Genomic DNA, 442,546 nt, shown 5'->3' with positions numbered 1-442,546 from the left:
CTAGTCAAAATTGAGGGAATTTTGAAGAGAACTAATAAGGAAAATATAGTACGTTCTGGCCAGCACTTAATCGGCAGATTATTTATTTTCAAACTTGACAACGATCACAAGCGTTCCTTGAAACTGAGCAAATAGTATTTGAAAGAATTGGAAAGAAAGAATATATTGAAAGTAATGATTTTTCCATCACACTCACCCAACCTCAACGCAATTGAGTTGTGGAACAAATTGGACAAGGAAGTCAGAAAGCTGTGTCCTACTTTCACTTCAAATCTTTGGAACATCCGGAAAACGAATGGAACCTAATAGACGAAGATTATTTGTCAAAATTGTCCACCGAAATAATAAAAGTAAGGATGAATGAAGAATTTAAATATATAATAATTACAGACTGTAGTTTTATTATCACTTTATTCTTATCAATATATGTTGTTTAAAATATAAATATTACAATCGAGATCATATTGTTTTTATTCGTTGTGTATCACGTAAACTATAGGGTGAGCAAAAACTTTTGACCGGTAGTGTACCAAAACTGCAGCAAGTATTTAGTAAGAGTGAAGATGGCAATTCCCACCAAGTTAGCATTCACAAAAGGAGTTTTTGCTGTTATGAATAGCTAAAGGGGGGGGGGCGAAAAATTTTTTTTTATGACCTGTAACAACCAATGTACTTTAAGGTGACAACCTTTGTTATGACCGAGATTTATCTTCTATAAAATGAAGTTTTTTTGTGACTGAATACAATATTTATAAGTACTAACATTAAAAAACGCAACAAAAAAAAATGTGTTACATACAATGGGCTCCATATGTATGGAATAGATTCATTTATCATGTACTATGTGAAAAACAACTAAAACAGGTCGAATTTTATTCTTAAATTGACAATTTATTGTATGAAAATATTATCCCCCTCTAGTACCCCCTATGAATTATAAGCACACCTTCGAAAATTTTAAATAATATTCCTATTAGTCTTAAGGTTCCACTTTCTTATATTTTCACATAGAAAACAGTCTAAATATGAGTGGATAAATATCAAACGGGTCTGTTCCTCCTTGTTCGCTTTGCGCATGCGCTGCCTCTCGGCAGGTACCTTTGAAATAGTATTTGTTCATTGGTAGAATATTATTATTATTAATGGATTAATTTCATGTCAATAAAATGTTCATTCAAACTGTAAAACATTTTCTTGAAATTGAAATTTACTCGAAAAATGTTCAAATTGAGCTTTGTTCTAATCTATTTTTTGCGTATATAAATAATTATTTACTTTGATTTTAATATTAATTAACAATAACATCCTTCGATTACAAGAAACTTGGAATTACAGAAAATTGGATTTGAATTAGTTGATTGGTGATTAGTTTTGTTTCATTAAAATGTTGATACCAAAAATTGATATTTGTTCAGAAAATTTTGTCGATAAAATTTGGATGCATTTTTGTTCTATTCACTATTTTTTTTTTTAAATTTATTCAAATTGTTCTCTTTTAATATTACCAACACATTCCCTTACAATAAATTGGATTTATATTCATTTGTTAGTTTTGGGATTATAATGTAAATTATTAAATAAAGAGATTTGAGTATATTACTATTTTTTTATTTTAGATTGTATAAATTGTTAGAACAAATATCTTTTGCTTAACGTAACGTATTTTTCCATTTCATTAAAGTAGTATAGCTTTTGATTAAAAATTTACATACAAAAATATTCGAATTCTAAATATTTTCACATAACTCAACATTAACCAAGAAAATAGATTTACATTTATTAACATTTAACTCAGTACAATTAAATAATCCAGTCTTCAATTCCTCTTCATTCTTACTTTCCATAATAAATAATTCAGATTTCAGTTCTTCTTTATTATTACTCTTCATAATCTACTTTAAGGTTATAAAAAATGATATTTTAGTTAAGTAATATGATACGTATATGTAAATATTACATATTTTACTTCAATGATTTACCTATCAACACAAAATACATTTATACGTAAATATTAACGCAAATTGTTTAATGGTTGAGAAAGAAATCGAGTACAAAGTTTCTACCTGGGGCGTTTGACGAGCGCTGACCGCGCAGACGACATTACGTTCCTGAGCATGCGCAAAGCGAGCAAGAAGGAACGGACCCGTTTGATATTTATCCACTCGTGTCTAAATTAATGTCTATAAGAGCTTTCAGCTTGTTATTTCTAATTCCAAGATTGATTTTTACTTTTATTTTATATTACTGGACTATTATCTAACTTAGGTATACGATTTATAACATATCAAAACAAAAGGTATACGTTGTCTTAAATTTTGAAAGAGTGTATTATGTATGTGAAGTGAAAAGTAAACTGGAGTTCATTATTTATCATTACTCGCATGCATATATTTAATAGGCCTATATTAGTAGTTCCAGTAAGTCCAGGGTGTCCGCCGGGAAGGTATACTACTTTGTTTGTTTATAATTTTCAAACATATTAATTTCATCACGAATATTTTGTTGCTCCAGCGTTTCTGGTTTGTTTGCAAAAACCCGGAACAGTCAAATCAGGCCATCTTGGAGGCCAAACAACATCACCATTTCTTGAAATAACTTGTTATGGAAAGTAATACCATTGTAATACTGGCTGCATGCGATGGGGCACCGTCTTGTTAGTACCACAAGTTAATCAACCTTAAAACATGCAATCGTGGCGTTAAAAAGTTTTAAATCATATCACGATATCGCTTCCCATTGACAGTTTCCGTTACGTCGTTTTCAGTTTCAAATAAGTAAGGTCCAATGATTCCTCCTGACCAAATTGCACTTTTAATGGATGCAAATTTAAATGATGAATCTTCTTCTTTTAATGCTTACCCATTAATGGATGTTCGCGACCACATTTTTCATGGCTTCTCTATCTCTAGAGGTATGGATCAATGTCTGAATATCTTGTATACCCGTCCACTGCCTCACGTTCCGCAACCATGACATCCTCTTCCGTCCCAATCCTCTCTTACCTTCAATCTTGCCCTCGACTATCAGCTGAAGGAATTGGTATTTATGGCCTCGCTATATGGCCAAGATATGCAATCTTTCGTTTCTTCACGATGTTAAAGAGTTCACGGTCTTTATTGATACGCCTGAGAATATCCTCATTCCTCACTTTGACAGTGCATGGTATTTTAAGGATTCTACGATATACCCACATTTCGAATGCCTCTAATTTGTTGATGTTTTTTACCTTAAGGGTCCAACCTTCCATCCCGTAAAGAAGCACTGACCAAACGTAGCACCGCACAAGTCTCAGTCTAAGATCAAGATCAAAGTCGGTACATGTAAATACATTTTTAAATTTTATGAATGTACTTCGAGCTTGTTCAATTCGGTATTTTATTTCATCGTCCGACGACCATTCTTCATAGAGCCATGTTCCTAGATATTTAAATTTTTCTACCCGTTCTATAGGTTTTCCATTATATGTTTTCTAAACGTATTCGCTTCCCTAGTGATAATCATGAATTTAGTTTTATTGATGTTGATGTTTAATCCCATGTTTTGGCTATGTCTGATGAATAATTTGAGGGTTTTCCATTACCCATAACCGACTATTCTGTTTATTCAGAAATCCATTCACATGAAAATGTGCCTCGTCACTCATTATGATTTTTTCATGGAAATCGGGGTTGCCATGGACGAGCTGTATCATCCTATTGGCATATGTTGTTCTTTGAAAACCAAGCTCTTGTGCACGGTGTCGAATTGAGGCTGAGGGATTATTTTGAACACTCTCTTGCAGCAGTAATTTTTTCAGCCAATCTTGCAGTACGTTGTGATTCATGCTTGGCTCTATCAGCTACAGTCACTCTTTCTTCGAAATCATTCACGTTGTTTCTCCCAAAAATTTCACGTAACTTTCTCATCGTTACAGTAATCGATGTTTGATTTTGATAAAATGTTTTAATAGTTAAAACACGATGATTTATCCAATATTTTTCCATTATAAATTTGCCACGTTTCCACCTCACGACCGTCAAATATGCACTGTCAACACTAATGTTTACCAAAATGGCGGCAAAACAAAGTAGTATACCTTCCCGGCGGACAACCGAAGTCTTGTTTACTAATAGAGACGACAACTGCATTATTCTTTTTCAATTATTAACTAAGCTGGAATTTCTGGAACCTTTGGGGATATTCAAAATGAGCACCCCACTCACACTTCACCAACATTCACGATTACACTGTCTAATGCGCGTTTCGATAACCAAGTGATCGTCTTCAGAGATTGAAGGTGAACTGGTATCAGATTACCGAGGAAATATACTATAATATAGAAACTTCTTCTTCTTGTTCTTCTCTAGAACTCCTTATGCCGTTTCAAGCGTCAGAACTAATATATAAACAAATACTTAAATTGAATTTGCAATAACCTTTTAGAGCCACATACTTCTCGTACACATGCGGTTATTTTCCGTAATGTTTCTGATGATATTCCCGTTTTTCATGTATTAAGTAAATACTTAATATTCATTTGTAACTAAAGAATCAACTTAAATGCATTAACTTGACTTACAAACATAAACTGACAGTTGATTTATAAATTATCGCTGTATAAAATTGCGCTTGTGAGCATGCTCTAATCTCGTGCATACGCATAACATTTTATGAAGAGATGTAAAGTAGAATCCATCACATGACTAATACGTCAGCACAATATTCATATGAATCAATTCCATATTTCTGTCAACTGTCAATTCAGTAGACATAAACGTTATAATACAAAAGTCAATCTTTTACGAATTGGTAGTTAAAAAGGAATTCAACTTCTTTATTTGTTTGTATTTCATTTATATGGTTAACATCGACATATTTAGCAATAATCTTTTGCTAAAAATATCGGTATACTGGGTGTATGAATTATAAAATCCGATAATAGCCATGCTGGCTTATCACTGGAGACTTGATTTTTGGAGGATTATATTTGGGTAAACTATAGGTCTTTAATAGAATATTCCTTAACAACGTTTCGGTGAATATATTACCGTCATCAGGGCAACACACAAATGAAAATATCCATAACAGATGCCAGAAATAAAATTTAAACACATATAGGTACTCGGAACCGAAACAACACAGAAGAATTTTTGGCCTTTCTATTTAAGTGGTACCTGATAGTTTACATTGATTTTCTCTTCTCTTAATGTGTGAAATTCCATCATTTTTGAAAATAAATAGTTAACAATAAATTAGTGAATATTTATATGTACTCAACTTGGAAATCAGCACATGTAGAATCTATAATTTATCATATTCAAATTGAAAATATGCAAAACGTTTTGTATTCTAAAACTTTCATCGCTCAGAACCTCTATGATCAAACTTCGTTAAAATTACAAGTTTCCTAACAATTTCAGATACCACACTATAAGCGACTGGTGATAAAAAAACTGTGTAAATAATACTACGTTGCACTATGATGTGTAATCCTAATTTTTCTTAATTTTATTTAAAGTGTAAGATGACTTTGATCTAAAGGTTAAGAACAAGAGAACTGATTTTAACGATACGTACACGTTCAATCTAAAAATTCGCTAAAAATAACAAAGTATACAAAGCTAACGTCAAATTCAATCTTTAGTACGGTCAGTTATTCACGTTATCTCTAACTATTACGTATGTCTTGTAGTTGATCTTGTGAAAGAGACAATAGATCTTAAGTTATCATTATTGATTTTTAGATAGAAAATATGTGTACGATAAATCGTAGGTTCAGTCACGTGCTGGAAGACCTGCACCGTTTCTACTATATGCCTGCACCGTTTCTACTATATGCCTGCACCGTTGGGTCATCTATCATTCTACCCCTAATAGCAAGATTGAAGTTCTGAATATACTTCGTCATTCAGTTATTTCAGGGCCTACCCTGTATTCTCCAGTGTCTTCAGTTTCGGTCTTGAAATCTCGATGTCCATAATTCGGCCCATCTCTCTGTAGCTGATCTTCAGGTAGTTGGCTTCTCCTGGAATGCTTGTTTCGCCAGACGACTTTCCCCTATTCTGTTCACATGTACCTCCCATTCATGTCTTCTTCTCCGTACCTCTCTGACTACATCTGATCGCTAGCATGCAAGGGTTTCCATCTCTGTTGTTCGGAGAAGTTGTTTTGTCCTGCTTGTATACGCTCTCGTTTCAGCTGCGTAGATTAATATGGAGCGTACAGCGTTTCTGTGGCCTTGTTAGTTTGTATGCGTGCTTCTTCATAGATGTTTCTATTACTTGATGTTATAGTTTCTTATTGCCATAGACTTTATCTTGGGGATAATCTATACAAAATACCTAACAGTTCTATTAATCAGAATTAGATCAAAGAGTGCAATATTGAATTTTTTGTATAGATCAATCCAAAAAAAAATTAGAATTATCCTTAGAATTAATAGGACACTCCTAAAATCTCAATGGTACCGTCAATATTTTCAATCAAAAAAGAAAACTTACAAAAAATGGTTTTCACTTTCGACTAGTTCAGTTTGGTCTTGGATCATTTGGGATTTGATGTTATTTCTGCTACTTTTCTGAACAATTTTTACACATAGATGTTTCATGACGATATCTTGAGCTTGATGTTTTCAGACGGCGCTAAAACCGACTAATAGTGTGGCTAAACTCTTTTTGGAAACTTGGTAATCTCAAAGTATTGTTTGCTTATCTCAATTGACTGGTGTTGGAATTTTTGAAACCGTTGGGGATATTCATACCGAGTACACTGTTTACACCACCACTACATCAACAATGACGATTACACTGTTTTACGCTCGTTTCGATAACCAAGTTATCGTCTTCAGAGATTGAAGGTAAACTGTTCAAAGTACCTTCAAAGTAGATGCGAAGGGTTTAACTCAGTCGTGGTTTGTAACTCTTCTTCCAGGATTATAGGAGAGGACGTGGCCAAATTTTGGAAGTGGATTTGGTTCGATGGAACAGGAGAGAGAAAAAATTGTTTTAGCATAAATAATCATCAGAAAATTATGGCAGAAATATCGACACTCTGTTACAAAATCAAATTAAGTCTTCACAAATTCGCTGTGGGGTGAATAGATATTACCACCAAATCATTTATTCTATTCGAGCATTTGGAGTTACTTAGATAAGTTCTGAGGCGTTTTAGAGAAAATATGCTCTTCCAGTAGTACATATGGAAGCCGGCAGTACTGTAAAATTTCTCCAAGAGTCTCATTTGAACCACTAAAGATTTAGTTCAGCCTCTAGAAAGTCTCATTTCAGATATGTCTTCATAAAAGTGAGTGTGAATTGGAAAAACATTGCTAATCAACATAATTTTAAAGCAAAATCATTAGAAATGATGCCAGAAAAGAATTAGCCTTCCGCAGTGTTTTAGATTCAATGACAGTGCTTGTGATCTCTAGTTTATCAACAATTACTTCATAAATTTCCTTAAATTTCAACTACCCATCTTATCTAAGTTAGAATTTTTGAAACTGTTGATGATATTCATACTGAATACTGTTTACACCGACACTCACAATTACACTGTCTGACGCGCGTTCCGATAACTAATTTATCATCTTCAGAGTGGTCTTTATTTATTCCATATTTTTGTCTTTTAAAAAGAAGCGAATCGCTTTAAATCCCTCCTGCTTACGGTCTTGGTTATGAGGTTATTTTATACCCCACTGTTGTTTAAATTTTATTTTCTAGAAGCTTTTTAAAGACTGAATAATCTTTTTCTATAGACTCATTCAAAGGCCTATGATTATAAATGTGAATCGAATCAGAATAAATAAATTGAGGTTATGTTAAAACTTTCGGCTTAGGTGTAAATATCTAACCTAAAACCTATTAATTTTATGTATTGTTTTGTTTGGAATACAGATATTCACCTACACTAATTTCCCAAGTCACACTATGTATGTCGTCCAGAAAGGAGCAAACAAGAAATCACACTTCCAAAAATTATTTTCAGTAATTACAATGTACACTTTAATTTTTCAACTACTACTTGTTTCCAATAACGTGAGGTGTCAATAAATGATAAACACTTTCGAATTTTTTTCCATATAACGGTCTCATGAGAGTTTATATATTAATCTGTAAATTTAATATGAGTAGAGGGTTGTAAAGTTGTTTTCCATGGTCGTATCAAGAAATTGGATAATTAATATATGAATTAATTTATTTCTGAAGTTATCTTCAATTTAATATTTGAAATAGATCTAAAAATCGAGTCCTAATCAGGAGGAGCACTTGAAATGTATATTTTTCAAATGCTACAAGCAGTTCTTTAAAAATATACCATGGAGACAAACTTTATGAACATAACCTTGAAAGAAACCAAAGTTCCTACTAGACTAAGTATGATTGTATTATGTAAATAATTGTAGATTGTTTATTGTAGTAAATGTAGCAATATCAACTTGTGTCAGATTAGATATATCTATTGTGAGGTACTTTAGCGGAACTCCTTGTAAAATATTATGTTTAAGTGGTTGATAAAAATCGTACTTGTTCGTATGTAGATGTATACAAAATAAAGAAAATTGTGCTATAAATGGTTTTTTAATTTCCTGATTCCTATTTAAGCAAAAAATGACTTAGATTTCTTTGTTTCCCAATGTTTCTTTATATTATGCAATGAAATTTATTGAAAATTTCATTTTAAAAACATTAAAAGCCCTCTAGTGTTTCTATTCAAAACATGCTTTTACTTATTTAATATAGATAACTACATAAAATTACAGAAGTTATTGAAGTCATAAAACAATATTTGGTTAAATTTATATTGGATAGATGGCAGGCACAGATCTCCGATTATGTATGAGATATTTCAAGCATAATCTAATCAATTGATAAATCGGAGATAATGTACTTTTTTTACCAAATACTCAAATTATAAAAGTTATTACTTCGAGTTTAAAAATAAACAATTCACTTATATTTCTAAGATTCTTGATCAACCAAAAAATTACTTAGCTTTCTTTGCTTTTCAAGGTTTTATTTTTAGCAATGGAATTAATTAAAAATTTTATTTTAAAAACGACTAATCCATTTCTGTAATATTTTATTACAAAAATTTGTATTAAATACTTTAAGAGCCCTCTAGTGACTCCATTAAAAACATTATAATCCTTTTACCTAATTAATATAGATAACTACATAAAAATACAGTAATTGAAGGAAACATCGATTAGTTATATTTTTATCCAATAGATGACAACCGTAGTGCTTCGATTATTAATGAAATATTCCAAGCCTAGTTGTCATATCGATGGATAAATCTGGAATAATGTAGTTATTACCAAATTTTCAAAATATAAAAGTTGATAAAAATGAAAAGTTCATTCATAAAATACATAAGAAAATTTACAGAACAAGTTTTTTAATTTTATTAATAATGAATTAATCTTTTATCTATCAACAAACAATAATATAGACTCTTTATGAATTACATGTTCTATAAACAATGTTTTAATTGTGTAGTCTATACAAAACTTTCTAATCTGATAATATCGTAGGTTGCAGATGCTGTTTGAATAATAAATTTTCTGTAACGTCAAATAGATAATTATATAGGTGTTTGCTGTTACTTTTATATTTTTAGAACTTTTACTAAAAATGAGACAACGTCGCAAACTCATTTGAAAACAGTCAGTCGCCATCTTCAATTCTCCGTGTTCAGACAGACCAGTTGCAAGTGAGACAGAAAGAGTGGTATATTTAGAAGTGGATTTGTACTGAGTGTCGTTTATTTTAAGTGTAGTGAATCGTGTGATTTGTGGCGAATATTTTACGAAAATGGAAGCTATCTTAACTGGTTCTCAGCTGTAGCTTGACATTACGTGGTGAGTAACCGTTCTTCGAAATTATTGAAACTACCAAGTGTACTTGCAGCAATACCTGTAAAATTTAAAAAACCGCAAATTTCAATCAATTTGCATATCCTAATATCCAATTTATTTACATAATTTGAGTTAATTTTAATATATCTTTAGTTGATTGATTTGTTATTATTTTGGTTAGACAAGGTAAGCGACTGTTTGTGACATATACCTCATGTTTCTCTTAGCTACTCGATGATTTAGTGTTATGGAATGTGTTAAAAAGTGAACCATTTGAGATAAATTACCATTATTCAACTTTTATATGGGTCATAAGTATTGAAAGTATTCCCAAAATCAGTTGTCATATCTTTTCAATATCGTTCCTTATTGAATGTGTAAATATTTGTTTTTTATTTTGATAAGAACGCGTCATGTTTTAATGATAGCAGAAAATAAATAAGATTTCAACTTCTTGAATTATTGCATAAAAATTAAGTAGTATTACAGTTACTAGAAAAAAAATCTTCAGTTATATTATGAATTAGTTCGGAATACAATAGACATTAGTGTTAATACGACGAGGGTACAGATAAATATTAACAGACGTATTTAAGACACTTAATATTGGAAACCCTACAATAAAACTGATTTACCTTAGAATTTGTTGATTAAGGGTTTTCAAAGTTTTGGTAGAAATATGATATGGGTTAACATCAAGATTTCTTACCTTTTTTCACTTGACTTTTTTATATGGGGCCAAGAAACTAATTTAACTTTATAAAATTCTAAATATCGTGACAGCTCAAAAAGGAAATATTAAAAATCTATTGGTATAAAGTATCATGTTCCAAATTTTATTTGAAAATACTTAATACTAGTTCATTAGGAGTGAAAACTATTTAAAATAATGTTTGAAAAAATAAGAATTTATTTGAATGTGTAATAGAAGTATTCAATTAATACTTATACACAGATAAATCAAAGTATAAGAAGTGCGAAGTCAGCAAAAACAAATCATGTTGATTATACTGATTACCTACTCAGAATCAAAATTTGTTAGCTTCAGAGTTTTGAAACATGTCTTTGGGATCCTTTAAAACTTGTTGGGAATGAACTTTTCTGCTATAGTAATTACCTACAGAGCCATCAGTCACTTTTTTGAAAAAATACAATGTAATTGAATTTTGCCATTTGGTAAAATAAAATCATTTGAAAGAAATACATATCCGTTATATCATAAATTTGATAACATTTTATGAACAAATTTCCAAAAATACAATTTGCCAGAAATATTAGTGAAACTGTGTTACCTAAAGGGTTACAAAAATGAGTTATATTCAACATATTCATGATAAAAACATTCTTGATAAAAGTTTTTTCAATTTCTTTCTATATAGTGTTAATCACTAGACCAGAATTCAAATTAAGAATCAGTAGTTGATAATTATTAGTATTTCAAATAACTCCTACTTAAATGTATCTCCTGTGTGTGATTTTTAATTTATCTGATTGACTTTCAAGCATCACTTAAATCTGATAATTTATTCTAGTAGTTCACACTCAATAAATTACTGAACCTTTCAAGTATAAACAGGTACTTCTTTCTGGTAACAAAAAGTAATATATCTATATATTTACATTACTACAAGCCTTTAATGCTCATGATTTATTTTTTTTTCTCATCTGATTTCACAATTCTCCTCCACAGATTGCGATTCAGTACTTTTACACTCCAATTCAATTCTACCTCTCTAATATCCTTCATAACTTCATCCAATCAATTTTTTGGGTCTCTTCCTCCTTCTTGTACTCTTCAATGATCTTTTATGCAAATCTATTTCCCGAAATCCTTTTAGTATGTCCCAACCATCTTTTTCTTTGGGATTTTATGAATCTTGTTATTTATACAAATTCTTTGTGAGTTTTTCTTCTCCAAAGTCCTTCATTTGTTCTTTTCCAAAAATTTTTCTCGATACTTTCCTTTTCCATATAGTCAGTTTTGTTTCTTCAGCATTTGTTGCTTTTCGGCCCATGTTTCATTTTCGTATGTAACTGTTAGTCATATTGTTTGGTATATATATATATATATATATATATATATATATATATATATATATATATATATATATTAATTTTAATTGCTCTAGATAACTCCTTTGATCTTATCTATTAACTTAATGATCACAAGGCTTTACTTCCTTTGGATAATCTCTTATTTATTTTTGTCCGCTCTTCAGTTTTTATTTGCAGTGTTACTCCCAGTTATTAGAATCCTCATGAACTTTTTCTATTTTATTATTATTATTATTTGTCCTTTTCCACTTTAATTTCTATGTATCTCTTTGTACCAATTAAATTTTGTCTTAAAACCATATACTTTTTTCTTCGTTATTTATTCTTAATCCATAATTTTTTGCAGTCTCTTTTAGTTTACAAAATTTCTTTATTTGTTCTGGTTATTGAAGCTAAATTTCTTGAAACTTCCTTGGTATTTGCTCTTCATTCCAAATTTTCCTCATTATTCTGCATATTCTTTTCTATATTTGATAATTTATGTTGGTACCCCATTCGTTCCTGCACTCTTTGGTTTTTCTGTCAGATCTAAGATCTCTTTATTACTTGGTTCCACCACGAAGTCCCCATTTTCCAGAAAAAGAAATACGTCTGAAAATAAATGGGAAATAATCACCTCAACAATTGAAAAATATGAAAAGAAATCCTGCTAAAACACATCATGGCCTTAGAGTTATCCTTTTGAAACAAGCTAAAGAAACAATTGTGGATCTTCTATATTTATACTCACAGAGGACAAAAAAATGTTCACTGGAATATATGATTGACCAAAAATTGATTTCCTGTCAAAAAAGAACCTAGTGGTAGTGCATTTAGTAATCAAGTCAAATAAACCAGGAAAACTGGGTAATAACATGTGGTTGGCTTTAAAATATCTATAAAAAAGAACTTTAAGAAAGGATTAAAAAGAAACAACAAAAATAAACGTGATTCATTCATATTTGGGAAGTGAAGGCATGGTTAGATTCGTAGATAATCTAGATGATCTAAGTCTGGAACATACATCAGAAAGTTGAATGTTTATCTTCAGAGACTGAAAGTTTTGTATGATTAATTAAAAAATATAACGGGCATTGTGATGGTTTGTGTAGTGGTAGTACCTAGTTTATAATGCATTCTCCATGATTATCACCAATGGTTCCATAAATTTCAATTTTGTAATATATAGATAACTTTCATATAATGAAGTAGAAATTGTAAAATGTATCGATGATTCAAATTCTCAGTTTAACCTTAACGACAATGATGCAACCACGATCCAGTTACCTCAAATAAAGAGTACATTAGAACTGCTAAAGGGTGTTTTATGTTTTGAACGCAAAATGGTTTGTTACAATTAATCATTATGTTGTTATTTCCATTTATTGTCCACAAGTAGTACCCACTTGTGTTAACTACCGAGATTTTTTTTAAAAGGGGTTCTGTTACCGACGCGCCACGTTCTGGACGACCGTTATCGGTAACAATTAGCGAAAATATGGAAACAGTAGCGCTGGCGTTAGTTGAACCAATCTGCAGTGCGGCTATAGGGAAAACTTCGTTTATACGTCATTTCATGCAGAATGGAGCTTCGCCGTACTAGGCGTTATGTGTCCGAGAGTACCTTAATATTCATTTTGGAGAATGGATAGGGGCAGACAAGGATCCGTTGAGTGGCTCAAAGTCCGCTTTTCTACGGACAACGCACCCTTCCCGACCTCCGAACTTAAAATGCTTCGCCGGACCTGTCTCTACGTTGAGAAATGTTGCCGCAAATGCATTGATCAAGGGTGGGCATCAATTTGAACACTTACAGTAACCCTTTTTCGAATCCCTTTTGTAATTTCTTTTAATAAATTCATCATTACGCTGCATTTTTTCTCTTATTACCTCACATCTCCGGCAGGAGTCTCTGATAACTGATACTCAGATGGGGTGAACAATTAATATTAGATCATGAAGATAAGGCTGGGACTTATCCATGTATATCCGGGATGGTTGCAGCCCTCAACTGGATTCCCAAATAAAGGAGTGCGGGAAAAAAATAAAATGAGGAAGGAAACGGGAACACAGATGGAAATTACTGAAGAAGGAACAAGTAGAAAGAACAGATTTGAAGAAAAATGAGCTTATACTCTAACATGTGAAAAAACTGAATTTATATTTTCTTAAAATATAACCAAACAGGAATATGTTCTATTCTACTGGTTCTGTTAAATAAATAGAAAATACGAATTCATATGAAAACTAACATACGATATTTGCTTAAAATATTTTGATATTTGAAGTGTAGATAGGTAGAGGAAGAATTCGAATACATTCCGTGGTTTTATTGAATTTCTCGAATAAAGTGGGAGGTCGATAACAAATTAATTTCCTCAAAAACTCGATTGTTTGAATGAATAAATCCGAAGTGACTACTGTGCCACAATACGTGAACAAAGGAAAATTGAAAATGTTTGAAGAAAAACGTAACAAGCCGTTATTATTTTCAACGCCCCTGGTATACAAAATATTTATTTAACGATAACAATGTTATTGAGTAACTACATCTGGCGTGATGCTATCTTTAAAAAGACGCTTCGATTAACTTTCAACTAATATGGAAAAAATCAATTTCAATCCAGGTATTGTTGGGTTCATCTTTTGTGTATAGTAAATCTCTCTTCGAAATCATCTCATACGCTACGATGATTTCTATTATCATTAATTGTAATTTAATATTATTTATTCTCCTTTTAACAACAATGCAACCACACAGAATATTCACAACAATGAGATATCTGTCTATCTTTATCCTCCATTTTTGATGATCTGTAGATTTTGCGATATAAATAATTTTCTTTGTCATGACTTAACCTAGTTTTTCTGATAATTAGGTAAATGTTTCTAGACGAAATGTGTGTTATGTCTATTTATAAATTACTATAAAATCTTTTAAACTTATTGGTTTCCACAAGTCATTTCTGCAATGTAGCAGAGTCATTAAAAAATTGGCGTTTTGTCAGTTATTCAAATTACGAGGTCTGACTATTAAATAACGAGACTGGTTACGAAAAACGGTCTTATTATAAAAATTATTCTATATTCGAATACTCCCCTTCAATATTGATCGAAGCAGTGCTGGAAGTCTTCTTTGGTGAGTGTCTTTAGGAGCTCTGCCGTTTTTTGCTTTACCGCTCCCATCGACTCAAATCGGGTCCTTTTCAAAGCAGATCTTTATCTAACCTTTCTAACCTCCAATTGTTCTAAAAAATGTGTCAAATTGGGTTTGACTGAAGAAGGATGAACACCAACGCAAATCAAAAACATAATGAAGGCTGTTTATGCGCCCAAAAATAAAAGAAATTGGTATTTTCGAAAAAAGTGTTCTTAAGATCATTCACATTCACAGAACATTCACATTAGTCCAAGATGAATGCTTCGAATTTTCAGCGCAGTGCATAAGCAGCGTCGAGAGGCCATAAAAGTGTAATCCCCATGAAGTGGAATCGGAAAGGAGAGTCCGAGCCAAAAAATATAAGTCACATGAATTATCAAAAAAGTGATGACTACAATATTTGGAGACTGCAAGAATATATTTTTGATTGACTTTGAAGAATCAAATACAAACATGAATGAACCATATTACTCTGATTTATTAAGGCAGTTCATAGTTCGTAGGTGTGGGCGGCCGTTGAAGCCTTTGAGCACATAGGCCTTCAGATAGGCCCGTCGTGCCTCACTTGACATCACCAAACTCAGATGTCCTTTGAGAAGTTGATCAGGCAATTTGGCTTGTACCCTTTGATGTCGTTATGACAGTGCTTTTATCCACATCAAGGATGGCTTATGGCCCCATTGGTAGGTTCTCTGATCCCTGACCCAAACGAGCTGCTTCTTGCAGTCATCACTCACCAGATTTTGAAGGACTCTCTTACTCTCCAGCACTAGCCTAGAGCATACCTCTTCGGATGTTATAGCTTGTATGGCAGCTCTGCTTTCTGAGCAGATCGAGATTACTGTGTTCCTGTGGCGTCGATTGTGTATCGCGCGTTCCCATTCCATTACAGCGAATACCTCAGCTTGGAAGACGATAGCGTGTTCCCCAAGCGAAAAAGATTCGCTTATTTTGGGGTGTCACTCGCAGAAACCTGCAAAGGCCTAGCCATTCCTCCTAGAACCGTCTGTGTACCAGGTACCTCCATTGTTCAATGTTCAATACAGCAGGCTTGCGGTCAGTGATGTGTGCCTCCAAGCCCTTATTATCAACGTTCGTTTTGAATAAAATTATTGAAAAAGGGCGCGGCAAAATCTGCCGAGGTGTTTGCTTCCTTGATGATACCGTTTTGTTGCCCACATTTTTTTGTTTATTCATGATCTTTCTATGTTTCTATGTACCTCATTACGTATATGTGGATCTTTTTAAGAAATAAATGTTCAAGCACAGCAAAACTTACTTGTATTTATTTTTGTATTAAAAATAAATTTTTGTTAAATTTTCGACTCATCTTTTTATCACACCTTGTATATGTGGATCAACTATTACAGTATATACTTTTTTTATAGAATCGCCGTTAGCTGGTAACTATTTTCGGATAGGTATTCCGAGTCCTGGTTTCTGGAAATAAGAAGTTTTATTTTTGCTATTTTCTTGACAAGGAGTAATTAATTTTCAGTGATTTACCTTTTTTTATTTATCTTATTTAAACAGGTATAGAAATATACTCGTTCTTCCATAAATATTTGTGACAGCAATTTGAAACATTAAAGAATTTATTAGAGTCGTTTTTAAAAAAAAGTTGTGGGCTTTTTGTAGGACTATTTACGTCTTTGAATTAGGAATGTGTTGAGCTTCCAGTAGGTCTGTTACAAGATTATGGATTGTAAAATATTTTAACAGGGTGTTTTAACCAAGTAGAACTATAGTCTATTCGTTTTGATTAAGAGGAAATGTTTCTTAATGTAACAAAGTAACAAAAATGAAGGAATTATCTATAGCGGATGTCTCATGAATAACGTACTATTTGTTTACTAAATAATTATTTAAAAAGAAATCTTATTTTATAGTTTTAACGCAACGTTCTTTGAGACCTTGGTGAACCATTCTTTGGACTTAAGTAAATGCAAAAGGTTTTTGCACTGCATTTTCAGCATCTCCTTTGAAATAAAATTTTTTCTCATGCAAGTATTACGCCTTGGATCTGAATTGATAGTGCGAGGTCCGGACTAAATACTGGATGTGGTAGGAGTTCAATACCATCAAGTTTTTTGATTGAACCTGATATATTCGCATTAGTTGTTCACTATATACCTCGGCATTCATAGTTCGACCATCTGGAATGATTTCCTAGTATAGTTCTTCCCATATCAATTGCAGATTATAAAAACCCTTGCCGACAATTTTGTTTTATCTACCATAGACGTGATACCTCATTTTATAAATTTATTATTTTATAATCTTATGCGAGAAAGGGCGTTTGGTTTAAACAGGGTACCAGACGTGAACTGAGCCGAAATGTCAAAGCGAAAACTATGAAGGAAAATAAATTCTTTGCAAATAAAACCAAAAAAAAACCAATTCAATTCCAAAGTATCTTTATAAATAATAATGGTAGCTTTGTCAACTGATTTCAGTTTTTCTTTACATGTTTTTCGATTCTGTGAATAATCCCCTGCAACCCCTTTCGTGATTACTCGATAAATGGAAAATTTATTTACTCTAGTTAATTCAGCAATTCTGTTTATATACCTCTACTCGAATTTTCGCTTGAGTCTCTGTTAATTCGTATGGTATCAGTTTACAACATTTACAGATCTTAACCTAATGATTTCAAATGACGGTGTATGGTATCTGTAGAAGGTCCAAGAGAAACCGATAATCAGCGAGTGCTGGTGATTCCACGCAGTTGGACAATCAGAGCGCGAACGATTTTTAAGCGTCAAATCTCCATTATTGAAACGATTAAATCAACGCTGTACCGTTCGCCCACGAACTGTGTATTTTCTTTAATTTCACATATTTACCTTGCATTAAACTTTTATTTCCATTAATATCGTAACAATTTCCGAATTTCATATTTATCGCACTCCATCCATTTCTATCAACAAAAAAAAATTTGATAGCTGAACAGGAGGTAATTTCGATTTCGGAAAAATAACTTTTAAGTATCGGAAGAAAGCAAATTTTTCCTTTCGGGTTTGAAGCTAACAATTCTAAAGCGTGTTTAGGAAGATTTAAATCTCTTTTAAGAACATCTAACTCGTTTTGGGAAAAGAATTTTGACTCAATAGACATATCTACAAAATTAGTATCATTTTGTACTGGACCTGTATTTGGGTTTGTGAACTTGTGAGTTTGTAACTCACTATATCCCCCAGTTTTTCCGCTGCAGGTGAAAGGGTTGTAGCGTATTGTTGACCAACTTCAACCCCAGTCTGTAGGGTGGAGTTGATAATCAAACTACACTTAAACTTGGTAATATACCCGAAAAAGATGTTGATGAGCAGCAACTGAGGTTGGCGGTAGACAATTGAACTTGTTTTTCACTTTTAGTACTTTTAACGAAACATGCACATCGATACTTATCTAAGCAGGTAGTTTTTTTAGGGGCTCCATACAAATAAATCGAATGTCGTTGGTAATAAACTCTTGTCGAGTTGAATTATTGTTTTTAAAAACTAAAAACTTCAGCACGTTGAACTTGTTTTCCAAACATTTTAAATAACTGTTATATTACCCCTACTGTAAAATGTATATGTATATAGGGTGTCCCACGACTAGTTAAAACTATCTGATTATGACAAAATACAATTTGATTTGATTTTACAGAAAACATTTAATATCTGGATAACGGTAAGGTTTGGGAACATGAATTTGCCTTATTTTTAACCCTGATCGCACTTAAATATAAAAAACCGGATGGTTCTATTTAAAAAAATAAAGAAATTTGATATTTATGAAGTTAAACTTTTTATATACACCCTCTATAAAATGAATAATGTTTCAACATAAATTCAAATACGTCTGACCTTTTTACAAAAAATTAATAACTCAAAAAGTATGCATTTTTCGAAAAAAGTTATTAGACAATATTGTACTAAAATTTTACGTAGATTTCAAAAATGTATTAATATACAGGGTATTCTATTTAAAATAACAAAGTTACAGTCCATCTAGAAAATAATTTTAGTTAAAAAGATCGTATTCAAAAATCCAAATGTAGAAATTTTTATGATTTTACTATAAGTATTTTGCCATATACCGATAGTTTTAACTCGTCGTGGGACATCCTGTATACGTGGCTGTATAAAAACTATTCATACGTTTTCTGTAGATAATTTTATTGTCTACAATTTTCTTCTAAGATATTTTTATGATAAAACTTAGAGTTTTGCTGAAAATCGCGAAAACCCCAATTTACCTTTGACCTTCAATAAAAGTTTATTCAAACAATTATATTGTTTTGGTGGGAATTTATGTAGCTTTGCTCTTATTTTTTGGTCTAATTTGACCGGACTAGTGAGTTTAATGACGAGATTTTAATTAAAATACTTTGTAGAGTCTTTTCGCTTTTCACAATAAATGAATTTTGGAACTAAAAACCTTGTCTTCATATAAATTTACTAAACTGACTTCGAATTTTATATGAAAGGGGACAATAAACTATCTGTAATTATTATTTATAATCTATTTCGGAAAGGTATAAAATGGAGAATTCCGTCCAGTTAGGCTCAATTTCGTTGTCGGTCATAGGTGTAGGTCTTGAAATAGATGACAGTTCCTCAGACGACGAAAAATGTCATGATTTTTTATAATATAATTTCTCTATAATGTTCAATAAAAAATAAGTGTACCTAATAATAAAAATTCTTTCCTTTTCACGAGTATCCTACCGGCACGCCTTTGGCACACTATTTTCAGTGTTTGTGAATGGATAACAATAGGCTGAACCCATATATAGACCCCGACCCGGGTGGTACTACCTGCACTCGATAAAAAGAAAGAATTTTACAATGAAATCAATGCCAAACTATGAAAGTGGCTTAAATATTCGTTGGGTCACTCTGTGGTCCGTTTGCATTCCTAATGAGGTTTTATTACTCTATACCTTTCTGAAATAAACTATAAATTACATAATTATCATTTTTGCTAGTTTATATTTATTTTTGAATTCTGCAGAGCTTATGCTGTAGCCGCTCCTGGAGCGTGATATTACTTCAAACACCCAGTATCCTAACCATCTCGAACGCATCCTATTTTTAAAGTCTAGTTTAACTAGATTAACGATTGTCTGTCTTCTGCTACGGATCATCTGATATAAATCATCAGTTATAAAACCCCAGCTCTGTATTCTGTTGCTTCTCCTATTAGATCTCCTATCAATAAACATCTAATTGACTGATACGCCGATCGATGGTATTTTTATTTATGACATTTGTCTGTATAGATCGTTAGTAAGAGCCGCTTACAATCCAATCGAATGAATAATATACGGAAATATCGGTTATTCAACTACATTTCAAATATTTTAACTCAACTAATCGATATCTTCGGTAAATAATATTGACATCGTTTCACTTTTCATTGTACATTACCTACGAATTCATAACATCAAAATTAAACAAATAATCGCGAGCGTTCAAGCAACAGGAAAATCTATTATCGGACTAAATAAAAGTTTATTGTATTGGGAGTGTTGCTTTGTGGAATTTCTTTGTTGGATTGATATAAATACGGAAATATAACAATTTTGGTATTTAATTAACAAAGACCTTTTCATATAATATTCGCAACTTATCGCTTAGTACACTTGAAACCAAAAGCATTGGCCCTTCTAGCTTTTTGAAGGCTACTCAATTGTTCAATTGTTTATTGGGTTTCTGTTTCATTTTTTTTTTGGAAATGTAACCAATATAGCGGATATAACTAGAAGAAATTACACTAGTTTTCAAGATTTTGTGTGTTGTCGCGAATTCTTTGGTTGATAATAAGGATGGTCCCAGAAATACCTGGCGCAACAAAATAAAATTTGGTAAAAAATATATTTTTCAACGTAATCTCCTTTTAGCTCCATATAATAAATACAATGAACCAAGCAAATCACCTCGCAATTTTAAAGACCTTCATAGATTAGTTTGAAATTTTGATAGAAGCTCAAAAATGATGCAAATAACAAACCTGATTTGATGTCAATGTATGCTTCTACCCCAGGGGTGAATGACACCCTTACTCGGGGGTGGAAATTTGGAATTCCAAAATAACACCGAGAATCGATAGAGGATTTTATGAAGAAAATGTAGAATAAATTTTTTTATTTAACTCAATAATTTATTCGTGATGGTTTTTCAACATTTTTTCACGGAAAACTCGAAAATTACGCATTTTCTGAAAAATTATTCTTATCATAATTGAAGTTTATAAAAAACAAAGAATTTTTTAAATGATATTCAGCAATTTATGAGTCACTAAAAGCCAATTTATTTCTTTTTCGTAAATTAATGCAGAGGTTTGAGCTCAAATAACGCAAAAACGATCAATTTTTCATAAAAAATTATTATAAACATTTTTAAAGTAATTTTTCAGACTTTTAAAATGAGCTTCTATAAAACCGTCTAGCATGAAAATTAAGCGAGTTATGACGAAAATTAAAATTAATCGTAGCTCATGTAAAATTATCTTTGTTTAAGCCCTAACAACACGTTCCAAAAGTTTGAATGGCTTGGAACACGTATATTTGGAAAAAAGTTTTTTAATGTGAATTTTTTTTTCGATTTTTTAAAAATAACGTTATTTTTCCAAAATACCTCAAAAACTATTGGATCAACGAAATAATTTTTTTGTGACTAAAATTTAGCTTTTATTTTACTGAATATTTTGCTTTTTTTTAAACTCACATAGCTTGAAAATTAAACAAGATATCAATGCTAAGGGAGAGTCTTTTTTACCTTTTAACATCAAAAGGGCCTAGAAGGGTTGCAACTCTAATGGTTTTGTAGTTTATGAAATTCCCTACAAAATGATGTATGGGTGAATGCAAAAAGCTTGAAGGGAAGCCGAGTTATTATTAAAAAACCGAATATATTTTTCTAGACATAATGCTGGAAAATCACGAAACGTCTTGTTTTGATCTTTTTGGAGTAATCATTTTTTTATACGTGCTACATAATTCTATACTTAATTTAATAAATATTTTTTATTATCATCAAAGTATGAAGTGTAGAAGGTTTAATATTTATAGGGGATAAAAAATTGTAGAAATATTTCATTATATCAGAAGCAACAATTCATTTTCATTTTCTTAAAAAAACAAAAACTTTCAAAAAAATATTTCCTTAATTTTTGTGATAAGGGGTAGTTTTTAAGGGTTGAATTAAATTAAAAACTTATGTATCAGGTTTGTTTTATTTAAATTATATATATTTTTTCTAATCAAAATCGAAAATAAAATGATTTCATACTTTCAGCCGTTTTTTAAATAACTGTATTAGGGTAGTTACATATAAAAAATAGAAATATTACTTACATTGTAAAAAACAACAATCATTTCACATGTTTGAACATAATGAGCCCTATAACTGCTTCCATTTAGTAATTTTTCCCATTCTGAGGGGTGGTTTTTGGTGGTTGCATTATTAAAAATATTGAGGGTCAGATTTCTTATACTTGAAGAAAAAAAATTCTCCTATTACGATCCAAAATAAAAAAAATAATCTTTGTATGAGGGGTTGTTTTTAATGGTAGGTGAGCCCATTACCGCTTTAATTCATTAGTTTTCAATTTATTGGAGTAAGGGACGATTTTCACCCCTAAAAAATAAAAAGCATACTTTACGACCAAGTCAACTTAATTTCGAATTTTCAAGAAGATCAATGAAGGTTCTTAGAATTTAGAGGTTTTGGTCGATTTTAAGCTTGAATGGCTGTACTAATACACTTTTCCCAGGGATGTTTAATAAGTTCGATACTCTCTTTTTATAATAATGATCGTCAAGTTTCTCAAAATAGCCATTAACTGCCTGTCTGTCAACAGAAAATAATCTGAGAGTGCCGAATCTGGCGAATAGGGTGGATAAGGTAGCAATTCAAACTTAAAATCGTTAATTTTGGCCATTGCAATAACGGATATGTGATCTGGTGCATTGAACACTTTCTTCTTAGCTGTTTTTTTTTTTGATTTCTTCGCTCAAACGTTGCAATAAGCTCGCACAATACTCACCGTTGAAAGTTTTTCCTATTTCAAGTTAGTCAATGAAAATTATCCCACTTGCAACCCAAAAAAACGATGCCATGACCTTTGCTTGCAGATGGAACGATTTTTGTCTTCTTTGGAGCCGGTTTTCCCTTTTGAAACCATTGTTTTTATTGCTTTTTGTTTCGAATGTGAAGTGATGTAGCCACGTTTCATCCATGATTATGAAACGGTGCGAAATTAGGCTTTATTTACATTGCCAAACACGTAGTTTTTGTTCCACTGTGAGCAAACGCGGCACCCATCTTGCGCACAGCTTTCTCATGACCAAATTTCCAGTAAATATGCGATGTACCGCATTTTTTGAAATGCCTACTACGTCTGCTAGCTCGCGCACTTTCTGTTCACTATCATCCAGTATCGCTTGGTGGAATTTCCTTCTACCTTTCTGGAGTCGTCACCTAATTTGATCGACCACTGCTATGCTGGTCTTCGCAGGTCTTTTTGACGTTTTCAAACTTGGAACATTTGCTGTATAGATTGTGTATTTTCTAATACAGATACTTCTGGGACTATCCTCGTAACTTCTTGTTGTTAAATCTACAGTAAAAATGTTTTGAACATTTCCGACTTACAAGGGGTGAGTTTTAAAGAAGCTTACATACTTTTACCATATGTAGAGCCCCTCGGGGAGGATATCACGTGGCTACTAAAAAGTTCATCTTTTTTTTATTAATTTACAGTGTGATTTGTGAAATTGACTATAAATTTTAATTCCCTATAGTGTTTAAATAGCTCATTTGATTTTTTTTTATAGCAGTTAGAATTTGACTGCTATTAGCTAAACCTAGAAATTCCAGGATCTGATTTAGGAACATGAAGTTAGGGATTCTTATTGAATATTGTACCCCGTTTAATATTATAGTAGGTATCCAATCCAATTCCCTGATTCCAATCCCTTTGATTACCATATTTGGGGACGATTGAAGCAACTAGTTTATATGGAGAATAATAACAATTGATAGAATTATACTTTTTTTTAATACTATTAGAAATGGTCTAAGGAGTAACCGTAATTCAATACGGTAATTAACAATTCGGCAACTTTTTAAATTTTTTGTAAAAACCATCCTCGTACTTCAAGGAATAATATAAAAAATAAGCGAAATCGATTCAGTCGTTCTTGAGATTTGCGCAACACGGCTTATCATAATCTCAGATATTACACTGGTCAACTGGTTTTGGTGCCGAAGATTTTGGAGGTGATTTCTTATGAATTTTATGCCCTGAATTCAAATATGCTATTAGTTTTAACCTATCAGTTCGAATTTTTAAGATATCAACATTTTTGTGAATTATACATTTCACTATTTTAAAAGCAAAACTATGGTTTAAAGAAACAAATTAAACAAGGAATTTTTATTATATTACTCAGATATTACAGATATTATTTATTATATACAATATAAAACAGAAAAAGTCATCATTTAAATCAATTTGCGTGACATTCTTGAATGTATTTTAGAACAATCCCGTTTTAAAGACCAGCAGTAATCTACCATCATGTGATTATCCCATCTTTCTTGATAACGACCCTCCATACATTTTATATCTTGGTGAAATCTTTCACCTTTCTCCTCACTAATGTCGCCTAAATTATGAGGGAAACGGTCTGAGTGGCTGTGTAAATTTATGAAGTTAGGATCTTTAATCAGCTGTTTTATTTGTGGGCCATCAATATATATTTTTTCCCTTTATATGCAAAGCATGATCCATCCTTATCAAGAGCCTTTACAAACTGCTTCATTAGACCCAGTTTAATATGCAGTAGTGGAAAGATGATTTTCTCTCGTGGAACTAAAGGATCATTGATGATATTCTATCCCAGAGGCACAAGAAACAAGGATACTTGGTGTGGCCACTTTACTGTCCAAGGAGAAAGTTTACCATTTTTAAGTCTTCACAAATCACCCATTGGTGTTCGTGATACTTTATTTTTTCCAAAACCAAAGCTATGATGTCATATTGCTCTTTCATTTTCGTTGAGTGAGCAATTGGTATTGAGCCATATTTGTTATGTAGAAGAACACATTTCAAACTTCGCTTTGAGTTGTCAATAAATAGGCGCCAATCATCCGGAAAATATTCAGGAAGACCCACTTTTACCAGGAGTTCTCTAATAGCATGACAAACACAAGAATTTGTTCTTCAGAGAAAAAAGGTAGCAGATCTTTTTCCCTTATGCGATAAAATGTAGTTTTTTTTCCTGGTTCAAGTAAATTTTTTTCCTTTATCCTGGAAGCCAGTAATTCAGAAGCTTCTTTCAACAGGTTGAGATCTCTAGTGAGGTCATTTAACTTATCTTGGTTGTAACATTGAGGAATTGATGATATCGTTTCAAAATCACTTTCACCTTCAGTAGTGTCAAAATTCTGATCAGAGAGACGATAAGTGTCCTAACAGCGTTCTAGTAGCTGGTGAAAAGTTGGAATTGGCACTTCTTCTGAGTGAGGGATAGGGCGCCTTGCAGAGACTAAATCTGGATAAGTTCACTTGTTACGGCTCTTTCGATTGATTCCAGTAATATTTACTAGGCAGAAATAACAGTCATCGAAGTGATTTTTTGATTCTCTCCTAACCATTGGTACTCCGAATTTTTTCCTATTCCCGGAACTCCACTGTCGTAAATGCTCTGTAGAAGTTTTACAGACGATATGTGGTGTCCATGTTTTATCCTGATCACCAAACTTAACACCAAAATATCCAAGATAAGCCCTCTTTACAAAGTCACTAATAGTTTTTCTGTTTTCCAGTAACGTGTATTCTCCGCATACGTAGCAAAAAATATCAGGATGATGTACACAGCTTCTTCTACTCGAACTCATTTTATTTCTATTCAAGAACACAAATACAGCAATTCACATTAACAATCTACGTTTTAGATTTACTTTTCAACAACTCGTTACTAAAGAGAAACTTCATACGACGCAAATTCTATCTATCACAAACTAACCTCAACTCTCAACTGCAGTTGAAGTTTTGAAGGTCACTTCAGATACTGGACAGCTCCATCTATCGGATTTCTATGGAACTAACTGGATGACACTAATAAGTAGGATTAAATCCCACTTGTTATCAGTGTGTCAACCAATCAGTTATATTTCTCATATTGTTAGTTTTCTTTTTGTAATAAATGAATTAAAATAATAATTATTTTTTAAAATAATTTAATAAAAATATAGTTAAAATCAGCTCAAAAATATTAGGCACCCTAAAAAATATTTTTTTGGGGATTCTTATATATTTGGGTGATTTGGCGTTTACTTTTGTCAGATTTGTCGATTTATATCCATTGAAGCAACACATTTAGCGACTGATTTTTATATTATAGTGATAGAAACTAATTTACCTATCAGTTTTATGTAAAATTTTGACAAATGACATCAGAAACATGACGGAAAGTGACAATATAACAATCTCAAACTATCTAAAGATAATTTGAATACGTGAAATAAATTGTTTTACATTTATCTATAACCATGCACGAGTCAAATTATAAATAATAATACATTTAATTTCAAATGTAGAAAAAAAATATAAAAAAGCGTGTTGCTGGCCTTCATATTTAAAATTCTCAAGTCGATTAAAATGAACCCAGATCTAAATCTTGTGTGGTACAACACTAATATAATTGATAGCCCGAAGTTATGTCGTGATTGAACAATTAAATACTGATTGTAATTTAACAAGACTAGAGGAAAAAAACGTCTATAGCAAAACATTGAAGAATTTTAATAGAATCTTATGTATGAATAGTTCGAAAATACCAGGACACCAAACAAATGCAACGAATAATTTTCCTTGTTTTAAAACACGCGGACGATCTCAGAAGTACCTGGCCTGGCCTAGAGATGGCGGTAGCTGCTTTGAAAATACCACTGTATTAGAAAGTACACAATTTATACAGTATATGTTTCAAGTTTGTTAAATAGTGAATTTGTCAACATGGAAAAACTTGGTCATCGTTATGTGATACAATAATTTTCTATGAAAGGCCTCAGCCCAACCAATATAAAACCTGAACTGGATTCTACTGCTCCTTCGTTATCAACGGTAAAATATTGGATAGCAGAGTTTAAACGAGGCCGTATCTCAGCATCTCAGTGGTCGACCAAGGAATGTTGAAGCAGAACTGGATGATCGTCTTCTGAAAGTGCGCGAGTTAGCAAACATAGTAGGCATTTCAAAAAGTGCGATACGTCGCATATCAACTGAAAATTTGTTCATGAGAACGCTGTGCGCAAGATGGGTGCCGCGTTTGCTTACAATGGAACTAAAACAGCGTCGTGAAGATGTTTCAAAATTATGTATAAAAAGCGGAAAAGGAGAATCGGCTCCAAAGAAGGCAAAGACCGTTCCATCTGCAGACAAGATCATGGCGTCGGCGACGAATCAACGGCGAGTATTATACGAACTTATTGCAATGTTTGAGCGAAGAAATCAAGCAAAACCGGCCGCATTTGGCTAAGAAGTAAGTGTTGTTTCATCAAGACAATGCGCCAGCTCACACATCCGTTACTGCAATGGCCAAAATTAACTAATTAAAGTTTGAATTGCTGCCTTATGCACTCTATTCACCAAATTCAGCCCCCTCGGATTATTTTCTGTTACCAGACTTAAAAAAATGGCTTGGTGGTCAAAGATTTTCCAAAAATGAGAAGGTTATTTCGACAGTTAAAGGGTATTTTGAGGAGCTTGTCGATCTTAATATAAAAAGGGTATCGAACATCGCTAGGAAAAGAGTATGAGGCTAAAAGGACTAACGTTGAAAAATCAGTATATTTTTTTCCAAAACTTCGTGTTTTCTTGGGCCATGCATTAAAAAATGTATAAAAACATGTCACATTAGAAGAAATAGAGAATTAATAAAATTGATAATTAAAATAATTGAATCTCAATGTTTAGGGGCTACGTCACACAAATTTTAGGACTCTTTAATCCCTCTATCCGACCTCCGTCCTTGTCACAGTTTGTCACATTTTCAAAACTCTCTCGCCTCTAATGTGACGTCTCAGATTTGGAAAATAAAGTAAAATAGTGAAAAAAAAATGATATTGCACCCCAAACAGCAAAAACGGGAGGAATTTGGGGATAACTTAGAATTAGGCAGTAGAATTCTTATGTCAAGTATTAAAAGGAGAGGCAACAAAAAGATAGAATATATATCAATTAAGAACCAGGCGGGGAAGTACTAGTAAATGAAGTAGATTAAATAGATCGCTGGAGAGAATTTTTTGAAGGACTGGGAAGATGGGAAAATTAAAAAAGGAGGAAATGAAGAACTTATAACTGAAGAAGAATTGGTCGCAGCAATGAAACAGCTGAAAAATGGGCGCGGGACGAGTTGATGAACAACATTACTGCTCAATAGAGTATGATATCTGGAGATTGGAAAAAGGGCTTGATACTACCAGTGCACAAAAAGGGAGACAGCAAAGACTGCAATCATTATAGAGAAATGTACCTGTTATGTACACTGCAAAAGCTTTTTGAACAAATAATTGAAAAGAGACTGAGAGTTAAAATAAAATCGACTATTAAAGGGAAGCAAATTAACGAGGGTAACCAAATGCCTTTGCAAAGGAACGAGACGTCATAACTGACGTTTTATTTCTTGGCTTTTGTCAAAAGACGCTAGTGCTTCATAATTTGAATTCAATTCTACAAGATATTAAAATATAATATATTGTTTTAGGTACTAATGGATGAATATGGTGGGCCATCAAATATACCCGTTACTTTCAGACCACAGGTGAGTCATTCTCGAACTTTTCCAATAATGGAAATTTTTTGACTTGAATACTAAATTTATAAAAAAACATTGATTTTCAATGATTTTATCATATATTTTGGATTTTTCATGAAAATCTTTAGGCAGCTTTGTATTTTTGTGGTACGTGTTCTAAAAGTAGTAGACTCATTTTTTAAAATATTTATATATGAGAATAATACAAAAAGTTTCACCCTTTCGCATCTACACACTGCTGGCAACGAGTTTTCTGGTTTTCGTACATCTCCAAGAACGACTGGACCGGCACCAACTTCGCGCACACTTTCTCATGGGTTAATTCTGTTACCATCGCAAAAACTTGGATTTGAAGAATTTTTGTTTATGTAAAAAACCACCTTCAAGACTCCTTTTATGAAGAGTCGATTAAAAAGTTTCTTATCAGGAGCTCCAAAGCGAGTAACTCGATCAGCAATTGCTTAGCAGTACAAAATGATCCGTTTTGTATAAAATATTCTTCAAATTAACGATTTCTATACTAAGAGAATATAGTTTCTGGGCCGAGCAACTTTTTTTACTGATGTTTACACCAACAATTCACAATTACACTGTCTGACGCGCGTTTCGATAACCAAGTTATCGTCTTCAAAGACTAAAGGTAAACTGAGTTTCTGAAGACGATAACTTGGTTATCGAAAGACCCGTTAGACATCAGGAGGTGTTTATTCCGGAGCTCCAAAGCGAGTAACTAGATCAGCAATTGCTTAGCAATACAAAAATGATCCGTTTTGTATAAAATATTCTTCAAATAAACGGTCTCTATACCAAGAGAATATAGTTTCTGGGCCGAGCAACTTTTTTTACTGATGTTTACACCAACAATTCACAATTACACTGTCTGAAGCGTATTTCGATAACCAAGCTATAGTCTTCAGAGGCTGAAGTGAACATTTTACCTTCAGTCTATGAACGGTTATCGAAACGCGGATCAAATAGTGTAATCGCGAGTGTTGGTGTAGTGGTAGTGTAAACAGTGTGTTCAGTATGAATATCACCAACAATTCCAAAAATTCCAACTTAGAAGCAAATTTTTTCGCTTGAACGTAGATGATTGTAATTCAGAAAAGTTTTATGGAAGCTTAATATCACCTGCTCAATCATTCAGTTCGGGTTGTGAAAATAGTGGGGGCTAGTTTTGATCTGGGATTGATGGTTTAAAATCACTAGCCATACCATAAAGGGAACGAAAAGTTGAGGTTCCAGTATCTTCTTCCACTACTTTGAATGGTAAAGGGACATAAAAACTGAGAGGAACTGGTTGATTTAATATTCCCTGGGTACCAAATATGTGCTACCAAAGCTTTTCTGTTATATCCATTAATATAACAAATAAACAAGTAGCAATCATCTTGATGATTTCGGGATTCCCCACATACCATAGGTATTCCAAAGGGTGGGCTTTTTCTATTCATTCAATGTTCTAAAACGGTTAAGGCAGTTTAAAATACCCGGTATATGATTTATTTTATTTTTTCCTTCGCAATCTGTAATAGAAATACGCAGGACTCTTAGGCCTATAGCTGTGAAGTGACTCCCTTCCACTCTTTCCTATTTTTTGCTTTCGTTTTTCAATCTTAAATTCCATCACCTCTGCGTACCTTCTTTTTCTCTGTCTTCCTTGGTTTCTTGTTTATCTTTGTTCTTTGTCCATCATGTTTTTGTTGTTCTGGCATTCTCTGTATGTGACCAAGTCACTATTCCTTAGTATTTTATTATTTTTGCTTAGTTCTGCTTCTCCAAATAATATCCGTATATCGTTATTTGTTCTTTTTTTATCTCCAAGTATCGTCCTGAATTTTTTCCTTCCGCGTACATCTAATTTCTCTTCCTATGCTTGGTTTCGTTTATTATTATTATATATGGATGGAACATAGTCTTTTGGAATTTATTATTGTATTCATTGCTTCAAATTGCTTACTTCCCTTCGCAATTCTTGCTTCTAGATTTCCTTCCTCGTCATCGGCGTCCTTGATAACCACCCCATAATAAAAATAATTTTGAACTAGTTCTAAGCCCATACTTTTTCTTCATTCAATTGTATTGAAAAAACTTCTGACTGGTCCTTTATTTTGTGGTGTTATCATTACCATGAATTTTGATTTATCTTCGTTGCCTTGTAGATTAACTGTTTCTATGAAGGATCTACAAATTTCTTTTCCCGATGTTGAAAGGATTACTACATCGTCTGCGTATGCGAGTAAATGCGTTATCCTTGTTCAAATTGTCCTATATATGGGCTTTCTATCCACTCTTTCCTTTATTTTGGTTTCGTCCCCCAAAATTCCTCTATCTTTTATCTCTTTCGTCACCTCTGCTTACCATCTTTTCCTTGCTCTTCTATTAATTGAATATAAGTAAATATAAAGAATTGAAAACACCAAAGAGGATTAAATATTTTTATTAATAATTATCTATCACTGTATACATTATCTACCTGTTAGGTTCAAAGAAAAGTTTAACCTCGACTCGTATTATACTCAGATGTAATCTCTCGTGCCAAAGGGAGATTAATGAACTACGAAAAGAATTTTTTCTTCACTTCTCCTCACGTACAACGTAATAACAAAAAGTATCCGCAAATCGAACGTGTCTGGTGAAGGTCTTATTACCAAAACATGACGTCATCCCTGTTGTAATCAACGCGAGGAAGGTTTGGTTCTGTTTACTCTTTGTGTTTTTGCGAAAAAAAAACACGTGTAATTTATATCAATACTGATTGTTAATAATATTTTGTTGTATCGGAGGTCGATGATTCATTAAAAAATAAATCTGTGAAAGTTAATTATTATTGCAAGCAGATAATTGCCTGATACTGGGTGTCTCATGATGCTTAATTTTTGTTAAATCCTGATGCCTTTCTACCTTTTCAAATGTGAGGCTTGTTGGAATTCTTTTCACACAGCTGTTTCCATTTTTGCCTATCCACTTTAGAACCTGTTGAGGTATTTTGTTGTCTGACATTCTTTGTACTTGACATCACCAGATCAATTATTTAGTTTTGATCTTCTCCATCGCCATTAACCTTTTCTTCATAGACTGTATGATCTAGCACACTTCGCTGCCATATATATGTTACAATGCTTATATTTAAATTCGTTGTTTGTTGGCTTTGATATGGTTTATGGTTTGGTTCCATTATAATCCATGCATCATAGATAAAGTTTTCCTGCCCTGTATCTAGCTCCAAATAGATCAACACCCTACTTTTAGACCTGTCGTTTCCCTTTAGATAAATGATAATTTGTTTTAATATTTGTTATATTTTTTTCGTTTGTTCTTTGGACTGTTTTTATTAACCTATTCGTGAGGTTTGTTTGTTAAGTGATACAGTCATACGTCTTCTGCAGATAGACATATAATAAATAGATTTCTTGTCCTACTACAGTTTTTTTTCGATCACTTATGTATAAGTATACACTACCGGTTAAAAGTTTTTGCCCATCCCATAATCCATTCATTGAATGGATGTCTTATAAATCAATAATAATATTGTATGAATCTGTAAACGTGATCGATGTCTCACCGGACCAGAGATAGCTCCTCAGATCGATGAATCTAGGGATTTGCCTTTGAGTACTTCTTCAGTGAGAAGGGGATTGAAAGAAGAAGGCCTTTTCGGAAAGGTAGCAGCGAAGAAACTGCGGAGGCTGCAGTCAAAGAACATAAAAATTAGACGCATGAGTGTTTGTGTGCAGGTCAAAGAAAGAGGACGATAGATCCATGTGTACCTATTATCGACTGTAAAAACCAGCGGAGGCTCGGTGATGGTTTGGTGGGATTTTGAAGAAAGAAGACTATAAAAAATATTAAGGGAATATGTACATTCTAGCCAGCGCCTGATAAGTAGAAAATTTATCTACCACCATGACAACGATCCCAAACTTTCCTCGAAACTGTGCAAAGAGTATTTGAAAGAATTGAAAAAGAAGAATGTACTGAAAGTAATGATTTGGCTGTCAGAGTGGCCCGACTTCAGCCCGATACTGTCCAAACTCATATCACTCGTATCTTTTGTAACGGCCTCTTCTTCTCGTCTTCTAACACAACTGACATTGACTTTGATATGAGGCGAGTTTTAAAATCTACTTCCATCAATAATAGACACAAATAAACATGCAGTACCAGACAATCTAAAAGGTTATATCTTACAATTTGAACCAAACTGTCATTTGATAATTCTTCACTTATAGACACATATTTAATGATAGCCACTTTATGGATTATAAATCTGTCAGAGTTTTAACAGAAAATAGCTATCAGAAGCACATTCATTATTCAGGATAATCAGTAATTTAATAATAAACATAGGTAATCGTATTAAAAATATATTAGAATTAGTACACTTTTATGTTTAATTTTGCCACAACCCCACTACGAAAACGCTTATAAATATGAATGTATTTACATTTTTATATTTATGGAGACCAGTAGGTAAAAATAATACTCAAAAGTCTATGAAAACTAAAATATTTTCGCGGTTCATCTTTACTATAATATTCAGTACTATAATGAAATCATGACTGTACTAATTCTTATGAAGTTTGTGATTTAGATCAGTAAAACCGTCATAAAAAATACATAAAATTGAAATATAATCTATACATAAGAATATTTAGTACAACGACGCCGTAAAACTCCATTAGAATGTTTATCGATTACGTAAAGGGATAAAATAGTTGTAGTAAACACGTGTTTTTTTAAAACAAACAAATATTTCAAATTCTCCCAGAGAAGATCTAAATTTAACCATCGTGAATAGCGGTGAGAAGTTAAAGAAACCAAACCAAAAATGCGGCAGATATACACGTGAAAATACACTATATAAAAATGACTTTTTAAACATTTTTTTCTTTCAATACGTGCCCATAATGTTCAAACAATTTTGGAATTGTTTTACTTATTTGCGAAGTATTAAATTCTATTGTAAATTCGATATGCCGCAGAATATAATACAGTAAAAACAATCGATTGAATCGATAAATCGTCGCATTTTTTGGTGAGTATTGTTTCGGTAATGCGTCTGTCCATTCGTCCACTATTGTTGCAGACAATTTCGTGTATACACCCTCCGATTACTTTCTGTTTCCTATTTAACTTTTTTATTGAAAATTCGCTATTCCTTCATTCATCTTGATCAAAAAATAAATAACTTCCGACGTGGTCTAAACCAACAGCAGTGTGCCGATCAACCCGCTCGAATTTTGGTGATGAGGCACCATCTCGAGCCACCGCGTTACGGATATGACTATTTTAGAGCACCATTTAGTCAATTTTTTTTAATACTATCGTCGTTAACAGGAGCGAAAAGGCAAATCGCATGGTGATAAAATGTAACCATCCGCAGGCAATGAATAATTATAATTAAATTGAAATTGGAATTCTTTTTTTATAACAAATAATTAGATTTTTGTAAAATAAATATTACTATACATAATATACATAATATTGAAACAGGGGTTCGTGGTTAAATTCTGATGTTCATTCTTCAAGTATCTTTCAGTAGAGATATTTATCTGAACTATTATATTTTGAAAGGATTTCGAATCGATGTAAATTTTGATACAATTAATTATTGTTAATTCCTAGAATTTGAAATTAATTCGTGAACTACAATCCTAATTAATGCCCTTAATAAGCAAGTTTTTTAACACACACATACTGCGTACGAACGGCGCTGTTGTTACTTTTTGAAATATATAATATACGAGGTCTGGCTATTAAATAACTAGACTGCGGAAACAGTGACCAAAATTAACCAAACTGTACGTGCATATCGTCGATTGAGCATCCTGATGTTTGCCGAAGCTGTAAACACAAATAAAGAAATAGAAAAAATTTACTTGAAGAATTACACAAGACAAAAGTCTGTGCGAAGTTGGTACCAAAAAATCTGACACTGATGGGTCTGTACAGATTTCTTTGAAAGGCTAGAAAAAGATCTGCTTTGAAAGGGACCCGATTTGAGTCGATGGAAGCGATAAATCAAAAAATGGCAGAGCTTCTAAAGACGCTTACCAAAGAAGACTTTCAGCACTGTTTCGATCAATGGAAAAAAAGTATGGAAAGGTGTGTGGCGAGGGGAGGGGATTATATTGAAGGGGAGCATTCGAATGTAGAATAATTTTTATAATAAAACCCTTTTTTTGTAACCAGTCTCGTTATTTAATAGCCATACCTCGCATTTATTTAGTATATAGAAGGAATTGTTAGGATAGAGGAAGTTCATCATCATATTCAATTTAATAAAAGATAGAAGAAATAACTTGGTAACATCGATATAACACTTTTTTGCTATTTGGACTTTTCAATGTATCACCCTGTATATACCTATAAACAAGTCATAAATATTAAATGCAACAATACGACTTCCTCATAAACTATCCATGTCGAAACAAAATGGAGCGTAACAAAGTGAGTGCCTTCTGTCAATAAGGAAAGATTGATTCGTATGATTTTCAAAAAAAAATGTGTATGAATTGAATATCTTATTATTAATTATTTTACTTTGATTCCATTAGTCGGAAATGTCAAAAACTGTTACGTTTATACATATACATATATAGATTTATCAACCGAACCGGCAGACCAAGCCCAAGCTTATTAAACCACTTTCTTTTCATAAATAATCCACGATTATGAAAAAAAAATATTGCATGTCACTAACGTCGGTTGTACTTGATGTAATAGTCATTTCAATTAACGTTGAGGGTATAAAATAATGAAATAATAAGCGACAATATAATTAGCCGACCGAGATTGGCCCCCAAACGTTACAAAAGACTATAAATGGTTATTGATTAAAGTGGAGTTTTTACAAAAAATAAAACAGAACCCTTGCTATTTAATGATTAATGCATCCTTGATAATGACAAAATATAATTATTTAAAATATTTTTTTATATTATTTTCTAAATAAAAAGTTTTATTAATTTCATATTTCTTGGATCTCTGGATCAAGAACATTTGGAAGCATAAAAATTTTTATTGATTTCAAAAATATTTTTATTTTAATTTTTTTATTTCTCTAAACAAATTTTAACTGTAACTGAAATATTTAAAAAGCAGTATTAGCAAAAATACTGACGATACTGACTTTTGGATAATTTTTAATTATAAAAGAATCGTTGAGATTATTTTCTAACTTTTCATATGATTAAGGGTTGATTTGGAGGGGTTGCATGGATCTGATTGATCATAAACGTGTTTGAGAATGTCAACAGATTTACGAATAATACATTTAAACTTTATTTTACCCGAAAGATTTTTGCAATAAAGGGTAGTTTACACCTCTTAAAATATAAAAAGCCCGGTTGTGCACAGGGAAAATTTCGTAGAAGAGGGTAAGTAGAGCTTGAATTCACAGTTTCATGAAAATCGAGATTATAATCAGTGTCTTTAAAAAAAGCTTTCATGGTGTTTGGAGGGGTTGCATGAGTCAAATTAATCATAAACTTGTTTGAGAATATCGAATAATTCATTTAAAGTGTTTTTTACCGCTGGTTTCTGGCTTAATTCTATTTTTTTCCTCTAATAGCAAATAATCTCTATTAGATCGACCTAATTCCGAATACATGGCGATTTAGAAATAAATTTTTGTAATGTAATTTCTGAATCGGTCAAAAAGCGTGAAAAAAAAATTCAATTCGTTTCTCAGATAAACTACCACACGCAATTTTACTGAAATAAAAAAAAATTAAGCTGATTTACATTAACGAATACATTCTATCATTACTCATCGTCAATAAAAACTTTTTTCAACGTCCGTTATTCACGGTTTCTTTCATTCAAAAAGAAGGGAAAACTAAAAAAAAATTGAAGAACAAATTCAAATTTTGGACTGGTTGAGCCTTAATAGACAGTGATGCAAGAGAATAAAGTCTATCTCGACCTTTTCGTGAATAATTTGTAGCTGGAAAACTAAAAAAAAATTGAAGAACAATGTCCACATTCGAATGAACAGTTCAAAGACTCCCCTGAATGCAATACATTTTGCAAAGCGTACATCTTTCGTTTTTCCTAAGGAAAATGAAAATTTCTTAGTTCAAGATTGTTTTTCGTGAATAGAATTGACTGTTTTTTCAGTATATATTTCATAGAATAAAAACTAATCTGAGCGAAATTTTGAAATGTATTGTCTTTATTTTTTTTCGTCCCTAAAATTCTGGCATTTCAAAATTTTTGCCCTAAGTATGAGCCAGGCTTAAATTCATCACTGTGCATATTGGTTTTTGCAGATTATCCGATTGCATCAAATTTAATTCCTTTTTTCTACGTCCGTCATTTATCCGAAAAACCTTCACGCTTTTATTTATTGATATTCGTTCAAGAAAATCCGTTTTGTATCTAATTAAAAAGAGTGTAGTATTATTATTAGTGATGGATAGTAATAGTGAAGTGAAAGTGTAAACTGCACCCCAGAAGATGTTGTTGAATCGGCAACTGCAGCGACTATGAATCTTCTCTGAGAAATCCAGGGAATATTACCATTACAAAATAAAAATTGAAAAAAGTTTTGTCGAATATTTTTACGGACATAGGAAAATTTTTGTATGAAACTCGTGAGTAGAGATCATTTTTTTCTCGCCTTCGGCTCGTGCCCGTCCTACTCGTGAAAAAAACTTTTACTTTATTCACTTGTTGTATAAAAAATTATTGGTATTGCGTATATTTCGAATTAAATCAAATAAGATTCGTGGGGAATTTTGTGCACGTTTTGAGGAAGGTATGGTAGAAACGTTAGAACCCCAAATAACTTACTTTCCGCATAATTTACCATAGTTCGTCTAAATACATTTTTTAAATTTCAATTCTATATTTTCACGCGATAATAAATACTAAATATCCTATGAAGCAAACTGTCATCGAGAATGAACATTTCAATAAACAAGTCGTTGCTACTATACCGGGTGCAAAATAAAGTTCTTCCCGGGAGATAATAATTCACTTTTATCTCGCATACCAAGAAGGAAAATCGAACTTGTCATCCCGACGAGAGAAAAAAACACAATTTTTCCCATCCATCAAAATGATGGATACAAGTCACCGTAAGCAGCCTCCATTTTGTTTTTGATTTGTATTGGTGTGAATTCTTCTTTGCTCAAAAATTTTCTAAAAGGAGCGAAACTTAATTTCAGACATAGATATGGTAGAAAAATTATACCCCAAATAACCTACGGTCCGATAAGTAACGACATAATTTACAAGTGTGGGGGTCTCACCCTCGTCTTTTTTAGTAGGAAGAGGGTTCATTACTTATTATTTTCTGGTGAATATTTCCTAATACTCCCATAATTTATTGGTTTAATACTGATTTCTTCATTATCTAACGGATGTCCCAATGGTTTTGGCACAAAATATTTAACCATGTATTTATGTAAATTTATGTATTTATATATTAAAAATTTTCAATAGGACAAGGGTGAGGTAAATTTGATACAAAAGGTATGTTAATATGATGTAGCCAATTTGGAGTTTGCATAATGGCAGGACGCTAAGTCCGACCAAAACTTTATACGTCTCCAACGTGATGTATGAAATCAACTAATTTGGTGAAACAGTTGTTAATATACCTCTCAGAATCTACAATTTTCCCACTTACTATACCCACATGAGGTCTGGATATCCTTCTTGACGAAATCGCACATCAGACCAAACATTTATCGGCGAATTTTGCTTTTACCTTAGTTAACCACAGCCTCTTGGTATCCCTGCTAATTGGTTTGAGGTAAATTTAGGACTCTATCGTCTCATTAGATTTTGTTAACCATTTTTTACTAATACCCGATTCGGTACTCTTTGAACTATAGTATTCAGGGGCTAATTTCGTTATGGAAACCCCGACGTTGTCTTTCTGCAAAAAATTTTTGGTTTTCCACCTTTGGGATGTTCAGATAATATGGTATTTCTTCATCACCTTCGGCTAGTGAAATATAAGTTTGGCAGCTAAGGACTGATAGAGCTTTATTTTTTAAATAACTTATGTTAGTGCTTTGCCGTTTGTCACGTGATACTTGTCACATTGAAGTAATTTTAAAAGCAAGTAGTGCGTGAGTCTTATTAAATCTAAAACATTTTCGGTGTATTTTACATTTTTATTTTCGTAAAGGGAGGAAAGAAATGCTGCGGCTCACAAAGAAATATGTGGAGTATATGGTGCTGATTATTTAACAGAGAGTATTTTATATCAGAATTGGTATAAAAAATTCCGTTGTGGATATTTTTCTCTCAAAGATGAGCAACGTTCTGGTCGGCCAAATTGATGATGACCAAATCAAAGTCATAATTGAAGAGGATCTTCATATAACTATTCGGAAAGGTTACGAAGAGGTCACACGTATCCAGACAATAATTGGTTAAAAGTTAAAATGTCGTACGGAATATTTAAGAAGCTTGTTATTTGTGTACCTCAAATATAATATATTAAGCTAAAATTTTATTTATTAATTTTTTTTTAATAAAATGTGTAGTTTTTGAGTTATTCGCGATAAATACTTTGAAAACTTTTTTTTCACTCAAAATTCCAAGTTTTCAATCGTGAATAAATAAAAATTTATTGATTTCTTGAAAAAATTCTTCAAATATTTGTTATTCAAAATTTGACTTTCTATCAATTTTTGGTGTTTAAAAATAATTTTTCACTCTCGAGAAGGGGGTCAATCGGTGCTATATCAATAATGATTCACTGAATGCACTATATTGCCTTTTATGGTGGGTCCACACGATACAGACTTTCATAAAATTCTATAGAATTTTGTCTGTGGAAACTAGACAGTACAGACAAATGTCGGTGCGATCCAAAAGTCGGAGTATGCTTGTAATGGTGGGTCCACACGATACAGACTTTCATAAAATTCTATAGAATTTTGTCTGTGGAAACTAGACAGTACAGACAAATGTCGGTGCGATCCAAAAGTCGGAGTATGCATATAATGGTGGGTCCACACGATACAGACTTTCATAAAATTCTATAGAATTTTGTCTGTGGAAACTAGACAGTACAGACAAATGTCGGTGCGATCCAAAAGTCGGAGTATGCTTGTAATGGTGGGTCCACACGATACAGACTTTCATAAAATTCTATAGAATTTTGTCTGTGGAAACTAGACAGTACAGACAAATGTCGGTGCGATCCAAAAGTCGGAGTATGCATATAATGGTGGGTCCACACGATACAGACTTTCATAAAATTCTATAGAATTTTGTCTGTGGAAACTAGACAGTACAGACAAATGTCGGTGCGATCCAAAAGTCGGAGTATGCTTGTAATGGTGGGTCCACACGATACAGACTTTCATAAAATTCTATAGAATTTTGTCTGTGGAAACTAGACAGTACAGACAAATGTCGGTGCGATCCAAAAGTCGGAGTATGCATATAATGGTGGGTCCACACGATACAGACTTTCATAAAATTCTATAGAATTTTGTCTGTGGAAACTAGACAGTACAGACAAATGTCGGTGCGATCCAAAAGTCGGAGTATGCTTGTAATGGTGGGTCCACACGATACAGACTTTCATAAAATTCTATAGAATTTTGTCTGTGGAAACTAGACAGTACAGACAAATGTCGGTGCGATCCAAAAGTCGGAGTATGCATATAATGGTGGGTCCACACGATACAGACTTTCATAAAATTCTATAGAATTTTGTCTGTGGAAACTAGACAGTACAGACAAATGTCGGTGCGATCCAAAAGTCGGAGTATGCATATAATGGTGGGTCCACACGATACAGACTTTCATAAAATTCTATAGAATTTTGTCTGTGGAAACTAGACAGTACAGACAAATGTCGGTGCGATCCAAAAGTCGGAGTATGCTTGTAATGGTGGGTCCACACGATACAGACTTTCATAAAATTCTATAGAATTTTGTCTGTGGAAACTAGACAGTACAGACAAATGTCGGTGCGATCCAAAAGTCGGAGTATGCATATAATGGTGGGTCCACACGATACAGACTTTCATAAAATTCTATAGAATTTTGTCTGTGGAAACTAGACAGTACAGACAAATGTCGGTGCGATCCAAAAGTCGGAGTACGCTTGTAATGGTGGGTCCACACGATACAGACTTTCATAAAATTCTATAGAATTTTGTCTGTGGAAACTAGACAGTACAGACAAATGTCGGTGCGATCCAAAAGTCGGAGTATGCATGTAATGGTGGATCCACACGATACAGACTTTCGTTCGTACAAATATCTATACAGACTATGAAGTCGAAGTAAAAAATTTTACCCAAACATTTGGATAGATTGTCTATACAAATATTTGACAAAATATTGAACAAAAATTGATTGAAAAAATTATTTTTTATAAGAATGAACTCATTTTTAGTAGTTGGTTCAAAGAAATTTAAAAATCGCGTATTTTTGGATTTTCCACAAAAAAGCCTTATAATTCAAGAATGGTTAGGTTAGGTTAGGAGACTATGACTATAATTGTATTGATGAGAAAGTATTAACTCTTTGTTACTTCGTTGTTAACGCTTTTATTTACGGTAATCGAAGACACCGTCTTTATATCTGCGAACGTGCGCTTGGTGCACCCTCCTTTATAATTTGTGCGCTGGACTGACGTGCGCTCGATGCACGCATTCCTTTTTCCCGTCTAGAAAGGTTTGGGAGACGGTCCTGTTCCACGCCACAAGAGTTGTTCCAAAGCAAATTTAAAATAAGTTTTCGATCATTTTTTTTTCAGTAAATTGTAAACGTGATAAAGTCAAATACTGTATTGAGAGATCCATACTTTCGAAAGTAAATTAACTTGTTGTAGTTAATCTAAGTCAAACTCCAACTAAAACTTATGAAACCTCACTTGTAATAAAATTAAGGCTAGGTTTTCATGGAGGGAAATTCTTGTCTAACCTAACCTAACCTCACAAAATCGAACATCGTCACCTTCCCTACTGATTTATGATTTTATTTGAGGATTTATTTTTTGTTATTATTCATTTCCGAATAACTTGAGGTTGATTAATTCCACAAATATTTCATAAATTGTATCAATGAATTACAAATTCAAATAAACAATTTCACAATAACCTGATCGTAGTAGAATATGTCCTCTACCTTGATATATGAGTGTAGGTTTGTTTATGTACCAACTATCGCAATTTATATTAAAAAAAAGTGGTATAACATAGTATGTGAGTTTTTACAACGAAAAATTTATTTATAGCAGACCTTGGACTACCTGAATGTTTACATTTATAATCATGTGAATAAGTTTCAGGTACATGTTATTGAAAATAGCCTTAAGTGCAACATAGTAAATCTACAACTCCCTTTATTAAAATTATTAGTTACGTAATATAAATTTCATGAAAATTAGAATAGATAATTGATGCTTAATGTTTTTTGATAAAGAATGTTGAAGAAACAATTGGTAACGTTAGAAACAATGAAATAGAACATAAGGGTGTGGGAACTCCTACAAACTGTTGCATTGAATCATGAATATACGTTAAATTGGGCTTAGCTGAGGCAGAATTAAAAACTTTGGATGAACTTCCGAAAAACGCCAAGAGTAATTGGAAGGTAAAAATGATAGGGAATGGTCACAATCGAATTAAGACTAAAAAAATATACCTGGGATTGTGAGCATGCACTGGACCTAACGTAATCTAAGAGCAATAAAAACAATAGAAATAAATGAAAAGAAATTTTATTCCACAAAAATTTAGTCACTTTCCTCATCCTCTTCCATCGGAGGTCGATCATTCTTACCAGGATACAAACATTTTATATCTACAATGATTGCATCGAATGGATCCACATTTTTTAGCCGAACTCGGCGTCTCCAGAAAAATTCACAAATATGCAGATCCAAGATACTTCTGATTCTCCCCCTCGATTTATTCTTCTCATGTGCCTCTAGCTGGATACAATATTTTGGATGTAGGCCCCTGTTTCAGGGTCAACAAAGTGCTCTTGATGGTTGGATATTTCTGCTCCTACTTACGTGCTCATGAAATATTCAATCTTGCAAGTTGACATATCTGGCACGCCTGGAATAACTATAGACGAAGATCAAACAACTCAAAAACAGAAAAAGCCCAGGTCAAGATGGCTTGACTAACGAACTACTCAAATACTAGTACTACGAGTACTACGATTCTTATGTTCAAAAAAGGAGATAAAAAATACCATCTAATTATAGGGGAATCAATTTGCGTCAGATAAAAGACTACCGAAGATCTAATAGACGAATGGGGTACAAAAGAGGCTCAGTTCACGGCTGGTATCCTGTTTAAACCAAACTCCGTTACAGGCAGGTACATTTTACTCGTCTATTCACGTTTTATACTTTAATATTCAGTTTTAGCAAGTTAACGAGGTATATTAATGATTTTTTTCCAAGTAGGACTACAATTAAGTGCATCTGTCTAAATAACGCCGTCGGCATAATATGCAATTGATATCGGCAGAACTATACCAAGTGACTAATGTGTGAGCTGCTGTTAGGTCACGTATGTGACTTCATTTTCAACCCCGATCTCCTATACGTTCAGGGCTGTTAGTAACCCTCCCAACCATACCTAACAACACCCACACAATAGCGTAAAATAAAATTTTCACCACTGTTCGATGACGGGAAAAACTCGACTCTATCTCTCGGTATTATGGTAGTTTTCCGATATTTTCGATTTAGTTTAATAAAAATTAATATGGATTATTGAATTAATGTAACCATAATGTCCTTAAAAAACTTTTTCACTTGAAATTTGATGTATCAAACCTTTGATAAATTTTTTACCTACGATCTAAGGAGACGATAACTTTATACAGTGGTTGCAATAAACAGTATTTTTGTACCCACCCTATATAATTCCCGATACATTTTTAGACCTGTAAAGTTTCTAAAAGCAGGTCACTTCATTATAAACAAAATAGTTTAAGTACACTAATCTTTAATATTATTTTAATGGTAAGTATAAAACAGAAGTATGTAATTAGAACTTTATTATAGATTATTACTATAAAAAAAGACATTACCCATATGGGTTATTGAATTGACTATGGATTTTAAAAGACGTCGACATCGGCATTAACGTGTTGGCGTCTTTAGAAACGGCACTTTATACTCTCTTTTTTAGGCCAGTCATTAATATAAGTGAATATATACATATTACAAAGTCCTCCACCGCGTCTGTCTCTAAACTCAAAATTTTCAATCATTTTTAATACATAGAGTTATTTATGAGAAAAGTTTATTTATTTTATAATCTATATATAACCTCAAAAAAATTTGTTTCTACGTTCGTTATAAGGAAATTATTATTTTGAAATCAACGTTAATTCATACTACACGAATGTACACTAAATCCAGAGCAATCAACAATCTTTTATTATAAGAGCAGTTCGAAATCGATGATTATCGGAACAGTTCCGGGGTGTTCCATGCAGGATTTTTTGATCCCTGTCACTATATGAATTAGTGAGATCAGAATAGTTGTCAATTGATATTTTCACGGCCAAAAATTATCGAAAAAATACTTTTTTATGTGAATATAATAGGACAAACATTTTTTCAACTTTTTCTCGTTTTAAGAGATCGGAAATAAAATTAATTTCACAGTAACGATCATTTTAATACAGAACAATGATGAAAGCTACATAATTTTTGACTTAGATAGGAATAGTCATTCTGCTAAGCCTCAGCAAAAAATCAAGTAAATGCATTTGTACTTTAATTTCTAACGGGTGTTTCGTGACGTAAAAACCAGGTACACCGGTTTTCTCAAGTATCTCCTGCTGATCCGCTACTTTCTGATCCAATTGCAACGCTAAATTTATATCGAACTCTTTCAATTCTTCCTTCTGTTGTAACATAAACTTTTGCAGCTCTCAAATTTTTTTATCAGTGTCGTTTTCGTATTGTTTAAGAATTTCTTGTTCTTGTATTACAAAAATTCATTTAAAAAACCACAAAACTTGTTTAGTTGCTAGTTACTTTTTTTCTGATTTATAAATTGCAATATCTGTTGATATAATTGTTGTTCGGTGACATGTTGAATTTCTAGAAGACCTTTTACTATTTCGAATATAGTTTCGTTTAGTAAACAATTCGCTAAACTTGATAGAAGTTCCGAAGGTAACCTCATGTTGTTGATTAGTTATTCCATAATTACTGTACAACTTTTTTCAATATTATCAACACAGAAAAAAAATTCAACAAAAGCAAAGAGGTGACGCTAGATTTAATACAAAAAATACTGAACGCTTGAAGAGAAATCAAGTGCTACTTGGAGCACGAAACCTCTATCCAAATTCTCTCGAAGTGTGAAACTCTAAGAAACTTCAGGAGGCTACACCTGGGAATGCTGAAATAGAAAACAAAGATCTGTGGTAATTAAATCCATCCCACATTATACACTTTTTAAAAAGAATGGGATAATAATAATTCGAAAAAAAAGTTTACAGTGGGCTTTGTATCAAATATTACTTTGGGAATGAAAATGAAAATTCATAACAGTTTTAGAGCAGACATTATACTTCTTATTTTGATTCCAACGTGACGTCACATTGTGCGAGAGAGATCATACCGTGTCTACACATTGGAATACTGGTGTATGTGTATCGTGATTTGAGGAGAAAACCATATAATTTCCAATTGTCAAACAAAAGCGATTTTCATCACCTGAAGAAGCTGTGGAAACATGTTACCAAAATTGGTTGAAGCCTATGCAAAAATGTATAGAACTAGATGACGAATGTTTCGAAAAGCTTAGTTTCGAACTTGTTTCAGTTTTTGGAAAAATTTAAAAGGCAACTCTCGTTTTAAAACCAGTTTTATTATAAGACGTACTTTCTTGTCATTTGAATATACTACGACCGTTCTAACCTATAAGGATATTAACGTCTACAAAAATTGGGGTTTTTTAAACGAGCGGAGAAAATAGCATTAGCAGTAAAGATGAGTCACATAAACGACTTAACGAATGTAAATGCATGCAAATCCACTTTCTACCAAATCAATGGATGTATTGATATATATTAGCAATTGTATTATCTAGTTGAATACGTGACTCGAATCGGTACAGAAGTTATTAACTATCTTAACTTGCTTTTTATCATGTTTATCAACAAAACTTTCGTTTATGTATTCAGTTTTGGATTGCAAGTTATAAATATAGAATTTTCAAAATTATAAAAAGAGAAAATCAAATAAATATATATGGAGGGAACGAAAAAAAATGGATGCAATGGAGATCTATCAAGAAATAAACATATCATGTATATTTATGAGAGAGTATTAAAATAATGAAGCAGTTGAAATATTTTTTTCCACGAATATTTCCGTTTGAAATAACTTTTGTATTAAATTTTCCACCTAATTAACCTACTTATAACTTCTAAACAATCATTGGGGGGCATCTGCGTTGATTAGATGTATCTTCAATTATTTATCTTGGTACTAACTCATTAAATACCGATCTTCAAGGTAGGATTTAAAAATAAGGAAACAATTTAGAGGAAGGAATATTCTGATTTTATAAATAGACATAAAGGCCTGACTTACATCGAGGGATATTCCGGAGCAGTGATCTTGATCTTCGAGATCTTCATGATTTTATATGTTATTCTTTGTACTTGCTCGATGTTCCTCTCGAAATCCGAATTTTTGATTTCAAATTTCTTTTGAGAATCAGTATTATTTTAGTTTTTAATAGCGTTTATAACATTTTTTCTAGTATTGGACTGATTGGTCTATAGTAATTAACTTCTTCAGTCGGTCTTTCAGGTTTATAGATCATTTTTATGAGCAGCTCAAATATCATTCGTATGTCAACAATCTCGTAGTACGTTAACCATTAAAATTTTCAAACTTTATGATGATAATGTCAGATTTGACATATTCACATCAGTGTTGCCATATCTCGGAACTTAAGTACAAGTCGAAGATACGCTTTTCCGAATAATTCATCTGCTGGTGTAAATTCACCAATAGGAAAAGGGCGCAGTCTCATACACACCTGTAGTTCAAACGGTTTTGAAGGTGGTTATTAACTTTTGAATCTACTGGTTCCGGTGATTACCATGAGGACATCAATACCGATGTTTTTAAATAATGGATCGAATAAATGATAGATCTTCTTCCTCAGAATTGTATAATAGTAATGGATAATGCAAGTTATCAACGAAGAAAAATTGCCCATAACTAAGTGATCAAAGAAAGATTTACAGAATACAAAAAATATTAAATTTCATCCAGGTTCTGGCAGAAAAAAACAGCATTCTTTGTGTTCCTTCCTTGAAGAAAATCGTGGAATGATGGTAGTTAGCCCACCATATGATTGCGAACTAAATCTGATTGAACTAATTATGGGGCAGATAAAAAATAATCTCTTCAAATTGGGCGATGGTTAAACATTTCACAAGCAGTTAATCATACAATTAACAAAGAAAGAAAATGGGGAAGTTGGTCAATATTACTGATGATATGATCCAGCCGCTCATTGTGAATATTGGTTGCAACAGTTCATCTTCTGCTTCCGATTTGGATCTATAAGAAATAGCTCTACTTATACTGTTGAGTTTCTATATTAAAATCTCTTCTTTCCGAACGTTAAGTTGCTTAAAAATCCAAATTTAAACCCTTATACCTCTATATAACCAGTATCATACAATGTTTTCATACCATATGGTATGCACTTTCCACCTCCAGCTCTTTGGAAATTATAAGCAGGTTAATTAGTTGAAAATTATAGTGTACAACCGATAAACTAATTATATTAATACAAAAGTATTATTTCATACGAAAATAGCCATTAATAGCCGTCTTTGCTGGCAAATCTTTGACCTGGGGAAAGAAAATAGTCCGAAGGGACTAAATCTGGTAGGATGTGGCAATTCGAACTTTAATTCTTCAATTTTGGCGATTAAAATAACGGATATGTTAGCTGGTGCATTGTATTAACGAAACAACACGTTTTTCTTCACTAAATGCCGTCGTTTTTGCTTTATAACATTTCAATGGAGTTCTAAAGAGTTGATTAAGAGAATTAATTTAGAGATGATCGTCTTATCATCGTATAATTTTATAATAATCATTTTTACAGCGTCAGATTGTCGGACCTCGTATAAATGTTGCCTTTTCGCTTTCATCGCTTATTATAACGTTACTAATTTCAATAACGTCCAATGAATCGCAGTTTAAAATAACATTCCTGATAATTATTAAATGGACGTCTTCGTGAATAGAGTTATAACCCAGTTTCACGCTCGTACATCATAAATGATTAAAGTCACTCGAATCACAATTACATTCAATAATATGTAGACCGTTATTATTTGACACGTCGCCGCCGCCGTTCGCGCTTATAAAGGACACAATAGAGAATTCGCAGCATGTTCCGATGCCTGCTTTGTTGAAAATACGTAAATCCCACGGGTTATCCCTCAATAGGGAACGACGAATAAATATGTCGAGGGTAAATGACACAATCGGTTTTTTATAACGATTTTTAGATTGAAATAAATTGATTTTTTGTCCGAATATATTACAATTCCAAATTGTTTCAGTTCTTAGTAATAAAATTTACATAGAATTGTGTACAAAAAATTTTCAAAAAGTGCACAAATACGAACGAAGTTGTGTACTATTTGCAGATGATTGTCTAACGCAGTATTTTCCAACTTTTTTTTGTCCCATGCCCCATCCAAGCCCTTCTAAAATTATACGCTTCCCTATATAACATATACATCATTTTTAATACTAAATAATTTAACTGTTCAATTAAGAAACCTAAATGATAGGTTTTAGGAAAAAATCATTAAAAAATTGTTAACGAAGTGAATGAGAAACCAAATTCCCAATTTTTTCTATGCTTACAAATTCTTTGAAAACGTTCACTATTGATGGCTGCCAAACAACGTGGCCTCTTCAAACTTGTATAGATTGTCTACTTTCTGATACAGTGGGTATTTTTCAAGCAACTACCGCCATCTCTAGGTCTGGCACGTAACTGTGAACAAAAGAAATGCTTCTAATACTCAGTTCGCGTTCGTCAGCTGGCCCATGACGTTTGAGACTGAATTACATTCAAATGGTCCAAAGGAAAAGGATTAAAATAGTGTCAAGTCCATTTTCGAATTGCTCCCTTTCACAATGAAATTGGGAAATACGGTTCTAATGCCACGTGACCGACAATTCCAAAAAAATGGGTAAAAACTCGTGTTGACAGATCTACATATTCGATTGTATTTAAATCAATTATTTGTCGTCGATACAATTTTTTATACACCTCGAAATGTTTTATTTATTCATTTAAACAGTTTTTAAACAGTGGGGTGAATTTGTACACACGGTGCTTCTCATTTACTTTTATTAATACACTTACACTAATTTATTTACTAAATTATCCACTAGACTAAACTATACGAATTTAAACACACTTGTGTTTGAAATTATTCTCTCTACGGTTGTTAGAGACTCGTTTTAAATACATTATACCCACATTCTAGAATTTTCTATCTAATTTCTATCTAGAAATCTCTATTTTGCTGTAAACACATAAAATTGTATGGGCTTTAGTTTTAGAGTCAAAAAACAATAAACAAAACGTGGAAGTCGCGCGTGTCGAAATTCTAGGTACAGCATAGGCATTCAAAAACTGCTCGCTTCGATTCAAAATGTCTCATCTGGATCGTTGGCTAAAACGTTTACCAGTTATATCGAAAAGGATTAAGAAGCTATTAGGAATTCCCAAAAGAAGGTAACTTGGAATTACCTGGGAGGTATCGGTTACTCAGGGGTGGAATGTTATTCGGGGAAATTTGTACCTGTATTTAGTATTGTTTCAATGCGAGTGCATATGGGGTGGTCACCAGAAATGCCTTCGTAGAAATTGACTATAAAAACATTCACAGATAATAAAAACAATAAAAAAAAATTGCAGGGGTATGGTATATATAGATTCTACAGTAGAACGATCGATAACTTGAACTTCAAGGGTGAGGCAAAAAAACTCGAGTTATAGAGGTTTGAGTTAGTTGATAACTGCTTTCGAGTTAGGGAGGGGGCGGACAGAAAGGAAAAAAATCAAATACATACACAAACAAATGCAAATTACATACATAATAAACATAATCATTCTAAAAATGTATTGAAAAACGTTTTTTGCTTTAAATAAGGTTGATCTTTATCTATAACATTGTCTAGAGTACAAAGAGCAGCAAAATCATCTTTCTCTTGTGACTTATTTGATTGTTTGGAAATTCGAGAATTCGCCACCTTTTGCACGACAAGCTTTGACAACTCTCAATATATCTTCTTCATTCTTTATGATCAAATTGTTCCGCAACATCATTCTTTTTTGACTAATCTTCACTTGTAACTTTCCAGTAAAACTCAAGGTTTTCAATTCACGTTCCGCACTCATCAGTTTCTTCACTTGGAGCTCAAAATTAATGTGAATTGCCGTAAATCCCAACTTAGTCCAAATTTCACGAGATACAGAGATCCAAGTTTATTTATTCGAGTTATATGTACAGAAACAGCTTGTAGAGACCCACCAGTTACTTATAGAGATTTAAAATTTCGACCAACGGAGGTTTTGGTGTTTGAAGGGAAAGGGTAAAAATATTATATACTGTATACAAAAAACATAATGTAAATGGTCCTTTCAGGAAAATAACACAACAGTGTTCGCTTGACGGTTTATGTCAGTGGACGAGTTTGTACTCATACATTTAATTAGATGACTTTTTCGTTGAATTCAATTAATTTATTTGTGATTGCGAAAAAATATTCATAATAAACAAGCTTACAAACTTTGTCGTGTCTCAATATTCAACTAACTTCACTATTAGCTTCCGCAGTAATTCTAGAACATTGTAGAAACTTACTAAAGTATCTAGTAATGAGCAACTTTTGTTTAGAAATTTCTGTCCAGTTGCAATTAACTTCTCCGTCCAGAAATTTCTAGAACATTGATATACCTGATAAAAGATGAGGCCATTATTTCATTCTCAATTAACTAAAATTTAAATGGAAAGATATTGAGGGCATGTTTAACAACGTAAAGTTTACACCGGATATGTCACAAAGAAGCGGTGTTGTCAAAGTTAAAAATATAAACTAAAAACTTTTAATCAAAAAAAACTTCACAGATTTAGTAATTTGATGATAGTTTCAAAAATATATGGTGAGGTGATATAATTTGCAGCAAATGCAAAGCAATAAAAACGCCATTCAACCAATTAAACGAAAATAAGTTTAATGGTTTATTGGTGTAAAGTGTTTTTCTGATCTTTTTATTTTTAAAAGTTTATTACGCAAATCATTTAGATAATCTGGTTATCTTTGGTAGGTGGGTATTAACTGACTTAAAAATTTCAAACTTAATCCTACAGAGTAGATATAGTAAAAAAGGTTTTGACAGAAATAGTAAATGATACTAGATGTAATGTTAGTATTCCCTCACACATAACTCGAAGTGCCACGAAAAGCAAAAGTTTTTAAATAGCCACAAAATTTTTGTAACCAATTATAAATAAAGTTTTTTGGTAAAAAACTAATATTTTCTTCATAAGCAAAAAAAATATCTATTCATATATTCGTAGTGTTTTTCACAACAAATTAGACAATAATAAACAATTGCAATGGGTTTTGTGGCTTTGCATGGTTATTCAAACAGAAATTTTAAACGAAACAATGTACTTGAAAGAAAAATACAATAACATTTGAGCAAACAAATTCAATGGGAGCGTTGGCTTTGCATGGTTTGAGAAAGTTTGAATATATTTGGCTCGTAATTTGCTTTTCAACTCTGTAAATTTTCCTCTCCACAAAGCTTTACTTTTTCAATCGATCAATTACCTTTCTAAAGATACAGTTTCTATTTCAAATGGCTCTATTTAGATTTCTTTGCTATTTGTATTGAGAGGATTTACTACGAATGCTAGAGTGGTTTCGAATTACTCAAATCTGTCATCAAACTCATAATCAATTTTTTTCATAAGTGTACTGAAGTAATTTCTGTCAACAGTTGCACTGGTTTTAACGCGATATTGTTTTAAAAATTGAAAATAAAGTAATTCACAACTCTAAATATCTTCTGCACAAAAAGAATTGATTCTTATACAAAACAAACCAATTCTTCTACCAAAACAAAGGCTGGGTTTGTGTTATATACCATTAAGCATTTGTTGCTTTTTAATCCAAGGTGATTAATGCCTTCTTCGTTTAGGAATGTATTCATTTCATTCAAGTACAAAGCAAAACGTTTCAACACCTTACCTTTGGGAAGCAATCGCACTTTATTATGAAGAAGGAGATCGGGATACTAAATCTTCATTTCATTGAACTGGCTATGGTAGAGCGCTTATGATAAGACGCTGTTAACAATTTTGATTACCAAAACACAAAACGCTTCTTGGTATATTATGTGAAGCTTCAGAACTTCGTGGTTAGTTTTACACCAAAAAATCGTTGTTGTCCCTTTATTTTTTCCTGTGGAACTTCTAGCTCCATCAGCTGCTATTGGAAAGATTTTATTTGGATCTCATTCTCTTTAAGGCACATATTTTTTAATCTAGTTTGCCGTAAGAGCGGTAGCAAAGTTCTTTTTTGAACCTTGGGAAGACCTGACAATAAAAGCAACTTCAGTCTTCTATGTCGCATGACTCATTGATAGCAAGAGGTAAAGCAGAAGAAAATTGGATATCTTCGTCCTACAAATATCTTGTACTATGTTAGAGGATGTGGCAAACCTTTGATCTTCTTAAATATTTCTGGTTTGTTTTTGAAATCACGAAACAGTTCTTTAAATGTATGTATGAATCCTGCCCAATCCTCGTTAATAGATTTAAAACGTTTTCACATCCAAAGAGCCACTTTTTTCGTGATAAATTTATGTAAAAAAGTACAGAGTAAACCAGAAAGTATTGCGAATTTAAAAAAATAATAATAAAACAACTAAATATAATCCACATACAATTTTTTATTTTATTTGAAATGTACATCTGGGAAATTCATTTCTTAAAAAGAACACCATCCAGGTGTGCACCATCGCGCTGCAAACATTCCTCCAATCTAGATCTCAAATTGGTAAAAACTCGCTGGCACATTGGGCGGGAAATAGCTGCTATTTCTTCTTGGATATTGGTCTTTAACTGCTTAAGCGTGAGTTGGAGTAGATTCTACTTTTCAGGTAACCGGTTGTGTTAGTCCGGACTTCTAGGCGGCCATTCAATGTCACTTCGGCGAGATATCAGTTTCCCAGGTTTACGACCGCCAAAGAGCCATTAGAAGTATGGCTTGTCGCGCCATCTTGTTGAAACCATGTCATACGATTCAAATTGTTTGAATTGGGGAAAGAAAAAATCCCTTAACGTGGCATGTATTCAGAATTTACAATGACAGATTGCTCCTGTTTATTTTGAAAATTTCGTACGCTGATATGGCCGCCCAAACGGTTACTTTCGGCGAATGCAGAGGCTTATGACGTTTCGTACGTGGGTTCTCTGCAGCTCAGTAACGGCACTTCTGTCTATTGACATTATTCCATCAAAAGCTCGTCATAAAATTGAATCAATTGGCTGTAATTTCTGCACAAGTTGAATTTTATATGGGTGCAATTTCAGATCTTTCGACAAAATGCAACGCTGAATACCACAAATTCGGCTGATCTCTTGCCAGTCGATTACGTTGAACTGAAGCTCTAACTTGTTGAATTGTGTCTTCTGTTTTTGTTGATCTTGGGCTTCCCGTAGGTTTCTGATTGAGAGTCTTACCAGTAGCTTCGAACTTTCTGACCCACAATCGAATCACACTTTCCTTCGGACTAAATTTTCGAAAACCGAGCTACTCATCCCGATTACCCGCGCAAAGAGTTTGTAAAATCGTACGCCTTTCCGGCCCACCCTGTATAAAAATTTCTCATTAATAATTTGTTTATTGAAACTTTCGATATTGTACAACTTTACAAAATCAATTTCCAAATATAATGACTTGCCTTTACTAATAAACACTCCTTTTTAGGTGCCTCTCTCACGAATTTTTCCTCTTCTTCCATAATTATAGCGCCTTCAAACTGGAACGTGAAATGTCGATGTTTTAATTAACGCTCGTAAATGACTTTTAATTATTATTGTAAATATAATTTTTTTTTATCAATAGAGTGGCGTTTTAATAATATGAACAAAAAGCATCGTAGAGAGTTAGCCTCACCTAAGTTACATCTAAAAAATTAGAAAAAAAACTAAATTTTGTTATCACTCAATCAGCATTAATTTCGATATAAATAAGGTTTGTTGCGAAATATTATTTAATGAAATTATTTGATTCAATGTGAAATGTGATAAATTAAAGTTTTTAAAAAGAGTTTACCGGGTTCGAAATATATAATTACCGTATTTTTTTATATTATGTGAAGTCAGTTCAATGCAACTCTTTAATTATAATAAAAAAAACAACAACAAATAATAGTGGTTACTTTTAATTATCATTTATATTTACAAGTAATGACAGTTTTTAATTTTGTTTTGTCTGAAATTTTCGATCTAACAAAGAAAAAATACGTTTTTTCAGCATATTCTCATTTTAAGTCTATTCACTTAAGCTGGTACCGCACGATGCGTCCGACGTTTGTTCAAACATTCGCGTTCCAACGAACGGCTAACCATTCGAAGAAAGGCTGGTTGCAGAGCTGCAACTACACTATGCGTCAAACCAAGATTACTAGAATAATAGAAGGTTTGTCACAATAACAAGACAACTCGAACATAATGTTAGTGAGGTTCTGTTTGACATAAAAATATAAACAAAACAAAAATGTAACCATAATGAATTAGTTGGTGTTCTAGCAGCTGATCGTTTGTTTACAAAAACATGCGCATGTCACAAACCTTCTTATTCTAGTAATCTTGCGTCAAACGTTTGTGCAAACGTTGGCCGATAGTTGGAAGAGAGACTGGATGCAGTGCTGCAACTATACGATGCGCTCAACATTTGTGAAAACATTTGCGTTCCAAGGTTGGCCAATAGTTGGAAGAAAGGCTGGATGCAGTGCCGCAACGTTTGCGCAAACATAAGCGTTCCAACGTTGTCTTTTTCCAATTTTCCTGGTTTCACCTCCTTCGTTTGTCACTGTCACTCAAAGGCTTTGTCGTCACTTTTAATTGATGGAAGTTATTCGAATCCCTTTCCATTTCCGTATATTTCGTTTTTTGTTCATTTGTGCTTAGTCATATTCTTTTGGTTTCTTCTAGAGGAATAGAAACCAGTACCACCTCCTCTGCGTAAGTGTTTTGTTATTGTAAATCGTTTCTTGGGTTTAGACAGCATTATTTCTAAGGATCATTTTTAGTAAAAGGTTAAAAAGCGCCGTTTATAATGGGTCTCATTATTTTAAACTTCTTTTTGTTTAAAAATTTTCCGATTTTCCTTCAACAACAATTTCATTATCATTGTTTTTAGTGTCATTTTTACCAAATGTTGTAATTTCGAGTGTATACACCTAGATTTCTAATATTAATTTATTCTATAGCAATAAGAAAAGTGAAACAAATTTATTGAATTAAAATAAATTTTGATGAAAGTGTTTTACGTATTTCTATAATATTTTATGAATCTTTATGTATAACCTCTTCGGAATTAATTAAAAAAATAAAGAATGTTTCCATAGTATCCCAGATACTTAGAATGTTTTATGGCACGTCACATTATTTGCAAACTTTCACAGATAAAAAAAATGAGCTTGCATTAAAAGATTAGCATAAAAAATGTCCATTGTGAAATCATGAACGAATTTCATGCTGGTCTCGTTATCTTTTTGACAACAAACGAAACATCATTTGTATACTTTGTTTATTATATGTAGATACGTGTATGATATGTGATATTCAAGACATTGTAGGAGGTAGTATATTTTTCGTGAAAAGAAACATACGAGGACTGTAGAATGATTTTTCGGTACGGTAATTATATTGAAAAAGCGGTAATTATTTAAAATTGGGGCTCCATGCAAAAAATTTTTCCCGCCTGAAAATCATTCATCACTCCAGTGCTCGAACACCCGCCGTACTCGCCAGTTTTGACACCGTGTGATTTTTTTGTATCCGAAAATAAAATCTACTCTGAAAGGACCCGACTTGCGTCGATGGAAGCGGTCAAGCAAAAAACGGCAGAGCTCCTAAAGGCACTCACCAAAGAAGACTTCCAGCACTGCTTCGATCAATGGAAAAAACGTATGGAAAGGTGTGTGGCGAGGGTAGGGGAGTATATTAAAGGGGAGCATATTTGAATGTAGAATAATTTCTATAATAAAACCCTTTTTCGTAACCAGTCTCGTTATTTAATAGCCAGACCTCGTAAATACCGAAATTATATCCATTACCAATTGCAAGTAAAATTGAATTGGTCTGAAAACGATGTTGGACATAAATTTTCATTGGGCACGACATAACATAAATTAGGCAATTTACCGCACGACTCTAGCACTGATATAAATTTTAAAAAGTGTAATATTCGTACTATACCCTCATTTCTTCTTATAACGCGCCAATCGCTTGCTCACTTCACCAGCGCCTATCTAATCTCGCCCGGCAAGCTACGGCAGCATCCACGCCACGTTGTTTTGTTTTACCATCCTATCTGGATCCAGCCTAACTGGACCGAGGTTCGTTATAAATACTGTATTATACCAAAATGTACCAACACTACTATGACTGCACCAAATTAAGTGTTTTTAAGTATCCTTAAGGGAGAAATGGTGCAGAACACTCACAGATGACGTGGTCTGCCGTTTCATCCTCCGGCATTCCGGATCGTCACTGATGCTCATGGTGTGGAGATGAAGTATCAAATGGCAGTGTCTGGTCACTGTTGTCAGACGCACAAGGTTGATCTATGTGTGCTTATGCTTGTCTTATGCTATCTCTGTCGAGGCCGTCTTGTGAGTAGACCGTTCAGAGACGCGATAGTAACACTTTTAGCTACACCAAGGATGGGTTCCGGGCCTAGCAGTTCGACGTTCCCAGTCTGGCGAGTGAGTCCGTCTCTTTGTTGCCCTTTGAACGGGCACCCAAACGAGCTAGAAATTAAATGTAATATATTTGTTGAAACTTTAACACTTGGTATTCCGTGCACATAAAATCTATTTTTGTCCCATGAATATGTCAATCTATCGATTTGTATGTTCATATTTTTATCAACCATTTATCGTCAAAATAGCACTTTAGCCAAACAAGTCACCCGCTCTCCTACATAATCGGCACTAATGACGTAAGACCAATTTGGAACGTATCTCGGGCGGTATAAAATATATCAGACTTTCAGATTTTGTAAGTTTGTTAATACTAATCCTATCGATTCGAAATAAACACCATTGATCTTGTAAAATTAATTTGTATTTATATTTGTTAGAAAAATATTTTTTTGTCTTCTTATTTTTCAAACCCATTGGGAATTGTACTTCAAATATCACCACTAATTCATTCATTTTAATGAATCTTCTCAAACATTTAATCGACTAAATCTGACAGTTTATTTTCTCACTACATATTTGGTTTGTTTTATTTTAGAAAATTTTCCACGGATCTTGTTGTTTATGATCTAGTCCGGCGTAAAACAATCCCCGTAACTTTTCTATTGTTTGCGAATTTATTTCGAAATTTCACGTTCAGAATAAAACCGTCTCATTTGGAACAATGCCAGTTGGCAGCGGTAGCGAGAATTCAACAATTTTCACTTTTTTGATTATATAAGACGAATACTTTTTTTTAATACTTTTTTTATGTGCCATCATGCTTAGTAATCGTTTATATACACGCCGTATATCTAGAACTAGTGCCCGTAAGTGGAAGAATGGGACTACTTTCATTTCTAGTGGGGCGATCTCGCAATTAGAGTAGCGTGACCCATCCCCTTTTACAACATACTTAATTACAGTTATATACGCACTAAGCTCGGCGTATAATAAATGAAGTTCAGCACTCGCCAACTAGGAACATGTAAAGGCGCATTGTATAGAAGTGAGCAAAATATTCGACTCAAGTCGGACGCTCGCGGTCAAAAGTTCCTAGCAAAATATCTGTAGCTTTCACTCTTTTTCTGATTTTAGCATTTAGCGTTTATTTAACATTGAGAAAATTCAGAGTTTATATACGTCAAAATAGTAGTTTATTTTAAATTAACCTATAAATATTTAGTATTCGTCCCCCTAATATGAGCTTCCAATCGTATATTTGCTCGATCTAGTTCAATGCTATCCCATTTTTCAGTGAGCTGCATTTTGAGGTTCAATATCGTGGCTGGTGTTGAATTTCTATGCCATAAATGCTCGATATGATTATGGGGACATGATTGTCGAACTTTCTTTTCAAAATTAAATGTAATTTCTGATACGAGGATTTATCAATGTTATTTTTTATATTGATAGTAATTCGCAACATTGAATATAGTGACCAACGTGTAGACGCCTTTAAAGTTTTCGACAACTTTTCAAAGTATACCAAAAGTCCAGTTTCCGAAAAAGATTTTATTTTTGTATTTCTTCTCCATTCCATAAATTTCTCGTATGCTAATTGATATTTTTTTCTTGAAATTTAATGCAACAAATCTAATGTTACTACATGTTCTATGGGATTCATGTTTGGGCTGCGGGCTGGCCAGTCAAACCGCTTAATTTCTACCTCATCCAGATACTCCCTGACAATTCCTGCTGTATGCCACGTTCCCTCATAGTCGCCTTGAAAGGAATAACATGGTCTTCTAGCACCTCTGTATTGTACCTGTGAGAGGTTATGGAGCTATTTTCTATGAAGACCAACTCTGAACGAGCTTGTGCAGTGGTTCCCGCCTAAACCATAACTAACCCACCGCCAAATGGAAAACACTCGTCAATGCAAACTTCAGCATATCTTTCCCCAGGTCTTTTACACACTCGTCGATGTCCGTCTGACCAGTGAAGCAAAAACGCCACTCATTTAAGAACAATACCCAGCTCCAGTCATCATCATTTCAACGAACATGATCTCTGGCAAATTTCAATCTTGCAGTCCGATGCTGGCGTTGCAACGGGGGACCTATAGCTATTCTTCTGTTTGACAGTCCAGTAGCATGAAGTCTTCTTCTAACGTTGCATTCACTAACGTTGACATTTCTCACTTCTTCCAACTGATTTCACTTAGAGGCTGTCCTATTCCGCAAACTTATGGACACCATCAAACGGTCATCTCGTTGAGTGGTAACTCTTTTTCGCCCAGACCCCGGTCTTCTAGTTAACAGGCCAGTCTCCAGAAAGCGCTGGTACACCCTTTGCACACCACAAAGACTAGCACCAACAATTCTTGCAGTTTCACGTTGCCTCTGACCATCTTGTAACAGCGCAACAATTCTTGCCACAACAATCGGATCTAAAGGCATTATGGGCCTGTTAAATCACTACACTTTGCAATCGTTAGGTTTTACACAAAGAATATACAGTAAACTGGAAAACAGGCAAGGGGAATGTGAATGTTCAATTAGCGCAAAGGCACATTTTTCATCAAAGTCGTACTCTAATACAGCTAATAACATCTGTCAAGTCTCGGAAAAAATTTGCTTTAACGCCTAATAATCCTAATCAATATTGACGATAAAATTATTCGAAATTTCTGAAGTGACCTCATTCTTTTTGCTTGCCAGTGTATAATCTGACAGTTGTGTTAACTATTTAAAGTTGAAAATAGCCAACTAAGTTCGTTGTAGAAAAAACCAATTTTTTCATTTATTGCACGAACTTTTACGACTATCTGTTGTTTTCACTTTATAAGCATTCGCTTATTAACTAAATAATTCATTTGAATATACTAATTATCTGTTATATTAATAACTAAATCCGTACAAAAAATAAAGTTGATATCAACCGATTGATTGGGAGATTGCTACAGATAACAAACATCGTATAAAACGCAAAATTTATAAAACTTTATATATAAAAAGTTAAATTTCTGGACGTAACCTTAATATTTGACATTTGACGACCAATATATCGATCCATCCTCAATGTCGATCGATACCTCAAACAAAGAGTGCCTGTATAAAGATATCAGTATCTTTGTAAGTGTCGATTACCACTAGGTACAAGAACTTTCTTTACTTCGGTGATAGTGACATTTCAAGTTTCAATTTTAGTCATTTACAATTTCCGGTACGTCTAGCAATTGCGATGACCATAAATAAATCGCAAGGCCAATCAATGGAATCAACTGTCCCTGTCGCGTTTGCGCGTCTAAAAATCGTCATCTTTGTTTATTTACGCACCACAAAACAGAAAATATAGTTTATCAGAAAGCTTTAAGTTGATTAACAGACTGTATCATAACTGTGTGTGTCTGTCAATATCAAATTGAAACCTTATAAATATCCAGTATTTCAGGAAAACTCTTGTTTTGTAAGTAAGCAATATCATACGTAATTAATATTTTCACTGCTAGTATTAATTTATCAATAATTTCTGAAATCCATTAGAATGCGCTTATGGGACTATTTTAGTCAGTTGCAACAATTAAATGTTCAAAATCTAGCGCCCGACTGACTTTAGGGATAGTCTGCAAGCATAGAACATTCGTCTAGACGTACTAAAATGGGGGAAAGCCGGGAAAGCTTGACTGGCCCGATTATAGAAGGGCGTCGCAGTGAAACGTTAATCGAAAATAATAATAAAACTTCATTCATACATTGGTTTATTTATTTTAATAAAAAATATTCATCTTGTTTGTTTTAAGTTTATTTAAAACAAAAGTTCTATTTATCGATTGAGGCAGTACGAAGTCTGCCGGGTCAGTTAATTACTTATAGAAAACTGTGTCACGTTTGAATTGTGAAAATTCAATGAACAGTGTTTATAATAAATATATAATAATGGCAAGGAGACAAGATGCTCCTACTTTATCAACTAATTCCACAAATTATTTGTGTGTGAAGATCATTTTGATGTAAGTACCAAAAAAAACTTGATGTATCTATTTATAAATGTACAAAATCTACCATAATATACCACACATAACATATAAAATGTTAAGACTTAATTAAGTTAAAGTTATTGAAACTTTGTATTCCCTAACCTCAAAATCAGTTGAGAATTTTCATTCCACAGTGGGTAAATGCGACTCTCTGACTGGTAACTGCTAATTAAATAAGACTGTTTGTTTTTCACATAATACTTACATATAAGTTCTAACACTGCGGACTTTCGATGAATGCAAAAAATTTGTCAAGCATAACTGCGTCAATTTTTCGCAAATTACTGCAGTTTGTTTTGTTAAATCCTGATTTCATTGCAAATTATACCTGTCTCTCAAGGTTAAACTAAAGTCGAACTTTATTAATTTAACAATAATTGCTGAAAACTCGAAATAACTTGGTTAGTTTATACGAAATTGACAGCTACAACATAGCGTTTCGCGAGGTGTGACGTTATGCTTTTCTGATTGGTGTTTAATGTCACGTGATTAAACGCCTCATTTTGTCGATTTCATTTTCCAAAAATATTATTAATTTTTTATTATTTTTTATTTACTAATTATCATGGTTAATCATCAGAAACTCCAAGCTATCCGATTTATTCTTAGTGGAAACAAGCTTATTATGTACCGGTTATCTCCGTTATACATTTTGACACCCACTTATCATTAATTTTTTCCATGAGTTTTTCACTCATCAACCATGAATCAGACCTAACAAAAATTATCGACAAAACTGAAGGTCACTATTTAGAGGTCAAACGTTTGTTGTATAATATTTATAGATAGGAAACATGCAAATATATATTTATCAATATTTTCCGAGTGGAATGTTGACAAGTAAAATAATAGTCCAAGAGCCAGCGATATTTTCAAGTGATTTTTTAGTTAAAGTCTATTTTTTGATAAAATACCTCCGATCGCGGTTCCAAAGGAGTGGCAGAACGTCACCAATCCTCGAAAACAAAAATGCGCGTAGTTCCTGAAGGTTGGTTTGACGTTATAAAGAATGCACAAATAGGAGCCTCGGTTCAAGACGATTCAAATGCAACGGAATGAGTTTTTAAGTACATCGGCATTAGAAGATGCTATTACAAATAGAAAAATGGACACAGATAACTTGCCTTTTAGTTGACTTCGGTTTCAAAGGGGCCATGAGTTTAAAATTTTCGTATTCTAGACGTGGAAAAAACTAGTGGTGCCGGAATAAAAAAAATTACATCTTTGAATCGCGTCAACCAATACTGTCTTCACATTACACGGTGACCTGTAACTGCTGCCAAAAAGAAAGATATGATTGATCTTCTACCTTATATTCCACCTGTACACCACGGTTATTTTAAAAACTTACCTCCACAAGAAGCGCGATACAACCAATCGAACTCACTGAAGACGAAATTGTTCTCGATGATGATACTAATTAATGATAAAACTTAGTTGTAATGCTTACTTTTTCAAGTTGTCTATTTCTTTATACTTTTTACCAAATGTCCACTGGAAAAGTGAACCAAGTCCAGTAGAATGATGAACAATTAAATCGATTAGGTGTAAAAAATATCGGTTAAGAACTAGTATTAATATTTAAGCCAAAGCTGGGAAATGGATTTCTAATGCTGTTTTCTCAAAATCACATTTTATGGACTTGGTCTACTTCAGCTTTGAACCCCTCAAGTCTAAATAAAATTAACATCAACAGTATTGTCACTTCAGTCAAAAAAAAATTTTTTTAAAGCTGTTTGTAGATTTTACATTACAGTTTACATCATTAATCAGTTAAGATATCTTCAAACTATATGTAAAACGAATTTGGTACGCTAAGTACCGAATTAACTGAACCAAAAAACATTTCATTTACAATCTTTTTTATTTTGGTTTTCTGCAAAATTATTATTTATGAGCTTATGGCATTATTGAACTAGAAGTGAGATGTCATGAAAGCAATATTAATATTATTTAATGAAGCTCCATTTTTACTGTGTTATTGTCTCGATTATTTCATGATATTCGGCAGTACAAAATGGCGGATCTAACTACTTGACTTGAACGTCTTGTATCTGCGCCATTACGTCGTGACCTAAATAATTATGTTGTGAATGTGAATTTAGGATGTTTCCATTGAAACAAAACATTCATTTACCTTTGGAATTCATATTTTAATATTTACATATTAATTTATTACCCCTCCTCTATCCCTACGTCGCTCCATTCGAATCTTGGGCTTATTGTAATTTGTTGGGTTACAAAATTGGATTGTATGAGGTATTAACCCCAAAATATACCATCTTATTCCTCGTACAGACTCCTTTATGAATCACGACACTTTGGGTTTTAAAAATAAAGATATATCGTACTCATTATCCATAAAAATATTATAAAAGCAGATACCCTTTTATAATAACTCGTAAAAGTGATGATTAAGTCATTATTCAAAGAGATTATAAAATTTGGAATATAATCAAACAAACCGTCGAGTAGCGTAAATCAAACATTAATATTTTCGCTGTTCAGTATTCATTTCCATCCATAAATTTACAAACATTCTCTTTGATTGACTAATAACTATTCGTCGACACACTTCATATTATGTTTACACTTCATTTCGAAAGATTGATCACCGAATTCAAATTTGATACTTTATTATCCGGCGTAATAATTTATATTTAGAGTTTTTATGTCGTGTCGCGCCATCTACGATGCCTCTACGAAAACGAAAGTTGATGCGTTCGAACGGAGATGGCGACATAATAGTTGGATGCGCTTGGAAAGATTAGATATTCATTCAATCTACAAATAGTCCGGTAAAAGACCATATTATAAGGTTGGAAACTAAGTATTTTCGCTTTTCACTGATAGAGAGCCTTGTTTTGTCTTTTGAATAAATTATGTTAGTGCTGTACTTTGCCTTCTGTCACGTGATACTGGTCACATTGACGCAACTTTAAAAGCAAGTAAAGCTATTAGTTGAGGGTGGAAACGAACATTTTCGGCATATTTTACATGTCACAATTGGTATAAAATATTCCGTTCTGGAGATTTTTTTCCCTCAAAGATGAACAACGTTCTGAAATTGTTAGTGACCAAATCAAAGACATAATTGAAGAGGATCATCATACAACTGTTCTAGAGGTTGCGAAGAGGCTACATATATCGCAAAAACACTTGAAATGTCTTGGGCTAGTTAGAAGCTTGATATTTGGGTTGAATTTGGAATTATTTAACACAAATATTCAACATTTGCGATATGCACCTTAAACGAAATGAAACTGACCCTTTCTTGAAAAAAATCATCTTTGGTGATGAAAAATGGATAGTGTACAGTCACATAGTTCGAAAACGATTATGGAACAAACACGATGAACCAGCACAAACCACATCGAAAGTTGAAAAACAACAAAAAAGCTCATATTGTCAGTTTGGTGGGTTTACAAAGGTTTTGTGTTTTTTGAGCTGATATAAAGGAACCAAACGATCAATTCTGATGTCAACTGTCGACAATTAATGAAACTGGATGAAGCAATCAAAGGAAAACGACGAGGTGATGATGCAAGGCCTCACACATCTTTGGTAACCCGTAGCAAACTATTGGAGCTGGGAAGTGATGCCACATGACGATGACCTTCAATCGCACCTGGTTCAGTTTTTTGCTGATAAGAACCAGACATTTTATGAGCGCTGAATCATGAAGCTGAAAGAAAGATGGCAAAAGGTCATTGAGCTAAATGGAAAATATATAATTGATTAAAAACTATTCTTTGTTTTATTTTATATTACAAAACCGAAATTACATGGTCGCCAACCAAAAATTTTTTTGTTTGTTACCATAACGTTGAAACTTTTTGTATCTGTTATTTGGGTGGAGTGGGACGAATTTGTAATTTCATTATAATCAATAGTTTTCATCATATAATTAGCGAAAAAAAAAATTGTTAGACAAAAATATGGGTCACTTGATGCGCCGGACATGCCAAATATGTCATATTTAAGAAAACAAAAAATTCATTACCAAACAGCTGATTCTATATACAGAATCTACCATAAAAAAAATTAGCAATAATGTGGTAACCTTGTTGGACAATTTCCTGCAAATCTTTAATTTACTATCGCATATGTCATTTTGATTTTGTACTGTTTCTTCACTTGTGGAATCCGGCTTTTTACCAAGAAGGTAAAAAAGACTATTAGACATTTTAAAAAATACTATTACACTGGAAATTGTAAATGAATGTATATGCCTGGGTCAAAAAGTACACAGTCCTGGATTTCTACTGCCAGAAATTAATTGAATAACAACATTAGTATATAGTGCATATGAAGGAAACTCATTAATATTAAAATTTAGGATGGCACTTCATCTAAAGAAAAGTGTCTTCGACTAATGCATATTACCTGTCATAACATAAGGATGCGAGACTCGAAACTGGCAATGGGAAGGACATTTGATACATAGTATCCACGAGACATGAAAAGACCTAGGAGAAGACCAAACCTTAGAGAGGACCATGATATAAAGAAGCCTGCAGGAATAGCTTGGGCAATACTAATCAACGATAGAAGTCAATGGGCTCCAATGAAGGACCAATACATAAATATTAGGGTGATTCATTTCTAGGGATGCAAACTATACATCGATGTTTGTCGATACATCGAGGACATCGCTTTTCAGTCTCATTGCTTTGTTGTTTTGGCACATATCGCGTAGATGAATTAGATTCAATATTTTTTTAATACCTAACAGTTAATAACCAAAGTTAGGAACAGGAACAGCTCAGGTCAGGACAGGTACATCTTGGTCCATCCTCGAAAGCATACTTATGTATAGAATGTTGATTTTGTCCAAGATAAAATAGCTCGGGCTCAAATTGCAAGAAATGTATCGGATGATTGGTAAATAATCACGATTATTATACTAAAACCAGTTCCTTATATACAAATCCGTTTTAAAACTTATAGCGTCTTGCTTGGGGGCTTAGCCAGTAACTAAACCCCCAAAAAAGTGTTATAGCCCATAGTAGCCGGTCCATGGTACGTCCCTAATTGAATAATAGAGGGATTATTTGAAATTTCCAAACAAAAAAGAAGAAATCAGCAAATATGAAGAAAGCCTAAGTGTGCAGACTTGTTTTCTAGTGAACTGCTCAGTACTTGTGGTGAAGCTTTTTAAGCCAACCCACCTAACTTAACCAGATTCTAAACGTTTGTATAAGTTGGTAAGTTTTTAAAAAGAAAATACTGGAGGAAATACTCCCAAAAATGTCACATTCATAATGAAGTATATGAAAAGGAGCGTCAATGCAAGTGACAAATTTCGGAAGAGACAGTCAGAGATATGACTGAAAGGTCAATTATACATGTTTCAACGATTCATGGAGTTGGTGTCCATTGTAGAAAGGATACTTTTGATTTGACTCCAGCTGAAGCTCCATCAATGGTCTCAAGCAGTGAATTGAATTGCACCAAATAAATGATAAAATTAGTATGCCCATTTGAGAAATTGACAAAATAGTTTTCTGAAGACAGTTACGTAAAGGTAAACAAAGTTATTCCGCTAGTTAGTTGTGTCTGTGAAGTATTGGAGAACATCGATTAAATAATACTTCAATTTGAAGAAGGAATCGAAGAAACAACTAGCCTCAGAAACCGGAGCCGAGACATCAACAACAAAAAGAATAATGAGAACCACAGAGATGAAAATACTGCGAAACATCAATGGAGTCACCCCCAAGGATCGAATAAGAAGTGATGACATAAGAGAAGAATTGGGTATACAGGATGTGGTGAGATGGGTCAGGGCACGAAAAAGATTCTGGAGGGATCACGTAGAAAGAATGCCAGAAGACAGATGGGCTAAAACTCAGAGACCGAACACACGCAGACCTGTAGGCAGACCACCAAAGAAGTGGTACGAGAGCTGGAGTTCAGCAACTTTCCATACAGAATAAATTTTCAATTTTCGTTTACTTTCAAAGGATTTGAACTTTTATAGATTTTCATTTAAATTCGTCAAGACAAATCACAATACTAAAATATATGAAACAACGCCCTCTAACATTCATGCTACTAATTAAATTGCCTAGAACTTCTAAATTTTCTATTGCTAAACAAAAGCTTTTTTCAAGTTTGTGAAATGAAAAACCTGCAGAATTAGTTGAAGAATTCGAATATCGGAAGTAAAATTCCACTAGATTGGTCAAATTTTTAAAAATTTTGTTAAAATAACTTCCACGTATTTTTCGGGGCCACTTTTGTTTTCCCTGAATCTTTAAAATATAATCCGATCTTTAGATATCTCCGACGGTTTTTCTTAGTTGTCCACCCGGTTCTAAATATTTTATTAACCGCAAATATTCAATAATATTTGTTAAAGTCACTTTCTACTTAGAATTACGGTTTTTTTTCTTCTGTATAACCGGCCCAATTGTGGCATCGAACTGTAGTTTACGTTTTTTTGTTGTAAAAAAATAATAAAATATATTGTGTTACGACGTCTAGTATTTCACTGTATAATTTATTATAACATTGCATTGAATATCAATTAGATAACTTTCGATTATTACAAAAAGAAACCGCAGAAATTACACAGAAACATTTTGTTTCCATGATCATTTTTATTTAAATATCAATTTCTTCGTTTTTATTTCTTGTTCTTGTTATTCTAACACATCCAGAGCACTACATCTGGGAGCGCTTGAAATAGAAGACGAAGATCTCTGGCAATTGAAGCCATCCCACCTTCTGGACTTTTTAAAAGGAGTGGGATGAATGGATCAGTTGTAAACAATTGATCTTTTGGATCGCAGTGTATACGAGACCCCAAATCCATATACAGAGTTAGATCTTTCCTTTTTTCGGAAAAATAATGAACTTGGTTATATCAAATGGATCACCCCGTTTATTTTTCGCTTTTCGAAATCCTTAAGAAATACTCATTATTTTTTATATCATGATTCCTATACGTAAATGGTGATAGGCGTGGAAGTCATAAGAAACGTGTAATAATTTATATCCTAACCGAAATCCCATAATATCTACAGTTAGTAAATTAATAAGAAAGTTTAACGAAACTGGTTCAGTAGAAGATTTATCCAAATCAGGACGCAGGAAAACTGCATCAACTGAAAAGAAATCTTTAGATGTTTGTGTCCTGTTAGAAGAGGATCCACGCTTTAGTACTAATATTTCGCAAACATCCGTAATGAAAATTTTACGTGATGATAAATTCCAGCCATACAAAGTAACGTTGGTTCAAGAATTGTCAGGTTGAATTTTTCCAAAGATTGTTTATGTCAAAATATTACTTTACTAATGACCATATTGGTTATTAAATTTGGAAAAAAAATTAAAAGCGTTTTTGATTTATGGCAAATTTTTGATTTCGATTTAAAATTTTGAACACCCTATATCTAAGCAACTAGGCCCCGTAATGGTTCGTATTTAAAACTAATCATTTATTGAGATCTCTCTGTGGTAGAGTGTTGTCGGTTGAATATAAATACACCCTGTAGGTATTATTTATCTTGAATTTATCTAAAGAGACGCGGATTTCATAGCCCGAATGTTTTTTTCTATCCCAACAAGAAAATCATTACATTAGTAGAATTAGAATGAACATGTATTATCAGTTGAACGCGTTGGCGTTAGCTAATTGTGTATAACACGGCTTTCTAATAGAGAAATATAACACATTAGAAGACTTGACACTAATATCGAAAACGGTGACTCATAATATTGAGTTTAGTCTAGCGACACACTTCCGATAGGGCAAACCGTACGATATAAAGATCATAAACAAGAGAAACTGATTTTCTAATTAAGATCATTATCATATCGGAGTTTTATTTTCTTTTAATAAACGTGATTTATTCAGGTTGATTGTCTTTTTAAATCGATTTATACAGTGTGTCGCGTATTCAAGAAAACACTTCTTCGTTATCTGAATTTGAATTTTCACAGTCTATTCTATAAATAATCAACTGGAATTTCAAATAACAAATTATAATAATTCGTTTCGTTAGACATAAATACAGAGGGTGTCTTATAAGTAACGGCCGTTTTCATGTGGGAAAATTCCTTCGTCTCAATGTAAACATTTTATGAAGAGTACTTACTTTTTTAGTCATTTTATCTTTGTTTATTGACGACGCAGTACCTAAAGCCAGGAAAATATTTTAGATTGAAGGGAAATATACAGTTTTTGTGTACGAAAAAATTTTCAAAAATGTACCTGAGCTAATACCAGTTATCGATTATTTATTGCTCTTTTATAATCATAAGCTGTACATAACGTTGCCCGCTAGTTTTGTTATCCACAGTCTAAGGTTAGGTTAGGTCATGAAATTTCAACCAATCACTTTAAATTTATCCCCATCCATGGAAGCTTTCCAAACACGAGTACTGGTGTTATGATTAATAATTGTTTCACCAAGATAATGCACCGATTCACAAGTCGATGGTAACGATAGTTAAATTGAACGAATTACACTTCGAATTGCATCCTCATTCACCGTATAGTCCACATCTGGCCCCCGGTGACTACTTCGTTGATCTCAAAAAAATACTCGCCGGTAAGAAATTTAGCTCAAATGAGGAAGCAACTGGGGCAAAAGACAAAATCCTTCTATAAGCAAGACATAGAGAATTTAGAAAAGCGTTGGAATGATTGTATTGCTCTTGAAAGAGACTACTGCTACTACGATTTTTAATATAAAATTGTATTTTTCTTAGTTAGTCACACGATTTGTTAAGTAATGTGTTAAATAAACCCGATTTCGCTAACAACGATATCGAAACTCGAAAAATTTGTAATTTCTTCTACTCTTTCTATAAGGATTGCTTCTGAGCAAAGCTACAATGCACAGTTAATACTATTTCCAAAAATTGCCCTTATAAGAAAACATTTTACTGCCCCTTGTAACCTTTTTCGATAAAGGACCGCTAGACTTATCCCCAACACAAACAACAATAATTTCGTCCTTCCCTCGTATACTGAGTTACTGAATACACCGTTTACACCACTATTACACCAACACTCATAAGTACACTGTCGGATGCGCGTTTCGATTACCAAGTTATCATCTTCAGAGACTGAAAGTAAATTCCGCTTACTTTCAGTCTGTGAGAAAAGGCTTAATAGAATCAAGCCGTTCGAGTTAATTTAAATGATAGTGTTAGTTAAAAGCAGGGTTATTATGTGAACATCGCGTGAACGGTAGTTGCTAAAATTACTGATGAATAGGACCTTCGGATTTAAGAATTTCCTCGTTAGTTAAATTAGGTTAGAAAAACATTGATTATTTATCTTCATTACCAGATTATAATAACAGTTTTCTTTAACAAAAAAAAGCAGAACAATGTGTCAAAAATGTCAATATCTAGACTATTTTCCATACAAGATGAGATTTGTTTTTTATTTAACTGGATTTATTTCAATTTCCTGTCTAAAATCAATAAAAAAATTTTAATATCTATTTTTTGAAAAATATCAACAAGTAGGTAGTCAAAGTGTTCAGCGTTACCATATGGTAACATCCTGCATTTCGAAAAGTTAGGAATGCAAAATAAAAAAAAATCGAAATTTTCTAGCAGTTATAATTTTAAAAAGTACAAAAAACCAACTTTTTCTCGAGAAAAAAAAACAAAGCGTTAATGGATTAAGCTGTGCTTGCAATCTTCCTTGGAATTGATCAGAAAATTCCCAAAAATAATTCTCAAAAAATACATAGCCTTAATTTGGTCAAAATTAGATTATGGCCGTTACATATAATGTATCTCAGCCTCCAAATCCGACCTCGACCTTTCAAAGTGGGTGCATAATTCAGTTTTACGTATTTGTCTACATGCTTTTCGATCTAACTCTAGAAAAATCCTCAACTATGAAGCTAATGAGCCCCTACTTTGGATCAGACGACAGCAACTTCTTCTTTCTCTATACCTATACCTTTATACCACCAATCATCCATTCCACCAATAAAACCCTTCCCATTTATTTTATCACAGATACTCGACGGCATAGACCTCTCACAAACAACCCCTTCTTCTATTTCCACTACCCCACCAGGGACTATTGACCTTCCTAAATTCAATACATCCCTTACGAGATACAGCAAACATTTACATAAACAAGAAATCGAAAATGCTTTCAAAGAAATGATAACTAGTATGAATGAAATCATCCCTAATTCCACCAACTTGCAGCGTTCATACAGGTGAACTATTTAACATTCTACAAGCCAACATTTCCATCAACCCCTCCTTAAGCAGATTAATATATATATATATATATATATATATATATATATATATATATATATATATATATATATATATATATATATATAAATTAATAAATTAATTGCTGTTCGTTAGTCTGGAAAACGGCTAAACTGATTTGGTTGATTTTGGTCTTGAGTTCAGAAAAGGTTTAAAAGATTAATAAATATGAAAATGCTCGGAATTAAAATGTTTTCCTTGATGTTTTGTTATAAATTTCCGAACGCAACAATAATATTTGACATTTCACAACCAACTAATATGTCAATCGATACCTCACACAAAGAGTGCATCCTTTTATCTTTGTGAGTGACGATTACCGCTAACGAGCAATATTCGTGGGGAAAAATAAAGATGGCGAGGATCTTAATGCGGTGATTCAGAATTTTCTTCAAGGACAGCTGATTTCCTTCAAATTGCCTGAATTACCACCTCAAAATTTGCAGTTAATAGTAAGATAAGTTGTCATCATCCTGTGTTTACAATTTCCGGTACGTCTGGCCTTTACGATAACTATAAATAAATCGCAAGCAGTTATTGAAAGTTTGCGGAATCAACTTGGAGTTCCCGTGTTCGCGCATGGACAATTCTACGTCGCGTGTTCGCGCGTCGGATATTTTTTTTATTTGTTTTACTAAAAAAATATTACTTTTGTTTGTTTAGCAGACCAATAAGCAATGAGTGCTTTAAGTACCAACAGTATAACTATCTATTTAAAATATTCAAAAAAAGAACCTGGCAGCAAAATTTTAATGCTCACTCTCTATACATCACCCTCAAATAAGTAACGTCGTCGGCAACTCCAGACAAGATTTAACCGTCGTAAGAAGGATAATAATCGGCCAATCAAGACTCACCTATGGATATCTTAATGTCTTTTACCGCCAGGCCCATTAGCTCCAGTTATAGCTCAAATTTGACGATAAAGCACATTTTGACTGAATGTCCAAAGATTGCAGTTCTAGTTCAAGCCTAATTCCAAAGACATCCTGAATGACTTGGTGCTAATCTCTCGGACTACTAATAAAAAAAATCGATTAAGGACACATCGTCTCCTAAAAAATTCATTCTTCGATTTCACTTAACCGGACTATCAAGTTAGTTCTTAATACAATTTTCTTCTTCGCCCTTTCATTAGCGAATTTTCCTGTTGGTTAACTGAACCCAATTAAGCATGGAATCTGAGTGACGCGACGCGCTGTCTGACTTCTAATTTGAAAAGGAACCACCTCACATGCTTCGTGGTGAATTTAATGTTTATAATAATATCGGCGAAAGCTGACAACAGTGTCTCATAGAGGGGGCCCTCGCTCTTGAGTTTTTACTCCCAACAACTCGAACGCAGTCTCGTTGATATTTCGTAGTACGAATGTTGTTTTGCGCCGGTCGAATTACATACAAAAAATTTATGATTTCGTATAGTAAATTGTCGAAGGACAAAGTATTTGTCGGTGGTGTATGTGTTTATGAAAATTTTTAGTGTTTGTTGTTTTCAGTGGATATTGTTTATTACTTTGTGAACTTTTTAGAGAACTCACTTTTATACAATTTTTGAAACTTACAGGTAAAAAAAATATTTAAAAAAAATTAGCTTGTGATAAAAATGCTTCAGTTTTGATCCATTATTGATGTGTTGATTTAAAAATTTAGCACTTTACAAAGTACTATCCAACAATGGTTAAATAAATTTCAAATGGTTTAAATATTAATGTTTTTTTTTTATTTTGAAACTCCTGTCGAAATAAGATGATTCACACAACATTACAGGTTTTACAGTATAATTACAGGAAATGAAGGGTTCCAATAACACCTTTTGTTCCAAATAAATCAAAGCATACATTTTTTCGTTTTCAACTATGTCTTACAGTTAATATCCATATTTTCTCATGATGTTGACCGTATAATGTGAAAACACTTTTTTATATTGTTAATATATAATAATTTAATAATTACAAAAGGGAATTGATAAAGGTAAATGTTCAAAATGATGCCCATCTTGATCAATGCATTGATGCAACGTTTTTCAACGGAGAAGCATGTCAAGCTGTACGTAGAGATTCAAATTATTCTTCAATTGCAGTTCAGAGATCGGGAAAGGAGCGTGGCCCCATAGGAAGAAATCACAGGGAGTCAGGTCACATAACCGTGCGGGCCACACAGCCAATCCTCGTGTGCTTATCCATTATCCAAAAATGAACAATTATAAGACAGCTGACAAATTTCATTTTTAATTTGTGACACTTATATGCAAGGTTTATCAAAGACCAATAACACGATTTTTCCAGGCCCTCTCGTGAGGAAACTAAGCAAAACTAGGGAAAATGTTTCAGACAAAAGTTTTGCGAAATCTTATGCTCTATAAGGCTACTATTCAACTTTTTTTCCCTAAGGCGTATAGTTTTCCCGAAAAATCGAAAAAAACTGATTTTTTAAAAAATTTTCGCGCCCCCTAGCCGCGAAAATATACGTTATTGACGAAAAAGTTTCACACAGAAGTTGTCGGGAATTTTGTTTGCTGCAACCTTGTCATTTACTATTTTACCGCAAAAAGCATAGTTTTTCAGAAAATACAAGAAATGACTTTTAAAATCTTCTGCGCGCCCTCTAGCGGCTTAACTTTAGAGCGTACGATAAAATGTTCAGTGGCAGTTGGAGGAAATTTAATTACCTGCAACTCGTCTGGGTTAAGTTTTTTGCTGAGACGCGAAGTTTTCTCGCAATATAGGGAAATAAGTGCAAAAACAGCAATTTTTGGTATATGGGTGATTCCGTTCTAACTGTGATTTTTTGTATTCAAAATTTCAAGATTTTAAAATTTAACTTTTCTAACTTTTTTATGCATATTATTCATCTATTTTACTGTAAAACTAAAACTCTAAGAGGAATTTACTACAACTTCAAAGTATCAGGAGCAAGACACAAATGTCGGATTTTGAGTTCCACGGTACTGACTCATTTATCCACGGTACTGACATGGTAACTTAAGATATTAAACAACAAGTGCATCAATTTTCCTCAGTTTGATCATAAACATTAGAATTTATAAGGTAATTAGTTTAAATCATTTGTTACGACAAAAAAAATTAATAATTTATCGGTAAATTCTAGGAATGGACATGACACGGTACTGACATTCAAGTGATGTAGTATAAGTTTTCTTTAAGTGGCAAGTTATATTGTATAAAAATAATGTTTAAATATCTTAAGAATTATTCAATTAACACAAAATTTTTATTAATTGATTATTAATTAATGACTAGTACAAAAAAACAATACAGGACATTGAATATCACAGTTATAATGGAATCACCCATATATATGTCAATATCTACACCCCTCCCCATTTTCGAGACTGCGATAACTCGAATTCCGTTTCACACGACCCAAATACATCGGAATTGACTGGTCTCTTTACTGTGGGGAAAATTTCTCTGGAAAATGTCTAATTTGAGTGCAAAAATATCTGAATCAAGAATTTTAAATGGTAAAAATAATGATTTCCATATTTGTTGTGGAGTACAAGAACCCTCCTTCTTAATCCGGGCTTGGGACCGGCAACATGTCCTTTTCAGCTACTCAGTCCACCGATACGACATGCAGGCGAAGCCAAATCGAGAATATACAAGGCCACGGTAAGACCCATAATGACCTACACCGCATAGATACGGCACGAAACGGCGAAAACCAAAAGAATAATGGAAACAGCAAAAATGGAAGTGCTACGTAGGATAGCCGGAAAAACCCTACTGGTCAGAGAAAGAAGTGAGAACATCAGAACATTGTGCAAAATAGATGAAGTCAACGAATGAGTTCTATCAAGAAAGAAAGAATGGAATGAGCACATAAGTCGTATGGATAACAACAGAGTGGTCAAGATAGCGCGCGTTAAATCCCCATTGGGTCGAAGGAGTACCGGCCGACCAGAAAAAGGTGGAGCGACAATTTTGAAACAGAATAGGAGGCAAGGATGTTGAAGATAAAACAGGCGACTACGCCTAATATACGGAAGAAGAAGAGAAAAAGTTAGAGTAAATAATAACAAAATGTAACTTAAACTTAATTTAATTAAAAGCAAAAATGTCCTTTACATGCAACTCAGGGAAATAAATTTTAAAAAAGATTAAATTAATACTAAATCTACTACTAAATAAACACGTGGCTGTGAAAAAAAGAAATGCTTCTCAGACTCAGTTGGAGTCGGTCAGATGACCCGTAACGTTTGAGACTGTATTAGCTTACAGCGCCACTTGTTTGCTAGGAAGAATCGGATCACAGATTCTTCACGAATCGCCTCAGCTTATCTTCTTTATTGAATTTCATTTAATTGAAGTTCTTCGATTCAGATGAGAACAACTGTGTTGTTTAGCGAAATTTTGAAGCGTACAGGGGCCCACGCGTAGCCTGCTGTCTGTCGCAAGGAGGTTAACTCGACGTAGCCAAAAATCCAATTGAAATTTTGGTCTCGTCCAATGAATTTATTATTTGGGCGAAACTACTCAAAAATTTGCTTTTTTTCATTCAATTTTGCCTTTTCAGTTTAGCATTGCATTTGAATGGCCCAGAGGGGTGAACTTGTGTCGAGTCCATTCTCAAATTACCTCCTTTTGGAATTAAATTGCCCCCCCCCCCCTGTGGTGCGTGGGTCTTACGTTAAGAAACACGACCTCAAAGTATACTTAAATAACTATTGAACTTTGTGGTCGTGGAAATAATATGTTGTGTTACTATATTGTAATAAAAAATACGACTTTTTCATTCACTTATCAATAACTTAATTTCAAGATTAACTTGGTACACTTTGTGCATAATTTATTCACAGAATTTTTTTTTCTGTTTCCTTTTAATCGAAATGAAGCAAGTCTTCAATCGCTAACCAGTATTGTTGTATAAACACTTCACAACCGTCAGATATACAAATAAGTAGCTGACACGGGCAAGGATTCGGATTAAAAATTAACAAGCGTTTCAATTTTCAATGACATTCAAGCAAGATATTTAATGATCCATGTATATATATATATATATATATATATATATATATATATATATATATATGTATGTGTTCATACAGCCTGCCAATTTGTCAAACCGAATTTCGATAACGTATCATGACTGAGTAATATTATTGACATCATACTTTACGTCGCATTTTATAAAATTATATAAACATGGTATCCGATAAGAAAAAACATGGTTTTTATAATTGAATATACGCAATAAAAAGCGTCTTTTTTTATTTTTAATTTCTTAACACGTTAGCTTCATCTGTATGTGGGTTTGTGACTCTCCTTTGGAATAAGAGCAAGTGACTTATTACTGTTAGTATATCCCACCACTTTCATTACGTTCGTTAGCCGAGTGGACTAAGCCGTCTACCTCAGGAATCGCAAGTCGTGGGTTCAAATCCCGTTCACGCTATTTTGTTTTCGGCAAATTTGATTTAGAAATTTACTATACTACCTGCATCTTTATTACTTTAGAATTTAATAGTATTATTGTGAAACGAGAGTGGGGTCTTCAAAACCGTGTTTTTTAATTTTTTTAAACAGCAATATCCTCACACATGAAAAAAAATCCCATTTTAGACAATTCAATTAATTGTTTTTTCTAATAATGCCAAAATTTCTTTAGTTTCAGTAAAAATTTATTTTTTTACCTTATTTTTTAGATATTTATTAAAAATTTTACGCTAGAATTACTTAGGTTTATCAATTTCACATGGACTTTCACATTTTTCGTGTAACTAGATGGTGAAATTTTAATAAATAACTAAAAATGTTTAGAAAAATTTTTCAGTGCGAGTTTTTTTGGTTTTTTTTTTCACTTTTCTGAGAAAATTTACCCTGGTGATTGTAATATTTTTGTACACCATCAAAAAGTAGGGATATCAACGAACAAAAAATTCACCGACTTTCTAGAAAAAGTCTGTTATTTTAAAGACAAAATTATAAATGTAACATCCAGTCGCATCCTCTACGTCAATTCCGACAAACTCAAAAACTGTTGTTTTTTTAATAGTGAAATTCCCAGAATTTGCCGTTAATTATTTTTAAAAATAATGGTCCGCTAAATTAAAATGGCGGGCCACCCCCTAGAAAATGGCTCTCATTTTTACAATAACTAAAAGTACTACATAGATAATTGCCGCTTAGTTTGCCGTTCAAGAAAATATCATTGCCGACATTAAGGCACGTCGGCATCCGGGCCAAAACGGAAAAAATCCATTCCTACGTATGAAGTCCGGAATGATTTAATGGTAAGAAATGGCTTTACCCCGTTTTAATCCAGATGCCAACGAGTCCTGAGGTCGGCAATGATATTTTCATGAACGGCAATTATCTACGTGCATTGTTACACATTGTTTAGAGGTAACTAACTTTCCAGGGGTTGAAGGCATTGGGCATGCTTATCATTTTGGCAGGATACCTTCTGCGGATCTGCTTTGCTTCGTGCAGCCATCCGTTTTCAATATTTGAATGATTTTTTCTCTTTTTGCCGCTTAAGAAAATATCCTTGGCTGGCTGAGGAAATGTAATGGGTACAGGTCTACCATACCCTTTACTTGATGGGATCTATTCCGCGACAGGTAAGTTTTCAAATAACAATAAAAGCCCTGAACTCTGTTGATCGGATTATCTATGAGATTTCCCGAGCGACCAGTAAATATCAAATGAAAATTCAAAAAAAACTTCTTACGGTCGGTAATAGATAACATTGACAGAATTTATTTTTTTATAAGCTAGCTTGCTAACGTGGCAGACCTGCAGGCTTCGTTTATCTTTGCTACTGTGCAAACTGCTTAGCAACTGTCATCCAACTTGGAACCATCCTCTTAATATCGTCAGACCAGTTTGTCGGTGGGCGTCTTCTACTTCTAGGTCCTCTTCTCTCTATCTTCAATCAATAATTGATCTTTTGATTTTTCAAAAACTCTTTCTGCACTTAATATTTGATTTGCGCACCCAGAAAGCCCCTTACATACGATGAATTTTTAGTCTATTTCTGCCTTGGGCGCATCCCTCGCTGTACGTAAGCTTCCTTTATCTTTTCTATTGTGCAAGCTGCCCAGCAACTGCCATCCAGCTGGAAATTATCCTCTTAATATCGTCAGACCAGCCTGTCGGTGGGCATCTTCTCTCTATCTTCACCCAATAATTCTTTTCATCCACCAGTTCCATGTCATTGACAGAAAATAAGGAATAATAAATTTCTACACAACCAATAATGTTTTGGGAGTGTTAGGTGTGTTTTTTCTGGATCAAGTGGAGATTTTTCCGAGTCCAGTAGCGACAAGAGTGTCGATTATCTGTCGTATTTGAATAAAACGTTACTTCGTCTAAAAATACTACACTATTGAGAAAATAATGTCTCAAGAAGATTAAAAAAACTTCAAACGTCCGGCTGTATCATCTCTTGAGAGTTCGTGATCAAGTTGAATTTTTTGTATGGTTGCAGTTTTCTTCCTGGTCTTTTAGATTTTGGACCATCCCTGATGCTTCCCGTTCAATTAAATTTTGAAACAATTCTGCTGAATGTGCTTCTAGCAATTGGAGGTCATTCAAAATGTGTTTCATTAAATAAAGCACTTCTTCATGACTTCGAAGTTTATCGCCTTGAACTCTTATCAAAATGCTATGAAATAAATTCATTTTATTCACACAAAGTTATTCATTCAAACTTGATTTGAGAATTAAACATTAAAAATCAGTAGTTAACAATTTTACTTGAAATAACATTAGAAAAACGCGTTAAAACATGTTTTGGGATATAAGAATACTAAGAAATTCAGGAAAAAAGAGATAGATAAAGGAATTCCTGAAACATCGACCATGTAAATTTATCTTTAAGTTAAAGAATAAGCAGGGAGACGTCAGGACTTGGACGTGTAATGGAAAAGCGTTACCAGAGTTTCAGGGATACGAATATGATTTAGTTGGAATTTCTGGAACCGTTGAGGATATTCATACTGAACAAGAAAACTGTTGAGATCAAATTGACAGCTGACCCGACGTATCCCAACCTTGACCCTATCCTTACCTCACACTATTTTGTTTTATATAGAGTCAAAGTTGGTAACCATGTTCATGTTAATTTTCAGTTTAGTTAAGTTGGCAGGCGATAAGCACTTTTTGATATGTTCACTCGACCGCGAAAAAGCGAAATGAAATGGCGACATTTTGTAATTTCAAGTATAGAGCAACAATACGATTGTTTAGCAAGAGTTTTGTTAATGAAAACAAGTATTGTCAAACGATTCAAAAGTCAAACTCTGTTCAATAAACCGAACATTTTGTCAACTTTGAACTTAATCATTTCTCAACAAAGAACCCAAACCCACTGAAAATAACAACATAAACACAGTGTTCATACTGCTATTACATCAACACTTAAAATTACACTATCTGATACGTGTTTCGATAACCAAGTTGACGTCTTCAGAGACTAAAAGGTAATTGTTCACCTTTCGTAGGTAAACGGTGTACCTTCAGTAAGACGGTGACTTGGTTATCGAAACACGTATCAGACAGTGTAATTTTGTGCGTTAGTGTAGTGGTATTGTAAACAGTGTGTTCAGCGCGAATACGATCTCTATTTTTGGTTTTTGATACGCTCTCAGATTTTCCAAAGTCTACACATCAGAGAATGGTTTTTTTTAGATAGTTTTTCGTACTAAAAGCATATTTTTTTGAAAGTGAGAAAATAGAACTGATGGAAATCTTTCTAATCATATTTTTGAAAATAGCATATCATATGTAGTCAACAACAGCTAAAATATGTAGAAAATGACTTGAGGACATTGAAAAAATAAAAGCGTCTTAACAAACAATACGAAACTCGTTAAGATGTTTATCATTGTCAGTACGAATTTATTAAAATTATAAATGATTGGTGGATTTTATTCTTTGGTGTTTGTTATTATCAATAGAATAAATTCCAAAGAATTACGTGATGATATTTATTAACTGCTGTTGATGACCTTTTTAATAAAACTCCAGAAGTGACGTTAATAGAAAGGACAATAACTTTCAACAGAAAGCGTAGAATGGAAGGGTATTTTCAAAAAAGCAAATCGTGTTAATTATTATTCATTTTTTACTTTTTCTCTAATTTAGAATTTCATTTCAATTTTTTTATCGATTTATCGGTTTCCATCACTGCCTTTGGACACTGATGTAACGCACTTTCGTATCGGTTTGACGCCAAAGTTCAGGTACCGGATTGCCTCGGTCGCCATTGAGCTTCGATGAAAGAAAATAAAAGACTCCAGGGGTCAACATAGTGATAACGATAACGCTTAAGCCAGTTAAACAGATTTTTCTTGTCTTCCTGTATTGTTTATCTGGGTATTTGTTGCTGGTATTCCTCATCAAGCTTTTCAGGTACGCAGTTGGATAATAAAGCAACAATTTTCTTTATTGGAAACTGAAAAAAACAACTATACATAAAGACACATATATAAATAACCATACCAGAAAATCAAAGAATACAAAAGCTTCTCAAATTCTAGTGAGGCACAAACGGTGCATGCAACAAGCAGGGTTAAGCGACGTGCGAAAATTGAGCTTTCGAATGGTCAAAGCTCTACGTTAAGGACGCATGCGCGTTTATCAATTTCTTAACAATTTCTTTCCTACTCGGTTGGTTGAATGCCGAAACACGACCACCACTGAGACGTGTATACTCAGCTACCTCAATGGCAATTTTCCGAGTAGTATCTCTAGTACCCAGTAAACATTATTTAGTTAGTTCTCCTCCTCATCTCTCTTTCGTGTTTATATTTTGCCAACAGGACTTCCCCAAATATTGCTATCCAGTGGTCCGGAGAAGGACCTCCCTGGCACTCTTTCATTCCTGCGGCGTAGACGTAATTTAGACCAACATTTGAAGATAATGTGCTCGATGGATTCAACATCACTAGGACGATGCAAACAACATTTTGGATTCTCGTTCGACGGCAATAATTATAATTTTCCATAAAGAAGGATGTAAAGATCCAGGATCGAAATAATACCCAATTGCACTCCTTTCTATGTTATCTAATATCAAAAAAAGTATTCATTCATTTCTGTTTAAATATAAAATACAACGATGTCTTCTTGTAAGCTTATAAAATGTGGTGCTTCCAGGCTCAATAGATATTAAGCCCTATCTTTTGCGCATCTAGACATCAACGGTAAAATAACTCTGCGAATGATACTAGTTTCTCTTGGAGCAACCCTGACGTCACCGCAGTTTATAAGACCAAATCTAATGACCTTATCGCCATGGTGCGACTCCAATCTTCTTTGTCTCAACGTTTCTAAAATAAAGTTTTGTCCTAAAAAACTGCATTTCAACTTTTTGTACTTAATACCACCACCAATGAGGTCGTTGAATCTATAACATTCTTAGTGCTTGTTGTAGAGAATTCTTTAAAATGGTCGTTACATATCGCGGCTTTATTTAAAAAAGTTTTGCCTGTTTTGCGCTGAAATAAAATTTTATTGAGTCACATCTCCAATATTCCCTTCCTTTCTTAGGCACGTGTTGTGCGACTCTATTTGAGCTAATCTTCAAACTACCAAAGAGAGCTGTTAAATATTTACTCGGACCATGCAGTAGGACTCACTGTTTGGACTTCTCTAGAAGATTCAAAATATTGAGTCTTCCTTCCTTATTCATATTTGTATCCGTTTGCCTAAACCGGGAGCGCGCTTCTTCTATTTTAGCAAGGTAGCACGATTTTTATACTCCAGAATTATTTAAAGGCTCAATACTTTACACGAAAAAATGCACAATCATTTACCAATTGAAATCACATCTATAACATCTTTACTCGCATTTCGCAAGAATTTGAAGGCATATTCTGAGTCTGAAGATTCTACAAACTTGTTCAATATTAATATTGATTTTTAATACACAATTTAAGGATTGCTGTATATTTAATTCTATTATCTGGTTGATTCATTTCAATGCATACGTTTTATTTTGACAATGTTTACATGTAATGTATATTATATATGAAAATATTGACATTGTACATTTTGAAAGGTCATATTATTATTTTTTGTGTCTATACTTTAGATTTCATTTTATTTTTGTGTTTGTTTTGTAGTTATAGGCTATAAATAAAAGACAAGTTCATATAAAACAATAATTTTATTACCAAAAGATTGGTACTTTTCGAAGAGATTAAGACATTCGTCATATCCTGTGGACAAGCTTGTCAATACCCTCTTCAAAAAAAATTGCCGCCAATCAATCCGAGTAGAGTACAAAACAGACCTTTAAACTTTTGGAAACTCCGTAGACAAAATAGTAATGGTGAATCTGGCCCCCTTCATCATGCACATCGTTACGACCATCTTTAAACTTTCGACATCATTCAACAAGTTTTCCCCATACACAAAACTCATTCTCCGATGGATTTCTGCAGCACTATGACCTTCAGCGTGTAGAAAACGAATCACATTTGGCTGGAGCATCAATAATGGCGGACAATTTTTTCGTGGCTGTAGCACAACGCCGACTGACGCCTGAATGTCAATAATGGCGGAGTGTGTAATGTCACAGTCGCTTACAGCGCACGATCGCTTTCTTCTACCCGCGTAGAGTCTACACGGAGCGGCTGAAGGTTGAAAAAAAAACGGGCCTCGTAGCTCAATTAATGTGATCAAGTTTTATTGGTTTACAAAATAATGTACTAGCCGTAAATTGAAATAAACTGTGAATAAATTTTCCCGTAAAACTAATGAACTATTCATATTATTCACTAATCTGTACTACCATTAGAGATATATACGCGTAGAAAGGAATGTCATATAAATAAATTTGTTTTTCTCGCGTTTCAGAATAAAAGTCGCAATACGTTATGATATTATGCAATACGTTTTTAATAAGATTTAAGTAAATAACGACATAACGAATACATACTTGTCATGATTATTTCCTGACAATCAAATAAATACAGTCGATCCAATTTTCATTCAACATTTACTCAAATTGTGATGAGTAATATAACAGTTATTCATTTTTGACAGAAATAGGAATATTTTAAATAAATAAATCTAATAGAAATAAATTATATATACAATATTGTTGTTTTTGTGCTTACAAAATTCATCATATATTTTCTCGGAGGATATTTCCCTGAACTTGGAAGAAACGTTCCAAGATTTTGCCTTATAGCGTCACAATGGAAGTTTATTCTATCGATCATTTCGTTCCTTACCAAGCTTTTAAGATATCCCCAAAAGGAGGACACGATCAATCATTTCTTGAAGAATTTATTGTTGTTTATATTTGATAAGCTGTAGGCTAACCAACTAAATTTTTTCCTCTTCTAAGTAACAAGATGTTCGACAATATGCAGCTCAATTAGAAACGTTTGGTTGTGTTTAAATACCTTCTGTAAGTATTTTCAATAAATAATTAGAATTTTTGATAATTCTCTTCAGAATGTTTCTTTATCGCGAACTATTTACTTGGTATCAGCCCCGACACCATTCTTGACGAGTCCTATGTAAAAAGACCTGAGGTTTATTCCTATAGGTGATAGGGGCACGTCCCCTATTTATTTTTCACATATTTCAACTTCTAGCCGTTAAAAATCCGAAAGCAAATAAAGCAAAGTATATATCAATATATAAAAGTATATAAATGCTTTTAAATGTTCTGGATTTTAGGTCTCTTCTGTTTTAACATTAGTTTTTTTTTTCGATAATTGGCCAAAATGTGATAAAGACTTGAAGAAAAGTCGAAATGTCAATTTTATCTTTCAAAAGTTATTAAAATAACTAATTTTAAAACAGAAGAGACCTAAAATTAAGAACATTTGGAAGCATTATATCTCAAAAGGTCCAACAAATAAGAAACTGATCACACTTAACATTCCATGAATCCTAACGTGGAGGTTTAAATATTAGCGAGGCTAAAATTGAGGAAGGAGTTTTGGTACGTCTTCAATTAGCCAAGATAAAAGAGAAACGTGCTTGGTTTGCATTCTAAGAGGTGCGGGTAACTATAAAATTAATCATTATGTCGCTTTAATCGATAGCTGAGAATGCCATCCCTTTCCTCACTCGCACCTAGACTTCTTCCCTGAAAATTCTGGACCAGTCTTCGATGAACAAGGGGAACGTTACCATGAAGACATCGCTAAGATGGAAAAGAGATTTTGAAGCAAGTGGAATGCGAGTATGTTCTACTGTTCGTTTTTGAGACGAGACAGCCGTATCTCAAGGTATAAAATGAAAACAAACATCGAAAATGGTACATATCTTCAATATTCATAATTGTTTCCAGTTAGTTCTTGTTAACCCTTCAAATCTATTATCGAAAAGTGGTGAAAATAAAAGTGCTGCGCTCCCCATAAAATGGTGGTTGATGGAAGAATCCGGCAGTTGTATTTGGATAAGAATAATCAAGAATAGCGCCGGGGCTTGATTAAAAATTTTGTTGCAAACTCGTGATCCTCGACTATTAATCCTACGCCGTTATTGTTCCCCTTTTTCAGTTTACCATCCTCCATCATACACTTTACAAGATAAAAGTGTCCAAAAATCTTCAATTGGACGGGACCGAGTTAAATTAAGGTACAAATGGTATGTTATTTTGATATAGCAAATTTGAGTTGCCCTTGTATAATGACAGGACGCTGAGTCCGGCCAAAACATTATAATGTTGAAGAGAAAACGAACCTTCCGTAAGCTTACTAATTACCTCATATTAAACTCTGATAGTTTCTTATCTTCTTCATCAAAATCCCATATATAATAAATTCATTAATACTGAATGATCTGTTTCTATTTTACTCTAAGTTTCTTCTGAGTCTATATAAACGTTGAACGATGTTTAAAATCGTCTGAAACTACAGTAGAGAAATTTCTAGTTCCGATAAACCGGAACGTGTGAGTCGGGCTTAAGTAATATAATGAAAACATTTTGGTTATAAAATTAAAGAATGTTTTTAAATAAACTTATTTAATTTTAGATTTTAGAAATTTTTTGCTAATTACTGTTTATCATTCGAACAGTTTGTTTGGTGGTGTATGACCTACTCCAATTATTTTACTCGACGTCGTTCATTACACTCTTGTTTAATGGTTCAGTTAGTAAGATTCTAAAGAGGATCTATACATTTTAGGTAATAAAAATCAAATTTAATGACTATGTAATTGAGATATAAACGAACCGACATTGTAAATGCCACAAAGGTCAAGTAGATTTCATTGAAACTTTTATCGAAACTGTAGATAACAAAATATAATGCGCTGATATCACTAGTTTACTAAATTGAACTTTTTTTGTACTCCTAAAATGAATGTATATAAATATGTTAATCTACTTTCCTAAAACCTAAAAGAAATTAAAAAAATCCTTGCCGACCATTTTGTTATCTCATTTTTGTAGTTCTACTTGGAACTTGGAAAAAAATAGACGAGTAAAATGTACCTACCTGTAAGGGAGTTTGGTTTAAACAGGATACCAGACTTGAACTGAGCCCTTTTTGTACTCTATTAACCTTTCAAATAAGTAAGTTTCTCTGGCGCACCCTGTACTAGATGACAATCAAAGGGATATTGAAATCAATCGATTTCTAGTGACTCCGACACGTTCTTACTTCAACAAAAACTCCATATTTAGTTAAACAAGCAAAGCTGTTTGGTTCCCGTTTCCAACAATGAAACTTATCACTACCAGTCATAAAAGATTTTCAGAAACAAAAACAAAATTTATTTAGAATTACACAAAATACTGTGTTTTTCCTTTGTTTGTGAGACAGTAGGGCGAAACACGAGTTGCTGGTAGATCCCAAAACATCATTCTACCCCCCCTTTACACATCAAATTGGGGCTCATTAAAAATTTTGTCATGGCGCTTGACAAAAACTGTGATGCTTTCCGGTATTTACAAAAAATCTTTCCGAATATTACAGAGGGAAAAATGGGAGATTTTAAAAGATTCTCAGTTTGAAAGCTTTTTATCTGTTGAAGAAAATTATGCTTGGAAATCATTCAAAACGGTTGAGGAAAATTTTTATTGGAAAATATTCAGACATGTCATTTAAGATTCATAATTGCACTTGAAGCTGAGTTTTTTTCCCGAAAAACTTAGAAAGATTGAGTAACGATCAAGAGGAACTTTTTCACCTAGATTGAAAGATTTTGGGGTGAAAACATGTTAGGGGATTACTGTTGGTCTATTACGAGAGAAACTAATTCGAGTAGCTATGAAAACGTAGCCAAAAATTAGCCATTTCACATTTTTTTTTATGTATTAATATCAAAATTATGTATTTCAGTTAAGTTAATGAATATTTCTTAAAACCGACGTGACAGATTTTTTTCATTATTTCTTCTGGATAATTCCACCTACGTGAATAACGAAATATTTTAGCTGGGGTATGAAAACCGTGTAAACTAATGAAAAATACTATGTAATAAGAAAAGCCTGTATTTCAACTCTATTTTGGGGGACAGGAAATAAAAATCACAATTTTGAATACATCTCAGAAACATTCAATTAAGGAGGTGGGATTTAGAAGAGGGTTTCATCTAATGGTGACGGAGGCATTGTCAAGGAAAGCAAGGCGGGTTTCAAGAAGGTCTTCGTAGCAGCCGAGGGAGTGATAGAGAAGTTTCCTCTTGGGTTTCGAGGAAAAGGGCCGTCTAGTAATTATCCAGTGGGTTGGAAGTGTGTTTTTGGCAAAAGAATTGTTATATTCGATAAAGATAATAAGTATTGTAGTCTAATTGTTTTATTTTTTTGTTACAGGTAAGATGTCGTAACCTAAAATTGGCCAAGTAAGTAAATTTAAGATATACAGAGTGTTGGAGATTCAATTATTATCTTAGAAATGGATAAGTCGAACTTATAGGGTACACAACCGTTTATATTATCCTAGCGCATGCCCTTTTGCGATTTTTATCCTAGAAACCCGTCTTTTACCTAAGTGCCTGTATTGGCAAAAAATCGCATTGTAAGATAACACACCTTGTCACTCGACGCTATTTATAAAATTCAAAGTAACATAAGTAAGTAACACAGTTTACTTTTTTACTACCGACTTTTTTTATAAATATCATGTATGAGAAATATTATGGGTTTTAAGAGTAACTTGGAGTACGTATTGGCTTATTGGACCTTTTGGTGGTCTAATTTCCAAGCTTACAGAAACCCATATTTTACGATGGGCCCAGTATAGGTCCAGACTTGGGCCAAGTATTCACAACTCCTAGCCCCTAGCTTGGAAGTCGTTATTGGCGGAACACTATGATGATAACAAGGACCCTGGTTTGCCAGCCTGGACCAGGCCTTGAAGAAAAATTATTACTTTTAATGTTAAAATATCTATTATAGATAATATATTAGAACAAAAGACATCGTTGTATCAACCCTTACAAACCGACTTCTGTTTGTTAGTTATGACATGAATCACGCGAGAGGTATTCTCCTGAAATCGTAGTACTGCAATTTGTTAATTAAAATATTGTGATTAACACAATCATAGGCCTTGGAAAAATGTAAAAGCTCGCAAGTTTATTTTGAGAACCGTTCAGCATCCGAAAATTATTATGTAAATGGTTATTTTTCATTAATAAAACTAGTTCTACTCAAAGTTTCACTTACAGGAAAGAGATTTTCATCAAACGAAGACGTTATCCCATTCATAAACCTTTATTTTGAGGAAAACGACGGCAACTATGATTGGAAAAGCTTTAAATGGTTAAAACAGCGCTGATCTAAGTATCTAGATTTAGAAGGAAACTATGTTGAACAAAAAAAATGATAATGGAACAAAAATTCACAAACGAACAAACAACAAAGCAAGGATATAGTAATGAATAAATGAGCAAAAGAAAAATATTTTTAAAACATCAAGTTTTGCCTGTTTTGCGCTAAGATCAGAATCTTCAAACTACAAAAGACAGCTGCTAGATATTTACTCAGACTAAACAGCAGGACTTTCATCTTTAAATCCGTTTACTTTATCCGTAAGCACGCTCCTCCAATTTTAGAAAAATCTTTGCACAGCTATCCATTTAGGAACGCGGAGCTCGATCTTTATCTACCTACTCCACGTTCAGAATTAGTTAAGGGCTCAATACTGTCCAATGGAAAAAATGCACAATCATTCACCAATTGAAATCAAATTCGCAAACAAATAGCAAAGCTAGGATATAGTAATGAAAAAATGAGCGAAAGTAAAATAAGTCGTCTTCATTCATCAATCCAAACAACAACAATAAACTAATAAGAGAAGTTTTTATACCATGTAATAAGCATACGAAAATCTAGGATAAACACAACTCGAAAATCATATAAACAAAACATTGATTGAATTTTGATCGGCGTCCAATTTATATTCATTGAAATCAATTATTAAAACGTGTTAACTACAATTACCTATTGTTAACCTTAAATGTACACGTCGTTATAGCCGAAGGGGAGTCAATCATATCTACTACAAATTTTAAATAAATTTACATAATAACAAGTAGTTTTGATTGGTTGGTATATTATAATACACATCAATACGAGAACGATCTGATAAGTAATTAACTTCACAGTTTAATGGCGCCAGTACTGCAAACAGCAATTTACTGCCGAAAAGCATCGAAAACGATTTTCTATTCTTCTTCAAATATCATATAAAAACTATGGTCTTAAGCTCCTCACTATTGACTACCTCTTTGTACTCTTCAGAATCCGAAACTATCTAAATCGATAGAATTAATTATATGGAGAGAGGGCATAGATCATAGATCAAAAATTCTTCAGATAATTTTTTATTGTCTATTTTTATAAACAAGTAAAATAACTTCATTGGATATATTTGTTAATTCATCAAAATGTAGGGGATGGACGTATTTCAAGAAATCAAACTTTCCTTTTTTAATTACACTTTTATTAAGAAAATAATCAGTTTCTTTTCTTTTAATTATCGTCAGTCAAAACAAGAAAATATAATATCTCATAAAAATATCAACTACCTCTATCTATCTTATCTTACCTAAAGGGCGGGGTACCCCCCTGGATGAGATGGTTTGAACAACTTCGTCATGGTTAACTGTTGTTATGTCTGGATCTAAAATATCACCATCATAGCAAATTCGCTTGTTGGGTGTTGACTATGGAAGAAATATGTACAGTCACGTGGTCGTTTTAGCCAAGGAAGCTTCACAAAAACTTGTATTTCTTTTTAAAACCAAACAGCTATATACTCCGCAACAGTTTATAATCTTCTAAAGATTAGAGACCTACCCGACAAGCAGAAGTGGCTCATAAACGCCCAGTTCGCTTACAGACGCCCAGAACGTCAATTTATTGGGGCTCATTTCTTTGGAAAAGTGCAATCCTAGGGAATCAGCAACCAAGGCACATCATAACCTACAAAAGTTCATAATAAATGTCCTCAGGCATCTGCACATCGCAAGCACCACTTGAATTACTTTGTAATCGTTCTTTCCCACTTGTGCTTGCTTTTTACATAAAAAACTTTTAAATAGCTACAATGCGCCCTCTTATCACAAGTTTGTCAACTAACCCATTCTTTAGCAGACTCGCAGTAAAAACATTTTGTTCTGATTTTTGAACTACTTCGTCAGCTTTCTTGATTTTTTATAATATCTCCTAGTTATTTGTGACATATGGTTCCGGTTTCTTACTATATTGCCTTCCCTCTATTTCAGCTTCATATGAAGAAGCAGCTTGCTGTATTATCCAAATAATCATTTACTGTAACTTGTTGTACTAGACATGAGGTAGTAGCAATCGGTTGCTATAGTGTTTGCTGAAGGATTTTAATCGGAGCCGATGGCCGTTTAAATATCAGGAGCTAACGATATTGCTGTTGGTGGCACTGTCAGCGTTTCCGGATCATATCGAACTACCCCGAAAACTTCCGAATAGCTCTCAGCGTTTTTATTTGCTATAAAGACACACTTTTGGAGAAAACCAAAATTTTTACGATTTTCGGGAGCGATGCCGGACTGTCGGGCATTCCGGACTGTTGTATGTGTTGAGAAGAAGTGTAAATGTTGAACATTAGTGGTATGTTCATATGAATCAGCACGATCATGCATTTACTTATGAATTTCTAATTTAATAATCACTTATTTATAATTGAACTTTATCGCATTGAAGTCGCACCCTGTATAAAACTTTTTCCTCCCTTGTGGGGTGAGTAATGTATTATCAAATATTTATTCTATAATCTTGTTACTTTATATATTTGTATGTGGAAAGGTAAAACGAGACGATTAATGTAAGTTGTGGGTACTAGACATACAGGATTATTTTAAATCATGCTACATGAATAATTTCTATACCAACAAACAGAGTAAGTTTCAAAGTTTTTTTTAACTTGTCGCACTCACCGACAAAATCTTAACACGCGTTCGTATAAAGTAAAAACATAACACTATAATTTTTAGTTTGTTACACACTGTTTGGACTTTCGATTGACAATAAGAAAGATAAATTTTTGTATTATTTTAATGAATGGATTATGTGGTATTTTTAAAAATATAATCAAATGACTTTTAAGTTCACAAAAAACCATCCTATGAACCGTTCTTACGAATAAATATGACGGTGCTTTACATTTTCGAATTCTCCAAAATGTACGGGATGATAAGTGTGAAAAAACATTTGTTTTGATATGATTTAATAAAGAATAAAAATTTCGATACCGACGGCCCTGTATATATAATGTATAGACTTGTAGATGTAATCTGTCTTCACGTGAGTTGCTACTACAACAATTCTAGTCTAGCTTACGGTTAATAAATAATCTGTATAAGGTAAACTTTCATCTCGATAAAACTCGAAATCTCCTACTGCACGTTATGTACGTACCAAATTAATTAAGAGCATAATCATTACCGTCGTTATTATCTAGGAAAAGTAACGTAGTGTAAATTAAATTATCTCATTTTTTTATTACTGAATTTACGATCAAAAGCTGCATATACAATGTGTTCCACTTCGGTTTCTTTTATATATGCAACTTAGAATAAAAATTCATAAACAATTCTGTATACGTCTAAGCTGGAATTTCTGGAACCGTTGGTTACACTGCAACTAAACCAACACTCACAATTACACTGTCTGAGGCGCGTTTCGATAACCAAGTGATCGTCTTCGGAGACTGAAAGTAAACTGTGTTTACCTTCAGGGTAAAATGTCTCTGAAGAGGTAATATAATTCTATATATAACTATTTCATGTGATCAATAATTATCTCTATATATGTTCTTTCAATGACTCTGTTCATGATTATTTGAGACTAATAGTAAACAATTCACGCTTCGTTCGTATTCGTTTGTATGTTTACATAAATGCCTGAACTAACTTTTAAATGTTTAACAATATGATTTCTATCTACCTTGTCCTCGCGTCGGTTCAACTAAGTTCATATTGGCTTTTTATAACTTCTGGTAAAATTACCTTAAGGCTAAGGGTATAACCTTTGTATTAGTGCCATTTTTATATTGTAATTTTTAATTTAACAAAGGAATCAACCCTCTCAAAAAACACGGAAACTGAAATATGGGGCACAAAACTATCGATTCCTGTATAAGTTCATCGATGACTCAAACGCTGTTTTAAAAGAAAATGCGTTGAAATCCTGTAAATACATTATCAGCTCAATGGAAATCCTATTAGTTAGTTACGTGTAAATTGAGTAAAATTCAATAATTCGAACAACTAGATTCGTGTATAGTATTTTAAGTTGTAACCAAATACAATCGTTTTAATAATAACACAAAACGACAAAATGAAATCCAACAACTGATTTTTAAATATGTTCAACGTGCGTATTTCAATTATGCCCATTTGTACTGTAGTTTCAAAGATTAACTTTACTCAATGTTAGTAGACGAAATTCTTCATCTTCAGAATCAGATCAAACAAAATTTTCTAAATAGTTTCGGTTCCCATTGAATTGTATGTTAAAATACGAGGTATATCCACGAAGTAAGATCGGTTTGTTCCTATAACTACAAATGTGTGCAGACTAGGGCGTATATGGAAATTTCTCTAAGAGGGAGGCAAAATACTGTCAGAAAAAAATCTATAGAAAACAATCTTTATTTCACTAAACATATATCGAAACTCGAAAAGTAAGCAAATAAAAAAATCCTTCTTAAAGGTACTGCTAAGCAGTCAAAGACAACCTGCACCAGAATCCACATACAGACTTGTTAAATGTACCTGTCAAAAATACCACACTAAACGCATTCGACGTTTTTGCTATATTTTTCACATATGTCCACTTGTTCTGAAAACATCCTGATTATACTTGTAACATTTAAGTTTCCTCTTATCAAACTTTTAGTTGTTTACTCGATTTGCATGTCCAATAGTTTTATCTTTTGTTATTCGAGGTCTGGCTATTAAATAACGAGACTGCGCGCCTAGAGGGCGCCCTAGACGGGTGGAGTGAAAAACGAGTAGTGCGTTGATAAAACATCTTCTGATCGTGAATCTCGGCGCAATTTCTTAATGATAAACCTGTGCGTTGATTGTTTGGTCTTCTGGTAAGACCTAAATTAGTACTGCCTTTTATCTGTTATTTTTTGTATGGTTTAGTTGATTTTTGGGTACAATTCCCTGAATTAGAGATTTGGGGCAATTACAGAAGCGGTTATTGCAAACTTACGGTGTTGCTTAAGCTTCCCTTGAATTGCGTGAACCAATTCATTAGTAACCAAAGACGGACGTCCACGTCGTTCTTCATCGTGCACTTGAACTGTCTCACCCATCACCAGAATCATCGAAAGACTCATATCATTTTATTTGTAAACCTCGCAGATTTGCCGGTAAATTCCACCTGGTTTAATGAGAAATACGTCGTCTGCAAGGCGATCGCAACGCTGTCGCTGATAGAAATAGAAACGAAACTTACATTTTGAATATAACGTCAATTGAAATTAGACTAGATTCGAAATTCTAAATGTTCAAAAAAACTTCAATACCCAATATGACTTCCTCTAAATAAAAACAGTTTAAAATTAGTAGGTCAGGTGTATTGCACTATGAATTATATCCCGCGCGTGTTCAAATGGATTCTTATCCGAAGAGATTGCTTGCCAACCTGGTCTTTGTTAATGTAAAAGCAAAGAAAAGCGTGGAATCTCACATATTAGTGTTAACACATCACTCAATAAGTCGTGTGTCTAATTAAGAATAAGACATTTTTTGCCAAAAATCGATTTTATTCATCAATGTCATCTCCTTCAAAAGCAATACAAACATTCCAACGCTTCTCTAACTTCTCGATGCCGTGCTTGTAGAAGGATTTGTCTTTTGCCCAAATTAGTCTCCAATTTCAACAATTGCTTCTTCATTTGAGCTGAATTTCTTACCAGGGAGCATTTTTTTGAGATCAGCAAGTAGCCAGTAGTCACTGGGGGCCAGATCTGGAAGTTTTACTTGGTATCATTGCAATCGATTCGAGAATCAGTGCATTGTCTTGGTGAAACAAAGGTTTTTTCTTCGACATATGAGGCAGTTTTTCCTTGATTGTTACATTCATACGATCCAACAACTCAATGTAGTATTCGCTATTGATTGTCTCTCTCTTTTGGAGATAGTCGATGTACAATGTTCCATGTGCATCCCAAAATACTGAAGCCATGAACTCCCAGCTGACTGTTGTGCCTTTGGACGCTTCGGAAATGGTTAACCGGGTGCAGTTCACTTAGATGATGATCGTTTCGATTCCGGATGAAGAGATGGATCCATGTTTCATCCTTTTCAATTCAATTCATTCAATGAGCTTCTACTTAGTAAGACCCTTAGTTTCATGACATTTATGGTAATGTATAAAAGAATGAAATTAATTGTTCATTTATTGCGATGATGATCAGTTTACCATGTTAGGTAAACCTTAGAAAATAGTTCTACCTTCGTCGGGTTAACTAATTGGTCTAATCACATTTTCGAGCTAAGTGCCGCGATCATTTAATGCTGATCGAAAGCTCGCTTACATTAGAAACCCAATCGAAGATCTGGAAACCTCATCGAAATGAATTTTTCCGATGATATTTGGAAATATTATTGAATAAATGATATTTTATAATTTATTTTTATAGCGAGAAAAAGGTTAAGGTGAAGAAATGGCGCCTAAAAGAAATGACTCATAAACCAAGCACCGGCTTTCCCTTTCATTAATATCTATAAAAAAAACATATTTTTTCATTAGCATATTTATATGTTTTCTTTGGTTAAGTACCGCAAAAGAACTACTAGACATCTGTGGTGAAATCCTTTCACACTTTCATTTTTTAATTAAGAGACACCGGTAATTTACAAATCATTGACCTTTTCCAGTCGTGTCTGAAATATTAGTCACTAGATTCGGATAAAAATACGAGGTTTGAAAAAAAAGTTATAAAACTGACAAATAGAATGAATAATACTATATATATGATATATATCTAAATAACGGATAGGTAAAAGCATCTATAGGACTTGGGTAAAAAAATTGTCGCACTGCATTTCCAACATCGTATTTTTCAAAATGCTTTTTTTCTGTAGGTTCTTTGACACAAAATTAAAGTTTGATTTAAATAACATTGCGCTCTATGGTATTAAGAAATAGGTTTTTTATGTTAACATAATTACTTGAAAACATCGGGATCGATAAAAATAATACGAGGTGTGATTAAAAAGTTCAGTAAAAGAAAGTATAGTTACTTAATACATTTGTTTTCATTATGTACCAACATAAATTCTTAAGAAACTTGATATCTACCATAGTTCATGTAAAACCTAACATCCATTTACACCTATTATTTGAGGTGTTGGCTTAGCTTTCCTCTAATATATTTCTGAGCTTTCGAATACTTGTTTATTATTGATAATCAATAACTTCAACATTTCTATAAAGCGTCAATTCAAATATTGATTTTAGAAATCCATGAATTCAATGTTTTTTAAAAGAAACAACAAAATTTGAAAAGCCACAATTCTTAACTAATTAATTCCCAGGCAATGAATCCATGAGAATTCGAAAGCTAAGAAATATATTAAAGTTAATACACTTGAGTGTTTAATTTTGAGTCTAGATGTCCAGTTTTGGTCTTGCAGAGTCCAATCTCGGTCTGGCAGGTCCAGATTTATCACCACTTTTTGGTAATAATTTCAATAATCCTTAGCTTTTATACACTCTATATATTTGCATGTAAAAAAATAGAGACGGGACGGTACCGTATTTATAAAATAAAATTACGAATCGGTTTAAAATATTAAGCCATTGAAAAATTATTTTTGCATCTAATTACTTGCATATCTCTCAGAATAAATAACTTATTTTGACTTTGGAAAATTTCCAAAATGTTGATTTATCAATAAGGAAAATCTGTTTATATAAACAGTGAGTTATTTGTGCGTAGTCAAAATAAGAAAGAAAAAAATCTTTGATTAACTATGTTTTCGTTCCAATTTTGACAGTTTTCTGGGAATACTTTCTGTATTTAAACCACGAGAACGGTTTTAACCACCACAATGTAGTTCTTATATTATATAAAATAGTTACAAGGGGTGTCTAATCCACGTACGAGGTTATCTATGTTGAAAAACAAATGTCTTGCTCGGTTGTTAGGTCGCAAACTTTCCATACAATGAAACAAGCAAAGATAGCATTCGTATTAGGGTGTAGGGGGGTTAATTTCCCTATTTAGCTAATTTCTTACGAAAAGTTCCAGTCCTTTCTATTTTGCGTTAAATTTTTCATGACCTTTTTCTATTTTCGAATATTTTTTTTTCCTAGCGTGTTGTCCCTTGTTGCTCGTGGTCTTCCTCGTATTCTACTTTCCCAATTTTTCTTGAATGTCTCTGTGTGAAACAGTGTCTTATAAACCAAAAATAAGAGTGTTTATATTCTATCAAGACGTGCGACAAGTTAAAACTTGCAACTACCGACTGATTTGTTTATTATTTAAATGTGAATGTGAATTATTTCATTGGCGTTTATGATTATAGTTCAGTCCCAGTTAGGCCTGTGGGACGCAACAACGTGCTATCATTTATACTTTTTGGACTTCTGGACATCTGTTTGTGAATTGATCAACTTCACACAGAGATAGCAGCCCTTTTCATTTTCAATATAATTGAAAACCCATTTTCAGGTCAAAGCAGAATGGATACTTTATAGTTTGCGGATGTTTTAGAGGAAGGAGATCTGGTTAAAATTGAAGAGATTTTAAGAAAAATTGCTATAAAAAATTTGGAAGGAATATGTAGGAATCGGCAGAAAGTTTATCTTCCAGCATGTCAACGATCCCAGGCATTCGTCGAAACTGTGCAAAGAGTATTTGAAAGAATAGGAAAGGAAAAATGTGTACTGGGAGTAACGATTTGGCCGTTACATTTGCCCAACTTCAACCCGTTTGAGTTGTTGTGGGACAAATTGCACGGGTGAGCCAGGAAGCAGTCAGATCTTTGGAATATTCCGAAAATACGAACGGAACCAAATAGATGATGAAATTATTACAAGCAAAAGGGATTAAATAAATGAATCAAAAATATTTTTGTCGACGATAGAGTCGACAAAAACTTTTGACCAGTAGTTCAATTGAACTTTTTAGTCTCGTGAAAACTGTTGATAATCTTGAGGTGTTAAAGGTCTTTTTTCTACAGTCGTATATCCATTGTATATATTTAGTTATAAGTAGAAGCTTCTTATTTTTGACTGGACTATTATGTTAATTTGAGACCCTGTCAAACCAAGAAAAAAAATAGTCGGCGATTCAATCGAAGTATAGTCGCATTCTCAATTTTTTTAAGTCGATTAAAATCCTTCTAATGATAATAATTATTGATTGTTTAAAGCTGTGTAGCACGACTTTTTTATTAAAAACTTTGTTGCGGCTTATTCTGGCCCTAATACCCCAAAATCCAAATTAATGATTTAGAGCCGAGTTCAAGGTAAACAAACGTTGTTTATAATAATGTAATAAGAAAAATTTTGTCTATTGTTGCGACATGCGAGCTCGAAATATGAATATTAAAGTTGTAACCCATATTTTTGATGATTTATTACTCAACGAAAATGATTGTAATTAATTCTATAAAGGTTATTCCTTCGCCTTGTAGAGAATTATGGCCACAAATCTTGTGTTTATGATATGCTTACCTTAGATAAATTAGTATTAAAATTGAGTTCCATAACCATTTACGATTGTTAATAATAATAATGTTACCCAAATGTAGCATGAGACGACTGTTGAACAAACTCACGTGGACTGAAAGAAAACGGAAAAAATAACGAAGCCTCCAATGAAATTAACAAAAATTCTAGAACAAATACAAAGAACCAAACAACGCACACTGGGGCAAAAAGGTCCTATACCTAACAATAAATCAGAAACTCCATAAATATATGCCAAAGTTATTTATGTCTATGTCTATTTTATTTATTTTTTTTTTCTAACTGAAACTTTAGATGATTCTTTAATAAATTCAATTTTTGTTGGGCGACAGTATCGAGTAGATGCAGGACGAGGATTTTGCCACAAACGAGGCGTATTAGAACAACGCTTGTCATAAACACAGCTGAATTACTAACATCCGAACCATAAAAAACCTGTTTGTATGAACTATGTCCTGAACTGCCATCAAAACCCCATTTTAATAATAAATAGGAGTTTTTCCAGTTCTTCATCTTCAAGTGACTCAATCACAGGTTCCAGTGTCAGACGTTTCACAGTGTGGTCAAGTAAAGCTTGCAAGGTAACTTCCGCACAGGTAGAGGTCACTGTGATAGATTATTTTTCTGGATAAAATTTTATTTGCAGCTCGAACCACTTCGTAAGAAGGATTATGTCATGCTGGTGTCGAGATAACTTCGCGTCCTCTAAAACTATTCTGTATCGACTCGCACGTTTCGGAGATGTGGTGGTAATATCATCTAACACTTTTGAAGCTTGCGTTTGTCCAGTAGCTCTTAAACTCATTTGAGTGGCATAGTTTAATACATTTATTGATGTAGACTCTGTTTTGTTTTTAGTAGTTTCGTTCTCTCGAAACTAGATTCAAATGAAATTTCTGGGCGACTTTTTTTCCCTTTTAGGAGTCTCTACATCTTCTCTTAAGGCTCAAGTACACGGGGCTAGTTTACAAGCTAACAAGCCAACTAGTCGACGAGTGCGCTAATACTTGAGTACACATAAACTCCCCACTTGCTCAGTAGCCAACTAGCTGTCGTGTTGAAACCACTTGTTGGCGTCTGCTGTTAATTAGGTTATGTTATTGTGAAGATTTGCTAAGTTATTGGTGGTTTCCCTACAAAACCAGCTTCTCTGACATCTTCAAGACTAACGCTACTAGCAACTTATGCACAAGCTACTGCGAGTACACGCGGCTAGTTTACAAGCTCCCTCAAAAAGCCGGCGAGTTTTGTGAAAAGTTGAACTTTTTATGTGTTTTCCTCTGAGATCAGTTTCCAAAGAATTGAACTTATCCACCTCCTTATCGGTCTATTTTGCCCTTATTGAGTCGCATCTCCGATATGCCCTTCCCTTCTGTGGTACGTGGTGCGACTCAATGTGAGCGAATCTTCAAACTACAAAAAAAAGCTGTTAGATGTTTACTTGGACTAAACAGCAGGGCACACTGCAGGAACTACTCAACGTTCAGAATTAGTTGAGTGCTCGATATTTTAGAATGAGAAAAAAATGCACAATCATTTGTCAATTGAAATCAAATCGATATCATCTTTTCCCGCATTTCGCAATAATTTGAGGGCATATTTACTGGAAAGTGCTTACTACTCTGTAAACGAATTTTGTTATTCATTGTGGTTTTCATCTGTCTGTATTTTGTTTATTTTATTTGTATCTTTATTTAGTTATTTTCTTATGTTTTTTTTTTACTATTATTTAGAAAGGTCATTGCACATCTATCCACTTAGGATCGCGCAGCACGATCTGTATACTCCTACTCCAGAATTATTTAAAGGCTCAATACTGTACAATGCAAAAAAATGCACAATCACTTACCAATTTAAATCACATCTTTTCTCGCATTTCGCAAGCATTTGAAGGCATATTCTTGTACTAATATTCGAGTCTGAAGATTCTACAAACTACAAATATTAATATTTGTAGTTTGTTTATTTTATTTGTATCTTTCTTTAGTTATTTATATGTTTTTTTGTTTATTTCAAAATTCGCATCAACCGTATACTGGTTATTAGCGATTCAGTAAAAATTGAGTGTTTTATCTATAAATATTTGTTAAATTAAGTTTTTGATCGAGATCTGTTTAAGGTAAGTAATATTGTATTTAGGTCCTAAAATTTCACATATTATTCCGAGTGGTACATTTCATGATGATCTTTCTGAGTTAAGAGATGGACATTCTGCGATTATGTGTTTTATAGTCAATTTGCAATTGCAGTTGCTACATTTTGGTTCAGGTTTAGCATCAAATAAGTAGCTATGGGTCAGTCGCGTATGGCCTAGGCTCTAGGCAATAGACGGACGTCTTGGAAGAACTTCATATTTGCGATTTTATTTTTACGTTTGTTTTTTAGTTTTTACAAGCGTTTGTCTACAAATTGTAACAATTTTTTGACAATAAAGAATTTTCTCTCTCTCTCTCTCTCTCTCTCTCTCTCTCTTCTCACTGACTGCTCATTAAAATTTTTGCCCGCACTACTTATTACATCCTCTATTTTAAGGTAGGCTGAAGTGAGTGTTGGTTTTACAGCTGTATTCTTCTGTTTTCTTTTGATCATGGGTATATATTTTTCTACTTCACATGTTTTTATCGAAACATGACAGTGATTATAAGCAATTCTCGACTTTATCGATGCTCTTTCAAGAACGCCGAGATGTTCAATTGCCCATGTAATGTCGTTCCATTTCATAATAAAATGTAAAACGCCTACGACGATGTGTGCAACTAAAATAGGCCCATTTATTTTGAAACATATAATTGAACCATTTATAATCCAGATTGAGAATTTGTGATTCTATTAAAAGATACAAGTTCCCTTTTTTTGATATAGATACATTCCATTTTCAAAGGGCGTGCCTTTAATTCGTGTTTATATTGTACGAAACGCCTCTAAATATCAAATTTAATAAATTAATACGAGGATGGTTTGACGAAAAAGGAAATTTTAAAAGGTTACAGTCTCCGTTCAGCACGTCTCCGTGTTCATATTACCACCCAATTACGTGAATGGTTCCAAAAGTCCCTAGACCAACAAAGAAAACACACAAATATGTTTATTTTTCAAGGAAATCTCCTTTTACATCCATACACTTTTCCTAGTCATGTTTAATAAGTTCGATACCCTTTTTATAATAATAATCGTCAAGTTCCTCAAAATAGCAATTAACTGCCGACATCACCTCTTCTTTGTTGGAAAATCTTTGACAAGCAAATCATATTTTCAAGTCTGGGAACAGAAAATGATCCGAGGAGGCTATATCTAGTGAATAGATTGCATGAGGTAGCAATTCAGACTTTAATTCACTAATTTTGGCAATCATGGATGTGTGAACTGTAACTGACGCCATGACTTTTATTGCAGATCCAACGATCTTTGCCTGCTTTGGAGCCAGTTCTCCTTTTTCAGTTCATTGTTTTGATTGTTGTTTTGTTTGCCAAAAACTCGATGGAAACACCTTCAAGATGATGTTTTTATTCCATTGTGAGCAAACTTGGCACCCATCTTGCGCACAGCTTTCTCATGACCAAATTTCCAGTAAATATGCGATGTAGCGAACTTTTTGAAATGCTTACTTTGTCTGCTAGCTCGCGCACTTCCAGTCGACGATCATCTAGTACCACTGGGATGCTGGTCTTCGCAGATCGTACGGGCTCTTTAAAACTCTGCTACCCAATAACGAAGGAGTAATCTCAACCAGAGTAGAATGTAGAATTTAGCTCTTATATTGTTTGGGCTAAGGACATTCAAATACAAGTATTGATTCACCTAACGATGACCAATTTATTAATGGCTGTCCAACAAATACTATAGAACGTGGAGTCTTCAAACTTGAAACATATACTGTATAAATTGTGTACTTTCTAATACAGTAGTTTTTTCAAGCAACTACCTTCATCTCTAGATCAGGCCATGTACCTATAGACCATTATCGTTATATGATTTCCGTGGATATTTTTTAGAACTGCTTCAGATGATTTCCACTAAAGCCTTTCAACATTATTCATAGCGGTCTCAAATTTAGTGATGCATTTCATTAATTGACGTATTTGAGGCTTTCAGTTTTTCAATTTATGGAAAAGGAAATTTATGTGAAGAAAACTGAAAACATTGACCATTTAACAAATTGCTATGTAAATGTAAATATGGAAAAATTGCTTATAACATAAAGTAGACAATAAATTTTCACTTCATGATTCGGTTTCCAAGTCTACTGTACACAAATGTGGATTCACAGATATTGAGCACCCACCATATAACCATTATCTAACCCCATCCGACTAATCTTTGCTCTCTAAGCTGGAGGTCGAATTAAATTCAACAACGACGATAAAATTAAACAGTCGATGTACGAACATTTTCAAGACTTTCTGAAAAGAGTGAGGAAATTTCGTTTCTTTTCCTGGGGTGCCTGTGTGTGATGGGACCCGAATAATTGATACGTTTGCCTTGGATTGGTGGATAAGGTGTAATTGGGTCTTAATACCTATTGGGTAGCCCTGCAGAGGAGCTATTCCTATATCAGGGCCTACTAAAACAATCAAACTACATTCCTCACAAAAAACCTCCTTATCATTACGAAACTTAACCAACGAATCTCTCTCTCACCTATTAGATGTTTGGAAAAAAGTTGTTGATTAGTTTGTATTGAGCTCAAGGAGTCTGTAATTTGTATTGATATCTTCTAGCGATTATTAGTACCTGTAATATGTATATATGTAATATATAAGTTTAAATGTGTGTATTTCGTTCTCTACTACTACTGCAACTCCAAGGCCATTAGGTGTTTTGTATGCGTCGGTGTACAAAAAAATAAAGCTTACTTCCTTATGAGTACGGATGTTGATTGGAAAGAAATCTTGTAATTCAAGTGCTTGGGTGCTTATATATTGGCGAATTCTTTCATAGAACGGAATAGTTGTTTGTTTTCGAATAGGTGTTTGAAGCTTCTCCTTCTTCCTTCTTGTATGATAGGTTTAAAATCTGTTTCTTCTTCAGTTTCAGCCTTCTGGATCCAAATTGTCACACTATCCTTTTCTCTGTCGACCAATACTTCTTCTGTCTGTTGGAGATTTATTCCTTGCGATACGCACTAGTCTTTCTGCTAATGTGACTATTCCATTCTTGTTTTCGTTTTAGTATTCAGTCAATTACATTTTCTACCTTGCCCGTATTTCTTATGTTTTCACTTCTTTCTCTGCCTAAAAGTGTTTTCCCTGTTATTTTATGAGTACTTTCATTTCCGTTGTCTCTAGTAGTCTTCAGAGCTTCAGGTGCTTTTGCTGACTCTTTTTTGTGGTATATTAGTATGTTTATGGTTGTCATTTCCTTTAAATAATTCTGTCAGATATCTTTCCCATTCTTCTTGGGGTATTTTGTTAGTTTCTGCAAATTTGGTTAATTTTTTTCGCTGTGTCCGCAGGAAACGCCATATTTGTGTCTGAGCACCATAAAAATCACTTTCTAATCTTTTGGAGAATCGTTCCCAATACTCGACTGTTGTTAGTCTTACTAGTAGTTTAGTCTCATTTCGGATTAGTCTGTAGTCTTCTTGGGGCTCTCGGTTTCGTTGCATTTTGAACTTCAAATAAACATTCTGTTTTTCTTTGCATTTATCTTTCACTTCTTTTGTAAACCATGGTGCTAAGGCTTTTTGTACAGCAGATTGTATATTATTCATTATTTTATTCCAACTTTCATTCACATCTTCTGTTTCGTTCATTGGGTTCTGATGTAGCTTCTGTGTAATTCTGTCTTGGTATAGTTTTTTTTGTGGAATCTTCACATAGTGATTCTATATTGATCCTTTATCTAGTTATTTTTTCTAATTCACGTTTTGATGTTATTTTTATGCGGATTTTCCCTAGTATCAACCTATGTTCACCACCCACGTCTGCAGAATTTCGAGTCCTAACGTCCAACGTCCAATATCTGAGTTGGGTGTATCTTTATCTCTGTATGTCTTTATATCTGTTTTAATTTTTTTATTTACAGGGTTATTTTTATTTGATAGGACTGAAGTTACATAGTTCGTACTTAGTTGGATTCTTCGGAGTCGGAGGAAAATTGATTCGGTAATTATTTAGAATTGGGGCTCCACCCTAAACTTACTCCAAGAATTTTTTCGTGCATATAGGGTTGTTTTTTAGTGCTCCGAAAGTACTTTAAGGGGGGAAGACACATATTTTCCATTATAACTGTCACGTCCTTGATACGTATGATATTGAATAAAAGAAATACTTATTGACTTTACCTAACCTAACCTAACCTAACCCTAACTTAATCTAACCTAACCTAAGTTCATGTGCTATTGCTCTACGTATACCGAAATGATTGGATAATTATTGACATTCAATATGCATAAGATAATGAGTGTTATGATGAAAAAAATATGTCTCCTCCACCCTTAAAGTACTTTCGGAGCACTAAAAAACAACCGTATACGCGCGAAAAAATTCGTGGAGTAAGTTTGAGGTGGAGCCCCAATTCTACTTTTTAGAAATGAATCTATTAATGAAATTATCGGAATTAAGTGTCAATTTGGTCAGAGGAGAAAATAAGATACGGAAAATAATGAACGTATTTAATCGGCTATCAAAGTAAACAAACATTTTATTGAATCGCTTACATCATACGTCAATTTTCTAGTAATGTAATTATTAGTATTAAAATGTTGTAATAAAATAATATACATATTTTATTATGTTTATTTTCATAACGACACTGTGAACTATTACAATGAAAAATTCCTCTTAAATCACTTGAGTATAAACTGCGTAAATCGAAGTCACGGTTAAATATTAAGCAATAGCAATTAGAAAAACAGACCGTGTTTATTTTTATAATAACACAATTTCAAAACCTTAGTACGGCTTGAATTATATTCAGAGGAATAATAATACTTTGTAATCCATTTTTTAGACGTTTAATAAAAAGCAATGCCGTTCACTGTAGTAAATAGTTATTTAATTTCTTATTTTACGGACCCTTTTAAACGTTTATGTTACTAAATATCGATATTTGATACAACAAAATCATTGGAGGAAGACTGGTTGTCTCAGACTCCAATTATGGCAAACAACATCCAATTCTTCTTGATCCCAAGCATTATCTCACGAAATTTAGCAAAACGAACAGTTCGTTGCATCACTTGATTTATGATTTATGTTGGTTCCTAAACTTTTCTGTTTCATAGACTCAAAATTTTGCTGAAATCGACAGCTTCATTATTATCAATTTCCAAATCTCGGAAATCTATCTATCTATTTATGGAAACTTTCGTTGTGGCTAAGTTTCAACGACGGATTAACAGTTTTCTAAAAAAAAAAAAAGGTTAAATTGATTGCTTCATCACCATAATTAGAAGCGAGTTGATCGGCACACTGTGTATCGTAGCACTTGTATGACAACAAGTTCTGAATACTTTTACCATTAAAATTGTCAAACTTTATTGTGGCAATGTCACATTTGACGTATTAACATCAGTGTTGCCACAGCTTAAAACTTAAATAGCAACCCTCGTAGGTAAGAATGCGAAGAATAAAAAAATTGTTGGCAATACACTTCCCGAAGATGCAAATATCTACGATTTAAATCGACATCGAGGACTAATTGGGTAACACGTTTTTAATTAAAGTTGTGTAGCCGATACAATTTTTTTCCAATTTAAATAACAAGATTGTTTATCTTTCCTTGTTTGGCGTTTCGCGCAGAGTAGAAAACGGTAGGTGTTTTCTCCCATTTCATCAGATAGTTGTTAATGATTTAGAATCATTGTTATTTCACGCAATAATTAATTTTATATTCAACGTGGGATATTTATTTTTCCCCCTTATTCTTACCGTTTCCTCACCTGTTATTAATATTTTTTCACCCCCCTCACACATTTGAACATTTCAAAGAAACTACTAATGAAGTATGAGTATGTAATTGGGTTAGTAAATGAGTTAATTATTGAGTAAGCTCAAAAATAAACTGGTTTTATATATTTTTTAACATACTATAATGTTTTTTTCATCTATTTGAACTGCTTCTAAACGGTAGGGTGGATTTATATACACGGTGTATCTTTTTAAACCAACACGCGCGGAAAACTCTGAACAACATGAAGGCACTTCTGGGAAACCGCAACCTCAACCTCAACCTGGAACTCCGGACCAGAATGCTTCGCTGTTCGCTGTTACATCTTTCATGTTCTTCTGTACAAGAGTTGGAACATGGATGCGGCCACGGAGAAGAAACTGCGTGCGAAATGTACGCCTACAGGCGAATGCTGCGGATATCTTGGACGGAACATAAGACAAACATAGAGATCCTTCAGCAAATGGGTAACTTCTCACGACAATCAAGAAGAGTAAGTTGCTGTTGCTAAGACATACAATAAAAGAGATTCTCCGCCTGATAATAGAAGGGAAGATCGAAGGAAAATGGTCGGTCGACCGTAGACAAAATTCATGACTGAAAGACTTGCGCAGATAGAAGTCTACATACATTTTCAGAGCTGCAGTTTCTCGCGCGACAACAGCCATTTGGATCGCCAACTCCCGTAGGGAGACGGTGTCGTAAGAAGAAGAAACTAACACTAAATATTCTAAACTAAGCCTGGTGCAGACCGGATGCTTATGCGTGACTACGACGCAATTACGTCGTCTCGGTTCCAAAAATGCATTTATATAGGTGGTGATTACTTTAAAGATAAATTGAGACGTAGGTTTCTTGTACAATATATCATCACCTATGTATTCGTCCAAATGGTAGACAGGATCTATTCTAAAAGTATTAGGACTAATTTTTTTAATAAATATTAATTCATGATAATAGTACAAACGATTATAATTTTTCAAAGTAGCATCTTCCACTTTTCGTTTGCCTTCAAGAACGCCTGGAGCCAAATGCTGTCCAGCTGCTGCCGGACGGCTTGTTACAGCCGTGATACATCCTTTTGAGCATCGATTCTTTTCTCGAAAGTAGAAAAATATCTGGCAGGGTCAAGAGGATCCTGGCAGATCGCTTTCCGTTTGGCCTTTTGTAGCTTTAACAACTTTCGCGGCACAAACTTTGCATACAGTTTTCTGTCACGACAGCAAAAAGGCTCAACTTATAAGAAATTATTCTGAGACATCTTACGATAATTGTTCCGTTGGTCTGGCTGTTGAAAAGGCGTCCAGAGTGATTATCATCTATCAGTCTTTCCCTATTTTCTGCGAACAGCTTGTACCACTCAAAAACACCTGATCTAGCTAAGGTAGCATCATCGTAGGCTTCCTTAATCATGCCTTGAGTCTCTTTGCCCGTTTTACCAAACTTTATACAAAATTTACGTATCGCTGCTTCAGTAAACGCTCCATGACTTGGGGTTTCGACAAGAGTTTATAATAAGAGCGATATGCTCTCTTTAACTGCCGATTGTTTCCCGCGTTACCAATGACTCTCCTCCAATCGTGTGCGCGCAGTCCACTCGGGGACTATTTTCAGAACAGACCCAGTAGTTACCATTTTTGGAATGCTAGTTCATGTAGGAATCTCAAGACAACCCGTTTATTGTCGAATTTCACAACAATGTCCTGGGGTCAAAAAGAAAGCGTAACATCGTTATGTCTCCGTTCAAAAACAAACTGTTTGAAAGCTACAATTATAAAATCATTATTACACAAATAATAATCACGCTAGATTTAAAAAACAAACGGATTTATGCTCTAGTTCTAAGCAGAATATTTAGCGGCCCGATATCCGAATTCGTTATTTGTACGTTTTGGAGATGAATCGTGTTGAATATTTCGTGTCGTGACTAATATATTCCAATTAAAATTCAAAGTTCATAAAACAAAGGAAGGTATTTGAAACTGTACAGTTTGTCCCACTTAAATTTGGAACATGGTAATATACATACATACACAAACGTGCATATTTTTTAAAACGGTACTTTTTTCATGCAGTTTTACGAGGAGCTTTGATAAAATTATAAACCATAAAACAGAAAAAAAAATAAATAAATAATGAGAAAAATATGTATATATCTGAGAAAACATGGTTTTTCGCCTACTATTCGTTTTCTATTTTTGCAATTTCTCAATATTCTTAATCCTTCCTCAAATGATTAAATTTTTCTGTTCCTTGCCTGGCAATTTTTTTATCTCATTCCTCTCCCCTTGAACTCTTTTTTCATTGCTTGTTCAAATATTCTATTCTTAGTTCTGTTGTTCTGGAACAAAGTTAAACAACTTGGAACAACCTTTGAACGATCACGGAGCCGAACTCTCACGACAAAGGATGACAATTTACATTTTTCTATTTTTTGCCCAGCAAATTTTTTTATCTCATTCGTTTCACCTCGAAGTCTTTTTCATTACTTGTTCAAATATTTTACTCGTAGCTCTGTTGTTCTGGAACAAAGTTAAACAACTTGGAACAACCTTTGAACGTTCACGGAGCCAAACTTTCACGACGAAGGATGGCCGTTGACATTTTTCTGTTTCTTGCCTAGCAAGTTTTCTTATTTCATTCGTTTCACCTCGGAAGTCTTTTTTCATTGCTCGATTAATTATTTTATTGAATAAATATGTTTACAACGACTGCTACAATGTATTTGTAAAAAGGAATAAGATTTTTGGAATCTGATTCATCTAGAACCACTTGTAGACCATCTTAAACTTATATGGAATTTCTAGTTAAATTACTGTCTTTTTTATATTTGAATAAGATCAAAACTGATTTGAGGTTATGAATATTAAGTTCTGTGCTCTATTAAATTTTCTACTTTCAGATTGGTAAATTCTAGTGAATAATAATCAAAACATTCTGGATTGAAAGGAAAGAATATTTAATAAATTCACACACTCGTATCTATTCACGATTGTCTACAAACACATCCGACATTTGGACAACAAAGAATTTCATATAATAACACCTACGTTTCAAAGGAAGCACTTTTTATTAAAATTACAACCTATTATAACCAATATACACATTATAAAATGACCTAAGACGAAGTTCAAGATAAATGAAGTGAAATTAATGAAGTGGGACGATCACATTTTAACGTACAATTCGTGAATAGAATTATGAAAAAAATTGGGTAGAAATATTTTGACGAAATCTTAACTGATTTGATCTCGAGAGATTACGAGCGTCGTTTGAATGTTTCCAAGCCTAATCTAGAGATTCTCACTCGGGATTTTCATTAAAATTGCACCCATTTTATAGATTCAGTTTCTGTTCGATTTTTCTGGAAATAAAACAAACTAAGTATCGAACTATGTTTGTTTTGGAAAGGCAATACTCCAGCGTATAAAAAAGGGAAGTTAGACACTGTGTTGGAAGACTTTGCACCATCATTTATCATCATAAAATGTTAGTTACCTGAATTCTACGACAACTAGCGATATTAAGGGAAAAGTTCAACAAATGGTACTTGACGACCGTTGGATTGAGGTTATGCCCGCTCTAGAATTCTGTAAGGCTCTTCCTAGAGGTTCTCGACAGGAGTCTCTACGATTAAAGGCGGCAGGAGTGTTAGTTATCCACAATTTCGATGTATTCAGACTTAGAGTTTTCATATGTGAAAATTACTATGCCTCAATTTAAACATGGCGTAACTTGTTAAGACTATTCTCTAATTCTAATAAGAGTCACTTCTTTTTAATTCTCTCTTTGGTTATTGACGACGCAGTACGTTATGATGAACAGTAGTTTGGAATGCATTAGATTTAAAATTCGTCAATTGTTAAGACATTATTTAAAATAAAAGTTGAAGGGGAAGACACAGTTAATGTGCGAAGGACGCAGCGTTTGTTTAGTCGCTTTGACTTGAGGTCGTCCCTTTTCGTGGAATCTTGAGATTATAAGGGAAACAGTAGAAAACCAACCTTGTACAAGGACTCGCCGATTATTGAACTCCCTTGGACCTTCTTTTTTATGTAGAAACACAAGATGGTAAACCGTTTTACCATTTGGAGATGCTTGTCGATATTGATATTGAACTTCTGTAGGTTGTAGAGTGCTCCGGAAATACGTGCCTTGGTAGCTGATTCCACGGTACTTCACCAAAGGAAGGGCGAACTGGGTCTTCATGAGCCACATCTGCCCGTCGAGTAGGTCTTGTAAAAACTGTTGTGGGTGGATTTATGTTGCATAGCTCAGAAGTGAATAAGCCGTGGTAGTATCGGTAAAACAGAATTCAAGTCCGTGAATTATTTTCTATGCTCTAAACCACTAATTCTCAAAGTAGTCTAGGTGCACCTTGGGAGGTCCACGGGACTACAACAGAATTGTATTTGAATTTCCATAGTTAAACTTTTGACTAGTTGGTAATATGGTGTAAATGTATCAACTAGTAATAAGTATTTTGAAAGTGATTTACGAAGAAAAACGTTGGGTAACTTCTGCACTAAACTGTGCAAGTTTTTGGTCAATTCTGAGTCGGAACTGCTCTTTTTGTATTGAGTCGAGCATATTGAGAGTCGAGTTCCAAATATGCGAGAAATATTCTAAAGATGGACGAATTTTGATCTTCTAGAGGATTAGAAATATATAGCTTTTTGGTCTTAAAGGAGGCACCAAGTTTTTGTGAAACGAATTTGCGTTAATAATGGTAATATTTTATGTCCAGACAAGACCAAATCTTGAGCAACGTGCCATCCTTTGTAAAAACAATATCTTAGGTCTTTAACCATATATCGTTATTTAACATAACGAGGTCAGACCTATAAAAGTATATACTTATAGATCATTCCAGATGGTCAAGCTTTCAATGCCGCGGTATATAGTGGAAAGCTGATGCGAATGTATGAGAATTTATCTGAACAATATCCAGATTTATCCCGCGAAAGTTACGTGGTATAAGAACGCCTAACACATCCAGCAATTACTCCAGAACCTTACATAGTCGGATTACCATTTACTCTCAGGTCCATGGCGGAATTATTGCATATGAGCCCAAAAAAAGGTTTTACCAAAAGTTTGTGAAACGTTGGGTCGAAACCATAGAATACGATGAGCTATACTCAGAAGATGAAGGCTTTCTTTTTGGACAGTTATTTAGTATAACCGATATTATTAAGGAAACACCCCGTATATAATGTTCTGCGTCCAAATTAGCTTTGTTCTAGTGTCAAGTTCCGAATCAGTTTAGGGACCGATGGCATTCGCACTTTCGAAATTATCGTTCGCGGGTCGATGACTTCACCTCTCCTACTCCCACTTAAAATAGAAAGTCAAGACGGAAAAAATGGTGTATGAAATCATAAAATAGCAACAAAAGGATATAAATATCCATATTTAATCATTTACTTATCCCACGCGTCATCCACTTCATATTTATTCTATTGATAAGAAGTTTTCTGACAACTCTCGTATACGATTTTCCTGCAGTGTCATACAGGACGTTCCACATAAAATAGGAATCATGCTGTATGATTCTGAAACATAGAGAAACAATTTTATTCTGAACAAGGGATTAGTAACCATTGTTTTTTAGGGCAAACTATTAAAATAATATTCATCCAAGTACTTCCCGCTATTTGTATCAAAATCATTCAGTAATAACGATGTTATAATAATTCCCTTCTTATTTATTTACCAACTCTAGTGTATGCAATATAAGAAACTAATATAATACTTTTAGTATTGCTATGCTAAGCTGAATGATGTACATCTCAAAAATAGATTTTGGGACTGTTATTTCGATTTTTAGTAATTTTCTGTAGTAGGTTGGTGCCCCTGAATAACAGCTTCATTTTCTCAGCTGACTAGACGATGCATTATTCGGTCATGTTATACTATTTAGAATAAACCATAATGAATTTTTCGAAAAAGTAAATATAGTCATGAAATATGGACAAATCCATGGTGAAGTAATTTAGTGAAAAATCCTAACCTCAAAATAAATGATATAAGTAAACTGTTAAATCTAAATAATATTTCCAAAATCAACTGTCGAAACATTAATCAGTGCTACCAATTAAGGTACGGTGTAATTTCGCTAATGTATATTTTTAATATTTTTTCTTAATAACCCTAATAACATCTCTCGCACGATTAGGCATAGATCTAATCAAGTTAACTATTGTTTCTTGCGGGGTGTTACGCCGCTCTTCTTTTCTTCTGCAACAATAAGCTCTAAAATCAAGTTTGGGGTAGGAAGTCTAGTTCGAATTCTTCTTTTTACGCCATCCCATAAATGGTCTAGTATGCTGGCCACTCCATAACCCGAAACCTGACTTCTGCAATGTAATATTCCACGATTGTGGCGGTGCTAGACCTTGCATTGTCGTGCATAAAGATAAATTCGTCTCCAATGTAGTCGATTAAAGTTGCCACAAGAATTGCTAAACTCTCTTCGATACATCTATCAGCCGTTAAACCTCTTCTTTCGTGAACACGGTCGCCCCTACGAATGAACACAGAACCTATAGAAAATACCTCTTCGGTTCATTTTACTTCTACCATGGAGGCATATTCTGGTCTCATCTGAGAAAAGTACAGATCCCCATTGTCTCAACATCCAATTAAGATAATCCTGAGCAAAACGCAGACGTGATTGCCGATGGGCTGGTTTGGACCAATCGCAGGTGTTTTAGCGGTCAGGTTATTTTCCTGCAGTCTTCATCTTACTGTCTAATAGTCACTCCTCGCATCTCACAGAGCTATTGTTACATTTGAATGACATCAAGGTGGCGATTCTTCTGCCTGTTCCATTTCGCCTATAAAAGGCACACTCTCATATCCAATTGTCTAGCTGCCCATTTTCGATTAAATCAATAAGTAGGGCGGCTTTTTGTGGTGTAGTAGTAGTATTCGTGAAGATTTATTTTAAACTGACCGTCCCCTGATGTGGACCAAAGAGATTAGACACTTGAAGTTACATTAATTTATCAAATTACTCACCCTTATTTTTATATTGATGTGACTCTAAAGACCATAAATATAATTAATTATAGATGTTGTATACAATAGGATTAGTATTTAAGGGAGCATATACACACATTGTGTATTCTTGATAGTTTTGACATCCAACGAGTACATTAATCAGATTATTGAATTCATTTTATTTATTTATATGTTTAGTTAAGAAATAGTTTGTACAAAGTTAGGAATTAAGTTATTTAACTCTGGTAAGTTCAGTATAAAACAGTCGTAACACAAGGCTTTCAATTCCATCATTCGTTGGAACTCTTGCTGGAATTTTAATACACTATATCAAAATTTCTTTAACATGAGTTTTCTTATTATTCTTTCAAGTTTTTCGAGAGATTTTTTTCTCAATATTTAGGAATTCTTTCGTATGGCATCTAAACAAATTTTTCGTGTATTTATTTTGATTTGCATTAGATTGTAACAACAAGAATGTTGTTTATGATCGTTTGAAAAGTTCCTGTATATTTTGACGTAATCAAATGATCAAATAATTTTTCGTTCTATTTTCTATCAACTATCGAGGAAAAGAAATAAACAACCAAGTGAAAGTTTTTCGATATAACGACGTGACATATAAACAAAATACGTGTTCTCTTATTTGTTTCTAAATTAGGTACTTCATATTATCGTTTGTGAAGTTTTAGGTTAAATTATGGGTATATAATTGCTTCAAAGATGAGCATGAATCGTTTCAATCAGTAAATTGAGATGAAAGTCGGTAATAACTGTAGTAATAAACATGAACAGATAGGTAACGTACAGTAAACTTAAAAGATAAATTCCAACAGATTATGTTGATTTTATCATAAAAAGAAATGTATTTTTGAAAGTATAGGGTTTGACGCGAAAAGTTTCGATTGAAATGAAATGGCGGATGTAGTTAAATAAAAAATCTGAAATTACGAAGCTGTAGATTTTAGGTGATGCTGAATTTCACCGCCACATCAAATATGCCATTGAAAAAAATTGACACATCAGGTGAAATCGAAATATGCTGTTTGAAAGACAATTCAATATGCTTCTTTGTGAGAATAAATTTATGAAAACTTCGTATGTTTAACATAGTGCAATTAATAAAAAAAAGGTTATTGACGATTTAAAACTTAACACTCAATTTATTAATAGTGGTTGAGACCTCCTCTTGCCCTAATAACATCTCTCAAACGATTAGGCATAGATCTAATCAAGTTAACTATTATTTTTTGTGGAATCTAGCTAGAATTCTTCTTTTTAGCTCATTCCATAAATGTTCTATTGGATTTAGGTCAGAACTGTATGTTGGCCACTCCATAACCCGAAACTCGACTGCAATGTAATATTCCACGTTTCTGGAGGTGGACGGCCTTGCATTGTCATGCATAAAGCTAAATTCGCCTCGAAGTTACCACATTAATTGCTAAAATCTCCTCAATATATCTATCAATCGTTAAACCTCTTTTTTCGTGAACACGCTCGCGTCTACGGATGAACACAAGGTCGGTTCGTGCTCCTGTAGAAACTGCACTTCAGATCATGCAGGAACCACCTCCATAAGCACTCCGCTCCTCAAAGCAGCAATCGCTCTCTTGGTCTTCGGTACATTTTACTTTCCATTCAAGCTTAAAATCGACATTTTGGTTTTCAAGTTACTTAACTTATTTTCGTCATAACTCGCTTAATTTTCACGCTAGACGGTTTTATAAAAGCATAACGTTTTTTTTAATCGAAAAAAAAATTTCACATTAAACAACTTTTTTCAAAATATACGTGTTCCAAACCACTCAAACTTTTGGAACGTGTGGTTAGGGCTTAAACAAAGATAATTTTTTATGGGCTACGTTTAATTTTAATTTTACCGTACATGGTGTCAAATTTACAGACATTTTTTTTTCAAATTCGACTCACTTAACTTATTTTCATCATAACTCGCTTAATTTTCATACTAGATGGTTTTATAAGAGCTCATTTTAAAGGTCTGAAAAAGTACTTTAAAAATGTTTATTAGAATTTTTTATGAAAAATTGATCGTCTTTCCGTTATTTGAGCTCAAAGCTCTGCATAAATTTACGAAAAAGAAAAAATTGGCTTTGAATGACTCATAATTTGCTGAATATTATTTAAAAAATTCAATTTAAACTGACTAATTTTTTTATTCTTTTATAAGCTTCAATTTTGATAAGAATAATGTTTTCCAGAAAATGCGTAATTTTCGAGTATTTCGGAAAAAAAAGTTGAAAAACGTGTTTTTTTTTTAATTTTAAATCGCAAATAACTCAGAAATTATTGAGTTAGATAAAAAATTTAATTCCACATTTTCTTCATAAAATCCTCTGTCGATTCCCAGTGTTATTTTGAAATTTTAAATTTCCACTTCCGAGTAAGGGTGGCATTCACCCCTGGGGTAGAAGCATACATTGGCACCAAATCAGGTTTGTTATTTACATTATTTTTGAGCTTCTGTCAAAATTTGAAACTAATCCATGAAGGTCTTTAAAATTACGAGGTGATTTGCTTCACATCATGGAGGCATATCCTGGTCTCATCTGAGAAAAATACAGATCCCCATTACTGCAACATCCAATTAGGATAATCCTGCGCAAAACGCAGACGTGATTACCGATGAGCTGGAATAAGTTTTGGATCAATCTTCGTCTTACTGTTCACTGACTAAGATGACTATTTCTTAATGTTGTTGACCTAATAAAACTGTTGTGAATCGACTTCTGCCTGTTCCAGGTTGCTTTTAAAATAATTCAGTCATCTCATAAAGCTAGGACACTCTTTATGCGCGCGTCTGTGATAATTCTCAATAAACTTTACATAAAGCTTCAATTTCCAGATTCGATATATTTTATTTTAGTAGAGTTTGAACGAAAACTCAATGGAGTTGAAAAATGTGTCAAATTAAGCTTCGCGATGTTATAAAACTTTTTACCATCGGAAGATTTACACCAAACCAAATCAAAAACAGAGGCTGTTTAAGGTGACTTGTCCATCATTTTCAACAATTATAAGTTCAAGTTGTTTCGCTGGGTACGAGAATCATTAAAAGATGACACACAAAAAACATTCCAACGCCTAAAAATAAGAAAAACTTTTCCCGCCGACTGGCATTTCCAAAAGAAGTGAGCAATTAAATATGACAAAAATTAATGAAAGGTAGATGCCTCGAATTCCGAGGGTAGCGTCGAGTAGGATGGTTTTTTACTATGATGCGAAATCCAAAAGAGATTCCATGGAATAGCATTGGAAAGGAGAAGACATGCCAAAAGAAGCAAAGGTCACTAAAAGCACCAAACAAGTGAGGGCTATAATATTTTGGAACTTTTTAACATAACTTTATCGGCCAACCTTTTCGCATCCTGTATACTCGGTTCATATAAATACAGCAAGTTTAACAAGTAAATGAATCGTCGGTGTTGCAGGTTTTCTGCGGTTTCCCTGCAACCTGGTGAACCGGTTCTCCAGCCAAACGGCCGACGATAGAAAATAATGTAGTCGTAGCTGTACCCGCCCGCCTCAAATTAAATTCAAAATAAACAATTAAAAAATAGCACAAAATCTGAAAAAAAAAACAAATGAAGTCACTCAAAAATGAAAAAATAAAAAACCAAACCGAGAAGGGCCGTTTTTGCTTTAAAGCTTCACTTTCATTTTCTTTTGGCTAACTCTACCGTTAGAAATAGTTAGGCAAACACAACCCAACGAAACCACCACAACCCCAGCCCTGCAGAGGAGCTATTCCTATATCGTGGCCTACTCAAACAAATCACCTTCCTTACAAAAATCTTCCTTAACCTACCAAACTTTAACCAACGAATCTCTGACTCAAGTCAATGAACATATATAAGAAGGCATACTTTCTACTTTGAAATAATACTATAGACCAAGAGCCAGTTATCAATTTCAAATGGTTATTTCAAAAGTCATGAAACCTTCCACAATAAATCTTTATCCTTACTGAAAATAAAAAACTATTGGCAGCTCACCTACTTATTTTTGTTAATTTATCAGCCCTAACATTCTAGAAAATTATTCTGAGTTCATGGAATTTTTGCCAGAACATTCACACCTCTCCTAATTATTAATAGAATGTCAAAAATATTCATAAAAAAATTTACCGTTGTTATTTCATCAGTCTTGAAATTTTAACAGAAGATATAAAATATATAAACAATAAAGAATTCACAGTGCCAGAACGAAATTCCATCACCAATAATCTGCCAGAGCAGAGTGTAAGGTAAAAATATGGAAACCTGCAGATTAGTAAGAGAGAGTTTTTGGAGAGCAAAATAAAAAAATATACAGGAGAAATATAAAGGTTCGTGAAATTATTCAGTTGTTTGATAGTCCTCATCCTAGAGTGCACTATCATATTGATTGCCGTGATCCTCAATGAATACAGAATCATTCGAATTTTCAATTAACTCAATTCCAGAGTCTAATGTCTTATTATCTGTGAACAAGATTGAAAATAATTAATATTTTACGATTAATTTACGTATGTAAATAATATGTACGCAATTTATAGAAAAAATTCATTCAACACCAATATTGGCAAATTTGCTTCGATATCAATGTCAATGTCGTTAGCGGTAACATCACTTACTGTAGGTGGTAGCTGATCACCTTCGAACCAGTGAAAATCGTACTGACCATCATTTAACACCCATCCATTGTTTTCTGCATTCAATATTTGTCAATTCGTCAATTCCAGATATGGAGGCAAATGACATAATTTTCCAGAAATAGTTCATATCATCCGCTATTTTCTTCATCATCATCTTTTTGATTCATTTTTGAACGACTACTAAGACGTTGAATCGTATACGACACTCCAAACCGTTAGAAGATCCCTACTCTATGTTGGGACCTTCAAAATGTAAAGAAAAGAATAGAGAAAACTGCGTCTCAGGTACAAGTAGAAGCAATGGACTTTCTACAGTTTGTCTCTTCAACATTTCAATATTTTCCGTAGTATTTTTGTCAATGACCTAGAGAATATTTACGGCAAAGGTACTGAATAATCTGTTTAAAGTAATGTTTTAACAAGATTAAGAGAAACCGCATAATGAAGAATTTTAAATTTATATCTAAGATCCAAAGATGCCTTATAAGCGTTCTATTTTTAACTCGCAAGTTTCCATATTTCTATCTTACGTTTTTTTATTCTGGCAAATTATTACATGAAGTCAAAATAATGCCCAAAGTAATCTTACCACCCCGGAAGCAGAGGGCAGCCAGAAGTGCTTTTTCATTTTCAGTAGGGATACAAGATTTATTGTTTCATGACTTTTGAAATGATCATCTGAAATTGATCACTGGCTTATCCTCTACTACCTGTACTTCATTTTTGCCAAAATCCAAATACATGAAAATACAATCCAGATAAGAAAAATATTTGTTGATATTAATTGTAAGTATCTTCTGAACTTACATCGACGTTTGCTTAATATTTTTCACAAGTGATAATCACTTATTTTTGTAAATATATTGATCTCATATCAACAGTTTAACAATTTATATATGTATATACTTGGATTATGTGAGAATTCATCATTCAATTAACAATTTGTGTAACTTTAGTCTAAACTAAAAACAATAAATGTATTTAAATGTAAACATTTTAGTGATTAGAATGTATAACATATCACAGTACTCTTAGTTAATCGTTTTTTTAGTATTTTTGATATCAATTTAAAAAGTAAATACTGCTTGGCAAACGAAGGAAGATCCTTGAACTGCTCAGATTAAAACCAAAGAACTCAGCTATGTAGATGATAACAATAACTATTTAGGGAAATTAATACATCACTCAATAAGGTTTGTGACTAAGAAAAACACATTTTTTGACAAAAATCGATTTTACTCATCAGTGTAATCTCCTTCAAGAACAATACAATCATTAAACTTTTCGATGCCGTCCAATTTAATCATCGTTGTCATCGACTTGTGATTCGGTGCATTGTCTTGTTCTTTTCTTCGGAATATGAGGCCGTTTTCCTTGATTTTTTTCATTCAAACGATCCAACAACTCTATGTTTTGATTGTCTTTCCCTTTTGGAAATAGGCGATGACCAATACTTCATGCGCATCCCAAAATACTGAAGCCATAACCTTTCCAACTGACTGTTGGCCATTGGACGCTTCGAACGTGGTTCACCGGCTGCAGTCCACTCTGTTTAAGATTTTGTTTAAGTTTTGATTTATTACGTTTAAACATAACCAAACACTGCTCAGAATCATCAACATGTTGTTGTTTTTAATCGACTGTGATTAAACGCGGCGCCCACTTCGAAAAAAGCTTTCTCATGGTCAAATGTTCATACATAATTGTAAACAGACTGCCTTCTGATATCTTCATGGTTTCAGCCATCTCACGCAATTTTAATTTACGATTAGATATAAACAATTTGTGGACTTTTGTTATGATTTCTGGAGTAATCACTTGACTTGTACGATCAAAACGTTCACCATTATCAGTGTCTATACGACCACGTTTATATTCAGTAATAATAGTTTGTTTAACACACAAAATTGTTTTGAAAATGCTAAAAGGAGCTTCACTTAAATGGCTGTCAGTTTTTTCTGACTAATCGAAAAGTCGTGAAATTTGACATATAGTTTTTTGAAAGTTGGTACTTCGTAAACGTCATATGGATTTGACAATTGCAACGCCATCTGTGTATCAGTGACACGACTTATTGAGCGTTGTCTTCAAAGTTGATTCAAGAAGTTATGTTCTATTGATTAGGTAAACAAATAAAAAAAGTCGACGAACTTTCGCCGACAGTAAAAATTAACGAAAAATCCTTGAAATATTCCTTGAAGTACTATAATGGTTTTTACGGAGAGAAAATCTTCTTCTTTTATACTATAATCAAGTGGAAAGATTCAGGGTAGGCAAAATAAATGTGTCTTTCAAAATTGGTTTTTTTAATAATTTTTGGAAGATAACAAATTTACATTTCGACTCAACTTCAGTCTTTATCAAAATAGTCAAATTCAAAATTTAATTGTCGATAAAAGACATTGTCTCAGTGTTGTCTATTATACGAGTGTTATTCAAAAAGTGTCTGAAAATGAAACTGAAAACCCCTCGTATAACATAAACATACATTGATTCATTATTATTTTTAAGAACCCGTAATGTTTTAAATATGATTATTCGCTACCAATTTCCTAGTATGTAAATACCCAATATTACCAACTTTATAAAATAGTATTGAACATAAACAATAAATTTACTACCGCCTACTGAAAGTAATTCTACCGGCATATATATATATATATATATATATATATATATATATATATATATATATATATATATATATATATATATATATATACATTATAGTCTTGACAGCGCCTTGTCGAAGTACATCGTAACAACCTTGGTCTAGCTCATCTAGGAATGCGAAATGACCGTACGAACGAAAAAAAAAAATCACGTATTGAAGAAACGAGAACCCATTTTGAAGCGTGTTAGCTGAAACGACGTATACGTGTGATCAATATACATGAACAAAACATTTTTAGTATGGGGATTTGCATATTGACGATATTGCGATGTTTGAAAAATAAAAAGAAATGTGCCAAATGTGTCTTGTTTGATTCATCAATTGGGAATATATGAAATTTGATACTAGATCAAAGGCGACTACGTGGTAAAAACTATTAGATGTTCTGCAATTGTTCAAAAAAAAAGTTTTTTTCAAATTTTCTTCAATTCTATCGGCTGAAATGATGGTTGTCATACAATCAAAATATGCATCATGCACTAAGTCTTCACCCATGTGTTTACTACATTTCTTCAACCCTACGATACGCTGTCAAAAGAGTTATTTTCCTAACAAGTCCGGAAAGTGATACTTTCCTGCACGCGACTGCAGTTGTCAGGTCAAGTGCGGGAAAGACACTTTACGCATGAGTTAGGAACATTATTTTTTCTACATTTTTCTACGACCGTATATACAAAAAAGTATACCAACCCATTTTTCAAAAATTATTTTATTCCAACAAACATAATAATATACAAAATTTTAACTAAAAACTACTAATTATTATAAATATTAGTCATGTGTGATACTAGTATGTCCAATTCTTAGATGGGAGAGGGTCACTTGGTTCTGATTTGCTGACCCTTACCATTTTTCTTGGATTTTCTTTTTAAAAAATGTTTGTCACTAAGAGGACGATGTCTAGTACGCATCCTCAAATTATCCCACAAATCATATCGAGACATCGTGCAGGCTAGTTCAGAACTGTTTTTGGTTATTAGTAAATGGAGAAAATCGCAGCCTCTGAGAGCACTTCCTTGATATATCTCCTAGTAGTTAGAGCCCTATTATGAATGAAAATTCCAGCCTAAACCAGAACTGATCTCATTTCGTAAGGCCGCGATTTAGCAAATCCCTCCTGCCGACATTTTCCTCATCATCTGAGTTGTTTCCACTATATGTACACTCAGATGTACCTTCATTTTGTGGAGATACCGTGTCCTGGATAATGTAGAAGCTCACGTCTCCGAACTTCCTTTTAGTCCACAATTTAAGGTCTTTTATCAGTCTTCGCGTCCATTCGCCTGATTGTTGTTGTTGATGGTTACAGCATTCTGTCGTCTTGTATCCTCTTTTGCTCGAAATCCAGGAGTCCACAGGGATTACACCCGCCCTTTCTAAGACAGTCGCTTTCCAAGGTTACAGCACACGAATGTGGCTTCACACTTACCATACAGCCCTGATCTGACCCCGTCCGACTATTTTCTCTTCGTTAAGCTAAAGTTCGAGTTGAGTATTAAAATAATAAACAGCGATGATGAAATTGAACGAACAATTTTGACTCTAAAGGTGCTGTTGCTTGTAATCGATGGACCGATGTTTTAAAATTATATGGATTGTATTTAGTATATATTTTGTTTATTGATGTATATTTCTAACGATCAAGAAGAACACATTGACCGCACTACGTACATCCATTAAATCCATGATAACCTACTTTAGTACAAAACGTCATTGAGTTATTATTTTCTGCATTTGACAACGTCGTCTGCCCCATTTACGATCTGTTCCCATACGTAGCTTAAAATCATTTAACCAAGGCCTTATTTCTCTTTCTCTCTCTTTTTGATTGCATATTCGATTTAAAACGCATGAATGACTTCCAGCATGTTTTTTGTTTTTGTTTCACTACAGTCTGTTTTGTTGCACGTTTTCATTTTAGAAAAAAAATTGATGAATGCTGTGCATTTAGTTTCGACTATTTACTATTCATTTAGACGAGATTGTTTTATCATATTCATCGATTCAAAATACGAGGGTTGCTATTTAAGTTTTGAAATATACAAATAAAAACAAATATTTATAGTTGGATATGGCTCTATTGCTCAAAGTCTTCTCCATTAAGATCAGTACAATTTTGAATGCATTTGAACCAATAGTCGATTCCGATTGAGGTACAGGTGATTTGACTAGGAATAAGAAGAAATCATTGGGTGCCCAACCAAGGACTGTACGGCCGATAACCCATCAATTCGATATTTTGACTGTTCAAAAACGTCTTCGTTTGAACTGATGTGGAGAGTTCGCATTCTCGTGATGGAAAATGATTCGTTTGCTGCGATTGGTTTCCCTGATTATTTCGAACACTTCTGGCAATCAAATGCTGTGTACAGGCAATCATTTGCACATGATGGCTTGAGATGGGGTTTCATTACTTAAATTTGAAGCTAGTTAATTTAATCCTTATCGAAAGTGATAGAAAATCATCGCGATTCAATTCCATTTTTTGACCACAATGAATTTATTTGTGAACAACTCAAATACCACTCATATGACAACACCTTTGAAAATTTCAAACTTTATGATAGCATTGTCAGATTTGACATATTCATATCAGTGTTGCCATATCTCAAAATTCAATAACAACCCTCGTACTAAAATAACTGAAACTTCATTATTTCTTTTCTACATTTGGATAAGTAATGGGTGAAATACGTTTCTTTTCACAAAATTTTTTCAATCTGTTTCATTTCTTGTTTCTGAATGAATCTGAGATACTTGAATGTCTCAAATCCCTCACATTTCAAAATGCATGAATTTCGTTTTTTATTTTTATTTAAAAAGTACAATACTCAATTGAAATGAGTACTGTAATTTCCTCGTGCAAATTAATATTTTTTGTATAAATATATACTTTTAACGATTGATATCAAGACTTTTACATATAACACTCAGTATACAGAGTGTATAATGGCAATTAAAACGTAGGTAACGTATTTAACTGAGCTTATAGGCGCGTACAAGTGAAGCCTGTTATGCGGTAAGAATTATAAGCGATATATTCGTATCGAAGACAGATTCGTAATCGTAAAAAGATAAAATCGTAACATTTGATGTAGTTATTTTATTTTTATTAATAGATCAAAACATTTTTATTAAGTATATAGGTTTAAATACCTAACATCACATATCGCTCTGTTGGTTTTAGTGAATTTCTAGAAAGTCGCCGATGTTTCTAATGCTTGATCCAGACTCTCGCGAGGTCTCTACTCTCAAATTATTAGACTATTCAATTCTCTACTCATCTGATCCTACGCGTCATTCACTTACGTCGTTTGACTCACGTCCGATAAGACTACCCTCGTGGAAAGTCTGAAGGAGTTTTCAACTCATCTTTGAACAAACAACGCATCTTTTATTGTTGTCATTTTGGCATATGACACGCATCGTCCGTTTTAATACCCCTAAAATTTCTTCAAAATTTACTTCAACTATTGCAAAGGATACTTAATAAGAAATCTATTAACAAAAAATTGTCCCTTGTTTCTTTTTTTTGGATCTTCGGTTCAGAATCGTTAAATATTTGGAAAAATGCATCCAATATTGACATTTTTTCGCTAAAGTTCAGTTTATTTTGTAAACAAATATTCGTGAATGAAATCAGTGGATAATTTCACGCGGGTTGATTTTACATATTTTTCAAAATTATCTATAGAGAGTGAAATATACCGGAAGTACGTTTATAAATTGAGAAGAAGTGTCAATTACGTTATCACGTAAATTATCCGTCATTTCTATTTGCGAAAAGTTTTTTCTAAAAACGATTGTTTATATCGTTTAAAATTTATGATAGTTATTTTAGTATCCTTTGTTTTCGTAATCACCTAATTGGAATTTTGTTTAACCAATAAACCAGCTAATGTAAATAAAAACTAAAAATAAGTATGTATAGTTATTTATATTTTTGAATTGTTTATAAGTATCAATTTATGTTTTACACGTCAGTTTTTCTTTTTAATAAAAAAATTCTAATTGGGCAAATTTTGAATGTAACGCAAATATCATTTCGTGATTATTATGCATTTCTTATAATTGGAGACAAGTTTCCCAAACTCGAATGTGCTTCGGAAATTTTCCAGAAAACCTACTTTTCTCTGAAGTGTCTTTTTGTGATAAATATGAAAAAAGGTTATTTGAAAAAATTCTTCAGACTCAACATTTTCTCCAATTGCCTTAACTCATCTATAATACGTACCAATCAACGTTCAGAATTAGTTAAGTGCTCAATATTTTACTATGTAAAAAATGCACAATCACTTGCCAATTGAAATCAAATCGATATCATCATTTCCCGCATTCCGCAATAATATTTACTGGAAAGTGCCTCCTTTAAACGACTTCTATTTTAATAATAATATTTAATTCTGGTTTAATTTTTGCTATGGACTTATTTACTAATTATTACCTATTACAGTTATCTATAATTTTGTTAGTCATTGTGTTTTTTTTTTCAGTATATTAAAATTTCGTTAAACTTATATCTTTATTTAGTTGTTTTTAGTTTTTATAAGCCTTAGTCTACAAATTGTAACAGTATTTTGACAATAAAGCATTTTTTTTATACCAAATTTCAAAGTCACTTTTTTGACTAATCGATATGTCACGAAATTTTACACATAGTCTTTTGAAAGTTGATACCTCATAAACGTCATATGGATTTGAAAATGTCAGTGCCATCTGTGTGTTAGTCACACGACTTATTGAGTGATGTAATATGTATCTATTTGGTTTGAGTGTCGAATAAGGTGTTACTTTTAGACGTCACATCTTTTAACATTTATTTCACGTCCTGTATATGCAGCTGGGCAGATTAACGTCGAAGTATAGTTGTTAATGATTCATCTCGAAGAAAAGAAATATATATTCCCTAGTAAAATTTATTTTATATTAAAAACTAGACCTTTTAGAAGCTCGAGGCTTTCGTAGGAGCGAAGCCGGGCACGAGCGCAATACCCTAAGATCCTGGGTCTGAGGAGAAAAAATTGGGTGTGCTGTTTTCTTTTAGGAAGCCTCTATAGGGTTTTAATTTTTCCCTACTAATTCCATTGAAATTTTCGAGATATAATGATTGAATATAATGCAATAAAGCAGTCTCACTGAAATGTTTAAACTACCTACAAAATTTTTAAATTTTCAATAATATTTTTCTCTGTAAATATTGATCAAAGAATTAAAAAAAAATTGTAATAAAAGTTGTATATAAAATATCCAAAACTTTTTATTTCTCAAACTACAAGTACCCTATTGTTTTGAAAATAACAAAAGTAGCTTCACTTAAATGTCAATTTTTTCTGACTAATCGAAATGTCATGAAATTTCACACATAGTCTTTTGAAAGTTGGTACTTCATAAAAGTCATATGGATTTGAAAATGGCAGTGCCATCTGTGTGTCAGTCGCACGACTTATTTAGTGATGTATGTATTTGGTTCATATAAGGTGTTACTTTTAGACGGCACACCTTTTAACATTTATTTCACGTCCTGTATATCCAGCTGGGCAGATTAACGTCGAAGTATAGTTGTTAATGAATCATTTCGAACAAAAGAAATCTATTATTAATTCCCTCGTAAAATGAACTCGTAAAATAACTCGGCATCGAAATATTTATGAGAGAAAGTACCCACAAATTTGATTCACGATATTTATTTATAAGCTCCTGTCATTTTTCATGTAGATACAACCGTTATTTGAGAATAAGAAAATTACATATGATTTTTGTAATTCAGGAACTTTATTACGACGATAACGAAACTAAATAACTGTGAATCGCCTATAAATGAAAAATTTCTATATTATTTTCCTAACTTGGTAGTATCGGTTACTTACATACCTGTAATAATCCCGAAGTAGGTATAGTTGAATCCCACAATTGTATACAGTGACGTATGTTGCAGAGAAATTTCATAGGCCAATCGAATTACATGTTTACTCTTTACCAAAAAGTTGTTAAATGTTTGTATATCCAAAAAAAAAAGGAAAAGATTCAGTATTAGTTGATAAAAAACTATTTAATGAATGTTATCATTCAATAAGTGAAGTTTATTGCCACGAGCGTTAGCAAGTGGAATATAATTCACCGAGTGAATAATAACTCATTATAAGCGAGTAGAATATCATACTCTATCCACGGTTACTTAATATTTTTGTTGAACCACTATTATCACTTATTACAGAATGTAATGAAATAATCATATGATAGACTTACTTAATAACCTACCTTTGTTGGGAGATATTTATGATGAGATGCTTTAGTTAGAAAGTTATTGATATCTTCGCTAGAAGAATTTTTCACTTGTTTAACCTGGAAACCTGCTTTCCGTCTTAGAATGTTCCTAATTTTACATAATTTTCTAACTACATACCTTGATGATGATACTCACTAGCACTACCCATCAATTTGGGTTTTTAAGTAACAAATAATGTCTACTCCAGCCTAAACAGCCATCACTCCATTACAACAACTATTAGGGATTTTTCTAAGGCTTGTATTAACCATAATATTTTAATTGAAAAATCAGCAATTGCAAGCCAATAGAATCTGCAGTGCCCCAAGGCTCAGTACTAGGCCCTACTTTGTTTCTTCTGTCTAGACATCAGTGGTAGTTTCTCTTGGAGCAACCCTGATCTTACGGCACTTCATAGGACCATATCTAGTGACCTAATCACCGTTAAATCATGGTGCGATTCTAATCGTCTCTGTCTCAACTTTTCTAAAACCAAAGTTTCATCAAATGAAAAATACATTGCAAAAACCTTCTAAAAAACAAAAACATAACCAAAAAAAACAAAATAAAAATGTACAAAACCCTATTAAGATCAGTTATCTCATATGCGATGGAAACAACAGTTATAAACAAAAGAGAAGACGAAGAACTTAAAAGAACCGAAACAAAGATAATGAGGACTATAAAGAATAATCCAATGGATCCCATTGTGGCCAAGGAAAAGGGGCAGACCGAGAAAAACGAAGAAACGAAATAGAGGAGGATATAAGAGCACTCAATGCTCAGAAAAATTGAGAGCAAAAAGCCGGAACCGAAAAGAATTGAAAATAATAACAAAAGCAGTCAAAACAAACGACAAACTATAAAGAAAATGAAAATTAGAAAACGAGGAATAATCCACCTCAAAAAAAAAAGATTTAAAGCGCAAAAAGCGATAGTCATAATCCTCATGGGATTGAAAGGCTTGATGATGATGATGATGATGAACACCACCATCTTTGAATCTGTAAAATTCTTATGACTTGTTGTGGACAATTCCTTGAGATGGGAGTTCCTCCTGTTTTGCGGTGAGATCAGTTTCCAAAGAATTGAATTTATCCACCTCCTTAACAGTTAATTATGCCCTTATTGAGTCGCATCTCCGATATGCCCTTCCCTTCTGTGGTACGTGGTGCGACTCAATGTGAGCGAATCTTCAAACTACAAAAAAAAAGCTGTTAGATGTTTACTCGGACTAAACAGCAGGGCACACTGCAGAGATTTTAAATTCTGACTCTTCCTTATTCATCTTTGAATCCGTTTGCTTAATTCGTAAGCATGCTTCTCCAATTTCAGAAAGTTCGTTCCACTTTGGAATGCGGAGCACTACCTTTACCTACCTAATCCACGTTCAGAATTAGTTGAAAGCTCGATATTTTACAATGCAAATAAAATGCACAATCATTTGTCAATTGAAATCATCTTTTCCCGCATTTTACCTATTACTTATAATTTTATTATTCATTGTGATTTTCTACTCTATATTGAAATTTTATTGTATTTGTATCTTTATTTAGTTATTTTTATGTTTGTTTTCAATTTTTGTTTACAAATTGTAACAATTTTTTGGTATTAAAGCATTTCTCTCTAACTGTAGTGTTGAATAATAGTTCCATGGTGTTGAAAATTTATATTTTGCGGATAATTCAGTATTCAGTTCAGTATATTAACAAAAAACATTTAGAAAATTCAGTGTTTTTCTTTACTTTAACTTTTCCATCAATAAATTCAATGAAGCAACTCCAGCATCTTGTCTAATTAAGTTGGAATTTCTGGAACCGTTTGTAACTGTTTGTGCCACCACTACACCAACACTCACGATTATACTGTTTGATGCGTGTTTCGATAACCAAGTTATCGTCTTCAGAGACAGTTTACTCTCAAAAAGTTGTTAAAAGACTAGATCGATATTGGCGTCGCAAATAAAAGCTAGGTAATTGTCAATAAAGCCATGAATCAGTTTCATAAACTTACTGGAGGGCCTCATAAAGCAAAGACTGGGATTGTTTTGCATTGTTTTTACTTTTAGTTTTGATCATATTCTTTTACGAGTATCGGTTCGGCAAAAAATGGAATATCTCAAGAACAGTAAAACCTACGTACCTCATTCAAAGTTTAAACATATGTTTTTATATAGATTTGTGTGATTTAACATAAGGCGTTCTATCAAAAAAATCATATGTTGGATTTGTTTAATTACTTGTATAGCTGGAAATAATTTTAGATGGTAGCCGTATTCATATGACACCAGAGATCGGATACATACGGGTGACTCACCCCATATATAATCTGATTTAAAGATTAGTTTGTTTATCAAAGACCTCTAAAAAATGCTTGATCAGATTAACGATTCATTATTTCCAATGACACCGGATCAATAAACCACGTACTACTATAAAAAACCATATCGTTCTAGATATTTCGAGATTAATTAAACCACGTAAGCAACAGATTATTTGCAAAATCATTTTTTTTAAGTTGCTAATTTATTTTGCAGGAAACATTCCAGAGAGTACAGGAAGCACAAGTCGAACACAGGTTTCCGGTGAGTGGTTGTTTACTTTCATTTTTTACTGATAAGTATTACAGGGTTTTAACCTAGTTTTATGTCAGTTAAATGCGCTGTAACTTCGTCTTATTCTTTGAATTTACGCGAAATAAAACTCTATAAAATGGACTGGCCCAAATCAAAAAATGTATCGTATGTGAGGGGCTTTTTGGCATTTGCTAGGCAACTTGCACAATAGAAAATATAAAGGAAAGAAGCGAAGGATACGACTGGATGTTACCTCTATAAAGTTGGCTGGCTCAAGGAAAAAAGTAGACCATAAATTTATCGCAAATAAGGTGCTTTTATTTAAATAAAAATAATGGTGTTATTAAGTACAACAGATTCTTCTCAAACAGTATTCAATAGACAACCATCAAAAATTCTTTGATTGACTTTTGTTTCTATAATATTTTTCTACAAGTTTTAACCTATCTTGATGAGACGGGTGCATGTTCCAATATCAATGATCGTATTTAAAAGTTGGTTAGGTGAGGTTGGTGTGCCAGCTTTTGATATTTAAGTGCAAGATATTCATGTAAAGAAGAATTTTATATTCAACTTCTAACCATCATCCTTGAATGACTTTTTTTTCGATGACTTTACTAGAACTGGCGGATCTTGATTTGATATTATAACAAGCATTTAACCTAACCAAATTTTGTATTAAGGAACAAAATGGAAATGGAATCAATTTTAAATACCTAATCTAATCTAATCATTGATTTTGGAAGAAGCCCTTGTCTCATTAAGATCCACCACTTCTAGTTAGGTAAACGAAACAAAAGTTTTTGTTTTTGGTGATTGAATGTTGAAAATGGAATACTTTTTGTTGCATTTTATAAGCACTTGATATCTTTGACACAAAATTATTTTTATTTAAATAGGAATCGCGAAGTTTTGAAAACTGACAGACCTTTATTTTTAAATACTTTAATAATTCTAAATGCACCTAATATTTGACTTTGAGCCAGCCAATTTTATAAAGGTAACATCCAGTAGCATCTTTTCTGCTGTGCAAGCTGTCTATCAACTGCCATCTAACTGGGAACCTCTTAATATCGTCAGACCAGCCTGTGTTTGACTTGTAACCGTTTCATTTTACCAAAATCAACTGTCATCCAGCTTGAAACTATTCTCTTAATATCGTCAGACCAGCCTGTCTTTGACTATCGCTTCTTTCTATAAAATATACTTCCTGAATTGCTCTTCCCAGCGAAAATATATTTTTTAGACGACGCCAGCTGAAAGTTGCTCTGTATTCATTTGCATACCGAAAGTTGCATTTTGAGTGTTCCATGTAGTGAAAGTGACTGCAAAACACTTTTTTCGGGACGCTTTGGAGTAGACAACTTTAACTTCCTTAAATGTGACTCTAGCCACCTCAATGTTGACATTTGACAGTTTCACTTCGATGAATTTGCATAACCTTAAAATTTTAATTTTCTGAAATTATTTGTTTTATCCGAAGTTTTGTCTAAATTAATGAATATCAATGAATGATGATGAAAAAGTAAACATCAGCGACGAAAAGTTACTCGAATCCACGCCATGCAATGCGGCCGTTCTTAATTTGTTGCCGGATAAATCTCGTGCAAGGAACGAAAAACATAAAGAGCTGTTTTGAGGTGGTGTCACCAGAAAAAGGCGAAAAAGACAACGAAAAACGTAGTGCTCGCTTATTTTTCTAAAAATTCTAAAATCTGAAAAAGTTCTACTTTATGGTCTACATTCTCGATGATTAAAAGTACTCTAGCAATAAAACAAGATGTTCACATCAACAAATATCCAAAACTCCAAAATTTCCCGAAGAAACAAATCGAAGGGTAGACCGCAAAAAAATCAAAAACTTCAACTTGAGTGTAATTGAAAACTATTTTCCAAATGTTTCGACTCATTTTAAGGTAGTCCTCATCATCTCGAACCGTGACAGGAAAATAAAATTTCCAACGTTTATTGTCAAATAGGTACTTTGAAATTGGAAAAAATTTTATGATACGCCTATATAATCTTAAATACACTGGGCTTTTGGCCTGTCCAAACTATTTTCTATTGTTCCATACAGCTCAAATAGACCAATCCGGATTCTATTTGATCGGACTATCTATATAAGGCAACATTTTTAATTTTTTCTTTACGACGCAAAATCTAATTCTAATTAGCTTGTTCCAAATTGGTTGTAATTAAAATTATTACTATTACAAATACCTACGATTGATAACGTTAAATTAGGTATTTTACGGTTTGTTAATTTTTTTGGTCAACGTTCGAAAACCAGGTCAGTACTAAATACGGGAAAAAACATTTAGATATGATAATCACTAAGTCAAAAAAAAAATATATTTACTTAACTATATTTTAATGAATGAATATATAGTAATCAAGTTTTCGAGAATTTAAGGAGAGAAGAAGTTTGAATTGAACTATTAAAGAGACCAGAAAGAGACAATATAAATGAAGTAATATATGGATGAAAATATACACTCACAAAATGATTAAACTTCTTCTTTTTCTTTATGGTGATTCTTAGATTATCCACCCAGTCTAAGTTAAGATTCCTGCAATTTGATTTAACTGTTCAGAGTTGCGAATATTATCGCGTCTGACTCATAGTCATTACTCTTTCCAGCCTTCTAAGATCATCAGCTGTTACAGTTTGTTTTCTTCCAAACTTAAAACAGAGCTGCCACTAAACAAGTCGACCACTCAAATTCTATAAAGATGCTCTTGAGTGCCACAATGATCTAATCTCATTCTACACATCATGGCGATTCTGGACTTATACATATTCACTTGACAAAATCACGGTTCTTGATCGATCATTTTAAACAGATGTTTTCCTTTTATTTCGCATATTTCTGTCCATTCCTCGAGATAATATTCTTCTTCTTATTCATCGTGCGTTAGGACTTGTGTGTTTGCATCAATGGTTGCCTAGCTGCAGCTGGGATGATGAAGACTAGCTTTCATACAATCTCGTAGTTGGTCGTCCTGGTGATCGGGACGTATTCGGTTTTTCTTCCTTTGCCATCTTTCCCAACTTGTCATCTGGCACGTGGTCTCTCCATTCCCTTCGCCGATTTCTCGCCCATCTCCCTACATCCTGGTTGTCACATGTCTTCCTTATTTCTCTTGTGGTCAAATAATGTGTGTCCCGTTATTGATCTCAGCGTTAGAATTTCAATAAATCTCTCAGGTACGTCTTTGTTGTTTGAGCTTTCATTTCATTCTTTAGATTTGTATTACTTGTTATGTTCGCTCCTAGATATTTGAATGACATCACTTGTTCTATACTCTGATCGTATATCGCGAGTTCACATCTTCTCGGTCCTCTGGATACTGTGAAGATTTGATTTTCTTCAGGGATATTTGCATGTTACAAGCTTTCGCTATTTGTTCCCAACTATGTAGTAGCTTTTGTAAGACCATCCGGTATCTTCTTTCAGCTTGCTTTACTTGATAATCTCATCCATCATGATGCTGAACAAGATCGAGAGCATACATCAAGAAAAAATTTCCAAACATATGCAGGGTGTTTCTAAATTCATTCGAGACAAAATTTAGGAGGTGATTGCTTTTATGAAATAACCAACTCTAGCAAAAATACACGTGTCAAAGATTTGAGGTGTATTTTTTATGATGTCACACGCTATTTGAATACGATCCTTCATATCGTTGATATCAACTATGGGTGGCGTGCAGACTAATGATTTAAGGTAACTCCATAAACAGAAATCACAAGGATTTAACTCTGGAGATCGAGGAGGCCTCCTCGACCAATCCAACAGCTGGTATATGTTGCATCTAAATGTTCCCTAGCAATTCGACAGGTTTTTTGTCTGATATTGAGTGCGATGTTTTCAAGTAGTTCAGGAAGATCATTTTCGAGAAAACTGGTAAAAGAAATTCCATTTGATGGCTGAGGCAATTTCAATCACCACCTTTTAAGGATGATATCTCGGAAAGGGGTGAGCTGAAGAAATTTTGTTATAGAAAAGACCCATCTTATTTCCATACGAGCATTAACCTCGTAAATTTTGTTGCACAAATTCAGAATTACCCTGTATATCTTATATATATCATTATAAATACATTATTTTTTCAAATTCATGAACATAGATCGTTTTCAAGATTTTTGCATTCAGATTGTGAATATTGACAATCACATGAGTCGAAAAAAGCCACTTTACACACGAATTGCATACAGTATTTTTTCTACTAGTGGAAATTTTATCAAAGTTTAATGCGTAAAGTATTTTTCTCGTTTTATATACTCGAAAGTGTGTCTTAAGTACGTACTTTACGTACGGTAGTAGACATTTTTGGGTTTGTTAAATGTTAAAACTTAAATGACGGTTCAAAACTTAGTGCTGACGTCTGTTAGAGGTCGGAACTTCTCAAATAACTTTCGTATTTTATGTGAAAAGTAAAAAGAAATGAAATTTCGCTCGTCACAATATTTTAATTCAATCGCTCACTCAAATTATTATTATTATTCTGTGTCGTTTTGATCCAGCTGTGACGTACAGGGTTATTCTAAATGATGGACCGATTTTTAAAAATTCTTATTTATTAAAGTACAAATGCAACATAAATAATTTTTATACCAATGAAAAGAGAAAGTTTCAATGTGGGCTCCAGCTGCTGCACGGCAAACATCTACGCATCCCACACACGAGCAAGTGAATCTGCTGTTACTGAATGTACGGCTCCGCAGGTCATTCAGAGTTGTTGGTAGAGGCGGGACGAAAACAGCTTGGTTAAGATAACCCCATAAGAAATAGTCACATGGGGTGAGATTAGAAGATCTGGGTGGCCAGAAGTGTAGAGCCAGGTCTCCATTTTCCCTGCGACCAATCCAGAGCTGAGGAAGGGATTCATTTAAAAAGCCTCGTACATCGAGGTGCCAATGGGGTGGAACTCCATCCTGTTGAAAAATGAAGTTCAGAGAATCTTTGGAATAATTTGGGAGAATAGCCATTGTTTCAACATGTCTAGGTACGTTATTCCAGTCACAGTTCTTTCCGCAAAAAAGGGTCCATAAACATTTGTACGTGATAAGGCACAGAACACGTTTATCATCGGTGAGTCTCTTTCGTGTTGCAATGTTGTATGTCGATGGTTAAATTGCAAAACCTCGTAAGTCAATTTTTATCATTTATGGGCTTTTGATGTGAAAATTTTTTAAATAAATTATTCTTTTAAACTGAGAAATCTCGTTAGTTCATGAACAGTTTTTAATACTTGTAGTGACATCTTTCAAAAGCTAGCCATAATGATATGAAAAATATATAAAGAAAGAAACCTCTTTAGTGGACTTTCTCCTATAAAATTTCAACAAATCGACCTTCGAGCTTTTGCAATTTAACCATCGATGTGGATTTTGCAAACCCCATATGCGAACATTGTGTCTGTTGACATTTCCACTGAGGTGGAAGGTTGCTTTATCGCTAAAAATGATACGCTGTACAAATATGTCATCCTCCATCATCAAAATTAGAGACGCTTATTTTTGTCATTAGGGTTGAGAGCCTGCACGAGTTCTAAACGGTAGGGCTTGTACAGCAAACGCTGTCTCAGAACTTTCCATACCGTTGGTTGTAATATTCCAAGTTCTGTACTAGCTCTATTGGTAGATTTACTTGGGCTACGAACAAAACTGTCCTTTACACACACTTCTAGTCTCTTTGAATTGATTAAACCAACGGGTAATGCTTTTTCTAGTTGGTGGTTTAATACCAAATTCAGCACGAAATGCCCAATGCACTACAATTTGCGACTGACTCAATAACACAGGACACCTTGTGCTCCACAGTTGCCATCTTACTCACAACTGGCAGTGATATAAAATGGCGGCCTATTGCCGCGAGAACTCTAGCGGTCGCTTCTGGAACCATCATCGCTTGCCTACACTTGTAATACATTAAAAAACTTCGAAACTTATACGATATTTATTCGAAATAAATACGAATTTTTAAAAATAGGTTCATCACTTAGAATAACCCTGTACTATTTTATCAACTGCAAGTATGGTACGGCAGGCGTAGTGAATGATCGTTTTCGGTAGTTCACTTGATTGATTTCTAACGATTTGATTTGGTATTCGACAGGAAAGTTATGTAAAGGTATCATTAGGTCGTTAGATCATTTTAGAAAGCAATCTTGACGGAAGTCAATAAAAAATCGTAAACAATTTGTATTGTTTTTAGAATGGTTATAATGTTGAATGCGTCTGTTTTTTTTTTCTCAACGCCGTTCTGCTAATTTCGATTCAGGTTCAAAACGAATGAACTCCTTAATTATGTTGTTGAACATTTCAGTTTTATCTTGTGCTTTGATCAGATCGATTTCGTAGTGAATTGCACTTGGAAGTATGTTTGGGGTTGGTCGGAACAACTTTTTCACAGTAGAATTGAACTACAAATATTATTTGGTGAGTGAAGAAATAAAAAAAAAACGTTTTATAAAAATTTTGAACAATTCATTTATAGCAACTTGGAAAGGCATTTTTTTTAAATCTACCCAATTGAATGGCACTTTAAACAGGACTTGATGAAAAATAATCCCACGACATTTCTCATACGAACAATTTTGATTATCAAATTCATAACCTCAACATTTTTTTCTTTCATACTTCTGGCTCCATCAGTTGCTATTGAAACGATTTCATTCAAATTCCTCCCAATTTTTCACGGCATTCGCTATATCTTCCCCTCTAGTTTGCCCCAAGAGCGGTAGCAATCCTAGAAGCTCTTCTTTTGGACTTTGGGGAAGACATATATCTGAAAATAAGCAAGTTGTGGCATATCTTTTATGTCGCATAATCCTTTGGTAGCAAGTGATAAGGTAGAAGAAATTTTAATATCTTCACCTGCAAATATGTTACATTTGAAGACATTTTAGCTATTCTATCTTGTACTGTTTTAGCGGATAACGTCAAATCTTTGATCTATTTTAAGATTTCTGGTTTATTTTTGAAATTACGAAGCAGTTCTTCAGATGCACGTATGAAGTAATCTTTGACGTGTGTCACGGGGGTGGAGGCGAAATAAAGCGAGTACAAGTCGTTGAGAGATAGATTCAGAACGATTTTTGGATATTTGATTATGAAACTAAATAATCGCGGCTTCACATCCAAAGAGGCAATACGTAGTACTTCAATGGCAGAAATTGGCTAATGCGACGGATTTCATAGTAATGGTAGAGTTTAGAGTGGAATATAGAGCCATAATATGCACTACTGATCCGAAACTAACTCTTGTTAGATGCAGGAGATTGAACATAACGATCGTTGGTTTGTAAATATGTGGTGTGGTATTCTAGACGGATAAATTATTCGACCATTTTATTTTAATGAAACAATTGATAAAGAAAGATATTTAGATTTCTTAAGAAACGAATTGCCAGTTTTTTTTAGAAGAAATTCCCTTAGCCATTCGTCGTGACATGTTTTTACAACATTAAGGTTGGCCAGCACATCGTTTATTATATGTTAGGTACCCGTCAGCGACTGATTTTATGTATAAAAAATGCTGGACGACATTTTGACTAACAATGGCGCCACTAATTACATATTTGGTTATCTCAGTCGCTAATTGCTAGATTTGTCATACGTTTATTAAATGATTTGTTTTTTTTTTGTTAGTAATATTACGTTTAAAGAAAAATTCTTGTCGTTTATACATTTCATGAGATATCTCGGGACAAGGAAAAGATATCAGCATGCGGTTGTCGTTATTTTCAAACCAATTTACTATAATTTTAAAAGAGTTAAACTTACTCAAATACCGGCCGATATGTTGGAGAAAGTGTGCCAAAATTAGACCTTTGGCCATGGACTATTTAAAGCGGAGTCGCGGCCAACATTTGCATGAAATCATCTTCAAACATTAAATTATACTGATCGTTCTACCGATTCCAATAAAGATTTCATCAATTTCTTCAAATTTTTCGTGGTTTTTTTCAAAATCAAATCCTATACCTCTTAAAAAATCGCTGAACAGCGTAGTGTATAAAGGATCTCCCTGTTTTAGTCCTGTGTGTTTGGAAACATTTTGATATTCTTTGATTCGCCTTTACCTTCGTTTTTTGTATTTTCGTAAAACTTATAAGCTTTTTTGGAATACTAAGATCATTCATATGGTTTCTTTTCATAATATCGTAATTTTTTTGTTAATCTATGAAGACTGAGTAAATTGGCAGATCGTATTCATACTCCATGATCTTCCAGATCCAAATCCGCATTGGTAGTCGTCGAACCAGTTTTTTCCATAGACTTTATTATAGAATTTTATCAATGGCTTTAGTCAAAATTTTGTAGGTTGTATGTAGTACCTTTGTAGTTTCGGCATTCATTTTACTTCTATGTGAAAAGTGAATCAAAAATATTATCATCGTACAAACCTTTTATTAAAATACGTTTCACTGAACATTCTGAATTTATGTATAAAGTCGTGATTCAATGAGTACCGTAAATTTTATGTTGGGTCAGTGAAACAATAGTGAGAAAAAATTTCATTTTTCCACATTGGTTAATTATATTTTAGCTGTTTTTTTTTATAATGCACATTGCTCAATGTTAACAACATCGTTGTATATTTCTAAAAAAATGTGACAAGATCCATTGTAAAAAGTCACGATTCCGTTCGTAATTTAAACAATCACTTTGTTTGCGTGAGTGTGAGTGTGTGTGTAGGCATTCTATTATCGATAATCTATCCATAGGTTAATATTTTTTCAACAATTATTTTGTTTTGCAATACGAATTGGGTAAAAAGTATCATCAAGCATCAATTTTAGAATAATTGGGAAAGTTACAGAGGAGTCGTAAATCGAAACTGTCTGGTTTGTTAACATAATCATAATGCTGATTACACACCCACTGTTTATATCAACTTCGTGATTAAAATGAAAATTATTGCAATCCGTTTAATTTGTTATATGTAGTTATAAAATATAGTTCAGTTTGTTGTATGAATTGATATAATTTACTGACGATTTAACGATTCAAATCAAGAGTTTCAAAATAGTAGTCACATAAAGATATAGTAGTCGTGATTTACAAAATATTCGTGTTTCTGGTCAGTGGACTAGTAGAAACCGAAAGTTTCATTGGACAAAAAGATATTTTTAGACGACGTCACCTGAAAGTTGTTTGTTCTATATTCATTTACATACCGAAAGGTGCGTTTTGAAAAATCTAAAATCTTGGAAAGTTACACTTTATGGTCTACATTCTCGATGGTTAAAAGTACTCTCGCAATAAAACAAGATGTTCACATCAACAAATATCCAAAACTAATCAATTTCCTGAAGAAACAAAACGAAGGGTACAACAAAGTAGCACTTTCAGTCCTTGGCATACAAATAACTATTGTCACAAAAATAAACACTTGTAAACAAAAATGTAATTCGCATAAGTCTTATTGACCACCAAGAAGCTTTTATTCCACTACTTAACATCAAACTTGGACCTACTAAAAAAGTTGTTAAGGCGTTAAAAAAAGGGGGAAATTGTTTCAAATATTTGTGTTAAATATTTTTGAAAATGAAATGCATGGAGTCCTTTTAAAGAAGTTGGATTTAAATTTCTACTGTGTTGAGACCTTTGCATAGTTCCAGAAATACCTGGTTCAATAAAGAAAACATCACTTACCTCTTAGTCAAATGCGGCCGTTTTCTTCGCTCAAACGCCGTAATAAGTTCACGTAATGCTCGCCGTTGATAGTTTTTCCTTTTTCAAGATAGTGAAATGAAAATCATCCCACCTTGCCTACAGATGGAACGTTCTTTGTCTTCTCTGGAACCGGTTGTTCCTTTTCAGTTCATTGTTTTGATTCTTCTTTTGTTTCCGGTGTAAATTGATGGACCATCGTTTTGTCCATGGTTAGGTTAGGTTTTCTATGAAACACTGCCAAACACTCGATCATCCATTACCGCTTTGTAGATTTTCTTCAATATTTCTGGAGTCGTCACCTCATTTGGTCGATCACTGCGATGCTGGTTTTCGCTGGTCATACGGACCATATAAACTCTGCCACTCAATATTTTACTGTTGATAACGAAGGAGCAGTCTCGACCAGAATAGAATTCAGTTTAGCTCTCAAATTGGTGGAGCTAATGCCTTTAAAATAAGAGTGTTGTATCCATTCGAAACAGTGCAGGAAGTCTATTTCTGTGACTTTCTTCAGGTCGCGTACCGCTTTTTCTCTCACAGCTTCAACAAACTCAAATCTTGTTACTTTTAATGCAGATTTGACTTTAGAAAAGAGTTAGAAGTTGCACGGTGCAAGATCCGTCGAATAAGGTGGTCTAACACTGAGATGTACACATTCTTATTGCTTCAGCAATCGCACGAATACTTAGTCAGATACGGGCAGATCGAACAAGATTACCGAATTTTTAGATATTTTCATCCGTTTTTGATGGGTGGAAGGGCGACCCGAACTTGAATCATCTTCTCGGTTATCTTGAAAACACTTAAACCACTCAAAAACACATGGAAGTGACAAACATTCATTATCATACACTTGTTTCAATAAATTTTAAGTTTCAGTTGCAATTTTCCCAAGTTATGTGTGAAATTTCAGAACAATCCGCTTACGTCGATCATTTTTACGGTAAAACAAAAAACCCCTATTAATACGAAGGCAAAGGCTACACTGGTTTGTCTACAGACATGGTAGAAACCGTATTCGAAAGAGTAGGATTCAGGTTAAACAACAGACAGTCGCTAACTTTAATATGCACACCTCGTATATTGTAAAACTAACTTGAATGAAATATATAGTTCTACATTTTGGGATTTTACTGTTTCGAATAAAAAACATGATAACCAAAAAATGTAAAAGCATATTTGAAATCACTACTACCTAATAGCTGGAAAGCAGTTGAAATTTTTAAATCAATTTTCCATGTTAAAAGATGCATCAAAAATGTGCGAAAAATCCAATGGAAATAAAGTGAAAATTCAATCCATATGAAATAAAAGACTCTCATTATTATGTAAAAACAGGAAATAGATATTTACTTTCATTCCCTAATTCGCATTAAAAATTCCTACGAGTGGAAAAAATTATTTTACTCACGAGTTTCATACAAAAATTTTTCTACGTCCGCAAACTCAATTTTTATTTTGTAACAGTAATATGAAAAGTACAACTTTGAGCATTTTTAATTTGAAGTGAAGAAGAAGTTACATTACTATCGGTACTTGAATTAGCAACATAGTTGTATTAGTGGATTTCTCAGGGAGAAGATTCATAGTCGCTGCAGTTGCCGATTCAACAACATCTTCTGGGGTGTAGTATACACTTTCACTTCACTATTACTCTCCATCACTAATAATAACACTACACTCCTTTTAATTAGACACTAAACGGATTTTCTTGAACGAATATAATGAAATAAAAGTGTGAAGGTTTTTCGGAGAAACAAATTGACATGAGAAAGAATGCGTTTACAGCCACTATTTTTTTTGTCACGCTTTTTGACTGATTCCGAAATTACATTCTGTATGAATGCAAATGGATGAAAAAAAAACGTGAATATTATAACGGACGTAGAAAAATGGAATTAACATTGATGCAATCGGATAATCTACAAAAACCTACTATGCACAGTGATGGATTTACTCCTGGCTCGGACTTAGGGCGGCAAAATTTTTGAAATGCCAGAATTTTAGGGACGAAAAAAAATCCATCTCAAAATTTCGCTCAGATTAGTTTTTATTCTATGGAATATACACTGAAAAAACAGTTAATTCAATTCAAGAGAAACAATCTTGAACCAAGAAATTTTCATCTTCCTTAGGAAAAACGAAGGATGTACGCTTTGCAAAATTTATTACATTCAGGGAGTCTTTGAAATTTTCATTCGAATGTGGACATTGTTTTTCAATTTTTTTTAGTTTTCCAGCTACAAATTATTCACGAAAAGGTCAAGATATATTTTATTCTCTTGCATCACTATCTACTGAGGCTTAACCAGTTCAAAATTCGAATTTGTTCTTCAATTTTTTTTTGAGTTTTCCTTTCTTTTCGAATGAAAGAAAACGTGAATATTATAACGGACGTTGAAAAAAGTTTTTATTGACGATGAGTAATGATAGAATGTATTCGTTAATGTAAATCAGCTTAAATTTTTTTTATTTTAGAAAATTGCGTGTGGTCCTCAAATCGGTATATCACCGCCTTTAGCGCGTTCAAGTATAACGAAAATGCCGAAACTAATTGGATAAATAATTTATTGTCAGTCAGTAAGTTGTACGGTTTTCAAGGCCATTGACATTCAGCAGTCAATCAAGTAATGATTGAAACGTAATTTTACATTTTTAGCCATATTCGATGTATTTAAAATAATCACTTGTATTAATACCTGCTCTCCCACGTGATGCATATTTTTTTTTGAATCGTAAACGTATCTTAATGACCATATCAAAACTCTGCATCGAATTAATGAGAAGTCTCTTAAGGTCAGTGAAAAAGTAATTTTATCAATGTTTAACACGAATCAAAATCATTGGTAGAGATACTTAAAACATGATATGCATAATAATAAAGTCAAGCCATGGATGAAGAAAATATTTAATACGGGGGTGACGCTATATATTTGTAGAAACTATAGGAACATAATTTATTTCTATTCATCAATACATAATAATCACCTTGAAAAAATCTTTTGGATTGTTTGAAATGAACAGCTTCATTTATTCCATTCTCCGTCATTAGGTTTAAGAAGAAACCAAACACAGATAAGCTTAGTTCGCGGTAGATATCCAGAAATGGTACGCCCAGATTCGGAATTTAAAATCCTGTGTTCTTGGAACATATTTTCCTTATTTCCGAACGTGTTCTGAATACTTCAAATGCATCTTCGCACTAGTTGATTTTGTACTTACAAATATCAAGAATAAAGTCCGAACATTCCAACTCTAAAAATGCATCTTATTTAGACAAATAATCGTCGTCTATTTCATTCTATTCTAAATAGTTGAAATAGAAGAATAACACTGATAACATTCAGGCTTCACGTCCTCCAATAAATCAATCATATTGATTGTAACGGCCAAATCATTACTTTCAGTACATCCTCCCTTTCCAATTCTTCCAAATACTGTACTTCGAGGATTGCTGGGGATCGTCGTCATGCTAGAAGATGAATTTTCTACCGATCAGACACTGGCCAGAACGTACTACATTTTCTTGTTATAGTATTCCGTTAAAATCCCTCCAATATTCAGTAAGTCTCTTGTCGTCTTTCTTCCAAAACATCCCCAAACCATCACCGAGCCTCCGTCATATTTTACAGTCGGGATTAAACATAGATCTAATATCCTTTCTTCCTTTGACCTACGCATAAACTCTCTTTTCACAGATTGAAAAGCCTCAAAATGGTCTTATCACTTCATGCTTTAATTTTTTTTATATTGACGCCCTTAAAAGAGGTTTCTTCATTGCCACCCTTCCAAAAATGCCAATTTCTCTCAATCTCCTTTTCACCGTGGCAATGGTACAATTACTTTTGCCTAGACTATGAAGACTTTCTTTAGAATAAACCGTCATTTGACTCTAGAGTCTGTCTTTTTTAAAAACAAATCGTCAATTTATTGTCGATAGAAAATGTCTTTTACGAAAATAAATCGTCATTTGTTTTTAGGGATTATCTCATTCAAAAACAAACCGTCAAATAACGTCAATAACTTAAGAAACTGCTTTTCTTTAAAATAAACTGTCATTTGCATTTAGAGACTGTCTTTTTTAATAACAAATCGGTAATTTAATATCGTTAGAAAATGTCTTTTACCAAAATAAATCGTCATTTGTTTTTAGGAATTGTCTCATTCAAAAACAAACCGTTGAATATTGCTTGTGAAGGAGTTTTATCATCAATTTTTCTTGCAATCGTTTGCTTGAACCATTTAAATAACTGTAGTAGATCGCAGTGCACACTTGTCCTTTTGATAAATTGGAGGAAGGTTTGTTGGAGTTGGCTTTGATATAGGAGTTGCCCCTCTGCAGGGCTGGGGTTGTGTTTACTGTCCTGGCTATAAAAGAGAAAAATCGAACGACTATTGGCCAGAAGAAAACGAAAAGAGAGCTCTGGTATAAGTAAAAAACGACTCTACTCGATTTGGGGATGTGTATCTGGTGGTATTATGAAGATTTAGTGTACTTCCACATCATTCCCGATAATTGAGCTGAGGTATATAGTGAACAACTAATCAGAATGTATGAGGTTTCATCAGAGAAATATCAAGAGTTAATTCTCTAAGAACACGACAATGCTAAACCACATATGTACTACGAATAGGATCAAAGAACTTGGTGGTATTGAACCCCTAACACATTAATCATTTAGTCCGAACCTTACATCGTTGGATTACTATATATTCCTATCCATGGTGAAATTTTTGCGTGGGAAAAATTGGAGTTGAAATTGCAGTGCGACAATTTTTGGCATCTGAGTCCAAAGAACGATTTTACCTTTGTCTCAAAAAGCTTGCGTCAAAATCATAGAATACGATGATGATTGATATCATAATTTATTGCCGGCGTAACGAAATACCCACACTTCAACATTCCAAACCACGAACTGAAAGAACTAATTTCAAATATTCCAAGTGTATAGAAAAGTCAATTTTATGAAAATGTTTACGACTTGAATCTCGAACGAGTTTCGCTATAACGATCAAAGAATTCATTTAACATAGAGTCAAGGTATTTAAACTCAAAGACCTTGTCGATTGCTTAATTATAAATTGTAATATTGCCGAAGTATTCTGGACCTTTTAAATCACAATCGATTTTCTTATTCAAATATTTATACGATTCATTCGTTTATTCAATCGCCGACAAGATTGCTGAGTAAATATATTCGTGATGGTGCTTACAATTAATACTTGTTTTCTGAAAAAATTTAAAAGTTATTTCGATTTAGCTTTCGAAAAATTTTATCTCTCAATATTGAAAAAACAAAATGGAATCAACAAACTTCACAATAGTCCGCGAGCTGTTAACTAAAAATTATATGAATAAAAAATGTGCTTGGTTGGCGTGGATTCCATCATCATAATATACCTCCAAGTGTAGCAAATGACACCTTTTGGTTGCGTCAGATTTTATTGACTATGGCTCTCCATTTTCTACAGCTTTTGGCTATTTCTATAGCCTCTTTCCATATTAAGTTGTGGTTCTTTCTTCTAGAAAAGATACTACAGAAAAGATAAATAGAATGGATTTATGGTGAGTGCAAAGCAGTCCTTAATGTCCAAAATAGAGCAAAATTGATAATAAATAATCATAGAACCTAATAAACAGAGATTCGAAGAGAAGAGAAGAATATATGACGTCAAGAACGAAGTATTGTAGAGACGAACATATAAAAACACAAAAGACAAACTAGACAGATGGTCAATGTATTTTAAACAACTTTGAAAATCGTCGAAGAAGATATACAAGAAGAGCGAAAGGATAATGGGGACTAAAATGATGGAGAAAAACATCCAACAGAAGAAGGAATATACACAATTATATATTATCCGAAAAATAGCTGGAAAAATATGGAATCTCCGCAGAAATCTAGAATATGGTGGAAAAAAAATACAAAAGAAAATACACCACATTTTGTCTTAACAGGATAAAACACTAGATATAAAGAAGAAGGCATTAATATACTCTTCTTCTCTTTTTTTCTTCCATAATACGTCTAACGCCTGTTCTTTCTCGGAAATTTCTCCTCCTTGGCTGTAGATTGTCATTTCACCTTTAGCGTTTTCGACCTTTACTCCGTGCTCCAATTGGAGATTGATCCCTTGCTATTTTTACCAGTCCTATCGTCTGTCATTCGACTTATATGTTGGTTCCATTGTTTTTTACGGTGTTATACCCATTCGTTAATGTTATCTACGTTACATAATCGTCTGATGTTTTCTGGCTTTGTTTCTGATCTATAGGTCTTAGTGTATATATAGGCTTATATGCAGACCATTTAGGTTCATAGCCTTGTAATTTCTCTCCACTTTTTTTTGGACTCTTGCTTTTTCTCTCCAGTTCTGGATGTTTCTTCCTCTAAGGTCTTCTTCCACCGCTTCCCTTCGCAGTTTTTTTGGTCCACCTCTTTTCCTCTTATCTTCTGATATCTTCCATGCATCTCGTTTCATTCAATTTTTTTGTCTGTGTGTATAAATGTGTATAAATAAATTGTATTGTATAAAGTGTATAAATTTCCCCCATCCTAACTCTGTCCGCTTTTCTTTAAAAATTCTTCCTAATATTTTTCTCTTCCAGACATCCAATTTCTGTTTAGTTTTCTTCGTCATTATCCAAGTTTCACATGCGTATGTCAGGGTGGGTCTCAACATCGTCTTATAAATTCGAACTTTCGTAGATCTTGACATCTCTTTCGATGTTCTTTCATGTCTTAGGTGTCTTAGTGTGCGAAAGACCTTATTTGCTCTAGCTACTTGACCTATTACCTCGTCTTCTACATCTCCATAACTGATTATGTCAATTGCAAGGTAATTGTGTATCAATATCTGTCTCTGTTGTATTATTTGTCATCGTAGTTGGAATTTGCATCTAATGTGCTCTTTTCATGTTGTCATGCATGTTTTTTTGAGTCCATAATCATATTATATTCTGCCTGCAGTGCTTCTAGGTAGACTGAGTAGTCTAGTGGTACTGCCCCAAGCTCGGAAAAAAGAGAAGGATATTATTAGCACTTTCTGAAACATTTTTTTGACGTATCTCATTATCGCAGCAGATTTTAATTTAATGTAAATTGTAACATAACTTCTCGAATCTTTTGTTTTATTTTTTCAGTTTTTCAATTTGTTATTGTTCAAAACTCTCCATAATTCATTTCATTTTACGACTATAACTTACTGGAATAAGTGGAACGGGAAAGACTCAGGTTATGAACATTATTGTCGTGAGTGTTTATTAGTATGTACCACAATTGTTATCTATTTAACGTGAAGTTGTTTTCGATACACTACCACCAACATCTCCTAACTGTAAAAATCTGTACTATGTATAATTTAATTTCGAGAACAAGTTTAACAGTTTCCTAAAAAGCAACTTCTAATAGTGGACATTGTAAATATTGCAGCAACCGGTACGTAAAATGTTTTATCAATTTCACATTGATATATTTATTACGTCAATGAATAAGTAATTTTAATAAACGTTGTCTATGTACATCCCACGTTTTATACCAAAATCGGCGTCAACTAATTGACAGTATAGCAGATGAACTAATTATAAAAATTACTTATGACTAATGCTCTGCCTTCCTATTTTCAGCTCTACGGTAATTACTGAACTATCTCATTATTTTGTATCATATAGAAAATGATTGAAAACGTGAGCCCTTATATTTTAATAATAAATTAATGTATATTGAAATATGAGGGAGCTTTTAGGCAAAACGACGTAGCCTGAATACGTGAAATTTGGCAAAAAATGTCAACGAAAATCGAAAATATGCTATTCACCTAAACTAAAAACTTATCAAGAAGTAACTGAAATAATGATATTAGAGTCGGAAAAAAGATCCAACGAAAGAGGGACCGGAAAAATCTTCATTTTCCTCATACTCAAAACCGTACTGTTGGGTTAGGTTGTCTGATGCCTAATTGCCACTATTTCCAATCGCTGCAGCTCTTATCGTTTAGTAGACTCATTGGCCAGAAAAAACTTGTGTTTGAAAACTTTTTTTATTTCAATAGCTGATCTTTATAGATATTTATGTGCTGAATCCAAATCTGGCCTTAGTTTTTTTTGTATCACCCATAATTTCAAACATGTACTTTATTATAATCTAATACCCTTGTACGGTATATAGGGAAATCAATTTGTCTATATTTTCTTTCCTTTTTTGCTTTGAAACTTCTTGTGTAACGTTTTTCCATCACTTTAACATCCTGGTGAAAACGCTCACCTTGCTCCTCACTAACATTTCCTAAATTGTCCTGGAAGTGGTGGCTGTTCAAAAAGTGAACTTTCAGGCTCATCAAACATCCTAACTCTTCAAACTTTTTTAGCATGTTGGCAACAATAGCAACAATTATATTCTGGATCTTTTTCATTTCCCAAGAACTTGGTGACAACTTGCTTGAAGGACACCCACGCTTCTTTTCCATTTGAGGTCATTGTGAATTCAAAGTTAACGTCAAACATCATTTTTCCAATATCAGATCCGGTAAAGACGCCTTCTTTCAATTTAGCTTTTGAAATGTGTGGAAATTTCTGACAGAGATATTTGAAACATGACCCGTCTTTAGGCAAATCCTTTTCAAACAGTTTCATAAGGCCTAACTTAATATGTAGTGGTGGTAGGACCACGTTTGTTTGGGTCTACAAGGTTTTTGCGTATAATGTTCTTTTCTCCAGGCTTTAAAGACTTTCTAGCAGGCCAGTTCTTTTTGTACCAATGTTGATTCCTAGCTCTACTGTCCCATTCAGACAGGAAACATGGAAACTTGGTAAAACCACCTTGCTGCCCAAAGAGCATGCACGCTACTTTCAAATCACCACGTAACATCCAACCATGTGCAGAATAACCTATTTTATTTAACACTATTTCTAGATTTTCGTAGCTCTCTTTCATATGTACAGAATGACCGGCAGGCACAGAAGCATACACGTTATGGTTGTATTGTAAAACAGGCTTCAAACTATTTTTTGGATGACCAGGAATGTCTGAGCAGTATACCAAATAACCCTCTTGTTCAAAATACTTTGAAAATTGGAATAAGAAAATAATTATTTTCTTATTGCACGCATTGTCTCTTTCTGTTTTTATGTGGGATCCACTTCATTATTTTATTTGACAATGTTTCCTCCCTTATCCTCTGCAAGTACCTGTACACCAACATTTTGACAATATGTTCAATTATTTCTTTCAGGTTAATATCTTCTTTTATTGCGTCGTTTCTGACCCGATCTGACTTTGACATTCTATTTGCTTTTCTTAAGGCGTCCATTTCCGTGGCTTTTTTCTTTAGTTATTTCATTCTCCAAGTTTCCGATCTATATACTAACGTACTACTAATCATCGAATTGTAAATCCTCAGCTCTCGTTATTTTCCTTTTTCAGTATTCCATTCAGTTATTGTTTAGTATATTTGAAATAACCTTCGTGAGATATTGAAGTTGATTACTTTCAAGTTTATTTTCTATGAAAAACGTTCTCGAGGACCCCTATCAGCTCAAGAAAACCTTCACAAGAAGGTTTGCTAATGGAGAAGCATTGACCATCGTTCCCACAGCTAGAAACATCAAATTTCGAGTTTCTTGATCGGTTGAGATCATTTTAGAGAATACCAAAAGTAGAAAGAAAAAATATTTCAATCATGTATTAGAGCGGCAGTCAGTAATTTGGTAAATACCGTGGATAGAAGAAAATCATATAAAAATTTCACGCTTTCGTCTATTATGATCACTCTATTATTAGTTTCATTTGTATATTTGTCAAAGACTAACGACAATGCAGTAATTCAATCAAAATATCTGATTATCCTGATTAGATTTACCAGGATTCATGAAATTCTTTTTCCATCCTTTGCATGAGAGTAAATGAGATAGAGGCTTGTGAGCGAAACAAAAATCTCACCTAGTTCTATTTATTTTTTAGAGATATTCTATTCTAAATTTTTGCAAGCGCTGTGACTCTTGGCGCTATTTAGTACACGAACCAACAGACATAATAAGTGTTTCAATAGTATATTAACTGAAAATTTGGACATGAGAAAGCTGTCGTGAAGTTTGTGCGTGAAGATCTTTCCATCGATTGTTTGGCAATGTCTAACAGAAATGAAGCCTTTCATAACGATGGATGAAACATTGGTCCATCATATCACACCCGAAATAAAAGTACAATGAAAACAGCGGGGAGATCGTTCCATCTGGAGGCAAGGTTATATGCAACCTTTGACCGAAGAAATCAAGCAAAAACGGTCGCATTTGGCTAAGAACAAAGGGTTGTTTCATTAAGAAAATGTATCACATTAAACATACGTTATTGCAATGGCCAAAATTAATTAATTAAAGTTTGAATTGCTACCTCATGCACGCACCCTATTCGTCAGATTTAGCCCCCTCAGGTTATATTATGTTCCCAGACTTAAAAAAATTGTTCGGTGGTCAAATTTTCCAACAATGAAAAAGTTATGTCGGCAGTTGATGATTATTTTGGGAAACTTGACGGTTCTAAACGAGCTAAGAGGAGATTACGTTGAGAAAACAAATATTTTTTTCCAAAATTGTGTGTTTTTTTTTTGTTAGGTCATGTACTTCTGGTACCATCCTCGTATATAGTGAAAATTCTATAATTACTGTACAGAACTAGTACGCCACCAACTATACAAAGTCGTTTGGGCAGTATTATACCTTAATATTCTAATTAACAAACCACATTGAGATATAGAAATTTTAATTTAAAAAGTCGAATGAATTGTTTCACACGGTATAATTTGTAGAATAGGTTAATATCCATTCAAAACTATGTAAATATTGAAAATAGAAAGAGTATCGATTGTGCCATATTTATTATTGGAATAGCGCACAAAACGTGTCTCGTATGTTCTATAATTTTCCAAAATAATCACATAACTGCCTATATAATTATCAAATATATATAATTATTCATCTATCTGTTCTCGAAAAATTTTATAGATGTTGGGTTAGGTTTCTATTCAGGTATTGATGAATTAACTATTTCATTATTTATAAAACCAAAATTATTACTAATTTCGAAACCACTGAGCGCTTATATTATCACTAATATATAATTTAAACAATTAAACAAATAAAGAAGATGGAAACAAAATTTGTTTATTTATTTTAATTACTAAGATTATAAAAGCCTTGTCGCACTTATTGACGGGGTATCCCTTGGTTGCCTTCGCCCTACCTCATATACACTGCAAAATTGGCTATTTTACTTGACTATTTCACTACGTCAATTCTTCTGATTGAAGTTTGTAATAAATCCTGTTTCTATTTATTCGTTGATCTTCGATATACTTGAATAAGTGAATTACAGTAATTTGGTGACAAATAATAAATATTGTAACATTTTTTGTATTTATTTACACTCCTTCTATTCGTAAGGTGAATTAATAAACACTATCTCTCACGTTCTTTATTTATTTACACACTATACATTACACTTAACTTCTAATAATTTACTTATAAATATCACTTGAGTAATTTCTGCGATTACTTTCACTAATCCGTTCTTTTCACTACGACTATTTATTTAAAACTTAACTTTATCATTTATATAACTAAATAAAATTCAACAAAGTTCTAGAACAAAAAGAACAAAAGAAATAAATGAATAGGCTTTTGTAGAAAGTATTTAAAAAAGTAAAGTAAAAACATCGAAAGCGCTTCCGTCATTTATAAAAAATGTTTAAGACGCCGCGCGAATTGGCCGAATTTTCAAAATTCCATAGTCGATGGACAGGGTCGGCCTAGTGAACCATTTTGCGAATTTGTTCGTAACAATTTAAGTGAGTAGTAGAAATAGTGAACCGAATATCAGAAGGAAACGTTACAATCTAGCGCCCATTAAAAACACTAAGACAAGGAATTATCAGAAGGTAGACTTCGAAAGAATAAAATATGAATTTGAGGTAATTAAGAGGGTGGTTCAAATATAAACCGGAATTTTTGAATAATCGCGCGGTAAATTTAGTGTCCTAAAAGTGTCCTACTACTCTACTACTACTACTACTCGAGAAAGAGATATCAGTTGCGCAACGTATCATTATTCGAACAAGTGTTAACGATGAGAACATCAACGCTGTGGAAAAAATCATTTTGGAGGACCGACGCAGTACTGTGCGCCATATGGTTTAATAATTAGGCATCAGCGTAGGTAGAATTGAGCAAATAATTCAAGAACGGCTCGGTTACCGCAAAATTTCGACAAGACTACTGAATTTTGAGAAGAAATTCACGCGCTGGGAAGTTTGTACGTATCTCCTGCAGCGGTATTAAGAGTAAGAAGAAAATTTATTTCACTGAATATTCTCCGCACACAATCTACCACTATATTCCGAAGACAGCTAAGCTTAAGAAGGAAACATTGAACGAATTATGCAGGGAAACACCCTCCTTTAGTCCCGATTTGTCGCCGTGCGACTATTATTTGGTTGGTCTATTGAAAAAGGCACTTGGCGGGCTGCAAATCGAAAGGGGCAATGCGGAGGGAATAGTTACATGACAAGCCGAGAGATTTTTAAGATAAAGACATTATTAAAAAAGAATTTCCATTTGCTTTCATAAATAGTTCACCGACATGTTTCAATTGAAACTCATATAGAAATGGAAAATGCTTTATTACCCATATTGGTCGTGACTTAGGATTCGTTGAAGGAGGTTTAAACATATTTGAATCGAAACAAGATCTATTATTTTACTTTGATTGCCAATTTAACACATTTAGACCTACTAGAACTTGTTTGGGTTCGACCAAAAAATTCAATAGAAAAAAACAATGTTATTTACAAATCAAAATGTCGTTCACAGTATGCCTGGGAAATTGGAATAAACATTCACGATTGTATCCTGAAGTACATGATTAATGAGTTGATAATAAAAAAGCACCAGCAGCATATTCAAATCACTCATACAAGAAGAAACAACGGTGCCGAATATGAGTCAAGCTTAGAGCAAGGCTGTGGTGCAACTTTGGCTCACGCTTGTAAGCCTGGCTGGCTCAGCCTTGGTAAATGTCTGGAATGATAACAGGGTGCCATGCTCGGTTACTACTACTGGCCCAAGCATCACTGCCAAGGCTGGCTCAAGCATCACTGCCAAGGCTGGCCCAAGCAACACTGTCAAGGCTGGCCCATGCCTTAAATGGAGCATGTGCGTTAGCCAAGATTGTAGGCCCTTCGTGGCCCAACCTTGGCTAAAGTAGTCAAACAACGAAGTTGTGAATGAATACATTTTCATCGTTTGAATCACTAGGATTATTAGTATCAGAATAGTTAGTTTTATCATCAAAATCATTGTATGGTTCCAAATTGTCACTAACACAAATATTTTAATAGAATTAATTCGTCAACAGTATTCTTTATTTTGTTTAGCACTCGTCATTTCCTAACTCTTCGATATGAACTAAACATTGTTTATAAAGAATTTTGTTGGGGATTTAACCTTTGCTAAAATTTGCTAACGTCGGTCACAATTGGATACTTTCGTGTATATATTACCCAGATCTGAACCAAGTTTGGGTTCCCATGAATGTCCGAATTTAGGCTCGCTAATCTTGGGCCAAGGCGAGAAACCACGGGTATGACCAACGCTGGATTACCCAAATCTGGCCCAATTTTGCTTCGTCAGTCTTGGGCCATGGCTGGAAAACCACAGGTACGGCCAATGTTCGGCTGAGCAGACTTGGGCTAAGGCTGGCGCGCCCAACCTCGGCTTCCCACTACTGGTACTGGCTTGGTTCCGTTGTCCAACTCTGGGAGCTTCTGTAAGGGAACGGAGAGTACGAATTAACAACTTTGCTGATTGGCAGAGTTTGTATTTCCTTTATAACGCAGCAAACGTTCAATAGATGACAGTGTATATAATATGTTTCGTAAAATAATGTTACGGTACCACTGAACCCGACCAAAATGTATTTATTATTCTATGTAAATATTTAAAATCAATTTTCAATATTTACTTAGGAATTATTATGTTCCAACCCCATATCTAATACCGGAAATTCAAGGGTGTTTACTATCACACGCGGCACGCCTTTAAATCGAGTCAAAACCGTTTTTTGTGACTTATTGATTTTTTACATCCGGAAATATTTTTTAACAGAATAAACATTGATTGTACTTTGCTCGTTTGATCCCCTCAAAATGTTGATTCTAATATTTATAAACACCTATCTGCATAAGATACTAAATTATATCAGCTCCGATTAATTCATTTAGTGAATAATTGCCTAACTTCGTCAAGTTACTTTTTCGAGAGTAGATAAAAAAGCACCTACAATATCCACGAGTGGGTGAGAAATAGAGTAACCCACCACCTCCTGTCGTATCGCCAGGACCTTATCTTTTTGATGTGTGTGTAGTCTTTTTCCTTTTTTTGATCTTCTATAGCTGCCACAAGATTATTTCTTACGATTCATCTGCATATATATATTTAAATAAATTATCATATCGTTGATAGAATTCAATAAAGCCGATTAAAATGGTTGATAAAAGATATAGTTGATATATATATTATATAGTCCGGTCAATATAGACATTTAAAATAAGAAAAATTCCCGGAAAGCCAAATATTGGTGGAGAGCTGGGGATAACTATTACAAATAAAGTTTTGAAAACCCTCATCGATTCTATGTGTTTTACATAAGTTATTCGGGGTCAAAGGTCAGAATTTGAGGTTTTTTTGGATTTTTCTCGAAAACGGTAAGTTTTATCAAACAAAACTCAAACCCATGTTGTAGATCTTGAAATTCTCTATGAAAATGGTTTTTATGATTTTTTTTTTCTAAAAATTAACATTCCTGAGATGTAGTGTTTCTAATAGTCGACTATTGTTTTGATTTCTTTAGATATTTCAATCAGATTCATACTCTTGAAAGTCTTCTTCAACAGTCATGTTTTCTTCGATTTCTTCTTCCTCTAGCGGGATGTTCATAAATTGTTCAAATCTGCCTGATGGCCATTTGAGCAAGACTGACCTTGGCAATTGGTACACGCTGGAAAATACAGCAACCTATCAATTTCCAACCCACGTTTTCTGGGTTCAGTTAATTGCTTTGCTATGTTTAGCCATACATGTGTTAAATAACAGATGCCGATGTTGGATGAAGACATAATAGCTTTACTTGTTCCTTGTTTCGCGTATTTTTTACAAAAGTTAAGTATGGGTATTTATTAATGCAAGTAATTTTTTTGGAGCGCCATAAACCGCAAGAAGAAAGCGAATTCCTTCCGTAATTATTTAGGCATAGAATCAATTTCTGTAAATAATTTAGCGGAGTGATTCAAATATTTTTTTTTTCGAATAACTTAGGTACTGACGTTTTGCCCCTTCTGTACTTTGTTGACTAAATGTCGCAGCCGGTTATCGCATGTAAAAATAAAATATAGTTTTGGTATTTGGGATATATTCCGGTCAAATTAGACCAAAAATAAGAGTGAAGTTACATAAATTCCCATCAAGCTGAAAATCAGTAAAATTGTTTAAAATACAATTGAAAATAAAATTTCATTGTTCTCTTTTCCGTGTATGGAAAAAATTTTATTCAAGTCAAAGGTCAAAAAAATGAGTAGGAATTGTAACTCTTAGAAAAATATTATGACGACCATTTTTGTAGAGAATTTTAAGATGTACAACTTTAATTTAAAGTTTTGTTTGATAAAACTAACCGTTTTCGAGAAAAATTTAACAAACCTCAAACTTTGACCCCGAATAACTTTTGTACCACACATAGGATCGTTGGGGATTTTTAAAACTTTATTCGTAATAATAAATCGCAGCTTTCCACCAATATTTGGCTTTCCGAGGTTTTTTTTTTATTTGACACCTATTTTCATTTCTAAATTGACCGGACTAATGTAATTTCATACTTTCGCGGTCGCCTCGTTTTTTGGCTCTAGAAAATCGAAAAATCATCTGTTTTCAATGAATTTTTTTTTAATTTTTGGGATATGGGAAATATATCACCTGGAGATTTCATATAGTTTTATGACTTTAAATGTTATCATAAACGCACTTCTTCGCTTATAATCGTTCATAACTTTTTTACAAAGCATCAAACGCAGTTCATATATTTTTTTTGTTAATCTACACAAAAAACGAACATTTTGGAAAAAAATATGAAAAATGTTTGTTTAATCATTTTTTATCTCACTTAAAGATTTCATATGGTTTTCTGACGTTAAATGTTATCATAAACGCTCTAGAAAATCGAAAAATCATATAATTTCGATGAATTTTTTAAAAAATTTTCGTTTTTACGGTGAATTTATGAAAAAAAATATAGAAAATATCTTACTTGAAGATTTTATATGGTTTTATGCCTCGTTATTTTTAATTGTAAAAACATGATAAATTAACATTTTTGTATAGACTTTTTTTTGTTCGTTTTTTTGTAGATTTTGAAAAATAATATAACAACTTCATTTGATTATTTGGAAAAAATTTATCGACAATTATACGTGAATTAGTGCATTTTCAAGAACACTTGAGCCCTGAAACCAATATAAGTTTTCATTTTTTTTATTTCCATAATTTTTTTCGTAAATCAGCCGTAAAAACGAAGAATTTAAAAAAAATCGTCGAAATCGGATAATTTTTCGATTTTCTAGAGCCAAAAAACGAGGAGACCGCGAAAGTATGAAATTACCCGGAATAATATCATTATGTAACTAGACTTTAATTTGTTGTTTTTCGTTGTCAATTTTCAAGAAATGAGCGAACAAAAAAAAGTAACACTTTATAATGAATATAGTAGGTAAATCTCATCTCAAAAATTATTTAAGCTATTTTCAAATACCGTCAATCATTATGCATCTACATGAAGTTAAATATGAGAAAGAAAACTAAATAATAAACTCCGCCTTGTACAAATTTGTTGTTGGTAAGTACAGAATACAAACCAGCACTGGAATTGCCACTGTTGTTAATTTAAATGCTTTGCCGATTACGCGTTCTTACTTGGCATAAACGGCCTTCGATATGACCTTCACCCTGCCTGCAAACATTTAGTATGGGTGATTAATATGGCTAAGACTGTTTTTAATTGGATGAGTTGGTATATAAATAATTTTATTCATAAAGCAGTTTCGCAATAACGTATAAATTACTATTAATATTATAAATTACTATTTATAGTATATAATATTATATTCCCTCTACGGATAGACACTGTATAATATCAAAATTTACAAATTATACAGGAGGACATTTTCAAATTGCCACAGTACTTGTGGAAGTATTGGATCAATTTTCGTAGGTGATTCTCTCCAGTCGAAATTTGTGGAACTACTTTAGAAAAAAGGTGGGCGATTTTGAGCAATTCTGTATATTTATACTGAATACACCGTTTACACCACCACTACACTCACAATTACACTGTCTAATGCGCGTTTCGATAACCAAGTTATCGTCTTCAGAGACTGAAGGTAAACTAGTTCTGAGATTGAAGTTGAACTAGTTCAGAGACTGAAGGAGTCAAAAGGAGATTATATCGAAAGAAAAATAAATATATTTTTTTCCAAAATTTTTGTGTTTTCTTTGGGGCCATCTTCATAAAGACGTAAAGACGACGAATCGCTTAAAACTTAGATGTGTGGATAAACCAAGTGTTTTTTGTTACGTTTATATTTTCATTGATACTTCATATCCCTAACGATTTTATTGACATACTCTTCATTCAACCAGCAAACTCTAAATAATACTCTAGACCTAGACGACACGACAGAAATTAGTTATCAGGGGATGTAAATTCGGCCGTACTATTCACCTGACCTTCGATTTCAAAAAGGTCTTTTCAAATTCACTGGTAAATTCGGTCAAAAAGTGTCCCTGGTTCGGTTATTTATAATCAGTTGCTTGATTTTATGCTGTGTAAATAATTTGTTATGTAATTTCCATAACAAATAATCTTTACTCAACATTTCTTTAATTGTTTCTAAACTTTTCAAATATTTGTACATTTTTTGAAAATATAAGTTGACACTTACCTATCCGACAGTTGTATACTTCAATATTCCTCATTCAATTAAAATATTTTTATATCTACGTCAGTTTAAAAATCGCACGTCCGAATTTACTTGTACTAATATTACATCCCAAATTTACCACACCAAAATCTCATCTCCCTGCCTGAAGAAGAATGAAAAAGCGAAACTTGTCAAGATACGATATCATTTGTTTGTTTTAAAACAGTTTTAACGTTTTCTGCCTTCAAATCTATAACAAAATATTGTCTTATAAGTATTGAAAATATTTGAAACAGTCTGATGTTCCGAAATAAATAATGGCTCCCCGAGAGGGGAACACAATTTGCCACTTGAACAGGCTGAAATATGAAAAGCACAATATACGAAACATTAAAATGTTATTGAATGGAAATTTGAAAACCGCCAATGAACCAAGTAATTTTAATATTACCCTATAAGTGTTTCTTAAAATTCCCCGTTCTTAATTTGACAATAGACTATCAGGAAAATTTCTATACTACTTCTAAATATGTTGTTTTGTTTTTCTACGTACCGGGTCGATAACTAAGAACGGCAGTATGTCCATATCTTTTTTCTGTCTCCAGAAATCATACACCAGAGTGTGAATGTGCGAGATTTTGATATCAGACTGGGTAATACACGAATTTTGGGGACGTATGAGGCTACGTTTCATAGTAATGATAAATTAAATCCCCATTGGATGCATCAGATCGAACATAAGTATCGTTGGTTTGTAAATGTGTGGCGCGGAATTCTAGACCAGCTATTAAGATAAACCCTTAACCATTCGATGTGAAATGTTCTTACAACATATGGTTACCCGGCCCATTATTTTATACCCTGATAGATTGAACATTCAGCGTATAGTCCAGATCTGGTTCTGTCCGACTATTTTTCGATCGCAAAGCTAAAGGCTGAGTTAACAGATGAAAGATTTTTCAGCGATGATCGATGTACGAACATTTTGACTCTAAAAAGATTAACCATATTTTTATAGTGGCATTAAAAGCTTTAGTGATACGTTCTGTGAAGTGTGTAAGAATAAAGAGATCATGGACTGCACTACGTATGTCCCCACCAACTTAGTGACGGTACTTTTACAAGTCTTATTCAGAAACTAGAAAATTTGATTCATGTATATTTGGATGTCTGAGTTCGTGTCATCTCAGTCGGTTTCCAGGCGTCAAAACTAGAATTTTTCCACGTTCGCCATTTTTCAATAATCGAATTTAAAATGGCGTTGCAAATAAATATGGACGACGACGAGGAAGTTTCAAGATTGTTTACTGATAAGATAGATACCTTGATTTATTTGGTGACTATAGAAAATACGAATTTTAATCTCACTTTCAAAAAAAATAATATTTTTTATTAATTCTTAACCGTTCTTTCAAATATTCTATCAAAATAACCCTTTTTGTTTATTTTCCACATATCGAACTCCATATCATTATCGATCAATATAATCTCATTAGTAGGTTTTTCGAAACATTCCCCTGTACTATAAACACCAACTATCTGCTGAGGTTCTTATAAAATGTGTATCTTGATGTATATCTTCGAATAAGGGATCACGAAATGGCACTCTTGCTACCCACCAAGTTACTTGTTTTTTTTTATATTTTTCTTAAAAGGTAAGCATACGTAAAATCATTCGCAATAGTTACTTTTTACTCGTTAAAAAGAGATGACGCAACTTGATTTTAAATTGATCTTTTTCTAATATTTATTATAACTAATTATTGTAGCATACGTATTATGCATTCTATGCTTAATAAGCATAATTAATAACCAAGCGGTTGTATCGTACGTATTATGCATTCTATACTTGATAAGCATAATTAATAACCAAGCGGTTGTATCGTACGTATTATGCATTCTATGCTTAATAAGCATAATTAATAACCAAGCGGTTGTAGCGTACATATTATGCATTCTATGCTTAATAAACATAATTAATAACCAAGCGGTTGTATCAACGTATCATGTTTATTGATTAAATTATTTAAGCAGTTTGAACAATAAATTAATTAAACTGTTAACCCCCCCAGGAAGTACGGTTTATCAACTGGGATTAAAAATGCACTCGAGGCAACAGAAAAACACCGACCTTAGAATGGACTAGGGTCAGAACGCTATATCTGTAGTACAAAAATGTGAATAAGTGACGTTTTCAATAAAGTGCATAGCACCTTAGTTAATTTGTTTAATTGGGCCCAAACCGAGGTTTCAATAATCAGAACCTATAATACTACATGGGTCCTGTCTCGGCCGCCATGTACTTAGGGGGGAGGAGGTACTGCTTAATTAATGTAATGTTCAAACTACATAAAGAATTTAATTAATTAGCATAATACGTATGCTACACCTGCTTGGTGATTTATTATGCTTATTAATAATAGCATGCTTAATAATTATGCTACATTATGAAACTACATCACTTCTTTTGTTAAGTGGAATCTTATATTTAAAAAATTTGATTCATGCTTTCCAAAAGATGTCGTAAAGCAATAAACAAAGTTATTACAACAATGGAAAAATAGTTATTTATACAACAAGTGAGTAAAGTAATATTTTTTTTGTCACGAGTTAGACGGTTTGACCGCGGCAATTCCTACGAGTGAAAAATAAAAGTTACTTTACTCAGGAGTTTCATACAAAAAATTTTCTACGTCCTTAGACTTGAAAAAATTCGACAAAACTTTTATCAATTTTTATTTTGTAATAGTAATATTAAAAGTAGAATTGTGAGCATTGCTAATTTGAAGTGAAGAAGTTACATTACTATTGGTACTTGAGTTGGCAACATTTAACGAATTAAAGAAATAATATCGAATATAGTTGTATTAATACTTATTGGATTGTTAAAATTTTCACTGCGGGATCCATTTTGTTTTTTATTGATTCGTCTCCTCAACCCTCCGCAATTGTGTTGGATTTCCACCCACCGTGCTTCTTCAGTTGAATTATATCACCATCGGAATTCACTAAAAGAGACGCCGAAGAGCGTCGAAATGTATGCCCAGTGTAAGTATCTATGTTTATTGGAATGTGGACATTGTTATTCAAGCTAACATGGGCCAAAATAGACTTAATTCTCTTGCATCACTGTGTATTAATGCTCAACTAGACCAAAAAATTAATTACGACGATATAATCGACTCTTATGAAAGAACCAAAGCTAGGAAAAAGAAAGTTTGGTTGGGTTAATATTAAAAAATATTTATTATTCATCTACATATAATTATATCTTATTTATCTTTCATTTGTATTAGATATACTTAAAAATTATACTTCAATAAAATTAAGTTATTTTGAAATAAAAATAATGGAACAAAATTTATGAAGTCAATTTTATCAAAAAGAACGGTTCATCGAACGGGGCAGCAATCCTAAATTCATCACTTACCATACAGATGTGAAAAAGTAGTAAAAACCAGTTGATTTAGTCAAAAAAAACGCTTCTTTAGTTAATAAAACTATGCTGGTGATGGTAAAAAGCATGATTCACGAAATTATTGTTATCGATCTTAAATAAGCGTGCAAAATTTCAATTTATGCTGACGTTTTTGATCCAAAGATTCCGACTCATACAAATAAGGTTTTTCAAAGCTTCTTAAAAACATAGTATCAGTATGTGAACACCCAGAATATAGAGCATAGAGTGATTAATTCTCAAAGACAAAAATTCTAAATAGAGCTTCAAAAATTTGTGAATAACAGTCTCTTTTTAACTATTCGGGTATACCACAAATTTATAATGAATCCGTCGAGATGACTCCATATTTTTCATGGTAACACGTAAATATTAACAAAAACTAGTTAAAACATTTGCTTGGTTTATCAAATTGGTTACTAATTCAATAATTATTTGTTACAGAATCCAACCGGGATAGTTAGTTTACCAAGAGGAAGTAGAGGACCGAGGAGCCTATATTTGAGACGGTATGGAGACAGTTTTGGATTTACTCTTAGGCATTTCATCGTCTACCCACCAGAATCTATTGCAGTAAGTATAACTCTTATTTTTTGAAGTTCAACCGACCAACCAATTTTGTCTTAACCTAAATTATAAACTACAGGCCAAAAGTTTTTGCCCACGTCATAATCCATTCATTAAATTTCAAAATAATGCACAAACAATAAGTTATAAATCCAAAATAAAATGTTTACTTTATTCCAGCCCATGTTTATGATTGCAGTATAGTCCCACCTAGTCTTATGAGACGCAAGAAAGTGCTGTGATTCATACTTTTCGAACCACAACATCTTTTTGTTAACGAATTGTTTTCTTTTTCGCAAACTCAATTTTTGCTTCAAAATGGGTAAAACCAAGGAATTATTGGTTCAAACTTGTGCAAGGATCGCAAATCTTGACGTGAAGAAATATCTATCCACTTGGAGCTTTGGCAAGAAAAAAAACGTTCAGGGTGGCCTCGAAAAACCACAACCGCTAAAAATAAACGTATTGCATTGATCATTAAACGTGATTGACGATTCACAGGCTGAAAGACAACAGCCCAGATCAATGAATCTAGGGATTTGTCTTTCAGTACTTGTACAGTGAACAGGAGATTAAGAGAACTTGGCATTTTTGGAAGGGTGGCATTGAATAAAGCTCTTTTAAGCGCACAAAAAAATTAACAGATTGTAGAGGGCCAAAAACAAAAAAAAATTAACGCATGAAGATTGAAGAGTGGAAGAGAACTTATGGAGTGATAAGTCAAAGGAAGAAAGGATCCAAGGGTAATCCCGACTGTAAAATACGGCGATAGCTCGGTGATGGTTTGGGGATGCTTTGGAGGAAAGACGACAAACGACTTGGTGAATATTGGCGGGATTTTTACGAAATACTATAACAGGAAAATGTTATACGTTAATACTGGCCAGCGATGAACGGCAGAAAATTCATCTTCCAACATGACAACGATCCCCAGCAATCCTCGAAGTATAAAGAGTGTTTGGAAAAATTGGAAAGGGAGGATGTACTGAAAGTAATGATTTGGCCGTCACAATTAATACGATTGAATTGTTGTGGGACGTAAAGTCTGAAATCAGTGTTATTCTATTTCAACTATTTAGAATAGAATCAAATAGACGACGATTATTTGTCGAGATAAGATGCATTTTTAGAGTTTGAATTTTCGTACCACGCCTGGAAATAGAAGCGCAGATCAACGAATCTTGGGATCTGCCTTTGAGTACTTCTACAGTGAAAAGCTAGCTTCAATGAAGAAACCTCTTTTAAGACGCCCAAATAGAATTGAGAAGTTTCAGTGAACTAAAGATTATAAAAATTAGACCCGTGAAGAAAGAGAGAGAGGTCTATGAAATGATGAGTCAAAGTTTAAGGTTTTTGGGTCTAAGAGTGTTTCTGCGCAGGATAAAGGAAGAACTATACTAGGTCCTTGTGTAATCCCGACTGTAATACTTGATGAAAGCTCGACAAATGGTGGGACAAATTGGACAGGGAACTCAGAAATCATTGTCCACTTCACATATTTAGAATAACCTGATAATCGAGTGTAACCAAACGACAATGATGTGTAAATTTTTTTCCTGCAAGTTGATCCTCAGAAGAGGTGACATAAGTGGGCCTCCATATAGTCCTAATTCAACATCATGGTCGTTTCCTGTGGAATTTCGTCAAATCTAAAGTTTGCTTTAACCGACTTCCCTGGCACAATTATAGAAAAAAATCTGTCACGAAATGGCAGCCATCACGGAGAATACCTGCCGAGTCGTCATAGGCAATTTAGTGCTGGATTAAATGGATACCGTGAGCTCAACGGTTTATTTTTGGGTGATATTAATTTTAAGAAATAAATTCCCAAGCAACGGTGGTCAAACTCAATGAAATTGAGGAATGTGGAAGATATCAATGAGGCAAACATCGTTGTATAAAAAAGCACAGAAAGATGGAAAAAGCCTTGAACTTATTATAATATACTCGAAGTAATCTTGACGATGAATAAAACGAAATTTCGTTAAAAAACTTGTTTTCTATTTTCGCGATTCGAGTCATTAGGAAATACTACGTAAACAGCCTCGAAAACACCTGAAAAAATGATATTTTTATCACGTTTTATTCAACTTAGTTCGTCTGTTTATTTGTTTGTCTGTTCAGATGGAATTTTCTAATCAATGTTTCACTAGTCTTTAATCAACTCACTGACTTGATATTTTTAATACTTACACGCTTTTGGTGACATATTTAATAATATCGCGTGGATTTATTCATTCTTATATGCGACAGAATGTTTTACAACTTTTAAATCGGACACAAAAAATTTCACTAATTGCTCGCTCTACAAAAAGTAAAGATAATTCATCGTTTCAACAAAAAATGACGTTAGGAATCCGAATCTCGAAAGTAATTAATATTAGAAAGATAAAAACGATTTGAATTTTTATTGTCTGTTGAATATAAATTGAATTAACTATGATTTCATATATGAATTTCGTGATTTATTCCAAAAATGAGTCGCGTGGTTAGGTCGTCGAGATGCAATTTAACGTGTCGCTGCACTGTTATTATAAGCTTCCTCTTGGTATTTTGTTTTTTTCTTATAGTCTTATTATAATGAAACTCAATACTGTTTCAATGGACATCTGTTTAAAAACTGTGTCAGGTACTTACGTGGATGTTACAATAAAAAATTACAATGGATACATGGCTACTAAGAAATGGCCACATGAAAGTCTGGATCAAAATTCTGGGCCACAAAATGTGAGTAGACCTGAACGTCTTGTTATTAATGACCTTCTCCAAGGAGAAAATTTAAAAAACAAACGAAAAACTGGCAAATTAATCGAAAACTAAAAAATGAAAATATAATGAATTGTACTTAAAATTAGGTTTTACTTGAACTAGAAGCTCAAACAAGCCTAATCCACAGTACATTGTTTCTTCTGAAATTTTCTCAAACAATTTTACGAAACTTCCTTTTTTAAAACGCCATTTTGAAAGCAAGTAATTTACTCAAAAAAGAGTTATAGTAATTTGATCGTTTCGAAGATGTTAAAAGTAGGAAAAACACGATAAAACTTTTTTCTGTTGTAGAACAAAATGAAAGCGCTTGAAAAGATTCTTACAAAGTTAGTCATTTGATTGCAAAAGCTGGTAACAAATCACACTGATGACGAAAACCTAATCTCCCCTGCCGCAGCAAAAATTGTTTCTTGCATGTTTGGAAAGAAAGAGACCAAAAGAATTGAAACAATCCACTATAGTTTCGAGAAGATAACACATCCATCAATAACTTGTGTGACTAGCCAAGAAAAATACATTTTGTTGCCAAAAATCGATTTTATTCATCAATGTAATCTTCAAAAGCAAAACAATCATTCCAACACAGGATTTGTCTTTTGTCTCAAAATAAACTTGAATTCAAGCAATTGCTTCTTTACTTGAGCTGAATTTATTACCGGCGAGTATCTTTTTGAGATCAACAAATAGCCAGTAGTCACTGGGGGGCCAGATCTGGACTATACGGTGGATGAGGATGCAATTCGAAGTGTAATTCGTTCAATTTAACCATCTTCTCCATCTCTGCATTGTCTTGATTAAACAGCGGTCTTTTCTTTGACATATGAGGCCCATTTTTCTTGATTTTTACATTCAAACGATCCAATAACAAAAACATGGCTAAACACTACTCTGAATCATCAACATGTTGATTTTTTTTTGAACGACTGTAAGTAAACGCAGCACCCACTTTGAAAAAAGCTTTCTCATGGTCAAATGTCCATGCATAATTGTAAACACACTGCCCTGATATCTTTTCGACTTCTGCTATCTCACGAAATTTCAATTTCCCATTAGAAATAACCCAATTGGACGTTCATCACTATCGGTGTCTGTACGACCACGTTTAAATTCAGCAAACCAATAACAAAAGGTTCTTTTCGGTGGAGCAGGGTCTTTTGACAGTTGGTACTTCATAAACGTCATACGGATTTAACAATGGCAGCGCCATCTGTGTGTCAGGCACAAGAGTTATATGATATGGCGTTGCCACAACACAAATTCCATCTGTCTACTGTGCTTACTGATTTTGAACTTAGTTTATTTAAGTGATATTTTTAAAAAACTCAACATTTGAAATTCCTCCATGCAGGGCGGTGTATCTGATATATTTTATGTAGAAAAGAAAACTGAGCCAATAGTAAAAAAGATAACTCTCTGGTAAAAACAAATAGAATATACCAACTACGAGCCGTTTGCAAGATTACAAACGTTTTTACAAGATAATAAAATAAAATTTACTTGTATTCGATGGACCGATTTTTTTTTAAATAATAAGGACTGTATTTAGTTTATATTTTGTTTATTGATGTATATTTCTAACGCTCGAAATAAGACTCGTCACATATTCCCTTCCTTTCGACTATTCCGACTTAGAGAGATCCTATATCTGAAGGTGGTAGATGCAATCTACACATTTCAATGTATTGAAGATCACACTCGGAAAATCCGATCCGTCCGATGACGACAAGTGAGTGACTACCTCAAGAGAATTCTTTCCAACTTTGGAGAAACTGTATGACTGTATGCCCGTTTAATGATGATACTGTGGGCACTAACCTGACTACTTTTCAAAAGGAACAACTCATCGAAGTCGAAGGAACGCCAGAAACTGTTAAACACTGCTGTTAAATTTCTTCTTGTTTTTATTCAAACATAAACATAATTAACTCTTAGAGGATTTGTTCAATATTCCAGTTATGGTTTACTTAGTAAATGTTTTGAAAAAAGGTACAGTATCTACATAAGTCATGTTTTGCGGTTGAAACCGATTTTTATTTTGATATCCATATTGTAGATGATCAATCGATTAAAAAGTCAGACAATGCTCTAGAAACATCGCCATAAGTCTGACAACGCTGTAGAAAAATATTAAAACTAACCACGTTTGCGTTACAAATATTTGAATGGATAGGCAGACGAGAATTCGTTAAGTGGCCCGCTGACGTGATATCTTCCCGTGGGCCCTTATCAAGGACCGCGTTTTAGAAAGAGGACCACGTACCTTTCCTTACTTCCGAAATGCAATTGAAGCAGAATTAGAATTTCTACGCGGACATGCATCGCAGGACCTGCCTTTCCATTGATAAACGTTGCCGTAAATGCAATTTGAACACCTACAGTAACCCTTTTTCAAATCCTGTTTGTAATTTCTTTTAATTTTTTTAATTGTCAATGTCACATCATATTTTGGTAAAAACCAAAATTGGTCGAAAAAAGATTCTCCATATCTATTAGCATAAATGTGAATATAGATACATGCTGTTTTGTTTTTCAGGAATACCATGATGGTAGACATGCTGCTGTGGGTGCTCTGCTCGCGCCCATGGACACCATCTTCGTGAAGCACGTAAAAGATAGGAGTTCGGCTAAATTAGCTGGATTACAGAAAGGTGATCGATTGGTCGCCGTTAATGGGATACCCGTTAAAGATAAAACTTATTCTCAAGTGGTGCAATTAATAGTTAATAGTCCGGAATATCTCCATCTATTGGTGGTGCCTAAAGAAGAAGACGTTTTGCAAAGGGTGAGTTATATATACTTATTTAATCCCAATTAAACAACTCAAATGAGTGTTTAGAATCTATATCAGAGACCCCACAAATTTCAAAAACCTATTGAAGAAGAAGACAAGAGGAAGGTCAAAAAATTTCCCTAGCTAGGCTAATCTTCTACGACTTTAATTGTTATTAATGGTAGAATCGGAAAAGTTGCGGGCAAAAGAGGGTGGGAAGGCTGCTGAAAGAAGTTCCAAAAATCGTTTTTCGCCATCTCCCAAGAAAATTTACGATTTGGGTAAAAATGAACATCAGTTTCTTATCTACAAGAATTGTATCAATTATTTCTTCGCAACATCAATTTTTGCGAAAATCGCTTGTTGCTTGGTGACAACAGGCTCAAGTCCTCAGGGTTACCTAAAGGAAAAGCAGCTCAAATAGTGACTAAAATCTATATCAGAGACCCCACAAATTTTAAAAACCGCGGTAGACAAGATAAAGGTGCCCAAGCAGGGCTAATCTTCTAGGACTTTAATTAGAGTTTTTAATGGTAGAATCGAAAATATTGCGGGAAAAAGAGGGCGAGAAGGATTTTGTTGTATGGGCATATCTAAAATCGCTTATATTTTCAAAATCGTATCATACAAGGCTGTAATGTTATTTGTAACGTATTTGGCTATCCATTAGACGTCTATCGCATATTTGCGTTCTGGCTGAAGGTGTACAAGCTCCATTATGCTCAGCTCTTATCTTTCTGATGAACTTTTAATCATCAAAAATATCAATTTCCCTTTAGACATCGAATAATTTGTTGGAGCTAGAAATACAAAGCATATTCGGGTCCCGTTATCTCATATTTTCAAAATCGTATCTTACAAGGCTGTAATGTTATTTGTAACGTATCTTCGAACATATTCGGCAATCCTCGAATTTTCGACCAAATTAATGAGGACTGATCTTCATTTTTCATCTTAATAAAAATTCTCTAATTAGAATATTTCTGAGATATTGCCGGAAAATGACTTTTTCAGAACTTTGGTGGCATTTTTCAAGGTCCTCCTCGGTCTCTTTGCCGCAGAATATTTTCCAATTTGAAATTACCAGTCGGGATCTAGCGGTTGAAATTATATTCACATAATTTAATGTGCGATTCCAAACCCGTCCCGACATCTACTTACGATGTAACGAAACAAAACGAAAAATGCTATTAGAGTCACCGCGCAGATTGCGCGGACGGGAAACGAAAACTTGTCAATAAAAAGAACATCAATGACTTAAATTGTGAAGAAACGTAATGTTAATGCAACCGCTTCCCGGAAATGCAATATAAATTATAGAACTGACTTTATGTATTTTTAATTTCTCTTGAAATATAGTCTCGAAGTTGTTTTATGTGTCTTGATGAAAATTAAATTATTTAATAAACTTTGTTTTCGATTATATTCCTAAAGAACTTAGAGATATAGCAGATATAGACACATAACTTTTAGTTGAAGCTCTTTTTCCAATATAAAAAGTTCAAAAAATTTTGCATTTCCCGTTACCGCATGTTCTAATTGTTTTGTTTGGGGGATGATGGGCCTCTAATTCAATTCGGAGAGGTTCGATGTAGAAAAATGTTGACGATGCGAACGGTCTAAAAGTGCTACACGGAGCGATAGAACACCAAAAAAAAAGGAACGGATAAGATGGGATTAGCATTCAAAGACACAAATTTAACGTAACCAAACCTAAGCCAACCTATCCTACCTTAACCTATCTTAAACTAACTTAACCTAACATGTTGTATCTCATCTACAAGACTTATCACACAGAACTTTTCGTATTAAAATAGAGTGACGAAGCGCCCATCACAATATTTTAGATTACTGAGGAAACACCCTGTATATTGAATGTTGTATTACGTATAACTAATTTATTTTTATTTCAGTTTTTTGCCGAAACTGCACATAATCCAGTAAGTAACCAACAAATCTACCCGGAAACTCCCGTGGACAAACACACAGCTCAACAGATTATATCTAAACGATTAGCTCACGTACCTCCAGAATTCCAAGTGGACGCATTTTCCTGGAGAACTTTGCAACAACCGTATGGAGTAATTGGAGAACCACTTCAAAGAGTTGAATACGAAAGGGGACAGCACAGTGCCGAGAGTCTTCTACAAAACGTTCCTAGAAGAAATAACCAACAAGAAATATATGCAGAAATCCAGCCCCATGACACGGATAAGATCAGAAGGTCTAAGGCTGCACCCCAGGTTAGTTTCAAAGTTTAATTTAGTTTTTAATCGATTTCACGCAAAGGCTTTCATTTTCGAGTTTTGTACTAGATTTCTACATCCTTTGGATTTGTTATCCTTAAATTGGTAACAATTTTCCTCTGGAATTATCTAGAAACTGCTCCAGATCAGTCTTATTAGTAATTTCTATCTTCTTTGAAGTCCGTAATATAATATTTGTATTTTCAGTTCAGTTGAATATTTTCTTTAACGTTTCCAATATTTAAATTAAAATAATATTAATGATTCTTTTATTATTAATTAGTTTATGTTAAATGTAAATATATGAAACAAATTAAAGATAAAAAATGACCATTAAAATGTTTGCAAACAAGCTTCTATACTCGTAAATGCTAATGATAATATAAAGCAAATGGAAATCTAAGAATGTTGTACTGATATATTATACTGGTAGTATAGTAGTGGTTGAAATTTATGTTCTTTTTTTTTTATTCTCCTATACATAAATTCGACATAAAACAAATACTTGACATGTAAAGTGATCATTAATTATTAGATAATAAAGTGAATTTATTTCCAGCTGGATTATTGAACTTCCTTGAACCATAAATAAGTTTTCTCTACAGTTTTCAATATTCTACGACCATCCTGTAAATATTAACGACCAATACATCAGATTATTCGATATCCCACATTTCAATTTACCTACCTATAAACAATCGATCACCTAAATCATCCCGAGTTATATACAGATATAAAACAAAATATCTTTGATCCTTCTAATACAAACAAACAGGAAAAAATTGAGGCCGTTTCATTTTTTATAATCTTTATGGGTTTTTAATCTATTTTATAAATATTATAATGTTTGTCCTGGGTACGTAACAGGTTTATTCAGGATTAGATAATTGGATTGTATCGTTTGTGTTTGATAATTTGTGATAGATATGTACAATTTCCCAAAAATTTGTCCAAAAAATTTCATTTCACTTGTTTTTATAATATTTATGGGTTTTAATTCTATTTTCCAAATTTTGTGATGTTTGTCCTATGTTGATACCATTACGATTCACTTTATTGATTATTCTTTTATTGTTAAATGATCACATTTGTCTAATTAATGGAGAACTGTATCTCTACAATGTGATATTTTGAGGTAAATAGGTGATATACGATTAAAGATGAGGCAATTACATCGATCGCATGTCCAATTCTATTTTCTAAATATTGTGATGTTTGTCCTATGTTAATTCCATTGTGAATCATTCTACTAATAATAATTTTTTCTTAATTGTTTACATTTGTCCAATATCAGTTCACCTGAGCTAAATATCTGTTAAATGGAAAACTGTATTACTCAAATGTCGTAATATTTTTTGATGAATAGGTAACATGAGATTAAATATGAGGCAATTCCATTTATCGCATATCCAAAAAGACTAAACTGTTTTAATCATTGTTTTCCTCCTATCTAGATTTTGAAATTTTCAAAATTCGGTTTTGTTGAAAAACGATTTTGTATCTCTTATAACTTCAAAAATCTAAGACTGGAAACTCGTGGTATTTGGCATCAGTTGAAGTACATATACCTGGTACTTTAGTTACCATCTGGTGACTCTGGCTGCTAAACTAGCGCATATTTATATAGAACGGATTTCTAGATAATTGGAATTCTGGAATTCTCAAACTATAGATTATATTAACATAATACAACTATCTATATCAGTGGACGAGTTCGTAACAATATAATCGAATGAAACTAAGAATCGACTAATTAATTTATTTCAATTAGTGGTAGTGACTATTCAACAGAAGTGAATTGCACTACAATAATTAGTTCAACATCTTTTATAAATTCTCCTTGACGTCTGTGTATTTTTTAATGGAGTTCAATCAATTTTATGAATTTTAACACACTGTTTACACCACCACTACACCAACACACAGAATTACACTGTGTAACGTAAACTGAGCTTACCTTCAGTCTCTGAAGACGATAACTTGGTTATCGAAACGCACGTTAGACAATGTAATTGTGAGTATTGGTGTAGTGTAAACAGTGTGTTCGGTACGGTTCCAGAAATTCCAATTTAGTTACTTTGCATTAATTGAGAGTAATAAAAATTCATAAGGTTAATATGAAAATTGTTTTTAGGTCCCCTTATATAAGAAAATGGACAGAAGGGCAAGCGAAGGAAATATATTATCTAATCCAGAACGTTACAACACAGAATATAGCAGTCTAATACCTATGAGTGAAAATAAATACAACATGAAGACGATATACAAAAGCAGTAATTACATGTCGGAAACCCCCGACTTTTCATCAAAGACTCCAAACTGTAGACATAGTATGGAAGTCGAGAGAAGAAGAGAATCCACCTCTTCGCTGTCTTCTTCTATACCAGAGAGCACCAAAGACAGTCTAATATCTTTCGACTCCAATTCTACATTAACCGGACACGAAACAGACGATTCCGCAATCATGAATAGATTTAGAAAAAGCGTCCAACAAAAGGAGGAGTTTCTTAAAACGCCCGTCAACGTAACGGATCAATCGATTGTTAGAAAAGAATTTTACAGCAGGCCGAAAAAATTGGAAAGACAAGTATGGCCTCCGAACGAACGAGAATCCAAAAATTCGAAACCCAGCCACCAAAATTTCATAAGGGTCAAAAACGATATTGAAAATGAAAGAGATCTTAGCGGAGGTAATCCTCAAAATGGTTATCCGGTACAAGGAGGAGCGATAAATAATGTACCTCAACAAAGAGGCGTTACGTCACCCAAGGAAAAAATACTCGTTAACGCCGATAGAATATATGAAGCTTCAATACCTCCCAGCGAATTCGATAGCACGGAAGGACTGAATGGATCAGCAGCAGAAGATGCCTACATTGACGATAGAAGGTAAGAGTCCATCCCGTACAATCCTATAAGTATGAATGAACTAAAATTTGTCCAAAAATTTAACTCTTACTGATATTTTCTCAGAACCTCCCTTCTAGTTTTCAATGAACTGTTAAAGTGACATTAGAAATGGATTGGTGTATTCTTCTAGTCTTTGGTTGTGTTCCCCTTGCAATTCTTTGATATCTGCTCCTACCAGAGTGCTCCCGGTGTCTTGAGGAAAAATTTCAATGCATTGTAGGCTTTCATTGGAGGCTTAAAGAAAAGATTCTGAGAGATTCGGGGAGATATAGAAAGGAACAGAGATAATGAATCAGAGAGATTCATGTAAGGAAAAAAAAACTTATAGTGTGATCCAGAGATATATTTAGAGATATTTAGAAGGGAGATCCTGAAAGGTTCGCATAGAGAGATTCAGAAAGAGAAAGATAGAGTGAAATTCAGAGAGATTCAAAGAGAGAGAGAGAGAGAGAGATTCAGGGAAAGATACGCAGAGTAAGAAGAAGAATGATTGAGAAAGAGGTTTAGAATATGATTCACAGAAGAAAAATAGAATAATCCGAAAGGATTCGCAAAGAGTAGAGAGAGATAGATTTAGTTGGTTTTACGTAAAAAGAGGGAGAGAAACGTTCAGTGTGAGATCCATAGAAATGGTTCAGAAAGAAAAGATAGAAGGACATTCAGAGAGATTCACAAGTAAAGAGAGATAATGATTCAGAGAGATTCAGAAAGAGAAAGACTCAGACCGGAATCCAGAGGGATTTGTAGATAGAGAGATTATTAGGGAAAGAAAGATTCACAGATAAAGAAGGAGAATGATTGAGAAAGAGATAAGTTTAGAATAAGATCCAGAAAGATTCACAAACAGAAAGATTCATAGTGAAAAGAGAAAGGAGGATTCAGGGAGATTCACAGAAAAAAAAGAGAGAATGATCCAGGAAGATTCATAGAAAGAGATTTAGGGAAAATAATTCACAGTGAAATAGAGAAAATTAGAGTGGAATCCAGAGACATCCACGGAAAGGATTCGCAGAGAAAAGAGAGAGAGAATGATTCAGGAAGAGGAAGATTCAGAAAGAAAAAATCGAGGAAGATACAGAGAGGTTCACAATGATTCAGAAAAATCTGTGGAAATAGATTTAGGGAAAAAAATATTCACATAGAAACAAAGATAATTATTCAGAGAGATTTAGAAGGAGAAAGATTCGAAGTGGAATCCAGAGAGATTCAGGGATAAAGAATCCAGAAGGGAGATCCATAGAAATAATGAATCGGAGAGAAACAAAGAAATAAAGAAACAGAGGAAATGAATCGGAGATATTCAGAGAGAGACAAACTCACGGAGGGATTCAGGTGATTCAGGGATCCAGAGAGAAATATCAAGAATGGGATATAGACAAATTTATAAAGAAATAATGATTCGAATAGTAAAAAGAGAAGAGAATTCAGAGTGAACCACAGAGAAAGAGAGAGAATTATGAAGGAGAGGAGGGGGGTAAATATTCACAGAGAAATATAGATAATAATTCAGAAAGAGAGGTTCATAGAGGAAGAGAATCAGGAAAGGAAGGATTCAAAGTGGAACAGAGAGATTCGCAGAGAAAGAGAGATTCAGAAAGAGAAATATTCAGAGATATTCATAAAGAGAGAGATATATAAAAAAATTTATAAGAGAAACGGAGATTCAGATGGAGAAAGGTTCAGGGTAACGCTAAGATTCATAGAGAGAGATATTCAGAGAAATGAGAAGATTCAGAAAGAGGAAGCATCAGAGTGAGAGCCAAGAGATTCAGAGAGGAAGAAAGAGAAAAATTCAGAGATTCAATAAATGAAATGATTAGATAGAGATCCACAAAGAGAATAAGTAAAATATATCCATAGAGAGAGGGAAATTTATAGAGAAATAGAGATATTCAGGGAAAAAATCAGAGAGAACAGAGAGAGGGAGATCCTGAGATTCATAAAAAAAGAGACAGAGAAAGGGACATATATATATAGAGAGAGGGGGGCAGAGAGAGAGAGAGAGAGAGAGAGAGAGAAAGATTCAGGGCAAGAATCGGAGAGATTCGGGAAAAGTAATATCTATATAGATAGAGAGAGAATGATTCAGACAGATACAAAGAACGATATAATGAGAGAGAAATGCATTTAGAGAATGGCTAAGAGATATCTATAGAGAGAAGTGGCTACATGTACACTCAGAGAGAGAGAGAGAGAGAGAGAGATTCAGAGTGAGTCACATAAAAAAGGATAAAAGGATTCAGGGAAAAGTATAGATATTCATTAAGAGAGAGGGAGGGGGGAGAGGGAGAGAGATTCATAGATAAAAGATTCAGAGGGAAAATCGGAGTGATTCGGGAAAGGAAAATCCGTAAAGAAAGAGAAAGAATGATTCAATGAACGATATATTCAGGAGAGATATTCAAAAAGAAAAGAGAAAGGTGGATCTGAAGAGATTCATAGAGAAACAATGATTAAGTAATGTCCATAGTGGAAGGAAGATCTAGGGAGATAGAGAGCTAACAGTTCAGAAAGATTCACAACGAAAGAGATAGAATGAGGGAAATATACAAAGAGAAGGATCCTGAAAAATTCATAAAGAAAGAGAGAGATTGACTTAAAAATATTTTCAGAGAGCGAGAGAGATTTTTCAGATAGAAAGAGATGTTAGGAGATTGGAATTGGGATGATGCAAGTCTTCCACTTCCAATTCACATTTCCTTTAAAAAACTCATCTTCATCTTATTTATAAAAATGTTTTGATTGAATATATGGTGTATTTGTTTAGGGTCTATTCTCCGCCTCTGCAGATCGTTTCGAAACGAGCTAAAGATTTCGAATCCGGTAAACCTCTACCAGAGGATGATCCAATACAAGCGAACAAAACTAATTTTTCTCGAAGCGAATTAGCAAGACTCAGTAGTAAGAAATTGGTGCCAAATGTTACCGAACTGGCTCAGGATTACGAAATAAAAGCGTCGGAACCGAAAAAAGATACAAGTCTAACTTCAACCACCTCATCTAACTCAGTATTGAAAAGGATACAAAGAGATAGCAGATCTTTGGATAGCTCTGGTGAGTAATTGAATTTCGATAATTTTCGGCAACCGTCTTTATATTAATTTTATTTTCTTATGCGTAATGAAATAGGGAGCAACGCCAGCAGTGCTAGCGTCCACGAAATATTGTTTGGAGGCGGCAGCGGTAAGGGGCTTTCCGGAAATGTCACCATTTCCAGTGGAAGCAAATACTTACACTGCCCCCTGCCCTCAGAATTTCAATCGGGCAAACCACCAGCAGGTTAGAGCGAATGTTGAATTTTTGAGAGCATGTACTAGTACTAATATTTCGATAAGATGTTTAAATAACTTGATTTTACAGAAATTTATTTGCCATTACATATTATGAAGAAAATTTTTCGAAAAACAAACAACTATTTTTTTAGTTTCGAACTTAAACAGGCAGTGGCAGCGATTGGACGTTGGGAGTGGGGCGGGGGAGGGATTGCTTTTATAGCAAATTCGATTTCTTTTCCAATATTCTTGCGGCTTCTTCAAAGTTACAATCACAACGGCCCAGAAAACTCACAAAATGAAAACACACAAAATACTCTAAAATATTTAATAACTGAATAATTATATAGAAGAGAGACTCATCATTTAACCAATTGAACCTATCTAGCTTCCCTACTATATAATAATATAGTCACACTCGTAAGTTTTAATCTATCTATCAATATGAATCCAGATTTGTAAATTTTCACTTGAAATGTTGACATTTTTTAAAATTTTCTATCTGTCAATTTATTTCCGCTCTATCCTGTGCTGCTTCCAATATTCTCGAGTCTTCAAAGTTACAGTCACAACGGTCCAGAAAACTCACAGAACACTCTAGGATATTTAATTGAATCTTTAAAGTATTGAATCGAGTTGTAAAATATGACAAAGAGGGGTATTCCTTAGAAACATTGTAACAAGGCTCAGTATATCATTTTTCTTTCCTCTTACTACGCAGTTATCGAATATTCTCTTGAATTCTGTGAGTTTTCTAGACCATTATGACTGTGACTTCGAAGAACCTACAAGAATATTGAAGAGGAAATTAAATTTGCTATAAAAGCAACACACGATAGAACATTAATAAATTGACAGATAGAAAATTTAGAAAAATGTCAACTTTTCAAGTGAAAATTTACAAATCTCGATTCATATAGATAAATAGATTAAAACTTCTGAGTGTGACAATGTTATTATATAGTAGTAAAGGTAGATAGGTTTAATTGGTTAAATGATTTTTCTTTCTCTTTTGTAAATTGGTCTCCCTCCATATAATTATCCAGTTAATAAATATTCTAGAGTATTCTGTGAGTTTTCTGGACCGTTGTGACCATTTGTTTGTAATTAATAATTGAGTAATTTCCATGTATCATTCTCGAATCTTCAAAGTACTAAATCGAATTTAAAATTTGACAAAAAGGTATTTCATCTATTTTCATTTTCTTCATTCATTTTGTACAATTAGTACTTGTCTATGATTAACTATAAATGTCAATGTATAGAAATGTTTTTTTAAATAGTGTTTTAAACATCTAATAATTATAATGTAATGCTGAGTGTTGATTGATAGCTTCATGTGTAACAAGTATTTTGGTGTAGTTGTAGTTAATACTATTATGTTTCAAAAATATTTCTTTCTTGAACAAATATTGTATGAAACAACTATATTTCTCTCTTGGTGTGACAAAAAAATCAGTACATTATTTTATTAAAAGCATAGTAAACATGAAATTGCCTTTAGCTAACAGTAAACTTATCTCAATGATAAATCAATCATTTAAAGCATTTCTAAAAAGCTTGTTTCGAAATGTCTTTCATTGGGATAATCTCATGGTCAAGAATAGGGTCAAAACGTTTTCTGTTTGTTACTTTTTTATTTCCGGATTCGACCATTGTTAGTAAGGCGGATGCGGGTCGAAAAAAAGACATTAAATAGCTGAAAACTCATGAATTGAAAGCACTTTTGTCCGGCACATTGTTATAATGAAGAAGAAAGCAATTGACACATTTTCCGCTCTTCTCACATTGGTTCTAATTCCCCTATAGTCTGTTTAAATGGAAGAGTTTACTCACTTATTGCACATTTTCATTTGTTACTGAGAACGACGGATGTTAATTGTTCTTAATTAGCTCATTTCCATTTTTAAACCTGTAAACAGTCTTCAAGAACTCTATTTACTAAGACATTAAAGCTACAGTAACAGACTCCTGGACTCCATTCAAAACCAGTACACTGACACAAATATATAGTCTGGTCCTTCGAGATGTTGGGATAGTGATAGTAAACAGTGCTTTCACTGTAAATGAATACTTCATTAACTACCACTACCCTAATAGTTTGATCCTTCGAGGAATCCATAATTCGATGATATCCGGCTCGAAGGACCAAAAAATGTTATTACGAGTGTCGGTGTAGTAGTATCTGACAGAGTGTTCAGTATAAATATTGTCAGCTGTGTTTTAGAAGGTATTGAACATTTCCTTTACTTCCATTACCCTGACACAATTACTCCGTCGGGTTCTTCGAGCTGGATTTCAATCAGCAAATTATAGAAGACACAAAAGTAACTGTAAGTGTTGGTTTTGAGGTATTAAACAGTGTGTTTAGTATAAATGTTGTCAACTGTGTTTTAGAAGGGGTTATAATGAACACTTCATTTACTACCACTTGACACAATTATACGGTCTGGTCTTTCGAGCCTTCCATAATTCGATGATATCCAGCTCGAAGGACAAAAAAACTACCACAGATATTCTTGGAGGTATTCAAATTTTTTCATTACAAATGCTTCAGATAGTGAATTATTTGAGTACTAATTGTCTTCTTCTATGGGCACAAATGTGAAAAACTAACAGCATGTACGTTTTTTTTTGTGTTTGCGTTTTTATTCTAACAATAACATTTTTTTTATAAGTTATTTATCACTAAATAGAAACAAATAAAAAAATTGTTGCAAAACAATCAATATAGGGTTTAGGATGTTAAACCGTTTAGGTCCTTCTTCTTTTTTGGCTTGGCCTTTGCTTATATGATTACACAGTTATTAAACATGTATAAATTGACATGTAGGAACTTTAGCTAGGAGCTAATAAGTAAAAAAGTATCCCATATGTGTTACAGTATTAAAAATAAAACTACCCTTCAAAAAGTTGATTTTATATCTGACAGTAGTATAATAAGGATTTGCTAATTTTTCGCATTAGCACCTGTTCTAAAGGACATCTTGCAGTTTTATTAAGCGGACGATCGTCTTTAATGTCGCGTCTTTTACATTTACAATTGATGGTATTCGCTAAAGGGCGTGACAATTTATTACCGTCCGGACGGCAACGGCGCAACGTGTGGGTCTTTACATTTGATTATTAACGAACATATTTGAATAAAAATCATTGTAATGATGTGTTGCTGAGAGATTTAACCAAACACATTATGATTAATTGAACAAGTTCTCTTTAGGAATGAGGATGTAGCTGGTTCGTCGAGTTGTATTTAATGACAGTCGAGCTCGAATATCTCGTGGTGAGATTGTTATAAAAATTGATTTATTTGTTTGTTTTTGTACTTTTGGCATACCATTAGTCGCCAAGTAGACTTTGAAAAATTAATTCTCACGTTCAACGATGAAAACTTAATCTAAAGAACTATTTGCGAAAGAAAAGGAATAGACATTGGTTATAACGTTTGACATTATTAATAGAAGATACATTTGATAGATTTCTTGATAGAAGTTTGAGGTGTAGATATCATCTATGATCTTGTAATGACTTTTGTTTATTAAAAAAACTGTATTTACAAAGAACTTATACTGTTTTCGTTTTATTCCTCTCCAAAATCTTCACAGAAAACCTGGAATTGCAAAATACTTAAACTGTTGAACCGTATCTTGGATATAGAAGTTTATATTTATGAAAGGTAGCTCAAATCACTAATCCCTTAGCCAAGAAAATGTACTGAAGAGAAAACATCTCATAGGCCAGTCAAAACATTGAGCATTGGTCTGCTTGATTATCATGAGGTTATCGTTGCCGGCAACGTAGCGTGTGCTGTTCTAATACAGTTTTTATTTATTAGTTACTTATAAATAAAATATTTTTTAAATATAAGAATGAACCTTTTGTAGGTTAAATTCTCACATTATTACATCACGTTAAAAATTGAAAGCATAATAAGCTTAATAACTATAGAATATCAAAATAAGTTAAATTTGAATCTTACTTACATTAAAACAATCCTGACAATAAAAATAATTACAAAAAAATTTTTAATAATGGTATTTTTACATCCTGACACAAAACACGATTTATATACCACCATTTATTTTATAATAACATAGACAATAACTGTCGTATTTACTTTATATCATATGTTCAGTGTTTATTTTATACCTATCTCGGCAAGTAATATGCCAACCTTACTGAAATGTTTAAACTACCTACAAAATTTTTGAATTTTCAATAATTTTTTTCTGTATAAATATTGATTGAAGAATTAAAAAAATATATAATAAAAGTTGTATAAAAGCTATCCAAAACTATTTTTTTCTCAAACCATGCTACTTGGAAAGTTTGGAAAAGTATTTACAATTTCGTATTTTGATTACCAAATTATTAATTGATGAGGGAACTATTATTTTATCCAAATATATAAATATAACCGAAAAAAGACTATATGGCTATTAGACTCTCAAATTTCTTTCTAGTAATTCCGAGATTTGTTTTTAAATTGAAAAATGGTGGTCTTCTATGTTGCGTTGTGGATGTTTTGAAAGATCCACACCGAATTGAGGCTGTTTGTATCATATGTTCAGTGTTTATTTTATACCTATGATGTCACGCATTATGGCGGTTTTACTGAAATGTTTAAACTACCTACAAAATTTTTGAATTTCCACTATTTTTTTCTCTATAAATATGATCAAAGAATTAAAAAAAAATTATAAGAAAAGCTATTTTTTCTCAAACTGAGCAAGTACTCTATTCAGTTACTAATTTATGTGTCAAACAACTTATTAGTCCTTTAGAATGTTCACGAACCCCTGAAACAGTAGCATCAGTAGGTCTATTCAAATATTTGTACCAACCTTTTATTTGTGAATACTAAAGGTCTAGTTGAAAAAAGTTTAAAAGGCATTAAGAAATAAATATATTTTTTATATATGGGTAAAGTTCATTTATTAATTATAGATATTGTAGATCTGACACCAAAAATGCGAGTTAGATCGAACTCAGTTGAATCCTGGATTGGTGCGATGACCGATAGAAGAAAGGCGAAAGATGAGTCACAAAAAACACGAGGTAAGTTTTAATTTTCTTTAGAATAGTAAAATATAGAGCGAAAAATGGATGTCAGTCTAATCGGTGTTTGATAAAAATTTCTCTTATCAACATTTTTGCTAATAATTGTGGGAAGAATCAGTAGCTACATTTTTCGAAATTTTATTAACAAAAACCAAGTTATTGTATAAATGTTGAATAAACTCAATTAATTTCAATGATTGAATTAGCAAAAAACTCCTATTTATATTGAAATAAATGCTGATTAAGTGTATTTCTGAAATATAATCTTTTTACGTTTTAATTGTTTTAATTTTTAAAAACGTCCGGATTTTTCTAGATATAACTGCATACTATTTTTTTTTTTATTTATTTTTGTCATCAATTGATAATTTACTTAATTTTCTCTTGACATCATCATGAGATCGAAAATGCATTGAAAATATATTCTTTTTTTAGTGTAATTTTATTATAGTCCAGTGAACAACTGTAAAAATATTGTATCACCTCAGCATTACACCGAGACGCATGGATTTGCGTGAAACTTTGAAATTAAGTTCTATTTACCTTTCACTTTAAAATCTACTTTATGCCAATATGTGCAAATTATAGTACGGGGTGAAAACTACCCTTCATTGTTAAAATTCGATCAAATAAAAGTTAAAGCATTTAGAAAATTACAAAAAAAACTTTTAGGATTAAAATAAAGATAGCATGATGTTTTAGGATACTATTTATATTTTTCAACCCTTAATCAATGTATTTCAACCCATATTATATCCATGTACCTATATGTAGAAAGTCTTTTTACCATGTGTATAAACACACGTACATACACAACACAAAGTGTGTTAGTTTATTTTAGGTATAATTTATTTTTGAGCTAGGTAGTCGATTAAAAAACCATTTTATAGGAAATTAAATACATTGAACCCTTTATTTTTAAAAGGGAAGCGTCCAAACGGCACCAAAATGGTACCAGTCACTCGATACTATGAAGTTTAAAAGGTTATATCTCGGTTAATTCAGAAGTTAAGAAAAAAATAAGAAAAAACAAAATTTTTATCAAAAAAAACTTTTTGTTTTATAACAGTTTTAACGTATTTTTCAAATTTTTGAAGTTATAAAAAAATAAATTAAAAAATACTTTCTCATTCAAACTTTGATTCTATTATTTGTATTCAATTAAAGTGATTTGCAAATTTATAACATTTAATTTCAATTAGGGTTTCAATATCAATGGTAGAAATGAAGGGATATTATCTAAAGTCTCGTTTGAATGGTTTTTTGAAATTCTTTAAAAAAGATTCAATACTTTTGTTTCGTAAAATTGACCGTTTGCAACTTATTCAATTTTCAATTTTTCAAAATCTTCCCTAAATAAGTTCTACCTTTAATAAATCATAACTTGGTTCGTAGTAGGTCTTTAACCAAAAAAAAACTCTTTTTTTTAAACCTACTTTAAACCTTCTTACAGTTTTTTTGATAAAATCTAAAATGTTTGAATTATTCATGAAAAATCGATTATGCTTAACAAAAATTAAAGTCAAAAAGTATGGAAAGGTTCCATAGACTAATTTGTGCTTAGCATGCTTTTTCTATCGATTTCTACGATTAGTTTCAACAAGAAAAAATTACCACCCGCAAATGGTACTCACCCCCTAAGTGAAATCTCATATCGATATAAGGTGGACTTTGCTTTTTAAGGTATTTATTATCTACTGTTAATATTTCGATGCGTCTTGATGGAAATCTCAGATTAAAACCGTTGTTCCACGGACTATTAATGAGAATATGATAATAAACAACTAAAGTCATTTAAAATCTGTATATCCAACATTAATTTGACTTATAATTATTTGGGGTAGTTGATTCTACCATTTTATTCACATGATCACCACCTTTTGTCATTGTGATAGACACTTCCACGGGGATTTTATTGAAAATCCAATTGAAATATTTGAAAATATAGTGCGAGAAAATCTTAAAATTTTAAATAGTTTATTTAGTTATTCATTAATTTGCAATTGAGTTAAAACTATGAGTTTTTTCACAAAATCACTTTTGGACCTAATACTACACTCTTATAATGGGGTTTTGTTACAAAACGAATGGAAATATATTAAAATATAGTGCGAGAAAATTATTTGCTATAAAAACCTTATTTACTCATTTAATTACTTTCAATTGAGTTGAGACTATTTTTTTTTCAAATAATCAGCTTTGACTCTTCTACTAGATTATTCCCATTGAGATTTTATTAAAAATGAAATCGAAATATAGAGCGAGAAAATCATTTGAAATGATAAAAACTCTATTTAGTCATTCAGTAACTTGCAATTGAATGAAGACTATGAGTTTTTTCAAATAATAATTTTTTATCCTTCTACTAGATATTTCCATAGGGATTTTATTGAAAATCCAATTGAAATATTTGATAATATAGTGCGAGAAAATTCCATGAGATAAATAAAAAATTATTTATTCATATAATAACTCGCAATTGAGTTGATACTATGATTTTTTTCACATAATCACTTTTGTTTTTACTGCTAGACATTCAAAATTTTATTATAAATCGAATCGACATAATTAAAAATATAGTGCAAGAAAATTATGAAAAATTTTCACTCATTTAATAGCATTATCGTTAAATTGACAAATATCGTTTTTTGTGAAGTAAATTTGAATGAAATTTGTACTTTGTCAGTATTCCCAGTGTGGGTAGTCAACTTATATCAATTAACTCGAAGTTTTCGAAGTTGAATATTCATTTTTTTCTAAAACCGAGATACTAGAAGAGACAATTAAGTATTGCAAGACCTTCCGGATAGATGTAGATGTATCAAGATCTTAATCCTTTGATGTGCAACTTAAGAGAAGATAACATAGACATAAAAAATAATCCTGATTGTTTAGTAGATATTCCAAATTAGTTGGTAATGGGATATTTTCTTAAATATATTGTTTATATGTACCCCAACATTACCTCACACTATAGAGTGCTATTCACATTTGAGAACGCAATAGTTTACCTCAAAAATAGTATTACATCTACAGTATGGATTATTTAATAATGAAAACATAAATTTAAACATATTTTGAAAGATATGGGTTCAAATGGGACGCTTTGAATATTCTAAGATCCTTTTAGTTAACTTTGCTTGTATAATATAAATATTTGAAATATTATACAGGATGAGATCTTTCAGAATGTCTTTCATCTGCTCTCCTGTGGCCCCCTCAGATTTAGAAATTGCCTCAGAAAAGAACCAGAAGTCACACGGCATACTAATTAAAGTAGAGAAAGAGAGACTTTTTGATGTTCTATTTGTCTTTTTATACTCACAAAGTTTTGCCACTTTTTTCTATTTCTACCTTTTTTCGTAGCCCCTATCCATGCTATTTTTTTTTTCTCCCTAAACTCGGCATGATTTCTTTGGGCGTCATCTTTTTCTCTTTTCCATTTCTCTAGCTTGCCAAATCCTTTTTGCCGATCTATTGTTTTCCAGTTGTCCATCTAAGCCATTTTCCCAATTGTTTTAATCACTGGTGTTTCATTCAAGTCTTTTCTTATCGTTTCGTTTCTTATTCGATCTCTTCTGGTGACACCTCCGATACTTCATTGCTTCTGCTTGAATTTTGCTTTTGTGTGAGTTTGTAAGTACCCAGCGCTCGCTGAAATGACTGGTCTAGATATTGATTTAAACACGTTTATTTTGGTGTTTTTAGTTATTTCTTTTCTTCCCAGAAAATGTCTATTCAACGCTTGATAAAGTTTGATTGCCGCGCTGATTCTTTTATTCACCTCTGCTTCTTGATTACCTTCGTCTAAATATTTGAAACTCTTCGCTTGTTCCAACTGTATTCAATCAATTCCTATTTTTAGTTCTTCTTCTTGTTTCGCCACGACCATTATTTTTGTCTTCTCTGTATTCTTCATGTACCTCAATTCTATTGCTTGTTTCTACGTCGATTAGTTATCCTACTTCTTTCAATAGCGCCGAAATCAGTTCTCTCTCCATGTCTCCTTTATTTTTGCCTTACCTGGTTCTTAGTTTCATGTATACTTTTGATATTGTTTCTCAGTTTGATCTTAACTCTTCTTTGTTATAAATTATTCCATATTTGGTTTCTTCTAACGCTGTCAAATGCGTTTTGGATGTCTATAAAACCGAGGTATATGGTGGCCAAAATGTTGGGCTGTAACAACCATAACATAAATTTGTTTGGTGTATATCTAGGGAGTTTTCAATTCTTGGATATGGTAATTTAGCATGAATATACACTGCAGGCCAAAAGTTTCAGACAACCTCAATTAAATAAAACTCCAATAAAATATTAAGCGTTTAATTAAACTGTTATATCATCCAATAAAACATTAATTATACTTGAGAAGCGTAAAGAAATGATGTTTCATCAAAAAATCCTCCTTTACGTTCCATGACTTTTTTTCACAAGTCTCGACATACATATCTTGCTCCAAAGCGTCCCACATTTCTTCTCGCGAGGTTGGACTACAATTACGGACGTTCCTATCAAGATCTGCCCATAAAAGTTCAATGGGATTAAGATCAATGCTCTGAGGAGGCCAAACCATGTTTATCAACACCAATGGTGCCTCTTTCTTTTCTAAATATCCTCTGCATAATTTGGAATTATGTTTGGGATCATTGTCCTGTTTGACAATGAATCTTTAATAAATCGAAAACCAGAAGGAACGGCATTTTGTTTTAAATTTTTTTTGTACTGTCAGTTTTTCATAATTCCGTCAATGTCGATCAAATCACCAGTTCCCTGGCTAGAATAGCAACCCCAGACCATAACGTAGCTCTCGGCCTTCCCGAGCGTGGACGATTTTGAAAACTGCCTTTATTATGCAAAACAACGATGGCAGAACGCACTTCACTGCTAATTACGCTGGATGTTCCCATTTTCAGATTAACTCAGATTGTTTGTGAACAAATCTGTGTAACTTCAGGTACACGGAAGTACGTGTTTTCAGCAACTAAATAATCCTTATAATTGATCGATGGGAAACAAAAGCAAAGCAATTAGTTATTAGCACATCATAAAAATATTATTACCACTTTACCACTTGGCTCTAACGCAGCTTTTATTGGTGTTTGAAAACAATCAGTGTTTATTGTCCATTAACTTGGAAGTAAATAAAAGAATGGTTTCTTTGTAGATGTACATTCATTTTATTTATCTTATGGGGTTTCGTTACAATTGATAGATAATTATGTCGTTTTTATGTGGTCTTAAACTTTTGGCCGGCAGTGTATTAATATTTTCGTCTTTTATTAGACTAACTGCATCCAATTTCCGCACTCTAATAAGAATAACTACAACTGAAACTACTACACAATAATTTATATCAATCATCACTTAATTTAGAATATAAAGTCTATACTTTTAATTCCATAATAAAAACATTGCGACACTAAACTAACAATTTCTCTTTAGACTGTGAAGTGACTCTGGATTTAAGCCGATCTCCTTCGATCCCACCTTCCACCGATTTACCTCCTCTAATACCAGAATCAGTCGAACGTATCCATCTCGCTCCTTCTGTTTCTATAACTCCTCCAACTCCGATGAATAAACCGATTCGACCCACTCAGTTGGATTTAGACGGGCCCGTCAAATCTGCTTGGCTCTTAAAACCGCCTAGTACACACCCGGACGCGTCCCAAAGACGGAGTCTTACACCTCATTGTGAGTTTAATCTTTGGGTTTTGGTGGTGTTGCATTGCTTGGTTCAACTAACTAGACTAACAATCATCCTGTTTGTCACTTTAACCTTAACTTCGATAATGGATTCGACTTACTTAGCATTTATCTATGGTCTGATGTGGTGTATGTAATGTGATTTGCAAATTTTAAGCCTATTTTGAAGGATAAATCTTTATGAGACAAATGTTTTGCATCAAATAAACCACTAATAACGAAGAATTTTGTGATAAGGGACGATAAGCACAAGATGTTTGAATTTACTTGGCATATTATCAGTTATTGATTGACATATGTTTTTGTTGATAAATTTTTTGTTTTATTCAATAAATTTTTGATTATTTCTGTTTTATATTAAAATGAGATTTCTCATTACCACCCTTAAAACATTTGTAAAATGTTTTAACTTTGGATATAGTGATTTATTATACTAACTATTCAATTATTTTGTTAATGTTATCGTAGATTAAAAATTCCTTAAATACACACCCTTAATGATCGATACATAATAATAATAATAATAATAATAATAATAATAATAATAATCGAAAAGAAGAAGACAGTTTGGTACATCAAAAATTTAACTGTCACTCCTGAGTAAACATAAATAGAAGAAGAAGAGCAAATGAAAGTAAAGCTGACAAAAATATATTTATCATAAAGAGAAAAAAAAGTGTTAAATGGCAGGTGTTTGATTCCTTTTTCTTTCTCTAACAAAATAGTTCTGAATGTCCTACAAGTGAGGTTGAAAATGAGGTTGATTTGATTTGCAGTGAGTTTGGGACAACGCTGCAGAATATGCCACAAGTGTGTACATAAAGAGTTTTGTAGATTCAATAGCTAACAGAGTAACCTACCAGTCCTTCAGGGTACACCAGATCACTTTGTCACGACTTCTTAGATTGAACCAGAGGTCTAATGTATCCTCATCTATAACGCAATGAACAAACGACATTAAACTGGTGCTCGGTATTTTAACAGGTCACTGCCTCTTGTCAAATACCATTTAAGAGATTGGACATGGCAGAGCGTGTATTCTGAAAATGTCCTGCTCAGTTCGGCAAAAAGCTTAGGTGTTTCGGAGGGGTAGTGCTAACGCATTGGGAAAGAAATTGTTTCCTTCGCTACGAGTCCACATATTTTGAAGCTAATAGAAAAAATATCTTTTTAGGTACAGGTGCAGAGTGACTGGAAAGCCAAAACGACTCTACAACGACTCTTATCAAACTGTTGCTCTTTACATAACCTATATTTGAATATTTAACAGGGACTATATTACCCTCATAGTCATGTATTTCTTCCCAATGGTAAAGCATGATATTCACAAATAAAATATATTAATAGTGTTTAATTCAGAAATTTTTTAAGAATTTCCGGTAACTCTTCCAAACTTTTGAACGATTTGGTAGCGGGGAGTTCGGAAATTGTTGAATTTAGGTAAAAATAATTGAAATGTGATGTAAAAAAACCCTTTCTTGAAGCGTGAACTTGTATCGGTTGTTCATTCTAAAAGAACGCGTCTATTCGACGAGCACGTGTTATCATGACACAGTCACAACAGGAAGATGCTTCGTTTTAATCTGTTTCGACAGTGTTGCCAGATTTATGAGCGGTGTCGGACTGATTTTTCGAGGGCGTTGCCTGACTTATGCCTGTTTCATGGTTCGAAATGAGCTGACACAGACTGTCAGGGTCTAGTATAAATATAAGGATAGAGTCGATTCTATTGCAATTTCATATATTAACTGAATGCTAGAGACTTTCTGAGATCTTGAAAAATTGTATACTTCCCCTAGAAAAAATATTTAGAACAGTCTGAGATCAAGTTAAATATTAAAATTAATGAAATACTGGATATTTTGAAACGATTATATTGTTTCCAAAGCCACTTTGAATAGATTATTCCACCATAATCACCTGATAATTCAATCACTTCCCAAACACATCTATATTTTTCAAACTATCGTCAGTAACCTTTCAATCCGAAACGTTCAGATGTTTCTCCTGCCTGCCTGCCAAGATACTAATAGTACCTAATATATTAGATACTACGTCAAATTTTACACATGGCAACCCAGCCGAATGTCAAGTTAGAGTAATATATGGATGGTGTGTATCTGGAGAGTATTTAATCTACGGTGTTATTAAATAAACTCTATAATATGAATAAAGTTACCATGTTTTATTGTTATTAATAAATGTCTTAATTTTTTTTTAGTTGAAGATAAACCAGTAGTTGTGAAGAGGAGGAATAAAAGTACTAACATGGGTATGTTATCTATAATTTATATATACGTAAAGACACGGTTTTCTCAATCACCATCAACCCCAATAAATTTCCCGTTGGGGTGGTAAATACCCCTTGGTCTCCAGATCATAGTAAGGGAGTTTGGTTGCGATGGGTGGTTGTGGGTGGCGAAAATGTGCAAACATATATTTCTGTCCTTTTCTAAATCATGCGGACTTCTGTAAAGATCCGGATTGGTCTAGAAAGTTCTAAAATGTTTTCAACTATTATAATCGATTTAGAATGTTCTAGGAAGCTCTAGAAATTTATAGAATGATCCTGGAAACTTCCAAGACGAGTGCAATTCATTATGATCGATCTAGAACATTGGAGAACGTTCCAGAAATGTCTAGAATGATCTGGACACTTCCAAAATGAGTGCAATTTATTATGATTGATTTAGAATATTCGAAAACGTTCTAAAAATTTCTAGAATGATCTGGACACTTCCAAAACGAGTGCAATTTATTATCATCGATCTAGAACATCGAAGAGCGTTCTAAAAATTTCCAGAATGATCTGGACACTTCCAAAATGAGTGCAATTTAATATGATCGATGTAGAATATTCGAGAACGTTCTACAAAATTTTCTTAAATCAATCTATCATTTTATTTTTCTATTTTAACAAGATTCAAGATTACCTTTTTTTGCAGCTGATGATGAACGAGCGACCCGTCGAGAATCTTACTTGAAGGCAACCGAAGGTGGTAGAATGTACATTGACAGCGATTTAAGTGATAGTGGTGAACTTTCTCCGCAGGCGCTGAGAAGGTAAGTTCGCTTTCAAATTGTCATAAAATAATTAGTGATTATTATAAATTACCCTTCATTAGTTTATTTTATTATCTATCGCAACATATTTTTCATGTTCATCGCTTGTAACAAAAAAAAATAGAATTTATTAACAAAAAAAAATTATACAACTGGCTAGATCTACTAAAATGGCGGTTATCAAATAACGAAAAGCTTAAAATTATAATCTCACGAAGATAAGGAACCTATAAGGACATTAAGAATTGTACCGAGCAGCTGCACTTAATATAACTAGCGAAGATAATGTCAATAAAATTAAATACAAAGATGAATTTTTTGCTTCAAAGTTTTATTTGTAGCATCGCATCCATCTTCCTCAGAATCACTGTCGTTTCAAGTCAAGTCGATTAAAAACAATTAAAATAACTTTTTGAGCATCTGTTGATAGATGTTATCTCTTTTCAATTGTTTGGCGTCTCCCTCTCAGTCCTGTTTCGAAATAAATAAAACGAAATTACGTGGAGGGATGATACAGATAAGTCCTTGTAAAAATCTAAATATACATGACTCTGTATATCAAGTTTTGGTTAGTTCATGAGAACAAGAACTAAAGACAAAAATGTTGATAAAATCTTGTTTAAAAAATATTGCAAGTTTGACCAATAAAAGGTAGAATACGATGTGTATTTTACCTTATCAGACAAATCTAACTGAAGAAAATACTTTGATAACGATTTTTAACTAATACCTACACCATATCAAAACTGATAGATAGATGACTGGACATGTCTTATTTACCCGGATCACTAGATTAGATGGGTCAATCTTCTTTTCCGTGTAAATTGGTCTTCGCCTATGCACTTAGCAAATATTCTGGAGTCGATAGACGATATGTGAAGAACCTGCCAGAATAATCGAGATATGTTTATAGAACCTAATGATAAATTAGTGGTAGCTTAATATATTTAGGTTGGAAAAATGAGTGTAATAATTCATCAAAAATATGTTGCGATAGTCGTAGTAGAGCATACAAGTATTTGGTACTCTGCTAGCTTTTCTGGTAATATTTGGTGATTTTTGGTATTCTTGCCAGCGCGCACAGGCGATGGCGTCCTCCTCTATTTCCCGGTGATATCCAACAACTCAGAAAACTCTTCGAAGATGCTGCCTCCTCTTTGGGGTGAGCTGGTTATACAAAAAGGCACGACTAATATTAAATACAGAATGTAACAGAAATATTGAGAGAGTTTCAATTTACAAAAAAATATATTCCTTCCCACAACAACATTTTTTTAAATATTATTAGTCTGAAATAGATTTTTTCAAATTTGGGACAACTAAACAAAAACAATGATGATTTATTTGCTAATGAGTTTTTAATGAAATTTAGATATAAAGCTATTATTGAATACTTGCTATTTTTCAATTTTATATTTTATTTGTACTCGTCTTGTACTCAGTAAACTGCTTCCTCCACCGAGTACTACCTCATATATGTTCTTTCATAATGTCTAATATAATGTTTTTGCTTTTTATTTTGATACAATAATCGTTATAATGAATGATACAAATGGTTTAATTTAACTTTAATCTTAAAGATGTCGCATTTCGTTTTATGATTAATCCATTGCATTCTTAAGTGATTAACCCAATACAAAGATGTTTCGTTATGTAACTAATGACTGTGTTTCAAAATTGTTTCGCAGTGAATATTTTTGAATGTCTATTAAACCCTCATGTCACTTTTGCAATTGAAATTCTTTGCCATATAAAATTTTGTCTATTACGAGGGCAGTAATGGTGAATCTCGTTGAACCAGGTCATCTGAAACGACATATTTGCGTTCTTGGCACCTTAATCATGCACATCATTACAATCATCTTTAAACTTTCGATACCATTCACGTACCCAACCCAACTCACAACTCGTTTGTTAACCTACCGTCTAGGGCGCCCTCTAGGCGCGCAGTCTCGTTATTTAATAGCCAGACCTCGTACAATTAATACACACTGACATTTTCAATTTTGTTTACATTAGTTACAATTACATTTCAATTTTAATGTATTATTAATGTAAGAATAACTTTTTTTCGTAAAACTCACAATAAAAAGTTTCCCATTTGTTACCAACTTTGTCTGATATATTGTATAAGACACAATTAGGTTAATATTTGAAAATATTTATCAGTATACTGGCAAATTGTGATGACGCCACGAATCTTGTATTTACTGTTTCACCAGGAGTGTATTCATAATTTTCTTGTACCAATTATCCTTAGAATAATGATATCTCAACAACAATGTTGTCGATTCATGAAGTCATTATCATTGTATAGGTGGCGCTACATGTTTAAACTGACATTTTTCAGTACTGATTTTTTTTTAAAAAGTATAAAATATTTTTTTCGACCATCAATTGATAACCATAATATATCGATAAAAATTTCTCAATATTTCTCATAAAACATTCTGTAGCTTAAATGCTTTCCACTAATATCTAATTGAAGATTAAAGCTTTCGATGCTATGTGCATTTACATAACAAACCAAGTTTAATAACCTCTTAACACATTCAATAATGAACTATTTAATATATTTTTTATCGTGTACGGTAAGTAACAATTAGTGTTATCGTAAATGCATGAAGGTTTTTTGAGAATTTTTCTATCTACAAAAATGTCTATAATTTATTTTTAGTTTATTAACTACACTTTAGTAATGAATCTTCATACTATACTAAATACCGGAAGTGGCCATTATCTCAGGAAGGCTAACAGATATCGAACCATGGATAGCTTTATTCGATAGATCTCTTCAAGACTTATCTGTGTGTGAAAATTCATGATTGATTCATGCGCAGAAGAGTTTCTGTTGGAAAAGTATGCAAATGCATCATTTTTGTCAAAAATCTAACCTAACCTAACCTTAACTAACCAAACCTAAACTAACCCCAGTGGGCAGGTGCAATGCTGTGAGTTTGTGTGGGACTCTCATCCTCTAAATCACCCTCCTCTTGCCTAATTCCTTGGGACTAACCTAACCTAACTTAACCTAAACTAACCTAAACTAAACTAACCTAACTTAACCGTCCAGAAATTACTAAATTTTCAATTTATCTATTGATTTTTCGTAAAAATAATGTATTTGCATACTTTTTCTACAGAAAATCTTCTGCGCATGAATCAATCATGACTTTTCACACACAAATAGATCTTGATGAGATCTATCCATGGTTCGATATCTGTTAGTCTTATCTTAATAAAACGTCTTGATTGTCGTTATTGATGGAAAATTAATTTCAACAAACAGGTAAAAATTGAGTTTAAAAATTATGATCATAAGTTTCCGAGTCAATCCACAAGAGGACACCCCGACACGGTAATTCCGTTCGTTCATAAGCAAATACCGAGTTATACATTGCAGCGAAAACACAGACACATGACGACAACCAGACAACCGCGAGGATAAGGGTGCTAACCTGCTAACCCTTAATCCAAAAAGACAAGACCTCTCGAATCTCCCATAGAACTTAGGAGAGAGAATGGGGTCTACGCGCAAAACCTCAACGCGAAAGACGATGACGACCTGTCGTAATAACAGGGAGTGGTGCAATGTCCCGGAACACTTCCACACAACCATTAGAACGAAATTGTGAAGTCCCCTTGGATCTCATGTATGCAAGTCAATCAAGTACTTCTGCGTTATCACCAATAGCAGATACTTAACTGAAGAAGTGGAAAGCCACTTGATATTGAGTTTTATAAAGGATATCATTGGTGAAATGGGCTTTCTCACGCGTGCGCGCGTGTGTCTGGCGTGTAGTTTAGCTCCCGCTCCGGCGAGCGATCTACAATGTTCATTCTTGTATTGGTAGCTGTGAAAGGTGGAGCTTCTATTCGATCCTCACGCCAGGTGTGAATTACGATGTGTGATTCTTTTTTTGTGTGCAAAAAACGCTCCAAAGGGCATCAGTTTCCAACTATGTGGTGAGTTTGGGGAAAAGTGTATGAGCGTATAACATGTGCGCAAATGGTGCCCTCTTTACAGCCCAGACTTGGCCCACGGTGATTACCACCTCTTCCCTGAATTAAAGAAACACGGGCGAGAAAAAAAAACACGCTTTTGAAGCACATCAAACTAAAAAGTTAAAAGTAATTTTGAGAATAAGCTGCATCTACGAGAAATATGGAATAAACCGCCCCACACATTTTTCACAATACTATTTTTCATTCATTATTGTTTTGAGCTTAATTTAAAAATTATTTCGGGACTTAACGGTAAAGTTTGTGAGGTTGTCGAAGTGCTTAATTTCCAACACGGAGTTCGAAGGTTTGATTCTTCTGTCGATCGAAATGGAAAGCCACGTACTCTTAGTCCAATCGAAAGTTATAAACAAATAAGCTCACAATCAAACAAACAAACCCACATACAGTTGAAGCTAATATATAAAAAGAGGTTTTAAGCTATCTTCTGGCGTGGCAGCAGGCTTAGGCATGAAGAAGATCGTACATCACAAGCAAAAATGCATCAATCTAAATGGCGATTATATCACAAAATATAGGGAAGTCTAAGCTTTTAAAAAATGTTTTATTCCATGCCAATATACATGTTTTTCTCCGTGAAATTTCGTTCATATCCTTATTTTATGAACAAGCCTGGTATGTTTATAATTGGTGAAGATATGCTCATTCTACTACTGTTCTGGCATTAGAATCAAGATATATTTTATTTAATTAAGACTCATAACAATTTTTATCACCGAAAACACTTTCGTTAACTCATTTCGTTTGTTGATCTTGAATGGAATTTTCCAATGAATATTCAAGCTACTTTTAATTCAATGGATGAATCAAATGAGAAATAAGTAAAATAATTAGTCATTTCGTGGTAATTCATTCAATTACGAGGGTTGACAGAAAAGTTGTCGACATTTACTAATATGTTTCACGATTCCTAATATTGTATGCGTTGGTGTTAAAGCTTTTGGGGTATTTTCATTCCTACTTGAAATTTTTTTTTACATTTATAAGAATTATAAACACTTGTTCATGGAATCGAAACCGCGCGAAAATATAAACTGTAAAACCGCAATTTTTCCGTAAAATTACATTGTTGCCTTTTGTTGAGCAATAAGTTTCAGTTGTTGTACAATGGATTTTATTATGTCTCATTAATTTTTAATTTAATTACCATTTTTTTTAGAGTTACTATAACAATTATCGATACCCAATATAAATTTAATTACCTTCTGAAACATTTTCTTTAATGTTTTTTTTATTATTTCAAATTTGGGACACCAATCAAGGAAAATACAGTTTATTGTACCATAAATATTCGTTTAGTGAGCTAGTTTGCGAATATAACCATAAAAGGTGTTGTTCTTATTGTATTATGAGTCAACTGCGCAACTGATACGAAATTTCAAAATGTATTTAAAAGGCTAGCATGGATTTTCTTAAAAAATAGTGTCATATGACTTATTATTGTTAATAGTTAGTCAGTTATCAACATTTTGACATCTAGTGTGCAAATTTCCAATTTTAGACCGATAAAGATCAATAAAGTATCTCGAAATGACATTTTGGATAATACCTAAACAAGAAAATGTTGTTTATTAGTATTCGGTTGGCCAATTCACTCCAAATTATTAAAAAGTCTAATATTTACTTATTTAGAAATGAACAAATCACAATAACTCTAAAATATCTTTGACACGACTTCAAAGTACACAATGAGTTGACAATTGATAATCGATATCGACATGAGTAGAAAAGACATTCGATTATATGAGCTAAGGCCTGAAAGCGCTGAATCTTAACCTACTGATCTATTACTGATCTCTGGGATACATCCCAGATTGTTAGCTACCTGGGGATATGCGACTTTCTATTTCGGCTTTAAAAAGCTTAAAGGCGGATACCTTGGCCTTTATCTATAAATAGCCTTGCATTCACAGAGAAGGTGTTCGGCTGTTTCTTGTCCAATTAACAGCTCAACTTTCTATAAAAGTATTTGTAGTGGGCAAGTGTGAAATAACTTCTAGTGTTGTAGTGGGATATGTTCGTGATAGTTGGTGTTGGTTTACCTGTAACCTTGTGAACCCGTTCACCAACAAAATAGCCCCATTGAGTTACAACAAGAAACATTCTAGACACTCTCCAACAAGCTTTCTATTTCGTCTAACCACTTTATTATCCCCAGTATTTTCATTTTTTTCCAAATAAAAGTAATCCAACGAGTCTCTCCCTCTCTCTCACACATATTTACCTAATTTTAGTTATACGGTCAATAATTAAAGGCTGTATAGCTTATGATAGGTCGAGAAACGAGATTACTTTCCAGTTTCCTAATATTTCAAATAACTTAAGAGAAAGTAGTTATAGATAGGTTACAGAAGATGCAGGTTCCATCGGCGTATAGAATAAGGTTCTAGATATGCTTTGTCCTGATATTATCATCACAATATATCTCAGAAACGGTTGCTCTTAGTTTTTTAGGGATAATTGTATGATCCACAAATTTTGCCTGTTTTAAATCTACGCTAAAATTTACTAAGAAGTCCTTTGACCTTTAATGTAATTTTTTCCGGATACCAGATGGATAGAGATTTTTTAGAATTCATTTATAATGTATTCCGAATCAATTTTGAGCTCTACGCTAATTTTCGTTGCTCCACTATTCTATTCTATAATCTTACTTTCTGACAGTACGGTGATGGTCCTAGAAGTACCTGGCCCAATAAAAAAACACAAAAATTTTGGAAAAAAGTATATTCATTTTTCAACGTAATCTCCTTTAGCTCCATACACTCTTCCCAGCGATGTTCAATAAGTTCGATACCATTTTTATAAGAATCGTCAAGCTTCTCAAAGTATCCATTAACTGCCGACATCACCTATTAATTGTTGGAAAATCTTTGACCAGCGAACCATTTTTTTGAGTCTGGGAACAGAAAATAATACGAGAGGGCTAAATCTGGCTTATTAGGTGTATATGGTAGCAATTTAATTCATTAATTTTGGCCTGTGAGCTGGTGCAATGTCTTGATGAAACAACATTTTCTTCTTATCCAAATGCGGCCGTTTCTGCTTGCTTTCTTCGCTCAATAAGTTCGCATAATGCTGGCCGTTGATAGTTTTTCCTCTTTCAAGATTCCACGCGCATCCAAAAAAACCGAAGCCATCATCATGCCTGTAGGAAGGTCATTGCCTTCTTTTGAACCGGGTCTCCCTTCTAAGTCCATTGTTTTGATTGTTCTTTTGATTCGTGTTTAAAGTAATGGAGCCACGACGTAAAAATTCTTCTGTATTTCTATTAAACATTGCTAAATACTCGATGGAAACATCTTCACGACGCTGTCTTTGTTTCACGGCACCCATCATGCGCACAACTTTCTCAAATTTTCAGATAATATGCGATGTACCGCACTTTTGAAATGCTTACTACGTCTGCTGGCTCACGCACTTCCAGTCGACGATCATCCAGTATCGGTTTGTGGATTTTCTTCAACATTTGTGAAGTCGTCATCTCATTTGGTCGATCTCCGCGTACGACCTCGTTTAAATACTGCTATCCAACATTTGATTGTTAATTACAAATTCACTGAAAACGTTCATTATTGATGGCTGCCAAACAAATACTAAACAACGTAGCATCTTCAAACTTGAAACATATGCTATATAGATTGTATACTTTCTAATACAGTATTATTCAAGCAACTACCACCATCTCTATGTCTGGCCAGGTACTTCTGGGACCATCATCGTGAGTTTGAAAAAATTGTATGGCGATCACTTCGTGTATCACAACAATTTTGAGGAAATTTTATAACGTTTAGAATTTCGGTGGGAAAATTATCAGAAATGCATTTACGTTAAATGGAGCGATCCAACTGAATTGTCTTAATACCCATTGTAATTTCCTGTATTCTTTTCGATATTCTTCTATTCCAACACCAACAAATTACAACAATCTATAAAACAGCAAGTCGAGTATGTCCTTTTCAATTTTCTTTTGCTTAATTTTGTGCATATCCTGTGTGTTTGTGTGTGCTATGTTCCGTGCAAATCGGGGCAACCAACCATCAAAGCATTATGCAATTGACAATACAGATTAGTTTAGAAAGTTCACTTAATTTATTATTTCTGATTTTTATCGTCTTCTCCGGCGGGTTTTGCGCTTCATTTTTTTGTTTATTTGCTAACGATTACACATTCCATTATTTGGTTATAGAAATAATGATTCATATCTTTGATTTATTAAGGTTACAGGTAAATTTCATTTCAATTATGTAGTTGTGGTAAATATATTTTAAATTATAATTAGAAATAAATCTTTCTTTATTCATATTGATTCGAATCAACCAAAAAATATATCGATAAAACGCTCAATATGAAAGTTACTCTTCAAATAGAGCATAGAAACTGGATACATTGAAAGTTTCCAATCTTTGAACATTCCGGTTTATTTTTTTTGTTGTTAAAAACCTTTTGATATGGCAAACGTAACACAAAGTATTAATTAAAGAAGATTTAATCAGGCTAGTCAAAAAAAAATTTCTTGATAAACTCCTGGTGAAGTCGAATCAGTTGAATAACCCACTTTTCACGCTGTTCCAATATTATGACTTATTAGGGACACGAACACGCTCTACGCGCTCTTTCGATTACCTATGTAATAATCCCGGCGATTTAAAACAGTGTGACGTGATTTAACTGGAGAAGTTCGCTGCGTTCAGTCCAGCGAAATGCATAATACACGGTGGGTTAGCTAAATACGTTTTTCCACGACTTTCCGGACCAATTAGATTGTGTTGAACTGAATAAAAATATACTATAATAGAGTGTATATGATTTTATGCAGTATGGAATTTGTTTTTAACTTAATACATATCAGGAAGTTTTGTAATTATTTGTACGAGGAAAATATGACATGAATTGACATGAATCGACACGTAAGACATCTATCAACATCAAATGACAATGGACGTCTATTGGTTTCAATGGACGTCAATTCATGTCATTTGAGGTCATTTTTCATTTCATAAACCAATTATTATGAAAATTATTTGATCCAATCTAATAAAATGAATTCATTTGAAGTCTTCGAGACAACCCAATGCAGTAAAAAATTTATGGATTTTTGCAATGATAGAAAGTATCAATTAGATGGAAGTCCTCAGCATTTTACATCTATATAAAAATATTTTCCCACACATTTAAAGTCAGTCAGTCGTTGTCATTTACAATCAATTATAATAATTTTATAATTAGTTCGTGTAAAATAAAGTTTTTAAAAAGTTATTAATTTGAAAGTGGCGCAGTCAATAGGATATTAGGGATTGATAGGTATCGAAGGCGTCGATTTTCGTTTTAACGATTGACTGAATATCAAATCTACGGCATCTTAGTTAATTTGAAAGTCATGTCTGGATGTTCACTTAAGTTTACCAATTGTTCTTTAGTTAATTGCACCTTTAAATAGATTAATTTCGCTCTGTATTTTTTCTATAACTAACAACTAACAACTTGGGGCATTACTACTGTGAATTGTCAGAGAATAATTAGAACAAAATCATTAAATAACTTCCTTTAAAAATTAATATTTTTGTTAATATTTAGCGAATGCTAACGGTAAAAAATGCACTATAGTGTCTAACGCGACGACTTTTTCACTTCTTCACAGGGTTGGTATACGAAACAAGATAAACGTAAAAACATGTTAATTTTTTCTTGAAAAAAGTCTAATTTGACTGGACTATTGATCGACAATTTCGAACCGAAAACTATTGATAGAATTTCTTCCTAAAAATTTTTTTTATCCGTAACATAACATTTAAATTGTAATTCAAACCTTACGGACATTCTAAATATAGAAAAGGAAACTAATACTTTCTTTCGGTCTATGAATTATTACGTAAATAAATTTTTCTTCCTTATATCGATAAAACAATGACAACAATAAACTAATTGTTTTCAATGTGATGTACTTTCTTCAGTATAAGTCCATAACACGATTTTAATTACTCATCGCTTGGCTGCCCTGTAGTAACGATTGTTATTTTGGCGCGAAAGTTATAATGTTTGACATATGGCTAACGTTTCCTTATGTATTCTAATTCTAATGAGTAGTTTTATGTATATCAAAATTTAGAAACGTTCTTTGCGTGTCGTGAAAAAATTATTTGATGAAGATAGAGACAGAGTTCGATGACCTTACCGATGCTAATCTCTACTAGTATCAAACCACTAGCTTTAGTTAAAATAAGAAGAAGAGTGATACAAGGTTGTATTCTACTCTGAAGAAATATTCAATGGCATTTTAAAGAAGGTATTTTGGTTAATAGAGAACTTTTCTAATAGCCAGCTCGTTTGATTAACTCTGCCAGTACTACCAACTAAAGCTTAATACAAAGTAGGCTATATGGTCACAACCAAACAATAAAATGTACTAGAAAGAGAGATCTAGTAGAAAATTTAAAGTACCTAGTAATCGTAATACGATGAGCGGCTATTAAGTAATGATACAAAAAAAGTACGCATGCGCCAAAGATTAGCGACTAACATCTGTCTACTTTAAAGCCTACTCCTTCAAATGCGATATTTACCTTGTCTGTAAACAAACCAGTGTAGCCGTGGCCTTCGTTTGAATAAGAGCAGTTTTTTTGTTTTCATGTAAAAATGGACCAACGGACGAATTTTACATGAAAATTGGGAAAACTGCAGCTGAAACTTATAATTTATTGAAAGTGTATGACAATGAATGTTTGTCGAGTCCTCGTTCTTTTGAGAGCATTTCCAAGATGGCCTAGAAGATGTTGAAGATGATTCACGTTAGAGTCAATGATCTACGTCAACAACGAATGAAAATATCGAAAAAGTCGGTAATCTTGTGATTGCTGAATCTATAGGAATTGACAAAGAATGTGTGCGGCAATTTTTACATGGAAATTTTAACATGCGAGAAGCTTGTATAAAATTGGTGCCTCATTCCGCACTCTTCGTCAAGAGGTTTATAACCAATTACAACATCACAGTGTTAGACCACCCACCTTATCCGCCAGATCTTGTACCGTGTGACTTTACCTCTTTCCTAAGGTTAAATCTGCTTTAAAAGAAACAAAATTCGAGTCTTTTGAAGCTGAGAAAGAAAGGAACTGAAAAATTAATGTAAATTTAGCAAAAATCAATAGAAATATTTCAAAATTTCGTTTTTGATAACTTCAGGAGAAATGGATGATCTGGTGCATTTTAAAGAATATTTAGGGTACTTTTCAGCATCGAATAGAAAGACCATATTAAGGAGGTATTGTACGTAAATTCATAAAATTACGACGATGTATACGAGGTCTGCTACCTAAGTTTTGAGATAGAAAAAACAAATATTTATAATTGGATAAGGTTTCATTGCTTTTCACAATCTTCTCCATTAAAATCGATGTACTTTTGCAAGCGTTTGAACCAATTCCGATTGAGGTACATCCAAAACATATTAATTGCACGCATCAACCTTTTCTTCAGGTTGACCTCGCAATTTATTTTTGATCTGCGACATAAGAAGAAATTACTAGATGGATAACTCATCTATATGATGTTTTGACTGTTCAATAACGTTTTTGTTTGAACTGATGTGTGAGAGCTCGCATTGTCGGGGTGGAGAATGATTCGTCTTCTGCGATTCTTTCCCTGATTTTTTTAACACTTCTGGCAAACAAATTCTGGTGTACCATTCAGAATTGACCGTTCCACGTTACTCCAATGAAACTGTGACGACATATCTAGTTATTCCACAAAACAGGCGACCATTTGCTTCAAAATGCTTCAAACGCGAACATGTTTTGTTGGATTTGGCTCGTCGTGAAAGACCCATCCATGATTCGTCGCATGTCAGAAAGTTATAGACGTCTTTTGAAGCTCCACGATTAATTTTTTTCAACATTTCTTAGCGCTAGTCGAGACGAGCTTTTTTTGAACGATTGTTAAATGATGCGGTATCCAACGCGAACAAATATTTTATTGTGTGTATACGAGTGGAACTAATGCCCAAGTATGACACATGACGATATTGCAATATCAGTTTCCGCACAGCATCGATGTTTTCTGGTATAACCACCGATTTTGGACGATCTTTACTAAATTCATCCTGTAGCGAAATGCGCCCACGATTGAATTTAGAAAACCAGCGAAACACGGTGGCTGGAGATGGTGCTTCATAACCAAAAGTCGAAGCGAGTTGATCGGTATACTGCTGTTGGTTTAATCCACGGTGAAAGTCATAGAAAATCACAAAAATGTTCGTGATTTTCGACCAAGATGAATGTTTCAAGTATCTGTAAACAACTCAAATAGCACTCGTATCACAACACGTTTTGAGTACGTTCACTATTAAAAATGTCAAACTTCATAATGGCAATTTCATATTTGACATAATCACATCAATGTTGTCATATCTCAAAACTCAAGTAGCATTTCGATTTTATCAAAATTACTGGTACCGATAAAGAACTCAAGTTACAAATTCACAAAATGGCACAGTTAATGTTTGTAAAAACGAATGTTATCGCTATATGGCAGTTTCACAAAGTTAACGTGATTTTTGACATGACAATTCAATAATTTTTAATCAAATTATCGATATTACACAATTGACAAGTATAACAACTGCCATTACTTCCCAATATTCCTTAGATTATGTGAAAGTTATAGATAAAATCTGAAAAACAACAAAACAACTGAATTTATGTATCTTCTGTCTAAATTAGTTTTTTAATCATATTTTAATAAAGACTTAGAGAAAAGCAGAAACGTCAAGTTTTATCTATCTTTTAAAAAATTATTTTGAAACAAAGTTCCCAATAAGAAATCGCTCATAATATAGCTGACAAAGACTTCGTTACAATTCATATATATTTCTCCGTACAAGGTGCTTAACCAACATCTAATTTTATTTGTTAACAATTGTATACCTAATTATATCATTATAAAACGTTTATTAACCAAATATCTGTCTTTTCGATCTATTATTTGCTTTTTCGGCTTTATCTGAATGGCTTGTTATGATATTGCATATTTATATCAACATCGACTCCTCGATACAGTTTAAAATTGTAATTTTTGGTTTCAGTGGTAGCATCAGTAGCAGCAACGCGTCTTTAGATCGTGATAAAGTGTCGGAAGGATCTAGTCCCTTAGTGGAAAGTAAGGAGCTATCGTTTATCGTGAAGGACGGAGTACTGCACTGTAAAATATTGGAGATAGATGGCAAAGTAAGTGTGTTTCATCCAATTTGATAACGTATTTATAATAGGGAAGATTAAGTTGAAATTTTTGGAACAGTTGGTGATATTCATAATGAACACACTGTTTAAACTACCACTACACCAACACTCACAATTACACTGTCTGACGAGTATTTCGGTAACAAAGCCTCTGAAGACGATAACTTGGTTATCGAAACGCGCATCAAACAGTGTAATCGTGGGTGTTGGTGTAGTGGTAGTGTAAACAGTGTGTTCACTATGAATAGGGAAGATGCAATGATAATATTGATTAAAGGCGACGTATAGTTGAGGCCAAACTATCTAGAGGCTTGAGGGGTGGATCAAAAAGTCTATTAGTCTGACAGTATAGTTAGGTTAGGAGATAAAAGGTATTATTTGGAGTTATAATTATTATTTCCAGTGAGTTTTTAATTAATTAATAATGAACACTTCAAAGATGGGAAGTGGAAGTAGGACACTGCTTTCTTACTTTCAGTACATTCTCTCTTTCCAATTTTTTCAGATACTCTTTGCGCAACTATAAGAAATGCTTAAGACCGTTGTCACACTGGAAGGTAAATCAAGCGATGCCCAGAATGTACTACATTTTCAGTTAATATTTTATATCCTTCTTCCTTCAAAATCCCTTTATTTTCACTAGATCTCCACTCGACTTTCCTTCAAAACATCCTCAAACCGCACATTGAATCAGCGTGCAAACACTCACACTCAAACTTTCACCCACTCCATAAAACTCTCTCCCACTCTTCATGCGTCCAATTTTCATTTTCTTCAGCCCCCTGTAACCTTATAATTTTATTTGGATATCTTGAAAGAGGTTTTTTCCATGCCACCCTTCAAAAACGATCAGCTTCTATCAATCTCTAAAAAATAGTAAACCAAAACAGCGATCAGTGCATGAACAGCACGTGAACATCCCGGGCGAAACGTGGCCCGGCATCGTTATTGGTCAGTGGGACCATTATATACCACAATTTGATTTTGAATTAATTGTTTTGATATTTTCATTGAAAATATTCTCAATGCATAAATTTGAATTTCAGCGAGCCACCGATAGATCTTGGAAACAAGTATTCGTGGTCTTGAAAGGTCCCAAATTGTTTCTTTATCGTGACAGACATCATCAGGTGAGTTTTTTGTACTCTTTCGATAGTTTTTCAAGATTTTTTTATTTGATTGTTGTGAAAAAGATTTCGGAAAATATCTGAAACTAGAAAGAAAGGAAGTTCATACATGGCTACCGATTGTCGCGAGTGAAATTATATAAGGAATGAATTTAAAAAAAATGAGTTTATCGTTCACTAGGTCTTCATAATACCATTGTAGAAATTTCAAAATTTTTTTTAAAATGTGATACTTCTCAAGTTTTTTCACATATATTGGCAAGGACGTTTTGTTTTAATGTAATACTTAAAGTTATCTGATCTCTTTTCGAACCACTTTTGACAATGGAAATGTACCTAATGTAAAAGATTCATCAAATTTTTTATTTTAACCTAAATTCCTACCAAAATTTATAGGTGATCCTAGTTTTTTAAAGGCCCTCATCTCTTTATAATGGTGAGCGAGTGTGGTCTATCTCTTGTGGTCTCATTCGTTGCCTTGCCATAAAAGACCAAGATCAGCTTCAGGCCGAGCAGTGTAAGACTTATGCTAGACCACGACCTAGTGTTGCAAGACTTAGGCAAGGTCACGACACAGCATGAAAACATCTTGCCGTTAAGAATCTGCAAGAACAAGACAACTTATTACATTGCAATACTAAAACCCAGTCTAGGACTGGAAGCTTCAAGTCCAAGACAACTCATTACCCAGACCAAATCTAGAAGTGGAAGTTGCAAGACCAAAACAACTCTGCAAGACTCATACCAAGTCTAGAACTGTGAGCTGCAAAACCAAGATAATGACCAAGGCAACTTATTACATTACAAGACCAAGACAAATCTAGTCTTGATCTTGCAGTTATTCATCACTAATCGTGACTACTAGCACTAGCGCATTACTGATTCTGTTTCACATTTATTTTTTTCTTATAATATAAGCTCGGGCGGCTTAGTTTGTTTGAGCCTTTGCGTCTAGTGTTGATTCTCTAGAAGCTGGAGTATTTTGAGACTGAGACTCTTATCGAGTGTTTCTTTGTGTCTTAAGGTAGCTTTCTTAATTTTATTTGGAATAGTCTCAACTTGGGGGATCAATATCAAATACAGAAACTTCTTTATGATGACTTGATAAATGGATGTAAAAACTGGGCTCTATATGTTGATTCAAAACGGAAAAAGATCCGCAGAATTCTTCAATTTGAATTGTTGGTACTTGTACAAACTTTCGATGCAGAGATTGATTATGAACAATTGGATCAAGTGAATCAAATTTGATTCGAAAAATTGTCAACAGGAAGACGCGACAATAAAAGACGAACCTTGGAAAAATTATTAGTGTGAGACCTTCAACATTATATCTCGTATTGGATTTCCATTGATTTCGCTATAGCATTTTCTTAGTACGCAAAATGCCACCTCGAGATATTTTACTCAAAAATCAATTGCTTAAAAATTTCCACACTATATGGCAAAATGTTAAAAATTCGTCATAATATACGTTATTGAAAAAAAATTAATTCTTTTATTTTTAATCTCCCTTTGCATTCACCCACACGACAAAGTTACAGTAGCCATTTCATTTTTATTTTTGAACTTTTTGGGTGTTTGGGTGTATGCGTTGTCAGACTAAAATGTTTGCATTTTACATCTACATTATTTAACCTAGAAATAACTAATAAACAAATACAGCTCAATTTTTCACCTATCAATCACCTTGTAGAATTTTTTTTATAAGTAATGGTAACATAAAGTAACATAAATTACGAGGGCTGCTACATGAGTTTTAAGATATGGCAACAATGATGTTAATACGTCAAATCTGACATTGCCATTATAAAGGTTGACATTTTTTATGGTGAACGTACTCAGAACGTCTTGTGATACGAGTGCTATTTGAGTCAGATTGGAATTATATCGTGTGATGATTTTCTGAGACTTTCCACGTAGATTTAACCAACAGCAACGTGCCCATCAACTCACTTCGACTTTTGGTGAAAGTCGTCCAAAATCGGCACATACCGTGAGATTAAGGCATACTTAGGTATTAGTTCCACTCAATATTGCATGAATATTTGGCTGTCGAAATATTTGCTTGCGTTTTGGATACCGCATCATTTGACAATCGCTCAAAATCGCTCAAAAAAGCTCGTCTCGAATGGTGCAAAGAGATGTTGAAAAAAATTAAGCGCGGAGCTTCAAAAGACTATTTGACAGGTTGCGAATCATGGATCTTTGCATGTGAACCCAAAACTAAACAACAATTAACTGTACGAGTCTTTCACGACGAGCCAAATCCAAAAAAAGATGTTGGCGCTCGAAGAACTTCGAAGCAAATGGTCGCTTGTTTTTCGGAATAGCTAGATATGTCGTCATAGTTCCATTGGAGAAACGTGGAACGGTCAATTCTGAATGGTACACTAGCATTTGTTTGCCATTCTCCACCACAACAATGCGAGCTCTCACGCATCAGTTCAGACAAAAACGTTTTTGAACAGTCAAAACATCGAATTAATGGGTACAGTCCTTGTTTAGCATCTAATGGTTACTTCTTATTCCCACAGATCAAAAACCTGAAGAAGCGTTCAAATCACATGTTTTGGAGGTACCTCAATCGAAATGGAAAAAATAAAACGGATGAAATTTGTAGTGATCTCAATGGAGAATATCCAATTATAAATATTTATTTTTATTTGTCTATCTCAAAACTTAATGAACAACCCTCGTATTTATCTTCATTAAATGTCGCCAATTGCAAGATATTTTTAAAAAAAGTTCCAAGAATCGTTGGTAAACTAAATATTTACGTCTAATTTGTATTATCTTATCGGTAATTGTAAACAAGGATCAATTTTGACAATATCTCGAAAAATTCCTTTCCTATATAAAATTAAGTGAAAGTAACTTTGATGGATATAAGTGTTGCATCGTGTAAGTTCATAGAGCGGCCGCCTGCTTACTGAAGCTAAAAATATAAATTACATCATTTAAATCAACCATAAGCGCAAAATTACTGAATTAAAAAATTCAGGAAAACTTTAATCAGAGAATCCAGTACTATTTGTGAATTTTTTTTGATCCACGGTTGCTTTTTTTCGATTTCAAGCTTCTTCATGATCTTAATCACTAGTAATGAATGATTACTAGTGAATTGAGTAATTGATTATATTATTTCTTTTAATGTTATCTTTTTCTCCTATGGTGGTATAAGTTTTCTTTCCCAGTGGTTCCTATCCAGAGCTGCTTTATTCCAATTTCGTCACTTCAGAAACCTGATTGCGTCTTCTTTCTGTCACCTTCTATGAGGTCTTCCAATTGGCCTACATTTCAAAAATACTAAAATTTATAAAGTAGAATTCCAAATTTTTTCTGGTCATTGACAACTTTTTATGTAAAACCATTTCATAGTTTGTTAGTACAGTTATATTTTTTTATTGTATTTGTGACTTACTGATCTATTTGATAAATAATGAAATGTCTATCTTATGTTCGTTCATAACTTCTTTTGTATTTTGTTATTAAGTTTTTACATCGAAAGAAGTTTTTTCATAATGACATTATTGTCCCGGATATCAGTGAGGAAAATGTTTATTTTTAAATTGCTTCCAATAACAATTTACCAAAAAAAGTGCAACTGTCTTGGTGCAAGACCAAGACCAAGACTAGGAGTGGAAGCTGCAACCAAGGCAACTAATTTCACTGCAAGACAAACCAAGTATAGGACTGGAAGATGCAAGACCAAGACAACTTATTACATTGCAAGACTCAGATCAAGTCTACGACTGGAAGCTGCAAGAACAAAACAACTTAATACATTGCAAAACTAAGACCCAGTCTAGGACTGGAAGCTTCAAGTTAAAGACAACTTATTTACAAGACCAAATCTAGAAGTGGAAGTTGCAAGACCAAAACAACTCTGCAAGATTAAGACCAAGTCTAGGATTGGAAGCTTCAAAACCAAGACAATTCATAAAGCTGCAAGATTCATACCAAGTCCAGAACTGTAAGCTGCAAAACCAAGATAACTACCAAGACAACTTATTACATTGCAAGACCAAGACAAACCTAGTCTTGGTCTTGCATTTATTCATCACTAACACTAATCACAACTTTGTAAAACAATTATATTTTTTTTATCGTATTCATGACTTACTGATCTAATTGCTAAATAATGAAATATCGGTATTTTGTTAGTCAAGTTTTTATTTCGGAAAGACGTTTTCATTTTATAAAATGCACTGTGATCAATTTCAATTCCTACTTTTATCTCTTCAGTACTGTCATTTCTCGAATTAATCCAAATCCCTAGACTTAGAAGACCATAAGAAAGCTTTTTTTAAAGTAGTTGCTGCGTTTACCCACAGTCGATCAAAAGCAACCACCTGTTTTTGTAGCAGTATTTAGCTATGTTTACACAAAATAAATCAGATGAATCAATGGATGAAACATGGATCCATCACTTCACTCCGGAATCGAAACGATCATCATCTGAGTGGACTGCAGCAGGAGAACCACGTCCAAAGACACAACAGTTAGCTGGGATGTTTATGTCTTCAGTATTTTGGGATGCGCATGGAATATTCTTCATCTACTATCTCCAAAAGGAAGAGACAATCAATAGCGAATACTACATAAAGTTGTTGGATCATTTGATTGCCAAAATCAAAATAAACGGCCTCATATTAAGAAGAAAAAACCACTGTTTCACCAAGACAATGCACTGATTGCAAATCGATGGCAACGATAGTTAAATTGAACGGATCACACTTCTAAGGGCTTCATCATCCACCGTATAGTCCAGTTGTGGCCTCAGTGACAACTGATCTCAAAAAAATGTTCGCCGGTAAGAAATTTACCTCAATTGAAGAAACAAGTGCTGAAACTAGACCTAATTTATAAAAGTCGAAAACAAAGTAACTTGAGCTGTTTTTTTTTAAGTTTTGATTTGATAAAAATAAGTCATGAGTGGAAATTAAAAACAGACAAAAAGTTTGTAAACTAGCGTTATCAGATAATGAGAAACAATTTCAAAATTTCTAGTGTTGCAGTGAAATCTATTAATAGAGATCAATTGCTTAATTAATTAAGACAACTTGATATTCGGAACAGGACTATATTGAAGAAGAAGACGAAAAAAAAAAGAAACAATATCGAAATATCCTCACGACTTAATCTAGTCGTACTTATATAGCAACTTCCGTTATGTCAATAACGTTGCGCAAACGTAACATTCACATTATGGTACAAACAAGGCGTTTGTAATAATTAAAAAATTTCAACACGTCCATATTATTAAATACAAACAAAATAATAATTAAGGACTTATTGCGCATTTGGTAAGATATTTTCGACATGTGATGAGAATAAAAATTATATTGGAGATCGTGGACGACATTGATAATATACATTTAGTGGGTAAAGAAGAATTTTAAGTGACTTAAGTGACTATATTAACGTTTGGAGGAGGCGCGTCATTCATTCAAGGCCAGATTTTTAAGAAAATGAACTTTTAATCGTACTTTAGAAGTTAGGAACGAGATATAGTCTGATGAAGGTACAAAACAACTACTCATCACATTTTATAAATATCTGGATATGGAAACTACAAAAGATCGTAAAAAATTTTGACTAAGAAAAGTACCTGGCTTGACCTAGAGATAGCTTGCAAAAAAACACTGTATTAGAAAATACACAATACTTTTATTGGAAAGGCATTAGCCCAACAATTATAAAAGTTGAACTGGAGTCTACTCTAGGTGAGACTGCTCGTTGATTATCAACAGTAAAATATGACCAGCGAAGACCAGCATCGCTGTAATCGATCAAATGAGGTGACGACTTCAGAAATGTTGAAGAAAATCCACAAAGCAGCACTTGATGATCGTCTACTGGTAGTGGGCGAGCTAGAAGACATAGTAGGCATTTCAAAAAGTGAGGTACATCGTATATTAGTACACTTCAATTTTAAGCCAGGTACGCTGTAGCATGTCGTCTGTGATTGTATTAAAAGATTATGTAATGCGGCGTTTCAAGTCATCAATATCATTAACCAGTGTCTTTTAAATAACTCCACAAGAAGAAGTCGAGGGGTGTTATGTCCAGAGACCTTGGTGGCCATAGAATTAGGCCATTCCGTCCAATCCATCGGTTGGGAAAAGTTTCATTGAGGTGTGGTGGTGCACCATCCTGTTGAAAGTAAACAATCGGCTGTAAGTTTTCCAACTGAGGAAGAGAAATGTATTAAAGCATATCCAGGTACACGCAGCCAGTAACTGTGATATTTATGAAGAAGAAAGGACCAATGATTTTGTTGTGCATAAGCCCACACCACACATTAACCTTTGGACTGTTTTGTTGAAGCTCGACTTCTGCATGTGGAGTTTCAGAACTCCAAATTCGTACGTTGTGGCGGTTTATTGTACCAGACACATGGAACGTGGCCTCATCACTGAAACACATCTTTTTCAAGAAATCTTCATCATGCTCAATACGCTCTAACATGTCTACGGTAAATGTCACAAGTTTTGGTCGATCTGTTGGTAACAGTGCCTGTAGCAACTGTACCTTATAGGCATACAGACGCAACTGTTTATGAAGAACCCTCTGGATTGTGGTTGTAGGCATTTGGAGTTGCCTTGAAGCCTGACGAATTGAAGTTTTCGGATTGTGCTGGAATGTTTGCCGTATTCGCTCCACATTTTCTGGACTTGTGCTGGGTCGTCCGGCTCCACTTTTATGCAATACTAATCCGGTCCTCATGAAGCTTGTGTGCCATGCACGGATGGTGGGTCTCTTTGGAATTTTGTCCTGAAGTTCCGTTGAACCTGCGTATCTGATTTCGTCTCTATAAACCTTGACACGCATTGAGCTTTCTGTTGTGGTGTCCACATCTTCACTTATAACTGTTCAGCCTATTGAAAAAAAAAACTTTATTAGTTGCAGTATACATGCAAAATACAGAATATAAATATCATGTTTATGTTATACTTCTAAATTAATATTATTTTTTCACCTGTTAATGAAACAACTTGTATACATGCAAAATCGTTACTTTTATGATGGGGTGAAATAACTATAAACCCCAGTCATGGCAATTTCAATCAATTTTCATATTCGTGTAACGCCATCTGTTCATTTGGTTCAGCGATTTCGGGACCACGTGTGCTTTTCTTCCGGTGTAGCATATGGTTTGGTCCGGTAATGTAAAAATTACTCCAGTGCATAGCTGTATCAATAAAAAACTTCTTTCAATTGAATTTTATATGTACACTACTTATTAAAAACAACGATAACACCGCTTTCTATAACAATCTTGTACTTTTAGATGGAACGCTTGAAATTTTTTGGCGACATAAGGTCTTATCAGTTCACTATATTCCTGCCAATTAAGTAGTTGTAGATATTTGATTGTGTATTGCTTTGTATAGTACTAATTACGATTTTAATCCACCCCAGACCAGCTCAATTCCATTAAGATCTGGGCCAAAATTAAGGTAATCTTAAAACTTTATGCCAAAAATTTATTTATTAATTTGTTTTCGAACCATTTACAATTATTTCTCAAAGATATTTCCTCGTGATAGTCGCCTATTTCAGTATTTCTTCCATTGTCTTATTTGCTGCGAACGAAATCTATTCTTATCTTATTTACTGCGTTTTTAAACAAATGTCCAACCATGAATGCCGTCTTCTTCCTGTTTCCTCTTCCTATCCACTTTGTCTTGGACAATCAACTGTAAAAGACGGTATTTATCATGTCTTAGTATATGGCCAAAATACTCCAGTTTTTTTTTTACGATAAAGACGACTTCCTAGTCTTTGCATAACTTCCTTTTGAGGATGTGCTTCGTCCAGAATATTTTCAAAATACATCTCGGTTGTGGTCCTATACTAGATTTGAAAATTAATGCAGTTTCTTCAACAAAACTACACTCACCACAAGCATGTACAATAATCAAACGATTCCCTTTTGACGTGGGTTGCTTAATACCTTCATTCAATCATCCAACTTTTGCGTGTGGTAGGTGTTGAGTGAATGTATGTTATAGAGCAACCTCCTTCTTGATACTTATTAACAGCTCTTAAGTAGTTTATATAAAGCTTTTGGATTTAATGTCTTTCCATTAGACGTCTTCAATTCGTTTTTCTTCAATGGAATTCAATTAATCTTAAAAATTCTCGGCTATATTGATAGCTTATAGAGTCGTGGTTTCTTTAAAGGTCGCTTGTCATGGTGCAAGATAACGTGTAAGAAATTGCATGCAATTCCTTGAAAAATCAAAATAGTACATAGACGAATATTGCATGTTGTTTGACATTATGCAAGTCTCTTCCCACTGCATCATTGTTGCCACTAATCAAAATTTCAAAAGTAAAAGTAAACAATTTTCTAACCTCAAACTTTATTTAATATTTTGTGGGCAGTTTGAAAATGAAAATAACAAAGCTAGGTAAAGTAACCAAAAGAAAAGTGGTCAGTGCATCACTGGCAATAATTATATCTGCCTCTGCCTCGCTTTTGGAATCTGATTGACAGATTAGCTAGAGAATTAAACGGGAAAACATAGAAAAATTAGTTTAGAATGGATGAAGAAACATTTGAAAAACTGTCAAGCGGCCTTAAGAAAAGTAGCGTTTGATTACCATACTTAAATGGTACCGTACTGAAATCTTGAAAGAGATTCCATTGAGTGACATCGGAAGGAAGAACCCGTGCCAACAAAAGCAAAGGTTACGAAATGTACCAAAAAAGTAATCGCTACCATTTTGGGAGTGCGAGGGTATCTTTTTGACTGACTTTATAAAATCGAATACAACCGTGGTTGTAGCCAAATCAGCCGAGGAATTCACTTGTTTCATGACAAAGCTCCAATCCACACTACTTCGCTTTCCAAGGCTATTCTATACGGATGGGGTTTCACACACCCTATAAGCCTTGATCTGGTCCCGTCCAACTATATTATGTTCCCAAAGCTTTAAGAGGCCGATTTAAGAGATAAAAGATTTAACAGCAAAAAAGAAATTGAACATTTTGACTCTAAAGATGCACCAAATTTTTTAGTGGTATAGAAGCTTCAGTCAGACGTTATAAAAAGTATATTGAAATAAAAGGTTTTTTCTATTTAGGACCTTTCATTTTATCGTGTGCAAAATGTATTGGAATATAAGTTGAAATAATTAAAATACTATTGACATCTATAAAAAGTAAAATCATTACTTGTTAAGGCGCATCGTCACCTTATTTTACTATAAATTTTGTATCCCTTTTTCGTCTACGCCTATGCAACATTACTAAAATCTAATAAGTTGTACAAAGACGCGTGCCTTATATTCCTATCCCCAGCTGTTGATCACGACACCGGTTCCTCGGCAATGTTAACTACTATAAGGGTACTACCACTCCGTTTCTTTTTATTACCATCCTGCGCGATTCCTCCTTTTAAAAAAAATAAATAAAAATTTTCAGTAGTACCGGATTGACCGTTCAGCGAACAGTTCGAACGGGTACTCGCGGTCTTCAGCTCGTTGCGTAAAAAAGTTTTATCTGACAAGTGATCTTTTTTTTATATAAAAAAAAGTATCGAATACGCGCGTTAAGTTAGAAATCGAAAAATGGTCATTAAGTACCGAAGCTGGAGCTATTTTTAGATGTAACTTCAGTTAGTACTTCGTGAACTTGTGTCTAGTATAGAGTGAGATTTTCTAATAGTGTTGTATGTGTTGTTAATTCCTTATGTATGTAATACATCAAACAATTCATTTAATAAAATAAAAAATAATTAATAACAAAATTCAATCACACAATTCTTGTTCGATTTATGTAAGTAGAGTTTTCCAATATACAGTGCTGCTCATCAATTATATATGTTATTGATGTTAGGTCTTTTCAGTTTCATAATTATTCTTTGTAATAATTTTTTAAGGGAAGTTTCGACTAGTTGTAATCAAAATATGATATTGACACTGACAATTTGCGTATTTATATTAATCAATAGATCACCTTCATCTTGAATATCAAAATAAGAATCAAACTAGAACGTTGTTCTAATAAGAAAAATTAATGTTTTCTCAGTCTTTACATCTTAAATATGTAGCAGTACTTAATCAATTAAATTATTTGTAGTTTTTTTTGAATTTACAAAATTTTACTTAAATTATTTAGGTCTTTTTTATCATTTTTAGCTTTTTCGTTTTTATGAATGTGAACCATTAATAAAAATTCTCTTTTTCATGTATTAGATTCCGTTCCAAGAACTTTTGAATCTTATGTTTTTTTTGATATTTTAGGGTTGGTTAATGCATTTCTTTTTTTTTTAACGTATTGATGATCTCTTAGTCTATTTTCTAAATACTGAGATGTCTGCCCTATGTAGACAGCGTCACAATTAGTACAAGGCACTTGATATATAATATTACTTCTTTTGTTTTTGGGTGTTTTAGATTATTAATTTAGTGAAATATTTAGATAATGTATTATGTCCTTTATGACTTATACTAATATCATTTATTGAAATAATTCGATAATTGTTGAGAAAGTCCTTGAACATATGGTTTCGCTTCTGTTTTGTTTTTTAATTTATTGTTGTATCTGTTTATCCTTTTTTTGAATATCATTTTTATTATTTTCTTTCAATGCATTGTTTGCTTTTCAAATATCTAAGCATCTAAATTCAGGATCTGATAGTTGGTTTCTTAAAATTCATAGCTCTATTTTGTAAATTCTAATAAAACTACAAATAATTTAATTGATTACTGTAAAGACGTAAGGACTAATGAAAAATCAATTTTTCTTACTAGAACAAAGTTCTATTTTGATTTTATGCTTATTTTGATATTGATAATCTATTGATTAGTATAAATACACAAATTGTTAGTGTCAATATTCATCTTTCTTTTAAAAAATTATTAAAAAAAATCTAATTTTGAAACAAAAGAGACCTAAAATCAAGAACATTAAGACACATAAACATATCAAAATGTCTAATAAATCTTTTCATAATAAAAACACACAATTTTTGGCTTTTTATGCTTTTTGAAAATTTCACTAAATCTGACTGGATTATACCTTGTTCCAGCACGACTCATGATTTTTATTCGTTAGTTGATTCATAGCTTTATTCTTAATTACATCGTCAATAATCAGCAGTAGAGGATTCATAGATCCGCCGCCTGTAGGCTATTTATCTTTAACCGCCTCTACTTACCCCTGAAATTCGATACCACACAATTGCAGACAATGTAAAGACGTTTAAGTACTTAGTATACAGCATATAATACTTCATTTCAGTTTTTCTTAAACTCTGAAACTCGTCTTCTTGTGAACAATAGTTTTTTGTATTTTGTAAGTCGAATTATAAAATTTTTGTAGTACAAAATTTGCCGCCCCTTGAAATCTGCCGTCCTAAACTACTACCTATTCAGCCTGTTGGTAAACCTACCACTGGTACTCGGTATACGAGGAAGCACCCAAAAGTAACCGGAATAGCATTGCCATGGGTGGAGCTTTTGTAGTGCTGATTTAACATTTAAATCGCAACGTGAAGATAAAAAAATGAAAAATTCAGTGCGAGTGCGAGAAACCTACATTATCATTCAAGTTCCGACGAAATTGAAAACGCAAATACACTTTTAACATAAGTGCAAGCATGTCTTATAGTCAAATATCCGGAGCATTTTTGGACTTCAACTTTATCATAATCGTGTGCACGCTTATTGATTGTTAAGTTTTTTTAAAAGTACAAGAATGATACTTCCTATTAAAATATTAGTCATACTCATAACAAGTCGCTACCCCCAGAACAAGTTATACAGTATCTAAAAAATTTTAAATAAGACCTGGGGTTAGTTAATACGGGCCGATTTTTAGACGTCGTCGACCCCCAAAAACAGTTTTCGTTTATGTCGACCCCTTGGAAACCGATATCGACCCCAAGGGGTCAATATCCACCACTTTGGGAATCTCTCGTCTAGATATACTCCTTTTCTAAACCAAATATTTTATGGCAGCTTAATACTCAATATTTTCCAACTTCAGAAAAACCTGCAAAGAGATTCATTTATGCGAAATGGTTTGTTATACGTATAATCGTCAAAAATTCCAGTTTCTCTTTTTCTCCATATTCTTGCTGGTTGCAAGTAAAGTGCTTATAAGTATCATTGTAGTACTAACCATAAATATAGCGTGGTTCAAGATGTTGGTTTCGAATTTCTAATTATATTACGTATATTCCGAAAACTGATTCAAAATAAGTTAGTTTATAGCAATCAAAGACAAAAAGTCTTTAAAGCTATAATGCTTGGTAAGAAAATTTTTTAAAAAATATTTGTTGATAATAATATCGATTAAATATTTGTTGTTTTGATGTATGACATGCCTAGCTTACCAAATTTCTTCCCTATTCAGCATAATACTTATCATGACCTTTCCCAATATGACTTTTGTCCATTGACATAAGCAAATATCCGGTGCAAAGGTATTTTCTTTAGTCGTAAAAAAGTGTACTTTAGACTCTGCAGTTTCGTTTTTGTAATGACACCAATAACTATTATTTCTTATACGGAGAAGTGAATAAGTTGACGGGAGTGAGTGAACATGTTGGAACCGCATCAAATGATATCTCCGCAGCACAGAAATAAATCAGGGACTATATCGTGTATACCCATGCATTTGAATATACACTTTTCGGCGCAAGGATTTTTCCCGAGAAAATTAAGAAGATGGGGATCCACAGGATCGTGGGTACGTTATTATCAGATATAGTTAAAAGATAATAAGAAATATAATTAACAGTTCTACTCAATTTGAAATAAATTTTGATGAAATCTAATATATAAACATAGACGATATTTACTCAATTAAAACTTCTTATCCCTATAAAACAAGTTAAAATCTGTTAGCGTTGAATATTTTTCGGATAATTGATTGTTTTGGCCAGCTGATTGGAGTGAGACTGAAATCTTTTGTTGTATTGGACTTATTGGACATATACCATCAAGCATTTGTTATCATCATCATCACTAGCCCCACAGATTTACAGGGGGGCGTCTACTTTCTCTAGTCTTGAATCCCATCATTTCCAGTTTCTTACAAGGACCATCCAGTTTACTGCACCAATCTTTATAGCATCTTCAGAGACCCCGTTTTTCCATTTTAACCTTTACTGTTCGTTTGTATGGTCGTAAGTTCTTTTTTGTGAGCACACTGTTGTTTCCTGATCCTCTGTATAAGTTGTAGATCTCATAGTTGTATCTACGTCTCCATACGTTATTTTCTTGGAGATCTCAGTCAATTTTATTATCATCCTCTGAATATTTGATTAAAATATTTCGATAATATTTTGATGAACATCCTGAACCTCATAGCTGGATTCCATATGTCCAAAAGTATGTTTTTATGAGAATGACCATTTTCCGCGTATTCATCCCATATTTCATAAAAATTTAGTTGGTAGTTGTCATGATTTAAACATAACATAAATTATCTTTCACTATATTCCCATCAATTTGATTGTATGTATTGTATTTAAATTTTAATATACTTTGAAAAGAATTTTAAAAAAATGTCAATAGATTTTGGCGATTTGAGAAATGACAAAAATATCCAACAAAAGTTGGCAAATCTTCACAATAGTGTGGAATAGTGTCTAAAACAAAAAATTGATTATGATCTGTTCATAGCATACACTTTAATTATTTGTTTATTTCCGTAATTTATCGAAAAATCGGCTTTTCCTCAGAATAACTCAAAAAACACAAAATTGTTGTTTCTAAGGTAAAAATTGAGTAAAATATGTTAGTTTGAAGTTAAAATAAAAAAAATTTAGATTAACTTATAGCTCTTAAATAACAGAAAATGTTTTTTGAAATCATATTTTTGTAGAACTCATAATATGTACAGTGGCAGAATATAAAATGCGGCTCGTTCAAACGATAAGTTTTTTTAGTTTATTTCATATGTTTTTCTTTCTAAATATTCTTGGTATTCCGATATAAACTGGTAAAAAATCGATGTTCCTACCATTTCGGTCTTTATCAAAATATTTTGATGGTGTAAGTGCAGAGCGTCCAAAACAACACCCAAAAAATCTAATCTAATGTTTTTGTCAAGATTACCACCTCATGTTTTTTATCGCACCCCGTATTTAATAAAACAAATCATATTTGTAGTGATTTAATGAAGAAATTTCATTCTTTCAAATAATTTAACTGATGTACATGAGAGAATTATATTTCGCAGGTCAGTACATTTATTACAAAAGCGTTATTTGCAATTCTGGAAGGTAACATGTGTACTTTAAGGCCATCGCAACGACCTTGATGCGTCGATGACTTGATTCAGTTGCACAAGTTGCAAACTAGCGATTGGTAAAATGTTGTTCGTTGCCTTTTATCGATTGCGGTTAATTAAAGGATTCAGTAGGTGCAATTTGCATTGTACATTCACTTAATCATCTCAAAATTAACCCATAATATTATCATGTTTCATTTATTTTGACACTGAATTACAGAAAAATATTATCCGAGGTTAATATATCCCTCGATAAGTGAAATCACTTTCGCAAAAGATTAAAAAACTCTCGACTAAACTAAATATTTTGGTTTTGAAACATTTTCAAAAAACCTATTTCTCTCTACCTACCTCTTATGTGGCAGATTTTTATACCTAACCTCAAAATGATGTGCAAGCTCTCTAAATGGATTATTTAACCTTTTTTTTTTAAATATATTAAGAGACAGTTATGAGGGATATTTATTTGTTCAGGTATCCTGTGGCCAACACCAACTTTCTTAAATCAACCTTTTTGTATATTATTTATTCCTCGGAATCTTCAGAAAATTTTAGACATGATTCATATACAATGGTCCAGACCTATCGTCAACTGTTTCGGAAATATTGAGTGTTTATTTATTACAATAATTAAAATTATAAAAAGGAAAATCATTTCATTTTGGAAATTCGCTACATTACACTAAAAACTGAATATTTCAAAGAAATGTAAAAAAAATAAAAAAAAAATATCAATGTAGAGATGTTCAAACTGTTCGCCGCGATCTAATCGCAAGCGAGATTCGTCTTCTTAAGTCATTTGAGTTGAGGGGTTTAGTTTTTTATGAAACAAGATATACAAAAATTTAAAGGCATCAAATCAGGAGATCTTGATGGTCGTTCTATCGATACGTGCCTCCTCATCCACCAATTTGGAAAAATTTTGTTCAGGTACTGCCAGACATTGATTTGGTTTGCTGGATCAGGTTGCTACTCAAGTTTTAAGATGTGACATGTCAAATCTGACATTGCCATTATTAAAAGAAAACATCGATGCTATGCGTAAACTGATATTGCAAGATCATCATGTGACATACGGTGAGATTGAGGCATACTGGACATTAGTCCTTCTCGCATACATTCAATCTGCATGAACATTTGGCTGTAAAAAAGATTTGTTACCTTCTAATTTGAAAATCGCTCAAAAAAAGGTAGTGTCAATTGGTGGGGCATCAAAATAGGTCTATAAGATTGGCGACGAATCTTGAATCTATGCATATGAACCCGAAAGTATCTCGTACAACAATCGACGAAGAAAATCAGAGAAACGAGTCTCCACCACGACAATGCAAGATCTCACACATTAGCTCAAACGGAAACGTTTTTGAACACTACAAACAACAGATTGATAGGTCTTACGCCATTTGGCATCCAAAGACTTTTTCCTATTCCCGCAGATTAAAAATAAATTGCGAGGTCAACGTTTTTCTACACCTGAAGAAACGGTTAATGCGTTCCGATCACATGCTTTGGAGGTACCTTAATCGGAATGGGAAGAATGCTTCGACAATTCATTCCAACACATTCAAAACTATATTGATCTTGATGGAGAAGATTTTGAAAAACAATAAAGCCATATTCGATTATAAATCTTTGTTGTTATTTGTCAATCTAAAAACTTAGTAGCAACTGTCGTATAAGTTTGTCAAAGCTGGCTTTAGATTATTTTGCAGTTCTAAATATTCATCTCCTTTCAAGTTCAAGTGAAATGAATTTTTTCATGACATTGCGTATGTTCTCTCATCCATTGAGGACATAGTTACACCATTATACCCCAGAAATGAAAATACCGTCGAAACAATGAACTTCATCAGTGGAACGTGTTCCAAGAAAGCGAAAACAATTTTTCCCGTCAATAATTAGAGAAAAATGAGCTGAACTAAGTTACGATGTATTGCTTCATCCACGTGGTATGCCTCCCTGATTTATGACAAATGAAGGAGTGAAGGCTGAGACAAATGCATATTTACAGAACTATGAATCGTTGGGAAAAACTGGAAACTTGCCGGACCAAGTGTGTAAAGTTAGAGTGTGGATTATGGTGAACATTTAAACTTTTTTTAAGCTACGTCGTATTGAAAGCTGAGTGAATGTAAACGTATCGTATATTTGAAATGTTGATTATTAAACAAGTAATATGAGTACCACGTGTATGACTATAGATGAGTCAATCAATCTATTGATAAGTATGAAAAACAAATATGATAGTTTATACGCATTCCAACGTATTCACGTTTCGCATTAGTAAACTATTTGTTAGAAATTAGAATACTACATTATTTTGATTCTGAAAACTAACTTATTCTGCAAATATTTTGTTGATAGGTGATAGGTCAGAAGATGCAGCGCTTAAATTCCATAACATTTCAGTTTTTTGCTGGTTTTTATATTATATAATAAATAATTTACTAAACTATTCGATTTATTTTAATAACTCACTGATAAAGTAAAACATATTACAATTCTAAAACGGCCGATTTCATGATACATTTAAAGGAAGCTCTAAATTAAAGCCTTACCTCGTATATTTTGTTGGAAGATTTTGTTTGTTAAAAAATTATTTTTTCTGAATTTAATTTAGTCTAAAATTGGCTTTATAAATTTAATTTGTGCAACAATTGGGCTTTATTGATTTATTTCACTTGAAAATTGGGTTTTGGAGTTTATTTGATCAAAAATTAAATTTTCTGCGCTTAATTTAGTCATAAATTGGTTCTAATTAGTCTGATTAAATCAAAAATTGCATTAATTTTCTCAAAAATTGGGTTATGTGAATTTATTTAGTTCGAAAATTGAATTTTCTATGTTCATTTAACAAAAATGCTTTTTTAAGGTTAATTTAGTAAAAAATTTGTAGTTCTTAATATAATTTAGTCGAAATCTGGCATCATAAATTTAATTTGTTCAAAAATTGGGTTATGTGAATTTATTTAGTTCGAAAATTGAATTTTCTATGTTCATTTAACAAAAATGCTTTTTTAAGGTTAATTTAGTAAAAAATTTGTAGTTCTTAATATAATTTAGTCGAAATCTGGCATCATAAATTTAATTTGTTCAAAAGTAGGATTTTGTGAATTTATTTCCTTGAATATTGAGTTTTCTGAGCTTATCTCGTCAAGATTTGGCTTTTTTGCGTCTAATTCAGTCAAAAATTGGTTTATCTTAGGCCAATTCAGTCGATAATTGGCTTTGTAAATTTAATTTGTTTAAAAGTGGAGTTATGTCAATTTATTTCCTTGAATATTGAGTTTTCTGAGCTTATTTGGTCTAATTCAGTCAAAAATTGATTATCTTAGACCAATTCAGTCGATAATTGGCTTTATAAATTTAATTCGTTCAAAAGTGGAGTTTTGTGAATTTATTTTCTTAAATATTGAGTTTTCTGAGCTTATTTGATCTAATTCAGTCAAAAATTGATTTATCTTAGACCATTTCAGTCGATAATTGGCTTTGTAAATTTAATTTGTTCAAAAGTGGAGTTATGTGAATTTATTTCCTTAAATATTGAGTTTTCTGAGCTTATTTGATCTAATTCAGTCAAAAATTGATTTATCTTAGACCATTTCAGTCGATAATTGGCTTTGTAAATTTACTTTGTTCAAAAGTGGAGTTATGTGAGTTTATTTCCTTGAATATTGAGTTTTCTGAGCTTATTTGGTCTAATTCAGTCAAAAATTGATTTATCTTAGACCCATTCAGTCGATAATTGGCTTTGTAAATTTAATTTGTTCAAAACTTGGTATTTGTCTCCACAATTCCTTACAGCGCATTCATCGAACTTTGTACAGCATTATTCAACAAAGCCACTCTGAAGTCCCGACTTAGTTTCTAGTGGCTTTTGAATCTCGCTTAAAGATCATCGGTTTGATGATAAAGAATTCATTTTGAAATAATTACCTAGTATAACATTCGACGTTGTTTTAATACTAAAATTGATTTATTTATATCAATTTACCTAAATTATTCAACATTATTCTGAGCTTGACATATGTCAGATTAGTATATTTTGGAATTTGTGTTGTTCCAGAGTCCCGTAGGAACTTCAGATTCTTTAGACCAATCGTTATCTACTGGCGTCGATATGCGTACGAGCGTCGTTCGTGTAGCCGAAGATTACACCAAACGAAAAAATGTTCTCCGAGTATCTGCAGTTAAACCGTGCAGATCTGAATTTTTACTCCAAGCCGATAGTTCGGACGAATTCGCCGATTGGGTTAAAATTTTACAAGAACAGGTAGCAGCTAGTACTGATGCAGAATTGGTAAGTTTTGTTAGAGATTGCAAATAGAAGTAGAATTTGTATTATTTAAATCAGCCACTTTTTATCGATGCTCAGCAAGCGCAATACCTGCGGAATATGAATTGAAGACGTCGTTTTTGGAGGTGTATTAGGGAGAAAACATTACAATTTAAACTTTAGACTTTTAATTAAAAAAATTTTATGTTAGTTCTCCTTCTTTTATTATTACTTTTCAAGTGTTACTGTGTCTTCTACTAACCAGCTTTATTTTAAGTCCAAGTTGGAAACTTTTCAGACAAATATCAGTATTGAAATACAAAAAACTGTCAATTTTGTTTTGTTTAACTTGAAAAAACATTTGCTCTTGAAGTATTGATAGAAAAAATTTCACTATCAGATACATTATTTCTGCCCACTTTATGGTAAATCAGTAACGTGCTTCATTTTGTATCTGCCACCACGCTATGGTGGGACCGTACCAGCGGCAGTGCCAAAATGATAGAGATATACTGAAAAACGCTAATTTTGAAGTACCTAAAATCGATTTATATAAAAACCTGGTATCTTAGAATTCAGGTATCCCTGGAATATTTCGAGAATATAACCAAGTGAATCTGGGGTATAGATTCAGCGGCAATGACTTCATTTACTTCTAGACTTTTTAAAAACCTTCCACTTTCGAAATGTAGCTGGTGTAGTTGCAAGTATTCAGCACGTTTCCATTTAACTTTGTTTAGTTATTACAATGCCTTATACTTTTATTTGATTTTTTTCTTTTTCTACCAGGAAGTTTTGATAGAAGACTGACTTTTCATTATTTTGCTGCCTCTGTTGTTGACCCATTTCTTTTCATCCCTTGGTTTGATTATATATTAGCGATATCGCTAACTTTACTCGTCTATTGATATCTCATCATCATCATCATCAACATCGTCGTATAGCTCTTGTTGGTAACAATGGATCGGTGGTTCAACGGTTGTGGTGAAATGATGAGGTCGCTATTTTCATTTTGTGGGTTCCGTCCAATTTTCTTAACGATTTTCTTCTAAATTTTGGCTATTTCTGTAGCCTCTTTTACCTGTTGTATTATAATTTGATGCTTGACTATTTATATTTGTTGCTGGTTCCCGTGATATACGATCTATCTCTAATTTCTCTTCGCAATCGTCAAGCATATTTTCTTTTCTTCGGAGAGGTTCCAAAGGTGTTCATTACGATGAACATTAGATTTTAAAATTTTGGTTTTGTTGTTATTGAGATACTTGTTGAAAACTATATTGATGTCTACGTATTGTATATATGTCAATTTTTATTGTTTAACAAGCTCTAATTTAAAAAAAAAATACCAAATCTGAGTGCATTTAAAAAATAATAAAGATATTGATGTTGTCCTTGAACGTTGGAAATGCACATATCATTTTTGTATCCTTTTAAGAACTAAAAATAGAATCATTCATGACTTATTATTATGAATTCGTTATTCCATTTCAATATTTCACCCTTGTAACGTTTTATTAACCAATTTAAATGAACCTTGTTGAATACAGATATACATACCTTCAAGGCGACCGTCGAAGTATCGATATTTTAATTTTTCCCAGAGTCGTACGAAAATTCTTATTCGTACATCTTATTCTGAGACGTCCTGTACAATCTTTCTCAATAATTAAAAATTCCCCAACAAAATAAATCATTTGAAAATATCAATACAAAAATTAAATTAGATTTAGTTATTTCATGATCGTATCTGATATAAAAATTGAAAAATAAAAATGAAAAGTTCAAGTCCGCCTCTGTGTTTATAACTAATAAATTATATTTTATTTGGGTATAATCAAAAATAATACTTTAAAAGTATTTAATTTTATTTTATCTAACAATGTTAATAATAATCTGTATAGATAACATATTTATCAATACATTAGTAAAATGTTGGACGTTATGGTGGTGAAACGATGGAAGAATATTTTTTAGATTATTATTTCTACGAATCTGATCTGGTGAGCTAGATAGGCGGGACTGCCTTTATTTGCTTATAGTACATTAAAATATTTAATATCGCGCGCGTGTGTGTGTGTGTGTGTGAAAGAAAATTACTTTGAAGCAAGTCCATCAGCAACAGAATTTTTCAATGAAACTATTCAAAGATTAATTTTAATAATAGATCTAGAGTTTGTCGGTTATCTTTGCTTAAAAGGCGGGTGAGGCTTAGAGTTTGGTTTAACAAGTAAATGCAACAAATTGATTGCTTTATGAATGTGATTGAGATCAGCACAAGACTTGTCATCACAGGAACAGGTTGGTGATGTTACATGGTCATTCATGGGAACCGGAGGTTTTTAAAATTGAATATTTACTTTTTATTGTTACAGGAACACTTGTAAAATCATAGCATTTGTTACTTACTCACTTACGAAAAATTATATCCGGCGAGTGATGTACATTTTGGGCAATACATTGTTGTAGCCTTTGACGGAAACTGGCCTTAATTCTTTACAGCATGTCTGGGTGACGTGTCGACGAATTGCGATCTTTAGGACCTCCAAAGTACGCTGTTTATTGTTGTACACACGCGATTTCAGAAACCGTCACAGAAAAAAATCACAACTACTCAATTCGGGGGACCAAGGGGGCCAAGGAATGTCGCCGAATCTGGAACCGATCCGTCCCGGGAACAAATCACGGAGAATAGCCATTGTTGCCCTCGCTGTGTGCGCTGCGACCCCGTCTTGCTGGAATATCACATTTTGAAAATCAATTCCTCGGTTTCGTAACTCGGGGATGAAAAACGTATTCAACATTGCAATGTAACGATCAACTGTTATAGTTACGACAGCGTCATTTTGTTCAAAAAAATATGATCCAACAAGACCAACCTTTCCTACTGCACACCAGACGGTCACCTTTGGACTATGAAGTGGTCTCTCGTGAAACTTATGTGGGTTTCTTTCTGCCTAATACCGGCAATTTTGTCATTTCGCACAAAATTGTCAAATGCGTACATGCGTTGGTCTAGCGTCCACGGCTCCATCTCAATGACTGAAATGTAAATGCTATGAACAAAGGAAACGTGTCCTTTCCACCATGGGCGCCCGTGTACAACCCACTTTAAAAACATCCTCCGATTCCCGTGAATGACCCCGGGCAAGATGGGCGGGATATCTCCCATGATCAGTCTTCAATCTAAGTATACTTGCTGAATAGAATTTCGAAATTGTGTATTTGAAAATATAAATCGGGTGTGAGGGCAGAGTAGGAAAAATTTGACAATAGGTGTTATTTGAGGATCGTGAGACAGTATTTCCTCCAGGATACGTACATTTTATCTTTTAGTGAATTGATCGCATCTCTCCCTGTATATATACGTTACAAAAAACTCCATTCAGTACTGAATCTTTTGCTAATCGATCAGCTTTTTTATTACCATATATTCCAATACAACCAAAATAAATGTCATACTGAAATTTAATGGTATAGTTTTGATGTCAAATAAAATAGGACATTTCATTCTTTCGAGATGAGTCTCTTTTATGGCACACAGTGCTGATCTAGAGTCAGATAAAATCACACTCCCATCTTATTTGACCTAAGAAAAACCTTAATCCTCCAATATCGTAAAGTTTTCTACGGATATTCTGCATAAATTGTTTACCGTGTCTGCCCTGAGAGTTTTAAGTTTCAATTAAATATTTTAGAGACAATAATTGCCGCCGTAAAAACAAAAGAGGTTCGTTACATTCTGCCAATAATACATTCACTGGTGTTGATTCCATTGCATCTAGACAAATTCTAAAGGCCGTTTGACTTAATGCAATACAACGTGCAAAAAATTGCATTCAAGTCTCTGTAATCAGTAAAAGTAAACAAATTCCTCACCTCAAATTTTATCTAATATTTTGTACCTAATTTGACAATGAAAAGAACAAAGCTGATCTGTTCATCCAAAAGTAACTAGTTTGCTCTTTCCACTCAATAAAAATGGCGCAGAACTGATAATGCGTGAATCAATCAGACGAACTTCATCTGCGCATGCTTTTGATCAAGAAATATTACGTCTTGCATTGCATTGCACGTTGTATTGCATCATGTCAAGCGTCTTTAGTCTATAGTCTATAATCGATCTAACATAAGCCCTGTAAAACATAATAGCAATAGAAGGTACTGCGCCTCATCGGCGGTTTGTAACACATTTTAAGAGACCATTCCTTTTTTTCACATATAGTATGATACTCAACCCATAATTGAGCATTTTTCAGTCGAGAGGGTCATACCAGTTTCTTCAGTCCACTTTACTACAGATTGCCTCATATTTTCCAAGATCTTAACACAATCGGCGTATGTATCCTGGATGGAATATATACAGATATTATCTGTATGCATTTTTTTGTTTTTGAAAAACTTGAATCGGAAGAATATATATTAAATAATAGAGGACTCACTACAGATCTCTGAGGCAATCCGCTATAAACAATTCTGGGACCGTGTCAAACATTTTTATGTTCCTTATACCAACGTCCACTATTTTGTTTTTAAATAAATAATATCCACGCAATCATAAACATCTTTCATATCAAAAAATAAGTACACGAGATATTTGTTTTTAGAAAATGTAACTAAGGAAGACTGAATAGCAACGATTTCTCTATCCTCCGAGGTTCCAACTCGCTTCTACGCATTCTCAATCATTTAATTAGATCATCTGACAGTTAATATGAGATCTGCATATCAAATAAATATACAGTTGATTATGTGAATAAATATGCAACATTTACCATTCATAGTTAATTATTGCATAAACTTTCTCATAGTATAATTATACAATTGAATTAATAATTACATGCATCGTAATAAAAAGTACAATAAATCACAATTTTATTCTCATAAAAAAAATTTGGTCTTACCGAATGCATTCATCTAACTATCATAAATTAGATGAGGAAACAAAAATTGATATCGACGACTAATTAGAGGTTATGTTTTACGTATGTTGTCTTTAAATATGAATTAATACTATAACTACTTTTGAAACATGTTTGATCTGTTTTTAAGGCGATTCAAAAGGTCCTAAAAGGCTTTAAAAATTTTTTATACTAACTATAATTATACTATAGTCTATTTTTATGAATAAAAGAGTAATAAAGTGATGATTCGTAATCCATAATTAACTGAGAAAAGTCTACAGCTATATTAAGTCTTTCTAGATTTAGTCTTTGAAGATTGTGTCTATGTCTGTCGAACAATTTGGAATTATTTTGATCCTTTTTGATCTTATATCCTTCTCATTTAAGTTTTTTTTTTTATAAATTGTATAAAGTAAGTGTAAAAAGATGTTTATTCAATTGCTAGTTGTATATATCTAATGATTTTATTTTCTATTCATTTCTCTTCTGGTACTTTCCTACTTTTTTCCAATAATCTTTCTAACTGATTTATATATGATATATGATCTTGAAGGCGTCTTCCTTCTATAAATTCATTTTGGCAACCTAAACTTCACGATTAAATATAGTAGGAACATTTTGACCTCCTTTATTATGTTTTGAGGTTATAATCCCCATTTTTTTGAAAGTTTTCTATTATTTGGATCTATTCTGTTCTTCTGTTTGGTTTTCAGTTTCTGTTTTTGCTCAGGGAAATCTGAGGAATATCATATGGATTTACAATTAAAATCCATTTAATACTATCTAAATACCAATTATTCATAATAATAATTCATACTACTGACCATTTTTAAAATGTATTTTCAAGTTTATGATTTGTTAACTCAAGTTATTTTTCCTGAAAGTAACATTATTCTACTCAAGTGGGTCCATTGTGTCTATTTTAATCCTTGACTAAAATCGAATTTGTTGTAGGAACAGCAATGCAGTAAACAAAAAGCGGTGCCCCAGCTAGTACCAGCATCTACCACCATACAAGTCCAAGGTAGTTATTTATCTCCCCAGCTGAATAAACAGAAACCTACCACTTCTCGAAATCGTTCACCAACAGGTCAATCTCCTGTTAGTAAAAGTAGAAAATCTTCCCAAATACCAGAACCTGGTGCGACTAGTCCGAAATCCAAAACATGGCGAGGCAGAATGGTAAAACAATTCAAGAAATTCAATCAAGGAGGAAATAGTCCTAGCAGTCCAACGGCACCGGAAGGATCTACTTTTGGAATTCCGATAGAGCATTGTATACCATCTGATAACAATCATTATCTTCCGAGATTTGTGGAAGTTTGTACTGATATCATCGATGAAAGGGGGTTGCAAACTATCGGTATATATCGAGTACCAGGTAAGGAGAATATATTTTTTTTATTTGTTGTGTTACTTAACGTGCTCGATCAAATATCCAACTACTTTACCAACATATTGGATGCCTACCAACTGGACTTCTTATATCAGGTTATTGATTATTGTTCCATTAGCAAGAGATCCTCATCTATTCGTTCTGGTTTGCCCTTACTCTAACCCATCTATTTTCTATTCTGTTGCTTCCTTTATTGTTCATATTATCTCTACTTAGTTGCTTTCCGTTATTTCTACTAGAAATATTAGTATAGACCTGATGCATCTCTTTATTTATGGTTGTAGTTCTTTATTGCAATTTTCTTCTTAGGTAACAATGCATCCATAACAGCTCTAACAGATGAAATCAACAGGAACCACGAAGAAGTTCCATTAGAAGACCACAGATGGAACGATTTGCATGTAGTGAGCAGTTTATTGAAATCGTATTTCAGAAAAATGCCAGACAGTCTAATCACAGTTCAACGTTATCAGAGTTTCATCAAAGCAGATAAAATTGAAAATCCGAAGGAAAGAATGGAGCAATTGAGACGTTTAATTAAAAGTCTTCCTAAACATAATTATTACACTTTGAAACATATGGTGATGCATTTGAGGAGAGTGGGTAATAATTCTAACGTCAACAAAATGGATTTTAAAAACTTGGCTATAGTATTTGGTCCTACAATAGTGAGAGCGGAAGAAGAAAATATGGAGAGTATGGTCAGTCATATGAATAACCAGTACAAGATTGTGGAGACTTTATTAACCCACGTAAATATTTAAATATTGATAATTTTTTTCCCAATATTTTTCATTCTATTTTGCTTTTAGGCGGACTGGTTTTTCCCGGAAAACGAAACTGAGGAAAATCTTCCGGTACCAGATAGTTTAGTTGACGTTAACGAAGAATTCGATAATAACAATCAATCGTTATTGCTAAACAATATTGGAAAATATGGAGGTAAGAAAAAACTCTTTTACCAATAAAATCACTTTGTGTTTATGTTATTTTTTTATGTCGATAGCTCTAAAGGACCAGAAAGAAAAAAACGGTGCATTATTTTATTCGATAATTTCGGCTGCCCAACAAAAAATCAAACGGAAACCCCATAAACCGATGAACTTGATGCAAGAATCTAAAGAAGAACCGGCATCGCCTACTAATCTAAAAGTCTTCCCAACCCAATCGTTTTCACCAATTGATCTCAAAGATGTGAGTGAAACATATTTATTACCTTTACCATATATAAAAAAACTTCTTTTCTGTATAGTTACAACTCACCTGACCTATAATTACCACATTGTGCTACAACTGTCTGGTCATCGATCCTTCATTGATTGATCTTATACGGCTCGAAATACCACTTAATTTAATTTTTAGTCGTGGTGTAGTACAGTACAAACCGCACTAGCGGTTCCAAATGAACTTGATACTGTCCTGATATTTTTTTCAGGGTTATTATATTTCAAATCTACTAAAGCATACTCCCAATGATTTTTTCTAATGTTTATTTAAAAATTCTTTTTTGGCGGGTAATTTTAATTTTTGTATATTCAGCTAAAAGGATCCACTAAATTTCTGAAAACGCTTTTCACAGTTTCTACAACTTTTTCCTCTTGACCTACCGGACTTATACTGACTACATTGTCTACACAACTATCTGGTCCTTCGAGCCTTCATTGATTGTCGATCATATACGGCTCGAAAGACCAGTTACTTTGATTGTAGTCGTGGTGTAGTTCAAACAGCACTGACGGTTCCAGATATACCAACTTGATACTGTCTTGATATTTTTTCATGGTTATTATATTTATAATCTACTCAAGCTTATTCAAAATGTTTTTCTTCAATGTTTATTTAGGAAGTCTTTTTTAGCGGGTCATTTTAATTTTTGTATATTCAGCTAAAAGGATCCAGTAAATTTCTGAAAATGCTTTTTTTCCTAACAACTTTTTCTTCTCTTCCAATCTTTTGAACTATGTCGAATAATTGTGTGTTGTATTGTTCAAAATTTAAAAAAAATTAAATCGTATAGAGTTCGTTGCCAGATGAAAAATCCCCAGAGATACCAACAACTGTAACGGACATTGAAAAGAAGAGCGCTACAGAAAAAGTGCCTTGGTTCAAATACGAATCCGACAAAGATGAGTTTCACCGAAGAATTGAAAATTTCAAACAAGAAACCGAAGCCATGTTACAGTTACCCAGGAAAACGGAAATTTCCGTTAGCAATATAGGTAAGACCCATAATTTCTATTGGTGAAAAATGATCTAAGCATTAAATATTGAATATTGTACCCCACCGGAACATTTATATCATTTATTAACAGAATAATCAAGTAGATTCTTCAAAACACAAACAATACCCCAGAATATTCCATAACTGCGTGAATGTATAGGTGAGGTCAATAAACAGAAAAAATGAGAAAAATAACCAAACCAATTGATAAACCAACATTCGTAAGCAATAAAAACGAATCAGTCGACTACCCCTGCAGTCACAAGTCCTGAAGATGAGGGTTGCTTTTTACTTCACTTATAGAATCCTCATATACGATACAGTGAGCGGCCCCAAGAAATACAAAATCACTGGAAGGGTACCCCAAGGTACAATACTAGGGTCTCTCTCAAGAATATCATGTACGATGAGCTACTGAAACTTATTTTGCCGAGGGGCAAACCTTGTAGCATTCGAGGACGACGTTGCTGTTGTAATAGTTGCAAACCACTTGGAGGAGATCAATTTTACCTTTGATACGGTTCTTGAAAATATTTGTAAATGGATGAATTTATTTTCTTCGATTTCCGATAGCTTTCATGCTTCGACGTTTTTTCTTACCACATTTTCAATATTTGACATTTCGGAATTGATACTTTCTTAATGTTATTTTCCTTCCGTATTTACGTCATCTAAATTGACAGTTGTTTCTTTAATCTCTTAATTTTTTCATACCCTATCTTTTATATGTACTTTTTCTTCGATTTTCTTGCTTCGACGTTTCGTCTTCTTACCGCATTTTCAATATTTGACCTTCTTGAAACGTCGCTTTTTTCAATTTGTTTTTCTTCCATATCAACGTCATCTAAAATGACAGTTTTGTCTTTGATTTCTCCATTGTTGTATCCACTATCTTTTGTATTTTTATTTTCTTCGATTTCCGCTAGTTTTCTTGCTTCGACGTTTCTTCTTCTTTCCGCATTATCAATATTTGATTTGTAGCATTTGCGGACGACGTGGCCATGGTAATAGTTGCAAAGCACTTGAAAGAGATCAATTCTACTTTTGATACAGTTCTCGAGAGGATTTGTAAGTGGATGAATTCAGTTGGCCTTATACTAGTGGAACACAAAAGGCGGTGCTAATTACAAGCAGGAATGCGTGAAGACAATCGAGCTGCAAATTAGGAAATACCGGATCACATCCCAACCGTTCATAAGTTACTTGAGACTGATGATCGATGCCAGACTTAACTTCAAGCAGCAAGCAGAGTTCATAGGTGTAAAAGTTGCAGGAGCTAGGAACGTTTTACCTCGACTTATGCCGAATGTACGAGGTCTAAAGCAGAGAAGGAGAGCTTTGTTTTAGTCGGTGATCGCATATGACATTGCCATCTGGGTAGAAGCAGGAATCACGACGGAAAGTAGCATGGGTTTATCGGCTGAGTCCTCTTAGAGTTGCCAGCACATAACACATAATGTCCGAGAACGTAATACGTGTCATTTTTGCCCATTGGAGTGTTAGCAGAAGAAAGAAGATCCCTTTATGGGCCACACTGAGCCTGGGGTGACCAAGATTTGACCCAAATGATCTCCAGACATGAATGTTTCAGGGAATACCTTCACAGGTAGAAACATGTTGATTCCCCGGAGTCCCTAACCTATTCTTCGCATGCCCGCGCTTCGCCATGCTTCGTCGTACCTGGGAAACAGCACTACTAGAAAGGGTCATGCCTGGAAATATGCTGGAAGTTATGCTGTTATCCCAAACTGCGTGGACAGCGACTGAAGAAAAAATAAAATAAAGAAGAAGTGGAAGGAAGCGCTGTTTAGCTAGTCCCCCGTTATGAAGTAGTGCCTTACACATCTTTCAAGTTCAAATTAAATAATTACAATATATTTGTAGAGGAAGATAAAATCCAGTATTCCATTCACTCGCCTCATTATTTGTCATACTATACATATAGTGTCAATTATTTTTTTGTGTGAAAATATCAAAAATGCTCATATTAGATAGTAAATAAACCAGTGAACGGTTTTGTTATTTTTAGATCCCCGTTCGATTGGACAAAACAGTTCAACAACAAGCAACAACAGACTGAATATCCCCAAACAATCGGACGTTCATCATCTTATGAAAACTAATAGTGCTACAAACGTGTTTTCGAGGACTAACAATCCAGCAGAAGTGAATCGTAATAGTCTAGCTTCTATTGATAATTTTGCCGTGCAATATACGAATAATAAGAACGGTAACGAATATAATTACGTAAAGCAAAGAGACGTTAAAAATGCGACAAAAAACTTGAGCGGTGGTGATGATACAGATGGTGGTTTTAGTGATAGGACAATTAGTAATTTTAGAGGAAATATTAGACGGGGCGGTTCGGTAGAGAACGTCAGCTCTAATTCTGTTGATCTAGTATCTAATGGAAAGAAAATAAAGTATGAAAGTGAGGTAAGTTAGTAACTATTAAAATTTATCTTGTTCTGTGGTGTTGAATTTTCCAAATTTCAATCGCTCTTCCCATTTAAATTTAAATCAAAGGCGTCTTCATTTTATTATTTTTCTTCTTCATCATCATCATTTTTCGTCGATTTTATGTTTCTACTTTCTTGGATCGATTTCTTAATCTTAATCAACGATTTTGTCTCTTATAATAATCTTCGCTTTGATTTTCTTTGTTCACTTATTCTTCGACGACATTTTCGTATGTTTCATCCTTAGAACTATTGGCTTAGTTTCTTCTTTTTCTTCGATTTCTCCGATCAGTTTCCCTTCAGTGTCCGTATCAACATAAGATATTCTTCCTACGACGTTTCTTCATCTTTCTGATTCTCAACGTACGTCGTTTTTATACGATCTACTTCATTTTTCACGTTATTCGATCTTTTAGAAGCGTCGCATTCTTAATTTTATTTTTTTACATATCCACATCTACGTCATTCAAATTGACAGTTCTCTTATCGATTTCTTCTTTTTTGTTATCTACCATGTTTTGTAAATTCTTTTTTTTTTTTTCGATTTACGATAGTTTTCTTGTTTTGACGTTTCGTCTTCCTCACGGATTCTCAATATTTGACCTTCTTGAACCGTCACTTTCTTCATTTTGTTTTTCTTACCTATCTCTGTCATCTAAAATGACAATTCTGTCTTTGATTTCTCCATTATTGTAGCCAGTATCTTCTCTATCTACTTTTTATTCAATTTCCAATATTTTTCTTGCTTTGACGTTTCTTCATCTAATATTTTCAATATTTGAACTTTGAACTTGTATCCACTATCTTTTGTTTATACATTTTCCTCGATAGTATTCCTTTGAAACAGAATATTTTTGTGATGATTCATTTTGTTTCCAGAATGAGAGTGGAAGAATTGCAACGGGTTCGTTGGAGTCTCTTAATAAATTAGCAAATGATGACGGTAAGTACCAAAACGTATGGAATTTATTATAACGTTTATAATAAACAATAGAAACTTGAAAACCTTCAAATTTCCCAATGAAAAAAAAATCCTCAGGGATACTTAAAACTTACAGTAACACACCTTTGGGGTTTTAAACTTTTTTTTTTATTTAGAAAGACCAAGGATTTCACAGGAATCGAAATTTATACTAAAAATTTCGATGTTGGTGTCATAGCTAATTTGATTTTTTTTTGTCAAAACAGTTTCAGAATACTACAGATTAATCGATAACTGTATAATCATATGGATAAAGGCCAAGTTAAAGTGAAAGAAGAATAACAATATAATAATATTGTGTAATTTCTCAAATTTTCCAACTTTCTTCTTTCTTGCCGTGCTATACTTTCTTAGCAAATCCGATTTTTTTTCGAAAATTTTTCTTAAACGCAATCAGAACTCTTGAAAACTCCCCAGAATATCCGATTATTTCCTATCATATAAGCAAAGTTACAAGAGAAATAAGAAGAGTTAACAATACATCTTCTGGACTTATTAAAGTATAATATTCTAACGGTCCGTTGTATTCTTTTTTTTTTGTAATACAAATCAACTTTCTACTGCTTTTTCGTCTGTATTTCACTGCTTTTATGACTAATTATATCCACCCTCCAATATTCTCGTAGGTTATTCTAAGTTATAGTCACAACGGTCTAGAAAACTTGAAGACACACGAGAATATTCATTAACTGCATAATTATCTAGACAAAGGCCAAGTTACAGAAGAATATCAAATTAACCTATCATATCTTGATGCAATATAATAACATAAAAACTCTTGTGAGGTTTAATTTAATTATTATTACAAATTAGGGTTAACTACTCTCTGGTTGAAGTTTTAATTTTATTTAATCCCCTTATCTGTCTATTTCTATTATTTTTGTCACATGTTGCTTCTATAGTCTATTCATATCTCCAGTATTCTCATAGCATTTTCAACTATTGTTCTAGAACAATTGAGCACAATATAGAATATTCAATGACAGCACAATCAAAAAGATAAAACCAAAGTTCGTGATGGAAAAGAACCAAACAAATAATGAAACTGGGGGTAGTTATTATGTGCTTGTGATTAAGTCACCTTTACTCCCCGAACTTTATTAATTGCTGATGTTAGACAAAGATTATATTTAAAAAATAGAATCACGCCTATTTTAAATGGTTTACGTACAATGTATTTGTTCTTACCATGTTAGCTCCATCTAGAGATGTAAACATCTACTATTAATTTGATATCTGTCTCAATAAAATTATTAATAGCCGAAAAAGATAGTGAAAATAGGGGGTACTTAAAAATATTTTTTACGTTCTTTGAAAAGAAGTTGTTTCCATCATCATAGAATCAATTTTTCAAAATCAAGTTGAAACATTTTCTTGTAATAAACCCTGTAATCATTGTGATAGAAATCGTAAATTACTGTAATGTTCTTTCTATGTATTCAAACAGTTTTTTAACATTATTCACTACCCACTAAACACTTATCTAATTTATTTAAAATCGCTGTTTGGTTTACTCTTCACCGTCCTGATTTATGTAATATGACATTGAACCGTTTACTGATTACTACGGCTGCTAGAGCCTCAGTTAAATAGTATTATCACATTCCAGAAATCTCTTTTACTGGAAATCTCTAGTTTACCGCAAATAAATGAAAAGTCCTTAGATATTGTCTCTATAAAAATAGTCAGTATGTAAATGTAATTGGCTTATAAAAACAATACATAAAAATGATAATTTAAATAGGAAAAATATAGGCGCATTCGGCATACTTAAGCATCATAGGACAGGAAAGAAATATACTTTTAACTTGGTAATGGCAAATAAGTTAAATTAATTCATGCAAGATCTTGCACTCGTAACTTTATCGTTTCGTTAGTATGTTTATTGCATACAAATAGGAATTCTAGGGGAAAATCTAGATACTTTTGAATTAAGAACCAATCAAATTTCAGTCATATTAACTGTTTATTTGTAGAATTAACATTTTTCTCTTCTGTAGTAAGTATATATATAATATATATATATATATATATATATATATATATATATATATATATATATATATATATATATATGGGTGATTCCGTTCTAACTGTGATTTTTTGTATTCAAAATTTCAAGATTTTAAAATTTAACTTTTCTAACTTTTTTATGCATATTATTCATCTATTTTACTGTAAAAATAAAACTCTAAGAGGAATTTACTACAACTTCAAAGTATCACGAGCAAGACACAAATGTCGGATTTTGAGTTCCACGGTACTGACTCATTTATCCACGGTACTGACATGGTAACTTAAGATATTAAACAACAAGTGCATCAATTTTCCTCAGTTTGATCATAAACATTAGAATTTATAAGGTAATTAGTTTAAATCATTTGTTACGACAAAAAAAATTAATAATTTATCGGTAAATTCTATGAATGGACATGACACGGTACTGACATTCAAGTGATGTAGTATAAGTTTTCTTTAAGTGGCAAGTTATATTGTATAAAAATAATGTTTAAATATCTTAAGAATTATTCAATTAACACAAAATTTTTATTAATTGATTATTAATTAATGACTAGTACAAAAAAACAATACAGGACATTGAATATCACAGTTAGAACGGAATCACCCATATATCAACAACAAAAATCAACAAAGTTACTATATATATATATATATATATATATATATATATATATATATATATATATATATATATATACTATATATATATATATAGTAACTTTGTTGATTTTTGTTGCTGGCATTTATTTATTTTACTTTTAATTTTTGGAGTGTCGGCAACCACTCAGAAGAGAAAATGGTTAGTTTTGGTTTGTGGCATGCAATAGCAAGAGTCTTGCATAACGTCAAATAATGTGCGATATTCATTATATGCAATATTTTGACGACAATATCTTGCACCAGGTCTAGCGGCCTTCATTATTAACATCTGGATTAGTGGAAATATTCAAGTTAGTTTGTGAATATTCTGTCAAATCCTTGGTAATTGATCTGAAAGACTGTAAAAACTTTTTTCCTAGATAATTATTTGTTGTTAATGTAAAAAGTTTTTGAAGATAATTTTCTATTAGTAAATAATTAACAACAAAAATATACAGTTGTAATTTTTGGGTTGATGTGGATAGTTATCAGTCTTGTCTTAATTTTTTCCACAATTTGTTCGTAATATATTATTTCATATTTAAAATAGTTTTTAACTGGCGCCGACAATGGGATGAGCGAAAGTCTTCTTAACCCAGATATGCCTGAATTTTTTTTTTTGTTTTTATTTTGTTCTTTCTTATTGTAAGTAGTTGTTTTTATGTCTCTGAAACATAATCATTTGGAAATTTTCGATTCCCATCTGTAGTTTTTTCAAAAATGACTGTCCTTTTAGAAGGACTGTAGGCACTTGAATACTATAATTTTATTTTCTATAAAAGTAAAATTTTATTTAAAACAAAGTAACATAAATTTATTCAAAAAATGTATAGAAAAAAAATAAAGTTTGATTAGATTTCTTTCACATGGTAAGGCTTAAAACATACAACATGTAATGCAGCATCACACTTCTCACACTTGGTGGAGACTTTTTTGTGGCACATGCGACACCTGGTTTGCTTCCCTTGTGTCACAATTAAGTGATCAATACGATCATATCTCATCTCACAGTTATGTGATTGTGACAACTTCGATCTCTTCGCAAATTTTCGTTGGTTTCCTTCTAAAATGGTCATGACTATTCTCCTTCGAAATCCTAGATGATCCAGTTTTCCATTTTGTTCCCTGTGAAGTTGCCATGCATTTTGAACCGCAAGATCTAACATGTGAAATATAAGAGGAATGTACCACTTCTTTCCTCTCAAACCTATTCTGTAGAGACTTATATTTTGATCTGCCCTGTCAACGCCTCCCATATATTTGTTATAAGTAAATATATTATGAGGTTGGTCTACCTTAATTTTCTTTTTTTCTTTGAGAGAATAACGACTAACTGAATGAGTAGGGTGAACAGGCAAGGCATTGGATGCTAAAGTGACAACGTTATTGTCATGCCATTTAACAACTACAGTGTTTTCTTCGTTAGTTTTGTATTCAATAAAACCTCTACTTTTTTTCTTGAACTGGGATTTATTTGCCAGTGGACATTTTGATGTGCGATTTTCTCTTATGGTTCCTGTTATCTTCAAATTTCTTCTAGTCATTTCACTCAGAAGTGGTATAGTCGTAAAGAAATTGTCGCAAAAAATGTGATAGGGAAAGCTTTGAATAGAATTGATTATGTCGGTATATTGCAGAATCACAGATGGTCCTAAACCCAGTTCCTTATAACAGGGCTTTATTTCTGATTTGGCACCTTGGTACGGCTCTACCCAAATAACATACCCTTTGCTGGTACAACCTGTTCATAATTTGTACCCATAACGTATGGGTTTACCACGTATGAATTGCTTACAGCCATGGCGACCATAATAAGGCACCATGGCTTCATCCATACTGTGATTGTCAGTTACTGGTGCATACTGTTGGAATAAATTGTTCATTTTATTTATCAATAATCGTACTTTGGCAAATCTGTCTGTCTTGTCTAAATTCGTGTTATCACAGCAATGTAAATTACTGAAAATATACTCAAAACGATCTCTAGATAACGAATTTATAACAAGCTGATTTTGCGTGTCAGAAGAATTTTCCCAATACATTCTACGTCTGGGTAATTTTTGATAACCAGACAGTAGTAGGATGGCGAAAAAATTTTTCATTTCTTCTTTTGTTATGTTTCCAACCCTATTTTTGCTTGTAGCGTACATATTAGAATAGTAGACAAATAAATCTATAACTTCGTCACCCCAAAATAACGAAAACAATTCAATAACCGAATTTTCATTTTGAACAATTTGTGGTTTTGGAACTTCTATATTATTAGGTGTTAAGTCTTGGTTTCTCCAAGCATAATTTTTCTTCACATATATATGTTGGGAGTTTTTCAGAAGACGTTTTACATCCGACAATGGCAGATTTTCTTCATTATCATCACTACCTGAATCGCTTGGTAAAGAAATATTAACATCTTCTTCAACATTAGGTTCAAAAATTTCTGCCTCGGCTAGAAGTTGCGATCCAGGCAAATTGTTAATATCTAAATGATCTTCATCAGTAACTTCCTCGCAAGAATTTTTGGGCGGCATAATTGTAAGCGATATTTCATCATCAACTTCATTGTGATCATCTTCTTCAATGATTTGCAATAGTTCTTTCAGAGTGAGACCCCTGTAAAAGAATATCGGTTTGCCTACTGTCCTTCTAGAAGTACACATGATTTTTCTGATACTGATTGATTAAAAACGGTTCTTTTTATAAGCAAGCTGCATCAGCTAAAACCTGATACATACATTTACATGCATGTTCAACGAAAACTAAAAATAGAATAAAACAAAGTCCTCAAAAACTTACCCAACTAAGCGGAAAGGTAAAGGTTCGTCCATCACAAATTGTTTTACCACGTGCTCAATAAAACAATAAACTTCCACTGATTTTGTAAAAGAAATTTCAAGAATAATGTTTGGGGTGACATTTGGTCAAGCGACATCTAGATTCAAATAACTGTATCTCAAAAAATTTAACAAAGATTCCTGTAATATTCAGTGTCCTTTTGGTAGGACAGTAGGCAAATCTGAGTTAAAAGAAAAAAATCCTTCGATATGAATGATAGACTTTATAGTTTTTACGCCGAAAAGTATATTTTACAATTATTATGTATCTGTATCGAATAACATCGAATGAACCTTCGAAAATGATAAGAATCGAAGACGAAGGATCAATTGACATTTTGAGGAAATTAGGAAAGACGTTTAAGATATTTAATATAAAAAATTTTTAATTTTAATTACTGATTTCGAGATAAAACTAAGACAAGACTAAACATAAAATGAATTTTAAATTATTTAATATAATTATATTTGTGGAACGCCATATCAAAGTGTCTTTGTAACTGTAAGTTATTTTTTTTTAATTTTTCCATTTTAAATCGAAACCAAGTTGTGTTTTGCATTATTTTATTTTTTCAAAATTCTTATATACATGACAAAATCCTAATGTGGTCGATGTGATAGTTTTAAAATTAAATCAATGACACAAATATTGCATGCTTATTAGGTACGGTGTTTAGTTTCGAAAGAAACTTCAAATTGTAATATTTCTAATTTGTAAAAATTAATAACATCAGTTTTTTTGGTTTTAATTATATTCGTTCCAATAATACATAAAAAAATCATGGTCTACGAAACTTTGTGTTAAACAAGTCTACATATTTTATCAAAAATTAGGTAGAACTCCTATACCACCATTAAGAGGGTGGAGGTCAGTCAAACCGCCAGGTGGTGTACCTCAGAGACCCCCTAGAACTCGTCAAATGTACAACAGGGTGTAAAATTATGAGGTAGAAGGCTATGGCATTGCGCTTAATCCAACGCTTCTTTGTAGGTGTAAATAAGTTAAAACAAACGAAATATTATCTCGAAAAATATTTTTGATTGGAATAAAATTAAATTTGAGGCTTGAACTTATTTACATCTACGTGCTTACAGCGGTTTTTGGTTTGGTTTAATAAATTCATTCACTTGAAAAATAAATTTAAAAAAGTTTGTATCCAATTAATTCACATTGAGCATAAATACTCTATTGAAAATAATGGAAAAAATTAACTGTCTATTATTCATTTCCAAAAAAATGTACCAAAGTTTATTCTAACAAAAATATTTGTAAAAATTGATTTGTTAAATAGCAAAAATTTAATTTTTGTCTTAAGAATATTCAAATATGCTAGATTTTATCAATTTTCTTTTTTTTTTAACAAATAAATAATGTTTTTAATATACCAGGAGGTCTAAATTACATAATAGCCCTCCAGAAATTAGTGTCACCCAAGTTATGTGACATTTATGAACATACGTAATACCTGGGCTTACGCGACCTCACTTTGCGAGATTTCGAACACGGCTTTTAAAATTCTCGCTAAAGTCGCATCCGCAATCGCGCACAATAAGCGCGCGAAGCAGCGAAGTATGTGTGTGGATCCGATTCGCATATTCTTCGTGGGACGTTCCCCGGACGTTCCCACATTCGCTGATTGCTCAATCGTTCAGTAGCAATTGTTTCTTTAAGGTGTAACTAAAAATTGCCAAAGCGCAAAGGAGTAATGCATCTGCTGTAGTTGTTTCACTGTCCATACCTACTACAAATAAACTTTTATCGAAAAAATTACAAAATGTGCATACGCTAACTATAGTGTGAGCCCGGCGCGAACCTGTAAGTGCAAACATTTGGCAGTCTTATCCACGCTTCGCGTTTCTATTCAAGTCGTGATTCACTTGCGAGTGTGGATCGGCCATAACTGACCTCGGTTTACGCGATTGGTTATTTAGCGCGTGCTACATGATTGTATTCAACTAGTAATGTAACAATTGATTTGTCCTTGACGCGCGTGGCATGATCGCATTAGTCATTAGTACCTCGTATCTTTGAATATGTTCACATTTTCTAGCCGTTCCTTGCTTGCTGTTTCATTGAAGATATGAATAAAAAGATGCTCCAATGAGTTAAGATATCATATGTGCTAAAGCGATTTTTCTTATATGGCAACTTTAAACAGCAAGAAGGTGAAAGCTCTCCTGCTCCACCTGTAGTTGCTAGCAATGGCTGGTTAGAAAAATTGAAAATACAATTGAATTTGTATAAGTCTCGTATAACTGGTGTAGCAGCAAGCGCAGACACAGCACTTGCGTCCGAATTTCCTACGCAGTTATACAGTTATATACTGCGAAAGAAAATTTCTGCTTTTGTCGTCTTCAATGTAAATGAAACCTGTCGTTATTGAAAAAAATGCCACCCGAATTTTTATTTCCAAAGAAGAATGGCAGGCAAGTGGTTTCAAAGCAACCAAAGATCGATTGATTCTTCTTTTAGGCGAAAAAGACTCTGGAGACTTGAAATTGTAACCTTTGCTGGTATATTAATCGAAACACCTCGCGCTGTGCGCGGCGCCGATAAAGATAGCTTACCAGTTGCTTAGCGATCCAATCGAAAAGCTTAGGTAACAAGAGAGGTATACAAAACGCTTTTGTCCAAATGTCAAAGCGTACTGCAATCGTAATAGACTGCCTCCAAAGGTTTTTATTACTTCTTGACGATGCACCTGGTCAGCCACCAATATTGGAGTCACTGCAGGGTTTGGAAGTAAAAATGATGATTTTGCCACCAAATACCACCTCAATTTAAAAGCCTATTTAACAAAGGGCTGTAACAATTAGATGATTACTCAAAACCGATGAAAATGCCCAACCTTCAGCACCAAAGAACGTCTGGAAAATTATATTTTGTTCTTGTAAAACAAGATGCGGTGCAGTATGTGCGATCCAATCGAAAAGTCTTTGTAACAAGAGACCTATACAAAAAACTTTTGTCCAAATGTCAAAGCGTATCGCAATCGTAGAAGTACTAAAACTTTTGGAGGCCGTCCATTACTCCAAAAGTTTGATTACTTCTTGACGATGCACCTGGTCAAAATATTGTTGAAATTTGAATTTTCTTTTGTAAAAATAGAAACAAACGCTGATAGAGTTTTGATAGAGACTTGTTTTGTATTTTTTTTAGTCTCAATAAAATGCAATGCAACGAAACATTTATTCCTATTTAATAATGATAATAATTATTTCCTGTATACTTAATAATTATTTCCCCTCCTTAAAAGGTTTTTGATTTTAATTAATAAAGAAAACAAAAATTAAAAAAAAGGATCAAAATCGCGGCTCATTCTGAGATTATGTTTTACTAGTATGTTGTCAAAATTGTCATTTTTAGAAACCATATTTTTATGTGTTCATGTCCTTGAATTTTTTTTTAATTATTCATTTAGCGCTTAATAGAAGGGACATAAATAATTGATGGTCTCTTGGATATAATATACAATATAACAATAAATAATATAAATAAGAAAAATCAATAAATTAATGACATAGAAAACAGGGCAAGTACCCACCAAAAACAAACCATTATTTTTAATAGTATTTTCAGTGCTGTTAATTCTTGTTGAAAGTTGACATATATATTTTATAATCCTGTTTTTATTTTTATTTGCAAAATCAGCATCATTTCATTTAATATTTTTCCAGCTTATTCTATTTGTTTTTGTCTTGTATTTGTAAAAAATACTAAAGTGAGTGAATAATGCACTAATAATTACAACTAAACACTTATAAACGTTATCAAATTGAGCGTATTTTTATTAAGGTTACTAAAAAAAATCTACTTAAAACTCATGTTCTAATTATTACTAAACCGATTCTTAATTTAATTCGAAAAAATTATATATACTCTTTTTTTATTTCAGAATCTTTATTGAGTACGATGACAAAACTCATCGATGAAAGGCTAAAAGAAGAACCTTCAGTTTTATCTGGAGATGGAATCCCATTCGTGGACGAATCACCGGAAAAACATCCCAAAAATTTTTACCTGGATAAGGAGAACATCCCACAGGCTAGTGACTTGTACAGAAATCCTAGTTTACATAAAAACCAACTCAAAATGTCGAAAAAAGAAGATAAAGAATATAAAAACGACAAAGAAAAAGAAGAAGATACGATGGCTATGGAAAAAGTACCTGATAATGATAGAAACATAACCAAAACATTGATGTTTTCAAATAACAATAAATTTAACCAGAACGGAACTAAGTTGAGACGATCCGAGTCTTTGAATAAACCAGAAAGAACTGTCTCCCCTCTCAATAATAAATTAAAACGATCCGAAAGTTTAAACAAAGCGGGAGATAGATTAAAAAGATCGGACAGTTTAAGTAAAAGCGAAAAAACCGAAAGCAATATAAATAGAAAGCGGGAAATAACGCTAAGTAATCGCAGATTCAAAGATTCAAATAAAAACAAGAGGAAGAACGGTATGCCAGACCGTTCTATAAAGAGAAGACACACCGTAGGCGGAACTAAGGATCCCGACAAAATCACCTGGGTTATGGACAACAAAAATCAAGAAGTAGGTGCGAACCAAGTACCGAGGAAAGAGAAAAACCTTCGTACCAGTTCTCCGGATTTGAGTACCATGCGTCGCGATAGAGTTTGTTTCGAAATAAATTTCATCGGACCTGAAAATATGGTTGTAGCTGTCAGCCAACATCTCATAGAAGCTCGACCTCAAAGTTTTCCCGAATCTTCTATGTTTAAAGTGCCTCTAGAATCTCACGTGTGACCTAAGAAGTTTTGAATCACAAGACAAAATAATGAATGAAAGGAACACAAAAACAATTTCACCCACCACAAATTTTATCCCACAAAATTTTTAATAAAAAATATTGAATTTCTCTTTTGACTTGATTTGAAAAGTATATGGTAAATTATCGGAAATGGGGCTCTATCACATCGGGAGAGGATGTTAGTGGAAAATAATTTTCGAATGCAATACTATAAAGAAATATTAGCCCCCCATAAAAAGTTAATGGAGATTTGTAGGTTTGTAACAAAGTAGGGCGTTAATGTGAAGATATTAAAAATCGAAAAAAATCAAAAAAACAACAAACGCTTTGTGCGAGGATGGCCAAAAAAGAAATCAGAAATTTTGTAAAAAAAATATATATTTAATTATGAAAATGATCCTTATTCATTTCCATACAGTTTTCAATAAGTTTCATACTTTTTTATAAACCGCCCATGTCACTTCTTCGTTTTTAGAAAAATCTGAACTATTTTTTAAAATCTGGATATAGTAACTAATCAGAGGAGGGTAAATCAGGCAAATAGGGTGCATGAGGTAGCAATTCAAACTTTAATTCATTAATTTTGGTCAATAAAATAACATATTTGTGAACTTATGCATAGTCTTGATGAAATAATATTTTTTTCTCATCAAAAAGTAGTTTTTGCTTTCTTTGTTCGCTCAAAAATACTTGCCGTTAACGGTTTTCCTTTTTTAATGAAAATTATCCCAAAAAACAGATTCTAGGATCTTGCTTGTTGTTGGTGTATATAGTTCAAGGTGTCATGACCGATCTGAAAGATCTTTTGTGTCCCCTTTTTGTTGCTATGGTACTGCCTGATCTATTAATCCCACTCTTCGTCTCATATTTGTGTGATTCTTAACGTGGTAGTTCATTAAAATCTGTTATCCAACATTTTTCCATCATAAACGAAGAAACAAACACCCAAAATCAAATCAAAGTTTTCAAATTTTCTTCTTCCAGTCACTGAAAATATTCAATATTGTTGACAGTTTTTCTTTTCTGATCTATTAATCCCACTTCTCTTGGAAAGTTTATAATACGGGATGGCTCTAGATGCTAGAAATCTTCGTTTTCTATTCCCGTTCCCAAGTTTAGTACTCTAGAGCTACGTAGTCTTTCATACTTCGAAAGAATGTGGCTAGAGGTTTCCTATAACCTTGCTTGCAGACAAAACGGTTTTCATCTTATTTAGACACGGTTCTACCATTTCATTCTCTTGTTTCGATTATTTTTTATCTTTGGTGTGAAATTATATATCCTATCCATGGTTATAAAACGCTAAAATTCTATTTTTGCTATGAAACTTCACTAAATTCGAGACTGTTTTTGCTGGGTCGTGAGCCATCTAACACACAATTTTATCATTATACAATTTCCAGATAATATGCGATGCAATACACTTTTTTCAATGTCTATTATGTCTTTTGTTGTCTTTGTTGTTGATTTTTAACATGGTAGATCATTAAACTCTGCTACCCAACATAAAAGAAGAAGCAAACATCCAAAATAAAATCCTGAACACACTGTTTACACCAACATTCACAATTACTCTGTCTGACGAGCGTTTCGATAACCAAGCTATCGTCTTCAGAGACTAAGGGTAAACAGTTCACTTTCAGTTTCTGAAGATGATAAGTTGGTTATAGAAACGGGCGTCAGACAGGTACATTTCAACAATTTGTAAGTAGACAACGTAGTACTCAACATACAAGAAGTATAACTTATTGTAATCAAAAAAATCCACCAAGGAGCTAAATTTCCATTTCGAGCAGATATAAATGAGAAACTTTCATACTGTAATATTTTTTTAAGAAGTGAGAATAATTTGAAGTTGATTGGAGCCCCGCTTATGAAATATGTGAAAAATTTTAGTGTCCCTTAGTCTTATCATATCAAATAGAACCAAATTAAGGAAATTAAAGAATTGTTGTAGATAAAGGTGAAGAAGTGTCGTAAAGTCCAATTAAATTATCTTGTGGTTCAGTGTAATAAAAAAAATCTTAGAGGTGCCTTTAAAAAAACGGAAACATCAATTTTTTAGACTGATAAGTGTCCAGTGTGCAATAATTGTGCATTTTAATTTATTTGTTATATGAGGAATTGGAAATTTTGGAACAAAATTAATAAAAAAAATCAACGTTCGTGTATATAATTTTTATTATAGAAAATTATTTAAAAAAAATTAAATTATTTTATAATTTCGAGAAAATTTGTGATACATATTTTAATTGATCATATTTTATAGATGTATTTTATTATAAAATATATTTTTAGATCAAATTAGTTATTATATTGGAAAAAAATTCTATTATCTTGTATTCTGATTATAAAGGTGTTTTTGATTCTAAATTTATTATTTATGTTCCATAATTCACCCATACATTAAACTGCAAATTATTTTAAACAATTAGAGGAAATAAAATTTCTTAAGAACCTATAAACAGTCTAGACCCTTAAAAGTCAAATCCTACTGACAAAAATTTTTTAATGGAACACAAAATTCTTAATATAGTTTCATAGGTATTTACTGGAGTGACGACTTTTACTTCTTCAATGGAGTGAAAATAGTTACCCAGCAATTGTATGTTATGGAACAAAACAAAATTCATATCGAGTAAAATCAAAAACAGAATTAGATCCAATAATTTAAAACCAGACCAAAGACACTTTCAGTCGATCATCTTTGAACATATGTTTAGTACCAATTTTTCTGAGATTATCTTTGATTAAAAAAGTTGAAGGCATGTCTTTGTCGACTTCAATGGATATGTACCACTTTGAAACCAAGATTTTCGATAAAACAGAATACATATAATAAGACTTCACAATACGGAGTACATCCAGATTACAAAACTAGAAACAAAGCTTTGGTTTGGTAAAAATTTCTTGCTCGATATTTATAACCTAACCAAAATTAATTTCAGTTAACCATTTTTGAACTTCTGTTACATGATTATTTGTTAAATCGATGGAATTTAAGAATATAGGTATGTTGGGGTTTAGACTGGTTGCAATTATCTAAGAAAAGCATTTACTTGTTATTTTTTTTCTATATAGTTTGCTTTGATTACTATGTGATTGAGAATAATTCCAATTTAAGCAAATAAATTTGTGATATAACGCTAGATTATTAGGCTTGTACATAGAAAGTATTGTACGTTTGTTCAATATCGATTTATGCTCTACAATGTGTTTCTATTTAATCATCCATAAATATGATTCTCATATATTAGAAACCAGTTTTTGGATATATGAGAGAAGCTAACTTAATTTAAAAATATATATAAGAGCTGCAAGACATCGTACAGAATAATAACATTCATTATATGATTGGGTAAATATGAAATTTTGTAAAAAATAAAAGAAGTAACTTTAAATTGAAGTTGTACTTCCATAAATTGTTCAGATTATTTCAAAAATTACAATGTGTAACAATAACAATTGAACTCACTGTTTACTACCATTAGACCGATGCAATTATATTATTTTGTCTTTTGAGGCTTCCATAAGTTGCTGGTTCATATCCGGCTCGAAGGACCAGATAATGAAATTGTTAGTATTGTTGTAATGGTAGCAAATATCAGTTTTAGTAAGAATATCAACTAATGTTTGTTGATACAATCGTTAAAAAAAGATTATTACTCAATTGTAATACAGACAGTATATAATTGTTAATTATAATTGAAACACATTGAATGATCATATATTGTAGCATATATTTATAATTTCACTTACAGTATTTTAGTACTGTGCCAAAAAGAACTATTGTATTGATTTAAGGAAAGATTAAGCTCGACATACATTGTTTTAGGATTATAACATTTTTTGGCTAATTTTGTACATAGACATTGCTTGTGAGTTGGTGTAAAAACGGTAAAAATATTAAATTACTACTAGGCTGTTTGTATCTCTTGCCTGTTATTGTTTTCATAGTTTTAAGACCCAGAAATGTATGTGTTGTTGTAACTTTGTGACAAATTGTAAATATATTTTCAAATTATGCACCAAACGTTTTTTAATTTAAATTCCTCCCGATTACAATGATAACAAATCTGATAAGGACCCGACCAACGTCACATCGTATCTAAACTATTCGAAAAACTCATTCTACGAAGAATAAAGAAGACTTCTCTCACAAGAATTTCCCTCGCCACTAATTTAAATTTCGACAGGAACATTTGTAAATACAAGTTCATCGACTACACAGCTTTAGAAAAGTAAAGAAAACTGCTCTGCTGTATTCTTCGATGCTAGTTAAGCATTTGACAAGATCTGCAACAACGGACTGCAATCGAAATCAATAGAGAGAAAAGTTTGATTATTTTATAATTACATTGGGGTCCGTTACTTTATACACGAGGGTTGTCTGACAAATATCTGACTTCAACCTTTAGTTGTCATCACTTATCAATATAATTTGGACAAACCTGGATCCAACGCTATCTTCTAAAACGAAAAAAACCGTCTAAACATTGTTGTGGACGGTCCAAGCTACTGATATGCTCGTCGCGCCCCATTTGAAATTAGAAAAGGCCAATGTGCTTTGGGAAACCGATCAGACGCTGTGAGGCTGTGTTTGACGTCTTAGATGACCATTTCCGGTTAAAAGTACGGTCACTAGTCGGATTTCGCGCCTATTCAATTGGACCAGTTGTTTGATAAGAGAGGCAGAGGGTCCATCTATATGTGCCTTCGTTTATCTCATGCCATGTGTCTCTATTTATCTGCACCGAGCTCTGTATGCTGTCCTCATGGCTTCGAATTGTATGACTAGATCCAAAGGTGTTATACCTAGAAGTACTTCAAGAGCCCTACACTTAGACGACCATGTGAAATTGAGATACGTGGTAAGGTTTTAACCATCGAGGCATAAATCCTATGGTTGTTTAGTTCAGTGGACATTCGACGTTTGGAGAATATTGCCCTTCTCAATTTTATGAGACAAAAATTCAAAAGGGATATTGCCAAAAGCCTCTTCAATGTCAAGGAATACCGTCATATCGACTTTTCCACAGCTCAATGCGCTCTTCACTTTTCTCACCAAACGGTGCAGAGCGAAGTCCGTAGATTTACTAGTTTGGTAGGTACATTGTTGGGTATGTAATGGTCTTAAGACTAACTGTCAAGTGTTAGTGAATTACAAAGGACGAACCTGGTCCGAAAAAGGAAAAGGCGGTTTTATCGGTCGGAAAAGTGACCCATTTTTATGATATTCATGGCATTGTGCTCACCGTCTAAATACAAAAAAATAAAACATTAACAGGAGAGTAATAGGCATCATTGCTTGATAAGGTGAAGGACGAAATTGCAAGAAAGCGATCGACATGCACTTCGAATTGTTTGACAGTCAGCAACTTTTTCCTGTTTCCTAACCTCAAAGTTTCACTTGCAAGAGAGAGATTATCAGAAGATTAGAGATTAGAGTACCGTTGGACTAACTATACAGATTGTTGAAAAATAAAAATGATTACAACAAAAAATGTCATGTTTTTTTGTTAGGAAGAAAAGTTTTTAGACAACCTTCATAGTTTATTCATAGGATATTACCATAGACCGAATACACAACAATAGAAATATTTCTGTTAACGCAGCCATCCTTTTTACTTATCAAAATCCACAATAAACTATTTTGTGACAAAGAAATCGGACAAAAATTACGCTCGGTAGAGTAGATAAAATATATATTTATCTCTTTATCTATGAAGAAAACTCAAAATAATGAAATATAATTAAATACTATAATAAATAACATTTCTAATAATGTCTTTATTATCATGTACACACACATATATAATTTGTAATCATACAAATTAGAAGATAAAGTTCAGTTCCGTTCCTAATCTAATTGTTAAGTAAAGTAATCAATTCTATCAATGTTTGCGATGAAAAAATCATTAAACGATGTGATAAGGTCGTTGGTCTGTAACTGAGTGGTGCAGATTCTAGGCAGATATATAATTGGGTCATTTTTTTTTAATGAGACAGTCAGACTCAACTTTTGTTTACAGTGTTTGTCACGAGCTCTACTGTCCCATTCACATAAAAAGCTCGGTATTTTCGTATAACCCAGCAGTTGACCTAGCAGAAGGCATATCATTTTGAAATCGCCATCCACAAGCCATTGGTGCTCCACATATTTGATGTTGCCTAATAGGGTTCCTACATTTTCATATGTTTCTTTCAATTGCACGGAATGGACAACTGGAATGGAAGGCGTATTTACTGCCATTATATAGAACTCCTTTTGAACTTCTTTGAGAGGGATTAATAAAAAGTTTTCACTGAGCTGTTTCGTGATTCCAAAATATTTCATACGCTATTATTCTATTACTATAGAATACAATTGAATTTTTGATCTCAGTTTTGAGTGTAGAGCTTCAGATTTCTCTTTCGATAGTTTTAAATTTCTAACCAAATCATTTAATTTTTGCTAGGGTAAACAGCTGTGGTTCATTGCGTCTTCCTTGAGTGAATTCATCCTCTGATGAAGTGGCCTCAATCTCTGATTTAGTGTCGCTGGTGTTTGATTATTATTTGGCGGTAGGGAATGAATCCTCACGATACAAATTATCGATTGGTGAGTTAACCAGAAGTGGTGAAAAAAAAACTAATTGCGTTGTTGAAAAAGGGGAAAAACTGCTTAAAGAAGATCTAATTAATTTCGTAATAGATTTTGATGCAGGATGGTGCAACTTTATTGAAAAAATAATCTATAAAATTACTTTTTTGACAGGTTAGCAATAAGATTTGAAACTTTAGCGTTTTAGTTAATAATTTCTGATTAGCCCTCGTAAAATTATTTTTTTTCAACTATTGTATATCGTCTTCGAAATCATATTCTGTAAGTTATCTCGCACACATTTTCCGTTAAAACAGTTCCATTCATACAGGTTTGTGGTTATTATCGTTTTTCGAAACGTAGGAAATAGAGATAATAACAACTGAAAAACAAATTAATCGCAACGAAATTGATGAAAAAATTCGTTCCTGAATGTCCCTTGTAAAATCGATTTTTCCTGCCTACACGGTACGCCTTCGCTGCCAGTGCGACGCCGACTCATTTTCGAATCCCCAACGAAGAGCGTCGACCAAACATTACGTTTAAAATATCGAGGGGCTGTGTCTGCTTCACATAGGCTTCAAAAAAAAAATTATTTTACTGGAAATATTGGTGGTTTATGTAGTTTTATAAAATATGTTGTGAGTGACTTAAGTGTTAACACCTGGTGAGTTATTTTATCTATAATTATCAGTGTTGAGTTTCTGACACCTGTTAGGTGAGCTGTAACCTTGGATGCCCGATGTCTATATTTAACATCTACCCTGATATTTTCGAAGGATGTTCTACATTTGACCTTTCATCAAAATCAAATCGAAACGAAGATCTTGAAATATTACCATTAATATTAATATTAACTTTAGGCATTTCTGCTTTCTGAGGCATTGTGTCGAAACATATTGGAGATAATGGGAATTGACGTCACATGGTTAAAATATCTTCTGGACTATGGAATTTATTGAACAATTGAGCAAAATCATATAGTTGATAAAATATCAGAAAATTATTTAGATTGTGTAAACCTATAAATTTAGTTAACCTTTGGCATTTTGTGATGTACGACCTGATTCTAGTTTATTAGCTTCACAATTCACAAAATAAATTACTCGACTGAAAGCAATAAGAACAGGCGCTATAGGGTGGTTTCCTCTAAGATAAATGTATAGTCGCATTAAGGTACAAAGCCGGTCAATAATTTTTGCCTACCCTATAATTGGTGTCATACAGAACAAATAAAAACAATACGAGCAATAGATAATAATTTAGTAATAACAAAAATAACGGTTTGTAATTGTTTATAATATTTAAATTTTTGATTCATCGATATAACTTCCTTTTGCTTTTATTATTTCGGCACAAAATTTTGACATTTTCTTCAACAATTTCGACAAATAATTTTCGACTATTTCGTTTTTAGGATACTGCTTTTGGACATTCCTGTTCAATTTCTTCCACAACTTAATCGAGTTGAAATCGGACGACTATTACAATCAAATCATTAATTTCAATATATATTTCCTCTCCAAGCGTGTTTTACAATCGGGATTACACATGGATCTAGCATCTTTTCTTCCTTTGACCTGCGCAAAAACACTTTTGACTCAAGTTTGACTCCATAATATCCTCCCACACTCTTCACGTGTCCAATTTTTTTGTTCTTTAGCTCACTGTAACCTCTTAATTTTTTTTTGACGTTTTGAAAGAGTTTTCTTCACTGCCACCTTTCCAAAAAGGCCAGCTTCTCTCAATCTCCTTTTCACTGTAGAAGTACTCGAAGGTAGATCCCTAGATTCGTTGATCTCAGCTGCTATTTCTGGCCCGGTGAGTCATTAATCATGTTTACTAATCAATACAATACGTTTATCTTCAGCAGTTGTGATCTTTTGAGGACGATCTAAACGTTGTCTATCGCTGAGACTAAACTACAATTATAAACATCGAAGAGATAATTCACAGTTAAATAATAATAAACAAATCAGCTGGTACTTGCAAGTTTTAACTCACTCACCGCTAAAATATAAACATGCGTTCGTAGAAAGTAAAAAAATAACGGACATTATTATTTTTTGTTTGTAGAACGATTTCGGCTTGACAATATGAAAGATTTTGTATCATTTAGAAATTCAATTAATGGATTCTGGATATCGCTTAACTACCGAGTATTTTCATAAAAAAGCATATTTTTTACTACATTAACACTACAAGCATTAAATTTAATAGTTACTTAGCTATGAAGGTTGTCTCAACCTGAAGATGTCAGTGACAGTTGGCCGTGTCAGCTTGACTGACGACGAGCGTTCGATGCAGCTAAAAACTGCGAGAACTAGCGATATCATCGATAAAGTTCTTCAAATGGTACTATCAAAAGAGCCTTCTAAGTTGGAATTTCTGGAGCCGTTGGTGATATTCATACTGAACACACTGATTTCGTTTATTCGACTTTTGTCAGTGATTCTTTGAAAATAATTCTGAAACTGACAATTCGAAGAATAGAAATCGAAAGATGGGTCAAAATCGTGTTACCAGAATTGAAAAATTATGAAAAATTTATCATACAACTATCTTCCAAAAGTATTAGGCACAAAGAATTCGTTTCAAAAGATAACAATTTATTATATGTTTAGTAAATAAATCATATTCTCTCTTATCTCTTCAGTACCTGAAAACCAGACTTATTTGGCTTTAATCGAGCCAATAAGGCTTTAAAAATGTTTATTCTAATGCGCTGTTGTCGATAGCCTCTTCTTTCTAACTTAATACGATGGTCGTTCAGTACCATTTGGTGAAATTTTTCTATAATATCACTGGTTGTCGCAGTTTTTTGGCCGTACCAAATACTCGTCGTCAGTCAAGCTGCTCGATACTCAATTTTCACAAAGACAAACTACTCGTAAACTTTTCAGACGACTCTCGTAACTAACCCATTATATAATATTATGATTGATGTATTGATAGCGGTTATAAGATAAATACTTATGTTGATAAATAATTCATAAATTAACTAATGCTGTTATTACGTTATCATTAACGAAAAGTGAATCGAATGCGAGTTGGGATTTTTGTTGGTATATGATTGGAATAAGGATTGAAAGGAAAGACTTGCTAAATGTATTCGCGGATCCCAAACGTATTAGAAAACTGTATATTTGGATGTAATATTGGATATGCAACCGGAGAAGTGGATTTTTGTAGCTCTAAACAAAATCCTAGAAGTCCTGATTGATACAAGTGCCGTTGAAAAAGTTAGTCTAGGTTAGAAGTTACAGCGAATGGTTTATCGCGATTTTCTCTTTAACGGTCACAGTTATGTAGAAAATATAGGTTATCAAATTTGTGGTTTAAGAAATTGCCAACAAAAAACATTTTATTCGTTTTTTCGTAACACTTACCGCTTACGAAAAAATTTTATTTCAAAATTTATTATTCACCTTTGAGGTAAAGTATTAAATGGTGTCTCTAGTACGTTTTCTTGTGATAACATTCTTATTTTATTGAAATAAATAATGAGATGTAAATAAAGTACATAAATATAAACCAATCATTTTTTTAAATATTATTGATATAGAAATTATTCTTGTGTATTTATTTATAATTATGGTTCTTCTTCTGATACCATGTCAATCTCCATCTCTTCATTATCTTCTGCATCTTCGATTTTTATCGTTTCAACTAAGAAGCGCGATTAATCTACGTCTTCAGTAGGATCATCATCATGAACATCAATAAAAGTATCGGGTGATACATTTAAACAGTTCTGTCTGTGACAATCAGCACAAACTGGTGACCAATATATTTTAGCTTTTCTGCAATTGAAGTTACATCCTTTAGTGAAATTACTAATGTCGAAAAAAAAAGACATACATAAAAAAATGTCATTATTTTTCAATATATTCTCCCTTTATCTTTACACACTTTTTTAGAACGTCTGACTAAAGCTTCTATGCCACTATAAAAGAGTCAAAATTTTCGTATACCGCTTGTTTAATTTCATCGTCGCTGTTAAATCTTTTACCAGACTATAATCAAGATCAAGGCTGTATGGTGGGTGTTCAATCGTGTACAGTAGCCTTGGAAAGCGATTCATTGCGGAATGGAGCATTGACATCAAGCAAGCATACACTTCAGAACACCTTGCGATAATTTTTGACGCAACTGCTTAGTAAGTCAAAGTTCAAGGTTGTTTTTAATTCCTTAAAATCAATTAAAACTTTCGCAGTCCTAAAATATTATGGCCATCACTTTTTTGGTGCTTTTCGCGACCTTTGCCTTTTTTTTGGCAAAAGCTTTCCTTTCCCATGACACTAGTTGTGTTAGGATTATTTTTAATAAATAAATTAGACTTCCAAAGTTCATCAATGGTTCGTTATATCAAGGCTTCTTTTAATCTAGGACAATCTGTCAACTCAGCACAATTAAGCTTCATATATAAGTTTTTATTAAACTGATTGAAATATGTGTCTCATATTTGTGGATCATTAAATTCCCGGTATTCATTAATGAAGTCATCGCACCCAATTAGAAATTTATTAAATTTTAAAAACTCCCATTTCATCTCAAGTATATTTGAAGTTGAATTTATTATTTTTAAGGAATTAGTGAGTTGTTATTGATATTACGTTTAGTGTTGATATGATTTTTGTTAATTAATTTTATATTTGAAATTCCGTTAATTATTTCATCAATCTCTTATCTTCACCAAAATCTTTACACAGAGGTTTGGAAAAGTAAACAGGAAAAGGCACTTACAGACACAATAAAAAACTGTTTACTTCCGTGTTTCTACGGAGTCATCACAATTATTATATGCCGTCAGCTATTACTTCATACGCAGTTCACTCATGGAACTAATCTTTTTTGTATGTCAGATCATAGTATCATTGCCCGTTACAACTGATCGGATTATACTTTCTTGGTCCTCGCAGCAAAACTCTACAAATCGCTCACAACTTGCACTTATTTTTGTCATATTCAAATACTCATGTAGGATCTTTAGAATACTGTTTTTGAAATGCCGGTCGGTGCTGCAATTACTTTTTTTAGGCGCCGGTCACTTACATCAACTTTTTCCACCAATTTAATGTATTGCGTAGCAGTCACCATCACAGGATCTCCCGCACGTGTGTCATCTTCTAATGATCCTCGTCCCCAGAGACCAATTTTTAATTATTGGAAATGATGGACACATTCACAGTAAACAGCCTCCATTTTGTTTTTGATTTGTGCATGGAATGAAGCACCAAGTTGAAATTTTATGTAAAACTTGTTGAGACTTGTCACTGCATAAAGATTTCTGCGAACGCACTACGTAAAAGAGTTTTTGTTTACAAGAATATCAGGAATGGGTAAAAAGGGAGTCTTAACTGGTTCCAATTTGTTATATTACTATGTTATCTATCCCTAGTCTAGAGGGTTCAGCTCATTGCCAAGCCATACTAGCATTTGGTAGTAAACAAGATGTACATGTTGACGTCCAGCACTATAGCAGAAGTGTAGATGATTCTACGGGTTTTTGAGAGTTAAAAATCTGTGATTCTTCTTTTACAGGTGCTTTATTTATACATCACCAGGAGAAAACGGATACCATTATGATAAATTACGTCATTAGAAAATGTTTTCTTTTTATTTAGGTTGTCACTTTATCAGTTTTGTGGTAGATATTTTATTATTTATTATCGACTGATGTTTTCGCTTCTTTTTCAGTCCAGAAGTGTTTTTTCGAAGATCCGCCTGAGAATTTTCATTTTTGTGGTATCGTTTTTGAATGTTTCTGGCCTTAGTTCTTATATATAGATCTGATTGGAAATTCTTGCCTTTATTTCCTGTCTTAGGTATTTTTTCTCCACTCTACGTTCTGAAGACATCTCGGATCTCATTTGCTCTGACTACTTGTCGTTTTACCTCGTTTTCTACGTCTCCAAGAATTGTTATATCAATTCCAAGGTACTTTAAGTCCTTCACTATAATAGTTAGTTCTAATTTGCATCTAATGGGCGGTTATTTGTTGGTAATTTCTTAAGCTATTTGATAACGATAGTTTTTCTATTGAGTGTGATTATCATTGAGATAATCACGATAGACCATTCGTTGTATATTTGATATAGAGTAACTTTTCTATCGGTACATGTATCAATAGTGACTCTTAGGTTTTGTTTAGAACTAAAAAATTAAGGTTCACGTGAAACTTCAGCTTTTCACTAATTTTTTTTTTGAAAATGAATTATTAGACTAGAGCGCCATCTGAAATAGAAGTAGTGTCAAATGAAAACAAGGTCAAAATGTCAAGAAGAAAAACGACATAAAGTAAAAAGTCTCTATAGTTAATGTTTCGATAAACTGATAAATCGTCTTTATTTTGAGTCCATTTTAATCATTTTTTTGACGTTTCGATCTAATTTCAGTCTATATCAAAATATGTATCGATATTGCTAATCAAACGTCCTATTCCCTTACTCATATTTTAAGAATAAGTATATGTAAACTGGTTAAATTAAATATTAGGGGTTGTTAATAACGATATATAACGTATTTGCTAAAGATGATGTCAGAAAATCATTGTGATGTATTCTTTTATTTCAGAGCTTATTCCATTAAACAAAAATGTTTACTACGCCTTTTTGGACCACCTTGTATATTTGTGTACAAAATTTCAAACTATTAAACTAGTTATTAATTACTTTTATGTGTCATTTTTTGACAATTACTTCATGTTATGTTTGGTTAGGTTAAAAAAAGTAAAACTCTCGCGTCGCGTTGATTTATTATTTTTTTTAGTCTTTTTTGTTGATTTTTTTTGTTCCATCTTTCTTCAGAAATCTATACCTGATGTTAAGAGATAACAAGTTTTTCGAAAAACACATAGAGGTAGGATCTTTTGAAGTATTAAAAGTAGAGAAAGTTATTTTTTTTTTCAAATGATTACGTATCAATATTGATTTTCTCGTGAAATAAATTAATGTTCTAATTAAAGATGAGTAGTCGTTTCTCGATACCACCGATTCTTGGACATTGGTATCGGTATCTAGAATCGATCACAAAAAGTCGATACCGATACCAGTAAAAATTATTTTTTAATCCAGTTTATATTGTTATCAAAATGAAATTATTATATTCTGAAAAATTATTTGTTGAAATATTTGTTTTTGTTTAAACCACAGTCTGCCTCGGTATATTTATTGCGCCGAAAAAGTAGTTCCATATCGTCTTTGAAATGTTAGGTGTAGAACTGTAGAGGGTAGAAAAATACTGATTTCAAAATAACTTGGATAATAATTTTGATTTTTGATACAATAATCAAAAAACCAAAGAACTAAAATTTTAATTGATGATATGATAAGTTAAAACTATTAAAAACAAGAGAATGTACATCCACATTTCTTCGAGATATTTATTTTATTTGATAATTTCGACAACTTAACCTTTGCGTATGGTTTACATTTTTTTCATTAGAAACTAGAAATAGGAATAGATATTTTAAAATTGGTTTTTATATTGTTCAAACAAATCATGATTATGTTTCTAATAAGAGAACTTTTTCCACAAGTGGCTATTATACATCGATGGTATCAGTTTCGAGAATCGAGAATCGATTTTTTAGGTATCGGTATCGAGAATCGAATAATTTTGGTATCGACACTCTCTAGGTCTAGTTCTAGTTCTAATGAACAAAGTTGTGATTTGCTTTATGATTCGATTGTGTAAATGATTGAGAAAATTTATCAATTCATTCATTTCATACTGTATTATTTTTTATATTAAATAAAAACATACAAAGATATCATTTGTTTACTCATAAAAACGATCTTAACTAATCTTTCTAAACTTCCTGTTCAAGATAACTATCTGTAACAAATCAATATTAATCTCTTGAGGTAGACTGATAAAAATACGAATCATAATATATATTCTTAATTAAAACATGTTTCAGTTATTAACTCTATCATTAAAAAGATTTAATAAATGAAAAACCGATTAAGAAATCAAATTTCTGTTACCTAATTATTCATACTAATCTACTAAGAAATTTTGAATCTTAATTTTCGAGAGTAAACACCCATTAAAAACGTTAGTATGTACTTCACATTATTATAACAACAAGAAAAATAATCATGATTGAGTGTTCTTATCTTTACATTAAAGAATAAAATAAATAATAACCGTTAAACTGTTTATTCATTCTAAATATAACAAGAACAATAACCAGGTACCCTATTTGTGAGTACTTAACCTCATAAATTTCAAATTCTACAAAAAAGGTTTTTATTTATATGAAATTATGATAATATGAATGCAATTACCTTGGAAATCATTCTTCACTTTTCCAAAAGTTATTTCCTTTAGTTTGTAATAATTAGGGATCATTCATAAATTACCGCCCATGAATTTCTTGATTTTTATCCCCTCCCCACGACAGCTGATCACATTTGTGGGGATTCCCCCCTCCCTAGTGTGACTTTACATATTTTGCAAATTACATTTAGAATTTATTGAATGAAAACAGCGGCTCCGAAATCATTTTAATTATTTTTTAATAAAATTCTATTATGAAAAATTGATTTTTCCCTAGTTTTTCCATCTCAAATATGTAGCAGTAGTCAATTGAAATATTTGTAGTTTTATTAGAATTTACAAAATAGAGCCTATAAATTTCACTTAAATTATTTAGATATTTTTTATCATTTATAGCATTTTCGTTCTTAAGAATGTGAACCATTTCTTAAAAATTTTGAGTCCATTCCTTTAAATTATTTATAACTGGCATAGCAGCCACTTCGTTCTAGTTTGGTTTGTTAATGTCTAGAACATTAATTGTGTCAACATCTTTTCAACCATCATCTTCATCATCCCCACAAAAAAGTTTTCTGGCGCGTCTAGCAGAAATTCTTTGAGGACGGCCATAGTTTACGGCCAAAGGTCAAATTATAGTTTACGCTATTATTCTTGTTTTGTAAGTTAAAAATCACAAAATAGCAGAACTAATAACGACGTTGTTTTATCCTCGAAAGTCAGTGGTCGAAGCGAGTAGGAACAAAGAAACAAACAATTCGTATCTTATATTTACACAGATATATTTCAAAATTTAGGACAATTCCTGTCAAACTTAGTTGACCCCCTCCAACCCCCTTAACGCATGACAGAATTTATGAATAGCCCCTTACTCGCAAAATTAATTTTCAAAATGTAAAAACACCTTGAAACTAGTCAATCAAACACAAACAATTTTTGGTTATTATTGAGATTGGCAAGATTATGGCAAGATCAGCGACTACCTAGTTAAATAAATAAAATATGGAAAGACAAATCTATCATAGCTGATCTATAGCTGATGCTTTTATCTTCCCCATTGCAACTTACGCAGCGAAAACATGGGCTTTAAACAAAGTAAAAGAAAACCGAATAGGGGCTTTCCAAATGTGGGTTTACAGACTATTCCTACCAGTATTATGGACAGAACACCGAACCAACATATCCGTATTACAAGAAATTGGTCCTCGTAAAAGGCTGCTAACCAGAAAAAATCGCATGTATCTGCAGTACCTGGGACATCTAGCTAGAAGATCAAGAGCAATGGAACGATTAATCATAGAAGAGAAAGTCGAAGGCAAACGCCTACAAGGTAGATCTCCAAATAAATAGGTAGACCAAACAAAACCCTTAATAAATATGAGACTGCATCATGCCGAAAAGATTTCACAGGATAGGCAAGCATGGAAACAACTGCTGAATCAAATATAAATGGTCTCATTTCATCCTTTGGAGGATAATGGAAAGAGGAGTATAGATGAATCTGCACTACCTGAGACATCTAGCTAGAAGATCAAGAGCAATGGAACGATTAAGCATGCAAGGGAAAGTAGAAGGCAAACGCCCAAGAGGAAGATCTCTAAATAAACAAAACCCTTAATAAATATGAGACTGTATCATGTCAAAAATATTGTACAGGTTAGGAAAGCATCTAAACAACTGCTGAATCAAATATAAATGGTGTCATTTCATCCTTTGGAGGATAATGGAAAGAGGAGGAGTGAAAACTACAAATTGATCAATCATCAAGGTAAATAAGGGTGAATAATTATAGCTGGGGTAGACAAAACAAAGATGTGAGCGCGTAGGGATTCCCACTACAGATATTCGAGTCCTGTCAGCGGTTAATTACTTCAAAATTGGTTAGGTTTGGTTAGGTCGTTTGGAAATTCAATCAATCCCAAAAAAAATAAAGTTCAAGCATACGATTTCATTCCAGTAGCTGCTAAATGATAGATTTCTTGTCAGATATATTGTTCGAAAAAGAACCGCCGGATTTATTTTTTTGGGGCATCCAAAAACTATTCTTATCTAAACATAGCTCAGAATTTTGAAAGATGCATATAATAAGATCGAAGAAGAATTTTTTTTGTTAGGACAATATTTCGGACATTCCATAAGTTACTTTTAACAATATTCCATATTTTTTAAGTTAAATGATGCTGTACAATTTTTATTTTTCATTTTCAGGCCATGCTGTGGCCCAGCAAGGCGCTGAAGGTTGCATCAGTGTTTCTTGTCCTCGTCGTTAACTTACCAGATTCGTATTCTGAGGGAAACGTTGGTTAGTATTTATTTAAAACTATCAGCGAATATCTAATAGAATCAACTAATGCACGAATTAAAATAATTTTAAGAAAAAATTTAGTCAATGTGAAATTCATGTGAAATTTATTTACATTCTTGTTTTAGTATATTATTTTTTGTTTTGAATTTATTTTTTCACTTGTTTCTACACAGTTTATTTATAATATTTATTTGTTGTTCAGACTGTGAATAAACAAATTTCGAGGTATAATTGGCCGTGTGGAAAGCATGGTTCCCTTAAATGAATTCCACAGGAATTTTGAACCCCGGTGCGGTCCATGGACCCGCAACTGAACTTTCCCCGTTCAAAGTAAACAAAGCAGTTTTTTCATCCTTCAAGTAAAGTGTACCTTCGAAGAAATATAATGGAAAGATTGCATTTGAATAAAAAGTGCAAAAATTATGTATTTTAGGCTTTCCCTTGGGCATCATTTTTCTGCGCTTTTAATTTTGAATAAATTTTTCCCTTATTTTTCTTGGATGCACATCCCATATGAAGTGTAGAAATACAAAAAAAAAATTTGGGCATAGGCAGAAGTTTATAAATTTTGGTTGGGGTTCAACTTGTTTATAGTCTTGCTGCTGATGCAGAGTCTTGTACCATTACACAGTTTCGTAATAAAATAACTGATTCAAATTGCACTCATTTTGAAACTTTCCACATTATTCGGGAAATTTCTAGAACATTTCAAATCGATTACAATAGTTTACTCTAGTTTTAGAGCTTTCCAGATCATTTCAGAAATTTTTAGAACTTTATAGGACACTCTAAATTGATTATAATAGAACTTTCTAGATCATTCTAGAAATTTTGAGATCTTTTCAAAGGTCCTTAGAAAGGGTTAGAAAAGGACAGAAATATATGTTTTTATATTTTCGTCACCCACAACCACCTGCCGCGACCAAACACCCTTACTATGGAGACCAAGAGGTATTTACCACCCTAACGGGAAGTTGATTGGAGTTGGTGGTGATAGAGATAGAAACCATGTCTTCACATACTAACTAATTAATTAATTAATTAAAAGAAAACCTATACTGAATGGGCAGCTAAGAACGGCAGTCGGCCATACTTCAGACACGGAAACGGAAAATTCTAACAAAAATGGACGCGAGAAATACATTTTCTTCAAACGTCAGTACGCTTATGTTTTATGATCCCACGCCACGATCCCACGATCTAAATGATCGAGATTTTGATATAAGGCCGAATTGTTGCAAATGCAAATTGCAATTTTGTGGACAGATTAGCTACGTTTCATAGTAAGGGAAGAATAAATTACCATAATATGTACTACTGGTCGTAACGAACTCCTATTGGACGCAGGTTCCAATATGAGGGTTGTTGGTCTGTAAATGTATTGTGCTGGATATTTATATACAGGGTGTCCCACGACGAGTTAAAACTATCTGTATATGGTAAAATACTTATAGTAAAATCATGAAAATTTCTACGTTTAGGTTTTCGGATACGATCTTTTTAACTAAAATATTTTCAAAGATGGCCGACTACCAATTCTACCGGAAGTCGACTATACTTTTTTTCGAAAAATGCATACTTTTTGAATTATAATTTTTTTGTAAAAAATTTGATCGTTGTAGACTATTATAAATTATTTTTTTTCGAGGATATCCTTAAAGATAAGAAAATGGTTTCTATTCGGTTGCTTTTAGCAAGGTCAGACATATTTAAATCTATGATGAAAAATTTTTATTTTTATACAGGGTGTGTATAAAAAGTGTTCAAAGTTCAACGTCATAAATATCAAATTTCTTTATTTTTTTAATAGAACCATCCGGTTTTTTCTATTTCAGTGCATTCAGGGGTAAAGAATAAGGCAAATTTATCTGTATTTTCCTATACCTAAACCTTACCGTTTTCCAGATATTAAATTTTTTCTGTAAATTTTTAGAGATGCAGGTGTGGTCTAAATTTTATTTTGATTCAAGCACTAAGAAATAAAAAAGTACTTTTCTTTATCTTATCGTGATCTGTAAAAAAAATCAAATCAAATTGTATTTACTAATCATATTCCAACTTTTAGTCGTTTCCGTGATATTTGAGGTTTGAAGACTTTTTGTACACGCCCTGTATAAAACGAAATATTTTTCAATATAGATTCAAATACGTCTGATCTTGCTAAAAGAATCCGAACAGAAACCATTTTCATATTTTCAAGGGTATCCTCGTAAAACAATAATTAATAAGGGTCTGCAACGGTCAAATTTTTTACAAAAAAATCAATAACTCAAAAAGTATGCCTTTTTTGAAAAAAGTTATCAGACAAAAGTATACTATAATTTTACGTACATTTCAAAAATGTATTAATATATAGGGTGTTCTGTATAAAATAATAAAGGTACTTTATTTGAAAAAGACACTTCTTCTTCAAACATAATAGTCTGCAAAATAGCAGCATGTTAATGAGGTTTGTGTCAATCAAAATTATGATTCAATTAAGAAATTATTCAATAATTGTTAGCATTTTAAATACAAAATATTTTTCTGATTAACTAAATATGAAAATGAACCTAGCAGATTCATTTGTGGGGGAATGTTGTTGGTTTATGTCGAAAATGTAGAAAAAGGCAATCTATAAACTCATAAAATTTTCCCACTTTTAACTTATTAACTTCTATTTCTTCAGGTTGTTTGTTCAGTGAACGTCTTTGCTTGGAAGAAGAATGGTGCTATGATGGTAAGCATATTAAATTTTTTATTTCGAAATCCCCATCGCCTACAGCTGCAATTGTATCCATATTTCACGTAATGCAAACTCAGATAAAAACAAACCATTCTCATCATCATGTACATGTAGAGGCGCGCAAAGATGAAAAGCCTAACTCGTAATCGTGCCAAACTAAGCCCTATCAATGAAAACAAGTCCCATATAGGAACTATCAAATCATAAAACAAAATCCCTGTCAGAAATTATCAAAAATCATCTGTACTTCTCTTTGGATGATTAAAAATACTCGTCCTTACTCGGTTTTAAATGGATGTTAATGTCTATATTTACTGTGAGGTCTTTTTGAGGTTATGTTATGAAATTTCTCATAAGCTATTGATCATTCAAGGTCACGCTACTTATGACGAGGGCCCTGAGGTGTAAAATTGTAAAGGGTATTGCTTTTGTTAATGTTTGTTTCGTTGCTTTTCGTTATTTATATGGAAATAAGCATTTTAGCGAATATTATTAGTCTAGTGAAAGAATTAGAACGATTGGGCCAAAAAAGCAAACTCCATCTCGGTCTACGCAAATACCGAACCCAAAAGTAGTAGAACTCATGAAGAACTTTTAAGAAACTAGAGCTCATGCTAGGGTCTGTTGCCAGTTGCTAGTGAGATGGTTGTACCAAAAAATTGGATTGGTATAAATAAGAGTACCTCATATGTATACATTTTTCACCACGATATTTTAAAATAGCTAGAATTAAAAAAAAACCTTAATTAACACTTAATCCTATTCTTCTATTTTAGAACACCCTACAACCTAACAGAACGAAGACATTTTTTATTAATTTCACTTTTTAAAATCATTTCTTTTTCGCTAATATAAATTTACCATCAACGGCATAATTTCTAGGTTATGTCACTTGCGATTATTAGATATATTCAATGTTGCCAATTCCACCATAAATCCAAACTATAGATATGTTTTTTGTTCAAATCATGCCTTAAAATTGCTTGTGGATTCAACTTTTGTTTAACACTTCAGTGCCTGACGTTCTTTATCATCGCAAGGAAACCTCTGTTTGATTTGGGCTACTGCCTCAATGTAAAACTTTCTCCTTTCTTGGGGATTTATCAAAGTATAATTCATTATCACTACTGCAAGTATGCATATTCGTAGATATTTGCTCGACTCACAATATCAATCAGAAAAAAAATAATGTAATTCATTCATGGGGATTCCCTAGTAAGTACAAAACCAAACAATAGAATGTCGGTAAAATAGACATCGACTGAAACGATTTACCATTAACACCATCTTCAAAGCAGATAAATATAAATAATATAAAGTTATAAAGTAATAAAATAGTTGATGCTGGCATCTTACATAAAAAAACTGAAGCTTCCGAGGCCCAAACTAAAAATTGAAAGAGTTTCGGAAAAGCTGTAAATCTGCAGTTGAAACTATAGGATTGGCAGCAATGGCTGCGTTGACAGGTCAATTTCGAATCGATTCCAAATCAGTTGGTTATCGAATAAGCATCGCTGTAAAGCTCATGCTTGATTAAGAGCCACTCAATTTTTTTTATATACAACAGTAAATCTCAAGAGTCAATTTTAAATAGAAGTAATCTGAAAAATATTCAAGTTCAATGCCATATGTACCCAAATTAATTATAAAACTTTAAAGTACCTACGCAAAAAATTTCTATGTCACTATTAATTTTAGTTTCAACTATTTAGACTCTAATAAAATTTTAAATATCTAGATTTAGCTTTTGGTCGCTGCTTGGGGTCTGTTGGGGACATTGATGAAGATGATTTGTTTAGGTTCGTATGAATTGATAAATTTCTTGTATATCAATTGATTAAAAGTACATTTTATGGAACAAGAATATAGTTTTACAATCATGAAATTTTATAGATATAACTTAGAACGAGAAAGTCTTCACGAATTAAGTGCTGAATTGAGAAGACTGTTTGCGCTCGGTTACAGATGGAGCCACGGTTATACACAATGTCGCTTGCAGGCAATGCTGTATTCCTTCAAACACGAGTAAGTCTTGTAATACTTATTTTCCCAAATCCCATAACCTTCCCACAATAACCTGACTGATAAATTTTATGAAGTATTCGTAATCCATGGGCGGTATAAGGTGTTATAGAGGTACAGAAGTTTAAACTTTGACTTTTAAGCAACTTTAAGCTCATAAATAATAATTTCAAAGTAAAAACTCAACAGTATAAGTAGAGCTACTTCTTAAAAATCTATTGGCTCATTTTATCAGTAATATTTTCCAATTTCCACATGATTTATTGCTTTTTACAAGTTTTCTGACTTTTTTTCTGGAAACTTTTCCCTTTATCTGTTCCCATACCAGTTCAATCAATGATTTGATGATCTTCTAATCGCCATCAATCAACGAATTTCCCCAATTTAAATTTTGTCTTTATGAAGGAAACACAAAGAATCCGGTTCGAAGGGACCTTACAGATCTCCTGATTTATCGTTTTTAATTTATTATTTTCTGAGAATATCTAATAATGGATTGTGTACAAGACTAAATCATCTATAAAAACATCATCAATACATGAATGATTTGTAGAAAAAGTTTTAAACACAATTTTGTAATTTTTTTTATACCTGGTTCGCTTTTGCGATTTACAGCATGACCTTTGAACCTGATTCGTGCTTACATTTATCCGATAACGATTTGGAAGGCGCTCTTAAAGCTCTAGAAGGTCAAGTCGAGCTAGATCCTCAAGAAGTAGCCATTATCAAATATACTCCGAGCGCTGAAGATCCTCATGGACCTTACGCAGACGAGATTTACTATCCTACACTTTCCAAAGAAGAACTACGTCAAAAAATTTTAGCACCCAATGCAATAGATTGTGAGTATTTTTTTGGTAATAATGAATTTGTTTTACTAAAGTTTAGCAAACAAAAATCGAAATTAGTCAGTTAAATTATTGGTACATTAAAACATTCCAGATATTGGTTTGTTTATTCGTATTTTGATATTTATTTAAATTTTTGTTGGGGGGAATAGTTTAAATTTCGTTTAAATACGACATATAAAGACGAGAGTATATTGAATTCAAATAGAATGACGAGGAAGAATACAAATACACGGAATATTTGTTGCAAACACAATGACGTAAACTGAGCACAAACCTACATGTACAAGCCTCCGATTTCATCTTAAAGATGTCAGCACTCACACATATAAAATATATTTGTGCATATTTTGAGAGATTCTCACTAGTATAGCAACCATTTTGGACGCTTACACGTTTGACAATCGAATAAGACGGTTTCATCTGCAGGAAAAATGTTGGTGACCATTTTTTTGAATAGTTTTGCCATTGCGCTTCGAATTGGTTGATCACTCACCATATTCATCAGATTTGGCCGCATATATAAACGTCCATTTTGAGTAGAAAAAATTGCAACTATTATTTGGAAGAATTAAGAAGGCTGCAAAAGTGTATGATTGTTGAAAAAAATTACTTGTTTCTTTACTATTCTCTATTAAATACATGGATAAATATTGGACAAACGATTGAGACGATATGGGTTGACACAACCATCACAAGATGTTTTATTGACAGTTTTTACAGCACCAATAGTAAAAGTATATCAAAATTAATGAATAATCGCCTAGGTGAAGGTATTCCCCTTTTGGAATCATCGAAAACCTCCACTAGAGGGTGAGGCTTTGGTTGCTCAGTTGTTGGGGATTAATTACATTTTATACATAGAGAAATATTACGTCTTGCCCCCCCCCCACGTTTTCAAACTGTTGGAACAGTTTTTTAAACATATTTTGATATATAAGGGTATAAAAGTTTCAATATTCCTATCAACCCCCTGCAGGCTAGAACCACGCCCTAATTTTATTTTTAAATAGCGAAGGGGGTGATGTGATACTTCATTTCAAAGATTATAAAATTAAATGTATACCCAAACCTGTGGAGTTGAGCGATACAATATTTTTTTGATCCTTTTTGTGGTGTGTATTAATCCCCATTGTCTGTTTATCCTATTCTATCAATCATCATTTTAGATAACCTATCCTTATTTTTTTCTTTCCAATTGTACTTAGATCATCTTCTACTTCTTTTAAGTACTTTGATTTGGGACTTCTCCTTGATCTTTTACATCCTGGATCCCACGGTAGCATAGACTATGTCTAGTTTTTACTTTCTGCATTCAGACATTCTGTATTTGGAGACATTATGAACAGTCGCTACAAAAAATTTGAATTTTTGAAACTGCACTTCCTTCTGCATATATTCAATTTATGATTTTCAGTGGATTTACCAGATCCATATGCAGATTATTTGCCTGTAAAGAGAACATGGATACCACAAATGAAACGCACATCCGCACAACCCCAACTTCATCCAAGAATGGTTATACCCGACAATCGACAGCAAAGAAGGAACGTTATTCAGTATTTACAAGAATACGACAACAATCTACCGATGAAACAAACAACAAAATTTCCCCAAACACCTTTATCAGTAGAGGTAAGAAATTTGTGTACTCGGAAATTCTCGGACGATTTTTGTTTATATATTTGAATAATTTTCTTTAATTTCTTATTTCTTAGACCTTTAGATATGTTTATGTTTCTAAATCTTCTTGATTTTCGATCTCTTCTGTTTCAAAATTGTGTAAAAAAACTAATTTTGAAACAGAAGAGACCTAAAATCAAGAAGATTTAGAAACATAAATGTCTTTGAATATTGAACAATATGTTTATAATTAAATTGAATTTGATTCGTTACAGGACATGCGCGATATGTACCCAATAATAAAATTCTTGAATGATTTACATTTGACACCTAAACAAATATCACAGCTGCTCAAACCCAAGAATTACGATAAACTGGAAGCTTTGATAGAGCGTTTCAACAATAAACAAACTATCGAAGTACAAGATCTCCTTAGAAAAGAACTAGAAGCCGAGAAAGCAATGGACGACGATGAAATACCTTCTGGAAATTTTAATCTTCGTGAAAACTTCCGAACAGGATGGAATGATTTCCCGGAACCTAGAATTTACTACGATGAAAACGAAGAAGATCACGAAACTTCTGAATATGGAAGTGGATACCCGGAACATTCGGAAATATTCAGAGAAAGACAAATGGAAAATAGTGATAGTTACGATGGGATTAGTGATACTGAAAGGAGTCCTAAAGTTTATTCAGAAGGAGGAGTTGTATGGTCAGAGCCTGTTGATCTGAAAGGTAGGATCATTCATTTTTTTATAACTGTAGGGTGTTGCTACGTTTAGGAGGTGATTGTCGTTATAAAATTGTGGTAGTTCTTTTCTGTAACAAAATTTCCTTTGCATATTCCTTCGAAGGTATCAATACTACTGGAGATGACGATTCTTATAACAATAATAATTAGACAATTTTCAAAGTAATGCTCATATTTTACCATTTTTTCCACATACCTTATTTAGAATGCAGGACTCGAGTTTCTTTACAAAATCCTCCATTACACTGTCTAGTATTTCTACAGAGATAGCAGCAATATTTTTTCAATTGTTTCATGCTTCTGCTAGTCCATAGTTTGTGGTTTTTGGCTATAGACTTACATCTCAAGATACTGTCATAGTAAAAAATCACATACTGATAAGTCAGAAGACCTGGAGGGCCAAAGGGTGACATGATCTGATCAGCAAACATGCGTCTATGACCTGGGAATTTTTCGTCTTTCTTAATACTGGTTTCATACCAATGTTTCGTACCGAATTAACAATAGTAACTGTGACCCCTTTTTTCGAAACAGTAAGGTCAAATGTCAACAGAATCATAAACAAACTAGACTGGTTAATAGGTGCCTTATTAGTTTTTTCAAGGACATGGTAATTTCTTGGTTTATTTTCCACGTAATGTATGTCATTAACAATAAATTGTTTGGTCCAAAAGTTTTCTTGATATAAAACTATAGAAACTAGCGGAAATGGGGAAACTTACAATATAATAATAGTAGTGTCTACCAATCCACTCTCGTAAGTTTAAGAAAAAAAGCCATTCTCGTTAACTTATAGGGATGATAACCCCCAAAAAGGGTTTAATCTTCTTAGTTTTGTCTCTTGAATTTGGAAATCCTCTGAATGAAAGCTAGTACAAGTACTAAATGACTTTACTCCACTTGACTTGTGACAGTAAAATGACAGTATCATTGGATAATGCAGAAGAAGTTTTTCTTCTTGATTGCAGTTGGTCACTAATGGGTTAATACCATGCCAAGGTATTTGAAACTTTTGACCTTTTCTTTTTTTAATTAGGGCTTAGTATACATCTTTAATTTACTTCTTTTGCGGTTTCGAACATATTCGATACCTCAAGCTTAACTGACTTGATGTTTTGTCTGTTTATAAAAAGCTCTTACTTCATTCATTAGTTTTTTTATCCTATTCTTCTGTATTATAAGATTTTCCATACATCATTTCTATTGATTTTGTCAAATGCTTGTTCAAAATCTGTAAAACGCAGGTGTATGTCTCCGTCTTCCCTTGTTGCTTTTTGCATCTGTTCCTTTAGTTGCCCTAAATTGCCCTAAATTCTTTTATAGATCATCTATTCTGGTATACATCTTACTTACTTACTCATGGGATTCCCCTATAGTTGTTACAGTTTCTTCTTTTTTGTACAGGGTCCTACACAACGAGCTGAATCGATATGTATATAGGAAAGTACTGCGACTTGTGTTCTGAAAATGTGCTTGCATAGGCTTTCCGAAATGTTAGTTTCAGCTAAAATAATTTCAGTTTTCTGAAACTTCCAGTTATACCGGAAGTGGACCCAAACTTCGTTATTCTAAACGGAATGCTATGGTTTTTATTGAATTTTTGGAATCTACGCAAAATTTTAATATAACTTTAAAAAAGGTATTGTATGCCTAAAGTCCACCATTTTTTATTTATTTCACATTTTCGAAATTCTTGGACACTCCACTAAAAAAATTATAATTATAAGTTTAAGTGAGTCAGGTGCAATATTTTTGGGATTTGGACAAATGGCACTTACAGCTTTCAAAATCTAAGAAAACCTTGACAAAAACTTACATAGGGTGTCCAGAAAATGGTGCCGAATTTCGCTATATAAAAATTTCGAAAACTTAATTTTTTCAATTGGAAACCCCCATTCTTCTCTTTACCTTTGGATTCTACGCTTTAAATTAAGTAGACTTCGTTAGTAAATTCATATATCTCAAATTAAAGGTTTTTGTAGAAACTTGATAAAACTGAAATTCTCATGGTTTTTAATTGTCGATTGTCTGGAGCGACAAAAAAAAAAGGTTAACGTATCAACAAACAAACAAACAATGAAAACAGCTTGACGTTTAAGCGTTAGCTTTTTTTTGGTCGCTCCAGACAACCGACAATGAAAAACCTTGAAGATTTCAGCTTTTTGAAGTTTCTACAAAAACCGTTAATTTGAGATTTATGAATTTACTAACGAAGTCTACTTAATTTAAAGCGTAGAATCAAATGGTAAAGAGAAGAATGGGGGTTGCTATTTGAAAAAATTAAGTTTTCGAAATTTTCATATAGCGAAATTCGGCACCATTTGCTAAACACCCTATATAAATTGTTGTCAAGGTTTTCACACATTTTGAAAGCTGTAAGTGTTTTTTGTCCAAATCCCAAAAATATTAGACCTGACTCACTTAAACTTAGAAATATAAGGTTTTTAGTGGACGGCTGCGTGTGTCCAAAAATTTCGAAAATGTGAAATAAATAAAAAATGGTGGACTTTAGGCATACTATGCCTTGTATAAAGTTATATTGAAATTTCGCGTAGATTCCAAAAATTTAATAAAAACCATAATATTCCGTTTAGAATAACGAAGTATTGGTCCACTTCCAGTATAACCGGTAATTATTCCAACTGCCAATCTTCTTATTTGTCATATATTTTGTTCTTTCTGAATTGCATTATTTGATCTTTCTCAGTGTCAGTTTCTGTACTTTCTTTTATATTTTGTACTCATTTCATCTCTTGTTTGGGTTTCTGCTACTTCTGCTTGTTCTTCAATTTCTTCGTTTACCACATCATCAATATCCTATCTTTCTAAAAGATCTCTTAAATATTGTCTCTATCTTTCCATGATATTATCTTTTTTGCTGTTATATGTTGTTTTATATCTTTTATGTTGATGGTGACTTCTTATTTATTATTATTTGTTTTTAATGGCTCCTATAAATAATTTTAGATTTGCTTTGTATACGTTTGACATCTTCTATCCAAATTCTCTCCATGACTTCTGCTTTAGTTCCTCGACTAATCTTTCAACTTCTAGTCTCTTCTTTTTTGTAGTCATGAGGGTGTATGTGTAAAATAGATTTGTAATTTGAGCCACTATTTTAAAACCGAAAAATTTCCTAAGAAACTCAAGCTAAACTTTTTAAGTCTGGAAAGATTCTGGATCATTATAGAAAATCAAACTTGATTTGAAGCAATTCTAATTAGTGATCGTATTTTAGATGATAATCCCCAGGACAGAATTTTCGAAAACGATTTGAATAAACTACTACAGAAATATAATTTGGCCTTTAAGAGACCAGAAAGACTAGATGTTAAAAAACCAGGACCTCCATTTGATAATCTTATAGCTGAAACCACAGATTATAAACGTGAGTATTTATGACAGGAAATCATTTTTATTACTTTTATAATAATATTATTTTTTGTTTGTTTTTCTTTTTAGCTGAGTATCCATCACATACTGAGCCCGCTGCTGTAATTCTCCCTTCCATGATGAAAAAGGAACCTCGAAATATCCATCCACATTCTGATAAAGAAAAATCGAATCGATACAATTTGGACTACGTGTACGTTACTTTTAAGAACCGTTTATCATCTTGGAGGCAGGGGGAGAATATTATTAGAAATATTTCGAATATAATGAAACTGGATTCTAGAGTATTTGCAGATGGAAGGTAAGTAACAATTGTTTCCAGTGTGTCATTCATACACTATACAGGGTGTCCCACGACGAGTTAAAACTACCTGTGTATGGCAAAATACTTATAGTAAAATCATGAAAATTTTTACGTTTGAGTTTTTGGATACGATGTTTTTAACTAAAATATTTTCTTTTTATTTTAAATGAAACACTCTGCATACTAATACATTTTTGGCATCTACGTAAAATTTTAGTATACTTTTGTCCGAAAACCTTTTTTGAAAAAGCATACTTTTTGAGTTATTAATTTTTTTGTAAAAAATTTGACCGTTGCCCTCATAAATTATTTTTTTACGAGGACATCCTTAAAGATATAAAAATGGTTTCTTTTCGGTTGCTTTTAGCAAGGTCAGATGTATTTGAATCTATGTTGAGAAATTTTTCATTTTATACAGGGTGTGTATAAAAAGTGTTAAAACTTTAATTTCATAAATATCAAATTTCTTTATTTAATATCTGGTTAACGGTAAGGCTTAGGTATAGGAAAATATGATTTTGCCTTATTTGCCTTATTTTTTTATCCCTTAATGCAGTAAAATGAAAAAAACCGGGTGGTTCTATTAAAAAAATAAAGAAATTTGATATTAAAGAAGTTAAACTTTGAACACTTTTTGTACTCACCCCGTATAAAATGAAAAATTTTTCAACATAGATTTAAATACGTCTGACCTTGCTAAAAACAACCGAAAAGAAACAATTTTCATATCTTTAAGGATGTCCTCGTAAAAAAATAATTTATGAGGGCAACGGTCAAATTTTTTACAAAAAAATTAATAACTCAAAAAGTATGCATTTTTCGAAAAAAGCTTTTAGACAAAAGTATACTAAAATTTTACATAAATTTCAAAAATGTATTAATATACAAGGCGTTCTAGTTAAAATAACAAAGTTACAGTCGACTTTAACTAGAACTGGAAGTCGGTCATATTTGCAAATATTTTAGTTAAAAAGATCGTATCCGAAAACCCAAACGTAGAAATTTTCATGATTTTACTATAGGTATTTTGCCATATACAGATAGTTTTAGCTCGTCGTGGGACGTATATATAGAAATGTGAAAGGTCCCCCGATACTACCACACGATCAGCGGATTACAAAGAGCAATGAACAATATTCACATAGTCAGCGGATACCAAAAAACGTATCAAATAAATATAAGTTCATTGCAATAAATTCGAATTCATTGTTTTGTTACTGTTCATTGTTAAAATATTTGTCTGTAAAGTTATTTTCTGTAGAAATTATAAATCGTAATTGTAAATAAAATATTTTTTAAAACATTTCTATATTTACAGTACTGCAGACCCTTGAAGCCCTTGATTTATTTTTATTTCACTTCGGTTCTACTTCTCTAGGCTCTATTTCTCCAATATTTGTATTCAATCATTTTCTCTTTTTCTTTCTTTCTTCTTCTAACTCCTTCTTCTTCTTGAATGACCCAGTTTTTTCACTCTTATGAGATTTTATGGAACTTGTTACTGATAGGTATTTACAATGACTATTTAGTTCTTGGTGATTTCTTCTTCTCCAAATTCGTTAATCTATTTTGATTTTCTCCTCAACACCTTCCCTTTCCATATAACCAGTTTTGTGTGACGGTTATTTCGGTTCAACTTCTCTAATATCTTCCAACACCATATCCAACCATTTTTTCTTCATCCTTCCTATTATTATTTTACCTCCTTCCCCTTCTTCGATGTTCCTTTTCACTCACCTATCTCTTAGCATCCTTATAGTATGTCCAAACCAAATCATTATTTTGAGCTTTTATGAAACTTGTCACTGATGGGTATTTAGAATGACTCTACAGGTCTTGGTTGATTCTTCTTGTCTAAAACCGTTAATTTGTGTTTATTTTTCCCAAAGATTTTTCTCAACACCTTCCCTATATCTATAACCAGTTTTGTTTTGTTGCTTCTTTTTTTGCTCTCATATGTTACTGTTGGTGGTATATTTGGGTTGCTCTGGATAACTGTGATTTCGGTTCTACTTCTCTAATGTCTTCCAACATCGCATCCAACCAACTTATCTTCGTCTTCTCTCTTCTTCTTTTATCTACTTTCCCTTTTTCAATTATCCTTTTTATATCATTTTAGTATGTCTCAACCATCTCGTTCTTTTGAATTTTTATGAAGTTTTTATCGAAGATTATTTATATCGTTATTGATTATTTCTTCTTCTCCAAAGTCCTGCATTTGTTTGTGTTTCCAAAAAATACGTCTTCTGATTTTACATAAGACGAGAGGTTGGGAAAAACTTTAATTTGATATATGGAGGTTTGTAACAAGCAAAAAATTTTGAACTCAAACATACAAAGATTTTTTTCTGAAGCAACGTTGTTAAAATGTTTTATATCAATGATGGTGAACCATAAAGAGATTGTCTATAGGCTTAATCTATTTTGATTATCTGATATTAGTTTTCATTTTGTTCAGAGCTAGTGACTTATATCGAGATATAAGGCGTTCTAGAAAAATGTATTTTGCCCCAAAAATGTATCTAATGATGCCAGAGGTAGGAAAACCATACACCAAACAACTCACAAACCAACTGACAGTAGTATACTTACAAATACAGTGAAAAATAGATTTATTGGAACCAGCTTAGATAATGGAGTTACATGGATTGCTACTTCGACCGAAGAAGTAACAAAAAATCTAAAAGGACTTACGTTGAAGTAACATAGTGCCATTTTAATTTTTAATTCTCTTGGCAGCTTTAACTCTAACAATCTTATCATACTACTGCGCCGCGAAGACGTCGCGGACGCGTGGCAGAAATGCAACGTTTTCGTCACATTTTTGTAGCGCACAATACACTCAATAACAAAATGGATTCCGAGGGAGCTGATTGCAAACTTTGTACGCGACAGTACAAAATGGTGTCCGCGCTCGCAATCCGCTTGGCCCTAAGACATGAAGACACACGTTTAAGATTATCAGTGACACCTGAAGAGAAGCTAGTAATTACTGTAAGGTGTATTTTTAACATTAAATAAGTACACAGGAGATGTTTAAGTAATTTTACTTCGTTAATATTATTGAGACAGTACAAAATGGCGTCCACGCTGCTATTCGTAGCGATCTCGTTGCGCAATGAATTCTCTGAGCGTGCGCGGCGTGATCGTTGCGCGTCTACTCGCAATCCGCTAATCTGATAAGGCCCTAATATAATCGGAATGATGTGAAAATACTTTTCGATTTTTAAGAATAATTGATTTTAATGTATCAATTGGAATTTTTCAATTCAAGAAATTTAAATTTAAAATTGTCGTTAGTCCTTATGGACGTTTTGCCATTTTTGCCAGAGTGAACAGGGGTAGCAGTTCATGTGACAAATAAATTTATCGACGATTGAATAATTTTATTCCATAAAACTATTCAATTCTATGTGGTAACGCGTATTTAACTAGTAGGTATAATGATAAAAGTTTTAATTTCTATTTTTAGAACTCTTGCTTACTCCGTATCTTTCAAAGTACTTCCTAACAGCCGAGGCTTGAACATTAATCAAGTGGTAAGGCAGATAGAAGCTATCAAAGACAAAGTCAACGAAATGGCAGGTGTGGAAATTATATCAATCGGTATTGGAAATAAGGTAAAATTTATTTAATTGAAAAAATTATAAAATTCAGCACTTTCAATACACTTTCATCTGCTGAATGGCTTAAATAGAAAAAATAAGTTATATTATCTTACCACAGATGCTAAAAGGTTTCTTAAACCAAATTCAATGTGGAAAGCATCCGACATTATATATTACTACCAGACCCGCAAACGTTGTTTTGCCATGTAAATTATTTCTACAAATAACTAACACTATGAGTATGTGTGGGGTTATAATTATAATTGGAAGAGGAATGAATAAATAAGCGAGCCGTGCAATAGGTGGTGTTTCCATTAGTAGCACTTCTCCTGATGAGCAGCACAACCCAACTGACTCATTTTTAAATTTAAATGCACGACAATGCGAGCACTCTTTGTCCAAAGTACGTATGACAGCTTTGGAATGAGCATAATAACATTAAACTCATACTGGAATGCTAGTTAAACGAATTAATCTGATGCAAATACTCGAAGTTTACATTGATCAATTGCTCTAGGTCTGTTGACTACGAATCTCTTCATTCTAATTGTCTTTATTGATTTCGTTCTTCTAGTGCCTCTTGCAACTGTGCCATTCTCTTAAGTACATTTGCATTTATTGGATTTGTTTGCCTGGTCTTCGTTTTATTGTATCTTGCGTGACTCTAGACGCCTCAAAATGGCCCCTTTGCGTCTTGCTGGCATTGTTGACTATACATAGAGCATATAAATGAAAAACAGTGACTTGATATTGTATCCGTTTTCTTATTACGGATACGTACACATTTCTGTTTTTATTTAATACTATTTCCAAAAAATAAGGTACAACATATACAGGTACGGTAATGGCCGTTGTTGCAGGAAGCTCACAACGTGAGTTTATTTACAAGGGATCACTTAATTAACTGAAATTAGAAACTATCTTTATTAGTTATTAATAAATTGTAAATAAATAGTTATTGCACTGGAAATTAAATGATAGATTTATGATGAGAGGAAAATTAATATGAAAGTTGAACAGAATAATTGTAATAATACGTAAAACAGTGTGTGTGTGTGTGTGTGTGTGTGTGTGTGTGTGTGTGTGTGTGTGTGTGTGTGTGTGTGTGTGTGTGTGTGTGTGTGTGTGTGTGTGTGTGTTTGATGGGTCATTTTGGGCTTCCAACTGCTGTACACAGACAGTTCCTAAAGGAGTGCGTTTTTTGTCCTACTCCTTCGCGGATCCTTTAATAGGCAGGATATTGCCAGAGTGATGTTTCTATGGCTTGTTCGAAGAATCTACAGTTGTTATCCTCTGCCATGTTTATCGTCTCAAGGTGGGTCAGTTACCTGTCAGAAGACCGACCACCTGTTGTTCAGACTTCTTAGCTGATATGTTTATGAATCTCTTGGATCACCTTAGACCTGGAGTGTTTATTTTTCTGACATCTCTTTAGTAAACATAAACTATTATGAGAATAATAAATTTCATCAAAATCTAATATTTTTTATTTGGCTAAATACCTCCTTAATATAATTTCATTGGTATTGTAGAATATATTTCGATATTTCATATTGAATTAACAAAAAATTTTAGTACAAGGAGTATATGAAATTATCATTTTTAGGACAACGAAGTAGAAACTATTGTCTCATTAGCGTACGACCAAAGTCAATTTTACATAATCATATTTTTGGTATGTGGCATTTTGGGCGCACTGATAATTGCGTCCGCCTTATTGATTTTCATTCGAAGACACGTTAAATTGAGAGAAAAGCTACAGGGATTATCCAAACCTGATACGGAAGCTAGTAAAGATTATCAAGATCTATGTAGAGCCAGAATGGCGACAAAAGGACAAACTGCAACTGATACTGTTCACGGAAGAATTACGTCTTTATCTAAAGAATCCGAACAGAGTCCTTCCAGTAGATCTAGTACCTCTTCTTGGAGCGAAGAACCAGCTTTACATAACATGGATATATCGACAGGTATGTTTTTTATTTTTCATTCGATTTTTCATATGATGAAGTTGAAATTTCAAAGAAAAGGATCCAAAATTATTAGATACCTAATTAAATATATACAGATACAGAATAATTTGTGTAGTAAGTAATAAAGTTCCGGGAATATGGTTTTAACTCGTAAGCTGACAACACTGCCTCACTTCGTTCACATCTGTATAATAAATGGACTTCTTTTTATAAGTTTTATTTAAAGCTTAATGTCGATAGCACGTTTGCTTTGTACTTTGTGTATATTTCTGTAACAAACTGTTTTTGTGGCAAAAATCATTAATTCACGTTATAAGCAACTTGTAGAGTTTCAATTTTCAGTGAAATCTGACGAAACAATTGTCAGAAATCCTTCATAAGATACATTTAATGTATAAAAATCCATGTATGTTAAAAACATATGTATCTGAATACAAGGAACGTTCAAAGAGTGGTTTGAGTAAATAGAAGATGAAGGAACCAAGGAACTTTGTTTTGTGCAAGCTGATCAATCCTCAAGATGTTACACAGGAATTTTAATATTTGAAAGAGTTCCTCTAACCAAAATTTTTCACCGTCGAACATAAACAAATACGAATAACAAGAATTTGTACCGCCATATGTCAAAGAATCATTGAATATAAGACCACATCACCGTTCAATGTTAATGAGCGTCTTGGAGCGACTGTGGGCCAGCAACAGACTAAATCTTACGCCAATAGAAGGCACCGGCTTATTTTTCTTTAATTCCTCAAGATTTTTTGGCAAAAAAGGCATTTCAACAAGACTTCACCCATCTTTCAGATCCGATATTGATCTTCTATGACTTTCTTGAAGATGTTGAAGAAGCTGTATACCATGGTGTAATAGAAACAAGGTGTGTTCTCTCCGTAGACCAATTTTCGACCTGTACTGCGCACTTCCAAATCGCCACCATATTACCATGCAATCATAATATTTTTATTTTGAAAATAATAACCTGGAAAAGAGTCGCGCAGAGCTATATCTTACAGACACTATAGAATAGTAGTAATAGTCGATATGACGTAGAAAAATAGATGTAGATTTCCAAAAAAAATACCAAAATCTGTCTGTATAATTTAATTAACTAACACATTTAATTTGTCCATTTCATTTACTTCATTTTAAATTATTCAGTTCAAACTCAAATTTTATATTTTCTTAATTCAAACATTGATTGACATGAAAAGAAACAAACAACGATAAATGAATGTAATTGCGTCATCATAGCATTCAGCATTTCAATTCGCACAGTCTTGTAATTGGCTGAATATCTGATGTGGCGGTGTTTTGGAAGTTTTCTTCATTGGTCGTGCGCAAGAACACATCATGCTGTATACGTGGTTTTAAATTGTTTCGCTTCAGACGATTACCAGGTATACTTTGAATCTTAAGAGCAATCTTAAATTTTGATGTAGTTTAAAGTTTTGTGAGAAACTTGCAAATTATTTAGTAAAATCTGATAAAAAATTAACAGAAATACTTCACAAAATACATTCAATATATAAAGATCAGTGTATATTAAAAACTTAAGTATCTGTGTAGAACGATGATCCACAGGACGGAGATCCTCTTATCACTCGTACCAACGCGAATGTCGATAATTTGTGATCAGTCCTCAGAATGTTACATGAGGATTTGAACATGTGCAAAATTTGCTTTAACTAAAGGTTTTCATCCACGATTAATAACAAATGTAAAAGCAAAGATTTGTTATGGTATTTCACTGGAGATGACATCGTTTAATGTCAATATGTTCCTCTGGTACAAATTGAGACGTGTTAGTGTCTTGAAGTATCTGATGCTAGACGCACTGGCTTATTCGCCACTAATTCTGCAAGATTTTTTGACAGAAAAGTATTGCAACATGCATCTTATAGGACCGAAATTGCACTAACGAATTTTTTCATTCTACAAGATGAAGACAAACATCAGAGGAGCTCATCGTTGTAGAGGATGTCAAAGAAGCTATAACCGTGCTTTACCAAGGATGCTTTGAACCATACGATCAACATACGAAACTTATTTGCATGTTTTTTCTTGATAAATTTATGGAAATTACTGTATCACCTCGTATATTAAGTATGAAATGAACACAGCAAACAGTTTAATCAATTCTGGACACCAAAATAAGAATATTTTCTGCATGAGTTTTTTCAGCGATTTAAAATAATATCTTCCAAGTAATTATTTCATTATCTTGTTGTTATATAAGAGGATGGTCCCATAAGTACCCGGTCTAACCTAGAGATGGCGGTAGTTGCTCGGAAAAAACCACTGTATTAGAAATTACACAATCTAGCATATGTTTCAAGTTTGACAACCATCAATAGTGAACTTTTTCAGTGAATTTGTAAACATGGATCTACGAAGACCAAAATCTCAGTGGTCGACTAAATGAGGTGACTATTCTAGAAATGTGGAAAAAAATCCACAAAGTGGTACTGGATGATCGTCGACTGAAAGTGCGCCAAATAGCAGACATAGTAAGCATTTCAAAAAGTGCGGTGCATCGTATATTAACTGAAAATTTGGACACGAGAAAGCTGTGCGCAAGATGGGTACCGCGTTCACTCACAATGGATGTTTCAATCGAGTTTTTGGTAATGTTTCATAGAAATAAAGCGCCGTTTCATAATCATGGATGAAGCATGGGTCCATCACTTCACACCCGAATCAAAAGAACAATCAAAACAATGGACTGAAAAGGGAGAACCGGCTCCGAAGAATGCAAAGACCGTTCCATCTGCAATCAAGGACAAGGCGTCGGATTTTTGGAATGCGCGTGGGATAATTTTCATTGACTATCTTGAAAAAGGTAAAACTATCAACGGCGAGGATTATTCCAACTTATTACAACGTTTTAGCGAAGAAATCGAGCAAAAACCGTCGCATTTGGCTAAGAAGAAAGTGTTGTTTCATCAAGACAATGCACTAGGCCAAACATCCGTTTTTGCAATAACCAATATTAATGAATTACAGTAGGAATTCCTAACTCGTGCACCTTATTCGCCAGATTTAACCCTCTCGGATAATTTTTTGTTCCCAAAATGGTTTGCTGGTCAAAGATTTTCTAATAATTAATAAGTGACGTATTATTAATATTAATAATTAATATTAATAAAAAAGGTAACGAACTTATTGAACATCGCTGGGAAAAGTGTATGAAGCTAAAAGATGAAAATTTCGACACTGTTAGTTGTAGTAAAAATGTATGTTTCAGGTCATATGGTTTTAAGTTATATGGAAGATCATCTTAAGAACAAAGATCGTTTAGAACAAGAATGGGTAGCTCTGTGTGCTTACATCGCCGAACCTTGCGAAATGACGGTAGCAACGAAAAAAGATAACAAGGAGAAAAATCGCTACCAGGAAGTCGTCCCTTACGATCATGCTCGAGTCGTTTTAAACGAATTAACTAACGCTAACGCTTCCGATTATATTAACGCATCTAGTATAACTGACCACGATCCTAGGAACCCCGCTTACATCGCTACTCAAGGACCTCTACCGCTTACAGCCCCGGATTTCTGGCAGCTGATATGGGAACAAGGCGCCGTGGTAATCGTCATGCTAACTAGGTAAATGAAATGAAGTGAATTTTGTGTTGATAACCTCTTATTTTGACTATTCCAGATTGACTGAAGGTGGTAATGCTATGTGTCATCGTTATTGGCCTGAAGAAGGTTCCGAATTGTATCACATCTACGAGGTGCATCTGGTTAGCGAACATATATGGTGTGATGATTATTTGGTTCGATCTTTCTACTTGAAAAATATTCGTACGGGAGAAACGAGAACAGTGACCCAGTTTCACTTTTTATCTTGGCCCGAATCCGGAATACCTGCATCGACTAAAGCACTACTAGAGTTCAGGTGAGATCTTTTATTATTATACAGTACTGATATTTCCATTTCGGTTTGGTTTACAAAAAGAAAGATTTCTTTACTATGAACTATGAACTTTCTTTTTTATTATTATATATTATTTTTCAGATATTGAAAGATTTTTTATATCTATCTTTTGCATTGTAGTAACACAAATTTTGACGATCATGGTCATCTTCAGATAATTCTTGTACTAGCTTTGTCAGTGGCGAATTCAAAGATCGGCCGCCTGTAGTCTATTAATTTTCCACCGCCTCTACTTATCTTCAAAGTTCAATACATTGGTTTACAATTATTCAAAATACATTTTTTATTAAAAAAAATATGAATTTTATAATCTGTAAGCCTTGATTATTTTCCCTGCGAAGACATTGTTTTTAGCCTATTTAAATCATGTACTTACTACTTTCAAAGTAAGGTTAAGCATTTCTTGACTTCAACAGTAACCATCACTCAATAAGCCGTGTGACTAACTAAGAAAAACTAAGAAAAAATCGATTTTATTCATCAAGCAATACAATCAATGCCGTGCTTGTAGAAGGATTTATCTTTTGCGTCAAAATAAGGTTCAATTTCAGCAATTGCTTCTTCATTTGAGTTGATTGAGTTGATTGAGTAGCCAGTAGTCACTGGGGGCCAGATCTGGATTATACGGTAGATAAGGAAGCAAGTTATTCGTTAAATTTAACCATCGTTGCCATAAACTTGTGAATCGGTGAAACAGTGGTTTTTTCTTCGACATATGAAGCAGTTTTTCCTTTATTTTTGCATTTAAAAGATCCAACAACTCTATGCAGTATTCTCTTTTGGAGATAGTCGATAAACAATATTCCATGAGCATCCCAAAATACTCAAGCCATAACTTTCCCAGCTGATTGTTGTGCCCTTAGACACTTCGGACATGGTTCACCAGCTGCAGTCCACTCAGATGATTATCTTTTTGATTCTTGAGTGAAATGATGGATCCATGTTTCATCTATTGTCGAACCACAAAAGTTTTACACAAAGTCTTTTGAAACTTGGTAATTCATAAACATCATATGGATTTGACAATTGCAGCGGTATCTGTGTGTCAGTCACACGACTTATTGAGTGATATTAAATAGTTCTCCACTCTTTTCAAGCAAAAAAGCTTCTATCAAATGAACAATACGAAGTAAAAGATAGTAAGTAGCTTTGAAAGTGTACGCATTCCTGAACTAATTCTGATTCAAAAACAATTTTATAAGAAAGAAGTATTTAAAGCTAAATTCCTTATAGATCTCTTGTCGTTTTGCTAAATCGGATATGACAAAAAGAAACGTATTAACTCCAAATTAATCACCAACAGCCAAAATAAAAAAAAACACATTTTTGGGGCAAAATTGCCACCCTTTGAAATCTGCCACCCTAGGCTACAGCTTACTGAGCTTGTTGGTAAATCCACCTCTGAACGTCGCTTTATAGGGATGAAATTTTATAATGCAGTTTTTCGTTTTCCTCGTTTTATGATGTTTTTTCTTTTCTGTTCGATGACCATAGCTCATTTTTAAGCTCCTCTATAAAACTTGTAGTCTACGGTTCCCAGCAAATTGGGAATCGGATCTTACATTAACCAGTGACACTATTCATATAAAATAGACACGAGCATTATCCGACTGATATCTTGTCAATTGGAAGAGAATTTTGATTAAAAAAACAAGAAAATTCTTTTGTTTCCTATACACACCTCCAAGCAATACCCGCTACAGCAGATAAAATCCAAACTTGGATACTGTTATCGTTTGGTGGTTTCATTGTTCATCACGTTAGTTAGTTGAATTTTTTCAACAGAACTGACGATGAGGGACGGGAATCTGAAGATTTTGCCATCAGTCAAGAAGTGACCCAATATATCAATGAACCAACTAGAGTTTCCAATCGAGATAGTGACTTTGCTAGCCTCCTAGACCTGTATTAATAATAGACCCTGATCTGTCATGTACCACTCGTAATATCAGATCACAAACTTATTACAGCAACTAGAAATCCAACTCAGGATCCACCTGGATTACATAATGTGCAGCATTATAGATAGGCTAAATTAAAGGATTTCCTTGGACAGTTAAGACAGAAAAGAATCTGTCTTTCCGATACTACCAAGGCAGATGTCCTTTCGAGCTGTCCAACATTATCCTATCTAGAGCAGTATCTACAAAATCCACTCGTTAGACAGATATTCTCCTGCAAAAGCTCAGAGTATCAATTTATTGGGATTCATTCCTTTGGAATAGTGGAATCAGTTACCAAGGCACGTATTTCTCGAATACTACAACATACAGAAGTTCAGGATTAATATACACAGGCTTCTTTATAAGACAGGCACCATTCGAACTACTCAAATATTTAGTGGTTAGACTTCATTAAAGTTTTGGTTTGTCTGATAACTAAAAGTTTTGTTTGGATATAGAGTGTATTTTTAATAAGAATACTTTCTATTTGCAGGAGAAAAGTCAACAAATCTTACCGGGGTCGTTCTTGTCCAATCGTGGTTCACTGCAGCGATGGAGCCGGTAGAACAGGCACCTATTGTCTGATCGATATGGTCCTAAGTAGAATGGCGAAAGGCGCAAAAGAAATCGACATCGCTGCGACTCTTGAACACCTCCGTGACCAACGACCGAAAATGGTAGCTACTAAACAACAATTCGAATTTGTACTTACAGCGGTTGCCGAAGAAGTGCACGCCATTTTGAAAGCGTTACCGCCACAACCCAATCCGGCCTCGATACCAGAAAAAGAAAAATAAACTAGGGCAGCAATACAATCTTTAGTTTTTCGGTTCCCGGAATTTTGAATGTCCGCTGATATATTTTATGACGATTTAATAATTATTTACGCCTATAAATTTCTTTATTTAATTTCATCGTTACTGTTGACATTCGGGTTTAAAAAAACAACTACATATCTCATTTATCTACTGAAACTAGAATTATATTTTTATTGATAAATTATATTCTTCGGAATGTAGTTTGGCCCACAATATTGCAAATGCTTGGAGAAATAATGAACCAATCGACATTTCCTTGATGTTGAAGTATTTATTTTTATATAGTTTTAATCATAAAAAAAATGTAGGTTCTATCTTTTAATCTGACACGTTATAAGCGCCTCTCGAACTGTTATTTTTGAGTCCAGCCTCCCAAGAATATAAATTCGATGTTGCGCTTAATGTTGACGCTTACGAACAGAGTATATTGAAAATATTTATAAATATATTTATATATATTCCAGACTGATGACAAATTTTTTGGGATAACTTGAACGAGAATGTATCAGTTTTTGTCAAACAGGGAGATGGAAAAGACTGACACGAGTTAGTTCCATCTTTCTAACGATAGTATATAACTAAATTAAACAAAAAAAATGTTCTATGCTATATTTATCAGGTCTATTTTGTCAAAACATGTTATTAATGTGAATTATAAATGTACTGATTCAAGAAAATTAGATTATTAGTGTAATGTAAGCATGTGTATGTATACAGCATACTAGTTGTTATTATTTCTTTTCTTTTCATCCCTTTCCTTATACCTGATCCTAGGATTACGAAAGCAAGCATACATTTCGGTAAGTACGAGGGCCGTTTTATTTTCAACCTCCGATCGCTCCGTGTAGACACTCCGCCTTTGTTGATATTAAGGCGTCAGTCGGCGTTGCACTACAGCCACGTAAACATGTCCGTCTTTATTGATACTCCCGCCAAGTGTAAATTGCGAAGTTTTTACAGGCTGAAGACCATAGTACTGCATAAATCCGTCGGAGAGTGTGTATGGGGAAAACTTCATGAGTTATGGTGTTGTGCGTGAATGGTGTCGAAAGTTTAAAGATGGTCGTAATGATGTGCATGATGAAGGGGGCCAAGGACGCAAATCTGTCGTTTCAGATGACCTGGTGCAACGAGTTGACAGAAAGGTTAAAGAAAACCTCTGATACAACATTACTGCTTTGTGTGCGGAATATCCAGAAGTTTCAAGATTTGTTTTGTACTCTACTTGAATTCATTGGCGGCAACTTTTTTTGAAGAGGGTATTGATAAAGCTTGTCCACAAATATGACAAATGTCTAAATATCTTATTATTGTTTTATATGAACTTGTCTTCTATTTATAGCCTATCGCAGGTTGTAAAAAATCGGCCATCGAACCTTCAAGATGTTGGAAGCTAAAACATTTTATTTCATCGCTTCAAATTTTGTCGTTCATCTATCGCAAGTTATTAGTTATGAACGAGACAAGTTTTACTCAGAAAGAAACTTTAGGTCCGCAAAATGAGGACTGAGAAGTGGAAGATTTACGCGAGACCAAGACCGAGCGTGTACAATACAAAGTTTTGCCTACCCTATAAAAGAATATAAAGCACCTGGGTGGAATATGGTCACCTTGAGGTTAGATTTTATGTTATGTCATTCTATAATTATTATAAATATTTTTTTATTTTTTAAAAAAAGGGGGAATTAGCCATATTTCCATAATCTGTAACTACTGTTTTATTAAACTTCTGTGCTCTAGCATGATTGAGATTATGTGCCTTTCGATATTTCTATGACGCCTCGGGAATCCTCTCAGCCAATCGCGAGCGATTATTACTCCTTAGGATTCCACGTTTAAATTATTTTGATCGCAGACGCATATACGTAATAATTTTTGCGTTAATGTGTATTCTAGAAACAAGAGCGGACAACAAAAGAACTAAAAACATCATTCGAACAACAGAAATGGAAATACAAAGAGACAGAAAGAGAAACACAGATATAAGACACGAATGCCAGGTGGAAGACATAGTAAGATGGGGACGTAAACGTGGAAGAACACGTGAACAGGATGACCAGAGAAAGATTAGCAAAGATCGCACGAGACGATATATCAGGGACACGACGACCTTAAGGAAGACCTCCAAAAAGATGCATGGATTCATGGACATCAACGTCTCAAGGATGACAAGTTGGAAACTACAAGCCTAAGGCCTCTACAATACGTTGTAGAAGAAGGAGGTATCCTAGGTTGCATAAGCGTATAATAGTCCTTTCCTGTTCAAAGTTTATATGTTTTTTCTTGGTTCTCCTCTAAATATCGTCTCAAAGTTCGACGTGGTATTTTATAATGTTTGCGATCCCGTATATTTTCATCACCCTTCTCTTAACTCCTAGTTTCATATAATCTTTCGCCCATTTTGTGTGGGTAAAAATCAAAACTATTTTATGTAATAACTTCAAATATAAATACTAATGGCGAAGAAACTGTTTATGAAACTTGGGTAATTATCTAGATTAGGTTACACACACCCTGCCGATTTCGTTAAAATATTAGTATGTTATAAAGAAAATTACGCTGAACAAGAATATATCAAAATATTTTGATAAATACTTAAAGAAAAGTCGAAACGTCAAAATTTATCTTTATTTTAAAAATTATCAAAAAAACTAAAATTTTAACGAAATCGGAGGGGTGTAACCTAATCTAGATAATTACCAAAAATTGCTTCTCAAGACAATAAAAAATTTTCAATTTTTCATACTGTGAATACGGCCATATTTACCGTTAATCTACATTTTGTTCTGATTACGATATTCACAAATCACATTGAACTTTTAAATGTTTGAAACTAAACATCAAAGTACAATTAATTGCTCTACACCACAAGAATGTTAATAAATTGGATGGATCTCTAAAAACTGTGAAAATACAAAAAAAAAACTTAGTTTTATAAACTCGACACGCTTTTCGGTCTCCTGAATCATGTGCGAATGACCGCTGCGCGGGAGGGGAGTCTGGTATGCCGTTTGGATACAAGCCTCAGTTTTGGTTATAACAATACTGGAAATTGGTCATTTTGATCGACCCAGGTACCTTAGTAATGGTAAAACTACAGTCTGTAATTGTCATAAAATATTTAAATTTTTGATTCATCGATGTAACAACAAATTCGACTAATAGTTGTCTATTTGGTTCCGTTCGTTATTCAAAATATTCCAATGATGTAAAGTGGAAGTGAGACTCTACTTTCTGAGTTTCCTGCCCACAACAACTTAATCGGGCGAACGTAACCTCCAAACCATTACTTTCAGTACATTCTTCCTTTCCAATTCTTTCAAATACTCTTTGCACAGCTGCGAGGAATATTCAAGATCGTTATCATGGGAAAATATACTACATCTAATATTTTTATAGCCCTTTTCCTTTAAATTTGTTTCAATTTGTACCAGTTTTCCAGCCGCTCTACCTTCATAACATTCGCAAACCATCACCAAGCCTCCACCGTGTTTTACAGTCGGAATTACACAAGGATCGAACTCCGTTATTTATTTGACCTACAACCTTCTAATTTTATTATTGCGTCTTCGAAAAAGTTTCTTTACACCAACTTTTCCAAAAAGACCCCTTTTCTTTTTTTATTTCTCTCCTTTTCACTGTAAAAGTACTCAAAAAAGGCAGATCCCTAAATTCATTGATCTGAGCTGCTATCTCCGGGCCCGTGAGTCGTCGATCAATACAATATGTTTTGGCCGCTTTTGGAGGCCAACGTTTTTTACCGCTAAAGGTCCTGCATACTTCACGTTGTAGTCCACGGTACGTCGAGATACTTTTAATTCGGCGGCAACTTGTGCCTAGACTATGAAAACCCGCGATTATGGCACGAGTTTCAACCTAGTTTTATCCGTTTTAAGACTTACAAGTCTGAATTTGTGAAAACAATTCGTTTAAAAACTTCACAAATAGATATCTTGGTCCAAAATGTTCGGTGCCATTTTGGAACCATCAGTGACATTTCTGTTCATTTCTAATTTTTCTTTGATCCCATTCACTCCTACAGCTTAGTTTTGAGGTAACTTTTTTACAAAACTGAACTTTTCCGGTATTTCATCGAAAACATTTTTGATCATTTTTGCCGATTTATTCCTGATGACTTCTCTTCTAGCAATTTTAAGAGAGGTTTTCCCACCACGCTTTCCAATAAAACATTGAAATGTTAGGAATACTTAGAATCACTTCTGGTACAGCCGTTGGATTTGCTCTTATGGCTCCGGCCGCACATATGCAAGCCAATCTTTGTATCTTTCGGAGATTGATGCTAGTGATGTTGAGGGCAGCTCTAGTACTCCAGACCTCTGCCCTATACGTTGGTTTCCTCAAATAAAGAGGAAAATAGATGGAAGAAAATATCCTCCTGATGTGGGTTCTTCATCCAAAAAATTTTCGAAAATAAAATTGTGAATATTTGGGAACTTGAAAACGTCAAAAGAAAAAATAGTTAAATGTAAAACGTTGTGTTGATAAAGTTATAATGAATTTAACTTTTTTCATTTTTTACTATGATAAAATTAAAGAAAAATTTGGTTTTTCATAATTATTTGGTTTTACCTATGAAATATGATAAAGGGTTCAACAGTCGTTGTTTTCTTGTCTTACCCACATACTAAATTAATTGGAAATGTAAAGAATAGTATCAAACGTACAAATTTTTCTTGATAAAATTACGTGAATTTTATGTTGAAATTTGTTTTCTGAAGTACCGACTTAATATTCAAAATCAAAAATTTCCATGTTGACTGTACGATCTTGTGATTTGGTGATACCCCAAAATATGCTTGAAATCGAATTTTAATTGATAATTAGCTTTGAATTAAAAAAAAACTGACAACGAATAGAGATTTTTTTACGTCAGATCTTATCAAGTTCACCAAGATTTCAGAGAGCTCTTTTCAATACCGCTTCGTTAACCAACAACAGTTTTTTTCTTTTATATAACTCGAAAACCGGGCAAAAATTAATTTTTGCACATATGAATAGGGCTAAGAAATGTATCAACTCAATTCCATAAAAAAAATGCTCCTACTCGTTCGAAGATGAAGTTAATCTATTAAGAATCGCGAACATGAAACCGATCACGGTATTGGTGTTTTGGTTGTCTATATCGTAGGAGAATAATCAAATTCCACATATTGAAATTTTATATATCCAGCATTGACAAATTATATCCATTTCGTATTTTTCAATAATTTACTCACATGAAAAACTATTTGCTTGAAAAATTACCTCCAATTAAATCTACCAAAAGTTCAAAGAGATCAAAATTGGTCATCCGAATTCTTCAATACAGCTCTGATTTTCCAGAAAATTTAGAATTAATCTCAACTTACTCTCCATATCAAGATATACATGGTTGCAAGGTGTGCAAATTGTTTTTAAGGGGTGAAAACCACCTCTTATCGAAAAATACCAATATGATAGTTTTTCCTACTTTTTTCCAATACAAATGTTTTTCGTTTATGCAGCATAAATATTTTAACATATTGTATAATGGAAAATTAAATTTTTTGAGGTATCAACCCTTAAAAATCTTTAAAAACTACCCTTTTGTTGAAAATAATGTAGGAAAAATTCTTTTAACGATTTAAAACATTGCAATTTCATTTTTACTGTGAAAAATTCACAGCATTTTAATAAAATTTAATTGGTTATCAATGTTTATTATTCAACCCATAAAAACTACCCCTTTGCAGAGAATGAAATAAAAATAAATGACTGCAAACTAGATTTGGCATTCTTTTTGGTATTAAAGTTTCCTGTCTCTACTTGAAGTAATTTTTAATTGTCTATACCCTGTCAACCCTTAAGACCACCCCTTTGATGAAAAATGAAATTTTAAAAAAATCTCGTTTCTAGCTGCTTTATACTGATATATAGACAGGCAACTTAGCATCACAGAAAAAATCCGTGCGCCAAAATTTGAAACTTTTTCATATCCTAATTTACAAAAAAAAATTCAAATTCTTATTTTTTAAGCAACTCCTTTAATTTTGAAGCTATCACATCCTACAAAAAACCATTTTAAAGGGAATTTTCAGGGCTACAAGTCAATGTATGATAGAAGGGCTTGAGAACCTCCACATTTTATTAATAAAGGGTCAAAGAGCTGTGGATAAGCAATCCTCGTACTCTAGTAACAGATTAATTTGCTTAAACTCAGTCAATTTTGATGCAAAAAAAAATAAAAAAATCAAAGTAATCGTTTTAAAAAATGCTTTAGTTTTACTTGTTTTTGTATCTAGTTATGAACAAAAAATGAGAAACAAATTTTTTTTGAAAAATAAAAAAAAATTTAATGCTCATTTTTTTCAAAATTGTGCATTAGAATAATCAGCCGAATTTTCAGATGTCGTAAATAACATCCAAATAAAGTATTTGGTACAAGGAATAAGTTTAATTTTGATTTTCAATGAAATGGCATTAGTTTTAGTGCAATTTTTTTAGCTTTAGCTTTTTTACATCATAACTCATGAAATTTCAGTCAAAACTACTTTTGTTAGTAATCATTTGGAAGGTCTTTTTAAGCTCTTTAAAAAGTACTCTATGACTTTCTGTTGAAAAATGTACCATTTTCCCGTTATTTGAGGTTAAAAGTTCAATTACGTAAAACAAAAGCTATTCAAGTATCTATAACTTGCTTTAGGTAGAACATTAAAATCTTAAAATATAGCTTAATTTCTTTGTTTTTTTATAAGCTTCATTTTTTTTATTACACTTTTTTCGATAAAATGCATAATTACAGAGTTATACGTAAAAAACTATTTTTTTTTGACGAAAAATCGTACTTTTCAATTGCGAATAACTCAGAAACTATTGATCTGGTGAAAAACCTTTATATGATATTTTTTACTTGAATGCTTGAATACCTGGCTTAAACGAGCAATGGATTGCAATAAACATGTTTACAAAAATACAGCTAAAATGACTGGACTAACATAAATTTATATTCAGTCACAGTAACCGTTATTTACTCCAAAAAAAAACAATTTTCTTGATAATATTCTAAAAGAAAAATACGCCTACAATAAATTTTATTTCAGCACATAGATATTCATTCCCCGCGCTTCTTTCCCACGACACCCATAACCTCCTTTTTACTACTGATCCAAAACTTCGCTTCCTTCCTACTCTCAAAAGTTCGTGGTGATAACGTAGAGTAGTTGTAATAATAATACGTGTACCGTTGCCACGGTAACTTTAGAGTAGCTGTGACTGTGTAGAGAGATTTATTCAGAGGATGTTGGTGCATTGAGGATGCGTAAAAAGATGCGGCGTTGCCAGACATCATATTCAATCTTATAGCAACTGGAAATTGTAATCTTTGATAGTAGACCAGACAATATAGTTTTTATTTTGTAGAAGATTTCAAATTTATAGTTTGTATCTGTAGAAATAATCTTAAACAGCATCATAAAATATAATTGAAGTAAATTTCGTGCTAGAAGTTATGCCTTTTCAACACTGATGGATAATCAGATCCCTCCAAAACAGGGAATTATTTTTTGGAAAAATATTTGCTTTATTCCAATTTTCCCATTCTTATAGTGATACAGAAGTCGAGAAAATTAATTTAAAAAATTCAAGAAGTATAACAACATCACAGAAAGGTGTGACCTAAATTTCACACAAGGCTTCAGACTTTTAAATTTTTCAAATTTCAAGTTTTGATTGGGGTAGAGATAATAACCAAATACTTTTTAATATTAGTTTTTTGAACAAATTAGACAAAATTCTACAAATAAGTTTTTTTTATTACAAAATTCGCATCAAATATTTGTTAAATTAAGTTTATGATCGAGATCTGTAAGTAATATTGTATTTAGGTCCTAAAATTTCTCGTATTATTCCGAGTGGTAGATTTGATGATGATCTTTCTGAGTTATGAGATGGACATTCCGCGTTTATGTGTTTTATAGTCAATTTGCAATTGCAGTTGCTACAATTTGGTTCAGGTTTTGATTAAATAAGCAGCTATTGGTCAGTCACCTATGGCCTAGACGGAGACGTGTTGGGAAAACTCCGTCTCTGCGAGTTTTCGGTAGCACTGACCATGGTTTCAAGGAATCTTTCACTTCTCGAAGCTTACATGTGAACGTCGATTATTTTTTGTACTGCGCTCATCAAGATAAAACCTCGATAATTTTCTGCATCGTTTTTTCCATCTTTTTTGAAAATTGGAATCAAAATACTTTCTTTCCATTCTGACGGTATACTCTTGCTGTCAAGTATTTTATTGAAAATAGTCCGTAGATCTTCGTATAACGTGGTACCTCCATACTTAATCATATTGTTTGATATTTCGTCAATACCTTGAGATTTTATGTTTTTTAATTTATGGTATTCACAAAAAAAAATGATGTTGATGTGTTTTAACATATCTATAAACAACAGTAATAGTAGGGAGAGACTTTGGCCACTTTTTACTTAATGACCTCTAGCTTCCGTTAAGGTTCATTAATTAAATTTTCAATTATGGATCATGAAAGCCCTCTCATAGTGACATCTTTTCCACATGATAAACTATCAAAAAATAAGACCGACTCTATATAATCATAAACATTTTACACATCATAGATTTTTGACTAAACTCTTCAGCCTGTGCGGGAGACTTTGACCGGTCTTGAAAAATAATAGAAAAATGATGGAAAAACAAGTATATTTGTTAAACAAAGCCAAGGCTAGCACAAAACATAATCTGTCTCCAAAACAAACATTTTTTTATGAAAAACGGATATAACAGAACTTAAAACTAATAACAAATCTGAATCTTTGAAGTAAACATCTCTCATAAAAAACAAATATAAAGACAACTAATTTTTAGAACTATGAGGTCTGCGCCATTTCCTATTGCATTAACAGCAAAACATGCAGTCACTATTGTCCCTCTGTCTGCAGAAGTGACATGACTTTTCTGCTAGCCAATTCCTTAGGGCACTCTTGAACTGTGGTACATCCGGTCTCGTCACAGTTCCAAATATTATGTGGCTCAAATTTGAACTTCTCTCTAGCCTCCTTCAGATCCTCGAAAAAATCCAGAACATTCTTTTTATTAAAGTTTGTTGATCTCGACAGGCTTGTAGCTTCCGGTTTTCTTAAACTTAAGTTTCTCTTTAAAAAACCACGAAACCAATATTTTCCAACGGAATTGTTTTCTCACCATGATTTTGGGCAGCTTTTTGAATTAACCCTAGCATACTCAGCTGTCAGCTGCATAGCTTGTTTCCGGCTTAATCCATAGCTCATTTTGCTACACTTTAATAAGTAAAAAACAGGTACTGTTTCTTCTTCTGATGTGAATACTTGTGAAGATCCCAGATGTATGTAATTTCGCAAGGTATTCCTATTGATTTCATATTTTTAAGCCGTCGACCTAATTGAATGCCCATCATTTATCTCCTGTACAGCATTTTTTAGGTCCATTTTATCAATTCTGTGTTTTTTTTTCTGCTGGTGTTTGGCATCTTTGAACAGAAGTTTAATAAATCTGAAAGGAACTTAAAATCAATGTTTGCATTATCAATTTGAAAGTAATTGTATGATTGTATAATTGTATGCAAAGACAAAAGTATAGCCGGGTGAGATTAACCTGGGTAAAGTCTCCCATCGTGAGTCTCCCGCATGTCTACTTGATGCCATTTTGATCATCTATCTTAAAATTTGTTTTGGATCGAAAAGACTTATAGTATCTCAAATAAGGACAATTTAAGTTGTAGTTTACATTAATAAAGGTTTTACAATTGCTTCTACATCATAATGGTAGCCAAATTATGAGATGTTGCACCCGCTCTACGCATGGCAACAACATAATAAGTAATGAAACCTGTAAAATATTTCATGTGGCTAAAGTCTCCCCTATGCCAAACTCTCCCAGACTCCCCCTATCTACATATATATTTTTAAAAATTCTGCTTTTTTATTTATTACATTTTCAAAAACGCCCTCTAGTAGTGGACCTAAAATTTTGAAAATAATTTCAGTGTTTCTCGGGGCCACTTTGGTTATAATTCGTTTTTTGAGATATGAGCGTCGGCCGTTCTTAGTTGCCCACTCGGTACATAAACATTCAGTTTATAGTTTTATTAACGAGCTGTGCAATTCCAATATAAAATCATCAATAAATTTTGTGACAATATAAAAGGCGATTTAAATCAATATATATGATCAATATCAAAAGAAACTAATATTTAAAAATTTATATGTTGTGAACATCGACTTTCCTTTCCTTTCTTGCTTGGTCTATAAAATTTTCGGAACGCTTTCAAGCGAGTTAATCAGTGGGATTAGTTGAAGTTGAGAAGTTGTTTGTATCTAATCGCCTCTTTGGTCCTCTTGTTTGTCTCATCTACTGATCCACGACATGAAAGTTTCAACTGATATTACATAGTATCCTCTTCACTTCAATTATTGGTGGAGAAGAAATAAGACAAAAATACTGTAGTTGTAATAGCTTATCACGTACAATTATTTGATTCTTTATAATACTCAATTGAAGTACAAAACTTTAAAGGTATTTTCCACTTAATGTATGTGACGATCGTTCCATAAAATGTCGGTGATCGTCGCAAGCGTTCTTTAGAGAGTTACTGTTCGACTTCGCGCTCTGATCACCTCATCCATACAATTTAGATGGACTTAATAGCTTCCAATGTGTTTTCAAAACTTGATGAGTTTTTTGATCTATTTTCAGTATCAAATATGAATATACCTGCCAACTAAGTTGACATTTCTGGAACCGTTGGTGATTTTCATACTGAATACACTGTTTACATCACAACACTCACAATTACACTGTCTGATGAGTATGAACTGTGTGTTCACTATACCTGCTAAGACCGCATAATGAGCTATTTCTTTTGACTTTTCCACTATGAAGAAAGTTAGTTGCAAAGAAAATTTATTATGAAAGGAAATCATCAACTGCTATGGGAAACTACACACTTAAAACTAGTCTTTATTCATGATCAGTTGAGGGTCTATATACATCCAAAATTGTTTGGAAATAAGTATCTTCATCAGATGTTCTCTTACATCGTTTGCATCCAGTGTTATCCAGCTGCTCCTTTAATATCATCAAATCAACGTTTCTATAATCTTCTTACTTTTTTCTAATTTTTCTTGTTGTGATCTTTATGGTCCATCTTTTTTTGTGTTTTCTTCTAACATGACCTATCTACTGCTGCTTAAACATAGCTATAATGGTTTTAAATGTCTGTGACTCCTATAGGTCTTCTGATCTCCTCGTTACGGATCCTATCTTCTAGTGAGATTTCTACTCTTTGCCCTCTAGGTTGAGTATCGTTGTTTCCAGCCCTTAGGTCACTACTAGAAATATACATGATCCAAATATTTTCCTTTTTAGGTTACTGGGAATTTCTCTGTCTTTTAGAATACGACAAAGCTTACCAAATGCTGTCCAAGTTAGACCAATTCTCAAGTCCATTTCGGTTGTCTTTGCAACAATTTTATATTGAGAGTGGTCCTCTCTTTTAAAAAAAGGAAGAAGCTTACCAAATGCTGACCAAGTTGAATCAATTCTTCTTTGCATTTTGGAGCTCTGGTTGGCTTTACGACAATTTTATATTAGTAATGGTACTATCCTTCAGGATACGACCAAATGCTGACCAAGTTGAACCAATTCTTTCTATTTTGGAGGTCTGATTGGCTTTACAACAATTTTATATTAGGAATAGTACTGTCCTCCAGGATACGACGAAACTTACCAATTGCTTCCTAAGTTTAACCAATTCTTCTTTCCATTTTGGAGGTCTGGTTGGCTTTGCAACAATTTGATATTAATAATGGTGCTGTCCTCTAGGATACGACAAAGTTTACCAAATGCTGACCAAGTTGCATCAATTCTTCTTTCATTTTAGAGCTCCGCTTGACTTTGCAGCAATTTTATATTAGTAATGGTACTCTCCTTCCGGATACGACGAAATGCTGACCAAGTTAATCCAATTCTGGTTTCTATTTTGGAGATCTGATTGGCTTTGCAACAATTTGATATTAGTAATGGTGCTGTCCTTCAGGATACGACAAAGCTTATCAAATGCTGACCAAGTTGAACCAATCCTTCTTTCATTTTGGAGCTCCGGTTGGCTTTGCAGCAATTTTATATTAGCAATGGTGAATTGCACCAATTCCTTCAATTTTGAAAGTCTGGTTTTCTAAGCAAATTTAATTTAAATTGGGAGTGTGTCTATATGTTGAAATACGACGAAGTTTACCCATTGCTCCTTAAGTTGTAACAATTTGTCTGGTTAGCTTTACAACAATTTTATTTGGTGACCCAGATATACATATTCTCTACTTTTTTCAATATTTCGATATTATATGATTATATCTGTTGTTGTATTGCTCATCATTTATTTTTTGCTGCCTAGTCAGATTCTTCTTTCTAAAAGGTCCCATGATAGTCCTTGAATATATCTTCAAATGCAAGGATAAATATTTTGGAAGATATCAGGCCTCCCTGACAGACCCCTCGTATTTTGATTTTGTTGAATTGTTGCTGTTCGTTAATTTTAACATGAAATGTGGCTTTCATCATATATATTTCGAGTGTATTGAATCTATTCTTACTAAGTTCATAGATTTTAAATATACGTGTGTGTCTCTGAAATCAAACCGTTTTCGAAACCCCACCCAATTTATAGAAGTGAAGTTTATTTGTTGAACGATTTATTTTTCATAGTTTCCATAACATTAATTCATGATAGGTGCCGTCAGATGGCGTGTGGGTGTATCATTTCCTCAATTTAGGTTATGTTGCTTTTATTTTTAGTTGTTATTATGTAAGAGAGATATTAACAATGCTGCAAAGCACAGCTCCAATAGTTATTAATCATTAATATCAAAATCACCAACATTTTTCGAATTATGTCGATAATTTCATGGGATGTTGCGCTTCTTTGCTTCAATGTGGTTTTTTCTAATGACTTCATTGGTCAATTAAAATTAGTTCGAAATATTTTTTTGTAACAAAAATGGTGTCTCATTTAGCTAAAATGTGTTATACGACCTACTAGATTTATTTTCTATGCAATAACCTTCGACTTTTGTTGTTTGATATGCAAAAAAATTCAAACTTTCTATATTAACATTTCGGTACTTTATAAATAGATTCACTATACCATCGTTGAAATTTCTATTCCACTCACTTAATTTCTCCTTGATAGGCATGAGTAAGAAGATGATTTTTCAAAAGGCAATCTAAGAAAACAGCTAATCTACGTCAAAATGGTGACCGTGGGGTAAACAATAAATTTCTCTTTGGTACCCCTGTCAGCTTTTCTTGTTTTTTTTTTTCTAGTAGTGAGAGTTGTTTTGTATTGTTTTTGTTTTATAGTATTATGCGGACTTCATAGATACTTTTTAGATCTGTTTCAGTGGATCTAAAGTTTTTTGGGCACTAATTTCCTCTGTCACGCTTAAGTTGATAAAATACGAGTAAGTACTTTTTAAGGTTGCACAGTGATAACCCAGTGACAGCTAAAAGGTACAAGTCTACTACTCTACTTTACTTAGTAGTGCAAACTTAAAGCCTCAGGTTGAGTTAACCCCTTTCCATTAGATAAAAAGAGATATTACCAGAATTTTGCTCACTTCACGCAAATTTCTGAAATGCCATTTACCACTCACTTACACTAAGCTCAACACTGCATAGTTGAAATTCGAAACAAAGCTTACATTTCCGGAAGGAAATTTCGCACTTTTCAAACAAACTCTTAAAGAAGAAGTCTCACAATAAAACTGAAAATAATACGTCTAAAACCCCACAAATAAATTCGAAAATCACACAGAAACTTACGTCACAAGGATTTGTGTACCCCACGGCGGTCATTTTGTTTAAAAGAGCATTAGCTGATTTATACTCTATGTTAGATTGATCAGTGGAATTTGGAGCCTATGATAATGATGTTATGAACCAAAAGCACTTATATAAACATATTTATGGCTGCTCCACATCTTCTGAGGTGGTACAAAACGGTATTGAGCAGCAAAGATGTCAAACTTGTGCGGGTAGAATTCAAGAATGTTTGAATATATTCAAATATAATTCAAGTGATTTTTCTCCTCAAAATGGCACGGTAGATGAAAATTTGGTTACACAGAAAGAATACAACAGTCGAAATAATGAATTTCATCCCAAAAACGTGCTTGCAAGAAGGTTAAAACCATGTTTTTTGGCTTAGAAGCTCATGACCACGGTGTTTTGCGATACCAAAAGGATTTGTTCTTATTGATTTTTCAATTGCTATTTAAATTAAACAAGGGGCGATACAATGATTAAAGCGGTCATACAATTTGTCAATACTATATTTGTAGTACGATTTGTCTCTAGCATGAATATAATTATGTCTGAGACTATAAAAAAGTCGATAGCTGCCAAATTTGGAGAATGGACGCGGAAGCAATTCATGTAGTTTTGTCCTCGTTTTTATTGATTTGTGACACGTTGCACTGTCTTCTTTTTCAAATGAGGCTGTTTTACCGCGATTCAGTCCTTCCAATGCTCCAATATCGCTACGTAATGATCGCGTTCCAACATACTGATACCATAACCTTGCCAGTCAACTTTTCAACGCTTTGGAGTCGGTTAATCGCGTGCAGTCCTCACGACTGGACTTCAGTGTGAAATGATAGAGCCATGTTTCATTTATTTTCACATATCGAAGCTTATCCTTGTCCATCTTAAACGAGTTTTTTTGTTCGTTTGGGAACAATAGAGTATTTTAAAATTTCAAAGATACAGATTAAGTGGATGATATAATACGAGCAGGTACTGGCAAGCCAATAATTCAGTAAACCTGCTGTATTCTTAACGTATAATTTTTTTATTAGAAAATTGATCATTGTGAATACAATGAAATATTGATAATCAAGCGAGTTCTCATAAAATAAGTGTTCAGCAAGTGAACATCTGTCAGGGTATAATTTACTGTTATTTTTGTGATGTAATTAGATTAGTGAATGTTGTTTCAGAATTACTAATGTATTTTTGTTACAATTTTAATCAGAAATATTACAAATTATGTAAATTAATTTATTTGTTCGGGTTTTATCGTGGATTCTATTTTAAATTGAGTAAATTATGATTATTACTACTATTATTAGATTAAATTTTTATATTAAATTACAAAGAACTGCAAAATGCAATAAATTCGTTAATAAATAAATGAGCGCGTGTTGGGAAAATCGCTTGAACACGTCGATTTGTATTCTTAAATGCACATTTTTGAAAAAAAATATACAGTGTGTTATATAACCAGCCTATACCAACTTATTATAAATTCCTCTGTATATTATTAATTTATTGATTATTCATAACATTAAAAACGTCATGTATAATATCTATCTTGTTGACATTATACAAATTATTTTATTTCACAAATTCGCTAACGAAAATTGTAACAAAATTGTTAAAATTTGTGGACAGAAGCTTGTGAACACTAAAAAACAAACATTATCATAACTAAATAAAGATACAAATAAAATAAAATTTCAATATACAGAAGAAAACCACAATGAGTAAAAAAAATTATAAGTAACAATTAGTATATAGCAAAAATTAATCCAGTGTGTACGGAATTAAATATTATTGTTAGAATAGAAGTCGTTTACAGGAGGCACTTTCCAGTAAATATGCCCTCAAATTATTGCGGAATCCGAATTGATTTCAATTGGCAAGTGATTGTACATTTTTTTTTAGCCTTTTAACTAATTCTGAACGTGGAGTAGATAAGTAAAGGTCGAGCTCCGCGTTCCCAAGTGCAACAGTCTTTCTGAAATTGGAGAACCGTGCTTACGAATTAGGCAAACGGATTCAAAGATAAATAAGGAAGGGAGAGTCAAAAGTTTTAAACTTTTTAAGAATTCCCTGCAGTGAGCACCGCTGTTAAGTCCAAGTAAATATCTAACAGCCCACTTTTGTAGTTTGAAAATTCGCTCAAATTGAGTCGCATCACACGTACCCCAGAAGGGGAGGACATATCAGAGATGCGACTCCATAAGTGCATAATAGACTGTTAAGGAGGTGGTTAAGTTCAGTTCCTTGAAAACTGATCTCAGCGCAAAGCAGGAGGAACTTAATTTTTTAGATAAGGCAGCAGTATGGAACTCCTAAGAGTCCTAAGAATGTTACAGATTCAACGACGTCAATGGTGGTGTTATTTAATAAAAAGGCTGCAATTCATTTTTATATGATAAAACTTTAGTTTTAGAAACGTCGAGACAGAGAAGATTCATCCTATGAAGTACCGTGAGATCAAGGCAAGAGAAGCTAGTGTCGTTTGCAATTAGACATATTTTACCACTGATAGGCGATGTCGTTCATAAACAGAAGAAACGAAATAAGGCCTAGTACTGATCCTTGGGGCACTCCACATTTTATTGGCTTGCAAGAAGACATCGTTGTAATAATCCTTACAAGCTGACTTCTGTTATTAATTGGTTAACCCACCCAATCAATAATAACTCATTACACTCGAGTAGAATACCATACTTTATCCACAACTACTGAATATAATTGTTGGAAGTTGCGCCAAATTAATCAGTGAAAATTTTTTGAAAGGGGATTTGAATTTTTAGTGAGATTTTGGTTACTTACCTATACTTAAGAACCATTTTCCTTAAATAAGTTGGAATTTATAAATGGCTTTACCAATTTAGCAAATTACGTATACTAGCTATTGTCTGCTTATACTTTTTTTTAACCAGTTAATTTCGAATAGTGTTGTAAAACCACATGACTGTACTTTAAATTATATTTTCAATGCAATGCAACACAATATATGGATCAATTTTACCAGCATCTTTCTTTTTATATATGATACACGAATCACATTTCAATTTTTCACACGATATTTTATTTAAAAAATTGAATATAACAATTTATTTATTTTGTAACAAATAATTTTTTGTATTTACTTAAGCGATGTAAAAACACGTTAAAAGATAGGCTTACAACAACAAAGATTAACTAAATATTTTTATGTTTCCTGTAACTACGCCCCAGAAAATGTCACTTTTCGTTATTTTTTTTTTTTTAATGTCAAATTAAGACACTATTAAAATTTCATTGTAAATAGAACATTTCAAACTTTGGAAATTAAAAATTCAAATTGATGGAGAAATGATAAAAGCCTACTTTTGACCAATCTTCCTATGATCTTAGATGACGTGAGACGAAGTGCTTATTGGGCAATAATTCGATGGTTGATTTTCATCTCCTCCTTTATGCAGAGGTATAATTACAACTGTCTTAAGGGGATCATCCCATGTGATGGACTCAAAAAATCGATTTTTTTTTCATAAATTGCTTTCTTAACATGTCTAGAATAAGGTAGTAAAGTGATTTTTGAAAATTCCAAGTCGTTTTAAAGATACAGCAGGTAAAATAAAAAGCTGTTCGGAGCGCTGAGTTGGCAATTGGGGTCCGGGCCTATTGTGTACCGTCGACTTTATACCTGGCCCCCCTTTTATACATATATACATTTATACAAGTTTAGACAAGTTTTTAACTATGTTTAACTTTAAGTTTCAAGAGGAAGAGGAAGGAATACTCTATGGACCAGGCATTGCCGATTGAGGGTAAGTTGAGATTTTCATAGTTTTAAATGAACTTGAAACTTTAAGCGCGTTTTTCTCAGAACTGTGTTTTTCAAACTTTCCTCCATCGTATCTCAAAAACGGCTTGACCGAATGACTTGAAATTTATAGGGCATACTTATTACATGCAAACGCATATAATGAACCATTATCAATCAAACATTCAAAAAATTTCGATTTTTGTATGGCAAAAAACAAAAAAAAAACGCAAAATTCGCAACTTTTATTTCAAATATCTACCAAAAGTCCAATTTTTTGTATATTCAACTGATAATAGTCCATTCCGTGCATTTAGGCTTAAAGATTAGAACACCGTTTTTTTTTGTTTCAGATAAGCCAATCAGACAGATTGGCTTATCTGGCAGAATCATTTTTTCGAGGAGGGAGTGCTCAGAACGCTGTAACTCAAGTTCTACACAATATTTTTAGCTTAAAATTTATATTTATACTGTCGTAATATATGTTAATAAATGATAATAAACTTAAAGCTCTATCTATTTACTGGTCGTAGAAAAAAAATCCTAAATAATACCTAAAAAACAGGCCGTCACATGGGATGACCTTAAGGCAATTGGGAAAAGAGCCTTTGAAACGAAACGTTAATCAAAGTGGTAAGGTGATTTAATATGGAATCGGGCAGATTCGAAAACATTTTTAATGTCAGTCCATGAGTCTTCAATAATCAACAATCAATAAACAAAATTATACTATTCATAATCAAAACAACTTTATCTTAATAATTATCGGTAATAAAACTGTCCAAAGTATTTACTAGTAACGATAAATTTAATTAGGCCGAACTCGAGTTTCCAGGAATTTTCCTCGATTTCCTTGTGATTTTCCCTCGTTAACATTGGCAACAGCGCAAGAAGCTACCTTCAGCTATTACACACCCCAGCCAGTAATGAATTCGGTATCAAGTTGGCGGGATACAGCGCTATCGTTCTCGTTTTAAGTGGTACAATAAAAAGTGCATAAAGTAGGCGTCGAATCTCGTATAACGTGGAACAGTTAAAAGGATGGAAACAATCGAGTTACTCAAGTAAGGTTGCTTGATGTATTACTACGCTTTTCATTCATAAAAAATGAGCGGGAGAGGACACAATTGTACAATGAATTAACTTGATAATAATACGTAAGGGAGGCATAAGTTTTTATTATAATATCCTTTAGGTCGTATTAGGTTTATTCAAATGTTAAAAATTCAGTTAAAAGTAATGGTATTACTTTCAAAACAATAATATTGGATATATTTCACGAACAATTTATTTCCACATTTTACTGTAATGTAAAAATTCATGCACTGACAATAATACTTTAAAAATTATAAATTGAATTCGTATTATAGAAATATAAGTAAAGGAAAAACGTAATACAGCATCCTTCTCAATTAGTTACGGGATCATTGACATCTTTTGTTTAGTAACTGCTCGATAGGAAATGAGTTTGATCGTTAAATTCGAAATTATGGAACAAAATTCAAATAACTTGACATTTTTTAAAACAATACGTCGTCGAAAATCGTATCAACGATGCTCTAATTTGATTTTTTCTCATAATTTATCCATCTACGACACTGCGACCATGAGAAGAAGAATCAACGTGAACATAGCGGGAAAGGAAACTAACCAGACTACCAATTAACAATCAAGGCCTTCCTAGAAGAAAATGAGAACTACGAGGAGGATTCGTTTGAAGACGATCCAAATAGGAACTGAAGACCTAGCACCACCTTATTTAGGTCATCCCCGTTATAGTGTAGCGTGGGGATGTACTGCTGAATAAGCTTCAAGCTCAGCAGATCTTAAGCATATGAAAAGCAACGAATGTCTATAAATTTGGATGAGATTAAAATCATGGAGGAGATGATTCAATGAGCCCATTCCAAAATCCAGATGAAGGATTACACTGAGGATCACAAGAAATCCAAGGATTAGAAGAATATTACAGAGCTTTGGAATTCATAATAATGATTAAGGGTATCTCGAGGAGTGACATCTTAAAGCTTCAATTTGCTTTGTTTCGAGAAATACACAGGCGACGAAAATCCTGAAAGAAAACAAGAGTATAGTTCATGATACTAACTTCAAAGAAGGATACGTTCATTAAATAAACATCCCATTCGATGTGATCCATCTTCTTGGATGCATTCTTAAAAAAAACAAGTTCGAATACTTGCGTATATTTTTCCAGTATTAACATTTTTCTAATCTCGGTTTTCGTTTCTAATATTCAGCAATTGCTTTAAAATGGCAACGATCAACTTTTTTTTCTTCTTTCTATAATATTTTTAACTGCGAACGTTGGATGTCCAGACTTTGTATGATAAGAGAATAGTTATTATAATTTAAGAGGTCATCCTTTAGAGAATTGTAGCAGGTTATTTCTGGCAAGGGCGGATCCAGGGTCTTGACAAAGGTGGAATCCATGGAATTTTAAGCCTTTTACCACATCGAAAATCGATTCTTTTGAATCGTTCATCTAAAAGAGCGTTTATTCGAACGATTCCAAAAGAACTGCGATTCTTCTTGCCTTCCCTCACTAGTTCAACTTTCTCGTCTATCCCAAAAACCAACCGACTCTTCGAGTGAGTCGATTCTTAAGTTTACTGGTTCTTTTAGGAACATTTGATTCTTTCGAGTAGATCAATTCGTAAGTCATTTAACCATAAAGCTCTAGACAGACTCCCGGTTATTTTCGATATTCGATATATTTGGGGGTTTTGGCTCCCTTTATCCAAATATTTAGTACTTTTACATATTCCTAGTTAATTAATCAGGGTTTAGGGGGTTCATGACCACACCCTAGATCCGCGCTTGATTTCTGGTAGAGAAAATTTTAGTCCGACAAAAATTCACCTAACCGTGGGGACGGCTATCCCCAGTGAGGGCAACTTTCTTTGTTTTTACTTACGTAATTCTGATGCCTTACCACATTTACCATAAGATACAATCATACTGATATCAATAAGGACTTTCTATACCATGCTAAAAACATTACTAGCGCTTTTTAAATTTCAATCAGATAAATATGTGGCTAATAAGCTCCGGTTGTCCTATACCATATGGTGTACCTTCTGTGGTGTATCGTTCACTCCAACTTCAGTGTTCAATTTCTTCTCGGTCTCTTAAAACGATAACTTAGCTATCGAAACGCGTGTTAGTGTATTTATGAGTATGGGAAACATACACAAACCCTAACGGTGTCAAGGTTATTGACATGAAGCTTATACCAAATAGAACAGGTCCAAAATCAAAGGAGAACTCTGTAATGACATTCAAGGTTGTTGACATGAAGTTTATGCCGAATAGAACAGGTCGAAAATCAAAGAAAAGCTCTGTAATGACATTCAAGGTTATTAACTTGGAAGTTTATGCCGAATAGAACAGGTCCAAAATTAAAGGAGAGCTCTCTAACGACAGAGACAATTATCAATGTCGGAATAACGACAAAAAGTATCGGACAATGGTCCAGGATGCAATTATATGGTATGGTTGGATTGTTACTGTTGTAATCGCTTTATAGGCGCAGATGACCACACAGAATCAAGATGAGATAAAGACAGGAGAGAAAAAGCTAAGACGTTTGCAAATGATATAGAACGTTGAGAATTACACCTGAAAAAGTGAAAAGGCATCAGGACTAAGTGAGTAGATCAAAGAAAGTCTGTTGGCAGATATCAGTGAATACACACGCGTTGATAAGAGGACCCTTTCCAGTCCAGGACAACAGGATGGATACGACATTCGACCATACCTTGTAATTCCTACAGGACTCATCGTATTACTTAGCCCGAAATTCGCTTGTAGTACTTTTCCTCACCTTCTGTTTCTGTGGGGTAATCCAGGAGGTATTCTCGTTTTGAGAAGAGTAAGTTTCGGTGGCTATACATACACTCTTTTCATTGTGGTTGTTTGTATGTTAGGAACATTTTAACCTTCTTTGATAAGGAAAGCTCCAATTTCAGGGATTTTTTCTTTTGGTTATAACTGTCCCCCACATTAGCTTACGAAGTTACCTCGTAGGGGTATCCTCTTGTGAGTCTTGAAATTTTTATTTTTTTTGGATTTCGTGTTAAATACGAGTATTAGCAACGTTTGCAGAAAGTCTAATTTAGTGAACGATCATAATATTTATTAAAAGAACAACCGGAAATCAGAAATTCCTAAACCAACACATACAACCAAAATTCAATTATTTTAAGAACATTTTATGTCCCTAGTTTAGAGTGAGAATACGTAAACTGTTGTGTTAACGAACAGACTAGTAATAATTCTGCTAACTTAATGAACTAACTGATATAAATAGCCATGGTGGCTATTATAATCCTCCAGAAAAGTTAAAAATATTTGTTTTATAAATAGAGAGGTGTAAGTAAATTTAACCTCCAAGTATTTTTCAATTGACTATAGATATAAGCTTTGGAAAGGTCAGAAGTGTTTGTAGTGGCAAAAATATACGATTAATCCTTTAAATTATACATATATAGGATGTCTCGTGAATTATAGGAATACTTATACGTATAGTATTGTAAATTATAACATTTTTATAAGAAGTAAAACTACTTTTATTTATACCTATTAATTATTCATCTGCTTTTAAACAATTCACTCACTTCAATAAGTTGAGAAAATTTCAGTTTGTTGAGATTACAAAGATGATGTGTTTTTTGAGCTGCTTCCAAAGGACCAACCGATCAATTCTGATGTTTACTATCAACAATTAATGAAACTGGATAAAGCAATCAAATTAAAATAGTAAGAATTGTCAAATCGGAAACGTATGGCAACTCGTAGGAAACTATTGGAGTTTGGCTGGAAAGTGATGTCGCATCCTCTATACAGCCCTGATCTGGCACCGCCTGATTACCATGCAGAGATTCACAAAATTCATTGATGGTCAAACTTTCACAAATGACGATGACCTTCAATCGCATCTGGTTCAGTTTTTTGTTCATAAAGACCAGAAATTTTATGAACGCGGAATCTTGAGCTGAAAGACAGAGGGCAAAATGTAGTTGAGCAAAATGGAAAATATATAATTGATTAAAAACTATTCTTTGTTTTATTTTATAGTACAAAACCGAAATTACTTTGTCGCCAAAACAATAATATATTTGAGAGATTCTTTTCGAAGTTTCAACCATTTTGGGCTCTTAGTATCTATTTGACGATGGTGAAGAGGAATTACTACATATCTGCATCATTTACGTTTACGTCCCGTAAAATTTTGAGCAGCTGAATTCAAATGCAACGACCAAAAAAATGCGACAATCGGTGATATATCATCGAAAAAGTTCACCAAATATTATGGGCGAACGTCGAATTAAAGTTAGAGAGATATTGGTATATCAAAACGTCTTATTTGTCTTATATTGACTGAAGCATGCGTCGAGTGCTACGTTCGTTAACTTTGGACCAAACACGTAGTAATCGAATGAACGTTTCACATTGAACCGGTTTAAGCAAAATGCGTCGTTTCATAACTTTGGAGGAAACCTGGTTCAATTATTCTAGCTTTCAGTCCGAATAACTTACTTAGCGGTGATGATTAACCAACTTTTATCCATCCATTTCACGTTCTATATTCTTCATTCTGTGTTCCAGAAACTAATCGTCATTCTACCCTTCTACTAACATCGAAGCTACGTTTCTGGATTAAGAGTTTAGATCGGTTTTATATTTAGAATATTTCTGATAGTTTAATTATGTCGAATAAGTTCAATTTCGGAAAAGTATCATGACCTAGACCACACAATTACATGGATTGCTACTTTGATAAAGGAAATGGTGAAACATCAAGATTCAAAAAGATTAACGCAAGGTTTCAACTTTTGTCGATCCATTTTATTATAGTAGAGCTCGAATGACTACTAAATCAAATTGTTTTGAACAATTCTCAAATTGAGTTTCGCGCCGTTATAAAATTTTCAACTTTAGAAAGGTTAAGACCGCCACAAATCAAAAACATGATGGAGGCTGTTTGAAGTGACTTTAAGTTTAAGTTGTTTCGCTGGGGATGAGAATCATGTGTCTCGTGAGAGTCACAGAAAAAATTAAATTAGTGGAAGAAACGGTTCTAAGTGATCGGCGCTTAATAACAAAGAAATTGCAGCACAGATCGACATTTCCAAACCAAGGATCCATGAGTATTCAAATATGACAAACATTAGTGCAAAGTGACCTTCCATTTTGAGCTCAGTGTAAAGCAGTGTAACAGGTGATTGTTTTTTACTATGATCCGACATCCAAAAGGTATTCCATGAAGTGCCAATGCAAAAAGAATCGAAGGTCACAAAAAACATCAAAAAGGTAATGGTTACAATTTTATGGCACTGCGAGGATGTCTTTTTGATTGACTTTAAGATCAAATACAACCGTGAACGCGGCTTATTACTCTGACTTACTAAGGCAGTTTGCGTCAAAAAATTATCGCAAAAAAGCGCGACAAAATCAGTCGAGGTTTGCGCTTGCTTCATGACAATGCTCCAATCCACACTGCTTCAGTTTCAAAGGCTACTGAATGTGGCTTTACAGAGATTGAATATCCACCATATAACCCTGATCTAATCCGTCCAAATATTGTTTGTTCGCAAAGCTGAGTGGCGATATTTAACAGCGACGATGAAATTAAACAGGAGGTGTACGAACATTTTGACTAAAGATGCATTAAATCCAATGCATTTAACAAACTTTTGGAAATTGCCCCGAAATCTTTTCTCAACTGAAGTTTGACCTAAAACTCATTTAAATTGCTCTAATTCTCACTTAATACGCTGTACTTAAAATCGAACATCTCTTGTAACTCGATCCTCGGTTAACGGCATGTTTGAACAGAAAAATTTAATTAGGACAAGTACTTTCTACCTACTTGTTTGAATAAGGGCATCGATCGACTATTCTGATTAAATGGTTATAAGGTTGGAATAGTTCAACAAGTTCATCAACTTTTTGTCATCAACTTCGATCGATGCGACTAGAAATTTCTTGTAATATCAACAAAGACTTAAAGTGGTTGTGTGAAATGGGAAAACCGAAGTAATTTCGTGTTTGGGCATGAAATAATTACATCCCTCGATAGTTTGGAGAATTGTTAGCACTGAAGTATATTTTTAATAATATTATAGTATATACAAGCTCTTTGAACGTATAATTGAAGATAGAGTAAGACAGGAGGTAGATAACACATTAAATGACACGCAGGCAGCGTTTAGAACCAATAGATGAACACTTTGAGGCAAATAAAAGAAAAAATAACAGATACAGACAGTGGGAAATGGAGCATATTTAAAGTGACTCATATCTGAAAATTCTATACCTATATGTAACATATATGAATTGTAAAGAAGTCTTTGCTAGCTATATTATGAGCTTTTTCGTATTGGGAACGTGGCAATAAAACACCAAAGTGAAATAACTTTTATATATTTTCCGAGCTTTCGAATACTTATGTATTCATAGTCTGGGAGTGAAATTATGGTCAAATACAATATAAGAAATATGTATAAAAATAATGAAATTATTGAAAGTAGATATTGTGTTATTTTTATACATATTTCTTATACTATATTTGACTATAATCTCAGTTTCAGACGATGAATACAAAAGTATTCGAAAGCTCGGAGAATATATTAAAGTTAGTCCACTTTGGTGCTTCATTGCCACGTTCTCAATAAGAAACAGCTTATAATTCTATATAAATCAATTATAAGTTTTCATTCACAATTTCGTAAATTCAATTCTCTTGAGAGTTTTGAAGCAGGTGTTTTTTCCGAACAATTAAACATTTTTAATCTACCAAATCACGATTTTTAAAACTTTTGAAATATTTTCTCTAGAATATTTAACAATATCAAAGGATTTAGTTAAAAACTTTCATTTTCTAAAATGTTTATAGTATCAATCAAAAATGTACATTTCATGAACAGAACATTTTACAAAAAAGAATGTACTACCATAAAATTTTTCAGTAAATTATGATTCTAAAATTAAAATAAATAAATTATAAAGTATTTACCATTCTTATAAATTATATTTACAACTCTTATACCAAATTACTACAAACTGAATGCTGTGAAACACTCCAGAAGTTGTTAAAGGCCATTCAGGTTGTTGTGCTAGATTCTAAAATGTTCGGGCTTCCCCGCGGAGCCTGCCATCTGCCGCACAGAAGTTTACTTAACTAATAATTGAATTTGGTATCGAAATTGACGATTTGAATGGTCCATAGAGAAATTAGTTAAATTCGTGTCGAATGCCATTTTAGAATTGCCCAACAATCAACAATGTTTTAAATAATTTACATTTAAGTAAAAGTGTTGATGACACAGTGAAATTAGAAGCACGACTGGCGTTCAGAAATCTACGATTTACAGAAAAATGGAATGCTAAAATTTCAAATGAAAAATCGAATTTCGAAAGTCAGTATATCCGTTCTTCTTTAGAAAAGAATATCCCACAGCAGACAAAGCGCTTGCCACTGCTCGAAATAATGATTACAAGATGAAACCGTTAAGAGTCAAAAACAGACTTTTTTGAATCATTACCTACTGGCTTCCAGCATCAGGAAAGGGGAGCAGACTGATAGTTCGCTTATGCAGTTCAAATGGTTTTGTTAAAGATGGTTTATTGATATGATGACTAATAGTTCGAACAAATTATAGATCTTCTTCAGAACAGTGTAATAGTGATGGATAATGCAAGATTTGAACAAAAATTGCCTACAACAAATCTGCAAACCTTAACCCTCATCGCATTTGTTGAGTTAAGTTGGAAGTTTCTAATTGACTACCTGAAAAATTCTTCCCGGTTAAGCCGGAAAGATACGCATTAGGACAACTAAATTTTCTAATTTTGGGTAAAAATTTCAGTCATTTCGACCCAAATGCTTTTAAATATGCATATAAGGGTTGCTACTTGAGTATTTAAATATGGCAACACTGAATATGTCAAATCTGACGTTGATATAATGAAGTTTGAACCACTGTGCGTAAATTGATATTACAAGATTGTCATGTGACATACCGTGAGATTGGGCGTTAATTCCACTCGCATACATTCAATATTGCTAAGATTTGTTCGCGTTGGAAACCGCATAATTTGTTAATCGCTCAAAAAAAAGTCGTGTCGATTGGTGCAAAAAAATGCAAAGCGGTCGCCTGTTTTTTTTAGAATAACTGGACATGACGACGCCACCGTTCCATTAGATCAACGAAATAATCAGTGAAACCAATCGCAGAACAAGAATCATTCTCCACCACGACAATGCAAGCTCTCACACATCGATTCAAACAAAAACGTTTTTTAACAGTTAAAACATTTAATTGATGGGTCATCCGCCGTACAGTCCTTGTTTTGTACGCAATGATTTCTTCTTATTTTGGTAAATCAAAAATAAATCGCGAGTTCCAAGTTTTTCTACACCCGAAGAAGTGGTTGATGCGTTCGAATCTCAATCGGAATAGAAAAAATCATAAATATTTTTTTTATTTGTCTATTTCAACCATCGTATATGAATGTTTTTTAGAAATATGCAAAAAATATCCAAATATGCATGCATTATGATGCTTTTAGCTTAGGATCCGCTCTTAAATGATTATCGATTGTTAAATATCGATATATCATAATCGATTACTTTTCAACATCTCACATCATTACGTTAACAGAACAGAAGCAAATCACGCATCACTTCCTACTTCCACTACAGCCAGATGAATAAAAAAATGGACTAAAAAAACTTGTTTTTATTTACTAATGTGAAATTTACTAACAAAAAATCATACTGAACAAATAAAGTGAATATTTTAGTGATGAAACGGTATAATCATGCTATAAATATAAAATAAACTTATTTATACTAAAGTGCACATCCATAATTATTTATTACCCAATAAGAAAAATTGAACTTTTACTTTTTTTACAGGAGATGGCTGTGAACGACGATTCTCCGCAATATTGTCCGAGTTTCTCAATAATAGTCGTCGGTGAATCGAAATCATTTTTGAAAGAACTCAACCGCGAGACAATTCTCGATTGTTTTTAACCAGATAATTGCTTTGGAAGTAATTATTTCAACTACCGACGACGCGTAATTCTACTCACGGAACTTGGAATTCCCATTAGTGCCCCAGTCTGAAGATATCAAAACAGTGAGTTGTTTCTTTTATTATAAATAAATAAATAAATATCCACAAATAAAGATAAATAGTTTATCGTTCTAATTGATGTTATTTTTTAATGTTAAATTTACCCTTGATATAGGGTTTGTTTCATTTGCAAGGAAGGGGTTGGTATGTTTTTTTATTAGGGTTGTTTCGCGCGCGTGTGGGGTCCCGCGGGTACACATGAGTTGAGACGTGAAACAATTACATTAAATGAAGAAAGAGCACGAGCGTAGCTGGGTTTTAGATCCGGAGGGAGGGTTTAGAAGATAACACAATTATAAGCTGTTAAAGACTTTCAGAAGCTATTACGATTTCCTTGTCGCCAGGATTTGGATGTGCCATTTTGTAAATTGAAAATGAGGAATAAAATCTTTCAATATATCGATTCGTTTTCGAGATATCGATACCTGATGTCGATAAAACCTAACCTAACCTAATTAAATAGCATATTTCCACATTTAATTATCGATTAAATCTTATACTATTGCTAAATATTTTTTTTAATTGATAAACTCTACTATTAGGGTAAATTATGTAAAATAAAATGAAAAACTATTTGTTTGCTAAATTACAAGACTCATGTTGACTTTAAATCGATAAAATCTTTATTCTAAAGTTCCTACGAGTACTTACCAAAAATTTTAAAACAATATTTCTTTTTATATTTAAATTGGTAATTCGCAACGTCTAGAAACACGCGTATGCTTTGGCAAGTCACACGGGGGTGAGAATCCGATAAAACAACGTTCTTTTAGGTGATCGTCTTTTTAGTGCAAAATTCTAGAGTCCTGTTTTGTTGCAAGACCATTTCCGTTTATTCTATCCTAATCTGAGGCTTTTGTTCCTGGTTTCCTAAAAATTGACCTCTTATGGAATGGGGTCGATAGCCCGAAGCCCAACCTCTATCCCTAGGAGGAGGATATTGTCTTCCTGGCATCCAACCACTAGAAGAACTGCCTTCACCACGACTATAGAGCTTCTTCTGCCTGCTTATCAGCAGATAAAGCTGCCGTCGGTATAGCTTAAGGGGTCATTGAGACATTAATACTGCACCACCACGACAAGGCCATGTGAGACTCAACTGAGACTCAACTCGTGAGAGAGGAAAGTACTTTGGCGCATCTATGACCCAATTAAAGACCAAGGACATTGGAGCATCCGTACTAACGCTGAGACTAATGCTATGTATGGAGAGCCCAGCCTGGTGCGAAACTTAGATGGCTTGGTCACGTCGAACGGATACTGGAGGGTTCAAGAGGCCAAGGGCCGCAGACCACCAGGACGACCCCAGGAGAACATCGAGAAGAATGGTGAACAGTTATCAAGGTTCTTCAAGGACCGTATCGCCAATTGGTAAGATAAGGTACTTTTAGTGCCTTCCACAAATCAAACTGCGTAATGAAATCATTTTTACTCTGGGTGTCATTAACGGCCATTTTGGGCATAAAAGAGCTAACGCGTTTAACTTTTCTAGACTTAATATCTATCATAAATAGTTCTTCACTCTTTTTAAGCAAGAACTGCTTTATTATACTGAATTTCAATTTTTATTAAAATCCTTTTTTTCTGTAAAATTTTGAGAACTTGTCTTCTTCGTGTGAACAATAAAATCAAAAATTTTGTGCCCTTTGAAACACACCGCCCTAGGCTTTAGCCTATTTAGCCTGCTGGTGACTCCACTACTGTAAAATTGTGATATTTGGCTAAAAACTTTTTTGGTTCCTCTATATTAACAAGATACGTTATCCAAGTAAAGGATTCCGCCAGAAGCGCTGGTACATACGTAAGAATTCTGTAGCCTACCCACTAAACCGCCATCTTCTGTTATATTCCTCCAACCACGAACTATGGTGATATTGAGGGATCACCTGGACGATATTATCGGGAGTTATGCTGCCAATAATTTTCTCTAATTCCTCTTTAAAATCCCTCTAGTGGTTACATACGAAGAACGTGTGTGCTACTTCTTCATTTTGTGAAGTGCCGTCGAAAGTGCCCTGTCAGGATGTGGGTGATATAAAAGTTCATATCCCCGATCTTCCTTTTGGTTCTTTTTTATTTATGTGCTATATGCTAATTTTCTCTTCTCGGTATAAAGAAGTCAACAAACTTGTCATTTTTTCTCTTGAAGTCATCTATGAAACAATCCAATGCCGTTTCTATCTCCACCCAAGCATCATTATTCAAAATTTTTATTATAATACTTGATTTCCAGGAAATGCTTCTACCAGTCAATACTAATCATGACTTGGTTCTGCAAAAAGCTTGAAACGTCCTCGTTTTTTCTGTAATGTAACATTCACAAAAATGCTCATTATGCGAGTTAATGCTCAAATTCATCCACACCTTTCCAAAAAGGCTTCAAATCATGATCTATTACTTTTTAAATAATAATGTAATTCACCCAATCAGACCTGATATAATATGCATTAGTTTATTTCATAGTGAGACTAGTTTATTTCAGTGGTAATGGAAAGTAATTCTGTCTCCCCAATGCCAGAATTGGCCCCAATCGCAGAATTCGACAAAACACCCCCGACGCCTCCGGAGGATGCACTACCAATGGACGATCTACCCCCTCCACCAACTACAGTGGTCAACGTTCAAGAAGAAAAAGAAAAAGAAGTAGAAGCCGAAGCTAAAGCGTAAGTAGTTACCGATATTTTAAATTGATTTATAAAACAGAACAGATTGATATTTTGTTCTTGGTATTGTTAAATTAATAAATAGTCATCAAAATGTGTATATAAATACCTTTTTTAGACGACGCCATCTGAAAGTTGTTCGTTCTGTATTCATTTACATACTGAAAGTTGCGTTTTGAGTGTTCCATGTAGTGACAGTTGACAGTTCCGTACTGCAAAACACTTTCGGGACGCTCTGGAGTAGACAACTTTAACTTCCTGAAATGTCACTTTAGCCACTTCAATGTTGACAGTTGACAGTTTCACTTCGATGATTTTATATAACTTTGAATTTTTAATTTTCTGAAATTATTTGTTTTATTCGAAGTTTTGTCTAAATTAATGAATAACAATGAATGATGATGAAAAAGAAAACATCAGCGATGAAGAGTTACTCGAATCCATACAATGCGTCCGTTCTTAATTCGTTGCCGGATAAATCTCGTGCAAGGTACGAAAAACAGTACGAGCATTTTCAGTCATTGGCATACAAATAACTATTATGTATACCCTGTATCTATATCAGTCGATCAGGTATTGCTGCGTTGTCAAATCAAAGATTTCCTTCGTATCCTCAATGTCAACAATAATAAAACTATGAAACATAATTTTGTGAAAATTATTTAGAAGGTTAAAGTTCGTTGACATCATTGACCAAAAATTTAAAAATTATTAACAGCGAAGGTAGGCAACCGTCGATATAAACAAGGTGTCCGCTTGGTTGCGTGACTATCTTCTAATTATATACTTAAAATATATTTTTATCATATACCACACCTGTTGACGGTATATTTATGATCTTTACGTTGAAAATGTTATACAATGTGTTATCTAAATTGATATATTCGTGTTGTGGTAGATTCAATATTTAATTACCAAACTTAATTCGCATAAACATGTTTGTTAAGGCTTGTTAATGTACAGGGTGCAATTACGCTACTGCAGTAAACGATACATTCATGAAAGGGAAATTCAAAATGGCTGATTATGAAGTATAAACATTAATATTATATTTTTTGAAGCAAAACATTCGGGAGTGAGCAAATGACGTGAAAATAATTCTATCACATAGAAAAAATTTGGTAATTATGTAGTTTAACCCCCTCACCTCCGATCACCTTGAAATTTTAATATGTCGTAAGTTTTTCATGATGAACAAGAATATATATAAATGTTGGGCGCGGGAACGTCATCTTAACGTAGTTTTTTTAGGTTTCTAGCCCATGAATGGTTTTATCAAAGTCTCAAAAAGCTTATTGAACGTCATCATAGATTACGGTGGGCTATACTTTGAATAATAGGGCTTTCTTTTTATATTATTATTTAATAAAAAAAATGACATTGGAAATCCACAATATTTATGAGACACCCTCTATATGAGTCTTACAACCATAGAAATAATATTATCAAAAACTAGGCCCCCCCTAAGGGCTACTGGCGCCTGTGTCTAAAAAACTGTTTTTTCATTTATTTTTTTAATGGTATGTAGGTAGGTATTACATCAGTCAATAAGTCGTGTGACTAACACACAGATGGCGCTGCCATTATCAAATCCAAATGAAGTAGAAACTTTCAAAAGACTATGTGTAAAATTTTATTACATTCCGATCAGTCAGAAAAAAATGACAGCCATTAAAGCTACTTTTGTTATTTTCAAAACACGTGATTCAAAAAAATTTCGTGTGTTAATTTATCATTGCTTCTTGATAAAAAATATTGTGCATGCTCAGCAATGACTTCAAAAGGACTCTGCTTCATCGATAAGAACCATTATTGATGAATTTAAACGTGCTGGTACAGACACCGATGATGGTGAACGTTCTGCTCCTCCAATTGAGGTGGTTACTCCAGGAAACATCAAAAAAATCCAGAAATTGGTTATATCTAATCGTAAACAGAAATTTTGTGAGATAGCTGATGCCTTAATTCAGAGTTTGGGCATGTTAACACGTAATAAATCAGATTTTTTGCATCATCACTTCACTCCGGAATCAAAACGATCTTCATCTGAGTGCACTGCAGCCGGTGAAACGGTGGAAACGTCTGAAGCGTCCAAAGACACAACAGTCAGCTGAAAAGGTTATGGCTTGAGTATTTTGAGATGCGCATGGGATATTGTCCATTGACTATCTCCAAATGGGAGAGCAAGTCAATAGCGAATACTAGATAGAGTTGTTAGATCGTTTGAATGCAAAAAACAAGAAAAAACCATGGTTTTTTCAAGACAATACATCGATTCACGATGGCAATGATGGTTGAATTTAACGAATTGCTTTCTCATCCATTGTTTAATACAGATCTGGCACCCAGAGACTACTGGCTATTCGTTGATCTCAAAAAAATGCTTGCCGGTAACAAATTCAGCTCAAATGAAGAGGCAATTGCTGCAACTGAAGCTTATTTTGAGGCAAAAGACAAAAACTTCTACAAGCACGCCATCGAGAAGTTAGAGAATCGATTGAATTGATTGTATTGCTCTTAAATATCAAAATGAAACAAACAGAATAAAATCATAACAAAATAAATCAAAATAAGTTCTTATACACACACGTTTCAAAGTTTATAATGGGGTACAGAAAATTTGTTTATAAATATTAGAAAATAACTCGGTCAAAAGTACAAAATTAAGGTTTTTTCCATTTTTCTCGAAAATGGTAAGTATTAGTGTAAAAATAAGTTCTACAAAAGTTGTAGATTATACAATTTTCTACAAAAATGGTTCAAACACTTTTTCTCTTACGACTCACCGTTCGTGAGATATCGCGGTTCAAATCATTTCAAAATTCATATTTCACATAATATGCATTAATTTCCGCACTACCTATGAGGTAATGTACTTGGCGCATTTTTTTAAACGTAGTTTCCCCAGTAGGTATACTCAACGATCTATTGTAATAAAGATAGTTTGATCAGATGGAATCATATTGCCTTAATGATACTAATATTGCTAATGATCAAAGTGGAATACTTTATTTTCTTCTACATGCTATTTTATTACATAATTATCTAATTCTACTTCGACAATTATTTCTTCATCTTCATTTCCTTCCTCTTCTGTTCGCTGTTTTAAGAAACGGGATGCATCAATTGTCTCTTCATTAATATCATAAATATCTTCATCTGTTGTATTTGTTTCAATATTGTAGCAAGTTTGACCCTGACAATTGATGCATAAAAAAATAGTTTTAACAGTTTTTCTGGAGTAATGTTTGAATTGGTACCAAATAATTATTTGTTAATTTTCAACCCCATCTTTCTGGGTCCAACTTGTTGCCTGGCCACACTTGAACTTGACAATACACAAGTTACAAGTGATAAAAGGCAGACGCAGATGCCGGAGGCAGATTTTATAAATCTCTAATACCTATATTTGTCTATGGAATCAATTTTTTTTGAGCACCGTACATTGCAAGATGAAAATGGATTTTCTAACGATGTTCTGTGGAAAAGATTTAATCTTTGTAAACGCGCAATCAATTAAGTCATTCACGTTTTTCGAAAAATTTAAATACTGATATTTTACTTCTTTTAAAAATTACCGATGTAGTATGTAAACTTATTTTCTTGTTTCTCCAACTCAGGAACACGTGCACTGCATACTACACGGAACTTGAAACATCGACATCTTTTTATCGAATAGAGATTAAGGGCTGAAATTTTCTAAAAAAACTTCAATAAACTATGTACTTTTAGACTGTGTATATGAATATGGGATAAACTTCCGAAAAACGCCGGAAGTTAAAAATGATAGGGAATGGTTTCAATCGAATAAGGACTAAGAAAATATACCCGGGATCGTGCGCATGAATTAAAAATTAGATCAAAAAGGCCTATTCATACCACGAAAAAGGAAAGAAAAATAGAAATACGATAGTAAACGCGCCGGATCTAACCTAACCTAACCTAACCGAATCGATAGCATCGACGTATTTCCCGATCCCGAAAGACCAATAAAAACAATAAAAATAAATGAAAAGCAATTTTATTCCACAAAAATTTAGTTATTTTCCTCATTCTCTTCCATTGGAGGTCGATCATTCTTTCCAGGATACAAAAATTTTATATCTACAATGATTGCATCGAATGGATCAATATTTTTTCACCGGACTCGCCGTCTTCAGAGAAAAAAATACAGAGATGTAGATCCCAGTCACTTCTGATTCCCCCCTCGATATTCTTCTTCTCATATGCCTCCAGCTGGATTCAATATTTTGGGTGTAGGCCCCTGTTTCAGGGTCAATAAAGAGCTTTTAATGATTGACTGTAAAGTGCTGGTAGCCTTCACTTTCTAGCGCCAAATATCCTTTCCAGCAGTCAGTATAAATGATAGCTCCGACTTTGACATGCTTCTTTATCAGCTCCATCAATGTTTCGGCACTTCTAGAGTTATCAGGACATATTTTCAATCTGTAACCGTCACCGCCACACTCGATCATTCCTAATATCCAATGACCGTCGACCATGCGCCCTTTATTGTATTTTCTTCGTCCGATTTTACATTCGACTATTTCAACGACGCAACCATCTCCACCAAGTTGGCCTTTATCTTCATATGCTCGGTCTAAGCTGGCCATGCAAACTTCACGGGCATAGTTGGAGACGTTGCTCACTGATTCTGACCAAACTGTTGTTTCCAAGATTGCGGCCTCTTTTATCATCTGTTCAAATGAAAATCCATGTAATAAAACAATAGGTGATGATTATTCTTTAACGGACGTTAGTGTGCAATCTTTCAAACCATGTGTCTTCTGCCACTGAAACTTTATGGTCGAACAATCTGCCCTTGATTTTTCCGAAACATCTGAAGTGGTCAAAAACTGTACCATCATCATACCATTCAGCAAACTGGTTGTGCGTGCTGCTATTGACTGGCACAAGATTATTATTAATGGCCCAAATTTTTGTTTGAGCCTCTGTTGGCATAATTATTGCTATTTCAAAAAGGTTCCATCTTTTTGGGAGGGTCAGTGTCTGGGATTATGTTATTTGTGAATAATATGAGTGCCTAAAAATAAAAAATTAATCATCAGTTGACGAAGCATTGGATTATTTAATAACTACTCACATTTTCGAAAGTATTCCTTTTCATTTTAACACAAAAAACCAAACCACAAAAAATGTTTTAAACTTGCAATGTTTTATTTACCACTACTTCAATGAACGAGCAAAATAGCGGATATTTCTGCTCCTACTTACCTGCGCACGAAATGACCGCGATTTTCGTTCTTGCGAAGTCGCGGGAATTTCAAAAATATCGAAGTCACCTGTAAAATTTAATTGGCGTTTTCCGTTCAGTGTGAATATGTAGTGATGGATAATTAATAACTTTGTCACTCAACTTTTTCGTTTCAATGTCATGATACCGTGAAAAAAATTTTCCAAAATTTATTGCCTGGCAAGAAAATGCTTTGGAAATTTTGTGCAGCTTTTGATACTTTACAAAATAGTTGAAGAATATGCTATTAAATTTTCACAAAGAAATATTGATTTTTCGCCAACTTGTCGAGAGTTGAACGCAATAAATGATGATGTTTATCGAAAATTTTTGTTAAAATTCGAATTTGACAAGGTTTCCCTAAATTTAATTAAAAACAAACTTCATCAGCGACCTCAAAAACATATAGATCGACCATTATTAGCAATTAGTAGGAATCTGGTCACTCTTTCATGTTTATAAGCGTGTTTTTGGGGGTTGTCCATTCCATCATATCGTCCTCGTATAATTATTTCATTATATAAAAATACTGACTGCAGTTTTTGATTTACACCTGTACTTCTCTTTATTGTGATTCGTTGCGCTTTACCAAGATTAGAAATTATAATTATCGTGGTCGACCATGCGTTACCGTTTAAATATCACGTTTAGTACATGAAAGAATAGAGATTGTACGACTTTTAAATAAAGTATGTTTCATAAATTATTTAAATATCAATACATAGTTGAAACTAAAAAGTATTTTGATGATGGCAGTATATGCATAGATAGTACCACATACATCAATGTAACAAGTGAATCCGTGACATGCAAACCAAGGGCGTACAGTGCCTTTCGGACACACCTACTAAATTTACATACATAATATTTATTATACACGCAATTTGTTACGTATAATATTGAAATTTATCATAAAAGCATTATGTAAATTGAAAAAAAATACTTTCATAACTTGACCCTCGAATTTTGTGAGATTTTTTCCCTTCAAAGCACTAATTTCAAGCGTCGAGTTGGGATTCTGTATCTTCTTTCACACGAATTAAATAACTCAATTCACAATATTGTAAACAGCTATTTATTAAGCAAAAAATATAAATAAATAAAGTGACTACTGTACTAGTTGGATGTTAAAACTATGCGTGTATAAGCTCTCTTAAATACTAATCCTATTCTATACAAAAGCTATAAATAATTATATTTATGGTCGTTAGACCCACATCAATACAAAAATAAGGGTAAGTAATTTGATGAGTTAATGGATCTTCAAGTGTCCAAGGGACACTAGGAATCACTCAACTACTACGTTGATTCCTGTCAGGGGACGGTCAGTTTACAATAAATTTTAACGAATACAATATGAACTAGAAGTTAAATATGTAAATTTATGATTTTTCACAGTCACTTTAATGTAAGACAAAAATTAAGTAATGAGATAATTCACGTACTTTTTTTATTAAAATGTAGGTACCAGGTAGGCACAAGCAAATCCCGGAATAGTTAGAATTTTTTTCTGCAAAAATGCGGTTTGAAATAAGTCCGGGATTTAATTATTGTGCGCTGTGAACGGATTAATCAATATCAATCCAAAAAAATCCCAAAACAACCATTCTATAAATATAATCTCTCTGATTTTTGTGATTAATATGGGTTCCATCTAATACGTGTATGGTATTTAGGGGACAGATTGCTTAAAAAGTAAGCTGCTCAAGTTGGATGCCGATTTATGTTCAGCAAACCATGAAAATGGTACAGTAAAATTATGTGCAGTCAATTTACCAAACCCATCACTTTGGTGAAAAAATTATTGTGTTTTAGTTTTTCTGGCCGACTTACTCTAAAGCAGAGGCTCCAGAACTGCATGTGGCTCTTTGGCTACTTTAGTGCAGCTCTGGCATAATATTTTCATCCAAAAAAACTAGTTGAGAACAAAATTACATCTCATTTTAATAAATTAAAATTCTTTGCTAAATCAAGAACATTTGTAATGTTTTCTTTAAGTTCTTCATATTGTTTTATTCTCCGAAACTTGCTGAAGCATCCTCAAGAAACTAATTCCTTTATTGATAAACGCCATTTTAAAACAATAATTTTGAATATGGAGGAAACATTTCTCATGAATTTGAAAACAGTAGAGCGACTTTGGTATTTGTCACAAGTTTTTTAAATGCTACAATAACGAAGTAGAAATTTTCTTCCTTTGAATTTGACATTGGTAGCTTTGAAATACAATTGGTGGATTTTAAATCAAGGGTATACGAATGTCTTTGTGTTGGATTGGAAATATTGGAGGAGAAAAAATGTGATCTTAGTTTAAAACACTAATGAATGATCTGGAGGAGGAAGACATGATCATTTTCAATGCTTGGAATAGTATTCCTGACTCTAAATTATCTAAAAATTATCGAGAGTAAACTGAAAAGTCGTCTTATTGATGAGAATCATGCCATTAAAAACGACAACATTCGAACCTGACTTACTCAAACTTTCCAAGGAGATACAAGCACATTTTTCTCATTAATATTTATTTATTAAGTATGAAATTTGGTTTTAACTATTATGATGAAGCATATTTGGCTCCGATTTTCTTTATTTTATTGTAAATTATTCCTTATTTTTAGTTATCACCCCATTAAATCTTGTGATTAACTCTGCCAAACTATTATATTGTTTGGAAACTTGGATGGAAAGTATAAAAATATTAGATATTTTCAATTCACCATTTTCAATGTTAATATTAGTTGGAACTATGATAAATAAAAGATTCGAATCAGCAATAATCATAAATTTACATTCGTTAAAAACTCTAATCAACCAAAATATTTCTAATTATAATTAAAATGCGCAATTAAAAATTTTCTATGAGTCCGCGGATTTTTCTTACTGTCATAAAACGTAGATTAAAAACTGTTCGCTTGTAGACGGTAATTTATAATTCAAAATTTGACCAGAATGGCCCTCCTATCGGAAGAGTTATCATATGAATTTAGTTATTTTAGATAAAGTGTTGGAAACTTTAATATCTCAAATGACTAGAGTCGTTAACTGAATATTGGTCTACAAAATCTAAACTATTCACGTAGTCCGAAATAATTTTGTATAAATTAACCTAGAAAAACTACTGTGAGATAACGCTGAATGTTAATTGATTATTTTGAATTTTTATGAAATTTTGCAAGTAATTATGAAGTGTCAATTATCATAAAACTTTAATATACAATACAATCACAATGGGAAAAATTTACCCAGTGAAAAGTTGTCCGAGTGGACGTAAAATGAAAAGTAGCTCAAGTCGTACGCCGAAGTCATTATCTTTTTTTCAAACTCATGCTCTAGTAGCGCCTCCCTAACGTAAAGGAATTGATGTACAGCACAGAAATGGTACTCCTTAGGCCCCTTTCACACCAAACTCAGCCGAATCAATCTGGATCACTCCGAATCAAGTTGAATCTGATTCGTCATCTCCACTCTTTCACACCAGCTGAATCAACCTGAATCTATAAAAATCCTTTCATCTTCTTTTTGTTTTCCTTCTTTTAGTTGCTTTTGAGCTATCATCATGGACGCAGTTGTTTTAAATACAATAGTGTTTCGTAGGAGGCAACGGCGGAAACAGAAAACAAGAAAAGTGTGGATACATCACATAAATAGGAAAAGGCCGGATTTTGGTATGTTTCATCATTTCCATCCTGACCTACAAATTCTATGACTTCTTCCGAATGAGTGAGGGATTGTTCGTAATACTGCTGGATTTGGTGGGACCTGAAATCTCGAAACTGGATACAAATTATAGAAAGTCTACCACAGATTTCTGTTGTTTTTATTTTTATCACTGGCATCATAAATCGCACTATTTTCTTTAACTTTTAAAATTAATAACTCCACGTCCATCTCGTATGGTTGTTGATTCAAGACTGACCGGACGAGGAATCTGACAGGTTGAATCAAGTGCGACCTCGGATCAAACCTGATTGAACCAGATTCGTCCGGTCTGAAGGCGGGAAAAGAGTCCCTTCACATTTAAACGAAGCGCTCGAAGCCGAATCTTGGTCAATCAGATTCAACTTGATTCGGATTGATTCTGATTGATTCGGATTCGTTTGGTGTGAAAGGGCCCTTACATCTACCCTCCATAAGAAAACGGTCGCCAACATATTTTGTTCTGCGAACGTCTGACTGTTTATCAGCAGATAGAAATTTCAGTTCTGCGAATACCAAAAGACGAATGCTCATGCGTCGGACAGTTTGCGACCAGCAAAGCTCATATCTGAAGAAATTTAATGTTGCTTGAAAGTGCTTTTGTCTAGCAACACAAAATATATAAATTCCAAGCAAAATAATTGAAAACGTGAATGCTAGAGGACGTTGTTTCATCTATAATAGATATTGTGATTTACCTTGACGAATTTAAAAGATAGATATAAGATATATCTTAAGAAATGTGTAATTGGAAAGAATTTTGTATCTATTTTAGATTGCAACCATATCATTTGGTTCTACACCAGAATCTGAATGTTCGAGATTTTGATATTTAAGTTGGATTCTTGCTGCTGGTGCTGGATATTTCATATGATACACGACGATCTTGAAATACTTTTGTGGATAGATGAGGTTACATTTTATAGTAATGGTAGAGTAAAACATAAGCACTACTAGTCCGAAAAACGAATCCCCGTTGAATGCAGAAGATCCAACATCAGGGATGTCTTTTAATAAGTCAGTTAATGAAGGTAGATATTTAGACTTGTTGAAAAACGAATCGCCACTTCTTATCCTTAGCTATTCGTTCACACCAGTAGACCCAAGACAAGAGATAATATGACTGAAAGAATACGTCAGGCAATACGAAGTATTTCAATGGCAGATATTGAAACTGCTGTTCTATACACCTGTCAGCGTTTTTAGCTAATGAAAATGAACATTTGGAACACCTAATTACGTAGGTAGTCATCTAAATGGTCAATTGCTAGATTTGTTATATAATTTATTCAATTAATTGTTCTCGTTTTCAGTAATATTAGCTTTACATTTAGATAATAATAAGATTATTATCTACGTGAGAACTTTCTATCCAGAATAAGACCAAACAACATTTGAAATTTGTCAATTTCAAACTGAATATTTCAAGCAAGTTCTTGGACTTGCAACATTATTGGTTTCCGATCTGCTGATATTACGTCTCTCGTCAATGATTCCTTAGTTATGTTGTGCTTTATTTTCCTTAAGAGTTTTCCAAATTTTTCTTCATCCATTCTAAAATACTTTTGAATGTTTTGGCGTCTATTTCTACTGGAAACTCATGTTTCCACTTGTTCTATCTAGTCGGCTCTGGCTCACCATCTTCTGGGTGCTCTTTTCTGCCTATCAGACTCAAAACACGAGATAGTAAGAGATATAATTATTGCCAGTGATGTAATGACAAAATTTTTTTGTCTACTTTACCTATCTTAATTTTTAAACTGCACACTAAAGATTAAATAAAACTTGAGACTTGAGAAATTGTTTACTTTACTTAAGGAAGAGAGAGAGAGAGAGAGAGAGAGAGAGAGATAAAAATGCTTCATAAACATAAAAATAACTAAATAAAGATAGAACGGAAGTCTTTTACAGAGTGGTATGTTCTTTCCAGTAAATTTGCCCTCAAGTTATTGCGGGAAAAGTTGATATTGATTTTTATTTCAATTGACAAGTGATTGTGCATTTTTTTGCATTTTAAAATATTGAGCCCTTAACTAATGTATTTCTGAATATATTTCTGAAATTGGAGAAGTGTTCTTACGAACTAGGCAAATTGATTCAAATATGAATATGGAAGAATTTGTAATATTTTAAAGAAATCCCTGCAGTGAACCCAGCTGATTAGTCCCAGTAAATATCTAACAGCTCTATTTTCCAGTTTGAAGATTCGCTCAAATTGAGACGCACCACACATACCCCAAAAGGGAAGAGTATATCAGAGATGCGCCTCAATAAGGGCACAATTAACTGTTATAAAGGTGGATAAGTTCAATTCTTTGGAAACTGATCTTAACTCTTAGAAATAAGACGATAAAGAATTGTCTACAACTACTTTTAAGAATGTTACAGATTCAACTATGTCAATGATGGTGTTATTTAATGTATTGGTCCTATAAAGTCCTATAAAGTGCGCGAGGTCAGGGTTGCTCCAAGAGAAACTAGTATCGTTTTCAAAAAGACATATTTCACCACTAGTATAAAGATAGTCAATGATAAATAGAAGAAACAAAATAGGGTGTAGTACTGAGCCTCGAGGCACTCCACGTTCTATTGGCTTGAAAGAAGACATCGTTGTATTGTTGTAATAATATTTCAAGGTTAAAAAAAATAACATGTTCCATCATTTCCTTTAAATACTGTCAAATATCGGAATGAACAGTTTCATTTGGTTCACTCTGTAAGTAAAAAATCATTTACAACTCTATTGAGCTAAAATTGGTGTACAAGAGAAACAATATATTTTGGGATATCTATCCCTAGAGTCCATGTTTTATGACCTCGCGAAGCTTCTTTGAGCATTCCAAAAAGATGAAAACCAATATATAGATTGAGAGGGAGGAATACTTCATTGTCAAAAAATTTGTATACAAATTTGTAGACAAATGCTTGTAAAAAACTGAGCAACAAGTTTGGGGATTCTCTCAAATTGAATCGCACCTTACGTACCCCAAAAGGGAAGGGCATATCAGAGATGCGACACAATAAAGGCACAATGAACTGTTATAAAGGTGGATAAGTTCAATTCTTTGGAAACTGATCTTAGATCTTAGAACTAAGACGATAAAGAAGTGTCTACAACTAGTTTTAAGAATGTTACAGATTCAACGATGTCAATGGTGTTATTTAATGTATTGTATGGTCCTATGAAGTGCGCGAGGTCAGGGTTGCTCCAAGAGAAACTAGTATCGTTTTCAAAAAGACATATTTCACCACTAGTATAAACATAGTCAATGACAAACAGAAGAAACAAAATAAGGCCTAGTACTGAGCATTGAGGCACTCCACGTTCTATTGGCTTGAAAGAAGACATCGTTGTATCAACCCTTACAAGCTGACTTGTGTTGGTAAGATATGACTTAAGCCATGCGTTGTGTCTATGGTATAATGGGTTATATAGTGTAATAACAAAACCTTCTTGTAGACTAGACCTCAACCTGAAAACTGGGCAAAGGCAGTAATAATACGATTAAAGAAGAAGAGAAAAAGTGGAAATTGGACACTATTACTAATGAAATAATCTCACTCATTGTTAATATGAGTTACAAAAGTTCATCTTCTGGTTCCGATTCTGATTTGAATTTGTGAGACGTAGCTCTACTTATATTGGTGAGTTTTATACCAAAATTATTCTTCATGAACGTAGGGTTACTTTAAAATCAAAGTTTAACCCTAATAATAGCATTAAGACCCGAATGTTCTTCATACCTTGTGGAAAAATGGAATATTTTATAATATAATTATTATATTCATACAAAATTTCATACTAAAATACTCGATGTATAACTTGAAAAAACATTTTAATGTCTACCAAAAGAAGTGATACGTCTATGGATCATATGCTTCAACATTTTATTACTCTTTCTTACATAAAAATAGACTATAATGATATAAAATACGCATATAAACGAATATATGGTTAAAAATTATTTTTTCAAAATGTCATATCTATAAATAGTAGACTACTACTGGTAAACCACGCGAGAGGTGTTCCCATGAAACCGTAGTACTGCAATGTGTTAATCAGAATATTATGATTAACACGATCGAAAGCCTTAGAAAAATCACAAAAAATTGATGCATGCAATTTATTGCACGGTGTTTTGCATCATGTCAATCGGTCTTTAGTAGCCAATCCGGTACATGAGGAAATGTGTGAATGAAATTCCTCCAAACTTTAGAATGGCTATATCTTAGGAATGCTGATTCTTCAGGTATCTAGTAGGAACATTTAGTTTTATTTTTTGTTATTTATTATTATGTCTAATTTTACTGGAAAATTGTCATATCTGTTCCTGTTTAAATTTTACGATCTGTCAACGTTAAACTAAACAAATGGCTCTCGCATTAAAATATTCCTGTCAGGGATTGAACAATCTATCTCACTCTTGATGAAGACTGTACTTCCTCATTTTGCAATTTTATTGGTCACATCCTCTACTAGGTTCATACCCGAACGTTTTTTTCAGTGTTTTCGCGACTGTTCGACGGAACGCTCTTTATATTTTCGTAACCTCGTTGATTTCGTCGCAAAAATGACGCTCGGGATTCAGTTTAATCGAAAGTTCCTACTCTTTGGTTTCGAAGAGTAGGATACCAAAAAAATGGAGAAAAGGTAAATTGGTTTTGTACTATAAATAATACTTTATTTTATAAAAACCATTGAAATAACTTTTTTTTATATTTCCACTACTTATAGATATGACATTTTGCAAAAATAATTTTTAACCATATATTCGTTTATATGCGTATTTTATATCATTATAGTCTATTTTTATGTCAGAGAGAGTAATAAAACGATGAGGCATAATCCATATCACTTCTTTTGGTAGACATTAAAATATTTTTTCAAGTTATACATCGAATATTTTAGTATGAAATTACATTTTGTATAAATATAATCATATTTTCACCTAATTAACCTGCTTATAACTTCCAAACAACTGAAGATAATAAAGTGCAATTTTTTCTAAAATAATCCATTTTTCCACAAGGTATGAAGAACATCGTGTCTTACTGCTATTATTAGGGTTAAACTTCGATTTTAAAGTAACCCTATGTTCATGAAGAATAATTTTGGTATAAAACTCACCAATATAAGTAGAGCTACGTCTCACAAATTCAAATCAGAATCGGAACCAGAAGATGAACTTTTGTAACTCATATTAACAATGAGTGAGATTATTTCATCAGTAATATTGTCCAATTTCCACTTTTTCTCTTCTTCTTTAATCGTATTATTACTGCCTTTGCCCAGTTTTCAGGTCGAGGTCTAGTCTACAAGAAGGTTTTGTTATTACACTATATAACCCATTATACCATAGACACAACGCATGGCTTAAGTCATATCTTACCAACACAAGTCAGCTTGTAAGGGTTGACAACGATGTCTATTTTGTTTCTTCTGTTTATCATTGACTATGTTTATACTAGTGGTGAAATATGTCTTTTTGAAAACGATACTAGTTTCTCTTGGAGCTACCCTGACCTCGCGCACTTTATAGGACCATACAATACATTAAATAACACCATTGACATCGTTGAATCTGTAACATTCTTAAAACTAGTTGTAGACACTTCTTTATCGTCTTAGTTCTAAGATCCAAGATCAGTTTCCAAAGAATTGAACTTATCCACCTTTATAACAGTTCATTGTGCCCTTATTGAGTCGCATCTCTGATATGCCCTTCCCTTTTGGGGTACGTAAGGTGCGACTCAATTTGAGAGAATCCCCAAACTTGTTGCTCAGTTTTTTACAAGCATTTGTCTACAAAATTGTATACAAATGTTTTGACAATGAAGTATTCCTCCCTCTCAATCTATATATTGGTTTTCATCTTTTTGGAACGCTTAAAGAAGCTTCGCGAGGTCATAAAACCTGGACTCTAGGGATAGACATCCAAAAATATATTGTTTCTTTTGTAACCAATTTTAGTTCAATTTAGAGTTGTAAATGATTTTTTACTTACAGAGTGAACAAAATGAAACTGTTCATTCCGATATTTGACAGTATTTAAAGAAAATGATGAAACATGTCATTTTTTTTAACCTTGAAATATTATTCAAAACTATCGCGAAGTTATAGTCCAATTTTTATGAACGAGAGAGTAATAAAACTCAATTTCTAAAGCATTTTAAATATTATAGAATAATCTTAATATTTCTTATAATTTTCACAAATGTATTTGAGCTAATACAAAATTTTGTTATTTTATAACCATAAGCTGTACAAAAAAATGAAAAAAGGTGAAGACAATTCACTTTGGTTGCATCTTCGGTCCAATTCGGGCCACACGAGCTCTGAGACGCATCAAAATTTCAACTACAAGGAATTCGTGAGAAACTCCCCTATTTTTGCTTCCGACCAGTCCTCACAACACTTAATCCTCCTCCTTAATCCTTAATATCTTCATTTCAAGTTTTTGTGTCAGAATTTCGTCAACGATTGTTTGGGGATTGACAGCGCATTTGGTATCATTCTGACTGTCAATTTATAGTCTCTACGAACACAAGCCCTAATTCGTTAACATTTTCATCAGAGCTCGACGGGCATCCTAGGCGGGAGACTCCTTTCACTTCTTCTCGACCTTCCTAGAACGTTTTTAACCACTTGTTCACAGTTGGTTCCTTCAGAGAATTGTCTCTGCAAATTTTCTTTCAAACATTAAAAAATCTCACGGCTATTCTTGCCTAGCTTTGCAAGAAACTTGATGTTGATGAGCTATTCCTCAAGCAGAGAGAGCTCTTTGATTTTTGGTAGACTTTGACAAGTTTTATTTTATTGTTTTATGATTCCTCTCTATAATCTAAATACTCGGGCCACACGAGCTCTAAGACGCCTCATAACTTCAACGTAGAAATTTCCGTTCACTCTCTGTCTTCACATTGGACCTTGATTTTCGCAAGTTCGGATGTCCTGCTAGCCTTGCTTCGAGATTTGATCTCCACATGAAATTCGTATGAAATTCCCCTCTATCCTCTGCTCCAGACCAATCCTCACAACACTTCATCCTCTTTGCTTTCTGTTCTGGAGTCAAAATCTTCGGTACGATTTTCGCACACAATTTTTTCATTTCAAGTTTTTGTGTCAGAATTTCATTAACGATTATCTGGAGATTGACAGCACATTTGATATCATTCTGACTGTCAATTTATAGTCTCTATGAATACAAGCTCGAATTCGTTAACATTTTCATCAGAACTCGATGTCGATGGACTTCCTAGGTGAGTCTTCTTTCACTTCTTCTCGACCTTCCTGGAACGTTTTTAACAACTTGTTCACGGATGGTTCCTTCAGAGAACTGTCTGTTTAAACTTGTTACAACCACTAAAAAAATCTCACACCTACCATTGCAATAAACTTAACGTTGATGAGCTGTTCCTCAAGCAGAGAGAGCTCTGTAATTTTTGGTAGACCTTGACAAGTTGTCAGATTGTTTTATGATTCCTCCCTGCAATATAAATAGAATAATATATGTTCTCATTTCCGAATTTTCCTTAAAAACGTTTTTCTCTCTGAGAGAATATCAACAGGCGGTTATGGGTAATGGAAATTAACCATATTGTTATTGCTTTCACTCAGATAAAGTTGCTTCACACGCATGTTTCTCCTTCGAATTATTTAGAAGTAGAAATGAGTCACTTAGGAACAGATGTGTGAAAGGAAAAGAAGATTTCCTATTGTAGAGGGGGAGGAACTATGCATCAACTACTTTTTTGGTATCATGAAAACGCCTGTCCTCATCCGATTTACTTACTATATATCCAGAAAATGAAAGATTGACAAAAGAAATGTTCTTTGTCATTACACGACTACAACTTTTTGTGAGGACTCGATAAGGACCAGGTAATTTTGAATCCTGGCAAGGCATAGATCAGGATAACCTAAAAAGAACTTAATGAGGATATAACGCAGATGACTAATGAGATCCTGATCAGGTTCACATATTGTTCTGATCAGGATTACCTCATAACATCCCGATCAGGTTCACCTTATATGATTCTGATCAGGATTACCTCGGAAGATCCCGATCAGGTTCACCTTATATAGTTCTGATCAGGATTACCTTTATGGTCCTGATCAGGATTGCTTTATTATACCATATTTCTGATAAGATGTTCATTGTATAGATTCCTTATATGCATAGTTTTATGGTTAGGATTGAAGCAAAAATTATTTATAAGAATAATTTATTCAATAGGGTCAACCTAATGTGATCCTAATGTGGACATGATCAGAATGAATTGATAAAAAATATTGTTTTTTCCAGTAAGGTGATCCTGAGAAGCTCCTTTTATAGTTATAATCAGGAAAGGGTTGTACTGATGGTATCCTAGAGTGGGCCTCGTCAGGATAGCCCTAATAATGTCTTTATGACGTTTCAAGGATATCAGGATAAATTTTAGTCGGTTAGTAGCCTGCGAATCTTTGTTTCACCGTACTTTTCAGTCTCCCCTTGTAAATCTTTAGTGACATATGGAAAAACATAAAATAAACTTAAAATTTCAATATCGTTCATTATATTACAAAGAAATATTGTCTTTTATATAAATAAAATGCCCGATTCTGAAGAAAATGAGTTTATATCTTTTCTTTTTCACAGTTTTCAATTTATTTGTGTGCCTAACCTTTTGTTAATCAGAAAGCTTGTTAATAATAATTGTAAACATTTCACTTTCACTTCGTAGCATCAGTTCTAATGAAGCATAGCAGATGTTGACTTCAACATTTATTATTTACGTCTACAGATTGTTACGGTAGATATTTCTTTCGATCAAGGTCATTGAATATCCACTAAACTAGTTGTTGAACAATATTTTTATTTTTTTTTTAAATTTTGTTTAGAATGTTTTTATTTTCATTTCTTCATTGCTTGCCATTAACCATTATATTTGTATTAGATGGTTTTACATAAATTATACCACGTTTCACTTTCACTTTCAAGATTTTCCACTAAACACAGAAACTTAGCATAAACTCAGCTGGTATTGAATTTATCATTAAATTTAACAATATGGATTGTACTACAAACAAATTTCAATCAAAAATGAACATAAAATAAAAAAATGTTTAAATTCCACTCCCGTCCTTCGATTAATATTAGAAAAAGAAAGATCGTTAATTTTGAGTCACCTTATATATTAGTCAATAAAGAATATAAAAGTGTCAAATTTATATTTATTAATAATATACAGGGTGTTAAACGCAGAATAGCTTCCTCTCCCGATCAATAACCCAAGAAACATCTGTTTTTTTTAGTCTCTCTATATATTTGTCAGAAAAGATTATAAACTTGCATATTAATAATTATTCATGATATATAGGGTGTTACTTCCTTTTTTAGACAATGCTTAACGTAGAATAGCCTCGTCTCCTCGTAAATAATCAAAAAAAGCTCTTGTTCTTTTTTGAATCTCACTGTATATTTGTCGATAGAGGATAGGAACTTGCCACATTCATAATTATTCATGATATATAGGGTGTTACTTTCTTAGACACTTTTTAACGTAGAATAGCTTCGTCTCCTTTTAAAAATTAAAAAAAAACTTGTTTTTTTGTATCTCCCTATATATTTGTCAGTAGGGAATTAGAACTTGCCACATGCATAATTCTCATAATATATATAGGGTGTTACTTACTTTCTTAGACCATTTTTAACATAGAATAGCTTCGTCTCTCCTTGAATATTCTAAGAAAACTTTTGTTCTTTTTTTAGTCGCGCTATATATTTGTCAGTAGAAAATATAAACATACCATCCATAATTATAAATTATATATAGGGCGTTACTTTCTCTCTTACGTTAAAAGTAGAATAGCTTCGTCTCCTCGGTATTAAAAAAAAACTTTTGTTCATTCTTGAGTCACCCTATATATTTATCAGTAGAGAATATAAACTTTATAATCGATAATTATAAATAGGGTGTTATTTTCTGGATGGATGACGTTAAACATAGAATAGCATGTTTATTTTTGAGACACCCTATGTATATAAGTAGAGAAACTTTTCACAATCCTAATAATCTTAAGAAAATTACTGGTGATACCTTGTAGGTGATAAATGTGTCACGCTAATTCTTGATTAAATAATTGATGTGAAAGAGGATGCTTTAATAAAAATATCTGAAAAAGTTATACGAGGGAGATTTGACGGAAGAGTAACTTTTAGAGGTTATTATATTTCGCCATGCATTTGATGTCAGCTGTCACAATTTCACATAGAAACCTGTCAAAGTAATTCTTTATTCACCATAAACTTTACCATTTTTCTAAAAATTTCACTTGATTTAATGTTTCTTGGAATTGGAAACTATTTTACAAATATACCTCGTATATTTAGTAAGGGAGAAGTGTCATTTTAATAATTATTGTCTTTGTTTCTTAAAGGTTTTTTTTCATAGGTATTTGTAATTTTTTTCCTTTATAAATAACAGATTTTCAAAAAAATAAGTTTAACACCATTATCAACACGTGCACAAGTATTTAATCCAGCTTTAATGAATTTACCGAACTTGTTTTTGATGCTGTCATCAAGTCTAATTATCGAAATGTCAATATAAAATGTTTTAATTGCCAATTTTATATTGCCAAAGGATATTATAATTGGTATACTGTCGATCATTCTTGTCAATACTATTAATTAACACGTTCTTTCTTTATGAAATCACACAAACAAAGAGAAAATTCAATGACGTAGCTAATGATAGAAGAAAATATAAAATTATTTACCTAAATTGCTATTAGGATTCGTCAAAGTGCTTTTTTACTGATGCTGTTAGAAATCGAGCTTTTTACTAAAGAACAATTCAATTTACTTCCTAGTTTTAAAAATAAACAATGAAAATTTATATAACGAATCAAATCAAGTCCGATCCTGGAGAAAGTACCTGTCTTAAGGGCCCCAGGTTATACACGATGATTATGTATTCACGTTTCGAAATCTTTAAACTCTCCAATCTACATAACAACGTTGTCAAATTGCCGCAAAACTTTGAAACACTATAGAAAAAAGTTTAAAATACCTAAATTTAAATTGAAATTTGACACTGAATACAAATGAAAACAATATTTAACAATTCTATGTTTTTAACAAACTTCGTTATTATTAGTTAACTGAAAAGACTTTCTATATTTATTATATTAATAATTTTATTTATATAACTTCAATATTCTTTATTGAGATATGCTATGTATAATACTTGAATGAAACAATTTAACATTTTTTTTATTGAATCATTAGGGTTATTAACCCAAATAAGTAACTATATTAATGACAGATTGTGTTTCCAGAATATATGCGGGTCATGTATAACACCCATTCAACGTTTTTTTGAACGTACACTGTTTTAAAGAAAACTCGAACTAATTTGGCACCGTCGCGATGTGGCCATTTTCATAGCTAAGCGCGTCTCTTCTGTCAAGTGAGTTTATTCGTTTAGTCTCATTGGTGACCGTTCGTTAAGACGAGGTTGTTTTAGTTTTCTTCTCTACTACCTGTTGATTTTTGCGGTATATTCGGTTTATGTAGTGCGATTATTCGATTTACTTTAATTTTTTTATTTTTGGATTAACTTTTTCAACCGATTACCATGGCTAAAAACAAGATGCATTCAACGTACGTATTTCAATTATTTCATTAAGCTTTGTTAATGAATGTACGTTCTAAATATCTACGTAAGACATGCATGTGACGGTTATTTAAGTTTTAACTTGTGATTAAAGGAATATCTAATTTGAATTGATTATTAGTTAATAACACAATAATACGTTGGTTTGGATACATTTTTCTATTTAATAATAAAATGGTGGCTACTTAAGTACAGGGGCTTATTTTAAATAATAATAACAATATTTATTTTCTACGAGGAAAAGTACTTTTTTATGGTACTATCTTATTTTCTTATTTTTTTGTATGTAATGTAATATTAGATTGTATGATCGAATTTCTAAATTTAATTATAGTTTTTTATTCAATATACACTCGTGAGCAAAAAAATTGTCTCAGGTGACACCTCTGCAATCGCAAGTCACTGGTAAAAGAACTGAATTGTATTTTTTTTACTCAAATCTTGAAGCTAATGGCATTAGCTGCAAAATGATATTTCTTGCTCTCACGGTCCAATAATCGGTAACCACCCTTTTCATGCTTGTTTCTCGAAGTGATAATTAGAGGTAACTGATCCTTATAAAAGGTTATCTACTTGACCCACCTCTTTCAGTTATCCATCAAACTTCAACCGATACACATTTCAGTTAACAACAAACAAGAATTCTAGCTGAAATTGGACGACACAAGAAGTGATAAAGCTGCTTGAGCAACAAGGTCAGAGACAGCGGGAAGTGGCCAGTGCGCTAAAAATGAGTCTGTCATTACCACGAGACTGGTATCTTTCATCGAAGACGCGGTTCCGGAAGAAAAATGTACACATCCGAGAGAGATAACTGAATCAGAAATCCTTCAAGAGCTCAGAGAAACGTCAGGAGTACCTGGACGGTAAGAAGAATACTCAAGGCTGCTTTCCTTGAGCCATAAAAGCCTCAAATTAACCCCAGTTCACCGAGTCTACGATTTGCCAAGGAAACGTTAATTGGACTGACGAATGATGAGGCTCCGGTCTCCTTTCAGCCGAAAGCAGAGTGAGTCTGTATGGTAATGATAGAAGAGAGCGAGTCTTCAGACCTGGAGAAAGACTCTGGCGGTGTTGCATAAAAGAAAACGTGGTTTTTGTAGGAGGTTCCTGGATGGTTTGGACAGGCAAGTAAAAACCGAGCAGGTTTTATGGAGCAACCGATACATAAACGGAATGCTAGGGGATCTTGTCGTTCCCTACGACAGTTTCATCGGCAAAAATTTCATGCTAATGCAGGACAATCCCGACCATATACTACAGGTTCTATACGGCAATATTTACTCAGTCCTCAAACCCGCGTTGATTGAAAAATTTTTTTTACTGTTAATTACAACAATTGTTTAAGATTCCTTTCCGTTTGATATTTTCCCCTTACTAATTACTCATTAACAACATAGATCACTCCCTATATAGCTAAAACTTATGGTTTTGAAATGCTAAAATGAGAAAAATAATGGAAGCTTCAGATTTTCTTGATTTTGGACCGCGAACCTGCGACTTGATTCGATTTTTTTTGGTCACAAGTCTATTTAAATTGCTGCTCGTTAATTTTCCATTCAGATTCAGATAGTAGTATCTGGAATGCTGTTAGCAATCAAATAGCAATAAATTAATGCTAAGACAACTATTATATAAATCAGCTTTGCTGTCTCACAACTATTATCTGGTTTTTAATTATTTTTTGGAATTCATTTTATTGTGCACATTATGCCAATGTATCTCGTTTGTTATTTGAAAGTGGATTGAGTAACCTCCAAGAAAATGGACCCATCCTTTGGAGTCTGAAATATTTAGATGTTTGCTCTATAATGTTCTGAAACGGCTGAGATTGAAACTTTCAGAGAAAATCCAAAAAAGCCGATTTTTGAACTGGCGCCGCTCTTTTGAGGTATCGCGATTTTGACAGTTGTTCTGGTTGGTTTGTTCTATGTTGTTCCAAAATATGAATAATCGTACAAGAGGGTTCTATATTCTCCTCAAAATTCTCAAAAAGTAAACTTTTCTCGAACGCAATTCTTCGGAACAATTTAGAACAACTTTGGAACAACTCAGAACAAGTATTAGAATCACGATAGCTCGAAAATTCGTTGCCCTCCAAAAAATCATTTTCCGCAAACTTCGTGAAAAATGGTTTTCTTTCGAGCTTCATAAAACAACATAGAACAAACCTAGCACAACCTAGTTCAATCGTCAAAATATTTCCAAATCGAAAGTGCAGTGACAACTTCTTGGAGGTAGTGAAGCGCTCTCTGTTTTTGGTCATAAAAAATCAGTATTTTCAAATTATTTATTGAAAATTAATTAGGTTAGGTTAGGTTGGAAATCTTTTTCTTCATACTTCATGCTTTGTTTGCCATTATTTGTAAAAATTATTTGAATATAAAAAAAGATATTTATATTTACATTTATGTTTGCTAAAATAGTTATTTATGTAACAAGTGTATAAAGTATCGTTTTTTTCGACAAAAATGAATATCGACGATTAAATGAGTCGAAAAAAGGCATTTACAATTGCATACAATATTTTTCTATTGCGTTTAATGGTAATTTCCTTCACGCACTGGTGCGTAAAGTAAGTTTATTTTATACTTATTGATTCCTTACAAAATATATTATAGTTTTATTAATACTTTGAACATTTTAATCAAGATTAAAACATATTCAAAAAACAACATACGAATTTAATTAGTAACAATACTAATATTAAAGGTGCAGTTTGTGTAGTTATCAAACTTGGCAAATCTCTTGTCGGCATGCATAAATGCGATCTAAAAATACGACTTGAACCTGGGACCTCCCGCATGTAAGCCTCGTACTCTATCCTCTACGCTACGGAGACTCTAGTGCGTAAAGTGGAGTTCCACGCAGTCGAAAGTGTTTCAAAAGTACGTACATTACGCACAGTAGTAGAAAAAAGTGTTTTTCAAATTTTGGTCTCGTTTGTATCTTAAATGCGCCTAAAAAAATGAATTTAATGAGAGACAACTATTGAAAATATTAATTTTTTATGACGGGCGGATCCCGCTTCCAAGCATTTACCAATATTTCTGCTAATTTTGTCCAAATTGCTTGTAAGGTAGGGGGCCATCTATAAATTACGTCACACGTTAAGGGGGAGTCGACTAAGTGTGACAGGAGTGGTACTAAATTTCGAAATTTTATCTATCACTTTACGAAAACCTCAAAACAACTATATCAATACAAATAAAAGATACCAATTGTTTTGTCAACCATTCGCCTAGGCGCCCTTTGATACAAGGATTTTCACCTACCGCGAAGATTTGTCCTCAAAGAATTGCTATCAGACGTGCCAGAAAACTTCTTGTTGTGGATGATGACGATGATGGTTGAATGAAAAAGATGTTGACACAACTAATGTTCCAGACATTAACAACACAAACGAGAACGAAGTGGCTGCCATGCCAGTTATAAATAATTTGAAGGTGTGGATTCAAAGTTCATGGACTCCAGATTATTAAGTTTATATCTTTAAATAATATAATTCTCTTAATATTTTTTGTTTTGGTAATTACTTGAATTAATATAATGAATCGCTTTGTGTTTTGTTAATTACTTTAATTAATATAATTAATTGCTTTTTGTTCTGTTAATTACTTTAATTAATAAAATTAATTGCTTTTTGTTTTGTTAATTACTTTAATTAATATAATTAATCGCTTTTTGTTTTGTTGATTACTTTAATTAATATAATTAATTGCTTTTTGTTCTGTTAATTACTTTAATTAATATAATTAATCGCTATTTGTTTTGTTAATTACTTTAATTAATATAATTAATCGCTATCTGTTTTGTTAATTACTTTAATTATTATAATGAATCGCTTTTTGTTTTGTTAATTAATATAATTAATCGCTATTTGTTTTGTTAATTACTTTAATTAATATAATTAATCGGTTTTTGTTTTGTCAATTGCTTTAATTAATATAATTAATCGCTTTTTGTTTTGTCAATTACTTTAATTAATATAATTAATCGCTATTTGTTTTGTTAATTACTTTAATTAATATAATTAATCGCTATCTGTTTTGTTAATTACTTTAATTAATATAATGAATCGCTTTTTGTTTTGTTAATTAATATAATGAATCGCTTTTTGTTTTGTTAATTAATATAATTAATCGCTTTTTGTTTTGTTAATTACTTTAATTAATATAATGAATCGCTTTTTGTTTTGTCAATTACTTTAATTAAAATAATGAATCGCTTTTTGTTTTGTCAATTACTTTAATTAATATAATTAATCGCTTTTGTTTTGTTAATTACTTTAATTAATATAATTTATCGCTTTTCGTTTTGGTAATTCTTTGATTTGATGTTAATTTTATCAAAAAATAATTTAAATAGAAATATACGTGTATATGACGTCACACTAGGACCAGCTGTAACAAGGACGTGGGAAGAGGCAAAAAATCATGAAATTTGTGTGACGTAATTTGTGGATGACCCCTAGTTGTAATTTTATATATTGGCTTATACAGTCACCAAATCTCATCCTATTCGACTTCTTTCTATGAGGATATCTGGAAACTATGGTTTACCAAGAAAAAAAAGGAGACGTTGTGGTTAACGACGTTGTTTTAGATTCAGAAATCAAAAGTAAATTTCCATCCAGTCGGAAACAACGTTAAAAATAATATTAATAATGATAATGTTTACCCAGAAGTTTGTGTTAAATAATAGAAATCGCACTTTCACTCAAATATAAAATTTGTATTTTAATTAATGATAGAAACATCATTTTCTAATGATTTCCAAGTAGATCTGCATCATTAGTATAATACATTAAATGTAAACAGACGGGACGGTGCATTGACATTAAGGAAGTAAATATTTTTGCCCCAATAACGACTACGAAATTCCAAGTAGGGCAACATCGCTTAAATACAAATTAATAAAACCAGAAAAATAGATCAGTCATTGACGCATACTATGATTCACTTTTTTTTTCAAACGCCGATTTTTTTAAATCTAACGCAACAATGATATAAAATTATGACATTGGTAAATGATATTTGTAGTGATGATTTACAGTGAAAACCTCGCTTTTGTGAGATTATTGTCTTCAACACTTTTCCCATTATTCAATCTTCAAGACCAACCAATTTGTGAGGTTGTGCGATCTACTAAAACCTTTCTTGGAATTACTTTACTAAATTACAAGATTTGCACTGATTATCTGCGTTCAACGTAGAATCCATCATCTCAGTTGAGAGATTATCTTGAAGATCTAAATTCCTTTTTATCCTCGTGATAGGCCAAAGTGGTATTTACTTTTTCTATAAGGGCTTGTTTCGCTCCAAGTATCATTCTAGTTAGATCTGCTATTTCTCTCCTTAGAAGTAACTTCTCTTCTTCTTTTTTTATTACGTCTCTAAACTCTTCCAATTCCTCGACGTCTCCAGCTTGTTTAATACTTTTTTAGGATTTTCTTTTATCTGTACAGTTTTGGTCTCACTTCATCAATATTCTGCTGAGTCTACAAAGTCTAGACTTTGTAGACTCAGCGTTTGTAGATGAGATGTCGCCAACCTCTATCATAGAAAAGACATATTCGATTGCAACGAAACTTTCAAGGTTTATTGTTACATATTTCAACAGTCTTCTAAAATTTTTTCACTAAGATAGACTTATATTAAGCCTTGTACAAGCATTTCGCCGAGTCGTCTCGAATGAGCATTTGTACTATGGCGGGAAAGATGCAAGTCGCAATTTCCATCGGAAACAAAGAATCCAAAAAAAATAATTTTTGAATAGTACAGCTTCTAGATAAACCAAGAAAATTCAACAAAAAGTTGAAAATTCGTGACATTTTCGCAGATTGAAAAAAAATTTATGGAAAATAAAATTTCAATCTAGATTTTGTAAAAAGTGGATCAATCTTAACTCTCTCAAAATTTTTTAGGGTCAACTAGAAGAGAATTTAATCCCGAATAAAATCCATTTTGTTTCGTTTCAATAGGACGTTTAGTTTTTTGCTTATTAGAAAAAATCGTGAAAATGTAAAACCGAGAAATCGCTCGTTAAAGTTTTCGTAAATAAAAAATCTTAATTTTCTTGAATTAATATGCTGATCAGCGATTCCTGGTCCGCAGAGATGCACTTCAGACTCTAACAAACTGGTTATCGCGCAGATGTTCGAATCTGTGAACTGTTCTGTCTATTTTCACTATGGCTAGCATTAGCTTCTCCATCGACCGATGACTGAACATTATGAAATTGGTTGCCTTGTCTTTCCAGTACGTTCACTTGAAGATTTTCTCACTTTTGTATAGCTCTACATGATTTCAAGATGGATGTTCATCGAAAGAAACTGAACTGCTAAATATAACTCTGTTCAAGCCCTGCCATAGCTTCATAAAGACCTTCTACGAACAGTTAATAGGGTCTCGAAGGACCGTTAGTCCCTTTGGATTATAATACGTACAATAGATCGAAGGGCGAAGCGCGCGATGTCCGTGCGATCCGTATACATGCTCGTTGCTTGCTCACTATTTCTTCTGTAACTACAGAAATATTTCGAATTTGCTTCTGAAATTTCAAGTGATACATTCTTGAGTAGTTTAGAAAGACATTTTTACAAAAAAATCGTTTTTGGAGCTCCCCATCTAATGTCCCTAGAACGTCATCTTTAGCCATCAAGGATTTTAATCGGAATTGTCGTAGAGTTGTTGGACCGAAACTGGCAACACTGTTAAACTTCATATTATGAGTAATTGAAAGATTACATGCGTGAAAAAGTTATTATTTGATTAAACGTATTACAAATTTAAGTGGTAAATGTTAAAGTCTGATGTAACTAGTAGAATTGTTGTTGTACTGCACTTAATTCCAGACTATTTCCTTTCGACGAATAAAATATCAATTACTATTCTTTTTATGCCCGAGAAACCTTTGAAAATCGAAATTGTCTGTAACAGTATATTCTTGTCCGCAAACCACAAGGAAAATGATATTCCTTGAAGCTATATGAGGTGTCTCATAAATAATGTCGCTTTCAAATGTTTATTTTGTTTATTAAATAAACACACGAAAAGAAAGCTTTAATGTACGAAGTATAACCCATCTGGTTAACCCAAAGCTTAGGAAACCATTTGAGATCTTGATCAAACCATTCTTTGAGTTTAGATGCAAATAATTGTCGAACTACTGACGGTGCGAGGTCTGGACTAAATCTAGGAGTTCAATACCACCACGTTCTTTGATCTTATTCCGTATTACTTTCGCAGCATTGTTTTGTTATAAGAAAACTTGCTTTTTATTTACTAAATCGCTTCAGCTGTTTACTATACACGTAGTGCGGTCCAAGAGGTCGTGACGTTCACAAAAATCTTTATATAAGAGTCAGTGACAAGCTTTACACCAAATTTCAACTACATTTTATTATAGTAGGGTTCGAACGACAACTTGGTCAAGCTTTTTTTGGAAAATGTCTCAAATTGAGTGTCGCGCTGTTGAAAAATTTTTGACTAAAGAAGGCTCAACACCAACACAAATCAAAAACAAAATTGATGCTGGTTATGATGACTTATATCCATCATTTTCAATAACTAAAAAGTTATCTCGCTAAGGACGAGAATCATTAAAAGTGTTTTGAGGTTCCTATTTGAGTATTCAAGAAAAAAAAGTGTTGGCTCTAATATTTTGGAATTGCGTTCGAATCCTGTTTGACTTTCGAAAAGTATTGGGGCCACAAGGCCCATCTTCAGAGCTTTTCAGTGGATAAGAAACCTTTATATTTAAAATTAAACAAATTATAAATTAAAAATTTTCTCCTTATCGAAATTCAATTTATGAAAGCTTATTTTGAAGATTTTTCAATTCTCTACAATATTGCCCATAGTAATAAAGACGAGTCTTGCATAGGTTCAGCGCAATATGCAAAAAACAAAATTTGTACCGATTTTTTGATGTTTTTATTGTTTAAAAAAATAACACATAGACAAAAAATGTTGAATTTTATGCACATAACTTTTATTTAACCTTTAGAACACGATGGCGTTGTTTTCTTTCTACTATTAATTTTGTCACCAAAAGCCTGACCTATATCGATAACGTGGGTTTAAGAAACCGTTACGCAATAACAATGATTCTTTGTAATGTCATATATATCTTCGCATTTCAAACGATTCACATAAAGTGTCACAATATTGATACTAAACTGCTTTGTCGAATATTTAATTGTTCACACTGCGTTATAATGCAAATCGTCTCACGTTTCCTCCGATTGTTTATGAATTTCGATTCAGTATCAACAGATTATACTGTCTATTTACAAAATTACCATAAAAAAATAAACATAATCCCCATTGTCATTTGCATTTTAATATATAATTAGCATTTCTTCAGATTTACTCAACCAAATAAATCACATGATGTTTAATAATATTGTTAATTTAACATATGTTGGTAATTAATCAACTAGGAATTTTTCGTAAAAGTAAAATAATCGGAACCATTTGTCCTGCACTAATGTAAGGTACATATATCACGTGTAAACTAAGAGATCAAAATGTCTGAAATTTAAGTGAAAATCTCCCGACGCATGCGCAAATATATTTATCAACTTTTATTATGACCCGATATCTTCAGGTTGAGGTAGGAAGCTTTGCAAACAACTTTCTTGTATATAGTGTTGATATATTCAATGTTTCATCCATCTGGACTTATTTGTACTACAAATCGCACCAAAAAGAGGTTTTTTCAATAGATTTCGCTCACTTTCTGTCTATCAATCACTCTGCCTCACTCTTCACTTCACTCTCATTATCTACCCACATAATATCTGCCTCCATCTGCAGGTCTCTTTCACTCTCTGTCTTCCTCGTAGTTTTTGCCTTTTTATTTCTATCTACCTCTCTCTCTTACTCTATGCCTATCTCCCACTTTATGCTATACTCTGTAATCTCAACTTCTTCGGCTGAATCTTTTTTTCGAAATGTGTGAAATACTCAGATTTGGCTTTCTAATTTTGTTAAATTTATTATTATTTTTAATTTCACTTACACGAAATCTTCCACAAATGAATAATTTTATTGATTATCAACAAAAAAATACAAACTAAAGAAAAAATAAGAAATTATTATATTTTTTTGTGAACTTATCATTTATTTCATTATAATAGCAAGTATTTCTCTCTACGCTACAGCGAAGGGCTCTAACATTGTCAAGCATTAAAGAAATTAAATTTTGGACGTACTCTACAGGCTTGGGTCAGGGCACAAAAAAGATTTTGGAGGGATCACTTAGGCTAAGACCGAACACACGTAGACCTGTAGGCAGACCACCAAAGAGGTGGTACGATAGCTTGAGTTTAGCTTCTCAGGAAGATCCAAGAAGAGGGCCAAACGTACAGGATTGAACGGGACCTGGTCCTATTGAAAGAAGAAGAAGACTCTACAGGCATAGTATTCTTAACGAAGAGCAATTTGGAGCTGATTTAAGTCACAGGCAGAGGGATGACGATTTCTCACACGCCTCTCTAAATTATCTTCCAAATGCTCTTTGGAATTGATATCGGGAGATCGTGGAGTCCAGTCCAGAACTGTCCACTTGCTCCAAGTATTCGGTAACAATTCTAGGGATATGTAGACGAGTGTTATTTTGTATCAAAATTAATTTTACACCAATAATTGGGGCAAGCACTTCCTCGATGTACCTACGAGCGTTCAGAGCTGCATTGTCAAAGAAAATCAGTTCAGTCTGAGCGTGGACATTAACTCCGTCCCAAAACATAATTAATCTTCTTGCCGTGATTCGCCAAGACTACACTGAGCAAATCTCTGTCTCCGTTTTCAAGTCTCTTCTACTCTCTTTCCCCCCTCTTACTCTTTATACGTCTTTTCCACTATTTGTTCCTTTGTATCTTTCTTCAACTTCAAGTAAAGACTTTTAACTATCATTTTTCCCTCAACATTTGTGCTGTTTGGAAATAATATAAAAGACATTATCGAAGACTGTTTTATGGCTCGAAATGAACTGACACAGACAAAGGCGTTGGGACAGGTAGTCGTTAAAAAATGTTACTATGGTTAACCAACTCATATTGTCAATGCGTGCACCCTAAAGATCCTTATTAATAGAATTAAATTGTTTTTAAATAATAAATTTAATGTCTCAAATGTTTTTCGATATATGTTGTATGAGATTCTGACCCAGAACATTGACAACGTTGCATTAATCAGAAACGTGATATAAAAATAAGCAAGTCTTCTTTCTGTTTCTCATTAAGCTACAGTAAAAAGTACGAAGGTGAAAAGCTTCTATTGAACAGAATCGCAGAGTAATTCGAATCATAAAAAATTCATTTCAATCTGTGCACTTACAAACCGACGTGGAATTTCATTTGAATTTTTTATGCAATACCAGAAAAGACTGTTTAGTAATAAAAGAACCATTGCATTTGAAAAACGACCATATTTCAAGCAATTCAACTGAAACTTTGATTCAGTTTCTTTTTCTAAACCATCTGTGCTACTTTTGGAGAGATAGAATTAACACGTTAACTGCCATCGATGGACACGAGACTTAATACCAGCGCTATTTGTACGTGTACTCAAAACTAACCGAAATTGTTTGTAAAAAAAATTTTTAACAAAACAACACGTTATCCAATTCAAAATATTCTCTATTACAACCAATAACATATTTTTACTCGTCTGTACAAATAGCTGACGCTTCTTTTTCGTATTTTTCTTGATTTCTTCGTGCCTCTTTAAGAGTTCCAACATTCCCAGGAGCTAAATCATGTAAGTATGGTGGTACAATTAAGCTAGGTTGAGGCAAAAATTGGCTTGTTCTTGGACCTTCGACAACGATATTTTTTCAATCACGATTGCCACTTGGAATCGGGATCGAACGGGTAGCATTAAGTCTAATCTTCTGTGAAGATGGATCGCAGAAAAGATGAATTCCCATGACACAGGGTAATGAAATCTCCAGCGGTTTTTATCTGTCTTACTTTCTGATAGCATATTCGGAACAAATCTTTACGAACGATGGTGCAAACTGCATTTCATGTGTTTTCATAGCCGTTTTCTCTATATTTTAACGAAACTTGCTGTTTCCTCGTTCCTCCATTTCACAATGTCACTATAACTTACACAAAGTTCGATTGCCCGGAGCGGGTTTTCTTATTAAATCCACGAAGCTTGCAATCGGTGGCGTTCCTTGATAAGAGCTCTGGCTATTAAATAACGAGACTGCGCGCCTAGAGGGCGTCCTAGACGGGTGGGGAAAAAACGAGAAAACCATGTGTGACGAAAAACGACGTATCAATCTCTAAATTTGATCAAAATCGACCAAATTGTCCCTGCAGATCCTCGAATAAGCATCCGGATGATTGCCGAGGCTGTAAACGGTTAGAAAAATTACATATGACAGAAGTTTGTGCGAAGTTGGTGCCAAAAAAACTGACTCCTGACCAAAAGTATTTGGCCAGTAAGCGCACTCCAGTGCTCGAACACCCGCCGTACTCCAGATTTGGCACTGTGCGACTTTTCTTTGTTTCCAAAAATAAAATCTGGCTGAAAGAGACCCGACATTGCAGAGCTCAAAGACTCTCACCAAAGAAAACTTCCAGCACTTGTTCGATCAATGAAAAAAACGTATGGAAAGGTGTGTGGCGCGGGGAGGGGAGTATATTAAAGGGGAGCATTCGAATGTAGAATAATTTTTATAATAAAACCTTTTTCGTAACCACTCTCGTTATTTAATAGCCAGACCTCGTATATTTCTCGATGTTGCCGTTGAGACATCGAATCATTCACAGAATTTTTTAGATATACCTCGTATGTTATGGCATTAGCTATTTAGACATATATGTTATATTTAGTTATAATTTTCAAATATTTCTTGCTCGTATTTCACTGTTTCCATTTATATGAGAGTATTAAAATTATGATGCATTCGGGAGTCAGTGGCGTACCACTTCTTTTAGTTAATAGTTAAAGTATTGATATATAGGGTGTGCACTTCTATTTTTACCTTATTAACTTGCTTATAACTTCTAAAAAACTGAAATTGAAAAGAGTGAACGTTTGGACTGGTATCATTAACAATAAAATTATTTTTTTGAGGGTACAGTAAATGGTGAGGTTTATCTAGATTTTATGATTAAATTCTTAGTGCCTACATTACACAGAGGGAGCTCCACGCGCATTTTGCACGTACAGCTAGAAATTATTTAATCGAGGTTTTTTCCAAGACGTGGAACCATCGGATGACCGGTTAGATTCCCCGATTTGACTCCACTCGACTTCCTATCCATTACATTTTCAAGGGGTTGGTAGAGGGGAATGATATTTTCATACTGTGAATTGTCAATTAAAGAATAAAAATCGACCAGTTTTCTGGTTTTTTTCACATAGTGCATAACAACATTAAGATTTTGATTACGATTTTTCCCAGTTAATATTGTGTTAATAAGGTTTATTTATTTTAAAAATTATGTTTCATCGCGAAAACAAGTAATTTGTTCAACTTTTTTGTCTAAAAATACTTCTTAGTGATGACGCATTTGAACATTGTTTTATTTAGAATATAATCAAGTCTGCAATTTGTTAAATTTATGCTGGTCAATAGAATAATAACGAAAGTAAACAATTGTTCAATTTGACCAATAGGGACATCGGAGTTAAGTTTCTTATATTAACTAGGCCGTCTAACTGCTTCGTTCGTACACTTATACATTGAATAAATAAAAACGATTCTACACCATCCGTCTAACGTTTGCGTCAACAATCGCGTTCCAACGTACGGTTGAACGTTAGAAGGAAGGCTGAAGGCAGTGCTGCAACTGCATGATGCTTCCAACGAAGGCTGAAGACAGCTTAAAAAATATATATAGTGTGTGCAAGTTATCGATATTGACAAACTAAACTGGATGATACTAACAACTTCGATATTTGGTGGATTTGGTTCCAAATTCGTTCCAATGTTGGGTAAAATGTGACTTTCCATGGCCTAAGTTCCAATGTCAACGTTGGAAACAAAACATTCGTCAAATGACATGCGCACCACGACCACACAATGCATCCATCGTCAGAAACATTTGACGCATCGTGTGATACTGGCTTAAGATGTTGTTATGTACGAGGTGATTTATACAGAGGTTTTTAGATGAAAAAATGACTTTATTTTTCTCTTAAAAACATTATACACATTGATTTATTGGGCGTCTCTTATGTTTATAATTATTTAATAAATAAAATGAACATTAGAAATCGATATTATTCACCAAACAACTTCTATAGATTACAATTCAAGGTATCCATACAATCGTTTGAATTATTGGTGCGAGCGAGCTTTTCATTCGCGGAACCCACCTTACAGATTACTTTTTATAAGTAAACATTTTTAGACTCATATGATGAACGCCTACAAATCCCTTGGTGCTCGAATGTCATTTTTTTCCGAAAATTTGGGAGCTGTTAGTGATGAGCTAGGTGAAAGGTTCCACCAAGAACAATGGAAATTCGGTATCTAGGACGATGGGAATCGGCCATCATGGGTGATTACTGTAGGTTTTTGAAAAGAGAAAGTGCAACACCTCATGAAAGAAAAAAGTGATATTTAAAGTGATTTTTTTTGTCGACCAATGTATTTAATCAACTTTTCCCCGTTTCTTTGATTGTTTTTCAAAATAATAAAATATAACCCAAACCAAACGGTACAAATGAGGGAGAGAGACACGTTGATTTATTTTGTTAGAACGGAAACTCTTCAAACAACCCTCATAATACAATAATATCAATTGGTACCTCTCTTTGTGCTAAAAAAATATTTCTGATAAAAAACATTAGTTGGCATGTAGACATGTCAAATAAACTAATTTTCATTTACTGAAAATACGTGATAAAAATTTTTTAGTAGAAATATGAAACTTAACAATACAATTTTAAAGCGTTGCTATTATCTTAAAAATAATTGTAATTGTAAACATTAATATTTATATAAATAAATATTTAACAATTTAGTAAGAGCTTTGTGATAAAATAATAATTATGTCAACAATGCCGTCGTTCATATCTAGTTTACCCACCTAGGAACCTTGAAATACCTCAACTTGTTACTGTTTTTCTAAACATTTAACTATAACGGATCACATCATACGAGGTGTGAACAAAAAATAATTAAATTAATTTTTATAGCAGTTTTATACTTATCTATCTAATGTATTAGTTCAAGTTTGTACCGGCTTATAATTTTACTACTACACCTGTTATAAAATCAAGTTTATTGTTGTAAAAAAGTGGCAAAGATTTTCAGCAGATAACTACACTCGTGAGCAAAAAATCGAGTCAGGCAGTACCCCTGCAATCGAAGGTCACTTGCCAAAAAACTGAACACGAAATGGTATTTCTCTTAGTAAAATTTCAAAGCTAATGGTATTAACAAAATATATTATGTTGAGGAACCTTCTTTTTAATTCTTGGATTCAAAAGTGCTAATTAGTGGTAACTACTAATTATAAAATGTTATCTACTTGACCCACCTCTTTCGGTTAGCCATCAAACTTTAACCGTTAACAACAAACAAGAATTCACACACAACAAGTGATAAAGCTGCTCAAGCAATCATACTATAGTTAAGTGATCTAAAACAGCCCTTATCACAGCGGCGCATCATTAATTAAGTTTATCATCACTATAAATTGTCTGTATTTCATATTTCTGTCAGTTTTATAGATTGTCAACGTTAACCCCACTAAGATATCATCTTCAATTATTTATTATTAAATTATTATTATTTATGTAACTATAATGAATTATATATTATATATATATATATATATTATTGTATAAGATAAGAAGTAATATATAAAGAAGCCTGTAAAACTAATACCTTGTTCATTTAATTTGATATTCGTACCAATTGCAACTTTAAATTATTATTAAATTCTCAGTTTGCTAAATAGTTTTTAAAAAACAAGTTGGTGAATTGAGTTATTTAATTCAAGCGTCATCCAGTGATCTGGGGGGTTTACATTTCTTTTATCAGCATCTCCGTTTCCTTCAAATACTTTTTATTAACAAACATTGAATCGCGCAACCACCTTCGACAAAACGACACCAACACTAGTCTGGATTCTAGGATCTAGTTTAATAAAATGATAAATAACAGAAACCCTATTACTAATTAATGTAATTAATTTTGACTATTATATTACATAAAACTGAAGGTAAGATTCGCGGTTGATGTAGTACAAATTTTTCTACACACCCTTTATATAAAGACGATTAATATGCCATATGTTCACGTTCAAGATCTCAAGGAAAATATTTAACCCACTTTATAATTAATATCCCGTTTCATTGTACTGTATTATTTCGTTGTTTTGTGATAGGTTTGGCTTGATTATCATCTTCAGTAATGACCAATTGAATACCACTTTCGTTTATTATATAGGGACGTTAAATAGTCGATGCAAATCAAACATCTGTTTGAGTAAAAGCAAAAAGGCGAAATACAAGAGAAATTTACTGTCCTCTATCTAAAAAGAGAAATTAGTTTAATAAAATGTTTATCGGTCAGACAACTATTTGCTTTTAAAGTTTCACGTTTTCATTTTAATATAGGACAAAACAAAAATTAAAAAAAAACGGTATAGATGGTCATTGCTAGAATATTATGCTCAAGCCTGTATCAGAAAAAGTATAAACTGTGTATGCCAGTCGTTTATTAATAAGTACTGTGGTCTAGTTTTATGTACGAGAGAGTAATAAAACACAGTTACTAATCCAAAACTTGGTCCAACAAAGAAAACACAAAATTTTGGAAAAAAATATTTATTTTTCAACTAAATAAACTTTTAGCAGTTTTCCCAGCGATGTTCAATAAGTTAAGCTCCTCAAAATAGTCATCACCTCTTCATTGTTGGAAAATTGTCTACCACCAAGCCATTTTTTTTATGTCTGGAAACAGAAAATAGTTCCAGGAGGCTAAATCTGGCGCACAAGGTGCATGACGTACCAATAAAACGTTAATTCGTTAATTTTGGTAACTGCAATAACGATGTGTGAGTTGGTGCATTGTCTTGACAAAACAACATTTCCTTCTTAGCCAAATACGGCAGTTTTTGCTTGATTTCTTCGCTCAAACGTTGCAATAAGTTCGCATAATACAATTTTTTCCTATTTCAAGATAGTCAATGAAAATTATTCCACGAGCACCCCAAAAAACCGACGCCATTACCTTGCCTGCAGATGCAACGGACTTTGCCTTCTTTGGAGCCGGTTCTCCCTTTTCAGTCCATTGTTGATTGTTCTTTTGTTTTGGGTGTTAAGTGATGGACCCATGCTTCATCCATGATTATAAAACGGCGCTTTATTTCTGTGAAACATTGCCAAACACTCTATGGAAATATCTTCACGACGCTGTTTATGTTTCATTGTAAGCAAACGCGGCACCCATCTTGCATACAGCTTTCTCAAGTCCAAATTTTCAGTAAATATGCGATGTACTGCACTTTGAAATGCTTACTGTCTACTAGCTCGCTTACTTTCAGTGGACGATCATATAGAGAATTTTATTCAACATTTCTGGAGTCATCACCTCATTTGGTCGACCACTGCGATTATGGTCTACGCAGGGCTTAAAACCCCATTTAAACTCTGCTACTCCATATTTTACTCTTAATAACGAAGGAACAGTCTAACCCAGAGTTGATTTTAGTTCAGCTTTCATATTGGTTGGGCTAACGCCTTTCAAATAAAAGTATTGTTTCCTACAACGATGACCAGTTTTTTCCATGTGTACAATTTCACCGAGAATGGCTGCCAAACAAATACTAAACAACTTGGAATCTTCTAACTTGAAACGTATGCTGAACAGATTGTGTACTTTCTAATACTCTGGTATTTTTCAAGCAACTACCGTCATCTATAGGTCAGGCTAGGTACTTCTGGGACCATCCTTATACTTAAGCTAATACAATTTTTCGAGCTCTTATTGATCTTATTAGCTGTACAAAAAAAAATGGTTTGGATTGGACAGAAGTCTTGTGTATTAATGATTACATACCTGTATCATGAGTATATCAAGTACCTACTCGCCAATAAAAGTGTTTTTCCAACAAATTTCACTGAAAATACGATTTTAGGTTTTTCCATGTATTAAGCAGGCCCAAATTCTGTATTCTTAACAGTTTAGTTTAATTGCAAGGACCAGTGTGCAGTCTTATAGTCGAAAATTTATGTAAAAGGTTTGATTTGACACTATAATTAGTTAGTGGTACGGTTAGTGTTGGGAAATCTACAAAGTGATTGAAGAAAATAAATAGAACGAACTTCGAACAGCACGTAAAGCACCAGGAAAACAAAAATTACAAATAGAAAACCATATTACGAAACAAAGTAAATTAACCTGATCGAAGCTAAAGTACACCTAACTTAACCTAATCGCCTCTTACTTTCTAAAGTAGACGAGTCAAAGATGATCAAATGCTCTGCATTTCAAAAAGCCGAACAGAAAGTCAACCAATCCAATTGTTGATAAAACCTGATGTAGTTACCAACTGAAACCATTACAAGGTATCAAAGAACGTTTGGTAAAAACCAAAGAATACGATACGATTAAAGCTTTCTTTTTGTATGATTATTTAATACGGATAGTGAACATTGGAAGGCGACATTATTTATGAGACATCCTTTATAAAAAAGATCGTCCGTTGTAATTAACTAAAGAAATATTGGAATGAATTATACACAAAAACAAGTTGGATCGACGTAAAAGAATCCGGTTATGATAAGAAAAAACACGTGCAACAGTTTAGAGGAGTTCCACGTTAACTCATTAATGATGCTCGACGTGAAAACGCTATACCGTTAGGCGAGAACCACTTTATTTTGACCTACTGAAGATGGTCTGGCCATAGACTGACCAACCTCACCTTTAAAATCAAAATAACGTGTTTTTTATGTGATTTGATGATGCAATATATTCATTTGAACACCCCTCGTACATTACCACAAAATTTTTATTATATATAGTACAGGCAAATTAGGCCATTTTAGCTATAACCTTAAATTAAACTGGGCGGTTTTGATTTCCTAGATTCTGGGAGGTTTTGAGATACTGAATCAGTCTAGCAATTCTTAACAAAATTAGGAGTACGGATTTTCGAAATTTTGGGACTTTTTAAACTCGAATAACTCGAAAACTATGAGGAAAAAACTGCCGTAACAAAAAGTATGGGGTACAAAATTCTCTACAAAAAGTATCCCAGGTATTTGTTCCTAACCTTAAAATTTTCACCTCTACATTTTTTGTTCGGGCAGCTTTTTTTGAATTCCTCCTAGTTTTCGAGTTATTTTTGTTTCAAAATTTTTTCAGGTTGCAATTCCCAAAATTTCAAAAACCGGTGCCCGTAATTTTGTTAAGAGTTCCTAGGCTTATTCAGTAACCGAAAGGGCCCAATTTAATTTTAATTCTATTATACCTGTACTAACACGGCGTGGTACTCTTCGTGAAAAATTTCGGAAAATGAAATGATGTTAACCTTTTCGTAACTGTTAAATTCCAAGACGATAATTTTGAAAACTTTGAGGATTTCGACACAAACTGTCGGGACAAAAAAATGGAGCACAACATTCTGTATAAAAAGGTTTCAATTTTTTTCTAACCTCAAAATTTCCATTATAAAATGGGGTTGAATTCGCACCGGCGGGAATTCGCTAGCGGATACTCGGCGTTGAGGGAGATTTACTCAGAAATAGTGGCTCCATCTATAAAATGACATCAGACCTTTTTTGTGGAAAATTTTATGCTCCACATTTTTTGTTCGGACAGTTTTTATCGAATTCCTCTTAGTTTTCCAGTTATTGGCGTTTTAAAATTTTTTCGTAAAAAATTAATTTCGGAAAATGTATTGATGTTGACCTTTTCGTATCTGTTAAAATTCCAAAAAGATAATTGACTAGATTATATAATATGAAATGTAATCATAAGTACTTTTATCATTTATCATGTTACCTTGGAAAAACATGCACGTAAAACCGACTACAATGTTTGTTTGATATTTTGCAATTCTCCAGTTTGAAAGGTTTTATATAATTCCACTAATAAATAAGTGATGTATGAATTCAATGGAAGCAAACGAAATTCTTGTATTTTCGGATATAAACATCACTTATTACAAAGGTAAGGGTATATTATAACATTTTTTAGGTTACGTAAAATAACCGGTGATGTAGATTATTCAAAAAATACCTTTTGTATTGTATATCAAACACATTCCGACATATTTATAACAAACATCGCCGTCAATTTTGTATGAGTCACAAATAAAACTGTGATACATGACACCATTAAATACTCTAACGTGTACAAAATGATTTAATTTCAAAATTCAACGATAGCTTCAACCATAAAAATTGTTGCACGTGTTATGAGGTCATATATGTTAGCAACGTTGCCAGAATTTGCAAATAGTATGAAGATTAGTGATATGTATTGAGTAAAAACTAAGAATATTAAGAACATTTAAACAAACAACAAACACCATCACTCTAGAAGAATTCATTAAAAATTGTGCTGGTCCAGATTTTAGAATACCATCTAATAGTTATCAATAATTTCCGTTAACAACAGTCATTAAAGATCTAGAATATTGTATCTCTTGTTTTCTAATGAAGACGATAAAACTGATCTTAGATCTAGAACTGTTAACACATTTCTATTTTTGTATGACAAATTATTGACGGATTGACGAATTATTGAATTACAGTCTTATCATATTAGCGGTTTGCGAGCGAGTGCAGAGCGGAGCGAGCTCACAACAAATGCGTCGCGAACACGCCGCGGCTGCGCAGCGAGGACGTCGCGGACCGTGGCAGAGATGCAACAAAATGGATTCCGAGGAGAAAATACTATTGTTGGGTCTGTTACTTCGAGGACGCCGCAGACGAAAACGAAAGCATCAACGAATTTGGGAGGACGCATTAACAATTAATCGAATTTGACGTTCAACGTACGCTGATGAAATCAACGCTTGCTTAAAATCATCGCGACTGTGGGGTAATGTTGAAAAAGTACAACTGACGGTGAACCTAGGCGTTCAAACGCTTCAGTATCCATCCGCCGAATCTTTCTTTAAACAACTGTTAGATATTGGCGATGGGAAAGTTGCTGTACATGAAAGTAATAGATGATACATAAGTGATTGGCAGAAAGAGCGATTTTGGCAGCAAAAAATGTGGACGTCAATGGGTTAAATTTAAAGATACAACAGTTGTTGCCTGGGGACAAATCTATCGATGCAGTTTGGGATACCAACGAAAGTGTGAATTATCCAATTGCAAAGCATGCCACCACACCAATTACAATTGAAGGTTTGATCTCCGATCATTCTGATTCGTAACTTGAACCCACCACGGCACACGATTAGTCATTGAAAAGTTAATAAAAAACTGCCGGGAGTCCCTATGATTGCTCTACAGATACAATTTCCAATTAGATTAGCATTCGCTATGACGATCAATAAGGCACAAGGCCAGACATTAGATTTGGAAACACCATGCTTTTCCTATGAATAACTATATGTGGCTTGCTCTTGCGTGGGAAAACCATCCAGTTTGTTTTTATTGGCTAAAGACGGATTATCCAAGAATATTGTACATTCTATTGCGCTGAGAGATTAATCTTTACTTTTTTTTTTAACTTTAACATCATCTACAACGCTTTCGATTACAATCACTTTGCTAAATACTTATAGTTAGTGAGTTATTTGTATTGAACTAGAAAAATATTTCGTAGATATAGTTTATATGGCAGAACAACGTTTGCCACGTCAACTAGTCTAATAGCCTAGTCAAATTAGTCCTTAAAATAGAAGGTTGCCTAAATTCCCATAGAGCTAAAAAATGTTATGAATGTTCAGAATACTCTTATAAATGAATTGTGAAAAGTCCTCTACAAGTCCCCATTGTACAAAAAAATTTATTGATGGTGAAATATTGCAAAAATAGATTTTTCGTGGCTTCAGCTAAACGGTGAGTTTTACAGCAAAAATAGTTCAGATAAAAAATGTAGATCATCCGATTCTCTACAAAAAATGTATTCACACTTTTTATCATAAGTATTGCCATTTCCTTGATATAGCGGTTGAAAGAATTGAAAAAAATATTTTTTTAGTGTTTAGCGCTTTTCTTTAACGTGCTTTCCCCGATAGGCCTATTCCACGATCTATGGTGATCCTATTGAATTCAAATTGAGTATGGAAAATGATGAAAGCTGTGTAAATTATGTAATATATAAATGAAAAAATAATTTGGAAAAATTATTCGTCGGATTCATAATAATTCGATGGAACTTCTAGTGTACTGTCTTCGTTTTCTTTTTCTCATTTTTCTTCATCTTCCTGCTGGATACAAATATGTTCTAAAAGTGATGCATCATATGTCTCATCACTGATATCGTGATTATTCTCATCTAGTATCGGTTTTACATTGGAGCACGACTGTCCTTGACAATTGGTACATGCTAAAGAATAAAACAGTCCAACCGCATTTAGCATTGCAACCTGTTTTGCAATTGCAAAGATGGTGTTGAGGAGTTTTTCTGGTGCAGGCGGGAGTAACGTATTAATTGGTTCCAATGTATTGTCAAATAACTTCCAACCCCAGTCTTCTGGATCCATTTTATCACCAAACCACACTTGAACTTGATAATATACCCGGAATAGATGTTGTTGAGCAGCCACAGAGGTTGGGAGAACACAAGCTAATTGCACTTGTTTTTCATTATAAGTTTTTTTGCAAAAGATAAGTATTGGAGTTTATCCAAGCAGGTAACTTTTTTTGGAGCTCCGTACTTTCAATGAAGAAAACGAATTCCATTAGTGATTATAACTTCTTTAAAAACTTCAGCACAATTAATTAAATTTTGTTTCTCGAACAATTTCAAAACCGTTTTTTTGCTCCTCTTGAAAAATGCTGATGTTGTATCGCAGCCAGTTATTGCGTGTAGAAAAAATATATGATTTTGGCATTTTGGAAAAGCACAGAAACTTTTTGATGAATATATTTTCGATTGCTGCTGAGTCTTTCCCGGTTTAAAAAAATAAATATTTTTTTCTGTTGGAGTTCGAGCAGTAAGTAATAGTAATAAATCGACATCTTCACCAACAACAATAGTTGTATTTGTTGAGTTGAATTGTTCTATTACTGTTTCAATGGTAAATTTTTCTTTTAACATTAAAATAAACAGAGACTTGTTGTGGGTATTTGCAAGAAATTTCTGTTTACTTGAGAGAACTGTCATAAATTCATCAAAAATAACATCAGAAGATGAAGATGTTGTAGCTCGACGTCGTTGTTCTGCGGCTTTAGTATTTTTATTACAATCGGTGTAACCATCAAATACTACAGTCACTCTTATGGCCAAAATGTCTACATACATATTGAACATATTTGTCTAAAATATTATAAAATGTTTCTTCGTGGTCCCAGAATTTATATTGTATACCGCTATATCACGGAAATGGTACTACTTATGAAAAATAGTGTGGATACATTTTTAATAGAGAATCGGATGATCTACATTTTTTGTCTGAACTATTTTTGCTGTAAAACTCACCGTTTAGCTGAAAAACGCGAAAATCCTATTTTTGCAAACTTTCACCAACAATAAAATTTTTTGCACGAGGGGGAATGATGGGGACTTTTCACAATTCATTTATAACAGTATTCTGAATATTCATACTAACTTTTAGCTCTATAGAAATTTTTGTAACCTTCAAAGTCTTATTTTACTGGACTATAATATATACTTTCTAATTAGAAGCTCAAAAATCTGTATCTATTATTCAAGTAATTCTTAATGATCGATTTTATTAGTTTTAGGTTCAGTTATTAAAGTGTATTTTTTGTAGAAGAATGTTCGCTTAATTTTATTTCAATATTAAATTATATCAATACTTTAATATCACAAGAAATCCTATATACTGCAATAACCACAAGTTACGATCAAGTGGAAATAAGTTTTGAGTGTCAGCAACGATCTCAACAAAATATTGTGTAAGACTTTCACAAAAAAGTCGGAAGGTCGTCGAACTTGAACGGTTTGATGATCCGTTTTTCTTTGAAGCTTCATTAGTCCATCCATTTAACTGGTATAGTTGATAAAAATATTTACACAGGATGCGGACTTTTAACCGCTCATTAAAAACCACGTACGATCTCCCCATTAGGAAAACAACATGCAATTTATTAGTTTGTCAACTACACGAAACAAAATAAAAGGATGCAACAAAAGTTTTTGGGAAAAATTCGTTTTTTTTTTTTTTAATTTAGTTACAAACATCTTTAATGATGTTAATAGTTTCTAGTAACTATATAAATATAAATAATAATTTATAAACTATTAAACTTATGAAATAATAATATAATACACATATTTAGAAAACATCTAAATGTTTTTGACTTTATGTCTCTTCTATTCTAAAATTAGTTTTTTTGATAATTTTTAAAAGAAAGATAATTTTCGACGTTTCGACTTTTCTTTAAGTCTTTATCAAAATATGATATTGATACTGACAACTTCCGTATTTATATTAATTATTTTTTATTATTATTAATTAATTTTTCCTTAGTCCTTACTTTACATAATTATTTAGGTCTTTTTTATTATTTATAGCTTTTTCGTTTTTATGAATGATAACAATTTCTAAAAATTCCTTTTTTCGTGTATTAGATTCCGTTTCAAGAATTTTTGAATTTTTATAATTGATTTTACGTTTTTTTTTTGATATTTCATGTTTCGTAACAAAGTTTTTTTTATCGTATTGATGACCTTTTAGTCCATTTTCTAAATATTAAAAAAAGTTTATTCAGAAAACTATATCAAATTAAAACCTAGAATTTCTGAATATATTTTAGGTTAGGTTAGGATAAGTTACATAACCTAAATTCACAATTTTATAAATAATGCAGATATTCCAAAATTGACCGAGGAGAATATTTTTTATTAAACAATGGTTTAACTAATAATATAATTACATTTGGATCTGAAATAAATTTAAATTGTTCAAAAAATTCAGTAACATTTTACATGGATGGCACATTTAAATACTGTCCAAAGTAATTTTTGTCAAGTTTTCAGAAACTAAACTATTTTTTTACTAAAATACTTGTAAATTGGTTATTTAGGTCTTTTTGAATTGAATCTTTATAATTGAATTTATGTTTTTTTGATATTGCACGGTTCGTTAACGCAGTTTTATTTTTTCATCGTATTGATGACCTTTTAGTCTATTTTCTAAATATTGAGAGAAATTTATTTAGAAAACTGTATCAAATTAAAACCTAGAATTTCTGAATCTTTCAGGTTAGGTTAGAATAAGTTACATAACCTAAACTCACAAGAAATGAATGTGTGACAGTTTATTGGAGAAACGAATTGACATGAGAAAGACAGCGTTCACCTCCAACTATTTTGATAAAACAATTTTATAGTTGCGTTAAAAAATGACACGTTACGACACTTTTTTAACGCAAAAGTGTGAAAAAATATATTTTATTTTAGTTTTTCATTTCATAACTAAAATCCCGACCTGAATAACCTTCCGTCTCGAGTTGTCTAATCTTCATGACAACCACTATCACGAGTTGGAACATTGTAACAGAAATTAAAATTCTGGTATCCGTGCTAATTGATTTGGGGTAAATTTAGATCACTGTTGTTTTATTCGGTGTTTTTAATCATTTCTTGCTAATTCCTGCGATATGGTACTCTTTGAAGTATGGCATTCATGTGCTAAGTTTCTTACTGAAATCCCGATTCCGTCTTTTGTTCTTACCAGCCTTTCTGCTCTTTCTCGAGTAAAAATTTTTGGTTTTCCACCTTCTGGGATATTCAGAAATTGTATTGCTTTTTCAATTTCGGCTATAACACGGTAAATTGTTCAACGAGAAATATTTTGGTTTTGGAAAAAGCGATGTCAGGTATAGTCCAACTAAATTATAAACACACTCCTATTTTAAAACTTTTAAATTTTGTGCCAAAACTATTGCGACATACATTAGATAGAAATGCAGATTCATATTTTTTTTTCAGACATAGGCATTACGAAGACGAAAATGAATGGGGTTGCGGTAGTTGGTTGGAATACACATTCGTGGTAGTATGCGCAAGCATTCTCCTCCTCGGTTCGTTGGGACTCACATTGTTTTGGGTCATACAATATCGAGAAGGATTCGCTTGGAGAGATGAACCCGCTAAAGAATTCAACTTACACCCGGTGCTGATGGTAGCTGGTTTCATCACATTCAGTGGCTTTTGTAAGTAGAACTTATTTATTATAAAACCCCGCAGAAACAAAAAAAAACAGAATAAAATTTTTGTTTCGATGTTTAGGTGATTTCACACTTTGCGCTGTCAGTTGAATTATAACATGGCGTTTAGCGACTTGTAGAGATATTGTTCAATGGATTTCTCTCTCCTTTTAGATCTTTATACTTAAACAAACGATGATGTATTCTTTTTAACTCTTCCAAATTATAGTTGCTGTCATTCAAAATAGGCTTCTGAACAAAATCTCTCTTTTGCAAGTGAACAGTATAAAGAGATTATTGACAAAGCTTCTGGCTTAGGTATTGAGTGACATTTTATACGATAGGCAACCAGAACTTGTTCTTTTATGATTTTCAAACATTACTCACTCAGTAGTGTTGATTTCACTACCTCTTCCTGATCCCAATGATTTGACTTGAATTGAAATATCAATAGAAGCAGTACCCGAATCTCCAATTACTTATGTTGAGGAAAACCGACTGAGACGTTATAAAAAAATGATATCAGCACTTCTGGACAACATGGAGTCGAGGAAACAAACTATAACAGTTATAAATGGAAAACCTTGATGTTGGACAATTGTTTTTAATAAAAAATTATGACATATCACTTATAAAATTTTGTATGGATCGCATTCTCAAAATAATGAAGACCGAGGGCATGTTCAGTGCAGATATATTTTGACAAAACTGTACGATTCGATTGGGAAGTCGATGGTCGAGCTATCAAAGCAAAGGTACGTAGTGCAGTCTTTGAGCTCTTAGCCTAACAGAAATATAGGTCATAAATACAAAAAAAAATTGTAATAATAATATAATATAATAATTTTCACACTTTTCCGAACGTCTGACTGAAGTTTCCAGCCCACTTTGAAAATATGATGCATCTTTAGAGTTAAAATGTTCGTACACCGCCATTTCATCGTCCCCGTCAAATCTTTTACCACTTTACTCGACTTTGCGAACCAGTAATATTCGGAAGAGGTCAGATCAGGTCAGATATGGTAGGTGTTCAATCTCTGTTAATCCACATTCGTGTACAGTAACCTTGGAAAGCGAATCATTGCAGACTGTAGCATTATCAACAAGCAATCGCACACCTCGATTGATTTTACCGCGCCTTTTGTTGATAATTTGATTCCTTCAGTCAATCAAAAGGGTACTCACCAATCCCGAAATATTGTAGCCATCACTTTTTTGTTGCTTTCCTTTTTGATGCACACTTCATGGAATCTTTTTTGGTTATTAAAAAAAACATAATTTCTTCGCGCGGAAAAGCTCTAAAAATGGATTCTACTCGACTTTGGTTTTGCGCTGCGCTGAGAATAATTTCTTCTTCTAGTTTAATGTTTTCTGTAGAAACCTCCCGCACGTGGGTCATCTTCTCTGAATCTCGCCATCGGCGAAACTTTTTCTAATTTTTGAAAAGTGACGGGCACAAGTTGGCATTAACCTTTCTTCAGTCAAAAATTTTATAACAGCGCGAAATTCAAATACGAAGACCGTTTCTTTTTCATCCACCGATCGTTCCGTGCAGACTCTACGCGGGCAGAAGAAAACGGACATGCGCTGTAGGCGACTGCGAAGATCTCGCCATTCAGGCGTCAGTCGGCGTTGTTCTACAGCCACGTAAACATGTCCGCCATTATTGATGCTCCCGCCGTGTGATTCGTTTTCTACAGGCTGAAGGCCAAAGTGCTGCAGAAATCCATCGGGTAATGAGTTGTGCGTGAATGGTGTCGATGGCCGTAATGATGTGCATGATGTTATCAAATAAGAAGATGATTATGTGGTTAGGTTATAACCCTTCATAATTCAATCAAATGATGACTCTAGTTCAGATGATTCTGACTACCATTATTATTTATACTTTGGAATTGAAATGTTATTTTTCTTTTGTTTTATTTGCAAAGAATTTATTTTCCTTTGCGGTTTTTGCTTTGAAATTTCGTTTTCCAGAAAAAAACGAATGAGGTACAATAAGGGCTCAGTTCACGTCTGGTACCCTGTTTAAACCAAACTCCCAGGGACGCAAATCTGTCGTTTCAGATGACCTGGTTCAACGAGCTGACAATTTTTCAATCTCTTCGGTGATAATGTTTTATATGAACTTGTCTTTTATCTATAGCCTATCGGAGGTTGAAAAAAACGGCCCTCGTGGATCGAAGCTGCAAATTGAAACTTTGTGTAAAACACTTATTTCTCTTTCAGCCATACTCTTGTATAGGATTTGCAGATGTTGCCGAAGAATATACGTAAAACTTCTCCATACGATTTTCCACGCGTTGGCTATCCCATGTATAGCAGTTGGATTTTTGACTGTACTAGATTCTCACAATCTAGCTAATCCTCCTATTGCTAATTTCTACTCGCTGCACAGTTGGATAGGATTTGTTACGATGGGATTATTTGCGATACAGGTAAGTGATGATTCATATGTCTAAAACAATCATTATAGTTAACCTTCAATCAATGTATAATCACGCATATAATTATTATTGCAGTTAGCTATTATAAACAAATTTCTCGTACTTCTACGTACTAATTATACAAAGAGAGTTTGTAAATTTGTTTAATAGCAACAGCGTCATTTTCATGGTTATTTTCAGAATTAAATTCTAAAAAAATACGACAAACGTTACTAAGAAACAGTCATCAAATAATAAATCATAGACAATATTCTAAATGTTTTTCAAGGAGCGAAAAATATGGAAAAAGTAAAAAATAACAAAGGACTCTGCCGCTTCAGCAGCGTCTCAGTTGTATTATAATATAATTTAGAGGTTTTATGCGACAGATGGATTTTGAATTTTGAAGTTTTTTTGGCCATGCCATTTTTTGTCCATTATCCAGGTGAACTTTTTCTATTTTCAATTTTTGTTCCTTTATATTTGGGAAAAAGGTTTTGGTAATTTCTTCCAATATTAGGGCGTGTAATCGCAACTTTTTCGTTTAAATATGACACAGATGAGGTTTTAATTAGGCAGCTGGATGGATTGGTAAAAAGGTAACTGTCATGTAAAATTGCGATGTCACTATCTTTTCAATTCAGTTACATCTTCGTTGGCTCTGGAAACATACCGATGTATTGGCTATCACTTAGTTCATCTATGAGCTGGAAGTTCGTCTGAACAGGCACTTGCTTGCAGCTATTCATGTCACTGTATGAGAGTAGAGATGTCACACAGTCTGTTTTCTTCTTTCTTGGTTGGACTTGATTCTCTTCACATAGAAATATTGATTGCAGATCTGTACATTCTTCTTCTTGGTATTGGTACAAATTGTTGCTCATTATAAGGAAAGGTAATTGAGAAACAACATTTATATTTGGAACGGAATGGAGAAGATAATGCTGAAAGGAGTTTGAGTGGACCAGAGGAAAATCTTGACTTGATGTTCGAAAAAATTTTACTCTCTCTCATAAAAATGTTATTAGTAGTCATCCGTTGAGAATAAGATTTGATCTTAATTGTGGAATCTGTGTAAACCTGTTGTGATTTCTCTAAAATTATCTGGAGAGATTGAGCTAGGTTGTACGGAATTTAATATAGAAAAACTTATTGAGTTTTCGATTTCGACCTCGTACAAATGATATTGCGGATTATAGGTAAATTACATTCCATAACTGAGAGAAAGTTTACCGCTAAAACTTTCCCTAGAGTCCAGAGCGTGATGTATTAATGCTTTGAGCATTGAAAGACGATCAGAAGGGGTTGTAAAGCCTCAAGCTCTGATCGACTATGACAAAGTGAAATCTATTGATCTATCTGGTCAAATTGTAAGTTATAACACTTTTTTGATAAGGACGTTGAAATGGTATAGGAAAATTGCTATTTTTTATAAAAGAATAATAAAAAAGAAAATATATTTTCTGATTTTCAAATCAGTGTAGCAAATAAGTTACTGAAAAAAGAAACTAAGGATGTTGCTCTTCAAGAGAGGCGAAAACAAAAATTATTGTCTAGTGAAAAAATAAGGTCCAAGTTACTGGGCTGTGACCTACGGACCGCACTGGGACTTAACGTTTTAATAACTTTTGTTAAGATAATTTAAATTATTCGCATTCACATTTTATTTGACGCTTTACATCCAATGAATAAAGCAACTGTAGATTATCACTTCATTTTTTTTAATCCACCTCGTAGGTGTTCATTAAACATTCTGCATTTATGTTATTTTTGAATATTGATTTTTGAAACCCCCTTATGATGAATAAATAAGTATTCGAAAGCTCGGAAATAAATATTAGAAATAGTACACTTTGGTGTTTAATTTGCCACACTTCTACTACGAAAACTTATAGTGGTGCTCTTTTTAGTTGCTGAGATTTTTTCTTTTATTTCTGATCTTATTTCCTCATTATTGTTAATCGTTCTTCCAAGTTTTCGTATTTCTTCAAATTCAACACTAAAGCTTACCGCAAGCTGTCTGTCAAGAATATTTCGAAGAAATTTTGTACATACGCCTTCCGACAGCTTCCGCCAATAGAAATGAATTTGTGTTTACGATTCGATGAGTCCACGTTGACTGACGGTTTGTTGGATGTTTACCGAATTTTATACGAGGAAACATTATGTTTCAATTCTTAGTTTGGTATGAGTACCGTGCGTAATTATGACAAGTAGCACGGTAAAAAATGTTCTCAAGCGGGACGAAAAAAATCTATAATGTTCTTTTTCTTTCGCCATTTCCTAATCCACAAAATATCTATAGAGGTAGACTTAGTGCTGAAGGGCTGTATCAAATGCAATTTTAGCGTTTTTATGCGATTCTCAATCCGTAAGTTCATTGTCTTCGTTGTCATCATCGTTTTCGTTCCTACGCCACTGCTTATCGCAGACTGTCTGGCAGGAATATTTCGAAGAAATTGTGTACATACGTCTTCCGACAGCTTCGACCAATAGAAATGAATTTATGTTTACGATTCGATGTTTCCATTGGTAAACAGTGGAGATGATGAGTCCACTTGGACTGACAGTTTGCTAGATGGTTACCGAATTTTATACGGAGTAAACATTATTTTTCATTTCTTAATTTGGTATGAGTGCCGTGCGATAGATTGAGAATCGTTGGAAATAGGGAATTCTTCAATTTCTTTTTACTGTTCAGTACACTTGTCTTTTATTATTTCATGATCCTTGCTATAAGCCTACTTTTGTCAATTTAATTTTTTCCACTGTTATTTGGTATTATTATTGTGTATTTACCTGCTACTTGCAGATATACTCTACAAGAGTTTCGAGATATGACAACACCGATGTGAATATGTCAAATCTGACAGCGCTATCATAAATTTTGACATTTTTAATGGTGAACGTACTCAGAACATATTGACCTTTCGTCGGACAACAGAAAAACAATTTATTATAACAAAAACGGCCTTGAGACAAACCTGAAAATTATTTCTAAGTTTGTACTTCACTTCAAAACATAACATCGTCAAATTCATCGAATCAAAGTCAAATGAACAACGTTTTAAACTACTTGTATAAAACATAATTCATCTGGTAGATATTACAACTTCAACCTCAATTTAAATCAGTTACATAATCTTTAATTGAAGGATTTTATCATGTGTTTAGATATTACTCAACATTCTGGAGAGGCGTTAGATACTTAAGGATGGTACCGCCTCCTTGTATAAATCATTTTTTTTTCGTTTCCAATATTTTTTTGCAACATATCTAATTTCGTGGGAAGTACTTGACCTTAAATTATACCACACAAAAAGTAGTAATGCAGAAAATATCAACTTGGAACGTTGGAAAGTTTTTCTGTTGCATTTCGGGATCAAATACATATAGTTTGATAATTCCGTGATATTGGTATAAAATTAAATTGATTTCAATGATACATAGTCCTCTTCTTACACTGAGGCAACTAGAGCACTCACAAATAAACGTATATTGAGTCGCTTTTCCGCGGAAAATTGTAGTGAAAGTCCGGTTGTTGTGATGTTTGAATGTATTCTTAAAATCTACGACGTTAAGTAAATTTGGTGCAATTAATTTATGAGTACATCGGCAATTTTTCGAATATTCATACGCCGATTCACCGACGCCGACGTCGGCAGGACCAAGACAAATGTGTCAAAACCAAATTTTCACCATGGAAACGTTCGAAAGCTTGAAACAGAGAGATGCTGTAAGCGGAGGTCTGTTGCCTGTAAGCGACAAGCTTGGGAAAGTTGGTATTAAATTCCGGAGCATTTATCAATGTTCGGATAGGAAATTTTTTGCTAATTATAGGGAGAATACAGAGCAAAAAGAATTTATTCGAAGGTGCATTTAACTAAAGAACAATTACAAAAGTTTAATGAAGATCCAGACGTGTTAGTTTCTATAGCTGATAAAAATTTTTCTTCGACAATATTCAAGTAGAGTTGTATTGAATTGGCATTTTTGTGACCCAAAATTTTTATAAGCTCTTGCTCTTGTACACCACTTTGCTAATCGACTACCATGATCGATCTATTGGAGTGATCATTGTCGGATTTCCAGCTCTTAGAAATAATCTGTTGATTTTAATATTTGGGCTTCTTTTTGACATCAATTTTTTAAACAATCTGGTAGGAAAAATGAGGCTGTCGTTGTTTTCTATTAAAAATTTGCTTTCAGTACACAATACGGTGTTATATTCAACTCAATTTGTTACAGGACCATCGTTGTTTGATTCGATACAAAAAAAATCAGTCAAGCAAGGAGCAACGTCCTCAATGTGATAGAATTTCCATCGCAGCCCTTCAGGTGTATTTTAATTCAATAAATTTATCATTTTACAGCAATCTGATGCAGTTTTCTTCGTTTAGAATTGCAGACAGCTCGCTTTTGATTGAATGGGACAATAATAACTTTCATTTCTTTAAAATATTTTTCTTGTAAATGCTTCCTTATTAGGTTCCACATGGTTTGGACCTAACTAATTCTTCCACCTTCCGATTGATATTTTTTATCATTACAAAAGTCCATACAAATTTTTTACTATATACTGATTGTTTTTGTTTGATGTTTACTTCTATAATTTCATTAATATTTTCGTCAGTATAACAACCAAATCATCCAGTCCATGGGATCTGTTTTCAGTATAATGTTGTACTGATTAGTTGTCTTCAATCAGATGACTCAAAAATTCAATGATTTTAATAGATTTCCTCTGTAGCAAAAAATTTCCAATATAAAAAGTGATTTTTTGGTTGGTATCTTTTTGGCAGCACTGTTTTTGACAGATCACGCGTGAATCGTGTTTTGTGACATTGTCAAACTCGTTCATTTTGGTCTATAATTTAATCATGTATCGATTTACGAACGAACAACACTTACAAATTATTGAATTTTATTCATGCTCGGTTAAAAGAGTGCATTGCGCACTTCTTCCAATTTATGGGCAATTTGATCGGCCTACTGAGGGAACTATTCGGAAGCTTGTGACTAAATTTCGAACCCAGTTGGACATAAAACCACTAACACGCAAACGTACAGTGAGGACCGAAGAAAATATTGCGACTATATCCGCCAGTATTACTGATTACCGTGAAATGTCAATTCGCCGCCATTCGCAGCAATTTGGCCTCTGTTAGTCCACTACGTGGAATATTTTTGTGAAAGGATTTGGGTGTAAAACCTTATAACATACGTCTGGTGCAAGATTTTAAGCCACACGAACTTCCACAACGTCTACCATTTGGTGAAGTTGGAGTAAGATCCAGTTTTTTATCGAAAAATTGTGCTTAGCGACGAAGCTCTGGTTGAATGGATACGTCAACAAGCAAAATTGCCGCATCTGGAGGAATGGCAAGAGCTATCTTGATGATTGACGATTTTTTTTGCCCAAAATGGAAGAATTGGACATGACTGACATGTGATTTCAACAAGACGGTGCCATATACCACAAGTCACACGTAACAATGGCTAAATTGGGAGATGCCTTCGGTGAACAGTTCATCTCACGTTTGGGGCCAGTCAATTGGCCGCCTAAATTGTGTGATTTAACGCATTTGACTATTTCTTGTAGGGCCATTTTAAGGCTAATGTCTACAGGGATAAACCAACAACGATTGACGCACTAGATCGTGTAATTTAACGCCTTTGGACTATTTCTTGTGAAGCCATGCTAAGGCTAATGTCTACAGGGATAAACCAGCAACGATTGACGCATTAGATCGTGTGATTTAACGCCTTTGGACTATTTCTTGTGGGGCCATGTTAAGGCTAATGTCTACAGGGATAAACCAGCAACATTTGCATGAAATCATCTTCAAACATTAAATTATACTATATGTTCTATCGATTCCAATGAAGATTTCATCAATTTTTTCAAATTTTTTGTGGTTTTTTTTCAAAATAAAATCTTATACCTCTTAAAAAATCACTGATTATAAGTACAGATTTGTTTTTGACAGCATCCTCTATAAACTGATTAAGAAATATCTATTTTCAAAAATGTAACGTAAAATTTGGACAGTTTATTGAACATGAAGAACGGTTAATCCACTAGAATTCATTAGTTCGTCTTCTGATCCACTTATTAATCACCTAGGAGAATTTGGACTATTATATGACATAGTGAACAGTATTTTAAGATTTGGACAAACATACATTTCAAATCACATAAAAGGCGATTTTAATTTCCATATTTCACGTATTTAAATGATGTTTTTTTTTAATTACAGTTCGTAGTCGGTTTCTTCAGCTTCTTGATACTACTTTGTTGCGAAGGTGCGACAGCTGGTTTCAGGGCAGCACTCGTACCGATTCACGCATCATTCGGACTAACAACATTCATGTTAGCTATAGCAGCAGCTCTTACAGGACTCACGGAAAAAGCGCTATTTACACTGAAGTACGTATATCAAATAACATATTTTATTATATTAATTGATTATTTATTTATCACTGCATTACGTATCGGGTGAAGTATATGGCTTGTATAAATCCATTTTACGTTCTACTTGAATCCACAACCTGCAAAATTCGTTTTGACCTTATCGGTTTGTTTGTCTCTTCGTCTAATACAACTCCTGTAAATTTATTTTCTTTATAAGCTAGTACATATTAATATTTTCTGGTATTTGCTACATGAAACTAGCTAATTATTAATAAATGATGAATATTTCGCTAGTTAGTTTTAAGAAGTTTAAAATCTTATCGTTTTTCTTTATAGTCACGAAGTTAAATTTTCTTGAGATCCTGTTTTTCTGTATATTTTTGTTTCACTACATCGTCATTTCATTCCAATACGCCCTATTTTCTGTATGTTTTAACCAATACACTCCCATGAAAATTCCTATATCTATTTTCCATCTACATGATTTAATCATCAGTTTTTTACCAGAAGCTGGTCATCCTAGTCGCTTTTTCTTTCTGCAATTATTATCAGTAACTTTGGTTTGTTCTCTGATCATCAATTTCTAGATTCCTTCTCTGTTATGCTTGATTTATTTCTAGTACAATTTTGGTCATTAATTTTCAATTTTAGAAAGGTATTAGTTATTCAAAACGCACTTGGTGCGGAATCAAGTTGAGAGACTGTGAACGCAAACTATTTTTCTAAATGAAGGATAAATAAAAACATTTCTGTCAAAAATTATTTATACCTTATAGGTTAACATAACATAACCTTATTTATAACATTAGTCGATCAAAGTAATACTCGAAATGGAGCAATTAATAGAATTTTAGTATCTCGCTATATAATAAAGATTTCTTTTAATTTAGAAAAAAAAAATAACTCAATTCACACAATTGAACTGAATTAATTTGCCTCTTAGTTCAATTACACTTTATACATCGTTGACACTGTTTTCCTTTATTTGTACCACACTTTTCAAGCTTCAGCTTTTGTATTCCCAAGTCTAAGAAGTCTCCCGTCAATCCATTGAGGAAGCGTGTAACCTCTTCTCCTACTTCATCGTCGCTCTTGTGCGTCATTTATATTGAGGAAGAATTGATAATAGAGGCTAAGTACAACCAAGTTTCTTCAAAAGGTCTTATGTTTGCGATTTGGGGCAAAGCATTGTCGTGAAGGCGTTGTCGTCTCCGGCGATTGTGCATTGCTCGCAATTACGGCATTGCGGCAATGTTTCACAATATCTGTCTGAGTTTATTGTTGTCTCAGCTTGCATAAAATCGATGAAGGGTACTTCCTGATGATTCCAAAATATAACCTCTACTCCAGACTGCGTTGTATGTATATGTATATATAGATTTGGGGTCTTGTATACACTGTGAAAAATCTATTGTGTCCCACTGTCTTGTGATACTGGAGAACCCAGTGTTTACACCTAATCCCACTCCTTTCAAAAAGTCTAGAATGTGGGATGGCTTTAAATTCCATAAATCTTCTTCTTCTATTTCAAACGCTCCCAGATTTAATGTTCTGCAGTTTGTTAGTGTTTCATACTCTGTGTAACAAAATCTGCACACCGCATTATCTGCTAGGTCTAGCGTCTTTAGGTGTTTTTTGAGACGACAGTACCCCGATAGATCTCCTGTTAGTATTCCTAGATTGTCTTACTTAAGTTGATACATTCAGTAGATCTTATCTGGTTATAGTTTCCCAGAAGAGTCTTTTCCTGTCGCAGCCTTTGTTTGTTGTCCCAATAATTGGTTTTGCTCCTATCTACCTTCCTTTCCAATGGTTTTTCAATTCTTCTGTAGCTGAAACCACAAGGGTTCGGGTCTAATGAATGGCTTTTCTGCCCCCGAGTCTATCAGAATTTGGATTTTATAATATTAGATAGTAATGGTTGCCTATCTATCGGACAGGATGATGATTTACTGTTTGCGATAGCTCTTCTCTAGATAGAACTGAACACATTTTTCAATTGAATAGATATCTACCTAAAAAATGCTTGACGCCCTGCCCATGCTTTCAGAGTGTTTGATTCTGGGCCCGTACATTCATATTCAGTTTCGTTTGCTGTTTTAGATCCGTCCTTATACCATTTAATGGCATTTCTGTTCATTTTTTGTATGGTGTTTTGTTCCCAAGTTTTTCTCAAGGTTAAACTTTTTCTATGCAACGTCCTGAGACATGCCCCAGTGTTTGTCATTAATCAGGAGCGGGTTTTTCTTGGATGATTCCGTCTCTGAACATTCTAACTCATGTGGGAGGTTTAGAATCACTTCTAGTGCCGCTGTTAGACAAGATTTCGTGATCCTAGTTGCACACGAGCAAACAAGTCTTTGTACCTTTGAGAGATTGTTCCTCGTGGTATTCAGACTAGTTCTAGTACTCCAAACCACTGCCCCGTATGAGATGATTGGTCTCACAATTCCATGTACATCCACCTTAGGATCTTTGGGTTACAACATCAATTCCTCATTACACACCATCAGAGTTTTTGTGGCTTTGGTGATTATCTTCTTTTCATGTTTGTTCCAGAGAAGTTTACTATCTAGTGTAAGTCCCAGATATTTTATTGATGGGGTGTGCATTGTGTTTGTTAGAATATCTTTAACGAAACCAGCGCACTTCCTCCATAAGCGGAATATTCGAACTTATGCTGCCGTTTAATCTTTAAATGCACATCTGAAAACTTTCATTTAATGTAAACTTGATAATTTAATACCATAAAAGTTAAAAGTCAAGGATTTCTGTATGTGAATGTTTTTTTAATAATTTGTTTATATCCATTCACACAATTATTTAATTCCTTCGCTACATCTAGAAAAAGGATTTGTATATGTTAATTATAATGGAAAGACGATATCGACGAATTAGGCCAGGTATTCAAACATTTCCCCTCCGAATTCTTTAATGTAGAACTGATTTATCTGAAATTTTGACAGGTGATAGGTGTGTATCCAAAAAGCGAGATCTACATGGTGTCGACCACCCTTTTTGGGGGCGGAAAAATTTTTCTCCCAAAATAACCCCAGTAATAGAAAGATAAGAAAATTTAAAGTAGAAAATGTCATATAAAGTTTTTTTGCCGATTCAATAGTTTTTGAGTTAATTGCAATTGAAAAGTACGATTTTTCGTCAAAAAAACGCATTTTTCAATAGTTTTTTACGCATAACTATGTAATGATGCATGTTACCAAAAAAAGTGTCATGAACAAAAATAAAGCTTATAAAATAACAAAGAAATTAAGCTTTTTTTTAAAGATCTTAATGTTCTACCTAAAGCAAGTTATAGATACTTGAATGGCTTTTGTTTTACGTAATTGAGCATTTAACCTCAAATAACGGGAAATGGTACATTTTTCATCAAAAAGTCATAGGATACTTTTTAAAGAACTTAAAAAGGCCTTTCAAATGGCCACTGATAAAAGTCGTATCGACTGAAATTTCAGTAAGATGTGATGTAAAATAGTTCAAACTAAAAAAAATTGCACTAAAACTAATGCCATTTCAATAAAAAACAAAATTAAACTTATTCCTTGTACCAAATACTTTATTTGGATCTTATTTACGACTTCTGAAAGTTTGGCTGATTAGAAATGCATAATTTTGAAAAAAATGACCATAAAATAATAATTTTTTTTTATTTATAAAAAAAAATTTTGCTCATTTTATCTCCATAACTATAAAAGATACAAAAACAAATACACAGTCAAATTATATATAATTTTATGACGATTATTCTGCTTTTTTTATTTTTTTTTCGTAGCATAAAAATTGACGGAGGTATAAGCAAATTAATCTGTTACTATAGTACGAGTATTGCTTATCCACATCCCTTTGACCCTTTATTATTAAAATGTGGAGGGTCAAAAGCCCTTCTAACATACATAGACTGGTAGCCCTGAAAATTACCTTTAAAATGGTTTTTTTTTGTAGGATGTGATAGCTTCAAAATTAATGGAGTTACATAAAAAAATAAGAATTTGAAATTTTTTCTGTGAATTATAGAATATGAAAAAGCTTCAAATTTTGGATTTTCTCTGTTGATGCTATATGGGTGATTCCATTATAACTGTGATATTCAATGTCCTGTATTGTTTTTTTGTACTAGTCATTAATTAATAATCAATTAATAAAAATTTTGTGTTAATTGAATAATTCTTAAGATATTTAAACATTATTTTTATACAATATAACTTGCCACTTAAAGAAAACTTATACTACATCACTTGAATGTCAGTACCGTGTCATGTCCATTCCTAGAATTTACCGATAAATTATTAATTTTTTTTGTCGTAACAAATGATTTAAACTAATTACCTTATAAATTCTAATGTTTATGATCAAACTGAGGAAAATTGATGCACTTGTTGTTTAATATCTTAAGTTACCATGTCAGTACCGTGGATAAATGAGTCAGTACCGTGGAACTCAAAATCCGACATTTGTGTCTTGCTCGTGATACTTTGAAGTTGTAGTAAATTCCTCTTAGAGTTTTATTTTTACAGTAAAATAGATGAATAATATGCATAAAAAAGTTAGAAAAGTTAAATTTTAAAATCTTGAAATTTTGAATACAAAAAATCACAGTTAGAACGGAATCACCCATATATATATATTTATTTTTTTATTTTTGGTGGTTCTTAAGGGTTGACAGGGTATAGACAATTAAAAATTACTTCAAGTAGATACAAAAAACTTTAATACCAAAAAGAATGCAAAATCTAAAAGTTGAAAGTCATTAGATTTATTTTTATTTCATTCTCTGTAAAGGGGTAGTTTTTAAGGGTTGAATAATAAAAATTAATAACCAAATATATTCTATTAAAATGCTATGAATTTTTCACAATAAAGATGAAATTGCAATGTTTTAAATCATTAAAAAATTTTTTCCTATATTATTTTCATCAGAAGGGTAGATTTTAAGATTTTTAAGGGTTGATACTACGAAATATATAAATTTTCTATTATACAATATGTTGAGATATTTATGATACATAAACGAAATACATTTGAATTGAAAAAAAGTAGGAAAAACTATAATCTTGGTATTTTTCGATAAGGGGTGGTTTTCACCCCTTAAAAACAATTTGCACACCTTGCGACCATGCAGATCTTGATATGGAGGGTGAGATGAGCTTAATTCTAAATTTTCAGGAAAATCGGAGCTGCATTAAAGAATTCGCAGGTTTGACACCATTTTGAGCTCGAATACCTGCTCTAATCTTGCTCTCTACAATTTTTGACTGGATGTTAACATAAGAATTAATCGAATAAAAAAGCTTCAAGTATTTAAAAATAGCCACACAACGTTTATACCGTAAAATCCCCCCTTTTTACAAATCAAAACAGATACATTTCAGGTAAGGGGGTTATGATCGGAATTTTTTCAAAAAATTTTCACCAAAAAATGCTTCAGTGCTAGAAATTAGTACAGAACATAAATAATGTAAATAAAATGCTTAAAATAAAATAAAAAATATTTCAACACTCAACTAGCGAATTGAATTCAATTTAAAACCGTTAAAAAATTATAGTAAATAATATGAAATTTCCTTTTTTCAATTTCGGGATTTTACTGTATACTCTCATTATATCAATAAATTTTACTTTTAATTTAATGTTTAACATCGAGATCATCATTTTTCACTCTCTTCATATTTTTATATTTGTTTTACAATATTCGATTGGTCGATTAATGTTATTTATAAGGTTCATTTTCAACGACTTTTCCTCATTTAATCCTCACACAACGCTTATCAGATTATAACGAATTCCGTTTTATTACGCTTAAATATTATAATTTCATATACATAAAGCAAAGTAGCGGAGTGAGTCAACAAGAATAAATATAAAAATTGTTCACACCCCCAGAGGCAACTTAAGATCTAGAAACCACGTGAATAAAAAAATCGGACAAAAAATAATAAAAGCATATAAACTAATAAGCTGGGTATAGATATACATATTTCATGATGGTGACTACGACCTTTCCAGATCTATTGATACATTTTCCAGCTTCGTTCTTCTTCTATTAAATAAGAAAACCAAAAACCACACGTGTCTCAATCTATGGCTTTCTCTAATTGACAGTTATATAAGGACTCCACTATCAACTCCAACAAAAACCAATCGTGTCTTGAACCACGGCTTTCTCTATCTTACTTGTCTTTAGTTACCAAGAACCTGCAGACGTAACAGGCGTGTAGCTTGGCTCCCTTTCTCCCAGGTGACGCCTCGGCGAACTTCCAGTTCACGCAACAGCGAACTCCCAGTTTACTCCTCGGCGAACTGTCTACAACGTTCATTCTTATCTAAAAGATAGAGTTTCCATTTGATTCTGACGCCAGGTTCGAATTACGCAAATTTTTGCGTGCAGACGTCCCTCCAGCGGACATTCATTCCCAACTGTGTGAGGTTTATGGAAAAAATTGTATGAATGTGCAACATGTGCGCAAATATTCCATAGCCTTCAAATATGGACGTACAGACGACCATGACGAACAACGTTATCTCCGACCATCGTTTTCGAACGAAGTGATTTCAAAAATATAAATAGCACTGCTAAAAGGTAAAGACGATTTGAGACCTCAGCAAGATAATTCTTGATGTCAACAAGCCCTGCATTCATAATATTTTAAAAAACGTACGGAAACGGCCCCTCAATGATTATCATACCTGAATTAAAGAAACAATGAAGAGGGGATACTTCACAATCGACGAATAGCTAAACGAAGAGGTTCTAAGCTATCATCGTGGCGTGGCGTGGAGTTCTACGACTCATATAAAGATGATACACCGCATGAAAAAATTCATCTAAACGGCGATTATGTGGAAAAATAGGAGTTGGACAACTTCGTCTATGGCCTGCCGGCTCTTATATAAACGATTTAGCTCGTCTTTTACCACACCATAATACGTAGAAAATTTCCGATCTACCGTTTGGCTATTTCGTTGTCTTTACGATCCTCCAGCTCCAGTATTAATGCCACTGTGACTTTACTACGGCCATCCAGAATGTTTAGAGCAGAGAAGCGATTTGCTCCAACGCTTCCCTCCGAGTGGTTACTTCCTTACCTGGTGTATAAGTTATATTTTGTGATTGTTACACCAAACAATTAATTACGTAAAAAAGTCGTGGGCATAGTAGAGAAGGGTTAAGTGGATGAGATACTTGGCGAGATAACATTCGGAGAAATGATCATACGCTTTGGAAACATAGTAAATCCCCGACATTCACAGGATGTAAGATTAAAAACATTGGATGAGAACAGCACCTAAAGACAATCATGAAAAATAAATAAGCGTATAAGATTTTTATACTTATTCTGGTTGGCTAGCTCTTTACAACGCTTACCAAACCTACCAGTCGAGAATGTTATATAATGGTCGTTTTTTTTTAACCTCCAAATGACTATAAACCAAAAACAAGTTCATATAAAACAATAAATTTGTTACCAAAAGTTTTATAGAGTTAAGGTTACTTTTCAATAAAATCACTAAACAGATTAAGGCAGTTTCATAATTCTGGACAAGTTTTTCAATGTCCTCCAAAGAATTTAAATGATAATGTTTTCGTGAAAATCTTTGTTGATTTGGAAACTAACTACGTTTTATATAATTTACCACAGGGTACTACAGCCATGCGTGAGTTTTGTCCTTTACAACAATAAACCTCCATAGCATTCTATCCCTTCGATCACCATTCTTGATTCGCATAGTTTGAGGATCACTCGTGACGATATTTGTATTTTACCAAATCAATGGATTCTTCGATCTTTGATGGAGCGAACAATGTCTTGGTTTTGTAGTATGTCGCTTATCTAAGAGTTCCTTTCATGAAGAACTTTCCCACTTTCAGGCTTCCGTATACTTCCATGGTGACTCTTCTTTCGAATTTTCTTTGAATGAATAAGAGTTAGAAGACTTGACGTTTAAAGTTTGTTCTTTAATAGATTCAGATTTACATAGGTTGCATTATTGGTTTAATGAAGCGAACAATGCCTTTGTTTTGTAGAATATCGCTCATCTAACAGTTATATTTGATTCTTCGGTCATTCTCCACTTTCACGCCTCTGTATACTTTCCTGATGATTTTTCTTAATCCTTTTTTGTTGTACTCTATCAACGTTTTTATGAGATTACTGCGAAAATAAGAATTTTGTAGATCTGCATTTCGGCGATGTGATCCTGAAGTTTGTTCTTCAGTAGACTCACATTTACATTGTTGTCTATCAAACTCCCCAAGGTACTTGAAGGTTTTTTCCCCTTAAAGGTTCTGTATTCTATTGCAAAGTCTACTGTGTTGGAAGGTCATATACTATCATCATATCTTCTAACAACTCTACCAAGCTAGTTCTGCTTCTTGATTTCAGTGTAATGTTATCAGCATGGAAACACATTTGCGCCCAATTTGTTAAATATTGTACCCCGTTGGTCAAAATGCTTTATGGAAGAGTGAAAAGTAGTTATAAACAGTGATAGTCAACCACCTTGCCTTACCCCTTTATTTATCTTCAATGGGTTACTAAGTTGATAATCTATTTTAACTAGTTCTTTTGAACCTTCTATACCTATACATCATTATCAAGTTCTGAAGGCAAACTAAACAGTCTCTGAAGACGATAACTTGGTTATCGAGACGCGCGTCAGACAGTGTAGTCGTGAGTGTTGGTGTAGTGGTAGTGTAAACAGTGTGTTCAGTATGAATATGATCAACGGTTCGAGAAATTCGAACTTAATTATTATCATCTTTCTATGCACTAGGTTTTCAAGTGCTACTTTCACTTTAGATCTGTTGATGTTATCAAAAACTTCGATGTGTATGTGGATGTCATGTTCGTTACATTTCTCCATTATCTGACGTAAAACAATCATTTGGTCAGATATACTTCTGTCTGTAATTCTCCGATTTCAATTTTAGACACCCATTTCAGTCTATTGTTTAATATAGAGGTTAGAACTTTATAGCCAATCTTTAACAACTAGATGCTTCAATAACTATCTTAGTTTATTTCGTAATTCTTCTTTTCTATTGGATACAGCACGTCAATATCATATTTTCTACACCATCTCTTCCATATTTCAACAACTCCTCCGCTATAACATTGTCATGCCTGAGTTTTTTCAGCAGTTTTTGTTTTAAAAGTTGGACTTGATGATCAATAACGGCAACTATGTTAACGTGGCGGTAAAACAACGCAGTATGAAGTCCAAAGTTAGATCCTAGCGACATCTCTCCGACTGGCTCCGTACCAGTTATTCATTTGATCCTTAGACAAGAAAAAAGATTTCTATAATCAAAGATTTGATCTAAGATTCATATTCATGCTAACGCTGTAGATGCGCGGACGTTTGAAAATTGGCTTGCGCAGGATATTTGAAAATTCATTCACAATTTTACAAATTCACAAATTACTCGAGTAATTTTAAATGCTCGAAGCTAGTTGTCGCATCAAATTGTAAATGAAATAAATACCTGAAATTAACATGCTGTTTAAATGAAGTATTTTGTAAAATATGTTGGTTTCATTACAATTTATGTGACAACCAGGTCCGACCATCTAAATTTCACAATTAAATGGCTGAAGTCCTCATGTGGGCAAATGTATAGTCGTCTACAGCGCATATCCACGTCCTACTGTATATAATAAGCTATCAAAGATTGAAAAAAAAACGATCTGCTTATAATTTTCATTTTAATATATATTAAGCTTAAAAAGTTGTATTGTTTTGCTTATTTTGTGTTATTTTGCTTTATTTAGAAACCGTTATTCGTTGCGTGAAGAAGAGGCTATCATAATAAACACAATTGGCATGTCATTGATTGCTCTAGCTATAATCATAAGTTACATTCTCCAAAGGGAGGAGTTTCGTTTCAGAGCGCACATTCTGATACGTTCAGGAGATCTCTAATATTCGAAAGGATGCTCAATAATAAATTTGTAGCTTTTATTGTGTATATGAATGTTCGAAATGCGAAAAACAAAAGATCTACATTATAGAACTGATTAATCTATATAAGTCATTTTTAGTACGTTTGAGGTTATCATCATCAAGTGATTTCAAATCAAAATAAAAGGAAAGGGGGCACTGGGCAGATTTCTGAAATAAATAGGATGAATAGGCTTGTTTTTGAATGAGCTTTGAATTTTTTAATAGTTTATTATCTGAACCCCCAGTACATCTTCCGTTAATTGCTACTCCTTTGATACTGCGTATTTCTTGTAAAATTTAATTCTCAAGTTTCTCTTCAACCTCTGCACTAAAGACAGTTCTTCAGTACTTCTTCGTTAGCTCTAGCATTTGAGGATGTTGAATGCCTTTTGCATGTTGGTCATGGCTTTTCTGAATTTGATTTGGCCAAATAAATTTTTGTATCACTACTTTAACAAAAAGAAATCGATATGGAAATTTTAAAATTTTTGAAAACTCGTTTTATGGGTTTAATTTGGACAAAGTGGTTTTGTACAATTTAATTTGGTTGAAAATAGACTTTTCTAAAATTATTGTGCCCAGAAATAGGTTTTTTCAAAATTAGTATGTTCGAAAATGGCTCTTTTTAGTTTTTTTTAGTTAAAAAGAGCTTTTCTGATATTAGTTCCATCAAAAATTTTCTTTTTTGAGTTTAATTTTTGATTTTGGATTTTATATGTGCAACATTGGCAGAAATTGTATATTTTGGCAAAAAATTTGGGTATTCTAAGTTAACTTACCAGAGAACTGCTACTCTGAGATTAGTTTGACCAAAACGTTGCTTTTCTGAGTTTAATTTATTCTGAACTTTGTTTTTCTGAATTAATCTTTTCAGATATTGGTCTAAAATTGATTATAAATAATTAATTTTGTCTGAAAATTTTTTATCTGGGAGTGATTTATTCAAAAATTTGCTTTTCTGAATTTTATTTAGTCGACGAATCGCTTTTCTAGATTAAAATTTTCTAAAAAATGGGCTCTTTTTGGTTTACTATGTGAAAAATGGTCATAATTGTATTTTCTCAGAACAGTTTGGTCAAAAATTGGACTCAAGTGATTCAATTTGTCTAAGAATTAGTTAGAAATTGACGTTTCTAAAATCACTCTGATCAAAAATTGGCAATTCTCAGTTACTATTTGTCAGAAAACAACTCCTCTGAGAATAATCCAATCAAAATGTTGCTTTTTTGAGTCCAATCTAGTCGAAGAATTGCTTTTCTAGATTGAACTTTTTCAAAAAATGGATTCTTTTTGGTTTACAATGTGATAAATGGCAAATATTTTATATTCTAAGCACAGTTTGGTCAAAATTAGTTAGAAATTGGCATGTCAAAAATGTTCAATATTGTATATTGTAAGTTCCATCTGATCAAAAATTGGCTTTTCGTATTTCAAGTTGGATGTGAATTAGATATAAATTGGCGTTTCCAAAGTCATTCAGTCAAAGAATAGCTCCTTTAAGAATCATTTTGATTAAAAAAATCTTTTCTGAATTCGACTTCTTCGTGTTTATAATGTCAAAAACTGTCAATTTTATATATTTTAAGCTCAATTTGATCAAAAATTGGCATTTCGTGGTTCGGTTTGGCTGTGAATTAGCTATACATTGGCGTTTCAAAAGTCAATTTGATCAAAAATCGGCTATTCTGAGCTAATTTGGTCAGAGAATAGCTCATTAGGGGTCAAAAAGTTTTTTCTGAATTCAATTAGTCCAAAAATTGCTTTTCTATACAGTAATTTCTAAAATTTGTAAATGTAAAAAATACCCAATATTCTATTTGAGCAAAAGTGGGTTTTTGTAGTTCAACTTGGCTAAGAATCAGTCAGAAATTGGCGTTTCAAAAATCATAGGAAAGGCTTCGGTTTTCTAAATTCAATTTGGTCCAAGAATTGTTTTTATAAATAAGTCATCAGATTTCCGCGTTTTCGAGTCTCAAACATCATTCGTTTGAGACATTGAGGCATTTATAATTCTGTTTAATTCACAGGTTTGAAAGTCTCCCATTCGGATCTCGTGTCCCAGACTTATTTCTAGGATGTTACGTCTTCGATTTCTTTTCCTTCCAACTTTATGTTACTACTGGTGACTAAATTTATCATAAATTGGGCATTAACAATTTTTTTTATTTAAGCCTGGATTGGAGATAGTCGATGGTTTAGCTTGTCTTTAGACATATGTTAAAAGAGTTGTGAAAAGTTTAGGACAAATTGCGTCACCTTGTCGAACGCCCTTTTCGATTCTGCAATAATTTTGACGGTGGTAGTTTGTAATTGATGTATTTGAACATAAAAACCTCAAAAAAGTTTTTTGGCGCTCCTAAAATCGTTTTAAAAACAAACAGTATTCAGATCTAATCCTCATTCCCTTAAATTGTTTACAAATTCTTTTTCAACGTGATAAATAATCAGTAACTAATATTAGCTTAGCAATTATTTAAATATAATAAATAAAATTATGACTGCATAATATTTGATCTTTTGTTTTTGGTATAAAGTGTAGGTGGGTTGGTTTGAGCTTTATAAATTTCTTGGAGTAAATTTTTTGCATTGTTTTGTGATTTGATTTAATGCTAGAATATTTTTGTTAGAAAATTGCAGCATAACGAGCTTCTTTCACTATGTAACGAGATAATGTGATATGCATGATGTATCACGAGTTATGCTTCGATGCTTCTTATCTAAGAGGTACTTGAATAATCAATTTTAGATTACCTCAATGTGGAAAATCTACGGGCAGATTCGGATTTTGAATAAACCAAATGAAACTTGAATTTGTCGATTTATATTTAAAAAATGTTGAAGTTCCGGGATAGAATACAGTTACCAAATTAGTCTTACTCAGTTTAGATTGGTCAGAAATAGATTTTTAAGTTAAATTATTTTGTAAAAAATTGGTTTTTAACTTTAATTTGGTCACCACTTGGCTCTTTAGAGATTAATTTGGTCAAAATCTTGGTCGAAAATTGGATTTTTTCAGTTTGATCAGACCTCTTTTTAGTCATAAAATGTCTATTGTGAATGTAATTCGATCAAAAATAGGCTGTTTTGAATTGGGTTTGGCTAGAAATAATTTTGTCAACAATACGCTTTTCTTAATTGAACTTAGTCACAAATTGAATTTTTCATTTTCATCAGGCTTTTCTTGGTCAAATTTGGTTGCTATTTTGAGTTTAATTTCGTCAAAAATAGGCTTTTTGAATTTATTTTAGTCAGAAATATTCTTTTTTCAGTGAACATTAATCACAAATAGGATTTTTTCAGTTTCATCCAGCTTTTCTTGGTTGGGTTAGGTTAGAAATTGGCTTATTTTGAGTCAAATTTGTTCAATAATTGGCTATTGTTTAATTTGGTCAAAAATAGGCTGTTTTGAATTGGGTTTGGCTAGAAATAATTTTGTCAACAATACGCTTTTCTTAATTGAACTTAGTCACAAATTGAATTTTTCATTTTCATCAGGCTTTTCTTGGTCAAATTTGGTTGCTATTTTGAGTTTAATTTCGTCAAAAATAGGCTTTTTGAATTTATTTTAGTCAGAAATATTCTTTTTTCAGTGAACATTAATCACAAATAGGATTTTTTCAGTTTCATCCATCCTTGGTTAGGTTAGGTTAGAAATTGGCTTATTTTGAGTCAAATTTGTTCAATAATTGGCTATTGTTTAATTTGGTCAAAAATTGGTGTTTTGAATTTGGTTTGGCTAGAAATAAGCTTTTCTTAGTAAAATTTAATCAAAAATAGGATATTTCCAGTTTTATCAAGCTTTTCTTGGTTAGGTTCGAAATTGGCTTATTTTGAGTTAAATTTGGTCAATAATTGGCTATTTTGAGTTTAATTTTCTAAACAATAGCTTTTCTTAATTCTCAACTTTGTTACAAATTTTTCAGTTTCATCCTTTTCTTGGTGAAATTTGGTTACAAATCTCTCTATTTTGAGTTTAATTTGGTCAAAAATAAGCATTTGAATTTAGTTTGATCAGAAATATACTTATCTTAGTAAAATTTAATACCAAATAGGATTTTTTCAATTTCAACAAGCTTTTTTTGGTTAAATTTGATCATAAATTGGCTTATTTTGAGTTAATTTTAATCAAAAATTGCCTATTTTGAACAAATTTAACTGAGAAAAGCCTAATTAGACCAAAAAAATTATTTTGCGACCAGGTTGGACTAAGAAAAACATATTTTTGACAACATTAATCTTACAAAGGCATTTTTTACAGATATGTAGTTTCACGAAAAAAAAAACTTTTATAATGACATCTCTCGACCTTCGAGCATTAGGTCGCGAGATATTTGCGAAAAACTAATTTTCCTGACCTTTCAACTTTTTTAGTCGTCACGATTCAATGTCGATTTATCACATCTTCATGACACTAAGAATTTTTTCCCAAATTGGAGATTAAAATCCCTAAAATGACTGCATTACTTACTGATGTTCATTGAAAATATTGTATTGAAGTTAGATAGATTTCATTTGGTTAGTTCATTCTTCTTTTTCCTGTCACTGGTTCTACATAATTCCACAGTTATCGAATATTCTGGAAGTATTCTGTTTACGTTCGAAGAATATTCGAGAATATTCGCGATAATGAAAAATGTAAAACTTTATAAACCTCGATTTTTTTTATAAATAATGATCCGTATTTACTCCAAGGGATCATTTTAACCGTATAGTTTGTATGTGTATGTATGTATAGCTCTATTTTTTTTTTGTTATTTGTATACTTACACGTTAGTTGTGTAAATATTTTCCATTATTATTATGTTTTTATAATTTTTTTCTTGATATTTTCCCCTTGTACAGAATATTTTATCAAAATATAAAGTGTCTTATGAAACATTTGAACTATTTGTTTTCCTATAAAGGTAATCTTCGTAACCATGTAAACGTACCCTTAAAACAACTGTTTAATGTAAACAAATGAAAATATTCTTCGTTGTATGCCATGGTTGTTTTCAAACGTCAAAATGACAGGCTGATTGAACGCCTTTCGATCGGCAGCTACATGAAAGAATTCTTCGAAAGTTCGAGTGTGAAATGTCTAATATAACAAGACAAAATTTGTTCTTTTTCTCATCGTTTTGTCTATAAACTGAAGTAGAATGAAATTAGGGATACCGGGTTTGAAGTTGCCATTAGAGGCGATCGATGGTGTAAAGTGAGGTTTCCGAATTTTTATATCACATTTTCACAAAACAAGCGAATAGTTTGGTCAGTTTGGTCAAAACATTGGATTTTGAAATGTAATTCCGCTGAATATTGACTTTTCTGAACTTAATTTGGTATAGCTAGCTGAATTTAGTAGAAAAATCTTTCAGCTCTTTTTAAATTATGCTGTTTATAAACTAATTGTAATGACCCTAAATCAATCAATAAATTGTTTTTTCAAATCTAATTTAGACAAAAATTGGCATTTCTTAATTCAATTTACACGATAATTGTCTTTTTTCTGTTAAGTTTAGTCCAAAATGATTTTTCTAAGTCTAACTTATCCAAAAATTGGCATTTTTAATTAAATTTAAACGATAAATGTCTTTTTTCTCTTATATTTATACGAAATTGCGTTTTTTGAATCTAATTTGGTCAAAAATTTGCTTATTTGCTTTTAGTTAGGCCTTAAATTACATATTCTGATCTGTTCAAAGAAATTTTTTTCCAAGTTTAATATGCTAAATTACATTGACTATTAATTGTGTGGTCAAAAATGGCTTTTCTTTATTTTGTATAATCAAAAAATGTTTCTTTTTTGCATTAATCTGGTCTAAAAAGGATTTTGTAACCAAAATTGGTCAAAAATTGGCTTGTTTGAAATTAGTTTGGCCAAAAACTAGCTTTTATGATTTTATTTCGATTAAAAAATGATTTTCCAAGTCCAATTTGATCAAAATCTGGTTTTTCTCAATTTAATTTAGTCAAAATCTGTCTTTTCTGCATTAACTTTGGTCCAAAATGGCTTTTGCGAATTTAATTTGGTCAAAAATTGTTTTGAGTTTAATATTATTAAATAAGCTTTTCTTGGTCTAATATAGTCAGAAAATGGTTTTTATAAAGTTAATCTATTAAGAAGAAGGGATTCCACCATTTCTAAGTTCAATTTATTACAAAATTGGATTGTCTACACTTAATTCTTAAATTCTTTTTCCAGGTCTAATTTGGTCAAAAATTGGCGCTTTTTGTCTAGAATTGGAAAAAAAATGACTGTTCAATGTTCAGTTTTCTGAAAAAACTTTCTTTTTTAAATTCAAATTGTTCAGAATTTGAGTGTCTGTAGATTAGTCAAAAATTGGCTATTCGAGATTAAAAAATGCCACATTCACTAGACTACTTTTGGATCTTCCTACATTTTCGAAAATTCTCAACTATCTTTCTCCAATTATTGTATCTATAAACTTTATTTTTACATAGACTGTTATAATTTCATTGCTAATTTCGTCTCATCCTAATTCCTTTTCATCTGGTACTTTTTTCTACCCTACAATTTTCCAAGTTTTCATTTCTATAATTATAAGTACAAAAACCATTTAAAACAAATAGATAATGAATAAAGAAGATGAAATATTCATTAAAATTACATTTGCATGATATTATTCGCATAAAATTGGGCAACTGCTTGCAATATGTCAATATAACAATCTGTAAATATCTAACCCTTAACTAACCCTATTTCAGAGACACTTACTCGGATTGGCAAGAAGAAGGTATCGTCATTAACGCGTTGGGGATGGTACTGGTAGCGCTTGGTATCCTAATATCGTACGCTGTACGTAGTCCAACCCTCAAGGGCGACACTAGAATGACCATTACTGAAAGGTTGTAGGAAAAGGCGCCATCTAGCGCCAAAGTCTCGGATGTAAACGCAACATCAGAACCGGAACGGTTCTGAATCCAACGATAATTTTTAGGTTAAATTAAATAGTGCATGTCTAGTTAATTAGTATCTTCGATTGCCAATACATATTCTGACTAACCCCCGTATATGTTGATAATACACGCTTTTTTTGTATATATGGGGAAGTGCCGGGAGAACAACTAACATTGGTTTAGGGCGGTTTATATATGACTAACTATCCCTTAAAAAGTGTTCAATTGTGCGATTTTTCTAACGAAATTTGTATACAATTTTGAGGAAATTTAGAAAACGTAGAATTGAAAATACTGCAGCGTGAATTTCCAATGTGACTGCTAAATATTTATGCCAAAATGTCGATGTAACTTTAGTAGAAGTAATAGATGGTAAGTGTAGTAATATCGATAATTATTGCGTCCATTCAAAATTTGATATTTTTATTAAAATTAGAAAAATGTTGCATTTATTGAAAAATTTTTTTTATATTTGTTTCCCTCACTCAAAAATAAATTAAAATGACCGAAATACATGTAACTTCAATTAATGTTTTTTGTGTTTAAAATATTTCTGGCTTTAAGCGAATAGAGGACAGTTTTTAATACTTTTACCTCAAGCTTTTCAAATTTATTTATTAAAATCAGTATTTTTTTGATATATTAGATAGCACCAAACTTTATATTCAATATATTATAGGACAAAATATCTTTTTACAAAAAAGAAAAACATAAAAACTATGGGAACAACAGCCTCAAGTGTATTTCGATGAATATCAAAATGCATCAGAAACAATTATAAAGATTTCATTAGAATAGCAAAAATTATTGCTGATTAGTTTCATTGCTCAAGCAGATTTTCATGAAAAATGACATTAAAATAGCAAAGATTTCGTTAATATAAAATTTCAAATCAATCTTTTCGGGTAAACTTTTTGTTGATTGATTCCCAAAATGTAAATGCCTTTTCGCTTTGTTACTAATCGAGTTTTTTTAATTATCTTTTATTTATTAAGTCAACAAACAAAACAATTGACCATTTCTTTAACAAATATGTCAGCCTAGAAATTATTGTTGGTTCTGTATTTATCTTACCAAATGGTACTAAAGCACGTGGTGGTCCTTGGTCTTTTCAACAACGTGCTTCCACGCCACTATTATAGTTGGAGATCTTTCAATCAAAAATAGTTTTAAGACATATTGTAGTCAAAAGTTTAATTTTTTTGATTTCAATTAGCCAACAAATGTCTTTTGTGCATTAAACTTGGTCCAAAATGGCTTTTGTAAATGTAATTGGATCAAAAAATGGCTTCTCTGAAATTAGTTTGGCCAGAAATTGGCTTTTCTAATTCTAATTCGTTATATTTGGTCTGAAATTGGCCTTTTTTAGTTGAACTCAGTCAACAACTATCTCTTCTGAGTTTAATTCGGTCAATAATGACTTTTCCCAGATTAATTTTATCAAATGTACTTTTCTTGGTCCAATTTATTCGAAAAATCATTCTTATAAGGTTAATTTATTAAAAAAAAGGTCTCCACACAATTTAATTCAGTCAAGAATGGCTTTTGTAAGTCTAATTTCGTCAAAAACTGCCTTTTCTGCATTAAAATGGCTTTTGTAAGTGTAATTTGACGAAAACTTAGTTTCTTTGACATTACTTTGGCCAGAAATTGGGTTTTCTGATCTCAATTCGATAAAAAATTGTTTTTCCAAGTTATATTTGGTGTGAAATTAGCTTTTCAATTTTCTAAACTTAATTTATTAGAAAAAGGTCTCCAAACAATTCAGTCAGAAATAGCTTTTGGTCTAATTTGGTCAAAAATTGGAATTTGTCTTGCAAATTGGTTAAAGTCCAGCTTTCATTTCCGCATTTTAATTGTTCTGATTATCTAGGTTTTCCTTATATTTAACTTGCTCTTAAGGGAATTTTGATTGGCAAATTTTCCCAACTTAATTGTACTCTAATAACATCATTTGTTATTTTTTGTTCTCCATCAATCCCTCATCTTCAGATATAACACCACACTTCTAACCACCTCAACTTATTGACTCCAATGACTATATCTTCGATTTTTTTAATGGTAAAATATGCTTTGTCTCCCAACTTGATAGTCCTCTGATGGCATCACTTGTTTATCTTTTGTTATTCATCCATCCATCACCTTCAGGTATTATCATCTACCTTAACCTCTTTGGCAATTTCTTCCTAGTGGTGAATGGCATCCTTTCATTTCTCTTTTCTCAGCACATGACTAAATCAAGTCAACCATTGAAACTTATTGAATGTTATGATGTCTTCTCCATTGAGTATATCTTCGATTTTGAAAATCCTTAATATCTTCTTTCAAATACTCTTATTTTCATTAAGTCTAGCTTGGTTAAAGTCCAACTTTTTCTTCCATATTCTGATGATTGTTTCATAGACTTTCATCTTGGTTTTCTTTGTAGTCAACTTGCTTTTAAGGGAATTTGTATTAGCAAAACTTTATTCTTTCTTTGTCTACCTTTGTACCTGATGGCATCACTTGATTTCCCTTTGTTATTTACAACCTCACTAAAATTTCTTTTATTTTATTGTGCCATAAGCAGATTTTATGTTCATATTACCGATTTATAATTAAATAAAAAGTTAAATTAGTTCTTAAAAGAACTGAGTTTAATAATACAGGTAAATACACGTTCAACTCAAAAATGCGTTTAAAACATCACGGTAAACAAATCCCACGTCAAATTCAATCATTAATGCTGTCAGTTATTCACGTTATATCAATTATATTGTTGTCTCTTTTTACTGTCAATTTAAAGAAACGCATGTCTTGTAGTTGGTCTTGCGAAGAAGACTCAAATAAACAAACACACATTTTCCAAAAAAGAAACAATTTGCAAAATTTTTGCTATCTTAATATAAAGTTAACATTATCATTATTTCTCAGCTGATTCTTTGACAACTAATTAGCATTTCTCGATTTCAAACTATTTTAGATCGCAGTGTACACTAAAAAAAATATGAGATTCAAATTTTGAAATGGCTCCAAGTATAGTGACATTCCTGGTAGTGGTAAATGTCAAAATTTTTTACCGTTTGGGCTTAAAAATTGATCATATTAGTAGACCAGTCCAGTCGTTTGCTTTGATTTGATTTTATTGAAAATGATTTTTTTGCAAATACATTTTTTAATCATTTCGTAAATAAGTCGATCAAAGTATTAAGATGAATCAAATATTTAAAATAGTCGTGAAATCTGTCGTCAGTCATCGACATTTTGAATATTCGATGATCTTCTAGTATAAATTTTATACTAAACGTTGTAATCAAATAAATTCAGCTCAAAAAAAGCAAGTAATCAAATAATACTCGGTGTATGTGTGTTAGTATGTAGTTAGATACATAATAAAAGAAGTTCAAAGTTTACGACACCCCTTTGTAACTTCTTTTGAAAGTAATGTTAAGAAATATGTCGTTTCTATTATAATTAATGATTTTTTATAAATTAAAAGTCTATATAAGGACATTTCGAAACTATGGGACCCACAAAAACAGACTTTGCGTTCCTGTGTCACATCGTCCTGTATCTACGAGTGTGTCGCGAAACTAAATGCGGTGACTTCTCGTTTGTTTCATCCCGTGGTTTCCGTTTTCACGTTAAAATATTTTATATCTTTTGATGTTTCTTCAAATATAAGTATATACATATATAATTAGAGATTATTTTTATCGAATAATATATTAAAGTACAATTTATTTAAAGGACCAATTTTAGAATTATATTGTTCGTTGCATTATTTGTTATATGATATAATCTACATTACTTTTATGTTATTTAATATATTCCAGTTATTGATATGTAGAAGTATTGTAAGTTTTAATAAATGTATTCTCAAGTTGTCCTTTTGTCCTTTTATTTCAACTAACCTAAAGTAGAAAAGAAGGATGTCTTCCGTCACGTGACTAATACAAACTGGTCTGCATGAAAAAAGAGAGAAATTTTTTTATTGTTAAAAAATTGTTACAATTTGTATACAAAAACTTGTAGAAACAAAAACAAACATAAAAATAACTAAATAAAGATACAAATATAATAAAATTTCAATAGGAACTGCGATATAGTGCTAGTAGTAATAAATCCGGCATTATATTGTCATATACGCAGGCGCAGTATAAATTTAAATAAGGGAAATTTTATTAAAGTTACTGCTAGACTTAAGCTACGTAGGAATAAAGCCAAGCTGCTCAACCCCAGGCCCGCGGGCCACAGGAATCTTAAGTGGCCCGCGCAAGTGTGGTTTAAAAGTACGTACCAAATTCAAAAATCCCGCGGCGCACATTATGGATCCAGTAGTACGTTGCATAAATTACATACGTGCAAAAGCTCTTAACAGACGTCAATTCGGGCTATTATTTGAAGAAGAAATCACAGAATATGGAGAGTTTCAACTGTATTGTGCTGTGCATGGCTTTCAAGGGACCATCATGTTGAAACATTTCTTCAACTTGCGAGAACAGGGGCTTTACCATTCGAAGTTGATTTACTGAAGAATACATCCTGGTTGAGTGATCTTGCATTTCTTGTTGACATTACGAATTACCTCAATATTTTGAATCTAAAATTACAGGGTAAAGTGTGTTCACTTCGGACTATGTTTAATTTGATAAGCAAAATTGAACCTGTTTTCAATTAGCTCTCTTCCCCACACTTAAACATTTGAAAGAGGAGCTCAATATTGTTTCTGTTAATAACTCTAAATACCAATCTAAAATTAAATGCTTATCACAGTCATTTGAGTGATTTCAAGATTTCGAGAGTAAAAAACAAAATGTACAATTTTTATAAATCCTTTCGTAATAAGTTTGGCTGAAATAGTTACTTATCCTACCAATATTCAATTAGAACTTGTTGAACTGCAAAATTGTGATACGTTGAAAAACCTTTTTGCTAACAAATTGTCTTCGAAAGCACAAAATTCTTCAGAAGATTTTGGAGATTTTTGGAAATTGGTACCAAAAGGAGAATTTCAAGCAATAACTAACCTGGCGTTAATGTTTTTAAGTAGTTTTGGAATCAACATATGTATGCAAAAAGGTTTTTTCAGATCTTAATTATGTAAAAAATAAATGCCGCACATCCTTAATTGAGCAACTTATTTGTAACTTGTAAATTATTAAAAGACAAAGGAAGAAATCACATTGATTGTATAAACAAATTACCATAGATTTCAATTTTCAATTTTGTTTCTTTATTTATATTTTAGAATAAGATACAATTTTTCCTAATAAACAATAATTCAATTTTATTTTCTTGATAATTAAGATTTTATTGCGCTTGTCCTGAGAGAACTGAAACAGGAAATGTAAGTGGCCCGTCGTTAACGACTGAATCCACCGTTTCGCCCGACTCTTCAAAAGGTTGAGTATCCTTGGAATAAAGGAAACAGTATTTTGACATCTACCTACTGAATCAAAATAAGCTCTTGTATTTTTCCATTTTCGCGCGATGCAAAGGAAAACAAGATTAAGATTTACTTTCGAAGATTATGTAATCCTGCTCGATGAATTTATTAAAAACAATCTAAAATATATAAACCCCACAAAAATTATCGCAACACTGGTATTTTAGGATATTCTTAATACTTAATTTTAGTTTTTCGGGACAATCTGTGTATGTATCAACTTAATAGATATTTTTGGTTTCTTATTATGGGCAAAAAAATATCACAATTTCTTACAAAAATTTTTGGAAACAAAAATGCTCGAGTAAATCATGTCTGTCTTGGAGAATGAATCCATTGAGATCGAGAACTTTCTAAGCAAATTGTGTTATTGTATAGTGAAAAGTTAAATTTATTTTGTTAATAATGATGTACCTCAACGTTTAACAAGATATGTGACGAATGAAGAAGCCGCTAGAATCATCGCGCTCATACAAGATGGCCGCAGTCAAAGATACGTCGCCGGGGTAATTGGAGTTCAACAAAACACCATATCCAGAGTTGTTATTCGCTACCAAGAAACAGGGCAGCTAACCAGAAGACCAGGACAAGGCCGCGGAAGGGTAACTTCGGTAGTAGATGATTGTTATTTGAGGTTAACGGCGTTAAGAATACCACCGCTCGAAGGCTGCAAACAGATCTGTTGGCTGCTCGTAATGTGCGAATAAGCCTACAAACAGTTCGAAATAGGCTGAGAGAAGAAGGTATACGAGCTAGAGGTCCACGTCTTACCAGAGAACATCGAGTAGCAAGATTGGAATTTGCTCGAGAACACGCAAATTGGAATATTCAATATTGGTCCAATACTTTATTCACGGATGAATCAAGATTTTGTCTGTATTCATCAGATAGGCGTATACCAGTATATATGCGACGTGGTGAACGGCACAATCAGGTTAATTTTTGTCAAACTGAAAGTTTTGGTGGTGGCTATATCATGGTTAGGGCAGGAATTTCTTTCGAGGGTCGCACGGAGTTAGTACCAGTGATTGATGAAAGACTAAATGCTGACAAGTACATAACCAATATCCTAGAACCCCATGTAGTTCCCTATATGCCTCATATCGGTTACAACTCTGTGCTAATGCTCGTCCACACGCTGCTAGAGTGGTTCGGCAGTACTTAGAAGAGGTCGAGATACCCATCCTGAATTGGTCTGCACATAGCCCGGACCTTAACCCATGGTCTGGGACCATCTAGGATGGCAAATTAAGCAACATCCGGCACCAATAAGAACACTAGATGATCTTCAGAACGTTCTTTTTAACTTCTGGGAAAACATGCCGCAAGGATACGTCCAGAACCTGTTTAGAAGCCTTCCAAGACGAATGGACGCTGTAATTAGAGCGAGGGGCGACAACACACGCTATTAGAAATTCATTGGCTGGTTTTAGTTTAAGCACCGTTCATTTTTTTGTATAGTTGTTTTGTACAATTTTTTTGATATTTTTTATGTTTTGGTAAATCAAACTTTTTGTCCTCTGTAGATTAAACTGATATAAAATAAATGTTGCAAAGGGCGTATCTATTGGTGTCTTAATATATATATATATATATATATATATATATATATATATATATATATATATATATATATATATATATATATATATATATAATAAATAAATAATGAGTGTAGCGATAATTTTTGTGGGGTGTATATATTGTATAAAATCATTAAGACATTTGTTATAAAAAGTAATCGATTAGTGAAGATTCTACCTTATGCAACTAAGCTCAATGTTTTATGTGCATAAAATACATTGGAGACTATAGTTTTGCTATAAAATGATGGTTAATTTTAAATCTAGGCTAAAAAATAAATCAAATGAGACGTCTACCAAATTTTTATTAAAATTTGGAGATTGTACACCTTGGAACTAGCCCCCTCATATTTATTCACAGATGTCACTTACAATCGCTTATAATTGAATAAATTTTAATTGCCAGTTTGCAATCAGTATAGATAGACTTACTTCTGCATACATATTCATTTTTTATTGGATTAACCAATTCAAATTTTGTAGAAAACTTCCTCTTTGTTCAAGGATGATACTTGTGGTTTTAATATTCCAAACATCTTACTCAGTTCACTTAACCGTGCAGGATAAGAAAGTCTTCTTAAAAGAAATGCACAATGCAATTAAACCTAAAATAAATATTAAGGGTGTCCACAGATTTTGAATTCCTTTACTTTCCCTGACCAGATTTAAAAATTCTCTAACCATATCAAGGTGTGTATTTATTTAGAAACAAAGTGATTGATTTAAAATAATAATACTGATAATAATAATTAAAATATTATATTATAATCAAATATTGTTTTCAACAGTTTTCATAATTTTTTATCATTAATTGGATCCCAATTTCTTAGTAATTCTAAATGTTCCCTTCTAAAGCGGAAATCAATTAAGAATTAGATTATTAAATATGTTTTAATATCACAAACTCTATCTCATAATCATTTCCTCCTGCGAAAATGATTTCTTCCAATGCTTCTTCCATTATCAGGAATAAATAAATTTTAAAAAAAGTAAACACTCACACAACACCTATATTTGTAGGGTAGAAATAAAAACAACCTTAAATGAGATTGTCAATAACTCTCTTTATGAAAAGCCCGTTAAAGCTTAGCAGTATAATAATAAAGGATTTTCTTATTTATTGCTAGCACTATATCGCGATTCAATAAGTCCCTAATATCTTCTTCTTTGGGTGTCTCTTCTAACAAAGGTTGGCGATAACCCCAGCAAAGTCATTTCTGTCTCTGGCCCTTTTTATCAGCGTCTAAGAGTCTAAACCGATCCACCCCCGAATATTCTTCAGCCATAAAGCCTGTCGTCTGCCAAGATCACGTTTTCCCTTCGATCAGAAGTTGCAAAAGTCTATATTTCTATATATGTATGCATCATTTCATATCTCTTTTCTCAGATGACTAAACAAAGTCAACTTTTAAGACTTTTAATATTTTTCTTCCAAATCCTCTATTTCCTCTAGGTCTAGCTTGGTTAAAGTCCAACTCTTACTTCCATATTCTGATGATTTTTTGATAGACTTTTATCTTGGTTTTATGGAAATTTCTATTGGCAAAACTTTACCTTTATACCTGATGGCATCACTTGACAATTTTAGAATTCTTACTTGCTCTTTTAGTCCAGTGGACTAAAAGACAGTCTAAGATCTGTTCGAGTAAATACAAGTTCCCTTTTATGAGTTAATTTTAGAATTCTTACTTGTTCGAAAAGATCTTAAACTGTCTTTTAGTCAGTGGATCTTGGTGTCCAGTGGACTAAAAGACAGCCTAAGATCTGTTTGAGTAAGTACAAGTTCTCTTTTATAAGTTAATTTTAGAATTCTTACTTGTTCGAACAGATCTTTGAGTCTTTTAGTTCACTGGACATCAAGGCCTACTGGACTAGAAGATATTAGAAGCTGTACTGTACACACTGTTTACACCATAACTACACCAACATTGACAATCACACTATCTGAATTTACTTTCAGTCTCTGAAGAAATTGTGAGTGTTGGTGGAGTAGTATTATTCAGTATGAATGTCACCAACGGTTCCAGAAATTCCAGCATAGCTTAGAAGCTGTGTAAACTGCGAACACAGATCCACTTCTTATAACATAAAGCATGACAAAATTGGAGGAATCATTGGATGGATATGTGGAAAACGATAATGGAATTCATAACAGTAGTTATGGGTAGAGGAGATTATGAGTAAATTATATATATGATAATGGATGATATGACATATTGATGTCCTCGCGGAGTATATCTTTCCCTTCGAGCATAAAAAGGAGGGTGGTTTAGTGAGGTAGTCCCATAAAAATAATAAACAACATAGACTTGATATATTTATTTTATATTTAATATATATCATCAATAAATTAAAATACATTTAATTATGTCTCAAACATTGGAATATACTTTCACTTTTTTGGGGTATATCAAAAATAAACTCAGCTGAAACCCAGATAGAATACATCCTATGAAATTAGGAATCTGAAAACGTAGGAATTGTATTAACCACAAATATTCATCATAAAGTCTGTTGCTATTGATAAATAAATTGTGAGAAATAGTTAAGAGTATAAAGATTTTGGTTATAGATGATAACTTACTTGAACAAATTGGTCTTTTAACACCAATCCATAAATTAACCATTGTAAGGAAACGATAAATGTGGCGAAGATCAAATGGTAGGGTAGACTTTCTGTATTTTTCACTTTGATCACGTGCAAAAGCGACGCCAATGGGGCAGCGAAGAATAATACTGTTACTCCACAACACATCAATCCTAAATGTACTCTAACGAGTTCTGTGTTGTCCACATTGTTATGAATATGAAGTAAGATTATAATTAAAAGGAATAAACAACATAAAAATTGACGAAGGATGACTGTCTGGAAAAAGGGAAAATTTTTTTATATATAAACAGTGTCTCTGAATATTCATTCATAACCTACTCCTAATTATCCTTATTTTTACATATAGATAATGTAATGTGCAAATTTTAGATTATTACATACAGTATTTAAGATAAAGACACTTCCATTTTTTTTTATTAAATTAATATTTGAATATGCACACAGACATACTGGGGCCTTATTCACAACCTACTCATAATCATCCTTATTTTTGCTTATAGATAAAGTGAGATGCAAATTTTAGGTTATTATATACAGTGTCTAGCATTTAAGATGAAGACACTTTTATATTTTTTTAATAAATTAATATTTGAATATGTACATAGATATACTGGGACCTCATTCACAACCTAATCATCCTTATTTTTGCCTATAGATAAAGTGAGATGCAAAATTTAGGTTATTATATACAGTGCGTAACATTTAAGATGAAGATACTTCCATATTTTTTTTAATAAATTGAGATTTGAATATTCACACAGATATACTGGGGTCTCATTCACAACCTACTCATAATCATCCTCATTTGTACTTATAGATAAAGTGAGGTTGAAATTTTAGGCTACTAAAAATTATGAGAAAAAAATGTTATCAACAAAGAAGGTTTGAGGGATTAGTACCAGTTATAAGGGTAAAAAATGGCGCATAATTAATTTTTTTCACGATTTCTTTATAATAATTCCAAATAAAACTTTTTGTTTATTATTTTTTGATAATAAAGTGTTACAAAATTTTTTTATTTTATTTTTTTTTTCAACATCATTTTATAGAGGGGGCCAAAGTTGAGACTGAGAAAATGATAGCCTCCCACTGCGCTGAGATTATCTAGAATTTGGTAAATATATTATATGAATAAAAAAAATTCAAAAAGCTTTTCAAAGAGGAAGGTAGCTTATATAGTAATATACCAACTTTGAATAAAAAAATTAAAAAAAAAACAAAATGTCTTAAAAAAATATGTGAAATTAACCTTTTTTTTTTACTTTTTTCCCATGGCAATTTTTTTACAGTTTTCTAGTAAATTACGGTAAAATACAACAAATCAAATAAAACCCACAAATAATTTGAAAAAAATCTGTGGATTGGTTACCAAGTATAACGAGAGATTCGTTGGATAGAGTTTGGTAGGATAATGAAAATTTTTATAGGAGGTGGGTTTGTAGGAATAGGCCCTGATATAGGAATTTTTCTTCTGCAGAGCCGGGGTTGTGGTGGTTGTGTTTGCTAACTTTCCTTGAGAAGGATTTTTGGCTAAAAGAAATCGAAAAGAGAGCTTGCAAGTAAAACACCATCCTTCTCGTTTTGGGTTTTATTTTTTAAAAATTTTCTTTGTTATTTTTAAATTTAAAAGGGGTCGGGCATTTAGCTGGTGAACCTAGTTGCAGGGAAACCGCAAAAAAGCTGCAACACCGACGATCTCAGCGCAGATTAAAAAAATGCCATTGCGAGGAAACTGCTTGTAGAACACGCGTGCGCCCTTAAACTATTGTAACTTTCTTATTATTTCTATGAAATTTTAGATGTTTTTTGAAAGTATAAGGATTCGAAAACAGTGAAATAAAATCAATTTTTAAAAAATTATATCCCGTACTAGTCCCTTAAGAATTGCTAGTTAGACTATGATTGTTAGTGAGGTTATGTCTCGTATGAAAAAAAAATACTTACTTTGTTAATACTGTATAAATAGAATGTGATAACATATGCAAAAAACAAAGTGGCACCAACAGTATTCACTAAAATTATAGAACTGTCATTGATTAAGAAGCCATATCTAAGCCATAAACTCGTTGAAAGGCAACCACTCACGAAAGGAAACGCAGATATGTCACCTGTACTTTTATTTTGAACAACTTTTTGACAGGTGAGTCTGAAAAAAAGAGGAAAAAAAATTGTTTGTGATACCAGTAATGTGTGTTATTTGGAAAGGTTACACAGAATAAACGCAAACATGACGCCCTCTAGACGTTCATAAATGTCAAAAATAGTTCAACTTATCAAGAAAGTGTGACAACGCGTACTATGATAACGCTTTTCTAGTGTAGTTTATAGTTGCAGATACCTCGAAAAATGACCTCTATGAGTGAAAGGCTGAGAATTTGTACGTGTTTATACAGGATGTCTCAAAACGATCCAAATATTTCAAGGGTGAGTGAGAAGCAAACGAGACGCGGAGAAAGGGCATCGGGGGATCATTTTGTGAATGCGATGTTAGAGAGATTTAACAATTTCAAAAACATATTCCTCAGCGATGAGGAGCATTTTCGTTTGGATGGATACGTAAATCAACAAAATTGTGGTTTTTTTGGAGATAAGACATAAACGCCCTTGAATAGCCCAAAAGCCACCGCGTGGGTCATTATGTCGGAAAACTGCATTATTGGGCCTTACTTTTATGAAGATAACAGAGAAAATGCAGTGACTGTAACTTCTGCACGCTATGTTGTTGTTGTTCCCAAAGCAGGTGATTACACGAAGAGGTGATATTGACTAGCCACCTCGTAGCCCTGACTTCACACATGATTTTTTCTCAAGAGAATAATCCACGAAATTTAACAGATTTAAGGACCAATATTGAAGAAAAGTTTAGGAGGAATTCTGGATTACTCTGGATCTATTTCGTTGATTTTAAAATATATTGTAGTAACGTAACTGTAGATATTTCTATTCAAATTGAAGGGTCTCACTAACCAATATAATATAATACATTATAAATAATTCAAAATCGTTGATCACCGTTAAAATTTCTTTATATACATGCACTTTTGAGGTTATATTTATTAGCGAACCAGCGCCATGTTGACGTTCATTCTGTGCATCGTATAAATTGATTGAACTGGGAATTTTTTTGAGATATTCTGCTTTTATACAAAAGATTCTAAGAAGGCATATATCTATCTTTTAAGAATATGATATTTGAGGAAATAATTGTCACGTACAATGTGGTAATTTGAAGCTAGATGCAGTATTAATGATCAATTCAAATAAGAAGGTTGCTACTCAAATTTTGAAATATGGCAACACTGACGTAAATATGTCAAATCTGACATTGTCATCATTAAATCTGACATTTGACTCAGAACGTGTTGTTATACGAGTGCTATTTGAGTTGTTGATGTGTCAATCAACTCGCTTCGACTTTTGGCAATGAGGTACTATCTCGAGCCACCGTGTTTCACTGGTTTTGCAAATTGAATCGTAGCGCACTTCCCTACAGAATGAATTTCGTGAAGATCGTCCAAAATCTGGCTATTGTATCAGAAAACATCGATGCTATGCGTAAACTGATATTACAACATTGTCCTGACTATCAAAAGGATTTGGATACCACATACTCGTGTCGACAGCGTTGCCATTTCTCAAAAAGCAAATAGCAGCCCTCGTATTAATTTTAAATATATGTAATGTATATTGTGATAATTGACAAGGTTAAGACATACATGTAACATAATGAAAAAAATAGTAAGTTAAAATGTTTTTAGTTTTCCTCAATATACTAAAAGTGGGTGTTGAAGACTATATACCATAGAGTTAATATTAAAGATAGAGTAATTGACAAATTACTGGAATTGTACAATTGAAAAAGAGAGAAAGAGCACTCTATTAAGTACAAATTGTACTTAAAAATAATAATAATTTTTTTCTACACTAAAAAGATAGTAAATCTGCTTTCTGTATAAAATAGAGGTTATGTTGAAAATTCTTGTGCAAAAATGTATTAACCTGTGTATCTACAAGGTGAAAGCTATGTTTGAACTAAAAACTCTAGGCATTAAAGGTGATACACCCTGTATATACTTCGGCAACTATCTATTAGTTTTATAAAAAAATATATATGATTTAAAATTCATCTTGAAAATTCTAAAAATAATAATCTACTTTGTGTCATTTGATAAATATCTTATCAATTAGATTAAAAAAAAACTGATAATTCCAATCAACAAATCAACAATTTTTTTATATTTCTAGCTGGTTTAAATACGAAATTTATGAATAAAATATTTTTTAAATAAATAATTAACCTTCATATGAGGTAGTGAACATTTTTTATAATACTAATTATGCATAAATTTTGAAGAAAATCCTATATATACATGGAAAAAGGTTTAAAAAATACTTTGTACACAAACTACAACTATTCGATGTTTTTACCTAAATACACAATCTTAACTTACTACTTTATTTTTTGAAAAAAATGAATATTAATGTGATATAACTATTTAAGATCAAATGGATATGAACCATTTAATTTCAAAGTGACAATATAAATGAAATGTATATTAAAAAATTAAAAAATACTTACGTTCCAGTCAAAAATTGTAGAATTGTACATATTGATGCAGTAGTAGCTAATATATTTTTAAAATCACTTTCATTCATAATTGACTATATGTTTGAAACGAATCTTCCCTTATATTATAAATTCATGTGTATATTTTAATTCTTATCGTCAAACTCCATTGATATAATTATATTCAACAGAAAATTTATGCAAATGTTACTACATTATAATAATACCTGCTTCCCAACATAACAGATAATAACCACCCACGCGAATAGAATTTTTTTAACGTAGTGCAAATCGACACGGCGATATGCGTATCGAAAAAATTAAATTTTATTTATTAATACTAATTACAACAAAACATCAAAGTGTTAAAAGATAAATCACACATAGGTAAACAAATCAACTACCGGTATAATGTAGAATTAACAGTTGACATATATGTTGAACGTGTTGCCTACATAAATACTTATACAGCAGTAAGAAACTAGACGATTCATGTAGATAGTGGTTAATCTAATTTTTTTTCGTTTAAAGACTAGATCCACCAGTATAAATAGAAATCTAGTTCAAAAAAATGAACATTTTATGTTGAAAATGCATTTGCGATTCTCCATATAAAAAAAGTTTTCGGAAACTATGATAACCTGATCATGATCTGAATGTTCCGAAAGTGAAGGATCACGTTCACCGGGGCTCCGAAACTGAACGAAGTGATCGGGTATTGTTATAAAATAATCAATTTCTCCACATTGGTATACCTGTGAGTAAATATTGTTTGTATTTGATTTTATGAACTCATTAATTATTTATCTATGAGCAATAATAGACAGGCTGAGGTTTGACACTTGTATACTTGTTATACGATGCATTCCAATGAGCGCTCACGGGGTCTAAAACTCTTTTGTGCGTTCCACATAGCAGCTACGAAGGTAGTGGTCGCGTCACTCATGACTAACGTTCACTACGACCCTTTCAAGAGGTGGGTCGAAGTAAGCGTTGAAAGAATTAGCGGAATCCTCAAAACTCAAGCAACGCAGATTGCAACCATGAGAATATATCACATTATTTGATTCGGTATGGGATATTAAAGCACTTTCGAAGCATTCTTGTGACATCAAAAATAAAAAAAAATGAGAAATCTTCAATATACCATGAATATCATTTATTGGACAATTATTACACCAAAAGTGTATTATAATATTAATAGTCAAAGTGGATTATTCTTTGTTTTGGAGTTCGAATTTCTCAGAGAAAGTTGAAGTTAGAAATTGAAGTTTTTAGGAACTGTTATTCATAGTTGTGGAAATATTGAACGCAAAAATCCTTCTCTTTAGAGAATGGATGAATGCTCCTCTGCAGGGCTGGGGTTGTGTTTGATTGATTGTGAAATGTCCTGTAGAGTAAATAGGTTTTAGCTTACTTTAGGTCTCTGAAGATGATAACTTGGTTATCGAAACGCGCGTCATATTGTGTAATTGTGAGTGATGGTGTAGTGGTAGTGTAAACAGTGTGACTAGCACCAATGGTTCCAGATATTCCAACTTATTGGTCAATTTGTTCATCAAAATACGAATCAAATATAGTGAATATGTTCAGTAAAAGAAAAGGAGAAACTAAATTAGTAATATGAATATTTGAAGTTAAGGAAAATAGTAAATAAGTCGAAAAAGGTAAGTTTCAGTACCAATTTACACCAAAAAGTACAAAGTTTGAGAGACCAAGTGATGAACAAAAACGATTTTATTGAAGATATAATAAATTTATTGAAAATTCATAACAATAAACCTGGAAATAAATATATAATAACAATTTATAAACATGAAATATAAAAAAATGAGATATTTTTAGATTTTTTTTTATAAAAAAGCGAACTATTGGATTTTCCAATTTTTACTACTAACTTTGTATTTTTTACATATAAATAAATGATATTCATCTAAAATTTAGTCAATATTTTGTATATATTAAAAAACTTATCATTTTTAAAAGCTGATAACACGGTGGTAACTGTACCTATATTATTTAAATTTGGCGATTTCAATATGAAAATAAATAACACAAATTAACTTCAATATATTAACAAATTCTGTAAACTAATTACTTTAATATGTACACACACCGTGTAATGTAAAAATTAATTATCTTTTCTAAGTACGATTATATTGATATTCTAATAAATTTTTTAAATAATAAATAACTACTTGAATTACACAAAAGGCAATTCAAATCAAATATTGTATAAATATAAAAACTATTCAGATTAAATGTACAACGAATTAAATCTATAAGTCTTGAGGTGTGGTCTTCAGAGAATATTTCTGAAAATGAAAATTCTTGTTAAAATCGTTGCATAGGATATGCTAATGAGAGAAAGATCATTCTGGGAGGATACCAATTACAAATACAGAAAGATTTCAAGTATTTGGATATGTGACAATAAACAAGGCAAATAATAGAATCACAGATGTAGTGGAGAGGACCACAGCGGCAAATAAAATCTACAATACGAAGTTGAGAATATACAGAAAAGGAATGGGGCCGAAACTATGTGCATCCAGGGAAGGACCAAAAAGATCTTGGAATATTTAAAAGATCTTAATGAAGATATTAAAACTGGTCATAACCGAAAGAGGATACCTAGGAAAGTTAATGATTCAAGAGATAAAGAATGAGGTGAAAGTTAGTGATTTAGTGACAGTGATAAACATCCAAAAAGCTTAAGTGAGTTAGACATATACGAAGAGGAGATCCGAAAACAAACTATCAAGGAATTTTCCACATACATTCAAGAATTCAGAATCTGATCCCAGTTTTTTAAGAAATTGCTGGAATTTTTAAGAAAACTCAGAGCAATACCAAAATACAAGAAATTAACTTTAAATTCCACCATTTTCCAAGATGAGGCTGAAATTTTTGCAAAAGTATTCAAATTTAAATAAAAGTTTCAAGAAATTTTCCATAAACATTTAAAAACTGATCCCAGTTTTTCAGAAATTGTTCAAAGCCTTAAAAAAGATCTTGACTATTATCAAAATTTAAATAAATTTTCTTTTTGAATTTTCCATGCAATGATTGTTCTTTTCCTGAATCCTTTTTTATTTGTACTTTTACAAAATAGTTATTAAGTGGCAACCAACAGCATACATACATTGTCTAATGCATTAAGAAACATGATTCAGTAAAATTTCCAAACGGATTACGGTTTTTGGTAGATCCTGAACTTATTTTATTCAAACCAATTCAAATTCTGATAAAATTGTCCATTATGGCAATATATGTGTTAACAGAGATTCATTTAGAATATTACACACATTCTAGTTTCATTTATTCAAAAATCGTCCCAATATCATAGTAATCATTCAAAAACAAAAGTAGTGGAGATCAAAAATCATCAGAAAAAAAACTACAAAAATAACATGAGAAGAAAAAGACTAAACAACATATTTTCAACTGCCTACTTGTAGGAAATTAACTATTATTTGATTAATACTCAATTTATTGAACAAATTATTTCATATTTCAACTCACCTTTCTATTGGATGGAATTGAATTTGGCAACGGAAAAGGTATATCATTAATGGGAGTCAATGAACTTTTAGCATCTACATTTGAGAGGTTCATACATTCCTCGAGAGTCTTAATAAAAGTATCACAAGTGGCACCTAAAAATCTAGTAGCTTCGTCCATTTTCTGGAAAATACAAAGCAATACTTATACCAAATATCGTTGTTTTATATTAAATAATTTTTAAATTCAATGAGGAAACAGCAAATATACAACATATCGTTGGCATAAATCGCTAACCACTCAACTCCGTTTTTTTTTTATATCAACAGTTTTATACCATTAGATAGATCATTTGTGAAAGCATCTAACAGAAAAACTTGTGAAACATATCTTCAGACCCTCATTTTATTTAAAGGATATCGCAATCCCTATTAATTTACTTGTACTGTTTTTTTCTTCAAATTTGACATTTGCCACTATTCTTATACTTTATTAGAACAACCAGTTAAGTCTTCATTCAATTTTATTCATTGTCAAATTTTTTGTGCAAGATTTATGAATTAAGCCGATAATATGTAACAAATATATTATGTATTATAATTAATGACGTCTACAGGTGAATTTGACAGTTTAAAACATTTAGGAAGTATTTAGAACATGTATATTTGATGGTAATTTGGATAGGATTCAGTAAAAAGTATACAGTTGTTAAATTTTAGTTGTAAGTTGTTGAGAAGTCAAGTTAGTACTCTTACCTCTGTATCAGGACCATTTTCATGTTGTGCTGATGATTTTATAACATGTACTTGTTGCATCAACAAATCACAATACAACCTCAATTCTGATTTCTTTGATTTAAGAGCATCAGGATTAGGATCTATTAAATAACAAAAAAAATAATACAATAATCTTCTATGTGAATTTATACTAGTCTAAATCTATTTTCAAAATTTATATTTCTATCAAATTAAATGATTACGAACAGTACTATCAATAGTTAAAACTTACAAAACAATTTCATTAATTCAAAAAGGAAATACAGTGATAATTGAAAAAATGCGATTACTCATTAAAATGTTAGAATATTCATTAATATCTACACTATAAAATAAGATATTTTCAAAATGATAAACAAAATTACAATTAAAATAGCATCAAAAATAAAAATTATAGCTACAAAGAAAAATTCTAGGGAAAATTTCAATATCTACCTATGTTTTTTCCATTACTTTGGACACATGCTTTTGCTGTTCCTAAAGCTACTAACCACTGCTGTCTTTCTTGGGAAGTAGATGCCCGGAGATAAAGGTGTTGTTCTCCAGGAATTACAAGATCCATTCTAGTATTATCCAAAGGACTTACTGAAAATATCTGAATTAATAAGATAAAGGTAAAAATAAATAACTTACCATTTATTTCACAAGCTTGAACTTTTAGTGAGCCTTTAAAGCCCTGATTAACCTCATCTTGTGATTTATAATATGATAATACTCCGTTCTCTAATACAAACCATCTGGTCTGCCATCCTGGAATATTAACATATTGTTATAAAGAAACTAACAAAAATGCTGCTCACCATTCCAATAATTAGTCCATTTCCATAGAATACCCTCCATGTGAATTATTTTATTACAGCTTTATATCATTGCTAATTAAAGACGAAATTAAAGTACCTTCAAATTTAATGAAATTAGTATTTTAATTTGATGGATTGATGGTAACAAGTAAACAGATTCGACACAACATACTTTGTTGATATTCGTTATCATAGAACTATATTTGAGTTACATGTGACATATATTAGTCACTTCATTTGTTTAGAGGTGCATTTCACTTAGCGCTTACGGCGCCAGAAATACTCTTGTGCGTTCCACATAGCGACTACGAACGCAGTGGTGGCGACGAGTGTCACTCATAACTTTATCACTAACGTTCACTACGACTTTTCTCAAAAGGTGGGTCGAAATGAGCGTTGAGAAAATTGGTGGAATTTTTAAAACTCAAGCGTGTTTATGAAACGGACTACTATACAGAATTCAAAGGAAAGTGCTACAACTGAAGTGAGATAATCAAATAGATGTAGATGATTCAAATACATCTTGTAGTTCAACTGAAACAAATTAACATTCTAAACAGACATGCCAGAAATCTCTTGGTTTTGTGATGCCTGCGTTGACAGAGTTAAAATTAACCTGGATGTTACTAAAAATTTGTCGAGATTGGAACAACAAATCGAAGAATGCAATTTCTTGCAATATTTAGAAGATAAATTGGGTGATGAATTATTACATAAGCAAATAGCTGTATTTCTGGGAGACATAAACATTGACTGGCAAAAAAACAACAGTGGCACAAGAAGAATAAGAAACATTATTCAAAGTTCAAGATTTAAACAAGTAGTAACCAATGAGACTAGGAGAACAAATCATTGTCTTCGTTAATTGATTATATAATAACCAATGACTTATACCTAACCAATATGCAGGAGGTTCAGAGAAATTTCCCTAGCATAAGTGATCATGAAATTATTGGAGTAAATATTGAGGTAAATAGAAGATCAGAGGAGAAACACCCATATTACAGTAGAAATCTGAATGACGATAATATATTCATATATTAGAGAACGCTGAAGGAATTAAATGGAACAAAGAAACAATCTACTGATTTCATGGAAATAGATTTTGAACAGCTCTGTAGAGGAAAACTTCAATGAATTCTTTTCAGACTCGTTGCATGAAGTTTCAGAGAGTATAGAGTATGAAAATTGGGAAAGCCAAGATTTTAATACCGAAACAAACTTTTCCCATTCTGAGACCATAAATTTGTCTCAATTAAGAAAAGTTATATATGACTTAAAAAGTAAAGTTCGAGCGATGACAGTTTGAATATTAAACTAGTAAAGCAATTATTCTGTGTAATTGGATATCCCCTTCTATACTTGATTAATGCCTCAATCAGCACCGGAAAAATACCGCATGACATAAAAACTAGTGTGATAACACCTATCCAAAAAGTAAATAAACCAAAGAAACCTTCAGAGTTTAGGCCTATTAATCTTTTACCAGCATTCCTGTGAGTAAACGATTCAGTACATGTTACAAATTGGCGAGAGAAAATAAACATTGGTGATTGACCGTCGAATTCTTATAAGAAAACTGGAACACTATGGTGTGAATAAAAATATCAGGCAGGGTATCTCAAAAGAAGGAAAGTGTGCTGGGTGTACCCCAGGGAAGTGTCCTGGGACCACTTTTGTTTATAATATATATTAATGATCTTCATATGGCTTTAAAAAATTGTTTTGTTAATTTATTTGCTGATGATACCCTTATATCAGTGTCTGGGCAAAACTATTTAGAAATTATAAATATTTTAATTGATGAACTTAAGATATTGTATAAATGGTTGTGTCAGAATAGATTAAAATTAAACTCCTCAAAAACAAAATGTATGGTCAGCTATAAATTGAAAAAAATTTTATAATATAAATTTGTCCTTATCCATAAACAGTGTGCCTATAGAATTTATAAACGAAATTAAATATTAGGGTGTCATTTTAGATCCACAATTAAATTTTTCAATTCATGTTGATTATTTATGTAAGAAATTAGGTCAAAAAATAGGGTTTTTCAGTAGAATATCTTATTGTGTTTCTGAATGGACGAGAATGATGATATATAAAATCATAATTTTGCCTCACTTTACATATTGTAGCTCAGTATTAATTTCTTGCAACAAGGAAGAGGTGCGTAAATTACAAATACAACAGAACATTATTGTAGTAAATATACACCGATTGATTACATGCTTAAGACTCTAAATTGACTAACTGTTGAGAGAACATTAAAAGAGCGAATCTCCTTTTAATATATAAAATTGAACATAACCTAATGCCAGAGTATTTAAATGCATACTTAAAGAAACGACTGCAGTTTCATAATTATAATGTTAGATCCAAACAAATCTATAATCTTGACATTGTACGAACCTAAGCATTGCAAAAAACACTGTTTTATGAAGGGCTTCGTTCTTTTAATGAATTGAGTGCTGATATTAAAAATGTACAAAATGTATATAAATTTAGTAAACGGCTGTTTACGTATTTGCGGAATCAAAGTTGATTTTTTAATGTTTCTAATTTAGTTATAAGTAGCCAAGTGCTAAATAAAGATATTTATTTATTTATAAGCAACGCAAATCGCAACCATGAGGATCTATCTCATTATTTGATGCGGTATAGGATATTATAAGTACTTTTGAACTACCACCAAATATTTGACTATCGCCGCAAAAGATATTTTGAATTTACTTTAAAGTAAAAAAGTTAAGCACTCCACTAAAAATTTCAACAACTTACAAATTATAACATAACCTCTTCAAGCTTTCGTTTTATTTTTTCTGTTTGGTTAATATTTATTTCAACGCTCAAAACGCTTCATGAGCCATTCCACTTGGATTTACGATTATAACGTTTTGGGGTAAGTGGAACACGGGAAAGATCGTGTGGAACAGAATTGCTAATTTGTCTATGGTCAGAACTTGAAAGTTAGTTGCAACAAACGGATATATTGAATTCTATGGAAATGGTGATACGATTGCTAAGGACATCTATGTCATGTCATATAAACTGAGAAGTTATTACTAAATGTCAACTGTCAGTAAAAAACCGTTGGTTATGATCAATCTTGTTTGATTTTTGTATGGTGAATAGTTTATAATACTGAGTAGTGTGCATCTTCAAAAATTGGAAAAATGTCGCTCCAAGATTTATTTAAGGAAACAGATCTTAAATTATTTGAACAACTACGTATAAAGGAAACAGTAAGTACATACAGTATTTTTTTAAAAATTTTTTAAATTCTGAACCTGAACAAACACACTGCTATATATAAAGTTCAACCAATATTGAAAGGCTTATCTCTAAATCGTTAACTGAAATATTTCCAACGCAATGGTATTTTCTCAGTCTGATATTTCAAATTTGATATAAAAGTGTTTCTATATTGAATACCAAAATTTGACAGTTGAAAAAAACTATTTGCAAAAGTAATATATCTTTTTGGAAATCTGTCAATACAAATATTGCTTATAACAGGTTATTTGCAATTTGTTATTTTGATAAGATTTCTACGAAAACATTTTAGATTACTATTTTATAACATTTTTTTGCTGTCTAAAGTTAGTAAGAAAGTTTGTACAGCTACAAATAATTTGCTTGCTATGTTTATATGAAAAAACTTTAAAATCCGTACTATGAATGAAGTACAAAATTACAACCAAGGTACAATTAATTTTTTGAAGAACACTGTACTTTTAAAGGGTATCCAAAACATAATAAAAATGTGTGACAGATATTTCAAACATAAAGTCCACAAGTTTTTTTGGGGTTAGGGAGAAAAAACCTTAATTGATCAAAATAAAATATCATACATGTATTAGAATAACTAATAAATAAATGACTTTTAAACTGCTTTTCACTATAATGAAGAAAAAAGAATATTGAAATCAATTAATCTATTCTAGAAGAGATACCAAAAGAAACTATTGATAATGATACAAATCAGCAAACAATAATTTCAGATGGCCACCAATTTGTAACCTTAAGACTCAGGCATTAGTTAAAGTACACAAAATTGGTACCTAGAAGGGGTGAACCGTTCATTATTAAATTGGATACCATTAGCTGTTTAAGGGAACAAAAATACAGAAAAAATTGGAGAAACTGGAAATACTTCCTAAATAACTAAATTTACTAAATCAAAAATATCACCAAACCAGATTCTCAAAATTGATAAAAATTGCTGTAAACAATAAAAAAAGTTTCAGCAATCATATATTCATAAAAAAGTCGCATCAACTGTGAATTCAAGAGAGCTCAACAAGCACAAAAAAATTTTTAAATCAAAAAGAACTCAAACTTATATATGTCGTTGATCTGGCAGAAGTCCAAAAAAACTTGCAGTAGAACAGTTTGAAGGTTTAGAGTAAATAAGGCGACATTCTAGATGAATCATTAGGGACTACAACTATTAAAAAACAACTACATCTAGAATTTAGTGAGTTTTGTCAGTCTATATAGATGGGCTAATTTCAAATCGAGTGGTGTGATATATGAAATTGTTGAAAATTGGACTTAGTGACTTACCAGAACAACGACGATATGTTGAAGATAGGATTGAAACGCACTCGAGGAAATATGGATTGGATGCAGCTCTTAACTATGGTTTAAGTTAATGGCTCACTTTTCCCATTAAGTATTTCAACCTGGTAGCTACACTGAGGTTTTCGAAATAGTCGTAGAAATATACTTGTTATGTTACAATATAAAATAAAAGAAGAGGCCTTGCTAATTAGACACTAATAGAATTGTTTATTTTTGTAGCAATTGTCAGCACATATCAAGAAATGATCCCTTTCATGGGAGATAAATACTAAAAAATATATATTTTTTATTTATCATTGGGAAACTTGTAGATACATAATAAAAAAAATTGAAGGTGTAAAAAAAATAGTAGAAAGTATTATTTTGGGGCTGCTTTGTTCTTTCAGGAATTTGGGACAATTTGAAGATGCGTATTTCTACAAGTGAATGATGACAATCACAATTTATTTTAAATGCATATTAGAATAATTAAATTGACTGTTTTTAAATTTCAGGAAATAAATGAGAAATTAATAAATTATGTCAAATTTGTGGAAACTGGAGATGTAATTTATTTAAAGAAACAAATGGAATTGTTACAAGGAAAAGGTAAATAATGTTAGGAACTGTTATTTAAGTAGAATAGCAAATTGTTTAATGTTGATTAAAAAATATGCGATTGATAAAATTTCTATATTACACTTAATTTTTAATAACAGCTACTTAATATTAGAAAATTCTTGTTTATAATACAGTTTTAAAGGTTCAACTGCTCTATTTTCCAATTAGGTGAAGTCACCTATATGTTTTGTAATGAAAAAATTGTATTATTAATATTTAGAGATAATTTAAGTACATCCAATCGATTTTTGACACTTTCCACTTTTGATATAGCTCAGGCCACCACACTTTTCCCAATTTTGATCAATGAACAATATAGGTCCTAAAATATGGGATGATTATAATTAGAAATTGTACAATTACAGCTTTTAACAATTTTATTTATACACCTATTAGTACTACAGCTCAGGGAAGCCTTGGCCTCCTCGACAATTCCCCTCCAAACTGGTCTGTTCTTCCCCATCTTCTCACATTCATTGTAAGTCTTCGTAAACTTGATATTGGAGTCTGCTTCTTCTGCTACTGCTTCTACTTTGGCCATCATGATTCTTTTAGGCATTTGCTAATCATACATTCTGAGAATGTGGCCAAATCATCACTTTTTTCATCAATTTCTCTTTTATTTTGGATTCTCCAGCCAGCTTTATTCTAATTCCTCCATATAATCTTCTAATAATTTTTCTCTCAAATATTCTTAATATTTCTTAGTCTTTTTGTGTCATCACCTAACGTTCACAATTTTAACTTCTTGAAATTAGTTTGTTTTTCAGGAGCTTCAGGTTTCCAAATAAGCCTTATTACCACTTTGTATTCTTTTTTGTATGCACTGCTTGGTTTTTTATATTTTCTTTCGAGATATTTGAGTCTATCTATATCTCTGAAAGTTTTACCATCTATTATTAAATCTTCCATTTTCCTACAATCTTCTGATGCAGATATCTTCATAAATACAATTTTAGATTCATTAATTACTAATTTACATTTTCTTTCTACATCTTTGGAAAGTTTTATAAGTCTTTCTAGGGTTATTGCTATATCACCTGCATACGTACAAATTTGGATCAATTTATTAAATATACCTGATCTATTTGCTTCATTTCTTTGCATAGTAGTATTATAAAAGAGTGTATTTGAAAGACTATAAACTTATTTAACACTACATGTGATATCAACAGGATCTATTTGGCACCTATTTTAACTTTAATCAATTTAGACAGTTTGTTATGATGTAAGGTATCAAAATCTTTTGCCTATCTTGGAATTAGAAATGTACTTGGTCCATGTTAATATTTTAAACTAAATTTTCATATTAATGGCTGGCTTTCAAGTAAAGGTGTTATTGATTTTTTACTATCCCTCTCTTGGAACACGTGTTGTCTATTTGTGTGTGTTTTCAATGGTTTAATTGAGTATAAGTTGAAAAATATAAAAATCAAATAGAAATATTGATCTAAAGAGTGTTGCTCTAAAAACTTGAGAAATAAATTAGATATTATTTTGTATCATCACCGCACTCTATATAATAATGTTATTCCTGAGTTGATTATTGTGATATAAATATTCCACAATATCCAGTAGATAATCGAATGTTAATTTTGATTCTTAGATGGATCTACAGATGAGACTGCAAAGGAGAATGTAGAGCCGAGCTGTTCAATTATGCCCAAAAGAACTACTAGACAACATAGTAGAGCAAATGCGGATAAGAATCCCTTACCAGTTATAGCAATTAAAATGGAAAAAATGTCTATAGTTCCCTCTACTAATTCGACCGAATCTAGTAAGTCATTTTATACTTAAATAATTAAAGGGGTATTTTCGAAAATTACATCAGTATTCGAATCCATTTTTCATGAATTTTCCTCAATTTTTGCATTGATAAATTTTTTTCTGAGAAACTGATATATCTCTTGAGCCCTCATATTAAAAAAACTCCTTGTGGGAAATTTCACAGGAATCAGAAGTGAAAGTTTTTTTTTCTATTTTCATAACAAAGGGGTTAAAATTTTGAAAATACAGGTATACTCTCTGAAGTTATTTAAAAAATCACATGGTGTCGTGTATTTTTATATGGAGATTTATTATCGTGGGTTATTATCAAAGATATAGTTTCAAAATTCTTCATCATATGTATCTAAATATATTTTCAAGAAAACGACGACTCAGCTGAGGAAATGCCTGCTCCTGCTTTACTGCCACCAAGAAAAAAGAAAATTAAGAATGAACCGAAGGAACCAGTTCATAGATCAACACGTACTAAGACGAGGAACAAAAAGTTCCAGGATGAACTTGAAGTACTCTTCACTCAACTGGCTTTTATTTAGTTTTAATAAATTTAATTTTAAGGTGGAGAAGGCTGACAGAGGCAAACCATCAGATGTCATAATTCAAAATACTACAGTCACTATGATCGATATAACGGACGACAAGGATTCTGATAATGAAAAGAAAAAGGAGAGGACAACTGAAATGGAACCGGAAGTATCTACACGATCTACTCGTACGAAAACGCGACTGCAGAAAAAGAAAGAGGAAAATGAGGAAGCAGAAAAAAGGAATGAACAAAACGAATCTCAAATTATTACAAATAATACCAAACGGCAAGATAAGGGAGGTAAACCCAAAAAGGTAAATATCTTTATTTTTAATATTAGTTATTGACACTATTTTAGAAATGACCAACATTTTATTTGTTGTAATTTGGGTTTTTTCAGCCGGTCAAACAAATAAGTTCTTCTTCCGATGAGAGTGAAGAGAATAAAAGTGCCCAAACAGAATATGAAGACGCTATTTCTAATTTGGAAGGTAACAATGCAGACGAACCTACAGAAATACAAAGTACTACAATGGTGGTAGTACCGGCTTTTGATAGGACGGTAGTAGTGGATAAACCCAAAATGATTCATAATGATCTTGGTGAGTAGATGTTACTTAATTATTCAGTAAGTGTTTTTCTGCTGTGATTCATATTTTCTTCACTAGTTTTCTATGTTTTTCTTCTTTGTTACTAATAGTTTTATGATCAAACAATTTTATTATAATTTTTAGTTGAAAATAAAGTAGCTTCATCTCCACCTAATGCAAAAGCAACTAACGGCCAAAGTGATTGCAAAACCCCATCTAATACAAAGTCGAAAAAGGCTCAAATCAAAGAAATTTTCAGTCCTTTTGACAAAACATCTACAAAAAAGAAAGTCGAAGCGTTCGAAAAACTTGGTAACGCAAGTAAAGTTTTGTAAGTACTTTAAATTTAATACACTTCATTTGAAACGAGCAACAATTTATTTTCTAGGGTGAGTACATCTAAAATTCCAGTTCTGGATGACAACGAATCCAAAAATAAACCATACACTCCATTCACCAATAAATTCCTACCAAAAAGTTGCAGTACTTCCAGGATAAATAGGATGACTCCTCAATCGTCTTCGAATAACGACAGTTGTTTGTCTACGAAAACATTGAGCGCATTGAAAGCTTCGCAAGCAGAATACAGAGAAAGAGAAAAGAGGAGACAGGAAAAAGAACAAGAAGCGCAATTAAAAAAAGAAGCATTGCTACAAGCGCAAGCGGAGGAAAAGAGACGCAAACGGGAAGAGAAACAATTAAAAGTAACCAATTCTTGTATTATCGACAGTTTTTCATTCATTCAGTCATTCCAGCAAAAATGACAATGATTATACTACTTCTTCTTGTCATTCCAACTCGAAGTAGGTTTGATGAGAACTTAGGTGCTTTTTCTACTCATTTTTTTAATTATGTTTTGTCTTTTGTCATCTTCTTCAATTGTTTCAAAGTTATAAGTTATTCTAACCATGTTCTTAGGATATGTCAATATCATTTCTTCCACTATTTTTTATAATCTTCCCTAATTCCTGTAAATTCTTTTCGTCCCTTTTTCCTTTCTTTGGTCTATCCATTTATTCATTGGCTTTCTCTTTAGCTTTTTAATGGTGTTTACAGTTTTCCTTTAGTCTTAATCGGAAATATTAAAGGTATATCCATAATATCTCTTGCACAATTTCTTTCCAAGTTTCTCTTTTTTGTTTCTCATTAATTTATTTGCTTTATTCAATTCTTTCTTGGTCTTCCTCTTATTTTCGTTATACCATTTCCAGTATTCTTTTTGTCATCATTTCTTTCACTGTCTTTTCTTAATTATTTTGAACCTTTTGTTTTTTTATTTCCTCCTGAAGGTTTTCCCATTTTTCCTTCCCCTTTCTTCAGCTGATCTATCCATTTTTTCTGGATCTTCCCTTTTAAAATGGGTTTTCCAGTTTTCATTTTCTCATCAATCTAATCATCCTCACTTTCAACATCTATTCCATTGTCTTCCGTCTTTTGAAATATTACTCAATTCTTCTTTAAGTTTTTCCTCTCCTTGCTTCCCTTTTTTTAATTTGGTCTATTTATTTCTTTCTCATCCTCACTTTTATGGTATATCCATATCTCTCCTACTGTCTTATTTTTTTTGTAATGTTTCTCAATTCTCCTCTGAACTCTTTTTGTCCCTTTTTCCTTTATTTGGTTCATCTATTTCTTTCTTAGTCTCCTTCTTCATTTTTAACAATGTTTCCAGTTTATCATAAATCTACCTTTTTTTTTAATATTCTTTATTTACTTCTCAAGATTTTCCTCTCTTTTTGTTCCCCGCTTCCTAATTTGGTTTATCTACGTATTTCTACTGTTTTCTCTAATCTCATTCTTATTAGACATTCATATAATTTTTTTACTGTTTTTTATTTTCCTTATATCCGTTTTTTGTTCCTTGTATCGTTATTTGGTCTATCAATTTCTTTCTTGACCTTTCCCTTTTAATGGTCTTTATCATTTCTTCTATCTTCTGCTATTTACTTCTTTTCTTAATTCTTCAATAATTTCACCTTTTTACCTCCATTTTATTTTGTTTATCCATTTCTTCTAATTCATTATGTCTAATCACTATTCCAGTTCTAAATGTCAATTCCAATACAGTTAATTTGAAATTCTAGGTGCAACAACAAAAGGAATTAATTCAAAAAGAAAAGGAGAAATTGTTGGAAATTCAAAGATTGAAATTGGAAAAGCACAAACAAGCGATTGCGGAAAAAGAAGAAAAACTACAGAAGAATAGAGAAGAAGCCGAAAAAAAGAGATTGTTGGCTAAAAATAAGGCGAAATTGGCGAAACAAAGTGAATCATCATCGTAAGTATAAAAATTTCGGATAATGGTCTAACAAGAATGTATTTTGATGTTTCCTTCAGAGATAACGGAGGAAAGGTTCCAGAATCTGGTCAAGCAAAAAGGACGTTACAAAATCACGTACCTATTTATATGATGAGTAAACCACCTTTGCTTCCAACAGAAGATTGTTACGATTCTGATGATGAAATTTCGACAAAAAAAAATGCTCGTACACCATCATGGTGCAAAGGTATTTGAACTACTGAATATTAATTTATATATTTTTGCCGCCCACTTCGAGAATTAACTATATTAAATAAAATTAATTAAAATTTCAGAGGAATATTTGAAGAGACCGCTTTACACTCAATTAGTCGCAGGAGAGAAAATAAAAAATTCACTTTTCTGTTGCCAAACGCACAGTCCAGATCTAATAGAAATCTTTGAAATCATTGATCCCAAAAAGTTAAAAAGAACATCGAGCGCCAATTGGAGGAAACCTCCCAGATATACATTATTTTCAGTAACCAATGATATACTATTTAGTGAAGATTCAGATTGAAGAGATTTGTGAAATTTATCCCTCGGCTGCCAGCAATTTTTCACCCATAATGGGTATTTTATGTGGAATACAATTATTTGTCTATAATACGAGGGTTGTCTACAAGTTTTCTAGACTAACAACCTATTGTTTAATTTAATTTTTTTTTCTCAGAAAAATATACCTTTAAATTTATTAACACATTCAGTGTATAAAAAAAATCACTGGATTAGGTCAGATCAGGATTTTTATATTTGGTATTTTTGTTTTTAGTTGTATCATGTAATGATGCTAAATGATTTTTAGTTGGTGTTTTATCTTTTTGAAGTTAATTGACGAGAAAAATAATAGTCCCTTCGATAGAAGTGTGTTTTCAATTTTTGTAGGAAATTTATCCCTACAACCTACTCTTGTCATTGTATAGTTTCATCTACAGCTATAAATTGTCATAAAAATCGGATTTGTTCCAGTTAAACCGTCCCCAGAAAGCTTTAGCAATATTTGTTATTCAAACTGTTGCTGTTTTTACCTTCTCAAATGCTCATCACTAGTTACACCGACGTTTAAGTTGAACTACTCAAACTGTTGCGCTCGTAAATGAAGGTAAAAATCAGTACTCAATATTTTTTTCATTTTTGCTAAAACTTTTATTCAAGTCATTATCACTAAAACTAAGTTGAAGTTTCTGAAACCGTTGGAGTTATTCATATGAATCACACATTGTTTATTGTCATCACACCAACAATAACATTATTGTGCTCCTTTGAGTATTCCTTAGGTCGCTGGTTCGTATCCGACTCGAAGGAGCAAATAATGTGAGAATACGAAAATGCTGGAAACTTATCATACAATCCTCGTATATTTAATTATATCCTGGTTATTGTATATTCTTTTCAAATTTGTATTGAAATTTTTGGATTTAGTTTCAAAAAAACGTTGACTTCTGTTTTATTTATATCGAGGTAAATCTGTAGTGCAAATAATGGAGGGTTATTGAAAATTATTTTTTAACTAATAAAATTTTATGTATTTTAATGTATATAATTTATATTTTTGAGGTTTTCAATCAATTTATCAAAGGCACTATTTTTTGTTTGTAAACTTGGGTTTGTATAAAAAATTGTTTTAATCGTTTTTAATGTAGAATAATTTCATATTTTATTTTGAGTATTACTGTAGCTTCGAATATCAATAAAATATTTTTCATTTATAAATTTTTTGACTTGATTAAATTTTTTATTTAAATAAAATTTTTTAACATTCCTGATGAATACAATTATGGCTTTTTCAAAACAATAAGAATACGACTTCTCATAAGTGACATATCTGCTTATGTATATATCGATTGTAATATTGTTCTCATCATATGTTTTCCGTTATCCTCAAATCCTCTTCTTCTCCTTTTGTCATTGTCCTTGGTTTTCCGCCATACATTGGTATCAGACGTAGCATTGATTCGTAGATATTCATTTTGGTCTTCTCACTTAATATTTTGCTCCATAACATCTTATTTGCTTATAATTTTTTCATATTTCTGATATTCTTTGCCAATGTTAGATCCTAGATAATTAATAATATTTGAACCGCTTATCAATCCTTAAAATATTTCTTTTATTCTCATCCCTATTTTCTTCCTATGTTGTTCTGAGATTGTGGCAACGAAATATCAAAAAGTGGCTTTTTAATATGTATTCCAGCCCTCGATAATTTGTACTATTCACCTCTGAAATAATTTCGAAAATATATTATTCCGTACTTCAAATGAGAAAACAACTACTTTCCTTGCTAATGCTTCGACGAATATTGAATTACATCTCCTCTGAAGAGCGTGATGTTAATCGACCCAATGGCTCGCAATTTCAAGGAAAGGTTTGTAACTACTGACTAGTTTCGACGTTATTACGTCTCATCAGAGTGGTATAATCAACTTTGGTTTGAGATTGTGACCTAAATTGTATACAACGTCCTATTTGGTTCGTATAGTTAAATATTCCACTGAAGAACGCTATCTGACGCCATCCTCACTTACAACTGTGAACCACAGGTCAAGTAGAAATCTAGCGTAGTCTGCGACCTTATTTATGCCCAAGGCTTGGAGTCGCTCTACTGCTTTGCTCTGTTTATTTTTGCTTATGGTTGCTTCATGCCAGTTCTCTATTCGTATACATTTCAAATTACAAAATGGAGCACTGTAAGTAAACTAAATGAGAGGCAACGTAAGTATAGATTTATTTGATTGATTTAGAAAGAAAAAACTTCATTATTCCCTGTAAAAATTTTTTATTCTATTTTAACAGCAAATATTTCAATTTTTTTAGATGTGATTATATATTCACAAATACTTTGTTTTATAAATATTAATTATGAATAATTCTGTATAAATATAATTAGTATACTGTAAGGGTTTTTTTACAGTTAATTTTAGCGGCCAAATATTTCATGGAACGTAGTTCCATTGTATCCAACATCACTTCTAGTTGCATTTTGAAAAAAGATGTACATTCTAAAAATAAATAAATCGCTTTAAAAAACTTTGATTATTTCAAAAAAATGGCAAAACACATTACACTATACATTGATTTCAAATTAACTATGTGAGAGATTTACCTATTAGCAGGAATTCCAAGTTCTTGAGTTATACACTCATATAACTCTTTGGCATGCTCCTTATTTTCCTCAACCCCTAAACAACCGATACTCATTAAAGTAGCCTGTGCAGCTGGTTCATCTTTTCCACCCCAGGCCATTTTTGCACCTCCAATAACTGTAGCACAGCAGTACTACAAGTGAAACTCCACATGAAAAACTTTCTGTTATTGGAAAAGTTAGAGATTCCTTGGTTTATTTTTGAGGGGATAGGGACATTTTTGGATTTGGATTTTCCAGGCATTGCTCTGATATAGGAAAAATTTTTCTCTGCAGGTTTGGGATTGCTGTGAACTATAGGATTATCAAAGAAATAATGATTATTCGACAAATTAAACAGTTTTTTGGGGAGTGTAATAGATTTTTTATTGAAATTATGAGTACAGCTACGGCTGTATTATTTCCTATTGTCGGCTTTTTGGTCAATAAATGGTATCACCTGGTTACAGGACAATCTGCAACACGGATGATCTTTAAGTAGTTCAAAATTGTATTTTTATAGTAAAATGAATGAAATTTCTAATAATAGGTTTAATGTTTCACATATAACATTCAGATTTTCCTCATTTCAGGATTCACTAAATTTATTAACAATTACATGCAAAATTTCAATATTTTTCATTATTAGAAAAGAATATTAAATTTTACATATTAAATTGTCTATATGCATAATTTAATTGAAACTAAACTTCGGATCCACACGATTCGAATTAATAGTAAAAATAAACTTTGGTATAATAAAAAAATCTTTTTATCGAAAAATTTACAAAAAACGTTTTAAGTACTTACATCTATAGGTTTCCCTAATGATTTTGCAAGTATATGGCACAGTTTCGCTGGTAAGTCTGCTGGAATTTTATCATGGGGAACGTTAGTTTCAACTCTGAAATGAGGCATGTTTAAAATTTAACTAAAGAACTGAGTAGGATGTGTTTCTTCTGTGGAACTAACTCTAATTGGTAATGCATGAAGTATATTAATAAGTTCTTCTTCTTCTCCATGTTTATTAACTATCACCATTACAGTACTTGGCTAGTGTGGTAATTGTTTATCTATTTCATGATTCCGTTATTACATGCATTTTTAGAATTGAATTAATTTTTGAGTAAATAAATATTTTTGTATTAGCTTCAATATAAATTTCACATGGTTAGTTTAATTGTCGTTTATTACATTTTCTTCTGTTTTAATAACCAACTGCGTATTGACAGAAAGTAACCATTCGATCAAATAGTATAAACGGTTATTAAAAGGCCAATTACATAATTTTAAGCTGTCAAAAATACTGTTATGACAGTTGACGCGTTGACAAAACATATGAGAAATTAGTAAACAACGGATCGGTGGTTCAAATATTAATTGTTAGTACAAAAGTTTACAAAAATGAATCATACCCAAATTTTTATAACAATTTTTTCAGTTTTTTTATATATACATTTAGGTAAGCTCATAAATAATTAAACAGTGTGTGAAATAATTTACCTAATTTAATGATTCATTTTAGGCGTATCCCTAGAATGCTATGTTTGCGATAATCAAGAAGACAATCACGGGAAATGTAGTAGAACTATAGCAACGTGCGATTATGGAGAAGACGTATGCTTATCAGAAATAAGTTGGGGAAGTACCCCCTACTGGCAACAAGGTGCCTTAAAGCAATACTATATATCAAAACGATGCTCAACTAAAGAAAAATGTGAAAAATTTCGAAGTAGTAATATGGCTACATGTACTCACATCTGGTATCAAGACTGGAAATGTTCGGAATGCTGCAAAGGTGACAGGTGCAATTATTATATTATTGTAAGTAATTCAATTACTTAATACTGTGGGCATTTTTGAATGATTTTTATTGGTTTGTTGCAGTCTGATTCGTCAAAGAAAACGCCATTAAATAGTGTTATTTTCTCGACATTTGTAGTATCTACAGTAATGTTCAAATATTTTAACTGAATATTAGATATTTAACAGGACTTGTTTGTAATAGAATGTGTTCTTTCCTATTAGTTAATCATAATTAATGAATTCCAACGAGAAATTACTAGAAAATTGTAGTTTTTTGCATTGAAATTTGTTAAGTGGCAATAACATTTTTATATAGATCATTTCAATGACTCTTTTAGTACAAACTACTGGCTGTAATGTAATGTATAAAAAATCATTTAACCATAGACTTGTGTCAGCTATAGCACTCACATGATTTTTTAATTATATGTGAGATTAAAAAAATAGTTTATGGTTGTGGTTATAATAACAATTACTACAGTCATCTATCAAAGTCATTGAAAGGATTTAAAGAAAGTACACAGATATATTTTTAACAATCAAAAATTTATTATTTTTTCATAGTAAAATGTAATTATGGTGAATATACAAATATTGGACAACTTTTTGTCTATTTTCCATAAATTTTTACCATAATGTGTACAAATGTTTGTATGCATATTTTATCTCATTAATATACTGTCCTATGTCATGACAGTCATGTTTTTAAATATTTTTGAGGGCAAGAGTACAATTTCCTTGGCAACAGGATTTGGCAATGCCATTTTGTAAATTGACCCAAAATAACTCAAAAATGAAGACCCCACAGGGTTTCGTCTTTGAAAGCATTCAGAGCTTATGTCTTGCTTGATGAGCTCAAAACAGCATATTTCTACTTTTAGTTATTGATGAAATCTTCAGATTATTGCTAAATATTTTTCTTATTTTATAAATGGCACTAAACAACAGTCAATTTTTTCTAAAGAAGTTTGAACCATTCCTGTATATAATATTTATCACGCTGGGAAAAAAGTCATGTATAACTTCAACCTTTTGTTTGTTAACTTACAAGACTCGTGTTGAATTTAAAGGGATAAAATTTAGACAAAGTATTAAAACGCATTTGTTCTATAAAGTAAATCTCAAACTGGGTTATGACTTCAAGTATTGATATCTGAAGCGAGAATTCAAAAAATTTTATTCCTAATTTTCGTTTTATTTTTGCCTAATTAAGATAAATTTATTGCCACGAAAAACGTATTCTACCCTTTTTGATATATTTACATTGTTTCAATTTTTATTCTTATTAAAATGTTAGTAAAATTTAAACTTGAAATTTGTATAATTCTCAGTAAAAAACTAGTTACAGGGGTTATTAAAAAAGTCAAAATACGACTAATACAATGTTGTAACATCCTCTGAAACTAACTAAAAAAACTGTTGACTTACAGAAATCAGATTATAAAGTTGAATCCTGAAATCATTGAAATTTCTATCTTTTATTGCATTTCAGTAGAAAAATTCTTTGATTTTTATGTTTCACATTTTTTTGGAGGATATTTTTGAAATTCTTCAAGTTTTCTTAATGTACACAAGTTCATTGTAATAGGTAGGCATTATTTCATCAAAGCCAGTCTAAATTTCTCTAATTTTTCTCTATAGTCTGGTGATGCTTTAACCTTTTTAAACCCTTTCAAATAATAGTTGCAGTCTTTCTCTTCAAAATAGACGTTTACATATAAATTTTAAGGTTAGGGAAGAGGAAAAAGTCGCAGGGGACTAGGTCTGGTGATTATGGTGGGTGGTTAATTAATTTAAAGTGAAATGGACACTTAGGATAAGCTAAGAGACTATGTAAGTCCAAATCGTGGGAGGGTATGAGATAGAAGGCGAAGATTTCTGGCAGCTACAGTCATCTCACATCCCGAGTTTTCTAAAAGGAATGAGTTTAATATATTAGGGGACAAAATAGATTACATACATGTCACCCTAAACTACATATATAACGAACACCACCTCAATATATCAGATTACTGTAGAAACAAATCTCAAGTATATCATGTAGATTGTTGGAAAAATATAGTGTACAACACGTGCAGAAACTAGATACAATATAAGGTTGTTTTATTTGAATCTGAGGCATGTATCTGCGTGTTATGTCATTTAAGTTATGAATATATTTTATTATGTTATAAAAAACAATTTTTATATGGTTTTGAAATTATGTTAAAAAATATTTACCCGAATCTCAATAATTGCTCCGTCCATTTTTAGTATTATTTACAAAAAATTTTTATATTTTAAGATGAAGCATGGCACATAATTTTTATATTTTTACAAGTTTACATTGTTAACTTTGTATACACTTTTTAATAAAGAAAATATATTTAAATTGGTAGTTTTATTGCTACTATTTTCAAAATTCAAATTGCCTTATCCCAAAAAGACTTATTACATTTAGTTTTTCGTAAACACTGACTACACAACAGAATAATATAAAAGAGGTTTCTTTGATGCGTATTGAAAATTTGCTTGGGTTGAACACAAAAAAAAACGGTATTTATGAAATATTGATTGTTCCTCGCATAACTGTCTTCTGCAATTGATATTGGAAGAACTATACATTAAGTAAAAGCTTGGAAACTGAAAGGAAGAAAGGTCCAACTAAACACGTTCCACCAAAAGAAATGGGCACAGATCAAAATAGTCATTGGCCTGTCCGCCAAGGTAATAAAATGAGATGCAGATATCCCAACTACAAAGATTTTCCCCGAATCAAGTGTGAAAAATGTGGTTTTGACTTATGCTCGAATAAAAAACTAATTGTTTTAAAAATTTCTAGAATTAACTATTTGTTGCAAATGCATACTGTAGTCATTTGGCATCACTCCCTTCTTTTGAAAATAAAAACTGAAAAAATAGAATGGGATTTGTCATCTTACAACTCTTGAACCAACGTTACTTTGTTTCGATGGAATTTATTATCACGTAAAATTTTCATTACGGATGTCCTCATTTGGATACATCTTTTACTGAACCAGTTTCGTTAAATTATTTTACTAATTCACTGACACTAGATCTTGTTATGGGATTTCGGTTAGGATATAAATTATTAAAGATATTACACGTTTCTTGTTGACCTCTACCATATCCTAATATCATTAAAATACCAATTCGTTCTTTATCAAATTAACGACCCATTGTGACTTTCAATAAACTTCAACAATAATAATTTATTGAAACGTCAAATTTGTTATTGTAGTAGTCATAGCTACCTAAATGTATTATTTTAACATTGGCGGAGATAAAGCAAATGTAAGATGTAAGATCAAAAATAATAAGTATTTCTTAAAGATTTCGAAAAGCGAAAAATATACAGAATGATTCATTTGGAATAACAAAATTTCATTATATTTCCGGAAAAAGGAAAGATCTGACAACAATGTAGATACCACCATAATACCATAATAATCACAAGACCCTTGTATAAAAAAATTTATAAAAATAGTTCAAGCCGCTTCCGAGATAATTGAGGCGTTCTATATATAAAACTCACATTGTAGAGTATGGTATTATCGAAAATTTAGCTTACTTTCTACAAAAGTGTGAAAAGTTGTCCACGGTGTAAATAATATTTGGCGCTTCCTCTAAAATTTAACCAAATGCTGATATGGGGCACCTCTCTATATATACCAGCGCCATTCTGGAAGGTTTATGAACTGTTATTTATCGGCTGGCCATTTTTTCAACTTTCCTCCCATAAACAATACTTCTTCCTTTTAATCTCCATAGACTCTTAGCGCAATATCAGTAAAACCATAGACAAATTATTTGCTGAAGGAAGATATCTATTAATGATAGGAAGTTTTCAAATTGACACACCTCGTATAAAATATTGGTAAAATAGACTTTAGCTGTGTGTGTTGGTAGAATACGAATTGTGCATTTATTTCATTATAATTTTTTAGCTATTGTCTCTAAAATTCTATAAAATATTTTTATGATAAAAGATTTTTATGTAAAAAGTTTAGCATCCTTTGAGTAAATTAATCAGTTTAAATAACGAAACAAGCTTTCTTTCCTCCGGCAACCAACTTTCACTACGCAGACATTCACATATTATACTGAATCTTCGTTATACTCAGGTATACATTCAATAGTGATTAAACAAAAGGATTCTGTGATTACTTATACAATTTGTGTGTACCTAAGTCGCCAATGTATTAAAGTTATACTAATAAGTGAGTACAAAATAAAAATAAGCATCAGTTAAATAACACAAAAGTTAATTATTAAAATCGACATTTCGTAGTTTTAACAAGAAGAGTAGAAAGTTTTTAGAAATATTCATAGTGCAGTAACACTTGTAGGTAATCATCTATTTATTTAAAATATTTATTTGTAACATTTCTGTTCAGACCGATACATAAATTTCGTTTGCCGTTTCTGTTTGACTCTATTCAGAAAATTGACGTTAACCTAAAAATTTTGTTATTCTTTTTGACGTTTGTACTGCTGTTTTTGTTTGTAATCCGGTAGTTTTCTTCATTGGGAGTATTAGGAAAAATTACTTGATAAACGCAAACGGTATGATTGGCTTTTTTCTATTGCTACGAACGACCGAGGGGAAAAGATAAAATTCGTTTATGTTGAAAGTCACCAACGGCAAACGGAAAGTCAAGTTTATGAATCGGCCTTTAGTGATATTTATATGAAATTCACATGATTTTTAACCTTATTTTTTCATAGTGATTTAGGTACATCTTAATATCATTTTTTATTCATCAGTTTCAATTGAAAATGCTTCAGAAACTCAAAAACTATATCATTGCTTTTTGACGCATATACAGGGTGTTTATATATTCGACCCACAACACCCTACTACAGAGAGATCTTAATAAATAATTCATTTTGATATAGGAATACGAATCCTTACGGGGCTTATTTGCTGAGATATAGGGTGTTCAAAATTTTAAATCAAAATCTAAAATTTGCTATAAATCAAGAACGCCTTTAAATTTTTTTTTCAAATTTGGTGACCAATATAGTCCTTAATAAAGTAATATTTTGATATAAACAAACTTTGGAAAAATTTAACCAGTGGCGCGCTGTCAGGGTTAGTTGTCATTTTTACCCCCTAATTTTTACGTCACTGGAGCAAATTATTTTTTAATTTTGTTTTAAATTGCCTGATTATATTTAGTTAAAAAACTAATAACCTTTTATAGAGCTAAAATGAACGGTGTTGTAAAAATTTGCCTTCATCCACGTGAACAATTTACAAATTAATTAATTATTCATTTAATTTCGAATAATGATTAAGATTAAGTAGTTCAGAACAAATGAAAATTATTCATAATTTCAATTTCAAAAAAAAATGTAAGCAGATCAAGAAAGCAACTAGAATATCGGTATATTTACGGGACATTATATGGAGAAATAAATATATGAGCATAGAAAGTAAGACGCGAATCTACAAGACCTATATCAGACCCATACTAACCTATGCCGCAGAAATAAGGGCAGACACAACACAAACAAAGAGAAAAATGAGAACAGCAGAGATGAAGATATTACGAACAATAAAGGGTACCACACTCCACGATAGAATACCCAACACAGATACCTTAAGAGAACTGGGAGTACAAGATGTTGTTAGATGGGTAAGAGCAAGACGCCGACAATGGAGAGACCATGTAGAACGAATGGCTCCAGAACGGATTTCCAAATGGGCCAAAACACAGAAACCAGACACAAGATGCCCAATCGGTAGGCCCCCAAAACGCTGGTACGATAGCTGGACATCGGCGTCACAAGAGGGCAGATGACAGACCTGACAGGACCTCGTCCTACTACAAGAAGAAGAAGAAGAAGAAGAAAAAAAATGTATTACAACAATATTAAAATTGACAAAGTTACAGTAGTTGTTCAAACTGTTGGCCGCTTACTTCAATACACTTATTGCACAGTTTTGTCATTGAAAAAAGTGTCTATGACAATAAATCTGGATGGGATTGAATGATTTCTGCCGCAGCTTGAATTCTAATTATTAATTAGATCTTGTTCAGATTCGATGATTGTTTTGTACACTAAGGACTTCATATAGCCCCATATAAAAAGTCGATAGGATTTTAGTTAGGTGATCTTGGAGGCCAACAATTGTGTCCACCCGGGCCAATCCATTTTTCTCTAAAACGTCTGTTTAAGTAATTTCTTGCCGCTGCAGCAAAATAAACAAATGCCCCATTGTGTTAAAACCACATAAATTGCTCCATTTAATTTATTTGGTAAAATGTGAGGCCCGATTAGGCAATCTCCAACTATACCCAACCACACATTAACCGAATGCTGAAATCCCCTTTTACGAACAAAGTGCGGATTTTTTTCATCCCAAACGTGACTATTTCTAGAATTAAATATTCCTTCCCTAGTAAATCTAGCCTCGTCGGTATACAACACATATTTTGTAAAATTTAGATTTTCACGACACTTTTGTAAATACCAGTATGAAAATTCCATACGCACCTGAAACTCTCTAGGTTCTAATTCTTGAATACTGGCCAATTTGTATGGATGTTATTTTAAAACTTTCCATACAGTAGAACGGTCCACTTTTAAAGCGTGACCCAAAGTTCGAGTACTTACTTAAATATGGCCTCTCAAAAATATTATTTAATATTTCCTCTTCCAGATGCACAGTCCTTGTTGTACGTTATTTTCCAGCATTATTTCTTTTAATTAACAATTTTCCGGCTTCTTTCAGCCTTCTTTCAATACTTGCAAATGTAGAATGATGTGGAGTTCGACGATTGCGAAATATTTGTTGGTATAAACTAGCTGCTATTTGAAATTAATTAATAATTAATTAATTTGTAAATTACTTACGTGTTTGAGGACTTATAATATGGAAACACGATTTTTATTTTTAATTAAACAATTTACAGTATGAAAATACTATCCCCTTCTGAATTATAAGCACCCCCGCGAAATTTTTAAATAAGAAATGGGGTCGTGTGGTACCCTTGTTGGAAAGAGATTTTAGTCATCTGTTCAGCGATATAAAGTTTTTTAAATTTGGTGCAATCATAAATGGGAAAATTGATTTTTAAGATGTAAAATTTTGATAATGCCTCTAATCACAAGTTTTGTAATAGAAACATTATTAAAATTTTACATCTTCAAAATTCTTTTTCTCAGTTACGATTGTACCAAATTTGAAAAACTTTATATTGCTGAACAGAGTACTGAAATCCTTTTCCAACAAGGTACCACACGACCCCCTGTCTTACTTAAAATTGAAATTATTCCAAACATATGGACCGCATTGTATGTATTAGTACAATAATCATTCTATTATTGTTCATTTATTAGATTTGTACTTGTTTAAAGTAGAACTAACAACTTGAATTTTAAAATTTCAATTGATATTTGCGAGGTTCATTTCATTGGGCAAATAGATATCGATATGTTTATCTTTACTTAAATTCCATATTCGAAACGTTCATAGTAGTATTTATTTACGAAATTAAATTATATGTAAACTTAAATTTTATATAGCCAATTAATAGCAATTAAATAAATAACGATTTGACAAAATGCAATGTAAATATAGCACGATGTGCATAGCACGTTATAGACCGAACAAGTAGTAACTTTAAACAACGTTGCCAGACGTAGAAAATTTTATAATTATTGAGGTAATCCAAAAAAATGAACTTTTACTGAAGTTTATCATAATTAATGTCGGTTTTTATATATATGATAATTCATAGACCTCAATTATCGAATATCCTTTCAATGATGAAGTGACAATTAACCTCAATCGCCTCGAATGAATATTAATCAACAATATCTGACAAAACTAGACGCCAAGTCAGCCGAATATGTAAGAAATTATGTGATTCGAAGTCAATAGACATCAATCAACATGAAGTAACAATGGAGCTCAAAAGAATGTTAATTGACAATATCTGACAAAACTAGACGCCAATTCATCTGAGTACCTATACAAGATTAACGTCAATAAACATCAATGAATGTGGAATGACAATTGACCTTAATCGGCTTGGTAAACTGAAGGTAAACAGTTTACCTACTCTGAAGATGGTAACTTGGTTGTCGAAACGCTCCTCAGACAGTGTAATCGTCAGTGTTAATGTAGTGGTGGTGTATAAAGTGTGTTGAATACTTCCAGTGTTTTAATTTACTTTATAGGTTATAGTTATAATATCGATAAAAGTCATGGAAAAAGTGAAGAGTGCTTCATAAAACCACTTTCAGTCAAAGTCGTAGATGATTATCAATATCCGAAGACTTCCACTACACCATTACTCACAACTACACTTTCTGACGCGTGTTTTGATAACCGAGTTATCATCTTCAGAGGCTGAAGGTAAACTGTTTACCATAAGCTAGGTTTCTCTTCACCAATTTACCTTCAGTCTCTGAAGACGATAATTTGGTTATCGAAACGCGCGTCACTTGGTGTAATTGTGACTCACTGTGTAGTGATAATGCATACAGTGTGTTCATTATGAACATTACAAACAGTTCCATAAATTCTAACGTTTTTTAGTTTTTTGTTTGTTTAATTATAATTTATTTCTGTTGCTGTTCTGTTTTTTATCAGCAAAAGAACCATTTTGTGAGTACATAACCTTAAAATGTCTTAAATGGCTTCGATAACGATCAACGATTTTGATTTTTGCAGTTTGAATGAAGTAAACATATCTGCAGCATTATCGAAACTGTTATGATAAGTAATGGTAAATATGACTTCTGGAACGAATCTGGTAGTACTGAGATTGTCAGTATTCTTAGGAATGGTAGCAGTTACTTTCACTTTACTATATTTAACTCCAGCGCCAGGTAAGATCGAACAGAGTTATGCGATAATTTGAACTAAATTGTATAATATTTCATTTGATTTAAAAAGAAAGAGAAACTCTCAACATCATCTATTTGTGTTACGCCATCAAGTACTTATCATGATATAAAAACCCATTGTATAATTATTAAGTATAAGTATGTTAAGTACAACAATATAAATATTTTACTTGAAATACGATGTCGAGTCATTAAGATATCACTGACTGGTTTCTGGTGCAAAACTTCCATATTTCGTTTGAATATAGATTGTTTTTTCGATATAATATATTGTAATTATCGATACTTTACGATATATCGTAGAAATGTATCGATATCTTCTATATATCGTAAAATAATTTAACGAAAAACTTTCCTTATTGCGAAGACTACTCATTCAATAATTCGGGGGTTTCATAATGGAAATAAATACGCTGGGGTACTTATTGCTCATAGTACAAAGTCAAAGGAAGAAAAAACTGGCCCTTGAAAGAAAATACAGTGGGCCTTACACCAACATGGCTTATAGTATCTTTATTATTCGCTATCCCTAACTTTCTTAAATGCATCTAACCAGTTTCTACGCCCTCTTCTTCTTTATGCACCTTCTCCACTTGTTAAGACTGTTTTCACCCACCTGTTTTCTTCCATTTTGGCTATATACCCCAACCAACTCACTTTTTTTCCTTCTTTTTCTTCATTCATTTTGTTCCATTCGTATCTATCTAAAGATTTTTAATAATACTCTTTTCTCCCATAAAGTTAGCCTGGTTTCCTCTTTATCTACCAAATAGCACAATCTAGGTTATAAAACTGTCTTGCAAATTCTTAGTTTTACTACATAAAAAATTGAGTATTATGAAAATTGGAAAATTTAGGAGATACGAGCAAAGAGCAGGAAGTGCTACCAGGCTTTCTGGTATGCGAATATGATGTCTATTTTTGGTCTTTGAAACATTATTTTCTTAACCCTCTAACGATAAAGTGAATTTGACATAAACGGTAAGGTTGGGTTGGATCAGACCCCATACATATATTTCCAATTCACTAGTTACCCCCTTGCTTCCCCACGTCGACCAGGGAGATGAGTATTAATATTTTACGCTGAAATTTTGAATGGATGGTCCATATTGTTTCGAAGACTTTCCTAGCTCAAAATTTCTCTCGTCATCTACATCTGACTAAGAATTATGAGAAGTTTTCTGAATCGATATTGTCGCCATCCTCTGACTCAGTCTCCTGTTCTCGGGACGACTGACTGGTAGGGTAGCTGGGAACCACAACTACCCTACCAGCCACAGTTCTCAGAACAGGGGAGTGGGGAGTTATAAACAAAACTCGCTGGGGTCGAATCCAACCCTAACTTTACCGATAGAGGGTTAAGAAAAGCAATAAAACGAAGTTTTTGACTCCAAGAATGAACATGTCCCATAGTTTATTAATTCGGTTTAAGCAAAATGATTCCATTGGGTTTGAAAGAAGAAATTATTGATTCGACCTGGTATAACTAATATGAACAATATTTCGTGAGCACTTTCATTATTAACTACTTCAGTATCATTATTTATTTAATGTAATGTTATTTCAAAAATTTCACTTTTCAACACTTCTAATAGCAGATATTATCAATTTCACATTGATGGATGACTTAATAGTTTCTTCGTTAGTAATTGCTTTCGAATTTTCTTATTCTAACAAAAAACTGACGACTGTTTATGATGTGTGAAAAATAAATATTGAACCGTAATGAAAACATCATTCATTTTTTACAAAGGCTCACAAGAAGGTAGCAAAAAATGTCACTTATAGAAATTCATTAGAGAAATATAAGTTGTTTACATTTTTTCTAACCTAACCTAACCTAACTTAACCACGTGCTTTCAGCTACCAATATTTTATGCGTATATTTAGCTTTTTTAACTAACTAACTGAGTAGGTTAGGTTAGATTAGGTTAGGAAATTTTTCTTCAATCCCTTTTCTTGTGAAACGCCAAAAATCCTTTTAGGTACAATCATCTAGTATGTAATAGTGTAGAAGGTAAAAATTTTAAGCCAATCGGTGGGTTCCTGTTTTCGAAACTCCAGCCTTTTCTCATATTAATGCTACATTCACACGCTTGCCAACGCTTGACAAACGTACACAAGACTTAAGTTTTTACACACATTTCGAGGTTTACACGCTTGCGAGTATGTTCCGGATAGACAAACAAAGCGAAAATGGACGATTAAGTTGTCTTAACTTGACATATTTTTGTATAAAATATAAATAAAATACAAAGTTAGCAAAAAGTTCGGCGGAGCTGCAGCTCAACGTAAAAACATATACGTTCGAGAAGAGCTCCAGCATACTCTTTATATTACCACTACACTACACTACACTTAACTTTAATATCACCAACGATTCCAGAAATGCCGACACGTGAATACATCACAAGCGTTCGATAAAAACTTTCCTTGATCGGTGTCTGAAAATCGACACTAGCCTGAATCGACTACACGCAACCTAAGCCAAACACTTCTCGTTTGTAAAGCTTGTGTTTGTGGATACGGACCACGAAACCCGCTACCCCCAAAGCATCGGTTTCTATCAGTATCTAATCGGTGCTTTTATCAAGACCGTAACATCAACGGTGCGGAGAAAAAACGCCTTTGGATCTTCAGGTCGCTTCGACCACCAACTCTCCTCCACCCAGGGCTTCCAACCTTTGTGAAAGGATTGTTAGAGAAAAATACGTTGGAAAAAAATAAATTATCTTCTGTCCACCGGCTCTTCAGTGTGCGGATCGACACGACGCGGCATTTGTCGTCATCGAGCAGCTGATGGCTGAAGACAGACGAAGAGTTGAAGAAGGCAATACCTCGTGATCAATTAGGAAGTTTTTGATAAATCACTGTGACATTTCATCGAATAAGCGTGCTACTCAGACAGGTTACTTTAATTTCTCACAAAACTTACCTCGCTGTGCTGTTACCAGCTACAACAATGTCATCTGTTGTTCCGCATACTTACTATGCTTGCAGAACTTCTACAGAATACATACATGTTTGTGGTCTGTTCTCATATTCAGAAGAAAAAAATTTTGCCATGACTTCGGCCCCATGCCATAATTAACATCTGTTGGTTGAATCATTCTTGAAGACCAATAATTGTATCAAGATTTATGAAAAAAATTTATCTCTTGTGCATTTTAAATGAACAATGAAACAATTTTTTTTTATGCAGATCAAAGGTTCAAAAGCTGCGACCGACCTTGTCATGATCTTGATTGGCCCATGATTTGTAGATTTAAATTAACTATAGAAAAATTACCAACATCTGTGTAAGTATGATTTTGTATCAATAATATATTTAGAAATTTTGACAAATATGTCATTTTACAGAAATTAATTTGTATAAAAAGTAAGTAGCAGGAAGTTTTCTATATATCACATCGCCTTTTTTGGAGACTAGTGACATGAATCTACAATTTTATAAAAGAACAAAAAATCAAATGACAGTTGTTTAAAACGTGTAGATTGACATAAAATTTCATTTTCTAAGAATTAGGGTTTAATTACAAAAACGTAGAAAGAAAAAACTATGATTAATTTCAATAAATTCTCCCTTTATTTGCACACACTTTTCAAAACGTGTGACTAAAGCTTCTAAGCTAGTATAAAAATATGATGCATCTTTAGAGTCCAAAAGTTTGTATACCGACCGTTTAATCACCTTTAAATAGTGGAACAGGGCAAGATTAGGGCTATCTGGTGGGTGTTCAATCTCTGTGAAGCCACATTCGTGTACAGTAGCCTTGGAAAGCACAGTGTGGTCTGGAGCATTGTACTGAAACAAGCGCACACCTCGTATGATTTTGCCGCACCTTTTTTCGACAATTTTTTGACGCAACTGTCTTAGTAATTCAGTAAGTTGACGATTGTTGCTTCCTTAAAGTCAATCAATACCCTCGTAGTCTCAAAATATTGCAGCTTTCACTTTTTGGTGCTTGTCATGACTTTGCTGTTTTTGGCACGAGATTCTCATTTCCGATGACACTAAGGAATATTTTTTCGATGTCTCATCTAAGTAAAAGGATTGGACTACACTTTTTGTTCCTTGCAGCAAAACTTTAATAATCGCTCACTATAATGTACTGGAGACTGAGAATCCGAGGCATTAATTTTGTCATATTGAATGCTCATGTATTGGAATACTTTCTATGAAAATGCTCACCCGTGCTGCAATTTCTTTTTTAGACGACGCCATCTGAAAGTTTTTCTTTCTATATTCATTTACATACCGAAAGTTGCGTTTTGAGTGTTCCATGTAGTGACAGTTACGTACTGCAAAACACTTTCGGGACGCTCTGGAGTAGCCACTTCAATGTTGACAGTTGACAGTTTTATTTCGAAGATTTTGCATAACCTTAAATTTTTAATTTTCTGAAATTATTTGTTTTATCCGAAGTTTTGTCTAAATTAATGAATATCAATGAATGATGATGAAAAAGTAAACATCAGCGATGAAGAATTACTCCTCAGTGTAATTGAAAAAGTTTTGGTTCTTATGCTCTTCTAAAAAATGTTGTGTACGCCGCGGCTGAAATACTACTTTATTAGAATTTTCAGACTCGTCTAACAAAGCAGCACTTTCAATCCTTGGCATACAAATAATTATTGTTCGTAGTTGCTGGTTACTTGAATAATGTTTTCCAAGAATTTAATGTTTTCTAGAGTAGTCACCGCCACAGGACCTCCCGCACTTGAGACCTCTTCTAATGATTCTCGTCTCCAGCGAAACAACTTGGACCAATTTTTAATTATTGAGAATGATGGACACAAGTTACAGTAAAGAGCTTTCTGTTTTTTGATTTGTGGTGGTGCTGATTTTTCTGTAGTCAAACATTTTATATCAGCATGAAACTCAATTTGACACATTTTTCTAAATATACTATAATAAAACGGAAAGAAGCTTATCGAGCTTATCGAGACTTGTAACTGACGAATGTATTAAGATTTTTGCGACTGCATTTTATTTACGATTAGGCCAAGAACTCACAGATCTTCCTACGTACGTACTGTACTTTGACATTGGCATTCCAGGCTTTACTTTCTTGTAACGTTTCACAAAAATCCAGTACATCTTGATTTTTTTAGACCATCAAATGGATCAATTAGTTGATAGATAACACGTCGCTCAATAAGTCGTGGGACTAACTAAGAAAAACATTTTTTTGCCAAGAATCGATTTTAGATATCAATAGATTTTTCATTTGAGCTAAATTTTTTGCCGGCGATCATTTTTTTGAGATCAGCGAGTAGCCAGTAGTCACTGGGAACAAGATCTGGACTATACGGTGGATGAGGATGCAATTAGAAGTGTAATTCTTTGCCACCGATTTGTGAATCGGTGTATTTTCTTGGTGAAACAGTTTCCTCGATTTTTTCATTCCAGCAATCCAACAACTCTTTGTAGTATTCGTTATTGAATGTCTCTTCCTTTTGGAGATAGTCGATGAAGAATATTCCATGCGCATCCCAAAATACTGAAGCCATAACCTTCCCAGCTAACTGTTGTATCTTTGGACGTGGACGGCTGCAGTCCACTTAGATTATGATCGTTTTGATTCCGGACTGAAGTGAGGAATCTATGTTTTATTTATCGTCATATATCGACGCAAAAAATCTGATTTATTATGTGCAAACATGAACAATCACTGATCTAATCATCATCACCAAAACGTTCACGAATATCGGTGTCTGTACGACCACGTTCTATTTGTTTTCATCAAGAAGAAATGATAAAATAACACGGAATTGTTTTGAAATCATTATTTTGAACATAACAAAAGTAGGTTAACTGTCACTTTTGAAAGTTGGTACCTTAAGAACGTCATATAGACTTAACAATGGCAGCACCATCTGTGTGTTAGTCACACGACTATTTGAGTGATGTATTAATAATCAATCTTAATGATGATTCTTCTAGTAGTAGTTTTTAAGATTTTCAGTAACTGGTCTAATATGAGAAGAAAGATCTGTTATTATTTTAATATTTTTTTGTTTTTTTTTATTATTTATTCGCGTTTACTAATTAATAAGATTTAATAAACTCCTTGTCGTCTCTTAGTCGACTCTGTTAGAGATCACGTGAATTATGGATGATAACATTTTTGACCACATCGTTTCTTGAATAGACAAAGTATAGAATTATTGGAACCCCCTTAAGATTCGCCTTTTTTTTCGGTATAGTCGATATAGCCGCTAAATTTTAAAAAAAATCATGTTTGTTTTAGGATATGTCAAGAATGCCAAAATAGTACTGACTGCCCATTTTGTGCATCCCAAATCGACTTACCTTTAGAACTCATCACCGCTAATCGCAAATTACCAGCGCCCATATTCCAAGTATGTCATAATGACATTTTAGTAATTAACGTAATAAATAAACTCCAAGGTCAAAGTATTACCATGCATTGGCGAGGACAAACCAATAGAGAAGCTCCTTTTATGGACGGCGTGCCTTTGATAACACAATGTCCTATTAATGCTTACACAACGTTTCAGTATAGATTCAGAGCTTCATCACCAGGAACACATTCGTATCACGCGTTCGCTGATTCAGATCGGTTTGAAGGATTGTATGGTGCTATAGTAGTAAGAAAATCCGAGAAAATCGAACCGAATATACATCATTATGATATCGATGATAAAAATCAAATTTTAGTTTTGTCCCAAACGCGCCAGAATATCTTAATCAATGGAGTTGGACCGAATAGTTCAGATCTCACTAAATTTGTTGTACATAAAGGAGCTAGATCATTATTTAGATTAATTCATAGTAGCGGTTCAGGTTGCCCCATAACTTTTAGTGTGGATAACCACGTTGTTAACGTCGTCACCGTTGACGCCGATCCTATTGTTCCTCTCGAAGTTTCTTCCATTAAACTCAACAAAGGAGAAACTGTGGACTTCGTTTTGGAAGCTAATCAAGATCCTGGTTCTTATTTTATCACAGCAAAATCTCAATGCGAATCGAATAGCTTAGTTGGTAAAGCTATTATAGCTTATAAGGGCGCAGCTGAAGGAACTAATTTGAAAAAATTTGATTATGTCGGGGATTTGAGAAAATTCGATACTGGATTCTGTGGAGGTGCTAATGGGAAAGTCTGCGTTGGGGATATTAGACCTGCTGAAGGTATGGAAGGAAGTTTGAGGCAATTGGACGTTGATAAGAGATTTTATCTTGGATTCGATGCGAAGAGTGTGAGTGGTACTAGGAAAAGTAAGTTAGTTATTATTTAATTTATACGATATTTGCTCAACTTACATTTAAGAAAATATCATTTTTATTTTTTAATCTAGTTTCTATTGATGTTAATACATTTCCTAATCTAACAAAGATGTGCCCATGTCTAATTTTGAACCAAGTGACTACTTGACTTGGGATATCATGTACACCGCGTCCCAAAGGATCCCCTTTCTTTATGTGATACTAGGGTGTTCACGTTGTATTCTCTGCTAAGTTTAGCCTTCAAATGTCCATTGAAGCAACAGTGCCTCGACAGAACTTTTTTGTTATTCCTATGTTGGTACATTCAGCTGATCTTCTCTGGTTATAGTTTCTCAGAAGTGTCTTCGTCTGTCTCAACCCCTGTAGATTATCCTAGTGTTTGGTTTTAACCCCAACTTCTTTTCTCAGTTGTTCTGTAGCTCACACTACAAAAGGGTTCAGGTTTCATGAAGGGTTTGCCAGCTATTTCGTTCCCCTCATATTGGAGCTTGCAGATCTAATGGGCGCCCAGCCTTTCAGAGTGTTTGGTCAAGGCCCAATCCTATTCCAGTTCTGTCTGTTGTTTTGGAACCATCTGTATACAATTTGATAACATTTCTGTTAATTTCTAATATAGTATTTTGATCCTATTTGCTTTTACAGCTTAGTTTTGAAGCTTTTTGCGATGCATCTTCCTGAGACACGTCCCAGATTTTATCAACTGTTGATTCCTTCGCTGTACATTCAGAGTGACGAATATTTAGATTCTCTTCTAGTGCAACTGTTGAGCATGATTTCATGGCACCGATTGCAAATATGCAAGCCAGACATTGTACCTTCGAGAGGCTGTTCCTCTTGGTGTTCAGACTAATTCTAGAACCTCAAACGACTGCCTCATACGTGATAATTGATCTTACGATTGCCGTGTATATCCAAACTGGGATCTTTGGCTTACAACCCCAATTCTTCTTTGCGAAATTTCTGCATACTATGTGGGAATGTTTTTATTAAAAGTTCTTTTTGGTGTTGAATATTTATCTTGCATAATGAGGAATAGTAAGGATTTATTCCTATTGACATTCAAGAGACATGTTATAATTTTTTCGTCGTGTAGTCGGGCATAAAAAGTCGAGGTTAATTACAGGGAATCCGTCTTTTTGACATTTGAAAACATATTAGTTCTAAACGAGCCTAATTGATCGAATAATTTAATTTCATTCATTTTTTTTCCAATTCTTTATGTTTAACTTCTTCATGTTTAACTAGACAATACCTTATCTAGTCTAGATCTTAATCTTTTTTTTCTCTATTCTCTCCAGTTATTGTCGTTTATTTTTTACTGTTATATTTGATTCTTCCTATAATGTTTGTACTTCTTTCTCAAGGAAAATAATTTTCCTATCGACTGTCATTTTTTGTTATGATCTCATAAGAAAATTGTTGTTTTTCTCTTAATTAAATATGTAACATTGTATCGATATATTCTATTTTACAGATATTCTTTCAACTAATCAGTATAAAATGAACAATATTTCTTTTACTTTCCCTCCCGCACCTGTATTGACTCAACCTTACGATGTACCATTGGATTCGGTGTGCAATGAATCGCATTTACCGGATAGATGTCATGGAAAACATTGCGATTGCGTTCATTTAGAACACATTCCATTGGGTAGTAGAACGGAACTCGTACTCATAGATCAAGGTAACAAATAAATAATTTTCAATTAACTTTTATCACTTATAAAATTGATTACCACGAGACTTCCACTCTAACTGCGGAAGGAATCTGTTTATATCCATTTACTGACTGAGGTTTACGATGGAGTGAATGTCCATTCAGCACATCCGCAACTGATGCAAGGCTTTTGCTTATGGACGCGCGGAAGTTCACGATGAAGAGCAGAGTTCAGAAGTTTAGTTTTAGCAAGATGAGTGCTCGTTGGATTCCCCGGATTTTGAATGACGGTCACAAGGAGTAAGACCTTAAGTATCATCCCAGTCGACCAGAAAGGTTAAGGAGACTATATTTTGGGACCGTACGGTGTACTCTTCATCGATTTAATGCAGTCAGAGATGACAGTAAACTCAGACAGATATTGTCAAACATTGACCAAACTCCGGTGAGTAATCAAGGTAAGATTGACGAAGAGCTTCTTCACTACAACCCTCGACCCCACGTCGTTCGTTAAGCCTATGAGCTTTTGAAGAAATTTGGTTGAACTGTTATGTCTTTGAGAGCGACTCGTACATTTGGAGTTCGGCTCCCAAACATTACTTGAGGATCCTCGTCTCAATACAGAAAAAATCAATTCGATTAAATTGGACAGCTTCGAGCATAGAAGAAAGGTCGATGATCTGATTGTGCTTTACCGATACTACCACATCAGATGCTCTTCCGAGTTATCCAACATAATACTACCTAGAGCAGTATCTGCAAGACCTACTGGATAGGCAGACGTGGCTCATGAACATCTAATTCACCTGGAGACGTGCAGAACGTCAATTTATCGGGACCGCTTTGTTTGGAGAAGTGCAAATCTGTGGAATTAGCTAACAAGGCAGGTCAGGTAACACTTGAACTTGAGTGTATTAAGGTTAACCCTCCTGTGCTTGATTTTTACATGAAAAAATGAAGTAGGAGTAGAGGTCACAAGCTTCCTTATCGGATTGGCTTCTGTTCAGAAATACAAAAGCTGGAGCACCGTTTTTGAAAGTGTTATTATGTTTTATTTGTGAAAAATATGGAAACCTCACTCATAGGTTAAATATGCTTCAGGCTTTTTTCTACGGTTCAGGTGCTTGTGACCTCCTTTCGTAGAGTCATGATTAATTTTTTTTTTTAGGAGGGAATGATGAGGAATACATTTTTCATCTTCACGGTTATCAATTTTATGTAGTCGGTTATAAAATACCCAAATATCCTTTGACGAAATCTGAGGTGGAGAAGCTAGATGAAAATTTCGATTTTATCAAAAGAAATTTACAAAATCCAGTCAGAAAACATACAATAAGAGTGCCTAAAAATGGGATAGTGGTTATTAGATTCCTTGCAAACAATCCAGGTAAATAGGTAGTAGAAATTATTTAATTCAAAAGTACATGGTGTGATCGAATTTGACCTGAACTTTCTTTCCAAATTTGGTGCAACCTTTTTTGATCTTCGTGTGAAGTTTGAGCGACATATCTCAATTATTGTGCGTTTCTCAGCTGTTTTTTCCGGTTTGATAAGTTAGAGCAACCAGTTTGCTTAAAATTTACCTAACCTAATTAACCTAACCTAATCTTAACATAACCTAGTTTTAACCTAACTTAATCTCAACCTAACTAAGTTTAACTTAACCTAACCTTTTTTTGGTGAGGTTTTCCTTTCTTGGTAGTGTAGGACTCCCACCCACTAAAACCTCTTACCATGTGCGGAACTAATTCTTTGACGGAACGTTACTTTTAGCACATGATTAAAAGCGTTTTATTCTTTGTTGGTTTCCCTATCTTCCGTCTGCTTTCAATTTCACAAATTTTCTTAAATTAATATTGACCTAACCTAATTTTAACATAACATAACCTAATATGAACCTAACCTAATTTCAACCTAACTTAATCTAAACTTGACCTAACATTATATTAACCTGGCCTCACCAAATCTTAACCTTTTTTTTGGGAGGGGGAAATCTTTGTTAAGACCTAGTTTCGGATTCATGCAGTGGTGTTGCTGTCCCCTTCTGGATAAGCCTGAAGGGTCAGTTCACTTTCATCAGGCCACTATCTGAGCGTCTACCAACTAAAACTGGAGATTAAACTAATCGATATTTCTCTTGACTCGTTGTTTGTATTTTTATTAGTTTCTATTAGTATAACAACAAAAAAATTCCAATAACTGTGATTTTGTGAACAATGTTGCCATTTTTATGGAGTGTATCTATATTAGAATGAACTTTCAGTATAGAAAACAAAATATTAACACATGGTAACTATCCAGATTCACGATTCATTACATCAGTTATTCTACAAAGTAAGAGGGCTGAAATTGGGGATGAAGTGATGTGTTTATTAATTTTAAGACGATAATTATGCAAAATATAAGACAAGCAAAAATAATATAAATAATAAGAGCATATTCATATCTTTTGTAGAGCTGTGAACTTATCACATGATTAAGTAAATTGATTAGAAAGAATTGCAGATATTTTTTGTCGACCTATCAGTTTTAGTTACCCAATAATAATAAATATTTTTATTATTTGTATAAATTTGTTCAGGTTTTTGGTTGCTTCGAGATGAAAATGCTCAAGGTTGGACAAGAGGAATGGATATTTTGTTCCAAGTAGGAGATACTGGAGATATTCCCGCACCACCTACTAATTTTCCTACTTGTGGTAACTTCGTAGGACCCGACTTCTTTTTACTGTGATTCGAATGTGTATTTATATTCCGATTTTCAAAATTATGTGAATAAAAATTGTTTATGTTTAATGTATGGTTTTAAATAAACTGAACAAGTACATTTATTTTTATTATTCGTACTAAATTGTTTTATAAAACTAAGAAATAAAAATAAATTCTTTGTTCTATTGAGATTAAGTTGGTGTTTCTGAAATCGTTGGTGATATTTACACTTAACACACTGTTTACACCACACTACACTAACACTCACAAACAATTTTACTGTTTGACGCGCGTTTCGATAACCAAGTTAGCGTCTTCAGAGACTGGAGTAAACTCATTTCATGATCCAGATCTTTCTTGCACACCCACGAACTTTATCTGGAACCATATTGTTTCTTACGTCAATTTTTGATAAAATCTGGTAAAAGAAATATCAGCACTTACTAATCTACTCTTAATATTAAGTTTTATGTACTTATTCTGTTCCGTTGATCGTGGAGTTAATACAACTAGGTTGGAGTTTTTGGAACCGTTGCACATAGAGGTATTCGACCCATCTAGCCGGCAAAAATTGAAGCTACTTCAAAAAATTATTATTATATTAATTAACACAGTAATTTAATAAAAACAAACAGCAACTTTGGAGGAAACCAAAGACAATTAAAAACAAGATTATCCAAAATAAGTTTCTTCCACATTTCCTGCAAGCTCTTCTGAGTTAGTATCACCTACTGAATTGGGATCAGCTGGCAGGAACATGTCAATTGTGTCTTTCATTTAAGGCTTGGTATTTCAAGTTTTGGCCGCATTCCAATTAGAAGAGGATCCGTTTAACAACTGTTGGTTTAATACATTAAGTTTGCATGCTTTTGTATTTTGTATTTCTGGTTTGGCTCGAAGAGGCCTTTTTGAGTATGCGGAATTCATCTCTATGTTTGGATACTTATAATGATGTCTGAGATACATGCACCAATAACTTTGTCTATACTACATTTCGGAGTTTACTGTTTTTCTTCATTTACTTCTCTCAGAACATTCGTAGAATATTCTGTGGTCGATCAGGTCCAGGTTTGTACTGCAAAGGATCTTGTAATCCTTCAACCATCTTTGTTCAAATTATGGTTCGCCCAATGAAAACTTGTGTATAATATCCTTGATTTGTTCTTAGGAAAAAAGATCGTTTTGCAGTTGTATCTCATCAAATAAAAGCCATCTGGTCCCTCTAAAAGAGACGAGTAACCGTTAGCTAGTTCTTCTTATTCACTTCGAGACTTTGAGGAATCGAAACCTTGAATGCGACAT

General features: G+C 32.8%; 9 protein-coding genes and 1 long non-coding RNA gene across 41 annotated transcripts; 7 read left to right on the top strand and 3 right to left on the bottom strand.

Moving 5' to 3' along the window:
• The first annotated feature begins 9,620 nt into the window (after positions 1 to 9,620).
• LOC130894382 (rho GTPase-activating protein 21-B) lies at positions 9,621 to 247,028 on the top strand. 22 transcript variants are annotated; one of them, XM_057801173.1, is made up of 26 exons: positions 9,643 to 9,841; positions 28,798 to 28,854; positions 128,279 to 128,326; positions 159,925 to 160,053; positions 165,350 to 165,598; positions 167,500 to 167,829; positions 169,967 to 170,721; positions 173,510 to 173,796; positions 173,872 to 174,021; positions 178,962 to 179,072; positions 184,521 to 184,772; positions 187,006 to 187,056; positions 187,730 to 187,847; positions 188,923 to 189,009; positions 200,950 to 201,091; positions 202,150 to 202,233; positions 220,557 to 220,790; positions 226,625 to 226,694; positions 226,761 to 227,051; positions 227,376 to 227,818; positions 227,879 to 228,008; positions 228,073 to 228,260; positions 229,084 to 229,285; positions 231,317 to 231,723; positions 232,626 to 232,689; positions 242,117 to 247,028. In XM_057801173.1, the coding sequence occupies exons 2-26, from the start codon at positions 28,804 to 28,806 to the stop codon at positions 242,989 to 242,991; spliced, it is 5,748 nt and encodes a 1,915-aa protein (XP_057657156.1). In that variant the 5' UTR covers positions 9,643 to 9,841; positions 28,798 to 28,803; the 3' UTR covers positions 242,992 to 247,028. The 22 variants fall into 22 exon arrangements, with proteins under 22 accessions (XP_057657154.1, XP_057657176.1, XP_057657156.1 ...); XM_057801194.1 differs by adding an exon at positions 239,055 to 239,167 and having other exon boundaries at positions 226,625 to 227,051; positions 242,117 to 242,314; XM_057801171.1 differs by having other exon boundaries at positions 9,621 to 9,841; positions 226,625 to 227,051.
• Positions 247,029 to 250,011: 2,983 nt separating this feature from the next.
• Positions 250,012 to 284,191, top strand: LOC130893668 (receptor-type tyrosine-protein phosphatase N2). Its single transcript, XM_057799941.1, has 15 exons — positions 250,012 to 250,245; positions 260,070 to 260,163; positions 262,835 to 262,885; positions 264,630 to 264,690; positions 264,785 to 264,916; positions 265,529 to 265,755; positions 267,179 to 267,396; positions 267,660 to 268,122; positions 271,377 to 271,526; positions 271,601 to 271,832; positions 275,308 to 275,455; positions 277,050 to 277,413; positions 280,661 to 281,018; positions 281,074 to 281,313; positions 283,789 to 284,191. The coding sequence occupies exons 2-15, from the start codon at positions 260,073 to 260,075 to the stop codon at positions 284,090 to 284,092; spliced, it is 3,039 nt and encodes a 1,012-aa protein (XP_057655924.1). The 5' UTR covers positions 250,012 to 250,245; positions 260,070 to 260,072; the 3' UTR covers positions 284,093 to 284,191.
• A 17,036-nt stretch (positions 284,192 to 301,227) lies between these two features.
• Positions 301,228 to 302,249, top strand: LOC130894036 (uncharacterized). The gene is made up of 2 exons (XR_009059276.1): positions 301,228 to 301,744; positions 302,094 to 302,249. It is a non-coding gene; the product is annotated as an uncharacterized LOC130894036 (long non-coding RNA).
• Positions 302,250 to 302,649: 400 nt separating this feature from the next.
• On the top strand, positions 302,650 to 389,032 carry LOC130894243 (plasma membrane ascorbate-dependent reductase CYBRD1). 9 transcript variants are annotated; one of them, XM_057800902.1, is made up of 7 exons: positions 302,650 to 302,804; positions 311,684 to 311,909; positions 314,389 to 314,569; positions 360,255 to 360,478; positions 362,702 to 362,910; positions 369,159 to 369,328; positions 385,982 to 389,032. In XM_057800902.1, coding segments are annotated over exons 2-7 (933 nt in total). In that variant the 5' UTR covers positions 302,650 to 302,804; positions 311,684 to 311,908; the 3' UTR covers positions 386,130 to 389,032. The 9 variants fall into 9 exon arrangements, with proteins under 9 accessions (XP_057656885.1, XP_057656884.1, XP_057656886.1 ...); XM_057800901.1 differs by lacking the exon at positions 385,982 to 389,032 and adding an exon at positions 379,102 to 379,313 and having other exon boundaries at positions 302,663 to 302,804; XM_057800903.1 differs by lacking the exon at positions 385,982 to 389,032 and adding an exon at positions 379,102 to 379,313 and having other exon boundaries at positions 302,663 to 302,804; positions 314,379 to 314,569.
• Positions 389,033 to 395,488: 6,456 nt separating this feature from the next.
• On the bottom strand, positions 395,489 to 400,779 carry LOC130894240 (sugar transporter SWEET1). Its single transcript, XM_057800898.1, has 4 exons — positions 400,375 to 400,779; positions 397,740 to 397,941; positions 395,769 to 396,050; positions 395,489 to 395,649 (listed from the first exon to the last, which is right to left on the bottom strand). Exons 1-4 carry the CDS (start codon positions 400,449 to 400,451, stop codon positions 395,557 to 395,559), a joined length of 654 nt encoding a protein of 217 aa, XP_057656881.1. The 5' UTR covers positions 400,452 to 400,779; the 3' UTR covers positions 395,489 to 395,556.
• Positions 400,780 to 402,097: 1,318 nt separating this feature from the next.
• LOC130894241 (pleckstrin homology domain-containing family A member 3-like) lies at positions 402,098 to 408,301 on the bottom strand. Of its 2 annotated transcripts, XM_057800899.1 has the most exons (7): positions 408,224 to 408,301; positions 405,443 to 405,539; positions 405,276 to 405,392; positions 405,078 to 405,227; positions 404,622 to 404,743; positions 403,888 to 404,049; positions 402,098 to 402,677 (listed from the first exon to the last, which is right to left on the bottom strand). In XM_057800899.1, exons 2-7 carry the CDS (start codon positions 405,480 to 405,482, stop codon positions 402,642 to 402,644), a joined length of 627 nt encoding a protein of 208 aa, XP_057656882.1. In that variant the 5' UTR covers positions 405,483 to 405,539; positions 408,224 to 408,301; the 3' UTR covers positions 402,098 to 402,641. The 2 variants fall into 2 exon arrangements, with proteins under 2 accessions (XP_057656882.1, XP_057656883.1); XM_057800900.1 differs by having other exon boundaries at positions 405,443 to 408,266.
• LOC130894239 (inner centromere protein) lies at positions 408,131 to 417,545 on the top strand. Its single transcript, XM_057800897.1, has 11 exons — positions 408,131 to 408,687; positions 410,524 to 410,617; positions 412,236 to 412,409; positions 412,781 to 412,923; positions 412,976 to 413,257; positions 413,344 to 413,545; positions 413,678 to 413,864; positions 413,922 to 414,237; positions 415,618 to 415,811; positions 415,871 to 416,040; positions 416,129 to 417,545. Exons 1-11 carry the CDS (start codon positions 408,619 to 408,621, stop codon positions 416,350 to 416,352), a joined length of 2,055 nt encoding a protein of 684 aa, XP_057656880.1. The 5' UTR covers positions 408,131 to 408,618; the 3' UTR covers positions 416,353 to 417,545.
• A 1,049-nt stretch (positions 417,546 to 418,594) lies between these two features.
• On the bottom strand, positions 418,595 to 420,133 carry LOC130894238 (macrophage migration inhibitory factor homolog). Its single transcript, XM_057800896.1, has 3 exons — positions 419,767 to 420,133; positions 418,939 to 419,111; positions 418,595 to 418,834 (listed from the first exon to the last, which is right to left on the bottom strand). Exons 1-3 carry the CDS (start codon positions 419,872 to 419,874, stop codon positions 418,753 to 418,755), a joined length of 363 nt encoding a protein of 120 aa, XP_057656879.1. The 5' UTR covers positions 419,875 to 420,133; the 3' UTR covers positions 418,595 to 418,752.
• Positions 420,134 to 420,268: 135 nt separating this feature from the next.
• Positions 420,269 to 423,133, top strand: LOC130894237 (uncharacterized). Its single transcript, XM_057800895.1, has 4 exons — positions 420,269 to 420,418; positions 420,482 to 420,780; positions 420,844 to 420,962; positions 421,121 to 423,133. The coding sequence occupies exons 1-3, from the start codon at positions 420,361 to 420,363 to the stop codon at positions 420,928 to 420,930; spliced, it is 444 nt and encodes a 147-aa protein (XP_057656878.1). The 5' UTR covers positions 420,269 to 420,360; the 3' UTR covers positions 420,931 to 420,962; positions 421,121 to 423,133.
• Positions 423,134 to 424,646: 1,513 nt separating this feature from the next.
• LOC130893867 (uncharacterized) lies at positions 424,647 to 441,362 on the top strand. Of its 2 annotated transcripts, none has more exons than XM_057800288.1 (7): positions 424,647 to 425,111; positions 429,452 to 429,609; positions 432,830 to 432,926; positions 435,882 to 436,870; positions 438,354 to 438,563; positions 439,705 to 439,923; positions 441,118 to 441,362. In XM_057800288.1, exons 2-7 carry the CDS (start codon positions 429,504 to 429,506, stop codon positions 441,267 to 441,269), a joined length of 1,773 nt encoding a protein of 590 aa, XP_057656271.1. In that variant the 5' UTR covers positions 424,647 to 425,111; positions 429,452 to 429,503; the 3' UTR covers positions 441,270 to 441,362. The 2 variants fall into 2 exon arrangements, with proteins under 2 accessions (XP_057656271.1, XP_057656269.1); XM_057800286.1 differs by having other exon boundaries at positions 424,652 to 424,982.
• The last annotated feature ends 1,184 nt before the right edge of the window (positions 441,363 to 442,546 follow it).

The sequence above is a fragment of the Diorhabda carinulata genome, chromosome 5, assembly GCF_026250575.1.
Source record: "Diorhabda carinulata isolate Delta chromosome 5, icDioCari1.1, whole genome shotgun sequence".
Taxonomy (NCBI): domain Eukaryota; kingdom Metazoa; phylum Arthropoda; class Insecta; order Coleoptera; family Chrysomelidae; genus Diorhabda; species Diorhabda carinulata.
The sequence above is the reverse complement of the archived record's forward strand: the minus strand, read 5'-3'. Positions and strand labels throughout refer to the sequence as shown.

Bases quoted from the DNA above. Each gene is read 5' to 3' on its own strand.
- LOC130894382 (XM_057801171.1), top strand. From the start codon at position 28,804: ATGGATGAATATGGTGGGCCATCAAATATACCCGTTACTTTCAGACCA. The intron at 220,791-226,624 runs GTAAGTTTTGTT...AATTTGTTGTAG, and splicing joins CTAGTACTGATGCAGAATTG to GAACAGCAATGCAGTAAACA. The intron at 229,286-231,316 runs GTAAGACCCATA...TGTTATTTTTAG, and splicing joins AATTTCCGTTAGCAATATAG to ATCCCCGTTCGATTGGACAA.
- LOC130893668 (XM_057799941.1), top strand. From the start codon at position 260,073: ATGCTGTGGCCCAGCAAGGCGCTGAAGGTTGCATCAGTGTTTCTTGTC. The intron at 262,886-264,629 runs GTAAGCATATTA...TTAAATATCTAG, and splicing joins AGAAGAATGGTGCTATGATG to ATTTAGCTTTTGGTCGCTGC. The intron at 275,456-277,049 runs GTAAAATTTATT...TATCATTTTTAG, and splicing joins CAATCGGTATTGGAAATAAG to GACAACGAAGTAGAAACTAT.
- LOC130894243 (XM_057800901.1), top strand. The intron at 314,570-360,254 runs GTAAGTAGTTAC...TTTTTTTTTCAG, and splicing joins GTAGAAGCCGAAGCTAAAGC to ACATAGGCATTACGAAGACG. The intron at 369,329-379,101 runs GTACGTATATCA...TGCTTTATTTAG, and splicing joins AAAGCGCTATTTACACTGAA to AAACCGTTATTCGTTGCGTG.
- LOC130894240 (XM_057800898.1), bottom strand. From the start codon at position 400,451: ATGAATGAAAGTGATTTTAAAAATATATTAGCTACTACTGCATCAATA. The intron at 397,942-400,374 runs GTAAGTATTTTT...TCTTTTTTTCAG, and splicing joins CTACAATTTTTGACTGGAAC to ACTCACCTGTCAAAAAGTTG. The intron at 396,051-397,739 runs GTAAGTATTTTT...CCCTTTTTCCAG, and splicing joins ATTTATACAGTATTAACAAA to ACAGTCATCCTTCGTCAATT.
- LOC130894241 (XM_057800899.1), bottom strand. From the start codon at position 405,482: ATGGAGGGTATTCTATGGAAATGGACTAATTATTGGAATG. The intron at 405,228-405,275 runs GTAAGTTATTTA...AGATATTTTCAG, and splicing joins TCAAGCTTGTGAAATAAATG to TAAGTCCTTTGGATAATACT. The intron at 404,744-405,077 runs GTAGATATTGAA...GTTATTTAATAG, and splicing joins AAGTAATGGAAAAAACATAG to ATCCTAATCCTGATGCTCTT.
- LOC130894239 (XM_057800897.1), top strand. From the start codon at position 408,619: ATGTCGCTCCAAGATTTATTTAAGGAAACAGATCTTAAATTATTTGAA. The intron at 414,238-415,617 runs GTAACCAATTCT...TTGAAATTCTAG, and splicing joins GGGAAGAGAAACAATTAAAA to GTGCAACAACAAAAGGAATT. The intron at 416,041-416,128 runs GTATTTGAACTA...TTAAAATTTCAG, and splicing joins TACACCATCATGGTGCAAAG to AGGAATATTTGAAGAGACCG.
- LOC130894238 (XM_057800896.1), bottom strand. From the start codon at position 419,874: ATGCCTCATTTCAGAGTTGAAACTAACGTTCCCCATGATAAAATTCCA. The intron at 419,112-419,766 runs GTAAGTACTTAA...TTTCACTTGTAG, and splicing joins CATTAGGGAAACCTATAGAT to TACTGCTGTGCTACAGTTAT. The intron at 418,835-418,938 runs GTAAATCTCTCA...ATTTATTTTTAG, and splicing joins CTTGGAATTCCTGCTAATAG to AATGTACATCTTTTTTCAAA.
- LOC130894237 (XM_057800895.1), top strand. From the start codon at position 420,361: ATGAATCATACCCAAATTTTTATAACAATTTTTTCAGTTTTTTTATAT. The intron at 420,419-420,481 runs GTAAGCTCATAA...GATTCATTTTAG, and splicing joins TTTTTTATATATACATTTAG to GCGTATCCCTAGAATGCTAT. The intron at 420,781-420,843 runs GTAAGTAATTCA...GGTTTGTTGCAG, and splicing joins GGTGCAATTATTATATTATT to TCTGATTCGTCAAAGAAAAC.
- LOC130893867 (XM_057800288.1), top strand. From the start codon at position 429,504: ATGGTAAATATGACTTCTGGAACGAATCTGGTAGTACTGAGATTGTCA. The intron at 429,610-432,829 runs GTAAGATCGAAC...TTTTTTATGCAG, and splicing joins ATATTTAACTCCAGCGCCAG to ATCAAAGGTTCAAAAGCTGC. The intron at 439,924-441,117 runs GTAAATAGGTAG...AAATTTGTTCAG, and splicing joins ATTCCTTGCAAACAATCCAG to GTTTTTGGTTGCTTCGAGAT.